Genomic DNA, 576716 nt, shown 5'->3' with positions numbered 1-576716 from the left:
GTGTCTTGGCTGAGCTCAGCAAAGCCTAGGATTTCACAAGGTGTTAGGTAGTAAGATCTACCGTGACAGTGTGGACTTCCCCTCGAGGGACCTATTAGTAGGTCAGAATACCTAGCAGACCTTCCTAAAAATGGTCCCGGAGGGCCCAGGAGGTTAACCCAGAGTCGGTGTGGCTGTGAGGGACCAGCTGAAATAAATCAACTGAAAGCTCCCACGGGCCCTTAGTTTAGATAAGCAAAAGCTAGGAAGGGAAGGAGAGAAATGAAGTCTCTGTTCTGACTCTCAGAGGGAAAGAAGGAAGTTTGCTAATTAAATTTGGGAGCCCAGGTGAGGGAAAAGACTCCATGATTTGGCTAACAGGGAGGAAATAAATTTGTTGGAAAATTAGAATACTGAAACTCTCATTTAACCTTTGGTTCTTTCTGAATGCTTGAAAGTGGAGAGGTTGGTCTTGGGCTAAAGCAGACAGCTCTGGATTTGAGATTCCCAGGGCTGCGTTGGTGCCACCATGCTCTTTGTTTTAGTAAAAGGAGAGTCTTGCTTGGAGCCCATCCAAGGCCATCTCATTGCCAGAACACCTAGAGGACCTTGTTATAAAGTGGTCCTTTGTCCCAGGGCTTTCCCTCCCACCCTTTCATCTCCTCCCAGACCCTGCAGCATCAATCATCTCCTCTTGTTTTACCTCTTTAATCTTTCCCTTTCCAGTGGCTCCTTCCACTTGGCCTACACACTTGCTCTGGTCCCCTAGATCCTAAAACAACAACAAAACCCGCCCATGAACTTGTTTCCCTCTCAAGTTACTGTCCCACTTTCTTCCTGTCACCACTCAACTCCCGCTTCCTCTACTTCCTCACCTCCTATTTATTCCTCGACTCTCTGCAGCCTGATCCTGCCCCACCTTGGACAGCGCACTCTTGAGGTTCCCAATCCACACATCCAAAGGCCTCTTTCCTCTCTAGCAGTTAACGCTGTGAGCCACTCCCTTCCTAAAATCTTCCTCGTTGTCTTTCAGTGTTTTCACTGACAGCATTCAACTACCTCCCCAATGCCTCCCAGACCACAATTTCCGAGTCTTTTTTGCTAGCTCTTCTTCGCCAACCACCTTAGACATTCGCTAAGGTTCTGTTGCTTACACCCTTCTCTCCATGTGTTCTCCCTCCATGAAGATCTACTCTCCCATTTTCTACAATCTTCTATATGTGATGCACTCAGATGTAAATGCTCAGACCCAGCCTCTCTACTGAACCCAGGATTGCATTGCAAACTACTAGATAACTTGTAGGTACTTCAAATTCAAGAGGTACAAACCAAAGTCATTATCTTCCTTGTTAAATCTTTCTTCTTCCTAAAACCCCTAAGTCTTCTGCTGGCATTGGTACTCTGGCTGCATTCCTTAGGACCGTCTTTGACTTGTTTCTCTCCCTCATCAACCGCATGCAATTTAATTTTACAACCCCGATGATATTCCCTCCACTTTGTCTTTCATGGAGGAATCCTTCTTTCTATCCCCACTGGCCTAGTTTAGACCTCCAGACGACCTCCTTTCACTTAGAGAATTTTAGAAGTCAGCCAGCCAACTGGTTTTCTCATCACTTCCTCTAATCTGTCTCTCACACAGACGTAAAGCATCAGGTCATTGAGTTGGTGACGTCATTCCCATCCTCAAAAACATTTGGCAGCCCCCCTGTTATTCACAGAATAAGTCCAACCTCCTCAGCCTGAGCAGCCAGGTCTTCTAGAAACCAGTGTCCAACATCTCCTCCTATTACCCTTCCTTCTCCAACACAAACACCCTGGTATTTTTTCAGCTTGCTGCAGGTACTCTGCATTTTCCCTGACTTTTTAGTATTTTTTCTCCATGAAAACACTTCCTCGAGTTGCAGCTTACTAAAGGCCTAGCCATACTTCTAGGCTTTGCTTAAATACTACTTCCTCCATGAAGTCACCCAAGATAGCAACTCCCCCCCTGCCAGAAAAAATAATTCATTACTCTCTTGCTCCGCTATAATCCACCCCGTAATTTTTGACTTCTATTATAATAGGGCTCCTCAAAGGATCAGCCTCACCTGGGACTTTGTGAGGAACGTAATGTAAATTCATGGGCCTCATCCCTAACCTACTGAGTTAGAATCAGTGGGGATGGAGTCCAGGATTTGTTTTCACAAGCTTGGCAGATGATTGTGAGACAGGCTAGTTCAAGCACAACTGTGTTAGAACCCATGCCCTGGTGCCAATATTATGCGTTTGCACATGTCTCCCCACATAGACTATGACCTTCCTGAGGGCAGGTCTTGTCATAATGCTTGGTCCATCTTGTAAGCATAGGAGTTTAATGCAAGCTTGTTGAGTAGCCACTGGTTGTATCTTGGTGTGGCCTGGAGTACTGCTTAAGTACAGTGATTCTGTGAAGAATTTTGCTGCACATCAGTAAAAGAATCGACTGTCCAGTTGCAATGTATATATTGTATTTGTCTGTCTTTGTTTGCTGGATTTGATATCAGTGGTGGGAAAAGAGGAAAATGTGTCGTTTAATATAAATGTTCCAAAAGAGTTTCTTGCCCAGCCATTGACTTCACCTTGGCTTCCTACTGTTGAGGAAGAAAGTGAGTGCTATCAGACACTGATTATCTACCAGGCACCATGCAAGTTGTTTAATCCTCCCAACAACCTATGTAATATATACTATGATTATCTCCATCTGAATGATGAGCAAATGAAGGCTAAGGTAGGTCATGATCAGCTAGGAGCTCAGCTAGGGGGTCTGAGGCTGTAAGTTCCACTCTGAGCTATTACAATGAATCCCCTCTATGGCTTCATGCCTGCTAACTAGAACTGGGCTTTTCATGGAAGCCACAGGATTCTCCACTGGGTCTCCTGAGATTATTTGATTTCCCAATCCAGTTGTGAAACCAGATTTTACTCTGTCTCCATGTGCCCTGGCTTTGCTTCCACTCTTCTCAAGCACTGAAAACTCCAAGGCTACAACAGCATTTTTCTTGCCAGTTTTTACTAGACTCAAGGTCAAGGCAATTATCTCCTGGGCAGAGCCTCCCTCCCATCTTCAGACAGCAGTGAGAAGAGATGCTCATGAAACCCATTAAAACCTGCCCGGGAGCGCTCTGAGTCAGCAGCCCTGTGAGTCACGGAACCCTCTGAGTTGGAGCTGGCAGCGGGGCCATTGGTTTTTATGGCAATGTACTCGGTACTCCCAGGGTATTGTTAATTAGCTTTTAAGGCCCTGGAAATCTCCAGTTTGGGCCTGAGATGGTTATTCACAGTTATCCCCTGGCTAGAGGGAGACTGATTTTGGACAAATCCTGTGGTCTGGAAGGCTCTGCCTGCTGAAGCATATGCCCCAAACACCCAGGATGCACCCCTGTCTAGAGCTCTGGGTCTGGTTTCATAGACTTGGACTTGAGAGCTGAGTAAAAAGAAAGGTCAGATGCAGAGTCCACCCGCACCCCCCGCCCCACCCTGCCCACCTCCATGGGCTTTTCTCAGGCACAGGTTTACCAGAGGACCTGGGGAAAGACATGTGTTGGAGCTTGGAACTCAGCAAGCTGGCTTGGACCCTGCACAGGTTCTCTTTTATTGTGGTTGCAGGGGAGGCGGCAGGGGGAATGACTTGACTTCGGCCCCTACTCCCATTCAGCATCTAGAAAGAAAAGCTCAGCTATCTGCTTGGCAGGCCAGCTTGTGAGCACTTTGACCACAGTGTTTAAAGAAAAAGTTAACCCCAAACACCAGCTGTCTTCCTTCTTCATGCATTCATTCACTCAACAACCACCCTTTAGCACCTACGTTTACATCAGGTGTTGTAAGTCAGCTGGGGCTGAGTTATGAAGAAGACACCACAGCCCCTTCCGTCACAGAAGTCCCAACCTAAGAGGGTACCTGTATTACGTATCTAGTGACTCCCTAGTCTCTTGGGGTCATGCCCTGCAGGTAACCCCCTGACTCACAATCCCCAGAAGAGGTAGGAAGGAAAACTCAGGCTCCACCCAACTCCCCACTCCCCGTCTCCACTCCTCCCCTCCCCCTCCCCTCCCCCCCTCCCCCTCCCCCTCCCCCCTACTCCCGCCCACCCCTCACCCTGCACAAGGAGGCTCAGGCGCAGACTCCCAGAGCCCGGCCCCTCTGGCTCCTCCCTCGTGAGCGCTCCCCGCGTCCTCTTTACGCAGCCGCGGCGTCACTCAGCTGCTCGGCTCCTCCTGAAGCCCTCCTGAAGCCTCAGCCAAGAGAATTCTGTGTTTTTCCCCAGCCCTCCTGAGAGCCCTGCTCCACCTGCATTAGAGCCCTCCTTGTTCTTTCCAGATAGCTGCAGAGAAAAATATCTCCTCCACAAATGCGGCTGCCCACCCCAGATTCCAGTCTTACCCACAAGTCAGAGACTAGGAAGTTCAAAAGCAATTGGGGTCAGCCACGTTCTTATTCTGAAACTCCCCCCACAGGTACTTTAAGAACCGGAGAAACAAGCGAATCCCATCTACCTCCCCCTTACGTTGTCATCTCCCAGCTGTGGAAAAACGAGAGACACAGAGAAGAAATGGTGGGCAGCCAGGGTCGGGGGGGACGGTGGACCTCAGGCCAGAGAAGACCCCTGGCACATCCTCTCGGAACGTGCGCCTCTCGCTGCTTCTGACGACCCTCTGCGTGAGGAGACAGGTCAGTGAGGTGAACACCGGAGGGAAGGGGACCTGGGAGCAGTGGCGGGGTAGAAGGGGGTCCATAGGGGAGCGTGTGCCGAGGGCGCCCCTGCTGGCCTCCTCCAGCACTGCAGACCCTGCAGACCTACTGTGAGGCCTCCTCTGGGGACACACAACCTGCAGTGCTGTTTCTGCCCCCTTTCAAGGTGGGTGTGAGGTTTCAGGCCGAGGAGGGGACCGGTGGACCCCAACTGTTACAGTCCCCGAGGCAGTTAGCCGTGCATGGCAGCAGAGAGCTAAGTGGTAAGCTCTTCTGAACCGGCAAGCTTGGATCTTCACGATGAGAAGGAGAGTCCCTTAGAAATACCCGAGGTGACGTGGGAGGTGGTAAGGGAAAGAATGGGGTGCCGACAGCTGTGGGACCCAAGGAGCAAATAAGATGTCAATAGAAACAAGAGTGATTACCTCTCAACAGTGAGGGGCAGGGATGGGCAGGTGGGAGTCAATATCCCCGCATGCCGCTGCTTCTCTTTCCTAGAATAGAGCAGCTGGATGTGCAGAGTCATCTTCGCTGTCTGCCCTTTACTTTTAGGCTAGTTATAAATTGCCAAGAGTTTGGTTTCACTTCAAATAAGTACAGCAGAACTACTTTAAACTATATCAAGTTATTACAGATAAAGACATCCAGTTACTTCCTCCCCTCCCTGTAATATGACATCATCCAGTCTGTTGTGCTGATTTTCCTGTTTAACCTTCCCTCCCCAGATACATCTCCACCTTCATCCCCCGACTCTGAGCTGGGTTCAGGGGAGTGATCCCTGTGCACTGCCTCACTGGGGCCCCATTGCCTCTGGCTTCCAGTCGGTGGGTCAGTGGGAAGCAACAGCAGGAGACTGGAGGGCAGGAGAGAGATCAAAGTATTTCTTCCTGTGCTCCTATTTTCGTCAGCAGCATCTTTCGGGTGCCTCCACACTTCTCGAAATAGAGCTCCTACTGGGCAGCCCCTCTTCTGGGCTCCAACCCTCAACATGGTTGGGAACATGGTTTCTAAGACTTGGAGGATAATGGGTTCCTGGGGGCCTCAACTTCCCTTACCGGTTCCCTTCATTCTGCACGCACCTCTGTAAATAGTCCTTACCATCTTCTATCTACCAAATCTCAGCCGGGTGTGCCTCCTGGTTCCTGCCAGGATCCTGTCTGATACTCCCATATGCTGTGCAAATGCCCTTCTGCTCCAACACCAGTGCCATCCAATGGTTAATCTAGCTTTTTCGTAGGCGTTTGAGAGGGGTTTTGAGAGCTTACATTTGTAAGTATGGAGAATCTGACTAGATGTCCAGTGTGGTATCTTCACTGGCTATTGAGAGAAGAGACTAGAAAATATAATGGGGAGGGGGGACCAAAAGGCCTTCTGTGTAAAAATAATAATAATTTACTTTTTTCCCTTTTTTCCATGAAGGCTTCATGTGCTGGGCACTGCGTTAGGTCCTGGGATGAAAAGACGCCCAAGACACAATCTCTGCCCTCAAGTTGATCACAGCTTAGGGGGGGAGAAAGAAGCATAAAGAAATAATTATAATAGCATGTGCTGTGGGCCACGTCAGAGCCATGCACAGGTCTGAGACAAATACAGAAGATGGCACCTAACCAGAGGATTAGGAAAGGGTCCCAGACAAGGTGACCTTGAATCTGAGCCTTACTAGTGAGTAGGAATTAGTTAGGAGACGGACTCATGGAGGGGAAACTTCTAAACAAGGATATTCCAGGCAGAGCTGGCGGGATTACCATGCGCTCTCACACTCATCCTCACCTCAAGATTTGGACCCTACCTCAAGACTCTCACACTGCAGTTGTGCATGTTGGAATCACTTGGGAAGCATTTATGACTTACTGATGCCTGGGCACCCCTAGATTTACTCTGAAGCAGTAAAGTTAACCTTCAGGGACACTCACTTGCACAGACCCCTCTGGAGGCCCTGGGAGGAGAGGGACCCTGCAACGTGTTCACGGGGTCATATTTTTATAACATTTGCAAAAGTAAGATACTCTTTTGTTCTTCTTCTTGACAGGGTCCCCTCAAACTATATGCTCTTCCGGACCTACAAACCTATATCAAGGCCCTACACAATCCAATTCAATCAGAATCTCTGGGCAGCGGCATGCCTTAAAGCTGCCCAAGTGAATTTAACGTTGGGTCAGAGTTGAAACATGGTATATTTTCAGAACTGGAAGAGATCTTGGCGTTCTCGGTAAAACTCCCTAACTTTCAAACTGAAGTAACCCTAAGCCCGGAGGGGTTGAAGGTCCCACAGCTGCTCATCACTGGAGAGCAGAGTCCAAACCTAATTCCCGAGCCCCAAATCCATGCCCCTCCTGCTCAGATACCTGGAAACAAGCTCTAGGTACCAAAACACCTGTGCTGGCCCTCCCTGCATTCAAAAGCTGGGCCCCCGGGCTCTGGGTTGGTTGGCATCTCGTGGCGCCTGCTGATTCAAGGAGGCCCAGCATGACAAGCAGAGGGGGTGAGGGCAGCAGGCCTAGGGCTTGGAGAGGTCCCTTGAAGGCTGGAATCCACAGGGAATGCCTTTGGCTCATCTGCTTCACGGTCAGAGAGAAGAGGTGCAAAACTGTAGCTGCTGGAGCCAGAACATCTTGCAAGAGGCTTTTCTGGAGCTGGTTTTCACCACACTCACAGCCTATGCAATGATCACCTGGGCAGAGCCTCCCTTTTCAAACAATTCTGTATGGTGAGAAGCCCAGGAAACCCACTAACATGTGCCCAGGGGCCCCACTGAGTAAGGCAGAAGGTTTTCCCCCAGGTCTGTAAGGTCGTTCATTTCCTAACAGTGCACGTCCCAAGGTATTCATAATTAGTCTTTAAATTAGACTTCAAAATGCCTCTTCAAAAGTACTCTCGTATATTCAAAAATCAGCAGGGATATGGAAAGGATGAGACAGCTTGGGGAAACTAGGATAACTTCACTTTGCTGGGAAGTCTGTGAGCCCCCAGGGCATCTTCAGCTTGGGGACAACAGGAGAGACGGAACTTCAGCTCTGTGTGGTGCAGCAGGTGGCAAGAGGCTTTGACCTTCACAAGGAGGCTGTGTTGCAAAAGCCTGTCTACTGAGGCAGGAGGTGGAGAAGTTCTGAGCTGCTGCAAAAGAGGCAGAATCGCATCAGGAGAAAGGAGGAGAAGAAATGCGCTAGCCAACACACACAAGATGAAAAGCATTTCCCACCATCAGGATGTTGGACAATGTCTCTTTCTGAATGCTAATTTACTCTTTACAAGATTTAATGGATACTATTACTACGACGTTAATGAGACATAGATGTCTAGTAATTACGCTTCTTGTAAGTGCCTAGGACTTCTGCTTCTTCCCACCCACCGCTTCCGTGGGCCCCCCTCCTGCTCCTGACAGCCATGTGGCTGATTTGGGCAGTGCCAGGATGCCTGGGTCCAGGCGTGATCAGCTGGTCAAGGCTTCAACCCTGGATCTCTCAGCTCCCACAGCTTCAGACCTGTAGTCAGGAGGAAAGATGCTTGCTTGTGTACATGGGGAAAGAGAAGTTGCTTCCTTGAGGAGACGCTTATAGGAATCTGCTATCCAGTGAAAATTCGATTTAAATTTCGAAGAAGAAACGATCTCGGCCATGGAGTGTTAGTCGGCCTCCTACCACAGGTGGCTGATTTGGTGGTATGGGTTTACAGAATTTGCTAGTGAACCAAACGTTGGAATCCAAATAGGATGGATTTGAAGAGAAATATTGAGTACCTTAGCTGCAGAAAATTATGGTCATCTGTGCTCCTTTGGTGTGGGAATACATCAGTCCCTGATGCATCTAAATCATGCATTTCCACTGCTGTATCTTGACTGACAAAACGTACGTACGCACTTCCATAAGACGATGAACAGTTTCAGGCCATAAGAAACATCTTATACAGGCAGGGGAGAGAGAGAACTTCACGGGGAATGCCCAGAGAACCATACAGGCAACATACACTTGGACGAACCTCCATGAAGCAGATGAGTTCAGAGGACAGGAGATTCGTTCTCTTCTTTTCAGGGGCTGATAAAGGAAGAGAATGAATGAATTTAGGGAACTATGATCAGCTTGAAGTTACTTTTTCACTTTTAAGTTTGTCATTCTGACTTTCTATTTAAGAAAGGCATTTACAAATACATGCATTAACTTCTAGTGTATTTCCAAAATTAATCACAATGATCTTTTATTTCTCTTCCTGCTGTTGTAACAGAAGTCAATCAATGTAAACTGTGTCAAGTAGAATCAAGATTTATGTTTTTTTTAATTTTTAAAATTTATTTATTTATTTATTTATGGCTGTGTTGGGTCTTCGTTGCTGCGCACAGGCTTTCTCTAGTTGCGGCGAGCAGGGGCTACTCTTCGTTGCAGTGCACGGGCTTCTCATTGCGGTGGCTTCTCTTGTTGTGGAGCACTGTTGCGGCTCTAGGCGTGCGGGCGTCAGTAGTTGTGGCACGCAGGCTCAATAGTTGCAGCTCACGGACCCTAGAGCGCAGGCTCAGTAGTTGTGGAGCATGGGCTTTGTTGCTCCACGCCATGTGGGATCTTCCCGGACCGGGGCTCGAACCCATGTCCCCTGCATTGGCAGGCAGATTCTTAACCACTGTGCCACCAGGGAAGTCCCAATATTTATGTTTTTGATTCCGTAAGAAGGAAATGCAATGTGCCATAAAATGTTTTGGGTATGGGGTCTCAGTCATTCAATGTAGAACATTCACATTTTCAAAGCATATGTCTTGAATAATGACTAGCATCTATTGAAAGTTCTTCATGTGCCAGGCCCTCTAATGAGTATTATCTCTTTTAATCTTCACCATAACTTCACTAGCTAGGTACTATTATTAACCTTTACCACAGACACACACGTGCTTTACAGACGAGGAAACTGAGGTTCAGAGAGGTTAAGAAAACTACCACTGTCAGAGCCAGACTTTGAACCAAGGCTCTCAGTTCCCAAAAGTGATAAGATGAACCCTTTAGCCCATGGTACTTATGGAGATACACTGCCCCAATCTCTCTTCAAGGAGAAACGTGCTGCCTAGCTGGAGGAGTGTGGTCCAGCCTCCAGCTTCGGCAAGTCCAGGGGCTACCTCAGTTGCATTGAGACCCCCTCCCCCGAGGTCACATCCTTCCTGGGGAGGCAAAAAGGCCAACCATTTTGAGCCAATGATGAATGAATCTGATGGGCGCTACTTACCCCAAACTGACCAAGACCTTGTCAGGTCCGTGTCACAGAACACCCTTTTCCTCTTTCCAGTCCTGCTCCCTCCGGTTTCCTTTCACAGGTGTTGATCCCTAATAAACACCTGGCAAACACCGTCTCAGTGTCTACTCCTGGAGAATCCAGCCTGTGGCAATGCTGTTCCCTCCCAAGACTTCTGTGTGTGAACATATAAAGTACTCAGAAGCCTTTGCAGGAGTACATGATGTCCTGCTTCTCGGGCCATAGCTTCCTCACAAAATCTCCTGATGTTTGAAGCTTTCAGTTCAATTTCTCTGGCTGCTTAGGGGGGGTAGTGGAGCTTTATGGTCAAGAGCACAATTTGAGGGTTAAACTTGGCTTGAAATCACAGCCCTCTCCTCGTCTGTGAGCACCAAGTGTGATAATGTGCTTGAAGATCTTACACAGCACCTGGCTCCTAGTAAACCTTCATTGAATGGCAGCTACTGCTGTTGCCATCCCAAGTTTCCAAGACTTGAGTCCAGGCCAAACATGCACTGAGGAACATTCCTTCCTCTCACGGTGAGACAATCTCTACTCCCAGCTTCTCCTGCTCAATCTCTGCTGATCTACAAGGGATAATTCAACTTTCTTGCTCACAAGAAAAAAACAGAAAACCAACAACAACAAAAAAACCCTTGGTTCAAACTTTCATTATCATTTCCTTGAATTGTTGCAATAGCCTCCAAATTGGTTTCCTGCCTCTTACTCATTTCTCCATTTCCAATCCATTCTCCACTTCGTCCATAGTGATGTTTCTAAAATGTTGATAATGATCTGCTTGAAATCCTTGAATAATTTCCATTTCCTGCACAGAAAAATATGTAAAATATATGTGCTACTGAACACGGCCCCTGCCTTCTCCCTGACTACTGTATTGTCCTAAGACTCATCAACAACAAAACAACTTGCAGTTTCCTAAACTGGCCATGCTGTAGATGCTGTTTTAAAGTTCCTTGCCTTTCAATACTAATCCCTCAGCCGTCACTCTCCACCCTGCATTACCAGACCTTCTGGGAAAATCCTATTTATTCTTCAAACTCTTTTTACGGGCTGAGTGTTTGTGCCTCTCCAAAATTCATATGTTGAGGCCCTAATCCTCAATGTTATGGTATTTGGAGGTGAGGCCTTTGAGAGGTAATTAGGTTTAGATGAGGTCATAAGGATCGATCCCCCCCTTATGGGATTAGTGCCCTCATAAGAAAAGGCAAGAAAGACATCTTGATCTCTAAGTCACACGAGGATACAGGAAGAAGATGGCCATCTGCAAACCAGGAAGAGGGCCCTCACCAGACACCAAATCTGCTGGCACCTTGACCTCGGACTTCCCAAACTCCAGAACTGAGAAAAATAAATGTTTGTTGTTTAAGCTACCCGGTCTATAGTATTTTGTTATAGCAGCTTGAACTAAGATACTCCTCCAAGCAATATCTTCTCAATGCCCTTCATCCTTCATTCATTCATTCTTTATACCTCAACTGAGTACCAAGCATGTAGCAGAGTTTTGCTACATCCTAGGGATATAAAAACCATTTCTACCCTCAAGATGCATTTTGTCTAGATGGAGAGAGACAAGAGAGCTGACATTTCCAATAAAACTGAATGGGATGCTGTCAGGGCACAGATGACGGACATCAAAAGGGACCAGACCAGGTGTTTAGAGAAGGCTCTCCATTGGAGTGATGCTTGAATTCAGCCTTCCTTATCTCAGGTCACTCCTAGGCTGACGCCATGGAGACAATCACTCTCCTCACTATAAAACTTCTGTGACCTTGTACATGATCTTATTGTCACTTCCTCTCTGGTTGTTCTGTAATTTACTTATATATCTGTCTTCATCCTAGAGTAAAAAGTTAAGGACAAGAACATTGTCTTATTTATCTCAGTGTTCCTAGACACTTTAGTGTCTAATACATAGGAGATACTCAATTACTGTTTGAGGAATAAATGGATGGATGGATAGATGAATGGATGCATGGATGAATGCTCAATGACCATATTCTTTTTTTTAATAAGACTGTATTTTATTAAATGTTGGTACCAATAAGGGAGTTACAACATGAAATACATTAGAATAAATTTCTGCATAGTCTATACAGACAGAGGAAATATATCAATAAAAATGGGCACAAAGCAAGGAACAACATAAATCTGAATGAATTTCTATACAGGGAGTTGCAGCACATGTAGCTAAACAAACATTCCACTAAAAACTAGAACAAAATACGGGAGCAGATTATTGCATTGGAAGGAATGTCAATATCATAGTTATCTGGGCCGTTAAATCAAGTAGTTCACAGAAAATTAGTATACAGAAAGCAACAAACAAATTGAATTCCAACAGAAATCATACGATATCCCCATAACAATGAGCAGAAACACGACAAAAAGGCATCATAGAGGTTTACTTTTTATCTTCAGAACCTACGAAGCCTTCTCCTTTAACTCCCACCAAACATCAAACCCAAACCCTCTGCCACTGCTTCATCCTGACGGGTCTTTTCGTCATTAGGTGTCACTACACTAAAAATGAAGCCAACATGCCTCAACAGATCAGTAAATCCACATTTTTAGACTGATTTCACTGTCATCTATTGCTCTGCAACAGTGTGTTTACTATCAACCCAATGCTTCTCTTCTTGTTTTCACGTCTTTGTAATTTTCTTGGTTGTCACAAGATCTGAACAGCACCTGGCAACCCTATTATGGTCTTTTCTCTCTAAGTCTTAAAACATTAAGCCTGACTCTAATGTTAGAGAAAAGCTTGTATTGCTTTTGAGCCATGAGTTATTTAAAAAAGAAAAAAGTATAATGTGAAATAGAAATTATAACAGGAATAATACAAACTCTACACCCATCAATTTGGGGATTTATGACATAATTTTTTAAGGTAACTCCTAAAGGGTGCTGCACCCTACCAGTAGGAGAGAATCACAATTGCTATTGCTTGGTCATCCATTACATTCCTTGCCTCCTAGTTCTGAACATTTTATTGGTAGCATTTAATTCAACATGGGATGATTTTTAGATAACTCTTTCAGTAGGAAAAATACATAGCATATTTTAACTATGATCATTTAAATCATTTATGCACATATGCATCATTTAAGCCTCAGAAAACTATGTTTCCAATAGTAGCCTAGTAGCCTGAGCATTGCTATAACTTATTTCAGTGCTTCTTAAAATGTGGTCCATGGAACACCTGCATCAGAATCCTTTAGGCGGTTTGTTTAAAATGCAGATTCATGGTCTCTGTCCCTTGTTTTCCCCCAAAGTCTACTGAATTAGATTCTCATTTTTAACAAGGTCCCTACGTGATCCTGGGCCCAGCAAAGTTTGCCAACCAGGGCATTTCACCTCGGAGTTGGTCAATGACCATTTTCAAGTATTTAATGTTTTCATTCCCTGAGCCTAATTGAAGCTGGAGAAAGACTCCTTTAGGTAAATTCACTTAAAATATAAATGACAAAGAAAAACTTAACTTGAATTTCATGTTGAAAATAAAATTTAAATTCTTAAAATAAGTTCTTTTATTACAAAATGTAGAATATGTTTAAGTAGGCACTATTTTTTGGAAATAGTATTGGGGGATGAAATTTCTCAAAAAGCTGACAGCATCTATGAGGACATTGCAATTTCAGGTTGGACTGTTGTGCCTCAAGTAAAAAAAAAAAAAAAAAAACTTATGAAAATAATAATCAAGATTTTATCGTTTTTCACTAGGGTCTCTCTTATATTTTGATATGTAACTCTTTGTTCATTTTCCTTCTTTAGTTGATAACTGATCAAACTCTCTCCCATCTTTATTTGCCCATGGCTATGCGTGTGTTGTGGATAGTAGCACAACATCAGTTCCAGCAATGTCATAAAATCTAACATCCTTTGCCGGATATTGAGCTTCACTCTGCCTTTTATTTACACTGAATTTTTATTTTGAACAATAGGCAATAAGCGGTCCAGCAATGATATTGATTCAAAGGGCATGAATCAATCCAGTGAGTTGCTGGTAAATCTTGAACAACCAGTTCTCAGAAAAACAAAGAGCTCTGATTTAGAGTGTTTTCCAATTGCCTAGTACAGATACTGCACCATGGTCAATTCCAAGTGACCCATGTGATGTCACTGAATGAGGAGTTGAGAAGACACGTGTACACTGCTTCTGAGCGCCTGTATGAGCCAGCTCCAGCACCCCACTGAATAAATACCAGCGTTAGGCAGAAAGTGAGGTTTGAGTGGTCACCAATTTTTAAATTGGTTAGCTTTTAGTGGATATTTCCATGCTGTGATAACATTTGCCTTCCTAGTAAACCTCGCATTGTAATATAACCTACAGGATTCAATAATTAAGAATCTCATGTACATCATGTAAACCTCCCTAGAGTTGCCCTCAGATAGTAAATAAAATCTTAATAATATTTCATAATATCTCTAGAGCAGACCCTGATTCACTGTCCCTTCCCTATATCTTGGTGAGTTCTCTTTTTCCCAAAAATAATACTCCCCCCAAACCCACTACCACTCTTACATCCAGGGGTTGCATAGCAGGCCCCTCACACCTTTTTAGGAGTATTCTTCAGAAACATCATGAGACCTGAAACTAAGCCTAAATCCTTCTGTATTTCTTCCACCTCCCCAAAAGCATCGGAGCTCCCTTGCAAATTGTTAAGGACTGAATTTTTACCCACCCCACCCCGCCTAGTTCATATGTTGAAGTCCCTATACTCAATGTGACTTTGTTTTGAGATAGGACGTTTAAAGAGGTAATTTTGGTTAAATGAGGTCATAAGCGTGGAGTCTTAATCCAACATGACTAACGTCCTCGTAAGAAGAGGCAATGACACCAGGGAGGCACACACACAGAGAAAAGGCCACTTGAGGACACGGCAAGAAGGCGGCCATCTGCAAGCCAGGAAGAGAGGTCTCACCAGAGACCAGTCCTGCCAGCATCTTGATCTTGCTTGACTTCCAGACTCCAGAACAGTAAGAAAATAAATGTCTATTGTTTCAGCCACCCAATCTGTGGTATTTTGTTACAGCAGCCCTAGCAGTCTAATACACAAATGAATTGCTGGAACAACCTTGAACATCTCCTAGTTCTTCATGGTAAATGCACAAATTAATAATGGCCCTGGGATATGTGCGAACATGTTTGTATGCATAAATTTACGTATGACTCTTTTTAATTTGGTACCCAGGTTACTCATTTAAAGATGGTTGAGAAGGTTGATCTTGGACAATCTGTAGATAATTACAACTTGACCTGCCAGATGAAATGTAACTGTCAGTTTCATTCAAAAAATTTATTCATCTGGAGAATTGCCATGATTAAAATAACACATTCTTGCACATACTTGTATGAGACCAGCGTAATCAAAGACATGGAGGCTATTAAAAAGAACTTTCGAAGTTTGCTGAGTTAAACCTGGAGTTTCAGATAACCCTTTCTCACTTACCTTTGATCTATTACCTGCTGCTGAAGCAAGATGATAAGGGAAATCAACTAAATTATGAATTTTTTTTTCATGAAATGGGCCAAAGAGGAGCAAAACTTTATTATAAATAGGGAGTATTATTCAGCCTATGTAGACATTACAGACCAGGGCTGACTGATCTCAGACCTGACCAACACAGCTCTGTTGGCCAACCACCACCTCCCCCTACCCCCGCCCCGAGTCACTTCTACAAGGTTGCCAGTAATTCCAGATCTCTGGCTACCACCTGCAAACACACAAGGCAGCTCACTGTTGAAGGAACTGTGAACAGAGTTTGGTTCTTAGAGCTTACTTACACTTCTGTTTGCTGCTAACAAAGATCTGGTTAATGTTCTGGGTTAGGTAAAAGGCTCTCTCTGGCTTTCAAAGTACCTTGGCTTAGCTTCTCCATCCTCCTCCGCCCTGTCTCTTGTTCCACAGCCTCTCTGCACACAGAGCAACTTTCTGGAACAGGAATCTGAAGTGTTTGGCCTCTCTGCCCTTGGTGTTGACTCAGATCCTGTGAGTGGTCCTTGAAACTAATGAAAATAAGATAAAGATCATGAACAGTCAAACCCACTGAAGAGGAAATGCAAGTGGCTAATAAAGAAAGTACGTTATATTTCAGTAGTGATTAAAAGAATGGTATGTGACAACATAATATCTGCCACTTACCAAACTGACGCATCTTGAATAAAAGAATGGCCATTGAAGGTACATAAACTTGGTTCAACTGCTTTTCCACGTATAGTCTGATGTTACTGGAGAGCGATTTGGCAATATGTATGAAAAAAATGTATAAATGACAAAAAAAATCTATAAATATTAATGCACTTTCTGCTTCCAGCCAAGATGAAGTAAAAGGTACCAGATTGACTCTTCTGCCTGAAATTACCAAAGAGAATTAGAAAACACTAGACAAAAAGTATATTAAACAGCGGTTTTCAAGATTCCCCCTGTAAGACAGAAAACAAATGGGGTGAGCCCTATAACATTGCTTCATCTTACTCCCTGGTGAGTTCCCAGACCATGGAGCAGGGAGAGCATTCCCTGGTGGATCCCAGAAGGTTCCCTGAGTTGAGGAGAGGGGGCTGAGAATCTGGGGAGACCAAGGCAACTAGAGTTCTTAGAACAAAGTACTGGGGAGGAAAGAGCTTCACAGAGAGTTCTGCTGAGTCTCCCTTACAGTGATCAGCACACGCCACATGTGAAAAACTACCCATGGACGGGCAAAGACCAGTTAACAGGATTAGAGGCAACAGTGCCCGGCACTCACACAGGGCTGGATGCAGGGCATGTTCCTACAGGCAGACTGGAAAATCTCGCAGTTCGTTAGACAGATACACGGAAGGATCTTGCTTCAGTGGTGGGGAATAAGCCCTAGACAAAGCACGACTCCAGTCTTGCCTAACAAATCTTAAAAGCAAGACTAAAAAAGATACTGAAAAGGACCAAACTATTTCTGATCAACTTAACTGCATTCCAGAACGAAGCTCATGAATATTGATAGGGATAAAAAAACATCCAGTACCCAACAAGGTAAAATTCACAATGTCTGGAGTATAATAAAAAAAAATTAGCTGCCATGCAAAGAAGCAGGAAAACATGACCTATAATGAGGTGGGTAATCAAGCAAAACGGAATGAGAACTGACAGAGATGTTAGGATTATCAGGCAAAAACATGAAAATTATCATAACTGTATTCCATATCTTCAAAAATTAAGACACTGGAGATTTTTGTTTTTCTTTTCAGCTTTGGAAACGAAAATTGAGGTATTGAAAGATTTTGAAAAGACTTAAACTTCTAAAGATAAAACCTATAATATGTGAAGAGAAAAATACACTTAATGGTATTAATGACAGATTAGACACTGCAGAAGAAAAACAATCGGTGAATTTGAAGATAGAGCAATATAAACTATCAAAAGAAAATAACTTTTTAAAAAAGCGAACAAAGCATCAGTGAGGTGTAGGACTTCAAGTAACCTGAGGTAGGTATAATCAGAGTCCCCCAAGGGGGGAGGGCAGAAAAAAAAGGTTTGAAGAAATAATGACCAAAAGTTTACCAAGAATATTATAAATCCCGAATACTAAGAAGCTTGACAAACCTCAAGCCCAAGAGTTACATAAGCACAAGTAATCAAAACTAGTGATAAAGAGAAAACTCTTCAAAACGGCAAGAGAAAAAGGACATATTTATAGCACAACGAAAATAAGGACGACATCAGTTTTCTCATAGCAAAACAGAACAGTGGTGCAACATCTTTTAGATACTAAAAGAAACAAAACTGTCAACCTCAAATTCTATATCGAGGGAAAATATCGTTGAAAAGCCAAGTCAAGATACATGCTTCTTCAGACATACAGAATCTGAAAGAATTCATCGCCATTAAATCGCCATTAAAAGAAATAGTAAAGGATGCCAATCAGAGAAAAGGAAAATGATATCAGATACGGCTCTACACAAAGGAAACAAGAGAACCAGAAATGGTAACTGCATGGGTAAACATATAAGATGATTTTCTTATTAATAACGTATGTTTAAATGATAATTCACCGTTTAAACAAAAATAATAACAGTGAAGTGTTGGGTTGTAGCAGATGTACAAGTTAAGTTGTATGACACTAATACCACGAAAGTTGAGAGAGAAGAAATGGAAGTATCCTAGTGTAAGATTCTTGTAGGACATGTGAAATCATATAATAGCACCTGAAGTCACATAATATCACTTATACTACATGTGAAGTCACTTAATACAACTATATACTACCATCTAGAGTGTGGTAAGATGTATACTATATGCCCTGAAGCAACCACTTAGATAACAAAAGGTTTTAGTTACTAAGCCAGAGGAGATAAAATAGCATCATTAAAAATATTGGATTCATCTAAAATAAGACATAACAAAGAGGAAAAGGGGAACCAGGAACAGATGAGACAAGTACAAAATACTGCTGAGATAAGTTAAAGATCTAAATAAATGGAGAGAGCTATCATGCTCATGAGTCATAAGATTTAATATTAACATGTCAATACTCCCCAAATTGAACTGCAGATTCAACACAATCCCAATTAAATCCCAGCACTGTTTTTGTAAAACTTAACAAACTGATTCTCAAATTCACATAGAAACGTAAAGGACCTAGAATAGTCTAAACAACCTTGAAAAAGAATAACAAAGTTAGAGGACTAACACTACCCATTTCAAGCCTTATTAGGAGGGTCACTAATCATCACAGCGTCGGATTGGGATCTGAAGGACAAATGATCAAAGGGGCAGAACAGAGTTGAGAAATAGACACCCACATAACAAGACAAGTGATTTTTGACAAAGGTGCAAAGGCAATTCAGTACAGAAAGGATAGTATTTTCAATAAATGCAATGGAACAATTAGATATCCATATGCGAAAAAAAATGAACTTTCATCCATACATCATACCACATTGAAAAATTTATTCAAAATATCCAAAATTCAACCCAAAATAGATCACAGGGGGAGCTAAAGGTAGTTAAAGCCAGGAGGTCTTCAGTCATTAATTTGCCTGAGTTAATCTGCATTAGGACTGGAGTTGCTGGGAGAAGCTGGTTTTAAGCACACTGGCCTCCCTCAAAGAGAGAGGAATGCAGAACCTAAAAAGCACGGGTGGAGAGGGAGGGTTTGTATTCCCTACTGAGCAGGCCATATGGAGGCCTGGGGAGGCTACAGGGTCTCTGGACACCACAAATATTTTGCAGACTCAAGGTCCCAGGAGACAGCACGCTGGATAAGGAAGCCAGGCTCCTCTCACAGAGGCTCCTGCTGGGGTGACCACGTGCCTCCCTCAAGGCTCTGTGATCAGGGGACAGCACAGAGCAAAACAGGAGAGGGTGAGTATGGGGGACCCTGAGCTACCCCAGGTACCCCAGAAATGATTGGGGGAGAGATTGGGGCAGCACTGGAGATCCCACAGGCTTCAGCTGGCAGGGATGAGCCAATAAGTATACTCATTTTTAGGAGTCTTCGTATGAACCCTTAAGTTGGTGAGACATGGAGACATTCAGGTGACAAGGGTACCATGGCAAATACTCTGGAAGAAAATAAATTAATATCATCAGTTTTTATCTTTGGGTGCTGGAGTTCCAGGTGATTTTTATTTTCTTCTTTATAATTTCTGTGTTGTCTGAAAGTTTTACAATAAACATGTATTACTTTTATAGTTATAAAAAAGCAATAAAGCTATTTAGTAAAACTCTCCAAAGCAAAATCCTAAATTAAAAAAGGATAATATGATCCCATTTTAATAAAATACAAACTCAATATAAATGTATAGAAAAGAAGGATGGGTGGCAATATACCAAAATATTCATGGAACGATAATTTGAGTGGTAGAATTGTGAGGGGTTTTTTTTTCTCACTTTGCTCCAATGAGTGGTTGTCACTTTTATAATCAGAAAGATTATAAAATGATGATTATTTTTTAAATCTAGTGAATAGAAATGAAGGCTGGCTGGACATGCAACTGTATACAAGTCTATTCAGCTCCCTGGGCTCTCTCTTTGTCACCTTATAAAATGAGGAGAGGTTGGACTAGATGGATTTTAAAGCCCTTTACACCATAAGAATTAATCTATCTTAAATTTTTGGAGATTACATGTGAAGAACTTTGGTACTCTTATGTTAAAGCTTAAAAATAAAAATAACTAGTAGGAGAGGTTTTTAATTTCTCCAAAAGCTTTCCCCCCCTCAGATTGTCTACTGAGCTGGGCATTCTGCCCTAGATTTCCGTCTTTGAAACGGAGTCCCTTATTGCTTCAGATGAGATTAATTCTGAAGCTCAAGATTGCTAGACCTTCATGTTTATTTATAAGCTCCTTATTGAGGCACATTACTCGTACTTGCTCGAAAACTGACGTAGCCTTTTCCGTGCCGTACTGCCCATAAATTATCCAAATACCAAGTTCCCAGACTGATTTTTTTCCTTCCCTCCCCCTTTAAATCATCATATTAATCACGCCAACATTTCCCTTCGTTGAGGATGTTGATGAATAGGAAGTAAATTATCTGTCAATTGCATAGTCACCAAAGTATGTAAGATTATTCCAGGCTTCTTAAAAAGTAGCTATCCAGCACTGCCCACTAGAAATACCAGGAGTCTGATTTCTATTGAGTTAGAGCAGTAGATGGGCTGGGCTCTCCCTGGAAAGTTTAACACTCGAGGAATCACGTTGGTACACATGCATTTGATTTTATCAGTTGCCATTATTATTACGGTTTGCTGAGGAGCAGTGATGCATAGCTCGCTGTGGGCTCACATTTTAGATCACTTACCATGGAAGTACTGGGCCCAGGATATACTTTTCCTCTGTTAGTGTCTCTTCCTTAAAGGCTTTGGTTCACAAACTCAAGACTGAAATGAAGATCTAGAGCAACTGTAGTATAAGATCTGATGTGTCCCGATTCCTCTTATAGCTGATGACCTCCTTTGGAGGGACACGTTTTTATTACCTTCCCAATACGGGTGCCCTAGAGGCTAGTGGGATGTACCACTCATTGATGTGTGCGGTGGATAGCACCGTGGTTCTAAGTGTGAGCTTTAGAGTCACATAGATCTGGATTAAATCCTGGCTCTGCCACTTACTAGCTATCATCGGCAGAAAGTTCTCGGGGCTTCTCTTTGCTCAACTGTAAAATGGAAGGAATAATTTTCCTACCCCATTGGGTTATTAATGAGGATTAAAAGAGATAAGACACTGTAGACCCCTGAGGAGAGTGCGTAGAGCACAGATAATAGCCAATAAATTTTAGCAGATGTGATTAGAAGATGAAGACCATGGCTGCTGCATAAGTTCACGGTGAGTGGCAATTTTCTTTTCCCTGTTCCAGAGAGGCAATCTGACTTCCCCAGGCAGTCACTCCAGTATTTTGTGTCTACTTAGTTTCTTTTTTCCCAGGTAGGCCATTTTTGTTACCTACTGTGTTTTCTGCTATCATTTGGACAAAGATCTCACATGTTCCTTTGTGTTGTATTCTTACTGCCTGCTTACTGTCTCTGTGTTAGGACCTTCTGGGACACAGGCTGCGGTGATGAGTGAATGACTGCACGATCTGGCTTAACACAGTAAACCCTAAAGGCAACTCTCTCACTTCCAAACATTGTAAGGCTACTTTTTAAAAAAGGACAGTAAAAGAAAGAAAAAATAGTCCATTTCACTTGTGCTGGTGACAGGGAAAAAAATCTGAGCTCCTTCACGGCTGAAAAGAAAACCACAATGATGACCACTTGCATTTTTCTAGCCAAAGTGCTTTGCAAAAATTATTTTATTTTTGTGGAAAACCAAGGAGATGGGTAGAGGTACAATACTTTAAACTTGTTTTATCTACTAGGAGATTAAGGCATAAAGGAGGGTGAAGCAGCATGCTTTTTGCTGTAGCTGCTCAGTAATTCCAAAAGCAGTAGTTCATGGTACCGTGAATCACTTTCTCAATGAATATCCTCCTCTCCTTTGGGGAGACCAGAGGCTTCCATTTGCAGTTTATTGGAGCCACTCTGATTACTTAATGGCTAACGTTATTGAGCCCTTATTACATACGCAGATGGTGTTCTGCGTGTTTTACATGTATTAACTCATTCAATCCTTCAGCAGCTCTATGGGATAAGGACAATAATTACTCCCATACTAACATCAGAATAATGCGGTACTTGTCTGAGGCCACACAACTGGTATGTTGTAAAGCCTATGTGGTCAGGAACCTGAGACTGGCAGAGTTAACCTTGAGCAGCTCTCTGGACCTGTTGCTTCTCTCTTCGCACATTCGTCTTTCCATCCATTCTCCTCTGCTGTGTGAACAGTAAGCATGGCACTCTTCCAAAGGCAGCCAAGTCTGGGTCCATGAGTTGACTAATACTTCCTTAAATAAGAGAGATGTAAAGAAAGGAAAGTTTGGGGCAATGGCCCAAACCTCGGTTTCGTTTTTCAAACTTCTACCACTTCTTATCCTCAGTCATGGGTGATGAGAAGAAGAAAGGAGCAGCATGAATAACGCTATGGTCAACCCAAACAGTGAACGAAACAACATCTGGGGGACTGTCTGTTCAACCCCAAGCAAACTGCACTTTGAACACCATGCCTCACAAGCTGAACTCTCCTAACTATTCCAGCCTTAGAATGTCCTCGGTCCTCATTCATCAAAAGGATGTGTTGGATGTCTTGCATCTGCACAGAAATCACCTAAGTCTGTGACTGTCCCATCACTAAGAGAAGGCCAGCCAAATGATGAACTCACTGTTTCATGCTGGGAGTAGGGGGAGAAAGAAACTGGGAGGCTCCTTTGTCTTCAGGCCAAGCAAAGGGCTCACTGTAGCCTCAACTCTTTTTTTAAGCAGGAGAAAAAAATAGGTTGGTGGGAGGGGGTCCAAGTAGCTGAGGAGAACGTCACCATTGGAAGTTGACTGTCCATCCAGATCCCCTGGGCCACTGAGGCTCTCCACATGAGCCTGCTGCTGTGTAAACCTTGTGACACCACGTGGGAGTATGCCTCGTGTGGGACATAAAGGATGTGGGAAGAATAAAATGAGGCAAAGAGACTGGCTTCCAAGTTTGCTTAGAATTTGGTTTCCTTGGGGAAGTCATTCAAGCATGTCCTCTGCTCTGTCAGACAGATGGGCTGTTTCCATTGCTCCTTTCCCATAAGGATTCTAAATTCATGTTAGGACACGAGGAAGAGTAGACAAATAAGGGGAAAAAAATTTCTAATACCTAAATAAAGTTGTTGGGTATTAGGTGTATCCCACCTCTGCAGAAACAGAATATAGTTTGCCCTGCAAGGGTCCCGGACCCCAACCCAGTCCAGAAGACCAACCACCCCGAGAGGTCATGAGGGGCTCATAGAGGCAGAGGGGCAACTGGTATGAGGTGGCCACAGCTAGCACAACGGCTGGGCAGAGAGAAGACCCAGGGCTGTGCCTGGCGTCTGGGAGGTACTTAGTGTCGCTCACACACATTGCATACCCTATCATCTACCCCACAGTTTTGACATCGTTCCTATGCTCATGGATTGTTAGGTATTCTCCTGGCATTTATTCCTTCCACTCGTACTAAGATCCTAATGTTTAAGTGGAAAATTCATAGACGAGAAAACACAATTAATCTTAAAAAATTGTAAAATGTCAAGAATCAGAAATTCAAATTAGAAACCACAGTGAAATATTTTTCACTTCCAAAATTAGCAAAGAGTTTTAAAGGGCAATACCCAGTTTTGGCAAGAGTGTTATGAAAGGAAGCCTCGGTTGATGATGACGATCTTGCTCATGATCGAGCCTGCTACCTAGTCAGTGCTAAATAAAGAGTTGTTGAATGGATGAGAAGTTCAAGAAATTCTGCCTTCCAGTTCAGCTTGGACTTAGCCTGGCCCACCCACGCTTGTGATGGTTTTCTCCTGCAGAACATCAAAGTCACCACAAAGCCTCCGACAGACAGCTATTTTATGAGGTCCTATCTGCCCTAGAATAGTTTCTTTATCATTCTGACAAACAGCCCCAGGGTAAATGACCATATCTCCCTCCACACTGAAGACTCTCCTTGGCCCTGGTGGAAAATGTGATGAGTTTTGCAATGGACTTGAAGTGTGATTCATGCTCTTTGCAAGTAATCTGTTAAGAGGGCATTCAACAGTATAAACTGTTCTTTCCAGGAAGGCTCGGCTAGTGGTGTGTTGGTTTAATGCAAACCTGCTTGGTTCTATAAATACCTAGGGAAGCCACAGAAGTGGTAGTGGGCTACCACTATTTGTTCATCCTGTGAGGGCTTCAACTGGTGGTGAGCTGCCTCTCCCTTAATGGAGTCTTCAGAATACATTTTGGGTCAGAAAGAGATAAAGGAAGCACAGGGTTCTAGAACCATTAGGACTTAACTCGCGCTTACTGCAGATGAGAAAACTGAGGCTCAGATAGGTGAAATAAATGCCCGAAGATAAGCAGCCACAGCTGGAACCCCGAGAAACTGATTCCCAGTCTTGGGCTTTTCCCACGCGAACAGTGTGGGTCACAAAATATTTCACGGAGCACCAGGTCTAAAAGATTTTCTAGGAGAGGAAAGCAGAAGGGGGTTTTATGATGAGGTAAGTTTTTGAAGCAGTATATTCACTATACTCTCTCCGGCCAAGCCCCCTACCGCAGCCCCACTTTTGCCTGGAGGTTCACAGGGCAGCTCAGAATTTAAAAGGCTCTGAGAAACCATGCAGCAAGGAAAGCTTTTAAGGTTGTTTAAATCATACTTTCCATGTTTGTATGACCACAGAATTGCTATTACGTTCAATGACATTCTGGCAAAGAAAGATTTAAGGTTGTTTAAATCATATTTTCCAAGTCTGTATGATCACAGAATCTCTATAACATTCAATGACAATTCCATAGAACGTGTATTCCTCAGAGCACACTTTCAGAAATGCTCCGCTCTAACTCCCACGAGTCTTTCCTTGACAGAAACTGGCCTCAAACAGGTGATGAAAACGACAACTGGGCCAAAGATGAGACTCAGAAATAAATATCTATTGCTTGCCCAGGAAATCTCCTGGTCTGAAACATTGGGAGGGGCTAGCAGATTTTCCCCTCTATCTTCATTCCTAAGTCCTAATCCTTCAGAAATACTGTGAACTGGCCCATTTCTTGCCCCCGTATGAAATCTAAATTTTACCAGCATTGTAGTTATGCCATCTCCAAAGCACCTGATGTACCTTGTGCCCAGCCTGTGCAGGGTGGTGGATGTGGTGTGTTTACTCCACAATCCCAGCCCAGGAAGGTGGACCCTTTTAGTCAATTACCACTTCGTTGTTTTTTTTACCAATGCTTCCTCTTCAGATAGAGCAAGATTTTGCATTTTCTGCTTTATGGAACTTTTTCCTTAGCTTTAACTGTAATAGGAATAATTAAGTAACTTTCTGAGCTCTGTTTATTGGCATTCACTATTGTGGGAAAAACGTTGAAACTCCCAAAATGATGTCTTCCAATAGCAGAGAATCAGAGGACTTGCTCTAGGTGACTTGTTGCAGAGTTCCAAATGTACTTTCTGAAATATTGGCCTCCCCTAGACTTTCTCTCTCAATTCATTTTTAAGAGTCCAGAAACCATTTAGCTCTCTTTGTTTTGTTAAGAAGCACCGGATCAGGTAAGGTTCATTCATTCTTTTTGACATAATCACTTCCCATGCTGGAAGGTCCCCTGATGGGTCCTCCTCAAGCTAGCTTGGAGATTCTTGCAGCCTGTTCCTGCCTCTGCTGTTTGACCACCTGAACAATTCCGAAAAGGATACTTATTCAGAACTGAGCATGACCATAAACTGAGCAATTGAGTTTCTTTGAGAATCTTGTTCCTGCCTCAGGGAAACACACCCAGGGCACGGCTGAAACACCGGCAAAGAGAGGTGGGATGGCAGCTGGGGGTGGGCACAGCTTGCGCATCTGAAAGGGCTCAGTGGATCCCGTCAGGGGAACTGAACTCCAACATGTGAACCGAAGCTTAGCTTAGGGAGGTGGAGGGGAGGTAGGGGCAGCGGGGTATGTGATTTCTGCCCCAAGAACATTTTCCAAAAGTGGTTCCCTCTCCTACATATTTTAAGGTGAGGTATAGAAGTGCAGTTAATAAGATGTGAACCTTTGTGAAGTATGTGAGTAAATCACCCGTGGACAAATTTGGGGACAGAGAAACGGAAAAATGTGGAGCCTCTGTCACGGGCTCTCTCCCCCATCAACCACAGGCACAAAGCCCCTCACGCTCCAGCCGCTTCAGACAGGTTCCCCAGGCGTTAAAACGAGCGAAGCCTCTGTGTGCAAAAGCCTGAAGGGATTTTATGGTTTTTGCTTGACCACTCGGGATGGAAATGTTGTCTCTTTTGCGTTAAATGAGCACTTCAGTCTAAAGTCTCAGGAGAAAGGCCCCTGCTGTTCAAGCTTTCAGGCCCATTGCTGATAGAGACTAAACTATGTGGAACCCTGACATAATCTGGGAGTAGATCTAGACAATTCTACAGTCTACTTTGGGCACCTGAGAAAAAAGGAAAAGATGATAGATTTGAATGGAAAAGGAAGAGACATCGAGTGATTTACAAAGAAAGATTAAAGCAGTTAGACGATAGTTTGGCCAAGACATGTCTAAGATTAGAGGGCAAGGTTAAAAAGTCCATAAATATTTGTATCATAAAAAAGTTTCTGTCTCACAGGTACACACACACACACACACACGCACGCACACACACACCAACACCCCACAGATGGGGTTAAATGCCTTTCCTTTTAGGAGTTTAAAATAGGCTGGTGGAAGATTTACTGCACACCTGAAAGGGTCTAGTGGCTTCTCTCAGGGGAACTGAACTAGAAGTTTAGCTTGGGGGAGGCAGAGGGGAATTCAGGGAGTGATTTCTCTCCAAGCACATTCTCTGAAAGTGGTGTTCTCTTTTGTGGGCAGGTGTGATGGCAAGGAGTGCAGTGTAGGTGAATTTTGGGGTTTATAATCAGCTCTCATTCCTGTAACTGATGCTTTTGGTGCAGTAAGACATGGAAGAAGAAAACTTGAGATAATAAATTGTTGTCATTGTTGTGTGCAATGATTGGCTACCATTGTTGCCGGCCCTGGTGAAGCCAGAAGACTTGATTTGCACTTCATTGTTTCATTTGAGATTTGCCAAACAGTACAAAAACGGCTTCAGGTAACTTCGTTGTGTGCTCACCTTAGAATACAGTGACTGGCTGCCATTCTTGCTGATAGTTTTTTATTACTCAGAAAATCATGTAGCATTCCAAGTTATTCTCCCAAGGGGCATGAACTCTGTGGACACAGAGTTTAATAAGGAGAGATGGGTCCTGCAAGGTTGTCCAAACAGAAGACAAGTTATTCTCAGGCATGTCCTAAAGATGTTGGTGGAAACCTTGACTGGCCGGATGAAATTAGAGATGACCCACAAAGCCAATAGATCGGAGCTGAGTCAGACAAGGACTAAACAAAGCACCATGGCTCCCAACTCCATGTTTTGTCACACATCTTTTTGCAGTGTTGCCCACTAAATAGTAAGATGTTTATTTCGTAAGTAATAGACATTCACAGTGGGGGAAATTAGAAAACCCATTTCAGTTGTGATATACCAGCATTACAGTTACCACATTTCACCACCACCTGTATCCATGCCCTTTGCAAAGAATTTGCAGATCCTTCCACTAGAAACGGAGTCTATTTCCCTCCCCTATTGGCTTCGGCTTGGCCCTGTGTGCAGAACAGACAGTGTACCAACTCCACATCAAAGGCTGAAGAGAGAGCAAGTGCTTCCACTGGTTCCCTTGCCCTTCTGACATTGCCCTGGTTGGTCCGCAGTCCAAGGAAGATGAGACACGTAGAGTAGGCTGGACCCAGCTTGAAGCCACAGCCAGCCAAGCTGAGCTCCACCTGGATCAGCTGACCAAAGACACATGGCTGTGAGTGAAGAAAAAGCCATCATTATCTTCGGGCACTGAATTTGGGGGTGGTTTGTTAACACACCATTACTGTGGCAAAAGCTAAGCGCTACAAGTATAAATAGGAAATTTTTAAAAATACCCATAACCCATTATCCAGAGATAACCAATATTTGGTGTGTGTTTCTTTCCTAGTATTTATTCATGTATATGTGTGTTTGTCCTATGTGTATGCTAACTTTTATAAAGCTATATATATAGTCCATACTGCTTTGAAACTTTTTCCCCCTCTTAATTGGAAAATTTTTTCCAAATTGATAAATATATTTTATAGCATATTTTGATGACCCTATAGTGTTCTACAATATTGATGTAGCATATATATTTTAAAATTTTAGTTCCCGAATTTGGGTAGTAGCTGGATATGTTTTCTTTATAAACAAGACAATAATACGTAGACTCAAATGTAAATCCTCCTTTAAACACACACGCTCCCCAATAGATATCCCTCCACTGCCCAGAGACAATCACTGTTAAAAGTTTGATTTGTCTTCATTTAGACCTTTTGTCCATGCATTTAATGCATGTACCAATATACCCATACACACATAGCATTTTAAAAGTGAATGGTATTATAATGGTTTTATGATTTGCAGCTTTTCTCATTCACTAAAAAACGCACCCTTCTTTTAGAGATTATTGCATGTCAGTCATGTAGGTTTACCTCATGATGTTTAATTGCTGAATAATATACCACAATGAGGACGTGTTACAATCTACTGACATAGTCCATCATTGGTAGACATGTGAATCATATCCAAGTTTTTGGATGGTTCAGTGAACATCCCTCTTCCTGCCTCTTGGGTACATACGCAAATGTTTCTCCTGAATCAGTACCTTGAGGGTACTGGACCCTACAAGAGCTACCCTACTCTTAGCAGACGCTGTCAAAGTGCTCTCTGAAAGGCTGTGTCTAATTCACCCTCCACAAACAGCGCGCCAGAGGATGCATGAGCACCAACACCAGCCAAGTCACCTGCAATTATTTCCAGCTAACTCTTCAGCTTGTCTCAGAATCTCCGCTTCCTAATCTTTAAAATGGCTATGATAATTCTTTCCTGATCATTTTTAAAAGAAATTATTAAAAGGAAAGAACTTACCACTAAGGGCAATAGCATTGCTCTCATCTTATCGTTACCTGCTAGGCTCTCTCCATGTGGACCTTTACTTCGTCAGCCCGGCCCACTCTCTTTCTCACACTCACACATTTCCCTAGGCCTCCCCATCCTTCACACTTTTCAAAACCCAAATTCTCCCTATCTTTCAAGGTTAATTGCAGGTCCCTCCTTCATCACACGGTTTACTGGCAATTCTGCTGAACTCCCACACATGTCCTTGCTGTGCCACTTTTTTTTTTTTTTACTTTTCTTAGAATTACCAGCCATTTAATAATTGTGTTAAAGTCGATGCTATTTATTGATTCTTAACTCTGTAGGAACCATTGTGCCACATGCTTTGTAGACATTACCTCATTTATCATCACTATGCTATTATTATTCTCATCTTACAAAAGAAATTCCAGAGCCTCCAAGAGTTTAAAGATCTACTCAAGGCCACTCATCAGTGGTCAAGAAGAGATTCAAAGCCACATATGTAGGCTGCAAATCCTGCCATCAGCCACTGTAAGGTGGTCCTTACCCTCTCAAGTTCCTGATGGCAGGGGCAGAATCCTTCCTTTCTTTGCATTGTTTTCACAACATAACACGATGCACTGCACACGGAGCCTACTCGCTTACTATGTTGACTGATCGAAGTTTGTCCCCTTCTAGGCCACATTCCAGGCATGAACAATCGCTCCTTCCTGCTGTGGCATATCCCATCATAGAAGTCCTAGGGAGAGAGCTAAGATTTTGTTAAGTACACACTATGCACCCAGCCATTATGCAAGAGCTATCTGGGCTACATAAGAAATAGATTACACGGCCCCTTGGCTTAAGGAACTCCTACTCCATATTTGAAGGATAAGATGTAAACAATTGGAGCAAATTGTTAGGAAGCAAAACGCCTACCTAGAAAAAAAAAAAGACCTGAGTTAAATCGAGAGTCATATGGCATTGCAACAAGCCATTGGGAAGAGAAAAATCGCCGTCAGTTGAGATCACATGAAATGGCCTTTGAGAAATGGGTGAAAGGAGGTGGGCGAGAGGACATTGCCAAGGTGAGGAACAGGCAGAATGAGGTCATGGGTCCAGATGGCCAGCTCCTCCTCCTCCTTTCCCATGCCCTGGGCTTCCCTGTTCCTCTATTTCCCTCTCTACAAAGTGGGGATAATGATATAGCACATAACTTGCACTTAAAAAAATAATAGAAGTGATTAGGCCATGCCTATAAAGCACTTTGAACTCTCTTACAGAAGGGAAGTGACTATAAAAAGGAAACTTATTATTAGCATGAATGTGGGACAACCCTTTCTGCAAAACTCAGAGCAAGTCTCCTTTCATACAGTCCTAGAAAGCAGTGGCCTTACAGATGCCTGCATCGAGAAACTCTTCTATTTCTAGATTTCAGACAAAGACATTAGACTGAAAATAACAATTCCTCCCGGAAAATGGAAATAGTCAAAAATGATCAGGCCCCACTGGTATCTGAATGGGTCAAAGATTTCATATACAGGGAACAACTTGAACAAGCCAGGTGATAAAGGCGTTTATGAGCTAGTGGTTCCATTGGAAGCCTGAAACGTGGCCAGTCTAGCCCTGGGCTGAAATGACCAAATCTCATACTTAAGCCCGTTAGAACACGCTTGTACAAAACTGTTAAGCGATGCTGGTTGGTTGTGTCCAAACAACAGTCCACACCATTAAGTGCATTGTTCCCAGCATAATGCTAAGACCTGACTTCGAAGACTGGACCATGTTCCCCCGGAAAACAAACTTTGAAAAAGGACAGTATTGCCAACGACCTAAACTATAGGTTTAGGGGATGTCTCCCTCTTGTGGAAGAGGATGTGGGGTGCTCGATGTTGCCAAGATGGCAGAACTGCAGTCAATTTGTCAATGTGATTGGAGGGAGACAGATGGCAGACTAACCCAGAAAGGAATGTGTAACACTTAGAGCTCGTGAAGAGTGACACAGACTTCATCCTGAGGTGGTGAGCACCCCAGCCCTGGAGGTATTCAAATGCCAAGAAAGACACTAGAGGAGGGGTTCCTGAAACAGAGAAAATTGAACTGGAGGACTTCCAGTTGCCTAGTTAAGCCTATGATCAGCGTGTTTCCTCATAATCCCTGGTGGCTCTGCTGACTATAAAATGAATCTGGACACCTATGGTCAACTAATCTATGACAAAGGAGGCAAGGATATACTATGGAGAAAAGACAGTCTCTTCAATAAGTGGTGCTGGAAAAACTGGACAGCTACATGTAAAAGAATGAAATTAGAACACTCCCTAACACCAAACACAAAGATAAACTCAAAATGGATTAGAGACCTAAATGTAAGACCGGACACTATAAAACTCTTAGAGGAAAACATAGGAAGAACACTCTTTGACATAAATCACAGCAAGATCTTTTCTGATCCACCTCCTAGAGTAATGGAAATAAAAACAAAAATAAACAAATGGGACCTAATGAAACTTCAAAGCTTTTGCACAGCAAAGGAAACCATAAACAAGACGAAAAGACAATCCTCAGAATGGGAGAAAATATTGGCAAATGAATCAACGGACAAAGGATTAATCTCCAAAATATATAATATTGAGCTCATGCAGCTCAATATTAAAAAAACAAACAACCCAATCCAAAAATGGGCAGAAGACCTAAATAGACATTTCTCCAAAGAAGATATACAGATGGTCAAGAAGCACATGAAAAGCTGCTCAACATCACTAATTATTAGAGAAGTGCAAATCAAAACTACAATGAGGGCTTCCCTGGTGGCGCAGTGGTTGAGAATCTGCCTGCCAATGCAGGGGACATGGGTTCGAGCCCTGGTCTGGGAAGATCCCACATGCCGCGGAGCAACTAGGCCCATGAGCCACAATTACTGAGCCTGCACGTCTGGAGCCTGTGCTCCGCAACAAAAGAGGCCGCGATAGTGAGAGGTCCGCGCACCGCGATGAAGAGTGGCCCCCACTTGCCGCAACTGGAGAAAGCCCTCGCACAGAAACGAAGACCCAACACAGTCATAAATAAATAAGCCCAAAAGTTAAAAAAAAAAAAAAAAAAAAGAATTACCTCTTTAAAAAAAAAAAAAAAAAAAAAACTACAATGAGGTACCACCTCACACCAGTTAGAATGGGCTTCATCAGAAAATCTACAAACAACAAATGCTGGAGAGGGTGTGGAGAAAAGGGAACCCTCTTGCACTGTTGGTGGGAATGTAAACTGATACAGCCACTATGGAGAACAGTATGGAGGTTCCTTAAAAAACTAAAAATAGAATTACCATATGATCCAGCAATCCTACTACTGGGCATATACCCAGAGAAAACCACAATTCAAAAAGACACGCGCACCCCAATGTTCATTGCAGCACTATTTACAATAGCCAGGTCATGGAAGCACCCTAAATGCCCATTGACAGACAAATGGATAAAGAAGATGTGGTACATATAGACAATGGAATATTACTCAGCCATAAAAAGGAACAAAATTGGGTCATTTGTTGAGACGTGGATGGATCTAGACACTGTCATACAGAGTGAAGTAAGTCAGAAAGAGAAAAACAAATATTGTATATTAACGCATATATGTGGAACCTAGAAAAATGGTACAGATGAACCGGTTTGCAGGGCAGAAATTGAGACACAGATGTAGAGAACAAACGTATGGACACCAAGGGGGGAAAGCCTCTGGGGGGTGGGGATGGTGGTGTGATGAATTGGGAGATTGGGATTGACATGTATACACTGATGTGTATAAAATTGATGACTAATAAGAACCTGCTGTATAAAAAAATTAATAAAATAAAATTCAAAAATTATAAAAAATAATAATGAAATAAAATAAAATAAAATGAACCTGGACCCAGGAATGGGGTGGGTGCTGATTCAAAGTCCCCTTTGCAAAATGTTCTCCAGCTGCAAATTATTCAGCATCAGCTGTGTGTATTGAACAGACAACCTTTCTTGAGCAGCTGCAACATTTCTTGAATGAAGATTAGCAGAGTCTGAGGTTTGAGGATCTTTTTTTTTTTTTTTAAAGTTTTAATCTCTTTTTTAAAAATTAATTAATTTATTTATTTATTGGCTGCGTTGGGTCTTCATTGCTGCACACGGGCTTTCTCTAGTTGCGGTGAGCGGGGCTACTCTTCGTTGCGGTGCGTGGGCTTCTCATTGCGGTGGCTTCTCTTTGTTGCAGAGCACAGGCTCTAGGCGTGCGGGCTCAGTAGTTGTGGCATGTGGGCTCAGTAGTTGTGGCTCGTGGGCTCTAGGGCGCAGGCTCAGTAGTTGTGGCACACGGGCTTAGTGGCTCGGCGGCATGTGGGATCTTCCCGGACCAGGGCTCGAACCCGTGTCCCCTGCATTGGCAGGCGGATTCTTAATCACTGTGCCACCAGGGAAGTCCCTGGGGATCTTTTTTCTTTTTAAAAAAACTTTTAAGAAAATAAGTATGCCATGATCTGACAGAAAATAGTGTGCCCTGCTCTGGATGGCTTCTTTTCCCAGGAGCTTGTTAATCCTGGTATTATCGTGACCCAAAGAGCTCAAGGTATGGGATCAAAGACTTAAGGAAGCAATAATAAATAATATAGCAATAACGACAATAAAGATAATAATAAGAGCCACACAACAGCTATCACTGAGAGGATGCCTACTGATCTGAATTCCATTCTAACCAGATTAACTCATTTAAACCCATTTTACAGATAAGCGGAGCCAATATTGGGAAGTAGGCAGTGTAGATCCACGTCCAAACATGTAACAATTATGCTACATTTAAGAATTTTTTCTGTCTAAATGTCTGTTTTATGTGCTGTGTTTTCAGCACTTTCTCTCTGCCCTTTTTGGAATGTGTGCTCTTAGAGTCCACAGCAGTAGGCCTGGTGACAGGCAGATCAAGCCCTGCCATCTCTACTCTCTGTCACCAGCTGGGTAACCTACTCCTTCTCACCAAGCCTGCTCTCTCATCTGTAAACCTGGGGTAATAATATCTCCCTCTCACATGAAGAATGGCCATGTCTGTGCTGCCCCTAGCATGGCGGCTAGCACAGAGGGAGCCCTCAATACATGGGATGTAGCACGGAGAAACACCCTGGAACTCCTGTGTCATGTGTTTCCGAATGTGGCATCATGTTGACAATGGAGGTGGACATCCTGGTCTGTGACTACTGCTCACTTGCCAATACCTGGGCTTTCAGGAGACCAGCCCCAGTCTGGGCAGGCAGGGCCCACCAGAAACCCATAGTTTGATTGATTCACCACCTGAGACATGTCAGAGCAGAGACCAGTCTCCCTGGTGTTTACTATGAAAGCTGCCAAACATGCTCAGTGAGAAGGAATGACGGCCTCCCTCTCTCCGTGGCCAGATCCCAGAGCCCGTGGGAAGTCAGCAGCACAGGAGATTCCATGAAACCAGTCAGGATGCTCGCAGGGGTGGAGCGCTTCTAAAAGTTATACATTAATTTGGGTAAATTCAGATTTATCTCACATCGCTCATAACTTGATGGGAATCAGAATCATAGGATGCTTCAAAGAGCCCTGATAATCTTCAGGCATTGGGAATTTTTTAGCGAAAGGCAACAGAAAAAAAAAAAAAAACCAGGGTTCTCAGCATGTCTTTTCTCAAACAACAGGGCTGTGGAATGAATCCACAGGGCCAGATTGCTGCTTGAAGCTTTATGGACAATAGTTATGCCTTGCACCACAGTGCAAAGCAAAGGGAATGCAGGTCGTGAAGGATATACATTTGCAGGGATATACATTTGTTGTGATAGACTTCAAATGGAATGGCATTGTGCGTTTCCATGTAAGAGCCATGTGGTTTAAAGGGTTGTATAAAGAGAAGTTTGGCAAACAGATCCATTTCCCACGGACAGAGATCGTCATTTGAGAACCTTTGTCTTTGCTTAACACTTGTGGTATGTAGGGCAACCAACAGTCCCAGTTTGCCTGGGGTGGAGGGGTTTCCCAGGACATCGGAGTTGGTTTTAAAATTGGGACTGTCCATAGTAAACTGGGAAGAGTTGGTCACTGCTTCATGCTTCCTAATCCTTTAGATTCTGGTCCTCTCCTCCCCCACTCGTCTCCTTTCCCCACCAGTATAAATCAGTAGTTCTCCAGGTTGGCTGCACGTCAGAGCCACCTGGCGAGCTTTGGAAACGCCCGACACCCAGGCCACGCCTCCCATCCATCACATCACAAGCTCTGAGTGTAGGTCCCAGGCATCAGGCACCAGGGTTTGGAATCACTGAGCACTAAGTGGGCACCAAGTTACCAACTGGTGGGGGAAGAATGGGGCTGCTAACCGCCGCTCCCATTTAAAGGAAATCCTTCCGTAAACTAGGACTCCTCATGGCAAAAATAGGCTCATGTTAATTGGTTTGATAAATATGTGTTTTTCTCTCAATGTCTTCTAAACACCAGTAGATGCTTATGTGCAGGCAGTTACCTCTAAGCCTTTTGGAAAGTAATGGACATTTATAGTTTTACCACCAGATATGCTCAAATAACAACATAATGAATTGGACTTGGATATTACTAAAAGGCTCTCATCATTGAGCATGCTAGCAATTTTCACAGCTCTTACAATATTTTTCTTAACCTGACCCATTACTTGTGCTTCAAGACATGGAGGACCAAGGAAGCAAGGGCACTGAAGGCAGACAGACCAGGGCTGGAGTCTTTCTTCTGCTATTTACTGCCTAAGGAAGGTCAAATCATTTCACCTCCCTGAACCTCAATGTGCTGATCCATGAAATGGGGACAATAATGATGTACTGATGGCTTCTTCAGAGAGTCACTGGAAGGTAAAATAAAGGAATGAATGTGTTGAGTTTTACCCAGTGCCTGGCACCTGGTGGGCACTTAACAAGCGGGAATGTCTTCACCCACCTAGAGGGAGAATGAAGTAAGTGTGCATTTACCTGAAAAATGGTTGCTGAGTGTGTGGGAAAATCAATATCTGTGGCTTTGAAGCTGAGGGTTTCCCCTCCTGAGCCAACAGAATCCTTCATCCAGAACAACAGGCCGTTGAACTCCTTCCCAGCCCATTTGCACAGAGCTCCTCCCAGCTCTCTGGAAGATACCGTATTAACATTTGAGCCACAGGCTTTGGTCAGGGCCTCCCTGAGCTGTCGCTTTTGATGTGGGCTTAGGATCTCAGGTCACTGGGAATAAAGCCCCTTTCATCAGCAGAGGAAGAAGGAAAGGAGCATGTGCTCAGAATTTAACTCAGTCTGTTCCAGAGAGACGGAGAGGGGGAGGGTGGGGAGCATCGGGGTGCAGATTAGAGCTTCTAACTCAGTGAGCTGCCTGCGCTGGGTACATGGGAGCAGGCCGTTGGGGGGAAGGACTTTTCCACCTGCTCTAAAGCAGAGCCCACGATCCAGCTCTGTTCACCCCAAGTCCTCCCTCACTCTGCAGTGCTGAGTGAATCCATCCTGCTCATGACTGATTTTACAGGATGTAAGGCCTTTGCCCCAAGGCTTCATCTGTTCATCGGAAAACCAATGGGGAACGATTGTCTGGCGTCTTCCTGGAGAAGGATAAATGGTTTTCTCCAGTCTCCGGATGTTGTCACCTTGCCGGATAGTGTGTGTCCGCCACTGGCTCCTCTTAATTTAGTCTCCTTTATTCCAGGGAAGCTTGAGGGGGTCAGATGTTCTAAATGAAGGTAGCGTTCAGCTCTTCACTGTTACAGGACTAATCTCCATTTAGTTCCTTAGAGAAACAGATTCCATTGCAGACCAGAGGCTCCCTAAGCTGGATGATTATCAGAATCAACCAAAGAGTCCAAAACTCCAGATTTTTTCCTGCACACAGATCTACTAGCTCTGAATCGCAGCGGTATGTGGGTGAGGAATATCCAGGTAGACAGGGTCAGAATTGAATTGAGTTCTATGACATGCAGCTGGTGTCTCGGGAAATTGCCTGGTGTGGGGAGAAACCTCATACGTTTGGCGACCAGAAGTGTCAGAAGTGAAGTGTTCTGTGTGAGTAATCAGGGACAGACACAGAGGAGACGCGTGTTTCTCCTTTACAGTTGCTCTCGGTTGAAAGCCCGGGATGCCCATTTCTGTTTTCCTCTCCGGATGATATGCCTCTAACATGAGGACAAGGCTACGTGCTCAGACTGCCTGCACAGCCTCCCTCAGACTTATCTCTAGCCATCAGCCCACCTGCCTCTCTGCTTTTCCTTCTGACCCCTGCAAAAACTGGCCTTTTGCAAAAGGCCAAGCCATCGGTTTTAGGCCATTTTGTGCCGAAATGCTTTTTCCAAGCAGATGAAATCAACTGATTTCTTTCAGGATACGCCTAATGGTTTCTTTTGAAATCGCCTTTTGAACTTAGCTTTCAGCTCTAGGTCGTATTTAGAACGTTTGAGCGGCTACAGGAATCAGAAACTAACAATTTTCAGCTCTGGTAGAAGCACTTAACATCCTGTGATTCTCGGCTGGTCAGATGGGATCTTTTCATAATGATAGCATGGTCCTGAAGGACAACTGACCTTCCCCAACTAAATTCCCCCAAAAGTCAAAGTCATTAAGAGTCCCTGCTGCTGCCAAACGGTAGACAATGTGAGCACCTTACAGGTCCCCTTTCCGGACACATTTCTACAACAATCTGTGTTTTAATAACAATGTGGACAGAAGACATACAGGGAACAGAACATGAAGGGAATTCTTAACTCTGAGATGCAGGAGGGGCAGGAATACCCTTGAGGTGGAATCACAGAGCCACGTGCAAAATCCACCTTTACTGGCTTCTAATTTTTTATTTGTCTGATTGTTTTGGTTTTGCTGAATCTCAGTTTCCTCTGAATTATAGGAGTAGTAATAATGAGAGTTAACGTTTTCTGAGGGCTTATTGTGCTAAGGCTTTTGGATGGGTGCCGTCTCATTTCATCACTGCAGAAGTCTGTGTGGTCAGCACTATTATAACCCTTCTTCCCCATTTTATAGATGAGAAAGTTGAGGCAGACAGAAGCTAAGTGAGATGTCTGAGGCCATAGGTACCAAACCTGCCTCCGGAGTCTGTGCCCTTAATGGCCGAGTGACACTGTCAACAACTTTCTTAGGCCTGTTGACATACGTTCTAGGAAAGGACCTCTTTCCATCTCTACCCCATTCCCACACAGCTGTCATTGTCACCTCTATCGAACCAAGAGATGACACAGGGCTCTAAGGTCAGCACGCAGTTACTCCTGAAACTCGTAACTGTCTTTCCACACCACCCTGCTTCCAGCACCAGACATGACACGTGGACACGGCATCTGGGACCTGCCCTGTTCTGCCTGGCCCCACTTCTCCTCCTATCCCACGTGGCAGAATCCAAAGGTGGGACTCAAATCAGAACTTCTCTATAAAGTACTTAAAATGAAGCAGCCATGTTTCCTCCAGGTTGTATCCTTATTTTAATAGTTATGATACAGCAGGAGCACCAGGTACCGCTAATGAGCGCTTCACATGAGGCCCACACCGCGCTAATCGAATCATTGCCTAATTTAATTATTGCAAATACCTTGCAAGGTTGCTGTTCCTATCTACATCTCAAAAATGAGAAAATAGAATTCAATTATCCCATTTAATGGCTAAGCCACTGAGCTGGGAATGGAACCAGGTGCATGTGATTCCAAATCCATTCTGTCAGCTTCTGCTCTTTGAAACTCGTGATGTCAAGAAGCCTTTTCTTGAGCCCCGCCCAATACCAGTCACTGGGCTGTGCCTCTGTTTTCTCTACTACGTGTTTAATAGGCTTCTGTTTGTCAGGAATTTTTCTACTTGCTCACTTAATGTCTATCTTCTAAAAGCAAACTGGAAAAGAGTTGAAACAGCATTCTGGAGTGACCTCTGACGCTCCAGGTTTAAATTGTCTTTTTATCCAAAGGGGTATAATAATAAATCACAGATGGGGCTTGCTACTCATCAGCACTGTCCCGCTCTGCCTGCAGCTCCTCTCCTTTTCAATCTGTCTCTCCTACTCTCTCCCGCCACACTTTGAGTATCTGCTTATATGAGAAAAGTGTTGTAGCATCTACCCAGTGCTGGCATCAATTATCTCACTTTGTCTTTCAAACAAGATCAATTTGATTTGAAAAAGTGAGGAACGGATGCTGAAGGCATCTGAGTAACGTGCCCTGGGTTACAGCAGTGGTACCTGGCAGAATTAGAAATTGGCAAAGCCCTTTGATGGCAAATCCATCGGAACAGGCCGATGGGGCCCCCTGCTGCCTGCCCAGGGCCTTCTCCCTCCGCATGGAAGACGCAAACCCCAGGCCGGTCCCCTCTCCCCTCTTCTGGGCTCACCACTCAGACAACAGTGTGTTGTGGGAACAGTGAGTGCAGACTTGGGAGCCTGAAGATTTGGGGTTTGACTCTTGATTCAGCTTCTCACTGGCAACTTTTGAGCCTCAATTTGTTCAGCTGCTAAAAGAAGGTAATACTAGCCCTCTGCAGTGTTTTCTGAGGAGGCAATGAGAGAATGGTGAGTAAGGAACGTTGTATATGCCTGATTCGTAGCAGGTGCTTGTCTGAAATGTGTATCTTCCAGGTCGTTTCCCTCCTTCTACACGATGCCCACCTAGATAAACAGGAACCCAGGGCTCCTTTTTATGTCATTTATGTTGGTGTTTCTTGGCTGTCATGTGATGACACAAAAGTTGAGCGCTAAGTTGCCAGCAATAAAATGGGAAAACAGTATAGGATAGATATTAAGATTGAGGGTTTTGAGTCCAGCTGCTTGAGCTCCTTCCTATGGCAGACCTTGCTCCTGACCAGCTGAGTGAATAATTTCTAAGCCTCAGGGTCCTTCTCTGTAAAAGGAGATAATAGTACCTTCCTCAGAGGGGTGATGCCGTCACCACACTTAGTAGACTTCCTGGCGTATAGTAAATGCACAACACATTTCAGCTACCATAATCATTCTTATTATTACTAGTTACAAAGACTGAAATTTAGAAATCATTTCATTTTAAAAACAATCAGTCCTGATTCAAGTTTAATACTTTAATGTCACTTTTTCTTGCATTGTGAGTGGAAAAGAAAGGAGCAGAGCCATAGCTACAAGCCAAGAAATGCTCAGAGTCCTAAGAATGCCCACAGAGCATCAAGCATGTGAGTGGCATGTGACATCTGGTGTCCAAACTCAAATAATAACACATATATAGTGTTTATGATATGACAGTCATTATTCTAGATGCTTTATACTTATTAATTTCATCCTCACCAGCATTCCATAAAGTATTATTGTCACCATTTCAAAAATGAAGTAAACTGGGCAGAGAGACTAAATGATTTGCCTAAGACTACACAGTTAATGTCAGAGTGAGGATGTGAACCCAGGCAATCTGGCTACAAAGCTACATAACCTCTAAGCTATACTCTCAAACAAACAAATAAATGTAGAAAACCACGAATTTTTATATCATGTTCTTGATTAAAGAACTTAAAATTCCAACAGTTGATTGCCTAATTAAACTTTAGAGCACAACGGGTCCGTAAAATAAGCATCAGTCACACTTTCTGTAATCCTTTTGGAATTCCATGTATATTTATTTAATCAGATAAATTCCAAATAAAGTAGAGGCCTTTGGGTTTCAGCCCCCTGGCAGCTGGGCCTGGGGGAAGAGCCTCTTCCCAACCCCCATGTGGCAGGTCATTCTAAGATGACCCCCAATGAGTCACACTTTTACACAGTCCCCTCCCCTACCCGTGACTGGCTTCTAGCCAGTAGAGGATGGTGAAGGTGATGGATGGATGTCACCCCTGTGGTTATATCACCAGGGAGAGAGCCTCCCGCAGGCCTGGAGGATGGAAGCCGCCATGTTGTGAGAGGGCCCGAGAGGGGGCCACATGCAAGGACCCCAGTGACGGCCAGCAAGAAAGTGGGGCCCTCAGTCCTGCAGCTACAAGGAACTGAATTCTGCTGACAGCCCTGTGAGCTTGGAAGAGGACCCCGAGATCCAGAAAGGGACACATCCCACCGACACCTCAGCCTTGTGAGACCCTGAGAAAAGGACCCAGTTAAACTGTGCTCTGACTCCTGACCCACAGAAACTGTGGGGTAACAAATACGTGCTGGCCTAAGCCTCTAAGTTTGTGATCATTTGTTATGCGGCAGTAGAAAATGAAGATGCACTGCTTTTGTCATCATGAAGGGGGAGAAGGTGGACTCGACAAGACTAGATAGTTCCAGAGGGATTAAAAAACAAACCTTCTAACTAATGACTCCTTAACTTAGCCCAAAAGGGTGTCTTCCAGGCATCAAGTTAAAAATGAGAAGAAATTCAGGCAGATTCCCTACCTAGGATCACAAATATACCAACAGAGAGATGTTTCTTCCTTTTGAGTTATTTTTTTTTCCCAACGGGGCATTTTTCTTGTTCTGCAAGGTTGTCGAACTTGAAGAGCAAAGAGCCCCTCAGGAGTCTACCCCCTTCATCCTCCCGGCTCCAGGAAGGGCCCCACCTAAATCACATTTAATGAAGGGTGTCTACTCTTTACTTAAACCTCTTCCTTGATATTCCAGCGACTTAAAACCTTCAACCTCAGAAAGTTCTTTCTGTCCACTGGAAGGTCTCCTTCCTAAGCCTGCTGTCCTTTGGCCCCTTCTTGGAGGGGTAGAAGGCGGGCTGTCTGCGTTGTATGCACCGTTGCACTTCATATATTTGAAGGCAGATAAATCCCTCTTAATGCCTGTCTTCCTGAGGCTGAAATCCCCTCACCCCACATCTCTGCAGCTCCCTGGCGTCTCCTGCACTGGCTTCCTACTACCCGCGTCTCTTACTAGAATATATAAAGACTCAACCACATGAAGTCACAATTCTCTCAGCTTGGGCGGGGGAGGGATCAGAGATTCTGTTTGACCACAGTGTAGCTAAAGAGAGCCCCACGGGTTATTTGGGGGTAAAAAGATTAGGAACGAGAAACAGGGAAGTATTAAGGAACCGGGAGCTCGTGAAAATTCTTCTTAGGGAATTAAGCAGGTGCTGGCAGATGCAAGTAGGACTTAGTCCAGAAAAAAATTTATCATGGACATTGTAAGGAGAAATTGCTGAAGAGGGAGATGAGTTACTTTTGATCGGTGGTTCTCAAAGTGTGATTTGGGGTGTCTTAGTTTTCTAGGTCTGCCAAAATAGATTATTGCAAACTGGTGACTTAAAACAACAGAAATTCATTATCTCACAGTTCCGGAGGCCAGAGGTTCAAAATCAAGGTGTAGGCAGGGCCATGCTCTTTCTGAAGGCACTAGGGAAAGACATGTTCACGCCACTCTTAGCCTGTAGTGTTGCAGCCAGTCACTGGCAGTCCTTGGCTTGTAGACGCATCACTCCAATTTGCCTCTGTTGTCACATGGCCTTCTCCCCTGTGTCTTTGTCTCTCTTCTTTTCTTATAAGGACACCAGTCAAACTGGGCTAATGATCCATCCTATTTCAGTATAACCTCATCTTAACTACTTACATTTGAAATGACCCTATTTCCAAATAAAGTCCTATTCAGAGGTTCTGGGAAAGGCATGAATTCGGGGGGCAGGGGCTTGGTGGGGAACAGTGACTCATTATTCCCATAAATCAGTTACAAATGTAAATTGTTGGACCCCACCCAAGACCTACTCAATCAGAAACTCTCGGGGAGGGCTCCACCAAGCTAGTTTAACAAGGCCTCCAGGTGAATCTGATGCTTGGACGTTTTGAGAAGCACTGATTTTGATACAACCGAGGCATTTTCCAAAATGCACCAAAGTGAACTTGACTCAGAGTTCAGCAATTTACAGACATAGGAGAATATCCTCAGTGACATGCAAAGTGGGCCATTTCATCTGAGATTGCAACTGTGAGTTTATTTTGGTGGGGAAACATATTATTTTTCTATGACTACATTTAGAGGGTGCCTTGCATTTACATATCAGGAACCAACGTGTGACTGTGTTCTGTCACCATGCACTAAGGGACAGCCCAAGAAAAACCCTGAGTAGAAACACACTCTGATCTTAGATCATAGTTCATAAAGAGCCCTCGACCCCTGCTGAAAGGACTCAGGACTCAACAGTACAAAGGATCCTGAGGGAAGTAACCTCCAGAATCCAAATAAAGCCCCAGAAACTAGTCTGAGACCCAAAAGTGGCAAAGTCCAGGATCAAGGCAGCCCAGGAGGAAAACACACCAGGAAGAGGAAGAAGCATCCCCAAAGGAAGCATTTCCAGCTGCCCCTTTGCTGAATAAACACACCTGCCTGGGGTTGCTAGATGGAGCTCCTGAATTTTAGTACCATCAGCAGAACTTCTGGCAGTCTGCGAAGCTTCATGCTGTATCTTTCAAATTTGCTGAGTTTTTATTGCAGAGTGTAGCCTGGAGACTTTGACTGCCTCTCGGGGAGCAGTAAATGAAGGGACATGAAAAGAAAGTAAGATAGCATTAGGAAACGCCCCTCCCGCAGTGTGTAATGGAAAACAATCACAGAAAAAAAATGGCAACGCATCCTTTGGGGACTCTGCATGCTGCTTTGTGCCTGGGTTTCTATTCTTCTGGAAGGAATTATGCGGTGATGTCTGCTGCTGTGCAGGCTGCGGGCTCAGGTTTCCCAGACAATATCCTGACTTTGGACACATGTGTCTCAGCAAGATATATGTCCTTCGGCGTGGGAGAGTGCAATGGCTGCTTGGTGGCTTATTAGAAGAGTGAATATATTAAGCGAGGCAGCAGTTTTTATTTTTAAAATTCTGGGTCCTTCTGACTCAAACATGCCTGGAGGAATAATACTGCTTGCTACCTCAATTTTATGCAGACTTAGTCCTCTTAAAAGCTTAAAAGAGAGAAATCAGGCTATTTGGAACATCAAGTACTGCTCAGATTCTGCGTGTTTTCTATGGGTGCTTTGAGATTTGGGGAGTGCTGTGTCTAACTAGTGTGGATGCCACTGGTTAGCTGCCACATCTGCAAGCATGTTTGCGGGGGGGATGGGGGTTGAATGGTACCCACCCCCAGAGGTTAGTAGGAGATCAGACAGCAGACAAGACCTTATGTAGATGAGACCCATCACCCTGTGTGTGTGTGTCATTCACCTTGCTGGCCTCCTTCCACCCCACCATCCCATCCCACCCTAGCCCACCCATCTACCCCCTTCCCTACCCCTGTATACTTATCCAATCTCCCTCCGCCTGCCCCCACCACTCCCCAGCCAACACACCGAGGGGGTCAGCCAGGGACCGCCAAGGCCTTTATACTCCTCCTGCCCCGTGACCACCACTCACAGGTAACACTGTTTGATACCAGCAGAGTCCCAAGTTCCATTTCCAGCAGGTGGGCACCCAAAGGGGCAGAAGGAGAGGCCTGTGTCCCCAGTCCACTCTCAACCCTCAATCCCCATAGGAGGGAAAAGGCACTTAGGACTCCTGGAGCCAAGGAGACCAAGCCCAGGAGAAGTGTTTCTTGAAAAGTAAACGAGCCCCTCTGACAAAAAGGCTGGCTTTAGTGCACCTACATACTCCGAGTATCTACACCCAGCCCAGCCCACTCTCCCACTCTCAGGTGGAAACCCTAAGCACCTGTGGGTTAAAATACAGGCAGAGGTTCTCCTGTGAAAAACGCACCCTTATCCATGTGTTCTGAAATGTCTGGAGGATCTAGTGAGAGATTAGCCATCAATAACCAATGTCAAAGCCAAGCAAAAAAAGAAAAAGAAAATTTTCCTAAAACAGAGCTCAGCGGGGGCATACCTCCTGTTCCTTTCAGTATCAGTGGAATATTTGGCGGATCTGGGGCTGGAGAGGTGGGGAGCCGTGGATAGTCGGTCTGGAAATGTAGCTGTGTTCTTCTGTTGTGCTTGCTTTTTAATCAGCCTCATTAATGAGCAGATTTATTTAGATGACGCTAAATTATGGTGTAACAAGTGTTATGCAAGCAAAATATGAAGCACCTGAAAACCTTCTGGAAGCGTTGCCAAAGGCTCTCGTAATACTGTCAATGACACAGCATCAGAGCGCTCTCATAAGGTATAAAGGTAAAGATAAGGGATTTCCCCTCCCAGCTATTACACACAGCTCGATGATTCGTTCTAATTAGAAAATATGAAAAATAATGCATATTTTCCCAAAGAAGGTTCCTCCTGGGGCAATATTATGTGTAGACTTTTTCAAAAAAAAAGGTCTTTTTGAGTCTCCTGCTGTTTTTTGCTGCTTTTGCACATAATTATATAACATCTTTTTCTTTCCAGTCCTTTTGCACACTCTTTTTTTTAAGAGCTTTTTTTACGAACTTGTCTCTCTTTCTCGCATTTCCTGTCATGGAGTAGGAGGATACATTTTTATTTTGTAATAAGGTTGCTTAAATCACTTCCTGAATCTCTCTCTGGAGAACAGGGTTTCAGTAAAAGCACTTCATGGGCTCTTAGAATGTCTTTCCTTTGTTGCTCCCTGCTTGGGAGATGGGGGGAAAATGGCACCTTGTCGCGGATCCGGGCCTGGCACCAGAAGCACAGGCGAGTCTCCAGAGATTAAGTACAAGTAGGGAGGGAGGGGCTGGGCCCCCACTTGCAACAGCAGCCATCGGCCCCCTCCCTCCCTCCCTTCCCCCCGCCCCCCCCCAGGAAAGATAAAGGTTAGGCTGCTTCCCACACTTCCCTGCTGGCAGCTTTGCTTCCCCTGCAAGGCCCATTTGTGTGTAGGCAGGTAGTGATGGAGTAGTCGCTTTCATCCCCTTGAAAATATTTATGGCTGGTCATTGCAGATGGCCCTGGGCAGTAGCCTGATAAATTTCCTTGTGACCCGCACTGTCCCCCATCGTGAAACTCAAGATGAAACAATCCTAGAATGAACAAAGGGAGGAAGAACCGAAATTTGCTAATGCCTTATCTTGTTGGCAACTCTGCATGAGCTCTGCATGAGCCACTTTGTTTGGCCCCGGTGACTGACCACTGGCTGAGAAAAAGCAGTTCCTGGAGGGCATTTCCAAGCCTGAGCTGGAGATGGTTCAAAGGCACTCCGCCCTGTTTTGGAGAGATCGACACCTCATTCTGCGGGCTGATGGTGCGCAAGCCTGGCAGGAAGGGAGGTCGCCCTCTCCTCAACTCTGGGGCAAGAAGTGAACTTTTGAGACTAAAGGGTCCCATGGGGGCTTCGTTGGGATTCAGCGGTGAGGCCTCCTTTGCCGAGTCTGGGGGTTTCAGGAGACTCCCTCCCTTCTGACCCATGCTGGGGTATTAAGCTGGGGTATTAAACGTCACATGGTGCCAAGAACCCAGGGTGGCTCTCAGACAGGACTTGCTGTCAGAGTGGCTTCAAGAACTGGGGGTGCCCCTAAGGCTCCCACCCAGCCTGGCGCTTGGTGAGCGTGCCGCTCCGGCTGTAGGGTCACACACGCATGCCTTTGCCTTCTGGCTCTGCCTCTCAGCAGTTATGTGATTTGAGTCCCCCTTTACTTCATCTGTAAAACAGAAATGATATTTCTATCAACCTCAGAAGGTAATTGTAAGAATTAAACACGACAGTGTGTATAATCTCTTGAGTGATATCCAGCACAGAGTGAGCCCTAGTGAGAAACCAGTTATCACTGCCATTGGTATGATGGTGACGTTGTGATGGCTTCCCAGGGACTCTGGGCTGGTGACTTCCTCAGTCTTTTCATGGGTGAGGGTCTGTGCTTACCGCAGAGCTTCTTCTGGTGCCTGTCTGGCCCCAAGTTTGAGCCAAAAGCCTTGTCGTCAGGAAATTTAGCCCATCCCAGAATGTAAAGCACTAAGGTCTCCCCGCCAATGCTCACTCAAAAGTATTTACATCACAGACAAACGTCCCTGACATACAAGTAACACACATTGAGCACGTAAATAAAAACTTTTTGACAGAATCAAGTAACACTGAGTCCCACACGATCAAGTGCTATGCATGCCCTCATCGTGTGGCCCCTCATGCAGCCAAAGGAATGAGCAGTAACTGACCGTAACTGGCCTGTCTTTCACACAATACAACTGCAGCTTTCGTTTTATCTTCTCCTCTTCCTACTTCTCCAGGACGTAGAATCAGTGTTTGTAGTGACTGTTCTCCTGATTCTGGAGAAATTTTAAGATATGATGAAAGTCAGTGCTTTCAAATTTCTGAGACTTATAATCACTCCCCACTATCCCCAAGGCCAATTGGATGGTGCCTCGCAGGCTCAATTCTACATATCTTCTCAGACAGCAAGTGGAATTTCTTATTTACCTTTAAAGGCTTCCCTTCAAGTTCGTTTCTAACTGACTGCCTACAGAAGCTTCCGTGTGTGCTGCCAGAGGCGGCCTGCATTCCCCAAGGAGAATCCTGAACATACCTACTCTCCTTCCCTCCATACTCACCCCGGCCATCCTGCGTCACCAGAAAGACCTGTGCCTCACTCTTTCCCATGCAACTCTAGGGATCTAGAACATTCTCCAGCACTAATTGCCTTGGCCACCAGGCGCCATGGCCAGTATTTGCAACATGCTCTGCAGGCCGCCCTTGACCTATCTTACTTCATTCACTCCCAGATCGTTCCTGTGCTCCCCCACAAATGACAACGTCCTCTGCCTCACTGCTGTCCTAGGAGATGTTTCAATCGGTGAATAGACAGGAAAGGTGTTAGCTCAGTAACTGAAGTATTGGTGCTTCCTACCTCACAAGAAATAAAAGTGTCTTGGTTACTGGGGGAGGAGGGGGTCCCATAGGGAAATAAGAATGAAAACAAGAATCTCAGCCCTTTTGTTCCTCAGCTTAAACCCTCAGCTTGCTGGGCCCTCACTTTTCATGAATAAATTTAGGTCAATAAATTTCAGGAGATTTTTTTCCCCCAATTTCCCATCTCCACCCATGACCAAATGGGACTGGGTCTCTCTGGGACCCAGTCCCATTTTGAATGGCTTGTGGTTTCTAACACCCTTTCAGTGGAATAACATTGAAAGGCTCTCCTTCATATCCTAAGGTTCTTGAGCCTATAATTAAATCACTTCTGATCAAAGAACACTACTCATATCACCACTGAAATACACAATCTCTATGTTCCTAGACAGAGCAATCATCAACTACCAGAAAAGTAATGCTCTTAAGAAGTTGGGTCAATCATTTCCATCTTCGAAACTGGATTTGGCTTCCTTTAGCTCAATAAAGTCCCTATCCAGGTTGTACATTGTACTGTGAAACATTCTAACACATGGATTTCTGCACAACGTCAGGATTCTGTTAGGAAGAAATAGGGAATGGGATGGACATTGGGTAGGCAACCAACAGCGTTGACCTTTCATGGGGCACCAGAGCACTGATGCTGTCCGTACTTAATCCTCATCACACCCCCGTGGAGTGGAAGAAAATAGGGGTGGCCACTAATTCCAAATGGAAAAATACTACATGGAAATGACTTACTATAAATTTCAGGGTAAATTCATAACATAAGACCAGGATACTGCCTTCTACTCCCCACTTCCTGCTTTTCCTGAATAAAGCACCCACTTGGATATAGAACTTCACACTGCCCACTGTCTTCCATAACTTCTGCCTTCCAGCTCTTCTGCCTAAGATGCCTCTACCTGGCTTTAGAGGGGACTTCATTTCACTGTGTGTCTTTGTCATGCAGTTGTTCTTTAGAGACAACAAAGATGGAGTTCATAGGATCGTCGATGAAAAGGAAAAGCAAGTTGTGTAATGGAAACAGGCTTGTCTCAGCGTTACATGGCTTACTGGCTGAAGAGCCAGAGGACTCAGCTATAAAGGTTCATGGACATTTCTGGCTTCTCTGCCACTCGTGTCAGTTGCAAAGTGGTCATCCTCTCCTGTCTCTCTCCACTCAAGAATGACTGAACTGTGATTGGGAATAAGAACTCAAGTCAGTTGCCTTAAACTAAAAAGAAGTTTGATTGGCTCATCTAAGCGAAAACGTAGGGAGATCAGGGATCAGGTGTGGTCTATACAAGGTCCGGGCTGTACAGTTCGTGGTTCTCTTGGCTTCAGATAGGTATGGATACTCCACGAATAGTTTTCACTTTTGAGCTCTTATCGATAGAGCTACAGAAATTCTGGATCTTATGTCTGTACATGACCACCTCCATCCTAACATTCCAGGTAAGGGTCCTGAGATTCACCTCGATTGGTTCACTTTGGTCATATGCCTTCCTCCTGAATAGATGACAATGAGCAGAAAATGGGATGTGCTTATTGTCTTAATTAACTTAAATAAAAATGACCCCTGGACCGTGGACTACTAGGTTGAACCATCTGAAACTGTTAATAGTCAATTTGTCAATTTTTGACTTGTAGAAACAGTAATTTCCTATGGTCCAACCTAACACATGGGACGTGTGTGGAGAGGGATGAAAGCCAAATGAAAACCCACATAGTTAAACAAGTGGGTAGGAAACTAACACACCCCATGTGTGTCCATTGCAGGGAAGAGGTTGGCAATATCTCTCCGACTGGCTTTACTCTGCATTAGCTATGTTAAGTCGATTTTTCAATTTCTCGGTTTCCACATTCACAAAATGAAAATCACAATAGCACCTACCTTGAAGGGTTGTGTAAGGATTCAGTGAGTTAAAACATAAAAATTTTAGAATAGTATTGAATACCTACCTCTCAGAGATTATAAGCCATTATTATTATTGTTGTTTTGGTTGTTATTTCCGGGCAAATGACCTAAAGTTAATGACGTCTTCTGCCAGAATCATTTTCTAGAAAGCACAGAGTGACTCGATAGGCACAGACTCAAATAAGATGACTCTTTTCATGCGCCTCTCAATCCCAAGGGAAATGTCAGGGTTCCCTTTCTCCCTGACCCTCTTAAAGGAGGTCTACTTTGCTGTTTGTTGGTAGATCTGGGTCTCAGTGTTATTGGCAACACCTTAGGAAGATCATCTTGGTTCACCCCTCTACCTCTCACCAGAATTTTATCAAAACCATCCCAGGCTAGGTGGGCAGCTACACTACCCTGAGGGAACCACCCCACCCCTGCAAGAAGCCCACCCTCTCCCACTTCCTCTGCTCTGCCCTCAGAGGGAACCAGGGTTGCACTGATGGGGCAGCTGCAGGGGGAATGTTGGTGGTGGAGATGGGGGTGGAGTTCGGGCAGAGGAAGAAATGTTCTGAAAGGAGAGCAACACCGTCCAACGATGCCCCAGGCTGCCGCCCCCGCCAGCAATCTCTGCTGAGTGTTAGAGCTGGGGTAAAGGGGAGTAGATACCTTCTTCTATAAGATAAGGTGTTCAGGCTGCGTGACCTTTACATTCTCACTCAGCTACAAACTTCTAGGACTCAGCGGTTTGGGAGATCTGGTGACATGCCTCCCAACCAGTTCCACTCTAAATTCCCAGGGACACCATCTGTTCACACACTTTACAACCCAAGGCAGACCCTGTGCTGGGCTCCAAAAATACAAAACCACGTCAGGCCACAGCCTGCTTTGTACCCACCAAATGGAGTCTCCATCATGAGTGCCTTCACGACACAATCCAGGGTACCATCTGGGCCAAATATGATTTACCTCTATCTGCCTGGGTAATAAGGCCATTGTATAGGAACCACTTTTAATTCATTCCGGTTTTTGCATAATACAAATTAATTGTAATAGCCACAAAGATACTAGCCAGCTTTTAATGCATGGGGATTCTGTATCAGGCGACTAAGCCCTTGCCTGCATTATCTCATTGAACCCTGACAATAACCCTCTGAGGTATGATGTACCAGCCCCATACCGGGTATGAGGACATGGAGGTCAGGTTCAAAGAGGCTAAGTAACATGCCCAAGGTCATCCAGCTGATATATGACACGAGGAAGGCAAAACTTAAAGTAGGTGTCTGCTTCCATAGTCAGTCTCCTTAATTTTTAAAGTGCCCATGTCGCAGCCTCCTTGGGGACACACACAGATCACTTTGGGCCCCCCTCTCAGCTCCCAGCACAGAGCTGAGCACCTATTAGAACCTCACAAAGCCCTCTTCTCATTTGCGTTTCCTCCCATCAGGCCCGCTGATCTTCCAACAGCTGCCCTGTCCACTTCTGGCTCCACCCCATCTTTCCGTTCTTGTCATCATATCATCCACGACTACTGTATACCAAACAAAAGCAAGAACTATTAGTTTTGGAAGCCATCACAGGTATGAAATGAATTCAGAAAATTTGGCTTCTGGCCTGCTGAAACTTGAGGCATCAAGCAAGCACATGTTGTTCAAGTTTGGGCATTTTTCTAGAGCGGTGTGGCTCCCTTAGCTTTCATTCCACATTCTTTGGGTGCTTGGCTGGATGTTCAATGTACAGCATTAAATTTAACTTCCCAGCCCTGATAACATTCCAGCTCTGGTAAATGGACCAAGGTACCTGGTAATTCATCTTACCCAAAATGTTCACAGCTCGGCGAGCATGCTTTCATTATCACAGAAATTATTTGAATGTTTAACAAACATATCTGGCATATTCTCAGCATTCACGGTTCCCATTTTCACCTAACCTGTCATGAAACGTGCTATGTGTATACAAATCAACAATTCGTGCAGGGATGATTTTTCACCGTGTCTGAGAAAAGACGTTCAGGTTTCAGATTCTTTTACAAGAGAGGCTTCTCCTTCTTCAACAGCTTCTGTGTTTTGACTCTGAATAGTTATTCCTCCAGCGTGATGGGTCCTCCTTCTATTCAAGATCCAGTTTAAGATTCAGACCCTGTATGAAGGTTTCCCTGAGTAATAACACATCTACTGTGCGGTTGTGTAACACTCCCTTTCCCGAGTTGATAGTGTGTGGTTGCTATTTCTCGTGGATTATGAGGTCACGTGAACCTGGTCCCTTCCATTAGACTACAGGGGCTTACCAGTTTCTTTTGTGTGTCTCCAACACGCTTTTGTGAAAATATCCTACAAAGACCCTCCAGACAGCCACAGACAGGGTGTCCTAAAACATGAAAAAACATATAGCCTGCTCCTTTTTTGCAGGTTGCCTGCAATTGAGGTGGAGAGATAAGATTTTATAGATGGAATAATAAACCATGTAAGTTAGTGTGGTAGATCCTTGGTGTTCGCCAATGTGCAATTTTAATGAGCTTCCTCATGATAGAAGATACACGCTGGCAATCAGCCAAATCATCCAGGCATACACGTAGAGCTTATCCTACACATTGTTGGCTCACAGAGTGTTTAAAAATTTAGAAATTGCCTGCCAAGAGATTTGTAAAAATGGAACATATTGCAGATCTGTTTCCAGCTTTTCTTTAAAAAATCAAATAAGTTTCTCTTTTTGGAAAACAGGTAATGCTGAACCCATATTCCCATTCCAAGATGCCTTTGGATGGGGTGTGAGTCCTCCATTTTTCCCTAGTACTCATCGTTTCCTACCTTTTCTTCCAGCACTAAGTCAGAGCTCAGCTCATTTATCATCTTTTTTACTTTCTTTAAATTTTAGAATTTTTCTTTTCAAAAAACAAGAAAGAGAAGCAGACTGAGAGGGCTGCATTTTGTTTTTGTTTTTGTTTTTTTCAAAAAGTGGGTTAGAGGTACATTTCTAATGGAAAGGAAGACTATGACAATGTGTTTAACAGGAAAAAGTGTGTCTGGGTGAAATAACACAGCTTAGTGTTCCATTATGAAACAAAATGTGATGAGAACTATGATCTGTGAACTGGTCAAGAATACATCCGGCTGCAAGGAACAGAAAACTCAAAAATATTGGTTGAAGTGTGAGGGTCAGCAGCTCCACAAAGCTGTCAGAGACAGACTCCTATCTTTGTTTTTCCATCTTTTGTGCAGTTTTCATGCCCATGGTTGAAAATTACTTTGCACATTTCAGGGAGCAAGAAGGAAAAGGGATACAAGGCAGCCTTCCCCAAGCCCTCTGACTGTGCCCATTGGCCAGGACTCTGTCACACATCTACTCCTAATTGCAAGGAAACTGGGAAATCAAGTTTCTGGCTCTAGAAGTGAGGCAGAGGGAGAAGGGAGTTGAGTGAGCCCTTCAATGCTATCGCCACAGTCAGTATGTGGAAAGCCGTGTTTGGAATAGACAGAAATGGAAATGCCATCAGAGTGTGTTGATGAACCTGGCCCTCTGCACTCATTTGCACGGCCCTGGAAGCATCTGAGATTGCAGTCCCTGGTCCACGACCTAATGTAATTGTTGTAAACCCAAACTTGAACCATTCAAGGTGGGAGCCTGGTATGTACGGGGAACCACTTAGCTGGACGTCGGAGCCCAGTGTAACCCACAGCATCCCCCTCGGATCTGGACTCTGCTTCCCTCTGTCAGGGCCCACACGGTAATGTTGGTGAAATAATAAAATTTTATTTCTTTGTAAGAAAGGGCCCTGAAATGAAAGACAACCAGCTTTATAAGTAACTTAAGTCCTATATTTATAGTCATTAAGGCTCTAAAGGAACACTTAAATTTTTCTACCACATTTTATTGCATTGTGTGAGGGATATTATTATGTTACAATAATATTTGCAATTCTGGAGATTTGCTAAGGCTTTAGAATGTATCTGTGGTGAATTCCAGGGGTCTACTGTGTGTAATAAATTACTGTGTGGTAGAGATCAAAGCCATACCCTTAGGGAATCAGGGGAGGGATTAGCACGGGCTGGACTGATCAGGAAGACTTGAGTCATTCATTGCTGGAGCAAATGGACACACAGGCAAACTAAGTTCAAGTGACTCCTCTTTTCCAAGATAACAGCAGCATCTCAGTTACCTAGAATTCAGACGTCTTGTAATTTCCCCTATCTGGAACACTTCGGAAAAACACTACAACAAGCACAAAAGGCTACTAGAATAGCCAAAAGAGAACTCACTAAGTCCATGTACTGAAATGTAAATGTTTTATTCCTAAGGAAACCTCACTCAAATTATGAACTCTTGCTTTACTTAAAAGTTCACTAAGACTGGTATTCTGGTCTCAGTCTAAAGTTAAGTAGGAATGGCTGATTTAAAGAGACATCATAGCAGTAGACCTACTGGGCTTCCCTGGTGGCGCAGTGGTTGAGAATCTGCCTGCCAATGCAGGGGACAAGGGTTCGAGCCCTGGTCTGGGAAGATCCCACATGCCGCGGAGCAACTAGGCCCGTGAGCCACAACTACTGCACCTGCGCGTCTGGAGCTTCTGCTCTGCAACAAGAGAGGCCGCGACAGTGAGAGGCCCGCGCACTGCGATGAAGAGTGGCCCCTGCTTGCCGCAACCAGAGAAAGCCCTCGCACAGAAACGAAGACCCAACACAGCCTAAATAAATAAATAAATAAATAGCGTTCCCTTTTAAAAAAAAAAAAGGGTGTGGTTCATCTTGGTTGGTCTGTTACTCTATTAAAAAAAAAAAAAAAAAAAAAGGCCAATCTTGGATCAGTACAATAACGGTGGTTTTTAACCCTCATTCTGACTCATCAAAAAAAGGTTAATTTATGTTGAGAGTCACTGTTTAGTAAGTTAGAGAACTGTGTTTTATATTTCAAAAAAGATTTTCATATAAATGATTAAAATAAATGTTTTCAATCTTAAAGGGAATAAGTTTCAGTTATCTGGAAAATTCTTATTGGGGAGGACTTAATTCCCTAATAACGCTGGAGAGATGTGACTGTATTATATCTATAGAGTGAAGTTATGTGTATATGTTCAATTTGTAAAAACATAAGAAAACGATCAATGTTTAGGAGGTAACCATCCTTTTCTAATTATAATCCATTTTGAGTCAAGCTGTAAATATTGCCATACTTGAACACAGAATGAAATAAACATGCTCTAGGATATTTACTGACCCATACTAACTCCTTAAGTCAATGTGAGTCCTATACAAATTGCCTCCAAAGCATTCCAAACCCCCTTCCTCTCACATATAACACAGGCAAGACTAGACGTTACAGGACAGAAAACAGAACAACCAAAGTATAATGCTTATTAACCACAAGCATATGGAACACTCAAGCATGTTTGTTTGTTTTTTTAAATTACTACTCTTTATTTATTTATTTATTTTGGCTGCATTTGGGTCTTCGTTGCTGCGCGCGGGCTTTCTCTAGTTGCCATGAGTGGGGGCTACTCTTTGTTGCGGTGCGTGGGCTTCTCATTGCGTGACTGCTCTTGTTGCGGAGCATGGGCTCTAGGCGCACGGGCTTCAGTAGTTGTGGCACATGGGCTTAGTTGCTCCACAGCATGTGGGATCTTCCCAGACCAGGGATCAAACCTGTGACCCTTGCATTGGCAGGCAGATTCTTAACCACTGCACCACCAGGGAAGTCCCTCAAGCATGTTTTAATGACTATGAAACATAGTCATTCATAGTCTATGAATGTGGTTCTATGAATGTGGTTCAGTTCGGTCCAACTGAACCACAGTATTGAGACGCATCACTTCCAGTAAATGGACACTAAATATTTTCCATTAAAGAAGTATTAAGTCTCAAAACTCAGGCCCTTCTCAATTACTCTTCTGTTCCATAGCCCTGCTGCCTAAAGAGGTATACGTTATATGGTGTTTGACACTTCAACAGGAAGCAATATAGAGCTACTTGGCTGTTGGTTCTTTTCATATCTCTTTGATAGAGGGTGTGCTTTCTCCTCCTACTCAAATGGAAGAAGGGTTGGACTTTATCAAGTGCCTTCTCTCAGGTGCTCCTGGTCGGGCTTGGCAGTGCCACCTGCCCCAGGAGTCAGGTAGACAGCAAGGGAAAGAACATTGCTCTGGAGGCCATGTGAAGAAGAGGTAATGAGCATCTTGCCTGCATCTATGAGTCTAAAATGAGGCCCAGCATCTGCAGGAAAACCAAGGTTTTAGAGAGCATCCGGAGATTGAAAGGTTAAACAGAGGTAGGTAAAGAAGGTTTCTGAGGTTGAAAACTAAAGCCTCTTTTCTTGCTGTCAACCTTGATTCTCAAACTAGGAATCAGCACCATTGTTGTCATCATCATGCTTATTGTATCACCTACCACTTTTTCAGTATGAATGAAGCCCTAGGCCAAGCATTTTATATAAACACAAGCTCTTATTTAATCCTATGAGGTAGCTATTACTTTCCCATTTTTATTGCTAAGGAAATGGAAGAGTAAATAAAGAGGCTTGCTTAAGTGGTAGAAAATGGTAGCATTTGGGATATGAACCCAGGCATCTGACTCCAAAGCCCACAACTCAAATGCTGATCAATGTTCTTACGCTCACCAAAGTAACCACGTCACCCTCCAACGTCTTCCACAGAGTCAGGCTCAAGGAAGCCCTCTCAGTCCTGCTTGGAGGACTGGCCTAGTTTAAGAGCAGCATCGGGATAGAAATGGAGGGGTTCCAACCCTTTGTGGCTCAGATTCTGGTCTTTGTTGCTCTCTGGCCTTCTGTACTTCCCAATTACTATCCTAGCTCACATTAGCCCCTCACGACTCCTTTCACAGTGATGCCCAAGTGGTACAACTGCAAGCTATCCACATAGTTATACCTCATAGAAGGCAAGAATGATTGAACTGTAGGGAAAGGGCTTTCCTTGTTGAATTTGTCTTTATACATGTAGAAGGTCAATTGCCTAGTCCTACAGCTGCCAGGTATTAAAAAGCCTGAGGTAAGCTGACACAACGCTTTGTGGTTTCCTATTAGCCACCTCCCAATCATCTCAAATACGTCTACTAAGACCCTTCTTACTTTCCTGTAAAGCTGATTGGTTTCTCTCCACTAATATCTTTCAGCAGCATCACTTTCTTTTGGGTCCTTGTTCCCAGATCTTTAAAATTTTTCATCCCTTTAATTAGCTGGCCCATACAGATGAAGCCAAATGCCTGGGCTGGCCAGGAAGAAGAAATAAGGTCCATAAGGAGGGAGGAAAAACAATTGATCTCCCCTTCTGTACGCCATTCTGTCCCACCCCCAGTCACCACCATTGCTCAGAGGAAAAGGAAGACCTAATACATCCTCCTTCTTAGTTAAAACTGTGGGAATCAACTTCTTCCTCCCACCACCTTTCTTCTCAGGGCATCACCTGCTTGTTTCTTTTGCCTGGTTCGTGGTTTCCTCTGAGAACTAAGCTTCTAAGTGATTCACATGCTTGGGTAGCCAAAAGAACCTAATTCTTGTATTCCGCCCCACTGGCCTCACCCCATCATACCCTTTCATCACCACAGCTGTCCTTTTCCTGAAATCACAGCCACCAGCTTCTCATGGCCTTTGCCAGAGTTGCCCACTCTCTGAAGAGCCCCCCTCTTACTCATGGGAACCATACAGAGCCAGCTAACTTTCCCACCTCCTCCAAACTTATCCCCAACACCTTCAAAGTCTGTCCTGCCCCAGCCCACATGCTGGGTTGTGGGGAAAGGGGGGAAAGTTGGATCACCTGGAGTCTGGAAGAGAAAAGTGGCTGGTATGGAAAACTGGGAACTAAAGGGAACGTCAAGGGCAGCTGCAGGGTGAAGAGCTGCCCAGGTAGGGCTGGGCCTGAGAGCAAGAGACAGAAGCCCCAGAGGGTTAAACTGAGGGGAGCACATAGGCCCAGAGTGAGTGAGAGGTGGGAACCAAGCGAGGGGATGAGTCACACGGAACAACCCAACGTGCAGGGCCAATCCAGAGGAGCCAGGTCAAAACAAGTCACGACAGGAGAAGCACAGGATTGAGGGGACTCCAAGGACAGAACCGGGAGGCAGAAACAGAGCAAAGTTGAAGGGAAGCGGAAGGAATCAAGTGGAAAACAATAAGAAGATGGGGGGTGGGGGTGTGGCATGATAACCAAGGGCTGAGTTTAAATTCCACCACTTAGACAACATCCCAACCATATTTTGTGTCTGTTCATTCTAGAAGCATATATAGGTTCATGCACTGTAAAGCCACAAGGGGTTTCTGATGGTTTATTACTCCCTGATCTGAGGCATTGTTTCTAAGAGATGCCAAGGGCAGCTGAGTCCAGCTTCCCCCAATAGACTATTCCTTTGCTCATTAGTTGGGCTCAGACCTGGACTCAAGTCCGAGTTTTGCTGGTTAAAGTGGACCTATCATTTGGTTGGTTTTGACACACAAAATGGCAATGTTATATGGTTCAACCTGATATCACAAGAGCTTAGACAGTTTACAATACTTTTCCAAGCCTCAGTTGTCTTCTCTGTAAAATGGAGATAACACCTCCTGTGCTGTAGTGATTCGATGAAGTCACAGATTTTAAGGTGCTTGGCATAATGTCTCATACCTGGTAAATGCTTAATAAACATTAGCTATTATTATCCATAGTTTTTAGGAATAAACATTTTGGAATTAAATTTGATAGTAAAACACTAAGAACAAGCACTGGGCAGGTAGTCCTAGACACACGAAACGCTTTTTTTTTTTTAACGTCTTTATTGGAGTATAATTGCTTTACAATGGTGTGTTAGTTTCTGCTTTATAACAAAGTGAATCAGCTATACATATACATATATCCCCATATCTCTTCCCTCTTGCGTCTCCCTCCCACCCTCCCTATCCCACCCCTCTAGGTGGACACAAAGCACGGAGCTGATCTCCCTGTGCTATGCGGCTGCTTCCCACTAGCTATAGATTTTACATTTGGTAGTGTGTATACGTCCATGCCACTCTCTCACTTTGTCCCCGCTTACCTTTCCCCCTCCCTGTGTCCTCAAGTCCATTCTCTAGTAGGTCTGCGTCTTTATTCCTGTCCTGCCCCTAGGTTCTTCACGACCTTTTTTTTTTTTAGATTCCATATATATGTGTTAGCATACGGTATTTGTTTTTCCCTTTCTGACTTACTTCGCTCTGTATGATAGACTCTAGGTCCATCCACCTCACTACATATGAAACGCTTTTGATGCCGAGTAGTATGCGGCCCTCAGTGAGCTGTTTTATCTCCATCTAACTCAAGCAGGAGTGGAGCATATGTTTAAAACCATGCCCAGGCTTTGAAGTCAGCCAGACAGTGGTTGAATGAATCTACCTTTACCACTGGATGACCCTGAGCAAATCACTCAAACTTTCTGAACCTCAGCCTACTTATCGATTATCTGAGGATAATAATAGTACCTGCAGAAATACTGCCTGTGACATGTTAGCACAACACATGACAAGTCGTGAGTGATCAATAGATAGCAGTCCTTACATGCTGATTGGATCTCAATTCTGACCCAGGCCTGCGCACAAATTCCAGCTCCCAGCACGAAGCCACAGCAACTCTTGTATAGGAAGAGAACAGTAGATAAACACGCCCTCCTATCTTCCGTCTATTGACCCATCTCCCACCCAGATTCTAGGACTTGTCTTGCCTGGAGGTCCTGGATTTACTGTGCTGCTGGCCACTGGCCAGTTTTGTTAGGTGGCTGGTTGTTTCATGGCAGGCAAATCTGGGAGGCGATCTGCCTGGGTCTTTGAATTCTTACTTTGCCTGTGGTTTTGGGGTTTCAGAGGTTGGAGGAGAATTCTTGGCAGGTTGTTTCTCAAAATCAAATAGCTTGTTTTAATTAAAAAGACTTATTAGGTTTCTAGGACATCAAATGGCTCTTATGAAGGAGAATATTAATTGGTTTGAGGAGAAGGGTCACACAGAAGCAAAGAGAGAATGTTTCCTTCTAGATGCAGATGGATTTCAGAACTTGGTGCAAAGAGCCAACAAGCACCCACTGGGTACAGCTGAGGCTGAAATGTCTGCAGGCGTTGGGCTGAGCCTGGTCTGTCTGCTGTTTTTCCCAGTGGGAAGTTGAGCAACACCAACCCCACTGCAGCCAGATTACATGTTGCTCTGGGAATCATGTTATGTCATCTTGCAGAAAAATCTACACAAACATGTCAACTTTCTTCGGTAAACATCAAAGGCCCACTCCTCTCTTTCATCTGCCCGGCTCTATACCTCCCAGGCTCCTAAGTTGCCTCCTGTGGCTTACTCTCTGCATCGAGATCGGCAGAGTTTATCAGCTCAGCTTGTGTGGGGTAACCCAGGCTGCACAAACAGACCACAGCGGTAACATGGAAGCAGCTAAGGGAGCTAAGAATACATGATCATGACAAGGGCATGCTGGGCAGAAGTAACAAGGGCCATGGGACAATTTCACTTTGATTCAAGAAAAATAAAATTTTGGACCCTATAACATCCAAATGGTTCTGTTGGAATTACTGGCTTAAGAAAAGGTACTAGGTTCAATTAATGAGTCAGTCAAGTTTCTGGTATCTTTTTTCTTTTGATAGTGTATAACCTGTGGATTCAAAATGGTCTTCTTTACGGAGTCTGTGGGAACAAGTTCAAGCCCAAGAAGAACATTAGAGCTAGACCCAGTTGGCCTCTAATCCAGCTGAAGAGACTCAGGATTTTATGTCTCATTCAAGAACCCATCACACTGGGCCCAACAAATTGTACCTGAGAATCCACTGGGTCAGAAGACAGACCCAATAGGAATTTCTGTGATACCTAAATACGAGGCATCCAGAAACCTCTACCTTTGGGAAATGGCTCCTTTCTCCCCAAGTCTATTCTGGGCTGTATTAATCTTGGTTCAGAGAAACGGATTGAAACCGAATTAGTCTCGGGCAAGTGTGTTTAACCACCAGAGTCCCACCCCTGTTGATTACATGTAATATGCTGGGACAAGAAGGTCATATTCCTACTAAAATTAGCATCTTGCCTGAGAGGTAGTTTTTTACCAAAGCCATGGCAAATGCCATTCCCTTTTGCTCTGTGGGTTTTTGTGGTGACTCTAGCAGCAGTTCCTGAGTGGAAAACCAAAAAAGGTCATACTTAAGGATCTCTCAAGTGACAACAGCTTGAGGTCTCTCCATCCCTCTTCCCTTTATCTTCCCTTCTCGGGGGTGGTGAATGACCATCAGCGCTTCCCAGGGGAAGTCACTAAGTTCATGAACTTGATGCCATGGTGAAAAGAGAGGGGTTATGAAAATCCAGAGAACCAGCCAGCTCAGGACCACCCAGGTATACAGTATCATTTCCCCATCTTTGACAATGATGCTTTGAGAGGAACCTCTTCTCTTTCCCACTGTGGGAAAGTGGCTTATACTTGTTCTCTTTTCTACTTCTTGATGATGTTGTGAGAATTAATGAGGGGTCTGCCATCCACTTTTAACTTCTCAGATAAAGAAAACCTATGAATAAAAGTCATTTCAAGGGAGTAATGGGGATGGTGAATGCCGTGATACAAATGAAGTATCTGAAAGCAAGCTCCAGTAAAGGCTATTAATGTAATCATGGAAGTCTATTGGGGGTTTCCTATGTACAGGGCACTGTTCTAAGACCTTTGTATACACCTCAAAATAACCTTATGAGGTAGGCATTATTACCCAAACAGACAAATGAAAAACTGAGCCACAGAAGTGTTAGGCAATAACTCACTTAAGTTCATACAAGTAGTCAGCAGTAGCCCCAGGCTTCAAATTGAGGTAGTCTGACTCTAGAACCCAGGCTTATCACCGCTACTTCATACTGTGTTTTGTATTCACCTTAGATCTGTTAAGGCCTACTGGTTCTACTGTATCCTATTTAAACTGTTTCTACGAAATGGAGAAAATGATGGGGCTAAATTTCTTTCTACAAGGCTAGGATTCTCTCTGGCACATTCCAGCTGATGAACTCCCATCTAATTAGTTTGGGATGAATTAACCTTAAATTACCTTGCCTCTGCACCCCCAAATGCATAGTTGGCACCTTCAGATTGCTCCCCCTGGAGGAGTACTTTGGAACTTCAATGTAACAGTTGAATGTATTAGAGGCAAAATGCCTGTGTCAGCGGAGTAAACCCTGACACCATGCATAAGCAGGACCAGCAATGAAATTCCACTCACTGAATTTATGCCAGCCATTCCTAGATGCCCATTTGTAACCTGAGGTTGCCCAGACGAGTCCATCAGCAGGCTTGTCAGAGGCAGTTGTTAGAATTCCACAGTCCCCCGAAGCCCTTTCTTTCTCTGCAGGCAACGTTGGAGCAAAGGGTGGGAGACTTGTGCCCCAGTGGGCTGCATGAAGCTGCCAGCCAGCATGCACGCAGAGCCTCTGACAATTAGCACACAATTCTTTCAGTTCCTTAAGCAATGTTGATGGACCCTTGTCTTTCATTAAGCTGCCCGAAAGTCAATCTCTTGATGGATCCCAGAGGGAAAAATCGAGGAAAGAGTTTGTTTTCAGATACAGTTCAACAGCAACCAACTTAAGAAGCACATAAAGAATAATTTGCTCCTTGGAGAAATATTTAATTAATATAAATACCCCAAGAGTTAGTCCACATAGATCTGTTTAGAAAATGTCCAATTAGGATAATATACACCACATTTCAAGGACCATAGGGATTGTGTTGCTTCACTCTTTTTTGCCATTGTTGTTTCTAAGGGAATAATATATATATATATGTGTGTGTGTATTCTTTTTTCATGTTCAGGAGCAGCATATCTTCTCAAAGGAAGGACAAGGAGCCATATTTGGTGGCAAAATATCACTCCGATTTGGGGAGTCAACGGCTTCTTAACAAGAGTCAGAACTGAAGTTGATTTAGAGCAATGAATGGAATCTGATTAAAAGGACAAACCTCATTGTCAATCAAATTCTGTGTCTACTGACGTAACTCTTAGGACAGCAATCTTGTGCTTTTATCTCTGTTTAGCAAAATGAAATGAGCACCTACTTTTTCTGAAAGGAAACTAAGGGTTCTCTTCTCCTGTTAATTTTTATTGGGCTTCCAGAAGGCCTCTGTCAACCTGGCTTCCAGATAAGTGTCCCCTAGTGTGGTTTCATTCCAAAGGATTTAAAAGTATCCTGAGTTGATCCCTGATGTAAAGTCCTTTACAAGTCTCACTTCATTAATCTTCAGTGAGAGGGCGAATTTCATTAGACCATCTTACGGATGGGGAAAACTGAAGCACGAGAGCTGAGGCAATCAAGGAGGGCCCGAGGCCTGTTCTCTGTCCCTGCCACTTCCCAGTTCGCCTTTAATCACACTGCACCTCGGGGCAACCCAAAGGCAGCACTCTTCCCAAAACGGATGACAAGTTTCCAAATGAGGGTGGGTTGGTTTAGCTTTCTGACCTGAGCTTTTCAAACCTCCCACATGTGGCAGGTCAAAGCAGGACCAACCCACATACAGAACCAATTTTTGCCTGTCTGCCTACAGGGCTGGTGTGTCCAAAGCACATTGGGAAATTTAAGACAGTAACCACTAGTGTCTTTGACACAAGAAATGCCTACCAGGGTCTTTTTCCTGTTCATTATCAAGATTAATATAAGAATATGCTACAGTGAGCCAAAGGAAAGCAGTATTTGAATGACTTTTAGCCTCAATGCGATGCAAATTCCTGCAGTGCAAATGCAGGAAGTGCCTCATCTCCTTTGTTTTCAGCCAGGAATAGATCATCTATTACCCCTCACCATGAAAAGCATGGCAGAGCCCTCATTATCTCATATCCATGCTTTCCAAATCCATCAGCTCCCTGCCACACTGCTGGGCTTTTTAATTTAAATGTCAGCTAAAGTTAGAATGTGTTTTATAAAAATGTCAGAGCCCCGTTAACTTCGGTTCTGGGTTGGTCTCGTCTCTCACTTTGGGGTTGACAACGTTAAGGAAATGATTTCTCTAAGAATGCTTGCCCTAAAATTCCTCTTTGAATCTTCATGATACGCTCCTTAAAAATCTGAACTCTGGTTAAAAATCAAGGTGCTCCAGATACCAATATCTATAAAATAGTCACCTCTCAGCCTGTATGAAAGATTTCTAAATGCTTCCCCACCTTTGAATTCACATTGTGAATAAAAAAATATTCTAAAAAGCTGGCATTCGATCGGTGCCTCTCGGTGGGCTTTCGGAGGTGACAACTGTCCTTACAGGACGGTCCCACCCACTGCAGCATCTGAGTGTCCCTGCTCCTCCTCTTCGCTAAAAGCTAATAATTCTTCCCAGTTATGGTGACAACCGGAAAACCTTCCACTCATTTCCAAACACCTCCTGAGCTGTGGTATGCTCTGGGTGAGATGAGACTAAATCGAGAGTTTCAAAACCCTCACATTGGAAAAAAACCAACCAAAATACTCACCAGCCCACAAAGTCTCTCCTCACTTGACTCCTAAAACCATGTGCTTGGGTTGCTCATTTCGTTGCTGGGATTCACCGCTCTGTGATGCTGCTTGAACTATATTGTTCTCTTGCTGTAGATAGAGGTCTCATCTGGCTCCATAAATGGTGCCCTGCTGGTGGGCAGATATCTTAGAACAGACATCTGGTGGTGACCCCATGTCAGGCAGAGTCCTGGGCACAGCAGATGCTCATTGACTTTGTTAGATGAATAGCTGGTGGATGGATGACAGAGAGGACCTAAATCCTGGACCCCTGGCCACTGGCTTAGGAAGAAATCCAAGAAGCTCTGTATGCTTCTCGTCCTCCTGGCTTGCCGGGGTCGTGGACTGTGTCTGCAGCATGGTGGCAGTTGGGTTCTTTTGGCCTCACACTAACATAGGGCAGGACACAATAGAAGGCAAAGAGTAAAGTTTGTTGCTGGGACAGCAGGTATATTGAAGTGACCACGATATACACACACACGGAAAGAATACATATTAACAGGTAACAAGAATAAAACACTTTCTCAAAACTTGATGAGTTAGGGGGAAAGCAGATTTTCCCCTAACTCCCAATACTGGCTCTATTTTTTATTTGTTTCAAGGTTTGCATTGTTGCTCTTGTACTAAAGCACCTAACAGATGTCCCTCCAAAGGCGTCAAACCACTGTTGTGGTTTTTCTCCCATCTCTATTTCTTTTTCAGTAAACAAATTACCCAGAATATATTTTTCCCCTTTATATGTGTTGGGGAGAAGAAAAAGACAATTATATTTTTAAATGTCATTTTTCTCATTAATGACCAGAGACAGAAACAGACCACAATTGATTCAAAAGGCAAATCCTAATCCTTTCTATTTCTGTAGCCTCAGTAGTGCTTTCTCCCATGAGATAAATGGAGATAATCCTCAAATAAGAGGAAAAGTGGAAAATACAAACAGATTCAACAATCAAGTTTAAGGGTGAATGAACTACAGGTCACGTCTGGAGAGGACAATACAGAAAGGAAGATGTGCACTTGCATTTTCTCCCCAGATGGTGATAAATTCACACTGATCCAATTTGTCCCTCTTTCCCTATCTCTAGAGCTCTCAACGGCACACAACCGTAAGGTGTCTGACCTTCGCTCAGATTGAGGGCCACCTGCAGCCTTCACCTCGTCAAAAAAGAAAAGAAACGGCCCCATTCATAGACAGAACCAAGCTGTTATCAGCGGCACAGCCAAACTGGGTAAAGGGTACATCAGGGGTTGGGGCACGGGATGTCTGACTCTTTAGAGGCATACGTATATGATCAGACACCTACGTCACATTGGATGAGACAGCTTTGTCATTCTCTCTCTCTCTTTTCTCCCTCTCTTCCCTTGCCTCCCTTTCTTCCCACCCCTGCCCTGCAATGCCCTATTACATCATCCCATTCTGACTCAGCTCCACAGTCTAGGAATGGGAAGAAGCTGAGTTTGGCCACTAAGACGCTAGGACACTATCCCCCAGGAAACAAGCACCTCTGCGTGTGATGCTCTGATTCCCATTTTCAGACAACACTGCCCCCACAGCTTGGAGACAAAGAAAAAACTGATCACGCTTCAAAAGACACCAGTTCTAGTCAAACTGCTGTCAGTCCAGCAGAAAAATCTTAGGATGATTTCAGCCCATTAAGTCCTTCCTGCTGACCAGGAGGACGCAACGTGGGGACACTACTCATCTTTGGGGCCACTAAGCAGGATTCAGATGGAACCTAATTTGCTGAACTTGGACCTCAACCTAACAATATCATTCAAGTGAAAATAGAAATGCAAAGCTTTAAAAATCAACATTTAGTTCCAACTGAAACAATCAAATATCCTCCAAATCAAACCTGAACTAGATTGATGTTTCATTTACTTTCTAATCTAGAAGGCATTCCCGTGACAATTTCTCCATGGCATTGGGCAGCCAATCTCTTTTCCTGGCTGCCAAGTCACTGATGACACTACGCCCGGCAGGTTGGACAATTAATATAGTTCCAATCCACACACTTGGCCTCCCTGCCAGGTAGTTTACCATTTACACAGTCCAGTTTGATTTTTGAGTGTTCAGAAAGATGGGTTGTTTGAACCCACTGATCCAAGAACATGTTTTTGTATATTCCTATACCTCTTATAAATCAGACCAAAGAAAGGAAGCATGAATGGATCACTTGTCCGTTTCAAGCAATTATTCTGTCTGGCATGGGTGGAGGAGAAAATAGAGTAGTGCCAGCAGAGTGATCAGTGGTTAGTTTTACCAGAGGAAATGTTACGTGTCCAGTGCCAAGCACATCTATCTGTCTGACTGCCTTGTCTCCGATTGTCTGTATTTTTTCTCCTCTCTCACGTACACACGTACCCTCTTTAATTACTAGCAGAAAAAACAGTGCATTCTGCACACTTCACAACATCTGTTCAGGCCTTAATTAATCCAACTCTCACAGTCTCCATAGCAACGATGCTTAGCAGGCTCAGTCCCTGCATGCAGAAATCTTCCCCTAAGTGAGTGACTCAAAAGACGGCCATGACCGAAACATGTTTACATTAATTCTAGTGTCAGATATAATGAGAACTTTGCACGGAGGGTGTTTGCGTGGAAAGACCGAGTTATGAGATCATATTCAGCATCACCTTAGTAAAATCAACTGCCTCAAACCGGGAACACAAGTTAACACTAATTTTTCAAGGTACTGCAAAAAAAAAAAAAAAAAATCCCATTACTGCCTTTATGCTACAAGAAATTCCTGTGCTACAGAAGATTAATGACCACAGTTACCTTGATGGAGCATACAATTATTGTTTGTAGGGCAGTTTGAAGAAATGCAAGTGTTAAAAAGAAATTCATCAGGAGGGGGGCCTTCCTGAGCTTCTGGCCCTACAGACCTTAATTAAAAGCCTATGTTCTTTGCGGGCACCTGCCAACTTCTTCCCCAAATTAGAGCTTGCCAGCAGCAGAGAGGTTCAACTGAGCCTTTCCAAGGGGGCCATGAATGCTGCCAAGGGAAACGTCAAGCACATTTCTTAGAGTCTCTTTTAGCTCCGTGGCCTCTACAGATGCTCTCCTTGACGCTGGCTGTATTTGCGTTTACATTTGAAGCTGTTACGTTAGCAATAGTAAAAAGAAACACTGACAACTCCCCAGAAAACCTGCTCAGACCTTACATGTGGTGTTGTGGGGTGCGGTGGTAAAGTGAGCGTGGACAAGTGAAGCCAGGCGTTTACCCCCAAGTAGCGGTTCAGTCCATACCAGCTCTGGCATTAAATGTTTTACTTGGGTTGCTAACAAGAAGTAAACCACTCATCAGAGTTCCAGCTCCTTTGCCTATTCAAAGAAGGAAGCAGTGAAAGGGAAACAACCCAAAACCCACTGAGGAGGGAGAAGAGAAGAATTTAGACAAACTCTTGGGTAAGTCAAGACTCATTTTAGTAGACAAATCAGATCCCTTCTATGATATACATTGGGACACCCAGTTGAGCCTCTGAACAAAAAGGGGAACTTCCTGAACCTTCCCCAGTGGCTGGAACTCTGTGGAGCCTGTGGACATTGGCCCTGGGGATGGTGTATCTCCAAACTGAATGAAAGAGGAGTCATTGGGGAAGGGAGGGTTGGGGGCTCGTGCAGGAATAAGGGCCACTTCTCTAATGTAACTATGGTATCTAGTGAAATTCGCAAAGAAAGTATAATCCTTGTTTCTCACCAAGTTCGTTCTTCGTACGCAGACAATTGTCTCTGTGAGCTTTTTGGCTGCTGTAACCAAAACTTCTTACTTTCCTCTCTCCAGAGAGTTTTATTGGTAGGCAGACTACTAGGATTCGATTAAGGGCATATTGAAGTTTCTCAGCCATGAAGCTTCTACAAAACTACTGAACCATGGTCCCCCTTCAAGTTACTTCACCCAAAACAATATTCAATCACCAACTTAAAGGAACGGCTTTGAACTCACAAGCCAGAGGCAAAGAAATGGAATGGAAACAGGATCAGGGTTCTAGTTCTGTCGCCTCTTTGATCTCAGATTTCTAAAGGCTCCTGTTCATCCGCTCATCCCCTCAACTGAGTAAGTCTCATGAAGCTCTTATTCTGAGTGCAGCATCATGGCAGGCTTTGTTAGATCATGGACATCTCCCAGGGCAAAGGAAGATGGGCTGTGAAAACCTGAAGCAGTGATGCCCCAGCTAATTTAGCTCTTGAGCAAGCTCAAGCTCGCCTTCCTCCCACCCCTATCACCAGCATGTAATCCCTGCTATCGTTTTTAGAGTGGTTACTGTGTGGCATTTACTGTGCTAGGCTTAACTCATTTAGTTTTCACAACAGCCCTGCAAGGCATGGCTATTATTATCCGCTTTCATCGATAAGGGAACTTAGCTCAGAAGCAAGGTTGCAGGATTGTGCAACTCCAAGAGATTCCATTCACGCTGGATTCCACGAGCAAATCCAGACAATGTAAGTGGCGTTGTGTGACCCTGTGGTCCTAGGGAATTTCAGTAAGCAGAGCCCAAGTCTGATTTTTCCGTACCTTTTCACTGCCTCTGTCACACTTAGTAGAGGGAGCTCTGTGCCTGAGAGGCTGTCGGGAAAGAACATGGTGGACTCTTGGTGGTAATCACAAGATCACTGTGGAATCTTTCTTCCATGTGTCCTCTCTACTCTTTTTTCTTTTCCACAAAGCCCTAAGTGGTAGATGAAGATGGGGTGAGGGGTGGCATCCGAGCTGACAAAAAAAGGCAGGTGGTGGTCAAGATAGTGATATAGGAAGATCCCGTGTAGTCACCTCCTCCCCTGGACACACCGAATCTATAGGAGCATATGGAACAATTTCCTCTGAAAAAGACCTAAAGACTAGCAAAACAGCTCCACCACATCAGAAAACAAGAAAAGGCCCACACAGAGGCGAGTAGGAAAGGTTGAGATGTGGTCTCACCCTAAACCCCCAGCGTGACAACCCACCATCTGGACGGAACTCACAAACTTCTCCCCAAGGAACAAAGGGTTTATCCCTCACATCAGGCACCCCAATTTTTGATATCAGCACTTGAGACAAGTCCCCCAAACATCTGGCTTGAAAACCAATGGGGCTCACAACCCCAAGACCCAAAGGGCTGTAGGGACCTGAGGACCAGCTTTTAAAGGGCTTCAGCCTCACTCTCTCCAGGGCCCGGTGCAGAAGCAGCCCTTTGAAAAGCGCACAGACTTTATGTGAAAGAGATTCATGTGCTGATCTTAAAGCCTTGGCCTACAGGGCGGAGCCCCGTACTTTTCCGGAATGGGGATGGAGACACTGGCACTCCCTAAAGCCAGTGGAGTCCAGTTGTTTTCCCCTCTGCAGGTGCCGCCTCCCCTCCGGCTGGCGCCTCCCTAAAGCCAACTCCCCTCTCCCTGCACTAGCATCTCCCACAGGGGTGCCCCAGGTTTTTGCAGCTGCAGCCCAGGGGAACAGAGGCAGGGATGCCGCCATCTTTGCGCCCTCCCTCTGCCTGGCTCCAGCTCACCGGTATCCCCCAGAAAGGAATTGATACACTCTTCTGGCGCCCTAGTTTTTGCAACTGTCGTCCAGAGGACACCTCCAGATCGCCCGGCTCTCGTGGCCAGCAGGGCTTTTGCTTGCGTTCCCATAGCACTGTATATATTTTACTGTATTTAAATATTTTAAAACTGCTGCCTGAGGGTCTGGCTTCGTAAACAGCCTAAACCTAGGTGCTGACTGCGGTCCCCCCGCCCACCTTTAGGACACTGATAGGTCCTGGCACACCTCAAACACTGGGAGTCACGAAAAATAAAATAGGCTGCTTGGGCGATCACGAAGGTTTGGGAGACAACCAAAAGCTAGGGCAGGTTTGAACAATAAGGTTCATCTCCTACAACAAGAGCAATCCTGTAAGATCTGGAGAGGTGGCTGTCTCATCTAATATATAGAAACCCCACGGAGTCAGGTAAAAGGAGAAAACAGGAATATGTTCCAAAGGAAAGGAAAGATAAAACCTTAGGAAGAGAACTTTACTGAAACGGAGATAAGAAAAATAAAGCAGAAGAGCAAAGTGAGACTTTCTCCCTCCCCATCCCCACTTCATTCCTCCACTTAAAATTGCTCCCTCTCTTCCAATAAGCATCTTCAGGTAGCCCCCAGGAGCCCCTTTACTTTTGGTTCCTTGTGGCTTAGGATCAGTAGGTAGATACCCAACTGGCCATTTGACCAGAACCCAGTTACTTTATGGTGGAGGTGGATGTGGAAGGGTGAGGGGACATGGTGTCATCATTTTGCCCAGCGCTCAGCAAGCCAAAATGCTGAGACGCCGAGGTTTGCGGCAAAGAGAGGGCTTATTCGCAAGGCAGCCAAGGGAGAAGCCGAAAGAACGCATCTCAAATCCACCTCCCAGAAAAGCAACGGGCTTAGGGGGTGGGATATTTATGGGATAACAAATAAAGAGGCGGGGCCGGCAAAGGCGTGGGAAGCGTGGGGAAAGGATTGGAAAAATCTGCGGTAATCATGGCTCTGCTCAGGTGTAACTAAGCTCCAGGGCTCTGCACGTTCTAAAACGGAGGCGCTTTGCACGCTCTGAGGGTGGAGTTTTCAGCCCCCTGACGTCAAAAGGTCACGGAGCGGACACTCACTCATGCCCAGTTGGAGGGTCCTGGTCCTATCCAGTCTTAACCAGCTCAGCTCCAACTAGACACAGCTGACTCCAATTCGCGGAAAACAACTGGGGCAAACATCTTGTTTAGGCTCCGTGCCACCTGGAGGACAGGCAAGTCTTTTGTAGATGACCTTGATTAGTGAAGGCAGGTGAAATGGATTTGACTAATGCTTCCCCAGGGATTCAGCAGTCCTCCATAATCCAGCTCTCTATGGAACCTGATCCGTTACCAAGTTGAGAGAGACACTTCCATGTTTTCCCACCACTTGTACCAGAGTGCTTGGAAGAGTCCGAGGTAGATGGATTTTCTCCCTGGACACCTTGATCCAGAGGGGAGGAACACATTCTGCAGTACCTCCAAATGTGTACTCCAGTGGTCTTTTCTTTTGTGTCTCTGGACTTTTGCTTGGGTTTCCCTCCTTACTTGGAATGTCTCTTCCACACCCTCTGACTCTACTTATATTTCAAGCCTCAGGCATCTTCTACTTTAGGACAACTCCCTTCATTCCACATATTACTGGCCCCAGCATGCCCTTTCTCTGAGCTCCCATGGTGATCTGTATTTCTCAGTTATCTGTTCATGTGTTTGTCTTTTCCAGCAATTTGCAGGCATGTTCATCTTTACATGCTTCCTAACAGATTGTTTGGCCTTTAGCAGAGGGTCAATAAATGTTTATTGTATGAGTTGAATGGAGGTTTAGAGATGCAAATGAGTTGAAAGCTAACCTTATGAAGCCTTAGTCCACTCTTATAGCTAGCCATCTCCAGGCACCTGACCCCTCTATTCACTGTTTCTGGCTGTGCAGGTGCAATCTGCCTAAGGACTGGGACCAGGCTGACCAATTATTAAAAGAGCTTATGATAGGATAATAATAGCTAGCATATGTTGAGTGATTACTATGCCCCAGGTACTGTTCTAAGCACATTGCATAATCATTTAATTCTCACAGTTCTGTAAGGTAATCATCCCTGCTTTATAGATGAGGAAACTTAAGACCTAGAGAGGTAAGTGACAGGCCAAGGACACAGCCAGGAAGTGGAAGGTCTGGCTCCAGAATAGATACTCTACTGCTATGCCTCTCTCATTGAGAAAGACAGAGATGGTTGAACCTTAATAAGCTCAGTTTGATCCTGAGTTTGAATGGTGTGTCCTAGGTCATAAGAAGGAAAACATACTCCTTTTCACTTTTTGCTCATCCCACGATTCCATCTTGCTCACCTTCTTCATTTTATATATCCCTTACACACAACATCACCACCACCACCTCTGCAGCGATTATTTTTCGCCTTTTCTGAATGAGCAGGGCTCCATTTGTGAGTGGGCTGGAAGTGTCGCAGGAAGGACTCCAGCAATTATGCAGCCCTGATGAAGTGCAGAGAAGCTTGGACTACAAATGAGATGCACATGAATTTATGAAACCGGGAAGGAACAGGGCAAAAATGTTGTTTTCCTTTCTGCAACAAATCTCTAAAGGGATGAAGGTTTCCTTAAGATCTTCAGTTGGTGGGAAATATCCTTTGAGGGAAACTTATTTATGATGCTGAGAAACAGGGTGGTTTTCTCCTAAGATGAGTGAATTTCTGTTAGAGCCACAGAGTGAATTCCACGAGATCTGAGCTCATTATATGGCGAGGACAAAGTGAAAAGGAAGAACTTAGCAAGAAAGTGTTGAGACTTAAGATTCAGTTGAGAGGTCATAATATTAAATTTAAAAATTACCAAGAGGAACCTATGAATAGAGATATATCAAATAATGCTGACGCTTCCCCTGGGTGGCTACACAAAGCCCCAGAGTTTGCGGGGCTTGAAAATCAACTGAGCACATGTATTTTGAAAGAACTCCATGGAGATTTTGAACACCTTTACCTGTTTTCACGTATGGTTATTTCCATAGCCTCTGTCAGGAAAAAAGGAAAGATATTTATAGTTATCAGAGCAAGGATTTATACTGAAATATCTATATGCTTTTTATTTGAAGGATAGAGAATTCTGGAATTGACATTATTGGAGAGAGAGGGAAGAGAGATCTTTCTCGGTAGATGTCTTTAGGAATAGAAGATGCACCTTATAATTTAGGAGTTCATCTTGGAGATGAAGAGACTGATTAAAATTTTAATAAGCTATTATCCATTCTGTGAAAATTAGTCTCTGAATCTGTTAATATGATTGTGACCAAAATGGCCAGAAGCAGCAAGAGTCAGAAAAAACAGTGTCCCCCAAAAGGTTTTTTTTAAAACTCAGATTAGACTTGCCCAAGTGAAAATATAGGTTAGTTATTCCACTGGTAACTTAAGTGGGAAAAAACCATAACGGAATCGGGGTGAATTTTTTTCTCTTCCTATCACAGCTCCCTTCCTGGTAAGTGTTGCAAGCCTGGGTGAATTTAGTATTCCTACTTTATTTTCATTTTTAATAAAGGGAGATTGTGTTTGAGTGTGAAATGTGTATTTTACTATGGTTCTAAACAGTTTTAAAATTTCAAAGTAAAATAGCGAGGTAAAAGATATTTATTGACACTGACCAAAACATACACAAATACTTCTGAAGAACAAACTGAAAACATTTCCTGGTTTATTTTCTCACACAGAGACCCATATTACCCTGAAAGCAAGATGTGCCAGTTTTCCTTTGTGGAAAAGCACATTCAGGCAGCAAGCTTCCCCGAGAGAGCAGTTTTTGTCCTTCAGTAACTGCTGGGCAGCGATCCTTCCAGTGAGTGGTGGTCTTTGGTGCTCCCGGGACCAGAAGGAGGCAGGGCCATCTGAGAGAAGCAAGGGCTACTAAAGTCTTACTTCAGTAGCAAAGTGTCACTACTAAAGTTTACCTCGAACCGACTTGCTGGGGCCCTGCCTCTGGGCTGTGTGAAAGATGCTGCTGAACTATGACTTCAAAGCCCACAAGCATTAGGACCACGAAGATGCATCTGAACAGTCTCTGGCCCAGGTCCCAAGAGTCCAGATTGTGTCCACAGCAGAGTGGCCACCCGGTAAGGACAGGGGTCCAAATAGGGTACCTCGGTTGCTTGGTGACTGTTCACCACCAGGAGTGACCCCTTTGATGTCCCAAAGACTAGCCAAGAAAAGAAAAGTCCTTTCCCACATCCTCCTCGCCTTTGAGGGCCCTGAGGTCACTCCTCCTAATCAGCTGCTGTGATTGTGAAAATCTGCCAATTATATACTCTTTCCATCCAAAGTGCTTCACCTAGATCTTAAAAGGCATTTCAAAAAACAAATGATCCCGTAGAAAATACAATATGGAATTTTACTCTAGGGTCATAACAACTTTGAACATATTTCTGCTTCTCTAAGTTAATTTCTCCTCCAGGAGTCTGGAATTAGGTGTGATAAGTTAATGATGATACAAACAGAGTTGTTTTCAATAATTTAATTATTAGACTCATGCCCCCAAAATAAACTTGCACGAAATATTAAACATTACTCCTAAAGCAATTTGGACACAGTCACACACACGTCAGGAAAGGAAAAAAAAAATTCTCCCCAAAATGCCAGTATTTTGTTTCATTTGGAAAAATAACAACACAATTAGAGGTAAACAATAGTTTCTTCTGCTCCATCTCCAGTTTCCCCATCTTGTCTGGTTACTCTCTGTAGATTTAGCTTTGCTTCTGCTAAGAACGTTTGCAGCTGAGGGCCATGCGGATTTGAGTCCAGGGGAGGCGGGTATGCAGTCTGAGAAAGGTCCAAATCTGCAACAGACAGCACAGGTCACAGGAGAGTCAGCTTGAGACCTACAAGTCAGGTGAAACCATGAATCAGAGTTCAGAGCCCTCGAAGATTGGGAAATGCTGTGGCCATAGAGCTAGCCATGGAGAGATGACGGAGTCCGGTGAGAAAGGAATGAAATGGATATCTAATGATTTAATCAAAATCACTAAAATGGTTGGTTGGGTGTACAAACATCTCCTGTGGCTAAAAATAACCTTTACAAAATACTCCCAGCAAAACCGTCAAACAAAAACTTGTTACCATTTGTGGGCTGTTCAAACACTGCACCTGCTGAGAAGGGGGTGCCCAGTTATTTTAAAAAATGGGTTCAACCTCTTAGAAATACAGTTATCTACTCCGGCTACGTGCAATAAGCCATATTTGCATCTGTACAGCATCTTCCCTCAGAGTAACTCAAAGTCCAGAACTGATCGGGAAGACTCAAATAACGTACCTGGGACTTTCCTGATATGGGGGGAGGGGAGCGGAGAAAGGAGATGAAGGATGGAGACCCTCCAGCCTCACCATTATGCAAATCTGTTAACACCACACAAATCACTTAGCAAAAGGAGCCAGGTTCCTGGGGAAAATCGTCCTGGTAACAACTCTGACTGGGTTTGTTATTTTTCTGGTTACCTAGCAACAGCAGGGCACAGCCTATTTTCCCTTTTCTGATAAAACCCTCTAATACATGGTTTAAAGGAAAGGCAAAGGGGGGTTTTGATTTGAAAAAAAAGCAAGGCTGTTGCTGCAAACCATATTCTCTGCATTGCTCCACTGACCACCCTCCCGGAAGCCTGGCTATGTGGGAAAATTACAAATAACCAGCTTCAGTTGGAGCAAAAAGCAGTCTACATGGAAACCCAGGTGGGGAAGATGCAGAGCCCTGAGGCCCACCTGTTCTTTTTTCAGTCATTAACAAGAGGTCATTCTAATCCTTGCCACATTTTATTCAAAGCCTCTATTATTTAGATGGATACACATAACTGCCAGCACTGTGGTGACAAAAATGCTTGTCATTTTTACGCTCCTGACAAGGATCTTTGGTTATTAGCGGAGACAGGAAGCAAGGCCTGGCTGGAAGGAAGAGCAAAATGTCCTGACAAGGCTCCACCTTCAGGGATGCGCTTCCTTTGCTACACCCCCTTTCATCACTTCTTCCAATAGGAGGCAGAGCCAGTGGGAGAGGGGCAGCCAGGGCCGCAGGAAGTAGACACAGGTCACCTGGAGGAGCTGACCTGTGCCTCCAAAGCCAGCCCAGGAGGACCCTGGGGGGAGAGGAGGGGAGGAGAGAGATGGGGAGGAGAAGGGAGGGGAGAAAATGGAAGGGAGGGGAGGAGAGGGAAGGGGGAAGGGGAAGGGAAAGGAGGGGAGGGGAAGGGAGGGGTTGGGGAAAGGAGGTGAGGCTGCACTCCACAGCTCTGCTCAAAGGTTTAGGCCACCCCTAACTCTAGGTATCAATGGGGCACAAGGAAAAAATCCATTTACATTGGGGTGACTTGATTCTGTTGAAGCTAATCCCGTACCTCAAATATTGGGCTCTCACTCACTACTGAAAACATGACTACTGAAAATGCCTCTAAATCCACCATGTGTACGGTGCCTTCTCTGAGCACAGCAGCTGTTCCAGGCCTTTTACAGTCATCATCTCCTTAAGCCTCAAAATGTTGTAACGCACAATTTACAGATTGGGAAACTGAAGCTCACGTTAAATTCTTGCCCATCGTGCAGCTAGGAAGTAATCCAGATTTGAACTCAGAGGATCATTCCCACTTGATCATCTGCTCAAGATTCTCATGGTCCCCATTTCTCGTTGTGCTGGAAATGACTTGACCATCTTTGCAGAATTAAGACACCCTGGATGTGTAATGCTTAACCTCCCTAAGTACCAAATTTTGAACAGTCACTTACCAAAAAAAGAAAGAAAAAGACACTCTGAGCTCCTCCAAACCGACACAGTAATTACTATAAAATTAGGAACCTCCCTCATTCAATCAGGTAAACACAAAAAAACCCAGGCAATGATTTCACTATCAGGGCAATACAGATCAACCTAGAATGTACTCTGTCCTTCGCCTGTCTGTGGTCACCACACATTTTCACACTTTTAACTCCTTTTCCTAGCCATGGAAATAAAACCATTTCACCTCTAAAGATAAACGTTCCCAGTTAAACTACTGATGTTTAATATTATACAACCTAAAAAACAAAAACACGCCTCAGAACTTCCATCTAGCAGAGGCTGACAGACTGGAGAACAGTTCACCTAAGCCACCAGCCACAGCGCTGCCTCCTAGCCCACAGAAGGTCCAGCCAGGATGCAAGAGGCGCTACAGGGAGAATGAACAATCATCCATTGAAAGAGGCAGTTGGGAGGTGATTGCTGACAAATGTGACAAAGCGGGCAGAAGGGAAGTCCTTAATCCATGTACGTTTCCTTCCTCTGGGGTATGAAACATGCAGCAAAGAATCCAAAATACTGGTGATTCTAGGCATCTGGGAAGTCCCCTTCATGGTTTCAAGAAAAGACTTGTTCAAAAAGAGCCAAAGAACCAAATACATTTCAGAAAGAATTCTTTTATCTTAAATTGTAGGCTCCAGTTCAGGAAGATAGAGAACCAAGAGTAAACATGGGGGGAGATTTTTCATTTGTGTGTGAGTATAAGGCAGGTAGAGAGAGAGATTTAATCAGAACTTTTTCAAATAAGAATAAAAATCCAGGAGAAAAACATCTCCTGGACCCTAAAGTGAATGAATGGCCCACGTTGTAATCCCATATGTATTCATGTTGAGCTTGTGTGTCACCCGGAGGGGAACTCAATTTCCTTCTCCACGTTCCTTCTTGGTTTCTACCTGAACTACTCAGGCAAGGTCAGACAGTCTGTCTTTGAAATTAGAAACCGTTCTGTGATTTCTGATTTTATTCCTCCATTTCACCCCTGAAAGAACTCCAGCACAGCAATTGTATATTTCTCAAGGTCAGCCACCTTTATCCACACGCTCTGCCCTAGAGAGTATGATCGTCATATAGAACCCTAAACTGAAAAAACATTTGTTAAAATAAACCCTCGTTGATTCAGAAAGCAGAATTCTTGGGGAGTAGAATTAATCTTCCAATTTTGTTTGTGATCAAAATGCCTGTAAATGACTGGAAATAAAAATAGAATACCTCTTTTTTTGTGGAGAAAAGAACCCTCTTGTACTGTTGGTGGGAATGTAAATTGATAGCAGCCACTATGGAGAACAGTATGGAGGTTGGAGAACAGTATGGAGGTTCCTTAAAAAACTAAAAATAGAATTACCGTATGACCCAGCAATCCCACTACTGGGTATATATCCAGAGAAAACCATAATTCAAAAAGACACATGCACCCCAATGTTCATTGCAGCACTATTTACGATAGCCAGGTCATGGAAGCAACTAAATGCCCATCGACAGACGAATGGATAAAGAAGATATGGTACATACATACAATGGAATATTACTCAGCCATAAAAAGGAACGAAATTGGGTCATTTGTTGAGACGTGGATGGATCTAGAGACTGTCATACAGAGTGAAGTAAGTCAGAAAGAGAAAAACAAATATCGTATATTAACGCATATATGTGGAACCTAGAAAAATGGTACAGATGAATTGGTTTGCAGGGCAGAAATTGAGACACAGATGTAGAGAACAAACGTATGGACACCAAGGGGGGAAAGTGGTGGGGGGGGTGGGGGGGTGTGATGAATTGGGCGATTGGGATTGACATGTATACACTAATATGTATAAAATGGATAACTAATAAGAACCTGCTGTATAAAAAAATAAAATAAAATTCAAAAATTCAAAAAAATAGAATACTTCATTTTTTAATAAGCAAAGAAATATTAACACAATCATAATTTGGTCAGATAAAAAACCAAATGCTCTTATGATGAAACAAAACTTCAAACTACAAAGAACCTTTTGATCTAGTGTCTCAACACAACTGTCCCTCTTAGTTGACATAAAAGAAATAATTTCCTCCTTCCCATACCTCTGGAAACTCAACAGAGTGAGCATTATTAACCTTAAAATAAGGACAAATAGGCTACAACACATCAAAGCCTAGCTAAACCAAGTGGAGAAGTAGAATCTTGGTGCAAGGATTTTTTTTCCTATTTAGCTGAACTTTTCTTCACAGCCTAAAACTTCCTTCACAAGAAATTTCCTCAGTCTCACTGTAGGGTCTAAGTAAGTCTTCTCATGAAGTTTTTAAAAATGATTAAGTATACACATTTTGGCTGGTACTATCCCCTTTGTCTTATGGGCAGGGGGCGGAAAACACCCAGGCCATGGGCTGTATGATGTGCTGATACCCAGAGACAGTTCCCCAAATCCCCCTATTTTTAGCCCTTCACTGCAGCCTTGAAGGGCTAAAAATGCATTTGTTGACATTTGCATTTATCATTTTCACACTTTGCTCACCTGCTATTGGAATTTCAAACTATGAAGGAAGAGAATGTGGGATCTGGATGACATACAACCGTAGGTATCGGCACCTGAAAAGCTGACACGAGCGGGAAGAAAAATTGGCCTTCCCTGCATCAGCTCACCATCATTATTATTCTTTTGAGCCAACTGGATAATTGGTTATTTGCAAGACTAGACTGTAAAGTCAAGGTGTAAAATGCAACCATGTGTCACACTGAAAATGAATGAAGTGCCTCCCAAGCTGAGAAGTGAATGAAATCTTTTAAACCACAAGGTAAATGTAACCTTGGGCGAGTCACTTCCGCTCTCTGGGCTTCAGTTCATGAAGGATTGAACTGAAATCATCATTCAGGCCTCTTAAACTTCTTATACTGTAGGAGAATGTTTACACCTGTGTTTTGGCTCAGTAATGCACCAAATACTATTCTAGAAGTGCAACAAATGAATGCATTTTTCAACTGCTTTCTGCTCAAGGAATACAAATTTATTACCTTAAGTTGCATTTAAAATAATGTTTTTAGGGTAATTTCCAGACATATGCCCCACCCTTCTACTTTCAGTCTTCCCTACAACACGTATTTGAGTTGAGCCCACACAGCCCTCAGAGCACAGGATTTGGAAAGCTACCTAATGAGTGGAAGATAAGGTCCACGGTCAAAATCTACACTTGATCTTCCCTTCTATGAACAGCAAACCTAACAGTAGTTTGTCATAAAGAAAGCGGTTGTCTATTGTTTTAAAATATTTAATTCATGTAGTCTTTGCCTTTTTCTGGATTTTCTGAATAGAAAAGCATTTTAAATCCTAATAATTTTTAAAGAAAAGCTTTGTTTCAATTTAAAAGCACCAGGATAACTTCCATCATAAACATTAACTGTCCAGGTCTGAATTTAACTCCACATTACCCAATGGCCAGGCAGACAGCAGGCCAGTGCTACAAAAGCACATTGAGTCAATGTTCGGATCATTGATGATGCGTGTCAGCCCCCTCTGTGTCTTATCCCAATCCATTCTCCCCAAGAAGACACAAAACAGAGCTTCATGTCTCTGGGTCTTGGCTCTGTTCTTGGTTATTTTAATGAAGTGTTCAGACTCATACTCTGTACTACTGTATCCCTCGTGCAAGTTCCTATAATCAAAATTCACACTTTCCTAGAATAACACCACCTCAAAAAAATTGTCATTCATATTCCAAGTCTGCAAAATAAGTTGTAGTCCCCCATTTAATGATCGATTCATGCTTATACTGTGAAACATTTACAAAATGGTTTCCTGATGGCATTACTGGCAATCACTATTTTTTTCTCAGGAGCATTAATGCACAGCATTTTCCTTCTAATGGAAAACACTTATTGTACAAAACTCAAGGTGTCCTCAGAGCTAAGGAAAGTTGGTCTCCCTCACTGCTTTTGCTCAACTGCATTTCCCATAGTGAGCCACAAACAGCATGTGAACATCTGGCATAAAAACCAATCTGGATATCTGAAGCCAACGATCTCAATGAGTGTTAGGATTCCCTTCATTACTCCTCACGTACCAATCCTGCACCTGAAATAAAACAACCGAAGTGTACTCTGGGGTTGTATACGTGTAAATGTGTAATGTAAGAAAGCAAGCTCATAATTTTTTTAAGTTGTGACTGTTAAGAGTTGGACTTTATTTTCTTACCAGTAATTAACATATTTGGAATAATCTATGTTGGTTATGTAGGTAACACTGATAAGAAACACAGCAATTGAAGCAATCAATACATTGTAACAATGTATTGTAACAACCTCATTGTAACAATGAGGTTACAATTATGTTAACACAAGATGCATTATGATACGTCAATTGTCTCTGTGTGAACTTTGATTTGCTCTCACACTCTCTCACCCAGAAGGGTGCCCGTGTTACTGAGTCATGACCTTAACGTCAGCAAGTCCCATGGGAGAACGGGGCAAGTGCCTCCACCTTCCCCTCTTCTTTGAGATGCATTTCAAAGTGTGTTTCTCTAATCAGGACACTAATAGGTATTAATGATAAAAGAACACAGTGATCAAGTAAGTTGATGAAACTCCGGGTTAATCAAGTTTCTTTATTGACAAATTCCTCAGAACTTTAATAGGCTCACATGTATTATTAATCTGAGAGGGAAAAACTGTATGTGGCAGGTCCCAAACTCGGGGAGCTTTTTCTCACAGTGTACTTTTCAGTGTTGTGTTCTACGTAATACACTTTGGGGAACAGTGCACTAGAGGATAATAAATCTATTATAGACTAAGAAAGAAAGAGACAATAAATGACCAAGATGCCAGAATAAATCAGGGGTGGGAAGCTGGAAATAGGTGAGGTTTTCCAAATTCAGAGACTCTTAACCCTGTATATAAAACATCTATAGCAGACTCGGGCAATCATCATCAATGGCTGCTAAAAGCATTAGGAGAAGAGCTGACGGGGAACTTTATAATGGATGGACAACATCCGAACCCACGGGTCAATCTTAATATCACAAAGAGAGAAACGGACACCTCAAGCCTCCTGATGAGATGCAAGAGGAAATATACAGCATCCACAATATAGGAAACGGACAACTCCATCTATGAAGATTTTTTTCATGTCAAAAAATAAAGCCTGCATCTAGTCAAATATCAAATGTCTATTCCCAACTACCAGCTTACAGGAAATATAGAGACAGAAGACTATGTTAAGTGACACCACAGGGATGCAATCAGCAAAATCCAGAATGCAGAAAATTTTTCAGAAAATATATCTTTTTCAGAAAAAAAAATGTCTTTTCACCAAATAAGCAACCCAGTCTTTTCAACAAGTTGTAAGATTTTTTTTTTAAAGGCAACAGAACTTTAGATTAAAAGACTTGTGAGATACACAAACCAAATGCAATACATGAAATTATTTGGATCCCAATTCAAACAAACCAAGGGAAAAAAAATTGAGACAATCAGAGAAATTCAAGTACTGAGAGTATGATTTTAAGTAAAAACTGTTAAATTTTTTAAGATGTAATAACGATACCGTGGGGACTTCCCGGGCAGTCCAGTGGTTAAGACCTTGCCTTCCAATGCAGGGGGTGCGGGTTTGATCCCTGGTCAGGGAGCGAAGATTCCACATGCCTCATGGCCAAAAAACCCAAAACATAAAACAGTAGCAATGTTGTAGCAAATTCAATACAGACTTTAAAAATGGTCCACATTAAAAAAAAAAAATGATACTGTGGTGATGCTTAAAAAAAGAGAAAGAGTCCATATCTTTTAGACAAAGATACTGAACTATTGAATATTTTGGGATGAAATGATAGGATATCCTGGATTTGCTTTAAGATAACCTAACATGAGAGGACAAGAGAAAAGGGCATCGATGAAACAGGACTGGCTGTGTCGGTAATCGTTAATTCATTAAATGGTTCTATTTTTGTACATGTTCCATGGTAAGTTTTTTAAAAGTCCATACTCTTTCATATACTTGGACTATAAAATTATAAAGGGCTCTCTGTTATTCCAATAGCATAGCTTCTACATATCTGATATAAACAGAATACTGTGGCAATAAATTAGATGTCTCTTCTGGATGCGAAATATGTATAGATCAGTTTTAATACAACTGTATGACAAGTCATTGGCAAGTGCTGTGTAGGGGGTTATATCTATTTAGAAAGATACACAATTTCTATTAACTTATTCCAGAAAATAGATGAGGTTCATTTGAGTTTATAGCTCCCCATAAAAATGATACAGATTCAGGTATGGTCTTTGCTCTTGCCTGGAAAATCTAACATCTCCTCAGTGAGATATAATTCAGAAAAGATCTCATTTTATACCCTGAGTCCATTTGTCCATAGCAGTGAATTGATAATGTTCTTTTAGAATTTGGATTCCTATACTTTAGTCTTCTGAGTTTACTTAAAACTAAAAAGTAACATTTTTTAAGAAATAGGAACTAAAAGATGTACATCTAGTCCAACAATATCTGAGTAAATTTCAGTTCCTAACAATAGTAGGTGTCAATATATAATGTCAAATGAATGAATGAATTAGTGAATACCTTATTCAAAAATTCTACCTACTGTAATTAGAGTTGTGGGAATCACCAATTTGGAATTCTTATGTTTAGAAAATACCTTACAATTTCATTTATTCTAATCCTTGTCTTCTCAGTAGGAATGAAGCTGAAAATGTAGTCAAGATAGAACTGCATAATAGGGCTTCTCTCTTTAAGCCACTAACATTATTTGACCTTGGGTCAAGCATTCAATGCAAACCTCACACCAATCCACAATGGTAGGTACACTATGGAATATGAAAAGGAGAGCTTAAAACAAACCTAACTTGAAAATGGAACACAACTCAGGAACACAAGAAGCTGAAGAAAACATCCAAAAACCATAATTAACATCTTCAAAAAATTTTTTAAAGCTATTTCGGCCACCAAACAAGATTCCATAAAATAGGAACTATAAGAGAACAAGGAAAAATCTCTTAGAAATTAAATATATGCTGGCTGAATTTTTTAAAAAATCAATGGAAAAGTAGGAGGTTAAGGATGAGAACATCTCCCAGGAAGTAGAACAAAAACATGAAGAAATGGAAATAAACAGAAAAAACAAAACAGAAAAATCAGAGGCTCCAAGAGGTCCAATTTATAACTGGCAACAGTTCCAGTAAGATAAAACTGAAGAGAAGCAATTTTTTAAAGAAGAAAATATCACAGATTCGAAGGAAATATATTTCTTGATTGAAAGAGTCTAATGAATAACCAGTAAAAATGATTTTAACAAAAGACCAGACTAAGGCATATTATAAAATTCATCCAAGAATTAATAAAGTGATAATTCTAGAGGCTCCCTAAAGCACAAACAGGTTACAAACAAAGAACTAGGAATCAGAGTGGCATCAGACTTTTTAACAGCAACGCTGAGAAGTGGAAGAATCAAATCCTTCAGAATTCTGAAGGAAAATAATTTTTTTTTTTTATACAGAAGTACTCATTTAGTTTTTGTTTTTTTGTTTTTATTACTAATTAATTAATTTACTTATTTTTGGCTGTGTTGGGTCTTCGTTTCTGTGCGAGGGCTTTCTCTAGTTGCGGCAAGCAGGGGACGCTCTTCATCGCGGTGAGCGGGCCTCTCACTATCGTGGCCTCTCTTGTTGCGGAGCACAGGCTCCAGATGCGCAGGCTCAGTACTTGTGGCTCACAGGCCTAGCTGCTCCGCAGCATGTGGGATCTTCCCAGACCAGGGCTCGAACCCGTGTCCCCTGCATTGGCAGGCAGATTCTCAACCACTGCGCCACCAGGGAAGCCCAGGAAAATAATTTTGGTATAGAATTCTAAGCCCAGATGTATTATAAAAACCAAGTATAAAAGTAGCAAAAATAAATAAATGAAATGAAAACAACATTTCAACTGATTTGGAAAAAAAAAATCCTTTCATTATTAGACCTTTTCTTAGGAAGATTTAGAGATATGCTCCATCAAATAAAGGAATATGCCATAAAAGAGAAAGATTGGGATTGAGGACAATAGGATCCAACACAGGAGAGATATGAAGAGATGTCCCAGGTGACAGCTACACTGCTGGCCGGGAGAGCAACAAGGGCATATTAGAGTAAGAGGACAGAGGATTCTGGAAGGGAAATTTCCAGGAAGGAAGATGAAGCTGATAGATTTTAGAATGTGTTGAGTGTGTGTAAAATAACATTGATCAGTTATTGAGAGAAGTATAGGAACTCCGGAGGAAAATATAGGAGGTAAAAAAAAGTGAGCAAATGAAAAAATAAGGCAGATGGTCAAAGTCTCAGTAGGATAGAACAGTCAATGACATTATTCTTAGTAGCTTCTGTTCATACAGTTGATTTTTCTCCATCTTAAAAGGGCTCAGCTCTCACAAATGTCCTTTTCTAATCTTAAATGTCTACATATAACTACAAATATGATTTTTCGGAAAACTACTTCTCAAAGTACGAAATATATTGAGCCCATTCAAAAAGAATGAACGTGTCTGTATAATTAAGATTGGAGACTTCTGAAGTTCTAATATCTGCTGTTAGAAAAAAACCTTTATAAACAGGCACTTCAGAGAGGAAGAAACCTAAAAAGCTAATAAATATTAAAAAGGAACTAAATCTCACTGGTAATTAGGGAAGTACAAATTGAAAGAAAGGGGTTACCCATTCCATACCCATGATATCGGCAAATATTGAGAAGCCTAACAATGCTAAGTGTTGGGGAGAATCTGGAGAAACTCGACCTCTCGTACATTGCTGCTGAGAGTTATACTATACAATTTGAGAGAGAAATCAGTAATACCCAGCGAAACCAAAGACAGCCCTACTACTTCTAGGTGTTCATAATCTACATAAACTCTCACTCAGGTGCACAAGGAGATGTGCATAAAAGGATGTTTACTGAGAAGCGTTTGTAATAAAAAAATATTGGAAACATCCTAATTGCTCATTAGTAAGTTAATGAATATGCTGGTGTTTATTCACATAATGGAAGAGCATACAGCAGTTTAAAATTAACTATTTGTGCTACATGTACAAATATGCACGTTGAGTGAAAAAAATAAGTTGCAAATAGACATATACACACACATATACATGGAGCAGGGGAGAAAGGGAAGGAGGGCAGGCTCTTTTATACTATCACTACGTATATATGTATCCATAAACAATTATCATTTTTTTTGTTTTCCACTACATTTATATGTATCCATAAACGATAAACAATATGTCATATTTTTGTTTTGTTAAAACAAAACAAAAAATATATGTTTATTGATACATATATATGTTTATGGCATAAAAACATACTGTGGAAATGATATACACCAATTACAGGATATTGGATAACTCTGAATAGGAAAAAAGAAGAAGATAAGGGGAAGGGATTTCATATCTAACATTTCTTTCAAAAAAAAAAAAAAGGGCAAAGAGATGTCTGAAGCAAATATGGTATAAAGTTAACATCTGTTAAATGCATGCCTGATACAGATTTTCTATACTTTTCTGTAAGTTTGAAATTTTCATAATTAAAAGTTTTATGTTAAAAGATGCATGAAAATACACAGCAACCAATTGCAATGTGTGGTCTTTATTTGCATACTGAGTCCAAAAAACAAGCTGGAAAAAGGACACATGCACTACATTTATAAAACAATTGGAAACTTGAACCCTGACTGTATGTTGATATTACGGAAGTTTTGATAATTTTTCCTAGGTGTGATAATAGTTTAAAAAAGAGAGCCTTATCTTTCAGAGATACATACTGAAATGTTATGTATCAGTAAATGTTTACAGATGATTTTTAGAATTTGCTTCAAAATAGCACAGGGTGTGTGTTGTTGCTGGGCATGGGGGATTGGTGGGTAGGAATCTAGATAAAACACCACTGGCCATAATTTCCTAATTTTTTGAAGCTGGGTGATGGTACATGAGCGGTTATTATACTCCTCTGCTTAATTTTGTACGTTTCAAATTGTGCATACATTCAGGTAATCAGGGAGTATGTCAAGCTCAAATTTTAAATCAAAACAAATTAAGATGTTCCTCACCATGATAAACAAATTATCATGTTCCTCAGAGTCCCTGTTAAGAAGCAGGGACAGCTTTTTAAGATTGCGCTGAATTAAACAATATGTAGGTCTCCAGCTACAAGGACGGGGCAGTATTTTCATGGCATTGAATTCCTCTTAAGGCTGTAGAGACCAGGGACTGCTAAGTACCATGGCAATAAAACTGGAAACTGCCTTCTGCATGACCCTAACCACACTGAAAGAGTTATGCCTCTCATTTTGCTGAAAGAAGAACTGAATTCATTTCTCTGCCAGGTGAATAATGCAGGAAATCAACCTAGGAATTTTAATGCTGCATTTACTTCTTACTGGTTCAGTAGAGGGAAAAGCAGATGTTAAAACTCTTAAGCATACCAGATCCAGTGTTTTTCTTTAAACCAGAAGAAGGCAAGCAATTAGATCAAACACACCCAAGCTAATTAGTTCTACCTACTTCTTAATAATTATGTTATTACCAGACTTTTTTAAAAAGGCACCCAATTCTTTAAAGGTATATAAATGAGTGTTTTGTTCTCTTGATCAACTACAAAATTATGAGATGTCAAAGAACTCACATGCCTTTTTCTGTTCTGAGAAATTGGTATTTACAGTTTTCAGAGCAACATAAAATTTTTTCTTCTTAAAAACGAGAAACACTTTGTAATTCTCATCTGTTTGAAATAACATTTGCTGAGAAACCAAACCCTGCAATATCTTTTCCAACTGCAGCTTTGAAATTATGTCACTCAAAAATGATTAAAATTTTAAAAGTACAACATAATATATAGAAAATGTTTTGTTCAATGTAAATTTTCACACTCAGCATTCTTTTCATATTTATGTTTGTAATCAGAGCAAAGATTACTATATTACCTTTCTGGAAATTAAACTTAAATACTTTTAGAAATTGTACCATTAGAGAAGTAGGCAGTTTGCAGAACAGAGGCAAAATTAGGACTTTATTAAAACAGGAATCAAATGAGAACATATATATTAAGATTAATTACTTTACTCCTTGGAGCCATCTCTTCCTACAGGAGATGATTTTACATTGTCTTATGCATACAAATGTCATGTGGCGCTACTCTAGATGTTAATATTTGTGCTTCCTGACTTGTGACCTATGACTAACACTGGAGCCTAAGAAACGAATTTCCCTTTAATTATCTACCAGGTGACACAAATTCCCACGTTTGCACTACATCCTCCTCCTTTTAGACAGATCTCTTTCTTCAGTAAACAACTCTTTTTAAGAAGGAGCCATAGCATTACCATACAATTTAACTTCTCTTTAGTGGAATCAGCCACCAACAGCAAAGAGCAAGTAGCCTCAGCGACTTAGTGACCAATGGCCCCAGCACCTTCCAGACCAATAAGGGGCACTGAGCACACTGCCTTCTGATAGCCTGTTACCTCACGGAGTAGGAAGATGCAGACACAGATAACTATAGAAGAGGCTAATGAACACTGTCCACAGGCGGACACCACTTCAGAGATCTTCCAAAGAGAGCACTTTTAGATGTGGTAGCCAGGACAGGCTTCAGAGCAAAGACAGAACTGGAATTGAGCCTGGCTGACCAGAATGTCAACAGGAAGAGGTGGCCTCGGGTGGAGGTGTTTTAGGTAGAGCTCACCCCTACTGCAAAGGGGAGGAAATGCTGGATGCCATAAGAAAAGAGAGCTGTTGGGTCTGGTGGAATTATGAGTTTGTGCAGATAAATCAAAGGGGTGGGGATGTGTTGGAAGAGTAGGTTGTGGAGGGTTTTGAATGGGAATGCTGGGAGTTTTAACTTTAGGAGGTAAGTTTTGCAGCTGCTGGTGATCAGGACCCTGCTATGGTCCCGTGTCTATCTACATACTTGGCTTCACCTGCACATGTAGGTCCAGGGCAGGGTCAGAAGGGAGCAGTTATTCCCCATTTTTCATCTGCTTGGAATAAGCCCACATTTAGCCAGTCAAGTTTCCATCCCTCTGATGGACAAAGCATTATTTATTTTTTCAGTTAGTAGAGGGTGTGTCAGAAGGAAAACTGTTTTGAGCTTCTTGTCCATTCACTCTTCAATCAACACTGAGTGCCTAGTATGTGCCCTGCACTGGGTCGGACACCAGGGAAACCGAGTTGAACAAGACTTTGTCTCAGCACCCAGGAAGCTTATAGCCCATACAATCACTTCAAAAACTGTTCCAGTTTCTTAAAAGCTAAATAGGCACCAATTCTAGGATGAATTCTACTCCTAGGTATTTAGCCAAGAAAAATGAAAACGTAATTCACAAAAAGCCTTGTACAGACTGTTTATAGCAGTTTTATTTATAAGAGCCAAAAACTAGAAATAAGCCAGGTATCCAGCCACAGAAGACTGGATACTTGTGATAAATTCATCTAAGCAAGATTCCTTAGTAATAAAAGGGAACCAATTACAGATTCACGCAACAGTATGGATGCATCTCAAAAACAGTATGTTGAGCGAAAAAACCCTGGACACATAAAGGTACATAGTATTTGATCCCATGTCATTCTAGAATAAGCAAAATTAACCTGTGGTTGATGGAAAACAGATGAGTAGCTGCTTCTGGGAGTGAAGGTTGGTTGGTAAGAGGTATAAGGGAGCTTTCTAGAGTGATGGCAGTATTCTGTGCCTTGAAATTCTTTCCCCAAAAATGATTGAATAATAGAGTTAATATCTGAGCATTCAATGTATGTAAATATCTCAAACAAACAATATATAGCAACTTAAAGAGTCCAGAGGGAAAACAAGTGACAAAATATGGTGGAAAGTAACACAAGGATTTACTGGACACTATAGAATCACAAGGAAAGCTCCTAACCCAGATTGGGAGGGTCTGGATAGGCATTTGGAGGAAAGTGACCCTGGAGCTGGGGTCTTGAAAGACGAACAAGAGTTTACCAGGTTGAGAATAAAGGGTGGAGGAGAGGATATTCCTGAAAGAGGAAATAGATGTACAAAAGGGGCAGGGGTGGCTGGCCTTTCGCATAAGTGGAAGAACTTCCTATGGCTGGACCACAGGGCGAGAAAGGACAGAGCAGCATGAGATGAGGCTGAGAGATCAGAGGTCAGATCAGGCCTCCAGGCCCAAGCACATAACCTCCTGCGCTTCATCAGCAGTGACTAATTTCAGCACACGGTGCATTTGAATAAGCCCAAGGAAGGTGACCCAAAAAAGCCCTAAGAGGACTGGACACAAATCCTTATCGACAGGCCCAAATGCTGGCCTAGGGGCTAAACAAAACTCTATCTAAAATTCACTGTGTTGTATTTGGTATTCACAAGACAACCCACGTGGTAAATCATGTCGGCATATGTCATTTGGATTTCAATTGTTCCTACAGGAGAAAGGATGTATTCGAAGGGTGTGCCATGCACAATGAGTTTATTTCAACACCCACTTACATCACTGTTTTTTTTCCTAGTATATTTTAAGGAATAGTAGCCCTGCAAGGTTCTGGGCTGGAGAAGAGGACGCTGTGGTTAAATAGGTTTGGGAAGTGCCACTTTTGGAGAGTCACAGTACACATGAGCACAATGAAAGTTTTGAAGAAGTTGTGTAGTCGCCAAACCACCATTTCCCAGTACCATCTGATTATGGGAACTTTCTATCATGTACGGTGGAATGTTTTTTGAGAAGTGTCTATTTAGATAATACTCCAATGAGACATAACATGTCCTTCAGGTCCCCAGAGCAACTATTTTGGAAGCGGCCCAGTGGATGAAGCAACTAAATGTTCTTCCTAATGCTCTGCTCCTTTTTTTAACACAAGGTATAACAGTAACAGTGACAATAACAATGTCTACTAAGTGCTTCCAAAGTTCTCAGAATTGTACATTTTGTCTTATAAAACCCTCATACCACCTACAAAGTAGATACTATCAAAAGTCCAATTTTACAGATGAGGAAACTGACATACACCAAGTTTAAACACTTGCTTACGTTTTCACAGGTGGTAAATCTGAACCCAGGCCTTCTATCTTCACCACTATGCCACTCAGCCACCTCTACTGTTCAATATTCATCAAGTTTATTCCTTCATGCATTCATTTGTTAATCTATTCATTGATTCATTCATTCAAATCCCTCATGTAAAAGTGAAGTACCAGAAAATACACCTAAAGTTCATTACATTGGAAAAAGCATCGTTTTAGTCTATGTTTGCTGAAACTTGGTTTAGGAGGTAGGAGAAGATGGATTCTTTATCTTTTCATCTTTGAATGACAGGGAAATATCACATCACCTACCTTCTTCACATGAACATATATCTCGTCTTGATCATTCTGGTCAAAAATGATATTGCTAGGCGGGTTTCCGCACTAGTGTTTTTTCTGGGTCCTTGTTGAATTAGTCATTTAATCAAGCCCTTCATGAAATATATTTTCTGAAATTTTCCTGAACCACACATCCTCAAAGTTAGCCAATAGTCTAAAAAGATAAAATAACCATGTCTAAAAAAAATACCCACCATATCTATATATTACCTATATCTCTTATCTGAAGAGGAAATATTTTAATTTGAAGATGAAATATTTTAACTCACTGGCAGCAGCATTTGCAAAAACGCTTCCATATTCCTATCAGAAGCAATGATCATTTCTTTGAGTAGGATAATTTTAATGTGATTTTTCCCAGTACTTTACTCACACAGTTAAGATTTAAGCTTCTCCCCGCTACGTCCACTAAGGTAATCACCTCATACCCAGCTCAGAGCAGAGGTAGCTCATAAAAGACAAATGTAGTATCTGATCTTTCACGATGCTTTACCTCAGGCTGCTTGTTCAGCATAAAATAACTAAAATTTTTAAAAAAATCTTTGCAGATAGTTGAGTGAAGTACCCTAAAAGGCAGCTAAACACACCCTCCCCCTTGCAGTACTGCAGCATTCTCCTTTCAAGGGGGATGGGATTCCAGTCCACAGTCCTTGGGGACACATCAGTGTGTGACTGTACTTCCTCACACTGGAGCCCAAATGCAAAATAGGGCCTCATGACTATGCTAACAGACCATCACATTTTGGCCCAAACATTCCTTTTGTTTTCTCCTTCCAAGCTATGTGCCAGTGAAAAGCAGTTTGCACATGCAAAACTTCGCGGGTGTATTTCAGAGCTCACGCTGAACAGAAGCATCAAGCGTCTAAAAATACAGGATGAGCTCTACTTTGTGTATAATCTATCATGCCAATCTGGATACATTAACAAGTAATCAAAAATAGGTTAACTATTTTTGGTAGGAATAAATTCATCAAGAGTCAGAAGTTTAATCTACTCATTGGAAGTAACGCAGCTTTAAAAGCCTTTAGTTTCTTAAAAGGTTCCATTTTAATCAGATGGAATGTATATTAAGAATTATACATTCCATATTCTTGTTATATAATAACATCCGCAAAACAGAGCCATATGGAAACAAGTCAAGAAAACACAACCTACATTTATCCAAGAGTTCAGGCTTATGTAATTTTAAGAATATTTAATAGCTCCATATTTACTACACTAAAATAAGAAGAAAAAAAACCCAGCATAGCTAAACAGTTAACTGCAAGGGTGCATCTGAAATGACAAGAATACAAGCCTAAGATCCTAAACACAGATTCTAGAAGCTTTTGGCAAAGCCAAGTATGTGAAGTCTCTTTCTCCTTGACTCCTAATATCTCACCATCCCATCTTCTGCCATCTGCCTCTAGCAAATGTCAGTGGATTCCCAGGACGGAAACATGTTTCCTTTCTGATTCATTCCTAAAAGACTCCCCAAAATATGGCCTCCTGCAATTGAGCATGATTGCCCTGAATTCACGGGAAATAACCAAAGCCATAGTCTTCTTTCAGCCATCCAGAAGAATCAAGAATCCCTCCCATCTAAAGGACGGGTGTCTAAATTGAACACTTACAGACTCCTATACTGACAGCCCAAACCATCTTTGAGAAATAGGAACTTCAAAATTCAGAATCTACAAGAAAGTACTGAGGCTTCTGAGGACATGTTAGAAAACGGAGCATTAAAATCACCTCCTGATTTGGGGTTTTGCACGGAGAGGGCTCTGAGCACGCAATTCCTGTTTTTTGTTGCTGGCGGATTTATGAGACTCTTAGAACGCAAGGTCCTTATTGCAATGTTATAACATTCTGTGTGATTAGTTGATTGCAAATCACTGCACAGGGTGCCAAGATCGCTGGTAGGAAGCAGGTCGTTAAATAAAATTAAAACTCTGTCAATGTTTTGCTTGTAAATGCTTCTTCCAAAGCTTTACGGCAGCATCAGTCCTTACAAAATGACCTCAATTCACCTGAGAAGTAGAGTCTCCTGTATTTTTGGCGGATGATCCAAATATTCTATATTTAATCCAAACATCCAGCATGTTATGTTTTAGGAAGAAAAACCTGTAGTGTAATGAAATTTGCACAAAGAGAGCTATGGAAAAGAGTCGCCATGAAAATAATTAAATTCTGCACAGTCGTACTGTGAAATTGTTCAGCAAAAGGCTCAGAGTCCTATCCTGCAGAACTGGGAACCTCTGTAAGACCACATTTTTCCTTAGGTAAACCTTCAAACCAAGCATTAACATTTCAAATTAAATTGAATTAATATCTTACCTAGAAAGAGAATGGATACCCTGGCCCCTTCTCCAAGCAAACTCCACAGTGATTTATCATGGCAAATTAGCATCTCCACAGATCAAAACCCAGGTGCTGGCTTATTTATTATCTGGCTCGAAGTCTGAGCAGAAAAACAGGACAAGACATCGCCCCCCTCAGCCAGCTGTTTCTGGGAACTGACCAGCTGAGGACACATAGGTGCCTTTCAGTCAGTCTGTCTTGGGTAGAGCAAAGGGATATATTTCTTAAGATGCCACCACATTTAATTTTAAGATTGCTATGATAAATATATGATCTTTCAGGCAATACTTTAAGGCTGACAAGTAGAAGGTAGTGCCAGGGAAACTGGTTCACATTCTAAGAGTGTACTTAACGAAACAAATACTAATTGTTTTGCCTGGGGAGATACATTGGACTGTTAAATAGGATTTAGCAGAAGAAAAAGGGTTTAAGAAAGTGTTTCACTGATGTTGAGCTAGCTGCCCATGTTTAATTTACTGGTGTTCAAGCTACTTTATGGTTAAAAAAGAAATACCCCAGTGAACAGATAGGCTGACTAATTGTTGTTCATATAACAATTAAATGCTAAATTGTTTATGTGCCATCTTCCTAAAATGACAGCAATGAATTCATTTCTACTTGTTTAGAATAAATTAAGGCATTTTATGGAGAATATGTTTGAACTGTTTGAGCTTTCATTTGCTACACATGGCCATGTGGGGCTATACGTACAATATTCTAAAGGGAAAAATAACTCACATAAGAAGATGCTCTCTAGAGTTGAACAAAGAGTACCTGTAACAAACTGATAAATGAGACTATACATCTGAAAACAAATTTATTTCAACATTAATGAGGAAGAAAAGTTGGCAATTGTTAAAGTCTGCTACCTAGAATCCAGAAAGGTATTCATGGCAAGCAATTTTATAGTTACCCTGACATTTCAGGAATGCCACCTCACATACACCCATCTTACAAAAGTTTTCAAACTCACTCAATCCAGGTAGCTAGCCTGAAGCACTTGCCTAGTCCACATGTATTAACCCCCATCACACCCCACACGTCTGCTGGCTTTCCTCAACCTGTTTCAATGCCTCAGTCAAGTCAAGCTGTGTGACTCAAGCTCATAGTTGCTTTCATTTCTGCTAAAGAGTGTGGACCTTGACTCCTTCATTCATGTCGCAAATTTTTATCAAATGTTCATTAGATGCCAAACACTGTGCACTGTGCTTTGTTAATGGTGATAGAGCAATGAACAAAGGAGATACGTGGAGTGCCCCACTCTCTTGAAGCTTATCCTACAGTGGGACAGGCAGACCTTACATAAATTATTACACATGTCATTAATTCAAATTATGAGAAGTGCTAACAAGGGGTGCTTCCTGGTGATTCTGAGCCTTGATTTTTATCAGTCTATCCAGGACTAACAAGGACAAATAAATTCAGGATAACTGAACTCAAAAAGAGATTAAGGTCATAAACCAGAACACAATTTTTAAATTTAAAGTGAGAAATGGTTTAAACCCAAATATTCCTGTTGGGTGTTCTCAACATTTTCTTTCTGGTAGGAAAGCCTATTCGGGGAACTCAAGTATTATTAGAAGTTTTCCTGGGGATATATTGATATAATGCGACCATTTATGTAATGCAACCCATGAGGGTTGGATGTTCTGTAGATACGGAAGTTCTACATCCCAAGTTGAGATGTTCAGTCTTGTTGCCAAAATATCTCTTACATTTGGTTCTGAAAACATGGTTGACTGATGTAACTTCTTCCTCTTCAGAGAGGAACAAAGGGAAGCAAAATGCTGTGACTTTTTCCCTAAGACAGTTCTGGTGATATACTAACAAACACTTCCTCTTAGACCAATATGGAAAAGTAGTTAACCCTTTATATTCTAATATATTTCCATTCTGAGTAAAAAAATTCCCCAATTTACATATTTTTTAAAAAATCACCTTTGAAACTATTGGCTTCCTACTGACATTTAGGAGACACTTTCATTTCTATCAGCAGGCCACCTCTGAATCACAATTACAATGAATTCTTTCCACCAGGCAGGGATGAAGCTGAAGTTCACCGGATCCCAGAACATGCTTGGCAATTTTTTTTTTTTAAGTTCTGCTAACACTTCCCTCTCTTTTGTACAGATGAGGAAGTAAGGCTTAGGAATCACGCAGCAGCCGTAGGAGCCTGAGTTAGCATTTGAACTGAGGTTCTCTAACATCAAGCCCAGCACTCCAGGCTGGCAGTGCAGGGGAAGATAGCAGGACGGCTGCTTCAGAATCACTTAAAGAAAATGTCAGATACACAGATTTGCAGGCCCAGCCAAGTCCTACCAAATCAGAATCTCTGCACAGAGGAATTCATATTTCTATTGCCTTCTCCCAGAAACCACGGTACACAGCCAGCTACAGTAACCACGGTTCTAGCAGCCAATCCCACCCATGGCATCTCACTTCTCATGAGCCACACAGTTAGAGGGTGGCCCTCCATAACACCATCACAGGATTTGGGGAGCTGGAGTTGGGGGGAGAAGTCTCTCTGGGTTTTAATACACTGGCCTTAACTCCATCCAGTACACTCAACTCCATTTTTCTAAATTCATCTTTTCACAGAGGCTGAATGAATAAAACGTGAAAAAGAAAAGTTGTCTTCTTTGAAAAACAGAGACAGCAACCACTATCTCACAGGATGTTGTAAAGGGCAAATGAGACCATGAATTCGAATGTGTTTTTGAACGGCATGAAGTGCCATATAATATTACATTAACTCACCCAAACGTGAATTAATTGGGATGGAATTTCCAAGCCAAGAGGAATATAAACTCCTCAATTTAAGTGAAAAAGAAAATACAAGTTAGACCATCTATTTTTACAAATAAAGTTTTACTGGAACACAGCTAATCTCATTCTTTTTTTTTTTTTTTAACATCTTGATTGGAGTATAATTGCTTTGCAGTGGTGTGTTAGTTTCTTAATGTACTGTCTACGGCTGATTTACAGCTATAACGGCAGAGTTGACTATATGTGACAAAGACCGGGCCTGAAAAGACTCAAGTATTCACTGTGTGGTCCTTTAAGGAAAAGTCTGCCACACCCTCTGAACCCGATGGTCATATTTTTCTTAGGCAAACATAAAACATCAGTCCTTAGCTGAACACCCCACATTTTAGGCAAGTCCTAAAAATTGAATTTTCACGGTTGGATGGACATGGGGGTGAGAGAGGAGACAGTCCCCAGATTCTGATTTGTGGAAGGCGTGATGTTTTCTTTGCCCACTTTGGATCATTGTACCAGGAGTCACTGAGACTGATAGGAGCATGCCTTATCCTTCAGGTATGTTTGGTACCTAAATGGTTACAAACTTTCCTTGCAAACCCAGCCCTTAATCACTTTGAGAGTAAAGCCGCACTGTACTAGAGAGGTCAAATATGTAACCGATAGACCACATACGTGTGTATGTATATGTATGTATATATGTACTTGTATGTAGGGTGGGGTTTTTTTTTTTTTCAGGATTTAAGCTAAGGATGACCCAAGGTCAGGCCTAACCCCCTGGAATCCTTCATACTGAGTAGGTTCCCACTTTAGCAGCTCGTTCAAACCAAATTGGAAGCTTGGCGGGGATGAACAGCCAGCCACACGGCTGGCTGGCTGCCTCTGAATCCACCCACCTGCTGGTTTTGCTCTCCTGCTGTGTACTGGGCTCTATTCACTAAGGCGGGATGGCCCTGGCCCAGCTGGCTCACATAGCAAACCTGCCCCCAGAGAACTATGCAGTCAGGAAGTTGGCAGTCAGCACCCCTGGCTCACCAGGCTCTACAAGCAAATGGCATGTTTCCCTTTCCTGGTACAAAAATCTGCAAAATCATCTATGCTTGTCAGTGAGAAAAATTAAAATTAAGTCTTTGAGCCCAATTATTTATGCTCTTGTCATGACGCAGATGACCGAGAGCAAGCAGTATTATGATTTCCTTTAAAATGTTAACCAAAGTGATAGCCAAGATTCTAGAAGAAAAGATAAAGAGCTGATCAATGATTTCCCAATTTTGACTTCTACAAACTTCCATAGGTATATCTGCATAATAATTTGATGTCATATGAATATTTTCAACCCTTCAGCTTTGGTTTTATTTAAGCAATCCAAAATAAAGGCATCTAATATTCCCTCCCAATCATAGAGAGAGTTCAAAATTCCCAAAGCTCTTTAATTAAGGTCTAGGTTTGGAAAAATGTCCTAATGAATATATAGACATTTTTCTGCCCTAATTTTTGTATTGACACAGGCTTGATAACAGATACCTATATCTACAAATATAAAGAATATAGATATTTATCACAATTTTACTGTTATGCATTTTTGTAAACAAAGTTTAGTTAACTTCCCTAACCAAGTTAAAAAAAAAAAGCTCAGATTGTTAAATTATAGTTCAAGTTTGGTACATTTTTTAAAAAATTAAAGCTTTCATGGCACCTAAAAATAGCAAAGAGAAAATAATAATTTTATCCTGTGTTAAAGGCTGAATTGTGTCCCCCTCAAATTCATATATTAAAGTCCTAACCACCATTACCTCAAAATATATTTGAAGATAGAGCCTTCAAAGAAGTAATTAAGTGAGGTCATTGAGGTGGGTCCTAATCCAATATGGCTGATGTCCTTTAAGAAGATGAAATTAGGACACAGATTTGCACAGAGGGAAGACCATGTGAAGACAGGGAGAAGACAACCCTCTATAAGCCAAGAAGAGAGGCCTCAGAAAAAGCAACCCTGCCAACACCTTGATCTTTGACTTCCAGCCTCCAGAACTTTATTATGGCAGCTCTAGCAAACTTATACATCCGCATTTTCAAATACTTCTTTGTCACTGAAGTTTATATTATCTAACGCCAGCTTCAGTTTTATAGGAAATTGCCTGTAGGTCTTTAGCAAAGCTTCTTTCCACACAGATTACACAAATAAGGTACCCATTTCTGAATTATAGAATATTTTTAAAACATTAGAAATTATCACATACTCACTTCTTAAAGACTATTACTTAAATACTAACTACAGCATAGCCTTTTATTTGGAAAATTTCTATTCTATTTCCATATGTAAAAAACATGTCATTGAAAGTTTAACGCAGCTGTCTGTATTTTAAAAAATATAACAACATTGCCTAGATGAAGTATTCTGAATACAATGCTTTGAATTTGAAAATATTTTGATGGGCACCAAATTCTAACAAGCAGCAAAGCGAAACACTCTTCTGGAATCGAAACTTGATAAAGTTATTCTTTTTCCAATGTCAACTACTACGTGACTAAGGCATGAAATTTGGTTCTCAATTTAAATTTTATCATATGCATTATAGCAAAACTATGATGCTTTAACTACATTGAAAAGGAACTTTTTAGATAACCTGCAAATATTGAGGTACAGATAAAAATATAACTGAAAAGGGAGACCAAGAAGATTTCAGATTAATTATCATACCAGAAAGTATCTTCTCTGTTGATTAATGAAAAAAAGGCAAATATAAACTAAGAGAGACACTGAGTAAACAGCCCTAGAATTCTAAAGCTAGGAGAGAAAAAAAAGGCACAGAAAGAGTGTTTTTTGTTGGTTTTGCCTTTAAGAAGACTGATAACAGCTGAGCATTTCATCAGGCCAATTACATAGCAATTGTCCTACAGGGACTATATTGTTTAAAGAAATTCAAATTTTCTGTAGCCTTGGCTAGTGTCCCTCAGAGGAGTGCAGATTAAGTTCCTAAACCAACCATCTCTTCCACTATAAATAAAATCAAATACTAATTTGGATCTAATGTTCAAACATCAAGAATTTTGTTCATGAGACAACTTCCAAAACTGGAAAGTAAAGTTCTTTATAAAGTATTACCTTAAAAAATATTTACAAGTAACACAGGGATATTGTTAGGCAACACTAGAGAAACAAATGATCCTTAACAAGATGTGTCTTATGGGAAAAAAGTGAAGCTAAAGGGTATTTATATCTGAAGATCCTCAGAACTCATGCCAGCACTGGCCACCACAGCCCAAATGATTGAGAAATATTTTCCAAATGGTAATATTAAAAAAAGAAGGAGGGGACGAAGACAACAACAAAGAACTGGGCCTTCATCACGAACATCCTGCCAGATATTACAATAGGATTTATTCTAGTTCTACTCCAACTTCTTTTAAAAGGACAATTCAAAACAGCATTCTAGAAATTAACGACGTGCAGTGTAATGGTTCAGAGCATGGGCTCCAGAACCAGTCTTCCCAGTTCCTCTCTGGCTCTGCTATTTACTAGCTCTGTGGCCTTGGACAAGTCACTGAACCTCTCTGTGCCTCAGTTTCCCCCCTCAAATGGAGATAATAACAGAACCATCTCAGTGGATGGTTGTGAGTACTAAATGAATTTCTCCATGTCAAACTTTAGCACAGTGCTTGAAATTTGGCAAGTGTCATATAACTGTCAGTGGCGGCAGTGGTGATGGAGATATTGAAAAACCAACTGGAACACAAAGAGCACAGTAAAATGTCTGGCGAAGCTGGCTTGAACAAACTAAATGAAAATTCCAATCTAGGCAACAGCTAAACACGTTAGAGAATTTTATTTACATACAATTTTTTCCACGAGGCTTACTGTTCCCAAACTTCACATTTCCACTTATCTGAGCTGCTCTTAGGCACCCAGTACAAGACCAGACAAAAGAGCAAAGCATTCTTTAAGGAGCTGCCTGAAAACAGCTGACCTTAGGGCCTACTGATGAAACCAAACCACGGTTAAACACACATTTAACAAAAACACCAGCCAAGAACAGGAGAGGCAAATGTTGTTAGCCAGGGTAGTTGTCACTGATGACCACTCACACAAAGATACAGGAGCAAATGTGAAAGCAGGGGACGTTGACATGGCACCACCCTTGGTTCTAGCACATGGACTGTCCCCCTCTCCACCAGCATAGCCTGGACTGGTTTCTTCTGGCCTCCTCCTGTTCCCCCCTCCCGCCCTCCCACCCCCACCCCCACCCCCTGGCCTACGTGGAGAGCACAGGCAGGGTCTAGTGACGACCACCATCAGTGGCTTATTTTGAGCTACTTTCGATTCTAAGAACCGTGAAAGCTCTGGAGTGGCTTGAACAATTTTATCTGGCCCTGACAACCCTCTTAAGAATATATACCCAATTTTCATTCCACTTCCCTACCACCTCCTCCTAATCTCTGACTTCTCTCTCCTCCAGAAACTGCTTATCACGCTTAAGTAAACAAACGTAAATAAGGTTTTCTGACCAGTTGCAAAACTCCAGCGCTGGACAGCCCACACTGCATTTCTGATCTAATCCCTCCTGCACACACCAGGACGCTCCTGAGAGAGGAAGGCCAGAGTTGATTTTGCTCTCTTCTATCAATGTCCTGCGTGTCCTGGCCTACACTGGACACAACATCTGAAGCTGAAGCACGTTTTCTCAGCATTTCCCTGGGCTATATTTAATTCCTTACATGTGGAGACACTGGTTTTGTATATAATTACTGTTTATTTCCTTAGTACATGTTCTGTCTCCTGCATGCAGGCTGCCAAATGTTTAAAAGCTTTCTACTTTAAAGCACAAGTCAACAGAAAAAGGTAGGAGATACAGAAAAAGCAGAAATACTTCTTTCAAACAAAAGTGTCATGTGGTTTAACTCAAACTGAGTTTCTGAATTACCCCAAAGCCAGTATGCAAAATCACAGTGACAACACAGAAAGCACTGCAGATAGCAACTTAATGAATCCAACACAGCAAAGCAACATGTATCATGAGAAGGTATTCTGCAATATGGTCTCTGTAGTGTTAGGGCTGCAACATAATACATTAAAGGGGTTACACTTTGCTACATTCTGCCCATTTTTTAAACCCCAATTCACTATTCCATTTTTTTCTTTTTTATTTAAGGAATACTTGAAACGATACTTAAAGAACTATTTCATTCTTTCTTATATGCTGACAAGAAATAAGACTATTACAGCAGTGACTGAATAATGTAAAGAATTATCCACCGCTAAGAATCAACATAATTTGGATTAGTAATACATCTACTTTCAGGCAGTATCAGAATTATTACTCTCTAATTCAGAGAAGCTGAACACATTCAAACCTTTTCATTGCTGACGAATTATCCTACTGACAAACTAAGAATAACTATGAAGCATGGAAACCAATCTCTGTCCAGTTCTGAAGATCTCTATACCACTGCTTGTTTCATGTTTCTGAAACATTTTGCTGTCGGTGATTTATTTCCCACCCATGTGGCCAGCCATTTGTTTATTCTATTGCATGCCATCTGTTTTTCGGTAGAGAGGTTTCGAGTTCTTCTCATTCCCTACCTCATATCCCACAGAAAACAATTTATAATAGACATAGATTTAAATCATTTGGATTCATATGGAGTTGGTAACTCGAGCTGCCTTTCATTTATATTTGGCAAATGCTTTAATGGGATTAGCAAATTGTGTCATTATGAGGTACTTATGGAGACACAACACCTTTTTTTTTTTTACAATGACAAATGATGTTAACAGTTTCATTTGGGGTATTTGACGGCAGTACAGAAGATTTTACTAACATTGCAGGAAATTGCCCTGAGAGACAATAAAGCCCTACCACAAACCCTGTCCATATCTTTTATTTCTGAGAGTCAACAAGTATGTGTATCAGGATGTGGCTGGGTCTACAGTGAGGAATAAATATCAAGTTGCTTCATTTTTCAAGGAAAGTTATTATTTAACCCACAGACCTAAAAACCCTGTCTGGTTCTCACATCTCAGTGGCATCCTCTAAGCCCTCCAACCATGGTCTAGTTGTCTCAATACTCACAAGCGATGGCCCCCAGACTTCCCCAAAGAAAAGTTTATGCCACAAACTCCAGCTCATCAGCACCAATTTATTCCCATTCTAGGGCCCACTTTGATTCGCTCTGAAGAAGAGCCAACCATTCAGAAAAACAGCTCCGTGTGGAAACTATACAGATGATGTTTAAAGTATTAATTACCATTTTTACAAGAATCCTTGCTGCTTTGGTGGAGAGGGGGTATCTGATGACAGGACCCAGCGGCTATCCACAGTTCATGGCTGACGTCCAAGGGCTGAGAAATGTTCATCTTGAGGTCTACTTGATTTTCACTAGTCCTTACCAAATCGGAATGAGATATACTTGGGGGGTAAGTGGCATCCTGATGGATATCTGCTGGAGTCGGTTTGTTCAAAGTGTTAAGTGACATTTGCACTAAAGCTTCATTGATGAAGAATGAATTTTCATGACATAAACCCTCAGATTGATTAAGTTCCATTACCTGTGTAAGAAAAAAGAAAAAACACAATAATTCTTCCAGCAATTTGCACCAGTTTTATAAAGTATTTATTCCTAACAGAATTTAGCAATCAAGATTTTAATGAGTGAGGTGGAGAAGGATATTTACAAGATTTTAATGAGTGAGGTCGAGAAGGCTATTACCCTTGACTCCCTCCTCCCATCCCCTTTTAATGAGCTAGTACCAAAAACTTCAATTGGCAACGCACAGCATATCTTAAAAGAAATGAAAATCAAATGAAAAGACAAGTGCAGCTGTGTGCTCACTGCCGTTAAAGTGTTTCTACTTTAAGGGAATAGCATTTTCACTTTCGCTAAATAAAAGTTGAAGACATTCATGTATACATAAAGTATACATGAATGTATACTTAAGTTGAAGACATTCATGTATACATACAGTATACATGAATTATTTGCAATAAATATAATTTAGCCAACTTGAAAGGAAAGTCAGATATAACACAGATCATTCTTAGAAGCTTGTCAACTTTTACAACTTTACGTACAGTATTTACAATAGCCAGGACATGGAAGCAACCTAAATGTCCATCGACAGATGAATGGATAAAGAAGATGTGGCACATATATACAATGGAATATTACTCAGCCATAAAAAGGAATGAAACTGAGTTATTTGTAGTGAGGTGGATGGACCTAGAGTCTGTCATACAGAGTGAAGTAAGTCAGAAAGAGAAAAACAAATACTGTATGTTAACGCACATATATGGAATCTAAAAAAAACGGTACTGATGAACCTAGCAGCAGGACAGGAATAAAGACACAGACGTAGAGAACGGACTTGAGGACACGGGGAGGGGGAAGGGTAAGCTGGGACAAAGTGAGAGAGTAGCACTGACATATATACACTACCAAATGTAAAATAGCTAGCTAGTGGGAAGCAGCTGCATAGCACAGGGAGATCAGCTCGGTGCTTTGTGACCACCTAGAGGGGTGGGATAGGGAGGATGGGAGGGAGGCTCAAGAGGGAGGGGATATGGGGATATATGTATACTTATAGCTGATTCACTGTATTGTACAACAGAAACGAACACAACTTTGTAAAGCAATTATATTCCAATAAAGATATAAAAACATATATAAAAAAATAAAAAGTATCTATGGGCACATAGTACAGAAAAGTAAACTCTTGGAACAAATGGAATTGTCAAGCATGGTTAGAGTGGGTGCAAAATGAAACACGGAACTTTTCGAAAGGTTTTATCCTGCCCAAAGATTAATTAGTATACTACTTATGTTAACTGTCATTAGTGAAATGGATTTTGAATTTATGAGGTCAAATTTACAAAAAGAGAATAAGCTTGGAATAACGGAATAGTAGTGTACTTGTTAAATTCAGTACCTACGAACATTAATAGCTTAACTGATCTGCTGAAAGGTAAATCTATACAGAGCTCTGAAGACTGGAGCATATACAGGGGAGCTTGAACTACAGCATGCTCACGGTGAGTGTGCCTCCAGGGTAAAGCTCGCCTCACTGGTGCAACTCTATTCTGTTATTTCTTCCCTCGGGTAAGGGGGTCTCAGAGTACAATGAACCCATGATCCAGCAGCACCCAGACCTTTCACGTGTCCATACTTCAAGTCAAGGTGCATATGTATTGCCTCTAAAGGGTCCCAGCTTTTGTTACCTACACACCGAGTAACTCTTGTGAGCTCTCACACAAGCAGCAAAAAAGACAGACGTGTGGTCAGTGGCTCCAGAACCACCACGACCACAGCCGTCTCACACGCTGCTTCCGCCAGCACAGGGAGACCCGTACCTCCACGCCTCCTCGAGGCAACACTGCGGGAAGGCTCCTCTGCCGGCTGTGCTTCCAGCCACGCAGCAGGCTCTTCTGGGCCCGCATCCTCTCCCTCTCCCTCTCCACCAGGCGCTGGCCCTCCCGCAGCCGCTCCAGGCTCTGCTGGTACTCCTGGAGCTGCAGGTCCAGCTCCCCCCGGCTCCTCAGCAGCAGCTCCTCCTGCACCTGGCACTCCCTCTCGCGCTCCTGCAGCCGGCTGGCCTGGGCCTCCTGCTCTCGCTGCTGCTGGTCGCACCTGCGGCGCCAGCGCTGCTGGTCCTGCTGGAACTGATGCTGCAGCTTGTGGAGGTTGGCCAGCTCCTCCCGCCGCTTCTCCAGGCCTCGGTGCTTCTCCTGGTCCTGAAAGGGGCTGCCTCGGAAAGAGGGGCCGGGGGACAGGCCCTCCTGCTGCTGGAGAGCCAGCCTGTGGATCTCAATGTGGCTATCCTGAACGGTCAAGGCGGCCTGTCCGAGCAGAGGGCAGAAAAAGCAAAGGCGTCCATACCGTGTGCACCTTGGGTTGGAACCACCTCAAAAGCATGACCAAATTACTTTCTCTGAATATTTCCGTCCTTGTTCTAAGTTACCTCCTGAGACTGACCTTGGCACTTCAAATAGGCTTGTCTGCATTTCCTTAGTGGTATGGCCTGGAATTTATACACAAAAGAAATAAAGCACAGAAGCAATACTCATCCCCTCTTTTGGACATGTGGTTTGTTGCTGGTTGTTGGATAATATTTAAGCAAGTGTTCTAAATAAGAATTCAGGACCTAAATTCACAGGACTCTGCATTCCTGTGCTATGCCTCATTCTCTTTCTGAGGTCTTGACAGTCAGTAATTCAGGAGAATTTAAGAATCTATATAAATCTGGTAGTACCCTTTGAGTCTCAAACCAGAAATTACTTAAGCTATATGACATACATGAAGACATAAAAATAAAAGTCAACTACTTGGAAGCTTTGCTAAATAACCTTTTTTATAATATAATGCCCGAGAATAGCAGTTAATATCATATTTAGGAGATGTATAAATGGTAAAGCTAGATGTATAAATGGTAAAGCTAGTCTCATTACTGTTATTTCTTTGTATTATAGCAGGAAGGTCATGCACAAAACACTAAGCTGAAATTCATTTGTTTAATGGAGTGCTAAAAGGAGGCTGGACTGCTTCAGGGGACGTAGATACTCTAAAACCCAGAGGACATTACCAACCAGGGACACAGATACTCTAAAACCCAGAGGACATTACCAACCAGATTAAAAAACCATTTTGAGTTACGGCATCTGCCTACGAAAAGTTTGGCAGTATCACAGGAAATAACTGCCAAGTTTTGGAAGGATTCCACAAAACAAAACAAAAAAATATCTGTAAATGCCCCTGGAAGCTTTTAATTTTAAAAGTCCCCAATGAAAGCACAAAGAAACAGAAAAGGGACAAATTGAAAATGGCCACATACTGGGTATGTGTGTGTATGTTGTGACTCGTTATGAGAAATTATTACTCTCCTAGGGATAAATTCTCATTTTTCTTTCCTAAAAATTTAAAAAGCTGTCCATGTAACAGATGCTGGGAAGATGGGGATGTGACCATTAGCTATTTGTTAACTCAGCACTTTCCCACGCTTCTGAAGGTTAAAGAACTAAATAAGGTATATTTTAAATTGGTATTTGTCTTGGAGTAAGACTCAAAAATGTATTCAATGGGGCCTTTTGAAATAAACTTCATGTTTTTAAATTTGAAAATCAATTCAAAAAATTTCAAATTCACATGAATATTTGATTAATGTCTTTTAGCAGTTATTATAAAGAAAACAATGATACCATTGAGAATAGGTACTAATAACTTTGATATTTCAATATGAAATAATAAGCCATTCAGGACTCTGCTGACCTGGCTAAAGCAAACTGTAGACTGCACATCACCACTTAATTCTAACAAATCCTAAGGGCATCATCAGAGTAAAACAAACAAACAAAAACTCCAACATTTTATATGCCAAAACTGCTATAGGCAATGGTAACTCTCATGTAAGGATTACAATTAGATTAATTAAATGCTACCATGAAGTATTCTTCATATATATTTAACATTTGGGATAAGACTACTCCCTTCTGTAGCAGAGAGGTGAAATTTGAAGATTGGATATTCATCTTCACATTTAAAGTTTACATTTACATTTAGGACAGAGAATAACACTTGCTTTTCAAGTTTAGGAAAATTCCCAATTCACTCTCTCTCCTTTTCTTTTTTTAATTATATTGAAGTATAGTTGATTTACAATGTTGTGTTAATTTCTGCTGTACAGCAAAGTGATTCAGTTATACATGTATATTCCCTCTCAATTTTTCACAGCTGAACTGTGTCCTTTCCTTTCTGCCTTGCCTATACCTCATCTCTAACTCTATTCTTCTAACATAGGATCAAATTTCATTTTCATCCGATTCAAAAATCCTTTGTAAAAACTTTAATCATGCATAAAACATTCAGCTTCAAAAGAGATGACTGTACCATGAACAGAAATCTTTGAGAGCCCATATCCTTAGACTAGCTCAAAAGCTTTGGTTAAGAGAACCCACTATAGAATTTGGTATTTGCTTCAGTGTTGCAAAAACTAGGTCATTTAGGTCATCCAGCTTTTCTGAACCTTGAATCCACAGAGGGCTGCATTCAAGGTTGAAAAGAGGAGATGTGACCTTGTGAGTGTTTTCATCAGGCAACACAAGCTGGGACACTCAATGTTTTCATCTCCCAAAAGCTAATGAACTGCACGCAAACTATACCCCTTCTCGGTTAAAGTTTAAAAGAAAGAGTATTTGTTTTACATGAGAAATTAATCTCTAAGAACATCTACCCCAGACCAGTATATCTAATATAAGACACTAAAGGCATTCCCACTAAATCTTGAATAAGACAAGGATGCTTACTATTGCCACTATTATTTAAGACATTTCAGAATTTCTAGCCAAAGCAGTAAGCCAAGAAAATGAAATTGATCTAATTATTGAAGAGTTGCCAAAATACCACTACTTTCAATTTTTTACTTTCTACTTGGAATACTCCAAAGAATCAACAGAAAAACTATTAAAACAAAAAAACAAAAATTCAATGAGTTGGCCAGTTAAAAAATATATAAAAAACCAATACCTGTATTTATACCAGCAACCAACATTGGGGAAACAGAATGAAAAAAAAAAAAAAATTCCATTCACAATAGGAACAAAGAGACAAAAATATCCAGGAATAAACTTAGCAGAAAAAAAAGTACCTACATGAAGACAATTACAAAGCTTTCCAGCAGAACATAAAATAACATGTTCTCAGACAAGAGAACCAATTATTGCAAAAGTGTCAATTCTCCCCAATTTAATTCATAAATATAGTAATATTTTAATTTAACTGTCTCAGTAGAAGATTAAGAAATTTATCAGAGTGATTCAAAACTCTTATGAAAGAACATACAGACAAACATGGAAAATAATAAGAGGAGACTGTCATGCATGCAAATGTAATCCAAAACTTTAGTAATTAAGATAGTGGTACTAGATCAAGAATAGGAAGATGATCAATAGAACATAAAAGAAGTCTTGATGTAAAGTATTAATGAGAAAACAGCAAATGTAGCATGATATTTTTTTCTGGTGAAAACTTAAAATCAGACTTTTATTTTCCTTATTTTCTTTTAATATTCAATAGGTATAAGATATGAAATATGAATGACAATAAACCAGTGGGGAAAAAAGTTTAATTTCAGTAGTAACCAAAAAAATGCAAATTAAGATCATGAGCTAACTTGACCTATTTTCAAATAGAAATTTCCATTACTTCAACATTTTCAAATTGGCAAAAAGTTGTCCATATTACCCTATTGTAAACTTTTCCAGGTCTACGTAATCTAGTCCATGTCCCCTTTTTCTTGCTGACAATGATTTTTTTCATGCCTTTTTCTTTTTTTCTCATTAGCATCAATATGAGGTTTTAAAAATTTTACTAATGTCCTAAAAGAAACAATATCTGAATTTTATTGATCTTCTCTATTATTTATTTTCTATATAATTTATGCTAACTTTATTTCTTCCTTCCCTCTACTTTCTTTGGATTTTATTTTGTTGTTTTTTAACTTTTTGAGATAGATGCATAACTCATTGACTTTTAGCTTTTCTTCTTTTTGAATATGTGCTTTTTAAAGCTCTAAATTTTCTCTAAGCGGGCTTCCCTGGTGGCGCAGTGGTTGAGAATCTGCCTGCCAATGCAGGGGACACGGGTTCGAGCCCTGGTCTGGGAAGATCCCACATGCCACGGAGCAACTAAGCCCGTGAGCCACAACTGCTGAGCCTGCGCGTCTGGAGCCTGTGCTCCGCAACGGGAGAGGCCGCGACAGTGAGAGGCCCGCGCACCGCGATGAAGAGTGGCCCCCGCTTGCCACAGCTGGAGAAAGCCCTCGCACAGAAACGAAGACCCAACACAGCCAAATAAATAAATAAATAAATAAATAAATTTATATAAATTTTCTCTAAGCATGACTCTAACTGTATCCTACATACTTTAATACTTAGTAATTTTATTATCCTTCAGATAAAACTATTTTATAATCTTCAATATATTCTCTTCATTGAGTCCTGATTTACTTAAGCATATATTTTCTTAATTTCTAAATCAACAGGGATATTCCAGTAGAATATTTGATACTGGTTTCTAAATTAATTGCACTGTGACCCTAGAATATACTTTGTATGATTTTAGTTGCTTGAAATTTGTAGAACCTTACTTTGTGGTCCATAATATGGTAAGTTTTTGAAATGTTCCAGGTGTACTTAAAAAGAATGTATATTATTCAGTTTTTGTGTGTATTATTTTATGCATGTTAATTAGGTCAAGTTTACTCTTCCTGTTATTCCACTGTATCCTAACTGATTTTCTGTTTGCTTTTATTATAAAGAGAAATGTGTTATAATCTAAAAAAAAAAAAACACTTAAAATCAGACTTTTATTTTCCTTATTTTCTTTTAATATTAAACAGGTATAAGATATGAAATATGAATGACAATAAACCAGTGGGGAAAAACGTTTAATTTCAGTAGTAACCAAAAAAATGCAAATTAAGATCATGAGCTAACTTGACCTATTTTCAAATGGAGGACAAGTAGAGAGGGGTGCTGATTATTTTGGCAATGTCTATCAAAAACCTCAAAAAATAATTTCAGTAATTTATCCTAAGGAAACACTCACATATGTTCAAAGAGATCAGTACACAAGGATGTGTGCTCGACTGTTATTAACACAAAAGTATAAACTATGAGGAATGGATAAATTCTATAGATCTGAATATTATTCAACCATTAAAAATCGTGCTATAGAGACAAGTGATGACATAGAAAGGTACAGGTTCCAAGAGTATGTATAAAATGGTTCAAAAAACTAGAGAGATACATACCCCCATGACAACAGTAATTCTCTCACAAAATCACAAGTCATTTTACTTTATTTACCTGTATCAAGATTTTCTATAAATTTGTCTATAAACATTGCTTTCACATCGCTTTAAAATGTTTTTTAACTCACAAATTAAGCAACTGGATGTATTCAGCCTTTCTTGGGCACGACCTAAGGGATCATCCAGCCTTAGAGTTCTCATTTTCACAATGCCTGTCTTTCCTGGACAGACAGTGAGCCGTCTGATGGTAGACTTTGTGGACCACTTGCCCTTGTGTGCTTGGCCCTCATCATGGTGCCAGGCCCAGAGAGGGAACTCAATAAATGTTAGGTGGATGAACCAAGAAAACAATGAAAGAGCATATGAATTATTTAACTGCCCCAAAGGCCTAAGGCCACATGTGGAAGTGAAAAAGTTTAGGTGTGAATTTAAGTTTTCACCAGAAAATGTGAAGTCATGCTATACTCACCTAAGAAAGAGATTCATTGTAAACTTCAAGCCAGATCATACTCATCAATATTTTTTAAAGATATGAACTGTTTTATGGTTTCAGAGAAGAATGGTATAAACTGTAGTAGTGATGATGCCTTGTGATTACAAAACCAGGTGAAGTTCAAAGCATCTAGCTGAGTTACACTTGGGGTGAGGCTTGGTGTTCTTTTAAGATCATTCACTACCTCTCAAATGTTCTAATTTTTAAAGTCCAGGACTCATCGAATAAAGTGAATTGCATGAAGAGAAACATTCACAGGGTCAAAGCATAGTTACCTGAAGGCTATATAAGAGACGGGTTAAATTCTGTATCGCTTGTATAATCTGAAAAATAAGATTGTGAGTGTCAAATTTTTGAAAATGCATTCATTATCCACAGACAAAGGATGGTGACATATTTAAGGTATGCAGAGCTCACCTCTGACTGTGAAGAACCTGGGAAACTTCTATATTCCACCTAAAATACATAAAAACATAAGAAAATGAACACACTCTACTCTTGAAAAGCTGCACTGTAGTGTTCCACAGTATATGACCTCAGGGAAATCACTTCTCTCTCTCTCTCTAAACTCTTCCATAGTGACTGTTTCCTCCCAGAAATCAAAGCCTGTAGAATTAAACCACCACTTGATGAGAGAGAACCCCCTCTGTGCAGACTTGGTACCTGAGATGCATGGCAACTTTCCACCCAGCCATCCCTTAAAACACCCAGGGAAGATGGTCAAGGAGCGCTGCAGGCTCTAAGTGACAATGTTTACCTCGTGCAAACCGTCTTGTAAATGGAGCTCTCTGCGCCCAGGCTGAATTTGTCTCCTGGGCCCAGCTTCCATCCTGGAGGCCAGATCTGGAAGCTAGCGATCATCACGCCTGGTCTCTAACTCACTTTGAGATTTACAAAGCCACAATAGACAGTGGTTGGGAGGAGAAACCAGACCCAGAGGCAGCCCAAAGGAGAGCGCTCCGCTGGCCAGCTCCAGATCCTCCCTCTCAGAGCTCACTGGGCCCATGCATGAGCGCCTTAGCAGAAGCCCTGTCAGCAGAGGCCTTGAATGAGGCCACAGGAGACCATGTGCTCCCAGGGGATGCATCTCTACCTCACTCATTGCCTCTCCACTGCACACATTGGGGGCACATGTGGATAGTGAGGGTTTCCAGTTTTCAGAATTCAACATTTGTCTATTTGTTTATTGTCCCTTTTCTCTCATCAGGATGTAAGCCAACGAGTAGCAAGATTTCATCTGTGTATTCAGTACTGTACCTGCAAACCTAAAAACGCTGCCTGGCGTGTAATGGACACGCACACTCCATTCTATAGATAAAAAGTGAGGAGCCACTAGGCCCTCCACACCTCACGCTATGGGGATCATCAGATTCCCTGCCCTCCTACAGTCTCCTGCACGCCACTTGTGGTCTTGTCTGAGCAGCTTTAAATGGAAACCTCAGGAAATGGTTCTCAGGTAACCTGAGACTTGTTCAGTTCAGTTAGTTCAGTCTGATGGGGCCATGATAAGCTAGCCAGGTCTTTTCTTCCCGCCCCTCACCCGTCCCCGACACTGCCCACGAAAGACGTCATTACTAAGCAGCACCTCCAACAGGGGAAGGACAAACGATGGGAAAGGAGACGAAGTTCAGTCATTAGATCTGCGCCCAACCCTCAGGAAGATAACCGGGGCTGAGAACCCCTGTTCCGTAGTGAGTTCTGGAGTTCTCTCTGCTCTTCTGGTTCTGTCCTTGCTCCACATTCCACTGCTTTTGTAATAAAAAGATTGTATGGGATATAATTTTTATATTCTACGCACATAAGAAACATAGAAATGAGCTGGATTGTGCTACCTGTAGTTACTTATTCCCAAGATCCAATTGGTTTGATACCAGGCAGGAAGTTTGAACACCTTTTCAATGGAGTTCGTCTGCCACCTTGTGGTGAATGTGCATAGCTGCAGTAGGTGCTTTACACACAGGATATTTTGCCATTTGGGTTACGAAATCAGTAATTTTGAAAAATCCTTTCAGAAATGCTTTCTTTTTTTTTTTTTTTTTTTTTTACCTTACCATATTAAGAAAGATAATTACAAAATACCCATCATATGCTTCTTTAAAGTGTGATTTCAAATGATCCTGCCCTGTATGTCAGTTCATTTCGTTTCTCAAAATGCCTTATGAATGGCAACATTTTCCAGGTAGGTTCATCCAAAGAGGACCCTGAACACTTAACCTCTTACCTGTCACTGAATCATGGAAGGGGAGGGCTTTAGGGGTGGGAGCCACCTCAGCTTTCCATTCAAGAGAAAGCTGTTCCTACTCAACCCTCCCCCAAATTCCCCCCTCTAGTAACATAAAAGCAGCTGGAAGCTACAGACTTGAAAGTGAAGTCTGCCCTGAAAAGGATGGAAAAGCAGGAATGTTTTAAGAAGAAATAAGTTAGAAAGCTCACAGTCAGAGTAAGTGGAGTAAACTCTAACGACTATTTTCATTTTGGCCTATGAAGTTTAAAAAAAACACTAAATCACAGCCATCTTTTCTATGGCTCTTAAAATATCTTTGGTTTCTCAGTCATATGTAATATATACAAAAATATATATGATATACAAAACATTACATAAAGATCTGACAGATGTCATCTTCCCACATTAACACACAGTGGTATCTGGTAATGTGCCTAATTCGATTTTAGATAAAGTTAAACTCTTGAGCCCCAGATGATCCTGGGAAGGCCCACTAGCCACTTCCCAGAATCGTATTCTTATTCCCTCTCTCTCTCTGACATCTCAGTTTCATTTGATGTTAATAGAAAATTTCATGCATTTAATGTTTAAAAGAGTGTGTTATAACCTATGTGTATAGTACGTAAAAAAAAGAAGAGGCGTTTGGAATCACTTTGCCCCAGAGCAGAAATTGGTTAGGTTGATTACAAGTCTATCAATCACAAAAAGGCAGGTGACAACAGGGGTGCTGACAGGAAAACAATCGTAAAGGAGAGGAAGGTAAAAGAAAGTGAAGAAGCCAGAATACTCCAAAGTCAAAATTGTTTCTGCCACTTTAGCACCACTTGGTTGCCTAAGGGTCTGGATGCCCAGGACCACCTCTCAGCCAAGAGTTACTGTATGTAGTGGGTGAAAAGCTCGAGGTTTGCAGGGCGGAAAGTGAGACCAGAAGCAAAAGCGCAGACACACAAATAAACATTTGAGTTTTAAATCTTTTTAATAACTTTTCATTTGTTTCTTGGTTTACACCTACACGATATCAGAAAAGCAAGAACATTTTAAGAAAAAAGTTGGAAAGTTTAAGTACGAATACTGAAATTGAGAACAATGCAGGAAAACACTTGCGGACTATTCACTGCCGTGGACACACCAGGAGCTGAGGTTTTATTACACAAAGTAACCGGTGCTGTTTACTAACAAATCAGTTCACAATACCTTCTCCCCCGCATCAGAGACCGCCAGGTCGGTTCCCACACCCTGGGTCCCAGGATCCACATCCCAACAGCCTCTTCCTCCTGTCCCTTCTGTGACTAGTGCTGGAAGCACGCCATTGAGACAGAAACAAAAAGGACATCATCAAACATCAGCCAGTAGACTGGGTTCTTTGTACTCAGCTGACACATATTCCAAGATAAGAAACATCACAACATCACATGTATAGAATATTCTTATAAGAGGTGCTAAAAAAGTACAGAGCAAAGTGCAGAGTCCCTGCCCCCAGGGAGCTTACACACTAGTAGATGCCAAACTGACCCACAGCATCCATTGTCACCCATCTTTTTACTTTTCTTTCTTTCTAGCGGAGAGATGTTTGTGGTACCAAAAGGGTAGGATTCTGCATCTCACTTTCACTTAATAGGAAAAGCCGCCTGGGGAGGGTTAAATTGAAAACAGGCACCATAGAAGAAAATCAAGGGCTGGCAGGCCAGGTCTAAGGAGACAGGTCTGGGAAAGGCTCCCTTAGGGCCGGTACAAGAGCAGCAGACCGTAAACAAGGTTAGAAGGGAGGCATCCAATGGCAGGAATGAAACATCTTTCTAAGCAGGTGAAGACGGCTCATACTTTATGAGCTCAGAGTCATACAAACTGAGAAGCTGTCCTCATCTCCAAATAACTTAATTTTTAAAATAATTTCCAAGTGTGTTTTTTCCCTCACAATTCTGACTTATGCTGTAAATTCACAAATACTGTAAATACTGTATATTTAACATATGAAAACACAGACATATTTCTAGTCCAGAGATATGTTTAAGTACCAAATACAGATTTCACGCCATCCATTAAATCTCCATTGGTGGGATTTTATTTCTTTACCCACGTGAACTCAGTTAAAATTTATACCATGCTCACCTTGCACATATTAAAACTAGACTTTCCAAAGCCCTTTCACACACAGAGCCTCATTGGAACCATGTCCAATCAGGACCCTGGTGAAATAGATATTCGCTTTGTGACAGTGCTATCTTGAAACTTCATTACTGATGAAGGAAATACTTTTTTTTTTCTTTATTTAAATTAATTAGAAAACACTTTGGTCTTTGGGAAATGACAGTCCTCTGAGATTCCAAAGGCCTCTTTTATTACAAAGACGTTTTTGTTTAAGCCGAAATAGCTCCAAATTATATCAACTAAAAATTAAGTTCATTTTGCCCAAGCTAGTCAACACTTTTTCACTACAGCAAACAAACATTTTATAGAGATTTTTCTGTCACTCAAAAAACAGTTGGACTCTTGGGTACTATTCTTAACTCTTAGAGAGATGCCAAAAGCACTACCAGAGAATTAGCCATTCTCTCTTCCCCCCAATAGATAGGAGGACCATCAGATGGGAAAGGAAGCTGATGATGAGCCAAACGAAGGCAGCAGAGTGGGATGGATCGGGTCCCTCTGCTCCTGTATCCTATTTCACAATTTCATCATTTCACAGGAAGTAGATTATACCTGTCCACCTGATTAGGTATTTCAAGGACTAAAAACAGAGGGCCTTGCTTGGTCTGTAAGCTCAGACTGACAGGGGCCTGACTTAGAAGGACCCAGTCCTCGCAGTCAATCGTAGAACCAAACCATCCAGTTACAGACCTTCGTTCAGGACAGTGCTTTTCACCCTCATCAACTCTATAAAGAGAATCAAACTCTTGTAGCACCGTGTTCCAATCCAGCCCAGCACTACACCCCAGCACAAGACTAAACCAGTACAAGACCCCACCAACCTTCCCCTCCTCTACGTGAACCCTGACTTCAGGCCACTGTAAACAGCCCCTCGATGGTTCTAGCAGATGTCAGGGGAGATGTGGATACAGACAGGGAGAGCCTCCACTGCCTGGTCGGACAGGAGGTAGGTGCGGCCCGTGCTCTGAGCAGCTGCAGGAGCTGAGCGGAGCCGGTCCAGCTGTCCCCGGGCTGAGGCTGACAGTGGCAGATCCCTGCACCTATTTTTAGCTAGAACTTCCTCAACGGCATAATGAGGCTCTTCTTTAAAAAGGAAATCACCTGGGGCAGTACAACTCCCCTGACAAATCTGGGCTGTGTCGAAATGAAAAACACATGTGCACATTCTGAAGCTAGAAACCCAGGATTAGATAAAGTAGAACTTAAGAATAATTATTAGCTCTGGTTTAAAAAAAGAATGTATAGAATTTTAAAGCTATACTGCTTCCATGTATCTTAATTAACCAAGGGATGCTGTTAAAGAAATTCTAAGACAATTTAATCCTCCAATCTCTAGCTACTAAAGACATTTTATCTTGTGCACAGAAGACCGGGTGGAAGTAAGGTTTTTAATCACCAGGACATAATGAAAACTATATCCCTTATGGTCCTATCTCAGAAACCTCTAGGGAACTAAATAATTAGCTCACAACTATACATATAATTCGGTTCTGAGAAATTACCTAAATCGATTCACCACATTCTATTTTTCTGTATTTAAAATCTACTGAAACATTGTTTAATAAATGAATTCTGACCTCAACTAAAGTGCATGACAACAGTGATCAAGAATCTTCCGGCATTTCTGCCTTTAACCCCAACACCAAACCTCATGTGTGTGTGTGTCTGTCTGTCTCTGTGTCTGTGCATGTGCATGTGTACATATATGCATTAGATTCTAGTTTTCTGAGTTATGTTTTCTGAGTTGACGATATGAAATTAAGGTAAAGGACTTACTCTTTAATGAACTGCAGGGACCCTTTTCCAAAAAACCAAAAAGTGTAAAAGATCTTTCAAGACTGTATTCAGTAAGTCATAGCAAATACAAGGCAGGGTAGGGTTTGGACAAAGTATACAGCGTCCCTGGGTAATGGCAGTATAACCTACAAACTATTCTTTAAGTCCTTGTCCTTGGAACACCAGTGTCACTTCTATAGGTAAAGGAGGCTAGCATATTTATTCTCAGGTTCTTTTCAAAAGAATACACTCAGTACCCTTCAAATCAGGACAGAGTTACTGCCTTCATTTTATGTGCCCACTATATGCTCCAGGGACTGTGCCCAGGCTCACTGCAAAGGCTACATGCTCACTTACAAGCAGTAGGCGATCCGGGTGCATCCCGAGAACTGAACACATCCTGCAAAGCAGGTTCTCCACATCCTTCCTTGGGTGACTGACACACATCGCTCATCTGGGAGGCCTTCACTGCAACTTGCAGGCTCTCGGCTAAGGAGAAGGAGGAAAACAAAAGTAAATTAAAAAATATATATGTGTGTGTGTGTATATATATATATATATATATACACACACATACATACATATACATAGTTCAGGGGTTGGCAAACTATTTGATCTACATCTGTTTTCATATGGGCCAGGAGCTAAAAATGGCTTTTACCTTTTTAAAGCATTGTTAAAATACACACACATGCACAAAGAAGATTGTGTTCCCCAAACTGTATATGGCCTGCAGAACCTAAAATATTTACTATCTGGCCCTATACAGAAAAAGTTTACCAACCCACAACCTAGACCAATACTTTTAGCATAACTTTATGATAGATAATTAATTCAATGAAAAAACAAACAGTATAAAAATAACTCAAATGCAACTTCCAGTAAATTAGTATGCTAAAAAAACTTCCTGAAATCAATTAATTTAAATATGATATTAGGCATTAGGATTTTATTTTTTATTATTTATTTAGCTGCACCGGGTCTTAGTTCCGGCACGCAGGATCTTCCTTGCCGCGTGCAGGATCTTTAGTTGCAGCATGCAAACTCTTAGTTGCGGTATGTGGGATCTAGTTCCCTGACCAGGGATTGAACCCGGGCCCCCTGCACTGGGAGGGCAGTCTTAACCACCGGACCACCAGGGAAGTCCCCAGGCATTAGGATTTCAAAACTTGCTACTCAGAAATATTAGTTATTCTTCAAAAGAGTATTTCCCCAAATGTGCCTTAAATAACATACGGATTCCCAATCTTCACCCTAGACCTACTGGATCAGATTCTCCAGAGGAGAAAACAGGGGATTTGAATTTTAAACAAGCACCAGTGGCTACTCTTAGGATCTGGTAAGACTGGGAAATGCCACACCAAGAAAGTCAAGTTCTTATTTACGATTAAAAATTTGCAACTAGCTCGTAGGATAGTATAATTCTGAGGACTCTACAAATATTTCTAAAACCCTCTGTCCAGTGATTCAATTTAGCAACTACTCATTGAGCACCTACTCTGTTCTGGGGGCCACTGGGCGTCTGCTAACTAATAAGGAGAGTTTGCAGACTACAGAAGGAAAGAGACACACACAACTAACTCTACTACAGGGCAGCGCACGATCAGTGCCAAGTTCTACCATCCAGGTATCAGAGCATCACAAAATGCCCAGCAGCACAGGCTAAAATTGAGAGTGCGTGACTTATTTGATAAAGACATCGTCAGGGACGATGAGAGGGTCCTGGGTTGTGTCAACCCATTTGGAAGTTCTTCTGGCTTTATTTCTAAAATCTACCTTGCCTCTGCCCACTTCTCTCTACTTGCATTGCCAAAAGTCCTGGTCTAGACCAAGGCCCCAGCCTCTCTCATCTCAGCCTCTGTAACCACTTCCTAACAGTCTCCAGGCAAACTAGTCTCCTTCCGATCTTGTTTTCCATTCAGCAACCCTCATTCTTTTCAAGATATAAATAAGATCATGCTACACCCATGATTAAAAGCTTCCAACAACTAACTTTCCACTGATTTTGGAATGTCTCTCTCTCTCTTTTTTTTTAAACCATGATCTACAAAGATCTGGTCCCTGCCCACCCATAGCAGCCTCCTCTGCCTCCTGTCACCCTGCCTTCCTTCTTTCACTGAACATGCCAAGCCCATTCCAGATGCAGGGGCTATGTACTCACATTCTGTCTACCCAGGAATGGTCCTCCCCCAGATCTCCAAACAGCTGGCTTCTCATCTGTCAATTTTCACCTCAAAATATAATCTCAGAGCAGTCTTTCCTGACCTCTCTACAGCAAAGCCTTCCCCTCATCCAATCCCATTATCTTATTTTCTTGTGACTTTCTGAAATAACCTTGTTTCTTTGTGTATTGTCTATCTTCCCCAACTAGAAGTTTTTATGAAAGCATTACTGTTTCCTTAGTTGGCACCAACAATAGTGCACACAGTAGGTAGATGCTTAATGAATATTCGATGAATAAATGAGTAAGAGATTCATTCCATCAGTGGACTCCACTTCAGACAACCTCTATGCCCTCCTTAAGACCTCAGTCTCTTCAACCGTGAAATAGATACAATAGATTTGATCATTTCTAAATTCTCTTCCATAGGTAGCGTTCTGAGATTCTAAGGCAGAACTTGGCATATGTTTTCTGCAAACATTTCTGCAGACAGTAAATATTTTAGGCTTTGTGGGCCGTACAGTCTCTGTTGCAACTATTCATCTTGGCCACTGTAGCAAGAAAGCATCCATAGACAATATGAAACAAGCGGGGCTGTGGCTGTGTTCCAATAAAACTACAGCTAAAAAACAGGCGGTGGGAGGTGGGTCGCATTTAGTCTGTGGTCTGTAATTTACCAACCCATGTGCTGAATGACAGCATTCCCTGCCACTCTTGGGTGGTGGCTCTTTTACCTCCCAAACCCTCTGTCCCTATTGTCACTTCCAGACTATTGGCCCCATTTCCTCCCTAAACCTGTTTTTCCCTTGAAGTTCATGCCACCAGATTACACCACTCATTGGTCCTCCTGGTTGCCATTCATCTACAGACTCCTCAAACGACATGGCACCTGGTGCAAGTTCTCTCACCTCCCCCAGTGCTACTCTTGTCAGAATTCTCTGTAATTTCAATTCTGTGAACACAGTCCTTCCAATACCCTGGCCTATCATCTCCCTAACTTTTTCCCCTTCACTGAGCTTGTCCTCCACGCTCCTTCAGCCACCAACTCCCACAGTTATGCCCTAGACTTTGTTATTCTCCACACAGCACCCAGAGGGTTCCTTTTTTTTTTTTTTTTGTTTTGAGGGTTCCTTTTAAAACACAAATCAAGTCACTCCTCTACTCAAAACTCTGTACTGCTTCCCATCTCACTCAGAATGAAGTTCTGAGTGCTTACCTTGATCCGGTCCATGTAATCTGAGTCCTAGGTAACTCTGACTCATCTCCTGCCACTCTCCACCCCTACGTCACTCTACCAGCACTGTCCTCCTTGCTGTTCCTCAAACAAGCCTGGCACTCACCTGCCTCCGGACCTTTGCACCTGCTGTTCTCTACATCTGGGACATTCTTTCCCCAGATATCTACGTGGCTTTCTCACTTACTTCTTGGCTGCTCACATATCACTATATCAAAGAGGTCTTCCCTGGTCATCCTATCAAAAATAGAAACTTCCCAGCCCTATCACTCTCTATTCCACTTACCCTTATTTTTCTTCATAGCATTTGAACCAAACTGACATTTTTTTTAATATATGTTGCTGTTTCTGGAATAAGTAAGGACTCTCTGTTTCTGGAGAGTAAGGATTTTGTCTTATTCTGCTGTGTCCTCAGCACCAAGACCGTAGCACATGGCACATCGTAGCTGCCCAATAAACATTTTATGAATTTGTTGAACCAAATCCTTTTGGAAGCAACTTACCTTCTTTCAGTGCTGCTGCTAGTAATGAGGCTGCCTGGGGAGGCTCTCCGGGGTCTGGTTTAATGAGGAGGTGGGGCTCTAGATGGACATCCTCAAATCCACTCAGTTCCCCAAGTTCAGCATAGATATGCAGCTTCTCTTCCAAATATGTGCAAATTTGTTGGTCTTGGTTACTGAGTATTTCTAAGAAATAGTATTTACCATCGAAAGTTATCACATGAGTACAACTAATGAAAATCCAAGCTCTAAGATAAAGATGTTGCTAGTTAGCAAGCAGTACATTGAACAGTTCAAGTACAAGTTATTGATTGGGTGGGACAAACCTAGGTTGAAATCCTAACTATTCTACCTGGTGACTGTAGCTTCCAGCAAATGATTAACATCTCTGAGCTTCCTTTGTCTTTTCTGTAAATTTGCTGTACTCAATAAATGTTCATTTCCTTTCCCATTCCCCTAATTCCAGAAAACCCTGCAAAGCCGATCTTTGTTTATTCAGGCTGTTTTCTATTAAGACTAAACATGAAGGTCAGGAATGAAAATTGAGGTGGCACTGTCCACGATGAGCGCTTCCCACAAGGGAAAACAATGCAAGGCCTGGAACTGCTCGGCCTTCAGCCAGTCCTGGTCAAAACCAAACATACCGGTTTATATTTTCGTTTCTCAACATCCAATGTCTTTAACCATCTTCGCATGCATCATCTTCCTCTAATTTCAACATGTCACAGAATTCTTAGAGCTTAAAGGGACCTTAACCAGAAGCGAATTCAGGGGTTCTCAGTCTGCCTCAGAATCACCGAGGGAGAGTTTAAAATACTGATGTCTACAGCCCATTGCCTTCAGATTCTGGGTGAACTGATTGAGGGTGAGGCCCAGGCATCAGAATTTTTAAAGACCTCCCCAAGTGATTCTAAGGCCCAGCCAGAGACGAAAATCACTGAGCTCATCTAATTTCCTTACTTCACAGATTTGGAAACTGAGGACCAGAGCTATTGTGTTCCTTGTCCAAAGTCATACAACCGTGACCTAACAGTGTGAGATCTAAAATCAAAACACTAGACAACAGCTCCACTGCCCATCTGCACCATACTATCCACAATTGCTGTTATGTTACATGCAGAATTTTTTAAATATAGTTTTAATCACTAAGGAGGGAGGGAGTCATTTTATTTGAGCACCTTTAGTGCCAGTGTGTATATAGATAGATAGATAGATAGATAGATAGATAGATAGATAGATTGATATCTATCTATATAGATATATATATATATATGCATGTATGTACGTATTTTTTTGAGAGTGGTCGGGGTGGGCCTCCAGTGCACAGAACTAATCATTCAGTCATACGTTCCCATTCATGACACCTGGGCTTCCCCAACCTCCAAGGAGAACCGCACGACCCGGGAACGAGAGGTGCCTGCACTATACCTTGACATTGCTGAATTTTGGCCACTCTGGCTTCAGCTTTCCGCCTCTCTTCGTCAGACTCACTTGTCCTTCCCCCTTCTTCTTCTGGGCAACTTTAAAAGACAATAGTCAAGAGAGACAACTGAAACCAAATCCAAGTATCTTTAGGTCCATTAGAAAGACATGGGAACTTGGCAGTAGAATTATTCGGAGAAGAAAAATTCAGCATAAAGAGAATTCATCATGCCCCCTGGCCAAGAGATTTGGTTTTCTTGAGTATATAATGGACCTTGCATAATATAACATAGCTCTCAAAGTCAGCAGTTTAGGATGACTCAAATATTCCAACAAACACCCACATCCACAAACATACACTCATACATGCACACAATACCAATGCCACCAGTAGGTACAACTCAAATCATAATTGTTGCTTTCTACTGCATTTGGGCACTTCCATTCTTAATGAGGGTAGAGAGACTGGAGGGGATGGTGGTAGGGTGCCAGGTTGGGTGGGGCGCAGTGGAGGAGGAGGAAGTTTTATACAACATCATTCAAGATCTAACTAATCTAGTCACCATTAAGAATGATCACCCTCACACCCCCGCTTATAAAAAATCTCTTTGCACAAGTAATGAGGAGTAAGTTGATGTAGCACACTTAGATCCACCAATCTAAAAACGTTTACTGAATGATTCTTCAGAATTAGGGACAAAGAGAAACACAGACATGGTCCCTGCCCTCAAGGAGCTTCCAATCTAATAACCAAACATATATACATAAAAAAGATAATAGCTGCAAGGCCGAAGATGACAAGCACCAAATAAATGCTTTGAGAGCAGGCGTTAAGGAATTTCAGGTAAGGAAGAGACCAGTGGAACTGAAGAGGTCTTCACGAAGGAGGTGAGCCGCGAGCTGCACCAAGATGGGCAGGATTCACACAGGCAGAGGGAGACAGGGCGTTACAGGCAGGAAGGCATGGAGAAAAAAGGTGCAGATGAGGGGCTACTGCAGGCCGGAGGAGGGGGCGGGGAGCAGACCATTCTGGCTGAGGCTAAGTTTTCATGCAGGGTAGACAGAGTTAGAATATTTTCCCCAATGGAACAAGTCCATTGCCTCAATAATGGACAGAAGGAAATGTTACCTTTCTACTGCCTGTTGGATCCGCCTCATCCAGGTATTCCGTTCCTCCTTGGAGTTGGTATGAATTTCATACATCTCAGGACCAGCAGATGAAGCACTGATCAGAAACATTCCTCTCTCCTCATTCGCAACTTCCCTAGCAATGAGCTTCTGAAGGGAAATAACTGATGGCTTCTGATCCTACAGAAAATAGGATGAGGTGCAGATGAAACAGTGTCCTATTTAAAGCAAGGGTCTCACAAAACACAGTAGCTAAGGAAAGCAACAGTATTAGGCAAATCTTATTTCACTTCAACCTTTTCTCTTCCACAGAAGAGCTGTGGAAGTTCATGAGATTTCCAATGAAAAGGGTATATGCTGAAGAGAGGATGGAAAAAGAGGATACAGGAGAATGTTTGTCCTTAAGAACTGGTGGTTTAAAAGGATATCTTCTAAAAAGACAGAACAATCAGAGCAGTAAGAAAAAAATATCAAAACTGCTGTAGTCAGGGATGGAGAGATTCTTCTAGAAGGGCATGGTATAGGAAACAGTGTATCAAATATTACAAAGAGATTAAGAGGGTTGGAAGACCTACAGAGTCCACTGGATTTGGCAGTTAACAGCAACACTGTTTTAACAAGCTGATGGGTACAGAACCCCAAGTACCAAAGAGTAAACTGTAAGTATGAAAGGTAAGACTGGGGAGGCAAGGGCTTCCCTGGTGGCGCAGTGGTTAGGAATCTGCCTGCCAATGCAGGGGACACGGGTTTTGAGTCCTGGTCCGGGAAGATCCCACATGCTGCAGAGCAACTAAGCCCGTCCGCCACAACTACTGAGCCTGCACTCCAGAGCCCGTGAGCCACAACTCCTGAAGCCCGGGCGCCTAGAGCCCATGCTCTGCAACAAGAGAAGCCACCCCAATGAGAAGCCCGCGCACCGCAACGAAGAGTAGCCCCCTCTCGCCGCAACTGGGGAAAGCCCGCATGCAGCAACAAAGACCCAACCCAGCCAAAAAGAAATAAATTAAAAAAGAAAGAATGGGGAGGCAAGACCTCAGATTCCCCAGAACCAATGTCTACTGCTATTGTAGTATTGAGCAGAATAGCCTCACTGCAACCTGCAAATGCCTCTTGTTCCCACCAACCAGGTGAGCCCTAGGTGGGCAGGAATGGGTCTAATCCATCTTCATATGCCTAACCCATTGTTTTGAATAAAGTAGGCAACTCAATAAATGTCAGTAGAACTATATTTGGCATAATTCCATCAGAGAGAAATAGCAACAAAGTCTAAAATTTGGCATCGAAGCCATGATTAAATCACCTTTTCTATCAACATTTACTATGATCCTTCAATGCTCCATTCTAAGCACTGGGGATTCAAAGATGAATAAGACACTGATAATACTAATTTGGGTAGGTAGCTATGGTTGAAGATGATGGCCAAAAGAATGCTGGCAGGATGAACAGTTTGGGGGCTAAATATGAAGAATCTTCTTCGGTTAGTGGCTTCTACCACTGTTTACAGAGTTGGTTGCAGCGTGTGGTTTTGCTTCTTGGACTCTTGGACTGAGCGACGCCTTTATCCAGAACACACTGCTCCATCCCTCTCTGCTGACTCCTTGGTGCTGACATGTCGGCTTTCCCAGCATCACCCAGTTTTACCACATCTGAAGTTGTGTGCAAGGGTATGACCAGAGGACCTCATCATTCTATCTTCATCCAATTCTTAAGAGTAGCAAATACAAAAACGCAACCCATGATGGGACAGACCACTGGTCTACCCAGTCCTGCTCGCTGCCTCTGCTCATGGAAGTAAAAGCCACTTTGTGGCAGAGCTTTTGGAACACTGCCCGTTCTAATTAGGGAGAGCCCCTGAGCACTGTTAACATCCCTTATTCGAATATGGATCTACTGTCTAAGACCTTATCTGCTTTCCTTCTTGCAAAGCACAGTTTTAGCTTCCTCAGCTTACAAGGTCAGTAGCCTCTGTACATAAAGAGGCAGAGTAGGTTTGAATACACACACCCACACACACAAACATATGTATATGTAACTATTTGAACTAGTTGTTCAGTGTTGCAGGAGAGGACGTGGTGGTGTCAGATATTTTAAAAATGAAAAATAGGTCAGTGGGTGGAACGTAGCATTAATTAAACCACCACAGACCAGGAGGCATCAGGGACATGACCATGATTATTCATACTAATCACACATGGACACTAGAGATGATCAAGAATTCAAATTAAATCTCTAGGAATGGAGGTAATCTGTCTACTTTGGAGACAGATGTTAAAAACTAGTGATGCAAAGGCCTAACTCAGCCTGCAGAGAGCTTTTCTTTGTGCCACAGCACTTTGACAAAAGATTTTTAAAAATAATTGCCAGCCTTTAAAAACTGAGCATTTCATTTTTTTTAAAACTCTAGATTTCTGGGTTTTGGGAGAAAGCAGAAGATTGGCAATCCTGGGCCCATAGCTTCATTTTAAAACACAGGCGACAGCTGAGCCATCCCTGCCCTCTTAGAGACAGGGCATGAATTCACCAGTTCACTGTGGTCCCTACCACTCTCTATCAGCTCCTTGATAGCAAGAGTCTGGTCCAGTTTACTCATTTACATTTCCTGCCCAATCCCTGTAGACACTGGAGTTGACAACCTCTGCCCAAGGGAAAGAGGAAAAGGAACTGCTGCATTCAGCCTCACTGTTACACCATATCCACTGGTGATTCCAAAAAGTGGCTGATTCTATTAGTGAATCATTCCATTCAGGATTCCACTGTGATAACAAGATCTTAAGGCCGCTTCATATTGAACTTGCACTTGCACATCTACACATTCACTTCGTGTTTTTTAATTGTTCATTCATTTTGAAACTACCTTCTTTGATATTCAAGAGGTCCTCCTAGATTTAGTATTCCAGGATTTAGTGAACACATGTACTTTTTCCTACTCATTTTTAGAGTTGGTCCTACTCCCATTTCCAGAGTGCTCTTTAAAAAACAACAAAATTCTTTTGTAAGGAAGCTATTCTAACCTCTGGCTACTTTCAGCTGCTTATCTTCTTGGCCATTTTCAAATTCATCATGTCTTCTGCAACATGTAGCAAGTTAAGAATTTACTAAAGAAAAGTTTCAAACAGCACAAGGAGCAGAGCATCTCACCTATTGTCATCAGCATGAAGATAACTTTCTAAAATACTATGGAGAGTACTAGGAAATCCACATATTTGTATACTCCTAGCTAATGCATCAATTCTCTCATGCTGTTAACTGCAAAGTATGACACCTGGGTTTGTGTACACTAAATGTACATGATGCAACTAAAAAGCATAGGACTGAACAGTAGTGTGCACTGACTCTCAGAATAATGCTTTCTCTTTTGCTCCCTGACATTGAAAAGGGCTTGACTTGCCTTTATGAAGGCAGCTATGTGGCAGACTAACATCATCAGGAAACAGAATCAGCACCATCTTACAACTATCCATAGCCAAATACATTACACCAAGAGGACCTAAGTTGTGGCTGCCTCCATTCTGACATTTGGTGGATTGCATTCCTCGTGTCCCACTTAGTGGCAAATGCGCTCAAAGGGTGGCACCGATAACTCTTCAAGAGATCAGATAAGAGGGGAGGGCAGACAGCAGAAGCAAGAAGAACCACAACCCTGCAGCCTGTGGAACAAAAACCACATTCACAGTAAGACAGACAAGATGAAAAGGCAGAGGGCTATGTACCAGATGAAGGAACAAGATAAAACCCCAGAAAAACAACTAAATGAAGTGGAAATAGGCAAACTTCCAGAAAAAGAATTCAGAATAATGATAGTGAAGATGATACAGTACCTCAGAAAAAGAATGGAGGCAAAGATCAAGAAGATGCAAGAAATGTTTAACAAAGACCTAGAAGAATTAAAGAACAAACACCTAGAAGAATTAAAGAACAAACAAACAGAAATGAACAATACAATAACTGAAATGAAAAATACACTAGAAGGAATCAGTAGCAGAATAACTGAGGAAGAAGAACGGATAAGTGACCTGGAAGACAGAATGGTAGAATTCACTGCCGCGGAACAGAATAAAGAAAAAACGAATAAAAAGAAATGAAGACAGCCTAAGAGACCTCTGGGACAACATAAAACACAACAACATTCGCATTAAAGGGGTCCCAGAAGGAGAAGAGAGAGAGAAAGGACCCGAGAAAATATTTGAAGAGATTATAGTCAAAAACTTCCCTAACATGGGAAAGGAAATAGCCACCCAAGTCCAGGAAGTGCACAGAGTCCCAGGCAGGATAAACCCAAGGAGAAACATGCCGAGACACATAGTAATCAAATTGACAAAAATTAAAGACAAAGAAAAATTATTGAAAGCAACAAAGGAAAAACGACAAATAACATACAAGGGAACTCCCATAAGGTTAACAGCTGATTTCTCAGCAGAAACTCTACAAGCCAGAAGGGAGTGGCATGATATATTTAAAGTGATGAAAGGGAAGAAACTACAACCAAGATTATACTACCAGGCAAGGATCTCATTCAGATTTGACAGAGAAATCAAAAGCTTTACAGACAAGCAAAAGCTAAGAGAATTCAGCACCACCAAACCAGCTCTACAACAAATGCGAAAGGAACTTCTCTAAGTGGGAAACACAAGAGAAGAAAAGGACCATAACAATTAAGAAAATGGTAATAGGAACATACATATCGATAATTACCTTAAACGTGAATGGATTAAATGCTCGAACCAAAAGACACAGGCTCACTGAATGGATACAAAAATAAGACCCATATATATGCTGTCTACAAGAGACCCACTTCAGACCTAGGGACACATACAGACTGAAAGTGAGGAGATGGAAAAAGATATTCCATGCAAATGGAAATTAAAAGAAAGCTGGGTTAGCAATACTCAATATCAGATAAAATAGACTTTAAAATAAAGAATGTTACAAGAGACAAGGAAGGACACTACATAATGATCAAGGGATCAATCCAAGAGAAGATATAACAATTATAAATATATATGCACCCAACATAGGGGCACCTCAATACATAAGGCAACTGCTAACAGCTATAAAAGAGGAAATAGACAGTAACACAATAATAGTGGGGGACTTTAACACCTCACTTACACCAATGGACAGATCATCCAAACAGAAAATAAGGAAACACAAGCTTTAAATGACACAATAGACCAGATAGATTTAATTGATATATATAGGACATTCCATCCGAAAACAGATTACACTTTCTTCTCAAGTGCACACGGAACATTCTCCAGGATAGATCACATCTTGGGTCACAAATCAAGCCTCAGTAAATTTAAGAAAATTGAAATCATATCAAGCATCTTTTCTGATCACAATGCTATGAGATTAGAAATCAATTACAGGGGAAAAAAACGTAAAAAACACACACATATGGAGGCTAAACAATACGTTACTAAATAACCAAGAGATCACTGAAGAAATCAAAGAGGAAATCAAAAAAATACCTAGAGACAAATGACAATGAAAACACGATGATCCAAAACCTATGGGATGCAGCAAAAGCAGCTCTAAGAGGGAAGTTTATAGCAATACCTCAAGAAACAAGAAACAAGAAATACCTCAAATAAACAAGAAACATCTCAAATAAACAATCTAATCCTACACCCAAAGGAACTAGGGAAAGAAGGACAAACAAAACCCAAAGTTAGTAGAAGGAAAGAAATCATAAAGATCAGAGCAGAAATAAATGAAATAGAAACAAAGAAAACAATAGCAAAGATCAATAAAACTAAAAGCTGGTTCTTTGACAAGATAAACAAAATTGATAAACCATTAGCCAGACTCATCAAGAAAAAGAGGGAGAGGACTCAAATCAATAACATTAGAAATGAAAAAGGAGAAGTTACAGCAGACACCACAGAAATACAAAGCATCCTAAGACACTACTACAAGTAACTCTATGCCAATAAAATGGACAACCTGGAAGAAATGGACAAATTCTTAGAAAGGTATAACCTTCCAAGATCGAACCAGGAAGACACAGAAAATATGAACAGACCAATCACAAGTAATGAAATTGAAACTGTGATTAAAAATCTTCCAACAAACCAAAGTTCAGGACCAGATGGCTTCACAGGTGAATTCTACCAAACATTTAGAGAAGAGCTAACACCCATCCTTCTCAAACTCTTCCAAAAAGTTGCAGAGGAAGTAACACTCCCAAACTCATTCTATGAGGCCACCATCACCCTGATACCAAAACCAGACAAAGATACTACAAAAAAAGAAAATTATAGACCAATATCACTCATGAATATAGATGCAAAAATCCTCAACAAAATACTAGCAAACAGAATCCAGCAATACATTAAAAGGATCATACACCATGATCAAGTGAGATTTATCCCAGGGATGCAAGGATTCTTCAATATACGCAAATAAATCAATGTGATACACCATATTAACAAACTGAAGGAGAAAAACCATATGATCATCTCAATAGAGGCAGAAAAAGCTTTTGACAAAATTCAACACCCATTTATGATAAGAACTCTCCAGAAAGTGGGCAAGGGGGAACCTACCTCAACATAATAAAGGTCATATAGGACAAACCCACAGCAAACATCATTCTCAATGGTGAAAAACTGAAAGCATTTCCTCTAAGATCAGGGACAAGAAAAGGATGTCCAACCTCGCCACTATTATTCAACACAGTTTTGGAAGTACTAGCCGTGGCAATCAAAGAAGAAAAAGAAATAAAAGGAATACAAATTGGAGAAGAAGAAGTAAAACTGTCACTGTCTGCAGATGACATGATACTATACATAGAGAATCCTAGAGATGCCACCAGAAAACTACTAGAGCGAATCAATGAATTTGGTAAAGTTGCAGGATACAAAATTAATGCACAGAAATCTCTCGCATTCCTATACACTAATGATGAAAAATCTGAAAGAGAAATTAAGGAAACACTCCCATTTACCACTGCAACAAAAAGAATAAAATATCTAGGAATAAACCTACCTAGGGAGACAAAAGACCTGTATGCAGAAAACTACAAGACACTGATGAAAGAAATTAAAGGTGATACAAACAGATGGGGAGATATACCATGTTCTTGGATTGGAAGAATCAATACTGTAAAAATGACTATACTACCCAAAGCAATCTACAGATTCAATAATTCCCTATCAAATTACCAATGGCATTTTTTACAGAACTAGAACAAAAAATCTTAAAATTTGTATGGAGACACAAAAGACCCCGAATAGCCAAAGCAGTCTTGAGGGAAAAAACAGAGCTGGAGGAATCAGACTCCCTGGCTTCAGACTATACTACAAAGCTACAGTAATGAAGACAATATGGTACTGCCACAAAAACAGAAATATAGATCAGTGGAACAGGATAGAAAGCCCGGAGATAAACCCACGCACCTATGGTCAACTAACCTATGACAAAGGAGGCAAGGATATACAATGGAGAAAAGACAGTCTCTTCAATAAGTGGTGCTGGGAAAACTGGACAGCTACATGTAAACGAATGAAATTAAAACACTCCCTAACACCATACATAAAAGTAAACTCAAAATGGATTACAGACCTAAATGTAAGACTGGACACTATAAAACTCTTAGAGGAAAACATAGGAAGAACACTCTTTGACATCAATCACAGCAAGATCTTTTTTGATCCACCCCCTAGAGTAATGGAAATAAAAACAAAAATAAACAAATGGGACCTAATGAAGCTTAAAAGCTTTTGCAAAGCAAAGGAAACTACAAACAAGACGAAAAGACAACCCTCAGAATGGGAGAAAATATTTGCAAATGAAGCAACGGACAAAGGATTAATCTCCAAAATATACAAACAGCTCATGCAGCTCAATATTTAAAAAAACAAACAACCCAATCCAAAAATGGGCAGAAGACCTAAATAGACATTTCTCCAAAGAAGACATACAGATGGCCAAGAAGCACATGAAAAGCTGCTCAACATCACTAACTATTAGAGAAATGCAAATCAAAACTACAGTGAGGTACCACCTCACACCAGTTAGAATGGGCATCATCAGAAAATCTACAAACAACCAATGCTGGAGAGGGTGTGGAGAAAAGGGAACCCTCCTGCACTGTTGGTGGGAATGTAAATTGATACTGCCACTATGGAGAACAGTATGGAGGTTCCTTAAAAAACTAAAAATAGAACTACCCTATGACCCAGCAATCCCACTACTGGGCATATACCCTGAGAAAACCATAATTCAAAAAGACACATGCACCCCAATGTTCACTGCAGCACTACTTACAATAGCCAGGTCATGGAAGCAACCTAGATGCCCATCGACAGATGAATGGATAAAGAAGATGTGGTACATATATACAATGGAATATTACTCAGCCATAAAAAGGAACGAAGTTGGGTCATTTGTAGAGACGTGGATGGATCTAGAGACTGTCATACAGAGTGAAGTAAGTCAGAAAGAGAAAAACAAATATTGTATATTAATGCATATATGTGGAACCTAGAAAAATGGTACAGATGAACCGGTTTGCAGGGCAGAAATAGAGACACAGATGTAGAGAACAAATGTATAGACACCAAGCGGGGGGGGAACGTGGCACTGGGGGGGGGGTGGTGTGATGAATTGGGAGATTGGGATTGACATATATACACTAATATGTATAAAATGGATGAGTAATAAGAAGCTGCTGTATAAAAAAATAAATAAAATAAAGTTCAAAAATTCAAAAAAAAAATGGTATATAAGGCCCCCCACCAAAAAAAAAGAGATCAGGTAAGAGGAACAGATTCATATTTCAGGTCATATTTTAAGTTGAGCATCACAACTTGATCTGAATCCATCTGCACACTGTCCCAGAAAACAAGATAGCTAGCTGTCTTTTTGCTGTGTCGAATTTTTGATCCATCAGCAGGTCACCCGGCCTTATACCACCCAAGAGGCAGGATTTGCTTCTCTTTCTGGTCTTAGTTTTTGGAGAAACCTTTGTTTCTATGAAAATGTGGTGTGATTTTGTTTTCTCTTCCAGCATGGCCCTCACCATCCCACAGGGCAGACAAAATGCTCCCTCCTTCCTGCTTATTTTCTCTGTGTTCCTTCAGAGCATCCAAGATAACAGAAGAAACAGGTTGTTGAACAAATCAGTAGGTTGTCATGAAATTTGCAGTATGTACCGTTCAAATGGATCAGGGCCATGGAACTAGTTTAAGGCCTCTTGTTATCCTCTGGTGTAGCTTTGTGAAATAATCTCTGACCTCTCGACAACTTGGCATCACTGTGTTCATGAGAGGCAATGTGCTGAACAGGGCGAAGAAGCCTACTGGGCCAACCTGACAAGCTGGAGAGGCAGCTGAGACACTGCTCCAGCCTCTTCCTCCCCGGAATCCATCACTGAGCAGGCATGCTTCTTTGTTTTCTCTGAACGGCATAACATAAACTTCCCTAAGCTTTGAGTTTGCCAAAACCAGTTGGAATTGAGGATATCTGCTAATGGTGCCCAAATATCCTATCAGTCAATGGATGATAAACACTAACATCGTAGAGAAGCGCCGTTATACCGCCCACACTGGTACTGCATCTTAGATTCTTTCCTGTAACAGGGCCTGATGCTCCATGATGCTGACATAGGGGTTGACTCATGACACCTTCCATCTTTAAGCGAGTCACTGTGGACGAGATGCTGTGTAAGGAATGCTATAAAGTACTGGTTTTACTGCTAGTCTGAGTCTCACTCTGTGCTGGCAATGAGATTACAATAACACACTACAAAGATAAGTGTTACTTGAACAACCTTAGTATTAGTAGCCATTGTGGGAGAATTAAGAAAGAATCGTCTTTACACTTTAGATACCAGGATGCTGTTCTCGTGTCTGGCAGAAGGAGCGTCGTAACAGTTATGAATGGAGTTGGCAACTGGTACAGCAGGCACTGTCCAGTGGGGATAGAGAGAGTGAGGTGCCAGAAGTGACTTGTTATTCCCAGCATTAACATTTGAGTTGCTGGGAGGTCAGGACTGGGGGTGGGGGGGGGGGGGTGGGTTTCTGGAGGAAAGACCAAGATAGCCAGACAGCAGAGGGTCCCCTTGTGGGGTTTAGGGCAGTGCCTATTCACCAACCAGTATCAAAGTACTTCAATATTTTCACAACTGGTTCAATTGCTGCATCAGCTGACTACCAGTCCTGGTTGTGATAAATCAACGCATATCATGCTTGGTAAACCCAATCGGATCCTTGCTACTGAATACTGTAATCGTTAATAATGGGAATATACCACAGGCATGATCTTGCCAATGACCACTTAATTTCACAAGGAATTTCAGACATTTTTCAAGGAGATGTGGGATTAAACCAATTAAAATATTCATCACACAGCCATATACTTACAACAGCTGCAAAGATGTACTTCTGGTCTTTTTCTTGTAAAAAGAGCAGCACATCAGTTAGAAGCAGAGCTAGGATATCTTCAAAGGAAAAATATTACTAGTATTAATGAAGCAAACCACAATTCAAACGCCTTTATTAAAATTCTAATTTCATGTTTAAATAATTTAAATAAACATACTAAAAATAAATACTAGCTTTTAGTCTAATTATAAAACCTTTATTAAAATGCCTGTATTATGATAGCTAAAGATGTATTTTATAGATAACTTAGTAGGTAAGCTGTGTTTAAGTGCACGCTTGTGTGTGTCACTGTTGGTACAGCTAAATCTCCAGCAAAATTTAATGTTGTAGCCTTCCAAATGGAAGAAAAATATTCAATAAAAAACAAGGTTCTAATAGAATGGAGCAAGCCCTTACCTTTACGGCAAAAAAGTGCTTAATTAAAAATGTTCATGGGCAGCTTCTGCCTTGAATTACTATATATACTAATCTGCTATTTTGTTCCATCTGGATCTGAGGGAAGTCTGAGGTCCTACACCTCCCTTACATACTGTTCACAAGAACCCACCTTCACTATACCACTAACATTCTAACACAAAGTTACCCAGCTGTTCATTCCACAAAACAGACAAAGAGCAAATGACTTGGAGCAACAGGATCTACAGACTGCGGTTAATATTCAAAGTATGGTTCATGTTTAGTTGCAACATTGCAAGTTGCTGATCAATAAGCTCTTTGGTCATTTGTTGCAAGCACTACCAAAACTTGATAATCCTTCAGTGGGTAACAACCTTGGAGTACCTGGAATTTAACCACCTCTTCCTCTCATTGCTTACCTAAGGAAGATACTAAGACATAACAGAAACAAGAAGGTTGGGCCAGTGGTGCTTAACCCTGACTGCAGACTCACCTGGGTGCTTTGAGCATCCCTATGCCTGGGCTTCACCCCCAGACCAATAAAATCAGAACCTCTAGGAGGAGACTTGAGCATCAGTAAAATTTTTAAACTCCAGAGGCCATTCTAGGGTTTTAAATCCAGTGGCCAGTGTTGACAAAGCCTCGGACAAGGTGCTAGCTACAGAATCATTTCTTAAGGATCAGAATAAACTATTTTAGACTCTAACCAGATTAACAGGCAGGTTAATGCCTGATAGCAAACAGCACACCAATGTCAACGTGTATATTTATGCGTTACTATGTATATTTATGCATTATTATCATTCAGTCCCAAAGATGATGTTTAGAGTTCATTTTTCCCCTCAATGGTCTGAGCCCCTGGCTGGCTTGGCACACAACAGATTCTGAGTGTGTAGGCACATTTTCCAGAATAATATTTCCATGCCAACAATTAGCAGAATTCTCAGGTCCTTTGATTCAAACATCGCAAACTTGAAAACCCATGCAATACATAGGAAGCCTTTTGCTTGAGGCAGCAAACTTCCCCCTAAGGTTTGTAGCGTGGGCCACCTCTGCCTATGGAAGTTTTCATCTTGACCCTACAGGGATCTTTCCACTGACCTAGGGTTTGTCTGTGGGCCTGCATCGCTGAACCATTTTTCTTTGGAAAATCTGTCCTCTGTTAAATGAATAATGTGCGTGAACAACAAGGAGAAATTGGTCTGTTGGAGCCACGGTACCTTTGAAACGACCCGTAGCGGTTTTCCAGTAAACAAGGCCATCGTATAACAGGGTCCTTTCTTTACTCATCAGTGCCTGTTTCCTAAACACGTGGCCATTTTTAAGCTTGGTATATGTTTTGTTTTCAATCTTATTTAGGATCTCAAGCCATTTTTGTTTTTTCTCATATTCGCTGACTTTTAAATCCACAGCTGCAATCATGTCTTTAATTAAGCAAAGAGCTTTGCATAAGTCTTTCTGTTCTTCAGTGCTCTCTGCATGGGAAAAAGAAAGAACAGACACCATGAAATAAGCCAGAGTGCTAATAAGGAAGACACTTTTTCTTTAGTTTTAAATAAAGTTAAATACATCATCCAAATAGCAAAAATCCCAGAGCAAAAATATTGGATTAACTTCAAATATTCTACCATCACTCCGCACCACTCCTCCCCAAAAGGATGGTTAAAATGTGTCATTAAGAAGATTTACTTATCAGATGCTTCAGCAGAAACACTGTGACAGTATGATGTCTGAATTCTAGAGACTGGTCTGACCTTCCTTCCTAGAGCAGTGAATGTGTCATATCCCAAGTTAGGCCTTCCTTCCACCTTCCCAGACACAGGTAATTAAGCAAACACCACACCTAGCTTCTTAGAACTTAACTGAGCTACAAGCCCAAGCTGGAGTCCTTTCCCAGAAGGGAGCTGCAGGGTGACTTGAACAGACCTCGGACTCATTTGCTTTCCTAGATCCCTCTCTCTCTAAAAAAATAACATTTAAAATTATAACTTACAACTGCATTAGCATAAAGATAAATATATTAATAATATATATTAAAACATTTTTTCAACCTAAAAAAAATGGGACCAAGCCACTGTGCAGAGTAGGTAACTCAGCCATGCTCATGCCAACAGAGTAGACGATCATCGAATCCAGCTGTTACTCTGAAATACTGGCCAAATCTCTTATCTCTAGATTATCTTAAGAAAAACTTCTGGAGAAGTTTCTGCAACAGCCTCCTGGAGCTCCAGATGAAACCAAATTTAGCTATTTTCTATATATGATTTAAAAAAAACTAATTGATGTTTATTGAGGTGAATGGAACAGAAAGGGAAAGTTTCAGGAGGTCAGAAAATGCTAGAAGGAGAGGAGAAAGAAAAACAACAGAGAAAATAAAAGATACTCTAGGAGCCTAGAGCAGCAGAAATAAACACACAGAAATAGCAGTGAAATGGAATAAGAACAAGTCCTCCAAAGGGTCTAAACTTTCCAGGCTCTAAATGCCTCAAATAGGTACATGAGGGCTTTGTGAGAAAACCAAGGAATAGATCGTGACACCAGTCATTAACAAGGAAGATTTTCTCATTGCCCATGAAAAGAATATACTTCATTTACTTCACTACTTTACTATACCTGCCACCCACCTAAGCAGCACTCCCCACCATGAGAAAAAAAAAAAAGATTCTTCTTTATAAAGAGCATATTTTAAATATAGGAAAGTTGAGTAGAGGAAATCAAAGTTGAATTACAAAGTGACTTAAAGTAAGGCCAAGAAAAGGCTCCGAGTCTTCTGACGTTCAGGAATAAATTACTGTCTTTTAACCGCTTGCAACTCAAAGTGCAGCAGCATTGGCCCCACCTGGGGGTCTCGTTAGACATGCTTACCTTGGGTTCTACCCCAGACCTACTGAATCGGAGTCTGCATGTAAATGAGATCCCCAGGTGAGGGGTACTCCTAATGAAATTCCAAAAGCACTGCCATAAAGAGTCACATGAACCAATGTTCCCAGCAACTAGAGAGGTTGGAGAAGTCTGACCTAACTAAGGAGGCAGTGTCCATTCAGCCACTATGACGTCTACGCCTGCAGAGCCGTAAGTCACACTTCTCATGTCCGACACACAGTAGGCAATCACTGTCATGCATTCTACCTGGAATCTGGCATGGGATGATTCTTGGAGGAGTACTAGCTGGCCTAACACAGTCCGACAGATGTTAGTCTTTGAGTATTGTGTTAAACTTAAGAAAGAGAATATAACCATAATATAAACTAAAAGTCTTAATTTTGTTTTCATTCTTTAACTGAGAACAAAATTATGAGGCTTTTCTCTTTCTACTGTGCTTCTATTTTCTTTTATGTTAAATTATAGGAAGCAATATAAATGGGACATAAGGAATGGATGCTACCATTCCTGCCTGGACTTAGGTCCTAATGTGACTAAAAAAAAAAATGGAAAGACCAAATCATGCATTTCTATTCACCGAGACCCCTTCCAAAAAAAGGATGTTAAAAGTTGACTTTTTAGAGTGGGAATTTAAGATCTCATTACCACTTTCATGATCTCCAAGTCAGTTGGTCATAATAAAGATAATAAAAACAGTTCCCACTTATCAAGCACCTTGTTTATACCAGGCTGTGTACTGGGCACTTTCTGAGACAATTTCACTTAATCCTCACAACAGTTCCATAAGATAAAGATTAGTACTCTCATTTGGTAGTGGAGAGAACTGAGGCTCATTTCATTACCTTGCCCAACTAATGAGCGGCAGAGCCAAGTATCTGCAACAGCCATGCAAGTTTACGCAAGGCCAAACCAAAGCCCTTGTTAACAGAAGACACTACTACCCTAATAATTTACTCACGATCAATAAGCTAGCTTGAGGAACAGGCACTTTTATCTGTCCATTCATTGCACTGTTATATTTATTTATTGATAACCTATTCTGCACTAGGTATTGAATCTAGACCCCTCAAGGAGCTTACAGGCCAGCCATGTGCATTAACAGGTTCTTAAAGGACATCCAGATGTTAGTCCTTGAACTTGATGAATTGACAGGGTCAAAAATAGCTCCTTCATAAATCATTCTCAATCTAATAAATCACTGCTGGGAAGGTAATAGGAAGATGAAGAAGAAGAGGTATTAAGGTCTGGATATGGGGGAAATATAGATGGGAAGGGTAGGGTCAAAGTATGAGGAAGTCTACTTGCTTTGGGCTGCTTGGAGGAATTCAGACTATTGGCCAAGTCACATTATGAAAGATAACTTTTCAAAATGGATCCAAATCCTAAGGCTTCACAGTTTTTCCATAATGAAAGATCTTTATGAATCAGGCACCCACAAGCATTTATAGCTGTTTACAACACCTCAGCTATGTTTAAAACTAATGAAAGAGGCAAATGTTTATCCCAGAAGTCATCACTCACCCTTTGTGTACTGCAATATCCTTTCCACCAAGACAGGGTATTTTGTGATGCGCTGAGTGACCAGCAGAATGCATTCTGGAATTCCTCGGCGTCGAGCCAAAAGATTACTATTTCGGAGCTTAAAAAATATATATATATATGTATATATTTTTTAATTTTAATATACACAAACACTACCTGTATTTTCTTTTTAGGTAGGAATTTAATAATACAAAGAATCTGCAACAGTATAATTCTGTTCAGATATAACACACTGTATCATTAATTAAAACTTGATATATTGTCATTAAATTGTATACTTTGAAATTAATTTCAATAACCCAACTCTCCAAGATTAAGAAGTTTCAAGTTACACTGATGTACTTAGAGTTAATTCCAAAAATGAGCAGGTTTTAAGACTTATAAGTGCTAAGATTCATGAATAGCAGAAGTTTTGAAAATTACTCACAAATCAAAGTTACACTTTGAACATGAGTTTGCAATTAACTGTTCATTTTTCTAACAGGTTTTCCTCTACATTTGTTATTATTCATCATAGCATTTAAGTTTCCTCTAATCCGGGCAACTTTTTTCTAAATATCTCAAAGCCTTATTTTCAAGTTCTCAATACACATGTATGTTTTTTAAAAAAAGGAGGAGAATCCAGTAGCACTCTTAAAATGGTAGATAAAAAATTAGAATCTATGAAACTCTAAAGGACGAATTTCTTCAATAAGTAAGTAGGACACCAAAAAAATGGGATGGGAAGCATTCAATGAAAAGGTGATTTAAAAGACATAACCCCCCATGGATAATATATAAACCTTGGTCAGATCCTGATCCAATTTTATGAGCTAATGAGGGAAATTTGATTACTGGCCAGCTGTTTGAAGATATTAAAGAATTATTGTGTATTTAAGTGTAATAATGCCACCGTAATTTTTAAAAGATATATTGTTCAGCGATACAAGTTATATATGAAATGATGTGCATCACAGACTTGCTTCAAATTAATCCAGTGGGGGTGGGGTGGGTTCTTTATTTTTACTGTGGTTCTTCTGATTTATAACTTGTCAGGGCATGAAAAGCTTCACAGGATATTACAAAGGTGCTCAGAAGTATGGAGAACATGGCTTCGCAAATATAAATGCAAAAGTAAATAATTTGGGAGAAATATTTTACTAACACAGAAAAAGAGGCTTTCTATCTTTGCCACAAACCTATCACTTCCTTCTACCCTGAAAAACAGTACCTAGATGTGAAACTTGGTTAGATCATCTAAAAAACAAGCATGAACTTCATGCTGGCTTACCATTTTGTAACAGAGTTTTAAAATACTTGCCTTAATAAAATTCTGAAACTTTTTATTCTGCTGGAGTTCTTTAAAGAGGCTAACAGCCTCCTTGTGATGGCTACAGAATTCCCCATATATTTTCTTCATTTTATTTGCATTTTCTTCTGAAAACTGAGAAGAAAAATATTTCAGTGATGGTTTATAAATTTAGTCAGTTCTAAACACTAAAAAGAACATGGAATTTTCATATATTTCAGTACATTCTTTGCAAATAAAGAATAAACATCCAGGAATTTCTGACCGCAATCACTTCTCTTCCCCAGATACTTTTTAAATTAAAGTAAGAGGAAGTAGTCAAGAGGTAAGAGGAAGACATCAACCTAATGTGATTATATTATATTGAACTAACTCATTTATCAATAGCCCAATAAAAAACATTTGATATCTTCTATTTTTGTGTGTTTATGCAACTTTATAATTTCAATTTATAGTTTTAATACTTTTATAGATTGAAGGGTGTGGGGCACATTTGGGGATCCTCAGGAAGGTTGACATTTACATTGGGTAACTGATCATGTCCATGAACTCAGTCCTTGTTGGGAATTTAATTTTTGTCATCACAAATGGATCAACAGGCAGGTTATCATTAGCCAAGATGACAGAGAAAGATGAGTAACCAGAAGGCCAATTTATTAACTAATGGACACAAGTAGAGATGTGGGCTGGATATTTCAATAACCTTGATCTGCAGAAAAATCTCTGTAGAAAAATCTACATGGGAACAACTTAGAATCATAAGGTGGTATGGAGAGAAACAGCTGAATAATTTGAATGCCAATGTTTCAGACTCTGATGACCCTATGTATACATGTGGGTGTTGAAGATCATTGTAACAGAAACCAGAAGACACCTACACCTCCTTAGAAAGTACTTAAAATGTACATCCCTATCTCTGGTCTTTTCAACTTTGCTCACGGTTTTATCTATGCTTGAGGCCAACACCTCTTACGAGATGATCCTTAAACCACCAACAATAATATATAGGTATAAATTTAACAAAACATACACAGGCCTTGTGTGCTGAAAACTACACAATGTTAATGAAAGAAATCAAGTAAGATTTAAATAAATATACCATGTTCATAGATTGGAAGACTCAACATAGTGAAGATGTCAATTCTCCCCAAATTAATGTACAAGTTTAATGCAATTCTTATCAAATCCCAGCAAGTGTTTGTACATATAGACAAGATTATTCTAGAATTTATATCAAAAGGTAAAGGAACTAGAATAGATAAAAACAATTCTGGAAAAGAAGAATAAAGTAAAAGAACTCAGTCTAGTCAATTTCAAGATTTATTCTATAACTACTGCAATTATGACTATGGAACGATACACATAGATCAATGGAACAAAATAGGAACCCAAAATGCCCAATAGATTTTGACAGGAGGCAAAAGCAATTTATTGGAGGAAGGACAGCCCTTTCAACAAATGATACTGGAGCAGCTGAACATCCACAGGTCAAAAAAAAAAAAAAATAACCTTGACCAAAGTCTCATATTTTATACAAAAAGTAACTCCAAATGGATCACAGACCTAAATATAAAACATAAAACTATACAACTTTTAGAAAAAAAAAATAGGAGAAAATCTTTGGGATCTCAGGCTAGACAAAGAGGTCTTAGACTTGACATCAAAAGCATGATCCTTAAAATATGAGGGAGTCCGGAAAGAAGTTTGGCCTGCGTAAGAGGCAAGAGACCATTGTTTCAAGGTGTGTGAGGAGAGGGGATTCAGAGCACCGCTTAAATGAACTTCAGAGATGGGCGCAAGCCGCGGCTATAAGCGTGGACACAAGAGACGGGCATGAAACGCTAAGGCTGCTGCTGCAGCCACCAAGAATCCTGTGTGCAAGCACAGGTCACTATCCACACCTCCCCTTCTGGGAGCCTGTGCAGCCCACCACTGCCAGGGTCCCGTGATCCAGGGACAACTTCCCCAGGAGAACACAAGGCGTGCCTCAGGTTGTTGCAACATCATGCTGACCTCTGCTGCCGCAGGCTCGCCCCGCATTCCGTACCCCTCCCTCCCCCCGGCCTGAATGAGCCAGAGCCCCTGAAACAGCTGCTCCTTTAACCCCATCCTGTCTGAGCGAAGAACAGATGCCCTCAGGCGACCTACATGCAGAGGCAGGGCCAAATCCAAAGCTGAACCCCAGGAGCTGTGCGAACAAAGAAGAGAAAGGGAAATTTCTCCCAGCAGCCTCAGAAGCAGCGGATTAAATCTCCACACTCAACTTGATGTACCCTGCATCTGTGGAATACCTGAACAGACAACAAATCATCCCAAAATTGAGGCAGTGGACTTTGGGAGCAACTGTATGTAGACATGGGGTTTGCTGTATGGGACTGACTAGATTCTGATTTTTATGTTTATCTTAGTATAGTTTTTAGTGCTTGTTATCATTGGTGGATTTGTTTATTGGTTTGGTTGCTCTCTTCTTTTTTTTTAATTACTTTAAAAATTTTTTTATTTTAATAATATTTTTCTTATTTTTTATTTTAATAACTTTTCTTTCTTTCTTTCTTTTTTTCCACCCTTTGCTTCTGAACCGTGTGGCTGACAGGGTCTTGGTGCTCCGGCTGGATGTCAGGCCTGACCTCTGAGGTGGGAGAGTCGAGTTCAGGACATTGGACCACCAGAGACCTCCCGGCCCCACGTAATATCAATCGGCGAGAGCTCTCCCAGAGATCTCTGTCTCAATGCTAAGACCCAGCTCCACTCAATGACCAGCAAGCTCCAGTGCTGGACACCCCATGCCAAACAACTAGCAAGACAGGAACACAACCCCACCCATTAGCAGAGAGGCTGCCTAAAATCATAATAAGTTCACAGACACCCCAAAACACAACACCAGATACAGTCCTGTCCACCAGAAAGACAAGATCCAGCCTCACCCACCAGAACACAGGCACCAGTCCCCTCCACCAGGAAGCCTATACAACCCACTGAACCAACCTTACCCACTGGGGGCAGACACCAAAAACAATGGGAACTACGAAACTGCAGCCTGCAAAAATGAGACCCCCAAAAAGAAAGTTAAGCAAAATAAGAAGACACAGAAATACGTAGCAGATGAAGAAGCAAAGTAAAACCTCATGAGACCAAACAAATGAAGAGGAAATAGGTAGTCTACCTGAAAAAGAATTCAGAGTAATGATAGTAAAGATGATCCAAAATCTTGGAAATAGAATGGAGAAAATACAAGAAACAATTAACAAGGACCTAGAAGAAATAAAGAGCAAACAAACAATGATGAACAACACAATAAATGAAATTTAAAATTCTCTTGAAGGAATCAATAGCAGAATAACTGAGGCAGAAGAACGGATAAGTGACCCGGAAGATAAAATAGTGGAAATAACTACCTCAGAGCAGAATAAAGAAAAAAGAATGAAAAGAATTAAGGACAGTCTCAGAGACCTCTGGGACGACATCAAAGGCACCAACATTCGAATCATAGGGGTCCCAGAAGAAGAAGAGAAAAAGAAAGGGACTGAGAAAATATTTCAAGAGATTATAGTTGAAAACTTCCCTAACATGGGAAAGGAAATAGTCAATCAAGTCCAGGAAGCGCAGAGAGTCCCATACAGGATAAATCCAAGGAGAAACACGCTGACAGACATATTAATCAAACTATCAAAAATTAAACACAAAGAAAAAATATTAAAAGCAGCAAGGGAAAAGCAACAAATAACATACAAGGGAATCCCCATAAGGTTAACAGCTGATCTTTCAGCAGAAACTCTGCAAGCCAGAAGGGAGTGGCAGGACATATTTAAAGTGATTAAAGGGAAAAACCTACAACCAAGATTACCCAGCAAGGATCTCATTCAGATTTGACGGAGAAATTAAAACCTTTACAGACAAGCAAAAGCTAAGAGAATTCAGCACCACCAAACCAGCTTTACAACAAATGCTAAAGGAACTTCTCTAGGCAGGAAACACAAGGGAAGGAAAAGACCTACAATAGCAGACTCCAAACAATTAAGAAAGTGGTAATAGGAACATACATTTTGAAAACTACCTTAAATGTAAATGGATTAAATGTTCCAACAAAAAGACACAGACTGGCTGAATGGATACAAAAACAAGGCCCGTATATATGCTGCCTACAAGAGACCCACTTCAGACCTAGGGACACATACAGACTGAAAGTGAGGGGATGGAAAAAGATATTCCATGCAAATGGAAATCAAAAGAAGGCTGGAGTAGCAATTCTCATATCAGACAAAATAGACTTTAAAATAAACACTATTACAAGAGACAAAAAAGTACACTACATAATGATCAAGGGATCAATCCAAGAAGAAGATAAAACAATTGTAAATATTTATGCACCCACCATAGGAGCACCTCAATACATAAGGCAAATACTAACAGCCATAAAAGGGGAAATTGACAGTAACACAATAATAGTAGGGGACTTTAACATCCCACTTTCACCAATGGACAGATCATCTAAAATGAAAATAAATAAGGAAACACAAGCTTTAAATGATACATTAAACAAGATGGACATAATTGATATTTAAGGACATTCTATCCAAAAACAACAGAATACACTTTCTTCTCAAGTGCTCATGGAACATTCTCCAAGATAGATCATATCCTGGGTCACAAATCAAGCCTTGGTAAATTTAAGAAAATTGAAATCATATCAAGTACCTTTTCCAACCACAACACTATGAGACTAGATATCAATTACAGGTAAAAAGGTGTAAAAAATACAAACACATGGAGGTTAAACAATACACTACTAAATAACCAAGAGATCACTGAAGAAATCCAAGAGGAAATCAAAAAATACCTAGAAACAAATGACAATGAAAACACGACAGCCTAAAACCTATAGGATGCAGCAAAAGCAGTTCTAAGAGGGAAGTTTATAGCAATACAATCCTACCTCAAGAAACAAGAAACATCTCAAATAAACAACCTAACCTTACACCTAAAGCAATTAGAGAAAGAACTAAAAAAAAAAACCCAAAATTGGCAGAAGGAAAGAAATCATAAAAATCAGATCAGAAATACATGAAAAAGAAATGAAGGAAACAATAGCAAAGATCAATAAAACTAAAAGCTGGTTCTTTGAGAGGATAAACAAAATTGATAAACCATTAGCCAGACTCATCAAGAAAAAAAGGGAAAAGACTTAAATCAACAGAATTAGAAATGAAAAGGGAGAAGTAACAACAGACACTGCAGAAGTACAAAAGATCATGAGAGATTACTACAAGCAACTAAATGCCAATAAAATGGACAACTTGGAAGAAATGGACAAATTCTTACAAAAGCACAACCTTCTGAGACTGAACCAGGAAGAAATAGAAGATATAAACAGACCAATCACAAGCACTGAAATTGAAATTGTGATTAAAAATCTTCCAACAAACAAAAGCCCAGGACCAGATGGCTTCCCAGGCGAATTCTATCTAACATTTAGAGAAGAGCTAACACCCATCCTTCTCAAACTCTTCCAAAATACAGCAGAGGGAGGAACACTCCCAAACTCATTCTACAAGGCCACCATCACCCTGATACCAAAACCAGACAAAGATGTCACAAAGAAAGAAAACTACAGGCCAATATCACTGATGAACATAGATGCAAAAATCCTCAACAAAATACTAGCAAACAGAATCCAACAGCACATTAAAAGGATCATACACCATGATCAAGCGGGGTTATCCCAGGAATGCAAGGATTCTTCAATATACGCAAATCAATGTGATACACCATATTAAGAACCTGAAGGATAAAAACCATATGATAATCTCAATAGACGCAGAAAAAGCTTTTGACAAAATTCAACACCCATTTAGGGTAAAAACCCTCCAGAAAGTAGGCATAGAGGGAACTTATGTCAACATAATAAAGACCATATATGACAAACCCACAGCCAACATCGTCCTCAATGGTGAAAAACTGAAACCACCTCCACTAAGATAAGGAACAAGACAAGGCTCCCCACTCTCACCAGTACTATTCAACATAGTTTTGGAAGTTTTAGCCACAGCAATCAGAGAAGAAAAAGAAATAAAAGGAATCCAAATTGGAAAAGAAGAAGTAAAGCTGTCACTGTTTGCAGATGACATAATACTATACATAGAGAATCCTAAAGATGCTACCAGAAAACTACTAGAGCTAATCAATGAATTTGGTAACGTAGCAGGATACAAAATTAATGCACAGAAATCTCTTGCATTCCTATACACTAATGATGAAAAATCTGAAAGAGAAATTAAGGAAACACTCCCATGTACCACTGCAACAAAAAGAATAAAATACCTAGGAATAAACCTACCTAAGGAGACAAAAGACCTGTATGCAGAAAACCATAAGACACTGATGAAAGAAATTAAAGATGATACAAACAGATGGAGAGATATACCATGTTCTTGGATTGGAAGAATCAATACTGTGAAAATGACTATACTACCCAAAGCAATCTATAGATTCAATGCAATCCCTATCAAACTACCAATGGCACTTTTCACAGAACTAGAACAAAAAATATCACAATTTGTATGGAAACACAAAAGACCCCGAATAGCCAAAGTAATCTTGAGAAAGAAAAATGGAGCCAGAGGAATCAGGCTTTCTGACTTCAGACTGTACTACAAAGCTACAGTAATCAAGAAAGTATGGTACTGGCACAAAAACAGAAATACAGATCAATGGAACAGGAGAAAAAGCCCAGAGATAAACCCACGCACATATGGTCACCTTATCTTTGATAAAGGAGGCAAGAATATACAATGGAGAAAAGACAGCCTCTTCAATAAGTGGTGCTGGGAAAACTGGACAGCTACATGTAAAAGAATGAAATTAGAACACTCCCTAACACCATACACAAAAATAAACTCAAAATGGATTAGAGACCTAAATGTAAGTCCAGACACTATAAAACTCTTAGAGGAAAACATAGGCAGAACACTCTATGACATAAATCACAGCAAGATCCTTTTTGACCCATCTCCTAGAGAAATGGAAATAAAAACAAAAGTAAACAAATGGGACCTAATGAAACTTAAAAGCTTTTGCACAGCAAAGGAAACCATAAACAAGACGAAAAGACAACCCTCAAAATGGGAGAAAATATTTGCAAATGAAGCAACTGACAAAGGATTAATCTCCAAAATATACAAGCAGCTCATGCTGCTCAATATCAGAGAAACAAACAACCCAATCCAAAAATGGGCAGAAGACCTAAATAGACATTTCTCCAAAGAAGATATACAGATTGTCAACAAACACATGATAGGATGCTCAGCATCACTAATCATTAGAGAAATGTAAATCAAAACTACAATGAGGTATCACCTCACACCAGTCAGAATGGACATCATCAAAAAATCTACAAGCAATAAATGCTGGAGAGGGTGTGGAGAAAAGGGAACCCTCTTGCACTGTTGGTGGGAATGTAAATTGATATAGCCACTATGGAGAACAGTATGGAGGTTCCCTAAAAAACTAAAAACAAAACTACCCTACAACCCAGCAATCCCACTACTGGGCATATATCCTGAGAAAACCATAATTCAAAAAGAATCACGTACCACAATGTTCACTGCAGCACTATTTACCATAGCCAGGACATGGAAGCAACCTAAGTGTCCATCGACAGATGAATGGATAAAGAAGACGTGTGACACATATATACAATGGAATATTACTCAGCCATAAAAAGAAACGAATTGAGTTATTTGGAGTGAGGTGGATGGACCTAGAGTCTGTCATACAAAGTGAAAATAAGTCAGAAAGAGAAAAACAAATACCGTATGCTGACACATATATATGGAATCTAAAAAAAAAAAAAGTGGTTCTGAAGAACCTAGGGGCAGGACAGGAATAAAGATGCAGATGTAAAGAACGGACTTGAGGACACGGGGAGGGGGAAGTGTAAGCTGGGACGAAGTGAGAGAGCAGCATTGACATATATACACTACGAAATGTAAAACAGATAGTGGGAAGCAGCTGCATAGCACAGGGAGATCAGCTCTGGGCTTTGTGACCACCTAGAGGGGTGGGATAGGGAGGGTGGGAGGGAGACACAAGAGGGAGGGGATATGGGGATATATGTATATGTATAGCTGATACACTTTGTTATACAGCAGAAACTAACACAACATCGTAAAGCAATTATACTCCAATAAAGATGTTAAAAAATAAATAAATAAACAAACTGTGGTACATTCATACTCTGGTATACAACTCAACAATAAAAAGGAATGAACTACTGACATACACAGCCATCTAGATGAGGCAGAGAATTGTGCTGAGTTGAAAAAAAGCCAATCCAAAAGGGACGTACTGTGTATATAATCTATATAACATGTATGTAATTTATATAACTGGATTGAAATGACAAAATTATAGAAAGAACAGATTAGTGATTGCCAGCAGTTGGGGACAGGAGCGAAGTAGGTGTGGCTATAAAATGGCCAGATGAGGAATCCTCATTGTGATAGAAATGTTCTGGCGTTTTGCTGTATCCCTATCAGTATCCTGGTTGTGGTACTGTATTATAGCTCTGTAAGATATTACCATTGGGGAAAAAATAATTTTAAAATGCCAACCCCCTGACCCAATCCTATCAAACAACACACTAGGGGTCGGGAGCACAGAATACCTCGTTCTTAACAAGCTTTAGGAGATTCCTATGTACCTGAAATTGGAAAACCACTGCTATATATCAAGTATGCTCCACATGTTCACAATTTCTCACCAACACCGGAAGTTCCCACTGACTAAATTACCATCATATTCCAGCCCAGCCTCCTGAGATCTATGGAGTCCCCGAGGTTGGAGTGTGGGATTTCCCCAGACTCTCTCATACATCCTTCAACAGCTTGCTCTCCCCCTGCTCCTACAGAGTGCCACTCCCACAGCCATTGTCTGAGGACTTTGCTAATATATTCTTCAGGAGATAATTTTATTTACATAGTATTGGAAGGAAGCCCTTGCCATACCCACTAAGCATGTCCACCAACAGGAATACAAAAGCAGACTTAATCCTTTTCTACGAATACCGAGGATTTTCCTTTTCATCCAAAAGACCACCAGGCTCACCCTGTGTAATAGCCAATTTCCCAAAACTTGTCCTCAAATTCCATAAAATTAAATAAAAAATATATCTGGTAAAGATGTGAAATTTTTGTTAACTATGAAAGTGACACAAGAACGAAAAAATGTTTTAAATGATTAGAATTAAAAGTCATGATTGTTTGTATCAAGGAAAGAGAGATTATGCAAATACTTTCAAATGATAAAATAATCTCGCACTTCATTTTTGAATGCACTCACTCGGATTCAAGTTCACCAAGACACAAACAGACATTTTTATTCAAACTGTCTTCCCAAGTACTTTACGGTCTCTTAACCTGGCACTGTATATGTTTCAGGTGAATTATGAAGACGGAACAGGTCTAGGACTTTAAAGATAACATGCAAAGCAGATAGTGCTTTGATTAGAAACTTATTACTAGTGTGGATTTTTACATTGTTAGACATGAGGAAGAAGATTTTGGGCAATTGTCAGTATTCTTTTTTCTTTTTGTGTATTAAAAATATTTGTATTTAAGCATATTTAAATGTTTAACCAATAGACCAACAGCTAAACTCGACTGGTGTGTGTGACAGGGTGAAACTGATACAAAATTAATATTTTGGAGGGGACATTTTGGCATCTACTTAGAGAATGCCAAACTAAAGTAATTAGGGATAGATCTCCATGCCTTTCCTCAAATGCTGTAAGTGACTGCAAAACATAGCATTGGAGTGAATTCCTGGTGTGTTTTTCCCAAGTGACCCATTCATTCAATAAATATTTATAGTACCAAGCACTGTTCTAGGTATTGAAATACAGTGGTAACCAAACAGACGAGACTCCCTGCCTTACTGGGACTTACAGACTAGTGATGGTAGAAAGCTTCCCCAGAATGTCACTGTGGATATCACAAAGATATATTCTTAACTCAGATCCCAGCTATGCCACTTATGAGATGTGTGACCTTGAGAAAGTCATTACTTCTCCATGCCTCAGTTTTAGGGAAAATAAATATTTGCATCACTGTGTTGTGATGGTTAAGTGAGGTAGTATAATGGAAGTACCTTGAAAGTCCCTGCCATGTTAAGGCTGCTGGATACATGTTATTTAACTTCTGTATTAGCATGTTTTAAATGCAGAGCCTCTTTCAGAGAGATTGGGGACCAATACAAATTGTCAAAAGTAAGGTGTTTTTTTTTCTTAACTAGGAGAGTGGCACAGCCCATTCTCACCGATGCTTCAAACATCCCAAGCACCTAAAAAGTGCCACCTTTGAGTGAGATTTGCTTGTCTTATCCCCCAGGCATGAACTCCAGGGCTTTCATGATAATAGATCTGCTTCCCTCCTCCTAAAATTAGGCAGCACTTATCTTGGAGATATTGGTGAGACTATCATGGGCCACTCAGGAAGGCATGTTACTAGAGAGCCCATCACATCAAGAAGTCTAAGTAGGGAATTCCTTGGTGGTCTAGTGATTAGGGCTCCACGTTTTCACTGCCGAGGGCAAGGGTTCAATCCCTGCTTGGGGAACTAAGATCCTGCAAGCCGCACAGCGTGGCAAAAAAAAAAGAAGTCTAAGTAAATTTTCTCCAGCCAAGTCCTGTGACACATAGAAGAGTCACTGGCTATTAAAAACTCTCAGACATAGGTCATACACACCAACATCAAACAAAAGACAACCAGCTAAACCCATCTGTCAATAATCATAATGAAATCAATTCCAGTTCTCTGCAGGCTTTGAATACTCTAGACAGTCTGCATACCTTTAGGCTTTGAGGTTTTAAGACTTTTAAACCTTTCTCACCTGTTGTACTAGAATATCTCCAATTCGGTTGATGACGAAATTCCTGTCGTTGCCAATACAGGATTCTTGCCTTCGCTCCTTCATACTATAGAAGAAATGCCTGTGGATTTCAAGTAACTCATCTAAACAAGGGAAGATTTTATCCACAGTGCTGTGGTCAAGCTGCAGCTCCTCCTTCATCCCTTTCCTGAAGATCTCAGACATGATGAACAGGGTCTGGATGTGATGCATTTCTGTCTGCATTAGCTCTGAAACAGGTGAGCAGAAACAAGCTTTAAAACAAGTGTCCTCTGATGTTAACTAGACTTACTGTGGTGATCATTTTGCAATATAGACAATTATCATTAAGTTGTACACCTGAAACTAATATAATGTTGTATGTCAATTATACCTCAATTTTTTAAAAAGTATCCCTATTGACCTAAATTAGTAGCTAAACACTGTATGTTACACAAATTAAAAAAAAAGAGAAAATGTTTAGGAATAATAATATTCTTCTACTGTTGAGGTCAGCATTGATTAAACATTTAATGTAAGCTCAAAATATTAAACTATTCTCTTTTTTCCAGACATTATATGAGGATATGTATAAGTCAAGTCCAAGATGTAAGAATCCAATGTATCAAACTTTCATAACATAACCAGCTAACATCTTGACGTATCTTCAGTTGGGAACCAGGTTTTATTTTCCCCTGAATGCTCTATAAAATAAAACTTAGTTTACCTCTTTTCTTTCCTTTTCCTTCTTTCATTTGTGTGTGTGTGTGTGTGTGTGTTTTGCATTGAGTAGGAGCACAATTAATTTGGTGAATTATGTTGAATTAAATATAATAAAGTTCCTCAATGCATACAAAAGTAGGTCCTTTCTATTACTGGATCTGTCTCTGAAATTCCATTTTCTCCAGGAGAAAACATTGTGTCATGATCAAGGGACATCATCAAGAAAGTGAAAAGACAACCCATACAATGGGAGAAAATATTTGCAAATCATGTATTTGATAAGGGACTTGAGTCCAGAATATATAAAGAACTCTTATGACTCAACAACAACAAAAAAACCCACTTCAAAGGCCAAAGATTTGAATAGATGTTTCTCTAAAGGGATATACCAGTAGCCAATGTGCACATGAAAAGATGCACAACATCATTAGCCATCAGGGAAATACAAACCAAAGCCACAATGAGACACCACTTTACACACACTACAATAATTGTAATTTAAAGGATGAACAATAAAGAAGCCTTGTTAAGATGTGGAGAAATTGAAACCCTCATACATTGCTGGTGTGAACGTAAAATGGTACAGCTGCTTTGGAAAACAGACAGTTCTTCAAAAGGTTAAACATAAAGGTACCATGTGACCCCCAAAGTGGGAACAACCCAAAATGACCATCAAGTCATGATTAGAAGAACAAACTGTGGTATATCTATACAATGAAATACTACTCAGCCACAGAAAGGAATAGAGTGCTGATTTCTATCACAGCATGGATGAACCTTGAAAACAATACGTTAAGTGAAAGAAGCCAGGTCCAAAAAACTAAATATTGTAATGTTCATAGGGACATATTCATAGGGACAGAAAGTAGATTAGTGGTTGCCAGGTACTGGTGGGAGGGGACAAAGGAGAGTGACTGCTAATGGGCACAGGGTTTCTTTCTGGAGTGACGAAAATGCTCTGGAATTAAATAGTGGTTGATGGTTGCACAACTTTATACATATACTAAAACTTTACAAATATACTACAATATAGATCACACACTGTAAAGGGGTGAATTTTATATCTCAATTTTTTGTGACTATATCTCAATTTTAAAAATGCATCATGAGAGAAAACAATAATTCACAATTTGTAGGAGCATCAGAAGTACAAGTTCTAGATTAATGAGTATTTCCAAACTCATGTTCATGTTTTGAAAAAGAACACAAAACATCAGCCATGGAGGGTAAACAAATCTAAATGTAGCCTTGTTTATTATTTTATCATAAACAAAACTCTAATTGGGAACTAACTTTAAATTATTATTATTATTATTAATTATTGTATCCTACCATATTTTTTTTTAAATAAATTTATTTATTTATTTATTTATGGCTGTGTTGGGTCTTCGCTTCTGTGCGAGGGCTTTCTCTAGTTGCGGCAAGCGGGGGGCCACTCTTCATCGCGGTGCGCGGGCCTCTCACTATCGCGGCCTCTCTTGTTGCGGAGCACAGGCTCCAGACACGCAGGCTCAGTAGTTGTGGCACACGGGCTTAGTTGCTCCGTGGCATGTGGGATCTTCCCAGACCAGGGCTCGAACCCGTGTCCCCTGCATTGGCAGGCAGATTCTCAACCACTGTGCCACCAGGGAAGCCCTATCCTACCATATTTTTAATACCTACTCCATACTAAGCATCTACCATACCCGTTAATCCATTTATCTATTATGACCCCCAAAATAGGAATGATTTTCCTTATCTTTAAAAGAGAGACATGAAGAAGAGAGGTGAAGGATTTTCCCTGGAACACAAGACTTTCTGACCCTGAGGCCATGCTGTGAACTACACGACATGATAATTCATCCCAAATGGGTGAGATTATTTTTAATAATATATGAAATCAAGAAATAAATGAAGAAAAATTATAGCATAATATAAATTACGTGAGAAATACGTAAAGGGGACAGCATCACTCTTTCCAAGGTAGCTCCCACCTGCACAGCCCGAGATGCCAGCACACTACACATCGGCTCCTCTGATCTACATAACCATCACTTCACACAAGAGAAAAGCGGCCCTCGTCGCTACCGGACTTTGCGGCCCATGCTTTGCACACACAGGATTAGCAAAAACTAAGAGTTAATCTCATATTTAAAGTAAGGTATCTTCTTGGAACCACTTTTTAGCATCTACTTTATACTTGAAAATTTTTTAAACTTCATTTTTTCCTAACTAGTCTATAATCTAACCTCCCTGAATTCAGACGGCCTTCACCCCAAATAGCATGAAATCGTAAAACCTCCCACAGCTGAACTCCATAGTCAGGACTGAGGCACACAATCACACACGGCCCTAAGCCAGGTGCTGCCAATCCCTCTGCGTCTATGTGAGTCGCAGTCTCTGGTTGTGTGCAGGCAAACCACAGGGCCCTGCATGCAGCAGCCCTGACTACCCTACCTTAAAATATGGGAACGGTCACTGTGATTCGTACAACAGAAGAGGTGAAAGAGTAGAGACCGTGCCTAAGTAAACTTGAAAAGGGGAGAAGACATAAAATTTGCTTATACCAGGTACAGACAATGCCTCATTGAAGCCTCACAACATTTTAATCCAGAGTATCATTATCCCATTTTACAAAAGGAAAAACTGAGGTCCAGGTGAGTTAAACATTTTATCTGAGACCAAGTAACTAGGAAATGGTAGAACCGGGATTTGAACCTAGGCTTGAATCTAGGTATGTATGGTTTCAAACGCCATGCACTTTCCTCTGCACCACACTGCTGGAGCCCAGAGAGAATGTTTGAAATGCTTACCAAAAATGACATCCTGTCTTTTGATGACATCCTTCTCCTGCCTACTACAGAATGAGGGGTCCACCACCAGACTCCAAGATTCTGCTTCAAACCCCTGGGCATCACTGCTGAGGTCACTCCACAGAGACGAATCCACGACATCTAATGTGCGTTGAAGAAAGAAAAGAAAAGCCAGAAGTGGGTGAACACACATAACACAAACAGACCTTCACAAGTGCCCATGTTTATGGATTCATCACCCTAAAGAAGCCTGCTATGAACATAGAAACAACTAAGCCAAAATACTGTGATATGCAATTGAAACATCTGAAACCAAACTAGTGAAATGGTTCAAATCAAGATCGCGCTCATGAAAGCAAAGCAGAATCAGGTATTAAAATAGTGATTGGGGCTTCCCTGGTGGCGCAGTGGTTGAGAGTCTGCCTGCTAATGCAGGGCACACGGGTTCGAGCCCTGGTCTGGGAAGATCCCACATGCCGCGGAGCAACTAGGCCCATGGGCCACGGCTGCTGAGCCTGCGCGTCTGGAGCCTGTGCCCCGCAACGGGAGGGGCCGCGATAGTGAAAGGCCCGCGCACTGCGATGAAGAGTGGCCCCCGCTCGCCGCAACTAGAGGAAGCCCTCGCACAGAAACGAAGACCCAACACAGCCAAAAATAAATAAATAAATAAATAATAATTAAAGGTGCTAATAATTTAAAAAATAAAATAAAATAAAATAAAATAAAATAGTGATTGTGCATATGCCAAGAAAAGAAAAAAATTGAAGATTCTTTTGTTTGGTTTTTTTTTGACTTGTTCTATTTTAGTTTTATTTTTGGAAACCTGCAGAGTCCATGATGTGCTTACAGAATCTTAAACCCACTGATTTCTTTTGCCCCGGGTTGCTTTGCGCTGTTTACTCAAAACTGAATCTTGTACTTGTCCACTTTATTTGCTCTTTACTTGGCTTGCTGTCCTTAATATAAACATGAAGCAGGGTATAAGGCCTCCAGTCACATGTGAGTACAGATTTTTCTGATAGAATTTGACAACACACATACACCCCTTTCAGGAAAACTAAATTGTTTGTCCAAATGGCACTCCTTAGAGAGAGTCTAGCTCAGAGAAGTCAAGATGTGATGACAATGGATTTAAAATAAGCAGATTCCTGGGGAAGAGTCCACCCCTTTCTTGCATCACTACTCTCCCGTCATTTGGTCTTCCTTTGCCTATTAATACCACTAGGATACAACAAGCAATTCCCCAGATTGTCCTATCCAAAAACATGTTTTTTAAAAATGCTTTTATTCCCCTAGAAGTAGGAGGCAACATACGGGGATAAATATCTGAGAGATCCAGGCAAGTCCAGTCTTAAGTCACTGAAATATATATTTTTAATGTATGATCCTATACCAATTCATCAATAGCTGTAAAACTTTTTTAAAGAAGAACAAGCACATATTTCTTTCTCTTCATGACGTTTATGACATATTCTTTGGGGAATATGTCCCTTTAAAAAAATGCATCATGTTTCCTTGGTCACTATCTGGGAGTCTCCTCTGTGGCTCAATTTTCATTCTTTTTAATCAGAAGAACCTGTAGCTAAGCGACACCATGAAACAGAATTCTTTTAAAAAGAATAAAAGAAAACGTTTCCATCTTACATCCTTCAGAAAACCTTCCTTTCGGCAAATGCTCACAGAAACCCAAGTAAATGCAAAGGCATCTTCTCCTCACCTTCCATTAAGAAGGAGTCCGTGGAGGGAGAAGAGCCCATGGGCTGGAACAGTTCATCAGACTGCGACCTGCTTCTCCAGGTGCTCCCGTCACTGTCGGACTCCAAGGATGCCCCTGACCTCCTGAAGCTGGAAGGACAGGGAGGAAAGTCAGCCCCGGCAGCAGCTCTGAGACGTCAAGGTGTAAGACCACGCTGAGCCTTACCTTTCCAAGGTGGTGCCTGGAACGCTTCTGGACAATGGATGGACTTGCCCTGCTGTTTCCTTCCTCCCGGTCGGCAGCCCAATAGGCATGGAGGAGGAAGGGTGCAAGGAGAGCCCAGGCGGTGGGACGTCTCTAAATGAAGAATCTGGAAATCAGAATGGATGCTTCATGAGGTTTCCATAGCGGGCAGTAATCCCAATGAGTAAAGATGGTCTCTTAAAAGCCAGAAAGCTGAACACTCCAATGGCCACTTCTAATGTGTCACAAGCCCAGACTTGAAACTAGTCTCCCTGCCACATCCCAACACCTGCTTCAAATGTCCCTTCCAGTTCACACCCTCCTGGTACCCAGGCTGCAGGCCTGCTTCAGCATATCCACTTGGAGACTGTGGGTGGCTGGAATTACACAAACAGACCAGAAAATGGAATGGGGAAACACTGGGACTGCTTGCCTATAAACCACTGCGTGTACTCCCTAGAGCCAGCTTTAAATAGATACAAGGTGTTATTAGCACTATTACTAGAACATACACTGTGTGTATAAACAAGCACACACACACACAGAGCATGTAGACAGATTGGAACAATGCTGGGGAGTCCGTTCTTTTTTTGTTTTTTTTTTAATTAATTAATTTATTTATTTTGGGCTGTGTTGGGTCTTTGTTTTCTATGCGAGGGCTTCCTCTAGTTGCGGCGAGCGGGGGCCACTCTTCATCGCGGTGCGCGGGCCTCTCGCTGTCGCGGCCTCTCTTGTTGCGGAGCACAGGCTCCAGACGCGCAGGCTCAGTAATTGTGGCTCACGGGCTTAGTTGCTCCGTGGCATGTGCGATCTTCCCAGACCAGGGCTCGAACCCGTGTCCCCTGCATTGGCAGGCAGACTCTCAACCACTGCGCCACCAGGGAAGCCCCGAGTCTGTTCTTTATGGTATAAGAATGTCAGGCAGATGAAACCTTCAAGCCAAGCTGGGCTGTTCTCTCTCACATGTGGAAAATGAAATGATGCTTCAGTACCTTTCTGGTCAGTTTGAAATGTTATGGGCATCCACGCATTTACATTTGATGTGTATTAAAGAGTGACTCTCCGAAAATATTTCAATCCTATAATATTATGGGTTTGGCACACACCTTTCTTAAGTAAAGGGGAAAAATACTTATATGGAACCCTAAGATATTACAAAGGATTCTACACATGTATGAGTTAATGTTATTCCTAAGTTAAGAGGAGGAACAGATGGTATTCTATCAATTCTAAGGTGCTTCTAAATTATTTTCATGCTTAACCTTATGGAATTGAGGAGTACATTCCAACTGAGGTCAAAAGGACTTCTGGTGAAGAAGCAGGGGAGTAAACAATGTCACACTTGTTACTGCCTGCACTAGTTTACCCTTGTGCAACATCACACACAGTCATACGTCGCCATTAATTTGCATGTTTCATTGACCCCCGATTCAAGTGGCTTTTAAAACACTGGTTACACTATGGCAGCATTGAAGTGAAAAGTGACCACAAACTTAAAATGCCTGCCACAAGGCAAGCTATGTCATATTTGAGGCAAAAGAAATTGCAAAATTGCTCACATCAAATCAAAGGATTTTCACTCAGGAGGACAATGGTGTGACTGACCTTTGCGAGCAATGTAAAGACTGTCATCATGGACTGCCAATTATCTAAGAGAAATTGTTTAAATTTCAACAACGTATTAATTCAAGAAAAAGAGAACCACTGAGTTTAAGCATATGCAAACAAAACTCAGGTATGCCCTGAAATTTCAACTGCCATCCTAACGCAGCTGATGAGATCACAGCCTCAGGCACGGCTACTAAAAAGAAGCAGGTTGATCTGATAATGAGCAACAGAGACTGATAAGAATCTATAAATTCTCAACTTGAAGACTTTTTCCTAACTTTGTGACTCTTAAGAACCATATGGTATGTATTGGTCAAGATAAATATGTGCCACCGTTAGGAAAACATAAAATTATGTACATTTAATGTAGTGTTTCTCTTTTCCCCCAAAAGGCTGTCATCAATAGTGCGTATTACACTAGTTCACATCTTAAAATTGAGGCAACATCATAATACCTCCTCCATTCAGCCTTCCCTAATATAAAGATCATATAGTACATGTAGCGCAAAGGCTAGTAGTCTGCCAGAGTTTATGACATTCTTGACTTCTTTGTATAACTAAAAATTATGCCAATTACACCCAGCATATGCTATGAAAGAAGGAATAACTGGGCAAATGAGAGAACAAAAGAATGGGGTATTTTACATTGGAAAAAATGTGTGTATGTATGAAACTGAAAAAAGTTCTTGCCGTTTTCCACATCACTTACTTCCAAGGATGGTCTGCGGTTTGTTCTTATTATATTTCACTTGGAATTTCTGTAAAGAACATTAGAAACACAAAAAGTAAGATCAAAGCACCACTGGACTACAAGAACAGGTTTCTTATCTATACCATTTTCTTTGTTGTCTTATTTCAAACAGAGGAATTCAAAGCAAAAGACATAAAACACAACAAAGAGAAAAATGTTATGACAATGAGATGAGCAAGTTATAAGGAAGGTGTGCCTCATGAGCACGTCTCAGCAAGATCCCAGCTTCAGGAAAAGCCCGATGGAACCGAAAATCTCCAGCTCCTGTGTGCAAACCCAGGCTCAAAAAGGAGTTCTTATCAGCGCTGCCTTTCTCCTATTCTTTCTGTTCCTGGCTATTCCTCCCGCCTACAGGACACAATGACCTTGAGCACTGAAATGTCATCCTCAACTCTGTGACCTGACACAATGTGTGTTTCAAGTAACACAGAGTTGGGGACTCCATGCTTCCCTCTGAAGGATCATCATGCTCACTCATGTGCATTTCTGGCATGGCTTTAGAGTGGGAGACAAAGGAACGCAATGATAAATACCTCCATCTACTCAAGCCCACCCCCAAACACAGAGAACATTCCTCTAGCCCAGTGGGCCTTCCACTGTGGTCCCAGTATCAGCAGCATCACCTGGGAACATGTCTGAAATGCAAATTCTCAGAATCCACCCAGACCTACTGGATCAGGAATTCTGGGAGTGGGGCCCAGATATCTGTGTTTTAACAGGCCCTCCAGGCGATTCTGATGTGTGCTGATGTTTGAGAATTACTGCTCTAGACTTCATTTACATACGCTCAGGGTTTGCACTGGTAAACCAAGCAGGTCCTGACGGAAAGCCTAACCCACCCACATCATGTAGTGCAAAGGGAGCGTTCCCTCTACTTCTACAAGTGCATAGTTAACTGAATAGGTATACACTTTGAGCATGTGTTATTTTACCACTACAACGACCACTTTAAAAATAAATCTAGACAGTAATAACTAGCAAATCTAAAAACCTAAACAGATATCATGAAGCAACAAGCTGCATACAAGCATGTAATATTCACACACGACTGAGAGATTACCTTGGTACACGGAGAGGCGGCATCTTTACAGCCCTTATGTACATTTGCATTACAGTCTGGAACAAAAGGAAAAAATAGAACAGTGTCCATCTTATTTAAGTTAATCTGCAAAGTGAAATGTATATGACTACATCATGCTTTTAAGGGTCATTATAAAAATAACACGTAAACATTAAAAATATTTAGAAAACTTAAAAAGGAAAGAAAAAATATTTAAATCACATGTAGCCCCACCACTGGAGCAGAACACACTGTTAATATTTTAATTTCCTTGGAGAGATTTTTCCCCTTCTGCACAGGGTCTTATCGATTATGAACCCTGAAATCATGCATGACATACACTTCTGCGTCTGCCTGAGAACTCACTACTATATGCCCTATATTAGTAAGGGACTTCTGACATATGGCAACTGCCTGCTCGCACCCCAGGGAAAACGCCTATGAAGACGGAAAGAAAGAAAAACGCACAACAATGCTAGAAAAAATGTACTGTCAGGCTCCGAGAGAATCCCTACTAACCAAATTAAAAGAGAAGAGTTAGCAGCTTGCCTACATTTTACTTCACGAAACAATGTGGCCGCATCTCACTGAAAGAAGTAAGGGAATACTTTGCCTGCCCCCTCGGGTCCGGCAGGCTCAGAGAGCTCCCTGCATGGGGACTACTTCCTGCCAGGCTGCTATCTTCTTGCCCCCTCTGCCCTCCCACCTTCACATCACCTACCACCACACCCTCATCCTGCCCACCCCCACCCCGAGACGCTGTGTGCAGATGCAGAAGCCGGAGGCTTATCAGAAACGTCAGGAGAAGAATCCTTCCACAAGGGTGGCAGGGCTCACTGAGGCCCGTCACACAGTGACTACAGCCCCCTGAGAATCGAGCAAGATGCTGAGCCCACAACCTTCCTCCCGCTGTAGGTCTCCGGCGGCACCTAGCCAACACCTCAATGGCCAATGAGTAAAAGCCAGGCTGGTCCACATACTGGTCCTGCAGGCAAACATCAAAATGGCATGGCTCTCCCCTCACCCCAGAACAAGAGAATGAAAGGATAAGGAAAAAAGCAGAAGCTAGGAGGTACCACAGAACAAAGTTATACTGAAAACTCACAGGAAGAGGGAGCCACTGAATATTACGAAATCCAGAAGTGGAGAAGAAAAATTTGGATATTTGAAATGTGTCCTCCCTAAGAGACACAAAACAGACATAAAATAGGACCAAAAGGCCATGAAGGGAGTATAGGATGTGACCACAGGCCAACAGGATGACAGGGAAACGGAGCTTTGTGAGACGAGAAAGTCCTACAAGGAAGAAAAAAGAGCAAGAGCGGAATTTAAACCAAATTGAGAAGATTCGAGGTGACAAAGTATCAAAGCAGTGCTATGAAATTAAACTTGAAAGAGTCCCTCCAGAATGTGGAGAAAAAGAAGTGTATAATTATCAAACAAGATGTCATACAAATATGACAGATAACAGATCACACTTCTCCAAGGAAGAAATCAGAAAAATGAGGTCAGAAGTAACAACTGACAGCTACAACTGACAAAAACTTTTAGAAAGCTTAAAAAGAACCAAAGGACTTCCCTGGTGGCGCAGTGGTTGAGAATCTGCCTGCCAATGCAGGGGACACGGGTTCGAGCCCTGGTCTGGGAAGATCCCACATGCCGCGGAGCAACTAGGCCCGTGAGCCACAATTACTGAGCCTGCGCGTCTGAAGCCTGTGCTCCGCAACAAGAGAGGCCGTGACAGTGAGAGGCCGCGACAGTGAGAGGCCTGCACACCGCGATGAAGAGTGGCCCCTGCTCGCCGCAACTAGAGAAAGCCCTCGCACAGAAACGAAGACCCAACACAGCTAAAAATAAATTAATTAATTAATTAAGAAAAAAAAAAAAGAACCAAAAAAGGCAAATCAATAGGTCTTACTGTTTTCTAGGAAAAAATCATTAAATTATACCTATTCTATAGACACAGTCTGACAATATCCCTATGATCAAAAAATTAAAAGTCCTCAAGCATCTAGGCAGAAAAAGCAGGTTACCAGCAAGGGAATGAGGACAGGCAGGCCCCAGAATTTTCTACTGTACTATAATATTAAATGCCCAGATATAATGGATCAGTGTTGGCAGAGTCTTGAGGGGAAAAGGTTTGACTGAAGAATTTATTTAGCCAGATAAAATTGGTTTTATTGTGTGAAAGAAGCAAAGATATACCCTTAGATACACAAGATTTCAGAAAACAGATTACTCCAATAACCTTCTTGGAAAAAAATTACCTGAAATCTTATTGCCTATTAAAAGCAGAATCAAAATTAAGAGTTCAGAATGGATCAGCTTTATTGAAGGAAAAAAAAAAAAGAGCAAAAGTGAGCACTGAAACCAAAGAATCACATCTAAAAAATTATTGTTAAGTAGAGACACAGAACTGAATACAAATATCAAATTATTGTTGAAATAGAAAATTATTCCTGAAAGATTAAACATACATTATAAAAGTAATAATAATGAATTCAGTATACTCACAGAGGCTAGGGGGAAAAAAGGGTAACTATAAGGGAAATAAGAGTATTCAATTATAAGTCTTACACAGCCTTAAAGTTATTATTAGTTAAGTATTAAAAGAGCATATCTTGCCAAATCCCTGAAGAAGATAAAAGACAACAACACATGGTCTAAATAGCTGAACCAGACATCAAGGAAAACAGCAAAGAACTATAAAAGATAGTTGACAGTTGTAAAATTAAATGTAAATAAGGAAAAAACACTTATTATAAAATAAGGTCTCTCAGTTACATTACAGATTACCTATAGCTAAATTAAAGACACATACCTCAAATTAAAAACACAGAAATAGGTAAGAGAAATACAAACAAAAGGAAAGCAAGAAGAATATTAATTTTAAACAAAGTAAAATTCTTATAAACGGCATTTAACCGCATTAGGGTAGTTTTAAGTTTATGAAAGTTAAATATGCAGTGAAGCTGTGATTAGTAAACTTCTGTGCATCAAATAATGTAACATCAAAATATAGGTAGTGAAATCTATTTATAAACAAGGAGAATTTTATAGAAATACAATATTTGTGGAAAACTAGCAACTCAGGCTTTAATAAAGAAGAATACAGACATCAAGATTTTGAATATTTATATTATTTGCTTTATATCATATTGTGTTTTTAAGATTAGAAATATTGATATTCACAATTTAAAAATACACCATGAAGTAGAACTATTTACCAATAACGGCAGTCTGAACGTTGTATTTTCCTACCCAATGTAAAAAACTTAATAACCAAAGTTTAAATCCCCAATACTCCCCTCCCCCCAAAACTGTAAATCTTAAAACTTCTAAAAGACTACGGTTAAAGAGGAAATTAAACATATACTCAAACTGATTCTAGAATTTAATCTAAGGCAATGATCAAAGATGTGGGCAGTGATATGTGGAAAAGAATGCTCCTTGCAACATTATTTACGTTGTGAAAAAATTGGAAAAAACTTAAATGCACAATAAGTAAGGAACAATTAAGCACATTTGATATCATCATCAAATGAGACATTAGCATACAAAGCTGATTTTTTTAGTGATTAGGAGGGATTCCATAAAAATATGAATAGCAATTTTCTCTAGGTGGTAAAAGTCTGGATAATTTTGCTTCTCCTTAAACCTTGTATCTTCTATGAATTCTGCTGCCTTTTTTAAAAAAATTAATGACCATTTTAAAAGCTAAATAAAATCTATGTACTTCCAGCAATTTCCATCTTCCACTAAAACTTTCATGACAACCCACTTGACCAAGTCAGTATGAACCAACACATTCTGTACTGCAAGATTTTGCCTTTCAGTGATCCCTAAGCTTTCAGCAGTCATTAACTACATATGAGTGTCTAAGGGCCCAGCTTTGCCACAGCTGCTGTAGGGGATACAAAAGAACCATTATGTGACTATAGACCTCCAAGAACATAAAGTCTACGCTAGTAGTTAAAATCAGAAGAGGCTGTACATACCCCAGTATTAAACTGGATGGGATAAATAGATCCTAAGTGTGATGTGCAGGAACTCAGGCCACAGTGGTCAAGGAAGACCTCCCAAGAAGAGGCAAGAAATCTGGATGAAGTAGAGGAGCAGGGAAAACTGAGAGATAGGAGATTATCGTTAAGTGAAGGAACAGAGGCAGGAAAACATACACAGTGGGAGAAAAGACGACAGGCCTGGCAAGGCCTCTGGTTGTAAACCAAGGCTGAACAGGGAAGTAACCGTAGGACTAGCCAGCAGGATGCAGGTAGAACCGAATGCACATCTGAAAAGCCTGGGCTTAGTCCAGTCAACAAAAAAGAGAGAAGTCCTCGAGCACATGTGTGCGGATGGAAGCAACGCTTCATTAAGGTTAAGGTGGTGAAAGTATCCAGAATAAATTGTAAGTGAAAATACCTAGAGAGAGGGGAAACTAGAACAGTTTGCTGTCAGCAGTCCAGAGGTGGTGATGAGAATCCACCAGAGCAGGAACAGTGAGAAAGGAAATGAAAGAGGGACCACATGGACTGGGGTGCCAGGGGGAAGAGGAACTAAGAGTCAACATGCCCAACGTTCGAGCTGGTACCATCCACACAGCAAGAACAGCCTTCTGCGTGTGGACTGTAAGGTCGGTTTTAGACACGTTGGTCTGGGAGACAAGAAGATCTTTGGGCGATGATACCCCCAGACAGGGTGTGACCGGGACAGTCTTGGTTTATACTGTAGCTCTGCCATAATGCTCAAATCTGGCCACAAGTTACATGGGGGCTCAGCCTCTCCAGGCAACTAGAAATATGGAATTAGAAAGTGAGCAATAGAGACGTGAATCTGGGAAGAACAGGTTTAAGTACAGTATTTTAGAACAAAAGACTGGACGACTATACTTAGAAACAACACCGCGAAAAGAACAAATGCCCAAGAACTGAGTTTGGAGGGTACTCAAAGTTAGGAGAAAGGAGACAATACAGGTGGTAAACAGAAAAGTAGTGTGCCATGGAAAAGAGGACATCTACCTACACAAAGGGACAATAAACATGGAAACAGGAGAGAGATCAGTGAGTCTGAGAACAGCAACGAGGAAAGATGCTCAGGTCAGGAGCAGGACTTCTGTTAAGCAGTGGGGACAGAGGCCAAAATCAGATGGTTAAGGAAGAAGTGGCAGGAACAGACGTCCCAGCAGTGAGTGGAGGTTGCCCAACTTGAGGAGTCTGTCTTAAAATGAGGGGAGAAAAAGGTCACGGATGTGGCTGGGGGGTACAGCTGAAGAGATCCAGCCCTATGAACAAGAAAAGAGCCACAACCTATGACACATATGCCATCAAACCCATAAACTGACTGCTGACATGGGGGCAAGCCATTAACAACCCATGAACAGGGACTTCCCTGGTGGTCCAGTGGCTGGGACTCCACGCTCCCAGGGCAGGGGTCCCAGGTTCCATCCCTGGTCGGGCAGCTGGATCCCACACGCCACAACTGAGAGTTCGCATGCCACAACTGGAGATGCCACATGCCGCAAGTAAAGACCCCACGTTCCCCAACTAAAAAGATCCCGCATGCCGCAACTAAAACATCCTGCGTGCCGCGGCTGAGACCCAGCACAGCCAAATAGATGAATAAGATGAATATCTTTAAAAAAATCCACAAACAATACTTTCGGCAAACTTCTAAAGATTTAGCAAATTAAATCACAGCTGAACTGCTTGATGCTATTTGTTTTTTAATTAGTAGACTTTATTTTTTAGAGTAGTTTTATTATTATTATTATTTTTCTTTTGCTCGATGCTATCTCAGGTCACATAAAAGAAAGAAATCAAGTCTCCAAGGAAAGCAAAGTTCAAGCATGCCGTGAAACTGGCATCATTAAAGACAGTGTGAATGGATACATTTAAATTTTTAATTTAATCATTTTCTAGGAATTTAATGAAGAACTTTACATATAAGCTTCCTCTGCTCTTCACCTCCCTTTGTACTCCCATCCCACCCCCCAAATGTTCCCCTAATTCTGGCCACCAACAAACACCATGAAATGGATTTCACCTGCCTGGGCCTGAATTCTTTTGCACTGAATTATTCTTTCACTCCACAAATATTGACTAAGCCCCTGCTATGCAAAAGCACTGTTCTAGGCACTGAGGATATAGCAGAGAACAAAATCAACAGACAAAAATCCATCCCTCGTAGAGTTTACATTCTGGTGAAGGAGATAGATAATAAAATTGATAAACAGAACAGAGAGTAAGTTAGATGACGTTGAATGCTATAGTGGGATAAAAAGGAGGAAAAGGGGGGAAATGAGCCAAGCAGAGGGTGGTCAAGAAAGGCCTGGCTGGGGGGTGTTATCTGAAGCAGACCTGAAGGAGGTGAGGGGGCAAACCGCACAGCTAACTGAGGGGAGAGCACTGCAGGCAGAGCGGACCGCAGGAAAGGCCCCATGGCAGGAGCATGCCTGACGCCCGGAGTGTTGGAAGAACAGCAAAGATGCCAGAGGGACTGAGGCAGAGGAGTGGGAGGAGCGGATGACAGGAGAGATCATGGGGACCTTGCAGCCACTGTCAGGGCTCCAGCCATCCTCAGGATGACAGGAAGCCATCGGAGGATCTGGAACACAAGGACAAATGCCTTGACGAACTGGCTCGGACTGAGATTTTGAGAACTATGCTTTTTGCAGTAAAAAAGCACAGGGAGACCAGTTGCAAAGCTACTGAAATGATGGCTTTAGACCAGGGTGATAACAGTGGCAGGGGTGAGAAGAGGCTGACTTCCATTTATATTCTGAAGACAGAGCCAAGAGGAATGCTGAAGTGTGTGGGACTGAGAGAAAGAGAGGTATATAGAAATACTCCAAGATTTTTGGCACGAGCATTTGGCTGGAATGATGGAACTGCCATTAAACTGAGAGGGTCAGCTTGTAGGTGGGCACAGAAGGGGGAGAACGGAGCTCCATTTGGGACTTGTAACGTTTGAGATGCTGTTTAGACATCCAAGTGGAGACATCAGAAGGCAGTGAGGTATAACCTTCTGGGTTCTAGGAGAGACTATCGCTTGTGGACACAAAGTACTGACTCAACCATCAAGGGTCATTGCTTGCTGATGAAACCACACATAGACATGAAAACAAAAGTCTACATGAACACACTTAGCACTGGCACTATTCTCAGGGAGCTTACTGTTTGGGGAGGCAAAGCACGCACGAAGACAGCACACATGGGGCCCGAGAACTTACTGGAACACTGGAACGACTCTTTCCCCAGGAGCGTTTTATCACAAACCGAACACTGCAGAGCCCCAGAGAATGTTCCAGGGACAAACTGATGTCGACTCAGTTTCTCTTTGTCTTTGGCATCCTTGCCTTTTGTCTTTAGATGTGGCAGCAGCAGCAAAGTGGGGAGAAAAGAGAAATGCTCAGAGCCAGTCGGCTTACAGAAGTCATACAAAGTCTCTACGTGTTCTATCAGGACAGAAGGGCCACACATCAAGAAGTATGATAATGCCAAAATGTAACAGCACCCAGGATGAAGTGGTCTCAGTATTTTCAATGACTTGGACAATACCCCATAAGAAATATGGAGGTTTTTAAATATGTGTGTACAAAACCTAAGGTAAATGATTTTAAAGGGAAAGTGGAAACTATACTAATTGTTCAGCAACTGAGCGTCTACGCTTTATAGACGATAGGCAGAAAACCTTAATTACCTTAGATTTATTCCGAGGGCTGGTCATCCTGTTCATGAGGAAGCTGAAAGTTCGGCTCACTTTGTATTTTTCAGACTCTGATTTGGCAGGTATGATGTATTTATCCCATTCTTCTTCCTGAATTCTACAAAAAAGAATCTGTTATCACAGCTTATAAAACTTACCAGAGGGAGCAAAAGAGAGCAGTCATACATATGTGTGTGTATGTATGTGTGTATGCATACAAACACACAGATGTATTTTGTAGATATTATTTTTACACATATATATTTTTCAGGCTTTAATGGTTATTCTAAAGATAAGGATAGAAACTATTAAAAATATATCTTATAGATGAATAGGTGGATAAGTGTATGATAAAGCAACTATCTCACAATGTTAACACTTACAGAATCTAAGTGGTGGAAATAGGTATTCTAATACATAATTCTTTCAGCTTTTCTGCACACTTTAAAATTTTCATATTAAACTGTTAGAGAAATAAAGGAAATCTTACACTTACAATTTTACACTGAAAACATTCATCTCCCTGTTTACTACGCTAATAGAATTTTCTTAGCCCATAGAAGCCAAATAACCAACGACATCAAACTGGATTTTATTTATTTTTGGAACAGAGATAGTACTCAGCAGACACACATTTCCTTTGTCAATACAGCCTGAGAAACAGACTGTCTGCCTCATGGTTCCATCTCTCCCACTCAATCAGGCTATTTGCAATCTGAGACCCTCTAAGTTGTAAAGGAGAGAACATTGTGGAAATTCCCCCAAAATAAGAGGCAAGTTAGAGGTAATTGTACCCCACCTGTGAACACACTGAACATCACTGATTTTCCTCTAATCCACAGAATCATTCTTTAGGGAAAAAAAAAGTCCCAGCTATGAAGAGGAAATTTCCCTGGAACTTTTATATTTCCCCTAGAACTTTCTCTGATGGTCTTGTATTCTAATATGATTACAAAGAGAGAAAGAAAGAGTGAATATATTAAAGACCAACAAAAGTATCATGTCAAACCAGATAACACTTCTGTAGACAATTTCCAAAATGAACATTTCATAACCCATGTCTCTCCTATCCCTCAAACTTCTCACTTGTCAGCATTAGTGGCTAATACATTCATCTCTGGGAAATACCTTCAAAAGCAATCATACTATTGATATGCACCAAAATATATATGATTACATTTTACAAAAATGACTTAAAAGACAACTTCTAGGACTTCAGGTTTTCTCATCTGATCAAAGACTAAGTTATTTCTAAGGCCCTTTCTCACGCTTAAATATAATAAGTACTTAACTGGTACATATTAAACAAAACTAAGTTATTTGACCTCTATATTAGATAATTGAGGGTTCAAACCTCAATGAATGCATTTAGCATAAATAATAAATTACTTCAGAGCTACCTCTTGGTCACGCAGGTATAGTCAGGACAGTGGGTGTCCTGCCACTCGAACCCTGCACAGTTCATGAAATTGGGTTTGCTACTGAGAGCAAACAGTTGAAAAAGTGAGAAAGGAAAGATGGAAAACAGAAGTGAAAGTGCCCTACACTACTCAGAATAACACAAGGAACTTAGACCCTCTTATTTCCTTTCTACTTCCACAGCCACCTCCTTAGATAACTCACTGGTTAATATATCTGTAAATTTCCATACCTCTTGTGTCTTAAGCATCCTAATTTGCAAAACTCGTGGAATAATATTCAACAGGCTCACTTTTGGAATGGGGAAAAAAGCACACTTGACAGCTGAGAAAGAATCCTCTCTGGAACACTTTTTGGGACCCCACCAAGGCCACCCAATGTCTAAGAGAAGAAAAATATGGGAAGGAAACCTAAATCTCAGAATTGAAGAATGATAAGGTCAATCTGACTTTTGAGGTGAAGAAGTCCTCTTCCCTACTTCCCAGCAGGAACACAACTACACTCTCTCAAATGAAAGAAAATGAGTTCCTGTTTACCAGACTCTACTCCCAACTCCCTATGCTACAGAAGACTGTATCAAGAACAATGTTACAGCTTTGATTTAAAACCTACAGATGCACTGCAATTTATTAAAAAAAAAAAAGACATAAAATCATACCACTTAATCTTTAATTCCAAAGGTTGATAAGAACCAAGATGACAAAGTAAACAAAACAAAACAAACAAACAAAAAAACTGAAACACTAAATATTAAAAACTGTGAATCATCTAACCTGGTAGACATGTGAATATCATAGACATGACCCACTTTCAGATTATGACGATGGGAAACACAGTGTAACTTCTGGGCAGATGTAGAAGGTTGGTTGATTCCATGTTTCAAATCTAATTTAACTATGTGGTATTCACTTACGTAAAAATTAGGTACTTTAGAGAAGAACTCAGAAGGGAAAAAGCCTCAACTGATTTCACAACAGAATGTAAACAGCTTTTCAATTTATAAGAACCTGGAAAAATTTAAACTCTTTCAACATCCCAGAACAAGAATGCCTAACTCTATTATCAATTTGATGACCAATGGAATTACCCACAATAAAGTTTTACAAGCCCCATTCTTCAGAGATTCTTGGCATTACCTTTCCAATAGGTAAACAGATATTTTAAGTATCTTAGTAATATGGATATAGCCTCAATATCTTAATCCTTAACCTATTATATCTATAACCTATTTTTTACAAGAACTGGGCATCTAAGTATTTAAAAAGCTCCAACTATCCAAATTGAAAATTGACACAGGTGAAACTTCAACTTTGAACAGCCAGATGCTCATTTTTTTAAAAAAATAAAAGGTAACAGATGTATCAGGTTTAAGATAGATGGTGGCAATAAAATAACTGAGTTGTACCATATAATCCTAAGAAGATGGGATAGATGAAGTGCCTGCTCCTATAGGAATGAGCCTGCAAGGTCTGGAGTGAGCCCCCCTTTTAGCTGGCTGCACTCTTTTCCAGAAACGAAGTGATCAACATAAACAAGGGAATTCCAAAGAAGGCAAACCCCCAAGTAAATGTCTATAGCATGACCAAAGCAAAGCATTAGGTCTAGCCAGGGACCTTACTGGTGTATCCAACAAGGTATCAGGAACATAGTAGGGGAGATGGAATATCTACTCTACTAGATACACCAGGGGATATCACTAAGAAAGTCAGATGCTTTCGGGATGCAGACCAAAGACAGACCCAAGAACAGGAAAAAAAAAAACAAGAATGAGGAATATGAGAGAAATATTCATCCCATCCAATACATCCCTATACATCTCATCCAAGTTAACACATTTTATAGGCTAATATTTAACCAGTTCTGACACTGGCTCTTCCAGTCTTAAATCCCTCTGCTAATAGAAAATATTTTTGATTTTAAAAAAATCCTGGGCTTCCCTGGTGGCGCAGTGGTTAAGAATCTGCCTGCCAATGCAGGGGACACGGGTTCGAGCCCTGGTCTGGGAAGATCCCACATGCCGCGGAGCAACTAAGCCCGTGAGCCACAACTACTGAGCCTGCACATGTAGAGCCTGTGCTCCACAACAAGAGAGGCCACGACAATGAGAAGCCCGCGCACCGCGATGAAGAGTAGCCCCCGCTGGCCGCAACTAGAGAAAGCCTGCGCACAGAAACGAAGACCCAACACAGCCAAAAATAAATAAATAAATAAATTTATTAAAAAAAAAAAACAACCTTACAATCAGTCTATTACTTCTCCAATTGTTAAAAAGATGGCAAGGATAAGACTTCTAACCAGAACGATGACCAGGATGATGAACAAATTCCAGAATTAGTCAACAAATCGCTTAAATGAAGTAATAAACGAAAGCAGCTTAAAACAGTGCCAGGCACATAAAAACACCCAACAACGGTCAGTTACTGCTGCTCCCGCTGTCACCATCATCATTGTCCTGATGTCCTTTCATCAGCAGCTTATTCTTAAAGGGCATTCTTAGTCTTCCTCTGTTTTATCGTTTCAGAGTTTCTATTCTGGGCTCCAAAAAATAGAAATGAGCAAAAGGAGATTTTTTTTTTCCTTCTTCTTCATACTTTCAGTCCAAGATTTAAAGCAAAATAATCCCTCTTGATCTATATAGTAAAAGGTTTCAGAGTTTGAGCATTAATAGCACCCAAATCAAAACCATTTTCCTCCTTTTCCCATGGTCTCTCAAAGCCACGCATTTATGCCATTTCTGACATAACCCCAGGGCTATTTCACAGTGTGATTCACGAGCAGTTAGTTTCTCAAGACCAACAGAGCGCAGCAATCCAGCCTGCTCGCTAGTCAGCTGCCCAAGCTTTACTCTAAGGACAGTTTTACCTTCTAGGGAAAAGAGCAGCTTAGGCCTACAGCTTTCAAATCTTCATATTAACCAGAAAACTAATAATGCTCAAAGTACTTTCTGCATCATTTATTCTTTGTTTCACACTTAACACTTCTAAGTGATACTCTACAAGGACAGACAGCAGAGATGTTTAGGCACTTCCTAAAACTGACCCCAGGGGTCTGTTACCACAATAACAGACCTGTCATAGTGGACAGACCTAGTGAGAACCTGATGCCTTTCTAAAGCAGGTGGTCTCACACTGCTTCCCATGGTGCTGTACACTGGAAGTGTTTAGCTTTGAAAATAACCCCAGGCTACTCTGTCCCCAGTCCTGAGGCCTGTTCATCTGGGGACTGAAAGGAACAGCTGGCAAACCTACACCCATACAGATCACAAGGGGTACAAAGGATTCAGGCAGGCTCATTAGGCAGAAACCTCTCACAAACTATTGAACAGGTATCAAAAATGATGTGCAAACATTTCCAAAGATGGATCAAGCAGTCCCACAGGAAATCTGGAAGGGTTAAAATACCTTTTTTCTCTTGGTGGCTCCGGTAAGCTGTAAGCTCTTTGCTCTACAAGACACAGAACAATAAAATGAAAACGAAGGCAGACAAACTAGCAGTCGTGTGTTAGTCTGAAGTGCACACACTCAACCGTACGTTATCATTACACATACCACCAGTTAGAAAATAATGAAAAAAGTCATTTTATATAACTAGGGCATTGCTCTGGATATTTTTATCACTTTCCCTAATTTGGAGAGAATGGGGAGGAGGCCAACACAGGGAAACATTTAATGAATTTGTGAACTAAGTTAGCATCAGCAAGGGGCAGCAAACATTTTCAGAAATGCAGAAAATCAGTTCTATGTTTCTGGATATTTCTCACCAGAGCTTCATCCCTTATTCGTAACACTAATTCCCCAACGTACAGAATCAATAAATAGCGGCTTTTTAGCAAAGCTTAAAAGAAAAGTCTTGAAGGCCAGCATTAAGGAAGAGTCCATTTTAATGTAGCTGTAATGCCTTTACAGAGCAGTCAGTTCGGAGATGTGCTTTGTGGCTCATGAGAAAGGCAGAGCCCCTCCTCCATTGGACTGGGGTGGCGGGGTAGAAGGGGCAGGCTCATGCAAGCAGCGTAGCGCCATCTTGTTTCCCAAACCGGAGTACTTACTACAGGGATGGAGCAGAGACACTGATTTAGACAGTGAGAGAGACTGAAGGAGGGAACGGCCACTGTGGAGCACACCATCTACAGAGCAGGGACAAATCCTTTACCGTTACAATCCGGAAGAGTGAAGAGGCAAAACTAGGTTGCAAAGGGAGATGGGCCAGATATATACAGAGGAAAACTAATGAATACATATCTCCTGAAATGGGGAAATATCAATGTTGAACCCAAGACTATCTTGTAGGTAACAGAAAACCTACTCTGAAGAACTCGAAGACTTTTATTTCCATTAAATATTCTTCAAATTAAGTCATGGGCAGAAATCATTATCCTTTTTGTATACAGACTGAGGTGTCAGGAGAATAAGCCATATATCCAAAATAATCAAGCTAATAAAGTAACAGAATCGGACTCAGACAACTGGACAAAGTCTAATAGGATTCCATCCATCAGTGCACAATAATTTTCAAAAGTACATTCACTTCACTCCTCAAATTTTTAAATGTAGAGCACTTTTGTCCATCTTGGTGATGCTGCAATTATCATTTCAACATGGAGAATATTCCTTTCTATCTAAATCCATGATGTACCCAAGGGAAATATAGGATTGGATTTTGTTTTATATATAAAAAGCATTAAATAATAAAGTTGCCACCATTGTACTCTTGGCCCCCCCAAAAACAACAACAACAAAAGCATGATAAATGATCGTAAGTAACCCTCTGAAAGTGACAAGAAAGAGAGAACATCACAAATAAGTATAAAAAGGACTGAAAGACTATCCTGTCTCTGTATATCTGTATTATATCAATAGCTCTTTCACGGGAATTTTCCACTGAGAAAGGAAGACTTGGACTCTGTTCAAATAGAAAAAAATTTTAGAACTATTCAAAACTCACTGAGAGAGGATTTATAACAACACAAATGTCAATTTACCTCTGATTAAGCAGATTAAACAATGACACATTAGAATACATCGTTGAAGTAGTCAAGCTTTCACACCTGTGCTTTGATCACACACACACAGTTAAAATTATTTTTTCTTCCTTAAGAGCTAATTTATTCTTCACAGTCCTATGATTTTGACTGACCTAAATGATATCAATCCAAATGTTTGCTACCGTAGAGGAATATCCATTGGAATTTTTGTACATTTAGTGTGTAGCCTCAACCTAAATTGCCTGTTTGTAATTCTTACCTCCTGTAGAGTGTCAAACTTCATTCAATAGCCCTATTTTTAAACATACTGTCTAAAGACAAGCTTTTATTCACAGAAAAAACAAAGGAATTGATTTCAGCTTTTTATTCTCTCTAATTCAAATACGAAGATTTAAGGAATGTATGTAAAGCAAAAATACCCTCCCTTATTCATTAAAGAATTCATAAATCAGGGCTCTTTCCCCTTATAAACTATCCATTTTTCTCTCAGTCATCTGAGATTTCAAACATCAGAACTGTCGGAATTTAATAATCAGAGATACTACAGATATAAAGGCAAAGGCACCATTTTGCACACTGCACAGAAGACTTAAAAGTGTTTTCCAAATAGTTACAGTACAAAGTTAATTCACCATCTCTAAGACTATCAGTGAAAAGGTGTCAAAGCTGCCATTAAAAGGAATCCCAACCTAAACTAAGGTTAGGGAGACCTGGAGATCCTAGAAAGACTTATGGTATTGAAAAAACATCCAGGGCAAATTCAATCCTCTTCTACTCCTGTCCCCTCAAGGTAGTTGTCTCCTTTCTTTCTCTTGGTCCTTTCTCTCCATCTTCCCATTCTAAAAATCAAAACTGACATTTATTATCAGTCCTGTTTTCTCTTTCTCCAAAAAGACATCCCAGACAGAAAAAGGAAAAAAAATGCCTTGTAGCACTTCTTTTGTATTTTATGTATTTTTGTCTGCTACATTCATTCAACAAATATTGATTGAACATCGCCATACATGAGACATTGTTTTAGGATGGCAGGTCCAAGCACAAAGATTATGCTTTCACTGTTGTCCCACATGGCATAAGGATGCAAAAGAATGGCAATGTAACAAAGCAAGAATAAGAAAAAAGGGAAGGAAAAGAAGGAGTAAAATAAATCCTATTTTAAATATTCTATGCTGGGAAATTGAGAATACTTAAGCACATCTCTCACTTTCTGAGTCTTCTAAGGCTCTTAAGGATAGTAGACAAAAAAAGGCATTATCTAATACATTGACAAAAAAATTTGTTATAATGCTATATATTACAGATTGACATTAATAATTCCAAATACAGCTTTAAATGTAATTATCACATAACATATGGTACACAGAAAGTGTTAAATAATTACATTCCAGAATTAAGTTGAAAATTGGGGTAGTAGCTAAGAAGGGCTACAAGGGCAGCTCTGAGTTGCCACAATTGTTCTATTTATTGATCTCAATTCACTTTTGAAAATTCATCAAGCTATATATGCTTATAATATGCACCCCTTTCTGTAGGTATACTATATTTCAGTTAAAATTTTATTGTATAAAAATTGTATTTCTGATTGCTTACATTGGCCACAAAAAAAATGTTTGAGATATATTTACTGGTGTTTCAAGTATGTTCTGTTATTTTAACTTTCTAAAGTCCTTTGTTAAATAAAGAAATGAAGACAATCCATTTTGCAATGCTTTTGCAACTGTGAGGAATTGGATTATTTCAGCAATTTATATGTAGGACAAAAGTAACTTTTATAATTTCCTTAAATAAAATTCTCTAAAGCCCTCACAATAAAGAACCTAGAATAAATCGTAGTTTACACTGTCCTTGAGGAAAACATTTTATTCAAAAAAAATAAGGCAACAGAGAGGTGTGTACATATCTGTGATTTCATCAAAATCAAATTTATACCTTGTCTGATATCCAATGAGAAAAGGATTTTGCTAAGCTTAGAAAAATCAGCAGTGAAAATGAAATTGAAAATACTTGCCTGCTGCTCTTATATACTTTATGCACTTTTACTAACTGAAAATCCACTCTAGAAAAGAATGCTTTCACAGCCAAATGGTAACTAATGCTTACCTTCAGCTGAATTGCACACTGTAAAGTCACGGATCAATCGAGTTTTTCCTAAAGAAATTTTGGGTGATGAGCAGGAATAAGAACGTGAGCGGACTCCAGAAAACAATGATTCCTAAAAGAAATCATAACGAAGTTTAAAAAAAATTCTATGGAGGACTTGAAAGTATGTGTTCATCATCAATGTTACTAAATCAGAACCTTTAAAAAAAGGATTCAACTTGAACATTTCTGAGGTAATCTTATTAATGATTTGTTTCTGTTCACGTCTCACAACTTTAAAAATGTTATTGTCTTTTTAATGCTTTAGTAAACTTGAGCTTTTGGGAATAGTTTCTATATACTAGTTATATATACTATATATATAGTTTCTATATTTCCTATATACTTTAGGATACAATCATGACATTCCAACCATGTTGGTTAAAAGCGAAAAATCAAGTCACATGACTTTCTCTGCGTATTCAACGAGTTGGACTTTTTTTTTTAACCTGAGTTGTCACTTATTTTTGTTACTTTAAACTGTAGCATTTAAGCAAAATTCCATATTAACTGAGATCTCTATACATAATTATTAGAAGGTAGAGGAACAGTCACCTAAAATGACAAGTTTTTAAAAGTTCCTAATGGCTATTTAAGTTTGTAATGTTAGCTGCAGCCTCCAGGAAAGAATGCATCAGGTCATTACACAAATGCTTCTAGTTTGTGCTCATCTTTCAACAGACCTTCCATCCAGCACTTCCTGGGATTTTGCTTGAATTATCACTTATTTATATATGTTCAACTTTGTTTCTTTTAAATGACCTGCTATTTTTCTCCTGTTTTCCCAATTACCTATTATTTCTATTATTATATTGGCAACATATATGAAAAATGCAAGATGGATAGATAATTTAAAAAATGCTTTTCTTACATGTTCTAGAAAATTTAAATGAATACACAATAGAATGCCACTAAAGCCATTTATGGCACCCAAATCCCATCCAACAGAGGCCTAGTGGCCTTAGGATTGATGCGCACCCCCATCCATTCTTAAGATACCACTTAAGGTTACAGGTGAAAGAAAGTGGTGCAAAATGTGTTACTAAACTTAAGCCATCAGCAACTGTCCTTCACACAAGCACTGTTCTCTTCTTCTCCCTAAGTGAAAGCACATGGTTGCCCTAGGCTTACGTTTTAGTTAAAGAGCCTGGAGGGAAGTTGAAAACAGAAGCCTGACCCTGCTTCAAAAGGTCTTAAGCCATGGCTCCCTGACTTACTTATTGGGAAAGACCCAGTGGGCCTGGATGTCAGAAAGGCCAACCCGAGTTGTCCTATAACTCTAACAGTGAGTTGGCCACAAAGGGCCCTAGCCAAGTACCACCCTCTGCATTTAAGTCATGCATGGTAATCATTTTTCATAACACGACTTTGAAAATTATCCAGAATTCTTTGGCAAAAAGTTACACAGGGTAATTACAGAGGCAAGGCAAGACATATTTTATAGGACAGATTTCTTCTTAAAAGTGAACAGCATGGAACTGCTTCACAAAGAATTACTTTTCATTCCAAGTAATGATGAATTTTTCACAGTTCCATTCAAAATGCAAATCTGAGAAGTAGCTACATTAACAACCATACCTATTTCTTATTATCCAGAAATATCACATGACCTCTAGGTTCAGAAGATTATGACAGCTCTACAGAACTCAGAGCTGGGGGAAGACGATTCAGGATCTGGGGTCAGAAGGCCTAGATTTGAGTTCTGACTCTATCACCAAGCTTGGGCAACGTGGACATCTAATCTCTCCAGAACTTCAACTGATCAAATATTAAAATAAAAGTACTCCTTATATCCTAGGTGAGTTATGAGAAAATTATACATTTTATATAAAAGCATGTTTTGTATATTGTAGAGAACACTACAAAAATAAAGCATTACCATAACCACCATATGTTTGTGGTATGAGACGTTTGGGCACAGCACACATTGTTTTATAGTAGTAAACTCGATTGAAAAAGAAAACAAGTGGACAACAGAAATCAAAAAGAAAACATAGGTCCAAACAGAAAAGGGCTTTCTCTGAAAGACTGGAAGAGTTTAGTCTTTTAAAAAAACCACAACAAAATGAAATTCCAATGCGAAAATGCCAATGACAGAAAAGCTGTCTCCTGTGGAAAAACTGACAGTCTATGGTGTTCCAGATGAGTTCATGCAGCCAGGAACGCTCAACAAATGTCACCTCTGCCTTAGCAATATTATTTACCTTAACACCAGTGCCAAGTAAAATTTTATGCGTGCAAAACAAGTTTGATCATTTAAACTCACTTCATACTACCAGCTTTTCTCCCATTGCTTAAGGGGTGATGGCAGAAATCACAGTATAAAATGGTAAAATTTTCCAAGTATGTGAAAGATTATCTGTATTGGTGGTGATTCATGAAAACAAATCAGCCATTGTAAGTAAGGACTATACACATTAGAGTGGGAGAGAGTAAAAAGACAAGCTCAGGCAGCTCATGGGGTCTTCAAAAAGAAAAAGTTTACACATGTGACCGTAACATAATTTGTCTTTCAGAGATGGGTGGATTTAGGCAACATATTTTTCAGGCTTACGATAAACCAAATTAATACCAATAAGAATACCTTTAGCTGCAGGCTACTTGATAAAGAAAGTGATTCAGTCCTGGAGATATTAAAATCTGGTTCAGTGTTGGTCTCAAAAGAGTCCAATTCATCCCCACTAGGAATGCCAGTTCTCGAGGAACTCTGAGACACTGGAGTGTAGCAAATGCGCGACCGCTCGGAATGCCCCTCTCCTTCACTGTCAGCATCCAGAGCATCAAGGCTGGAACTGGATGGAGAACAAAGTAAACAAACAACTAAATCACCAAGTAAGACAGAGCCATGGGTTTCTTTTTTTTTTTTTTTTTTTGGCTGCGTTGGGTCTTTGTTGCTGCGCATGGGATTTCTCTAGTTGCGGCGAGCGGGGGCTACCCTTCCTTGTGGTGTGCGGGCTTCTCACTGCAGTGGCTTCTCTTGTTGTGGAGCACAAGCTCTAGGCATGCGGGCTTCAGTAGTTGTGACATGCAGGCTCAGTAGTTGTAGCTCATGGGCTCTAGAGCGCAGGCTCAGTAGTTGTGGCACACAGCCAGCCTTAGTTGCTCCACGGCATGTGGGATCTTCCCGGACCAGGACTCAAACCTGTGTCCCCTGCACTGGCAGGCGGATTCTTAACCACTGTGCCACCAGGGAAGTCCCGAGCCATGGGTTTCTATTCTCTGAATTCAGATTTTCTCATTGGCGTCAGCTGCAATGGGCACCCATTTAATATCTAACAAAATTCATGCTTAAGTGATTTTTATTGTTTTTTTCTCCCCCCAAATAGCCTCTTTTTAAACAAGATTTTATGTTTCCCCAAATGAACATTTCAACCTAGCAAAAGCCATTTCAAGCTCTCTAAGAAACAAAAGCTGGTTCAAGTTAGTACTATCCTCAAGATTTTTGCTTTGTAAATATAATTATTACCAGCCCCAAATAGCTACCCTTCAAATATTAAAAACACAGACAAAACAGAGCCACTGAGCTGTCGGGGGGAGGGGGGGGCAGGGGAGGGCCTTTGGGGCAATTTGCACGTGAAAAATACCACGTGGCATTCCCTCTTTCACCCCTGGACAGCACAGGAGGGTGGAGGCACACGTAAGAAAACAAGGAGAGACATGTAAAGATCTCATCCCAGAGCTGGTGTCAAGAAATGGGTCAGGCACAAGTCAAGTGAGGTTCCAAATATGTCACATTCAATTATCATTTTTAGAGATTAAAAAAAATGATTCCCATGAAACTTACATGTCAGAAACAGGTGGTGATTCTGCTTATCTACTGCTTTTCTTTCCTCATTTAACTTTGATAACCATAAAATTAAAAGGCAAGGATTTGACCTTGCACATCCCTGGCTCCTTCCATCCATCTACATTTTAAACCACTCAAACTTTGAGGCCGAGAGCTTCCACAGGCATGTTAATGCACAGTGCATTTTTAAATGTATTTTTTCTTTGGTTGTTAACAATTCTGGAGTTAAAATTTTAATAACAACACAATAAACCATCTTGATTTTGAAATACAAAGAACCAGAAACAGACTTCAAATTTGGTTATTTTCCTTAAAAAACCATAGGCTATTTAATGGCCACTGAATCTCAACTTAATAAATTATATGGCATTTGGAACAGAGATCCTACCATATATGTCTCTAATCCAAATACTCAGACTCATCTCTAATCCTTGAGCTATTTCGGGGTCCCTCCTGGGCACCAGCAAACCCAGCAGTAAAGGCCATGATCGTCACCACTGAGGATTTCCAATGTGGGGTTTTCTCCTTGGAGAACTCACTGAGGGCCTCCACCTTGACCTTGAGGAGGAGAGGACAAATTGGAGGTGGACTTCACACTTTAATTCAACTCCTAAAGATGGTGGCGAGCATAAAGTTATTTCTCATAAAAAAAAAAAACTAAAGCTTAGTTAAGAAAACCTTTCTGGTAAATACTGATGCGTTGAGTATTACAGTAATGTAACTACAGATATTTTAAGGTGCTATGTAGGTTCCTTAATTCAGTGATAATCTGAGGGCAGAAAGAGACCGGGGTGGGAGTGGAGGGGAGATTTGCTGATGTCTTGTGCCTCTGCATTTGTCTTTCAACTTGTGATCGCCATACTAATGAAAATTAGTTCAAATGGTTGGCTGCCTACGAGAATATCGTGTTTTAACACAAGCCTTTCCAGTTATATACAGCATTTCTCCATCACTATGAATACCCCCTAGAAGTATTTTATTTTATTCTTTATACTATACTTTAAAACATTCCTTTTTCTATTCATTCAAATTGGGCTACTATTTTCCTTTGTTAAGCTATTAAACTAAGGTATTTGGTATCAGTGATAATATTCTTCAGGATTACCTCTAGGTTTCTCATTTTATAACCATTTTTCAAAACCCCATTAGTGGGATATAAAATAGATTCAATAGGTTGTGACCAGAAGTTTCTTTTCAAATAGTATAGAATAGAAAAAAGCAGAATACATAAAATAACATGTGGAATGTAACGTTTGTTTAAATTTTATGTGTGTGTGTGAGGGGAAGGCTCATGGTGTTACAGGGATTTCTTTTTAAAACGAAAAAGAAATTCTTTTTTTCTTTCAAGAATTTCTTTGTAAGACAAAAAAGGTTTAAAAAACGTAAGTTTTAAAACAATTACTTGTCTTTTATCACCAAATTTTTGTTACATAATTTTTTAAAATAAATGTTGCATTGCTTATTCTCCCCTCAGTTTTTATTGTGAGCCCCAAAATTTCTCCTTCATGAGAAGTTCCCAGCCTCTGGGGATAAATTCATTTATTAATGAATTGGGTGCATTTCACTTTGGGTTCATTATCAATTGTTCCTTGTCTTCCACCATGACACCCACTGAAGGGAGGGTCCCATGGCCATCCCAGGGCCAAGATGGAGCTTCCTGGGGAACTCAAGTCCTTTCTCCTCGCTCCTTTATTTTTCAGAGGAGATGGAATGTACAGGAGATAAAGTCAGAAGGGACCATTTTCTCATAGGACATCATCATCCTCTCCTTATTCCCTCCCCCCACACCTGAGTTATGACATTTTTACAGAGGCTTCAAATTACCTTTACTCAAACTGGACAGTTTTTCTTATACTCAAATCCATCTGCAGCAGTGAGATGTTTAAATGTCCCAGAGAAGACCATGATCAGAAAATACAATTTAGATATCCTGTGAATATTTGCATATGCAGTACAGAGAGCCCATCTGTGGCTTTTCCTCCTTTTCGCTAGAGAAGCTCCTATAAAGAACTTATTCACCTCTTGAGATCTGGGTCACAAACTCAACAGATCTTAAAGATCCTGCCAGAATGCATTAATCACATGGTTCAATCTGTCTTTGCAGAGCTCTGTAGAATCTTGCCTTGACCATCAGCCTCTTGTCCCAAGCAGATTTGTGGAGAGCCCAAAATGTCCCGTCAGTTCAATTTGCAGCCATGACCATGCAAGTATCTTTAAAACCATAATTCACACAATAAAAATCTAGAGAAAATCTTTTATTATTTATGCACCGGACATCACTCTTGGTACCGATATCTGTTAAAGTTTTATAACCTCAAGTTATTGTATATCAGTGCAAAGTGGAGCCCAGTGATTGGCACCCAGTGACTGCTGCTTCCCCTCCCTTTCACTCCTTTCTGATCAATTAAGCCTCTGTAGAATATTCATTCAGATAAATATTTATATACACACATATGTGTGTACATTCTATTTTCATTTTGATTCATAATTTTATGTGTAAAACTTGACATATAATCAGAGGTCTAAGGCATGAGGAGAAAATAAGCTATTTCCTAAGGAAAGTAGAGAGTATGATAAAACGAAATCAGTAAAAATGGGCCTATTCCCTAAAGAAAACAGACAACAGTATGAATGGATAAGACGTGAATACAAAGGTACAGGGTCACACACACACATACACACACACATATATATAAATATGCACAATCATATCCTATACAATAAAACTATTGTTTTAGTGACATTTTTACACATACAAGAAACAGTGTAAGGTAACTATGTTACAGAGCATAAAAATAAAACAAACACCCATGAGCCCACTCAACTTGAAACGAACACTGGCCACACCATTGTTTTATTCCTTCTCATTCTCTACATTGCCCACTCAATGTAACAACTATCTTAAATTTGGGGATTTTTATCCTCTTCATTCTCATTTGTGATTTCCTTATTGCTTAAGCACATTATACATGCCCTATATTAACAGATTGTTTGCTTTTGCAGTTTATAAAAGTGAAATCTAACTGAAGTATTTTGTGGCTCCTTTTTTGTTCCACTTCATGTTTCTAAGTTGCATATGATTATGCATGTAGATGTAGTCATAGTTAATTCATATTCACTATTGTACGGTATTCCATTGTGTAACTATAGTGTAATTTATCTATTCATTCCCCACCATTTGGGTTATTTCCTACTGCAATAAATAGTCTTACATATGTCTCTTAAGACACAGAAGTAAAACTGCTGGGTCATAACATATATGCGTATCTAACTTTATAAGGAAATGCCAAAGTATTTTCCAAAGTTATTATACAATTTTCACTCCTATGAACTGTACACAGGAGTTTCTATTGTATGCATTTTCACTAAAATATGGTGTTACACTTTAAAATTTTTGCTTATCTAGTAAGTATTAAATGGTATCTCATGGTTTTCCTCTATTATATTTTTGTCACTTTTCTTATGTATCTTACTTTCAAGTCGAGGAATATAAGCACATAAAAGGGGGCAAATTTTGATGTAGAAATAAAAATGGTGGGGACAATAACAATAAGAAAATAGAATTTTCTAAGTCCTGCTACAAGGTTCTTTGATTTTCTACATTTTCCCTCTAGAATGTAGTACCTTACCTTCTTTTCTTTAGATGACTTTGTTCCTTTTCAAATCCACGAAGACCAAAAGAAAGATTCAAACTGGAAGCATATGAACTAGATGGTGACATGAAAGACGGTTGGGCTTCGGTGTGTGATGTGACTTCTGTGTTCTCATTTGGTGGGTACATGCCAGCGCTGGTTTCAGTAGGAAGGATGGACTTGCTGCTCTGAGGCCCCAGAGTAGAACCCATGGATTCAAGGCAAGTGTTTTCAGTGATTCCCTCTATATTAATATAGTTAATATCCAAATCACCAACCTGGTAGTTGAAAGAAAAATATTTGCTGAGCAAAGAATAAAGTTTTCACAATTTAAAAACTTTCCAACTTATTTATCCTTTTTTGTTTGTTCTTGTTTTTGTTTTGCTTTACGTAAGCAGAGAATTCTTACATGATATATTTTTGTTCACATGGTTGCTATCCCATAATTCACAAAAGGAAGAAGACTGAGCATTTTATAAACTTTATTACAAAACCAGAAACTGACTACGCTTTTAACATTTTATGAACCACTGACTCAAAAGAGGGGAAATGTTTTAAATACCTGAGAGAAAAACTAAAGAGTAGGCATTTTAGCTTATAAAATAGTTTATAGGAATCTGGGTAACCAAGTCAGCGGTGGTCACGTAAATCTGAGTCTCCCAAACAAAAAGAAAACCAAATAAAGCTACATAAGACATATGGATTTAGCATAACTAGAAGACAGATAATGCCCCAAACTTTAAATTACCTGTAAATAATAAACATCAAATCTCAGCAAGAAACCTGTCATATACTTGCCATAAGCCTTTGCATAGAGTAAGGGCAGTCTGGAAAAATCTGCATGGTAGAGAGAACAGGGAGCTAGTGGAGGGCCTAAGACTGATCTAAAATCATCACCAGGAAGAGAAAGTACAGCTTCCTCTGGACAGTGTGAAAAAAAAAGTCCCGGTTGATCAAAGCGCTTGCTCTAAGGAAGGGGCTTAAAAGTACTGGTGATCTGAGGTGGTGGTCATCAAAAGGCATCACTTCTGGGGGAGAAGACAGTAAAAACGAAGGGAGTAACACCATTTAGAAATAAGACAGTGAAGGGGAAAAGAAGCAAAGGGGGAAATGTAGGGCCCTAAATCAACCACCATCATAATAATAATTTACTAAGGCAAAAACAATCACGGAAAGCTAGTGAGTGAGAGTCAAATCAGTAACTGGATATGTACAAAGACTCAAACTATCTCTCCACAAGATACGCAATAATTTTTTTAAAAAATAGTAATTTTACTGAAAAGAAACTTGGTAGATCAAAGATATCACCAGTAATGGGACAAATTATTATCATGTGTCTCCTGATACAATGCACTGAGAAGAACATGACATCACCTCTGTAATATTCCTGCCAATCACACATAACCTGAATCTAATCATGAGGAAATATAAGTCAAACCAAAATTAAAGGACAGTATAGCAAAAACCAAAACAAGCAAACAAACAACAACCTGGTCTGTAGTCTTCAAAATTATCAATGTCATAAAAGACAAAGACTAAGGAACTGTCCCAGATGAAAGGAGACTAAAGAGACACAACAACTAAATGCAAGACATGTTATTGAATTTTCTTTTGCTACAAGGAACATTATTGGGACAATTGACTAAAATTGAATAAGGTCTGTAGACAGTTGATAGTACTGTGTCAATGATGATTTCCTGATTTTGGTAACCATATGTGCTTAAGTAAGAGAATATCCATGCTTTTAGGAAAATACACCATAAAAGATTGAGGGGTAACGGGGCACCATATATTCAATTTACTCCTAAATGTTTACTATTTATATACATATCATAAGCATTTGCATGTACATACACACAACACATACTCAGAATAATAAAGTAAAATATGGTAAAATTTGGAGATTTTTTTGATAAAGAGTATACAAGGATTCTTTGTACTGAATTATGCAGGCTTGAAATGATGTCCAAATTAATTTTTTTGCAAAGTAGTTTACATGACAGAGTAATCTTCAAAGTAGTTTTTGTCATGTGAGTTTCCTCATCAGATAGGCTGATAACCTTGAAAATTTATGGGAAACAGCATCGTAAACAAGCTAGCAATCTTTTTAGGCTTCTGTGCCAGGTTGAAGGAGATGAAGAAAATTAGATAAAATTCTTTCCAGATATTGCTAGAAATTATTTTTGATATGCAGATTTTGGACTCCTTATTTTGTCCTTGCTATTCAAATGGACACAGAAACAGTAAAAGAAATGATGTAACTATACTACACCGATATAGTGAACTTTGTGATTTGTATCCAGATTTTGAGTTTTGTTTTCATGGCACAAATTCAGCAATTCTCTTCCTCATTTCAGTTTATCAATCAGGCTGTTCGTATTCTCTTTAAATGTATGATTCACATTATTAAAGCAATACTTCTCTCACTCAAAGTAGTTCCAAACAGAAATTGTATCCTAACTTCATCTTTGGTTTGGGAAGTTTTGCATTTTTAATGTATCTTAAAACATATAAAGACACAGTTTGCCTCCACATAATGTCCAGTCAAGTATAATTTTAGCTACTTGAAGTAAATGGAAGTACTGCAGTATTCACTGAGGCTCAGGACGAAAAAAAAAAAAAAAAAAAAAATATATATATATATATGGACTCAAATGTATTTCATTTAAACGCTGAGAAAATATGGCAACAGAATAAAACCATTAAAATCAGAATGTAGCTAGAGCACAGTAAGTCCAATTACCTTGTATCTTCAAAGACTGTCCCCAGAACTCCCACTTTGTCCTAAACTCTGTGTCTCACCTAGATTTCTATAACTAGGGCTGACATTCAGCTGCTTTATACCAAAAAAAACTATACCAGTTATTTACAGCTGATGTCCATTCTGCTTTATTGGTTCTTCTGTCGTTTTGAATATCATTCCAATCTATGCCATTTATACTATGCATTTAATGTAACAATGTTTCATAACCCAAAGGAAAAAGCAAAGACATTCAACCAATGGGCTGAAATTGAGACCTACTAGACAGGAAAAAAGTTTATATCAGAGAAAACATTGGTAAGTAATAGGGTTCAATATATGCATACTAACAATAACAGTAACAAAGGGTAAAATAGATTATTGCTCAATGAACATCTATATAGTGTTTCTTATGTAGGGATTAGGTTTTAAAGCCAGGGGGTAAAGCAGAAATTGTGTGCTGTCAGAATTACTCTTGAAAATCCCTTAAGTCTCTCATAAATTAGGGCATGCAGAAATTTTCAGATCTATAACTATACTTTAATTTTTATAAATATTAAAATTTGAGGATCACCGAGCTAGAGAAAAGATCAAAGAATAAATCCATATGTAGATGCACATTCAAACCATCTGCCTGTATGAGTTTTAACTCACAAATCTCTATCAGGGAATGGGTGGAGAATTCTAAAGGGTTCCAGCTTCCCTACAACATGACACCATTCTGTTTTAATATTAAAGCTCTATAACCTAAGTACACGTTAACAGGTATGTTGTGAGGATTAAGCAAGTAATTTACGTGACAGCTTCACATGGGGCTGGCATCAAGCTCTGGCTCTTAGTGTTTGCTGGATTTGAATATGAATACTGCTTAATCAGGTCAGAGAAGAAATTGGCCTCCCAAATGTCACTTCCAGTTTTGGCCTCATGGATGAGCCCTCACACTCTTCTCCTTGAACGGTGTCCTAAGACTCCTCCCACAGTGCTTCTCGGTGGGAGCTACGGTGTGCTGTGTTCTCAAGGAAGGACCTACGTTAAATGCTCATATGGCGAGATTTCACAGCAACATCACCTGGGCTGCGCTCAGGCGGAAATTTTCAGAGGAACACAGCAATGCGGAATGTATTTCTCACATGCTCAGGTTTTGAAAAGAGGGCAGATCCCCCTAGTAACATCACTCACACCTTACCTGATCTATCACCATGCAGTTAGCGTAGACTTCATCACCGCCATTCAGCATGTCAGAAAGCCGGCCGGCAGCAAGGAACGTTGGGGGATGCTTGGATTTTTTGAGGACATCAAAGGAACGATCTAGAGGAAAAATGAAAACAGGACAAATAAAGTAGAAGGAATTTATTTTACAGTTAAGCTTTACCTTCTTAATCAAACCACAAGAAAAAAATCAAGATGGCATTTTGCTGTCTTCACATATTAAGATCAACACTGCAAATGAATAGTTCTAGATAAACAAATATGTGCCCATTTCAAGCAGTATTTTTCCAATCATGAGAGATTCGCATAAAAATCAATTAGGTTTTTAGCCTTCAATTCCTAACACTAAACTAAAACTCGTTTCACTTAATAATGTGGAAGCATTAGTGATCATACTGTGAGCCTCGGATTCCATTGAAGTGTTCAGACTCGAGACCCTTCACTCAAGGACCCAAGATAGGACACAGTCTAGCAGTTCATTGCCTGCTGAAGATGCATAATCTCATTCAGAAAGAGTTTTGCTTCTATTTTAACTACAGAAATGTTTTTGCTTGCTTCCTATGTTCTCAGGTTTGTTCCAAACAGATGAAGTTGCTCAAAGTTGAGTCCCAGAGAGTTGAGATGTTACTGTATTTGTGGGGAACATAAAGTTAAAGGTAATAAAACACAGTCGAGCCAGAATGCCTCATTTCTTGTGACTCTGGCTAACTTACGTGATCTCCAGATACCTTTACAGAGTTTCCTCATCCCTAAAAGCAGATAATCATTATGCTTTCTTCATAGTGCAGTTATAAGGATTAAATGAGTTCATATATGCAAAGCACTAACACATGCCTAGCACTTAGCAACTGCTCAATAAATATTGTCACTATTATATTTTATGTCTTGTTATTATTAATGGTGATTTTACCATTTGCAGTGTGATGTACAAGGTTATTAATACTAATCATAGTATATTATACTACTAAGAGATTCTTAATATCTGTAAATGACTTTACTAGGGTAGATTGAAAGTTATATCCATAGCAAATGTCACCCTCACTGACATTTCCAGTACGTTTTCTTGAGTAGGTACAAAAGGGATAGTGTTACGTCTATTCCATCAGAAACGGCACTAATCCTACCACCTGTCTTATTTATGTCATGGCTTAAAATCCAGGTAAGCCTGTGGGAATGAGTCAAGAAATGGAAAACATTAATAACTGTTGCGTTAATGTAACAGGAGTAAAAAACTCTATTCTTTCCTGGAAAGTCCTAGATGACATTATAAAATTTACATGCAAATATGTATGAGCCAAATGGCCCAGGCCTCAGATTCTACATCTAAGTATACCTGTTCCCCACAGAACAGTCAAGTTAGATTTAATTAAGCTTCTTGAGGAAATATACAATGTAAAAGGAAAACACTGTTTATAGTGTCTCGTTTTATCAATTTATTTAAATAGCTAGCAATATAACATACAAAGCCTATAAATACTTCATAAGTATAATTTTTATGATCAATTACTATACATTTTCATTCTAATTACAAAAAATAAAAGCATGTTCTAAAAGGTATAAATCAAGAATCTGACAAACCCAATGCGTTCTGAAGAAAATACTTGCTCATTTATCATTTTCCAGAATGTTTGAAAAACAATCATAAATAACTCAACATGGCCCTCTGAACTGTAATTAATCCAGCTTAACTGCTCTACAACATCTTAAGTTCACAGACTATAAAACAGCTGGCTTGGGAGGCTGGTTGTGCCCCTTTTTAACCATTTTGATCATGGCTAAATTAAGACTTCATTGATAACTAGACTATCTTAAGAACTAACAATATACTCAACAAAACAATTGCAAACATTTGATGGATTTTGTTTTAAGAACATAGAACCAAATGAAATCTTACCCCAAATTTTCTGGCACCAGTGAATGCATTGGCCAGTTACCCAATATCCAAGTTCTTAATTACCAAGAGAGCAAGTTCTGTATTCAAAACTGACCCTCATATCTCAAGGATGAGCAGGACCAGGAACTACTTCCTTTTTCACATACACAGGTAAAAGTCACTCGGATTCAACTTTTTCTTCCACAAACAAATCTACCTAGCCCAATATAGCAGATCAGAATCTATAAGGAGATCATACACAAGCAGTTAAATAAACTTAAAGATGGTAGAGTTACTTGGACCAAGTTGGGGTCTAATTTGTTTTCAGCATGATTAATTTGATCAGTGTTTTAGAAAATGATGGAATTTTTTTACAAAGACAGATCTATAATCTCTTATCTGTGATTTTGAAATCTAGAAATCTCTGAAAATCGAAACTTTTTTCTTAAGTTTGGTTCAAAAATATATTTGGTGGTCTGACCTGAACTCACATGGGGCCCTGTAGAATCTCTACTTACCCCACTTGGTATGAACATTCATACATTTTGTTGCAGAAATACTACCATGCTAGATGATGGCACTGCCCTAGCGTATACTATGCAAGTCATATCATATATAAGCACTATGCCAATAAGATCTGAAAATTCTGAATTCCAAAACAAATATGGTCCCAAGAGTTTCAAAGAAGAGACTGTAGATCTCTATAGAATTAACCATAGCAGATATTAGACCAGTATTTCCCAAGATTTTGTTATTCCTCTACCAAATTCAGTTTTGCCATATCTATAGATCACCTCTATATTATATTCTCTAGTAGTTGTTTTTAGATTGACTCACCATTTTCCTTTGAAAAAAATTAATTTTAATAGAAATACCTTATTCTCACTGTAAACAGAAAGCCAGTATTTCCTGTCAAAAGCGGAATTATACATACTAAAACAAGGGAACACAAAACAGTGAAACTACATTCTGATGAAACACAGTTGCCTCTCAAAGCTGAGAGTCTACAGGGCCTGTACTCTGTCATAAAGGGAGAGACTGAAGGATTTGAGAGGTGTTAAAGAGGCAATGGTGCCAACTGACTTCCTCCTTGAATCAGAAGGTCAAAAGAAATGGAAAAGGAAATACCTGCCTTACTACGTCACTCAATGTCATCTAGTGTTAGGCTGGGACACCATCTCCAAGATCAACAATGCCCAGAAGAATTTACCCTACGCTTTGGACAACTTGCCTAGACCCTGTCCTCATCCTGTTACTTAGGTAATGACAGTAAGTCTCGTTGGGGGAGGACACAACTGTACAAAATCTTAAGATAGCAGTGAGAAGGGAAAATCTTCCTCCTCTCTAGATCTGTCATCCAAAACCTGCCGTGTAGATTTTCTGAGTCGCTCATTGCAACGATTTGTAAAACTGGCCCCAAAATCTTGTGCAGTATAACTCTCTGGAGCATCCATAGCTTCCACTTGCCAAAAGGTACCGAAAAATAATAGGATCTAAAAGTGAACACAGACTAGCAACCAAAAGATGACACAGACTTACTAGACTTCCACTCCTTTATTAACTTCAACACTAGTCACTGCAAATAACAGGCTTCAAACCAGCAGAATAAGATTTATTGTGGAAAGAAAATAAGTCTTAAAAAGTACCTTCAAATAAACATCAGCTACGTATATTAAAGTGGTTAACGCTCCACTGTGCTTCAGCCCAAAGAAAAAGCACAATGGTTTCATTAAAAAAAATAAAACTGATCTTTTCAAGATTTTCAAGATATATGATTTCATCACTTCCATATGTAACCATTTTAGTAGCAAATTAAGTGAAAAAGTATTGCCCCCCCCCCAGAAAAAATGTCCTTCAGGTATTTTGTCAATGACCATATAGAAATAATTTGCAATTAAAAAATCAGCTCTTTGTCTTAAACGAATGCTGTTTTGTAAATAGTTTGTCTTAGCAAAAAGCTAATCTTACAGTTTTGTTGATAGTATGAATTTTTAATATTTGGTAAACCCATATTTCAGAGATGGTAAAAAAGTAACTAAAACTCAACTCCCATCCACTAGCTGCCAATTTTAAATTAGTGAAGAGCACTGTATTGCAGTAATTGAGAGCAAGGGTCCTGGAATGCTTGGAGTCAAAGCCCTATTCCACCATCTGTTAGCTTGGGTGACTTTGGGCAAGTTACTTAACCTCTCTGTACCTCCATTACCTGATCTATAAAATAGGAATGATAATACATCTCTCTCATAGAACTGTTGTATGGATTAAACGGTTTAACATTTTAAGTGATTAGAACACAATCTGACACAAAGAAGGATTTTAATCTGACACAAAGTAAGCACTATGTAAATTCTTGCTATTATTATACAAGTAAATGAGGTTGTAGAGTTTTGATACTTTCATGTAGTTTTGCTTCTTAAAAAAAAAAAAGATTTCAACTTTGGTTATAACTTTACACATTTAAAACTAACCCAAGGCAACTGGAATGCACAAAACATTCCATTTACTACACGAAGAGCTTTTAAAATGTTTTAACTCTTATTTCAGACTCAGCTAATGTTAAGAAACTTTGAAAAGTCCATCCTGAACAAAGTAACCAAAAAACAAAGCCAACCTGCCCATAAAATTTACCTCCAAGGATGTAAGGATGAGATCTTACGAAATGGGAGAGATTATAAGAGTGGGATGAACATAGCATAAAGTCAGACAATCAGAGACAGCATTTCTCAAGAACAAAGGGAATATTTCAGAAACTACGATGTTCTAACATGATGAAGTGGACTCTGGCCAGGTTCTCCCTGCAGAATGCTTAGAGGATAAACAGTAATTCCGAGGGGATTCCCCAGCTCTGCCCCCTCCCATTATTCTCACTGCTCTGTAATGTGATATATGGAACTCTACAAGGACTCCCTTGAAGGAGAAATTTTCCTCAGCATTTCCTTGCTATACTAGATGCTCTAGTTAGGTGACACAAGAGAGACAACTGAAAGTAAGTACATTTCACCCAGAGAAGGAAGGAGAATTAGTACTAACTAGTAAGGAGGAGAGGGAAAGGCAGATGCCTCCCTGTTCTCTGACATTTACACCTATCCCAACTCTGGCAGGAAACAGTTAATAGCAGCGACCAGCTTACGGCCTCTGCAACCCGATTTCTAATGAAATCCAACTCTCCCTCAAGAAGCTAAGGGCCTAGTAGCTAAGGGAAAACGTGGCCTACTTGCCCGGTTATGTAAGAGACCCACACCCAGACATAAACAAACCCGGCTAAGGCAGCCTTCGGCAAACCTGCTGCTGACCTGGTTTGGCCCACTCTGGGTGCCAAGCTCTCGCTGTGAAAAGGCAGGAAAGGGCCTCTCAGTTCAGATCTCTCTTGTGTGTACATTTGTCTCTTTCTCTCTTTCATTCATTCAGTTTTGTTTTAAACCTAGAATGACTAACCACCACAAAAACAGGTAAGGCTGACTTTAGAGTTCAATTCCCAGCACTGCACTGAACCCACGCCCGTCACGGTCACCACTGCCCTTCCTATTACAGAATCTGGTGGGCAGTTCTCAGGCCTCACACCTTGTGTGACCTACAGCAGCCTTTGATACAGATGATCGCCCTTTTGCCCCTTTGTCTCTCTCTCTCTTCCTGCCTTTCCTTCTCAGTCTTCCCAGACTTCTTGGCAAGTTGCAGTGCTCCAGGGTTAATCCTCAAACGTCTTTTCTTTCCCTCTGCACTCATTCCCCGGGTCACCTGACAACACGGCATCACGTACCATAATATAATGATGACTCCCAAATTTTCACCTCCAGCCTAGCCCTCTCCCCTGAATACAACTGTCTCCTTGGTATCTCCACTGAGCTGTGCAGCAGCCAGGTCAAGCACAACAGGTGTAAAACACAACTCTCCATTTTCCCTCCTACACTGGCTCCTCTCAATAAATAGCAACTCTTGGAGTTGCCTTGACTGTTCTCTCTCACAACCGAATAGATGCAGAACCTGACTCTTCCTCATCACCTCCGCTACCACCCAGGGCACACCACCACCATCTTCTTGCCAAGACTATTACAAGGTACTGTCTCCTCACCGGTCACCTTGCTCCTCTGTCCTAGTCTTCACAGCGTAGGCAATACACTCCTTTCACAGAGGAAATCAAATCATGCCATCCTCTGCACAATACTCCAGTGGCTTCCCACCTCACCCTGAGTCAAAGCCAAACTTCAGCACAACCTACAGAGCCTAACTGAACTTGCCTGGACCCCCATTCCAATGTTGGGGGGAGTTTCCCACACACTCAAGCAATCCTTGGACACCAGCTGAGCGTCCTACAGCTCAACTCAACTCTGACACTACCTACCCGGAGACAGCATCAGATTCCACAGGTTAAGGGTTCGATCCTACAAGCTGCCCACCGCCCCCTACAAACTTCAGACGTCAATTCCAAGTTTAGGTTGTTACCTGTGCTTCTGACTGGCTGCAGATTGGAGGTTCCCACAAGCCCCTCCTTGGACTTCAGACGCCAGTCACAAGTCCAGGTTGTCACCAGTACCTCTGATCAACTGGCTGAAAATCCGAGGTTCCCACGACTTCTTCCCCGGCTTTGATTAATTTGCTAGACTGACTCAGAGACCTCAAATAAACATTTTATTTACCAGATCACCAGTTTATTATAAAAGGATCTAACTCAGAAACAGCCAGATGGAAGAAGTATATAGGGCAAGGTATTGGGAAAGATCGATGCGCTTCTATGCCCTCTCCTAGCAGGCCAGTCACACAGCACCTCCACGTGTTCACCAACTGGAAGCTCCCCAAACCCAGTCCATTTGGGGTTTTGTGGAGGCTTCACTAAATAGGCATGATTGATTAAATCTTGGCCATTGGTGATTGAACTCAATCTTCAGTCCCCTTCCTTTGGTCGAAAGTCACCTCATTAACATAACAAAAGCACCTGTATCACTTTTAGCACTTGGGACATTCTAAGGATGAAGACCAAATATTATTATTATTTTTTTTTTTACCCAGCAGGTTCTTATTACAAATATTATTTCTTATTATAACCAAAATATCTCAATTACATAACCTGTCCCTCCTCCACCCTCAACCAACCTCTCTGAAGTCTGCTGCCTATTCTCCTCTTTCCAAGTTGGCCTTGCTGTTCTGTGCCTCAGGCCATTTACACCTGCTGTTCTACTGGGACTGCTTTTCTCCTGGATGCTCAGATGCCTTGCTCCCTCCCTTACTTTCTTCAGCTCTCTACTCAAATGTTATCAAAGAGGCTCTCCCTGACCATTATATATATCTATCAAATAGCAATCCCCTAAGCCCTGTCTTATTTTCTCCTACACCATATAACATCACCTAGCATATTATGCATTTATTGTGTATTGTCTGATTCCTTCTACTAGAATGTAACCTCCAGGAGAAGAGCAACTTTGAATGTTTTGTTCACTCCCCCAGTGCCTAGAACCAGGTCAGGTACATAGTAGATACTCAATAAATATTCTCTGAAGGAGTGAATACTTTCTCATTAAGAAAAGAACACAAACTTTGTACCAGGTACAACTAAGAAACCATCCTCTTCTGGCCTAGTAAACTTTCCTCCAATTCTGAAGGGTTTCTTGTTGCCCAGCTTGTGCTACTTCAGGCTGTGATGGGAGTGTTACTTTCTTATTTCTCTCATTCATTCATCCATTTACTCATTCATTCTCTTTTTCAACATTTACTGAGTGTCTACTGACTACCAGTCACTATGCTACCTGGCCCTCAGCCTCCACCTCTGACATCCTCAAATTACAGTCATAATGGACGATCCCCCAGGAGGTCCCCTGCCAAGACTCTAAATAATCACGAGGCTGTCCTTCTCTGGGCTCTTCTTGCCTGTTACCTCTGTGTTTTGTCCTGTGTTGTCTACCACATTTCAGTGATGAGAGTTTCATTTTGCCCCTACTGGTAGAACAAGTAACTTCCCTGGTTGGTGTCTGAGCTGAAAACAGATTCTCCCATGGGGCAAACCACCACACAGATGCTAAGCACTTCCTGTGTGACACCATCCGACACACCCTCTGTAGCAGTAGCCCAGGAATATTACTTCTTAATCTCTTTATAAAATAGCAGGTAGGTTACTTTTAAAGGAATAATGGGATGATCAGGCCGATTTGCAAAGCAAAGGTACTGGAAGAAGATGATCAGGAAAAAAAACATTAAAAGGGAAAGAGTAGAAGCAAACTATTAGGTACTTGAAGAGTAAGCATCTATTGGACACCTGTACCATACTGGGTACTTATACTGGTTAATATTACTATTATAGCTATCACAAACATAGCACTTCCTATGAGCCAGGCACTGTATGATTTTTATATATTAACTCGTTTGATTCCCAAAACAACCCAGTAAAAGCTGTACTATTTGTTATTTCCATTTTGCAGATTAGGAAACTCTGGTGCTATTTAATTAACTTCCCAAGGTCACACTACTAGTAAATGGCAGCTCTAGATAGGCAGGTACTCTGCTAGGTAGTTCAAAGTATTTTATTTAATAATAGGAGTTACTAAGTATCCTATTTCGAGCCAAAGAAAATGGTATTTGAGCAATGCCTGGTATTTTCCCATTAGGAAGTTTCATTAATCGGTTACAGTGTGACTTGTGCCTCAGTGTATTCGTTCACTTCCTGGGCCTCTGCTATCTGCCCCTGGAGATCTACTGCCAGAATATGACAATGTGAGCCTTGCTGAGAAAACATGCATGCAACAGAAAATACATGACTTCATCTGGTTTACCCACACAACAATATGCACGATAACCAGGAAAAAACTGGGAAGATACACTAAGATGTTAACTGCTATCTCTAGGTGACGGAGCACAAGTGGTTTTTACTTTCAACACTTTACTGTCTGTAATTTCTACATTTCTAATAACCATTTTAACAACTAAAATAAGGGAAAAAAAACAAGTCATGGTTTAAAAACTTGCCTCCTATTGTCAAAGAACGGCTGTAGGGTCTCATGCAAAATAGGTTATCAGTAAATAACCGTATCAGATAATACACATGTAAACATATTATCTGGAAATGTTTTACCCAAGAGTACCTAGTATTGTTTTTGCCCATCTGCTAACCTCACTCTCCATAACCACAGGAGGTATTATTATGTTCATTTTGTAGATAAGAAAGTTCTGGTCCAAGAAGGGTGATCATCCTCAGACGTTATTAACTGATAGAAGCAGAATGCAAACACGGTGCTGACAGAGACATCCTTTCTCGCTGCAGCTCACTACCTCCCAATTTCCCAAATTCAAAGAGCACTTTGCCAAATTCTGAAATGTACAGATGGTCCTTTCTCCCCATGGTCCCAGTGTGCTCTAGAGGAAAGAACAAACCTGCCCTCACAAATGAAAATGAACATTGTCAGGGTACACTGTCATTTCTCTTCTTGCCTATTCTTCCTGTACGATCCTCTTAGGATTTTCCTGATATTAGTCTTGGCCTGGAACATCTCTTGGCCTTACTCTTCTAAGTTGGACTTTAAGTTACAAAGGGGATCCATCCAAATTCCAAGATTAGCCTCAGCTCAGGAATTTCCTGTGGGTCATGTGTAAGCTAACGTTACTCAGAAGACTTTAGTTCACACCAAGATGTGTCTGGGAGAACCCAGGGAACCTTTGTCTACCAAACTACAGTGGCTCGAACATGGATCCAAATGTCCAATTCATCCTCAGAACTCAACTCATCCTCCTAGGATCCTGTAAAAAAAAAAAAAGGAAAGTAAGCCCTGGGATGAGATCAGGCCTCTCAACCAGTCCTGTTCACAACAGTAACAGCTGAGGCCCAAGTGAACGGACTCCAGAAGTGCTGGGTGTGAGCGCTGTTTCTCCAGTTCTCTTCCTCAGATCTGCAGTTTAAAACTCCTTCGAAACAAGAAGTTACAACTTGGCACTCTAAAATCAGATCCTAAAAGAAGTCCTTTCTGCTGTTTTGAGAGACCTAATTATCAAAAATATTGAAGAAGAAAACAAGCCTTTTCCCTCATAATATACTGGAGGCACCGAGGGAGGTGGGCAAAGAGAAGGAAGAGAGGGAAAGAAAATACAGGCTCAGAGAACAGCTACAATTTTCTCCCAACCCTTTCCCAGGTCCTCACTCCTAATTATAGTAGCACAAAGTAGCCTTCAAGAGGACATGTGTTTATGTTTGAAAAAGGAGGACTCAAATATGTAAACTTTCTTCTGCCCTTGCTTCCCCCAAGCTATCAAGGAGATGTTCAGTCATGTGTGGTGTGTATGTAGACTTTGGTGTGACTCGATTTAATCAGCAATTCCTTTCCTTCTTGATGCAGTTCTCCAAAGCCTACAGCCAATTCGTCTACAGAAAGGAAAAACGGGCAAGCTGAGGGGAAAGAAACTAACACGTTATACAAACACCAGGACAGAAGTGAAAGACTTCCAAGAAAGTGGCAGAACGTGGACAAGACCACTTCAGGTGACTGTAGACAAAAAATATGGGCAAACTGATGAGGCAGATGCTCCTGTATGCTATCATCACAAGAAACCCTATGAGTAATTCGAATCCTGCATAGCCTTATGGAAAGACACAGGCACATAAATATGATTGTGCCCACTTCAAAAGTCACCAGGAGCTCCAATTCTCCTGCACCTAGCCCTAGAGCCGTGTGTTTTTGCCCCCCTTAATATCCCCCAAAGTAACTGAGTTCTACTGTAGACAAGGAACTACACTAGCAAAATAGAGACTTCTCCACTGAAATGTAAATTCTTTCTTTTTCCTTTTTTTTGAGGTATAATTGACACATAACATTAGTTTCAGGTGTACGACATAATGATTCAATACTTGTATATGCTGCAAAGTGATCACAGTAAGTCTGGTTAACAGCCATCACCACATATAGTTACAAAATTTTTTGTTCTTGTGATGAGAACTTTTAAAATCTACTCTCTTAGCAACTTTCAAATACCTTTCACTTATTTTGGGTGAAAGGACATTTTGAATTAGTGAACACATAAATAGTGGAAGCCAAGCACTGCCTAGCACACCTGCAAGTTGTTCTGGCTTTCTCCTGGTTGGGAAATTCTGCTTGGTTCCTGAATCCTGTTTCATTAGCCTGAGCAACTTTGGGCAGGTTAGCATGAATGAGAGCTGGATAGGAGATTTGTTACAATTCATAACCAGGCCTTTCCATTGGCAGGGGCAATGGAGACCAAAGGCACAAGACCCGTGGTTTCTCTGCCCGCAGGGAACAGTGTGAGATAGGTCGGGGGCTACTCTGGGGATGGCCTGGCTTTTCTCCCTTCCGTCCGGGGCTCTGAAGGAGGTCACCTTGCAGGCTGCCCCACCCCATCACGAGGACAACCAGCACCAAGCACCCTCGGTGAGAGAGCAAGGGCAAGCAGCAGGGCCAGGGCCAGCATTCCTGCGCTGCTCCCAGTTGCCTGAGAGGTGAGAATGGATCCTCAAGATCCCACAGGCCTCCAAGAAGAACAGGAAGTGACTGAGATGAGTACTCATGGCCGACCACGGGCCCACCATGCTGCAGAGGAAAGACCCCCGTACCAGATGTTTTTAGGGAAGCGTGTGAGCCAGCAGCCAGAGGCAGAGATTCCAAGGTCTCTGTAGTGTAAAAGCCAAGGTCAGGCCAACTCAGTGAAGGAGAGTCCTGGGTCCCAACCAACACCAGGGAGAGGATCCAGCTGCAGGACTGTGGTCACAGATGCCAGAACACTCAAAACAATGGTGCCCCAGGGAAGAGCTCAGGTCAGCAGATCTGCAGCAGAGACCAGGAGGACCCTGGGGCCTCCTCCTCCTCCCCACCACCAACTTACCCCCCACCCTCACCAGGAAATCACATTCAATACCAGCCTGGCAAGAAAGGAGGCAGAGGAGGAGGAAGAAATCTGAGACAGTAGATATTTTACTTAAAGAGACTGAGCAGTTACCAAAAATGACTATTTTCATTATTGCATTGGACCAAGTAGTCTAAAATATACCCTTTCCTGTCCCCACTGTCTAGAGGGTAGGACTTCATAGAAGGATCACATCTATTATAGATAAAATAAAGAAATAAAGGCAAAATAAAGAAATAAAAGCAAAATAAAAAGCATCTGAGTGTAGTGTAGTAAAACTGTGCATAACACACTTTCACTATTTACTGCCTGCTTTCTGTGATCCAGCTATTGGAGATGTGAAAACAGGTCAGCTAGGCTCCACCTTCAAGGAATTCAGTGTCTTAGGGGTGAGGGACATTAAATAATAGTTGTGATACAGTAATGTGAGGGCTGTTATAAAAATATACATGAGCCAGGGTGGCACAAAGGAGAGAACGATGAACTCAAGGGAATTCAGGGGAGGCTTCCAGAAAAAGGATCCTCAAGCTGCATCTTAAAGGGCAAGTTCGAGATTTCTAGTTAGAAGTGGGAGAAATAGTCACCTGAATTCGCTAAACAAACAGTAAAAGGGGGAGGGGAAAGATTTACTGAAGCCATGTGAGGGCAACTCCAAAACTGAAGGAATTTGATATCCAAGCCTTGAGAGGGGGGCATCTTGGCAGCAACAGGCCCCCAAGGACTAGAACGAGGGCCCGGAATCCAGCAGGACCCTACCACAAGACTGCTTCTCTTTACATGTGCACAGTATTTCCTCCTACTACAGACTGCTTTCTCCCAGCTAACGGCTTCCATTCCCACCCTTCCAGCACTGCTACCCAAGAAGGAAGACATCTCCCTCCAAATTCCAGTTTGAAGAATACCAAGGAAACACACTGATTTACCAAGTTGAGATCATGTGCCCACCCTGGGACTACAGCTGTGGCCAGGCAGGAGGAGTGTTGTGGTCGGGCCACCTGGGTGGGATGCCCACCCCACTGCATCCAGGAAGGCAAGGTCATATGAGAAGGTGGCAGCATCATTTGGACCCATGGCCAGAGCAGTGGAGGGGCCGTCCACTAAAGAATGTGTGTGCTGTTCAGTGAGGGGCAAGAGAATATGAGGCAGACAGAACCAACTCTCCAGGCCAAGTTAACATGTGGCCCCTCTCTACGTTTCCATGCCCCATGAATCAACAGCGCACAAGCCCGGCCTATCGTCCATCACCTTGATACACTCTATGTATGCCTGACTCTGCCCATTTGCTTGGAAGGACAGTCTGTTAAAACCCCACCAGTTCACCACAGGCTATTGAAATGACATCCCTTTCATGATGCCCTCGACATGAACTGGTCTCTTCACCTTGAACTTTGACGGTGATTTGTCCTGAGCTCCCCTATTGGACTTATCACATTCTGCCTTAATTAATATATCTGAATAAACAACCATTGGTCCTTCTCCAAAACTGGAGTGGTAGGCAGGAATCTCTTGGACGTGGGGTGATAAATTAGAATAGTGCCTCCTTTCCACTGACAGGAATTGATGCAGAAATGCATCTTGCCTAAGAATTTGAACTAACTCAAAATAAAGGGAAAACATCAGTTTCAAATATGTAGCTATGCGGTTTGGCAACAGGCTTGTAATGGGCCTCCTCTCCCAGGCTGACAAAGGTAGGCCTCCTGGCAGAGTCTGAAATTGAAACTGCCCCACGTGAGGTTAAACACTATCTTCATTGTGAGCCAACGAAATCTTAGTAGGTTATGTCACCTTTAGGAAAATGTTTCTCTTCCTGAAGGAGGATTTCTGTAGTGACTTATTCCTCCATGGTATTCAGGCATCCTTTGGGGACTTTCTAGATGGAATACATACATGCACATGAAACTGTGTATGTATTCAATAAAACTTCTTGAAAGAAAGGAAGGGAGGGAGGGAGGGCAGGAAACAGGAAGAAAACAAGTAAGTCCATGAGACAAAAGTAAGTCACTTTAAAAATTATCATTAAACCTTCTGAGATGTCATCATACCTTTAATACGTACCGGGTCAGGGATTATTTTTCAGATTGGGTACCTGCTCTCCAAACACTAAATGAGCTCATGAGATAGACCAAGACAGTGGTCTCATGATTCTTATCTCCATTCCCAGCACACTCACTCTCTCTGACTTTACCTTTCTCTGTCTGGGACAAACCTGGGAAGCTTCCAGGATACACTGGAAGCTCTCCCATACCATCCTTTTCTCAGTTCACCCTGCCTCTTCTGCTCCTCACCCGACTATCCGATGCTCCAGTCATCCATTCATCTCTTCCCTCACAAGCCAACGGATGTGTGTCAGTACTAGATACATATGTGTGTGGATGTAACAAGACATAAGACATAAGAACAAGACATAAGAACAGCACTAACATTTTACTTCCCCAGTTTCCACTGCCACCTCTATTCCTAGTCCAAGATGCACAGGACAGGGAGAAGCTACCATGGTGAGATACAGTGGCACCTTTTGAATATAAGACAGCTACCTATTGAATTCACCATCCCTTACCTCTACTAAGAGGTGGTGAAACACACTGGGAAGAACAAAACCTTTAAAGTCAAGGACTATGTCCTGTTGCGGGTCTGGCTCTGCATTTATTGGCCCTGATCTTGGGCAACTCATTTCTCTGAGCCTCAGAGCCACAAACTAATAAATGAAGATGACACCTGACATACAGGTCTTTTATAAGATAACACGTGTGAAAACCACCTTGTACGTACAATGAATGAATGCCATTCACCTTATTTTACCATGCTTACTGTTCCCTGTATTTCTTGGTATGGACTTGGATATAACTTTAAAACTCTTTAAGCCTCAGTTTCCTCAACTGTAAAACAGAGATAGTATCTTGAGTTATTTTGAGAATCAGATGTTATAAGTATAAAGTACCTACCACAGCTTAGTAAACAATGGTTAGTATGATTAATAAAGTAGTACATACATACTAGTTATTTTGACTATGACTACAGAAAGTTTGGTCCTATCTAAGCTCTCCAAGGTTGTTTTCAAATAGGCATCGTCTCTTGCACCAGCAAAAAAAAAAAAGCAGTCTTTCACACTTTGTGTCATTAGAGAGGCATATGATGGATATGAGCTGGAGTAGGAGAGAATGAGACACACGGCATAAGTGGATGAAAGGCACAAAGAGAAGAAGAGCTCAACACTTTCTGGGACCTGATGATTCATACTAAAAATGCATTTAAAAGACAATAATTATGGGGAACTTAGGTGAAGCCCAATCCCTATATTTTAAAATTTTTCATTAATAAATATTAAATTTCTTCGTTGACTCTCCTACTGAAATCAACAAAACAAAAATCCAGGCATTCCTGGAGTCCTTGAAGTGGACAGTCGTGGATTCTGGCCCACGCCAATCATTAACCACTCAGTTTCCAGTACAGCCTGTTCTGGGCTGCCCACAATATGACAAAGGGCAACTCTGAGATCCCAGGAATACATTTTGGGCAGTTTGGTTTTAACTGCTTTCACCCTCTGCTTACATCACATTCCCCTCTAGACACCAGTCATTTCCAAAGGCGTGGCTTCTAAGTTAGATCCTTTTCTCTTTCCTTCTGAGGGCATGAGGATAAGAAAGTAGTAGATGTGGTTTTTAGTTAAAATATAAGTATTGATAGGTTTCTGCTAACCCAATTTTCCTCTTATTACCAAACCCTCTAAATTTTCACCTCTCGAAACAAACCAGTAATGTGTACGTGTGTCTATCAAAGAACAGTGATAATAAGGCAGGAGGGGATATTTAAAGAAAGAGAATACTAACAAGGAGGATCAGGACACAAAAAGGAAGAGAGAATAAAAAATATTTCTGACCAAATATGAAAGGTTTGCTAATAAGCCAGAAATCCCAAGCCCTCAACACCCCTTCACGACTTCCCAGGAGACCAGAACCCACATCCTGAGAATGATGTCGGTGATGATTAGAAGGAAGGAAAGACTAAGGAAGAAACTCAAGCCACCTTAGTTTTAAAGACTGACAGAATAAGGGACAAGAGACCACAGTTTTTCACAACCTAACCACGGAACTGAAAAAAATCAGGTTCCTTGGTGTTTCTTCTACTATATGAAGGTGGAACATCTGTATCCTGGGAGAGGTAGGATCCATTCCAAATGCTTAAGATCCCTGTAAGCAGGGACAGTATCCGTCTGGTTCACTACTTCGTCCCACCCTCTAGGAAGCACCTGGCACTCTGGACACGCTTGCTGAACACTCAAATGATTCCCCATCACTTCACTTCTTTGGGCCCCATCATACTCACCTATAAAATGAGGTGGTTGGGTCCGGCCATTTCTAAGGCCCTTTTGGCTGTAATGTCTATGGTTCTGGGATTCCGTCCAGCTGACATTACAGTGTGACCAAACCCACCCTTCACACCTAGGTCGTCATCATTTAACAGGCAAAGGAAGCATGGGACACAGTCTGACCATCCCCAGCTCTCTGCTACCAATCTTAGTTTCACTTGTCCTTTGTTTATTAGTGGCAAATAGTTAATCATTTTCAAATCCCAGGTACCTGCTTTCACTTGAATTGAGTTTCATTTATACATGGCTATGTTATGACTTTCTGCTGTAGTTCAAACTGGCTGTGCTCCAGCTTTGGATTTCAAAGGAGAATGTGATTAACGCATTCCCTACAACTCCACTGGACTCTCAAGGTTCTCCACTGGCCTCCTAATCATTAATCCCACATCTCTCCAGGCTGTTAGGCTACCGAAGCCTCCCTACAACATAGGCATCCAGTCTGCCAGCCAGGCAATATAAATACAAAACTACATAAAGCAGATTATTCCCCAAATTTAACTGGATGAGAATTAGCACAAAGATTTAGTAGTCTTACAGAACTGCTACCTGCCCTCAAGAATTTCTCCATGTAAGAGAACTAATAATATTCACTCTAAGGAATTAAGGACTTCGTGTATCTCCCCTCTCAGAAGTCACTTAAAAGTTTTTAAAAAATTATTTGGAAACAATTTCAAACTTCCAGAAAAGTTGAAAGAATAAGAATAGCACAACGAACACCAATACATCCTCTTTACCCAGATTTACCTATTGTTAACATTTTACTCCATTTTCCATTTGAGCCTGAGCTTGCTTTCACATGCACACATTTGTGCACCCTATAGATACTCCCCTCTCCCCGAAACAATTAACGGTAAGCTGCATTTATATCATGGCCCTTTACCCCCAAAGAAGAAGCAATTACATTTTAAAATAGAATATAAGGAAAATAGAATGTTGTACAAATGTTTTAAGTCCCCAGTGATAGAATTTCAAGAATGGCAATGAACAGCGTGGGAGATTTGTTCAGGTTGAGGCTTTCTACTATTCCTAGAGAGTCAACCCATTGTATTCCTGGGATCAGCCTTGATCCCAGGCCAAGAGCAAACACACATGCATGCGCACGCACACACACACACACACACACACACACCTCCATTTTATTTTAGAAGGAAAAAAAAGCCTTGAAATGAAACAGGTACAGTGACAACCGCCAGCCTCCATTTTTCTCCAAGTAAAGCACAGGGTGATACGGTTGGTCATTCTGTTCTCAAGAGAGAATTCTGCTCCCCCAGGACAAAGCTACAGAGGCGGCCCACTTTCAGAAACACCTCTTCTGCTTATAGGCTCACAAAAATGTTTCTGTTTGAACTAAAAACATAACCACATAAAGTCCCTCTACAACACAAGAAAGGGCTACTCACTACCTTTCTAGTTTTGATAAACCTCAGAAGCCAACAATCACCACCTGCTGGGGATGGTGCACTGGATACTCAGGCCACCTCCGCTGTTGCCTAACACCAACTTGTCCCTTGGTTTCCAAGACCTGCACCACAAGAGTGGGTTGCAGGTGAGGGGGAATAAGCAGCATGAAGCCACTCCATTATTATCACGCTGCAGATAAATAGCTCTTCTGCCTTTGGCAGTAAAGCATTTTGCATACTTGGTAATTACCGTTAATACACTTTTTAATATGTGACTGCATCCCCTGGAGAAATATAGGCTTTCTTATTGAAATTACTTTCTTAAAATCCCTTCCTTAGAGCATCTACAAAATCAAGAAAGTAGAGTAGAAAAGAAAGAATTTTCTTAGATATAAAAAATTTTTTTTAATTAGCACACACTTGAAAACTAAAACACAAATGCAGCGGACACCGGGTACTAAGCGCAAGCATAGTTCTCTGCACGTCCCACAAAGACCAGACACATTTAAATCAACAAGACACTTTATTGTCAAGGTAACACCAAGGTAACTGAGCAAATGAATCCAAAACATTTACCTTGTACTAAACTCCCTTTTTTTTTTTAAAAGGAAAAAAATAGCGCATGCACAATACAGCACAAAGGAAGATTTAAAGTGAAAGGAACACAGGAAGGATGAGTAGGTTTACCTCAGAAGTCTATCTGTAAAGTATTTATATTATAAGAGTTTTATAAAGACATGTATAAACACGCACTTATCAGAAAGAGTCTCGCAAAGCAACGAGGAAAAGAAAGGTAAGAATAGGAAGATGCCCGGCTTGGCTCTGGGGGTAGTAAAAGATCGCATGATCTACCTTGTTTGGACGCCCTCCGTCGAATCTTCATTTTGGGGAAGGAAGGCCACGAGTAGTTAAAAGGTGAGTCCGAGTCAGAATCCATCTTTTTGTCTTGATGAAATCAACAGATTCAACAGCAGAGACTCAGGAAGAACTCGGACATCCCCAGCCAGGAGGCGAGTCTCCCGTGTGATGTAAAAGGAAGGAATGGGGCTGGGTGAAAGCTGCAAACACCGGGGAGGGAGAGGCAATAAATGTTTTGCTTCCTTCAGGCGTTCAGGCATGTAGACCAAGAAGGAGGCTATAAATATGCAAGCCAAACTGGGAAAGTAAAAGGCGAGCACAGCAGCTCGGAGTGGCACTGGTACACCGCAGTCCAGTTATTCAAAAGGTCACTGGGAGCAAATGAATCATTAACTCTCTTCTCGTTGCTGGAAATGGAAATGGAAATGAAGAAGAAAGGTAACTGCGAATTGAAAGAGAGCCGCCTGAGACTCAAGAAAACCCTCCCAATGCAGACGCCTGTTTTGGTCGGGAGCTAGAGGATCATTTCTCAGAAAAGCCACCCTGTACAGCATGAGATAAAGGTTGAGGTTTATGTGTGTGGACAGCCAGAAAGCTCCAGTACACAGACAAATAAAGGCCGTCATACTCAGGGCAGGGATTTTTCCAGAGCAATCTATTCTTTCATACCACTGGCAGGTTTGGCAGCTTTTCAGATCTAAGAGCCAAAACAACTCTGATAATTCATTTAACAATCCAGTCACCCCATCCTTTTAATCCAAAAGGGGTTGGAAGCTTTAACTTTTATCCAGAATTGTACTTATTAAATTCATGTAAAGTCATCTACTTTACTGTTTAGCACAATTGGGGCGTTTTTTGTCAAATTGTCACCAAGTTTGGCCATCAGTCGCAAGGAGCTGGGCGCCTTCGGGGCTCTGATCTAAACTTGCAGTCCATCTCAATGGAGCTAGCGACTAATTTACCACAAACCAACAGTTCTTACACAGTCTCCCTGAACAACTCGCCGGTAATTAGCATTCAGTAGAAGCCCATTACTGCCTCCCCATAAATCGTTGACACTGCTCAAACTTACTTCTCTAAACCCCGACCGGCAAGCGCACAGATACATGGGCCCCAAATAAGCTCAAGCACAGTAGCCAAGGTCTGCAGCGGAAAAAAAGTATATCCCAAGTCTCATACGGGAGTCTCTTTTAAGCATTTCTTTTCACAGAAGTATTGTATTTTGTTTTGAGGGCATCTGACGGCCAAATAAACTAAAGGAGAGTGGAAACAATATGAGGATCCTTTCAACTCTGCAGATCTGGAACATGACAATATGTGTCTTAATTAACATTCATCTCCTTACTTCAATTATTTCAAAAATTGTTGGCACTCTCGTGCCATGCTGTGTGAGAAAACAGATGCATAACCTGCTCCCTGATAGCTAATCCTGTCTGATTGGGCTGGGGTTGGGTGAGGGGTACAGATAGATGCGAAGGAAATCAGAATTACATACGTCACCTGTTTTCATATGGGTTGCTATGTAAATATAGCATACAAGTAGATCAACTATAAGCTATGTAATGACAAGCATCACAACTAAGTTAAAACAAAAAATATATTCTCTACTTTGTGACCTTTTATTTGAAGAATAAGTACATATTTTTCTTACTCAGCTGGAGCAATTGTAAGGAAAAATTACTCTCAACTCTACTATCAGATAAGAGAGTTTTAGTCCATACACAACTTTCTATAAGAAAATAGATAAAATCTTGTGAATGGGTTTCCATTCATTCTCAGTTTTAGGACTCAGAACACTGTAGGCAGCTGCTAAATGAATGAATGATTTACACAGTTAAGTCCCAACCCGTAGACGAAGAATCTTTATATGACAGCTGTAATATTTTTGGTAAATATCTGCTAATTGAAGAGTGTATCTTGACCCAAAAAAAATGCTATGCGAACTCTGGTAAAGTGTTTAAATATATATTTGCATTTTATTCATCATAACAGTGTCTACATTTGAAAAGAGCAATACTGTTGGGTGGAGAAAACCCTTTGTTCTCTAAGACTCCATACAATACTTGGGGTGTGCACAGAACTCTTGGCTGCCTGAGAGATGTCCAGAGACCCTAGAAAGGGAACCTCCACAGTGTAGACAAGCACCATTTGGAAATGAAGGTACTGGGTCAGGAAATACTGTTATCTTTCTCATTATCATGCAAAGTAAAGTTTTAGAGCCACTTAACCAGGATAAATCCCAGGTCAACAAACTACTGGAGTGGGCTGCTCCTCTCTTAAGCATCAGAGACAGGTCAGAAGACCTTCAGGACAATGCAAAGATATGAAAGAACTTTGTAAAATGCAGTTCTTGAGTTGAGATGCCAGGTAGGTGCATCTCAATCTCATTATCCCCAAAGCACAGTCCTTGTTGACCAATTCCATATCAACTGATTGCTGATATAGAAATTATTCTGGTAATAAAACTACTAGAATTACCCAACCAGTACATATGAGAAACTCAACAAGAGACTTTCCAATCTCCTCATTTGCTTTATTATTTATCAACATTGTTTGAAGAATAAATTGAGTTTACTGACCAGCAGTGTGCATAGTTAACATAAAAAGTGGAGTATCAAATACTGTGTTGACAGTCTTTTTTTAGGCCAACTCGTTTTCTTACCAAAGTATTTCTCCTGAATATGGGTCATTTATCCTCCTTATTTTCTACAGTAATTGAGTCTGTCCCGGCATTGGGTCAATGTGATTGCATTTAAATTAATTCAAGATGTTATTTACATCTCATTCATATTCAACAGCTTAATTTCTTTGCTTTCTCTGACTGGCTGATTGCAATTGCAGTTGGCAGAATTCAATGATATATCCCCAAGGCCACTTTCTCACCAGATATCATACAACCATGACAACATAAGAATGTAAATGATTTCATCAGCCTTACTGTGCCCGCTCTAATTAGAAAATCCTTTACTTAGAAAATAACCTCCATAAAGTCACAATTATCCAGGACACATGCTGTCACCTACCTTTCAACAATGATAAAACTGAACCTCCCTAGAAGAGGATTTATATTTCAATTTAAATTACAGTATTTGTACAGTTTTCTTATCCTCCAATGGGATCCAAAATTCCTTGAGGACAAAAACTGTGTTTTACATTCATATTTTTAAGGAGCCTCAAGTTGGAAAGAAAAAGTACGGGATTTTGGAGACATATATAGATGGTCGCCGGCTTATGATGGTTCAACTTAGGATTTTTCGACTTTACCGATGGTGCGGAAGCAACATGCATTCAGTAGAAACTGGACTTGGAATTCTGAATTTTGATCTTTTCCCAGACCGGCAATATGCCCTATGACACTCTGTCATGATGCTGAGCAGGGGCAGCGAGTACAGATCTCAGTCAGCCATGCGATCATGAGGGTAAACACCCCATATGCTTACAGCCATCCTGTACCCATACAGTCATTCTGTTTTTCAGTTTTACTACTGTATTCAATAAATTACGAGATACTCAACACTTTATTATAAAATATGCTTTGTGTTAGATGACGATGCCCAATTGTAGGCTAATGTATGTGTTCTGAGCGTTTAAAATACTCTAGGCTAAGCTAGGACGCTCAGCAGGTTAGATTTATTAAACGCATTTTTTTCACTTATGATATTTTCAACTTATGATGGTTTTATTGGGGCATGACCCCATCATAAGTCAAGGAAGATCTATATATCTGGACTCTGTCACTTATTTACTTAGTGGCCCTAACCAAGTCACTCATACCTTCTGATCCTCAGTTGTTTCCTATAAAATGGGATATCTATACTTCAAAGAGTTGTAAGGATCAAATGAGATTATAACAGTAAAGAACATACGTCTTCACTGAGTTTTAGTTTAAATGTTAACTGTAAATAAAGTTTCCCTTTCATTATATTTCTCTCCTATATTATAGACACTGAAAGATTCTTATCTTCATCTCAAGAATAATAGCTTGATTTTCAAAACAGAGACATGGCAACATGAAAATAAGTTCCAAGGAAATCATACCGAGACAGAAAGAGGAGGATTTGTTTTGCTTTTCTGCTCCATTGTTTGACCACCAGAGACTACAGTTTTTAACACTGTTAAACACCATTCTTGGGGAAAAAAATAAAAATAATAGAAAAATACAGACAAAAGGCAGCAGGACCCATGATGCAAGGACAAGCCTATCCTGGATAATTTCAGCCTAAACAGTGACAATTTCATGTAGTTCAAGTTCCAGCATTAGGTGAAAGTCAGAGATGATCAAAGTCTTCCTCAAAAACGCCTTAGAAGGCACCATGTCATCACTCTAAGTTCAACAGAAACAGTTCTTTTCTGGAGAACATCGTTACCTCGGTCGGGCACCAGATGAAATGGTTGGCTTTCACTGAGAGGCCATGTTTTACAGAAAACAAAGGTCTTAAAAGCACGGCTCACATCCACGTGTAAGATGCACTCACTGTGAGCCCCAGGGAGGGAAGCACACATTCACGTCCAGCTTCATGCTCACTCAGGGCCGTTACACTCACTGAGTGTAGAACCACCTGAGGTTCAAATTATTATTTTTCTCCCTATCTCCCCTCCCTGTTGTATTTTTTTAATAGAGCCTATAAAGTTGAATTCACATAAAATAGACATGAAGTAGGAGCATGGTACAATGGTGGTCATAAATTAGAAACCCAGGGTGCCACCATTCATAATACCACCTTACTTTAAAAATAAGAATATTTTTTACTTCTTATCCACCTTAATTACCTTGATTTATTTGAACAAAAACTCTGCATGCCCCTCCAAAAGTTCTGATATGCCCCCTTATGTCATCCTACTATCTAAGGGGGAAAAAAACCCAGACACAAACTAGAAGTCCAACAGATGAAATTACCTGTATTATGATATACCCACATGTAATACAAAAAGAGAAAAAAATTCTCAAAAACACTTCAGGATAGGAAAATAATAGATTTTCTGACCAAAGTAACATATTAAAGAATTATGTTGTCAAAGCTTCCACCAGCATTTAGTATTGCTACAGATACAGGTTCTACTTAGATGATTCTCTTAAGGAAATAAAGATCCTTGGTGGATCTCTTTTTGTCTTAAACACTGAAGTTCCTGGGTATAACCTGAAAGGAAAGAATTAGGACAAATTCACTAAGTTTTTCTGAATGATACATTATGAAGAATTTTGAATTTATCCTGAAGAGGCAGCTGTGGATAGTAAACGTAAGGGTCCCTGGAGGTGGAAGAAGCAAGGTTATGGGCCATAAGTCTGGACAGAGAAAGGATGGAGGGGGAGAAAAGTATCTTGTTACAGCCTGAGGAGAAAAAAATTCTTCATAGTAGGAAGAGCCGAGGCACCTCGGGAAGCAACATCTATGATTACATTTGAAGTTTTTTCTGATAATGTTCCAATTTTAATTTTCCCAAACTTTCTGAAAAAGTTTCTTACATGTTATGGACTTATTCACAAACTTTTTTTAAAATCAATTTTAACATCAAAGTTCTATTGTTCTATAGACTTTTATGGTCATTCACATGTAAATAAGTTAAAAGAGCAAAGAATTTAAATCGTTTTAATGTAAGTGTTATCAAGCCTACAGTTCTGAAGCTGAAATTCACACAAAATGTGATGGATAATCCTGTTTGTTTGGGTTTTTTTTAAAGGGTGGGCTCATCTTGTGTATGCTACTGGAGTATTGTTGCTTCTAGGCCCTCTCAACTGACGGAGCAATGAAATATGTGTGTCCTAACCTAGGTATATACACATACCTACAAATATTTCCATACACAACCATGTGTATCTATTTTAACTAATCATGAGTACATAGTGATGTCCACATCTCTCATTCATTAGCACATGGATAATTCTGGCCTCCTCCCCTTGCTTCTCTGTAAACTCCCACTCCAATAGTGAAAAACCTGACACCTACTCTCCATCATCCATTGACTTACTTATTTCCAGTATATATTAATAGTGGTATCAGAAATGTTAACCTGTACCCCTATGGGAAACAACTTTCTCACCTAGAAGACATGCTTATGTACAGTTTCCTTTGCCTTTATTCTTACAGACTCTACTCATTTCCAAAGTTACTGAGGTCTGCACCCCGCTCCCATCCTCTACGGTGAGATTGTTTCCAAAGTTTTTAGTACAATTAGGTTGTTCTGCTACATTTTGCATTCCATCACAGGATCCTCCAACCTCTTAATTTTTTATTTGCACACATTGAAGTTTCCTCCGTGTGCCATAAAGTTCTATGGGCTTTGACAAATGCAGTGTCATGTATCTACCATTACAGTATCATAAAGAATATATTCACCACCCTAAGATAAAACCCCACAATGACAGGAATATGTAGAAAGGACACAGAAGCCAACTGAAAGAGTCCCTCATCACCAAAGCTAGAACACTCTGAATAAAGTAGTACTAGATTACTACCCAAAGTGTAAAATAAATATCCATGAATTTATACTGACATAAATGATTGAATAAATAAGCGTGAGGGATAAAAATCTCCCATGGAGAAGAATTCCAAATGGTTTATGTAGATACTTTGCCCACAGGGAAGCATACAGATAACTCCTCATTCCTAAAGCGTGGGCTGCACATCATGACTTCCTTCCAAAGAACACAATATGGAAAGAGGAGTGGGGAAGAGTAACTTTACAGTGGAGAAACCTGACAAACACTAGCTCTACCAGGTAATCAAGGTCATCATCAACACTGACAAGTCATGTTGATATTATATGCTATTGATATAATGTGATGGAAATGGCACTTAACCTCTGTGGTCTTCCTCCCAAAACCCATAACCTCAGTTTAATGATAGAGAAAACACCCCAAAATTACCAATTAAGGCACATTCTATGGAATACATGACCAGTATTCCTCAAAACTGTCAAGATCATCAAAAACAAGCCTGAGAAACTCTCACAGCCAAGGGGAGCCTAAGGAAACACAGCTGAATGTAATATGGTATCCTGGGACAGAAGAAGGAAACTAGATAAAAACTAAGGAGATCTAAATAAAGGATGGACTTTAGTCAATAATAATGTATCAAAACTGGTTCATTAATTTTAACAAATATACCATAATAATATATGATGTTAATAATAAGGGAAACTAGGGGAGTCTAGGGGGCTGGGTGTATGGGAACTCTCTGTACCATCTTTGCAACTTTTCTGTAAATCTAAAACTGTTCTACAAAATAAAGTGTAAAAATGTTTTAAAGGATGGGGACAAAATGTACAGACTCTATGTTCATTAAGTATTTGTGGAATTCATGCTAAAAGAAAGTGTGCATTGCTTATTCAGATACATAGAACTCAAGTCATGCATAAAACTCCATTTCCCTTTGCTTAAGTTCTGAAGTGAAGTTCCCATGTAACTCTGAGGGAACTAATTAGACATTAAAAGATTATATGCTAAAAATAATTGTAATTTCTCAGAAACAAGTAGTGTCACTTTGGGGTTAATATGTTCCTAAGAGTTAACCCTAATGAGGAGCCCCCATTGGACACTTGTGGGATAGGTAAGTCTACTTCAGTTAGATCAGCAGAAACCTAATGGTAGATAAATCTCAAGAACCTGGATGAAGCCCAGCTCGCTTACTCAAAGTTTGCTTCAAAATTCTAGACACCTTCAACTTCACTCTTTATTCTGTTTTTTGTTTGTTATTTTAAATGTTATGAAGAAACAAAAGACTATTTACCCCTGGCTCTCCTATTCGGCATATGATTGCATCACTTCTTTCCTCTGCTTTACACGCATTCTTCAGAAGAATCTCATATTGTGAAGAATAAGTTCTGTTGGATTTCTTGCCCATGACTGAAGTAAGAGGCCATGTTTCATAAAAACGTCTTCCAAATTAGGCACTCTAAAAGTTACAGCAAATTGTCCCAATAAATTGATAGAGCTCGTACTGCCTGGCAATGAAAGCTAACCAGAATCTTAATTGTCCTAAAGTCCCTTCCAAGGGATTAACCACTGGGTACTCAGCAAGCCTAAACTCAACATAAACACACTGACACTGCAATCAAGCCCGAAACCTAAGTTTTCCTCTGTGCGGGCAATTCTTTCATTAACCATCTGCACACACAGGTATTCCGAAGTGTTTCAACAAAAGAAAAGGGGGCAAAATCCCTAAGTGGAAATTTAACTTTCCACAAAAAGCATTTACAAATACTATTCCCAGGATATATTTCATATTCTTCATTTGTTTCATGTTTCATAAGGTAGTTGTAGTTTCCTTAAGATTTTATACTTGTTTGAAATTTATAATTATTTGATTTAATCAAAACAGAATCTTTAGGGACAGAAGCTATGGAATTATTCACTAAGCTGGTTTATTTGGAGTTGAGGATCCTATTTTGGAGAACGAAAAATTTAGAGTTCAGAGAAAGAACTGCCATATTTTTCCCCCTCCTAGATTACATTTCAGAAATTAAGTTGGTTTGTGACATGAAAGAAAAAGGTGATTTAGAATACACTACAGCTAGGTTGGTACTACTGTCAAACATCAGGCCTCCTTGTAACGCCCTATGACATTAGTGTAAACAATCATCCACTCCCTTCATCCCAAACTGTGCACCTCTTAAGTCCAATAAATGAATGTGACAGCAAACTACAATCACTTGATTCCTTCTTAATGTTTAAAAAGAATCTTTAAAGGTTTAATCATCTCATTTAGGTTCAAGTATTTAGGAAACTTTCAATAAATTTTTTTGTTTTTTACCTTTCCCACGGATCTACCATGATATTGATGGTGATAATCATTAAAAGTCTGCAAACCTAATACAAATGGGCTTCCATTAATTGCTTTTGTAACCAACTGAGATAAAAGTGGAACCACAATTCTCCAATTCCAAAAACACTGAAAACCCAGTAAGTCAGAGTGATTTCAGCAGAGCAGGGCTCCCTTAAGGAGCTATGTCATGGTTCTCAACCTTGGCTGTACCTGAGAATCACCTGGGAAGCTTTTAGAACTCCTGCAACACAGGCTGCACTTCAGGCCAATTAGCTCAGACTTCTCTGGGGGTGGGACCAGGGCTTCAGGATTGTTAAAGCTCCAAGGTAATTCCAACGGGCAGGCAGAGTTCAGATAACAGAGTACTTAGATTAATTAGAGACTCCTAATCTTAACTCACTTTCATTTTGCTTTTTGTTTTTAAACACATATTTGTGAGCAAAAACTAGGCAGAACATTAGACCTATCGTTAGACCAGACAGCTTCCTAGCCTTGGGACTTGTTTAAAAAAAACATAAAAAAACTATGTTAAATTATAAGAAAAGACGATAACATGAAGACGTTACACCTCCAATAAGACTTTAGTTCCTTCACATTTCCTTGTCTGTAGTATTATATTAACCTGAAAACCCCAAAGTTCTTTTCTAACTTATGGGATAAAAGTCTGTCAATAAATATTCCAGTTGTCTAATTTAAAGAAAAATGCTTTATTCGCATTCCACAAGGAGAATTTTATCCAGAGAATGAAACCACAAATAGAAAAGGCAGAACACTCGTGATAAGAGAACCAAATTCAGCTTATATCACTCAGCAGAATTCCAGTAAGTTGGCAATTTCTTCTACCAAAACCAATTTTTAAAACCTCAACAACTGCAATAAGAAATTTTCATTGAAGTGAATGAAAGGAATAAAATCTGAATCAGAATTTTTACAAAAAACTGTGCACTCCGAGTGATCTTCTTGGTATATTTCTCCAGCCCCAGACCCTTTATTTCAAAACCAAAACACTGGTAAGCTTTGGTTTGTGGTGGAAAGATGACCCCAAAAACAAAAGAGAAAAGAAAAAAGAAGAAAATCTACCCAAAACTTTTGTAGCCCGGGGCATAAAGAGAGACCTGCCAGAAATTAGGCTTGAAAACTTACTTTTCAGAAGGCTAAGAGCTCTGCTAAGGTTACCCCCTCTCCCTTTTTTTCCTTTTTTCTTTTCTTTCATGTTTCATGCAACAGTTCTGAGATCTCAACATAGATACACATGTGTTACTAAATAATAACAGCCAAAAGAGGGCCAGCTTCCAGTGACACGGGTCCTAGATCTTAAGATTCCACATTTTGGATCTTGCTTCTGCAAATAAAGTTTCAAGATGTTTCCAAGCAACTTAAAATTGCTGTTTTATAAGGTTTTATAGCTTAGCAGCATCAATTCCATTTCCAAACTTTAAGTTAGTATAAGAAGAAAAGACTAACTAATTAGTCCTACTTATTGGTGGTTTGCCAGACTAGCACTGTCGACTGCACCATCTCCACCCAGCTCACCACCTAAATCCATGGGTCTGGACTCTCCCAGATACACCCACAAAAGCAGATCTTGGATAAAGAGTTCCTGCTGCCCCTAACATTCTGTTCTGAGGGACTGTTCTTTGGCTCTCCCAATCACTTCCTTCCAGTTTCCCTTTGGTGATGTTTTCCTAAGCTTCCTATGCGGGGTCTCTGTTTCTCTCTGTCTTGTCTGTGTCAGCTGGGTTGAGCACCCTGAAACACCTCACTTCCTACTGTTTGTTTCTGTTTCTGCTTCCTTCTCTTCCAGACTCATCTGGATGAGTTTTTCTGGTATCAAGTCAGGTTTCCTTTCACATCCAGCTTTGGCTCATCTGTCTCCCTAGTGCCCACCTTCCCAGTCCCAGCACCCACTAAGAGGTTTTCTCCTATTACATATAAGTAATGAACAGTAACAGCGAGGAAGTGACCCAGGGCATTAACCAATAACTGGGATTCGAGCCTCAGCATGTACTGACAATTGGGCCACTCTGTAAAATCAACAATACATATTATAAAAAGGAGGGTTTTGTTTTGTTTTGTTTTGTTTTCCTGGTCGATAAACACTTGTGGAGAGAATCTATGACATTTTCCCTTCTTCATACAAAAGTAATCCACATTTTTCATAGAAAAATGTACAGCATCATTTTAAGCTACCTTCTAAAATGAAGCTTACTTATGGCATATAATGTTACATGAATAAACCAGGACATAGAATTCTATTGTTTACATGATCACAACTATGATCATGTAAACATACCAAAATTTAATAGTAGCTGCTTTGGGGGTGGCAGAACGATAGGGCTGTTTTTCTATTCTAAAATTTCTAATTTTTCTTAACCGTGGTCTTTTTTAAGTCTTTTGTCATTTACAGACAGTTCTGGGTGTACTCTGATGCTTTTGCAAATATGTTCCTATAAAAGGGTTTCATCTTCAAGGAATTCATAGAAAAGACTCTGACAAGTACACGTTTCTGGTAACTGTACTGCTGAACTGAATGAATAAGCATTTTCAGAACTCTAATGAAAAACTGATGAACTCATAAAAGTGCTAACAAAAGATCAAGATGAAAAAAAAATTAATTACATGGGACTGAGTGAACTGATGAGGATGATTATAATTTTGGGGACTTTCTGTTTGAATTAAAAAAAAAAATCCCACAAGGACTCAGAGGCAAAGAATATAGAAATCAATTTTCACTGCAAAGTAAAGGAGCTGTTACAGTGGAGGATTACTGGACTGAATGTCAATATTATGACATAATATGAGTGTGTTTCGTGTTTGGTAATTGCAATCATTGTTGCTTTTGTTGTGGTCATCCATTTACAATGCTTGGTGTCAGTCTATCTATCTCTTGTAAAAATAAAATACAGTGTGTGTGTAAAAAAAAAAAATTTCTAATTTTTCTACTGTGAGCATTTATGACTTCTGTAATTACAAAAGACAAAATTAATTTGTTTTTTCCAAAAGGCTTATTTAGTAAATATTATGCTTAGAACCTCCGGCACTTGCATCAAGCTCACTCTCCGCCAGCCAAACAGCAGATATGGCACCACTTCCTGCCCAGCACTTCACGGTACCGGGACTTCACAGGCAGGAGGAGGATGCCAGCCAATTCCACCACCACTGCCCCTAGGGTCTCTACCTCCCTACCACCTTCTCCCATGGGGAAAGTTAAACATGCTCACAGAGTTCTTGTCGTAACATGTCAGTTTTACCAATCCTTCATTTTTCCATCCAAATAGTCATACAATATACAGCTTTAGCCAGGTAAAGCTCAAGTTATCTTCAGTCCAGTGCAGGCAGCGGCTGATAAATTACTGCAGGAAGGTCAGCTTCAACATGAGTGTCACTAAATCTGGGCTGTCCCATACAACCTCACTCACACTTGAATATCACCTGCTGAGAGAGCAGGAGTGTCACCTTCCAGGGGCTTCTGTAACCCACCTGAGACACTGGCACTCTTGTTTCACAGTCCTCAGGCACAAACTTAACTTTTAACTGGAAATCTGAATTTCTAATCAGGCACATGGCTTTATTTTTCCAGATTCAACCTTTCAAAAGAAGAGTGTGCAAGACAACAACTAACCAAGCCGTTTCCAGCTTTGCCAATCCAGTGACGGCTTATGCATCTTTGTTTGCAGCTGGTATTCCAATGGGGCAGCCAAAGCTCACCCTCTCCACTGTATTTCCCAGAGGTTGTCCACGTTTCCCGCTAGATGTTCGCATCCCTTCTCCCTGGTACAACATTCACAGCTGCCCACTGTTGAGCTTCTATTCCTTAATCATATTTAGCCCCATATCCTTGAGCCAAATGGACCCTTCCTTCCTTTTAATTTCCATACTGACCCATTTCATTTACCTTCTCTTCTACCCTTTCCTCCAAATGCTGTGCCCTCTCCCCGCACCCTACCTGCCCAGAATGTGAAGGCACTGCACGCTGAGGAGTCTCACCCTTCACTGTGGCAGCAACAGAATCGGACCCCAGCGCTCAACTCATACTCTCCCCTTTGAGCAAAAGGCCAAACCCTCACAGTTATCCACAGACAGCGGGGCCCTCACTTCTGGACTCGCCATAAATGTGATCTTACTATCACTACTCACTACTGTGGTGGTTCGGGAGCACCAGCTTGGATGAGGTTACCAGCTGTTACCCACTGGAGACTTTATTCTTCCAATTAGTAGTCATTTTCAGTGTATAAACTAATGGTGAGTTGGTTCTTGATGCTGATGGGCCAACGACAGCAATACAAAGGGAGCTTACTCTGGTGCTTCCCTGTCCAGTGCAATAAATAAAGTTCAAAGGCAGCTCCTCAGTCACACTGGCCACACGTCACATGCTACATAGACATATGTAGCTACCCACTGGAATGGCACTGATGTCATTTATGAGATCGCACTGAACTCACGGCACACCATTTTGAATAATACAAATCAGCAAAGACGTATACCTCAGTGCCACATTTATCAGCACTTCCTCAGAGACCAAGCAGAATATGAGCACATATAAAGTAGAACGGTTTAGAAGCGGCCATGGGGAAAAGCCATTTCCGGTTCCAGACACCAGCTTACCACCTGATTCTATTATGTTCTTTGCATAAAATCAGGTGACCTTTTCTAATCCACCAAGTTTAAATGAACAACAAAGCCAATGTTCGCACCAGGGATAACCATTCATAGACCTTCTCATAAATCACCGGATTAATGTCATACACGCTCGTCTCTCTCAAATTCTTTATCACATCCCTCCTCAGACACGATGATATTACTGACAAAACACTCCGATTAGGTCAGGCTACTACAATTTCCATAACATGTGCCTTCTTACCCAGCAAGGATACCAGTTTGAGAACGGAGTGAATTTTTGAAGCCTAACATGAAAATAATCCTGCTATTTAATACTTTTAACAGCCAACACTCCTCCCCCACCAGCAACTTGTCTCGGTAAACATTCTTCAAAGCGAACATTCCTGGGAGCATGATGCAATCTGGAGATGAGACATCCTGCATGCGAGAGCAGCAACCAAGCTCTGGGCTTCAACAGCCCACGACAGTCATCCACGTGGGCACGTTTGCTTTCATTTCCCCTTCCTCTTCCCCTCTTCTGGAAGTAAATTATTACTCTTACCTTATATAGCAGAAATATTAAAGGTGTGCACAAAGCCCGGTATGGTCTAGTTTCTATTCCAATTTCAGTAGTACCTCCCACAAGGAGAGCCAGAAACCACCTCTGGCTTGTGGCCAAACTACAAGCAGCACAGCCAACCGACGCTGAGGGCACTTCCTCCTCACCCTGCTTTATTCTTGTAACTGCTTTGTTGCATGCCTGCACTCCCCAGGGAGGCCCCTGCACCGCCAGGCTCCGCGGGCCACCCACCTTCGCTATTAAGCTCACCCAGGGAGCTGTCTTGCTTTTCCCCGATTTCACATCAGCCCAAGCACTTGGCCACTGCCACAGCCACCACCACACCCCTGCAACTCCTCAGACTGCTCTGCCCAGGCACCTTCCAGGTGTGCGACCTGCTTCAGCTTCACTGAGCCTGAAGAAACCAACTGGGCAATTTCTGGATCATCTGCTTCCCACTTATGAGCCCCAGACCATCCAAGTGCCCAGATGAGGCATCTGCTGACAGCCCAGGCTGTGCGTGTCCTCAGACCCCCAAGAGCTTCATCAGCCTCTAACTCAAAGGTAAGTCTGGAGCCCTGATTAGCCCTGAAGAATTAGGAAATGCCCGAGGAGGAGATTTGGGGAGGTGCCCCTTGGGGAGTGGTGAATGACAATGCTTGTGAGCAGACAAGAATTCCCAGGGCCAAGGGGAGAAATACTTTCCCCTTGCCAAGGGAGCTCCAGGTTCCTTTGAAGGGACACCCACATCAGATCCATGCCCCAGGATAAGCGTCTGGTCTTTTCCTGAGGCCAGGGGATAAGATCACACAGGCTCAGCTCCAAGGGGCCCCCACCGGCTATCAAAATAGGATAGCGGTAAACTTGGGGATTCTGAGGCCAGGCAGGATGAAGTTATGAGTCTCAACTGCCCCATATACCCTCTACCAGTGGGTTCAGTCGCATGACCTGAAACAGAAGCTGGCAGTGCCTACCTCATAGGAATAACAAGGTAACATATGACAAGCCCCGAGCCAACATCTGGCTCAGAGTAAAACTGTCTAGAAAAGCTTGGATTGCTTTTTTTGTTTTGATTTGTTTTGTCTTGTTTTTTAGATTGTAAATGGAGACTGAACCCCTGAAGTCATAGTATTATAACTGATGCTGCAAAAAAAATTTACCTGTGTGGGTTTCAAGAAATAGACAAGGCTCCCAGGAAGGAAGATTTTAATTCTAAATAGATTTTCTTCTTGTCCCCTGCATACCTGGGTCTGTGATACCCCTATATGCGTGCTGGGGGAAGCAATATTTTGGAACATACCCAAATATAGACTGTCCTGGTCTTCATGTTCATTCAGTTGAACAACCGGGCTTTTCACACGCTGGAAAAGATAAAGTCAGGTGGCTTTTTTTACAAGTTACTTACTTGATAACAGTAATGTTTATTTTTGTAAATGAAAAAACAACCTAAGAAAACATCAGTAAAGACATGTTACATGTGTCACCACACATAAACAGAAAACTAGTCTTGTACATAATATTAAGAGCCAGAAATAAGGGAGGAATCTGTCCCAAGCAGAAGCATGCCTAAAAGCTATCCATAGGTTATTTTATATTCAGAGAATATCTCCCAAGTTCATTCTTGCAATGGCATTGTTGGCAAACATCTGTAGATATCATCTTCAAGTACAAATTTTTGGAAAAGGTATACAGTCATCTTGCATATACAACTACAACCCAGAAAGACAGCTAGGTTTGCTCATCAAGAGTAGAGATCTAAAATTCAATAAAGGAAGCGATTTCAAGTTATTCTGAATGTGCCCTGGGACATATCCCTGAGGGGTTTTTTTTTGCTTTGGGTTTTTTATCCTATGTTTATTACTGCTAGGTCTTCACTTCTACTTCAACTCTGGAGAGAAGCACAAAGATGAAAATGGGCAGGGAATCATTACCTTTACATTTTCCTTTCCAGGCGATGATCTGCTGGACACCAAATTCTTAATCTCTGCAAAAGGAATAATTCTCATCAGGATCTGCTGATAGGAATTTCCATTAAGAAAAAAAAAAAGGGAAGAAGAAGAAAAAGGAAAAAAAAAAAAGAAACTAGATGACAAATGTAAATGAGTTGCTCAGAGCCATCTGTGTGGAGCTAGGTTTTAGATTAGGCTTCTTAAAAATCAACTCTCCGCAGAGCAGAGTATCTGATAACCTGACAGCTCACGACGCTATGGTATTATTTGTGTGGACCAAGATGTAAACAAGCCCAGGAGCTCTCACAGGAAATCCTGAGGAAGACAATGATTGTTAAATAAACAAATGCCCCTGATTCAGAAGGAAGGCTGTGCACTGACCGAAGCCTCTTCAAAACAGCACAGATTCTAAGGACGTGACTCGTACCCACCTGAGGAAATCCCACATGTCTCCTTCCTCAAGTGCCACCGATTTCATGTTTCAAAAGAGCCTAATTCATTCTAGATGAGGTTTGGTTTTCCCTTGCCCATTGTTTAATGTCAAGAACATCAGCACAGCCCTTGGGCTGGGACCTCAGACAGTGCCAGGCTCTGCACTAACCAGCCCCATGCACACCGGGGGCCTTCTCTCTGAATAGAGGCTTTCCTGGAAGCATCAGTGGTCGTGATGTTCTAGGATGAACAGAAGGTCCACTTAAGGTGTGCTTTTCTCTGTGTTTTGATTGATTGGTTTTCTTCCCAAATACTCAGTTGCCCGTAAACAAGAGCCACTGTTATTGAAATAACCACCAAAAGTAGGTTTGGGCCTAAGGAAAACAGAAGTGTTGGGCACTCCTAACAAGGGCAGCTGGATGGAAATCTTCACCTTGAATTTGTATTAATATACAACACTGTGGGCCCAGGCCCTCCTCTCAACCCCTCAGCTTCCCTAACCCCCAGGCCCTGCTGGATGCCAGCTCTGGGGAGCCCCTTAGTTTTCCCACCAGGTCCATTAACTAGGCATTCCCTCCTCCACTTTGCCACTCCTATTAATTTAAGTCACATGAGGCCTCAAACCTCCAAGTGGATTTATTCAAGCTCTTCTTACTTCCTGGCAACAATGCCAGTTTTCATCCATGTTTCTGCTTAGAAAAAGTATAAGGTTTTCGTTTAGGTGGCTTTCCATGGCGAATCTTAACAAGGTAAGGATGGAGCAGAGAAGTCAACAAACACAAAGTCATGATGTATTTTTCTTTAAATCTGCATAACAATAACTTTGAATTTGCTTTACATCAAGCAAGTTAGTAAGATATCTGTCCTCCACAACAGTATATTGCTCTTGAATTCATAATGCATATTAGCGTCTATGATGAAAAATGAATGGGTAATAGCCTCAATTTCATGTGGTCATGTCAACTGACCTCAACAGGGAGTAAGGACAAGGCTGTAGCTGACACCCGGCCTGGGCAGCTTTTGTTCCTCAGCATCCACACCTACGTTTACATGCACACCCCACATGAGGCCTCCAGGTGGCAGCAGAGTACCATCTGCAGAACAACAGGGCCCGCGATGGGAATGTCAAAATGAGACAACTTCACCCTTCAAAAAAGCCTGCTGTTTAAGCACCAAAGTCCAAAACACTATGTTAAGAGAAAGTTTTCGTTCTACTGCACAGATGCAGAAAACTGATGTGAAGCATCTACTACAGTGTTTACCATATGGGAGCACAGCAGGTCTTCTGTTTTAAAATACATATACCCAAACCCTAAAAATTGGGTGAAGGAGGGTAACTAGAACTAAAGTTTCAACAGACACATCTGCATAGACAGCAAGAGAGTCACACACATTTTTATTGCCCATCACTGGATATTCCTTTAGAGACATTTCAGACCATATGCTTTTAAATGATAACAACTCTGCATTTCTAAAGAATTCTGTACCTACAGCACTGATGCAGAAGAATAATACACATTTTATTCAAGACTGCTGATGAAGAAGGCTCTATCGGCAGGTAATCCACCTGTAACAACAAAGGATGTGTTCACCCAGTAATGTGTTCAGAGCCCACCCCGGTGGTATGTTCAGATTCCAGCTCCCTGCCCCTCTCAAAAGGCCAGTCTTCATGCACTGCCAGCCTACATTTTCCTTACAGTCTAATGCAATTTTGTTCAATATTCAAACAAATACTACAAACTATGTTAAAATAGACATTGTCATAAAACGTATAATCATTTTAAAAACAACTTTCAAGGTTATAAAACAATCTCAAAATCATTAAAAATATTTGTGGGGCTTCCCTGGTGGCGCAGTGGTTAAGAATCCACCTGCCAATGCAGGGGACACGGGTTCGAGCCCTGGTCCGGGAAGATCCCACATGCCGCGGAGCAACTAAGCCCGCGTGCCACAACTACTGAGCCTGCGCTCTAGAGTCCACGAGCCACAACTACTGAGCCCACGAGCCACAACTACTGAAGCCCGTGCGCCTAGAGCCCGTGCTCCGCAACAAGAGAAGACACCGCAATGAGAAGCCCGCGCACCACAATGAAGAGTAGCCCCCGCTCACCGCAACTGGAGAAAGCCCGCGCACAGCAACGAAGACCCAATGCAGCCAAAAAATTTTTTAAATAAAATAAATAAATTTAAAAAAATTTGTGACAGGATAATCATGTATCTTTAATTAATCTAGCATGATACAGAACTGTATCTTAGAGCTTTTAAAGAATTTGGCACTCCTTCCACCAGAGTTTAATTAGATTGCTCCAGGAGAGTTTCTGCTAAATGACGAGGATCCTTTTACACTCACCCACTGCACCACCAACTGCACAGTGCAATCAAACCACTCATTGCTATAGCAACCTTCAGCAGATAATGATATCAGTAACCCCAAGCTATTCTGTTTTAAAGGCCTATTAATCTCGCCTTCAAGGCCCATCCAGAAGTAAGGATCTCCACCTCCTAAAACAGATTTGCCAAACATCATAAACATGTTTTTTATTGCCATACTATAATGGATCAAGAAATAATCTCTAATATTCATGTTCACCAGCGACGCTGCACTAGCAAACAGCATAAGATCAATACCAGTGTCTTGTTAGGAAACAGATTAGTCTAATAGATCTCAACTCTGTGCACAAGTCATACGGTCTCCTTTTGAGAAATGGGACCATGGAGGCTAGACTTAAGCAAAGAGAAAGCTTACGTGGAAAATACAGGGTGCTCAGTATTCTCCTTCAGCTACAATTTGCTGTGCCATCTGACTCCTCCCCCAGGAAGGAGGCAAGAAGGATCTCGATCAGAGCCAGCCAGACAACTACTGCTGCTTCACCCCGACCCTCAGGTTCAGCTCTCCACGATCAAGTCCCCAGCTGGGTTAGACATGCAGGGCAGCATCAAAAGCAAAAGGAAAACGCGGGTCATGCTCTCAGCTTGCTCTGTCTGCTCCACAAATGCCCAAAGGGACTCATAGGGTAGTTCACAGTCTTTGAATGAATCCTCTTCTCCCAGTAGACTATCAGCTCTGGGAAGGCTGGGTCCAAATCAATTTAAGCCCAACATCTGTATCCCCAGGGCCAAGCAGGGTGCCTAGCATATTAAAGATGCCGAATAAATGTTTCTCTCTTCGATGTAGATCTGACAGCCCAAAATAACTGATGAGATGTAATAGATCATTAGGGACAAGAAAGGGAAAGTTGTTTACTTTATTAAATTACTAATTCAAATACTCCAATACCGGTGCTATTTCATCACAACTTCTGAACTGCCAGCTGGATGAGACAGATGAATGCTTTTCCCCTGGCTTTCTCCCACCCCTCCAGCTCTGCAAGCCCAAAAGCCACCCTTTCCTCTCTAGTTATGCATTGGAGTTTCACTAAGAACTTCACTTCACGAATCACCTTAATATTTTACCCTAGTGTGCATGTCTGATTCACAACTGCTAGAGAATTAAAATGGCAAAGGGAAAAAATTTGAAAAACCATCTACCGCTCTCAATTCAGAGGCTATTATAACACTCTGATCTTTTGTTTCAGTATTTCAATTGCTCCCTTTTTTTTTTCTAAAGGTGGGAATACTAATGCCAACAGCTATCAGTTGGCATTCCCAGTCTAAATATGGACTGGGAGAAACAATGAGGCACTTATCAATAGAAATATCAACATGAGCCCTGTCAGTCCATGAGTTCCAACGTTCCGTATAATTTAACAAGCTCAACCGGGCCCCCAGTGATCCGGGCCCCCAGGATCAGCAGTCAGGGAGAGGATGTCAAGGCGAGAGGAGACCTCAAGCAACTCAAAACGTGTTCTTTTACAATATAACTTTTACATTTCTACTCTGCATTCTTTCAGAGAGAAATTAAGGCATCTTTTTTGAAATACGTAGTGTTTTTTTTTTAATTCAAATTATTCGTGACACTTTTTTGAGTCACAAAAGTAATCAAGAAAACTTGAAAGGGACTGAGAAAAAAAATCAATAAAACCACCATTAATCATTTAGTATATTCCCTTCACACATATACACATATATATTTGTATTTGTATATATATGTATGTATATACATATATACATATATGCATGTATATACATGTATATATATGTATGTATGTATACATATATATAACAGCTTTGAGGTATAATTCAATACCATACCATTCATCTATTTAAAGTGTACAATTCAATGATTTTTAATATACTCAGAGCTGTGCAATCATCACCACAACCAGTTTTAGAACATTTTCATCACCCCAACAAGAAACCCCATACCCATTAGCACTTGCTACCCATTTCTCCCCGACCACCACCACTCCCACCCCAGCCCTAAGTAACCACTAATCTACTTTCTGTCTTAATGGATCCCATTTTGGATACTTCACATAAATGGAATTATACAATATGTGGTCTTTTGTAACTGGCTTCTTTCACAAGGCACGTTGTCAAGGTCCATTCGTGTTATAATGTGTCAGTGTCTCATTCCTTTTTATTGCCAAATACTACTCCATTGTATGGATAGATCACATTTTGTATATCCATTCCTCAGCTGATGGACTTTTTGGATTGTTTCCATTTGGGGCAGTTATGAATAATGCTGCTTTGAACATTTGTGTGTAAGTTTAAGGAGATCTATGTTTTCATTTCTCTTGAGTATATATCTAGGAGTGTCATCACTAGGTCATATGATAACTCTATGTTTAATATGCTTTTATAATATAGATTTTTTTATATCTAGAGTGTGCACTCTCTCCCACCCTCCCCACCCCCCATCCCCATAAAATCTCAAACAGTCAAAAATTAAGTCATGGAGTAAAATAAAAGATACCACCCTCAGCCCCAAAATTTGGTGGCAACTATCAACTAAGCAGAAGCTCTAAATCATTATATTTCAAACTGAGGTCAGGACATAATTTTCCTAACTTACTTAACTGCTTGAATAAAATGAGGCAAAGTCATCTTTCAACAATATAAACAAGATTCAATTTTCTCTTGGGAATACTTTTATGTCCCTAAGATTTCACACTTAGAGTCATTTCAATTCAGAGGGAAAAACTCCTTAAATATACCTTCAACTTATAAGCTTATTTCAACTATATTAGACTCCTCAGTTGATATGCTTAGTAAATGCTTGTCCTTCCTCCTAACTAATCGGACCCAGCTGGAACAAAGTATCCATAGCAGATGGGAGCAGAATCCGTTGTATCTAGGTGAATTCTGAGGAATCTGAGATTCTTTCCAGCTCAAACTAGGATTCTTTAATTCTGTGATGAACTGGGGGAGGCAAGGTGGAGAATTTTTCTTTATATGTGAGAAAATACTAATATTATTATAACAATACACAAAATGAGCGTCATATCAGCTTGAGATCTTATTTTGGCCTTTTAAGGATGAAACTCATTCTCTTCTGTAGGCAGGAGGAGAACATGGACTGGCAAAGTCAGTCTCTAAAAGAAACAGAGAGAAGACTGAGCCTCTCTATCAAATGAAAGAAGCACAGGTGACTTCCTGGGGCTGGGAAGTGCATTCTCCGGGTATGGAGTGTAAGTGTCTTGCAAATGCCCAGGTACCTGGCTTCTAGGCGAGCAACACTGACCAAGTCCTTGGATGGATATTCCACAATGAGGCTAAGATAAGAGATGTGTATCCAGCTGAGTAATCACCCCTGCAGAACAGCCTCCCTAATTGCTGTCCTAAATCCCCAACACCTCAGGTCCCAGCCACCCTGGTTAAAGGACCTGCATCTTGATAAGACATTGGAACCATATTCAACAGTTCTAAAAAGACATTGGGCCACAGTATTCAAAATGAAAAATCTTGGAAAGGAAATTTTGCATGGATAAAAGACTTCTTGGTTTTCCCAACAATATCTCACAGGAGATATTCAAATAAGGAGAATCCATCACATGATATCGCTCATATGTGGAATCTAAAAAAAGGGTACAAATGAACTTATCTACAAAAGAGAAATAGAGTTATATATGTAGAAAACAAACTTGCGGCTACCAGACGGAAAGGGGAGAGGGATAAACTGGGAGATTGGGATGGACATATACACTCTACTATATATAAAACAGATAACTAATAAGAACCTACTGAATAGCACAGGGAACTCTACTCAATACTCTGTAATGGCCTATATTGGAAAAGAATCTAAAAAAGAGTGGAGACATATAGATATATATATATAACTGATTCACTTTGCTGTACACCTGAAACTAACACAACATTGTAAATCAACTAGACACAAATAAAAATTAAAAAAAAAAAAAAAAGGAGAATCCACCACACAACTCCCTCTTCCAATTTCACTCACTTAGAGCACACAGAGAAGAGCTGCACCCCCGTCTAAGGAATGTTCAAGCAGAAAATCTGCTCACCTGGTCACCATGAGGTGAAGAGCTATGTCCTGATATCTCAGCACACACATGATCACCACTAAGCCCGCTCTAGCCACGTGCTATAACTTGCACTCATCACAAGATAGTGTTGGCTAAGCATCCACAGTCAGATACTGATCAAGGTGCCCCACCTGTATTTTCTCATTTAAACCTTATTTTGAAGGAAGTATTAAATGACACTCCCACTCCACCATTTTCCACAAAAGGAAACACAGCTGAGTAACTTGCATCCTGTTCAGAAGCCAGTTCATGGCAGAGCTGAGGTTTTTAGCAGAGTCTGCTTGTTGCTGATGTGTCATCAAGACCTGTCTCTGCATGTGGGTCACAATCTCCCATCGTAAGGACTTTATGAGACAGGTCGGTCACATGGAAGAGAGCTCATTTCAAGGCAACAATTCCAATTTTGCACTTTTCCATCACACAAAAGCTGGAGAGAACTCTAGAGCAGCAGTCCGAAGACTAAATAGGAAAACAGTCTGTTAGAGAAGGGTGGTGGGTATCTACAGTGTGGTGGGTAAGAATTTACCCACCTGAGTTCTGACTGCCTGAGCAAGCTGTGTCACCTCACACAAGTTACGTGACCTCTCTCTGCTACCACCTCCTTGTGCACAAAATGGGGAGAATTGATTCCTGACTCCCAGAAATGTCCTTCTCTCCATGGCCACTGGGACGTGTGCTCCCTGAGTGTGCAAACTTGGCTTGGCTCCCAGCTGCATCCCCAGCGCCTCGAGCAGTGTTCGTCACTCCACAAAGGCATGAGTGAAATTCAATGAAAGTAAGCTCCATGAGATGAGGGCTTTTTCTCTTTGCCTTTTTGGTTACTGCTTCATCACCAGTGCTGAGAACAGTGCCTGGCAGAGAGTGGGCGCTCAGTAAAGACTTATTGAATGGGTAAGTCAATGGGCCTGCAGGGCTCACGTCTGCCTGCCTAGACCGGGCCTTGCGTTTGGACCCATGGCCTCTCGCACCGGATGGTGAGGAGGAAGCCCCTCTGAGCCCACTGGGAGCTGCTGCCTGAGCTCTGAAGGAGATGATTTTGCCCTCTCCCTTTGTGACTGGCACTCGTGTCCCAATCCCTATTCCTTATGTCCTCGTTAAATGAGAACGTGGAAGATAATTAATGGGGAGAAGTGAACACAGTAAAGGACTAGTCACATAAAAGTTGAGACAGCAAATTACACAGGGTTTTTTAAAAACTCCAAAATAATGAAAGAAAATGGATTCATACAGTGAGTGGTCAACAGTATTGCAATGGTTGCTTGTCTTATGGCCCCATAGACTCTAGGCAGGCAGCAGCCTCCTGAACAACATCAAAAAGTACAGTGGGCTGTGTGGCGAGGCATGGGTGATCTCAGTGCTCAAGATGACCATGAGTAGTTTTAAAAATGCCTCCCTAGCTCCCTCCCAGTGTGAGCATTATGTACTAATAGATGGAGAGAACCCACATGATCGTGAAAAAGGAGGACATAAGCTTAAGAAAGGGCAGGATCAGGAGAGATGAGGAAGAGCAACATTTCCAAAGCACCTTCCACAGACCACTTTCATGAGATGCTGAGAACTAAGAAAAAGGGATTCTCCCACGATCAAGTTAGAGAACTGTTAGGTTAAACAAGAAACACAGGTTTCTTGACTGCAAGACTTACTAGAACCTACAAAACGTTAAATGTATTCTCAGTTTCCAACAGGAGGGTTTCATATATAGCATTTTCTACTTATCTGGACAAAGAATACTTATTTTTCAGAGCATCTTCCAAGGTTGGTGTTCTGTACAATGCTCTTTAGGAACTCCTAGAGTAAGAGATCAAATAACAACAAAGGCGGCAAGGGACAAAACGGAGTCAGTTGGTGGATCAATACATACTCATAATTAGCTTACATCTGAACACAGTGAAAATGAGGTGACCTTTTGGCCATTTAATTTATTTGGAATAACATCCCATCATTCTGGGAGGACAATTACAATCATGAAATTATGGAAACATAATTGGTTCAGAGACAATAATAAAACCATTTATCACACTAACAAAGTAAATTTCCAAGCTAAAGGTATTATAATCTTTTAATCAATGGCAGCTACAGATACACACTTACAAGTTCCCTCTCTACCCACTGCCCCGGGAGGGAGAACATGATCTATTAAGAATCTTCTGTGAGATCTCAAAGGGAAAGTTTGCTTTGGGGGTTAAAGGGAAAAACAACAAACAACCAACCAAGCTCTTACACTCAAAATGTTTTGTTCTTCCAGTTGAGTCACCTGCAGGCTTATGAATGAACAAAAGCTAATTGAATGCTTTCACTTTAGGTGAATACTGCCCTCTGCTGGAATGTGCACACAGTTTCTAACATGTCCTCCAAACGTATACAGATAAAAGCACGGTCTACAAGGTCTGTAAAATATACACATTAATTATTTGGTGTTAGAGAACTTGAGTTTCTGTGCAAATTCTTTTGCTTATTGGTTGAGTGACTTCAGTCCAGCTGGCAGCCAGGTATATTAACTTGGCTGCCCCCTTGGGCCCATCAAACTCAACCTGTCTAAAACTGAGTAGGTATTTTGTCATGATCCTGCTTCCTGTAAGGCCTGTCCCGCACAGGGACACACCAGGAATGGAAGAACCACCCTTCTCCCTTGCCACTGACACCCACCTGACATCCTACACCTTCAGGACAGTATCCATCGGTCCCTCTGTCTCCAACCTCATTATACTGCTATGGTGCAGACCGTCTTCTGCATTACTCTCAGCAGCCCCCGGCCCCTCTAACCCATTCTTCACACTCTCACAGAGTGACCCTTCTAAATAACAACCTGATCTAATTTGCTTAAAACAGTTCCCAGAGCTGTCGAGGTGGAGTTCCAGTTCCTTGCCTTGTGTACAAGCCCTGCTGATCTGCCTCTCTTTCAGGCCTATGTTCCTGGCATCATATACACACCCCTATACTCCAGGACCACAAAACAACTTGCATCTCCCCCAACGCATCATCTGGTTCAGGGCTCTGTATTGCATATAGTCCCATTGTCTAGAATTCCCTTCCCTCCCTTAGATCACAGCTCCAGGGTCACCTCCACCAAGAAGCTTTCCCTGACCACCCCACCATCACACGCCACAGAGTTCTCACAGTATTACTTGCCTATGACTCCTATAGCACTTATAATGTGCTGGGACAGCTTGTTTTTCTGCGCTAGTCCCAAACTGTCAGTCCCTTGAGGGCAAGAACTTAGAATTTCAGCACTTGTTTAGACCTCACTTTGTTCTAAGTTAGTTTGGAGGTGGGTTACAAGGGAAGAAAAATGTATACGATGATAGAGTAAAAATCAGAAGTTGATTTTTTAAAAAAAAAAGGAAAAGCAAGAGTGAAGGCTTAAGAAATAAGGGTAATATCAAAACGTGGTCAGCAGTACCCTATAATTTGCAACCGGCGGGCCAGAAACTTAGCCCCAGGTTTACCAGCCAGCTAGAAGCAAGAAACCTGATCAGTTACAGTCAGAGTAGTAAAAGCCAAGCCCAATGCTCAGGAGATGACAGCACTCGTGACATGAGCCCAGAGTTTTCTCCCACGGGTCTGCAGGAGAAAGTGTGAAACTCACCACCACCTCCTTGGGCAGGTATGGCAAGCTGCAGCTCCCTCCACGCAGCCAGCGCACCATCCACAGGGGAGAGCAGTGAGGGCAACTCCACAGGGGCCCAAGCGGTGCAGCTTGGGTGGGAAGCTCAATTGGTTGGCTTAACCTGGGGCTGAGTGCAGGTGCGTGGGGCACACACACTTAGAACAACCGGTCTTCCAGCTGTCGACACTGGTGGCTTGGGAACAGGAGTCTTGTCCTGTTTTTTCTCCCTAACCCCAGCATCTAGCATGCTGCATCTCACCCCTATCAGACTACTGTCGCTTTACATTAATAGATATTTTGTAATGTCTACTCCACTGATCTGAAATTAAGTAGATAATATAACCCTACCCCCAGACATAAATAAACCTAACCTCGCATTTAGTTTCAAAAAATAAAAAACACTCTAAAATATAAAGCAAAAGGAACGTAATTGATAATAAGACAATATGTATTAAAACCTTTGCCCTAACTACCCTGGAAGACATAGTGATGTATGGTCAGATTCCTAAAACTACTCGGTTTTGGAAAACAAAAAACAAAACAACAATCCATTCCATATAAACAGTACAGGAGTATTCAAGAACAGAGGTAAGATAGTCCAGCGAATCAAAACCCGTGTTTATTACTAGGACTTGCTAACAGATCAGACCTACTTGCATACATTAAAGGGGAAAGAACCTGAATTGAAGTAGAGATCACACGCCCAGACAAACTGCCAAGTTAGAGAAAACGACGAAGGACGATATTCCTGCCTACAAGCTGGGTGTTACGTCCAGGTGTGCCATCAACACGACTCCACGTTACGATGTGGAACAGAGTAGTGACAATGTATTTTAAACATACACCTCTTGCTGTGGGTGCCCACCTCGAGCAGATTTGTACATTCAGTCTCTGAAGCTCCATCAGGGCTATGCAGGGTTGGGTAGGGCCGCCTGTACCCTGAAGAACCCCCAGCGTGCCCCACCCCCCGTCACCTCTACACGCCAGACCCCATGACAACAAAGACACCCTCACAGCCTCCATCCTCTAAGGCCCCCTGGGCCGGCACAGAGCAGGAGCCCCACAGAGGTGGAGCAAGCTGGAGAACAGGTGAGTGACGGAGGGCTGAACGGAACGAATGGACTGAACTTGGAAATGAGGGGAACACTCTCTGCGTGTCAGGAGAGGTCCCCAAAGATCAGGAATGTAGGAGGAACCCAGTAAATGCTAACTGAGTAAAAAGTGGAAACACACAGTACCTTCGTTCGGCGCTGCTGGAGGACCCCGGGGCCCAGCGGCACCCCAGCACCCTGCTCTCGCCTCTGAGTCCCTCGGCTCCTGCTGTCCTCCACCACACACTTCAACTCCCAGGTGACTAGTTAGTTCTGAGCACTTTCTGGGTTCCCGGGGTCGGGAAGGAGCACGTGTACCTTCTTCGGTTTCTGCAGTGCTGGAGAGCATATCTGATTTTTCCTCTGACCTGGCTTCTTGCTCTTCAAGAGCCTAAGAGAGGAAGGAAAAAAAAAAAAAATCACTGAAAGCCATTTGAGGCTTCAGATAAGCAACAAGAGATGAAAATCACAATCGAGCATCTCAGAGCCGGGACAGGCCAGAGGCATGGCCTGGAGAGGCAGGGGCAGATAGGGTGGTAAAGCTGCTGGGAGAACATGTAAGCAGCACCCCGGATGACATGAGAGACAGCAGGAGGAACCAGAGACAAAGGCCAAAACTGTCCCTGCCACTAGTCCTCACTGCTTCCCCAGATCACACCACCAGAAGGTTCTCAGGAACATGATGCATGAACCAAACAGGGGACAGGGAACAGAAGATCTTGAAACCTGTAAGGACTTCTGTTTGATGCAACTGCCCACCTAGACCCACCTCCATCCACACCCTAAGACACAGGGATTGGGGACCTGGAGATGGGGGCAGGACCACTATTACAGGGAGGACCCAGGATGAACATAAGCCTCGGGCTACATGTTGGCACATGCTGGTGCAGGCTGTCCCTGGCCAAGACTGAGCTGTGATCTGTAGAGAGAAGATGCCCTTAGAGCCCTCTGTATTTTCTTTTCAAATAGATTCCCCACAGCCAGTGAAAATGCGAAGAGACAGAATTATGTGTTGATGTGTCAAAAAACTGCCCAAGACTGCATCAGCACATTTTCCAAAACAAATACATGGGCAAACTGAGGCAAGCAACCCTACAACTGACCCAGAGCCCTGAATCCCCCCCGCCGGGCATGTTATGAAGCTCAGCATACCAAGTGCCTTGCTCATGACTATTTCAGGACATCCTGAGGCAAGAGCAAAAAGAACATGAAAATATACATAACTGACCAAATCACAAAGAGGCAGGGAACAAGCAGTACCCGGTCACCCACCCCCTGTGGCTATTAACCGCTCCCAGCCTTACTCCCAGGACACAGTACTCTCTCTTTTAGGGCCCGCCATGGAATTAACGGATGGACCGAAGCAGGTATATGTCTGGAGAGGTACTAAGGAGACGGTAGCGTGAGTACCTGGGGTTAAAAGAGGGCTAACCACGCAGGCTCAAGGCCAAAGACAACCACTTACTAGCTTACAGGTTTATTATAAGAGGATATAACTCAGGAATAGCCAGATGGAAGAGATGCATGGGGCAAGGTATGGGGAAAGGGCACGGAGCTTCCATGCCCCTCCTAGAAGGCTAGTCACCCAGTACCTCCACAAGTTCACCAACCTAGAAAGTTCTCCGACTTCAGTCCTTCGGGGTTTTTAAGGAGGCTTGCATTATTACGTAGGCATGATAGATTAAATCTCTGTCCATTGGTGATTAAACTCCATCTCCAGGCCCTTTCCCCTCCCTGGAGGTCACGGAGGTGGGACTGAAAGTTACCAGGCGATTGGCTCCACAGGTAACTAGCCCCCATCCTTAGGTGTTTTTCAAAAGTTGCCTCATTAACATAACAAAAAAACACCTTTATCCGCTCAACACTTAGGAAATCCTAAGGGTATGGGGGGCTGTGAGCCAAGAACCATGGACAGAGACCAGATATATTTCTTATTGTAAGTTACAATATCACAGTGTCTTAAAGAACCTCAGCCCTATTCCCTCCCCAGTCTCCCTATGCACTTCCCAGCCAAAAGCCCAGGACAGGAAGAACGAAAAAGGGGTGCTGATACCTGGAACACAAGGCCATCCCACTGCAATGGATTCTTCTTTTATCAAGTGTTTTCCATAAAATTAAAATCTCTGATAAACTGGAAAGTAATCTTCATTTGGTCTTTGTTATTGTAAAGTCTACTACAATCAATTATTAAAGCATCTAGATTTACTCATCCTAAGTCTCCCCCAATGTCATCAGTAATAATTATTTCAAGTTACAAGAAATCACGAATCCGACCTAAGAAGCTGGAAGTTTTTATAATGCAACAAATGTTCAGAATTTTTGCTTTACATGGAGCACGCTAGCCTTTGTAGGAGCTTTGTGGTCTTGCTATAGTCTGAATGTCCCCTCTAAGGACACACGTGTTGCTGAGCTCTGCTCCTCTGAAACTGCAGGGAGAGGCACTCACCCTGAGTAAGGCTGCTGGGCCAGGCTCAGCCTCTGCCCCACTGAAACAGCCACCCCTGGGGGCCTGGGTGAGAAGCCACAGGGACGGCTGAGAGCTTCTGTTTCTTTAAACAGAAAGTACCCTTAAGCAAAATGAGAAAATACTGTATGCCAGAAAATTATCCACTAAACTCCCTAAATCCAGCAGAGGTAGTTCACACTCTGAAGGGCATGTTTATTTTAATTATTTAATAAAACCCTATATGGAGTAAGCAATAATCTTTGATATATAATGTTGCTGGTTAAACCTTCAATTTAGTTATATAAAGCAAACATTTTACAAAAGCCAAAACTGATAAATACCAATATCAGTTTTCTGATAACAGTAAACTGACTGTTTACTTTGTAAAGCCTATACAGTCATGAAACTGGTGCTTATTAATGGATGTGCTTGAGAAGACTGCGGGGGCAGAGGGTTTGCCGGGGGTGGGGGGGTGTCACACAATCTGGCGAGTGAATCCATTATACCCCTGAGAACTATCAACTAAATTGACTGAAGCCCTTTTACTCAAAAGAACATTCTACTTAATAATAATTAAAATATATAAATATGCTTTACAGTCGTCCAGATTCACCAAAAAAATAAAAATAATGAAGATGAAACATTTTAAACCCTGAGATGGGTATGCCCTGATAACAGTCAAAGCTGATGTTTGGGCCACGGTGGGAGGGGGAAAAATCTCTTTGAAAAAGAACTGGTCTCAAGTGACCAGTCCCCATTCAAGAAGAATCTGTACACTGAAACAAAGGCTTAACTATACCTAAGCCTTAAGAAATCCCAGAGGAAGATATTATTCATTTAAAATAACCCTAAAGGCAACTGCTTTAGATAAGAATTATAATACAGTCAATAAGTTAATAGAAAATACCCAATATTAGAATATTAAACATCAGTGATGCTGGCTCATGAAAAGTAAAGGAAACAATATTACACAAATTACTATTTTCTACCTACTGCCAAAATATCATATAATAATCTTCCTTCTACTGGTGTAACAGTTTCTAATTCCATGTCCCTCAAAGTCCCATTAGAAAAAAAGAAAGTGCTACCCCCCCAAAATACTGTTCCCAAAACAACGAGTTTGCTGTCTGCACTCTCAAAGAGTGTGAGTTATTATGTCTTATACCACAATAAAGGGCACAAACCTTGAGGAGAAAGGCTCTATCCCAAAAGTATTTCCTAAAGAGTTTAATATCCGCCTCCAACAAATGCTCGGTTGTGTGATTAAGCGTCAGGGTCAGTATTTCTGAGGAGTGAATATACCGCAGGGAGGCATCTTCGCTGAGCTGCACTCGGGAGAAACCTGGGGAACGTCTGCCCTGGAAGCTGAAACATCACAAATCAAAACCCACGATCCCAATACCCTTCATTGCCCCTGATATTACAAACCCAACTGGCAAAACAAGCCATAAAAGCTACCTACTGAAGATAGGTACGTAAGATCATGTAAATAGATCCTAACAAAGTCATCTTTGTTTTTCCACCTAGAGAAGACGTCAGTTGAAAAGCTGTTCACATATATTATATACTATAAAGATTTACATAATTAATGCAACAGTACTGACTTTTAAACATAGTACTTTACCTCATTCTCCCTTTAATCTGAAAAGATGCCTCTGGCCTTAATGGCACCACATGTAGTACCACAAATTAGCTGGCAGCAGACAGTTTATTAGGCGATTACAGTGGAAAACAGATATGATCTCCAGAGAGCATGGTGAGGTTCGGATGCTACAAACAAGCGAGATATTCACAACACGCTGGTCTACTGTTGTAAATCATTTCCTCATGCAAATTAAAACCTGCATAAATTTGATCGTGTTGTATTCTTGAATTCATTCATAAACAAAGGAACAATATTCCCAAACTAAATTCCTGAATATTGGCTTATTTTCCATTCTGTTGTGGTTAAGAACAACTGCACGTTTATTAGCTCTATGTAGGCTTCATGGTTAGTGGCATAATATTCCGGATGGCCTATAGGTCACGTAGTAGCAATGGTAAAGAGGCCTCAGGAGGGAGATGCTAGTGCTCCCAGGTAACAGCTTGCCTCAGCATGTTGTCACAGCCCCCAGAGGCTCCCAGATTCTTCAGTTCACAGAACTAGCTCTATGTCTCTTTTCTCTTCTTGCATTACCTCATTTCGTTAATCAGCATTTGTATATTTGCAAAATTATAGTGTAGCTCCAACCACATAAATGCTATCTCTATCACATGGAGTGACAAAAAGAGATCCATTAAGAGCACCTGTACTCTAAGATTTGGGGCATCTCCCCAAACTCTTGACCCAATTACTTGCAGGAACTTCAGAATCTTCTAGAAAACAACTCCCATGCCAACTACAAGCCACTGAAGTGAATGATTCAGCCTGAGCAATGAGATTTTTGTAATTAATTTAGAAAATGGAGGCTCCATCACATAATCAAAATTTAGCTTACAGTCTACTTCTAATCCCATCCACGAATGGATTTATTAGATGTGTAAACTTTTTTTATTTTAATTTTATTGGCATATAATTGATTTACAATGTTGTGTTAGTTGCAGGTGTACAGCAAAGTGATTCAGTTATACATATACATATACTCATTCTTTTTTAGGTTTTTTTCTCTTAAAGGTTATCAAAGAATACTGAATATAGAGTTCCCTGTGCTACACAGTAGGTCCTTGTTGGTAATCTATCTTATACATAGCAGTGTGCGTATGTTCATCCCAAGCTCCTGATTTATCCCTCCCCCCAGTGTTTCCCCTTTGGTAACCATAAGTTTGTTTTCAATATCTGTAAGTCTGTTTCTGTTTTGTAAATAAGTTCATTTGTATCATTTCTTAAATTAGATTCTACATATGAGTGATATCACATGATATTTGTGTTTCTCTGTTTGACTTACTTCACTTAGTATGATAATCTCTAGGTCCACCCACGTGGCTGCAAATTGTATTATTTCATTCTTTTTTATGGCTGAGTAATATTCCATTGTATATATGTAAGACATCTTCTTTATCCATTCCTCTGCTGATGGACATTTAGGTTGCTTCTATGTCTCGGCTATTGTAAATAGTGCTGCAGTGAACATTCAGGTCCGTGTATCTTTTCAGATTATGGTTTTCTCTGGATATATGCCCAGGAGTGGGATTGCTGGATTATGCAGTAACTCTGTTTTTAGTTTTTTAAGGAACCTCCATACTGTTCTCCATAGTGGCTGCACCAATTTACATTCCCACCAACAGTGTAGGATGGTTCCCTTTTCTCCACACCCTCTCCAGCATTTACTGTTTGTGGACTTTTTGGCCATTCTGACCAGTAAGAGATGATACCTCATTGTAGTTTTGATTTGCATTTCTCTGATAATTAGTGATGTTGAGATTTTTTGGACATCTGTGTGTCTTCTTTGGAGAAATGTCTATTTAGATCTTCTGCCCATTTCTTGATTAGGTTGTTTGTTTGTTTTTTTGACACAGAGGATGTGTAAACTTTAAAAACACATGTCAGGGGGGAGGAGAGAAGATGGCGGAAGAGTAAGACGCGGAGATCACCTTCCTTCCCACAGATACAGTAGAAATACATCTACACGTGGAACTGCTCCTACAGAACACCCACTGAACGCTGGCAGAAAACGTCCGACCTCCAAAAAGGCAAGAAACTCCCCCCGTACTTGGGTAGGGCAAAAGAAAAAAGAAATAACAGATACAAAAGAATAGGGACGGCACCTGCACCAGTGGGAGGGAGCTGTGAAGGAGGAAAGATTTCCACGCACTAGGAAGCCTCTTCGCGGGCAGAGACTGCGGGTGGCAGAGGGGGGAAGCTTCGGAGCCGTGGAGGAGAGCGCAGCCACAGGGGTGCGGAGGGCAAAGCGGAGAGGCTACCGCACGGAGGAGCGGTGCCGACCAGCACTCACCAGCCCGAGAGGCTTGTCTGCTCCCCCGCCGGGGCGGGCGGGGGCTGGGAGCTGAGGCTCGGGCTTCGGTCGGATCGCAGGGAGAGGACTGGGATTGGCGGCGTGAACACAGCCTGAAGGGGTTAGCGCACCACAGCTAGCCGGGAGGGAGTCCGAGAAAAAGTCTGCAGCTGCCGAAGAGGCAAGAGACTTTTTCTTCCCTCTTTGTTTCCTGGTGCGCGAGGAGAGGGGATTCAGAGCGCCGCCTAAACGAACTCCAGAGAAGGGCGCGAGCCGCGGCGATCAGCGCGGACCCCAGAGACGGGCGTGAGACGCTGGGGCTGCTGCTGCCGCCTCCAAAAAGCCTGTGTGTGAGCACAGGTCACTCTCCACACCGCCCCTCCCGGGAGCCGGTGCAGCCCGCCACTGCCAGGGTCCCGTGATCCCCCGACAAATTCCCGGGGAGAACGCACTGCGCGCCTCAGGCTGGTGCAACGTCACGCCGGCCTCTGCTGCCGCAGGCTCGCCCCGCCTCCTCCGTACCCCTCCCTCCCTGCGGCCTGAGTGAGCCAGCGCCCCCGGAAGCAGCTGCTCCTTTAACCCCGTTCTGTCTGGGCGGGGAATAGACGCCCTCAGGCGACCTACACGCAGAGGCGGGTCCAAATCCAAAGCTGAACCCCAGGAGCTGTGTGAACAGGGAAGAGAAGGGGAAATCTCTCCCAGCAGCCTCAGAAGCAGCGGATTAAAACTCCACAAACAACTTGATGTGCCTGCATCTGTTGAATACCTGAATAGACAATGAATCATCCCAAATTCAGGAGGTGGACTTTGGGAGCAGGATATATTAATTTTTCCCCCGTTCCTTTTTTTTTGTGAGTGTATATGTATATGCTTCTGGGTGAGATTTTGTCTGTATAGCTTTGCTTTACAATAGCTTTATTTTGCTTCACTATATTATAGCCTCTTTCTTTCTTTCTTTCTTTCTATTTTTTCTCCCTTTTACTCTGAGCCGTGTGGACGAAAGGCTCTTGGTGCTCCAGCCAGGCATCAGGGCCGTGCCTCTGAGGTGGGAGAGCCAACTTCAGGACACTGGTCCACAAGAGACCCCCCAGCTCCACGTAATACCAAACGGTAAAAATCTCTCAGAGATCTCCATCTCAACATCAAGACCCAGCATCACTCAATGACCAGCAAGCTACAGTGCTGAACACCCTATGCCAAACAACTAGCAAGACAGGAACACAGCCCCATCCATTAGCAGAGAGGCTGCCTAAAATCATAATAAGGCCACAGACACCCCAAAATACACCACCAGACGTGGATGTGCCCACCAGAAAGACAAGATCCAGCCTCATCCACCAGAGCTCAGGCACTAGTTCCCTACACCAGGAAGCCTACACAACCTACTGAACCAACCTTAGCCACTGGGGACAGATACCAAAAACAACGGGAACTACGAACCTGCAGCCTGTGAAAAGGAGACCCCAAACACAGTAAGATAAGCAAAATGAGACGACAGAAAAACACACAGCAGATGAAGGAGCAGGGTCAAAACACGCCAGATTTAACAAATGAAGAGGAAATAGGTAGTCTACCTGAAAAAGAATTCAGAATAATGATAGTAAGGATGATCCAAAATCTTGGAAATAGAATAGACAAAATGCAAGAAACATTTAACAAGGACGTAGAAGAACTAAAGAGGAACCAAGCAATGATGAAAAACACAATAAATGAAATTAAAAATACTCTAGATGGGATCAATAGCAGAATAACTGAGGCAGAAGAAAGGATAAGTGACCTGGAAGATAAAATGGTGGAAATAACTACTGCAGAGCAGGATAAAGAAAAAAGAATGAAAAGAACTGAGGACAGTCTCAGAGACCTCTGGGACAACATTAAACGCACCAACATTCGAATTATAGGGGTCCCAGAAGAAGAAGAGAAAAAGAAAGGGACTGAGAAAATATTTGAAGAGATTATAGTTGAAAACTTCCCTAATATGGGAAAGGAAATAGTTAATCAAGTCCTGGAAGCACAGAGAGTCCCATACAGGATAAACCCAAGGAGAAACACGCCAAGACACATATTAATCAAACTGTCAAAAATTAAATATAAGGAAAACATATTAAAGGCAGCAAGGGAAAAAAAACAAATAACACACAAGGGAATCCCCATAAGGTTAACATCTGATCTTTCAGCAGAAACTCTGCAAGCCAGAAGGGAGTGGCAGGATATACTTAAAGTGATGAAGGAGAAAAACCTACAACCAAGATTACTCTACCCAGCAAGGATCTCATTCAGATTCGATGGAGAAATTAAAACTTTTACAGACAAGCAAAAGCTGAGAGAGTTCAGCACCACCAAACCAGCTTTACAACAAATGCTAAAGGAACTTCTCTAGGCAAGAAACACAAGAGAAGGAAAACACCTACAATAACAAACCCAAAACATTTAAGAAAATGGGAATAGGGACATACATATCGATAATTACCTTGAATGTAAATGGATTAAATGCTCCCACCAAAAGACACAGGCTGGCTGAATGGATACAAAAACAAGACCCATATATATGCTGTCTACAAGAGACCCACTTCAGACCTAGAGACACATACAGACTGAAAGTGAGGGGATGGAAAAAGATATTCCATGCAAATGGAAATCAAAAGAAAGCTGGAGTAGCAATTCTCATATCAGACAAAATAGACTTTAAAATAAAGACTATTACAAGAGACAAAGAAGGACACTATATAATGATCAAGGGATCGATCCAAGAGGAAGCTATAACAATTGTAAATATTTATGCACCCAACATAGGAGCACCTCAATACATAAGGCAAATACTAACAGCCATAAAAGGGGAAATCGACAGCAACACAATCATAGTAGGGGACTTTAACACCCCACTTTCACCAATGGACAGATCATCCAAAATGAAAATAAATAAGGAAACACAAGCTTTAAATGATACATTAAACAAGATGGACTTAATTGATATTTATAGGACATTCTACCCAAAAACAACAGAATACACATTTTTCTCAAGTGCTCATGGAACATTCTCCAGGATAGATCATATCTTGGGTCATAAATCAAGCCTTGGTAAATTTAAGAAAATTGAAATCGTATCAAGTATCTTTTCCGACCACAACGCTATGAGACTAGATATCAATTACAGGAAAAGATCTGTAAAAAATACAAACACATGGAGGCTACACAATACACTACTTAATAACGAAGTGATTACTGAAGAAATCAAAGGGGAAATCAAAAAATACCTAGAAACAAATGACAATGGAGATACGACGACCCAAAACCTATGGGACGCAGCAAAAGCAGTGCTAAGAGGGAAGTTTATAGCAATACAAGCCTACCTCAAGAAACAGGAAACATCTCGAATAAACAACCTAACCTTGCACCTGAAGCAATTAGAGAAAGAAGAACAAAAAAACCCCAAAGCCAGCAGAAGGAAAGAAATTATAAAGATCAGGTCAGAAATAAATGAAAAAGAAATGAAGGAAACGCTAGCAAAGATCAATGAAACTAAAAGCTGGTTCTTTGAGAAGATAAACAAAATTGATAAACCATTAGCCAGACTCATCAAGAGAAAAAGGGAGAAGACTCAGATCAATAGAATTAGAAATGAAAAAGGAGAAGTAACCACTGACACTGCAGAAATACAAAAGATCATGAGAGATTACTACAAGCAACTCTATGCCAATAAAATGGACAACCTGGAAGAAATGGACAGATTCTTAGAAATGCACAAACTGCCGAGACTGAACCAGGAAGAAATAGAAAATATGAACAGACCAATCACAAGCACTGAAATTGAAACTGTGATTAAAAACCTTCCAACAAACAAAAGCCCAGGACCAGATGGCTTCACAGGTGAATTCTATCAAACATTTAGAGAAGAGCTAACACCTATCCTTCTCAAACTCTTCCAAAATATTGCAGAGGGAGGAACACTCCCAAACTCATTCTACGAGGCCACCATCACCCTGATACCAAAACCAGACAAAGATGTCACAAAGAAAGAAAACTACAGGCCAATATCACTGATGAACATAGATGCAAAAATCCTCAACAAAATACTAGCAAACAGAATCCAACAGCACATTAAAAGGATCATACACCATGATCAAGTGGGGTTTATCCCAGGAATGCAAGGATTCTTCAACATACGCAAATCAATCAATGTGATACACCATATTAACAAATTGAAGGAGAAAAACCATATGATCATCTCAATAGATGCAGAGAAAGCTTTCAACAAAATTCAACACCCATTTATGATAAAAGCCCTGCAGAAAGTAGGCATAGAGGGAACTTTCCTCAACATAATAAAGGCCATATATGACAAACCCACAGCCAACATTGTCCTCAATGGTGAAAAACTGAAACCATTTCCACTAAGACCAGGAACAAGACAAGGTTGCCCACTCTCACCACTATTATTCAACATAGTTTTGGAAGTGTTAGCCACAGCAATCAGAGAAGACAAAGAAATAAAAGGAATCCAAATCGGAAAAGAAGAAGTAAAGCTGTCACTATTTGCAGATGACATGATACTATACATAGAGAATCCTAAAGATGCTACCAGAAAACTCCTAGAGCTAATCAATGAATTTGGTAAAGTAGCAGGATACAAAATTAATGCACAGAAATCTCTTGCATTTCTATACACTAATGACGAAAAATCTGAAAGTGAAATTAAGAAAACACTCCCGTTTACCATTGCAACAAAAAGAATAAAATATCTAGGAATAAACCTGCCTAAGGAGACAAAAGACCTGTATGCAGAAAATTATAAGACACTGATGAAAGAAATTAAAGATGATACAAATAGATGGAGAGATATACCATGTTCCTGGATTGGAAGAATCAACATTGTGAAAATGACTCTACTACCCAAAGCAATCTACAGATTCAATGCAATCCCTATCAAACTACCACTGGCATTTTTCACAGAACTAGAACAAAAAATTTCACAATTTGTATGGAAACACAAAAGACCCCGAATAGCCAAAGCAATCTTGAGAACGAAAAATGGAGCTGGGGGAATCAGGCTTCCTGACTTCAGACTATATTACAAAGCTTCAGTAATCAAGACAGTTTGGTACTGGCACAAAAACAGAAATATAGATCAATGGAACAGGATAGAAAGCCCAGAGATAAACCCACACACATATGGTCACCTTATCTTTGATAAAGGAGGCAAGAATATACAGTGGAGAAAAGACAGCCTATTCAATAAGTGGTGCTGGGAAAATTGGACAGGTACATGTAAAAGTATGAAATTAGAACACTCCCTGACACCATGCACAAAAATAAACTCAAAATGGATTAAAGACCTAAGTGTAAGGGCAGACACTATCAAACTCTTAGAAGAAAACATAGGCAGAACACTCTATGACATACATCACAGCAAGATTCTTTTTGACCCAGCTCCCAGAGAAATGGAAATAAGAACACAAATAAACAAATGGGACCTAATGAAACTTAAAAGCTTTTGCACAGCAAAGGAAACCATAAACAAGACCAAAAGACAACCATCAGAATGGGAGAAAATATTTGCAAATGAAGCAACTGACAAAGGATTAATCTCCAAGATTTACAAGCAGCTCATGAAGCTCAATAACAAAAAAACGAACAACCCAATCCAAAAATGGGCAGAAGACCTAAATAGACATTTCTCCAAAGAAGATATACAGATGGCCTATAGACACATGAAAGAATGCTCAACATCATTAATCATTAGAGAAATGCAAATCAAAACTACAATGAGATATCATCTCACACCGGTCAGAATGGCCATCATCAAAAAATCTAGAAACAATAAATGCTGGAGAGGGTGTGGAGGAAAGGGAACACTCTTGCACTGTTGGTGGGAATGTAAATTGATACAGCCACTATGGAGAACAGTATGGAGGTTCCTGAAAAAACTACAAATAGAACTACCATACGACCCAGCAATCCCACTACTGGGCATATACCCTGAGAAAACCATAGGTCAAAAAGAGTCATGTACCAAAATGTTCATTGCAGCTCTATTTACAATAGCCAGGACATGGAAGCAACCTAAATGTCCATCGACAGATGAATGGATAAAGAAGATGTGGCACATATATACAATGGAATATTACTCAGCCATAAAAAGAAATGAAATGGAGGTATTTGTAATGAGGTGGATGGAGTTAGAGTCTGTCATACAGAGTGAAGTAAGTCAGAAAGAGAAAAACAAATACAGTATGCTAACACATATATACGGAATCTAAGGAAAAAAAAAAAAAAAAGGCCATGAAGAACCTAGTGGCAAGACGGGAATAAAGACACAGACCTACTAGAGAATGGACTTGAGGATATGGGGAGGGGGAAGGGTAAGCTGTGACAAAGTGAGAGAGTGTCATGGACATATATACACTACCAAATGTAAAATAGATAACTAGTGGGAAGCAGCCGCATAGCACAGGAGGATCAGCTCGGTGCTTTGTGACCACCTAGAGGGGTGGGATGGGGAGGGTAGGAGGGAGGGAGATGCAAGAGGGAAGAGAAATGGGAACATATTGTACATGTATAACTGATTCACTTTGTTATAAAGCAGAAGCTAACACACTATTGTAAGGCAATTATACTTCAATAAAGATGTTTAAAAAAAAAAAAAAAAAAAAAAACACATGTCATCTTCTGGTCTTGGACATAATAGAAAGATACAAAGCTACCGAAGATGAAGTGAGGCTCCAGGTCCTCAACGTAACCCTGAACTATCCACAATGACAAAGTCAGAGGAAGTGGTCCTGCCTTGCCCTTTTTAGCTAAAGAAAGTGGGGTCACGGTAGAGCAAAGATAAAGGCAATTCCATTGGGATGGGCTCTTTCCTTAGTTGGCAGTCACTTGACCAAGTAAGAACAAAAATAAACAGAAAGCTGTGACTTCAACATGCACTTAGGTAGCATACGACCGTAAATTAATTACATTGAGTTCCATGGGACAAATGAAACATACCAGTCCATTAAGACACACCATGTAATAACATTGATAATATTTAATATTTATGTAGTAATTTGTCATTTTCATTGTAGTTTCCCACTTATTTTTTACCACATGTTAAGTCAAGGAAATCACTGTATAGGATATAATGACCAATCTGAACCATTCTAAGTAACAAACATTAAAAGTGTTGGTATCATCCTCAACATAGAGAACTTTACAGTTGACAAATTATTTCATTTCCATTATTTCTAGATCCTAATAACCAGCCCATTGGCTACACAGTATCTTGGGGTTTGTTTGTTATTCATTGATTCAACAAAAACTTATATTCTTTCAATGAATGTATATGCTGAACACAGTGGGTAAAACAGAAATAGTTTCAGTCCTCAAATGATTTAGGCTGGAGACATATGAAATAAACGATGACTATATATATAAAATTATAAATTATGATTTATATTATAAATTAATCATAATTTTAATCACAATTAATACTGTAAATTAATCATAATTGTAAAAGACCATAACATAGAAGGCCTCTCTGAAGAAGTGACATTTAAGCGAAAACCTGAAAGATAAGTAGGGGTTAGCCTAGTGTTTCCCAACTTTTCTTCTTCTTATAGGCAGCCCCCCAACCATGGAGCCTTTTAAGACATTTTTCCTGACTCCCTCTCCCCCATGAAATGTGAATACCAAATATATCTGTATATCTGTTTATGTATGATACGTATATCTGTACTTTATACATGGAAACTAATGGCAAAATATAAACTAATGTTAGCTCGTGGTTTGGTTATTTTTTCCATAATGCTTGGAAGACTTCAGAGAAACAGATTGAGAGAGAATCTATCAGGTATCCAAACTCACTTTGTGATGTCTTCAAACAGCTTGGAGCATCCACCACGTAAAGCTAAGTCTAATGGCGTGGCACCCTCCTCGTTGGGTAAAGCCAAGGCCTGGACTCCTCCAGGGAGACACAGGAGGAACTGGGAAAGCTTAGCAAGGCCCCATCTCACAGCCAGATGCAGAAGAGACTCTCTATGTAGAGAAACTGAAAAGAAAAACATGTAATATGAGTTCCTTCATTTAAAAAGTTTGTCTTATATATTTTATCAAAGGGATTGTCAAAGTAAGAATAGTAATAGTAAACATGTCAGAGCTGGAAGGAACGATCAAAAGCATCTAATCCAGAAACCTCATTTTACCGATGTGGAGAGGTCAAGTGATTTGTGCAAGGTCAGGCAGGTGCTGGAGGCAGCTTCGCTCATCACTGGTACAATGTTGTTCTACGCACTACGGTGCACGTTCGCGTCACCTTTCACTCATGTTCAGTGAGGTCATCCATGGAAAACAAGTGCTAGGAGCACACCATCCTTTGGAAACAGACATCGTCAATTTCCAAGGTGTCCTCTAAGGAGATGCTGTTACCCTAGCAGGACAGGCTACTAGAGGCCAAGAGTGTCCAGGAGCCTCCATTTCCACTTTTTGTCCTCAGAGGTCAGCAGCTGGGGCAGAAATGGACCCTGAGTCTATGGTCTCTCTCAAACTTTGTGGACGTACTTCTACCCATTTATTCAAGCTTTGGGATTATTTCAGTGTTGCCAACGCCACACACACCAGTGCTCTGCTTCAAAAACTCGGCCTGTGCCTCTTCACATCCCCCTTGATTAGCGGGCTCCTGCTTGGTTTGTGTCTGGGTTTTTGCTGTTGGTGTTTGCCGCTGTGTCTTATGGTTGTTTCCTGACTGTATCTTCTTACAGGCTGAGGGCATCCTAGAAGTTTTTTATTCCTAACATTAGCATGGTATAGGCAAACTGAAGTCACTCAGTATTTATTGAGTTGAATGGCAACTGACTACCAAAATCTCAATTATTTGTGTATGTTTAAATTGTCTAATTTGTATAGAGTTTGTACTCCTGTATTTCTCCTATAATGACTCAGTGCCTGGAACACAGCTGGCCCATGATAAACATTACACTGGAAACATGTAAAAGAATACATTTGCTTACGTTTTAAAAAGCTAGGCCCATGAACTCCATCGACATCAAGACACACCTTAAAACAAACCTAGTCTTAACAACTGAACATGAAAATCCTAACACTCAAGATCTGTCAGAATAAGTACTCAGTAAGAATCTGAGTTATACATACCCTCCAGTTAAGTACTGTTATTGACTGTTTGTAATCTGAAAGAGATCCAGAGGATGCTGCATCACACTGGAGTGGAAGGCCCAACAGGGTAGGACCTTATCTGTATCTTTATCCTAGCACAGTGCCTGGCATGTGTATGTGCTCTATAAATATTTGCTCGTTGAATGAATAAATGACCAATGGCTCTTTCCCTGATGACCACCCATGACAGTTAGCTTTTAATACATGGCTACAGCTGCTACTCGGAGCATCTATCATTCTTAGTTTTCTACCTCTGATACCTCCTGAGAAAAATCTGTGAACACAAAGTACATACTCCCACACAGCTTGGACACTGAAGACAAAAACTACCTACTTCTCCACCCAGCTTACCGTCTACACTAATATGATTTTGCTATTCCGTCGTCTTCATTAGCATAACTTCACTGGTCCAGGAGACTCTTGCCTAGGCAAAGACTGACTGTTCGTCAGAGAAACTTCCTTCAAGGCCCATCAACTCTTTAGCAGGAAGCATTGACAGTTTAAGCCGCAAAACCGGTCTTTAACTACTATATCATGATCCTTATCTAAACCTACTCAAAATCCCTTCCCTGACACCCCTTTGCCATCACTCCTCCCCTGCATCCAAAGACCCTCATTAAACCAAACTTCGAGTTCTCAACAAATCCCAACCTTGCCTTCCCCCTTCAAGATTCTGCTAAGGCACAACGGAGGCAGAGTTCTCCCTTATCAAGGCCGGCAATAAACTCAGCTTTGTCTTACCAGCAGGTTGTGATGGTGATGTGTGTGGAGCCAGCATCCAACAAAAAACTCTAGTCTGAAACAATCAGAAGGCAGTACTCCGCAGCACATGGTTGCAAAAGAAAACTGCTTGGTTTACATTTTTAGTTGGTTTATACTATTTCTATATCTAAATCAATGAGCATAAAGCATTATATTTCAAATATGTAAATGCCACAGACTTCACTGTATATTTGCTCCATCATCCATCTGTGTGACACAGCACAGACCCCCCTCAGTAAAATGACATCTGAAAACAGACAAAGCAGTGCACCCCACCAGACATCTGTTTAATATACTTGCTATCTTCTAAAGGCTATTAAAGAACTTATCTTTAATTATTTTATCCTTTAAGTCTTTGATCTTTAAACTCACTTAATTAGAAAGTAAGGTTTTTACTCTTAACAGATTCCCAACAAGGCATGTTTGGTAACATTTACACTTTTTTTCCTCCTTAAATAATAATCGTGAAGAGACTTGTTAGGATCAGGTAACAACACACACACACACGCACACGAGTACACTGCCCAATGTACCAGTCAGCATGAGGCATGAGGTTGTAACCAGCCATGTGAGGATGGAATTTCTAAGTCACGGATCTCAGTCTGAACCTAGGGAGAAATGCCCATGGTTATACGAGATACAATTTTTTTCCAAGAAAAATACGACCAAAAGGGAACATCTAAACCAGCGGTCCCTAGCCTTTCTGTCACCAGGGACCAGTTTCGTGGAAGACAATTTTTCCACAGACGGGGTAGGGGGAGGATGGTTCAGGGGTAAAGCGAGTGATGGGGAGCGACAGATGAAGCTTTGCTCGCTCGCCCACCGCTCACCTCCTGCTGTGCAGTCCGGTTCCTAACCCTTTCGGGTTCCCTTTTAAAATCATACCACTGATAAAGGCAGTACGGTGTCAACCATTTAAATGGCACTCCCTATATATAGTGCCTGGAGCAAGACCCTAAATACCCTCCAACCTGGGCTGGAGTTCACTGTACCCAACCCGACTCCTGCACCAGCAGAGCTTCCCAGGCCTGTTTGCTAGCCCAGCTCCCTGTTCTCTCCTTTCTGGCTCCATCCTCATATGCTGTTCAATGCGAGAGGACAGCAAACATGTGGGACTGAGTGCTCACTGCTGCCCCTCTCCGTCCCTCCAAATCCAGGGAAGAGAAGATCTTCTGATGTTTGAAGAAACAAAAGGCTGCCCCAAATGTGTTAAGAAAGAGTTTTATCACTCAGTATACAAGTTCAGAGCCCAGAATCAGGCAAACAGCTTGAAATAGGAAACATCATGACATATATCAATAATTCTGCTTGCTATAGAGTTTCAGATTCTTAACAGGAGTCAGGAAAACAAGCTGTGGAAAGGGGTTCTACAATTTGGTAGACATGGGGGTGTTTAATTAAAAGGAACGGGTTTTTTAACCAAATAAATTTGTCTCTTCCTGTTTATTTGGTACCAGGAGATATTTGAACTAGTGTAACTAAAGCAGAATTACTAATAATTGCTCTAATGGAAACCGTTCAAAGGTGTGACCTGTACCATCCTGGGAGCAAGATCACCCAGACACAAAAAGGAACAGCAGGCTGTGACGTTCAATCAACATACCCATCATGGCATAAAGTGGGGCTCATCTGTCCCTGTGCCAGGCAGAGAAGCTCAAAGCCCACGCCTCTCACTCTGCCACACCTCAGTTTCTCTGCCTGGAAAATGAGGCTGTCACGTCAAAGACCCAAGGTCCTAGGAATACTCATCCTTGCCTTGACTCTTTGGGGATCAAAGATCCGTGAAATACAGCACAGACCAAGAGTCCTTCCGGAGCACCTGAGGCACGAGAGCAGGGGTGGCCAGTTTGGTTGTTACTGAAGGAGCTGATTTTATGTACTGTTCAGTCCAAACTTGGGACCATTATCACACCTACACAAGGTCTGACTGTGCCTTTAAGGTAGCAGGAAATTCAGGCTGGAAGATTGAAAAATAAATTATCAGGGCCTCAGGAACTCACATGCACTGCTAGAGGAAATGTAAATTGATACACCCACTTTGGAAAACATTGTGGTATAATCTAATAAATTTGAAGAAACTAATGTCTTATGGCTGAGCAATTCCACTCCTAGATACAAGCCCCAGTGAGGGCAATGCTTTGTATGCACCTGGAAGCATGCATAAAAATGTAAAATGGTCAAAAGTAGAAGTGATCTTAATCACTTGATTAATCACTTAATCAACAATAGAATAAGTTGCAGTATAATCATACACAAGTATTCTAACAATAAAAACGAATTACAGACCAATATAGAAGAAACCAAGAAATATAATGTTGAAGAGGAAAAGTCACAAAAGAATACACAGAATATGTTTTAATTAACATGAAGTTTTTAAAAAGTGAAAACAAACCATATTATATACGAATACGTGGGTAGTAAAACTATAAGGAAAAACCAGGTAACGGTTACTCTAAAAGTCAGCATAATAACTCTAAGGGGAAAGAGTTGAATGTGGCTGGGAAAGAATGAGGGGTGTTGGTACTTCTGGGGTCCAATGATGTCTGTATGTCTCTCCCTCTCTCTTCCCATTCACCCCCACATAGTTGTGTTCAAGGCCCTCCTCAGAACAATTAAAATTCTAGGGTAGGGCCCAAGCATCAGTCTTTTTTTTAATACGTATGTATGTACATATTTATTTATTTATTTTTGGCCGCTTCGGGTCTTAGTTGCGGCACACGGGATCTTTCGTTGTGGTGCGCGGGCTCCAAGAGCACGTGGGCTCTGCAGTTGCGGCACGTGGGCCCTCTGGTTGTGGCACGTGGGCTCAGTAGCCCCGCAGCATGTGGGATCTTAGTTTCCTGACCAGGGATCGAACCCGCGTCCCCTGCATTGGAAGGCAGATTCTTAACCACTGGACCACCAGGGAAGTCCCCCCCAAGCATCAATCTTTTCTAAAGATTCCAAAGTGATTCTAAGTAAAAGCCAGGGTTGAGATTTGCTACTTTAAACATCTGGTTAACAAAATCCATATCTATGCCTCCTTTTTATACCACTGTCTTTCCAATCATCTCTTAAGATTTTATTAGCTAACAAATTTCACCAACGAATAAGACCAAAAAAAGTTTGTGACTTTTACAAGTTATTTTTAATCTACATCACTTGCTGCCAAGCCAAGATACGGCCTTAAACATTTAGCAAAATACTAGAACTGTGATGGGGACAATAATCTAGAAGCAAATGTTATTTTTAAACAAGTTAATTCAGAAGTCCTTCTACTTTGTAAGGTTTACTAATATTTCATAACTCCTGAGTAGAGCCACTGAAATGTATTCAACCCTGTAAGCTTATGAACAAAATATATTTTTAATTCATTTTTTTAATGAATTAAAAAAATAAATCCTATCAATTAAAATAAGTTCTGCTCTGGTTTCCAAAGCCACATATACATTCATAGAGGTCTCAATTTGTGCATCTAAGTCATTGAGCAGACAAACATTGAGTCAAACTACTACCATATGCCAGGCACCATGGACACAAAGGGGAAGCACATGGCCAGCCCACTTTAGTTTGCAATAAAATAAATATCTTGCCCATGAAATCCTGTCTGATAAACTATAGCTCTAGGCTTACACAAAGAGTGTGAACAGAAATAAATAAACTATCTGACCTACAAGGAAACTGCTCTACAGGTTAATCAACCTACATCATGTATCATGATTTGAAAGTTTACAGATGTTTATAAAATACAAAAATGATGAGCAGAAAGAGAATGAAAAAAATATTAGCAAAAATTTACATGGAGAGTGGAAGACAGTATTTGGCATGAGCATCACACACAATCTCTGATATTTTTCAGCACTCTTAATGAGAACGGGAGGAGAAGTTGTATATTATGGCATCTTCCCTTTGGGTAGCTCTGATCGGGGCTTTGGTGTGTTATAAACAAATCAGCCTTCCATACGGAAGATCGGAGGTTGGTGAGTCTAGGATAGTAATTGCAAATATAAACACACTCATAGGAAAGATATGGAAACAGGACATCCCTTGGAGCACAATAGCAATGTGAGGCATGGTGGGATCATATAGCCAAAAGATAGAAGAGGACTGAAAAAGCATAATGGCAGGTTTTAGCTTCCCGAAGCGTCTGCTCTGCATCACACACATTTGAGACACTCAGATTACAGCAACTCCTGACTGAAAATCTGGGAAAACACCAACCACACACACAATCATTCCAGAAAATTCACATTTTGATATACAGTACTGGAATGCACTTCATGGATTTTGTACCTCATATAGGTTGGTTATACTTACCTTGTGAAACTAGTACTAAATCAGCTGAAACACTAAAAAGTCCTTACCAGAATTCAAAGATGGTAATACAATTTCTGGCTTTCACAATCTGGGGACGTTTCCAGAGTGACTTATACAACGTGGACAACAACACAAGATATTAAGAAGCCAGACACAACACTGTGTAGTGCAATGGAAGCAGATTAAATAGCTGAAAGATCTGGAGTTGAACACTTACAGGGACGTAGCTTTGGAAGACCACTGAATTCTCAAGTTTTAAGTTGCCTTGATCTGTAAAAGGAAAGAAGGAGGGACTTCCCTGACGGTGCAGTGGTTAAGAATCCACCTGCCAATGCAGGGGAGCCCTGGTCTGGGAAGATCCCGCATGCTGCGGAGCAACTAAGCCCGTGCGCCGCAACTACTGAGCCTGTTCTCTAGAGCCCGTGAGCCACAACTCCTGAGCCCACGTGTCACAACTACTGAAGCCAGCGTGCCTAGAGCCCGTGCTCCGCAACAAGAAAATCCACCACAATGAGAAGACCACGCACCACAATGAAGGGTAGCCCCTGCTCACCGCAACTAGAGAAAGCCCGCGTGCAGCAATGGAGACCCAACGCAGCCAAAAATAAATAAATAGATAGATAGATAGATAGATAAATAAATAAATTTAAAAAAAGGAAAGGAGTATCTGCTCAGCCTAGTATCCAAGATTGTCAGCAGACTATAACGAAAATAACATATGGGACAGGGGTCTCAAGAACTAAGAGAGGCTCTATGGGGGGATTTACCATTCATACATATTTGTCTGATCTTCTTAATACAAAAATATAATAAAGAGTCACTACATAGATCTATTTGCAAGCAGTTTTCCTCTGGTCACAATTTAAGGGAACTAGTTATGTGCTTAAGAGGCACTATAATTGCATCAATGAAAGACAGCAGGGCTTCCCTGGTGGTGCAGTGGTTAAGAATCTGTCTGCCAATACAGGGAACACGGGTTCGAGCCCTGATCCTGGAAGATCCCACATGCCGCAGAGCAACTAAGCCCGTGCACCACAACCACTGAGCCTGCACTCTAGAGCCTGCGAGCCACAACTACTGAGCCTGCGAGCCACAACTACTGAAGCCCGTGCACGTAGAGCCCATGCTCTGCAACAAGAGAAGCCACCGCAATGAGAAGCCCGCGCACCACAACAAAGAGTAGCCCCTGCTCATCTCAACTAGAGAAAGCCCGCGCGCAGCAACGAAGACCCAACACAGCCAAAAATAAATAAATAAAATACATAAATTTATTAAAAAAAAAAAAATGAAAGACACCAGACGTGCCATAAGACAAATGTGCTACAGCCCCATGGCTTGGGCAGCAGGCGGTCATTAGGTGCCATAAGCAGCAATTATGTCATACCAGCTTTTCCAGCCTGTGCAATAGAATTTTTTTCATTTGTTAATATTTCTCCAAGGCTCTGATTTACATCTACCATTCATTCATTCAGTAGATATTTGTTGACAGCACACTATGCATTGGGCATTCTTCTGCTCTCCCCTCACAGCACAGGTGAGCCTGTGGAATTCCCAGGCACCCTTCCAAGTGACCCTCCAGGAACCCTGTTCTGTTTGGGTGACAAATGAAAATACACTGCAGTCTAACTTTATTATTGACAAGAAGACAAAGCACACAGACTCATCATATCTTGGAAATGGCCTTTTGAAGTTTGCATTGGGATTCTGAATTCAAGCACAACCAGGAAACAGCCAAGCCCAGATTGAGAAATACTAAACTTTGTGGGTATGAGCTACAACTTTAGTGGGAGATCTTATCCCCTCCTTCAGCACAGGGGCACACTCAGGAAGGGATATTCTGGTGAGAGAAGGAGAAGATAAATGGGATAAACCAAACAGGAAGTCAATGTATAAGACGAAGCCTACCTGGGATAAGAGTGAGGGTGGGAGGTTGGGAAAAGTTAATTAGAAGTCCAGATGGCAGCTGTTACCCATGAAGGAAAATAAACCACAACATGCACCTTTATTTCATTCTTGCTAGGTGCCAATGACTACAAGGACTTTATATTTACTGTTTCCATCTAACATTTATTAAGCAACTTACATGTGTTATCTCATTTAATCCTGACAGGCACTGAACAAGGTAGGGGCAGAAACTGAGGCTTGACACAATTATGCAATTGCCCGAGCTCACTCAGATAGTAAATGGAGCATCAAGGATCTGAGCCCAGGCTTTTCTGCCTTTAAAACTCAAGTTCCTAACTGTTATGCTTCCAATTAGGCAAAGATAATTAGATAAAAGAAGACAAACCCAAGAAAAGAAGGGCAGAAAAGATAGAACTTGAATAAATCAACAAACAGAGTCGGGAAAAGCAAGCAGAAGGAAACTAAGCCTCACCAATCCTCAGGGCTCAGGCCTGCACCCCACTCTCCAGATGCTGGCCTCATCTGTCTCCACATGCGCACACACACACACACACACACGCACACCCTCATGACAAACCTGCAAAATAAAAGCTGCTACAGCTATAGACGTGGGGAAGAGAAAGTAGGCATGTGAGAACCATTATGAACTAAAACCTAGGGTAGAATTACAGAAGATATAGGCTTCTACCTATATAGCCTCATGCTCACATCAAGGCCCATATTTGAAAGAGTCAAGACAAGGCCTTGTAAAGTTCACTGGGGCCAAGTAAAAGGGGCGCTGCACCAGGACACAGGGTTGGTCATTTCCCTAGGATTATCTCATCACTTCTGGCTCACTGCCCGCCCCCTTTGCCAGGCCTCTCCCACCCATCTTCAACCATCAGCCTTTTAACCTCCAAGCATTTGGTAGTTTTTAAACCAGTATTTTATTTAATTTTTAAATAAAGTAGTACAAGGACAGCTGCCAGCATTCAAATCCTATTAAAGAAATCTATGAAAACAGCAAAAAGTTAAACTTTTTTACTCAAGGTAAGTATTAAGAGAATCCTCAGCTACAGTCATTTTCAAATTCAATTTTAGTCTCCTGTGTGCAACCCAAAACTGCCCTGTACATTTGAAGGGTTCCCAGAGGAGAAGAGCCAGGGATGGAACACTGCCACCCAGAGGTAAATTTCAAAACCTTCTACTTTCTTGAATCCGCTGGGAAGCATATTAGGGATGGGTGTTTGAAAATAAAAGCTTCCATTTACATTTTTTTTTTCCTTGAAAATTTTGAGAGAGGGAGAAAATAACCTGAAATAACCTGAAAATAACCTGAATAGAACCCTATCCTCTATTTCTCATGTGTGAGAGTGAATATGTAATTCTCTACTCCAGTCTCAGGGCCATTGGTGCCCTGTAGGAGGCTTAACTTTTAAGGAAAAGTTTAAGCTGCTTTTTCTTCTTTAAAATATAGTGCCTTAAACAGAGAAGGTGCTTAGTAAGAGTTGACTGACTTAACTGCAGGATAAGTCCAAATGATTTGACACGGGGAAAAAAGTCCTTTTCCTTAAGAGGTCAATTCTGTGTTAAATTCTTTACTGCCAGAAAAACCTATTCCTTAAAAATGAAAAGCTAAAAAAAGAAATGGAAGATAGAGAAACCCGTTTTAGGTTAAGGATTTTAAAATTTCACAAATGATGCACATTTGTGTGCATATGCATGGCTAAGTATTATGAAACAATTTTAACCATTTACCATAGGACCTGTCTTAAAGAACATTCTCTACACCACTAGCAGTCATCCAGTGGGTTACCTTAGCAACTGAAGGAATATAATACCAGCTTTAAATGTCAGAAAAGAAAGTGTGGAGATGTCTGTCCCACCAGATACTATCAGAAGTGCCAGAAGGCTAGAAAGTAATACTGAGTGTATACACAACTGCTTGAAAAATGTCAAGATTTCCAAGAAAAACATATATCCCAGACTTAGTCGATACCCATAATGCATTAATTTTAAAACTCCTCCAAAATTTTTTTAAAAACCTAAGAACTTGTATTTTGTAATAAATCTGTCCTTTATGGGTTTCCTACCCACTGGTAGGACATCAGCTGATGTTATCTCAAACTTTCGGTCCAGGACAAAGCTTTGGGCCAGAAAGACAAAGCTGACATTTCACATAGTCTGTGGGACAGCATGCAAGTCTTCTAATCTAATGTACCATTCCCTGGCTAACAAGACATGGCACACAGGTGGGGACCAACCAACAGGGCCTTGCTCTATTTCCTCTTGATTTCTAGAGCTGGCAGACTATATTCAAGGATAAAAACAACAGCCAAGCTCCATTTCAAGTGTTAAACAAACCCTGACTCTTCCTGGTTACAGATCTCTTTCCTCTATTGAAGGGAAGATAAACAGATATTTCCCTCTGTCAAACATTGGGGGCTGCACATTGCCTTCTCTCATTGCCTAGAAAGAAGGTGATGATTCCGGGTATGTGGCTTGAAGCAAAATGTAGATGTCACAGAAAACTGGCAGTTCCCACTGAGTCTCTCATAATGAACTGTTAATTCTCACTTAATGGCGTTTCCTGCAGATAAGCAATATTACAATTGCTCTTCAAACTCCTTAAGGGAACACTAAACTATTAAGACACATTTAACAGTTGCTGAATAACCCCCATTCTTATAAACTTTCTAAGTCCTTTTGGTCGACTGCATTTCTTTTCCTTTTTCCCCCATTAGTTGTAAAGTACAGAAAAACATTATCCTTCAAAGGGAATTTATAAAGACCCTACTAAAAAGCACAGCATCATGCTAACCACCCTTCCTCCTAGTAACAGCGGTCCTTCTCCATTAAACCTATAGCCCCTGATGAGGTTTCTCCTTCTCCTTTAAGTCACTACTCATTACACTGTGACTTGTTACTACAGATACTACTTGGACTTGCCCTTACAACATGTATTCTGCAACCAATGCACCATTTCTCTAATTTCTGGATTCAAGTTTAAATATGTGCTGGTTGCTATAACTCCACTGGTGTTACTTGCAAGGAAAGGAGCATACTCTTGATCTGGTATTTGGAATTAATCATTAAAATAATACATTCTCTAAGTTGTTCTCAGTGGGTCCTACCCATTCCATCCATTGCTTCTCTTTGAGGACAGTTCTCCAACCAACTATACAACTACAGAATGAGAAGCCAGTGCCCAAAATACACTGGCTGTGTACCCAAGACAGCCCTGCAGAGAAGTTGCAAAAGCTCAGTTGGCTCACCCTAAAAACTTCTTCCACTTATAAAACCAACTATAAAGACAGGAATAAAGTTTAACTCTTTAAACTTGATAAAGCAATCTAACAGATATTTTCTTTGCTTTATAAAAAATTGTAATGTATTTGCCCTACAGATTCAATTCATGGTGCCACCTTTCTTAAATGTTCTTACCACAAAAAAGAAATGGTAATTATGTGATGGTAAGGAGTTATTGATGCTATGGTGGTAGTCATTTGCAATATATAAATGCACCAAATCAACACACTGTACACCTTAAACATGCACAAATATGTTAATGATATCTCAATAAAGCTGAAAAACAGGTTGCTATGTTTTTATAATTGGTGTAATTAATGAAGAGTTCTATCTCTTCCACAACAAAGGACTTCTTTCTGCCTTTTAAGGAGACCTTTGCACATATGAAGTACTTTTACCTAGAGACCTGCAGAAAAGTCTAAACTCATTTTTCACAACAGTAATTTACTTTGGCAGAAAATGTCTTGAATCTGCAAATTGTTGCTACATATTGGTTTGTAAGTGTAAATATATGCTGTGAGAGAGAGACTTTATATGACCTTTTTTTTAAGTAAAGGGGCTTTTTTTCCTTAAATCAGAATGCATAATCAAGACAAGCTCTACCTAATTCCATAGGTTGGGAGAGGAGCTACTATGTTCAGGGGCAAGGCCATCAGTCCTCCGAGATGGCATTTGTAGTCCCTTTGGGATCTTTACTCAAATTGCAGCCTCCCCACTGGTGATGGCAAGTTTGGTGCTTGCCAGCCATGTCAGGCTTCTGGACACACAAGTGATAGGAAGTAATTTGATTGAGCAGGAAGGGAAGACTTTAACTCAAGTTATCTGAGCACCAACAGAATAAAAAAAGATTATTTTATGCCAGTTAACCTAATTGTCAAAATTATGCCAATCTCTGAGAAAAGATTTCTGTCCAAAACACAAACAAGCAAAAAATCCAGAACAAAAAAGTTAATCATGAAATTTTATGGGATAGTATATTACTACTTCAAGTTTTACTGTAAATGTGAGGCACTGTGACCCTGCAGAAGCTTTTATCATAAAAGTTATTTCACAGAAAGAATGAGTTTAATTTTATGAAACAGAAATCCAATTTTATTTATGGCACAAAATTAAATAAAACACAGGATATTTCCTTCCCTAGGAGAGTAACTTAGTTGCATTGTGAGTAATGATGGGTAAGATGCAGGGCCAAGGAAAGGCTCTGCTTTTCTTCATAAGACACAATACTCTGCACAGATTCTGGCCCTTCTACAGGTTCTCAGGCCTTCCTGATAACTCTTAGTGTTTGAAAAGAAAGGAAAATAAGCGATTTATTATAAAAGGCAAGGAAATACAGTAATGCTTCATAGTAAGGCTTCCATCAGACTCTTCCACGACAAAATCATTACAGAAATCAATTTTACTCATTCTGTAACATCCTCTGTACCCCTCTAAAAAACATAGGTAAATACAAAGAATTTTAAATAAATGTGAATAGTAAGGTTTTAAATAGTTTTTGGACAGGTCTTAGGAGAAATAACTACTAGGGAAAAAAACTGTTTTCCATTTACGATGCTCCTACCATTAACACATGATAAACTCCAGTGGGCCACATGCCACAGTTTATTTCTCACTTTGCTAATGTAATTTATCTGCCTCAAAGACAAGCAACACAAATAAAATATATATGCTGAAAAAAAGATGCATTGAGCTCGTAAGAGATTCTAAACGGCTTAGGTTATACCTTTACTGCATTGAAGGGGAAGGGCCAGGATTGTGACATAGGAGACGCCTGAACTTCCCTCCTCCCATGGAAGTACCAAATGTACAGCTACACACAGAGCGATTCCCACTGAGAGAAATCCAGTCACTAGCTCAATGACTCCCACGCATAGGACTGGATGAGAAAATACCCATACTCACGTGGGTAGGAAAGGCTGAGACACACTCTTGCCATAAACCCCACCCCCAGCTCAGCGCCATACAATCAGGAGGGAACCTCCAACTCCCAACTTTTCCCTGAGCAATCAAGGGTTTTCACCATACATGTAGCACCCCAACTTTTAAGGCTCCCACCTGAGGGATGGGCCCCCAAAACGCCTAGCTCTGAAGGCCAACAGGACTTACACCCATGAATCCCACAGGACTAGAGCAAATAAAGCAGCAGCTCTAGATGGGCATATAAGCAGGCACCCAGGCTGTCTCCCCAGGGCTCAGTGTTGAGTAAGCAGGCAGAAACACCCATCTCCCAGTATTTCCCTGGAAGAGATTTGACTTCATACTTTATAAGCTGCTGCCCGAGGGTCCAGCAACTAAGTAGAATGCATCTAGGGGCTGGCTGTCATTCTCCCTGGACCCCAAGGAAGCCAGCTGGCAATTCCCCCACTCCCTTGCTCCAGTCCACTCCAACAATAAAGCCAGGTCACCAGCATCTCTCTGGAAGGAGCTGCTTTTATGGCTGTCACTCAAGAGACAGGTCCCAGATACCCTGGCATTGACAGCCAATGGGGCTTGCATTCAGGAGTCCCACAGGACTGCGGTGGTTAAAGAAGCAGTTGTTAATGGGTGTACACATAAGTACTTGCTGCAACCATCCCCCCAAGGTTCTGCACAGAGGAGCAAGCCAAAAACACCCATCTTCCAGTCTTTCCCTGGAAGGGATTTGACTGCATACTTCGCCAGCTTATGCCTTCTAATCAGCCTGCATCTAGGTGCTGACTGAGATCCTCCCCGTTAGGACACTGATGGGTCTTGGTATGCCCTCTACTACTGGGAGCCACTAAGAACAAAGACAGCAACTTGGACTAGCACAAAGATTTAAGAGGCAACCAGGAGCTTGGGCTGGGATGATTGACAAGGTTCATCTACACAAGACCAGTCTGTCAAGACTGGGAGAGGTGGCTCTTTTATCTGATGCACAGAAACCAAAACAGAGTCAAGGAAAATGGAGAAACAGAATAAGTTCCAAACAAAAGAACAAGATAAATCTCCAGAAACTGATCTTAATGAAATGGAAATAAGTGACTTATCTGATAGAGAGTTCAAAATAACAAAGATGCTCACCGAGGTCAGGACAGCAACACATGAACAAAGTGAGAATTTCAACAAAGAGACAGAAAATGTTAAAAAGTACCAAACAGAAATCACAGAGCTGGAGAATACAATACCTGAAATGAAAAATTCAAAAGAAGAATTCAACAGCAAACTAGATCAAGTGGAAGAAAGGATCAGCAAACTAGAAGACAGGGGGATGGAACTGATCTGATCAGAGGACTGAAAAGAAAAAGGAGTGTTAACCCTGTCCCTGAACACTGATGTTGTAGAGAAGTTCTATTACAAGTCTAGGCTGCAAGCAATGTTACCTCAAGTACTACAAACTGTTCTTAGAGAAAGTCTAGGAATTTACTAGAAATTTCAAGGAATTGTTTGTCATACCAAGATTTTGTCCTTTGCCTGTAGCTTCAGTTGCCCAGACCAATTGTAATTTGTTTTCCACACATGTACATACAATCTACTCTCTATACACAGAAATCCATTCACATACACACATGAAAGTCAACTTTTACTGAGAACTCAGTATGTTCAGACATTGTTGTAGAAGCTTCACCAAACACTAATTCAACCATCGCAACAAGCCAATGAGGTGGGTACTATTATGTCTCATTTTAGAAATTAAAACCCACGTGGCATCAGAACAAAAATAACTTGCCCAGATGATCTCAGAGACAGGAAGCAACTGGGCGAGGATTTGGCATATAATCTTAATGAGTATTACACTGGAATTGCTTTCCAATAGAATACAATGTCTCACCATGTAAAGCAACTGCTCCAATTTTTCTCATGAAAATACATATATCTACACAATATATACTGATATATCTTGGTGACATAAATCTGTCTGTTATAAGGGTATGGATAAACCAAAGGGTCATGACAGATGGAGGCTTGGAAAACAAGAACACATCTCCAAACATCAATGAAAATGGCAATAAGATAACCCTTGGCAATTTGGTGGTTAGCCCAGTTTTCTCCAAACTTATTTGATTATGCATCTCTGTCAGCAAAAATAATTGCACATATGCCCCAAACCCAGAAAATTGTATGCATATACTACTGTCAATGTACAGACTGAAGATTATGAAATCTTATTTCTAAATTTTAGGATGAAAAATAAATACAGCATGTGGATAACATGAATCCCACTTTGAAGGTTCTTAGTTTAAGCTGTTCATATGAAATTATGAAGTTCCATAACTTTCAACAATTTATCATTTTGCAGAGGCACAGACTGAACCACTGCAGAGTCCAACCTGCTATGCTGAGAGAGTTGCTGTGTTAGGAAAGTAGCCCTCTCACTGACCTGCACCTGCCTCTCCATGAGGCTTTGAGGCTCTTTACTTATGTCTTTGAGCATGGTGACTAGTGAGAAATTATGAAAGCTTTATGTCTTTGTCAAAATGAGTCTGCCTTCCAAAATATAAAATACCCTCTAATATTATTGATAAAATTTGTTTTAAAAGCCAGGAGCCTTAAGCAAATTAAGTTCCTTAGCCAGAAAGTATATAATATATAGATAGATGATAGATAGATAGATAGATACATATGTATATATACACTCATATGAATGAATATATGTATACACATGTGTATATACACCAATGAATATATGAATATATGTGTGTATATACATATGAATAAAGTTGCTTAGCCAGAAAACATTTTTTTCCTCCTATACATACAGGAGAATTACAATAGCAATATCTAGGATGTGCAACTCCTTAAAGGTCTCAGGATACACCGCTCATTCATTCAAGTACTTCCTGAGCACCTGTTATGTGCCAAGCTCTTCGCTAGGTCCCTGGAGATAATGGTGGGCAGAAGAGACACCATCTACTCCCTCAGGAAGCCCACCCCTTCATTCGTATCAGTCAGCTGCCACACAGCTAAGTGCAGCACATGGGATTCAGGCACGGATGACTTCTTTCATCCAAGGTCTTAAGGAATAAGAAACATCCTTAAGTGCCAGGAGAGTTTAAGTATAACCCTAATAAAGGAAAGAAATGGAGATCCTCTCTGATTGTGGCTTATGACCTTATGATTGATTTTGCTTAAAAAAAAAATCATACCCCTTCTACCTAGAGTAGTTCATTTAATCTTAATCCATGATCAACTTTAAACCAACCTGTAACCAGAATTTATCAGGAAGCAGAAACTCTTAAAAACAGCATCATCCAACCACAAACCTAAAGTCATAGGAAGAATACAGAAAAACAGCAATAGTACATGATTGTGTCCAATAAAATACAGAGCAATAGTTCTATCTCCAATAAAATTATGTTATTTGTAATCACCATAAGTAGTATCTGTTGAACAGTGTAGCCTCATGCATAGTATGAGCTTATATACAACATCTATATCTTTGTTCACACAGATTCCAAACGGTTTTAAGAGTCTATTTAATGATATTAAGAGTCTATTTAGTCTTTTAGTAAAGAAGGGGCATCCAGAAGTAACTCCAAAAGTTAGTATAAATATAGTAAATATGAATGCTGTCAGTGACACTGGCATTTTCAAAGATTTCAATGCATTGGTTACATTTCCTGCATGGCCACATGTCTTCTCAGTGTTCCACAGAGTTGGCTGCATGTTCTTCCTTGCTCAATGACTCTATCTCTTTGGAAATAGGACACCAATATCCCCTTCTTACAGCAAGAAAACATGCCAAAGGAAGCGGAGCCACAGCCCAAAGCAGCTGGCTCAAGAGCCTGCCACAAAGAAACAGTCCTTCCCTCCTTGAGGAAAAGCTCTTCACCCCCTGGAACAGAGTGGCATCAACTAGCCCAGAGATGAGTGGCTCAGAATGTCAGGGATCCCAGATTGATCAGTGCAAGGCTCAGGTCAAAAGTAGGCAGGAAAACCCACCCAGGCAAACAGGCAACAAATTGTAAAGCACATTTGAACTTGACATAGAGAGGAGACATCTTAATTTCCTGGTAAGGACCCACCTTCAAGTGAAGAATTTCCCAAGACAGTCCACCCAAGAGGCAACTCCAGATGGGTCAGAGCCAGCACGAGCTCCTCGTCCAGAGCAGGCAATGCTCCCGCCGTCAGGGCAAATGGGGTCAGCAAGGTCTGGTGGCTACTGGCTGTGAGGCGATCGGCTTGGGTGACCAGCAAGCGAGCCAGCCTGCAGGCCATATTGTCCACATAGGTCACGGAGTCAGAGCCCATGGTCACCGGGGAGTAACCTTCCGAGCAGAGGCACACAGACACCGTCACCGTCTCCTGAAGCCTGTGGCCTGGATGACAAGATAGTGAACAGTTCACCCAGAGTCTGCAGAAAATGCTCTCCCAGTGTCCAAAGCTTTGGCCTGAGCATACCACACGCTCCAGGAGAGCAAGGCAGAAAGGAAATGCGGCCAATTATCTTTAAATGCTGCCAAGCCTGTGGGTCCAAATTAACACTGACCCCATCTCCTTCCAGTGACTCCTGATTTTCAAACTGACCTTTATGAGCTCTGACCATTTCAGGGCTGCTTTCCTATCATTACCACTGTTATTTGGCATAGCTTCACCTTGTACTTCTACCCAACCATCAAATTCAAGTTTGTTGTCTTAAAGGCCTTTGCCCTTTCCTGTTCTGGCATTTCCTTCTGAGTCATACGTTTTTATATATTTATTTAGGTGATAGTTTTATAAGGTAGCACCACAAAGTTACACAAGTTTACCCTAGTCCCTCAGAGTTCTTTTGAATGTGAGTAGGGTGGGTAAACACTACTCAACAGAAACATTATATATACTGTTCATTGGCCCACCACCACTTCTGAGAATGGCTTCTCTGTCTTGTAGACGTTCTTAATACTTCTGTTGGGTGGTCACCTAATCCTGCTACCCGCCCCTCCTCCTTACACTCTCCTTCCATTTTACCAAGGTTGGTGAACTTCTACCCAGGTATGTTTTTATGTTGTCCTTGGCAGAACGTCCAGGAATTACTACCACCAAACCTCTGTGATCATGATGTTAACAGCTGGACAGAAGAAGGGTTAACATTCAGCCACCACTGGCCCCCAAGCAAACGGCTAATGGGTGCAAATCATCTTTGCTCTGCCTTATCCTCCAAAGCTTTTCCCCAGAAGCTATGCTGCCAGGCTTCAAGGAATAAGAGCGTCCCAGGTTTGCCAGGCAAGAGCTACTGCTATTTTCACATCATTGCCTTTTTAAAGTGGTCCAATGGTACAGCACAGAGTGCAGCCCCTACCCCCAGACCACACACGTCCACTATATACTACAGAAAACTGCTGTACATACTTCGGAAAGGTACCCTGGCAAAGCTGTATCCGGGAAAATGTAAGATTCAGAAATTTGGAACTGTCTGCAGTGAGTTTGTTAAAATCAAGGTAAGAACCCTCGCTTCTAAGCAGGCCACAATATAATCAAAAAAGATTTTCTGCAACACACAAGGAATGGGAAGGAGGTTCACCCTTACATGCAAGTAAAGAAAAAGACAAAAGTTTTGATGTTAGGAGTGGCACTTTAGTTATTATTTTTATTCTTTCTCTTATAAGAGGCTTGATTAAAAAAAGAGAGAAACCAAGAAAAGAGGGCCAAGCTAAATGCAGCAAAAACATCAATGCAAATGCCAAAGCAAAAGGGAGAGGCAAAAGAGACTAGCAGCCAGTAAAACTCTGTGCCATTAATGTGGTTTGACTTTTTTTTCTTATGAGGATGGGAGTTACTGGGCCTGAGAGAGAAGTGCTTAAAATTGCCCAAAGTCCCAGAAATTGCACAATAGATTGATTCAGTGACCAAACCCAGGTAGGTCTGAAAGGTCTTTGTACATCACTACAATTCTCTATGTCTGTGTTTGCATGTTTCCTGTCTTCCTTCTTCCCACATGCAACAGATATACCACAGAAGCACTTAGAAACATTTTTCTTTTAAAAATGAGGCCAGTCATACCTATTAAAAAATTGAAGGTTCCCTCTATGATACAATTTAAGAAGGCCTAAGAGACCCACAGTTAAAACTGACCAATCAACAAACAAGAAAAACAACACAAACCCTCCTTTCCTGCAGGTAATGGCATCTTAATTGCACCTTTAGTCTACAGCTTGATGTCTCAGATGTACAACCCACATGCCAATGAAAATACAGAACAACTGTACCTGAGGAGGGGCTCTTACTTCATGATAACACATTAACATGATACATTAATTTGTCATCTGTCACCGTGGTACTTGAAGACAGCTGGGAGAATCACAGGTTTCAGAATGTGAACATTTTGGTGGTGGGAAGAGACAGTTCTGGAAGCTGAGATCCAGCAGGGAAGCGTCTGGATGGACATGCTGCCAAGGAAGGAACCCTTGCCACCCAAAGGAGCAAAGCAGAGAGCGGCTGCTGGACTGACCACAGGAGAATGAAGAAGAGAGAATGAAGACCACTGTCAAGTATCTCAGATCTGCCTGAGCTGCCCCTGGCCACGGCCCCGGGGCTGCAGGCAGCAATACAAAGACAGAGCATCTCCTCCACGGGATTGCATCCAGGGCACCCCCAACCTGGAGGGTAAGTCTAAGTTGGGCTGCTCAGGGAGCTGCAGACACAGCTGGAAGCAGCTCAGATGTGAGATAACCCAGTGTGGGTGTTCTTCCTTATCTACACATACACACACACTCACACATACACAAATGCACAAGCACACATTCTCGCACACACATACGCTCTCACTTATACCCATCCCACCTTGGAGCACCATGAAGATGCTCACAGACAGGTTTTTCAATTGCACAATAAAGAGGACACCTCACCTGGAACGCTGGATTGGAGAACGTTATCCTCCGTGCGCTCTGCAATCACAATGTGTCTCTGATGAGATCCGTTATAAATGAAGTAAAACTCGGCATCTTTAGGAAGGTAAACATTTTTGCCAAACTTCGCATAGACCGTCATCTGCCCCTGAAAAATGAACAAGTCAAGGTATCATCACACTTCCTCGTCCTGGCTCTAAGAAAGCACAATAAAAAGGGCCCCAATACAAAACAGGGTCCTTTGTAATGTTCATTTCATGTGGGCGAGCCCAAATATCATGAATCCTTTTTCCTAACAACAATGTTTTGGACGACAGGGCGATGTTTCCTGATCTATTTAAGTATGCCTGTCAGAGCTGGTTTGTTCTGTTTTCCAAATTGAAGAAGTTAGAGCATACAAAAGAATTTTTTTATTTACTAGATGTGCAATTATGATACTTTGTTGTATTTTACTTTCTTTGAATTCCTAATACCTGATGAACATCATTGCTTGTATTAATTTTTTCCTGTACCTGAGATACCACCATAGTATAAAGCTTCAAAATAACTATTCTTAGCCATGTCCTTACACTGTACTGGACCACAGTGGCTTGTAAGAACCTTAATTAAATATTCACAAACATTGCCAGATAAACAGCACTATGTGATCCAACACTTGCTGTGCCCTTTCCCACCGCTGTTTGTCTTCTCTGAGGGATTTCTCTGTCTTCTTTCTTATCTAGCCTGGCCTCACACTTTCTCTTGAAAGCTTCTGGTTGGCACAAAGCCCTGCTAAATACCCTGGTCCCAAGGAGAGGCGCTGCCAGCCTGGGTCACTGAGGCACACTCTGAGGAAGGAAGGAAGGAAAGAATGAATGGGCAGCAGGCTAATGCTCCCCAGTATATCATCATCCAGAGGTGGTGTGGGGCGGCTCAATCAGTGCTACAACCAAGGCAGCAGTGATGGATGAGCCTGCCAGATTGTCTAGGGCCTGGAAGGCTTCAAGGATTCGGGATGCTCCCTCCTCTCAACCACAAAAAGGCAATACAAAGGGGGCCTCCAGGGAGCAGGTACATACCACCCAGCTTGTGGGAGTGGCAGGAAAATGGAAACCAGGAGGTGGAAAGGGTCACCCACTTTGGAGGGCCTCCAGAGCTCAGCCCAGTGTGGAGAAGCATCTGGGCTTTTGTGTGCTTGCCCAACAAAAACAAACCCACTCTTCGAGAGTTCCTCAGCCCGTGACAGGAGAGAAAAGTGAACACAGAAAAGCCTCCACAGTCTCCTTAACATCTGTTTGCCTTTGATGATAATTAGCATGGTATTCCTTAGGATATCAAGAGGTAGGTCAATCAGGACCAAAAACAAAATCAGTGTGGACCTCCTCTTTCCGGTAACTATATGGTTGTTCTAGCTAAAATTTTAAAAATAAACAGGCTGTTTTCCTAGTGGTTTACAATCCATCACACACGTGAAACATCATCTTGAATCACACACAAACAAACACATAATCAATAGAAAGTAATATGCCAAGAAAAATCTACCATACAATAGCTTCAGAAAAAAAAAAAGTTCAGGAAGAGGATCTGAAAAGCAAAAAACAATAACAAACGTCTGACATGACAGACAGAGGAAACTTAGATGAAATTCCATTTCCTAAAAACAGAAGAACAGCTTGCTTTAGTCATGTTCCCGGTTTCTAAAGAGACTGTTAATTATCCACGGACAAAATCTGAACCGACCTGTTGGTGATACATTTTTGTAATGTTAGAAAATAAATTGTATAAACAGATCAAAGTTTTTCACAGATCACAAGGATATCTAATCTGTATCTATTCAAAACCACGATCATATTACTACTTTATTTGGTTAGGTGAACCAGGACTACAACTTATGAAAGTGTTTGCAGCCCTTTTCAATGCAATACAACTCCAAACAGGAGAGTTTTATAATTCAACTATGCCTCCCTTTCAAGACCATACCAAGCTTTATATTGGTCAAAGAAGATAAATAACTGTCAGGTCAGAAATAAGACATGGCCATTAAGGAGAGATTCTCAGAAGTCCTAGCACTAAGAATAATATTCAGCAATAAAAACGGTCTCTCATTTGCTAATCCCAGAGAGATCAGAAAGATATGGTGAAGAATATTATGGGAGGAGGAGGGAGGGGATGATACAGAAACGAACAAAGAGACCCAATGAGATAGAAGGGGATGGGGAGTGGAGTGGCAGGAGAGGAAGACAGGGAAAGGAAACATGAACAACAACATTTTCATTCAAAAAAGCTAGACAAAGCTCAAAGGAGATTTAGATAAAGCTACCAAGAAGACCAGCAGATGGAATGAGCTTCTCATCATGTGCTGAGGAACAAGCACAGCATAAATGATAAGGCACAGGTGACAATTTTTGACTAAGATTGAGGACTTTCTAATCACTGTGGCCATTCAAAATGTATTTTCTCAAAAGGCCACTAATTTTATTAATGACAAAGATAAGTTCCAATGTACAGATTTCCAGTGTGTCGCCATCATTTCCCCATCTGGATTTAATTGTATACTTTGCTTTAGGCAAGTGAAAACTATAAATTTTTATAAATGAATGTTGGCATCAATATCAGAATCATTCTGCTTCTATGCAGAAAAAACAGAGATGTGTTATAACCTTACTGTCAATTCACTATATTCCAAATTAAAAAAAAAAACAAAACAAAAACAACACTCAGTTACTTCACTGAAACTTCTGGAAACAATAAGAGGCTTAATACGCAAAATTATCTTCCCAAATTAATCTGTAGATTTAATATACTCTAATTAAAACTGAAACTAAATTTGTCAAATGAAACTCAACAAGCTTACTGTAAAGTTCATCTAGAAGAATAAATACACAAGACTAGAAACAAAAGTTTTGAGAGAGAGAATAATGTTTGAGCTGTAGGGGGAGGGATCAGAACATCAGAATTCCATGGCAGAATTTCCTGCCTTGGAAATTATGTAATAATAAAGGTGGCATTTCCAATCAGTGGGGAAAGAATGAACTACTCAATAAATCATTCTGGAACAGTAGCTATCCATTAGAAGCAAAAACATTCTTCACACCAAATACTTAAATTCCCAATTAATTCAATATTGAACATAACCCATAAGTGCATAAAATTAGAAAACTGTCTTAAATTTTTCATTTTTGTACAAAATGATAGCAATTAAAGATATCTAAATTTCATCTATACTGACACCACCCTAGTTTATCAACCTTTTTTTATTTTTCCTATTTCCTTCCAGTCTTTGTTCAATGCACAGCTAATTATTACATAGTTATACTCATGGCATAAATACACATATGGTTGTACTTTTCACCTATCAAAAGCATTTTTCCATGTTGTTACAATTTTTGGCACCATTTTTAATAGCATTCCATCAAGTGTTTGATGTTCCATAATTTACTTAATCATTCCTCTATTGTACATTAAGGGTATTTCTAGCTTGCTAATATTATAAAAAATACTGCAATAAATACTTTCATGTGTATTGTTTTTATGCTTTAAATTACTTTTTTAGAGTAGAATTCCAGAAATGAGGCCAAGAATGGGCACAATTGTCACGGCTGCTTTCAAAAAATGTATCAACTTTCATTACCACCTGTGCTGGTCAAGAGTATCATTTCCGGGCTTCCCTGGTGGCGCAGTGGTTGAGAATCTGCCTGCCAATACAGGGGACACGGGTTCGAGCCCTGGTCTGGGAAGATCCCACATGCCGCGGAGCAACTAGGCCCGTGAGCCACAATTACTGAGCCCGCGCGTCTGGAGCCTGTGCTCCGCAACGAGAGAGGCCGCGATAGTGAGAGGCCCGCGCACCGCGATGAAGAGTGGCCCCCGCTTGCCGCAACTGGAGAAAGCCCTCGCACAGATACGAAGACCCAACACAGCCAAAAATAAAAACAAATAAAATAAAGAATTATTAAAAAAAAAAAAAGAGTAAAATATTTAAAAAAAAAAAAAAAGAAACGAAGACCCAACACAGCCAAAAATAAATAAATAAATATTTTTTTTAAAAAAAGAAATAAGGACAAAATTTTAAAAAAAGTATCATTTTCATTCCAACTTTGCCAAAACTTTTTTATTATTTCCTAAGTTGACAGATAATAAACAGTTCCTCGTTGATTTAATTCGTATTTTTTCCACTGCCACTGAAATTTATTGCCCATTTTTATCAAAGCCTATTACTAAATGGTGCCAGCAATGTTAGTGGCCTGATTAAATTTTGATTTAAAGAATTCTAGTCTTCCCTCTTCTATTTACATCTAAGTTCACCTTTGCCATAGGCAGGTCAAAATTTTCACTTTCCCAAATGAACCCATTGAGAGCAACATCAAAATCATCCCCTTTCCCCTATTACTTTCTTGTGCCCAAATCAAAAGCACCCAAATACTCCTGTAAAACCACTAAAGATCAGGTAACATGGAAAACAGGAATAACAAATGTAAGGTAGAAAAACTTAACGAAGTACAGTCACACTAAATATCTCTCAATATAAGCACAAACAAAAAAAATTAGGCAAATTAAACCAACATTTTTTACCATCAAGCATCCCCCTAGAGAAATTCTACTTGTAAAACTCATCAATAATTCTCAAAGATCAAACCTTCTGCTGAAATGCTGTTATCATGTATGGATTTCATCAAAGAAACCAAAGAGGTATTAAATGTATTTGCCACCATAAACTATTTCATCCAACTCTCCCAGCTCCTCTTCCAATGGCATTTAAAATGGAAATCGACAGTGACCTTGATGTGCATATTCTAAATATTTTTTCATTTATCTACAATGGTCTCTAATTCAAGTTCTCTAATACCCTGAATAACTTGGTGGCTGTATTATCTTGATCACTGAGTATTCTTGTACTAATATTCTCCTTCCCTCTCTCCCTTTCTTCTCTCTCATCCTCTATAGACAATGTATCTGTGTATACTTTGTTAATAACAGCATCATTTGCTGGACAACCACCTTAACTATGTGGTTTCTAAAATACCTGGCATGACAGGCAGTAAACAAATACTATAGTTTCAAATGATGACAATGAGAACAAAGTGTGCATCCTTTTATAGTGAGGTTTCTTAATCTGTGGCCACAGAAAGAGTCCATATGGGTCACAGTTGGTCTGCGAACCTCTAAAAATTATGAGCAAAACTGTTTATGTGCATGTGTGTCCAGTTTTCTAAGGAAAGGTTTATGATTTTCATCACATTCTCAAAGGCATCCAAAGATTCAAAAAATGTTATGAACCCTAGTTTTCGTGGTAACAAACAAAAATGGTAATTTAATAAATGCTTTTTATTGATAATTGTCACCTTTTCATATGACAGTAAGACTGTTCTGTTTTCTAAGATAGTCTAATATTCTACACAGCCTTTATATGGGATGATTTTTGATAGAAGTACAATGAAGGTAAATGCTAATTGACATTAAATATTACAATGAATGTTTCCTAATACATGCTATTAAAACCATTATCATAATATAAATATAGTACTCTAAGTGAACTATCAAATTCGATTTTTTCTTTTTAGTATTGGAATCTTGACCTCTTTATAGTAACCAAAAAAAAAAAAAAATTAGTAATTCGACCTAGAGACTTCTCTGCAGAGCACAGTGTGTTGAATGTTGTAAGATCCTTAAAAAATAAATTTTAAAAAGATGCATTGTCCCATGTCATAGGTAAGTGAATAAAAGTACAGGTACTAGTTAGTACCAGCATTAACAGGATCCCAGAGCCAGATGAACAGTACTGGGCTTCCTGATTTCTGCCCCACCCTCTAAGTTATACTACCTTTACATTCCTCAAGCAAAATTCCAAAGAAAGGGCTGTGGGCACAAAATTTTTTATTTCTAATTACTGTATTCAACTCAAGTATTTCTTTAAAACAAAGTTTGAAAATGCAAAAATTATTTCCTATATGTTGTGTGCACATATTAGATATAAGTGCTTATCTATAGACATACATATATTATTTTATACGAACAGTATATAAAGTGATTTCTCATGTATTTTCTCATCTTATTCCCACAATAATGTCTGGGAAGTATTATGATGATTTTTATTTTGTAAATGAGAACACTGATACTACTCTTAGGTCCAGTGTGCAGCAAAGCCACAAATCAAATCTAGATCTTCCTGTTTCAGGCCCAGCACACTTTTCTCCCCAACATGTCATGGTACAAACAGCAAGTGCTCAGGTATTAACTGACTTATCTACACCTTTACACTTAACTCAACATTTATTTTATGTACTGAATACAAGGATTCTCGTCCTGAAACCCATGGGTAGATGTGGGGTGGAGAGGGAATGGGAGGTAGGAGAAATGTTGCTTAATCCCCATGAAGATATATGCACAGTTTTAAGCATTCATCTGGGGAGAGTGTCTGTCTTTTAACCAGAGACTCCTAGGAGGGTACAAGGAGCATATGATTCAAAAAGGTTAAGAACTGCTGATTTAAAGCATGTTTAAAGCATCTTTCGTAGGGTGTAAAATATAAAGATCATTAAAATTTATTATCCAAACCAAATCTAAGTCAACAAAATTCAGTTGAATATAAATTGGTTAGATTCAGGGAAAATATCACAATGTCATTTTTTTTAAGGAAGGTAAACCAAAATGAGCTAAAAGACTTATATAAGATGTTTCTTCAGAACTAGCCTTTGGGGTAGGAATGGCTTTTTTTCCCAGACAGGATGAAATAGAGCAGAACAGGCCAACATTCCTTCTGATAACAAGAAAATAAAGACTGAAAAATTAAAAGTAATATTCTTAAAAGCATCAGAAGACTATGGAAATGAGAATAAAATATAATAAAAATTCTGGAAAGGGCAGAACCACTCTGAGAGGTTACAGAAGCTAGAAGACAATGGAATGGTATCTTCAAAACAATGAAAGAAAGTAAGTGATGACCTAAGATTCCACACCTAACAAAAATATTCTTAAAAATGAAGTTGAAATTAAATGTTTAAGATACATACTGAGGGAGCTTCCCTGGTGGCGCAGCGGTTGAGAATCTGCCTGCCAATGCAGGGAACACGGGTTCGAGCCCTGGTCCGGGAAGATCCCACATGCCACGGAACAACTAGGCCCGTGAGCCACAATTACTGAGCCTGCGCGTCTGGAGCCTGTGCTCCGCAACAAGAGAGGCCGCGATAGTGAGAGGCCCGCGCACCGCGATGAAGAATGGCCCCCGCTTGCCGCAACTAGAGAAAGCCCTCGCACAGAAACGAAGACCCGACACAGCCATAAGTAAAATAAAAAAAAAAAAAAAAAAAAAAAGATACATACTGAGGGAACTCACTGCCAGCAGGCCAGCACTAAAATAATTACTAAAAGAACTTATTCAAGCAAAAGTAAAATGATCTCAAACAGAAACATGAAAATACAAGAGGCAGTGAGGGGACTTCCCTGATGGCACAGTGGTTAAGAATCCGCCTGCCAATGCAGGGGACACGGATTCGAGCCCTGGTCCGGGAAGATTCCACATGCTGCAGAGCAACTAAGCCCATGGGCCACAACTACTGAGCCTGCACTCTAGAGCCCGCGAGTCACAACTACTGAGCCCGTGTGCCACAACTACTGAAGCCCACATACCTAGAGTCTGTGCTCCACAACAAGAGAAGCCACTGCAATGAGAAGCCCATGCACTGCAACGAAGAGTAGCCCCTGCTCGCCACAACTAGAGAAAGCCCGCGCACAGCAACGAAAACCCAACGCAGCCAAAAATAAATAAAATTTTAAAAAAATAAAATTAATAAATAAAAACACTATGAACTATAAATTAAAAAAAGAGAGGCAGTGAGGCACAATGAAGTGAGTAAATATAATTAATACCTAGTGTACAAAATAATAATTAAAATGTCATGGAGTTTAAAGTATTTGTACAACTACAATGTCTGACTACAGTAACATAAAAGGGAAGTGGAATTAGAGCATCTAACAGTTCTGGAAAAACGTTAAAAGTAATAACTTACTATATTTATAATATGTCAAATCTACATGTTGTATGTTGAGAGTAACCACTAACAGAATGGTAAAAGAATGTATAGCTAACAAGTCATAGAGTAAAAAATGAAATAGAAAATAAATAATCAAAAACATAAGACAGGAGAAATTAAGAACGTAAAACGTGTCAAATAGAGAGTTATATGATAGATATAAATCCAACTATATCAGCAATTATATTAAATATAAACAGACTAACTGATCCAAATACAATACTGAGACAGTTAGGTATGGAATTTTAATTCAAGAACAGTTACAATACCTATATGTTGTTTACAAGAGACACTAAAAATAACACAGAAAGTTTAAGTAAAAAGATACACTATGCAACACTAACCAAAAGAAAGCTAGTATAGCCAAAACAATATCAAAGTCGTTTTTAAACCAAGACATATTACTAGAGAAAGAGGAACTTTTCATCATAAAGTGTAAGTTAAACAAAATGATACAGTATTAAATCTGTATGCACCTAATACAGACATAGCTTCAAAATATATAAAAGAAAAATTGACAAATCCATAATCACAGTGGGAAACTTTAACATGGCTCTCTCAATAGCTGATAGAACAAGCAGACAAAATTTACAAGGATATAAAACATCTGAATTACACAATTACCAAGATTACTAATCAAAAGGAATAATTACCATAAATTAAATGTATACAGTAATATTTATTAAAAAGGCATCCATTATCCAAACCTCTGCATTAAACTCAGTTAAACACAGACACAAGCATAAAAAATTCTTGACGACCTTCACATTTGGTGAAATGATTCACCACTATAGAATTGAAATAGCCTTTGTTTCTGTAACACAGCTAAATTGAGTGAAAAACAATTCATGACGAAGGTCAGTAAATGACTCTAGATTTCTCACAAGACCAGAAGCAGGCTTTAAAAAGTTGCTTAGCTTACTTCCTTTTAAAATCACTAACTTACTCACAGATTCCATAAAAACATAGAACTCCTGGAAACGGAAAACAAAAACTGATACTTCAAGTAGATCATAGTAGGAAATATACTGAGTTGGATATAAGAATACTTAAACTATAATCTCTACCCTTCCATTATCCCAATATTTCTGGAGGAATAAATGCCCTGCACTTGGTTCCAAAATAATCAACTGAAAAAATTAAGAATGAAGCAAAACGCTGTTTAATAGTTGGATATCAGTGGGGATTTTAGTCAATAATCAACTAAGTGTGAGTTATCACTGAGACAGCCACCCAAAAATGCTAATTCTGCTCAACCCTACATTGAAGAAAATCTAGTAAGTTCATTAAGAGTGGTTACGGTCCAGCTCTTCTCTATACCTCTCAGACATACCTGGGCCATGGAATACCTTATTAGAAATATAGACAAAACTGACAACATGTTCAGAGGAAAGTGACAAGGATGCTGCAGGGACACAGAAACCATGCTGTCATATGAGGAACAATTGAAGGAACTGGGACTGTTTTGCCAAAGGAGAAAAGGCTCATGATTAAACGGTCACTGTCACAAATATCTGAGGGTCTGCCATGCAGACAAGGGATTACACATGTTCTGCAGGCCCCCAGGGGAAAGCATGAAACAATGGAGGGAAGGACAGGGCACAGAGTTCAGTTCCACAGTGAGAGCCTTCTAAGGATCAGAGACGTCCAAAGATGACTTGGATTACTTCAGCTTAGGAGGAATAGGCACTACCAGGAGATGATGGCTTTGATTTTTGTTTTTGTTTTGCTCATTTGCTTATTCTAAGAGAATGGGGCTGACTATCTAGACTTGAAAGTCTAGAATTTATGACACCATGTATATAATTCTACATTAACAGCTTCAATATAAAAAAAATGGGAGGTCTAGATAAGTGGTGTTTGGGATTTGTTTAATTTCTCCCTTATTCTTTTGCTTTGGTTTATTTCCTAGCTCCTTGGATTGATGATTAGTTTATTTTCACTCTCTGCATTGGTGGTCTTCAAACTGAAATCAGGGGAACCATAGGTTCTAATGGAGGAATGTTGGGACTTTATAAACTTTCCTTTTAAATTTCATTTTGGAAAATATGTTTTCAATTATATTTACACCTAAAAAGATTACATTCACTTAACTGTATTATCTACCAAAATTTAATACACTGCAGAAGACTTGAACTGCTAGGCTAAGTCATTGCTCTCATTGAATTAATAAATGTAATAAATCTGCAAAATATAGTTATGATAAAGTTTGTACCCAGTTTATACATCATTCTCCATAATACTTTGTGTGGGGGAAAAAAAAAAGATTTCTCCTTCAAAAAAAAACATTTCAGCACCTCTATTTAGGGTCTCTAAGGCCCCTCTGACTCTAGGACACCCTCTGCTATATAGTCTATATTGGAAGATAAAGTCCTATTAGCTCATTTTATATTTCATAGCTCAAGCTTTACATTCACAACACGGTAAACACTACGATTCCCCAATTTCATATTCAGGTTGAACCCATGCAGACAGTAATCTCACATGGTTATTTCTAACATTTGAAGTCTACAGATTTATGTCAAACCAAGTGGTGTCTGAAGGTCAATGTAGGTCAGCTGACAGGACTGAACACACCATACCAAAACCAAGACTACCAGGAATACAAGGAACCTTAAGTCTCCATAAATTGATCTCTCCTAAACACAGAACTGTGACATGCCACCTGTATTCTTATTTCAGGGTAGACCACAGAGCTCCTGCATTCCACAGGAAATCCCTCTCATGAGGGCACAAAGGAAAGGAGCCCTTTGCCCCTCTCATCTGGCCAGCTGTGCCAGAACACCCCTTCTAACCTCTATCCCCAATGCACACAGGCACACACTCACGCACACACGCAGAGAGAGACACACACACAGGCCATTCTTAAATAAGAGCGTGGAAGATTCTGCAGAGTAATGACCCATGCAAGATAAAAGAATCAGAATCCTCACTAAAAGAAGCAGAGGTTCAGAAATTTATAAAATATACAGCTGAAAGACTCATCTGGATCAAAACCCTGACTTCACCAGTGAGGAAACTGAAGGCCCACAACAATAGGTGACCTGTTCTGGGTCCCATCACACAGCAGACCTCAGGCCAGAGCCCCTGTCTTCACCCTCCATCCAATCCTCTTCCCACTGCTCCAAGCTACAACCTCTGACCCCCAACTGAATCCTACTCCTCCCCGAAGGACTGGGAAGAATCTTTATGGAAACAAGTTAGGATCAGAGGCAAACTCTCCCGACGTCCCCTACCCCCACTACACCCATATCCCTCCATCCTCCTGTCTCTTCTCTTCCTAGACCCCCATCACCTTTGTTCAACCAAAGAGCGCTCTCAGGGCCTGCTGCTCTTCTCCTGACTCTTTTCCTTCTCAAATTGGAACAAATGCAGGTAAAAGCCAGCTCAGTCACAGAATGGAAAGCATGAAGCCACAGAAACCAGAGAAGCAGGACAATGAAGAAAGAGCATCCAGAGACCAAGATCAGCCTCAGCTCCCACAGAGTGGATGGGAAGCGAGGAAAGAAGAAGACTCAAAAGATGAGGGCTCAGTGGGGCGGGAAAGGAAGAAACAGCAGCAGCGGCAGGCTGAGGAGGGATGACAACAGAAGAGGACAAATGGCTGGAAAAACAAAGCAACGTGGAATTTAACTGAAAAGGGCAAGAAAGATAGAAAATAGATAAATGAAAATGAGCAGAAGAAAGACAAATATCCACCCCACCAGGAACTACAATCTGGAAACACCTTTGTAAAAAGAAGGGAGGTGGAGGGAAGGACCTAAATTTTGGCATCTGCAAAGAACATTTCATCTGTTCAAAATCAAGAACTAAGGGCAAAAGAAACACTACAGAATGTGTATTTTTGTGACACATCATAAAAGGGGGAGGGTGTGTTTTCAAACTACTCACATCCAACTACTTGCCACACCCCCACTCTAGTAATTCCATCTTTCCTATGTCATGTACAATGTAGGGAGAAGGGAGGACACACTTAGAGATTGCTTTCCCATTCTCCCTTAGAATCGACAATGGCTTTAGAATGCAAGAGCCCCTTTTTCTGGCGTTGCCCTTTTTTCCCCCTTACTTAGGATTCTCTCTGAATCTTCAGGTCAACTGTTCAGGGTTCTTAGCCAGTGAAAAACAGTACCTACATCCAGAACTGCCATGTTGGCTTCATCAGAGGTACCATTCAGCCAAAAGTCAATTGGAGTCTCCTCCCTCTTCCTTACTCGGCACCAAGTGCAGCAGGACCAGCACCACATTTGGAGCAACACACGCAGAGAACCAATCTGAAAAGGCTGAGCGTGCAATTAATCTTGTTCAGAATAATACCTTCCATTTCCCTAGTGCTCCACTGTTCACAAGGCATTTGTGCATGCTACCCCACTTGAACCTCACAACCCCCAGAGACACAGACAGATGAGAGACTGGCCCATGACCCACCAGGTAGCCAGAACCAGCCCCTGTGTCTCCCCATACATTCATGCCTTCATTCCAGATATGTACTGAGCGTCAACTAGGTGCTGTGGCTAAAACAAATCACCTACCCCAGGGGTCCCCAACCCCCCTGAACCGGGCCGCACAGCAGGAGGTGAGCGCCGGGCGAGCGAGCGAAGCTTCATCTGTATTTACAGTCGCTCCCCATCGCTCGCATTACCTCCTGAGCTCCACCTCCTGTCAGATCAATGGCGCCATGAGATTCTCATAGGATCGCGAACCCTACCATGAACTGCACATGTGAGGGATCTAGGCTGCACGCTCCTTATGAGAATCTAATGCCTGATGATCTGAGGTGGAGCTGAGGCGGTGATGCTAGTGCAGGGGAGTGGCTGCAAATACAGATTATCATTAGCAGAGAGGTCTGACTGCACAGAGACCGTAATAAATCAATTGCCTGCAGACTCATATCAAAACCCCATCAGTGAGTGGCAAGTGAAAACAAGCTCAGGGCGCCCACTGATTCTGCATTATGGTGAGTTGTATAATTATTGCATTATATATTACAATGTAATAATAACAGAAATAAAGCGCACAATAAATGTAATGCGCTTGAATCATCCCGAAACCATGCCCCCACCCCTGTCCGTGGAAAAACTGTCTTCCATGAGACCAGTCCCTGGTGCCAAAAGGGTTGGGGATCGCTGACCTACCCTATCATTCTAGTGGGGAGACAGACACAATGAACAAATAATTAAGCCCCTGATATGTGAGCAATTAGGAAGATCCAATAAAAATAAGGCGGGGTAAAGAGAGAGATGTTTTAGATAGGATAGTAGTAGGATATTCTAATAGAGACCTGAACAGAGTAAGAGAGTGAGCCTTGCGGATGCGAAAGAGCATTTCAGGTTGAGGGACCAGCAGGGTCAAAGGCCCTGAAGTGACATGTGCCTGGAGTGTTTGGAAAACACCAAGGAAACCTGCTGGCTGAAGCAGAAGAGGAGGGAAATGGGAGGCAAGGTCAGGGGTAAGTAAAGGCCACTGTAAGGACCTGGGTGTTAACTCTGCAGTGGGAAGCTGTTGCACAGTTCGAGGTAGAAAGGTGACAAGATCGGAACTTCATTTCAAAAGGATCACTCTGGCTGCTTTGCTGGGAATAGACCATGATGGGACAAGGGGGGTTGAAACCAGAGAGGCCCAATGCAGGAACCCGGGCAAGAAACGATTGACATTTTCTGCCCTCTCCTGGAGGTTCTTCCAAGAGCAGGAAAATGCACCAGTTTCCCAGGAGACAACACCCTTATTCAGCTCTGCTTACCACTGACTGCAGCAGCCCCAAAAGCCCTGTGCCACTGAGAAGATGGGGCCACAGGGCAGAAATGGACACTTTCCATTGTGTGAAAGTAGGCAGTTATTCCAGGGCCCTTGTGAAAGTACTGGCCTGGAACGCCAGTCCTTCCTTCCATTTCTTACAGACAGATGATGGACGGATGGGAGGAAGAGAGAAAGAACTCCCATTTACCCCTCTGCTGGCATTTATCAATCAGCAATTTACAAATTCAGATGACCAAATAGTACTTATGGTCAAATGGCTTTTCAATCTGAACATGAAACAGCTTTGATCATTCGCTAACTCTAACCCAAACTTCTGTGGTATATAAACTTCTGGTTTTTCATAGGGCCAACTATAAACATTCAATGGACAAATATAACCTAATATGCTTTACAAACCTTACTGTGACAGATGCCTAGGTGCAGATACTTCACCATCGTTCAAGCCCCCACCATAAAGATGTTATTGAAGTCATCTCAGGAAAAAGAGTCAGACTTTGTTTTAACTCACAGTGAGTATGAAATTTCTCACTCCTGAACATGGACATTCAACGTGAAAACAGTAGTATTTACCAATTTATTCACTGAGGTTGCTTAGGAACCCATAAGGATTAAAATGGCCATCACAGGATCCCTTTGTGTTTTAATTTATAGTACCGTGCATTTGAATGTATCAGGCACCATGCTAAGTGAATTATCTCATGAAATCCTTACAACCACACTTTGAGGTAGAAACCATCACCCCCATTTCACAGATGAGGCAACCGAGGCTTTCAGAGGTAAAGTACTCTGACCACAGTGATCTGGAGCAGATTCAGGTGCAGAATCTGGAGGTTCAAGACCATCTCTGCTAGGTAGACTCTGCTTCCCACCTAACTCCTGGCATATCCTGCCACTGTGCTCAGCACTGCATCACCTGGAAGCAGTGCCTGGCCCACTGCGTTGACTGACAGTCATCCCAGACATAACTCAATGGGGTCTTAACAAGCTACATATGGATGTACTTTGAGTACTTAGAAGAAAAGACTTGTTCAAGGAACATGAATATTGTGACCACTTTTGAATTATTTTATTCTCCCTTCTCTCTTCATACAGCAAACACCTGATGTGTGCCAAGCACAGATGGTAGGAAGAAGACAAGACCTGACCCTTACCTTCACAGAGCTCGTGGTCTGGTAGGCAGAGAAAAGCTTAAACACCGAAGTTAGGACCAGGGGTCCCTGCGGAGATGGGAGCAGGAGTAACCAAGTCCGCCTTGCAACACTGGGAAAGACTTCCCAGAGGATGAAAGGGACTTTGTCAATGGAAGGGAATTCCAAGTAAAGACTGGGTATAGACCAGTTCCTTGGGGTTTACTGCGGCCGGAGGTGGAGAGCAGGGCCAGAGGGGAAGCTGGACATGAAGGCAGAGGCCAGCTCACAGAAGGCTTGGGGGACAGGGATTCACCGGAGGGATTCTGAGCAGGGGAGGGACACATCAGATCTGCATTTGATCTAGGGGACAGAGGTGGTCACACCAGAAAGGACACTGTGGAGGCTGGCCTTTCTTGGAGTACAGTCTCTTTCACAGTACCCTATGGCTCCATAATTTCTAAAGAGTACTTAAGATAACCCTAGAAGGTAGAAAAACATGGGTTTGGGTCAACACAACTGACCAGGTAGACAAGAGACGCTGGTCTGGTAATGCTTTAGAGCGAGGAAGGCAAAGGTTGATTGTGAGTCCTCTAGGGTTAAGGCAGACCTGGGTTTCAATCTCAGCTGCCTCAGCTACCTAAACTGTGAAATGGGGATAAATACAGAACCAACCTATCTTATGGGATAGGTAAGACTAAATGAAGTCAAGTGTATTGATACTTGCCCAGCACCTAACACTTAAGTGCTTAATAAATAAATTAACTAGCTGTTAATATGATAGTACTAAAAACATTATTAGTTGGCATTCTTAGTTCATTGAAGAAACATTTGAATACCTAATGTGTGCTGAGCACTTTCCACCATTTGGAGGTATAGTGTCCTCATTTTGCAGATGAGGATAATGTATCCAAAAGGCTAAATTATTTCACCAAACTTACTATGACCCTCTCCAATTCCTCTTAGAGGCAGCAACAGGATCCAAAGAAATAAATGTAGAAAGGTAAAATAAGCACTATACATCCATTAAGAAGGTTTCACATTTTATCAATGAAAACTCTCTCTACTTCAAAATAGTCTTCCCTCTAAACTGCAAGGAAAAAAAAAAAAACTAAAGGCATTTTTATCCTGAAGATAATTCACTCTAACAGTTTGGCAAAGTAATATCAGTTATTCATTCTTCTGGACCTGGATGCTACTACTATCTGTTTACAGGTCAACAAACAGAGCACTCATTTTCGAGGATCTTAGCCAAATATCTGGCAAACTCTGGGTCCCACGGGACCTAGATTTGCCTTTGTCACTGACCTATCCTTTTTTGTCTAGGTCTAGGCAGTATCTTACACACAGACAGGACTCAAAAGGTTAAATTAAAAGAAAGTCCATTTCTGTAAAGCAAAAGAATCATTTCATACTGTTTGTTGATTCCACTGTGATCTTTCATATACCACTTTTTTCTTAATCCAAAGTAAGATAGTTTCATACTCCATTCATCAAGTATTAAGCCCTTATTAGAATACATTCCACACACTGTTCTAGGAACAACAGAGGCATGAGTGAACTGAGCATCCCCTGATCGCATGGTTTAGAGTCTTCTGCGGGGAAGACACAATCAACGAGAAGATATCAGATAACGCTGAATGATGCCAAGTGCCTAGGGAGTTATTTTAGACTGGGCAGTCAAGGAGACCTTTGAGAGGCAGGGCATGGAAGCTGAGATTTGAATTGCAGGATTTGCAAGTTATTTTAATGAAAGAAGAGAAAGGAATAAGAATGGAGTGAAAGGGAGGGAAACAAAGAAGGATAGGTCAGTGAAGAAAGCCAATCTGTTGGAAACAATCAATGAAGGCTTTGTCCCTAGGCCCAAACACAGGTCTGAAGTGATGGGGAGCTGCTCCAGCGCCTTACACTGGGTAACAGGTAAGTAGGAAAGTAAACCTGGCCACTGTTAACAGAGACACCCTGGAAGCTCGTTGGTGTAACACAATAAAATTTATTTCTTGCTCACATAACAGCCCCATGCAGATACTGCTGCTTGGGTGACTCTCCTCCAAGTAGCTTTCCAGGGACCCAGGCTCCTGCCACCTTGTGGCTCTGCCATCGGCAACACTTGGCTTCCAAGTGACCCTGCTCTATTCCAGCCTGAAGGAGAAAAGAATATGGACCACCACAGCTGTCCAGGCTTGAGCCTGGCTCCCATCTCCTGCCCCATTCCACTGGTAAGCCCTCAGCTACCGAGAGTAACTGGAAAATATTATATAGCTGTGTGTCCAAGAGAAGGTTTGGTTATTGGCTTAATCTCTGCCACAGGCTCTGGCACAATGAGTGATTCCTAAAGAACATCTAAGAGCTAACAGTGTCACTAAGTCCCAAGCTCAGTTTAATGAAAATTGAATAATACCACACTTCAAAAAAAAAAAAAATCTAAGAGAAGCAAGAGTTGGGGATTGTGTTGAAAGTAAATGATGGCTAAGCAATGCCATCATACTCACATGGCTATTTTCTTTTCTTTTTACTATTTATTTATTTATTTATTTATTTAGGCTGCACTGGGTCTTAGTTGCAGCACGCAGGCTCTTAGTTGCGGCATGCGGGATCTTAATTGCGGCATGCAGTGTCCTGAGTGCTTCCTCAAACCCAAATGAGCACTCAACATTCCACAAGATCCTTTCTCTGAAAAATTCTTTAATAGCCAAGCAAAAGCATGCCCCCAAGACTTATGATGATTTGTGTTTTTAAAGACATCTGGCTAACTGAAGAAATCCTTAAATGAGAGTAAGCCCTGAAGTTATCTCATTCCTAACAGGATAGACAGACTGTGTTTGGGGTTTTTTTTTTTAAAGTTTGTACCTCTTAATCCCCTACCCCTCCAATGCCCCTCCCTACCCACCACTGGTAACCACTAGTTTGTTCTCTATACCCATGGACAGACTCTGTTTTTTAACTGCTTATACCCTCCTTACAAATTACACACCCTCAAAACCTTTTGACCGTATAAGGAAAGCACATGTAACTCTCCGTAAGTCAGCGTAAACACGTTCCCAATAATCACAGAAATTAAAGCATTCCCACTGAAACCCAATTTGCTAAATTTTGAGTATATGGAGCACACCGTTGCTAAAAATGGACTATTCTTGTCATAGAGAACATCAAGAGTTTTCTACAGTTCTGGATGAGAGATTTGCGGTATTTTGCTTTAAAGCTTCAAGGCAAGGAAGGGGAAAAAATTAAAGAATTTCAATGGATTACTACAATGAAAACAATCCAGTTCAATCATACAAACTGTTCCAAAGACATCCAAGATGCTGGTCTTTAACTGTTTGACTGAAGACTCAACACGGACTAAAAGATCAAAAGATTCTAAACTGGTGCTTAACTTTTAGGGTAACCTCAAGAATTGATTTCTCTTTTTCAAGTCTAAAGTTTTAAACCACCGAAAACATCAATCTTTAAAGAAATTCCTCTTCATAGCAGATACTTTTAACCTGTATTGATAGTAGGTTACATCCATTATAAAGTCAGCAGTCCACTGGAATGTGTTTTCTGAAAAAAATACTTTCATTTCCTTTATTTTGCCTAAAAGGTACCTACTGATGCCAAGTAACACTGGAATCAGCAAGGTGAGCAAGATGTACACTGTACACCACTGTTAGGAAATACATTTAATCCTTACAATAACATTGCAAGATAGGTTTTGTAATTCCTATTTTATAAATGAAGGAAGTGAGACCCAGTACAAGTTAGAAGGTCACGGCTGGGATTTGGATTCAGGTCTATCTACTGCTTGCTACTATTTCAAGATCAAAACAATTATTATTGCATAACTGGTTCATAGGTATTTACATGCCCCAAAAAACACAAGCCCCTAACTCCTGAAGTTCCTCTCTGAAACTAAAAAAATTAGCCCACACAATTTGGGTGAAACTGGCTGCTTACTGTAATGTGCTCACCGTATTGAAGAAAGGAGAGTATTTGCCTCCATAACAACAGAAAGCAGCAGCTCGCCTAACATGTGATCAGTGACTAAGCAAATGAGAAACTGAACACATTCTGACCATGTACTGAAATAAAGGGTGAGGCTATAATGAAGAATACAAATTAAAGGATGATGATCTAAATGACTTTTAGAAACAGAAAACCTGGAGAGTGAAAAATTTCCAACAGTTATTCAGACTGTTGTCCTACAGACAAGAAGACCCAGCCAACCAATCTGAATATTTCGATCGGTTTGACAGTAGAAACCTAGAGTGGATACTGCAGCTCCCTGAAGCAGAATCTGCAGACAGTCCTCCTTTACCCCAGGGGATATACTCTTGAAAATACCATCAGCACTGTGCACGGTCATCCTCATTATTAGAGCAACACATATCACCATCCCTCCACTCATCTGACAAGCCCGGTTCTAACTGCTTTCAACATATTAACTCATGTGATCTCACAGCGAGCCTTCAAGGTAAGTGTTCTAGTATAATCCCCATTTGACAAATGAGGAGAATGAGGCAGGAGTGCTTAGATAACTTACTCGAGGTCACACAGCCTGTGAGGAGGCTGAGCCAGGCAGCCTCTTAACAGCTAAGTCCTCAAACAGATGTCGTTCGGCCCACCGGCAATCCCTACATGCTCCTCCCCTGAGGCCGAGACATGTCTCTAGCTGCACATAATTGTGGGTCAATCTCACCAGGTTGTGGCAATACTTACGAAGCCCTATATAATGTCCAGGGCTTTCTGCCATTTCCTATTTTTCTGCTCATCTTTCTTCTCCAGTTCTTTGACTGCACCTTGAACTGCTGTAAAATTCACAGTTTAACATCAAGCACCATACTCTTCTTTTGTTTCTGGGGGCAAGTTCACACACCTTTGGTCAACCATCCTGCATCAAAACTGCTCCTTTAGGGGCTTCCCTGGTGGCACAGTGGTTAAGAATCCGCCTGCCAACGCAGGGGACACGGGTTCGATCCCTGGTCTGGGAAGATCCCACATGCCGCGGAGCAACTAAGCCCATGTGCCACAACTACTGAGCCCACGTGCCACAACTACTGAAGCCCGCACGCCTAGAGTCCGTGCTCCGCAACAAGAGAAGCCACCGCAATGAGAAGCCCGTGCACCACAACGAAGAGTAGACCCCGCTCGCCACAACTAGAGAAAGCCCATGCACAGCAAAGACGACCCAACGCAGCCAAAAATAAAAACAAACAAATAAATAAAGTTATTTTAAAAAATAACAAAAAAACAAAAAATAAACTGCTCCTTTAAAACACAAGAAAAATGGTGGAAAGAACAGCCATAGAAAACAAGACTTGCAGAACACACTTAGCCCAGAGTTGCTTGGCAGCTCACTCCCTGCCTGGTCTCATCAGGATTTCCCAGTGGGAACCTTCCCCTTGGCTACAACTCTCAGGACCCTGTGTTCAGCGTAGGGTGGGCACTAGTTTCTGTGGCTAAGAATATTCCTTAGCATTCTGAACAAAAGGGGAAAATATTAACCTTTCCACTTGTCTTAACTCTACATGATAAGTACAAAGAAGGCTTTGTAGTACATTGTGCACTGTACTCTTTCCAATATTTCATAATTTAAAACCGTTTAAAGTTTTTAATAATAGATTTATATATCACACCTGACTTGAAAGAAAAATTGAATTTTCAGACTTGCAAAGCTAAGGAGTTGATCCAAGATCTGTAGAGACGCCACAAAGGGAAGCCACCAACTGTGACCCATGATTCGATAGCAACTGGCCCAACCATTTCTTTACTGCATTGAGACAAAACAAATAATTGTTTTAAGACTGAGAAGCCTTCCCAAAACCAAGCAGGGCTCTATCCTGTTCTACATGTTTACTACGGGCTTCAATGAAGGCATAAATGTCCTTATCAAATTTACAAATGGCAGGAGCAAAGTTGGGAGGGTCAGCGATTATAAATCAAGATTCAGAAAGAGCAGGGCCAACACTAACAAGATGAACTTCCCGACTATCAATGAAAGTATTATACTTAGAGAAAACTCAGCAGCCCCACAGAGGACAGAAGAGGACCAGATAAACACCACTGATGTGAGAGGATCTAGAGGTTTTGATGGCAGCAAGCTCAGGACGGTTAACAGTGTGACACAGCTGCCCAAGCAAGCTAAGACCACCTGAGACTGCGTGACAGTATCCAGAACAAGGGAGGTAAGAGCACCATTTTCCTCTGCATGAGCAGAGCCTGCCAGAGTTTTCTGTTTAATTAGAGGTGCCATGTTTTAACTGGATGGTGAGAGCAACCAGGGTCATAACAGCTCTCAAACCCACATCAAATGTATACACTTTTGATGTGTATAAAATTGATGACTAATAAAAAAAAAAAACCCTCATCAAGTCAAGAAAGGCTGTTGAAATTGGGGGTTTACTCTGGCAAAGAGAACACTTAGTGGGGAGGCATGAAAGCTGTTCTCAAACTTTTGAAGGATTATGTATAAGAACAGAGTTCGCATACAATGGCTCAGGGACAAAACTAAAACCAATGAAGAGAATTACCAAAGACAAATTTTAGACCACAATTTAAAATTATTTATAATAACTTAAACTGTCCAAATATGGACTCTCTTCCTTATGAGGTAAAGAAGTTTCCACCATTAGAAGTGTTTAAAGAGGGTAGAGGGCCATCTGTTCCTCTTGTGAGAAAGAATTCCTACACCTAAGATTCCATAATGAAAATGGTTCAAACTTGCACTGGACTTTTTCCCTTTGCTGATACTCAGAGAATCACAAAAGCACAGAGTAGAAGTGGTCACAAAAGATTTCATGCACTCCCCCTAATTCTGAGGAGAGAGACAAATCAAACGCAGCACAAAGATCACTTTAAAATTTTTCCTTTATATGTCTCCAAGAAAAGATTTCCCTATCTTCTTAGCATTCCCATAGTCCTAGCTTTTCAGGAAGTTCTTCCTGACGTCTAACTTGATTTTCCCCTGCTCCAATTATACTAGTTCACATGGATACCAAAATGGGCTCTGTGATGATCATGGCAGGAAAACATTTGACATAAGAACGTATAAATTAGTAAAGAAAAAATATTTCCAAAGAAAAAATAATAAGCAATGAACTTGTAAATGTTTCTAATCTCTAAATGCCAAATGCCATTCAGAACAGTTCTAAAATCCATTACAAGACTAGTTGATATACTTTCATTTCTGAGTGCCAACACTGACCTCCTTGTATAAGAGCTCTGCTCTTTCTCTTCAGACCCAGCTTTCCATCTCTAAGCAGAAAAAACAAAGCTGAAACTTAATGTGTTTAGATTAAAATCACTCAAAACTGAGGGGAAACTACAGTTGGGTAGCAGGAATACAGGACAGCCTTCAAAGGCTAGTGACATTAAGTACTTATAAATGCCTCGTTCGCTTAAAAGGTACTAAAATCCAATTAAATGAAACATGTCATTTTCTCCTCTCTTTAGGAACTAGATAAGTTGCCCAAACACAAAGCCACCTTGAAACACCGCTTAGCGTAGGATTCCGGCTGCCCTTATTCCTAACTACTTACACTGTGCTTAGTAAATTCATCACATACTGCGTTGATACACTCCTGCACCAAACTAATTTGCCTACTAGTGAACCAACCAATTTCCCATTAAGATGCTTTAGTTCCCAATTAACTGGAAGGCGTACATTCTAGACTCTCTTTAACTGCTTCTCTAACAAAGATAAAGCCAAAGCCAAGCTCTAGAGCAACTCTTTTAAAAGAAATCATTGTTCCTACTACTATTGCTGGGTTTTAGATAATATGTCCACAAGCAAGATAACAAATTACTATCTATATAACTTGAATTTTGTTTATTGGTTAGCTGGCCATACCTAGTAGACTGGGAATTCAGAGCCCACATGCTCCAGAGGATTTCCTTTCCATTCTCAGACTAAACCATGGGCTCCTCTGTTCTGGGCTGGCAATGAGTCTTTTCCCCTATGCAGAGGTGCACTGGTACACACGCACACTTTCTTCCCTGGTTAAAATGTGAAGGGTTTGGGCTTTGCAATCAACCTCATGCCAATGGGGGAAGAACTCACATTGTCCAAGTCAGTCACCTTGATTACTAGATTAACAATTGATTCTAATTTAGTGCTTTCTTAATTAAGAAATATGTATCCTGAAGTTGAGGCCTGGCAGAAGAAAAGGTGGGTGCTTAAGAAAGGGTTGCCAGATATCCAAAATGGTAAGCAAGTCTTTAAATTCTTCTCAGATCCTTTTTCTGCTCCTCATTACCCAGCCAAATACCGTTATTCTACTCTTCAGAGAACCACAAAAATACACCTGACATGCCTAGGGCTTTGCAAACCAGGCATGTGAATGAATGTACATCTTCTCACAAGAATACACCTAGTCTTCCCAAATAGCAAACTCACTGATTATCTCAGTACAGAGACCCCACCTGAATCAGTAATGCAGGTAGCATATTAAAAAAAAAAATAAAGATCTTTAGTTATCAGCTGGTTATTTACTATATGATAGTCTCTAACCTCAATTTCTTAATTTACTTAAGAAAAATAGTGCAAATTATCTAATGAAAGTGAAAAATGATAATATTCTTACAGTCACCATTTAAAGCATTGTTAATAGCTATTGAGTTTACCCAAGGGGGAAAATAAAGCAGAATGAACCAAAATTTCATTCATACCCATATTCCTCAAACCTAAAGGGTATAGCCACACACAGGCAATCGGACATATTAGTTTCTAACTGTTCTTAAATAAATTTACATGATATAGGGCTATGCAAATATGATTAGGCCTGTGCAAACATCTACAACTAATAATTCTAAGTTCCTCTGTACCAAAATACCTCCTATATCAGTCTGCCATGATTTATGATACTCCTATCTTCAAATTTACTTCTTGGATATCACTATGTCATTAAAAATTATGATAAATAATATTTAATGATATAAAAATACTTGTGAAGTAAACAATAGGTCACAAAACAATAGATAAATAACAACCATTTTTATTAAAGTAAATTGTGCACATACCCAGATGAAAAGGAAAGATATATGGCATTAGGATTTTTTTTAACCTTCTTGGTCCTGTACTTTTCTATATTCTTCAAAATTTCAACAATAAACATGTATCGCTTTTATAATTAGAAGAAAAATTATAAAATTTAAAGTAAATTTAACAATCACCTTTGATAAATATAAACTTACCATGTCACTCAGCAATCCATTCCTAAGTATTTATCTATGTATTGTGTGAATTTACATTCATATAAAACTCATGTATGAATGGTAATAGCAGCTCTAATAGTAAACACTGAAAATTGGAAATACCTCAAATATCCCTCCATGGACCAACAGATGAAGGGCAGTACCTACACACAAATGGAATACCACTCAGCGATACAAAGAAACAAACTATTGAGACATGTTACAAATGGATGAATCTCAAATGCATTATGCTGAATGGCAAAAGCCAGACTCAAATGGCTACCTGATGTATGAATCCACCTTGTATGACATTCTGCAAAAGGTAAAATGATAGGGAGGGGAGCAGATCAACAGTTGCCAGAGATTGGGGTTAAGGGAGGAATTAACATCAAAGGGGCAGCACAGGAAATTTTGGGGTAATGGAAATGTTCTATAGCTGGATTGTGGTGCTGGTTACAGAACTGTATACATCTGTCAAAACTTAGAACTGTATACTAAGAAGGCTGAATTTTACTATATGCATATTATACCTTAATAAACTTGCCTCAAAAAAAACCCCAAAAAAAACCAACTGAAAGTCTATTCACTTCCAGATTATGTTATGTTCTTTGCAATTCTTTCTCCAAAATGCATCTATGTTTCCTTAAAAAAAAAAGTAATTTTTTTTAAGGATTACATAATCATCACATAGTAGGCACAGAATTCTAAAGGAATGGGACCCAGAAAAGAGAATTTTTAATAGGAGTGAGTAGATTAATAAGATTCAGAACACTCAGGCCTGTCTGCAATGCCTCTGCCTGGCAGGGGTACCTCCGTGGGCTGCTGGACAACCACCAAGGGATTCCAGAGCTGGAAAGAAGATACTTAAAAGGGACTGAGGATAGAAGATACCATTTTCCAGCCTAATACTTTCAGAAGGTAGCCGAATGCAAACTCTGGAATCCACTCCAGAGAGCCAGGGCTTTGGCTGGAGTTGAGTACTTCTAATTTCCCTCACGCCCAAGTCAGAACCATTTCTACAGTGATTAATGCATGACTAAGCAGTCCGCAGGCCAGTTTGGTTTGCTCAATTTAGGGCTTAAAATGCCTGCCACACCTCCGTGATATTAGAAAAGTGCTTCTGAGAGGTGTCAGAGGAGATTTAGAATGCCTTCTCTTCCTAGGGATTTGGGAACAAGGAACTTTCTCCTGAGCTTAGTGAGGGAACTGGGTTTTTGTTTTGTTTTGTTTTGTTTTTCTTCACTTGGAAGAGCACACAACTAAGCCTTAACTGATCTTGTTACGAGCTTCAAGGGCAATAATGAGACCAGAGACATGCAAACTGGTTTTTATAAAATAAGAAATTGTTTTTCCAAAGAAACATTCTTTCTCTCCAAATGGAAGAGAGTAACAGCCATGGTTCTTGTGTATGGAGAAGACAAGGGAGGACAGTGTCCTGGGACAGGTTCAGGAATAATTATTGAACAACAGTCACATTCATCTCTTTGCTAGACACTTTGAAAATGAGTAAAACTTTCTTAAACTAGAATGTAGACTGAAATATATCTTCGTATTTTCATATAAGAAAGGGTGACCAGCAAACTAATGTTCTTTGGCTAATTAAGAGATTAAATTATTCTTAAGGCCTCAAAGGACTATCCACATTAAAAAAAGAATACCCTACTCTGTTCATTAAACCAGATCACCAAAGAATGGTTACTTTAAAACTCAACTGGGCTTCCCTGGTGGCAAATGGTTAAGAATCCACCTGCCAACGCAGGGGACACGGGTACGATCCCTGGTCCGGGAAGATCCCACATGTCGCGGAGCAACTAAGCCCGTGCGCCACAACCCCTGAGCCTGCGCTCTAGAGCCTGCGAGCCACAACTACTGAAGCCCGCCTGCCTAGAGCCCGTGCTCTGCACACAACAAGAGATGCCACCTCAATGAGAAGCCCGCGCACCGCAACGAAGGGTAGCCCCCGCTCGCAGCAACTAGAGAAAGCCCGCGCGCAGCAATGAAGACCCAACGCAGCCAAAAAATAATTAATCAAAAATTTAAATAAATAAATAAATAAAAGCCTGTTTGGAAAAAAAATTTAAAACCTCAATTACCTTGTTTTTTAATATACACCCACACAGATATACACACATGCACATATATAAGCACATATATACCTACACATATAATATAAACATAAGATAATATAAGACATAAAATAAACAATATATATACGTGTGTATATATAACATATCAAGAGAGCTGGGCCATTCTGTTCTAGTCATCCATTCCACAAACTTTTATTGAGTCCTTCCAGTCTGACAGTCCCAGGATATCCATTAAATACCTGTGGAACTGTGGATACATCATTTATAATCTCTGAGCCTTAGAGAGGGGAAAACCATACTTAGCACACTGAGTAAGTCATGGGAATTAGATGAAAGGTTTACAAAAGAGCACAGTGTCTGCTATGTAGTGGATATTCAAAAATACTAATTCTCTCTTTTTCTGTCTCCCTTCCTTCTGAAAAGCTTTTGTTATATATTCACAATGTTTCTCTTTAGCCTACTAAACAGTTTGGCATAGAAGCAAGCTTTTCCATCTCTGAGTCCACATATGTCAGATGTATTTGTGTGCTGCTTAATTATTTTTCAATTTTCAGTGAACAGCAGCAAAAGACCACAGTCAGGCTCCCAGATGTGATCTCTGGACACTGAGTGTGCACCTGAGCATCTGCTGGGGTGGATTCTTCAGGATTTTTTTTTTAACTTCATTCTGGATCCTCTGTCTCAATAAATATTCTAGGTTCACCAACTATTCCAATAAAGAATATACTTTATTCTAAGTATGTAAACAGGTCACTGGTAACTGCAGTGATGCACTTTTCACAGTGGGAAATATCTGGAAGCTCTGAGCACAGGAAGACAAAGCATCTTTCAGTAATGAGATTTATATACTTAATATAAACTTTATAATACTCACAAAACCTTAGAATTCATATTTTCCCTAGAATTAGGAAACATTAAATATTAGGTATTTTTAAGCCAAATTCATTTAGCTGAAACAGACATTTTCTCCAAGCCTTTGGAGCATGGATGTGACCATAGACAATGTTGGAAGAAACTGCAACATCTGGGATTGGCCAGTTATGAGAGAAGTGGTGTTTCCATAACAAAGTGAACTGAAACAAAGGGAGGCCCATGCTCAGACTCAGTGTGGGTGGATGGCCCTGGGGCCACAGAGCTGCCCCGCAAACACTGGGTGAACAGGACACTGCTGCTGAGTAATAGAGCTGGACACACCAGAAGTAAGCGTTATCTTCCCCCAACTTTACTCAACCAAAACAAACACAAGCAAAATCCAGGCCCCAAAAGGTTAGATAACATGTGTAGAATCCTACCGCTTGGGTAAACAACATGGGTAAAAGAATACCGGATCTCAAAACAGGCCCTCAGCACTCAATACTGTACACTGACGAGGTCACTAGACAGATTTTTCATCTAATTCTCAAGACTTACCATCAAAACACAGAATGCAATAATTCTCAGTTAACCGTGACAGTTTAGGTGATGACATTAATTTAAGGAATAAAAGAGTCGGGTGCATCACAATGTGTCATTAAAAAAAAAGAAAAGGCTCTCCTTGATAGCAGTTCTTAACTTCTTAAGGGCAAGTGAATCAAATTCAGATTGGTATTCATTTTCAAATATGCCTGTAGTTTAAAACAGAAGAGATTATCTTCCTCCTTCTTTGTAATAAATGAAGCGGGTAACACCTCAGCTTTATTCAAGCATCTACTGGGCTATGGCAGCTGATACCATATAAGCATAGGAAGTGGGAACTCTGATTAGCACATGTCACCACTCAGTTACAGGACAGGGTGAGGCTTCTTTGCAATGCCAGCATATTTTTGTGAAAACAGATTCACAAAATGATGTCCAGATAATTTTATTTGAAAACTCAAGGCAAGGCACTAACTCCTAGGAGGTGACCATTAGGAGCTCCATTAATGGCTCCCTAAGAAAGTGACTAGCGTATTGAGATAGTAGTGCTCTGGCCTGAAGGTACATGGAGTCTGTACCCCAACACATAATTATACTTTGGGTGTTCTGTGACCTATAGTTAAAAATCTGTTTTTACGGCAAATAATGGCTTTAAAATAACATTAGAAGTAACAGCAACTTTAAGGTGTTGCTGACATTTCGCCTTTTGGGTTTTGTTTACTTTCTTTTTTGTCTGAACAGCATCCAAAGCTCTTCCTATTTTTAGCGAGTCACCCATTGTGTGGGTCTAGGTGGCAGGCAAGACCTTACCTCACAATACGGAAATGGCTATTTCCTCTGCTGCTCCTTGGCCATCCTATGACCTACACTCAGCTCAGTGAGTCCCGTTCCAGGCTCTGAATTTGGAGCGAGTGACAGAAAAGACCCAGAGTTCGTAGAGATGATTCACGGCAGCAGCAGGGATGCCTGCAAAGGGGAGGCAGCCACGCTGTCCAGAGTGGAAGCAACACCAAAGCCGCACTCCATTAGGGACAGGGCAAGACTTCAACTGCAGCTCCTGTCTCTTTTCCAAGCTTGAATTTCCAGCCATCTTACAATTACTTTATATTTTGCCTAAATCAGAGTACTATAGCTTGCAGCTAAAAGCTCTGACTCACACAATGGGAGAAATGTTTTCCCATGAGTGGTAAGAAATGAGTTAACCTCATGAATTAGCATTCACTTTGTATAAGGAGTGATAATGAGTTGTTGGTAAAGATAATATAACTAAGATCTCACTTCTTTTCTATCTCAACATATTTGTGCCTTGCTAAAGTTGTATTTTTTTTTTAGCACAGGGTGTGCTAAAAATGTTCTGTCTCCATCTGGGTGATGATGACACAAGTATGTATTTGTAAAAATTTACCACATGTAGTCTTAATATTTGTGCACATGATTGAATGTAAGTTTACCTAAATAATACACGTACACACAGACATATAGACATATGGCCTAGAAACTGTGTTGATGTAGATGGCACTATACGGATGATGAAGCAAACACAAAGAATGTCTTCAAATAAACTTTGTACGTACTATCTCCTTTGACCTTGGACTTTCCTGGACATTCTATTCTGCTGACAGAATTACCATTGGACACATTTCATGATATTCTTCAGTGCCTCCTAAGGATGGGCATGTCCAGTTCTGGTTTCATTCCTCCTCACACCTTCAAACCTTTTCATCAAAATTCTCAGCAGGGTTCCAGCCAAGAAAGCTGAAGTCCTGCATCCCCCATTTCACTGTACCTCAACTCTATTGACACCTCACTGCATCTCAGTTCCCAAACCTAGAGACTGACTTCTTCTTCTGCAAGTCCCGCCCTCATGCTTCCTTTTCTAATCAAGTGACCCTGATCACTACCTGCTCCCAGAGATGATGGTGATCATGACTCTGGGCCAGTCAGGACGCCAGCGCTTTACATGGCCAAGTACTATTATTCTCCTCACTCTAGCTATGAGGACCCGAGACACTTGGGTGTTAATAACTTCCTTAAAGTGCTAACACAGGAGGACCCGCTCGACCTGCATCTCCCAGCTCACCCCGCTTCCTTAGATCTAAAATTCAGCACGTGCTCAGCCTCTTCCTTTCCCTCGTTTTCCCTGGTGAGGAACAAATGATTTCTCTTTAAAGACATCCACTTGCCATTTCAAATTCTGCATACACATGTACATATGCACTCAAGGCAAAACAAAATGCCCAATAAAAGAGGAAAAGAAAGTTCAACCCGGAAGCTGTATATATAATTACTCTGTATTCCTCCCTTCAAGATGAGAACAACAATATTTAACTTACCAAGAAAATTTCTATGGTCTTTCCCAAGTTACAAAAGTCCATCTTACAAACATAACACGTATTCAGAATGACCAAACCCTTGGCTGATTCGCCCCTTCCTCCAAAAATACCATCATGTTTCCCCTCCTCACGGTGGTAATGTTCACGAACATGTCAAGATCACATCTCAAATAGTTCGGCCAGAAACTTCTGTTTGTTCAGAACTGAAGTCAACAGGCCTGGAAAGACCCTAACAGCCCAATTGTTTCTTCCTGTGCCCTTACCCTACCACTCACTGCCCCTGAGTCAACCCTCACCCATCCCAAGAGGCAAGGTAAGTTGTATCAGCAAGAAAACTACGGCAACTAGGATTGACACCTAGCCCTGGATCCTCAACACCAGGTGAACAGGGTGGGGTGGGGCAGGGGTAGGAAGAGGGGAAGGAGAAGAGAAGGGGGAGGGAAAAGGAGAGAAGGGGAGAGGGAGGGAGAGAGAAAGTGAATGAAAACAAAGAAGAATTTTACAAAGCAATTATGAAGAAAGCAAAAGAGAGAGATCAAGAGGTCCTAGAAGAGTGGCTGGATGCATTTGAGAATATATGTTGGAACTGGTCCCCTAGGATTTGCCTGGGCAATAGGTTTCACCAGCCTGGCACCTGGGAAACAGGTTTTCCACACTAACTTAAAGAAAGGCATTGTGAAGAGGTTAAGAATTTTTTTCACAATAATAACTGCTTCATCCAATAATACATTTTCATAAAAATTTGGTTTTCATATAGTTTCATTTTCTTAGGGCTGTTGCATTTCCCCCACCTGTAAGTAAAAGTGAAAGGAAATATAATTATATTTGGGGAAATCACAATAAATAGTGATTTTTTTTAAAAAACCCTCTCAACAAATGCTCATTATATTTATATTTAAATAATCATACTCAATAGATCAATAAACAAAGAAATGATCTCCAATGCCAGAACAAAATTTATATCATCACACAACTCATTTATTTCCTTCCATTTTTCCTCCAAAAGGATTGAAGAAAGGGCCATTCATGAACTAGGTTAAGAGCCTGGAATGCAAGTAGTGGGACTATGCCTCTGTTCTGCTAGTTTAATGAGGACTTTTCTATTGTTCTATGTATAATGGAAGCATGCTAATAATTTCAAGGGGGAAGTGCAATGAACTTCGTGCTTGTTCCAAATACTTATTTCCCATTTCTCCCCACTGGTTAACATGCATGCAAAATTCTATGCAAATTGAGCCCAGGCCGGCTGGAACTTTTGGACGCTGCCCTTTAGAGAAGACTGGCACAGTTTTAGTAACAAGATATATACCTGCACTGGCCCTGGAGTGCACTTTAGATACCAAGCCACTTATGGAAGAGAAGAAAGCATCCATCTCACCAGGAAGTAGAGAAAGGCAAACAGAAATCAAGAGATCTAACACTTTCACTTCAGTCAAAAAAGTGGACTACCTGTATAATCATAGTAGTGCTTATCATTTTATTCCTTCATATTTTATATGAATAAAGAAAGAATTCTTAGTTTGTATATGTGGAATCTATTGCTTCAAATAAAAGTGGAATTACACTAGCACCCAAACCTGACAAAGACATTACAAGTGAAGAAAACTACAGACCACTGTTCCTCATGAACACAGAAACAAACTCAACAAAATATTCGGAAATTAAATCCAGCAATACATAAAAAGAATAGTATATCACAACCAACTGGGGTTCATCTCAAGAATGCAAGACTGGCTCAACATTCAAATACCAATGTAATTCACCATGTTAAGAGACTAAAGGAGAAAAACCACATCACCTCAATAGATGCAGAAAAAGTATTTAACGAAATTCAACATCTCTTGATAATGAAGACTACTCAGTAATAAAGAACAAACTATGTTGGACACAAGCACGGTACTCTAGTTGGTAAATCTATAGTCTCACAGGAGTACAGGTTAGCAGTTACAAGTGTACTAAGTTTGAACAAACAAGTAAATACATGTAGTTAACAAAAGCCAAGTTACTCACTGTTGAAAGAGTTATAAGCAAAGGGTGAATACTAGAGTAAGCTTGTGGTGCTGGACTATAGTCAAAGGTATCAGTATGAACTCATGTTTATTTTAATATATATGTTTGTATAAATGGGTTAGTGTACATACATACATTTCCAGGCTTTGTCCACTGAGAGCACCTAGAAGCAGTGACACTCCAGTAGCAATGAGCATACCTAGGTCCCCAGATCTTGGTTTCTAAATACTATTCTCCAATAAAAAGGAACCAAGGCTCTTTGGAGAAATGGCTGAGTTATGAAAAATATAAGATCAGCCTGGAGCATCTTATGGTGCCAAAAAGTAAGGAAGTCCCCAACAACAACAAAACGAGATGAGAGCATCTCAAAGAGACACAGGAACCAATCTGAAAGAGCCCCTGATGTCCAAAGCTGGAATAACTTAAGTAAATAATAACAATAGTATTTGGCTGTAACCCAAAGTACCAAATTAATATCATGAGCCCATACTGATATGAACCTCCTTACAGAAGAACTCCAATTAATAAATATAGAAAGAATGAGGGAAATAGAAAGTCGCCAATAAAACACCACGGTAATAACTGCTGCAGGAAGATACATGAATGAATGATAAAATTAGCGGGCAAAACAAACACATGAAAGGATGCTGAACATCACTAATCATTAGAGAAATGCAAATCAAAACTACAGTGAGGTATCACCTCACACCAGTCAGAATGGCCATCAAAAAATCTACAAACAATAAATGCTGGAGAGGGTGTGGAGAAAAGGGAACCCTCTTGCACTGTTGGTGGGAATGTAAATTGATACAGCCACTATAGAGAACAGTATGGAGGTTCCTTAAAAAAAAAAAACACAACTAAAAACAGAACTACCATATGACCCAGCAATCCCACTACTGGGCATATACCCTGAAAAAACCATAATTCAAAAAGAGTCATGTACCATAATGTTCATTGCAGCACTATTTACAATAGCCAGAACATGGAAGCAACCTAAATGTCCATCGACAGATGAATGGATAAAGAAGATGTGACACGTATATACAATGGAATGTTACTCAGCCATAAAAAGAAACAAAATTGAGTTATTTGTAGTGAGGTGGATGGACCTCACTATCTGTCTGTCATACAGAGAGAAGTAAGTCAGAAAGACAAAAACAAATACCGTATGCCAGGCACAGTACCCAGGACTCAGCAATGAAAGGCAAAGTCTCTGTTCTCACAGCTGACATTCCAGTGAGAAAACAGATGAATTATAATATATGAACTTTAACAGAATCTATTTTAAGATGTTGTATGGTTCCACATGGTCCATTTAACTGTGACACACAGAAATCAAAATCACGTTCAATGTTCTTTTGTTGGTTGGTTGGTTGATTTTTAATGGCCTTCACTTGAACAGTCTACCTCAGAGGCTAAAAATAACAAACTGGATTTCATCTGCTTCCTGTCTGAGCTATTTCTAACCCTCTCACCGAGGAGCCCTTCTGAAGCAGCGTGGCCGCAAGGTGTGCAAACACCCAGACCCTTGGCTGCCTCAGCTCCACTCAGAGTTTTGGCAGCTGCTGGACCTTCTCCGCAAGCATCCTGGGATAAACAGTTTATTCTACCTCAGTGGAGTTCACCACCACTAAAAACAGCAGTCGTGAGAACACTACCACACCCCCAGCACTCCCGAAACTTGGGTCTAAGGCTGCGGACAGGTGCACACTGGCATGTGCTCATGTGCCTACCACTTCATTCACTGCCAGCACCACTCCTGTCATTGGAAGCCAACATCTGAGATAACAGCATGGTCTCTAAAAACCTATCCTTCAAACTTCTGAGGAGACCTTCAAGATGGCGGAGGAGTAAGACATGGAGACCACCTTCCTCCCGACAAATACATCAGAAATACATCTACATGTGGAACAACTCCTACAGAACATCTACTGAACGCTGGCAGAAGACCTCAGACTTCCCAAAAGGCAAGGAACTCCCCACGTACCTGGATAGGGCAAAAGAAAAAAGAAAAAACAGAGACAAAAGAATAGGGACGGGACCCACACCTCTGGGAGGGAGGTGTGAAGGAGGAAAGGTCTCCACACACTAGGAAGACCCTTCACTGGCGGAGATGGGGGGTGGCGGAGGGGAAGCTTCAGAGCCACGGAGGAGAGCAAAGCAATAGGGGTGCAGAGGGCAAAGTGGAGAGATCCCCGCACAGAGGATCAGTGCTGAAGAGCACTCACCAGCCCGAGAGGCTTGTCTGCTCACCCACCAGGGCAGGCGGGGGCTGGGAGCTGAGGCTCGGGTTTCGGAGGTCAGATCCCAGGGAGAGGACTGGTGTTGGCTGCGTGAACACAGCCTGAAGGGGCTAGTGCACCACGGCTAGCCGGGAGGGAGTCTGGGAAAAAGTCTGGAGCTGCCAATGAGGCAAGAGACCATTGTTCCGGGGTGCGCGAGGAGAGGGGATTCAGAGTACCACCTAAACGAGCTCCAGAGACGGGCGCGAGCCATGGCTATCAGCGTGGACACCAGAGACGGGAATGAGATGCTAAGGCTGCTGCTGCAGCCACCAAGAAGCCTGTGTGCAAGCACAGGTCACTATCCCCACCTCCCCTCCCAGGAGGCTATGCAGGCCGCCACTGCCAGGGTCCCGTGATCCAGGGACAACTTCCACAGGGGAACACACAGCGTGCCTCAGGTTGTTACAATGTCACCTGGCCTCTGCCACTGCAGGCTCGCCCCGCATTCTGTACCCCTCCCTCCCCCAGGCCTGAGTGAGCCAGAGCCCCCTAATCAGCTGCTACTTTAACCCCGTCCTGTCTGGGCGGGCACAGATGCCCTCAGGCGATCTACACGCAGAGGCGGGGCCGAATCCAAAGCTGAACCCCAGGAGCTGTGCGAACAAAGAAGAGAAAGGGAAATCTCTCCCAGCAGCCTCAGGAGCAGCGGATTAAATCTCCACACTCAACTTGATGTACCCTGCATCTGTGGAATACCTGAATAGACAACGAATCATCCCAATTGAGGCGGTGGACTTTGGGAGCAACTGTAGACTTGGAGTTTGCTTTCTGCAACTAATTTGTTTCTGGTTTTATGTTTATCTTAGTTTAGTATTTGGAGTTTATTATCATTGGTAGATTTGGTTATTGATTTGGTTGCTCTCTTCCTGTTTCTTTTTTAAATATAGATATATTTATTTTTCCTTTTTCTCTTTTTGTGAGTGTGTATGTGTATGCTTCTGTGTGTGATTTTGTCTGTACAGCTTTGCTTTTACCATTTGTCCTAGGGTTCTGCCTGTCCAGTTTTTTTTTTGTTTTCTGTTTTTTTGTATAGTTTTTAGCACTTGTTATCATTGGTGGATTTGTTTTTTGGGTTGGTTGCTCTCTTCTTTCTTTCTTTCTTTTTTTATTACTTTTTAATTTCTTTTTAATATTTCGTTTAATTTTAAAAACTTTATTTTATTTACTTACTTTTTTTTTTTCTTTCTTTCTTTTTTTCCTCCCTTCTCTTCTGAACCGTGTGGCTGAGAGGGTCTTGGTGCTCCGGCCAGCTGTCAGTCCTGTGCCTCTGAGGTGGGAGAGCTGAGTTCAGGACATTGGTCCACCAGAGACCTCCCAGTTCCACGTAATATCAAATGGCGAAAGCTCTCCCAGAGATCTCGATCTCAACGCTAAGACCCAGCTCCACTCAACAACCAGCAAGCTACAGTGCTGGACACCCCATGCCAAACAACTAGCAAGACAGGAACACAACCCCACCCATTAGCAGAGAGGCTGACTAAAATCATCATAAGGTCACAGACACCCCCAAAACACACCACTGGACACGGTCATACCCACCAGAAAGACAAGACCCAGCCTCATCCACCAGAACACAGGCACCAGGTCCCTCCACCAGGAAGCCTACACAACCCACTGAACCAACCTTACCCACTGGCGGAAGACACCAAAAACAACAGGAACTACGAACCAGCAGCCTGCGAAAAGGAGACCCCAAACACAGTAAGTTAAGCAAAATGATAAGATAGAAAAACACACAGCAGATGAAGGAGCAAGGTAAACACACACCAGACCAAACAAATGAAGAGGAAATAGGTAGTCTACCTGAAAAAGAATTCAGAGTACTGATAGTAAAGATGATCCAAAATCTTGGAAATGGAATGGAGAAAATACAAGAAACGTTCAACAAGGACCTAGAAGAACTAAAGAGCAAACAAACAATGATGAACAACACAATAACTGAAATTAAAAATTCTCTAGAAGGAATCAATTGCAGAATAACTGAGGCAGAAGAATGGATAAGTGACCTAGAAGATAAAATAGTGGAAATAACTACTGCAGAACAGAATAAAGAAAAAAGAATGAAAAGAATTGAGGACAGTCTCAGAGACCTCTGGGACAACATCAAATGCACCAACACTCGAATTATAGGGGTCCCAGAAGAAGAAGAGAAAAAGAAAGGGCCTGAGAAAATATTTCAAGAGATAATAGTTGAAAACTTCGCAAATATGGGAAAGGAAATAGTCAAGTCCAGGAAGCACAGAGACTCCTAGACAGGAAAAATCCAAAGAGAAACACACCGAGACAGGTATTAATCAACTATCAAAAATTAAATACAAAGAAAAAATATTAAAAGCAGCAAGGGAGAAGCAACAAATAACAAACAAGGGAACCCCCGTAAGGTTAACAGCTGATCTTTCAGCAGAAACTCTGCAAGCCAAAAGGGAGTGGCAGGATGTACTTAAAGTGATGAAAGGGGGAAACCTACAACCAAGATTACTCTACCCAGTGGATCTCATTCAGATTCGACGGAGAAATTAATACCTTTACAGACAAGCAAAAGCTAAGAGAATTCAGCACCACGAAACCAGCTTTACAACAAATGCTAAAGGAACTTCTCTAGGTAGGAAACACAAGGGAAGGAAAAGACCTACAATAACAAACCCAAAACAATTAAGAAAATGGTAATAGGAACATACATATCCATAACTACCTTAAATGTAAATGGATTAAATGCTCCAATCAAAAGAAAGAGACTGGCTGAATGGATAAAAAATAAGACCCATATATACACTGTCTACAGGAGACCCACTTCAGACCTAGGGACACATACAGACTGAAAGTGAGGGGATGGAAAAAGATATTCCATGCAAATGGAAATCAAAAGAAAGCTGGAGTAGCAATTCTCATATCAGACAAAATAGACTTTAAAATAAAGACTATTACAAGAGACAAAGAAGGACACTACATAATGATCAAGGGATCAATCCAAGAAGAAGATATAACAATTGTAAATATTTATGCACCAACATAGGAGCACCTCAATACATAAGGCAAATGCTAACAGCCATAAAAGGGGAAATCGACAGTAACACAGTAATAGTAGGGGACTTTAACACCCCACTTTCACCAATGGACAGATCATCCAAAATGAAAATAAATAAGGAAACACAAGCTTTAAATGATATATTAAACAAAATGGATTTAATTGATATTTATAGGACATTCCACCCAAAAACAACAGAATACACTTTCTTCTCAAGTGCTCATGGAACATTCTCCAGGATAGATCATACCTTGGGTCACAAATCAAGCCTTGGTAAATTTAAGAAAATCAAAATCGTATTAAGTATCTTTTCCGACCACAACGCTATGAGACTAGATATCAATTACAGGAAAAAGTCCGTAAAAAATACAAACACATGGAGGCTAAACAGTACACTACTAAATAACCAAGAGGTCACTGAAGAAATCAAAGAGGAAATCAAAAAATACCTAGAAACAAATGACAATGAAAACACGACGACCCAAAACCTATGGGATGCAGCAAAAGCAGTTCTAAGAGGAAGTTTATAGCAATACAATCCTACCTCAAGAAACAAGAAACATCTCAAATAAACAACCTAACCTTACACCTAAAGCAGTTAGAGAAAGAAGAACAAAAAAACCCCAAAGTTAGCAGAAGGAAAGAAATCATAAAGATCAGATCAGAAATAAATGAAAAAGAAATGAAGGAAACGCTAGCAAAGATCAATAAAACTAAAAGCTGGTTCTTTGAGAAGATAAACAAAATTGATAAACCATTAGCCAGAGTCACCAAGATAAAAAGGGAGAAGACTCAAATCAATAGAATTAGAAATGAAAAAGAAGAAGTAACAACTGACACTGCAGAAATACAAAGGATCATGAGAGATTACTACAAGCAACTATACGCCAATAAAATGGACAACCTGGAAGAAATGGACAAATTCTTAGAAAAGCACAACGTCTGAGACTGAACCAGGAAGAAATAGAAAATATAAACAGACCAATCACAAGCACTGAAATTGAGACTGTGATTAAAAATCTTCCAACAAACAAAAGCTCAAACCAGATGGCTTCACAGGTGAATTCTGTCAAACATTGAGAGAAGAGCTAACACCTATCCTTCTCAAACTCTTCCAAAATATAGCAGCAGAAGAAACACTCCCAAACTCATTCTACGAGGTCACCATCACCCTGATACCAAAACCAGACAAAGCTGTCACAAAGAAAGAAAACTACAGGCCAATATCACTGATGAACACAGATGCAAAAATTCTCAACAAAATACTAGCAAAACAGAATCCAACAGCACATTAAAAGGACCATACACCATGATCAAGTGGGGTTTACCCCGGGAATGCAAGGATTCTTCAATATATGCAAATCAATCAATGTGATAAACCATATTAACAAATTGAAGGAGAAAAACCATATGATCATCTCAATACAGGCAGAAAAAGCTTTTCACAAAATTCAACACCCATTTAGGATAAAAACCCTCCAGAAAGCAGGCATAGAGGGAACTTACCTCAACATAATAAAGGCCATATACGACAAACCCACAGCCAACATTGTTCTCAATGGTGAAAAACTAAAACCACTTCCTCTAAGATCAGGAACAAGACAAGTTTGTCCACTGTCACCACTACTATTCAACATAGTTTTGGAAGTTTTAGCCATAGCGATCAGAGAAGAAAAAGAAATAAAAGGAATCCAAACTGGAAAAGAAGAAGTAAAGCTGTCACTGTTTGCAGATGACATGATACTATACATAGAGAATCCTAAAGACACTACCAGAAAACTACTAGAGATAATCAATGAATCTGGTCAAGTAGCAGGATACAAAAGTAATGCACAGAAATCTCTTGTATTCCTATACACTAATGATGAAAAATCTGAAAGAGAAATTAAGGAAACACTACCATTTACCACCGCAACAAAAGAATAAAATACCTAGGAATAAAACTATCAAAGGAGACAAAAGACCTGTATGCAGAAAACTATAAGACACTGATGAAAGAAATTAAAGATGATAGAAATAGATGGAGAAATTTACCATATTCTTGGATTGGAAGAATCAACATTGTGAAAATGACTATACTACCCAAAGCAATCTACAGATGCAATGCAATCCCTATCAAACTACCACTGGCATTTTTCACAGAACTAGAACAAAAAAAATCACAATTTGTATGGAAACACAAAAGACCCCAAACAGCCAAAGCAATCTTGAGAAAGAAAAATGGAGCTGGAGGAATCAGGCTCCCAGACTTCAGACTATACTACAAAGCTACAGTAATCAAGACAGTATGGTACTGGCACAAAAACAGAAATATAGATCAATGGAACAGGAGAGAAAGCCCAGAGATAAACCCACGCACATATGGTCACCTTATCTTTGATAAAGGAGGCAAGAATATACAGTGGAGAAAAGACAGCCTCTTCAATAAGTGGTGCTGGGAAAACTGGACAGCTACATGTAAAAGAATGAAATTAGAACACTCCTAACACCATACACAAAAATAAACTCAAAATGGATTGAAGACCTAAATGTAAGGCCAGACACTATAAAACTCTTAGAGGAAAACATAGGCAGAACACTCTGACATAAATTACAGCAAGATCCTCTTTGACCCACCTCCTAGAGAAATGGAAATAAAAACAAAAATAAACAAATGGGACCTAATGAAACTTCAAAGCTTTTGCACAGTAAAGGAAACCATAAAAAAGACGAAAAGACAACCCTCAGAATGGGAGAAAATATTTGCAGACAAAGCAACTGACAAAAGATTAATCTCCAAAATTTACATGCAGCTCAATAGCAAAAAAACAAACAACCCAATCCAAAAATGGGCAGAAGACCTAAACAGACATTTCTCCAAAGAAGATTCACAGATTGCCAACAAACACATCAAAGGATGCTCAACATCACTAATCATTACAGAAATGCAAATCAAAACTACAATGAGGGGGCTTCCCTGGTGGCATAGTGGTTAAGAATCCACCTGCCAATGCAGGGGACACAGGTTCAAGCCCTAGTCCAGGAAGCTCCCACATGACACAGAGCAACTAAGCCCGCGAGCCACAACTACTGAGCCTGCGCTCTAGAGCCCATGAGCCACAAGTACTGAAGCTCGCGCACCTAGAGCCCATGCTCCACAACAAGAGAAGCTACCGCAGGGAGAAGCCCGCCCACTGCAACGAAGAGTAGCCCCCACTCGCCACAACTAAAGAAAGCCCATGCGTAGCAATGAAGACCCAACACAGCCTAAATAAATAAATAAATAAATAAAATTAAAATAAAACAAAAAATAAAATATGATGAGGTATCACCTCACACCAGTCAGAATGGCCATCATCAAAACATCTACAAACAATAAATGCTGGAGAGGGTGTGGAGAAAAGGGAACCCTCTTGCACTGTTGGTGGGAATGTAAATTGATACAGCCACTATGGAGAACAGTATGAAAGTCCTTAAAAAACTAAAACTAGAACTACCATACGACCCAGCAATCTCACTACTGGTCATATACCCTGAGAAAACCATAATTCAAAAAGAGGCATGTACCACAACGTTCATTGCAGCAGTATTTACAATAGCCAGGACATGGAAGCAACCTAAATGTCCATTGACAGATGAATGGATAAAGAAGATGTGGCACATATATACAATGGAATATTACTCAGCCATAAAAAGAAACAAAATTGAGTTATTTGTAGTGAGGTGGATGGACCTAGAGGCTGTCATACAGACTGAAGTAAGTCAGAAAGAGAAAAACAAATACCGTATGCTAACACATATATATGGAATCTAAAAAACAAAAACAAAAAATGGTTCTGAAGAACCTAAGGGCAGGACAGGAGTAAAGACGCAGGCGTAGAGAATGGACTTGAGGACACGGGGAGGGAGAAGGGTAAGCTGGGACGAAGTGAGAGAGTGACATGGACATATACACACTACCAAATGTAAAATCGATAGCTAGTGGGAAGCAGCCACATAGCACAGGGAGATCAGCTCGGTGCTTTGTGACCACCTAGAGGGGTGGGATAGGGAGGGTGGGAGGGAGATGCAAGAGGGAGGAGATATGGGGATATATGTATAGCTGATTCACTTTGTTATAAAGCAGAAACTAACACACCATCGTAAGGCAATTATACTCCAATAAAGATGTAAAAAATAAAAAAATAAAAAATAAAAAACTTCTGAAACAGTCCCAGAAATCACAATCCCTGGAAACCTTGGCCAGAGACTATATTTTCCCTGGCGCACAGCAGGCACTTTAAGACTAGGTCTCCTCCGGTGGGCTTCTCTGCCCCCCCCCTTCCTTTCCCATCCCCTAAAATCAACACCTAAAGTCAAACAGCCAACTCTTCTTCCAGAGGCATGCACACTCAAGATTTGGAGAGAGGGGCTAACCTAGCTGGGACAGTGGCCACTAGGTGGTATTCATCTATAGAAAAACTGGGAAGGATTATGTTGATCGCAGTGTTTATGATGAGTCCAGGCAATAAACACTGACCGAGTGCTTACTCTGCAAGTGCCATATGCTGCTTAACGCTCACCTCAAAGGTCACATAGTTAACCCAGATCTGGAAGGACAGAGGTATTGGGTAGGAAGTGTGAAGTTGGTACTGGTCAACAGAGAAGGTGGGAGCATTGGCTTAGTAAAGCAGGTTGTTAACTGAGCTAGAACACAGTGGGGAGGGGTGAACTCAATGTAGGAGGGGGCAGGGAAGGGTGTATCTTTAAAGTTTTTTTAATAAGCTGCTTTTTTTTTTTTTAATAAGGAGGCTGCCTTGGTTGCTTCTGTCCTCACATGTCAATGGCTTTCAATACATAAGACATCTGCTTGTTTTAACTGTTTTATGAAGACAGAGTAACTCATAGGTTTAAATGCCACCTAAGAAAAGAGGTCACAGGCCACAAGTAGAAGCATCTCAGTTCTGAAATGTTTAAGTACCTCAGTCCCCAAAACATTAAATCCTTCAACATACTCATAACAGTGCTCCACCTACCCTACCCAAATCGTGTTCTGTATACATGAACCTCCTGTCTTCTCCCCCTGCCTCTATCAAATATTAGCCAATGGCAGTGCAGGAACCCCAGGACGCCATGATGCACGAGATGATATCCCAGTGAACCAGATGTCCTGACACTCTGCTGGAAGTTGTGGACTCATCTGGGAGTTCTTCTGCATTAGTCCCTGAACCTTCTGGCCAGTCACAAATCCCAACCTGAGCGATTTAACAGCTTTGTGATGAGGTGAAATGGGGCCTTCCTGGGGACACAGAGCAGTCTTCACTTTGGAGTATCAAACTCTAATGGCACACTTATTGAGCAAGTCAGAAAAGAACAAAGAAAAACTCAAAGGAAAAAGGAAATCAAAATGCCTCCTGCCTAAATCAGGCCTAAAAAAATCTGGCAAATGAAGGTGATCACGTGGCCAAGATAAAAGGCTACACCCTACTTAAAGGAAAACAGAGGGTTGAGGCAAAAATGAAAAAGTAAAAATCACTTGCACCGTTAGAATGAAGGAAAGCTGATTAGCCAGAGCCAGCTCTGGAAGAAGTTAAGGTCAACGTGTAGAAAGTCCTTCAACAGAATCCTCCCTCCTCTCAGAACTCAGAGCCATCTTCACCCTGCCATAAAGCATTGCTTGAAAATGACCTAGAATTTGTTTTCCCGACTGCCAGAAGCTCTTAAAAGTGCTACAGCTCTAGTAACCCTGTGTGGTCGCTGGCTCTTAGCATGTGAAGTTTGTTATATCATGATTATGTTTCAAGTTTCCTCCTGTAGTTTCTAACTTATTTTCATCTGCATTTTTTCATTTTAAAAGCCTTTAAAAAAATAGTAATAATCCTCAGTTGGTTCACAGCCTGGCTTACTAACTCCAGGCTGGCTGGATTTGCATTTGGAAAAGCTATCTGGGTTTTCCCATAAGGCAACCTCCAAAGAGAAAGAAACTGTAGCAGTTCCCTTCTAACAGGTAAATGGTGGGGTTTTTTTGTTTCTTTTCTGTTTTCTTGTTTTGTTTTGTTTTTAGGTATTTCCAGAAGGTTCACTGACCTATCCTGTGTCAATGAGTGGACCCCTCCCCAATCAGGGCCTTTAACACCCTGTGGCCAACACAGTAACACTCATCAGTCTACTGGGGAGAAGCAAAGATCTCCCAGAAATCTACCTTAGTCAAGGCAGGAAATGTCCTAATTGCCTTCTCCCATTCCTTCCTGTCTTAGTCAGGCTGCTATAACAAAATAACATAAACTGGGTGACTTATAAACAACAGACATTTATTTCTCATAGTTCTGGAGGCTAGAGAGTCCAAGATCAAGTCACCAGCAGAATCAGTGTCTGGTGAGGGCCCGCTTCCCCAATGATGTCCATCCTCTCACTGTAATCTCACATGGCAGAAGTGGCAAGAGAGCTCAGTGAGGTCTTTTTTATAAGGACACTAATCCCATCTATGAGGGCTCGACACCCCAAAGGCCCCATCCGCTAATGCCACCACACTGGGTATTAGGATTTCAACATATGAATTTTAAGGGACATGAACATTCAGACCATAGCACCTCCCCCTACTCCTGCCCACAGAGACACCCATGTTAAGTCACTTATTTTTTTTAAATTCTCGTTTAAGCCAAGATGACCATGGAAAGTCAATGTGCAGTTTACATATACAGGTAATATTCACAATACACACACACACACACACACACACACACACACACGCAGACTTTTGGCAAAGAATGAGTACAATTTTAAGACTTTCCAATTATTGAAGTGTGAAAGGAAAAGAGGCAAGGTCCATAACCTGACCTCCACCAGTGCCTTGCAGGTAAGCAGGTGAGCACAACAGACATTGATTTAATTAATCACCATTCTGAGTCACCTGCCCTCCCCATCCTCCCTGGGGCTTGAGAACCATCCTAAGTGCCATTCCTCAGGGAGTCCTGTTCCCACAGGAAACCCCCAAGAGGAACCAGAGTCTCTATTCTTTCATACCTCCTAAGGGCTTGCCTTCTAGGAGTCAAAGAATCAGTGAAGTAAGGATCAGAAAACCCCAAACCCCCCAAAAAAACTCTGGATTTGGATTTGCAGGCATTATAGAAATTAATTATTCTCTTAGACACCATTCAGGCAATTTGACCTAAAGGTGCCAATTTAACCATAAAACATGTAGTCGCATAAAGTGGTTGAGCTTTCCCTGCTATGTCATACGACAAATGACTTAAAAATAGAGACCATCTCCTCTCTAAACTCCCACTCTCAATTCTGGCTTTTTAATTGGATTCACATAACTTTTTAGATAAATCTATTATATTTGAACTCTCAACTTTTCCTACCCAAAAGTATTTAGATAGATTATTCTTTGCTATCTGAACTCACCACATAAACTCTTATTATCTCAACTCAGGATCCAAATATATTAAGATCGTGAAAAATACCTATAATTTCAGAGTGATGTGTAAATTAACTTTAATCTCACCCTGAGGTAGAAGGAAAACTGGTTGCAATTTGAAAGGTCTGAAGGACCCTAATCAGTAATCCCTACTACAGGGATAGCTGCATAAACATTTCAAATCTCTTTATCAAAGTCTATACCAGACCACTTTACATCCATGAGGATGGTTAGTATCCAAAACAGAAAAGTGTTGGCAAAGGACGTGGAGAAATTAGACTCCTCGTGCAGTTCACTACTGATAGGAATGTATGAGGTACATCCAATGTGGAGGTACAGTTTGGTGGTTCCTCAAAAAATTAAACATAGAATTACCATGTGATCCAGCAATTCAACTTCTAGATATATACACAAAAGAACTGAAATCAGAGACTTAGAAACTAGTACATCAAAGTTTATAGCAGCATTATTCACAATAGCAAAAGGTGGAAACCACCCAAATGTCCAGCAAATGAATGGATAAACAAAGTGTAGTGTACATATACAATGGAATATTCCTCAGCCTTAAAAAAGAACACAATTCTGACACATGCAATATGGACAGGCTTTGAAAACATTATGCTAAGTAAGTCAGAAACAAAAGGACAAACATGGCATGATTCCACGTGTGAGGTACCTATAGTAGTCAAATTCACAGAGACAGAAAGCAGAATGGTGGTTGCCAGGGGCTGGGGAATGGGGGAATAGGGAGTTACTGTTTCATGGGTAGAGAGTTTCAGTTTGGGAAGATAAAAAAGTTCTGGAGATGGATGGTGGTAATGGTTGTACAATATAAATGTACTTAATGCCACTGAACTGTACACTTACAAGTGGATACAGTGTTAAAATGAGTTATGCATATTTTACCAGAATAAAGGGAAAAAGTCTGTACCAGGGACTATAAAAAGCTATCACTAGACACCTATTGGAACAGCTAAAATAAAAAATACTGGCAATGCTAAATGTGGACAAGGATGCAAAGAAGTTGGATCTCTCATACACTGTAGGCGTGAATGTAGTAAGATACAGCCACTCCAGAAAATAGCTTAGCAGTTCCTTCAAAAACTAAACATACACTGACCAAACAACCCAGCAATTGCATTCCTGGACATTCATCCCAGAGAAATGAAAATTACATCCACACAATTGTTCATAGCAGCTTTATTTATAATAACCAATATGAAGCAATCGATATGTCCTACAATAGGTGAATGGTTAAACTGTGGTACGCCCACACCATGGAATGCTACTCATTAACGAAAAAGAATAAATGACTCATACAACAAGTTGGATGCACCTTAAGGACATTATGCTGAGTGAGCCAACCTCAAAAGATCACATGCTGTATGACTTCATTTGCATAACATTCTCAAGATGACAAAACTATAGAGGTGGAAAACAGATTAGTGGTTGCCAGGGGTTAGCAATGGTGGAGGGAGGAGGGTGGTGGGTAGATTAATGTACCATAAGTTTATCTACTCATCTGTGGAAGCTGAAGATACTTTTATTTTCCACCATCAAAAATAATGCTTCACAAATTCTGTATTTTTTTATCAAGGGCCCCATGCAATTTAATGGCTCATTGTCCCTCCCAGTGACCTCAGTTTCCACTGAACGCACAATGGCAGCTACCCACAGAAATTCCACCAACAAGCTGTCACATATTAACTGATACCCACCACAATTTAGCTGATATTCTTCCCTGTTTTGCCTACAGGGGGAAGCTTACTATTGAATTCAGTCAGTGGTTTTGACAAATACCATCTATTTTCATGTTTAATCCTCTACCACTCATGTATAAATACCTTTTTAAAATTCCAGAACACACAAAGATGTATAGGGTGCTCACAGTTCAAACAAATCTCGTTTATAAAAATCTGAATTCAAACATACAATCTAGTGTGATTATCAAGAGCATTTACCATTGAATTTTATTCAATAGGGCACTCACCTGCTAAAACATTATTTTATTTATGTGTAACTTTTCCAAAACACCTTTATTAAAGAAGAATACAGTGAAGGTATAAAGAACCACAAAGTCACAATTCTAAACAAAAGCAGACAACTGATTATGAAAGCCAGTCTTGGACTTCACACACATAGTCATTCAAGTCACGTTTGTACCACTAATCCTTTACATTCCAATCCATGCAAAGTGTTTTCAGTTTCTTACCAAAATATGCACTACCCCATTTACACAACATTTTATTATGAGTTTAAATGGCAAGATGTGGGATTTCTATTTGACCTACAAATTTATGGGTGGTCAAGTACATTTAAATCGATCAATGCTTTAATGATGCAACTTTATTAGATAATGTGCTGAAAATCTCTGCTGAAAATGAATACTTCAGTAACCATTTCATTTTTTTCTGTGGATTTTTTGGTATCTGTTCTCAAGGGAATACAAGAAGCTATGTTTCTTCTTTCTAGAAAGTCACTTTTAATAACTACAGCCATACTCTAAACAATAAATGATTATGTCAGATGCTTAAATGCGTTTGATTTTAGTGACCTAGATTTTCAAATTCCCTCCCATGCTCACCACTTCCCACATCCCAGATCTACCAGGGAGACCAGCCCTCGTCTACATGCTGCTCCACAGCCTGGTAACTTCAAATTCCAAGTTGGCACAAAAGTCTTTGGAAATTCATAGAAGATAAAAGTCTTTAACGTGATCTATACCAGCAACTGTTTCTAAAGTGCTTCATGAGATTTCCCCCTAAATTTCCCTCTCTAGTGGATCCCCTTTCCCTATTACTGATCTTCACAAAAGGAGGAAGGTTTAAACCAGACAAGTCCCTGGGGAAACATGGAACCTTGATAACCATGCACCCTCAAAGGGTTCCCACACAGGTGCTACTTGTTCCAGGAGTATAACTACCACTGTTATTCCGAAAATGTCCTCCTGTCCCCTCCCTGACTCGGGCTGCTGATTCTGCCCTCAACAGTTCCACTATCTATCAGAAAAGACTGAATGATGTTCTCCTCTATATTGAGAAGAAAAGAGTGCACAATCAAGTATGAGAACATGGAAAACACATGGATCATCATATAATGCGGTAAAGCAGGGTAGTCAGAAGACCGGGGTTTCAATGCCTGCTTTGCCCCCATTTGAGGTGTGATCCCCAGAACCTCCTTCCCAGGCTCACCTCAACCCTCCCCTCTAATCAGATGGCTCTTACCAGTGCCTGCACCCTCTCAGTCAGCACCCTCTATTTGGGCCACTCTTTTCCTGCCTGTCCCCTGACACTTATCCTTCTCAACCCAGGATGCTTCTCGTCTGAGAAGCGTTCCTTGAGGCCCTCCGGGGGTTTCAGGAGCATCCTCAGCTTGTCTTTATGCAACCATTCATCACAGGATCACTAAGTGCTTTCTGTGAGTTTACTCTGACCTCTCCACTAGTGAATTGAGGGCAGGGCAGCCTGTTTTCTCCATGTTTGTACACTGTGTGCCCAGAGGTAGACTTACCATAAAGCTGATGAAGCTTAAGCTTAGGGCTCTTGGTTCATGAGGCCTCTTCCAAGGCCCTGGGAGGGCCCGAAGCATCATGTTCACACAGTTGGTTTTGTCTAGTCTATAACAGTAAGGTAATTTTTAGAATGGGATAGAGTTTGATCTGTACAAGCCTGGGGTGGTCACCATGACAGTGGACAACAACATGGACTACTGGGAAATTTGCTTGCGATCAGGTGTTTACCCAAAGTGTGTTGGGTGAAATTTTATAGGAAAAAATAATTTAGTAAAAGTATTCCACATTTTATGCTGGAGGTCAGGGTAGGGGGGATACTTTAACCACCATCAGTGAAGTGTGCCCTCTCTTTTCATTTGTGCTCCCCCAGACACACGTCCCTTCCTGCTGGGTGACACTGGAGTGGCTTGAGGGCATTTTCAGGATCTGGCTAAGAGGAATACTGGGAATATTTTTTAAATTTATGGGATTTGTCAGCTTTTACAAATTTTGTAATTTCTCATCATACTCACTTTCAATCTAATTTTATATTTTTAGTTTTATATTCCTTCTCTGAAAGAGGAAAATTGCAGAAGTTTCAGACCCCACAAAACCTTGATCTGTCCTTGCTTGTACCTCATATAGTACTTGGCCCATAAAATTTGTCATGGGAATCAGTGCATGCAGGAATGCGCTCAGGGCAAGTCACTTAACATCTCTGAGTTCACCTCCTCTGCTAAATAGTCACGTGTGGTGCTAATGAAATAGCACACATGTAAAAACATTTTGTAGGGCACTACAAGGTGCTCTCAACAAGTAAGGGAGTAGTGCCATGATTTTTTTTCCCCCAAAGACATGGAGCATAATAACTCTGAGTATTGTGTGATACTAATAAAGATGCCAAAGAAGGTTGGGGTGGGGGTGGAGTTCGCGTGACACGGTTCATAGATCGTCTTTCCCGAGTTAGGGAACTCTTCCAGTATCTTCTGTTAGCGAAGGCAAGCTTTCCACTCCCTACTTTATCAGAACTTCCTCACTGTTAAATTCTAGTTCTCAACTGGGAATTGCCTACCTCACAAAGACTTCCTTAATTTACAACATAATTTTGATACAGTCCATATAGTACCTTCCAAATTTAGCTACGATTCAAACTCTGGAACATGTTCCCCCCAAACCTCCCAATTTCCTGACCGTCGTGATGATAGATCCCCCTCTTGCTTGACCTTCTTTCTGTTTGTGCACCTGGAGAACAGAAAACTAACAAGACTCTCCCCATCCCAAAATAGGGACGGTCACATACCTACTGGGAAAATGTACATAACAATACATTTGCTTATTTCTATAAGCAAACAAAACTAAAGCATGCTCCAGGATGAACACAGAACATTGTTTATTGAAGGGAACTAAATTAGAGCCAGGTATTCATTCAACAAATATTTATTGAACATGGCACTGAACTGGTATTGGAAAGTCATTGGACAGAAAATTTAAAATCTCTGCTGTCCTAGTGTGTTTACAAGCTAAAGAGAAGATACATTAAACAAAACAATAAACAAAACCCCCTCAAAATGTAAAATGTGGAGTGTCTAGAGGACTTTGAGGGTGTGACATCTGAGCTGAAACCTGCACAGTAAGAATTATACAAAGGGGTGGGAGCAAGAGTGTGCCGGGAAGAGGGAATAGTATGTACAAATGTCCTGGGGTAGGAAGACGTATGACATTCATGAGGAACTGAGAGGAGAGTATGGCTGGAGCTCATGGTACAAGGAGTCTGTACAATCTCACAGATGTGACCAAGCACCATCTTTAATTATCAACCATTTTGTCAACTGGACCCACCCACCCAGTGACCACAGCCATTGTCTAGAATGCTCCTATAAAGGATCAGAGAGCAAGCTTGTCTCCCCCACCTCAGTGATTCTCTAGAAATTCAATCAGTAAACATTTACTGAAAGTCCACAGTGCACTAGAGACTGCACTCAGTATTTCGATATAAACAAAGGGTAACAGTCTGTGTTCATGGGATAGTTTGGTATAACTGAGAATGCCCTGGACTAAGAGTCAGAAAATCTGGGGTTCAAATCGAAGTTCCAAAAGAATTCAGCTGGGTGGCCATACCTCACTCGGTTCAGTAAGAAACCCAGACATTGGCCCAGATAAATACATGCTAATGAAGGAACACAACCCTGTTTCCCTGAACCTCAATTTTCTTATCTGTAAATGGAGATAATTCCTATCCCACAGGGTTTTGGAAAATTAAATAAGAACTCATTAAACAGTATACTGTATAGTGTTTAGCACATAACAGGTTTATTAGAAACGTTTGGTTTTTAAGCTATTTCATTGGAGCCAAGGGTCTACTTTGCCCCAAATGATTTGTCCTACTTAAGGGTGAATCTAGTATTATTTAATGGCAATTTAATTTTTCTAATTCATCTTTTTAAGCAGGGAGCTGTAATTCTCTCTGAATTAACCTCACCTATGGAAAGCCCAGCGATTCATGCCACAGGCTATACCCAAGGCATCATGGGGTAGCAATACACCCTGATTGTTGTCAACATACCCAGGAGATAAGAAACAGGTTCCAGAGGGCAGACAGCAGAAGCAAGAAGAACTACAATTCTGCAGCCTGTGGAAGGAAAACCACATTCACAGAAAGATAGACAAAATGAAAAGGCAGAGGACTTTGTACCAGATGAAGGAACAAGATAAAACCCCAGAAAAACCACTAAATGAAGTGGAGACAGGCAACCTTCCAGAAAAAGAATTCAGAATAATGATAGTGAAGATGATCCAGGACCTCGTAAAATAAATGGAGGCAAAGATAGAGAAGATGCAAGAAATGTTTAACAAAGACCTAGAAGAATTAAAGAACAAACAAACAGAGATGAACAATACAATAACTGAAATGAAAAACACACTAGAAGGAATCAATAGCAGAACAACTGAGGCAGAAGAATGGATAAGTGACCTGAAAGACAGAGAGGAGGAATTCACTGCCACGGAACAGCATAAAGAAAAAGGAATGAAAAGAACTGAAGATAGCCTAAGAGACCTCTGGGACAACATTAAATGCAACAACATTCGCATTATAGGGGTCCCAGAAGGAAAAGAGAGAGAGAAAGTACCCGAGAAAATATCTGAAGAGACTATAGTCAAACACTTCCCTAACATGGGAAAGGAAATAGCCACCCAAGTCCAGAAAGCGCAGAGAGTCCCAGGCAGGATAAACCCAAGGAGAAACACACCAGGACACACAGTAATCAAATTGACAAAAATTAAAGACAAATTATTGAAAGCAAAAAAGGAAAAACGACAAATAACATACAAGGGAACTCCCATAAGGTTAACAGCTGATTTCTCAGCAGAAACTCTAGGCCAGAAGGGAGTGGCAGGATACATTTAAAGTGATGAAAGGGAAGAAACTACAACCAAGATTACTCTACCCGGCAAGGATCTCATTCAGATTCGACAGAGAAATCAAAAGCTGTACGGACAAGCAAAAGCTAAGAGAATTCAGCACCACCAAACCAGCTCTACAACAAATGCTAAAGGAACTTCTCTAAGTGGGAAACACAAGAGAAGAAAAGGACCTACAAAAACAAACCCATAACAATTAAGAAAATGGTAATAGGAACATACATATCGATAATTACCTTAAACGTGAATGTATTAAATGCTCCAACCAAAAGATGCAGGCTGGCTGAATGGATACAAAAACAAGACCCATATATACGCTGTCTACAAGAGACCCACTTCAGACCTAGGGACACATACAGACTGAAAGTAAGGGGATAGAAAAAGATATTCCATGCAAATGGAAATCAAAAGAAAGCTGGAGTAGCAATACTCATATCAGATAAAATAGACCTTAAAATAAAGAATGTTACAAGAGACAAGGAAGGACACTACATAATGATCAAGGGATCAATCCAAGAAGATATAACAATTGTAAATACATATGCACCCAACATAGGAGCACCTCAATACATAAGGCAACTGCTAACAGCTATAAAAGAGGAAATCAACAGTAACACAACAATAGTGGAGGATTTTAACACCTCACTTACACTGATGGACAGACCATCCAGACAAAAAATTAATAAGGAAACACAAGCTTTAAAAGACACAACAGACCGGATAGATTTAATTGATATTTATAGGACATTCCATCCAAACAGCAGATTACACTTTCTTCTCAAGTGCACACGGAACATTCTCCAGAATAGATCACATCTTGGGTCACAAATCAAGCCTCGGTAAATTTAAGAAAACTGAAATCATATCAAACATCTTTTCTGACCACAACGCTATGAGATTAGAAATGAACTACAGGGAAAAAAACGTAAAAAACACAAACACATGGAGGCTAAACAATACGTTACTAAATAACCAAGAGATCACTGAAGAAATCCAAGAGGAAATAAAAAAATACCTAGAGACAAATTACACGGAAAACACGATCCAAAACCTATGGGATGCAGCAAAAGCAGTTCTAAGAGGGAAGTTTATAGCTATACAAGCTTACCTCAAGAAACAAGAAACACCTCAAATAAACAACCTTACACCTAAAGGAACTAGAGAAAGAAGAACAAACAAAACCCAAAGTTAGTAGAAGGAAAGAAATCATAAAGATCAGAGCAGAAATAAATGAAATAGAAACAAAGAAAACAGTAGCAAAGATCAATAAAACTAAAAGTTGGTTCTTTCAGAAGATAAACAAAATTGATAAACCTTTAGCCAGACTCATCAAGAAAAAGAGGGAGAGGACTCAAATCAATAACATTAGAAATGAAAAAGGAGAAGTTACAACAGACACTGCAGAAATACAAAGTATCCTAAGAGACTACTACAAGCAAGTGTATGCCAATAAAATGGACAACCTGGAAGAAACAGACAAATTCTTAGAATGGTATAACCTTCCAAGACTGAACCAGGAAGAAATAGAAAATATGAACAGACCAATCACAAGTAATGAAATTGAAACTGTGATTAAAAATCTTCCAACAAACAAAAGTCTAGGACCAGATGGCTTCACAGGTGAATTCTGTCAAACATTTAGAGAAGAGCTGACACCCATCCTTCTCAAACTCTTCCAAAAAATTGCAGAGGAAGGAGCACTCCCAAACTCATTCTATGAAGCCACCATCACCCTGATACCAAAACCAGACAAAAATACTACAAAAAAAGAAAATTACAGACCAATATCACTGATGAATATAGATGCAAAAATCCTCAAGAAAATACCAGCAAACAGAATCCAACAACACATTAAAAGGATCATACACCATGATCAAGTGGGATTTATCTCAGGGATGCAAAGATTCTTTAATATACGCAAATCAATCAATGTGATATGCCATATTAACAAATTGAAGAATAAAAACCATATGATCATCTCAATAGATAAAGAAAAAGCTTTTAACAAAATTCAACACCCATTTATGATAAAAACTCTCCAGAAAGTGGGCATAGAGGGAACCTACCTCAACATAATAAAGGCCATCTATGACAAACCCACAGCAAACATCATTCTCAATGGTGAAAAGCTGAAAGCATTTCCTCTAAGATCAGGAACAAGACAAGGTTGTCCACTCTTGCCACTATTATTCAACATAGTTTTGGAAGTCCTAGCCACGGCAATCAAAGAAGAAAAAGAAATAAAGGGAATATAAATTGGAAAAGAAGTTCAACTGTCACTGTGTGCAGATGACATGATACTATACATACAGAATCCTAAAGATGTCACCAGAAAACTACTAGAGCTAATCAATGAATTTGGTAAAGTTGCAGGATACAAAATTAATGCACAGAAATCTCTTGCGTTCCTATACACTAACAACGGAAGATCAGAAAGAGAAATTAAGGAAACAATCCCATTCACCATTGCAACAAAAAGAATAAAATACCTCGGAATAAAGCTACCTAAGGAGGTAAAAGACCTGTACTCAGAAAACTATAAGACACTGATGAAAGAAATCAAAGATGACACAAACAGATGAAGAGCTATACCATGTTCTTGGATTGGAAGAATCAATATTGTGAAAATGACTATATTACCCAAAGCAATCTACAGATTCAATGCAATCCCTATCAAAGTGGCATTTTCTACAGAACTAGAAAAAAACATCTTAAAATTTGTATGGAGACACAAAAGACCCCGAATAGCCAAAGCAGTCTTGAGGCAAAAAAACAGAGCTGGAGGAATCAGACTCCCTGACATCAGACTATATTACAAAGCTACAGTAATCAAGACACTATGGTGCTGGCACAAAAACAGAAATACAGATCAAAGGAACAAGATAGAAAGCCCAGAGATAAACCCACGCACCTATGGTCAACTAATCTATGACAAAGGAAGCAAGGATATACAATGGAGAAAAGATAGTCTCTTCAATAAGTGGTGCTGGGAAAACTGGACAGCTACATGTAAAAGAATGAAATTAGAACACTCCCTAACACCATACACAAAAATAAACTCAAAATGGATTACAGACCTAAATGTAAGACCGGATACTATAAAACTCTTAGAGGAAAACATAGGAAGAACACTCTTGGACATAAATCACAGCAAGATCTTTTTTGATCCACCCCCTAGAGTAATGGAAAAAAATAAACAAATGGGACCTAATGAAACTTAAAAGCTTTTGCAAAGCAAAGGAAACTACAAACAAGACGAAAAGACAACCATCAGAATGGGAGAAAATATTTGCAAACAAATCAACGGACAAAGGATTAATCTCCAAAATATATAAACAGCTCATTCAGCTCAATATTAAAAATACAAACAATCCAATCCAAAAATGGGCAGAAGACCTAAATAGACATTTCTCCAAAGAAGACATACAGACGGCCACGAAGCACATGAAAAGCTGCTCAACATCACTAATTATTAGAGAAATGCAAATCAAAACTACAATGAGGTATCACCTCACACCAGTTAGAATGGGCATCATCAGAAAATCTACAAACAACAAATGCTGGAGAGGGTGTGGAGAAAAGGGAACCCTCTTGCACTGTTGGTGGGAATGTAAATTGATACAGCCACTATGGAGAACAGTATGGAGGTTCCTTAAAAAAACTAAAAATAGAATCACCATATGATCCAGCAATCCCACTACTGGGCATATACCCAGAGAAAACCATAATTCAAAAAGGCCCATGCACCCCAATATTCATTGCAGCACTATTTACAATAGCCAGGTCATGGAAGCAACTAAATGCCCATCGACAGACAAATGGATAAAGAAGATGTGGCACATACATACAATGGAATATTACTCAGCCATAAAAAGGAACGAAACTGGGTCATTTGTAGAGACATGGATGGATCTAGAGACTGTCATACAGAGTGAAATAAGTCAGAAAGAGAAAAACAAATATCGTATATTAACGCATATATGTGGAACCTAGAAAAATGGTACAGATGAACCTGTTTGCAGGGCACAAATGAGACAAAGATGTAGAGAACAAACGTATGGACACCAAGGGGGGAAAGCGGCGGGGTGGTGGGTGGAGATGGTGGGATGAATTGGGAGATTGGGATTGACATGTATACACTAATATGTATAAAACAGATAACTAATAAGAACCTGCTGTATAAAAAATAAATTAAATAAAATTCAGAAATTCAAAAAAATAAAAGATGAGAAAAGAAAACAAAGAAAAGGAACAGCTTCCAAAACGGTAGCTTAACCCATAAAGTGAAACCAAGCCTTAGAATATTGCCAAAAAGATACCTAATGTACAGCTTTCTAGTGTTGTAACCTACATACAACACTGTATCCCATCCCTACCTGAGGCTATTCCTGTTTAGGGAACTGGAGCAGCTTGGGCAACGTTCTGCAAATAAGAGAATGAAGAAATGCCACCAAGATAGAGAGGGGACTTGTCTCATTAGAACAGAGAGAGGATATGGCTACAAAGCAAGAGACAAATGCAAGGTGATAATCCATATCTGAGGGGGAGAGGAAAGTGTTCCAAGTTGAGAAACAGGCATCTCTGAAGAGGCTAAAGGCAGCAATCCGAAGATGAATTAGAATCACAGCAGAGGAGAGAAAAGAGACAGTCATGACCATCAACACGTCTTGATGACTGATCAAGTGCAGAAGACAGTAACAGAGGAATAAGGAAAACTCCGATTTCAAGCCACGGTGCCTGGGAGAATGGGGGTATGGGTAACAGAAATCAGGAAGTTAGAAAGGGGGTTGGTTTAGAGGAGAACTTGAAAAAGTTTTTTTAAATATAACAGTCTGGATTTGAAGCCAAGGCTGGATAACTGAGTGGAAAGAGCAAACGGGCCAGCTGGAAACAGAAGACGCAGCAGGCGCAGAGGTCAGGAGGAGGGCCCGCGTGTGGGAGTCTTCGCGGAGGAGCTGTGGTTGAAGAAACAAGGAGAGAGAAGCTGCCTAGAAAGAGAGGAGAAAGGAGTGGGCCCGGGGAACGCCCACGTAAGCAGATGAGAAGAAAGTGCAATAGACAAAGAAAGAGCACAACTTGAAAGAGGACCAGTGGAGTTTGAGGACACTGAGAGAGAATACATTTTTAAAGTATAAATCAGATCAGGCAACTTCCCCACCGAGACTCCCACATCGACTTCTCATTTCATCACCTTGGCCACAAAGCTCTCCGTGAATGACCTCACCCACCTCTCTGACCTGTCTCCTCTCCTTCACTCAGGATGCGCCGGCCACATTGGCCTTTTGCTGTCCCTCAGATACATAAGGTTCATTCCTACTTCGGGGCCTTTGTGCTTTCCGATCCTTCTACTAGAAGGCTCTCAGGGGATTCTGGTTCCTAAACTATCAAATCTCTCACACACACACCATTCTCTACCATATCATACTGCTGTACTGTCCTAACACACACTACTAGCTGAAATTCTTATGTCTTTGTTTACCTACTCATTGTCTGTCTCTCCAACTCTGAAGTGGACTCTGGCAGAGTGAGGTCCTAGGACCTTTTCTGTCTCCCTCTTCACTTCATCCTCAGTGACTCGAAGAGTGCACTGCACTACATGGGGACTTAAGAAAAAACCTTAGATTAAGCAAGAGCCAAATTAGTGCCCTTCGTGAGTCTAGTTTCATTAAAACAAACAAACAAACAACGTTAAAGCCAAACTACATCAAGTTATGGAGAGGAAAAAGAGGCAGGAGTTTGGGACAACAGTATTCAAACCAAAGAGCACACGCCCTCAGGGGTGAGGGGGAGGAATTGTTGATAACGTAGAATCGCTATATATCACACCTTCTAGAAGAGCTGCCTTTCCAGAATGTGAAAATAAAACATTTTTACTGCTTCACATCTTATTTCTTCTACTGAGAGTTCTCCCAAAGAAAAATCTGACCCACACCCGTCATGCCTAAAATTCTTGCTTAAGATGGTAATACATCTTTTAAAAAAATCAAATAGAACAAAAATGTTAATTCCTGCGAGTTCTATGTTAAAGAAATACAAGACTGCACATTACCCAAAACTGTGAGGGCTGCCACTGAAATATGGGAAGTGAGACAATCAGACTTTAAGAACACTTGGTACTTAGGTACCCACAGCCCCCAGCCCACACCAGCAAAGACATTCCTTCAAATATGCTGAGTGCTGGGGCTAATTCTTCCTGCAGTTTCCTGCAGTTGTACATTTTACCTTCAGGCCTTTTCACAGAAGTCTGTCATCTCATGGTGACAACAGAAGAGGGCATCATAAAGTGCCACTGTGCTGAGAGGAAAGAGTAGTGTTTCTTTAAGAATCTGGACAGGGACGAAGCTAAGGGAGGATTTATGTAACGTCTCTAAGTCAAAGGTTTTGCTAGAGTCTAAGGAGTGGTTTTTCCCCTCCCTACCTGCCAGAACCATCAAGCAATCTCTTGTAGCAGCTAAGGAGCTCAAGATTTCACAAGAACTGACATCTTGTGGCTGCTGGCCAGGCAGGGTAGCTACCACGGTTCTCCTGCTCTGTGGCTAGAACAACATGCTGCTTTGGAATTGGTTTGCCCCCTCCTTAAGGAAAACAAGAGAAAAGGCAAAAAGGTAAAAGCAGGACCAGGCAGAGAAAGAGCAGCCAGGAAAAGGTCAAGCTAAGCTGGTAGAAAGTAAGAACCACCAAGGAGAGCTGACTTCAGCCAGCCCAGCTCAGACAATGATGGAGGACGCCACCCAACAGGTAGAAATTAGTTGAGATGCTCATGCTGCCATGTTTAAGTCAAAACACAGGTAACGTTAGTATAACTTCCTAAAAACAAATTTGCACAAAGTAAACGTGTGATCCAGAAGTTCATCTCAGGCAAAAGCCCCTCCTGATTCCATTCTCAAAGCCAGAATTAGCTGTATTGACATGTGCTAAAAGATACCCTCGCCTGTGCCCTGACGCCCGAACTAGTGAAATTTATATTAAGTTGAGCTTGAGAGCTTGATGGCACAAATGACCATCAGTTACCAGGCCCAGCTTTTGTGAGCAAATGAGCTTTAGAGGGTCAGGGTTGCCTAGACTTAGTTACAAGCAGCATCCTCCAGCGGGACAAAAAAGTGTACGAAAAGGGAGATATTTTAATTGAAGGTCCAAGAAGTAGCACCATTCTTCACGTTGTAAATCTCAAAGGAAGACTGCAGGATGGCAAAGGACAAAATGGGTACCTGGCCAACGGGGAAATGAAGTGGCAGAAGCAATGCAATGGAGAAGGTCATTTTGATTAGCCGGTGAAGGTGGGAAAATCCCAGGCTTATCATGGATCTGCCACTAACAAACTTTCTGAGCAAAAAAATGTTATGGCTTCCAATACATCATTTACAAATCCTGAGTGTCAAACCAGCTGAGTTAACTAGTCAAATAAGTGACTCTCCCTCTCGGAACCTGAATTTCCTCATCTGCGAAGTGCGGGTGGCCAGGCGAAGGCCTCTAAGGTGCCTTCACATACTAAGATTCCAAGTTGATGGTCAAGACAGGCTGATCACAGGCGGCCCATGAGGGGACACAGAGCCACAAGCAGAGAAGGGGGCAGCATCTGGAGGACAGGATTTCCTTCAACAGGAACCAGAAGCCAGAAGGAATCTGCGGGAAGGAGGCGTCTGCCAGGTGAGTGCAGAACAAAGCAACCAAGTCACTTGCAGCCTCAATAGGAAACCGCCTCGCTGGGTCCTGTCCTAGGGTCCCCCCTCCAGAAGGCTGGGGCCTAGGAGAGTGTACCAAGCCCCAGAAATAGAAGTGGTTGAAAGAAGGAGGTTTAGCTCAACTACGTGAAATGATCAGCAAATATCAGATTACCCCTTCAATTACGTACAATAAGCCCAACAGCAACCAATACACTTGGGACCAAACTCAGCAGGATACTGTGAGTCAGAATAAAAGAATAACAAACACAAAATGCTAAGGCAAAAGGGAAGCCATTTAGATCCAGCTGGCAATAAGCTACTGAAGCTAAAACTCCATCGTCCAAACCGTTATACAATCTGCAGCCTCAGGAGAAAGAAATGATTACTCTTCTCAGTCAATTGCTACGATTAACACATCTAAAGGGTGGAAGAGAGCAAGAGCCCACACGCAAAGTTCCACAGACACACCCTTTGCAGATGTTGTAGAAATCTCCATGGATTAGATGCTCATATTAGCCAGAATCCGAGAAACAGCAGAAATGAAGCACCATGGCAAAAAAAAAAAAAAGATTAAAACAAGGGAATTTTTTGAACTTTTATAAAATTTAACACAAAATTTAACATGCTACCTTTGCACAGTAAAAGTGAGTTTATAACTCCCAATTCATAATTATCACAGTTGTTAGGGCTAAAGAACTAGATATTAAATATATCTGAAAGTTGCTGAATAAAATGTGAACTCTTATACCTCATTTGCAAAGAAATCATTAAAATTTGAAGTATGTATATCCTGCATCCAGCAATTCCACTCCTGGGAATCTATCCCATAAACATGAAAGTATTGATAAATAAGGACATATGGACAAGGATGTCTAGTGAACACCCATCCACAGAGAAGTGTCTTGATCCACACCCATTTATTAAATAGAATGAATTAGAGCTACACCTGACGACTTGCAGGAATTTCCACAAAGTAATGCTGAGTTGGCAAAGATACAGAAGTTTATATAATATGATCCAGATTTTTTTTTTTTTTTTTTGGCTGCACCATGCAGCTTGCAGGATCTTAGTTCCCCGACCAGGGATTGAACCCATGGTCCCTGCATTGGAAGTGCAGAGTCCTAACCACTGGACCACCAGGGAATTCCCTGATCCAGATTATTTAAATGGTTTTATTAAAGCTTGTATCTATATATATGTATGTGTAGGGTTGTATGAGCACAGAAAAATGTAGAAATATATACACTAAGTCAATGATTCTCAAACATTAGCACGCATCAGAGTCACCTGAAGGTTTTGTTAAAACACAGATATCTGGGCCCCATGCCCAGAGTGTCTGATTCAGTAGGTCTAGGGTGAGGTGTGAGAATTTCTATTTGCAACAAGTTTCCCAAGGATGCTAATGCTGCCGAGAGTGACTGCAATAGGTTTCAGCAAGAGTTACCTGTGGGACAGAAGTAGAGATATAAGATGGGGGGAGAGAATAATGGGGATCTATGCAAGATAACATAAACAGCTTTTCTCTATGATTCCTTTTATGGATGGGGGTGGGGTGTGGGTGTGGGTGTGTGTATAGATACGCAAAAACAAATTCCTGAAAGGATTGTCATCAAAACACTAATGAAAATTCTCCCAAAGGTGGAATTTAAAGTGATCTTTCTCCTTGGTAATTTCTTCTTGGTAATTTCTTATTTTTTTTTTTTATAATGAGCAAGTATGATTTAAATAATCATTTAAAATAAAGCTATTTTATTGAGGAAAAAAGAATCTTTGGAAACAACAATTTCTCAAGGAAAAGCTCTTCTGTTTTGTTCACAGCACTGAACTGATATTTTTGGAAAGATGAATGCTAAGTACACTTTATATAAAAATAAAAATATAATTAATGTGGAAAAGGAAGTTCTTGGATGAAGTACATAAGTACAACATGTGTTTTATAACCTTCCTTAATCCACAAAAACTTAGAGAAAACTCAATTTAAAAAGTAATCAAAAATAACCTCCAATGGAATATAATCTGTAAAAGAAGCAAAAACAAAAACAAACACTGAATCACTATGCTGCACACCTGAAACTAACACAATATTGTAAATCAACTATACTTCAATTTAAAAAAAAATTCAGCAAAGACATACAATTTGGCTTACAATCGCTTTCTCTTTCAAAATTCAATCAGATACTCAGTAAGCAAAATCTCTTTTCAAGCTATACTTGCATCATTTCCTCTCTTTATATACAGACTAGAAAATAAAATAAGACTAAAAACAACCTAAAATAAAAAAATAACTTTATGACTTCAAATATAGGATTTAAGTTCCCAAGTGGTGTCCATTAAAGAGTGTTAAGCTAGAATACAAGTATCTTAGATCAGTTATAATAATTCTAATTTACATTTTTCCAGGCTTTCACATTTCTCATTAGCTTCTTCACTACAACTCTTTGCTAGCTTAAAACATCTCCTCCTAAAACCATGTTACCATTCTATCTGAAAATTAAGCCTAGACTTCAAACCAGATGGCATGCCTCTGCTACCTTTTCTACTGGGAACAAACAGCCTGGCCTTCCAGAGCTGCTTCCTTTAGTGCCCCTTAAAGTACAGATGCAGGAAGCTGCTCAGAGGCTGGAAATTGGATTTGTAATGCTTATATCCCTAAGGTTTGCAAATCAATATTATAAACTCTTCGCTACCAGTCTTGCCAACTCCTGCTTCTTCTCTAATCTTATTATAGTACAGTGTTTCTCTTTTCCTGCAATAGCAACTCAGTGGACCTCCATGGCTCATTTTAAAAATTAGCATAAGTCTGCAGCTGAGCTCGGGAATATTTCTGCATTCCCAATACTAAGATTGTCTCCTTCCTAAAGATAAGCAAACAGAAATGTTTGCCCACCCCCCCCCCCAAAAAAAGGAGAAAAAAGTTTGCCCCAAAAAAGTCAAAAAAATTTAAAGCACACAGAATCAGAGACTGCCTCCCTCCCTCTGAAACAGATTCCTGGGAGATAGAGGGAAAAAAAATTAAGTTCTTGCTTTGTGCTCACAGTAAAACTATGTGGGCATAAGAAGAAACAGGCCAAGATTTGAAAATACTACACAGAAACTAAAAACAAAGTAATGGTCTAAAACTGTTCTGGCAAGCAGGAAATAACAGTACAGAAAACTTACATAGAAAAGAAAACATACTACCAGAATTCAGACTAAAAAGAAAAAAAAATGGCTAGAACAGTCTAACCCTAGAATATCAGCTATTCTAGAAGGGGAAAACAGTAGTGAAAGACAAAAGGATAAAACTTTAAAAAAGAAGTTGGAAGTTTTCATGGATCCAAACAAAAGGTATGAGGGGGAGAAACAAAGACTTACATCGATAGATTTTTTTTTTTTTTACATCTTTTTTGGAGTATAATTGCTTTACAATGGTGTGTTAGTTTCTGTTTTATAACAAAGTGAATCAGCTATACATATACATATATCCCCATATCTCCTCCCTCTTGCGTCTCCCTCCCACCCTCGCTATCCCACCCCTCTAGGTGGTCACAAAGCACTGAGTTGATCTCTCTGTGCTTTGTGGCTGCTTCCCACTAGCTATCTATTTTACATTTGGTAGTGTATATATGTCTATGCCACTCTCTCACTTCATCCCAGCTTACCCTTCCCACTCCCCGTGTCCTCAAGTCCATTCTCTATGTCTGCGTCTTTATTCCTGTCCTGCCCCTAGGTTCTTCAGAACCTTTTTTTTTTTTTTTTTTAGGTTCCATATATATGTGTTAGCATACGGTATTTGTTTTTCTCTTTCTGACTTACTTCACTCTGTATGACAGACTCTAGGTCCATCCACCTCACTACAAATAACTCAATTTCGTTTCTTTTTATGGCTGAGTAATATTCCATTGTATATATGTGCCACATCTTCTTTATCCATTCATCTGTCGATGGACACATCCATAGATTTTTCTAAAGGTATAAAGAATCTATCATCTGTAGGAAGGATTCTCTATAGTGACCCAAAAGTAAAGACAGAAAAACATTTTAACTAAAAAATGTTATAAGAGATTAATCAAAACAGGTTATAATCAAAGGAACAAAAATATCACAGGACCCACTTGAATGAAGTATCCTTTTGTGAAGGATAGGTAGAAGTTGGGAAATAATTACTATCAATTTTTTTCTCCATGATTATTGCCCCACTATGTGATTTAATTCTTCTTGAGATAAACCTTGTAATTTATATTTTTAAAGCCTGTCTTGGGACTTTCCTGGTGACACAGTGGTTCAGAATCCACCTGCCAGTGCAGGGGACACGGGTTCAAGCCCTGGTCCAGGAAGATCCCACATGCCGTGGAGCAACTAAGCCCGTGCGCCACAACTACTGAGCCTGCACGCCACAACTACTGAAGCCCACATGCCTAGAGCCTGTGCTCCACAACAGGAGAAGCCACCGCAATCAAATTAAGAGATCCAATGTATCAGTCAAATGAGAAAACACATCATGTAAATAAATGCCAAGAGAACCTTCAATAAAATTCTATGCAAATATAGATAAAACTCTGGAAGAAAATACACCAAAAATGTCAACAGTGATCATTTGAATAACAGGATTAAAGATGGTTTTGATTTTTGCATATATTTTTAGATAAGTATATGTGAAATACAATAAATATGAATAAAATGTTAAGGGTTTATAAACCAGATTGCAGTAAACGAGGAGAAACTAGAAGTGAATATTTATGAAACCTCTGAAGACAGAAGGTCACAGAGGGGGTCTGCCGCAAGATATAAAAACAAGTCAGAGTCTAGTTTGTGTCTGCTTTGTTTATGTGTTACTTATTTGATGAAATTTAAGACTTGTTTTCATTATAATACTTCCCCACTGACCTCTTCCTACATGAGGTCAAATGGTCACATTGGCTTAGGTCAATTCATAAAAATATTGACATAAAACATCAAGTGAAAAAAGCAGATTACAACACATATATGTATATATAATGAGTCAATTATGTTAAATATATAATGTATTTCATCTGAGATACCAGTTATGATATGCATTTTATATTCCACTAAGAGAAAAAACTGCAAAGTATGATATAATGTGAGATTTTATGCTTATTAAAAGAGCTCATCTAAATTTATTTATAGAGACTTTACTACATTATCATGTTGCTCTTTCCATGTCTTTCTATATACACAGTAACTTTGCCTTTTTAATGCCAAATCACGGTGAAATCATTTTGAAAGCAATTAATTCACATAGTTCCAGCAAGGCACATAAGTAATCTGAAATGACAACAACATGAACCATTGTGACCAAGGTCACACATGCATAGGTAATGACAGCTCCATCACGACATCTGCCAGGATACACAGTGAAGTAACAGCATCTCAATTTCAGAGATGTAAAATGAGAAAACTGTACCTTAAAACTGGTGAAATAATGTTTTAAATTATCTATAGAGGATGAGATTATGAGCGACTTATTTTCTTAACATTTTCTGTATTTTTCATTTTATTCTAATTAGTATATATTATTTGATAATTAGAGAAAAAATTTTTGCTCTCCTTTGGTCTATTTAAGTCTCTTCTCTCGTTAAGCAATGTGTATTGACTCTTCCTTAGCCTGGTCATAATCTGGTAGGTCTGAGTTAAAATAGCTGTACCAGGATGTTGATCAACTACAAGGTTTTGAAAGCTGCAGGCATAAACCTCCCAGACTTCAGACAATACTACGAAGCTACAGTAATCAAAACAGTGTGGTACTGGCACAATAAAAGACATATGGAGCAGTGGAACAGAACAGAGAGCCCAGAAATAAACCCACACACCTATGGTCAATTAATCTTCAACAAAGGAGGCAAGAATATACAGTAGGAAAAAGAGAGTCTCTTCAGCTAGTGGTGTTGGGAAAGCTGGACACCTGCATGTAAATCAATGAAGTTAGAACACTCCCTCACACCCTACACAAAAATAAATTCAAAATGGCTTAAAGACTTAAATATAAGACATGACACCGTAAAACTCCTAGAAGACAATACAAGCAAAACATTCTCTGACATAAATCGTACCAGTGTTTTCTTAGGTCAGTCTCAAGGCAACAGAAATAAAACCAAAAATAAACAAATGAGATCTAATCAAACTTATAAGCAACCTATGGACTGGGAGAAAATATTTGCAAATGATGTGACTGACAAGGCCTTAATTTCCAAAATACCCCAACAGCTCATACAACTCAATAACAAAAAAACACACAACCCAATCAAAAAATGGGCAGAAGACGTAAATAGACATTTCTCCAAAGATGACATACAGATGGCCAGTAGGCACATGAAAAGATGCTCAACATCACTAATGATTAGAGACAGGCAAATCAAAACTGCAATGAGGTATCACCTCACACTGGTCAGAATGGCCATCATTAAAAAGTCTATAAACAACAAACGCTGAAGAGGGTGTGGAGAAAAGGGAACCCTCCTACACTGTCGGTGAGGATGTAAACTGGTGCAGCCACTAGGGAAAACAGTACGGAGGTTCCTTAAAAAAATAAAAATAGAGTTGCCATATGATCCAGGAATCCCACTCCTGGGCATATATCTGGAGAAAACTATAATTTGAAAAGATACATGCACCCCAATGTTCATAGCAGCACTATTTACGATAGCCAGGACATGGAAGCAACCTAAATGTTCACTGACAGATGAATGGATAAAGAAGATGTCATATGTATATACAATGGAACACTACTCAGCCATAAAAAAGAATGAAATAATACCATTTGAAGCAACATGAATGGACCTAGAGATTATCATACCAAGTGAAGTAAGTCAGAAACAGAAAGACAAATACCACATGATATCACCTATACATGGAATCTAAAATATGACACAAATGAACTTATTTACGAAACAGAAACCGACTCACAGACAGAAAACAAACTTATGGTTATGAAAGGGGAAAGGGGGTGGGGAAGGGATAAATTAGGAGTTTGGGATTAGAAGATACAAACTACTATATATAAAATAGATAAACAACAAGGTCCTACTGTATAGCTCAGGGAACTATATTCAATATCCTGTAATAAACCATAGTGGAAAAGACTATGAAAAAGAAAAAAATATATACATATGTATAACTGAATCACTTTGCTGTACACCAGAAACCAACCCAACATTATAAATCAACTATACTTCAATTAAAAAAAAAAGAAAAACTACGAGGTTTTGTATCCTCATTAGACTTGTAGATCTGTTTGGTTTGACGTAGGAGAGCAGAGTGGAATGAACAAAGCTAAGGAGGAGAAAGGTACAAAAAAAAAAAAAGACTTGGGAGTACTCTAAATTTAGCCTTGGACCAGTCTTTTTTTTTTTAATCGTTAATTATGGCTGGGCCAAGTCTAACTATCTATAATACATTTTATAACCTGCAAATCACAATCGAGAGAGAATACTCCAGACCCCTGAGTAACCCAGAAGGCAACTTTTTCATTATTCTGAAATCCATTTATTTTATCATTTTGTCTTTCTCCAGAGAACAGAGTGGGGTATGTGTAAGGGGGAGGGAGGTGACAGCAAGGGAAGAGGTGGAAGGGAGAGAGGGAGGGCCACCTGGGTAGTGAAGTATGTTAAGGGGAAACGAATGAATATATTTTAACTGATTTAAGATTCTGACTAAATTTGTTCCAAGTCCTTGATATTCTGTTCTATTCGGGATACATCTGAATTGAGGTCATGTCCTTATTCTAGATCTAGTACTCTTGGTGTATTTCTTGAGTTGATGATGATTCAAAGGCCACTTGAAACCCTAATTCCCATACACACATCCATGCCCACCTGCCACCAAACATAGGTTCCAAGGAAAGAGGTTTTGCCTAAAATAAGGAAGAGAAAATCATCTGCCATTTTCTATGTGGGGAGACAATTGGCTCACTTCTGTTACACCCAGTAACTGTTCTCAAGATTGGAATCCTCTCTCAGCCCAGAAGGTACATCTGACTAGGAATCTCACCGGGCAGCTCTGTCACCCAATCCCCCACCTACTCTATGTATGTCCCAGCACTTTTCCCTTTGAATTCCTACTTCAGGATTTTACCTGACACAATTGTCACTGAACCTTCTCCCCAAAAAAGATACACACAGAAAACATTCTTGGCTATTATCAGGATATCATAAAATAATGTGTTCAAAAATCATTCACATAGATGAACTCAGTATTTCTGAGTCCAAAAGTTATACAGTTAAGCATTGGTGGTTATAGTGGTGAGCAGAGTTGCCTTCCAGAAGTTATACAGTTAAAAGTTACTCAGGAAAATATAATTAAAACCCAGACTTTGGAACCAGGAGCCAACCAGTTTTAAAAGGCTCATGCAAAGGCTTGAACTAGACAGTAATGTTGTGTGTTGTTTTTTTAAAAGCCCCAACTCAATAGCCAACAGAACATTTCTTCCCACTTCAGTCACAAGGGGTTTCAGGTTCAAGAAAGGGCCACTTAGACCTGCAGCCCAATGCTCAGGCACTTACATAAAGAGGTACTTCACTGCAGTTCAGCTCCATGGCTTCCGCGTCTGCAATGAAAATAATAGAAGTGAGAGTTATTGTAGGAGCCCCGTGTGACCAGCCAGCAGAGCTGCGCCCTGCCCTTTAGTTAACATCGTAGAGGGAGGAGTAACCCGCTAGATAGGACAACCGCAGAGACAAAATTAAGAACAAAGGAATAAGATGCTCTCCATATAAAATATCCTCCTCCCTTTCTTCTTTCACATGAAGATCCACACATAAGGAAAACCTATCACCCCAAACATTATCCCACAGACTGCTCCCAAATAGAAATTATATTTCAGGAAGCCAAGAAAGGCCAACATAAGCATGTTGCAAGTTTTGCCTTAGTTAATCACTTAGATATAGGCTACTCTGAGGTCAAAATTCACTCTTAGCTGGACGAGGCAGGAGCCTACAGAGACAAGACAGTTCTAAGACCTCTTGGTGAGGGCCAGAGAGTTCAGTCTAGAGGGATGCAGCCCGCTGTCACGCTAACCAACCTCTCCACTAGGTGCACACATCCCATCTGTACCCGGAAACCAACTAGCAACTTAGACAAAAGGTTTATTGAACACCTTCCTTTAAGAAAGGTTTATTGAACACCTTCAATGGGCTCAGCATTACACAAAGATGACCAGTAAATGGTCCAGCCCTCAAAGAGCTCACAGCTGAATGACAGAGACCTAAAGATTGGAAGAAAGTGAAGAGTGGGCTGCATGAGAACTCTGAGTAGGGCAGACAAGGAGACTCACGGCCCCCATCACCTTTCCCCTCTCCGCCCACCCACCTGCGTCCTCTGGGACAGGGTTCTGCTCACCAGGCCAAGCCTGGCTCTGGTCCCCAGGCCACAGCCAGCTGCAGGACTTTGGGGATGTCTCTTAAGAAGGCAGACACATAGCAACCTGAATCGTGACTCTGAGTACAGTAACCCCCAGAGGTCACACTTGACCTGGAGGAAAAACATAAAGAATTCTATTTTAATTTACTTTTTGAAAAATCATTTAGCTCAAGTTTTACTAATAGTTCATATACATGAGGACACTGGCACCCTCCTAGGTCACAAGTCACATTCCATGAGTCATCCTGAGAGAAGACCGAAGGTCACACGAGGCCAAGGGGTTGACAGCAGAGCCCTCCTCGGCCCACATTTTCAACACTTTGTGCCCTGTGGCAGTTCATGTAGACCCACGTAAATGGGCTTATGGGTATCATCATCAATTTGTAATGAAACTAACCTCACAAACTGGATGAATGGCTTAAGGAGTCCAAGAAAGAAAGTTCAAATTCAAGATAATACTAACCACAAGAATGACAAACCTGAGACTCCCAATCCCAGTATCAATTGTTCATCAGCTACACTATGAAATAAAAATTATGACCAATCCAAGAGCACTGAGTAGAGCCCCTCAAGATTCAAAATTATCAAGAAGGCATTTAAAATATGAACGTATATACACCAGCACATGTACCATGACCCTCACACTAAATGTACACTGTGTCTCAAGACAGTAGCCATTTTTTTCAACTATGTTCACAGTCATGCCATACATAATTCCAATCCTTTACAAAATTTCGGCAAACTTGATAATAAAATTAGAAGATCCTTTTAAGATTTCTACCTAATAGCAAAAGAAATGAATGTATTCTATAGCAAATGCTGTGCTAAGAAAAAAGGCTGAAATCCACAAAGTAAAAAAAAAACAAAAACGAAAATGCTTTCCTTTATGAGCAAAACTTTCAAAACTTAGTATTTTAAGAAGCATGTTAGGACATATTAAGCTGTGTGGGAGGCTTGCCATACACTTAGAAGAAAGTACAGATGGTATTAGATTTTTGTCTGATAAAATACACTAAAAAAAAAAACCACTTTTGGTGAGAATATGAAGACATTCTGAAGAGTGAATTACTTCTTTAATAAGTAATGATCTACAGGAAAATTGTTCCAGTACAACCACTGATAGGGTAGCTTCTCAGATAAGAAGTTTAAAAAGCACATACACAAAATTCATTCACTGTGTCATTCATGGGTGAGATACTGCAAAGAAGAACTTGAAGCCAAAAGCACACAGTTCCACAGAATGTCAGTGTGGTTAACTTTATAGAAATAAGACCTTCAAACATGGTCAAATCTTTACAATTGCTGTAACAAGACGGGAAATGACCATAAAAATCTTTACCACATTAAGGTGTGTTGGTTATATCGCAGCAAAGTACTTTAAAAAGTTGCCAAACATGTACTACCTAATTTTCTAACAAAAATAGAAGTGTTCCATATTTGCTGGGATTTCTGAGATGAAAACTGGCTGTTTATAGCAGATCTTTTAAAAATAGTTTTCAGGGCTTCCCTGGTGGCGCAGTGGTTGAGAATCTGCCTGCCAATGCAGGGGACGCGGGCTCGACCCCTGGTCTGGGAGGATCCCACATGCCGCGGAGCGACGGGGCCCGTGAGCCACAATTGCTGAGCCTGCGCGTCTGGAGCCTGTGCTCCGCAACAAGAGAGGCCGCGACAGTGAGAGGCCCGCGCACCGCGATGAAGAGTGGCCCCCGCTTGCCACAACTAGAGAAAGCCCTCGCACAGAAACGAAGACCCAACACAGCCATAAATCAATAAATAAATAAATAAAAATAGTTTTCAAATAAATATCCTATGCCTTCAAGAAAGGGGTGATATTTTAACAAGTGAAAAAGAAAATGCATCTGAAAAGAAACTCAGGTTACAGACAGTGTATACCACTGTAAAAACATTTTGAAAAAGTATTTGCACCTTTCCATTTTGTGATTTCGTTGCAAAAATTATTTAAAGTTTGCCACCTACAAAAGCCCTCATACATGCATGCTTTAAATTTTTGGAAAAAGCTTTCTAATCTATTTTTTTTAACCTTTCCAAATGTTTCATGGGTTTTATATTCTTTAAATGCAACAACTTCTGATTAATTTGCAGGAGGAATGATTGACATCATGGAAGATGGGAATTTATTAGCCACATTTAAACTCTTGTACAATTGTTGGATGGGGTTAAAATATAAATCCCTTTATGTACAAGTACAGCCAGCACTCACTTCTTCAATTAGAATCTATTTATCATAACATGGTATCTTTTTCAGCTATGACACTTCAAAATCAACTTCAAAGTAAACAGTACTTGGAACCAGACATTCAAGCTGAACTGAACACAGCATTAAAATTATTAAGCAAAGGTTTTCAAAAGAATGACACATTTTCATCATATTACTCTCACTGGCATGTATTACATGTCAATGTTTTTAGTGAGTGAAAAAAGGGCTATTAATAAAAAAAAAATCTTACTATAATGTTTAATCCTTATAGCTTTGTAGATTTCAGATATGTTTTAGAATATACACTGTTACAGTAATATGTTTTATTAATAAATACATTAAGTAAGGGATACATGTTAACATATTATACTTAAGGGTATATACACGTCAACATTTTGAAGCTCCGCTCTATAAAGTAAGCCTTTTCCCCTACTTGTTAGGCTACTTTTCCCAATAGTTTTCCTCCAGGCTCAGCAGACAAAGGCACGACCAGTGGAGTGTGGGGTGATCACCAGCGCCTCTGGAGTTCTGTATTTATACAGTGAAAAGGCCCTCATGACCTGCACTGGAGCGCAGAATCCAACCTCGCATAGCTTTGTGAAGAATCCAGGTTCTCCACCGACGCCATCAAATGCCTGCCTCAAATTTGAATTATAATCATCTCAGGCAAAAGGCAAAACATCAAGGGCTAAACAACATACTGTTTGTATTTCACCTGATATTTAGCAACTCATATTTTATTATTCCTGCCTACTCTACCTTTTACCACTTTTCAGTAAAGAAATTTAAGAGCCATTCTGAGCAGCAGTTATTTTGTTTTTCAGAGAAACTACTTTTCACTCCTTGAAAAAATAAACTAAAAACTAAAGTCCCCCCAGTTCTCAACCTCTGTTCCAACACTTCTAAAACCCCATCAGGATTTCCTACTTAAGTTGTAGAGAACATAGTTTGCTGCCAATATATTATATCCTCAAATAAAACTTCAAACCAGAATAGATATTAAAAACTATATTCTCACTTTCCTGTAATTAATTCCTCTTTTATAGCAAAGAGCAGTAAGTTCTGTGCTCACTTGCTGAGCTGCATGGCTAAATATGGCCATGCCTCCTTTTACATCAAGTTTAATGATAAAAAATTTGTGTTTGCTAAATAAGCAAGTCACAATTGCCTAAGTTCTTCACATGCTGTAGCTTTTCACTATATAAGTGAAGTAGCATGCGCTACACTCCACTTCCTAAAGCTTGAGTTCTCCACCTGCAATTTCAAAAACTGAGACTCAAGTCCTTTTTTATTGTACTGTATTTTTGAAAATGTTTATTGGGAAAGTAAAGAGCCAATACATTTCTAGTCTTGCTGGCAGACTCCATGGAATAATTTGGGGTCTTAGTACAGAGTTTCTAAGTTTGCTCCCAAAAGGGGAAAAAAAATCTTATGAAAAGATCATCAAGACATAAAAGATTCAATATTTTAGATATTTTATGAAGCATACATACTATTCCAATATGTCTGGTTGCTAGTTAACACTAAAGAAAAATATTAGACTATTTTCAACAGGTGAAAAGAATATTTTAAATTTAAAACATAACATTTAACTAATACAGAAAAAAATCAGTTCTTTGAAGTTCTGGGTTTCTCATGTTTTTGCATCTAAATGAAATATTCTAAGACTGATTCAATATAAAACCCATGACTAATTTTGTCATTCAACGTGCTAAAAGTCATTGGCGTGTATGCCTCTCGTACAACTTATTAACAGATAATGTTCAAATATTTGTCCGTATTATAAATAACTCCATTTTGAAGGCTAATGGTGTGTCAGGCACTGCGTCGAGTATTTCACAAACATCATCTCAAAGAATCCTCATGGTAGCATTGAGAAAAATGTGGAAGTCCTAGTTACCTAAATCTTCATTTACAAGTGCCTCCAGTTACAAGGTTAACTGAGGAGCAAGTTACCTAAACAAAAATACTTAAATGAACTGACCACTTACAGAATTACAAGCAAAAACCTCCGTTGTTCATTCTTCACCCCACCCAATGCTGGCATCTACTCTCTAGCCATTTTACCTTGAACATCAAAAAAAATTTTTTTGTAGTTGTTTGTTCAGGGCTTGGTACGGTTACCAGATATTATAGCTAAATACAAATCAACTCAAAATAAAACTGGAAATCTTTTTTAAGCATGAAATAAGGTTAAATAAAATTGAGAAAAGAATTTGAGTACTGCAGAACTTCAAGTCATATACAAAACTATCAATGAGAATGTGACAGAGATCCATTAACAAGTAAGAAGAAATAATCATAATGAGATAAAGGCTTAAAGATAGTAACTTCAACATTAAATGAGTAACAGCACCTTCTCCCCACCCTAGGAGAAAATGGGAGACATGCTTGGGTATTTCTAATAAACATGAGCCCCATAATAATGCTCTGAAAATCAAACGTGATGACATGGATGTCCTACTGTGCTATCAGTCGTGTCAGAAGAAAAGTCACAACCTCCTCTAATCTCTCACACACACATGATTCACCTTATGTTCATTCTAAGAGTTAGCAGAGTTAAAAACTCAGCATGCATTAGGTCACACCGAACAAGGCTGGGCTGGTATTCGAGCAGCCACTCCAGAGCCTGTAATTCTAGCCATGATGCTCTGCTGCCTTTCAGCCAAAGGAATAAACTTTACATTTTAAAAATATTTTCATAATTTTAATTTCATTTTCAAAAACTAGAACCCCAGGCAAATTTTTTCTCCACCCCTGTTACCTCTGAATTGTGGTCCCCACTTTAAGAAGCTTCACTTTAAAGGGCTTTCCTGATACTTGCTCTCTTCAGAGAGGAGGACCTCCAGCACCCCTGTCTCCACTTCACAAGAGCAAAGAAAAGCTCAGCAAAGTTGTGCCACTTGGTTGAGGATGAGGCCGAGAGGCTAGACATGGCCGAGGCATGTGGATCCAACCTGTCTGAGCCCAGAGCCCATGCCCTCCTTTGCCTCAGCAGAGTCCTTCTGTAACATTACTATGGTCTGAAAGACAGCAATTTGCTGGGCTAAAAGGCTGCAAAAGCCTCACAGCTAGGAGTACAGACTCAAGAACAGGCTGCGTTTGAACACCAGTTATACCCTGTTCTAACTGTGTGACTTTGGGTCTGTTATTTACCTCCCTGGGCCAGTTTCCAATGTGTCAAGTAGAACTAGTAACAGTACCTACCCCCTAAGATTGTTGGGAAGATTAAGAGATTTGATAGAGAAAAAAAGAGAAAACACTTAACGGCCTATCATAAGCACTCAATAAATGCTAGCTGTAACTATTTTTATTATCATTGTACAGTAAACATACGCAAAGGATTTTTTAAAACATTTGAATCTTTATTTAATCATTCAGAACCTCTACATATTAGACTGATCAAAATGATTCAGGAGTAATTGGGGTAAAGATGGTCTAAAAGAGGCCTATCCAGCTCAGCCTCATCCTGGCAGCCCCAAGGAATCCTCAGGCATCAGGAATTCTGAAGAGCACTGTACCACATCAGTATAATACTGTCAAGCTCCAAAGAATTTTATTTGACTTTATAGAACCAAACATTCCCCCTACAGTTTGAAAATTCAAAGGGCAGAGAGCAATTACTATTGGGGTAATTCAATTGCTACCTCAGTTTGAAACCTTCTGCACTTAGAGGGAAATGTTGATTCACAGCTCCTTTGTGAACCTAGGAGTGTAGAATTTTAATTGTATTTCACAACTGTTATACTAACAGGAGGAGGAAAGAACAGTTAAATGGGAGGTAAGGCCAAGTCTAAGTAAAAACCTTCAATGGCAGCACAATGGATGGGCAAGAAGAAAGCATTTTAGAAATAAACCTACTGTTTAATACACAACGGTGTCTACAGACCTGCTTCAGACTGTAGTTATCTACCTGAGTTATGCAGGTCTAAGCAGCTTTAAGTGAAAGAGTAGAATTATCTGGTGAACTCAGTGTGGGCAGATGTCTGAAGATTAGAAAGCAAGCAACACAATAACCATTCAATGGGATCTCATTAATTCAAACTACTGGGGGTGGGGAGGAAGAAGGGGAGCCAGTCAGTCTGAAATAGTACAGCCTAAATTAGAGGACATTTGCAAAGTACAAAGAGGAGCGGGAGCTAGCTGCTAACACAATGTTCCGCCAAACCAGTCACACTTGCTGGTATTTCACAGGATGTATTTGCACACAAAGTGATTAGGCCCTTAAAAGCTTTCTATAAGTCAATTGAACATATGCGTACCATCTCACTTATGCTATTAATCCGTTTAGTGTATTCTTCATAGTCAGTGCAAAGCTCAATCACTCAAGTATCTTGGGCAAGTTACATCCTATCAGGGCATCAATGTCCTCATCAGCAACAGATCTATAAAGTTCCTCCATCATGTCAAAGTCAACTCACTGTCACTGTGTGCACAACACTATGCAGGTTGTCATGGGAGGGATATTAAAATATATAAAATATAAAATATATAAAATAGTGCCCCTATCATTGATGATAAAAATAGTGGCATCACCAAATCTTGGAAAGGATGTGGAGAAACTGAATCACTTATACATTGCTGGTGAAAATGCAAAATAATATAGTCACTCTGGAGAACAGCTGGGCAGTCTCTTAAAAACTAAACACACAGTGCCACCAGCAATTCCACTAATGGGTATTTCCCCCCCCGAGAAATAAAAGTTTATGTTCACACAAAAACCTGGACACGATTGTTCATAGTCTTACTTATAACAGCCAAAAACTAGAATCAGCCCAGATGTCTTCAGTAGGTGTATGGTTAAACTCTGTTGTCTTTGTGCACGCTTACATATGTACATACATAACTCAGCAAGATATACTACTCAGCAATTAAAAGGAGCAAACTATTTATTCAACATGGATCAATCTTCAGGAAATTATGCTGAGTGATGAGAGCCAGTCCCAAAAGGTTACAGACTATAATCCCACTTATATAATAATATTTTTTAAATGAGAAAAATTAATGGACAACAGATTAGTGGTTGTCAAGGGTGAGAAACAGTATTGGGAGAGGTGAGGAGGGAAGGCAGTCATGACTATAAAAGGGCAACATGAGGGATCCTAGTGGTTTCAGAACTGTTCAGTATCTTGACTGTAGTGGTGAACGCATGAACCTACACACGTGACAAAAATGGTACAGAAATTTAAGATCACACGTACTAGTGAATGTAAGTAAAACTGGAAAACCTGAATAAGATGGGTACATTGTATCACTGTCCATATTAATTGAGCTTATTATAACAGTTTTACAAAATGTTACCATTGGGTAGAGAATATAAAGTTTCTCTATACTGTTTCTTACAACTGAATGTGACTGTACAATTATCTCAATAAAATTGTCAATTTGAAAAGTCATGCTAAAATTTATGTATGCTAATCAATTTTCTCTCTGGTGGTGGCCATCCCCCCACCCCCGGCCCACATTTTCCAATAATATTGCCATTGCTTAAAATAGTTTTAGAATTTCTTTCTCAGCTTATGACATGTTTTGATTATTTTGTGTGGCAGCAAGGCTTTATCCTTAGGAATAAATTTGAAACTTTAAAATGTCAAAAGAAATTCAGAACTGTGTTAGAGAAGAAACATGAGGGAACAAAGTAGGAAATACTATTTATGGGCAAAAACAAAGTAACTGCTAAGTCAAGAAACTGGTTCTCTTTTGTGGAGTCGTGGGCTCCACAATTTAAGGTTGTGGAGAATTTAAGGTTGTGAGATCCAAGATTAAAAAATCACATACTTCTGGTTGAAAATCCCTTCTAGAGGCAATGCGAGGCCAAAGAAGTGTTTGAAGTGAGGCAATAACCTACCTAAGGTTGCCTTGCCATGAGGCTGACCCAAAGACTGCTGAACAGACTGGAGAGAGAAGAAAGTAGAGGCAGAAGAGAGTAGCTGGGGGAATAGGTACATGGAAAATTCTCCTGATACTAAGAAGCATTTCTACAGAGGAGTTAACACATCTAACCGGCGGTGGCAGCCACCACCTCCCCCATGGCTTCCATCTGTATTTCAGGCAGCAAACTGCGGCCATGAGCCACCCTCATCCACCCCCCCGTTCCCAACTAGGCTTTATACAGTCTTTGCAGGAACAAAAAGGTACTCTCTGCCCACCACCCATAAAAATTAAGACATTCTTAAACCAGAAGAGCTAGACTAGGGCACCCAATTCTAGACTATAAAACTAGTGGACAAATGTGTAAAACCTGGAGAAATTCTAGAATGATGCTTTAATGTTTAGAAATATGACCTTAACAATGAAAAGAAATGAGGTTTAACCTTAGAAATATAGCTAGTCTCTAAACGTTTCATTTAGTTTAGCATATTTACTCAGAACTTCCTATATGCTTAGCACTCAGTTAAAAAAAAAAGTATAAATGTCTCCCTTCAAGTGTCTATCAGTCTATTTGAAAAGGGCATACCGATATGAAATAGGCAAATAAGCTAGAGGACAGACAACTAAATACCAAGGATAACATAAACATTCACTTACGCTACAAATATTTATTGAGTATCTATCATATCCTAGGCACTGAGGATGCAAGGATGAATTCTGTCCTAGAGGAAATGCCAGCCCAGTGAGAAAAAGGAAAACAATGGTAATTGTAAATGGTAAAATATGTGTGGGATTCTGTGAACACAGGGAAGCAGAAATACTCAAATCAGTCAGCAGGTGAGGTATCGGGCATGGTTCCCCAAGGAAATGAGGTTTAAGCTAAGTCTTAAAGAATACATACTACGGCTTTTAACTAGGGGCATTCCTACCCAGAAAGGCATTTGGAAATGAGGGCAGAGCATGTCTGGTTTCCTACCTGACTGGGTTGGTGGGGTAGGAGAAGAGCAGAAGAGGGAAGGGAGCTGCTACTGGCATTCAGCAACAGGAACCATGGGTACTGAGTGTCCTAGAATACTGGATCAGCCCTGCACAAAGAACTGTCCCACCCCAAATGCCAATAGCGAGCCTTGCTGAAAATCACTGAGACAGATAATAGATGTTCACCAGGTAGACCATGAAATGGGAGGACATTTCAAGCAGAAGAAATAGGTACAACTACATGGAAGCATAAAAGAAGAGGTTATTCAGTAGCACCTCCAGGGCTACTGAAAGTGTGTGTAGGGTAGCGGTGGGAGAGAAGGATGAAAGCTTTTTCTGAGCCCCAAATGTTATGTCATCCTAAGTAACATGAACTTCAAGCCAGTGAGTGGCTTTAAGCAAGAGAGGGGTGTGATCCAAATTGTGTTTTAAAGAGATCGCTGTGACACAGGTGGTAGATGGATTGGAAAGAGAGAGAGAGACCAAAGTCAGGGAAACCAGGTAAGAGACCACTGCTATTGTTCAGGTGAAAGACATTGAGAGCCTGATTCAAAGCAATGTAGTAGGGTGGGCAAATTTAAGAGATTAAAGAACAAAATGGAAAGGCCTTGATGCTTAACTAGATGTAGGGCATAAGGATCAGGAGGAATCGAGGGTGATTCCTTGGTTCCTGGTTTGGGAAATGAGATAGACAATGCCATTGACCAAGATGGGGAAAGTGAAAGGAAAAGCAGATGAATGACTCGGAGGAAAAAAATGAGTACTGGCCATAATGAGTTTGAGATGTGAGGACTGGTGTCCAAGACAGGTCAAAAGCAGGGATCTGGAGTTCAAGAAAGAGGTCTGGGCTGGAAAGAAAGAGTTTGATAATATAGAACAGTAGTTAAAGTCATTGGGAGTAAATGGGATGGATCAAGGAAGTGGATACACACAAATTCAAAAAGGGCTTAGAACAGAACCTTGGAGAACTCCAAGAGAAAGGTAGAGGAAGAGGGGCTCACAAAAGGCATTCAGAAATAGAGAAATAATCAGGGCTGACATTTACTGAGCACTATTTATTGTGCTAGACAATGTTCATCTAATCCTCACAACCCTATAGAGTACCTCCTGCTACTGTCCCCATTTTACAAATGGGAAAAGTGAGGCATAGAGAGGTTAAGCAGGTTGCCCAAAGGCACACAACTACTAAGTGGTAGAACCAGGATTCAAACCCAAGCAGTCTGGTTCCAGATCCCACACTCCCAACTATCTAACTATTGCTATGTTAGAAATTTAGAATGTGACAAAATCCAAGAGAAATGAACAAGGCAGCAAACCCTGTGGGTAAATGATGCAAAGCAAGATAAGAACTGAGAAGGACCCACTGAAGCCATGATTTGAGAGGTTGCTGGCCTGCTTGGCCACAGCCATGTTGGAAGGAGCAGCCTAATGAGGGCAGTGGAGCAGTAACCAGGAGGTAAGGAGTGGAGAAAATCATGTTAAACAGTAAATGCTTTAAGAGTTTAGGAAAATGAGAGAACTTTGTGGCTGAAGTTGTCAGAAAAGACTCTTCTGGGAAGAGGGATCTTGACCTGTGTCTCAGAAAGGAGGAACACTGTGAGAACTGGTATTCAAATGTTTTCACTGGTGAAAGCCAAGTCAAAAACTATATTGTTACTGTGACTGAGATCCAGATATACCCCTGGGCTCCAGTGATCCGAACAAATGTGACCTACATATGCTAAGAATAATAACTACAAATTTCTATCACATATACAATAAAGACGTGAAATTCAGCATTTGGGATTCAAGATTAAAACAGAAAAGAACTTTCCTACAGGATAAATATTAAAACAGTGCAATGAGTTAGAAATAAATATTCAGCTAACAAAATAAACACCAAATACATTGTCCTGAATATTTCTAAGGGCACAGAGAAGTATAAGATCCTGCCCTCAAAACATTTATAGAGAGACAAGTCCAACCACATGAACAGTTCAGCAACAATTCAAGAGCTTAAATAATAATTTGATAATAATACATAATTGCTTAGAGCTCACAAGGGACTGCAGCGAGGTCAAGGAGAATGAGGACTCAGAAGGCGCCATGGTCTTTGGAAATTAGAAAGTTACTGGGTATCACTTCCAGGGCAATGGAGAGGAAAATGAAGGGGACTTTTGTTTTATTTCGGTCTTTTTGTTAGCGGGGACCTGTGCATGCTTACCAGGACAAGGGAAAGAAATGAGAATGTCGAAAGTGCTGGGGAGAACAGATCTTGGCACTTGGTGCCTAGTGGCCAAGGATGTTAAATGTCACATAACGGGGACAGTCCTGCATCCTGAAGAACTGTGCCATGTTCTTCTTTGAAATTTGAACAGATTTTAATTTTGCTTCTGATGGCTTAGGTGTGCCTTTTCCTCAAAAGAGAGGTTAGCCAACCTCAGGTCTCCTCCAGAAAGGGGATCCCTCATGGGAGAGTTCCTGTATTCGAGAAAGTCATACCAGTTCACTACATAATACTACCCTTGATGTAATCCCTGAGGAAATTAGCATATAATTTCTTTTCAGATCTACCATTAAAATTCCTAAATATTTTCATTTAAATTATAATTTAACTACCCAACTCATAAATTGTATATTAATATTGATTTTCAGTTAAAAATGAAAACAGAATACTAATCTTACTTCAATTTTTCAAAAAGAGAGTAAAAAGAATTTAGTTTCTAAATCTGCATATTTTCCATTGGAGTGAATGGTTCTGTTTCATGGCATGTAAGTTCCTTGTTGACAGTCCTCACCAAGAGAGACCAAAGAATAAGGCTCTGTCTTTGTATCAGTCTGATCTTGGACAAGTGGGTGGCTCTTAAGATTGGATGTGCTCCAAAAACTGCAATGCCTGCTGTGAGGCAGGTAGAACTTGGGCCCTTTCCCTCTTACTATTTACTCAAGTCCCTTTTCAGATCATGTTTTCCATGGCTCTCGCATAACAGTGTGTTTCCTAAAGCAACACTGAGCTCATTATTCTTAAAAACTGTACTATTACAAAGGAACTAGGAACTAAATGCTACACTTTGCAGAACCTGAAGCAGTAAATGCCACATCAAGGCAGATATTCACATGCCATGAACTGAACTACTCTCTACCTGTTCTAGGAAAAAAATGCAATCTGAAAAACTAACATTTGCACCAACAGAATACACAGGTGTGGTATGTGCATGCCTGAGTGTTTGTGTCTCCCCCCACAAATTCAAATGTTGAAAAGCTCACCCCCAGGATAATGGCATTAGGAGACAGGGCCTTTGGGAGGTTCTTAGGTCATCAGGTTGGAGTCCCCATGAATGGAATTAGTACCCTTATAAAGATGACTCCACAGAGCTCCGCAGCCCCTCCTGCCATGTGAGGACACAACAAGAAGTCTGTGACCCAGAAGAGGGGCCTCACCCAACCACGCTGGCACCTGATCTTGGACTTCTAGCCTCCAGAACTGTGAGAAATAAAGGTATTTCATAATAGCAATGCCAAATACATGGTCACACTTAATAGATACCTCTCATCACCTTAGGTCTTCTCAACAACGTGACTAAATTTAGTTCATCGTTAACCCCACTCGCAACATACACACATACAGGTACACACAAACTTTTACCTTTTATCTCCTAGTTCTTTGCATTCCTATCTTCTAGTAGGTGAGAGCTAACTAATCGAGTGATATAATCCAGGTTAATAGGGTAATGGATAGTCATGGGTATAAAGTCTTGATCTTCCTACCAACAAATCATGCCTTCATTCAAAAACACTGACTCAAAGACAGGAACACAGAAGGAAAGCAAGGCACACAGTTTGGAGCAAGCAGGTCTATGAGCCAAATTACAGAAAATATGCCATTCCCTGACTCAGTGCATGTGTATGCGCCCACATGCAACACAGATCTATCTAGGTGTGTGGCCTATAAATTTAGATTACATATTTGTGGGGAAACCTCATTTTAGATGAGCATTCACAGATACCATACAAAATGTCCCAGGTGTGGAATGTACCTAGTAAACTTAATTACAGTGAGTGAGTGATTTATTGATAGACAGTCTATAACATCAATTCCAGACCACATCCATTACCCACCTCTGAAATGAGCTCATGCCAAGTTATGCTCTACCAATTCATTTCCCCTTTCTAACTACATTACATTTTTAGAAAGAACGACTATGGTTCTTTCCTTTTTTCCTCCATCCTTAAGATGCCACCTCACTCTGAACAAAGACTTCATTCCCTATTTTGAAACCAATACTTTTCATCAATTGGTCACATATTAGGCCATTAGAGCTCTTTCTTTCTGGCTCTGCCTCCAATTCCCTCATCCATCTCCCCTTATGTGTTCTGGGTCCCATTTGTTCCCATTAGCTGAGGGACTTTGCACCCACAGAAGTCCAGGGTCTGCCCTCAGGAACTCCTAGCCTATTGCAGGAAGCATACAATAAAACAGCCAATGCCATGTAATTAACGTTAGAATAAAGAAAAGCACTGGTTGCTAGCAGAGGACAGAGAAAAGGCACCAATCCTACCAGGAATGGGCTGGGTAAATTTGTAAGATGAGTTGACAAGGACTTGTTCCTTTAAGTGTTTAAGAAAACAGACTTTCTTTCTGCCAATATGATGGGTTAAATAACCTGACACCTCTATTGCTCAAAGCATTAGTTAGACTATTTAAGAATTACTTCAAATGCATAGTTTGAACTCTCCCAAGAAAACAAGGGAGCTCTCCAAAAGTCACAAAATTAAGACTCACTGAGAAATACAGTGATGACCTACCGAGAATCTTTGCCCTGAAGAGTTTGGCTGGTCTCAGCCCAGAAGATCGAGTTTAAATGGCCTTTGAGGGCAAGAGACAAAGTCATGGATCCATCTCCTGAATAAAGCAGTACCCAGAGGGCTCTACCTTTAGTCAAATAGAAAAGTATGACCACTAGTAAAAGGAAAAGGCAAGGAACTTTGTCTCGGCCTAAGCTTTTGAAGTGGGGGGGAAAGCGTTCCCTGGAAATCTTCAACTGAAAGATTAACATACACAAAATAGTCCCAGGCTGGTAATGCTGCATTTGGAGTTAACTCAGATTTACGAAACTCCCAAAGTTAGAGTCTCATTTGTCATAGGCCCACAATTCCAAATCATTAAACACTCTATGCAGCTATGCATCACAAGAAAGACAGTACAAACAGCAAAATCAGACCCTCCGAACTTCAAATACACTAACCAAATATTTTAAAATAGAAGCATATTTAAATAAGATGTTGAAAAAAATAACTGAAAGCATGAGAAAGGAACAGGACACTATCCTAAAACACCAGGCTGACTTGACAAAGAACCAAATAAAACTTCTGAAAATAAAAAGGTATAATGTCTGAAACTTCATTGGACAGGTTAAATAACAAAGAAAGAAAAATGAAAAGGTAATCAGTAAACTAGAATTTGAAATTTAAGAGATTACCCAGAATATAGTAAAAAGCTAGAGAAGGGGAAGGATATGAAAGGTGTTAAGAAACATGAAATATAGTATGAAAAGGTCCACATACTTTTTACAGGAGTTCCAGACTGAGATTAAAGGGACAACAGAATATGTGAAGAGATAATTTTGGAGAATTCTTATTAATTGATACAATTCTCAGATGCTGAAAATATATTGAGCTCCAACAAATCTCTATCTAGATACATCATAGTGAAAGTACAGAACACAGAGAGATCTTTAAAAAGAACTTTGCAGAATCATGTCTAGGTGTGATATTAAAATGATTTCTAATGGAGAATAATATACACTGCATTTTGTACGATCAGAGAAAAGTGTAGAAAAATATGTAAACTATATATTGGTTCTCTTACAATGAGAAATTGCTGGGAGTGATGGAAAAGTCTTTTAAAAATCTCTATTATTTTGCTGGTGATACCATGTCTTTTTTAAATAAAAATATTTAAATTTACAATGTAAATTTTTTTATATTTAAAATAATTTATTTGTATTTAATAACTTGTTTTACATTTTAAATATTTAATTTTAATCTTTTAAATTAAAAAAAATTCAATCACAAAAGGAAAATAAATAAAACACCAAAACACCTTGGCTCTGCACTTTTTAAGCAGTGTGCTCCAAGGCCTGTTTCCTTACCTGTAAGAATGGGGTGATAGCGTCTACTTTGCAGAGCTGTGAAGATCAAAGCAGCTACTATAGGTAACTTTCCCAGTGTTGGTACTACAGTTCCTTATTTTAAGGCAAAATCTGCCTCCCCCTAATTTTCACCCATTAGTTCTAAACTGACCTCTGAAACTTCACAGAACTAGGCTAATGCCTTTTCCCACAATCTTTGATGACTACTTATCTCATCAACCCTTCTCCATCCTCTATGTTTTCTCTTCTCTAAGAGGAGAACTGTTTCTTTGATTATTTCCCTAATATCATTGCTTCAAGAACTATTCAATATTATCAGGCCCAAACTGGTCCACATTAACTACACTGCCCATTTTGCTAAAGGTAATAAAAGCCACTCAGGTTTATAACCCTAGAACGTTTATTTCTCTTCCTCCTTCACTTCCACACTCACTCATGTACCATGTAGTAATTACTTGGAGTCTCCCCCCATCATCCCCTCTTCATTCTCTCTACTAAACTGGCATCCCATTCCCATCACCTCCCCCAACCTCCCAGCAATATTCCAAGAGTCTGTTAAGTGATCACCAGAAGCATGTTCCCCCCTCCCCATTTCTAATCCATCTTGGATATTAACACCAGGTTAAATACTCAGTTTAATACTCAAAGTCATTGTTTCCCTTATTTTACTCCTCTGGTCAAGAACAAATCTTAGCCTCTAGTACCTATCAAATCAAATACAAACTCCCCCACTGGGCTTCCAGAGCATCCTGAAATGTTGTTCATCGCACACATAACCCATCGCTCATCACTTCTCCACATAAATCTCACTTAACCCAGATTTGCTCCCCGTGGGTCCCATGCCCAGACTCTATACCACCTTACACTTCCATGAATCCCTTTCTGAATATTCTAACTCTGTAGCATGGGACACTAAGGTTGGAATCTTGGATCAAACACCTACTAACTCTGTGACCTTGGACTACCTCACTGGCCTCACAATATCTGTTGTAAAGATCAAATGGAATCCAGTACACAAAACCCCTAGAGTAGAACTGACACTCAGTAGGTACTCAGTAAACTCCAGGGTCCTGCCTCCCCTCATGTTCCCAATGACTGCTCCTGTATCTTTTATTTTTTCTACAATCTAACACTTATATCCCAGCACTTGTTGCTAATTGTTTCATGTGTTTATCTTATATCCCCAGCTAAATTATTCTCTTGCATCCTTTTTTGTGTTCCATACATACCAAAAAATTAGGAGACTAAGTCCAATCATTATATATTCTTTGACGAGGAGTGGAGGTTAAGAGTGACTATTGTGTTTGAAAACACAACATATTCATTCAACAGCATTTGAGCAACTACTGGGCAACAGGATACCATGTGCTGAGGAGATATAATTCAACAAGAGAAACAAAAATCCCAGCCCATCTGAAGCTGACAGTACAATTTACAGACAATAACCAGAAAATTTTCTAAGAGTACATTTGAAAGTGATATGTGTTATTTTAAAAATGAAGCAAAGGAGGAGGAAAGAGTGGCAGGGGTGGGCAGTGGGGTGCAATTTTAAGTACACTGGTCAGGAAAGACCTCATTGAGATGACGACATTTGAACAAAGACTTAAAAGAGGTGTAGGAGAGACCCATGCAGATGTCTGGGCTAAGAGTCTCAGGCAGAGGAAGGAGAGAGTGGGAAGCCGTGAAGCAAGCTGGGGACACTGACCAGTGCGAGCGTGATCAAGGAACAGCAAGGAGTCCGAGTGGGTAACACGGAGAGTAACAGAAAAAGGAGGACAGGAGCTTCTGGGCTGCTGAACACGTGGAGGTGCTGGGAGAGCGGCACGCTCAGAGGGAGCGCAGAGGCTCCACATACCTTGCCCTCTGCATCTCTTCCACATGGTTCTTCCTGAGTTACATCCTTTTTTAATAAACTGGTGCTCTGTTGCAACTAAAGAATGATTCGTGAAAACCTGTTCAACTTACAGCAGCCTATCTTCAGCATCTTTCGGAAGATACTCAGTAACCAGAGGAAATACTGACAGCATCCTCAAAAAAACACATACCATCTACTGAAAGAGTTTCAGAGTTTAAAAGCATGACTTCTCCCGGCTCTGAAAAAGTTGTAAAATCAGCAGAGACTGACATAGTCGCTTCCAGAATGCCTATAGGACCCCTCGGTAGCAGCAGGAAAAGACAAATGCAGCTCCACCTTTAAGAATTTCCAAGAAACCCACCAGAAGGGTTGTACCAACTACCGTAAGTGTTGAGAAAATTTCCAAACCTGCCTCAACCATCAGATTGGCTGAACCAATAGCAAAAGCCCCACCATCTCCCCAAAGAGACGGGAGAGCCGGACCTGTACCAGCTACCGCCAGAGCTCCACCCCTTCCTAGATTAACTTCATTACCCACGACTAAATATTTACAGACTCCTGTGTCCTCAGTGTCCTCTGAACCTTCCGTACACACTGGGGGGCGGTTAGAAAAACTGCTTATGTCTTCTGCCTCCTTCCAAAGCTCTACCTTGAGCAGGCTAGAACTCCACAGACAGGTTTGGAGCTTTCTAGGAAGGACAACGTTATAACTATATTTAAGAGGCTGTGACCAAGTCGCGTTTGTGTTTTTATTTTACAATACTCTGTAGTAAAATCACACACATGCACTCAAAAAAAAAGGGGGACAGAGAAAAATGTAGGGCCTGATCACATAAGACCTTATATGTCATCATGTGGGCTTGGGTTTCTCTAATTACGAAAGGATTCATTCAAGGGCTGCAAGCTAAGGAGTGACATGATCTGACATATATACTAACAGTATTATTCTAACTACTATGTTGCAGGTTGACAAAGGGACCAAGGGCAGAGTGGGGGACTTGTTTGGAGGCCACTGCAATAATCCAGGCAAGAGACGATGGTGGGCAAGAACGGGGTGGTAGCAAGGGCAGCAAGAGCAGTAACTGGATTCTGGACACATTCTGAAGATAAAGCCAATTGGATTTCCTGGCAAATCGGAAGTGGGATGTGAGAGAAAGAGGGTGTCTCCAAAATTTGAAGACTGAGCTAAGGATGGAATTGCCATTAACGGAGATGGGGAGTGGCATAGGTGGTGCAGGTTTGGGAAAGGAAACCAGGGATTCAGTTTTGGGCATAAGTTTGAGATGCCCACACGTGGAGAGCTGTCACACAGGCACTGAGATACACAGTCTGCAGTTTATTCTGCCCACCAAGTCCTTTTACTGATTTATTCTCTTCAAAGCACTAGTGGGAAGATAAGAGATTAAAAGGAGGAAGAGTAGGGACAGTTCCCTGTCCTTGAGGATGTGGAAATCTAAAAAGGGAACATGAAAGCCTTTTCTGCCACCTATGGCACAGCCTAAGCTGGAAATGGCATCTTCCTTTTCTAACACTTGGAAAGGCATCAAAGGAATGAGATGAGTACATCCAAAGAGTGGTTTTAGACACAAAAACACACCACCATGTTGACTGTCTGGGTTCCAGCTGTAGCCAAAATACATGCCAACGATACAAGCAAATGAAACCACATCCACCATTTTATGATAAAATCTCCCCCAAACTCCCCTCTTACAGTTCTGTTCTCCAGATAGAGTGTGGTCTACAGGGTTATTTTCCTTGGAAACCACGATCATTTTCCAAAGGAAAATGTGTTCGGGTTTTCTAATGGACAAGGAAGAGGACGAGACTAAGAACCGGGCCTCTCGAGTCAGCCCTGGCTCCCCTCCACGGGCCCCGCCCTGCCTCTGCCTCCTGACTTGGTTTCTCAATGTGTAAATACTGCAGCAGGGAAAATATTTTCCACTGCCTACACACAGGGCTTTTGTGAGCATTAATGAATTAATGTGTATAAAACACTATGAGCTACTCAAATAAAAGGACAATGAAACTCTATTTGTAAATTTTTGAGGTTCAGACAGAGCAATCTTAACTCTTTTCTTACAAACCCCACTGAAAATCAGACTAAGATATCAGAAGTTATCCTGCACCAGCCTGAAGAAACAAAATGAGATAATGTCTGAAAGCTCTTTGTGAAGTTCAACTCCAATGTTAGGATTTCTAGCAACAAGATAAAAATGCAATATTAAACAGGTTAAGAATCATTACAAACCAACAAAAAGCTGTAGTTCTAGTAAAGCTCCCTGTGGTGGTTAAATGTGTTGACCTGTGAGGCCATATTCTGAGTTGTTGCTGGAAACATGACAAGACCCGGGAAGAAAATATGGGCTTTTGTCTAAGAGCCGTAGGATCGAGCACAGCGTAAGAGCCGTCCATGAAAAGAGCTTTGTTGAAGGCATTTTCCCTTATTTTCTAGACGCTGTCCAAGTCCACTCAAGTGGTCACGGTTACCACTGAAGTGAAGAGGCCACTGTATAGATTCTGCTGATAATCCAGGTAGACGGTTTTCCCTGCCCGCTGTGATTTTTACTTCAGTATTCAAACAACCTTTCACGTTGTCTCGTTCCTGGCTCAGACTGTGCCAAAAACCAGATGAACACACGACCTGGAGGTGGAACCTTTCCCCCACCAAGCAATGATGTGCTCAGATTACTGTGACCATCAGGTTTTCTCACACCTCAACTTTTCATTTCAGAAAGAGAAGAGCAAGTGGTGGCTAGAAAAATATCCGACACGCAGAGGGCAGAAACAACAAGCTACAAATGACTCCATGATTCACCTGGATCTAGACCAAAGATCTTGATGAGTTCATCCCAACAACGTTTCCGCGAGCAGGCCGGCACGATCCCCCCACTGTGGACACCTGAGGCGGGAAAGGCTGACTCGCCCAAGGTCAGCACGTTCTAATCCCTGAGCTGCTCATGACTCACGGTAAATTCCAAACTACCAGTTCCGTGTTTACTGCACACGGACCCTAATCTCCCAACTGGTTTCCCTACTTTTGGCCCCAGCTCGCTCCAGTCCGTGAGGCCCGCAACCAAAAGATTCCACTTCTTCAAATATTGCTCTGGGTGTCCAGCCCCCGTCACCTACTCTAAGCCTCTCGGTGGCTCCCCACTGCCAAGAGAGGAAAGGCCACCCTTCCACACCTGCCATTCAAGGCCGCTGTGTGTGAGCGTCCCTCCCAGGGCCTCCGACAACACTTCCTTTCTCCTCTAGAGGGGGCTTTGTGGTGTTCTGGCTGTCGGGCATCTTTCCCTTTTTCCAGTTAGCACCTGCATCCCCCCTCTGGGGAGCCCTCCACTGTGCACAGCTTTGACAGGAAGTAGGATCCCATTGTCCTTACAGAAGCCAACGGGAATTCGTTGCAGCCAGGGGTGGGTACATGGTAGAGAGCTTATGCAAGGGAATGCCATAGGGGCAGTTAGGGTCATAGTTAGGCATCAAAGTCTATTTCCGTTATCACCCAAGAACTATGGCTAAGGCACTCTCCAGCCTATTTCCTACAACTTCCCATTACAGGCTGGCCATTCTATGAGGGTGGCCTACTACGTATCCCCATCTCCCCCACCTAAACACTGCATGTACACTTCCACCCCTGTGCTATCTTCCTGGAAAACACAGGGCAGAGGTGCCTGACCGGGGTACACAGGGCAGGAACAACAAACCCAGTCCAGGAGCTGGGCATGCTGAGTCTTGAAGGATGAAGGCAAGTGAAGTAGACTAAAGGGAAGGATGTGGGGCTGGAGAGGAGACACATTCCAGCCTGTACACTGAGCACAGAGAACATGTCGATCTATGTACGGTCTGAAGTCTCTTCTTTAGAACTGTGTGCAAGATGACAAGGGGACAAAAGCTGAGACTAGAGGTGCAAGCAGAGCTCCGCTCAGCACTTTACCATTTGAGTCTCCATCCTGAAGCTTAAGGGGTGGCTTAGAAGAAATACAAGAATAAATCCCTAAAAGCCAGAAAGAGAGCAAAACTCTGTGTTTCTCCCAATTAGCTTTTTGAAATTCCTAACATTTACTCTTAATATATGCACTCACCTCCACAAAATACAACATAATATTAAACCAAGACACCTGCTTCAGTTAAACTCATTCCAAAATAATTTAGTTTTGTATATATAGCACCCCAAAAAAAATCAACCCCATCACATTCCTGAGCAAAAGCAGGAAACAGAAGCAACTGCAGTGTGTCCAAGTGTCAGGCTGTGGAAAGAACCAAGGCAGAAAAGAGACACATAACCTGGATTAGGGTTCTCAATCTGTCTCTAACTAGATGTGTGACTTCGGGCACGTTACTTAATTCAAGCCTTGATTTCCTTAACTGTAAAACGTAGCTAATGATGACAACAGCTACGAGACTGTTAGGGTGATGAAACTGAAGGTACCTAAAGCACCTGGTACACTCAGCCACACACTGACGCCGTCCCTTTCTTCCCAAGGAACAGTTCCCCCAACAAAGACCTCAGTTTCTGGAAGGCATGTCCCTCACTCCCTGAGGCATCACTGGAAAACCAGTGGGCCAGGAGTGAGGAGATGTGGGTTCCTATAACTGCTGTTTCCAACTGTGTGACTGGGAGAGGTCAACCAACCACTTGGGAGCTCCATTTCCATATCTGTAAAATGGAGACAATAATCACTGCCCACTCCTGGACATGCAAGGATTAAGGGAGAGTCACAGAAGCTTTTACGAACTCCAGATACATAAACTATCATCACCAAGTATTTGTGTACTTATAAATGACCTTCTCTGAGACATATTTCTGACACCACCTTTGAAATTCCAGTTCAACCACTTTCCTCATGTCACTCGTGAACCTACAAAGACTCTTTATGCTCGTTAGGCCTCTTTCAAATTCTGTTTGATTTCCAACTCTCCTTAACGTGGTCCCACCTTACCTGGCTCTCAAATACTCTTTCCTCCTGCTCTCGCAGATTTGCACGCTGTCCCTCTCATGGTCCACACTCACTCCCGCCCCTGCGTTGGCTCTCCTACCTAGCACCCTTCCTTCTCCCTCTCTGTTGACCTAAGTGGATAAATCCTAACTCCCAACTTATTCTACCTGCTCCATTACACCGCTGGTTACTCCAGCAATAAGGATTCTCTCCTAGTTCTGAACTCCCTACCAGACTCTCAGTTGATATTTTACTAAATTCCCTAATTTCTCCTCTCTGCTAGTGTTCTCTTCAACTAGGTAACAAGCTTCTTGAGGGAAGAGAGCATGTCATTTTTATGCCCATTCCCCATTCCCTAAAAAGTTCAACATAGCACAACAACATAGAAGGAGAACATGGACGGGAGGTTCTCACACCTCTCTGTGCACCAAAACTTTCATCCTTGGTTCATTTCCACAAACTCTTAACAAGCACCTACTCTGTGCCTGACGTTAATGAAACCAAGGTGAGCAGGGCAAGTTCCCAGGTCTTAGAGGCTCAAGACACCAACAGGTCAATGACAGACTCCAGTCCAGTGGAGCAAGGGAAGCTGCAGATTCTAATGCTGACTTTCAATCTACAACCACGGTTAAAACAAAACTGCCTCTTCCCTTGTAGGAATCGAGCCATGAATTCTGACAAAGATGTACTTAATGCATTATGAGCAAAATGTTGGGAATAATCGAAAAGTCTCACATTGAGAATAGTATACTAATTTTATGCAGTCACTGAAAATGATCATTTTTGAAGGGTATTTAACAAACACATTAATAATATCAAAAGTAAAAAATAAAGAATGCCCCATGTACGTACTATGTGATCCCAATTACGTTACGGTGAAACAAGCTGTGGTCGACCACAGGTTCACTGTCCACCAGGCCCCACCTCAAGCACTTCACACAATGACCACGACAAGGGCAGCCTGGGTGAGACCTTCCACATCCCCCATGATCTCCACCAGCTTCCCCCAAATAACACAACCTAAGTAAAACTGTGTTTGGCTTCAAGACAAGCCCCCTCTTCCTAGTACAACTGCTTTCCCTCCATTCTTACTATAGTGAAAAGCTGGAGTTGCCTCTTAACATATGTTAATCATTTATTCTGCACCATTGTCCATAAAGTGTTGTTACTGTTATTTCATGGATGAGAAAACGGACGGAGGGCCCAAAGTCACCAGCTTAAAAAAAAAAACAAAAAAAAAAACAGGTAGAGCTGGGAATTAGAGCCATGTATATCTCGTCCTGATCTCATTACCTGGACCATAACACCAAGAGCATTTTCCATCCCCCTCTCAGGCCCAACCAAACTCAGCAGACTGTCAAAGCCCCACGTGTATGATCAGGCCAGGGCTGAGTTCCTGGGAAATCTTACCTCATTCATGCTCTCACTATAACTCTCCTAAATGTATTAGACCTAATTGTAGCATTTGTCTATCAAAAGTATTTTGGTCTCCCTGAGATGTAGAGTTTCAGTGTCTAATAACTCCTCCATGCATTAATTATCAAGTAACCTGTATACAGACAAGCTTCTCATTTGGATAGATGAGAAACCTACATATACAGGTAATTTCAATTAGGACACATCTCTCAGGTTATGAATGGGCCAGATTCCAACACCTATAAATGGGTTATTTGCAGCTGCTACATGCCATGGGGGTTAAATATCCAGACCAGCCCACAAGAGCCTTTTTACCTCAAATACTAACCCGTGAGTATTTTTTTTTTCATAAATTTATTTATTTATTTATTTATCTTTGGCTGCGTTGGGTCTTTGTTGCCGTGTGCAGGTGAGCGGGGGCTACTCTTCGTTGTGGTGTGCAGGCTTCTCATTGCGGTGGCCTCTCGTTGCAGAGCACGGGCTCTAGGCGTGCAGGCTTCCGTAGTTGTGGCTTGCGGGCTCAGTAGTTGTGGCTTGTGGGCTCTAGAGCGCAGGGTCAGTAGTTGTGGCACACGGGCTTAGTTGCTCTGCGGCATATGGGATCTTCCCGGACCAGGGCTCGAACCCGTGTCTCCTGCATTGGCAGGCAGATTCTTAACCACTGCACCATCAGGGAAGTCCCTAACCTGTGAGTATTGTCCTAAGCATCATGTTTACCCATGTTTCCACAGGACAATCAGAGTTCGCATTTAGAATTCCAAAAACATACTTCCTCCTGCTATAACCCTGGTTGTGGGATTAGACCCTTCTCCCTGCCCCACATTCATGGAGCCATGGAAGCCAGGACTCTCCCAACTTACGTGAGAAACAGGGCTGCAGTCTGAGGGCTGCAGCAGGGCCCAGCATCCACAGTCTGGGTCCCCTTCCCTTTACTGCAGGGGGGATGCAAGGGGCTGACCCACAGCCCCCTTCCCTGCCACCACCCACTGTGTTAGACATGGTGCCCCTGAGAAACAAATTTCTGTCCCAGTTTCTCCATTACCCTGCTATTATTCCTCAAGCAAGCACACATTCTCTTCTGATATTTTCCAGGTACTTTTTCTACTGGTAACAAATAGAAACATCCAATAGAAATAACAAATAAGTGTTGGTTACAAAATATACATTAAATTCACTGAGAAGAGCGGGTTCAAGTATGCTGCCCTGGCTTTATTTTACTCACTAGGAGCACGTCCCCAGGGGCAAGCATTGATAATTTCAAGTCTCTGAGCTCCAGTTTCCTGATCAAGAAAACAAGGGGGCTGAACTGCTTTACAGCGACAGCTCCTTAATCATAAACTGGGTGGCAGTGAAACCTGTCCCAACACTCAGAGTGAGAGTCTGATATTTCTGGCTCTTCCTTGCTCCACCAACAAAATCATCCTTGGTTCTAAAAAGCCTCATCCAAACCCTCCTCAACCCCCTTCAATTCTGGGTCAGGCGCCCCTGGGCCCCTCTCCCTCTCCAGCCCCACCACCACCAAGAACATACCAAATAGGAAAAAAGCTACATAAGTGATATTTCGGAGGCAGGACCATATACTGGTTAAAAGCCCAAGATTTAGATTCAGATATGGGTGTCAATCCAGTTTAGCAACTTATTAGCCTGTGACCCCAGGCAAGTCACTTAGTCTAAGCCTCTGTTTCCTCATCTATAAAATGGAGACCCTAACAATGCCTATTTCATATGATTGTTGTAAGAAGAAGTGAGTAACACACATAAAGCCCTTAGCAGCCTGGCACATGCACGCACTATGATGCCATTATCGTGGTCATGGTGGCAGTGATCATTACTGCTACAAATATTACTTCCCTGAAAGATGCTACAGCCTGATTGAAATGAGATTCTCCCCCAGAGGATGACTAAACTATAAAATTCAACCCAAGAGCCACTCCTGAGACGGGGAGAAGCTTCTGTTTGCAGGGGGCATTGAAAGATGGGGTGAGGGGCGAGGGGAGCTGTTGATGAGAAGTGGGAGGGGAAGATGCAGTCCTATGCATTTACCCTTGCTCCTACCCTCCGTTCTCCAGGAAGAAGGGCCCTCACATCGAGGGCTAGCCCAGGAAAGGCATTCCTACAGCCACCTGACTGTGAGGGATGCAAGGCAGGCCTGTGCAAGAGAAGAACAGCCTGTCAGATCTAGAATTGAACTTGTTTAGGGAACAATCAGTCCCCTACATCATTTAATGAGAAGCTGCATTCATGTTTCATTTAAAATTCTAGGAATCGCTGGTAAGTTTTACTGATTTACTTCTGGTAATACTGTGCTTCACACGTAAAATATCATCCCTGCCTCTGTATTCTAGCAGCAGTAGATTTTTAATAGTATTTCCTGGAAATGGTCTATTTCCCCAAGCACTGAAAAGGAACTCTCAATGTAAGGGGTTCCATGCAAACAGGTCCATCCAGTTAACAGTGAAGAGGCACCCTCAACCAAAGCAAGATTCACTATTTCAGGGAAAATAGGTGTTTTCTGGACATAATTTTCTAAAACATTATTCATGGAACCAGAGAACCTGCCATTATATCAGCATGTGGATGTCAAACTAAAGCACCTCTGGATGTGAGTTCACAGCAAATTTGTCAATAAAATCAAGATAAATTCACCCCCCTGAGGACAATATAACTTTTGATGCACAAGGAAGAAGAATATCCATAAGAATGAGGATAATAATAAAGATAACTGAAAAATTTAATGAAATCCCCAATCACTTTATTAGTTCACTTAACTAACACTTATTGGGTAATTAAAATGTGCCAAATATTGTACTAAGATCTAGAGAAAAGATGACTCAATCTTTGCCCTTAAAATGCTCAATCCAATGAGAATGATAGACTAAAACAGATTATATGCCCAGTGTGGCACAGGTAATACCAAGCAGTAGGATCAAATCAGAAGAGCAGAAACTGGTTGGAAGAGATATGACAGACTGCCAGATGACCCCAGATATCCATTCTCCCCTTCATTTTAGTAGTAGGATCCTTCGATTTCAGCTGTGCACATGGCCAACCAGCTAAAGCTACATGGCCCAAAATGGTAGCCACTACCACACATGGCTATTAAACACTTGAAATGTGGCTAATCCTACATGCTGAAACGATATTTTAAATATATTGGGTTAAATATACTGGGTTAATTTCACTTGTTTTCTATTTTTCAATATGGTTATTAGAAAATTTTAAGTTACATATGCAGCTCCCATTATCTTTGACAGTGCTGAGCTAAGGACTCTATTACCCAGCCTCCCCTGAAGTTCAATGTGGGCATACGATGAAGTTTTGGTTAGCAAGATGTAAACAGGAGTCCTGTATACAGGGTCTGAGTCAGGCCCTTCAGAGGAAGGAGTGGGGCCTCCACACCCTCTTTCCCGCTTCCTACCGGTTGGATGCAGGTATGTGGAGATGAGCCAACTGCACTCATGCCAATAAAGATAACGCCCTATGGATGGGGGAGCAACATGAAAGAAGGAACACGGTCCTTGGATAACCTCACAGAGGGAGCCACCCGACTCTCCAGTTAGACTTTTATGTACGTAAGAGAAATTCCTGCCTTGTTTAAGTCTCTCTAAAGTCACCTCAACTATATTCTAGCTAACAGAGGAGGGTGTAAAAGGCTTCCTAAAGGAGATCATACCTTTAAAGACATCTTCAAGAGCTTTAGTTAGCCAGGCAAAGGAGAGAGGTATATTGATCATGAGGGCCAGGTGCAAAAAGAAGGGTGTTTGGGGCACAGGAGATGACAGAGCCAAGGCAGAGAGGCAAGGGTCAGTGGGATGTGTCCAGTGAGCTTTCAAACAGGAGCACAAGCTTGGAGACACGGAGCTCTGGAAGAGGGAGAGGTAGTACTCAAGATGAGGCTGCAAAGGCTGGTCAAATGCCTGAAAGCCGTGAATGGTAGGTTGACAACCTGGAACTTCTGCACATAGGAATGGAGAACTACTGAAGATTCTACCTCAGGAGGGAACAATCTTTCCGGTGCCAGTGCATAAAGTGGATGTTCAGGAGGCCAAATCAAAGGCAGGAAGTGAAGGACTATCCCAGATAAGGTGTGATCAGGGTCTGACCTGCAGCAGTAGCAGTGTGGAGAAGAGGGGACAGAATTAAGCCTGTTCAAAAGGTCCAGTCACCCTAGGGGGCAAAGAAGAGGGAGAAGTAAAACAGACTCTCAGACTTCTGGGCTAAAGGAGGGGACCAACAACTAAGGTAGGAGGAGGAGCCATTTGGGGTGGAGCAGGGGGTGACAGGCTCAGTTTCAGACACACTGAGATGTCGCCATTTGTGCCAAAGCACGTCATTAACAGCTGTCCCTTGCCTAGAGCTTAAATATGGTACCAGAAACAAGATGCAGATGCCAGGGAGGTACTTATGTAGACACCCAGTGTCCACAGACATCAATGGCCCAACAGGGGGTGGTAAACACCAGGAGGAAGGAGAGGAAGGGAAAAGGGAGGTAAAAGTTAATCAAAATCACAGGAATGTAAAACACTGCTGAGACTCTCCAGGCTCTTCTCAGAAAAAAAAGTAGAGAAACAAACGTGCACAAGACTTTTTAGGGGGAAATGGCAAACAAAAAGGAGTAGAAACTATTATAAAAACTTAAAGCAAAACTTTTGCCCAAATTGGCTCTCTTAACCTCTACATTAAATTTTATCAGTAATAAAAGCATATCCCAAATGACTTAGAATACTTCATCTTCTCAAATTCATTACCATGTTTCCTAAGGAAGGATCACACATAAAGATACTGCAATTCCATTTTAAGTTTTATAAAACTAAAATTAATCAAAATGAGATTAAAATTTCATAGTGAGTAGTTTCTTTTCAAGACTCTAGACCACAGAATCTGCTATTTTTGCAGAACTTGTGTATTCACTTTGCCTATTTTTTAGGAAACAACCTGAGAAGAAATCCCATCAATTCTGAATTTTGAAAACGCTAGTGTGATTGGGAACCCTAACAACCTAGTTACATAAATAGCTTTAAAAAAAAAACATGACCCTGAGCAAGTTGCTTAACATCTCTGAGCTCTAGTTTCCTCATCTTTACAATGAAAATCTGACCCACCTTCTTACCTCCCAGAATTGTTGAGGATTATGTGAGACGTTAACAGGAGCCCTCTATAAACTGTAGAAGGATATGCAAATTTTATTTTCTTATACAGAAGAAACTCTGCAAGACTACTAAAAGTTCTTTCTTGGATGCAGTGGCAAGCTAATGGATGGAGAGAAAGCAACAGTAATAATTAATCTTGATTTTCATAAAAAGTTTCCCAGGCAAAAACTAATCGATACCAGTGGAGTTTAATAGAGATTCCCAGGTGCCACCTGCCAGAGATTCTAATTCCAGCAGTCTCAGTGCCCAGGAAATTGTATTTCAAGCTCCCCCGCCCTCGACCCCAGGTAGTTCTAATGACCAGCTAGATTGGGGACTCAAAGCTAGAAAATGCTGGCCAGATCACAGACCCTTTCGCATACACTGTAACTCAGCTGGCTGGATTCTGTGGCGGTCGGTCTATCCACTCATGCAGTATTTATCGCGAGCACCCAGTTTGCACCAGACACGGAGCTAGGTGCCGGGAGGGAGCCTACGATCTAGTAGGGGAAGTTAAAGACAACACGTACACCAGTGATGACAACAGGCAGCAGTAAGTGCTCTGACAGAGTAGATGCAGGTCTTTACAGAGCACGCAGGACAGGGGAAACTGACCCAGACTCCAAGAAGAACAGCAGGCGGCCAGGTTTTTGCAGAGAGCAGAGGAGTGCAGAGAAAAGGGAATGGTGAGCAGAGGGAGAAATGCAAAGGCAGAAAACCAAGGTGTGTTCAGGGAGCTGCCTGAGACCTGTGTGGCAGGAGGGAAGGCCAGAGAGAAATACGGGAGCCAGACCACGAAGGGTCGTGAAAATTATGAGGCACTAGTGAAGGATTCCGAGCAGAAAACTGACATGCTCAGGTTTGTACTTTAGCAACTTCACCCTGAAAGCAGTGGAGGACTGGTGTGTGAAGTGGGAGGTAGGAGGATGCAGACAGGTAAAGGGAGCCTGGAAACAGGGATTATAATTAGGAAACCGTTATAGTAATCTAGAGAAAAGAGGCCTGAACCATAGGGCACACAGTGGAGATCACAGGAAGAATCCCACAAAAGTTAACTCAGGGTCTGCTAGTTAAATGCTTCTCTATAACCTCGATTCCCACTAACTTAGCAGATAATGCATAATGGGAAGATACAAGAGCAACATTTAGGGTGATCCTAGCAGTGGCATTCCTAGTGAATTTGATACCTAAAGCAGGTCATTTCATATCCCCCTCCTTGAGACTTCCCTGGCAGTCCAGTGGTTTGGACTCCGTGCTTCCACTTCAGGGGGCCTGGGTTTGATCCCTGGTCGGGGAACTAAGATCCCACATGCTGCGCAGTGCAGCAAAATATATATATATATATATCTCCCTCCCCTACGTGACAAAATTTTCAGTAATAGTTTTTTTTAAGACATAATAATGGCAGGAAATGCACTGAAAATAATTATCTTATTGAACTACAAATATATAATCATGCCAGTAAAAAAAAAAATAGTGCAAATGTCAATAAAACGCTTAAATGTCTTCCAAAGATACAATGAAAACAACTACTAAACTGTGCCAGTCATACAACTTTTCTTCATTTGTCTTTAATTCCGAAACAAATTTCAACTTGGAAGATATTCAAATTCAATAAAATAAAATATTTCAAACATAAAATATTCACTTATGAAACAACATTAAGACTCAACACTCACTCTGCTTCACTGCTTTACATTTTAAACACAAGAACTCCAAAGGGGGGCTTCCCTGGTGGTGCAGTGGTTGAGAATCTGCCTGCCAATGCAGGGGACATGGGTTCGAGCCCTGGTCTGGGAAGATCCCACATGCCGCGGAGCAACTGGGCCCGTGAGCCACAACTACTGAGCCTGCGCGTCTGGAGCCTGTGCTCCGCAACAAGAGAGGCCGCGATAGTGAGAGGCCCATGCACCACAATGAAGAGCGGCCCCCGCTTGCCGCAACTAGAGAAAGCCCTCGCACAGAAACGAAGACCCAACACAGCCAAAAATAAATAAATAAATAAATAAATAAGTAAATAAAGAACTCCAAGGGGTCACACAGAGTGACAGAATTAAAGTAACCCCAGTTTTGTTTTTTTACCATCCCTCTCCTATCATTGCTGATTTCAAATCGACTGTTTAAATGTACTGTTAAATAGTACTACAGAGATCGGATACACAAACTGAACCCAAAGCAAGCTTGAACAATGCCAAATCTTTGATTTTACTCTCAGAACCAACTTGTATACTATGTGCTGGGGACCAAGTATATAACTGGGAGTTGTCCAAGTTCAACTCCATGTTGAATACGTTTATTAAGTTGTATAATAACTTATACAACGTTTATTAGGTTGTAACACATTTAAGTCATTAAATGTGTTAATTTGAAGCTTTCACAGATATTATTAAAATGCCACAGTGACCGCAGGAATTATTTAGAGCTTAGACCAACAGAAGGATTCTGTGGGCAAGAAGTAACATTAACAGATATTGTTCATAACTGCTAGTGCATGGTGATAGCAAAACCAGACTGACTAAAGTCAATTTCTGCAGAAAAACTACTCCTTTATTGTCCGCACCCTGGCCGGGCAGCAGAGGGGGGCGGGGATGACCACTGCCCATCCTCGAGATGCCACTGAAACCGAAAAGGGCCGAGGGGACAGAATCAAGGCCAACAAGGAACAAGTGCAGAGTGGTAGCAAGTGGAACAAAAGCAAACAGATAAATCCTTGGGAGTGACGAAATCAGAAGTCAACTTCAAGTTCAAAATGAAACACATTTAAAATGCCAACAGGCTGCTGGAATGCATAAAAATTCTGGGAACAAACCACAGGTACTGAGAGGTCAGAACTCTGGGTCTAGGATATTGTGCCTAGTCTGGAGCCTTCTCCCTAAGAAACAGCCATGAACTTAGAGGTCATAATTGACCCACCAGATAGCATATTAGATTCTATGGAAAAACAATTTTTAACTTCTGTTTTTCATCCTGGAAAGATTTAAGATGACAAGGTATATAAATCAGATCCTCTACCACTGACAAGTGTCTTACCTGAATTGTGACAAATGGCAAAGATGAGATACTTAGTTTCACTATGAAGACAAATCTGAAAATGCAGAGGGAGTGAACATTTTTTTGGATCAGTTGAATAGAGTATAAGCTCTCCTGGTCTCTTTTACACGTGGACGAGCTGGCTTTCCCCTCTAAGCCTCCTGAGAGACACCACGGGAAAGTAAAGAGAGAAAGGAGTCCCACAGACTAGGAAGGATCAATAAACAAACTGCTGGACCTAGAGCAGGTTGTTTAACCTCCCATATCTCCTTAGTTCCCTTATCTGTAAAACAGAAGAGGTTGTTGTAGGAGATAAAGATAAGAGGCACAAGGCTCCAAGCAGAGTGCTGAGCAAAGGGAAAGCAATTAACAAATGGTTATCATCACCTTCATTATGGAACTCCAAACCAAATGACACAAAGAGGTCTTTCTATAGCTGATGAAAATCTCACCCCATTCTCCCTGTAACAGGGCCCTCAAATGCTACAGGGGCCGCATGGATGGTTGGATAAACCTCAGAAGCTTCATTCCTCCAACTGTACGAAGACAAAAAACACAGTGGTTCTATCTATGGCCTATGACAATCACATGCTTAGCTAATTATTATTAATTAGTTCATCTTTTGCAGTAGGAACACTATGTACCCTATCTCCCACCCCCACCCCAAGATCCAGAGGTTTTTTGGGTTTTTTCCCAACTGTGTTAAACAGCCAGTTCATTCCCAGGGAGGTGGCCCAACTCAAGACTCTGGGATAATCAATGTATACTTAGCCCAAATCATTTCTAGTATGGAGACTCAACTGACAACAGTAACACAATTTTACAATTGAATGACTCCAAAGCCAGATGAGATGAGCAAAAAACATTCCTGACCCTGTGGTTGCCTTTTTATTATGACCACCAACCCAAGAGTGAAGGGTCTTTTCGTCATTGGCTTTGAAGGATTAGAAGAGACTAATGCTTGGGGCTAATGAAAGAGTAAGGCAAACATTTACAAATCATTTAAGTGTACATACTCCCACCAACATATGAGAGAAGTACTCACAAAACCTCTCTTGGTGGCAATATATCTTTTCTGAAAGGGGTATTGTGGTCTCATGAAATGCCTCACTAACGCTTCTGCTCAAGTGGCTTTATACTCTGGCTAAACAACAGAAGAAAAACACTGGGTTTTGAGAGGGTTTTGATTGTGTTTTACTTTTTGCAACCTCTAGTACAGAAGCAGGGATTCCTGCTAGAACATGCCACTCATCAGCCCCTTTTCTTACACAACAGGCCTCTTTGAGACTTTCCTCCCCTACTTTGAGTTGTCTCCACATCTTCCTCCCATGTCACTGAATGCAGACAAAAAGACCCAGGACTGGTATCGTACCAACTGATCACATTCACTGCTTTTCCACGTGTATATTCACAGAGTTATGCCATAAATAATTTTTCACAAACAGAACTGTCATTCTTTAGGTTTTGTATTTATATGTTATTTAAACTTGCCAAGTATTTCCATCTATAATTTCATCTGATTGGCAAACTTCTCAGCTTTATCTAGAGGGCTGGTATCATCCCCATTCACAGAGGGGGAACCTAGAAGTGCAAAACACTCTACTAAAGTTCAACTAGGTTTGCACTCCCAATCTCAAGTTTAATTTTCAGACTAAGTGAGAACACCTGCATTTTATACAAAAGTGGTCTGTTAATAAATTCTTAACTAGCTGACAGAACAGTTTCTTAAAACTTTTTTCTAATGTTAGTAGTGCAGAAGAAAGTTCTGCTTTGACCTCTTTGGCACTATAAATATCAAAACTCTTTCAAACTGATGGGTGAGTGGCATTCTGACACAAGGCATGTAAAATATACTTAATAAGGCTGCTTAACTTTCTTAGGGGATTTTCATATTGTACATGTAACTGTTTATATATTGCTCAGAGAGTCACAGAAGGCAACAGATGAGGAAACTGAGGACAGGGATATGAGTCTTGCTTATGGGCTTGTGGCTAGGTGCCTGCCTGATCCCTTAAAGAGGAATGCAGAGAAGAATGCAAGGAAGAGCTGAGATGAGGGGCAGGAGCCCAGGTCAGGAGCCCAGGCCCACCTCACCCCGCTCCTGTCACCTTGCATACCGTAGTACTAGTGTCCAAGACTTGCCATTTTCAAGACTGCTATTCACCATATGTGCATCTCACCTTAATCATATAGTGGTTTTGACACTTGTATCTATGCATGACAAAAATGGGACATTTATTGTTAACATTTCTGAAACAGATTGGTTTACCAATAAATGTTATTCTTTTTCTATACAAATTTGTCATTCCTAAATAAAAGAGTACAAATGTGAAAAACTAACTTCCTTATCATAGTTAAAAGCTTATACTAGGGCTTCCCTGGTGGTGCAGTGGTTAAGAATCTGCCTGCCAATGCAGGGGACACGGGTTCGAGCCCTGGTCTGGGAAGATCCCACATGCCGCGGAGCGACTAAGCCCGTGAGCCACAACTACTGAGCCTGCGCGTCTGGAGCCTGTGCTCTGCAACGGGAGAGGTCGCGATGGTGAGAGGCCCGCGCACCGTGATGAAAAGTGGCCCCCGCTCGCCGCAACTGGAGAAAGCCCTCGCACAGAAACGAAGACCCAACACAGCCAAAAATAAATATAAATTAATTAATTAATTTTAAAAAAAAAACTTATACTAACGTGTCATAAGGTCTGTCTGTGATTGCATAAGTGATAATCACGACAGGCGTGCCTTCTTCAAATCTACTCACAGTCTTCTAAGTTACATGGGATACACTATAAACTTACATGCTTTTAATGTCTAGTGATGTTAAGACTCACTATCCCATGTAATCCCACATCACAAGAAAGGGAAGACTTCTGGTGGAAGAAACCACTGTCTTTTTACTTAAAATAAGTTACCTACTGTATACTTATACTTAAAATGCAATAATTCTTATGGACTTATATATATTACCAAATGTAAAATAGATAGCTAGTGGGAAGCAGCCACATAGCACAGGGAGATCAGCTCGGTGCTTTGTGACCATCTAGAGGGGTGGGATAGGGAGGGTGGGAGAGAGACGCAAGAGGGAGGAGATATGGGGATATATGTATATGTATAGCTGATTCACTTTGTTATAAAGCAGAAACTAACACAACATTGTAAAGCAATTATACTCCAATAAAGATGTTAAAAAAAAAAATGCAATAATTCTGTATCCAAGAAAGAAAAATAAAGGATTTAAACCATAAACTTATCCTACCAAAGAAAGCAAGCAGTAAATCACAAAATCACACAAAAAATAAGGCAGACTATAAAATAAAATGCTGTGTCTGGTATCTCACTGATAAAAATACAATTTATAAAAGTGTTTTTATTATGTGACAGAATGCATGTAAGTTTAGTTATGATTTTATTGATACATACACATTTTTACTAATCAGGAATATACTGACTCAAATATCCAAAGGTAAACACATGAATGTTCAACAGCTGCACAAGTTACTGACTTAAAAATTCTTCTTTGCACACATCCATGTAATTTCTTAATGTAGAAAAAGGAGATTTCTGCACCTACTTCCACCGGAAGATGCTACAGGTCAAGGAAGGGTGTTTCATTGGCTCTTCCTCCCTGCCAGAGGCCCCAGCACTGAGCATCTCAGAGCACTAAGCCCATACCTCCCCTAGAGCCGCTGTACACGCTGCCCTGTAAGGAGAGCCTGCATGACACACCTCTCATCAGGGGCTGCAGCAAACTTTCCACATCTCTCATATTGCTTTGTATAGCACCTTGCTTATAACAGAGCCCAATATTTTATTTCCCTGTTTTATTTCAAGGTACCTCAAGGTCATTGTAAAAAATTGTGTTCAACTGCATATGTACACAGAAAATAAAAACTCTCTCTAATCTCTCCATAGATGACTGAACAATATTTCATGCACGTCTGGCCTTAGGCCAGGTCTGTCAACAGACACGTCTTAACACCTACTTAGCTAAATTTTACACGCTGGAGACAAGCAGATCTGCTCACCAGACAGAGTCATCCTGGCTGGACATCAGTCTTCAAAAAAGCTACTCGTTCCCTCTTCCTTGTAATAAGCCTTAAATTCAATACAAACAAAAGTGCAGCAGCTACTCTAAAGAAGGAAAAGAAACTATGAAAGTATCAGTAGGGAAATCAACCACATATTTGGAATTCTATGGGAATAAGTTAACAGAAGAAAACAGGCACCTGGCAGGAAAATATTTTAAGGAAATTATTGAGACGTGATACATTTCCTGTCAAAACAACACATGAGGTGGTGATTCATTTGATTAGTATCTTTTAAGCGCTATGCGACTTTAAATGCTCCATAAACTTAATGATATTCAATTGTGGCAACAAAGGATTTTATTTTTTAAGTACTAAGCTGTTCAAATGATCCTGTGCCCAAGAATAAAAACAAGCATGTACTCAATGTATTCACAACAGTATTCTTTAATGCCACTAAGGCAAGATAAGGAACTACTGTTTGCCTTCCCTAGTTTAGTTTTGGCCAAACTGGTGGCCATGGACGTAATTCAAGTTATGGAGTCTTTAGTGCTGGACTGGAGAGCTGTCCGCCAACAACGGAAACGTTAGAATCAGTTTGCGCTTAACTTAAGCAGACTCCAAAGCCTTGATCAAACATTCAGAATTCTGTAAAATTGCTTCCATTCTCAAGTGTCTGTAGTTAGAAAAAAAAAAAAAAAATATATATATATATATATATATATATGGCTGGGTTTTTCCATACAAATTTAAAATGTAAACTCATTACAAGACTATTGCCAAAATAAATTGAAATACAAAATAGACATTACTGTTTGATAATATCCAAGTTTCTCCTCTGCTCCCCACCAAATAGTTATCATAAGCCCAAATTTGAAAGGGTTTTTTTTTTAATTAGCAACAATTATTTAAGTTCAATAAGCGTTTCAAGGCAAGTGCAGGAGGTTCTAGCTGAGTTATGACACCTGATACTCCAATTATATTTATGAACTAAGTACACAGATTTTCATTAAAATATCTATTTCTTAAATTCACTTCTGTTTTTATAACATCACTGAAGCTGATACATATTTACAATATAGATTATGCTTAGGAAACTATACCAAACAACAACAACAACAATAACATAAAGACCAGGCAATACTTTGATTCCCATTATACCAGGTACGGCTGCCAGGCTGCTCAGAGCACCCTGCCCTCACCACCTCCACATCACAACATACGCATGTGCTTTCATGGCTTCTGATTTGGCAGCACTGAGATTTCCTGAAAAGCTACTTCTAAGCCTCTTCTCTCTAAGCCTTCAGCACCCATACAGGCCTGCCTCTTAGTAATTACTAGCCAAACTCAACTCAATGACGGCTCAAAACTCTAACAGAACTCTCAAACCCCCTGAGGTAGAAATGCTTTGGAAAGGACTCCTGGATAAAGGTTTAGAGCCCCTACACCCAGCAAGTAGAATCCCAAACACCAGTACAATAAGATATCTTTATCTTGAGGTGTCATGCCTTAAAATGCCACCTTTTTATCAGCACAAGTTTACGTTCTTTAATATTACTAGTCAGGAGCTACATTAAATACTAGAGGTTTTAGAAATTTGCTATACCTTTTGAAAAAAAAGGAGGATTTCACTTGTTCAATTTTACAAGTTGAAAACAAAGTGGAGCGAGGTGGGGAAGGAGAGGGGAGAAAAAGAAAGAATCATTATAAGTGTTATTTTAGCTAAAAATTGGCATTTATCAAAAATGCCATTGGGACTTCCCTGGTGGCGCAGTGGTTAAGAATCCGCCTGCCAATACAGGGGACACGGGTTCAAGCCCTGGTCCAGGAAGATCCCACATGCCGCGGAGCAACTAAGCCCATGCACCACAACTACTGAGCCCGCATGCCACAACTACTGAAGCCTGCGTGCCTACAGCCCGTGCTCTGCAACAAGAGAAGCCACCGCAATGAGAAGCCCGCGCACTGCAATGAAGAGTAGCCCCCGCTCGCTGCAACTAGAGAAAGCCCGCGCGGAGCAACGAAGACCCAATGCAGCCAAAAATAAATAAATAAAAATAAATAAACTTTAAAAAAAAAAAAAATGCCATGAATTTCAGTGCATATTCTCCACCCAGCCTCAATGGAGTTAGGGACATAAAGTCCATCTGCTAAAATGAAATTAATACCTATTTTCAGTCATCTTTGAATTCAATTAAAAATAATTACTAGATTATTACTGGCTGAGTCCACCTCACTGCTCGTGAAGTATTCAGACAACAATAACATGAGCTGCCATCACAGGGAAATCTCAGGGTATAAGCAATCATTTCTCCCGGTAAAGATGCAACCCTGAAGTAGCTTCTTCAAACCCAACTTCCTGAACAGTTCAGATGTTGCCAGTCAAGTGTCTGAAAGTGCTCTGAAAACCAAACATTGGCTAGTAATCCAAGGGAGGCTCAAGACACCATCCTTACCTCCAGAAAAACACAGAACTCGAGAGTTAGGATGTACCATGGAGAAGGTTGGCCCAACCTCTCAGGTTTCAAATGAGTTCACTAGGGGGACTTCCCTGGCAGTCCAGTAGTTAATAAGACTCTGCGATTCCACTGCAGGGGGCACGGGTTCAATCCCTGGTCGGGGAACTAACATCCCACATGCCACACGGCATGGCCAAAAAAAAAAAGAAGCAACCTAAAAATTAAAGGATATGAGACTTTTGCCTCATAATTCCTGTCCCATGGAAACTATTTTTTCTTTTTTTTATTATTTTTTTTTTATTGAAGTATAGTTGATTTATAATGCTGTGCCAATCTCTGCTGTACTGCAAAGTGACTCAGTTATACACGTATAGACAGTCTCTTTTTTATATTCTTTTCCATTATGGTTTATCACAGGATACTGAATGCAGTTCCCTGTGCTGTACATTAGGACCTTGTTGTTTATCCAGTCTGTATGTAATAGTTTGCATCTACCAACCCCAAACTCCCAGTCAATTCCTCTCCCTCCCCCCTTCCCCTTGGCAACCACAAGTCTGTTCTCTATGTCCGTGAGTCTGTTTCTGTTTTGAAGATAGGTTCATTTGTGCCATATTTTAGATTCCACATATAAGTGATATAATATGGTATTTGTCTTTCTCTTTCTGACTTACTTCACTTTGTATGATAATCTCCAGTTTCATCCATGTTGCTATAAATGGCATTATTCGTTCTATTTTATGGCTGAGTAGTATTCCATTGTATATATGTACCACATCTTCTTTATCCATTCATCTGTCAATCAACAGTGAGGTTGTTTCCATGTTTTGGCTATTGTGAACAGTGCTGCTGTGAACATAGGGGTACATGTATCTTTTTGAATTATAGTTTTGTCTGGGTATATTCCCAGGAGTGGGATTCCTGGAGCATACGGTAATTCTATTTTTAGTTTTCTGAGGAACCTCCATACTGTTTTCCATAGTGGTTGCACCAACTTACATTCCCACCAACAGTGTAGTAGGGTTCCGTGCAACCTTTCTAAGTAAAGAACAAGGAAACATTCGAATTCCCATGGCTGACTTTAAAGATTTTAAAGATTCTTGACACTATGTTTTATATTCAATAAACAAGCTATCAACATTTCTGGTTATTAAATAGGAGAAGAAAAAATACATAAGCATTTTATATAACAACTTAGTGTAACATGAAACATAACAATTTAAGAGAAATGCTTCTATTTATTCCCCCTAAGAATCCATCAATTTAAAACTTAATAAAGCATTAATAATAGGTTTTGTGTATTGCCCCTGACCACCAAGAATGGTGAGTGGCCAGCAGGAGACTGGTTAAGTCTCTAAGGGCTGTGATAGCCGGTATAAAAGCAACTTCCAGAAATTCATCCCTGAGAACTTCTGAGGGAAGTTGCAAAGCTAGCAATTTCACAAAATGCAACGCTGAAGTGTTAGATGAGCTGTTTCTTATACATAAATATATGTAGTGATACATACTGGGTGTTCTGTCACTCCATCCCACCCAGATTCTACCTCCAAACGTTATCATCAATCAATGAAATCACTACTTAAAGAAATCATCATGATTCTTAGAACTAATCGAAGACCTCCCATCTGGAGAGGATATGGATTCTGTGGAGATGTGGAGAGATCATTATGTTCAAGGAGCTCCCGATTCCTAGGTTTGTGCTCTTTTCTACTCAAATGATAAGAAGAATTGCTTTGTTTTTATCCTCCCCCCTGCCTCTTTTCCAGAACAAATAATGAGGATATCATGCTCTAAAGAACTGTGTCAGACATACTAAAGCCCCAAATAACATGAGGCTGCCAAAAAACTAAGGATAATCAGATTTTTATTTCAACTTATTTTTTAAGCCAGAACATCAAGGAAGGGATAGATAGGTCTGCTTAGGACTGGTGATGTAGTGTAGATGAATGATAAGGAGAACTCCTCTACAGCTGTTGAGATTTTATCTCCTCTTGGAGAGAGATAACCTTCCAATTGAAAAGGACAGAAAGAACATCTGTAAGTGGGAAAGTCGATCATAAGAGGGCACCTAGAGGCTCTGAATAAGTTGCAGGCTGCTGGACAGGCCAAGATAGGAGAGAATCCAATGAGATTTTCCAACCATAATCAGTCAGGAACTGTGGACAATGACAGGATTCAAATATAGGAGACAGGAACATATCATGCCAATTTTCAAAAAAGCCAATTCTAAACTACAGACAGAAGGAGCTTCATATTGATCATAAGCAAGATTCTAGAACAGATTAAAGGGCTGATGTCTGAGTACCTCAGAGGAAGCAGTGGCTACTTGGAGTCAGTGTGGGTTCCCCAAGAATAAGTCACGTGACAATAACCCCATTCCATTATGTGGTTACCAAACTGGTAACTCTATATAGTAGAGGTACAGTAGATTTGGTTGACAAAGCATATATCCTTATGACAGGATGGAGGATTAAGAATCCGATGCTAGTGTAAATAGGATTAATTCGTTGAACAACTCTACCTGAAATTGATAAACATCAATCTGAAGTGAAGTTTGTATAGACACATCAAATTGTTCTGCCCTAGACCTCAGCCTAGGCAATAATTTTATTATTTCCTTAAGACATTAAAGAAATGCATATCAAATCTGTGGACAACTTGGAACAAAAGAGGGTAGTGAATGATAAATGTATAGATAAACAATCTAAAAGACTTTGAAAGGCTAGAACAGATGGTCATATACAGGAAAATTTAGATAAATATTAAGTTTTATTTATAGGACTAAGAAGCCAATTGCACACATCCATGAATGAGGAGATGGGGCTCAGCAGCAACAAGTGTAAAAACAAATTGGTTATTTTGAGATGACTGAACATCAAGAGTCAATGGCCTTGTTTAGAAGGACCATAGTCGGAAAGCCATTGTTTGAGAAATTATTCTGTCCTAGGTTCTGTGCTAAGCATTTTACATAGACTATCTTATTGTGTCCTTTTAACCCTATAAGAGAAATAGGTAAAAACTGAGACTAAAAGTTTAGATGACTTGCCCAACACAAGGTAGAAAGTAGCAGAGCTGAGAGTCTCCCCAACTTTCTACTCTGTAACTGGTAATCTTAACTATGAGGTTTCAGTGCTTCCCTGGGGGGTGAGGCGGGTCTCAGCAAGGGTGGGAATGGTTCTACTATACTCTGCACCATCCGTCAGCATCCGGAAGCACTACACTTTAAGAAAAATATAGCAAATTGGTATATGTTCAGTATTCAGGGTAGTGAGAGGATTCAAAATCATGTCACTTAATAAGAGCTGAAAGAGATTTACCAACTTAAATAAGGCTTAAAGGTAGGGTATGTAATTAATTTTCAAAAATGTAGGGGGCTGTTATGTAAAATAAATTGTTCAGGGGCTTCCCTGGTGGCGCAGTGGTTGAGAATCTGCCTGCCAATGCAGGGGACAAGGGTTCGAGCCCTGGTCTGGGAAGATCCCACATGCCGCGGAGCAACTAGGCCCGTGAGCCACAACTACCGAGTCTGCGCGTCTGGAGCCTGTGCTCCGCAAAAAGAAAGGCCGCGATACTGAGAGGCCCGCGCACCGCGACGAAGAGCGGCCCCTGCTTGCCGCAGCTGGAGAAAGCCCTCGCACAGAAACGAAGACCCAACACAGCCAAAAATAAATAAATAAAAAATAAAGAATTTTTAAAAAATAAAAAATAAAAAAGTAATAAATTGTTCATAATGGCCCCCAAGCAGCAGAACTATAAAATTTAATACAGGGGAAATGGTTTTTTAACAGCCTAAAGGTTTCCAAAGATAGACCACCTACAAACCAATGAAAATAGCCCTGGGAAAGCTCTACACTACAACAAAGCAGCAGCAGAAACCCTGTGGAGCTCAAAAACTGAGGATGACAGCAGAGAGAAGCATAGGAAGCATTTTACCTGCATCCCTCTATCCCTCAGTCCAGAGCAGCTTGGTGCCAAGAAGGATCCCCATGGAGGGATTTCACCCCACAAGGAAAAGGACAGTAGTAGAACCCTGGTAGGCCACCTCAACAATTCACAAAGGACAAGAGCAAGAGGGGAAGAACAAATGAACTACAAAACAATCAGAAAGCAATTAACAAAATGTCAATAGTATGTCCTTACCTATCAATAACTAAATTACTCTAAATGTAAATGGTTTAAATTAAAAGACAAAGAGTGGCTGAATGGACAAAAATACAAGACCCAAGTATATGCTTCCTACAAGACACTCACTTAAACTTTAAGGACACTCATAGGCTAAAAGTGAAAGGATAGGAAAAGATACTCCATACAAATGGAAACTAAAAGAACAGGGGTAGCTATACTTATGAGACAAAATAAACTTTAAGTGAAAAGTTATAAGAAGAGACAAGGTCATTATATAATAATGAGGTCAATTCATCAAGAGGATATAACAATTGTAATTATATGCATGCCAATATTGGAGCACCTAAATATATTAAACAATTATTAACAAATCTGAAGGCAGAAATAGACAGCAATGCAAGAGTAGGGGACTTCAATAACCTACTTTCAACAATGGATAGATCATCCAGACAGAAAATCAATAAGGAAATAATGGACTTGAACTATACTTTAAGCCAAATGTACCTAACAAACATACAAAACATTCCATCCAACAGCAGCAGAAAACACATTCTTCTCAAGCACACACAGAACATCCTCCAGGATAGATCATATGTTGGGTCACAAAATTAATCTTAACAAGTTTAAGAAGATGAAAGTCATATAAAATATCTTTTTTCAACCACAGTGGTATGAAACTAGAAATCAATAACAGAAGGAACACCAGGAAAAAAAACAGATGTGTGGAAATTAAAACACACTCTGAAAAACCAACTGGTCAAAGAAATCAAAAGAGTAATTCAAAAATCTTGAGACAAGAATAGAAACACAACATACCAAAACTTATGGGATGTAGCAAAGGCAGTTCTAAGAGAGAAGTTTTTAGTGATTAACATTTAAAGGAATGAAAAAAGAAACATACACAAATCAATAAATGTGTTAATAAATGCAGAAAAAGCATTTAACAAAAATTCAACATCCTTTAATAAGAACTCAACAAATTGGGTATAGAAGGAACACACCTCAACAAAATACAGACCATATATGACAAACCCACAGATAATACTATACTCAACAGTGAAAGGTTGAAAGCTTTCCCTCTAAGATCAGGAACAAGACAAGGATGTCCCCTCTTACCACTCCTATTCAACATAGTACTGGAAGTTCTAGCCACAGCAATTAGGCAAGAAGAATTAAAAGGCATTCAAATAGGAAAAGAAGTAAAAATGTCTGTTTTCAGATGACATGATCTTGTATAGAAAATTCTCAGTACTCCACAAAAAAACTGTTAGACCTAATAAATGAATTCAGTAAAGCTGCAGGATACAGAATCAACATACAAAAATCTGTTGCATTTCTGTACACTAATTAACTATCTGGAGAATAAAGAAAATAATGCCATTTACAATAGCATCAAAACCAGTAAGATACTTAGGAATAAGTCTAACCAAGGAAGTGAAAGATCTATACACCAAAAACTGTAAGACACTGAAGAAACTGAAGACAAACAAATGGAAAAATATCCGTGTTCATGAATCAGAGGAGTTAATATTGTTTAAATGTCCATACTACCCAAAGCCATTTACAGATTCAAAGTAATCCCTATCAAAATTCCAATGACTTTTCAGAAAAACAGAAAAAAATTGTCCTAAAATCTGTATGGAACCACAAAAGTCCCTGAATAACCAAAGCAATATTAAGAACAAGATTGGAGGCATCATACTTCCTGATTTCAGACTATATTACAAAGCTACAATATAACAGTCAAAACAATATGGTACTGGCTGAAAAACAGACATAGAGACCAATGGAACAGAACTGAAAGCCCAGAATAAACCCATGCATATATGGTCAATATTTAACAAGGGTGCCAAAAACACTCAATGACAAAAGGATAACCTCTTCAATAAATGGTGTTGGGAAAACTGGATATCCATATGTGAAAGAATAAAATTGGACCAGTATCTTACACCACTCACAAAAATTAACTTGGAATGGATTAAGGACTTGTAAGACCTGAAACCATAAGACTCCTAGAAGAAGATAAGGCAGGGGAGCTCCTTAACAACATCTTAGCAATGATTTTTGGATATGACACCAAAAGAACAAGCAACAAATGCAAAAAAATCAACAAGTGGGACTACATCAAACTAAAGCTTCTGCACAGCAAAAGAAACCATCAACAAAATGAAAAGGCAACCTACAGAATGGGAGAAAATATCTATAAACCATATATCTAATAAGGGGTTAATATCCAAAATATATAAGGAACTCAAACAACTCAATAGCAAAAAAAAAAATCTCATTTTTAAAATGAGTAGAGGACTTACACAGACATTTTAACAAAGACAACATACGGACAGCCAACAAGCACATGATGCTCAACATCACCAATCAGGGAAATGCAAATCAAAACCACAATGAGATCACCTCACACCTGTTACAATGGCTATTATCAAAAAACAAGAGATAAATGCTGGTGAAAATGTAGAAAAAAGGGAACACTGGTGCACTGTTGATTGGAATGTAAATTGGTGCAGCCACTATGGAAAACTGGATTGCAATTCCTCACAAAATTAAAAATAAACTACCATATGATCCAGCAATCCCAATTCTGGGTACATAGCCTAAGGAGATGAAATCATTATCTCAAAAAGATTGCATTCCTGTGTTCATTGCAGCATTATACACAATAACCAAGAAAGACATGGAAATAACCTAAGTGTCTGTAAAGATGAATGTATAAAGAAAATGTAATATGTGTAACACAGTGGAATATCATTCAGCCATTAGAAAAGGAAATCTTGCCTTTTGCGACAACATGGATGAAATGGAGGGCATAGAACTAAGTGAAATAAGCCACCATAGAAAGACAAATTCTAGGGACTTCCCTGGTGGTGCAGTGGTTAAGAATCCGCCTGCCAGTGCAGGGGACATGGGTTCGATCCCTGGTCCAGGAAGATCATCTGAAGCCCACGCACCTAGAGCCCGCGCTCCGCAACGAGAAGCCACTGCAGTGAGAAGCCACGCACCACAACAAAGAGTAGCCCCCGCTCGCAGCAACTAGAGAAAGCCCACACGCAACAATGAAGACCCAATGCAACCAAAAATAAATAAATAAAATATAAATAAATTTATAAGGAAAAAAAAGAGACAAATTCTATATGCTATACAACATCAGCAATACGTGGAATCTTATGAAAAAAAGAGGCCAATTTCATAAAAACAGAATAGAATGGTGACTCAAGAGGCTGCGGGAATGAGGAAACAGGGAGATATAACTGAAAGTCTGTACCTCTTGAAAAGTTCTGAGTATCTAACATACAGCATGGGTGACTATAGGTAAAAATACTGTATTGTATACTAGAAAGTTGCTGAGATTAGATCTTAAGTGTTCTCATCACAAAAAAGTTAACTATGTGAGGTGATGGATGTGTTAATTATCCTTGGTAATCATTCCACAACGTACATGTATATCAAATCATACTGCACACTTTGACAAATAATTGTGTGTATCTAAAGTTGAGGGGGGGAAAACAAAGATAGACTGGGGTATCTGTGGTTACTGGTCCCCCATTACTGAAAGTATTCAAGGACAGTATTCAAATGGTCAACCATGTGGAAGTATGCTATACAGGGGGATTGTTCACCTGCTAGAAACTAGAGAAAAACCTTTCAGGATTGTTTCAGTCCTAAGATTCTAACTCTGAACAAGAATTTCATTCATTTCCCCAGACAGAACATACAATTTCCTAAGAGAGGCCTGCGTAGCCTCTCATTTATATCTCAGAAGGACTAGCTATCTAACTTCTTGAGCAACATTCTCCTTTCCTCCCCTGCAGCCCAATATTTTCCAATGCGATCCACACCTTATACACAGGAAAACAATCACCATTAGCCTCCATGGGGATGCTGTAAACTAGGACTTGTTGACATGACAGTTAGCAAAATTACTAACCAACCAACCAATATAGGTATATTCTGTGGAGCCCCCTACAGAGTAGCCTAAATCAGGGTCCCTGCCATCAATGGGCCTACAGTCAAGTTGGAAAGTTGAGAAGTTGGTCAAGGGTTTCAGAGAGATGGTGGTTTGAACTTGCTTTGAGGATTGCAACAGATTTTCGCTAGAAAGGAAAGGGAACAAAGGAACAAAGTCAAAGAAGGTAGGGAGTACACGGCACATTCCACAGGCAGGTACCAGTCCTGGCTAATGGGAGCAGGGGTGGGGGGACACAAGAGGAGGCAGTAGGAGACAGGTGACTTGCCCATAGCTTAAAAGGGATACCAGGAGAATTACCCTTCCCTGGATTCTTTCAGATGCAGAAAGCCAGAAACACTAAAGGTTAGGTAAATGGCTAGCAAACCCTTTTATAAATAGCTAGTATCACCTTTTTAAAAAATGATGCCAGGGGACTCCCCTGGTGGTCCAGTGGTTAAGACTTGGCCTTCCAAAGCAGGGGGCGCAGGTTCAATCCCTGGTCGGGGAGATAAAATCCCACATGCCTCCCGGCCAAAAAACCAAAACATAAAACAGAAGCAATATTGTAACAAATTTCAATAAAGACTTTAAAAATGGTCCACATCAAAAAAAAAAAAAAAAAAGATGTCAGGCCCAAGCTGAGTGATTATGAACCCAGGTGATTCCAACGAACAGCCAGGCTCAGAATCCTGGGTTCGGGGCTCAAATAACCCATAATCTCATTAATCACTGGGTACCCCCTACTTTTTGAAACTAACACCTGGCCACACAGCAAACCAGGAGGCTGGTGGAGCAAGAAAATGAGGAAAACTGTCGAAAAAGGACCATGCACAGACAATAAACAATGGTCATTAGGGAGAAGAGACAAATTTGCTCCACAGACTTCGCCTGAACCATCCAGCCCAACGAAAACTTCTTAATCTTCACAAATGGTCAGAAGTCCTTAATGAGACTGCCTTTGCTCCAAGCCCTTCTAGTTTACAGCACCCCTGCAAAGGCCATTGGTGATGTTCTCCTGTGTATCAGGTGTGGAAATACTTTAATCATGAAATTCAGAAATAATCAGTCCACTTGTCTTTCATCTTCCCAGATCTACCCCACCCCTCTTCCACAAGAAGGGGTTCCACAGAAGAAAGGGAGCAGGATGGCCTATGACCCACATGCATGGGATCCAGACATTCATGTCTAAAATCTCTCTGGACTAAGTCCAGAAAGATAACTCAGTCATTTCAACCTGATGACTGTCTGGTGATCAAGGTGAGGTAAGTTAATAGTATTATTTCATAATCCCTTCAAACGTTTACTGACCGCCCGCTGCAGGCGCAGTTCTGACCCTGTGGACAGTACATTCCTGTCCTGTGTTGCCCAAGACAGCCACGGCTGAACTGACAAACGCCCTCCTCACCTTCAAATTTCAGGACAGTATAGAATGTTAGAACCAGAGGTCCTTAGAGACCATCAAGTCTACCCCTTTCCGTTTGACCAGATGAGGAAGCTGAGACCCACAGAGGGGTCATACTTGCCCAAGGTTACACAGATGAGAGGCCACAGGCAACAGTCTCCATCCCTGCCTTGGACTCCCAGCCTAGGGCGCTTCCCCTTGAGATCACACGGACATCTCACTGCCTTCTGAAACCTGGAAAACCTGCTCAAGCTCCTTTTTTTTTTAAATGTCTATTTTCTATTTGTTATAAATATAACCATCATTTTCTCGCACTTAATCTCTACCAGGCACTACCAGAAGGGCTCTCTGCAAATTAACTCAGTGAATTCTCCCAACAACCCTAGAGGGCAGGTTACAGTGATTATCCCCATTTTACAGATGGGAAACCTGAGGTAGAGAGAGGTGGTACAGCCAGGACAGAGCCAGGACCGTCTAATGAGACAGGCTGGCTCCGGAGTCCCCACTCTTAACCACTTGGTTATAGTTTACAAAAGATAATTGCTTTAACTTATAAAATGATGGAAGAAGAGGTGCAAGCCTTAAAAAGGGCATGATCACTAGTGTATGATAATGAATTTAAGAGCTAAACCATACATTTCATTAATATATGCAATATATTTCATGATTATTTATTAAGGGAATGTCTGTATATTTGAGGGAAATACAGAAAGCATGTTAACATCTTAAGCATTTTTTAAAGGCAAAATGATCATGTGCACACCAGTCAAACAAAGCCTGCCACTTGAAATAGGCAGAATGTTATCTGAGTGCTGAGTACACATGCTATTATGTAAAGCGAAGGTGTCGTTGCCCATCTCCATCTATGCGGGCCTTCACTCGTGGCTATGAGGCATTCTTTTTACATCAACTTTCTACAGAAATCAAACCTCAAATTAATAAACTGAGGATTAAAATAAGAGAACACACCTCTGAAAATTAAAATACATTTTTTATAAAAGTGTTCAAAACCAAGATCACTGGAACAATTGCCCAATATTCAATTATGTTTTCACTTTCCTTCATACTAAAAATGATGTCAAATCTCATTACCTTGGTTATCCAGGAGAAGAAGTCCAGGAGCAATAATGGTAGAAATAAGCAAATTTCAATGTGCCAAAGAGCAAATTTCAAGGGAAAAATTGCAGTCAAGTTAAGAAGATGTACTATCACAGAAAAAATTACCTGCCATTTTATCAGCCAAATGTCTTAGTGTTGAGTGTGGAGAGGCCCACTCAAAATGCAACAGATCCTAAAAATTCTAAAATCAGAAAAGTACAGTCTAAGACATGAAATCCACAGTCCAGAGAATTAAAGTACAGAGCAGTGCCCTCAAATAGTTTGCCCTCAAATATTTGTTGAATAAATATAAGAAAATGTTCACAAAAAGAGAGGGGCATGATAGAGACCATCAAAATGGCAACATAGCAGAGCGACACTGCTTTGAGGTTTTGAGAACTTTTAAATACCTGGAAAATTACAAAAGAACTAAGGATTATAGAGACTGGACAAAAATGGCAGAGTACCATCCAATCAGGGCAAAATGCTCTGTGGTCTAGTACCTGACCTGCACTTCGTAAGAAAAATATCTCTAAGCCCAGCTTTGCCTACGGGAGGGATCTGGACTCAAGCCCTACAGCGTGGCATAATATTTACAGTACAACTCTAACATGGCAAAATTCCCTGAATTTGGTGCACTTCAAGTATAACACTGTTTTTAATTTAGAACTCTCAGTGGGAGTTGCCCAGCTTGACCCATCTCTTCGTAACAAATTTAAGGTCACAGGAAAATTATCCTATAGCTTCTCTGTTTCACTAAAGCAACATAAATACAAATGCAATTAGACAAAACCTACATAAACCAGATCTGTCATATCTGATCAGTAAATTAAAGCATAATAAAATTACAGTCAGCCTGGGAGTTTGAGAGTAATTTGTACTCTCTGCAGTACCATTCTAACCATGTGCCAATTGTAAAGGGTTTTCCGACATTTACTGGGTTGGCCAAAAAGTCTGTTCAGGTTTTTCCGTAAGATGTTATGGAAAAACCCGAATGAACTTTTTGGCCAAACCAATATATCATAAACCTTTTTTCTGGGGAGTCACACTTGGTCATAAACTCTGGCAGAACTTGAAGTTAGAGCTTAAGTACCAATACAGTGGTTACCAATTTTGTACAGAATGCTTAATATAGAAGTAACATTATATTCCTTTATTTGTTTTAATACCTATTTAAAACACATATCCTTTTCTCATTTACCAAAGGAGGTCATGTGTCACAGCTCACCTGAAATTCCTGTGCAACTTATGTCTTAGCCACAACAGTAGTTTCTTATAAGAGCACAATGAGAAAATATTCCAAACTCTTCTGCAGTACTCACATGATTAAACAAAAAAAGGTGTGAAACACAAGTGAGGCCCCTGATGAAATTTCATAGAGCCTTAGTTACCAACTACTATTTCCTCTTTACCTTTAAGTGTTTCTGAACTGCTTAGAGGACAGGAGAAGTGCTTCAAAGGAAAGTCTAACGACACACCTGTTACATAACCTGTTCTTGGTTGGCCAGGCTATGTGGTTTTGATAAGGAAGAAAACACAATCAAAAGGAGGACAAACACTGATTCTCTGTTCTCCATTCTCCCATTAGCCAGGACATTCACCTGAGTCAAACGCCCAATAGCTAGCTCTGTGCCTCAGTTTCTCTAACCACTAAATATGAGGTCTGATGCTATCCAAATTCCTGTTTGATCAAAGTTAATGAGCACAATAATCACACAGAAAGTCCACATCAGAACATTACACTGAAATACTATGTTGTATAAGAAAACTCCAAAGGTTTTTGCAGTAGTAATTTCTTTTGCTCCAAATACTACAAAGGAATCAGATTGGCTATTAATCAAGATAAGGCAAATACCTATGTGCTTTAAGTATGTGTATATAAAAACCCAAGACAGTTATACTAAAAAGCTTCCCAGGTAATCTGCTTGGATTATGATGTGCAAAGAGCAACCCACAGAACCCAAGAGAACAGGTCTTCGATTTTTTGTTGTGAAAAAAGGACTTCAATTCCCCTGACATCTTCAGGGCCTAGAACACAAGATGGCAAAGCTTTAGAAAACCAGGGACCCCATGGGACCCCAAATGATCAGTTCCTTCTAAACATCTTACGTTTTCGTATTTCTTACCCAATTGGCGCGGGTCTGGTGGTAAACCTCTTTAACTCTGGGTCTGCGGGGACTTGTCTGGACTCAGGCAGAGGTCAAGAAGGGAGAAGCTGCGCAAACACAGATGTTGCTGCCAGCTACAACCAATGGGGGGCGGGGGGGCGCTGTGGGCTCCTAGGGAGGAAGATGGATTCTCTCCTGGAAATCTAATTGGTGTCTGGGAAACGAGAGTTGGGTTTCCAAGGCTGCCTGTGCACCCAGCTTCCACAAAGCCCTGCATAGGCGAGGATGCCTCCCTGGCCAACAGGCCGTCATTATGCCCCTGTGGAAACTCCCAGCACGGGAAGGTTAGGGGACCAGCAGGCACACCCCAGGTTTCCAAGAGGAAAACAGATCCACGAAATAATCCTAAGGAAGTCCAACGGAATTCTGGCCGCCTCTCCTAACCAAGATAACTATAGATGCCTTTTAAAGCACAACATGTGTTTCCACATGAAAGAAATGTTAGCGCTTGTGTCCTGAGCTTCCGCTTGGTGTGCTGCTCTCTGGCGACCCGGCCCCGCCGAGCACCCTCACCCCGGAGCCAGGCACTGATGGGGAAGGGAAACCCCAGCTTTCGAGGCTCTGCCTTCTCCACCGCAAGAAGACCATTTATTTCCCCGGCGCCCGAAGGACAGCGGCCGGGCTTCCACCCGCCCATGCCCGGTCCCCTGAGCGGGGCCGGCGGGGGCGAGAGGGGCCGCGCGGTCCGGGCGACCCAGCGCTCCGCAGCTGCAGCCGCCGCGCCGGCCGCGCCGCCTCTGCACTTGTTGCCATCCCCGAGGACAGGGAGGCGGCGGCCATCCCCCGCGCCGCCGAGCCCGCGGCAGCACCCCCTTTCCACCTCCGCTGATCCTCGCGCCCTCCGGAACCCTGGAGAAAGTAGCTCCGCGAGGGCGAACTCAGGTGAGGCGGCCAAACTTTTCCACCCCGGGCGGCCGGGAGACGCGGGGATGGAGCCCCCAGAGAGCACTTACCCGGAGGTGCTGTCCCGCAGCCTCCGACGCCCGAGCGAGGCGCTGCCCCCGCGCCCTCCCCGAGGGCGCCCGGAACGCGCCACCGGAGCCGGGCAGGATCTCCCGAAGCGGCCCACGCCCCGCGGCGGCGCGGCCCGGGCAGCGCGAGGGGGCGGAGCCGAGGCCGCGCTCCGGGGCCGCGCTGGCTGCGCCTGCGGCGGGGGCCACCCCGCTCGCTCCGCGCCTGCCGGCTGCCGCTGGATCTCCGCCTGCCCGCCTCCCGGCCCCGGCATCACATGGCCGGGCCCGCCCGCCGCCGCGCCCGACACCGGCTCCAGGAGGAAACCTGAAGCTGCCCGACCGCGCGGGCTCCGCCGGCCCCCTCCCAACGCCCGCGGCCGCTTGCCTCGGCCTCGCTCCCCCGGCCCCGAGCGCTGGGACCGGCGGGGGCTCCGAGCCCGGGGAGCGCGAGGTTGCGCCCTGGTGGCGGCGCCCGCGCGCCCCGGACCCCACTGGCCTCGCCTGGGCGCCGCCAGAGGGAGGGGTCGGCTGCCGGCTCCTGAAAGGAGATGTGTCTGGCCCGAGGCAGCCCCAGGCTGTCCTCGGCCAAAAGCCACCACAGTTGTGACTTAACGTGGCCCATTTCTTACCTAAACATCTGTAGACGCCCTCTTGTTTCTCGAGGCTCAGGTTCCTCAAGCCGAGAGCTTCGCGAGCTGCGATTCTCTGCGCCTTCACGCCAGCAAGGGGCTCCATTAGAAGTCACCATAATATGAAAACCCTCTTTCTTACCATGAACAGCAATATGAGAGGGACCCCCTTACCATCAACGCACTTTTCTGGTTAGAACTGATCGCAACCCCAAGCAGAGAAGCCTCTCCATCAGCCAGGCCTTCCTAAAAGAGACTTCAGATAATGATAGCAGCTTTAAAGGCAAAAGTACCGATTTGATTTTTCTAATAATTACCTTGAGTCTTTGTTTTGGTTTTCCTGTGAAGACCTGCCGCCCGCAGAACCAGTAATCTCCACAGTCCTAACACACAGGGCACTTTTGGAGTATATCATATTTGTTTTTTTCAAGTGAAGTAGCCCGAGAGAGCTGGCCACCGAGACACCCCTCCCCAGCTGTCACCAACACCTCTCCTGGGCCTTAGCCATTTTGGCCTCCCTCCTGGTCCTCACCTTGCCCAGCCCACCTTGCCGACAGAGCAGCCTGAGGAAGAAGGCAAGGCTGAAGAAGAGAGCAAGGAAACCCTGCCTTGTGTCCTTCACCCTGTTCCAAGGCAAAGGTCCGGGCTTCTGCCTTGATAAAGTGACCCCACCCTGGCAAAGCTCGCCTGACCCCATGCTGCAATCCCAGCTCCTGCTTCGCGGAGCTGGGACCCCAAGGCCTGGCCTCAGGGACTGCCTTTTAAAGAAAAAGAAGTTCCTGCCCATTTCCAGGACTTCAAAGTACTCAAGACAAAAAAAATAAAAAGTTTTATATTTTTCAAAACTAAAAAATATTTCCAACCCTAAAATGTGTACTGGAGATTAACTGAACAACACACTTGACAAAAATGGTTTCCAATCCGTGGTGAGCAAAAACATTGATGAATTTGTGGCCTTTGTTGTTATGCTTCTTTTTACATCACTGGTACTGTGCGTTTTCTTTCTTTCTCCCCCCTCCTTTTTTTCGTTACTTCTGTCAGATATGTAGATAGAAAAAAAATAAGAAAATGTGGGAGGAGGACCAACTATTATAAGAAGTTACCCCAAACCTCCTTCCCCACTAAAATTAAGAAACAAACAAGCAAAACTAGTACTTGTGGAACCCTCAGCAACTGAGGACATATAATCATGCTATCTGCAGTTTTCTTGCCCTCTCTCAAGCACTGAGCTTGATCAATATTTAAATATTTAAATAAGTACTTGGCTTTCAACTTCTCTTGGTTCAATATTAAGCAAAGTGTACTCTAGCAACCTTAAAAGAAGCCCGTGGATATATGCAGCAGGAAGCTATCAATCCTCTGCATCTGATTGATTTTGCTGCTCCAGATATAGGTCACTCAGGACACTGAGATAGTGCTAAGCTTGGCTGAGATGGCATTTGTTTAGAATTCAAAGACTACGTATTCTCCAGCCCCAGAAAAGGGACATTCAGCCAACAAGAAACCAGGCTGGTAATTCAGTTGGGAAAATTCTTACTTCCCAGTGAATATTAGGCCAGTGTCCCAGCTCAGCTTTGTCTTTTCTAGTTATTCAGTCTCCATTCATCCTTACAGACTTCAGACAGAACTCCATAAATCCTGTCCAGTTTCTGCCAGCCTCTGAACTTTGGCAAAGCTTAATGACCTTACCACACAATTTAGCACCTGATTCTTTTCACTGTCATATGTCAGACTAATTCAGGTCCTTAGCCTCTTCACTTGTCATTTCAAGGGCAAAGACTGTTTTTTTTATCCCAGTAATCTCCACAGTCCTAAGACAGGGTACCTTTGGAGTATTTAATATTTGTTTTTTTCAAGTGAAGTATCATATCAGTTATGCAGGTTGGAAAATGTATATCACAATTTTCAAACTTTTCTTTAATGGATTAAAACCACTCAAAATTCTGTTAGCTACTTAATTCTTTCCTGGTCTTCATTCTATTTCCTTTGCCAGTAATTCTCAAAGACTGAATAATGGTAAATCTAATGTTCGGACATATGAGTTAGGAAATTATCAGTGTTTCCTAAATAAAAGCATGACAGTAGAGGACAATAGTTTTGGGGTGGGGGGGGGACAAATTTTGGAACTAGAAATTGGATGAGCTTGGGAAGAGCCAGCCTTTCTAAGCCTCCATTTCCTCAGCTGTAAAATGAGCATAAGAATAGTATTTATTATCATGGTGAAGATTAAATGACTGAAGGTGATTATGGGACACATAATAAGGATGTAGGAAATGGTGGCAATTAATTTTTCGGGGTATGTATATACTAGGAGAACACTTCAGAACTTTGAGAATTAATAGAGCATGTCAGACTCCAAGGTAAGAAACTAGTTCTGGACTATACACTTGGTTGCTCAGAGTGAGAAGGTTAGGGAATACAGAAGAGGCCAAAATGATCAAAACCAGGGGGCAAATCTTGTGGGGAAAGGCTCACAGTTCTCATTCTGGCTCCACATTAACATCACCTTAGAAGCTTTAAAAATGAGACCTTGATTCCCACAATCCCACCCCAGACCAATTATTTCAGAATCTCTAGGGGATGGGTCCCACACGTTGGGTTTTTTTTTTTTTTTAAGCTCCCCAGATGATTCCAATGGTCTGCCAAAGTTGGGAAGAGCTGTACTAAAGGAACTGAATTCATTGCCACTGGAGAAGAATGAGAGCCAGCCCTCGATTAAAGGAGGCTAAGGGAATCAGCTCTTTCATTTCTACTAATGATAAACAATCCTGTTTAAATTGCAGGGCAGTGGTGCTTCAGTGTTATGTCCATGTGAATCACTTGGAGATCTTGTCAAAATGCAAATTCTGACTCAGTATCAGATGGAGGCTGATACTCTGCATTTCTGACAAGCTCCAGGTGATGCCGCTGCTGCTGGTCTGTGGACCATACTCTGAGTAGCCAAATAATAAGTCCAAAATGGACATTAGGAACAAAAAGCAGACAAATATTTGTATTGTTAGAAGTCTCGACATCTCTGAATATTTTTAATCAATTAATATTTATTGTACACCAACTAAAAATATATTTTGCAATCTTCTAAGAAAAGAATAGGCCATTTCCAGCCAGTTTTTTTTAATTTTTTTTTTTTAACACTTATTTATTTATTTAGGCTGCAGTGGGTCTTGATTGCGGCATGCCGGATCGTCCTTGCAGCATGAGGGATAATGAGGGATCTTTTTGTTGTTGTTGCGGCATGCAGGATCTTTAGTTGCGGCATGTGAACTCTTAGTTGCGGCATGCGTGTGGGATCTAGTTCCCTGACCAGGGATCGAACTCTGGCCCCCTGCATTGGGAGCGCAGAGTCTTAGCCACTGGACCACCAGGGAAGTCCCTCCAGCCAGTTTTAAGTGTGAGGACTTCCCTAAAGGGAAGGTACAGCCTCTCAAATAGGGCCAACTTCTCCACCAGGCGCAGCAGGCTCAGTGCCCAAAGCCCACCATACTTTTAGAAACCAACAAAATGTTTTAATTTCTTTTATAATGGAAGAAAAAAGATGAACTTTTAGGTCAAAGAAAATGTTTTCACATATAATAGTAATATATTTGTCTTTATAACAGTGGAGTCGTAAGATGTCATTATTTTATTTTACTTTATTTTTTATGGAGGAAGCAACCCATGAAGGCAAAAGTGCCTAGGGCCCACAAAAGTCATAATGTGACTGTGTGCTCAGTCTAATTTAGTCCCGAGTAGTTTTAGGAAAGCACATGAAGCCTATTGTGGCTGATATTTACAGGAACAGGAAGATATTGGGGAAGATAAAAATTGTCCCTTGAGTGGAGCTGCCCCTATAACCACACAGAGTTCATCACTTCCTACATGAGTGATTTGAGGAACACTGGGGATGCTCCATTGACAAAACATTGTCCCTCGTCAGCTGGTTCCTAAGGCTCTAAAATTCTACCATTAGAGACTTTTTCCACCTCCAGAGCCAGTCTATAGAGACACACTATCTAGAGACCCTTTCTCTGTAACATCGGCCTTCTTTCAGCACCAATTTTTTTTACCTTCCAGATCCAGGACCCCATCTCAGGAACTTATCAGGGGATTTTCTATGAAAAGAAGAAAACATAATAATGAGATTCCATTTTATAAGAAACACCAATTCTAATCAGCTCCTAAAAATTTAAATGTGGCCATACATGGCTAAACAACATCACCTTCATCACTATTATTCAATACAGTAACCTCAACAAAAATTACTGATTGTTTTACTGTCCGCTACTATAGCCATTAGCTAGTAGACTACTTAAACTAATTAAAATGAAATAAAATCTAAAAATCAGTTCCTCACTGCACTAGCCACGTTTTGAGTGCTCAGTAGCCACATGTACCTATTGGACAACAGAGGTAGAACATTTCCATCATCACAGAAATTTCCATCAGACAGTGCTGTTTCAAGGGTTTGAGTAGAGAGGGGACCACCCTTCTTGGACCCTCTGAAATGCAAGGCCAGTTGGGGAAGTATGCAGACTGTAGCTCAGGCACATTTTTTGGTTCCCATTTGTCAGCTGGTCTACAACTACCCAGATCATCAGTCACTCTGCTCTTTTCTAAACCTTCCGAACCAAACTTTCTAGAAAACCAACTTTTTGTTGAAATTCCCTTGCCTTTCAAGAAAGCTAGACCTTTTTGACTTGTGAAGGGCATTATATACTATTCATGATCCACCCAAGGAACTTCAAAGGTTTATCCCAGGATCTAGAGCAGCCTTTATCCCAAAAAGTGATTGTTTATTTGCATCACTGGTATGTTTGGGTTTTATCCTTGCGGAATGACTCTAGCTGTCCTCAAGTTGTAGATGACTTCTTAAATTTTAAACCAACTCCAAGGGCCCTCTTTGATCTCCCAGGCATAACTGTACAAGGCAGGCCAGCTGGATAATGCCCCAAATGCATGTGTCTATAAATAATCTCCCATCATCAGCAATTTTGTTTCCAAGAGCCCTGCTGGAGTGCTCAGGTATGGGGTGTGGGGCAGAACAACTACTCTCTAGCATTTCTCCAATCCCCTAACACCTGCTAAACATTCACATGAACATATTAAATCCCAGCCTGGAGCAAGTCTTCACAGTTATATAATAAAAGCCCTGAAAAAACAGAGTTGATAACTGAGATACTAACACCATCTTAATTAGGGAGGAGATAACACAGGTGGGAAATAATGTGTGTGCAGCTGTCACATGGGCTGGAATTATGTTTAAGACTTCTGGTGACATGACAGAGGGTGAGAATGCAGCTTCAGTGTTCTGCACATGATGTCATTTGGAAGCCTCAAAAAGCACGTATAGCTTTGGGCAGCTATTACTCACTAAGGAGGATCGAGATCCTGTTTTTCCATTTACAAAGGGCAGGGAGAGGAAGGGAAAAGACAGGAAAATCTATAAATAAAATTAGTATGAATCAGTTTCCCCCCCACAAAAAAACCTATATAAATATATTTTAACTCAACTTTTTCATTCAGACCCATTTGATTGCTCCTAATACATAACCTAAGAGCTAAGTTTGGAATCTTGCCACTAAAGGATCTAAGAATATTTTAATAGCCTCAGTTAAATATCCTGGAATTTCTGAATCCAACTCAAAAGACCAAGATAGTCAATACCAAGTGCAGTGCACAAGAACTGTTTTGTGGTTGATGTTGTCGTTGTTTTGTTGTTGCTGTTTTCGATTCTGAAAAGACCCCGTTCCCGCTCACCCCTGAAGTTGGATATTTTGGCAGAACTTTTTCTTCAGGACTCTAAGGAGGTAGGTAGGGCAGGTAAGCTTACCGAGGCCCTGAGACTCCAACTCAGATGAAGAAACTTAAGAATTATCCATAATGTACAAAGGAAAATGGAAAGACCTGGGAAAAAATGGAGAGTCCAAAAATAACATGTCTTTAACTCCTCTCGTTTTTCAATAATAAAGTGTCCTATCCAGAGCCCTGCCATAAAAGGAAGTTAATTCTCTTCTATCAGAGAAAATGTCTTTAAATTAGCACTCTCTCATATTATTTCATAGTGCAAATAATTCATTGTTTTTCATCTTGAAAAATAATTTCAGCCATAGATGAGCATGGGAAGCAGCCACAAGAGAAGTGGTGAACAAACTCAGAGCTTACAAGATGGCCTCTGCCTGCCTCTAGACCAGGGGCCGGCAAACTTTTTTCTGTAAGGGGCCAAATAGTAAATATTTTAGGCTTTGTGGGCTGTATAGTCTCGGTCACAACCACTCAACTCTGACATGGTAGTACAAAACTAGTGATACACAATATGTAAACAAATGAGCTTGTCTGTGTTCCAGAAATTTGTATTTACAAAAATAGGCAGTCGGCCAGATTTGCCCCACAGGCTGTAGTTTGCCTTCCCGCTGTTGTAGACCACTGGAATATCATGGGGAGCTCTAAAAATCACTAAAGCCTGGATATTACCTCAAATATGGACAAATATATTACCATATGGAAATCCACAATATGGCAAAGAGTTCAAAATTCAGCTATAGAATTAAACTATAGAAATTAAAAGTTAAGCTCCAGGGAAAAAAATAAAACAGAGATAGTGAAGGGAAGAAAAGAGAACTTCCATAAATTCTCATTAATATACTCCAGAGGTATAAAAGAAAATAATATATCTATCAAACAAGAATAAGATGCTATGAAAAGGAGACAATAAGAGGACAAGAAAGTATACTCAGACATTAAAAATATAAGGTAGTAAAGTTTAAAAATTCAACAGAAGGTTGAAGATAAAGTTGAGAAAATATCCCAGAAAGTTTAAGAAAAGGCAAATGCTGGAGAAAAGGGAACCCTCCTACACTGTTGGTGGGAATGTAAATTGGTACAGCCACTAGGGAAAACAGTATGGAGGTTCCTTAAAAAACTAAAAATAGAGCTACCATGTGATTCGGCAATCCCACGCCTGGGCATATATCTGGAAAAGACAAAAACTCTAATTTGAAAAGATACATACACCCCAATGTTCATAGCAGCACTATTTACAATAGCCAGGACATGGACGCAACCTAAGTGTCTATCAACAGGTGAATAGCTAAAGAAGATGTGGTATATATATACAATGGAATAGTACTTAGCAATAAAAAAGAATGAAATAATGCCATTTGTAGCAACATGGATGGACCTAGACAATATCATACTAAGTGAAGTCAGACAAAGACAAATATTATATGATATCAGTTATATATGGAATCTAAAAAATAATACAAATGAATCTATTTACAAAACAGAAACCGACTCACAGACATAGAAAACAAACTTATGGTTACCAAAGGGGAACTGGGCGGGGGATAAATCAGGAGTTTGGGATTAACAGATACACACTACTATATATAAAATAGGTAACCAACAAGAACCAACTGTATAGCACAGGGAATTATATTTAGTATTTTCTAATAACCTATAATGGAAAAGAATCTGAAAAAGTATATATATATATATATATATATATATAATATATAAATTATATATTATATATATAACTGAATCACTTTGCTGTACACCTGAAACTAACACAACATTGTAAATCAACTATACTTCAATTTTAAAAAAAGAGAAGGCAAATGCACAGAAAATATGAAATCAAAAGTAAAATTTTTAAGGATTAAGCTCACATATTCAACATACCACTAAAAAGAGGTCCAGGAGAAGAAAGGAGAGTGAAAGTATCAAAGATACATTTTTTTTTTTAAACTTCGGGTTTATTTATTTATTTATTTATTTATTTATTTATCTATGGCTGTGTTGGGTCTTCGTTTCTGTGCGAGGGCTTTTTCTAGTTGCGGCAAGTGGGGGCCACTCTTCATCGCGGTGCACGGGCCTCTCATTATCGCGGCCTCTCTTGTTGTGGAGCACAGGCTCCAGACGCGCAGGCTCAGTAATTGTGGCTCACGGGCCTAGTTGCTCCGCGGCATGTGGGATCTTCCCAGACCAGGGCTCGAACCCGTGTCCCCTGCATTGGCAGGCAGATTCTCAACCACTGCGCCACCAGGGAAGCCCAAAGATACATTTTTTTAAGCTCTGAATTCAGGGAAACATAAGTCTATTCTAAGAATTTATCCTAAAGATATATGCAAGGGCATGAAGATACATACACAATTGTGCTTAGTGCAACATTTTTGTAAGAGCAAAAATCGGAAACAACCTAATTGTTCATGGTTATTTGGTTACTTAAATTACAGAACACCTATACTTATGTAGTTGTTTAAAAATTAATAATACGGTTGTAGATGTACTAACGTGGAAATATGTCCAGCTTCTGGCACTAAGTGAGAAAAGCCAGTTGTAGAACGTATTATTACGGGGAGCCCCTTTATATTGAAAAATAAAATAAATAAAATGTTTAAAGATCAATATATGTTTGCAAATTGCAGCTAGTCTAAAGAGTTACTCAAGAAGCTGTTAATAGGAGTTATCTCTTGGGAGACGAGCAGGATTGGGGGGTTAGATGAATAGTCCTTCAACTTTGCATTTACATACATCTACATCATGGCCTTTTTTTTTTTACAATGTTTATATGTTTCTTCTGTAACTTCTAAAAATCAAAAGCAATAAGTAAATTATTTACAATAGTATGGAAAGGAAAAAAAAGTTTTTCCCTTTACAATATCTCTAGGAAGATTATCAGGGGTCAGGAGGAAAAGGAAATGAAATTCCTAATTAGAGAAAGACCCAGATGAGGAACACAAGCAGTAAAAGGTATTGCCAGGCCCTTCAGGAGCTTATGTTAGAGTTAGGAACGTAGACTCATACAGATGGCCAGCGGTGACCAGGGCTCAGTGGTACAGCCTCCTGTCGAATTGTGTAGAATGTCAAAGCCTGGGAGCTTGGAGGGCAGAGACCTATGAAGACTGGAGTAGCCAAAGATGCTTCATGAAGGAAGTAAGACTTGAATGATCATAAAGGCAGAAAGGAAAACACTACAAGCCAAACAGCCAGTAAGAGTAAAGACATGGATCCCAATGAGCATGCAGAATTCAGGCAAAGGTGAGGAGAGCAGCCCATTGAGATTAGAGGGATCATGTTAGTTAGGATTGGGTTTGGCTGCTTACTTAAGCCACTTATTTAACGGTGGCTTAAATAAGATAGAGGTTTAATTTTCTTTCATGTCAAAGGAGGCCGGAGATACAACGTCCTGGGCTATTTCAATAGCTTCATCATCATCAGGGCCTCAGACTCCTCCCTTCCTGCCTCACCGTCTTTAGCACTGCTTCCAATCTTCAAGGTAGCCTCATAATTGCAAGATGGTCGCTGTAGCATGAGCCATCATATCTATGCTCTACACAGAAGGAAGGAGCAAGGAAAAGAGACATACCTCCCAGTCCAGCCAACCTCTTTGGAAGAGTTTCCTGGAACCTGCACCCAACAATTTCTACTTACATCTCATTGGCTACCCCTGTCAATTACAGGAGGCTGGAAACATGTAGGCTTTTTAAGCTGGGCACATTGATGTTCCTATTAATACAAGATTTCTAGGAGTAAAGAAGGACTGTTAACCATCTCTGCCAAGTGACTAGGTTAGACGATAAAGGTTTTTGAAAATAAGGCAGACAAAAGAATTTACATTGGAAAAGGGGAGAAAGAAATTAGCAAATTACCTATCATCCGTAAAGAAACAGGTAGAAAAATGAATAAACTTAAATGGAGTTTTAAAAGCATAGAAGAAATAAAATTGAAAAATAAATGAGAAACACACTAATAGCTACTTTTTAAAGTAGCTAATATATTAGTTACACAATGAAGTGAATATACTTAATATTACTGAACTGTACACCTAAAATGGTTAAGATAGTAAATATTATGTTAGGTATATTTTTCCACAATTACATTTTTTAAAATTTTTAAGTAGCTAATTTATACGTCTGTAGTTACATACCTGAACTTACAGAAACGTGCGGCCCTGCTCCATTCAGAAACTTTGAACCTTCTCCTATTTTCTAAAAAGATTTAGTAACACTTATCCATGTACCCCTTATACTACCAATATAGGGTAGACTTCTGGTCTGCATATGATGACAGAAGTCAGCCTTTCTCCCTTCTCACCCATATGCCCATGGTATGTTGAAGACACTACTATAAAAACAGTTATCACCTTGTGCTTTAATTGATTGTTTATGGTGCCAGTTAAGAGGGGATGTGACTGAGTGTAGAAAGAGCAGCATGGGCTTTGGCATCAGAAAGACCTGACTTTCCCCTTGCTGACGATTTTCCTCCAGCAAGTTACTTTAACTTTCAAAGATATGCTTCAGTTACCATTAACGTGAAGACTTTAACATGAATCTTACACATATTTTTCAGATTGTAGTGAGGACTAGAGCCTAGTACTCAGCAAGAACTCAGTAAAATGGTAGCCTTCATTATTGTTTATGCCTTCCCTTCTGGATTCAAAGGTCTTTAAGGACAGGGCATGTCTTACTTATCTTTTTTGTGAGCCCCTGGTGTCTAACACAGTACCGGATGCCCTGATAAGAGTCATTTGAGCAAACAGAAGGTCAACTGACAGACGTTCATGAAAGCTCTAAAGCCAGCAGTGTACAGCCTGCTCCCGTGGAGTGAATGTCACTGGCCCATCGCAGTACCCCAGAGCCAGGAGGGAAGCCATAGGAACTAAACTTCCCCGGGGACAGTAAGTGACACTGTAGAATTGTCCTTGTGGGACATTTGAAATTCTGAGATTCTAGACGCCTAACAATTGTTGCTTCTTTTCCTTTTTTTATGCTTCATAGTTTAATAAATATGTTTTATATTAATGAAGTTTCCTTTAGGTGCACTGTGTCCAATGTGCTTGTTTTAGCGTGTTTCCTGACAAACTCCCACATGGACAGTCCCTTTCGGAATGTGGAGATGCATTCAAGCCTGAAAAGCCCCATCTGTGTCCCCTCCTTTTGGGAATCCACCCACATCAATATCTTCCCTGGATGGTTGTGATGTAAGAAACACAAAGGTTCTGCAAAAGCTCCCCAGACTCTCCCTTGTTTTACCTAAGTCAAATTTCTAAAGCACAGGGCACTCTACCCTAATCCCTTGGGTTGCAAAGCTCTTCCGTTGCTCCTATTCTTTTATCTTTTGCCTCTCCCTGTCTCTTGACATTTGCACATGGGAGCATCAAATTGCAGGGTGGAAAGGGAAACGATCTGATTTCTTCTGTGTATTCAGGAAAACTACCCAGCAGCAGAGCGTGCCTGGCATGCATCTACGCTAAATGCATTCCCTTGTCGGGTCGTTATCCCACAGTTAGGCAGAGCCAGCTGTGCTTTTTTAGACCAGGGGCCTGAGCAGACATATCACCTGGAAGACTTTTCCCCATCACTCATGCCTGGGCCCCGCCCCTGGAAGTACTGAATCAGCATATCCCGGGAGCATCCTGGGCATGTGTACTTTGAAAATGCTCCCCAGGTAATTCTATTAGGTTCTTCTCCAACTCTACCCTTGGGAAACACCAATGTTCCCTGTGCTTCCCTTCTGAAGAACTACTCTTGGCATTCCTTCCTAAAAAGCCATTTTCTCATTGGCCACTGGTCTCACTCACCAGTGCCGTAAGGAATTGCACTATGGAACACAGCCTCAGAACCCTGAGAGTGGCAGCTACCGCTTATGCTTAGCACATACCGGAGTCCTTTACTTATCCAAATTTATTTAACCCTCACAACAACACTCTGAGATACTGGTGGTGTCTCCTATTACCAAGGAAGAAACTATTAAGTGGTAGAGACCAGATTTAAACTCAGCCCATACTAGTAACCGATACTTTACATGGCCTCTTGCAGCAAGTTTCAGAAGCCTCAGGAGTCACACATTTCTTTATGGTCAAACTAACCCCAGTCGCCTTGCTGACCACTTCTACCCCGGTCCATCTGGCTCCACCACCAGCCCCAGCCTTCCCATCTCTTTGGTCTGCTCAGCCACATAACTTCTAAAAACAATATTGCGGATCTCAGTGTTTTTCTACTGATTTCCTAAGCCTTAGCTCAGGCTCTCCTTCCAGAAAATGTTCTCCAGCATCCCCCCACACCAAGCTGGGTTAGGTACCTCATCCACACTTCCCTCTTGCTCTGTGCATTTCTTGATCACCAAACTTACTATGTGGCATCATGATAGTTTGTGTTGGCTTCCATCTCCCTCAGTTGAGAGTTCACTAGGGTCAGGTGTATGTTTCAATCATCTCTGATTCTCTGACGCCTAGTGCAAAATCTGGTGGAAGCAACATATAACTATTTGTTGAGTAAACAACATCAGCTTCAGTGATACCTCCACCCCTCATGTTACAAGAAGGGCTTATTAATTCTCCCCTGGAATCTGGGGCAAGAAGGAACATCTTCCATCAGCCCCTTATTAAGACGTTATCTCTAGACACTACGGATATATTCTTTGCATCTTTTCCTATATTCCTCAAACCCCTGCCCCAATATACATATCTTCTTTTTCTATAGCTGAGGTGCCACGGACACAAAAGTCATGCTTAATATGCAAAAGATAAGCTCCCATTCAAACTCCAACTTTTCTAAAAGATAATGTCCCCTTTATCATCCTTAAATCTCTCTTTCCCACCCTGCCTAGACTTGTTGGTGGGGGACCTACTGCAACAGGTGAAATGGGGCCTTAGGGCTTCTGGATTGAGGCTCCAAAATGTAGACGCATGACAAATTGAAACATCTGACAGTCATCTGCAACCTCAAGGTTGTAGCTACAAACTCTCTTGTCTTTCTCTTAAAATTTGAGGTCTTTGGAATTAGTTGCCGCTTGTGAAGTACTAGGAGATGAGCAGGAACTGTCAATGGAACCACCCGGTGGTCAAGGAGATCAATAAGCCAAGTAAGAAGAAACAAAGAATGGCAGGTGCTTTTCACAACTTCTCTGTAAAACTTTGTATTTGGCTTTATAGATAAAAAATATTCTTTTATGATTTCCATTAACAATTTTATAAATAATTTCTATTGACCCCCTAGAACACTCATGATATACCCCAGATTACTAAACATATTACCAACAAATCTCATTTGCCATCACTCTCTCACTGCTCCCCTGCCCCAATCACACTTGCATAGCTCAGGATATATTTGTTTTGCCAGTCATTTCAGCACTGTTAAAATGCACCCTTACGATAGCTTTGATGACAAATACAAAATACCGTCATTAAAACATTCCTTAGTAGAAAACATTGCATTCTTCCGTCACACGTTATGAGCTGTCTTAAGAAACAGGGGAGGAGTGTTTGAGGGAAGAATGGAAATGGGGCTCCGTAAAACTGTTAACATGCTGCAGGTTGACTTTCGCCTTTGATACCGACTGCATGACAAATTGTATAAACCGTAATAAGCAAATATCACACCACAAGATTAAAGCCTCAGTGGGAAAGTATCATTAACCACACCAAACATGTATTTGCTTTTTTTGTTGGCATCAAAATGTAATTGTTTCTCTGTAAGTCAAACATACCTCATGGTACAACGCTGATCCAAATCTGTGCGGCGGGCAACATAAAAGGGAAGCTTATCCTCTTTCATCCATTGTGTGAATGTGTTTTCCTCCAACAAAAATGATCAGTTTGAATTAAAGTTTATTCTGTCCTCCTCTATACATGTCGTCAAACCCAGCATATCAAGTCTGAGTAAGTACAAAAGAATGATCTATGTTTGTCCACTAGGTTGGTTAAAGCATACGGCTTTAGGGGGTAGAGGGAATGAGGTCACAGACACATTTGAGAATTTGAAAAAGAGCTCAGATTTTTCACCCTAAAAGAATACACATTCACCAAATCGTGAATTTACCTTTCAGGGGGTTCTTGACTCCACCAAAGCCCCATTCGTGGTCCACAGGTTAAGTACTTACACGTTTGAATGAAAACTTCATAGGGTACAGAAATTAAATCATTTGCATTTCTTGGCAGCAATCGTATTACCTAAGACTAAATATGATAACATTTTGAAGTAGGATTTAGTAATAAACCAGTTTTAGAAAGGAATTTTACAGATCCTTCCCCTACTGACCCCTTACAAAGAGCTTGTCCAGAAATATTGACAAAGCATCCATCTGATAAGGGGGTACTATCTAAAACATATAAAGAACTCACACAACTCAACAGCAAAAAAAGAATAATCTGACTGAAAATGGATCCAAATAAAACCTGAATAGACATTTTTCCAAAGAAGTCATCCGAATGGCCAGCAGGTACATGAAAATGTGCTCAACATCGCTAATCATCAGGGAAATGCAAATCGAAACCCCTATTAGTGGGAGAAGTTAGTGAAAGCTTAAGCCAAAACAGGATATTTTCGTAATCTCAAAGTATCTCTCCTAAATATTTCTCAATTACAAAGGGAAAAATAATAACTTAACGGTGGGGAAACCTGGCCTGAAATGCCTTAATTAACTAAGGGATCAAAGCTAAAGTCACCAGTAATGAGACATATGGACATGAGGAAGACCTGACATGACACTCTGAGAAAGACACAATATCACTTCTGTGATATTCTTGCCCAAAACTTGTAACGTGTTTCTAATCATGAGAAAACATCAGACAACCCCAAACTGAGGTGCATTCTACAAAATAACTGACCAGGATTCATCAAAAGTTTCAAGGTCATGAAAGACAAGGAAAGACTAAGGAACCATCACAGATTGGAGGAGATTAAGGAGACACAGCAGCTAAATGCAAGGTAGGATCTTGAACTGGATCCTAGGACAGAAAAAGGACATCAGGGAGAAAACTGGAGGAATTGGCATATTTTCATTAGTAGCATTGCACCGATGTTAATTTCCTGGTTTTGATACTTGTACTGTTGTTAACTTTGGGAGAAGTTGGGGGAAGCGGCACTATTCCTAGAACTTTTCTGTAAGTCTAAAATGATTTCAAAACAAAAAAATAATAACATAAAAACCATAGGGTTTTGAAGCCTTCTGTCCTCGAAGCTTTCATTTTTATCTAGTTCTCAAGAGAGAACTAGAAAACTCATTTCCTTGTTTAGCCCTGAGGGAGCAAGCCACCTCCCACTCTGGTAGCCCTGCTCACCTCCATCTCAAGTCTGACACTTGCCTCTCAGAATTCACCCTTCAAGCAGGAAACATTTATTTAGCACCTCCTGTATGCCAAACCCTATACATAAGGCAGGTATGGGCCCTGTTTTCTCACAGCTTACTTCTCTTATCCATTCAACCTTTTGTCGATTACTATTTAAGTGAGTCACCACTCAAATTTTAAATATTGCACTCACCACTGTCCTTCCAGGATGGATCCAGGAGATTCATATTCTTATCTCCTATACTGCTAAGAAAGAAATCCAGAGATGAACTAATCCAGGTTACTATTTGGACTATTAACATAACAGTTTATATTGGTTGAGCTGAACACGAGTGTTCTTCTGACTATCAAATGACCTCCATGTCCTGTTTTCTAAGAAAATTTATCATCGATCACATGGCCTGCTTATAGCAGCAGCAGAGATAATGTTTTATTTACAAGGTCAACCAGTTACCTGGGGTTCTTTGCAAGAGCTTGATGTACTCATCTTTTAATGACTTAGAAATCATCACATCCATTAACACTTAAAAGAAAAAGCCTGAAGTAAACATTGGAGTATCTTTGCTAGAAACTCACTGACTTGGGCAATGGTAGATTTATTCTTAACAAAATAAGAAAACATCAGCAAGTAAACTGCATCAGGAACTTACTTGGTGATTTGAGGCCAAATCGGAGCTTCCCTGTTAACTACTTCAGTTTCTCCTCTTGAAAAATGGGAGTAATATCCACTTCTTATGCCTTCATAGGGAGCATTGCACCCTGAAATTGTATAAGGCATGAGCCCTAGGAACTTTCATTTAGTATACCCTTCATCCATATCTCAGCTGAGATATATTTTCCCACTCAAGGGTGTTTTTGCTACCATGAAGCCTTCAAATCCTTAACTCCTTTTTGATACTGACACAATAGATGGGAGGAGAGAGGGGACAAAGCTACTTACATATTTTACAAACTAAACCATGTTACCTTTTTAGTTGGGAGCACACACACCTAAAGTGAGAGGTCTCCCAGTCTTCAGTGGGGAACATACTTACCTGTTCAGAGGTCTTAGTTGGAAGTATATTATTCCTACAATGTATGCCTGAGATATTTTTCTTATTAATTGAAGATTTTAACACAGATATTCATAAGTGAATTTATCGTGTTCTTTTGTGGGGGAGAGGAGTGTATCAATCAGGATAGGCTGGGTTATGCTGTGATAACAAGCAATCCCCAAATCTCAGTAGCTTAGAGTATCACAGGTTTAATTCTTACTCACATATCTACCGTGTCTCTTCTCCACGTCGTCTTCCCTCTGGGATGAGGTAGATAAACCAGATGATCTGGCACGTTGCTGGTCTTCATGGCAAGAGATCTGGTGAACCATGAACTGGATTTGAAAGCCTCTGCCTATAAGTGGCTCGATGTCACTTCTGCCCTTATTTTATAGGCCAAGGCAAGTTGCATGACCACACCTGACTTCCACAGGGTGGGGATATGTCATCCTACCACAGGAGGCCCTCAAGTCCTAGAGGCAAAGGCAGATGCCTGTGGTCCGAAGAACTGCAACCTGTCCCCCAGGAGGGGCAGCAATACTTTGAACGATAGTACAACCTACCAAAGAGGCCTGTCAGGTCTACGTTTGTGTTGTGCTGGCTTCAGAAAATGGTGTTGGAAGTTTTTTTCTCTAAGTTTTAGATCAGTTTAAATACATTAGAATTTTCTGCTCCTTGAAATTTTGAAAGAATTTACTAATACAACATTTGAGTCCAGAGCTCCTCAGATTACCTTCTCAATTACTTCCCTATTCAGTGTTGCTTTAATCTCCAATCTCTTTGGGACCTATTTTGCTCATTTATATTTTCAAGAAAAGCATCCACGTAATCCAGCTTTTAAAATATATTTGAATAAAGTTTTGTCAAATACTCTTCTAAGTTGTTTAAATTTCCTCAGCATCTGTGGTTACTTCTTGTTCTTTGTTTCTTTTTACTTTTTAAAGTGGCTTATTCTTTCTTTTTTTTTTTCCAGCTTTATTGAGGTAAAATTGAGAAATATGAGTATATATGTTTAAGGTCTACAACGTGATGATTTGATATACAGTGATTACTAAAACCAAGCTAATTAACATACCCATGATCTCACATAGTTACGATATTGTTTCTCATTGTTTAATTTGTATTAACTTCACACATTTTAGAAATATGTATTTGCAAAAACAGTTAATTTTGATAGAGATAGTACCAACTCCAGAGTTGTTGTGAAGATTAAATTAATTAGTATATGTACATTGGTGAGAACAGTGACTTAGTAAGTATATTATTAGTATTAACCATTATTATTCTTCTTGTCCATAATTTTCCAGTTTTGATCACCCTTATACTTATTGTTAAAGCAGAATTATACAAGGTCCTCTTTAAAAGTTGACCAGAGAGTTTCCTACCATTAATAATGCACTGACTTGCACTCTTAAACAACTTGTAATGCACTCACAAGGTAAGTAAATAAAACCACTAGGTTACGTGTAAGTTTATGGGTAATAATGTCATGGTAGAAAATCATGTATATGAGCTCATAATATTCTCCTAGAAATTACAGAATAAGCAAGTTCATATATACTACTATCAACAAATTTCACTGCAACTGGCTGTTTCGTTTTCTCAATTCTTTGTTATCACTTAGACCTCTTCCCACTGAAAGATAAGAATGAGTTAGGCACGTAGACCTCAAAGTCTTTTATTCTAAGGGGACAACAGTAAAAGAAAAAATCTGACTACTGCTTCCCACTTGTTTCCTATGAGGAAACTGCTTTTGACTTGAGTTGTTTCGGTTTTTGGTTTTTTTTTTTAATCGGTAACACTTTGTCAAGCCTCTATCTGTTAGTGCACCTGAAACTAATATAATGTCAATTATATCTCAGTTAAGAAAAAACCTTGAAAAAAATCTTATATGAGAGGGACTTCCCTGGTGGCACAGTAGTTAAGAATCCGCCTGCCAATGCAGGGGACACGGGTTTAAGCCCTGGTCTGGGAAGATCCCACGTGCGTTGGAGCAACTAAGCCCGTGTGCCACAACTACTGAGCCTGTGCTCTAGAGCCCATGAGCCACAACTACTGAGCCTGTGTGCCACAACTACTGAAGCCCGTGCACTCTAGAGCCCGTGCTCCACAACAAGAGAAGCCACCACCATGAGAAGCCCACAATCCGCAATGAAGAGTAACCCCTGCTCGACACAACTAGAGAAAGTCTGCACGCAGCAACGAAGACCCAATGCAACCAAAAATAAATAAATAAACAAAAATAAAAAAATTTTAAAAATCTTATGAGTTCAGTGTTTTATAGTAATGTTTATAGAAAAATTACCAACCCTCATTAAATTAACACAGTTCAGATTTTCAACCTTTTGGTCAATACAGCCATCACACAGTCACAGCTAATATAGTTAATTTGAATAAAGGAAAGTCTGCATTAATATATGTGTTTAAAGACATAATTCTGCTTAAAATTTCTACTATAACACTAATGATCCAATGGGAACTCACATCTTGTTTTCATGAATAAGGGGTTACTGTCTTATTTGTACCTAATGCAAATCATACCATTTACTTTCAAAATGCTTGTAAGCAGTCTCTCTCAAATCAGTTACACCCCTTATTTAATAGTGTATGCAATTAATTTATTTTAAAAACATCCTTTATACTAGTATAATAGAAAACTTCAACTCAACCCTTAAATGATCCAAATGATGTTAATAATCAGAGAAGCTAAGAAAAAGTTCCCAAATAGTGCAGGGCAAGTAGATTTTCCATAATCACAAACATGTGAAAAACACAGTAAAGCAGGTAAGACACTTTCGTATATCATTGCATTTATCCTCACAACAATCCTGCAAAGGAAGTGATATTAGCCCCATTTAACAGATATGCAAGCTGAGGCCCAGGGCAGCTGGGACTTACCCAGGAACACAAAGCTCATGTTCTTTCCATTATTCTACAATGTTGAAAAGTTTAATCTTTAATTCAAAACGGTCGTTGGTGAGATTTTATTTCCGTATTTCTGGCTAGCATCTAATAATAATTATCAATGACTTTTGAACCCACTGTGTCAACATTAAAATAACCAAATATCTTGGTTGTTTTGTGAGAGAACTCACCTTACGACTTAGCAACACCAAACTGATTCAGAGAAAGGGCCGTGGGAAAAGCGGGTTTCTCATGGTTTTTGAAGTAGTACTGCCACCTCGTGGACTAATGGTGAGCTACAGTCCGCTTTAAGCCCATGGCTCTAACCTCATGCGGGCCTTAGTGCTGCCTGGTAATGCTACTTCCTTTTCTAGTCCATCCATCCCCCCAACAATAACAGTGAACAGAAATATTCTAGGCTACTTTTACAGGGATTAACTCAATTCTCACAAGCACCTTTTGTGACTTTGTCTGTCTGATTAACAGATGAAGAAAATGAAATGCAGAATGGTAAAATAACTTGACCAAAGGAACACAGCTAGCAAGTGGCTGAGCCAAGATTCAAACCCAGGCAGAGGGCTCCAGAGTACGAGCCCTTGACCTCCCTGGAAGTACTTATTTTCTGTTCTCTCCTCAAACTCTCTAACCTCTGAACTCCTCCTTCTCCAACCTGTTTCAGTTGGTTGTTTTTTCCCATAAAGGAACTTAGTAAAGAACTTCCACACACCCCCAGCACCACAGCTACGCACCTGATTACATCTGTGCCGTATCTTCTGCCTTCCCTCTTGAACTATGCCCAAACTATTCATTCGCTGTGTAAGCCAACCATTCCATTTGGGCGCTCAGCCCCACGCCCCCTTCCAAGGACACTGCTCCAGCAATTGGCCCCCCCTCTCTACTCTAATCATCAGTCTCCCCACCTCTATAGAGGGATTATCCCCACCAGCATACAGTCTGTCATTCCATTCAATAAACTACTGTATTTTAATAATCATTTTAAATGGGGCTTTTAATTAACGTTTGATGGTTGATTTAAGTTGAACAGACTAAATTTCTTTAAACAATCCCATTTACAACCCAAAGTCCTTTGAACAGTTTCACAGCATTTATACTTTTAAGATATTTTGTCAATAGCACTCCATATGCTTGACCCAACAAGCAAAACCTTCCCAAGTACTTAACTCTTATAAATATAATGAATTAAATGTACAGTGACTAAGTTCTCTGACATATTTCAGGATTTCTGCAGGCTTTGTAAGATCTTAAAATACATTTCAACTAAAATTGACAAGTCTAAAAATCTGTTAGGCATTTTAAGTTGGAAACGAAGGCCAGTGTTACATACTGTAATACGCCAATTATGTTCCACTACTACCTCAAATAGCAAATACTACAGTTCGTCCCAACGACTATAAAAAACTACTCCTGAACTTAACACTGAAGTATTGATGGCTATGGGAATTGTTTCCTAACCTTTTTGAAAATTTGTAATCGTTACCCATCTCATCTAAAAACGGCAGCACTCTGTGAGTTTTGTTACAGGGAATGAGTGGTTTGGGCCCCAGCAGGCAGGCCAGTTCAGGGTGCTGGCATGAGGAACTCAAGCTTGGGGGAATTCAAGGCTGAATTAACTACTGTAGTAAATTCAACGATAAACGAGAATACCAACCTTGGATGGTTGTGGTGAGAATCTAATAAAATAATGTATGGGAAAACCCTTGTCACATGTGACAGTTGATGGCAGCTAGTTTTTTGGTAGAATTTCAACCTTTCATTCTTAACTATTGATAGTAACCAATATCAGCATATTTATGAAGTTAAGTTTTTTTAAAAGCTTTAAATTTATTTAAATAAATTAACCCTTCTTAACATGAAGACAGTTTCTAACCTTGACTAATCTCATAATTACTCAGGGGAGCAAACTCCTGGTTTCTTATAAGCCACTGGGCTTCATGATTGCTTAAATCAATTCATGAAGGGGAAACCAGACCCTCTGTTTGAGCATATGTCCTTATCAGAACATAGGAATATTTTTTTCTGCTTTAAAAAAATATATCTGAATTCACAGAACTGAAATTTTAAGAGGAGACTGCAATTACAAAATCTTCCTTTAACTAAGAATTCTTCTCGCCTAAGACATTTCCTTACAGATAATTAACTACTTAAGGAACTGGGGGAAGGTGGAAAAGGTAGCAAGTGTAAAATCAGTGTGCTAGGAATGAGCAGCCAGTGACTATCCATCAGGAATTGATACATCTCAGAAAGCCAAGAAGAAAATATGAATTTCTTTATAAAAAAAATGTGATTTACATTGAACTTTTTTTAAAAAACACAAGTATTTTCCAAAACAAGCTACTCTGGCTTGGGGTTCTGAAACACAAAATGACGTCAAGAATAGAGGGGGAAAAAAAAAAAAACCTAAACACAGATCAAATGGTTTTCAGAGGTAGGTAGCTACAAGATAAGCTCCAAATATATCAATATGTATAAAAAACGCTGAAAGGCTACTAATCACAAGAGACATGGCAAATGTTATCATTCCGCTGACCTGAAGCAAGTTGAAAAGCTGGTAGAAAGGCTGCATATTCGGGGAAGAGGAAAAACATGGTCTGTAAGGCCTACCTGCAGACCTTGTTCTGAGAAGCACAGTCAAGATTACAGAAAGAAAAAGAAACATGGGCTGGTGAGCACAGTTTTTAGTATTCAAATCTGCCTCATCACACTCTCTGAATACAGGTCAAACTGGGGTCAATTATTCAGAGTTGGCCACTAATTTGCCACACTTGGAACAGATACAGTCCAATTACCAGCTAGGTGGAACATGTGACCTGGGATAAGTGATGACATCAAGGAGAGGGAGGCAAACTCAGCTGGGGCTTGGGAATCCCAAGTGCACCGATTAGAGTGAAGAAAGAATTTATTTGTCGTTGCCATTTGTTTTGTTGCTGTTGTTTTTCCAGGATAGAAGGGAAAAATAAAGCCCTGTTCCTTTGGCAGGATTCCTAGTTGAAACCGTCTCCAGAGTTCTGAATGCTTGGAGACGGTTGAAATAGTTGCTGAAACAGAACTCTGCTGTATTAAAATTAACGTCAACTTGTCCAAGATGGACATACACTATGACCAAAACAACTGAGAAGATCTTCCAGCTGAAGATGCCATGAGATAATTTAAAATAGCACATGGAAAACCATGTTTAAAAACAGGTTCTTATTTCCCAAGCATAGTTATTCCAGTCTCTTCCATAAAACTGCTTCTGTAAATAGTTTTTTTAAATGTATCAAAGAGATTCTCTTCCCAGTAGTTAACAGCATCAAATCTATTCCAAGTTAGGAGTTCTTATGTGTCCTGTTAAGCGCACACTATGATTCAATCTTCTTGTTCTCTAGAAATCCATCAGATGTATTATGCTGCAACAAAGAAGTGCTTTCTTTCCTTGTCATGGTAGCAAAAAGCATATCCATCATCCCCAAGGTTTCTAGTAGTTCTCTTTGGTAATCAATCTCTTTTTCTACAAGTCCTTGAAGTAACAAAAACTTTTTATCAACTACAGGTGACTGACCAATCACAGGTAGATATATATCTAGAAAGAGAGAGAGGAAACACATTTACTAGAAACATCTTTCTAAACAATACATGAACAGCAATATTTAGAAAAAGTACAAAAATATTAAATATAAAAGACATTGAAAATCTGTACTTATTTTACATAAAGTAAACAATCCATCTGAAAAACGTATTTCAAAAAGAAATAATTAAAGAAGGTACAGTGTTGAGGTTCTAACTTATTTTCATTTTCCCATTAAAAATTAGTCATGGTCATTGGAGGTACTTAAGGAAAAAACTTTTTAAATTATAATAACCCTGGTGCCAGCAACTGAAAGCCAATCCATTGTAAACATTTTACTCCCACTTTAAAATGCACTGATTTACTACTATTGTTTGTTTTCTCCATGAAGTCTTCACTGGAGAACTGATAAAGACAAGGTATATCAATCTATTTGATTTCATTATTTGACGTCTCTACTTCTGCAAGTATGCTACAATTTTTCAGGTTTTAACAACTACTTACCAATAATTATTTCGGCAGCATTAATCAAAACAGGGGCAAATCTTGGCTGGGACAGATTCCTACAAAGCAAAAATTCTGTTTACTGAAACCTGCAAACTTTAAAAAAAAAATCCTTAAAATAGATTTACTAAACTGTTCTCTCAGTTCTTTACAAAGCTCAAACTAAAAGTAAATTTGGAGATAAAATTTCAGATGCAAAATACATGCGCTTCATAGACATAAAACATACCTTATCAAAAAATTAAGAACACGACTGATTTCCTTTTCATCTCGACCTGCAAGGGCATTTGCAAGGACTCCTCTTCGATTTAGCTCCTTTATGATGGAAACTGTAATCTCAGGTGTCTTTATTGCACAACTGGGCTAGAAAATTTTTCAGAGTCAACATGAGCAGACAAGACAGTACAAGAAAAAAATCATAGTCTTGGAACTCACTAACAATTACCAAATTTAAACAGGTTTTTTTCTTCCCAGTTTTGAGTCATGGTAATGGACAAGGCAAGAAACAAAATGATTCTTTTAAAAATAAGCTCCTTGTAGATACATCAGTTGTAACAAATGCACCACTCTGGTGGGGATGTTGATAAGGGGGGAGGCTATGCATGTGTGGGGCAGGTAGTATATGGGAACTCTCTGTACCTTCCCCTCAACTGTGCTGTGAACCTAGAACTGCTTTAAAAAAAAGTCTTAATAAAAAATACACACACAATCTGTAGTGAGGCGGATGGACCCAGAGTCTGTCATACAGAGTGAAGAAAGTCAGAAAGAGAAAAACAAATACCATATGCTAACAGCTATATATGGAATCTAAAAAAAAAAAATGGTTCTAAAGAACCTAGGGGCAGGACAGGAATAAAGACGCAGACATAGAGAATGGACTTGAGGACACAGGTAGGGGGAAGGGTAAGCTGGGACAAAGTGAGAGAGTGGCATGGACATATATACATTACCAAATGTAAAATTGATAGCTAGTGGGAAGCAACCACATAGCATAGGGAGATCAGGTCGGTGCTCTGTGACCACCTAGAGGGGTGGGACAGGGAGGGTGGGAGGGAGACGCAAGAGGGAGGAGATATGGGGATATATGTATACATATAGCTGATTCACTTTGTTATAAAGCAGAAACTAACACACCATTTTAAAGCAATTATACTCCAATAAAGATGTTTAAAAAATAAATAAATAAATAAAATAAAATTGATTACCTTCCAGCCCTTATTAAATCTCAGTTGACACAACTGGTATTTGAGAGAAGAAATCTATGGACCAAGTTAACCATCATTGCTCTAAATTGGTTTTTAGCTCTATCCTATTATAAGTGAATTCTTACTTGAATTGTATTTGGTTACCTATTTGCGAAATGACACTATAGAAGTTGTGGGCATTTATTATTATGTCTTTGGCTTTTACAGAGGGTTAATACATAATCCTATGCTTGAGAATATTTCTGCATCTTCTAATGACATAAAGACTATCACATGATTCCTATATTTTTCTTAGTGTTCCAACTAAAAACAACTCATGATATATTTCTGTACTATAGTGTGAAAAAAAACTTTGTGTATTTTTTCTAAAATATAGATTTATATGTTTCCTTTATCTGATAATAACAATTATGAAATTCAATCCATTATCCTTTTTACCTTGCTTCTAGGAAATTGGAATATACATTTATGTTCAACTCTAGTATATATTCATAGCCTAAGATTCTGCATCTTTCTATAGTATGGGTATTCATATTCAATATGATTTTAGCAACCTATTTATATGTGTGTGTCACAAATTACATCCACTTTTTTGAAGCAGAAAGAGTATAAATAAATTAAAATTAAAATTAAAAAAAAAAAAATACACACACACACACACATTCCTCACTCACCTCAAGGACTCTGTCAAGTGCCTTAGAGATCCGGAAGTTTTTCAGATCCCTGTCATACAATTCTAGGTGTTTCTTTGATGGCCTGTTGATCAAAATGTCATCCTGCATTGAAAAGTAAATTTACAGAGAAAAATCAAATATCCATTTAGAGCTTCATTCAAAATAAACTTCTTCATAGTGGTATTTTTTCATAGTTCTGTGGTGTCCTTGAACTGTATCATAAAAAATGGTCATAAGTCCATATTGTCGATTAAATGAAAATGGAATAATCTGCCACATCACTGTGTTCTTAGTGTCCTATGATTTTAACTTACGATACATACACAATACCTCCGTTCTGGGCAAACATTACTCACTGTAATTCTCTTTACATAGCAAGCAGTGATTCAGCAGAAAGAGAAAACAAGAATCAGAGAAACTGCCATCTAGTCCCAGTAAAGAAATCCTGGGTCAACACAACTTCCTTATATCTCCATCTTCTCCATCTTCAGATGCCAAATGGAGATATTATTGGCTCTACTCTTTTTCAGGGTTGTTTACAAGATCAAATCAGACAGTGTGTGAAAGACACTTTTCTGAGCACCATAGCATTGTTAGGATTCAGGGCATTAAGAAGTACAGTTCTTATTTCCCATTACTTATTAATTTAATGTCCCCAATCTAGCAATGTGGAGATAAATCTGAGGTAGAGAAAAGCAAAATGAAGCTAAATGCCATGTGAACCACACTTTTCAGTAATGTGCAGGGATGAAGTTGGATACTCTAACAAATTTCACCTTTAAAAAAAATTACACAAAATATATAAATACCTGTTGTTTCATATAATTTTTTCCTTTAATAAAAGTTCGATATGCAGGCCTTCTTCTCCTGGGAAGAGAATCCTTCTTTGCTTCAGATTTCCGATGTTTAACACTCAGTATTCCATTGGTCATTCCTACAACTATTGTCTCATCTTCATGCTAACAGCAATTAGAAAAATAAGTTAGTATATTCCTAACTCATAATTCATCTTACTTTTTCTTCAAAATACCATTTATAATGTGTTTGCCACTTATCCATACTTTCAACAAGAGTTCCACTCAGATATAGATACTCTAACAAAAAGTTAGAATAAAATCATTTTTTTCCTCCAAGATACTATTATATTGACAGAACTTTTAATTATACTTGGAAATTATCACTGGCAGTTTGTATAATAATACACAGTTAATGGTATCTTAAGAAACTTTCAAAATAATTTTTTTCCCACATCCTCTTCCTAGAAAAAGAATGATGTGGTAGCATGACTTTCCACAATCTTGTCAAGAAAATATTTTGTAATAACTTTTCCCCTCCCAATTTCTATATAATGTATTCAAATCTATTCCTCCTCAATGGCTCATGAAACTTGACAATGAACATTCCAGAAGGAGCAGTTAACAAAGAAAAGGAGACATTTCATTGTGTTACCCCTATTCTCTTTTTTTTTTTGTTCAGAGAGCCGACTTGACTTTCTGGAGTATTTAACCCTTGGGGTAAATGTACTGAAGAAAGATTTATCTGCTTTCCAGGTCCTGTCCTAGTGTTAACAATGCCTACAATACTGTAGTTGGTTTCAAGCTATGCACTGAGTGGGACCTAAATCTGAATTCATGCCTAGTTACTGAGACAAGTTACATGTTCTAGCAATTATCTAATGTGGTGAAAAGAAAATAATACTTATTCAAATACAAAGATAAACCCTAATATTCCATTTTAGTTTCATTTAACAGGCAAGGTTAGTGAAAGCTTTAAAAAGAGCTAAAAGTACTTACTGCAAGTGCAAGACTCAAAATTGAAGCTGCATAATCAAAACTGTGGACTACTTTGTAGGAAGTTGTGCTATATACTTTCACCTTCCTAATGAAAAAGAAAGCGTTGTCACAAATCATCTTGGAAATGAGCATAAAAGGTAAAATGTCTATTTTTTGAAACTCTATATATGAATATTAAAACTTATACAACAATGAAGAAAAACAATGATTAATAGTATTAGTTACAAACTAATTCATCACTGGATCTCTTTTAAAAATGAACTGTTTATTGTTATGTTTGCATAAAGACTTCAACCAGCCACCAGAAGGATAGACCACTGTCTCCTGAAAATGAAACTTGAAAGTAAAGAAAAAGCATCATGAATGTTCATCGGAAAGAGCAGGGTTTCTCAACTTCATTCAGCATTATCGACATTTCGGGCAGGATAATTCTTTGTAATGGTGGCTGTTCTGTGCACCGCAAGATGTTTAGCACCATCCTTGGCCTCTACTCACTGCATACCAACAGCACTCCACCCCCAAGTTGTGACAACAACCAAAAATGTCCACAGATAGTGCCAAATAGTCCCCTGGAGGACAAAAATCACTCTGGGTTGAGAACTACTATGAATAGAGCCAACTTACACCTAGCTTTTGAGGGACACATCTAAAACTCAAGTCCCAAATTGCCTAGTAACACCATTGCAGAGAATTTGCTATATATTTACATAGTAAGTTCCTCTGTATTAGAAATATTTTCTAGCTTTTAAAATATGTATACTATCACTAATACTGCAGAAATAACTCATTTCCTCAAGCAATAAACATGTGTACATTAAGAATGACCAGAAGGAAAATTAAAATGCTAACCTATCCAGTGAGCCAGAAAGTAACCTCTGTCCAGAGCTGCTCAGACATAAGCACGTCACAGTTTTATGATGATTTTTCAAAGACACTAGCAACTGTCCTCCTTTTAGCATGTCCCAGACTTTAACATAACGACCTCCTATAAAAAGAAATAATCATTAGTTTGATTATGAAAAGATCTGAAAAGCACTCTTCACTGGACACTCCACAGTACGTAGTGGAGGGATTCCAGAGCCAGACTGCCTGGGTTCAGTGCTGGGTCTACTATTTACCTGGTAACAGTTCCTACCTCACAAAAACCTGTTATGATGATTAAATAATTTCATATGTGTAAAGTACACAGAACTACCTGGCAAAATAAGACGTATAATCAAGAAAGATTTTATTTTAACAAAATTTAAACAAAATCATTCTTCAAAAGGAATTCTGTATAACCATGGAAAAGAATAACATAGATTTCATTTCCTAAAAATTCTGTGAATCCCAACAAAACTGAAAAACTCTATAACTTTTACTCTAAGAATTGGAAGCATCTTTAAAGGCAGTTTAATCCAGGGGTTTAAAAAGAATTTTTTTATTATGGCATCTTTTCTTTCAATGAAATATTAAGCAAAAGTCTAGTAGGTAAAATGGAAAAAGAGGCTGGGGGGCTGGGGGTGGGAGGGGACGAAGTTCTTACTTATCCTGACTATGTAAAAGGGCCTGGAACCCAATTTACAGTCCCTGTCTCCCCACATGTAGCAGCTCATGAGAGAGATCACAGTTTGAAACCACTGATCTAGCCCAACCTCTCATTTTCAAGGTCTATATTGGTTAAAGGATTGCCCAAGGCCACACAATTAGCTACTGACAGGACGGAGATTAGCATACAGGCATCCACTCTCCCTGTTCAACTTGTATGTACTTCCATTTCTCAAAATAACAGCAAGAAAAATAGGTAACTCTGACAATATTATCAACTTACTTTGAAATCAAATAGGTACTGGGGAAAAGAGTATAAAACAGGATAACCTCTATTTGGATTTTAGAATTAAGCAAAAAACAAAACAAAACAAAGCTACACACTACCTACGTATTCTTCTAATGTCAACACATTAATTTTGACTTAACAAATGAAAAAAGACAATTTACTTCTTCCATTATAATTTTTTAAATGCACCTCAGTTCCAACTTGATAAAAAATGTATCAAGGCCCCTTTGACTCCACATTATCTTCTCCTCCAGCACCATTAGCTATTTGCTGGGTAAGGCCTTTTCAATCAAGAGTCACATAAAAAGAGACAAGCCTGATTCTAGATCTCAAAGGACCTGTGTTTTCAAAAGCTGCCACACGTAGGAACAACAGCAGGAGTACGACCTGGATTTTTAGATTAAGTACACAATGAAGGCTCTCAAGTTCTGAGATTTCAGATCTGCCACTTAACCACTTTGTGTTGGACAAATTACTTAAAACTTTTATTTATTTTCTTTTGCAAAATAGAGGGAAAACTATCTTGTAGGCTCACCTAGGGGACTGGAGATAATACATTTATAATAGCACAGTGCCTGGCTCATATTAGCTACTCAATAAATGAAAATTGCTTGCCTGTCCCACTTATCAACTGTCTGAGCAAAAACTGAGCCACGCATTTCAAGTGCACACTGATAAATTATAAAGAGTAACTAATAAAGAAATATCTGACTCAAGACGAACAATATTGGTGAAAGCAATTTTTAAAAGAAATACCTGCTGATACCAGAAGACCTCCAGAGGGAAAAAGCAGGACACTCTCCACTGGCTGCCCATGCTCAACAGAGGTAACACTCTGGTTTGTTCGTGCATCAAACATCTTCACAGTGTGATCATATGACCCTAAAATGTCAATTTTTGTACTACGTGAGTTTCACTACTCAAAATAACAAAAATTATACGTGTGTGTGTGCATAATCAAACATAAACTTTAAAGGGAGAAGAAGCATAGATGAAATTTTAAAAAGCCATATGTATACTCATGAAGACACAGTACTTCCAAACCCTCTGGTACCACTGACTGTTTCTAAAGCACTAACCTACACAGAAACTTAAATGGATTCCTATCTTCAGACTACTGTCACTACTGAGTCGCCTGGGAATCTTTGCACAGGCACCCATTAAGACTGAACTGCATTATCTCTGTTTCTTGGCTGCTGGAGAACCTGTGAAAACCAGAGTACAGATGTTTCCAAACACATCTGGAGGATGATAAGAACAATCCCCAGGGACTTCCCTGGTGGCGCAGTGGTTAAGAATCCGCCTGCCAATGCAGGGGACACGGGTTCAATCTCTGGTCCAGGAAGATCCCACATGCCGTGGAGCAACTAAGCCCATGCACCACAACTACTGAGCCTGCACTCTAGAGCCCACAAGCCACTACTGAGCCTGTGTGCCACAACTACTGAAGCCCGCATGCCCAGTGCCTGTGCTCTGCAACGAGAGGCCACCGCAGTGAGAAGCCCGCGCATCGCAACGAAGAGTAGCCCCCGCTCGCTGCAACTAGAGAAAGCTGGCCCGCAGCAACGAAGACCCAATGCAGCCAAAAAACAAAAAACAAAGCAAAAAAAAAACCTTGCCTTAAGTCTGAGTCATAAACTTAAAATAAAAAAGCTTATTTCATAAAAAAAAAAAAAAAATTCCCAAAAGAAAAAGAAAATAAAACAATTGGATAAACAGAGACATATTTTTTTATACAACTTTTTAAAACTCCTCTATCCCAGGGTAAGCTGGGACGAAGTGAGAGAGTGGCATGGACATATATACACTACCAAATGTAAAATAGCTAGTGGGAAGCAGCTGCATAGCATAGGGAGATCAGCTCGGTGCTTTGTGACCACCTAGAGGGGTGGGATAGGGAGGGTGGCAGGGAGACGCAAGAGGGAGGAGAAATGGGAATATATGAATATGTATAGCTGATTCACTTTGTTATACAGCAGAAGCTAACACACCATTATAAAGCAATTATACTCCAATAAAGATGTTTAAAAAACAAAAAACAAAACTCCTCTATCTCAAAAGAGTCCCAAAGCAATATTAAGGTATATCAATAAAATTACCAACTTCAGGAGGGAAGAAAAAGATTTCACCAACCTGTTACAAAGAGATCTGGGTTCAGTTTGCTAGCACATCCACACCTCACATAATCAGAATGTTCTTTGAATGTCAGAATTTCTTTGGAGTTTGGAATATCCCATAATTTAACTGTATAATCATCAGCCCCAGAGACCACATGATATTTGTCAGCTGTAAAATCTACTGTATGAACTGCTCTGAAAGATCAAGGATTAGTATATTAAAAAGCAAGGAAAAATTATTTCTGGCACCTTCTGACATCAAACACCCCTCTTCCCAAAATAACAAAAAAAGCAGCTCAGTTTCAGTGAGTAATTGTAAGGAGAAATCATGAGAAAATAAGAAAATCTTTAAAACAGGTATTTGTCCCCAAGCCAATTTAAAATTTATATACCCCTAGTACTATGAAGTTAATAAGAATATTAAACAGTAGCCTTAAAATTATATTTTCTAATAAGTTAACATTTCTACTTAGCACCTCAACAGAAAGTAAATGTTCTAAATGTTGGCACAAAGGTACTTTAGTTTGAAAAATTTCAAAATGGGTAGTTCTTAAAAAATTCTAAGGACACTTGCCACTAAGTAGGATCATATTAAGTGAACTTGTTATATTTAAAATGTTTCACTGATGGACTAAGACTATCCTGATAATATAAAAAACACTTTTGAGATTTAAAATCAATAGCAAATTTCAGCGACGACATTGGTAATCCTGAAAGAGATAAACCTGTCCTTGGCCATTTAATTTATAAAGGGGCAAAACACCAAATCCAAGTAGAAAAAATCCACCTTCCAACTTGATTTCAAAATAACAACCTCTAATATAGTCCAAGCCTTTAGAGTTCTCATTAATAGTTGTGAGGTTGCCTTTAGATCAGCAGTTTATAACCTAAATGGGGTCACAGAACTCACTGAGAAGTTAATGAAAGCTACAGGACATCTCCATAGATAACCACACATTTCCTTAAAATGTCATATACAATTCTAGGAAATTCATAAGCCCCATCAAACTGGACCATAGGACTGAACCAAGTTAAGCACTGTCTTAGAACAACCAGAAAATAAAGTCCGTGACGGTACATAATCTTCACAGAACTCTGTTTTTTTCAAAGCCTGTAAAACCAGTAGAGCTTACAATAATACAAAACAAAAACACATAAAAACCAACTATCTGTAACTGTATGGTGACAGATGTTAACTCAATTTATCATGGTGATCATTTCACAATATATACAAATAGTGAATTATTATGTTGTACACCTGAAACTAATATAACGTATGTTAATTATAGCTCAATAAAAAATAAATTAAAACAAAACAACTGTCTCTTACTTCGTATGGCCTTCAAACTGCCTGAGGGGAGCCCTCCCACTTATATCAAAAAGCTGAATGCCACCATCTTCACTGCCAGCCACAAGCAGTCTACCATCCTGCCGAAAAGTAGCGCAGTATGCTGTGTCTTTAAATCGTGAAAAGGTTTTTACAGGTTCTTGGGAGTATCGGCCATAAATGTGAATCTACAAGAAGATAAAAAACACAGTATTAAAAAACAAAAACAAAAACAGTATTTTACTAGATGGCTCAAGACCAGTAGTAAATATAAACTACATAAAAGGAAAACAAAAATTATATTTACCCTTGAAGAAGCTGTAACAGCATAATTATACGGAGGCTGTGGAGAAAAGTCTACTTTTGACACTGCACCAAACTCCTTGATCTGAACAGGGGTCTTAATGAAAAATAATAGTGTATTAACAAAGTTACAACTGGTAAGACATATTTAAGCATATAATTTCTTATTGACAATTTCTTTTTGTTCTTAGTAACTAGGTTGTATTTAATAGAGAAGTATGAAGAAAGCAAAAAAGATCCAAATCCCATCACCTAGACAATCTCTGTGGCCATTAAAGTAAATAAATATATGGTTGAAAAGCCACACCCCACTTTTTCTCTTTAGCTGTGGAGTTTTCTGTGATTATTACTGGGAAAAAGTTATGCCTAAACCAGCATATATTTAACCATGTATTTTTTAACTGGCACAAAGATCATACCACACAGGTTGTTCTGCACCTTGCCTTTTTTTCACTTATTAACACCTTAGCTAGTAACTTTGCATAAGAGCAACAGCTTTATCATCCATTATAAGATTCATCATAATTTAATTTACCAGTTCACTACTAACAAACAGGTTTTTCTGAGATTTCTTTTTTTATATAAATTTATTTATTTATTTATTTTTGGCTGCGTTGGGTCTCCGTTGCTGCGCGCGGGCTTTCTCTAGTTGCGGCGAGCGGGGCTACTCTTCGTTGCGGTGCATGGGCTTCTCATTGCAGTGGCCTCTCTTGTTGCGGAGCACGGGCTCTAGGCGTGTGGGCTTCAGTAGTTGTAGCGCACGGGCTTAGTTGCTCCGCGGCATGTGGCATCTTCCCGGACCAGGGCTCGAACCTGTGTCCCCTGCATTGGCAGGCAGGCGGATTCTTAACCACTGTGCCACCAGGGAAGTCCCTGAGATTTCTAATATTACAAATAACACTTCAATGAACATCTTTATACACAAATTCTGGAGAGTATATTCATTGAGTAAGTTCCAAGCTGTGGAACTTACAAGACCAAAAGGTATTTTTATCATAATAGATAATGCCAGAATTGCCCTCCATAAAGTCTGCACCAATTTCCCTCCCTCAAGTAGCAACGATGATCAAAATTTTTCATTTGTGCCAATATAAGATGAAAAAGTATCCAAATTATTATCCAATAATTTTATTATCCAACAAATTATTATCCAAAATCCAATTATTGTTTTAATTTGCACTTCTTCAATTATGAGTGAAGCTGAAGCTCTTTTAATATATTTATTGGCCACTTAAACTTCTTTTTCTATAACCTTCCCAGTCCCAATCTTTTTCCATTTTTCTGTTTAGTTGTTCAGCTTTTTAAAAAAAATCATTTGTTAGCCTTTACATATATTCTAGAAGAATTAATTTTGCATCTCTTCTTCCTTAGATTAAGAAAAATGAAAAAAAAACCCTTCTTTCATGAGATTCAAATTCTAAAATTTAATTCATTTGGCATTGATTAATCATCCATTCTGTGCTAGATACTTGTATGATTAAACTGATTAAGGAATATGGATTTTTATATAACTCCAAGAAAAAAATATCAGATATCAAATTTTCCACCCAAACTATAAGCTGCTGATAGATTATTTTTAGTTATTAGTTCTCTATTAGCATATCCAAAGTATAACATATGCTGAAGAAATTGGCATAAATGTAAAACACCTCCCTCCCTTAATTTTGTCTATACTTACCTTATAGTTGTTCCAGTACAGTGTATCTTGGGTGATTTTTTCACCAAGTACAGGATATGCCTGGATCGCTACAGGCTTATACCCAGCCATACTTTCATATAATTGCACTGTTATCCAAGGGTAAATAGTTTGAAATTGGTGTTAGAAATAAAGCGACTCTGCCTCACGTCTGAAAAAGAAAACATTTTATAAACACATTATTATTCATAAACCTGTATATAGTTATGATTTTCACTCTGCATCTTTTCAAAAAGCTGTGTGGTAGCTTATAGATTAGTGATCAGAAACCACTTAATTTTAATACAGAAGGGACAATCTATAGGAAGCAGGAAGAATACAGATAGGGCTACCATAGTGTACTATCTACTCAGCTATAGGCAGAGGCTATACACAAATGTTCCCACACCTAACTGACCAACTTACAACACCTGGGAATAAATCTGGTTCGGCCATCCAGTAGCCAAAGCAGAGAGAAACACACTGGCTTAGAATGTTCACTTATTGACAACAGAAAACGTTAAGGTGAAACTGCAAATACAAATGTTCCCCGAAATTAAACTTAAAACGACATTTAATCTATAAGAACATAATCTAGGGACCTGACTTCCTGAAAGCCTAAAATTGCCAAGAAGAAAAGAAAACAAAGCTAATATTCTAATGCAGAAGATTAAAATTTAAAAGCTTAAAATAAAAATCTAATATTCTGATGTAGAAGCTTAAAATTAAGTTAATTTTAAAAGGTTTAAACAGTAAGAAAGGAAACAAGAATAAAGCAATTCTGAAATTAAATTCTAAATTAAAGTGACACAATAAAAATTAAAACTTTAACTGACATGTAACTAGGCCGAAATGTCTTTCCAGAACCATTCAGTTGCAACAGAGAGTCAATTATATCAGAGGAATGATTCAGTGGTGCAACTCATCTTTCCCAAAAGCCTGAAAACACCGTATCAGTAACACCAAAATAAATAGGTGTGACACATTTTAAAGGCTTTGATGAAACATGGCAATCGATGATTTAAAAAGTTTTCTGTTCACTGAAGTACCTATAATGTGTAGGACACACTGTTTTAGGCACTGGGGTGCAATGGTGAGTGAAACAGACATGGTCAGTGCCTTCATGTACTCCAATATTCTTCATTTCAGCTGGTAACTGGCATCTGGAATCAGCCTTGACTTGTCCTTCCTTCTCACTTCTAACATACAAATAGTTAACAAGAGCTGATTTTACCTCCCAAATCTTTCTGAACTCCATCATGTCCACTCCACCTAGTTCCACTGCTCTAATTCACATCTTCTCATCTAAAGGTCTCTCTGACTCCCTTACCTACCTTCCAAATAGCCACCAGAGTTACCTAACTACCATGCAAATCTGGCTTTTGCTACAAAGCCCAACACTGCCCAAAAAAGAAGGTGCAAGCTCCTTTACATGGCCCTCTGTGATCTTGCCCTTGCTTACCTTTCCAGCTTCACCTCGTTATTCCCTTAACACACCATGCTCTTTCTTGTCTCAATGTCGTTCTTCATTTGTCCTCTATGGCAGGAATGACCTCTTTCTACCTACTTCCTATTTATCATTTAAAGTTCAACTCAAGGATCACATCCTCCAAGAAACCTCTCACTTCCTAAGCTGGGTCAGGGGCTTGTCTTCTATAATCCTGCAAGACTCTGTATTTCTGTCAATGCACATAATCACACTGCATTTTTAATGACCTCTTTTTCCCATTAAATTGAACATTTCATATCTGAAAGATTAAAAACAAGTGCTCAAAGAATATTTGTGGAAGGAAAGGAAGCATTGTGCTGGGTTATATGGGAAACAAAATTAAAATCACAGGTGGTGTCTATTGTATGAACACTGCTATAGAGCACAAGTCCACGAAGTTTTTCTGTAAAAGGACAAATAATAAATATTTTAAGCTTCGCAGGCCAACAGGCAAAATGGAGGAAATTATGTAGTTATTTATATAGCATGAAAGAAAAACGTCCCAATTTTTTTACTAAGGAAACCGCCCCAAATAATGATAAGTTCAGTATTTTGTTTATGAATGAAAGGAATGGGACTTTTTGGAGGAGGGGGAAAACATTTCACTCTCTCTGGTTCAAAGTTAGTGTTTCCTATCATCAAATATTCATCTATAAAAATCATTCTTGGCTCACTGAATACCCCAAAACAGACACTCGGCCAGATCTAGCCTGTGGGCCTTCGCCCCTTACTACCGCAGAGCTGACCCTTGAACAACACGGGTTTGAACTGCGTGGGTCCACTTAGAGGCAGATTTTTTTCAATAAGTACTACAGTACTACTGAATTTCCGTTTTTTTGAATGCACAAGCAGAACCTAGGATGTGGAGGAACCTGGATAAGGAGGAACCACGCATATGGAGGGCCCACTGTAAGTTATCCTTCAGGGGAAGGTTGGGGCCCCTAAACCTCCCCCTCCCCCGCAATGTTCAAGGGTCAGCTGTATAGGCAAAGGAGTACATAACTCTGCCTTGAAAGAAATCGTTTAAAGCTTTAGAAGGAAAAAGTGAGGCACAGGAACAGTGGTTTGCCAGATTAAAGTGAGGAACAGCATTAGAGGCAGGGGAGGGGAAGCAAGACAGACAAAGCAAAGGCACGGATGCAAGTGATGTGAAAATGAATAGGAAGAAAATGATCAGGGAGAGGTTAGAGGCTGAGAAACTGGGACTAAATGAAAAACAGGTACTACTCCATCACAATGCAGAATACCAAATGTATGCTAGAAGTAACGTACAGAACACGGAGCGCTCAGAAGCGATTTTTAACTCTAACTTGGCGGCTGCCAGAAAGATTCAAAGTGTGCATTTCAGCTGGGCCTTTAAGTATAACATTAAAACGAATAAACCATTTAACATGGCTGGGCACTGCAAACTGAGGGAACCTCATAAGCAAAGACAGAGATGGAGATCAGCCTAAAGGGGTGTGGCTTACTCCGGGGACTAATAACGGTGGACAGTAGGAGTGGACGTGACGTGACTATAGAGAGGGAAAATGTAGGTCGAAGCTAAATTGCGGGGATCCTGAGTTTAGCTATTCCGCGGAGACTGGGAAACCCCAGAGGAGCATGCTAGATACCAAGGAAGGCCCGATGTTGAGTCCGGGCCACCCCCATTGGGAGCCCCCTTCACCTACCTCCGATGGGTCCGGAGGGTCCGCCGAGACACCCCGGCCTCAAGGAGAAGTTCTTGGACTCCGCCAGCCCCCTCCCCGGACTGTGCGGTAGAACATGCGGAAGGTCACGCGGATCCTTGAAGGAGCCGCCGAAACACGCCACGAACAGAACGGCGAGACGCGTCGCACGAAGGTGACGTGATGGCGCAGACTCCCGAGACGCACGCAGCCCTGGTGCGCAGGGGCGAGCCCGGTGGGCGGGACGATGGGGAGGAGGAGGCGTGGCCGGAGGGAGAGACCGAGGCCTGGCGCTAGGGAACCAGAGCTGTAGCCGAAGGGACGCTGTCTCTATAGTACTGGGGCAGTAAGGATCGCGCAGCGGCGGGAAAATACCTGGAAGTCCCTCCCTGCAACAGCTTCACCGGTGCGGCACGTTTTTTGGCCGGAAACCGAAAGAAGAAATCGGAAGTGACGTCGCGGTCAAAACAAGCCGGGGCGTGGGGCCCTGCCCTGTATCTGGCCGCTGATGGGAAGGCCCGACTCGCTGTGGGCTGTCGAAGGCGGTCGCCAGGACTTGCGCTCCCACACGGTCGGCCTCCGGCCCTTATCCCCGGGACCAGCCCGCCGCGGTTGAGCCAGAGTTTCCGCCCTCCCTACCGGAGCCGCGCTGGGATTTTTCGGGCAGAGTTGGCGGGAGGCGACAGAGCGGACTTCCCTCCCTGCAACAGTCTCCCCCTCCAGCGGGTTCCTGTCCTGGGACGCCGGGACACCTGTGGCCTGTGAGGCATCATTCATTTTTATAGCACCTTCCTGTCCTTGTAGGACAACTCCAGGATGAGGAAGAACCGGGGGGCTCCTGTTACTAGCACCCACTGTGGATTAACCCAGTTGCCCGTTTTATTTCGTTAGGGTCTCTCTCCTCTTATCCCTGGGCTCTGACAGATTGAGGTGATCCTAGCTCTCCTTGGCCTTACCTCTTTTTCTCACCGCCTCCTCTTCTCGATCTTTTTTTTTTTCCCCTTCTTCTCTTATACTTCCAAATTATGGCTTAACCAGTCAGTGTTGCTTCTCCTCTCTGGAGTGGTGCCAAGATAAGCGTTCTGCTTCCACTCCCTCCTCCCCCGAGTACATTTGCTCTTCTTCCCTCAAAGACTGGTAATTCCATTTCTAAACCCTGATTTGTAACATGGAAGATGTTTAGAATTGGAAAGAATATTAGAGATACCTATTTCAACCATCTTCATCTTATCTGAATAAAATGAGTCTTAGGAAACGTATATGATTTATCGGTCCAGGGTTGCACAGCTAGTTGGTAGTGATGTTGGGAACGGAAAGCCAGATATAATCAGCAGATGTTTGTTGAGCATCTTGCAGGGTCATTTCAGGATAGAAAAGAATACGAACCTTTGTTAAGGTTCAGATCAGAAAATATTTATGGGGTACGTGATAGCACCAAGCACTGTTTTGTGTGCAAAAAATAGTAAGAGTGGCTCCCCCCCATCCTAGAGGAGTTTTCAATTTATTAGGAGTTTAAATGGAAATTTTCAAGAGAATGATAAATGCTAAAATAAAGATATATGCGGGTGCTGAGCAAGCTCGGGAGTTGCACTTCACCCAACTCTGGGTAGGAGTCTGTGGGAGATGGCTCTTCCCTCAGGAAACACAGTTCATATCTTGTAATATACTTTTAAAGACCTCTGCGTTGCCCCTCCACCTCCATTTGAATCACAACTCATTTTCTGTTTTAGTCTCCTTACCGTTTGCTGAAGTGTGTTGACTTTGTTACTTGTTAACTTTCTTTTTTATTATTATCGTTTATTATTTCTTCAACTCTTTCTCCCTTGGAAGTTTTGGATTAGTTTAGTGCTGCTTTTTCTTTTAACGAACAGGGTGATGGAGTCGTGAGCTCCTCTTTTCTCTTCTCTGTAGTGAACATAATGATTACCTGCCCTGACTACAAAGGATTGTTATAAAGATCAATCTTGGAAGATGTTTTAAAACTGTAAAAGTGATTATCTATAAATGTATGATTTGCCAACCTTTGCTCCACTGTGGTCCTTAATGCACTTTTCTCTTTTAGTCCCAATTAATTACAATTTTAAAACACCCTGCACCCTCAAAGTTTCTGAGGCAGTAAGCCCTAACATGAAAAAATTTACTGGATGCTATTAATTTTCCTCTTATCTCAGTGACTATATGTGTAAGACAATTATATGCCTTGGAGTTCTTCCTTTTTTTAGAAGCAATTTTAGGTACAATAATGAAATTTCTCTTGAAATTATATTAAGGCCCATAGGAAAGTGCCAGTGATTACCTTACTGAAAACTCATTTTAAAACAATAGTAAATGATTCAGTAACAGGTGTGCTTCTAACCTCTGTTCTGAGAGTTCGCATTTATTGAGTTCATGTCTTGACAATCTATATTTGGAAAAAAATCAATAATTCTAATTTCTTAATACTTATTACAAATATTGGGACCAAAAATTATACTTAGATTATAATGTCCTAGAGATACTAAAGCAAAGGAAGCCAATCCATAATCTGTACACTTTATTTTTCATAAAAACCTGTATTAAGTTGCTAACACTTGATCTGAACAAAAACTGATTAATAAGTATGTCTTCAGTTCATCATAACCAAAACTTTGTAAAGCCTTTCACTATCCAGGAATCATGGATAGTGTAGATGCTGATAGACTTGGGTACAACATGAGTTCTATCTTTTCTTAAATTCAAATTTTAACAGCATGTTAAAAAATGAACCTCAGATTAGAGGTTAAAGTTCTTACATGAAAGCTTATTTTTGTTGTTAGCCTGATTTTTTAAAAATCCATTTGGCAATATTCAGGAATAGGAAAGGGGAGAAAAGGATAAGTAAAATTTGTTGGGACCTAGTGATGGCGGTGAGAATGTTACCGTATTTCATTTGGTCTTTGCCAGGGTCCTGTGAGGTTACTGGTGTATACCCATTTTACAAGTGAGACTGAGGCTTAGAGAGATTGAGGAACTTGTACAGATTCACACAGCTAATAAATGGTGAAGCTTGGATTCAGACCCAGGTTTTTCTACCTCTGGAGATTGTATGCTTTCTATTATGTATACGTGCTAATAAGAGCACTGTTTGCATACATGATTGAAAATGATTATTTTGTATACATTAAGTTGATATAATACTTTTAATTTTTTTCTTTCAGATGTTTTAATACCCAAATTTGAAGAATACACTGTATGCCATTCTTATAAAACCAAGGGGAAATCATGAAGAAATGTTTTAATTATTGAAACTACAGTTGAAATCATGGCTACATCAGCAAATCTGGATATTGGAGCCCAGCTGATAGTAGAAGAGTGCCCCAGCAGTTACAGTCTAACTGGCATGCCAGACATTAAAATAGAACATCAGCTGGACTCAAATGCAGAAGAAGGATCAGCTCAGGGTGTTGCCATGGGGATGAAATTCATACTGCCTAACAGATTTGATATGAATGTCTGTTCTCGGTTTGTGAAGTCCTTAAATGAAGAAGATAGTAAAAATATTCAAGATCAAGTTAACTCTGACCTGGAGGTGGCATCTGTCCTATTTAAAGGTTGAAAGTTATGGTATAAATATCTGCATTTGTTTTGTTTTTGTTTATTTATTTTTTTATTTTTTATTTTTTTCCCTTTCTGATCATGAGATTTTGAGTTTGCGAAGAGTTTGGAAGTCATCTTTAATTATGATTTTCTAGAATCTCATAGAAACCAAAATGAAATAATTTCATGTTATATAATGTCCATAATAAGTACATGTTGATTTTTACTTCTTCCTTGACCTTTGTTTATTTACAAATTCTCTAATAAAGTTTATTATCGTACCTTTTAAAATTATAGGAGAAAAAAATTTTGTGCCTTTTGTAAATGAATTAACTCCATGAATATGTGATTGGCATTAGCTTCCAATGCTTTAATACAGTGAAATCTGTCATCATATTGTAGATTTACTTTTATAACAATCTATCGAATAAAAAAAACTAATCTCTGGATAAAATTGCTCAAGATTAATATTGATTTTTTTTTCTGGAACTTGTACAGATTTTTTATGGCAAAAAATAGTATCACTTGAGAACCAGTTGAAGATATTATACATCTTGTATTTCTTTTTTAATGTAAACATTGACATAGAACTTTGAAATGCTTTGTTGTTAAAATATTGTTTTAATGTGTTTAAATTAATTTTACGTAGCTGAATGCAGTATCCATACATCTCCTTCTCCGGGAATTCAAGTAAGGCATGTCTACACTCCCTCTACAACAAAGCACTTCTCACCCATAAAACAGTCAACTACTTTAACCAACAAACACAGAGGAAATGAGGTCTCAACCACACCTCTGTTAGCAAATTGTAAGTATTTACCACTGATGTATTAAAATATTGTTATTACTAATGTAATGGTTTCAAGAGTTTGGCTTTGAAACATTATTTTCATTAAATGCATATTCTATTTTGGAAAGCTTAAGTGATGTCCTGATAGTTTTAGTAATTTAAAACTCACGTATTATTGCATATTCAAATATTTCATGTTTTATGTTTCTCTGTTGAGAACAAATACAGATTGAAATATTAATTCTTAAAACCTTCATAATTTTACTATAAAAACTGAGTTATTCTGAACTTTGTGCAAAGCAAGACACTGTGAGTGTTTTTGTGTTCTTGGAGTGCATTTTATAAACTAGATCACTGATCAACAAATGGTTTGTAGTAAAAGCTGAGCAATGTCTACTATAATTTCGAATTTGAATATAATAATATGAATACGAAATCACCTCTATAAAAACTTTGAATTTACAATTTTTTTAATGTAGAATTATTCTAGAAGAAATAAAATGAAGGGTTTTCTCTGTAAACTAGAAAATATTCTATATAGTACGGGTTTCTTAATGAGAGGAAACCAGTTAGCAATTTGATGTTAGGAATTATATTTGAGAATATAACATAAATGCGTCTGTATTCTAAAGCATGGTGAAATATATGTTTTTACTTTGGAAACACTGTGTCCCTCCTGATTTTGAATTGTATGCTGTAGCAGGTAAGCCAGAAAGAGTTCATGACTCTAACTCCACCTAAGAGCCACTTCTGTTTTATTTATGTAAATTTGCATATGCCTCCCAATTGCTTTCCTTTCTGTATTAAGGCCACCCAGTCATATCATCCTAAATCAAGGATCAAGTGATACTGATTTTTAAGATGAACTGTCATAGAACAGTACCTGTTTGGCTTTGTTTTAAAATAAAGAGATTGTCTTAAAATATTCCAACCATAGAATTTTTTTTTTTTTTTTTTTTGCCACACCGAGAGTCTTAATGGGATCCTAGTTCCCTGACCAGGGACTGAACCCGGGGCCCCGCAGTCAAAGCGCCGAGTCCTAACCACTGGACCACCAGTGAATTCCCCAACCATAGAATTTTTGAAAAAAACAACTAGGGATCATGTGGTTCACATACCTCATGTTAGACAAAAATCTTTAATCAGGTCTCCATGGTCACACAGCTAATTAGCCACAAATAGGTCTGTACTCAAGAATTTCCTCTCAGCTAGTTTTTAATTTACTATCTTAGTCCTCCTAAAGTTAAGGAATACCCATGGCCTCTTGAAATAATGATATTTGGGACTTAAATGAATACAGTCAATTAAAAAACAAGAGTCTTTTAGACCCAACTTCCTTATATTTCCTTGTAAGTTTGGATAAAGAGATACCATTGTTAAAAATTAAGTACCTAAACCATTTCTTTAATTGATAAGATCAGTAACAATTTGCATTGTTAATAATCAAACAATTTGCATATTCACTGATAATAACACTGCAGATGTCAGAATTGCCTTAAACATATATGAGTCAATTCTCAGACTCTTAGATATTTAAGGTAATTCTGACATCTGCAAATGTTAGGCTATATTTTAAGTTAGATTTTTTTAAACAATAAAATGATAGTTTGTGTTTTGGAAAGGAAAATTGCTACACAGATATGAACAATGAGATGATGAAAGTATACCTACAGATATACATGAAAGTTTTTATGGTATTGTTTCAGCTTTGTCTGTTCACCAGTTGGCTGCTCAGGGAGAGATGCTCTACCTGGCTACTCGTATTGAACAAGGTACCAGCCTATTTTTTTAGATGTATTTAAAACAAATTTAATAGGATTTATCAGATTTGTTATTGTTTTCTTTTTATACAAGAAAGTATAAAGACAAAAAAAAATAGTTGCATAATCTCACCAGGCAGATAACCCAATAGATACTTTAAAAAAAATAGTAATATAAGGTATAGAAGTTAAAGCTTCCCTTACCACCCTCGCCTTTTCTGCAGAAGCAAACATTATAAGTTTCTTATATTTTCAGAAGACTTTTCTGGAAAATATTTATACTTGGGGCTATATGTGAGAGTACAGTATGTATGTGCTTTTTTAAATTTACACAAGAGGGAAAATATACACACTGCATTGCGCTTTACTTTTTTCACTTAAATTTTGAGATCTTTCCATATAAGCACATAAAGGTCTATTTCATTCTGTTTAATAGGTCTGTGATTTTGCATTGTATTGTATATGCATATACTATGTTTTTTATTTTTCAACTAGTTCCTCTGATGGTAGTTGATTCCAGTTTATTTCTATTAAATAACAATATTGTTGGCATTCTTTTAAAGTATATCCATAGGCTAAATTCCTACAAGTATATTTGCTGGGTCAAAAGGTATATGAATTTTTATTTTTATATACATTGCCAGATGTTTGCCCTGTCCTCACACCAGAGTTAGAGTTTCTACTTCCCCATACCCTCACTGACACAGAATATTATCAGACTTTAATCTTTGCTAATCTTATGGGTGAAAAATGGTATTTCATACTGGTTTTGTTTGCCTTTTTAAAATTATGATATATTTGAATTTCTTTTTGTGTGAACTGCCTGTTTTATATTGATTTATATGAACTCTTACCTAAATTAAAGAAGTTCACTTTTTGTTTATGTTGAATCTAGTTTTTTCCCAGTTTGCCATTTTTCCTTTGACTTTATGATGTTTTCAAACACAGGCTTAACATTTTTAAGAGGTAAATTTATTTTTTTCCTTGTGACTTCTGAGTTTTATATCTTGCTTAGAAAAGATTTCCTATTCCAAGATTATAAATAAATTCACTCATACATTATTCTAGAACTTCTGTGGTTTCTTTTTTACATTTCAATCTTTGACCCATGTGGAATATGTTTTGGTGTAATGAGGTAAAGGTGGAGCTTTACTTTTATTTTCATTTTTCAAAAAGTTAGCCAATTGTCCCAACATTATCAGTTGAATGCAGGGCATATGATTAAAGAGTGTTTTTTTTTTAATCATGTCATTCTTTTATAAGAAAGACTTCATATTATATTCCTATTTGTTTATAAACATTTGAAGGTTTTATTCTCAATCTACTAAATAAATTAGGGAAAAAACTGTGGACTTTATACCTGGTAGACTGAATCTAGGGAACAAAATGGGTTTTGAGGTAGAATTGCATAGAAATGTGTTTCAGATTATTCAGTCTTCATTCATATTATATTATGTTAGCAAACCACCGAAAATTTTAAGAAACTCAAAGGCAGCAGTATTGGCTAGAGAGTAAAAATAGCTTTACTAATTTGGGGCTTTTTATAATATGTATTTATGTAATGCTAAGGGCTATTGTATAACCTCATTTTTATTGTGATCCTCCCAGCTAACTACTGAGATAAGCAAGGTAGTAAGGTAGTATTCTGGATATTAGAGGAATTAAATGACATGCCCAGAATCACCCTGCTAGAAAGTGACAGTCAGGATTCAAACTCTGGTCTCCTGATTCTGAGTCCAGCGTTCTGTGGACTGCCCTGTACCTAGCATTATGTTGTGTCTGGTAGTTTATACTTTAAATAATATGCTATTTGAGCTCAGCTACGTACATTGAGGCACAGTTTAATACATTGAGACTGCAAATTGCAAAAACACACAGCACTTCAGTGAACACAAGTCAGCACAACGTGAACCTCATTGGGTAATATAGTCACCTTTTTAGAATGCCAGTATTTTCATAGCGATATTAATATGTGGTTGTTAAATTAGATCACAAAAATTGCTTTTCTTTTAAATAGAAAATGTTATCAATCACACGGACGAAGAAGGATTTACTCCTCTGATGTGGGCTGCAGCACACGGGCAAATAGCTGTGGTAGAGTTTCTACTTCAGAATGTAAGGAAAATGCCTCAGAAAATGTATATGTACAGTTACTTAAGTTCAGTTAAGTATTTAGTAAAGTTTTTACATCTCCAGCCAGCTAGATGTAATGGTAGAGGATCCAAAAACTGTTTACATGCTCTTCATATTCTTGTGGAACTTGCATCTGGTTGAGCAGGCAAGTCTAGTCGTCCATGAAGCATGGAGAGAGAAGTGAATGCCCAGCCCCCACTAAGCACAATGGGAACAAAAGTCCTGTCAGCCCTGTAGGAGAAGCTTCTTGGAGAAGATATAATTTGACTCCAAAGTGACAAGATAGTTAGGATTGAGGTAGAGGGAGGAAGGCAGGCCTTCAGACAACCTTGGTAACAGAACGTCCAGGAATAGAAGTTTGTGCTCTTTCTTTATTAACCCCAGAACATTACCTGACCGAAGTGTTGAACTGTAATTATATTGACAGAAGTAACAATATTCTTGTTTTCATAAACTGAAAAGTCTTTTATCTCTATTTCCCACTGCAGGGTGCTGATCCCCAGCTTTTAGGAAAAGGTCGAGAAAGTGCACTGTCATTAGCTTGTAGTAAGGGCTACACAGATATTGTCAAAATGCTGCTGGATTGTGGAGTTGATGTAAATGAATATGACTGGGTGAGTCTGTAATACTGATGTTTAAATTACTGGAACAAACTCTAGGATTTATTTGGTTTGGGGAGACATAATAAGTTTTATTAAACCCTTGGAAGAATAATTAATTACATTAGTTAATTAAACAGCTGGGAGAAGAAGTTAATGTCCTAAACTCAATTATTCTGATTTAAGTATTCTTCACAAAATATTAAAATTACCTTAAACTGCTTTTACATGGCCAATTCACAGGAGCATTAAATTATTTGAATCTTGCTCACCTTGAAAAACTAAATCACCTTTCCTTTTGCAGAATGGAGGGACGCCTTTGCTTTACGCTGTACATGGAAATCATGTGAAATGTGTAAAAATGCTCTTAGGTAAGCAGATAAAAGTGGAAATATTTAGAAAACGCCACACGAAGACATTATTTTTTACAAGCTAGCCTCAGGAGAATCCTGAACTGTTATTAAATACGTTATTCACCCCTGGAGCACCTGCTGCCCTAAGGTTCCTGTATAAGCCGTAGCTCCATCACACAGCACGCCTGCAATCGCAGTATCTGCCCTTGTTGCTTTCCTTTTAGGGATCACATGTGAATCCTCGGCTCTCTTCTCTGTCCACAGTGTCTTTAAGCCTGAGTGCTGTCTGTAGTGGTGTATTAGTTTCAGTTGCTCTAGAGGATGCCTCTATGTTTGAAGTGTCTTCCCTCTGACCCACCAGAGTGAATTCTATGCACTCTGTGTACTCTACTTTGTCAGACCATCCTGAAAATCTTCCAGATTTGCTGAAAATCTGTCCCGCTATTTGCACATGAGCCAGTGATAGACAAACATATCCATATTTTCATTTTATTTATGTAGATTCCTCTGTTTTGGTACAGAAAATGGAGCTGACCCAACAATTGAAACTGACTCTGGATACAATTCTATGGATCTAGCTGTAGCCTTGGGCTATAGAAGTGGTAAGTGGTTTAGAACTCTCAGGTTTCATTTTAGTAAAGTCCTATAATAATACAAACCAGTGGTCCAAACTGTTCTCATCATTTGCAGTTATAGAACATGCATGTTATCCTAACTCCTGACATATACTTTCAGCTGTGGGCAAAATCAATAGATTCCTACGAAGTCTAGAAATGAGTTTGTTACTATTACTTTTCACCAACCCAAATAATTAGTTGCTGGAGGATACGTGTACACCTATTTACAAGATGTGTTTAACATTTCATAGCAAACTATTTATGAAACGCTTTATAGTTGCCCTTTCTCTGTTCCTTAGAACAACCTTGTATTCTGGACTCTCCTTCAGTTTCAAAATTTAGAAACCAAGAACAGAAAACCCAGTAACTTGGACAATTACTAAAGTCAGTGACAGACTAAGTTTGAAGTATTGCATTGTAATCTTATTGCCCTCAGACTATGATTATATCCTAATTAGAAATTATTTTAGGAAAAAGTTGGTGATGTTAAGTTGAATTTGATAGTTTTTAAAATTTTGTAATCAACATGCTGTTGTCTTGATCACCTGTGTGTTCTAGTTCAACAGGTTATTGAGTCACATTTACTGAAACTGCTTCAGAACATCAAGGAGTAGACATAGTCATCAGAAAGTGTTGTCTGCCCTTCCATTTACTTTTGGCCCTTATAAATGATAGTTTTGTTTACTTATAAATTTTTACCTCAGTTGCAGTATTTACTGATTTTTAGTAAGTTTTAATAAATATTCCTCTGAGTAATTCACTGGTTTATAATAAAATTAACGTTGATGCTTTTTTATAAATGTGTTTTACTGCATATTTAAAATTATAAATGAGTGTTTTGTGGCATGTAAATTTTTATGGTACAGATAGTTATCTGTGTTTGTATCAAGTGCTGTAATTTAACATTTTCGGAAATTATTCTGCCCTATTCATCTTCACTCTTGTATTAACTCATTGACTTTATATAGAGTTTGCTATAAATCCATAGGAAAAAAGTTTGTTATTATTAAATTTAAAAATGCACAGTGTGGTTGTTTACAAAATGATATTATAAATGAATAAAGTACTTTTCTTCTGTTAGTTTGCATGCAGGTTGTTCTTTTTACATTGCATAAGATTATTAAGGTATCTCTTTGGGATTTTTAGTTTAACCCTTCTGTCCTGCCAGGATACTCCATTAGATCAAACAATATAATTAAAATAAATTGAATGTTAATTAGTCAACAAAGACTTATTGATTGTCATTTCTAGAAGTATATTGAGAATATTTTTCCCTTGTGAATAAGTTTTCAGTAGGAAAAGCCCTCTGTGACAGAGAACTCATTTCTTCGATAAAAGTCAGATGCTCTTTAATTCCACTAAAGGAGCACTATAAACTCGTGCTACACCAACATCTGGAAGAGAGAGCCACGAGCTAGAAGTTGACATGACCACTGAGCGTGGGACTTGGGTTATTAAATCACTTCATCTGGAAAACAGGTGTGATATCAGTTATGACAGTTGGGTTGTAAGCCACGTAAACTTGATCTAGCTAATTTAAGCAAAAAGGAATTAATGGAAAGACACAGAATGGAAGGAAAAGCTGAAGAAGCAGGCAATACCAAAGGGATGAAACTAGGCCAGGGATCTCAATCAGGAAGTCATGGCCAGTCATTTTGGATGCCGCTTTGGTAATGCTTAGATCCCCTTGTTTATCATTCTGCTCGGGATTAAATTTTCCAGGAGGCAGAAATCTATTTAGCATGGGATAGAAATGCACCACTGTATGGAGTTGAGTGGAGAAGGGGATGACTGGTTAACAACCCACCGTTGCCCCCAGGCCACCTGGAAAGCAGGAGGCCTAAAGGAAAACCACGGGAAGAAGAAAACGATAGATGTTCACTCCAAAGGCAAGCTAAATCATACGTGAAAATAGTACTAATGCTTCCCCTTTTGTCAGGCATAGGCTTTAAACCGATTTTACCTAAAACCATTCACCCTTCCATTTGGTTCCTTTTCTTATTGATGGCACATTATCCATGAAGTGTTTGTTACTTCCTGTTCATATTATAAAGTAACAAAATCCAGTGATCCCTTTGGGCACATCACTCAGTATTGTTTGCAAGTGCTCTCCGCAACTGAACGGCAACCAAACAACCTATGCTGGGATTGACTCTAAAATAACCACTCCTAATCGGACTCAGGTCGACAACCAACAGATCTCAGAGAATATCTTGAACAAAATTCCCCTTTCCTATTTTATCAATCACCTTTTAGCCTCGGGGTCCCTGATAACAAACCCCAGAAAAATCCCTTAAGAAACAGACAAAGTTAATTAAAACAACAGGAATTATACTAATGGGCCAGTTCTGAAATTCCTGTTTTAAAAATCAAGTACCTTGGACTTCCCTAGTGGTGCAGTAGTTAAAGAATCCACCTGCCAATGCAGGGGACATGGGTTTGAGCCCTGGGCTGGGAAGATCCCACATGCCATGGAGCAGCTAAGCCCGTGCGCCACTACTACTAAGCCTGCGCTCTAGAGCCCGCGAGCCACGACTACGGAAGCCCGCGCACCTAGAGCCCGTGCTCCGCAACAAGAGAAGCCGCTGCAATGAGAAGCCCTCGCACCACAACAGAAGAGTAGCCCCTGCTCGCCACAACTAGAGAAAGCCCATGCGCAGCAACGAAGACCCAACGCAGCCAAAAATAAATTATTTTTAAAAAAATCAAATACCTTTTAGGTAGTGTTTATTGACTGCACAAAAACTTATTTAGAGCTTATGTACCAGACACTGTGCTTGATGTGAGGATAAAATACTGAGCAAAACCAGACACAGTCCTGCTGTCAAGGCACTCACTGCCTAGTACAGTACTAGGGCTCATTACCGCCACAGAGTGAAATACACTAACAATAATTTTCAAAAAGTTTAAAAACATTATTCTATGTAAATATAAATTGAACACCTGTCAAAGATTTTATTCAACTAATTAATTGGTAAAGAAACCAGTTAGATGTTAAAACTAATTCCAAGAGTATATATTTTAGGCAATGTTAGTATAAGCTTGCTGAGTTAGACACAAATCTGATGAACATCCAACAAGGCCATAAACCGTAACCTTTGAGGCTATCTTTTCCACTGGACAGAAATTACTGGCATCTCTATAGTATAGAAATCTACAAACTAACATGTGACTTCACTAAATCTGGTACTTTTAGTCAATAGTAAGCAGTGAGTTGAACTAAGTAGTTTTCCCCAGATTAGTGGTTCTCAAATTTTAGTGTATATCAGAACGATCTGAGGGCTTGTTGAAAATACAGATTGCTGAGTCCCACCCACAGAGTTTCTGATTTAGTCAGTCTGGATTGGGACTCAAGAATTTTAATTTCTAACAAGTTTCCAGGTGATGCTGGAAATGGACTATCCTTATGTGAACTTGAATTCTTAAAATGTTTCCTAGCTAATGATTTCTGTAAGAAAAACATTTTTCTTAATACTCTAGCACACAAAATACCGGAGGAGGTTCAGTTTCTTTATCTTCTGGGATTTGAGGGAATATTTGATTCATGTAAGTGACTATCTTTATAAACCAATCTAGTTTTTTAATACCCTCCAGTGTTAGGAAGATATTTCTCTTACACAACAAGAGGTAAAGGTTCTTAATTATAGACATGCAGACACACAAACAGAGGGAGAGCTTCTAGCTTTGTCTATTGGCTACAAATCAGAAGTGAACCAGAAACAAAAACTTAGAGTTATTTTTCTTCCAGTGAGCATGTAGTTCTTAATTGATTTAAGGTTGCAAATAGACAAATGGATTTTTTTAAAAAGAGCAAAAACAAAAAAGAAAGAAGACTACTAAGTGGATTCTCTGTCATCTTCCACCCAACAGAGAACAGGTCTTCATTATACACCCATCAGAGATCACCAAATAAACCATAAGAGCAAATCCCCAATCATTGCTGACACCAATTCAGACTAACTTATTGAAGGTGTACAAGCCAGACATAAAAACAAATACGTAATATCAGTAGAAAAAGAAAAAAAGAACTAGAGAGTCAGAAAATTTAAAGTTCTGTTGCCACCCAGGATTCACTTCAGAAGCCAAGAAAAGATGTGCAGGCAAATAGATTTAATTTGTCTCCGTTGGGTTAATCCCCTCAAACATCTCAGTGGATGACCTTCAAAACTGACCAAATATAATTTTCAAAAGGTTACATGACTCATGTGAATAAAATGAACACATGACAAAGATTTAATTCAATTTATTAACCGATGATGTAACCGAAAGTGGGGTCCAGCTGCTCACCGCTCAAAAACCAATAAAGAGGCAAAGTTGGTGGAAAGGAAAGTGTGCTTTATTTTGGATGTTGGCCTCCGGGGTGGGGGATGCAGACTCCTGTCCAAAGGCCGAATCCCACCACCTACAACCAGGGGGCAAGAGCTTTTATAAACGGAGGGAGGGAGGGGGCTACATGCAGAAACAGCCCCAACAGCTCTGACAGGCATCTTGAAATTGGTCATTGGTGGTCTGACCAGCGTCATCTTAAGTACAATTAATCTTCAGTTCCGGGGTCGGTTTGTTCCCATTTTCTTGAGGCCAATTCTTGGAATTGTGGCAGCTTATGTCATGGCTACAGTTTGGTCATCATGTAGTTGACTTCTTCCACCTGATGGGGGTTTCAGTCTCTATAAGACAGCTCACAGGATATGGCTCAGAATATTATCTATAGCCCTTGAGGAGGAAGTAAAGTCCTTGACTATGCTTAATGACTAAACTATTATTATTGGTCTCTTTTTTTTTTTAACATCTTTATTGGAGTATAATTGCTTCACAATGGTGTGTTAGTTTCTGCTTTATAACAAAGTAAATCAGCTATACATATTATTGGTCTCCTTTGACTGTTTTCCTTTGTTTCTGTATTTTCTCACTTCTCTGATTAAACTTATTCTTTGGCTAAAGTTTTTTCACAGACAAAAGGCAGGCTGAGGACACGGGGCGGCGGTGGCGGGGCCGGGGAGGTGGGGGAAGGACCATAGGGTTCTGTCCCGTTTCAATGAGGAAACCAGTAAGATATGAAAACTGGCTCTAAGAGCATTTGAGAAGCTGAGCATTTTTAGCAATGTTAAGATTGCTGGGTTATATACAAATCTGACTGTTGTCCAACAGGGACAGAAATTGTCATTTGGGGGATTTTTTCCACAAGACAGAAATTATTTGCTTCTCTACCAGACAAATATCCAAATTAACATGTAACTTCACTAAGTCTGGGACCTTGAATAAATAGTAAATGGTGAATCAAATTACATTTTCTAGGTAATCCTTGGGTGGACTTCATCTCACATGACATTGAAAAAGGATGTGTGGCCATGACCCTTTATAGTACTTCAGTGAAAGCCAGCCTGGGAGTAAGGTAATCACCTTTGTAATGGCTCTTCTGTCATCAGCTGAGAGGTAAACTAATATAAGCCTCCTAGTGTTGGTGACAACGCCTCTGTCACATCCTCATCCTGACTAGACCATATAATTCACTTTTCACTTTCACTTTCACTTTTTCCATGGTGAAAGAAGCTGTGAACCAGAGAGCTCAATGAAAAAGGTTAATCATTTTAATATTCTTGAACTTTCAAAAAATATTGTCAATAGCTTGAAAAAAATGTCTGTTTTTATGGAGGATGTAATGGAGGATGTTAATCACTAAACTATAAAGATTTTTAAGGTTTATAGCTTTGAATTTTCTCTAAAATCCAGTTAGCCTACTGATTTTTAGAAAACACTATTATTTCATTACCATTTCCTGTCTCTTTATCCATACCTAAAGTTGAAACTTTAAATTCTTTTGTTAGAACAAACTGGTTGTATATTAATACACTATATATTTACATTTCATGCAAGTTATATCATTGAATATTTATATTTCCAGTAGGTGGCACTGAATGCACTTCTATCTGTTAGGTGATTTCCTATGTGATAGATAAAATGTTTACAAATTTGATAGTTGTAAAGAGAATAAAAATAGAATGAAAGGCAGGACAAACTCTGGCTATTATAAAATCCTTAAAGTAAGTGTCCTTTCTCTTTAATATTCAGATTTTTTTCTGTGACAGTCCTTTTCAGATTTACATACCTTACAAGAGCTTCAAAAGTTCACCACCTTACTCCTTTGTAGTGGATACTCTTGATAAAACTCGGGATGGCAAGAGTAAGTTTTCACATTTTTTTGTTGCTTAGAAATTTTTACAATACATATAGATTGGTTTTAAAATAAAGGACTGTAACATGATTGAAACTTTTTTAGGTATGTGTTTAGACAGGAGATGCAACCATTTAAGAAAAGGGGTACAGCCCACAGATATTTGTGTAAATGTTTTTTGATTAAAGTAAACTTCAAAGGTTTATGGTCTGCTGTGTAGATTTTCCTCTTCAGACAGTAAAGCCTTTTCTGAGCTGTGTAATAGGAGCTGGTGCACAAAAATGCGATCCACCTGCATTATTATCATGTCAGTGACGGTAAGCATGAAATTATTATTGGTGATTTTATGCTCTGTGGGATTGAAACTACGATTGGATACGTAATTATTACACTGAGAACAGACCCTCCCAAACTCACTGCCTGCTGAATTTTCCTCTCTGTGAAATGGAGTACAGACCACTATGATACATTTGCCCCACTTTTTTTTTATTCATAAATTCAGTGAAATTGTTCATTCAGATTCACTCATATTAGTTTATGAACCTGGGAAGTATCTTAAACTTGTAGATGTTTCTGTTATTTTCCTTCTTCATATTCCCTGAGAATAGTTGGATATATTACATATCCCAGAATCACTTTGTGGAAAGTATGTTGAATACCTTCTTGGTGCTTAATTGATTTTATGTTCACCATCTCTCCTCCAAAAGGTTAAATGTTTGAAACAAGAAATTTCCTCTAACAGTTATTCAATCCTTCGACACACATTTATTGAGCCCATACTCTGTCTGATTTGGACTGGGCCCCGGGGATGCAGTGGAGACCCACACAGACCCAGTGCCCTGCCCTGCCCTGCCCTGCCCTGCAGATCTTACATAGTGAATCTGCATACCGAGCGAGTGTGGCTCTGCTAAAAATCATCTCCCCTCATCCCATACATCCTGAGGACAAGTTAAAAATGTCATGTACTCAGATGAATGGATAAAGAAGATGTGGTACATATAGACAATGGGATACTACTCAGCCACAGAAAATAATGAAATAATGTCATTTGCAGCAACATGGATGCAACTAGAGATTATCATACTTAGTGAAGTAAGTCAAAAAGAGAAAGACAAACACCATATGATATCACTTATATGTGGAATCTAAAATATGACACAAATGAACCTATCTGTGAAACAGAAACAGAATCATGGCCATAGAGAACAGACTTGTGTTTGCCAAGGGGGAGAGGGTTGGGGGAGGGGTGGAGTGGGAGTTTGGAATTAGCAGATGCAAACTATTATATATAGAATGGATAAACAACAAGGTCCTAATATACAGCACAGGGAACTATATTCAATATCGTATGATAAACCATAATGGAAAAGAATATAAAGAATGTATACATATGTATAACTGAATCACTTTGCTGTACAGCAGAAATTAACACAACATTCTGAATCAACTATGCTTCAATTTTAAAAAATGTCATGTACTAACTGAAGTATGTTCAAGGCTCAAATATGTCTATTACGGGGTTTCCCATATGCCACTTGTTCTGCTGTGTCGAAACATCAGTGCTCCTATTGACACAACAGAAACTCCTATGTCCTGAGGGGAACCAGAGGGCCCAGCAATTTAGAGTGATGGAAGAAAGGTCCATTCCAAGGGCAGCTGGTTCTCAATTGCCACGGTGGAATTATCTGGAGAGGTTTAGAAAACACTGAGGCTTGGGCTTCCCTGGTGGCACAGTGGTTAAGAATCCGCCTGCCAATGCAGGGGACACAAGTTTGATCCCTGGCCCGGGAAGATCCGACATGCCTCAGAGCAACTAAGCCCATGCGCCACAACTACTGAGCCTGTGCTCTAGAGCCCGTGAGCCACAGCTACTGAGCCCGCGTGCCTAGAGCCCGTGCTCCTCAGCAAGAGAAGCCACTGCAATGAGAAGCTCGTGCACCGCAATGAAGAGTAACCCCCGCTCGCCACAGCTAGAGAAAAGCCTAGCTGCAGCAACGAAGACCCAATGCAGCCAAAAATAAAATTAATTAATTAATTTAAAAAAAAAAAGAAAACACTGAGGCCTGCCCTCTGCCGCCCACCCCAGAGAGTCTGATTTATCAATCTAGGATGCCGTATGAGGACATATAATAGTTTTCCAGGTGATTCTAATGTACAGTCAAGGCTGAGAACCCCTGCTCTAGGGGCTATTAGCTCCTGGCTGGTGGAACCAGCATGTTCCAAACCACATCCTAACATTTGCCTCTCACATTGCCATCTTGTCTACAAAGAACCTTATGAAAGAACCTAGTTTATCCTTTCTCTCTGGCCTGTTGGTACCTGCTCTGATTTTTTTGGTGAAGATAAACATGTACCCTTTTAAGCCTATATGACAAAATAAAGAATTTTGAAACCCTAATCTTACCTTTTGTAATTCACCTTGTTGTTCAGCAAGTTGTTAGCTGTGACTCAACATCCTTTATTAACCTGCATTTCTTAAAGACAGACCCCACATTTGATGCCGTGTGACTATTTACTTATCTTGCTTACCTTTTGGATAAAAAGGAGTCCTGAACATCCAGGACAGCACTTTTCACCCACAAATACCAAAGAGCTTATCTTGTTATTCCTTTGTTCTAGGATTTCCTTGGAGACACGGGCGTTGACTGAAGCACTGGCCTCCAGAACGCATGCCAGCTCACAGGGGTCACAAGGCCAGGTAACGCCTCCTCCATCATGCATGCCTGTTATGAAAACCTTTTCCTCTTAGTTGGCTGTCCTGGTGTTTGCCCCTCTTCCAAGGAGACTGTCAACAAGAATAAAGTGAATTGCATGTACCCCTGTCTCAGTGAGCCCCTTCCTCAGAGGCCCCCTCAGCTGAGTCAGGAATTTAAGGAATTTAATTTAATTTAATGTCAGTATTTAAGGAAGAGCCCATCCACCTAACCAAGCCAGAGTTTGGCCTGTTCAGAAGATAAACCACTCTCTCTGCGCCATTCCAGATTCTTCTTTTAAAGATAATGTCTCCTTGCCTATGTTGATGAGATGTTATAGGGCCCTCCCCGAGAGAGCACTGTGTACTTGGTCAGCTTTCACGTAGCCTCCTACTTGGGGAGAAATCAAACATATCAACCACTATTGTCTTACGAGAAAGAGCCTAGCACAAATGTCAAGCTTTGTGCTGGCTGCTGGGGTCACGGTCACTGTGCCTCAATGCAATACAGATTAACTAACCACAAAGCACTGTGAGATAGTAGATAACAAAAGCCATTGTCAAGCAGGAATGAACTGGAGGAAGAAAATTATTTCTGTGGCTTTAGGAAGTAAATGTCAAATCCCTAATACTTAGGCATTTTAAAACATTGATCTTTATTACTTTTCTGAATATAAAAGTAATGTATACTTCTTGTATCTGTTGTTAGGATGCTTTTAGCTATCAAATAAGACCCACCTAAGATGGCTTAAATAAATAAGTGAATGTATTTGTTCACATGAAGAGTTAGGTACACTTCAAGGTTGGTTCATAGATAGCAGCTTAACAATGCCAAGTAAGACCCAGATTCCTTCAGGCTCTGCACTCTGCTGGCCACAATTCAGCTTCATCCTAAGTCTGGTTGCCCTGGGGGTCATAGTGTGACTTCCAATAGCAGGGGCCATATGCTTCCTCGTTTCTGTCCAGTCCACTGAGAGAAAGAGGTGTCCCATACCCCCTTCCAATACAGTGAGGAAGAACTTCCCCAGAAGCTTCCAGAAAATCTCTCTTCTAGTTTTATTTCCTGCAATTGGGTCACATGCTCATTTCTGAACCAGTCATGGAGATTGAGATTACCCTAGTACCCACCAGTCATGCCCATTCAACTGAGAGTCAGCATCTTGTGTAGCACCTGGGCTGAGTGGGGAGAAGCACTGGCCTTCCATTAAGAAGGAGAAAGAGGAGCAAATACAATACATATGAAATTCACTTTGGAGAGCCCTGACCAGTCACCTTAAGTAGACAAGCAAAAGAATAATACAGAACTGAAAAGCTAACATAGAAGATAAAATGGAATGATAAAAAAAAATACTTGATTGATTCAAAAGAGGGCAGGAAATGAGAAATATGGGAACAAAGAATAGATGGTAGACTTAAATTCAACATTAAATGTACGAGGACTAGACATTCCAAGAGACTGGACTAAGGAAACCAAGCAAGAATCACCTATTACTATTTTAAAGAAACATACTTTAAGTATAAAGATGCAGATAGATTGAAAGTAAAAAGATAGGAAAAGACACCATCAAACATCAACCAGGGCTTCCCTGGTGGCACAGTGGTTGAGAATCTGCCTGCCAATGCAGGGAACACGGGTTCGAGCCCTGGTCTGGGAAGATCCCACATGCCACAGAGCAACTAAGCCCGCGAGCCACAACTACTGAGCCCGCATGCCTAGAGCCCGTGCTCCACAACAAGAGAGGCCACTGCAATGAGAAGCCGGTGCACCGCAACAAAGAGTAGTCCCCGCTCACCGCAACTAGAGGAAGCCCGCACGCAGCAACGAAGACCCAACGCAGCCAAAAATAAATAAATAAATAAATAAATAATAAATAAAATGGCTCTGCAAAACAAGAATCATTCGGTCATGTCCCAGGAGCCATTCAGTGATACCTTCTCTGTGTTTCAGCCAATGGCTTCAAGGCACCTAAAGTAGCAGTAGGTGTTTCCCAGACTCTGGCTCCTAGGAAACTTTACCTGGAGGGTGGTTGCAGGTATATTCTGAGTAACCAAGCTGGTTGGGGTTAAATCCCACTTAGTCCCTCGGGGTTCCCAGGGACTAAAGATTATGCACAAGAATGGCTCAGATACATCCACTGCCAGTCACTTGCAGTAACCAACTTTCCATAAACGTCAATACGCGGGCTTCCCTGATGGCTCAGGGGTTAAGAATCCGCCTGCCAGTGCAGGGGACACGGGTTCAAGCCCTGGTCCAGGAAGATCCCACATGCCGCGGAGCAACTAAGCCCGTGCGCCACAACTACTGAGCCTGCGCTCTGCAGCCCACGAGCCACAACTACTGAGCCTGCGCTCCACAACTACTGAAGCCCACTGCGCCTAGAGCCCGTGCTCCGCAACAAGAGAAGCCACCGCAGTGAGAAGCCCGTGCACCGCAAAGAAGAGTAGCCCCCGCTCGCAACAACTAGAGGAAGCCTGTACACAGCATGAAGACCAAACACAGCCAAAAATAAAATAAATAAAATATAATTTTTTTTAAAAAGTCAATATGCTTATATTGACATGTGAATATGACACACATATAATAGTTTCATTATAAAGGCATATTTTAATAAAGTTAACTATATACATAAACACACATAGTCTCAAAATAAATATATAGGTTAAGTTTTTTGCCCTAAAAGTTATAAGCAGACTAAATTATTTACAAAATAATAAAAAAACAGCCATAATTTTCATCCTGCTGAAGACGACTTTCCATGATCATGACCTAAGCAGATTTTTCACAGGCCACAGGACTCGGAGGTCAGATTTTCTGCATCTCCAGGTGCCAGGGGCACACACACTTATAATCCTCTGTCAGAGACTTAGTCAGGACCTGGGAAGGATTATTCCAAATCAGGGCCATCAAGAGGAGAAGGAGAGGGGAATCCCCAAGTGACAAAGCCACAGAAGAGTTCAGGAAAGCCTCTGTCTTCACCTGCTTTGAGGAGGGCTGGCTCTGCTCCCCACACTGTCCCTAAGTCACAAGCTTCCCTACCGCCTCAAGGGCTCATTTTGGAAACTATCTTTGGCTGCCTAAAGAGGGGTTCATGCTCCAGCTCAGGAAGTCCCCACATACCTGCCACATAAACGTACACCTGGGAGAAAGTTGAGGCTGCTCTTGGGTGGGCTTCCCAGCAACCTGTGCACCAAACTCGTGTCCCCCCACTGAGTAGGACTTGAATGCCATTGCCAATAGCTTAATGGCCATCCCATAAGATAATAATTTGTCATCGTTTTTAAACCTTAAAATTGGCCAAATTCTTTACAGCACACAGACTTAGATCCAATACTTTGATTTTGTTCCAAATTATTTTAAAAGTCAAAAAAATTTTAAATTGAAAAGTTTTGTTTCGACTACCACGGGCACTGCCAAAACACTCTCCAAGTATTTTTTTCAGCGATTCTCATTATACATTTGCAGAAAGCTTTTAAAAGTTACCAAAATGCATCTGCCCATTGCCTCATTGGATTCACTCAGGAGTCCCTAGGAGCTGGAAGGATTGGTGAGTGTATCCATTTGACAATCAAGGAAACCGACACCCAAAGAGGCATGAGACTTGCACAGCTAGCAAATAGTAAAGAAGCCAGACCTCCCAAGATTGTGCTCTGTACATGCTCACAACAGAAATACACAGAGGACTGTCCCTTGGCATTTTCCAGGCTGAAACACTGAGGCACAAAAAACCCCCCAAGAAACCCACTACCTATCTTATGAGGTCTGTTATTAACTTTTTTATTTAAAAGAGAAGAAGTTGACTGTGAATAATTTTCTATCTATATTTTCCAAAAGCAAAGAGAGAGAGAGAAAATAAAGGAAGATGATCAGGACTAATGATGTACTGATGTAGGAGCCTTTTCTCTCAGCAGGTGAAAGGCAGGCAACAAGCACAGGTTCTGTGAGGCTGCACTGCCGGCTGTCACCTCCTCTGTGCAATAGTGACATTTCATCAACATTGTGTATTAATGCTGGGATTTAGTAAATCAAACTGTATTTTTTTAAAAACCAGAGTCATTATTTAAGGAGCTAATATGAAAATTTTATGTAAAATGAAGAATTAGTCCTTAATATTTTTATGCAAATATACCCTATTCAACGATTCTAAAGTGCACTCTATTTTTTTCTCATTTTAACCTCTAAAATCAGCACGCCATCTGTGAAAGTAGGATGCAGTCAATGTGTCATACAATAACTGTCCACCAGGTGGCAGTCATGATGTAGTAATAGGAAATTTTCCATTGACGCATTCCAATAGGATGGAGAAATCCTCAATCTCAAAAGCACCTTAGATTTGATGAAATACGTAATGGCTTCTTTGGAGCAAGATACAACTACAACAAGTGTTTATTTTAAATAATACTAGGACCTAGGTTATATTCTAATCCTAGTTTTAGAATTCACCAACAGAGTGAACCCATGAAACCCTAAGCACTCCAACTTCCACCCCAATAAAGGCAGAACCCTGGGTTCTGTCGACCCACACCACAACCTCTCTGTGTGACCTCAGGTGTGCTATGCACCCTCTAGGACTTTTGAGTAATAAACCTTGTCTTTTCAAAGTTCTCTGATACAACCAGTTGTTGTTGAGGTACGATTTGCAACTATAATAGGAACCACAAGGGCAGGTCCAGCCACGACATTGGTTGGGGAATATCTGTGGGGGGCCTCACCACAAGTAGTACCTGCTGGGGTGAGTGCCCCCAGGCATTCCTCCCTGATGGCATCACTCTCCACAGGCTGAGACCAGACACAAAACAACTGTGTTCTCTTAAACAGCTCACACCACTATTTCATGACCTTTTATAGTTGGTGGCTTCCATAGAAAATTTCAAGTACATATTTTGCACTAGGCAGATAATTATTTCCTTCTTCTCCACTCCAGCCTTCTGTCAATCTGTCCTCACTATACATTTCATAAGCACACCAGTCAGTATGATTAAAATGTCCCTAAAAAGGCAGCCAATCTTCAAAGAAGCCAGTAAGACATGACCCATTTCAGGAAAAGAAAGAAAAAAAAGTTGGTTCAGAAACAACTAAAATGTCAACATGGTTTGAAAGAAACCAATCAGTAATACAGACATAAAGATGCTACGCTTGTGATTAGCTTGATTAACAAAATAATAAAGCCTGTTAGAAAAATATTAATAAAACATTCTGGTGATGAAAGCTTATCTCTGATGAGTTGGAAAAACAAAGAAAAATAACCCCGAGCCATTTCCCAATTTAGAAGGATTTTGTTTATCCTTTTTTGCTGGAGTTGGAGCCAGCCATTCTGATGGTTTGGATTAGCTCTTAATATTTCTAGCCATTTGAGTATTCACATCAACGGTGCATTTCTGGGAACAGGCTATATCACCACAGAGAGCAGGCTGTGGAATGAAGCTTCTCTACACCTAGGTCACAAGCCTCCTCTCTCCTTTCACCACTTTGACCAGTGGCCTTTAGTCGAAAATGGGCAAGGAGAAGTCAGTGACCCCAGGACATCAATGCACCCAGGCGGTCCGCGCAGTGCCCATTGGTCCTCCTCCATCCCCAGGGTTTCCAAGAGCTCAGCTGCCCACTAAGTATCCAGGCTTGCAGCCAACTAACCCTCCCTGTTAGGCATCTTAGTCACTTGTTTTTTTAACTACATTATCGAAGTTGAGGCAGTGAAACCATGACAGAGGGAGAGGAGAAGTTAGTATAAGTAAGAGGCTCGTACAATTCTTGAGACTTGCGAGAGATGAGTTCTTTTATCAGGAAACCTATTTTAGGCTTGAATAGAATTGATGTGTTCACTTATTCATTCACTTTACAAATCCATTCTCTCTCCAAACGGCTATATATAAGATTCATGCCATGGTGGAAATAGAGTTTTAGAATCAAAGGGACCTGGATTCAACTCCTGACTTAACATTTTTTCTGAGCCTGTTTCCTAACCTGTAAAGTTAAAATAATCATACCATCTTTGAGGGTTTTTCTAAGGATTTCAAATAATGTATATAACATTACTGGCACATAGTAAATAATAAATCAGAGCTATAGTTATTACTATTTTATTATTATTAACATTGCTTCTGCTAAGAAATACAAACCCCCAGTTCAATCCTCCATATTTACCTGAGGATGATTCTTCCTCTCAGTCAACTTCTTCAGCCTGACACAGAGAAATTCAGATTCCCACCAGCTTTTTGTTAACTCAGCTCAACCGTGGCAGTTCTCAGCCTCTAACAAAGACTTCTTCCCTGACCAAACCTTAATCAGGCTCCTCCTGTTACTGAGCAAGGGCTCATTGCCTGACGCACATAGAAGCCAATACCATGGCACCGGCTTTTGAGAAAAGAAAAAGCTTTTTTGTGAGGTCAACTGACAAGGAGGCTGAAAGCCTAACTCAAATCCGCCTCTCTGATCCAGGGTTCGGGAGAAATTTAAGGGGTTAGGGGAATTTCAAACTTGGAAGCTGATTGGCTAGTCTCAAATCAGTCCTCATAAGCTACTGGTGCTGCTGGAAGCCAGATTTTCTCTACTGAAGGACTTCTCACGTCACATAAAGGGCTCTGGTGGAAACATTTCTATTCTTTGGTCCTGGGGTCATCCTGGAGACCTGGCTTCCTGTCTTGCACAGGAGCCATGCTGTGTCTAAAATAACTCGTCTGATTAGTCAATCAACCTATTTCAGGAGGCAAAGCCAGTTTAAGCTGGTCAATATTTTACATGCTGTTTCACTCTCAGCCCTCTTCTTAACTTGACCTTGGCCTGCTTCCTTTGACCTTGGCCTGCTGCCCTTGACCTTGGCCTGCTGGACCCAGTCTTGGCACAATTCTTCCTAAGCCAATTTATTGAGAATCCCCCACCCTTGATAGGTAATCACCGTGGCCTGCTTTAGCAAGAATCCCGTTCATCAAGAATCCCCCTACGCTTGATGTCTGGTCAAGTTCCTCCCGGTGACTTCTGTCCACTGGCCCCCCTCACTCTGCTTGTTGGCCATAAATCTCCAGTTTGCCTTTGCTGTATCTGGAGTTGAGTTTAGTCTTCCCCTCTTGCAATGGTCTCAAAAGAAGTCTTCCTACCATTCTAACAAGTGTTAGAATAATTTTTCTTTCACACCCCTCATCACTGCATGTCATTTCTGACTAGATGGTGTCACTGCCCATTAAGACAGAAAATGGCACTTGGCCTCCTCTAGAGTCAGGACATGTCACCAGGGGGCCCAGCTGATTCCTCTGACATGGGGCCACCACTCATCCACATGCCATCGTGGACACTCATCCGCTGAAACAGAACCACAGAGCTGGTTCCACTCAGAGCCCTGGAGGAAGTGAGATGGCTCCACTCCAGGCTCAGGCCTCCCCAGTGTGTCGAACCCCAGAGCCCCGGAGAACCACACTGTTGCTCTCCACAATTGCCTTTGCCTCCCCTTGAAGGCCTGCCCTTTCCCTCTCTCAGTTAATTTCTCATTAAAATTCACGCATCCTGTTTCCCCAGTGCCTCAGAGCCTTACTGAGTGACTCACTGACAATACTATTAGGAGTGAACCGCTGATACTGATTCCAGGTTCTTCCTCTCAGAGTCACGCTTGCAGTGTATCCAGGGCCTTTGATGACTCAGAATTTAAGAGCTGGCAGAGGCCTCAGTGCTCAGCAAGTCCTGTGTTTTCCTGATGATAGCATTGAGCTGAGGCCCTTGTTAAATACAAGTTACCAGGCATCTGCCCCTGGATATTCCAAATCTGGGTTGGGGCCCAGGAATGTGGGTTTTTAAGAAACACTCCAAGGAGTTCTCATCTTCAGGGAAGACTGGGAGACACTGAAATTCTACCATAACCCTGATTATTTTACAGAAGGGGAAGCTGAGGCCTGTATAGGGGTAAAGGCTCACCCAAGGCTGCCTGCTCCTCCTTGGCAGATCCAAGTCCAGGGTCAGGTTGCTGACTCCCGGTGCAATGACTGTGCCCTTCAGTCTGTAGCCTTGGCTCAGGGAAGCAGGAGGCTCAGGCTGGGAGTCTGGGCACCATGTTGGCCAGTGGGTGAGGAGTCCACAATAACCCCTCTCCTAATGCCCTGTGTCATGCCTGCGGTCGAGTCTGCCTCCCATTTAAAACAGGAAATGAGTAGGCCTGTGCGAATAATGACTGCTGCTCCCTGCCCTCTTTCTGTGGATCTGTTGCCTGTGCTAAGGGTCAGGAGAGCCGACTACAGTCTCTAGTGACCTTGAATTAGAGACAAGGTCCCAGTTTCTTCATATATAAAATAAGGTAACTGAACGAGATTAGGTTCTCAAAACTTTTCCCAAAAAGGAGGGTCCCCTGATGGGCCCAGGAGCTCAGTGTGGAGTTACAGTAAGAGTTGGGGCTGATGTTAGGGAAGAAGAAAGAGGAAGAAATGGAATCTGTGGGCAGTGCTCAGAGGTGAGCTGTCCTGGAGTGGGAAGGGGATAAGAGAGCTTCTTCTGGTGTAAGTTCCTCAAACCAGGTAAAGAATGGACCCCTTCACATTCTTGGGAAATTATTGCAGACCCCCAACTATCGTTTTAATTTTTATTATAATGTTATTTCCATATGTACAGCCATAAAAATGTATAAACTCCATGTTTATAGGTTACTATATCATTGCAGAACAAAAGTGAAATCAAATACCATAAAGCTAATGAAATTCAAATTTGTGATATTAATTTAATGTGATAGGTAAGTGGATGATATTGTCTTGCAGAAACTAAATTGCCAATTTGCGGTTAATAGTAGAAAAATGTTAGCTCAGATCTGGTCATATATTTGGTCTTTTTCTATATTGTGAGTTTGAAAATACAACTCCCAAGAACATCTGTTTGCACACAAAACAGAAGTATTAATGCATCCCAGCCTTTGTTTGTAATTCAGGAGGAGGAAACCTTCCACTTAACCAACATGCTGTAAGTGAGCAATGCAGATGTCACTTGATAACTCTGTAAAGTTTTCTCTTTGATTTGAAGATATTCGTCTGCATTCAATGGGCAACTAATCCAATTATTGTTGCCCTCCAGAACAGACCATTCTTCAAAACATACTGACTACTAAAATTATTGTTAATTGAATGGTTGAAAATTGATATTTTCAAAGACTGAGACCACAGTGCACATCTACCGAAAACGTAAACACGGACGTTATGAGGTAAGTTCCTTTTTAGTCTGACATGCCCGTATTTTGTGTGTCCTGAGATGATTCAATTCTCCTACATTTCTGTGTTCAGCCTGCTGCAAAAAATCTCAGTGATAGAGTATACCAAGAAGGCAATTGGATTGCACTTGGTATAAACTCAAAGATAAACACAAATCAAAAGAGAAAAACAAGGATTCTGATGATACAGGCCACTACTCAAGTGTGGTCATCCATATGATTCAGAATCTGCTTATAATAACTGTTACAGATGATCATCACTATGAAAACACAAATTTAAATTTCTCATAGAGAATTTACAGATCCTTGAGAAATTGACGAACTCTGGGAAAAGAGAGTTTAGCGGGAAAAGTCAAACAGCTTGCCTTTGGGAGACTAAAGTCCAAGTCCAACTCTGTCAATAACTGACTCTGGAAGGTTGGGCAAGTGTTTACATCTTTAGGCATCTGTTTCCTCATCTATGAAACAGTCCTATAATCCCCCTTGCGTCACAGGTCCACTCTGAAGGTGAATGAGACAGCTTACGTGCAGGTGCTTAAACAACCCTCATCCTGCTTACAAATGGAAAACACAATCACAGTGGCAGGGCCAAGTGGCTAGAGGTTGACTTCTAAACGCTTTGAAATGCCCTGGCCAGTTATCCCTGAGTAGCAGGGGACAGATGTGAATATCTCCTGGCCCTTCTGGTCCAGGCCTCTCCTGAGCAAGTAAGGGTGGTGGTTATTGGTTAGCTTTCTGAAAGCATCTAAGAGGAGTGAGGGCCCATTCCTTGCTCTCTGCTGCCCTCTTCAGTATGAAAATTGGCCTTGCATCGGATGGGGTCTCCACAGCAAGTCAGGAAGTACCATGCAAGCCCAAGCCTTATTGCCCTCTGGGCACCTCAGCTCAACAGTCCAGCTCCAACCCCTACTCAGGATCCCACAGCTCCAGGCTGGCCCTGGTTCACCGCAGGCTTCAGGCCCTAGGACTTGTGCAAGCTCCTCTGTTCATTTTAAAGTCTGCACAATTCCTTCGCCCACCTTCTTTGTTGTTAGGGCTTAGTTAAGATGATTTTAGGGCCCAGAGACCCTATAAAGTTTCCTCATGTCTGTTGACGTGCAATGAAATGATTTCCAATTACACATTAGGCCCTGAGGTAAAAAGATATGCTCTGTTGTTCTAATTCCATTTTAATGTTTGAGGTCTATTTGAATGTCTAATTCTATTTTAATGATAAGTATTTGCATTAGCCTTTTGAACACTCTTGAGGCATGGCTCTAGATAAGCAATGAGTTCTTAAAAGCAGCTTTTTTGTTTGCCACTCACAGCCCCATTATTCTTTAGACTAAGGAAGTAATTTCCAAATGAACCACACGGGACTCACAAGAGGCTCCAATGGGTTCAGGGAAGAAAATATTAGAACTTTTATTTTTATATAGTATATTTAATTTCATTCTTCTAAAGTTTCAGTCTTGGACAATATTTTACAATATACATGATATACTAGTGGACTAGTGCAGGCATAGAACTTATACATAATTTTTTTTGAGAATATTACTTTGTTTTCTTAATTTTTTTATTGAAGTATAGTTGATTTACAATGTTAGTTTCTGCTATACAGCAAAGTGATTCAGTTATACATATATATATATATATATATATACATTTTTTATATATTCTTTTCCATTACAGTTTATCATAGGATATTGAATATAGTTCTCTGTGCTATACAGTAGGACCTTGTTGTTTATATACATAAATATTTATATATTGTAGGGAAGTGCTAATTTTATTTGATTTATTTGTTTTGTTCCTGAAGGGATATACGATGATAAAAGGTTGGAGACCTCTATTCTAGAAGAGTATTAATCATCCTGGCTGGGTTTCAGAATCACTAAGGGAGCTTTTTAAAAAAGTATATTATGCTCTAACCCCATCCCAGATTCAAAACCACCATCTTCAGGAGTGAAGCTTGTGATATAAGAATTTTTTTTTAATTTTAAAATTTTATTTATTTTTTTATACAGCAGGTTCTTATTAGTCATCAATTTTATACACATCAGTGTATACATGTCAATCCCAATCTACCAATTCAGCATACCACGATCCCCCCCGCCGCAGCTTTCCCCCCTTGGTGTCCATACGTTTGTTCTCTACATCTGTGTCTCAACTTCTGCCCTGCAAACCAGTTCATCTGTACCATTTTTCTAGGTTCCACATACATGAGTTAATATACGATATTTGTTTTCCTCTTTCTGACTTACTTCACTCTGTATGACAGTCTCTAGATCCATCCACGTCTCAACAAATGACCCAACTTCGTTCCTTTTTATGGCTGAGTAATATTCCATTGTATATATGTACCACATCTTCTTCATCCATTCGTCTGTCGATGGGCATTTAGGTTGCTTCCATGACCTGGCTATTGTAAATAGTGCTGCAATGAACATTGGGGTGCATGCGTCTATTTGAATTATGGTTTTCTCTGGTATATGCCCAGTAGTGGGATTGCTGGATCATATAGTAATTCTATTTTTTAGTTTTTTAAGGAACCTCCATACTGTTCTCCATAGTGGCAGTATCAATTTACATTCCCACCAACAGTGCAAGAGTGTTCCCTTTTCTCTGCACCCTCTCCAGCATTTGTTGTTTGTAGATTTTCTGATGATGCCCATTCTAACTGGTGTGAGGTGATACCTCATTGTAGTTTTGATTTGCATTTCTCTAATAATTAGTGATGTTGAGCAGCTTTTCATGTGCTTCTTGGCCATCTGTATGTCTTCTTTGGAGAAATGTCTATTTAGGTCTTCTGCCCATTTTTTGGGTTGGGTTATTTGTTTCTTTAATATTGAGCTGCATGAGCTGTTTATATATTTTGGAGATTAATCCTTTGTCCATTGATTCGTTTGCAAATATTTTCTCCCATTCTGAGGGTTGTCTTTTCGTCTTGTTTGTAGTTTCCTTTGCTTTGCAAAAGCTTTTAAGTTTCATTAGGTCCCATTTGTTTATTTTTGTTTTTATTTCCATTACTCTAGGAGGTGGATCAGAAAAGATCTTGCTGTGATTTATGTCAAAGAGTGTTCTTCCTACGTTTTCCTCTAAGAGTTTTATAGTGTCCGGTCTTACATTTAGGTCTCGAATCCATTTTGAGTTTATTTTTGTGTATGGTGTTAGGGAGTGTTCTAATTTCATTCTTTTACATGTAGCTGTCCAATTTTACCAGCACCACTTATTGAAAAGACTGTCTTTTCTCCATTGTATATCCTTGCCTCCTTTGTCTTACATTAGTTGACCATAGGTGCGTGGGTTTACCTCTGGGCTTTCTATCCTGTTCCATTGATCTATATTTCTGTTTTTGTGCCAGTACCATATTGTCTTGATTACTATAGCTTTGTAGTATAGTCTGAAGTCAGGGAGTCTGATTCCTCTAGCTCTGTATTTTTCCCTCAAGACTGCTTTGGCTATTCGGGGTCTTTTGTGTCTCCATACAAATTTTAAGATTTTTGGCTCTAGTTCTGTAAAAAATGCCATTGGTAATTTGATAGGGGCTGCATTGAATCTGTAAATTGTTTTGGGTAGTATAGTCATTTTCACAATATTGATTCTTCCAATCTAAGAACATGGTATATCTCTCCATCTGTTGGTATCATCTTTAATTTCTTTCATCAGTGTCTTATAGTTTTCTGCATACAGGTCTTCTGTCTCCCTAGGTAGGTTTATTCCTAGGTATTTTATTCTTTTTGTTGCAGTGGTAAATGGGAGTGTTTCCTTAATTTCTCTTTCAGATTTTTCATCATTAGTGTATAGGAATGCAAGAGATTTCTGTGCATTAATTTTGTATCCTGCAACTTTACCAGATTCATTGACTCACTCTAGTAGTTTTCTGGTGGCATTTATAGGATTCTCTATGTATAGTATCATGTCATCTGCAAACAGTGACAGTTTTACTTCTTCTTTTCCAATTTGTATTCCTTTTATTTCTTTTTCTTCTCTGATTGCCGTGGCTAGGACTTCCAACACTATGTTGAATAATAGTGGTGAGAGTGGACATCCTTGTCTTGTTCCTGATCTTAGAGGAAATGCTTTCAGTTTTTCACCATTGAGAATGATGTTTGCTGTGGGTTTGTTATATATGGCCTTTATTATGTTGAAGTAGGTTCCCTCTATGCCCACTTTCTGGAGAGTTTTTAACATAAATGGGTGTTGAATTTTGTCAAAAGCTTTTTCTGCATCTATTGAGGTGATCATATGGTTTTTCTTCTTCAATTTGTTAATATGGTGTATCACATTGATTGATTTGCGTATATTGAAGAATCCTTGCATCCCTGGGATAAATCCCACTTGATCATGGTGTATGATCCTTTTAATGTGTTGTTGGATTCTGTTTGCTAGTATTTTGTTGAGGATTTTTGCATCTATATTCATCAGTGATATTGGTCTGTAACTTTCTTTTTTTGTGATATCTTCGTCTGGTTTTGGTATTAGGGTGATGGTGGCCTCACAGAATGAGTTTGGAATTGTTCCTTCCTCTGCAAATTTTGGAAGAATTTGAGGAGGATAGGTGTTAGCTCTTCTCTAAATGTTTGATAGAGTTCACCTGTGAAGCCATCTGGTCCTGGACTTTTGTTTGCTGGAAGATTTTTAATCACAGTTTTAATTTCATTACTTGTGATTGATCTGTTCATATTTTCTATTTCTTCCTGGTTCAGTCTTGGAAGGTTATACCTTTCTAAGAATTTGTCCATTTCTTCCAGATTGTCCATTTTATTGGCATAGAGTTGCTTGTAGTAGTTTCTTAGGATGCTTTGTATTTCTGCAGTGTCCGTTGTAACTTCTCCTTTTTCATTTCTAATTTTATTGATTTGAGTCCTCTCCCTCTTTTTCTTGATGAGTCTGGCTGATGGTTTATCAATTTTGTTTATCTTCTCAAGGAACCAGGTTTTAGTTTTATTGATGTTTGCTATTGTTTTCTTTGTTTCCATTTCATTTATTTCTGCTCTGATCTTTATGATTTCTTTCCTTCTGCTAACTTTGGGTTTTGTTTGTTCTTCTTTCTCTAGTTCCTTTAGGTGTAGGTTAGATTGTTTATTTGAGACTTTTCTTGTTTCTTGAGGTAGGCTTGTATAGCTATAAACTTCCCTCTTAGAATTGCTTTTGCTGCATCCCATAGGTTTTGGATCGTCGTGTTTTCATTGTCATTTGTCTCTAGGTATTTTTTGATTTCCTCTTTGATTTCTTCAGTGATCTCTTGGCTATTTAGTAACGTATTGTTTAGCCTCCATGTGTTTGTGTTTTTTACGTTTTTCTCCCTGTAATTCATTTCTAATCTCATAGCGTTGTGGTCAGAAAAGATGCTTGATATGATTTCAATTTTCTTAAATTTACTGAGGCTTGATTTGTGACCCAAGATGTGATCTATCCTGGAGAATGTTCCATGCGCACTTGAGAAGAAAGTGTAATCTGCTGTGTTTGGATGGAATGTCCTATAAATATCAATTAAATCTATCTGGTCTCTTGTGTCATTTAAAGCTTCTGTTTCCTTATTTATTTTCATTTTGGATGATCTGTCCATTGGTGTAAGTGAGGTGTTAAAGTCCCCCACTATTATTGTGTTACTGTCGATTTCCTCTTTTATAGCTGTTAGCAGTTGCCTTATGTATTGAGGTGCTCCTATGTTGGATGCATATATATTTATAATTGTTATGTCTTCTTCTTGGATTGATCCCTTGATCATTATGTAGTGTCCTTCCTTGTCTCTTGTAACATTCTTTATTTTAAAGTCTATTTTATCTGATATGAGTATTGCTACTCCAGCTTTCTTTTGATTTCCATTTGCATGGAATATCTTTTTCCATCCCTTCACTTTCAGTCTGTATGTGTCCCTAGGTTTGAAGGGGGTCTCCTGTAGACAGCATATATATGGGTCTTGTTTTTGTATCCATTTAGTGAGCCTGTGTCTTTTGGTTGGAGCATTTAATCCATTCACGTTTAAGGTAATTATCGATATGTATGTTCCTATGACCATTTTCTTAATTGTTTTGGGTTTGTTTTTGTAGGTCCTTTTCTTCTCTTGTGTTTCCCACTTAGAGAAGTTCCTTTAGCATTTGTTGTGGAGCTGGTTTGGTGGTGCTGAATTCTCTTAGCTTTTGCTTGTCTGTAAAGCTTTTGATTTCTCCATTGAATCTGAATGAGATCCTTGCCGGGTAGAGTAATCTTGGTTGTATGTTCTTCCCTTTCATCACTTTAGGTATATCATGCCACTCCCTTCTGGCTTGTAGAGTTTCTGCTGAGAAATCAGCTGTTAACCTTATGGGAGTTCCCTTGTATGTTATTTGTCATTTTTCCCTTGCTGCTTTCAATAATTTTTCTTTGTCTTTGATTTTTGCCAATTTGATTACTATGTGTCTCGGCATGTTTCTCCTTGGGTTTATCCTGTATGGGACTTGCTGCGCTTCCTGGACTTGGGTGGCTATTTCCTTTCCCATATTAGGGAAGTTTTCGACTATAATCTCTTCAAATATTTTCTCTGGTCCCTTCTCTCTCTCTTCTCCTTCTGGGACCCCTATAATGCGAATGTTGTTGCCTTTAATGTTGTCCCAGAAGTCTCTTAGGCTGCCTTCATTTCTTTTCATTGTTTTTTCTTTATTCTGTTTCACAGCACTGAATTCCACCATTCTGTCTTCCAGGTCACTTATCCATTTTTCTGCCTCAGTTATTCTGCTATTGATTCCTTCTAGTGTAGTTTTCATTTCAGTTATTGTATTGTTCATCTCTGTTTGTTTGTTCTTTAATTCTTCTAGGTCTTTGTTAAACATTTCTTGCATCTTCTCGATCTTTCCTCCATTCTTTTTCCGAGGTCCTGGATCATCTTCACTATCATTATTCTGAATTCTTTTTCTGGAAGGTTGCCTATCTCCACTTCATTTAGTTGTTTATCTGGGGTTTTATCTTGTTCCTTCATCTGGTACATAGCGCTCTGCCTTTTCATCTTGTCTGTCTTTCTGTGAATGTGGTTTTTGTTCCACAGGCTGTAGGATTGTAGTTCTTCTTGCTTCTCTTTTACAGTCATTTTGGTTTTGTATCTTTTGAGGAAAGGGATTGCGCAACAAGATGTTTGAAAACCACTTGGGCAGGAGATCTCTGAAGTGCTTTCAGCTCTAAAATTCTAAGTCCTAGGGCAGACAGCTTCTTCTGTATCAGTTCTTCATTTGAAAAATGGTATTCAGCATATATTTCAGAGAACTGTTAGTGTTGGAGGGTCTCCTGCAGAGGCGGGGGGTGGCTGTGGCTCACCGTGGGGACAAGGACACTGGCAGCAGAAGTTCTGGGAAGTACTCCTTGGCGTGAGCCCTCCCAGAGTCTGTCATTAGCCCCATTAAAGAGCCCAGGTCGGCTCCAGTGTTGGGTTATCTCAGGCCAAACAACTGATATATGAATTTTTAAAAAGCACCCCCTGGTGATTCTGACGCAAACCCTCTCTGCTAAAAATCACATAGTACTCTAGACTGTCAGCTCACTGAGGGCAGACGACATCCATCTGTCTTGTTCACCATTGTATCTATGGAGCCTAGCACACTGCCTTACACAGATGTTCCATAAATATTTGCTGAAGGAATGAATGATGAACAAATGAACCACAGTCCAGAGACAGCCAGTGGTAGCTCCCCTGGCCTTTGTTTTAATGCTTAGTGTTTCTATATGACTGTTTTGCACAGTCGAGTACCAATCATATAAAAGTGAGTAGCTTATTTGATCACTTTTAGTAAACAGATTTGTTGTTGTTTTTGTTGGCCGCGCCATATGTGGGATCTTGATTCCCAGACCAGGGGTCGAACCTGTGCCCCCTGCAGTAGACGTACGGAGTCTTAACCACTGGACCATCAAGGAAGTCCAGTAAATGGATGTTTAAATATTGAAAGTGACTGAAGTGTTTTAGTATTGTTTAGCATTTAGCATCTCCTATTACAAATTTGACTATGTAAAAAATGTTTTTTACATAAAGCTTTCTCCTATATACCCAATTATAGGCAGAGGATAGGGTCCCAGAGGGGGATTTTCAAAGAGTGAGAGCATTTTAAACATTTTTTTTTCCAATTATTAATTTATTTATTTATGGCTGTGTTGGGTCTTCATTTCTGTGCTAGGGCTTTCTCTAGTTGTGGCAAGCGGGGTCCACTCTTCATCGCGGTGCGTGGGCCTCTCACTATCGCGGCCTCTCTTGTTGCGGAGCACAGGCTCCAGACGCGCAGGCTCGGTAATTGTGGCTCACGGGCCCAGTTGCTCCGCGGCATGTGGGATCTTCCCAGACCAGGGCTCGAACCCGTGTCCCCTGCATTGGCAGGCAGACTCTCAACCACTGCGCCACCAGGGAAGCCCGAGTGAGAGCATTTTAAAAGGCTGTAGCTGCTGTGGGAAGGACAAAATAACACCGACCCCAGGAGCAGAAGACTTTGGTTTCAGGGGCAAGAGCTTCCTGGTGTTTGTGATCCAGCTGAGGGAGGATCTTCAGTGGAGCTCTGTGAGGTGGCAAAAAGCCTTGGCGTGTCTGATTGCATCCCAGCACCTGGTTCTACCACTTACTGGCTGTGACCTTTTCTTTTTTTTTTTTTTTTAAGTATTTATTATTTTATTTATTTTATGGCTGTGTTGGGTCTTCGTTTCTGTGCGAGGGCTTTCTCTACTTGTGGCAAGTGGGGGCCACTCTTCATCGCGGTGCGCGGGCCTCTCACTATCGCAGCCTCTCTTGTTGTGGAGCACAGGCTCCAGATGCGCAGGCTCAGTAATTGTGGCTCACGGGCCCAGCTGCTCCGCGGCACGTGGGATCTTCCCAGACCAGGGCTCGAACCCGTGTCCCCTGCATTGGCAGGCAGACTCTCAACCACTGCGCCACCAGGGAAGCCCCCTAAGATTTTTTAAGCCTAAATTTCTTCACCAGTAATGTGAACGTTCACAGCTACACGATAGGGCTGTTGACTCTGAAGCACTATTAGGTGTTGGAGATAAAATAATGTTTATCCTCGTCAGAGGAACAAAAAAAGCCTTGGAGTCTAGGACTGGTTCCCATGAAAAGATGCCATCCTGTCTCTCTTCTATTACAATGTACTGTTTACACACAAGGGGGTTTGACTGCAGACTCAGGCCCCAGAAGAAGGTTCAGAGATATCAGGAACTCTGGCCAATGGGTCACCACAGAAATATCAAGGGTGAGTCTCACTGCTTGCAAAAAGCAGTGCTGCCGAACTCTGAGGAAAGATCGAGAGTAGTCTGAGCAGTTTTTCTCTTCGTGGCGTGCCAGTAAAACCAGTCAGGCAGCTGCCTCTCCTGTTCTTCCAGGACTGCTCACTCCAGAACCAGCAAGCAATGTCCTTTGGAATGCTCGGAACCCAAGACCAAGGTCTGCCATTTCATCTTTGGCACAGGGCTGTAGTTCCCAAACTGTGGTGTGTGTAAGAGTGACCTGAGGTGCTCAAAAAATATTCAGACCCCCCTGCCCCACCCCCTAGAGATTCTGTATGTCTGGGGGGAGCCCAGGAATCTGTATTTCCTTCCGTGATTCTCAGGTAGGTAGCCTGAAAGCCAGGTTTGGGGAAACACTGGCACAGTAGCCACAGCCCTGGATAGGGAACCAGGAGACCTGAGAGTCAGGTGAGACAGTTCCCCTTACCTCAGTATAAACCTCAGAAGTCACTCCATCTCACTGGCCCTGTTCCTTCATTTCAAAGCTTCATTTACAACCGAGGGACCAACACCCATTCATCAAAAGGCCTGTTGCTCGGAGACTGAATTAGATACTAGACAGGAAAAGCACCACTACAACTCGAAGCACACATTTAAGGTCCTGAATGTTGTCTCCTGCCTTTCACACTGAGATAAACACGGACAACAGCTGGCTAATTTACACCATACCCCCAACCCGAGCCTCTGCCCCAAGATAACTTGTTCTCCTCTGTGTCTGTGTGTTCTGTTGTGATAAGAGCAATGCTGGCCTCCCACAAAGCAGTGTCTCTGGATTTCCTGCATGGCATTTCTTGTGCTCGGAGTGATGGCTGCTGTGATCAGTCTTGGGATCACCTTTGGGATACCTATAAAACCTGCAAGTATGTCTCTTCCCTAGGTGATGGATCTGTCAATAATTCACTCCACCAGCAAGAGTATATTTATCCCCCATGTATTTCCAAAATGAGTGAGTCTCCTGATATGGGTGATATGGAGTGAGTCCACTGATAATTGATGGTTGGCACGTGCTATGTGCCAACCATTGCTCTGGACACCTAACACATCTCATCTTTACTCCATTCTTTTCAACAACCTTGAGAGGTGGTTGTTGTTATAACCATTAAGAACAGAGACTCAGGGAAGTTAGGTGACTTGCCCAGGATCACACAGCTGGTAAATCGACAAGCCAGGGGTTCCATTCCAGGTCTGCCCAACTCTGAAGCTTACACAGGACATGGTTTCTATCTGCAAGGAGTTTCTGCCATATTTAGGGAGACCAGGGATACAGTGGTGAACAATACAGGAGAGCATATCGTTCAGTGTTAAGTGAGGTTGGGTGGGGTAATAAATATTGTTAGCAATTTGAGTGAAACCAGCCACAAGCACAGTCCAAGCACCTCATGGATTAAGGGATACACACAGTAGTGTTACCTGCTTCTTAAATTATTAACCTAGTCCAACTATAAAACTTTCAAGATGCAAAATGCACCTTCCCCAAGCCCTCACCAACTCTAACCCAGGTATTTAAAATATTTCCTATTTACCACTACACACACCAAGCGAGAATTTTCTGGCAATACGTTATTTCAGGTGTAAATGTTTGAGATATGTGTTACCTATCTGCTATTTACCTCTTAACTTCCATCAAAATTTTACAGTACTTAAATTTCTTTAAAAAATATTATCACATTATTCTGATAAACTCCCACACATTTTTTAGTAGATTCATTGCATTTAAACAGTGATCTCAACTTAGCCCACAGTGTCCCCTTGAGGTTGGTGGAGCAATTTATCTTTGCTCTCATTTCTAGCTAAGAAAAGCAGAGGGAAAATCACAGATACACAGAACCAATGTGTGGAGAAGCTCAAAGCAGATACCAGGCTCGATGCCCCCTCCTGGTCACCTTCCTTCTCAGGCAGGAATGAGTACATACTTGTTTACCCAAAGGCCACTGGCATTGCAAGAAATGCAAGCTAAGTCGGCCTAGAGAGTTTGGGAGCATGGGGGAGAAAAAGAAAGAAAGGGAGGAGAGGAAATCATGGGAAAAAGAACAATAGAAAGAAGCAAAAGGGGGAAGAAGAAAGCGGATTATTAAAGGCAGGTTATTCTATTATTAGAGCTTGATGTTCATGGTCACAGGTGCATATGTCAACATCCAGTACTTGTCTTATAAATCTTCCAGATTTGTTGTATCGACCATGTAAAACAGCTTCACAGCGACTGGGCTTCTTGTGTGAGGACCTCTCTACTTGCTTGCCCCCCTCCCTGCTCTGTAACGGCAGGCTGAACTGCAGTCACAGTGAAGATGAGTCTGCCACATATTGTGGTGAGGTGGACAAACAATCCAAATTAAAAAGCAGTCACCAGCAACTAGTATCTAAAATTCAGAATTATAATTAAAACATTATCAATGAACGAATGTTTCTATGAGAAATAATGCTGTTGTCTATACAGGCCAAATGCCCAGCAGTCTCTCACAAAACTTGATATTCAAGTGTCCCAACCAGAAGACTTGGACATACGTAGACAAGGTGTGTGACACAAGAAACGACTGTGGGGATTGTTCAGATGAATCAGGTAAAGATGAAAATATGTAATTAAGGTTTTAATGGGTTCTTGGAGTTGCTACCCTTACATTTCAGCCACATCAATTAACTCATGCTCAGAAACCTTCCTAAGGATATTTACATTCACAGTTAAGCAATTCTATCACTTCCAATAGTTTGCATATTTAAGGTAGGTGAGTTCTCTAGCTAAGAAGCAAATAAAGCCAGATTTGCAAAGATTAACAAAGATTAAGATTAACCTTGACGGACAATTCTTGTCTGTTACCAAAATTGTTTGATTTCTTTGGAAATTTTAGTAAAGATCAAAGAAAAGTCTGTTGAATGCTTTGACTTTCAAAGATTTTTTGTTGTTGTTGTTTATTTAACCTTTTGCCCTTCCTCCTCCACTCTCCTCTCTGCCTTCCACAGTGTTCTCTATGGTGGTTTAACACTGTGCAGCACCCCTGATCACTTTACAGTCTGGTAAACTGGATTATTCTAAAACCACGGTGGTAGATACCCTTCCAATACCACATGGCCCCAATCAGCAATGTAAAAGACTCATCGGAAATAAAGTACGCTAAATAGATCATATCCTGCCTTTTGTCTAGTCCTCATGGAAGGCAGAAATAGAAATGCTTCCTAGGAGTTGCATGTTATCTAACAATGTGTTGACAACAAAAGACTAGAAGTATAAACAGATCTTTCTTGCTAGCTGCCAATTACCAAATACTGATTCTCTTCCTTGCTTATTGAACGTATAAACTCATATGGACCTTTCCTTGTTTACGCAGTGTGTCAGTATGTTTATTCTCAGGCTGATAGAGAGAAACAGTACTCTTCTTGGTTTTTCAGAGTACAAATTCTTTCACCCAAATATGTAGAATCTTTAATAAACATCTGCAATATTCCTCTTGGACAGTCTTCCCTAATATTTTAAAAATCCAAATGGCTATTTTTTTCCAATAGTATCTTTTCCAGTTCACCTTGACATTTTAACAGTTATGGTTTTAAAAATAAATAAAATTGTCTAGTTTCACAGCGCCCAAAGTGTTCAGGCTACAGATGTGATACTGTTTTCTTTGCCGACTGTGCCTGCATTCCCAGAACTCGCTGCAAAGATGGCAGTCAAGACTGTGCTGATTGGAGTCATGAAAATTTATGTGAATAGAAGACTTTTCTAACTATTGTTTTGGAAAGGCTAAAAACTGTTATTAGTCCCCTTAAGATTTCTCTCCCCACAGCATATGTATCTTAAAGGGGTGGGGTGGGGAGAGCTACCAAAGCACAAATCCAGTGTTATGGAATAGAGAAAAAAATGATTGGTAGAAATCAACTGAAGCACAAGTCCAGTGTTATGGAATAGAGAAAAAAATGATTGGTAGAAATCAGACCCAACCGTCAGTGACCTTTGACCCATATTTTTAAAAACTTGTTTCCAAATTTTAGAATGTAGCTTTCTGCCCTTACAACACAGGGTTATAATGGGGATGACACAAGTGTACTCTAGGTCGGTTAGTTCAACAAATAAAGAGTATTAATCCTAAGAATCCTGAGTTCATAATCAATGAGTTCATATCTCTTCATTAGTGTAACCCTGGTTCAGATCCAGCTGAAAGTAAGTTTGGCTCAGGGCTAGTCTTAAAAGCAGTGGACAACAGCCAGCAAATTGGGACAACAGCCAAAAGATCAACCAGACTAGAATCATCTGCCCCTCCAGCCTGCCAGGACCTGAAATTCTTTCCAATAGGTACTGAGGTCAAAAGAGCAGACCTGGGTTTGAATCTCACTCTACCACTTAAGGGGTATGTTTTAAGGGTTTCCTTATCCGAATAATGTGGCTCTTTGGGGGAGATTGTTATGACAATCAGTAAGATGATATAAAATGAGTTATACAGTGCTTAACATAATAGCCACAGGAATTGTGGGCAATTTAAGAAAAATTATAAGGATATGGTAGATTGTATTATTGTTTTAAAAAAAATCTGCTATCTTGCTCTGGGGGAGGATTATACTTCCCCAATCCTCATGGCCATCAGACTTGACTACATATGTGACTTGCTCTGGCTGCCGAAATTTAATGATGTGTATCACTTCCCAACGTCTAAGTCTGAAGAGCCAGCTGATTGTTTGCCATCTCTTTTCCTTGTCCTGAGACTGGAAATGTTCTGATTAGAGGCTGTTCTTGAAGTAAAGTGGAGCCCAGCCACAGGCAAACCACAAACATCAAGCCTGACGAACAAATCTTTGTAGCAACTAAAGTTTCTAGTCATTTCTAACTGTAGCGTAACCCTGCCTATCTTGATACTGAAAATGTTACAAGAAAAACCTTTCTTACCTGTCTATAGCCACCAACACACACCACCAGATCCTTTAAATAATGGACCAAAGAAATAACATTTTTAGAGGTTGTTGGGAGAAAAAAAAGTCTCTAAGCGCAGGCAAAACAGTACTAACCTTAGCCAGCATCTGCTACAAGCAGCAAGTGGCCTAGAAATCTATTGCACTTCTCTATTTAGTCCCTTTCCTATACAGATCTAAGGCAAATAACTATAAGGATATTCAGACAGCGGCCATCTTCACATGCTCAAATCAGCCTCTGTCACTGCAATCTCTTGGGATGAGTTGGGAAAATCTCTAGTTGTGCTGCTCAAAGGAAGCATCACCAGTGGAAATGCACTAGCATCACCTGGGAGCTTATCAGATATGTAAATCCTCAGGCTCTACTCCAAGACTTCCAAACCCTCTGCCCTCCAGGTAAGCCACTCCACTTGCCTTGGCCAATTATATACCAGAAGTGATACTCGTATCACTTTAAGAGCCAGCACGTGACCCACCATCTTCTCACTCTGCCAGGAAACTGAGTGTCCCAAATAGAGGTTGCTCCATCAGTCTGGGACCTGGAGTGAGTATGCAGCACAGCCCAACCTAACCCACAGCAGTCTGGAGACATGTACTTGTTTCCTAATTTTGTAAACCACTGAGACTTAGTCCTGCTTACTGTAGCAGTATACCTTAACAGAACTGATACACATCCTTTGAAGAAAATACAATGTTAAGATGTGCAAATATTTTTTGCACAGCATCTCATTTTTGAGTTAATAGTTGACTTTTAGATATAGCTGTATAGTACCTTCAAAAGGTACTTTCCAATTAGAATGAAAATTTAAAATGAATTCTTATTATTGCAAGCAGAAACTAAGGCATTATGACTGCTAATACAATTTTTTAAAAGTAGCCCTATATTGAGGGAATTTTCTGGGGTAATGGAACTGTTCAGTATTCTATGGTGGCAGTCATATTATGTGTTAAAATTCTTACAACTGTATACATGCATGTCAATATTACTGTTAACTTAAAAAGTAACAAAAACAAGTTTAAAGAAAAAAGTAGTCCTATTCATTTAAAGTGTTATCACTTAAGGAAGATACGATGACATTCCTAACACAAACACTACTTTTTTTCAGGTATCTTAGAAAATACACTACATAGAATGGAGTTAAGAGATTAACTACTTTAACTTTTTTGATGTAACCTCGGTTATATCTACAAAATGGAGCTACTAGTCCCTACTTCATAGATTGAGAATTAAATGAGAGAAAATTAAGTGTTATAATACATATAAGGCACTCAGTATATGTTTACAATATAGACAATATTAAGAGAAAAATACTCCTTGCTTACCCACGAAGGAATATGCTAGTCTCATAATTACACCCATCACAAACCATGGAAGCCCTGAGGCCTGCTGCAGAAAAAAGTTTTCAGACATAAGAACTTTAAACCACCTTTGATACTTACACTGTCATTTTAAATCTTTAATCAGATTCCATCCATGGTTATCAGTCATATTACATGCCATGATTAGCTTTCTATAAACCATTTTGCTTTCTGTATACAAATCAGTATCAATGAAATAAAATATAAAACCGTATACTAAGCAAAGAACTTTATTAATCTTTGTTTGAAACTTTATTCCCAGGCTTCCTCAGCTTAATTAGCTGCAAAGAATGAATTGTATATAAGCAAAAACTGAAAAGAGCTGCAGTGTCCAGGGGCTTGGGCTTAAAAATATTAGAGATCTAGATTTTATCAGATCCATAAACAAAATTTTAAAAAGCAGTCATAATATAAAATAGCAGCTCCCAGTAACTTCAAGATTTATCTTCTTCAGAAGCTGACTCAATTCAGTTTGCTTCATTCTTGGAAGCCTCATCAAAATTCTCCACAAGATCTAGGAAAAGGAAAAAAAAAGTAAAAACTCAGAAAAAAAAGCCAAGTCTACAAAAATAATCAGCAGGTCTTAAAAAGAAGATAGGGAAATGCTCTCAAAATATATCCTACAGTTAAATTAGGATATAAATCTAGACACCTGTTTTTATTTCCAATGAGACCACTACTCAATTTGACATATTTTGAAGTGTATATTTTGGCATATAATTAATACAAGGGAAAGAGGGAAATTATTAACTTGCCAATGACATAAATATTATGCTTAAAGAATATGTATATGCCCTACCCATTCCTGCCCCACTCCAAGAATTAGTTAAGTAATATTAGTTATGTGGGGGACAGAATCAAAGAATACCATGACACACAATTTGAAGTTTTCCTGGATTCCTGAGGATACCTGTCTATGCAATGTGGAAATATTTCTGAGTCTAGGGAGTCTACTGCCCAATACCTGTTTTACAACAAAATAAATTATCCAATAACAGCTAGGATAGAAAAATGCCTCATGATTGCCAAAGGAGTTTTTCTGCTGATTTCAGAATGATTATATAGAAGATTTTTCTACAACTTCTCCATGCCTTCTCATACATTTATGGATCTCAAAGTAGGAAACAAGGGTCATTTGTGATCTGCAAGTACCTACTATATTTAGGTTATTACATACGTTATCTATTTACACAATATTTAAGGTTAGATACCTTTTTGGGATCCCAAACAGAGAAAAACCAAGCCTACAAACCTAACTCCCAGGTGAGTAACACTGCATTATTTTTCTCATTCTCCCTTTGCCCCACTTTACCCTATTTCACATACCTCCCCAACCCCTGGCCTAGGGTAATCTTTCCTATAGTACAAAGATTCTTCGTTCTCCCTTGCTGAGATTCTCTAGTTTAACCACAAGTGAAAGTTCCTACCTGGAACTTCATCATCATCATCCTCTCCAGTAGCAAGTGGTGCTTTTCCATCCACAGCTGTGAAAGGAAATGTAAATGTTCAATGAACACTAACCAAAACAACAACAGACGAATGGTCAAGTGTTGTTACAACTTATGTTTATGGTGACATTTGGGATTTCTTTTACAGTACTAGCAACAGCATGATAGTCTGACGTCTACAAATGAGCTAGAATACTAGTACCAGCCAACACACCAAATTCCAAACCCATTCTCCTTTCAATCTCTCTCACCTACAACAGGGTACAGGTAAACCTACATACCAAAAAACCTTTACTGAAGTGAAAATAAAATAATCAAAAAATTAAAAGTGCCTTTGACTGGTAAGCCTCCACTTTCCTTTTATTACACAAGAAAATGAACGACACTTGAGAGCTGAGACCTCACAGTACTAGCCCTGTACAATTTTCAGTGGAATCCTTCAAAAGCCTACCTCAGCTCTGAAAGCCTAAGACTTTCTAGAACCTCTTAGGTCTTTCGGCATGACAAAACAAACAAACAAAAAACACCAACACACACAAACTGATTAAAGCAGAGTGAGCAAACCCCAAGAAAAACATGGATGACTAAACAGCAGATCATATAATAAACCTGTCTCACTTCTACATTTCCATTCCTCAAAATTTTAATCAGAGAGCTTCAGCATAAAGTAGCTATACCCCCTGATATACACCTATTCAACCACACAATTTTCTGCCCCGAACAAAATCCTTATTACAGTATAATTAAAAACACCAGAATAGCAGGAGGCCAATTCTTAAAGACTATTGGTAATACCAACTGAATTTGTACAACTGAAGAAGTTTAATAATTTATAATATATTTAAATATATTTCAATTACCTGTCAGTTATTAAAAAAAACAGAAGCCCAAATTAACATTTTCGTCATTTCCAGCTAATAAAGTAAAATTTTTAGTCTCTGATCCAAAACAGAAAGCTAGTAGAAAGCAAACATTCCACTTAATCAAGTGTAACGATCAAAGCATACTAGATAAATTATTTAACACACCAAGAACACCTGCTTAAAATCAGTATAAAAATTGGTATTTCTTAGAGGAAAGTCTGCATTTCCAAATTTAAAAATATTCATATCCACTGTACACCCTAAATCTTAGAAATTTACTGACAAATCAGTAACCCTGGGCAAAACTGCTACTAGGAAACTCACATTGTTTGGGCAGAGCTTCAGCCAGTCTCCTTAAACTGGTCAGACTGTCTGCGCCAAGCTGGTTTAAGATGCTGGGTAGCATTTCTGTCAGCTGCTTTGTCTCAGCATGGCCTGTAATGGTGAAAGTGTTTGCTGCCAGAGATGCCTGAACTTTAGGGTTGTTAAAGTGGATCACTGTTCCTTGGTTTGTGAACATATTCACCTAAAAAGAAAAAAAAAAAAATTGTTAAATTAGCAACACTCACCAAAATCCCTTTAAAACCAAACGCTGTATTAAGCAAAAGCTGAAGTCTACCTAAGTAACCTAGTATTTCACCATGATGCACAAGCAAAATTCTGCCTGAAATGGAAAGTGCAATCTAATCCCTTTTACACTTAGCAATCTCCCTGATATTAATAGAGTAGAAACATATTTTAGAGAGAGATGAAATTCTGTTGGCAATAGAGTCAAAAAAATCATTTAACGCACGAACATTTAAGTTTTCAATCAAATCTTATTTTTGTAAAATAAAATCTGACACTTACCTCTTCAATACCAGAGATATTGTTTACCCCTAACTTCTTTAAAGAGAACTGAAGTTTTTTGTCGTCTGCTGTGGCTGTTCTATGAACCACCTTCTTCTTTCTGCGAGCAGTTCCCTAAAGTGGGGAGAAAAGGAAAGAACACGGCATATGTTTATACCACAAGAGTCATTTTCAAATGGACAGTTTCTAATTCCTTTCTGACCTCTCAATCTGTGTAAGAAAATTACCATAACCACAAACTTTTATGCAGTGAGTAGGTATATTAAGGCACCGATGGAAGCCAAAAGAGGAGAATGAAAGGAATTGTCTAAAAATCCTTCATAACTTCTAAGCTTCTAGTTTTGCCAGATATAAAGGAATGATCTTTTCAAAGTTCTACTTTTTACATTATCTGCTCTATAAGTGAGCATGTGCCAACCTAAATTAAGCCTCATTTAGAAACTCCATATCCAGAACCATTAACCTTTTCAGTTTTTATATTAAAGAAAAATCAACATCCATTAATATTCATAGACAAGATACTATAAGACACAAATATGTCTATATATAGACTTCTACAGCATCCAAGAGTAAAATCTGAAGTAAAATCTATCTTAACCTAGCAGGTCCCACACGATCTGCCCTGCCCCTCTATGCCACTCTTGACACTCCATCTTCTATCACACATGTAAACTCATCTTCAGCCAAATAAACCTCTTTGCTGTTCCTTAAAAAGGCCAAACAGGAGCCTTTGCATATACTGTTCCCTTCTTCCCCTAACATCTGCATGGCTCCCTACCTCACTACAGATCTCCGTTCTTACGTCACCATATTGGAGTGGCCTTTCCCAACTACCCAATGAAAAACAGTAATTCCCACATTCATTTCCTGTCTATCCAGGTTTATTTTTCTTCATAACACTTATAAGAGAGAAATACATTTTATTGTCTTCCCTCACTAGAACGTAAGCTCCTCGAGGGCTTCGATTCTGTTTATTGCGATAAACCTACTATTGAGTACGGTATCTGATTCATTGAAAGCACACATCTTGATGAATGAACAGAATACAGGCTTCAGGAAAACTTGTCTCTTGTACATATATGCCAAATCTCCAATCTCCCTCTTCTCAAAGCTCTTTAATGACACTCTCATGGACCCTCTCATACAGACTAATCTGTTCATGCAGCACATAAGGCTCTTCATGGAAAGGCTATCACCTACTGACTTCACCTTCCTCCAACCTCCACACCAATTCCTATCCATCCTTTTAAAATCCTGCTAAAGCCATCATCTCTTCTGTGCCTTCCCTAAACTGCCATTAACACCCCCAAACCAAATCATTCCCATCTCTGTATTTTGAAAATGCTTCTGTTCCACTATGTATATTACACTGTGAAAAGAGGTTTTTGTCTTGTTTTGCTTTTTTTAAGATGCCTATCTCCCCTACTAGCATTAAAGTCCCCCTCTAAGGACTTTAAACTTCTTAAATTTTATACTCTCAGGATCCAGCAATAATAAAGGCTTAAACAAATCATAGTTTAACTGAAGAAAATATCAATAGCTACAAAAAATACTGGTTGCCAAACACCCCCAAAAACCTTTAAGAATAAAGATCATCTTGAAGCGATGTAGATACCTGGTTTCCAAAGAATCCTCCCTAAAAGACATTCCAAAGAACTACTATAAGATTCTAAAAACAAAACCAGCCCACATTCTATAGGCTTCATACACTTTACACTCAATTTTTACTGAAATAAAGGGCTTTCATAGCATTTACCTAAAAAGTACCTAATGCTTTCAGATTTCTCTAAGGCAACACTAACTCATCTAATTTCACATTCCACAGTAAGTAGGTTTCTTAAAACGTGAAGAAAATGTTTCCATATTACAATGACAGAAATAGTTCCTACATTAAATAAACAAAGTTTAATCCTACATCAGCCTTAAGAATCCTAGAAAACCCTGACTTTCCTTTACCCTAGAATGATGTCACTCACAAGTTAAAGACTAATGATCAGAGTAACAACAAAAAGAAGGCACACAAGCACATTATTCAAATGACTCCTTCTGAAACCTGCACTAAGAGGAATGATGGTTAAAAATACCAATATAAGAGCACCCAAACACTGACCCACAAGGAATATGAGTTTTCCTGGCACCTGAAGGCCACATCTAGCTTATAACAATTGCTAAAAAGGACAAGAAACACCTACTGCTGTTAATGGGTAGGTGTAGATCTTGAAGACCAGCTTGGGGGCACGGGGGGAATCAGGATACTTTCACTTCTGGCAAAATCCAGTAATTAACAGATATACATCTTATTACTTAAATCTAAGTGCAACTTTTGGCTATTTCGCAGTAGACTCTACTTGAAGGTAAATGCTTGAAGTGAGTAAAACTAATAGATAATAAACTTGCAGCATGGAAGCTTTACAAGTTTTACCAAGTAAAGACACGCTCTGTTTCAACAAGCTACCACACCTTGTTAAATACTAGGAATGTGCTAACATAAGGTAAAATACAACTAGGTAGACCTCTGCTAGAGTGCACTTCTGACTTAAGTAAATTAGAGAACCTAAAACTTACCAAGTTCAAAAAAGAATCCCCTTGAAGGGGACCAACAGCCACCAGGAAAGATCAATTAACCAAAACCCGATCATTTAAAAACCCACCCGTCAATCACTCTCATTCCCTCAGTTTCAGTGTAATTACAAAGCAAAAATGGAATGGTATCTGCTTAGGTAATATTTCCAAATCCACAGTCATTGCTCTTAAATTAAAAAAATGTACCTATAAGAACTACATCTTCAAATATCCTAGAAAATACACAACTACCCTGGGTTGTATTTAGCTAAGAAAGGATTACAAAAGGTCTTAATTTACAAGAGGCATGAACTTCCAACTATTAAGTACCACAATTATCCACAACCATAAACTAAAGTTGAAAAGATGGGTGAAACTTAGATTCAGTTAGCTTAGTTATTAAAAAAATAAATAAAATAAAAATCAAGCACTGACTGTATACAACTCAGGTTATAAAGCCAATGACAAAACAAGTCAAGGGTATTAAGGGTCACGTGATGATCTAACCGAAATGACACATTTTCTTTCTAATTAAATTAGGAAACACTTCTGTTCTACTTAAAATACTGTAACACTGAAAACATCTACATAAAAGCAAAGTTTGCAGTTTAAATGCTCTCTTTATCTCTTCGCTTGCATGTTTTTCTTCTAATTTACAACCTACACGTCTCACTGATACACTACACTGTATACCTAATTTAATCCCTTGCCACTCCCTTCATAACGATTTGCAAGCTCTGTGAAATGCCCTCTAGAGACAAGGTGACAAGCCAATCCTATTAAAAATGCAAAGGAGAAAAAAACCTAAACCATAAAACTTCAAAAAAAAAAAAAAACTCCAAAACCCAAAACGCCCAACGCTAGTAAAACTTACTTTCCCACCAATGCGCACTTGTGCCTGCAGTTTGGCGAGTTTCTCCTGGTTCATGATAGTTTCTTTCATCTAGAAAAACAGGAAACCCTCAGCGAAGAAAGATCTAGTTCACTCTAGCATTCCACGCTCGTTATTTCCCAGGACACCAGCGGAATAAACGTCCTACACAGGCCGAGGCCTGGATCCCGAATCCACCCCGCCAAGCTCCCGAACTTCAGTTCCGAGGGAGCGCAAAGAGCACCCGCTTTCCTACCCCTCCCCCGCTCTTTAACGGCCCAGAAGAAGGGCTCTAACCCACAGCTGGTCAGCGCCTCCCACCCCCCCGGCCCCGGCCTGGCCTCGCCTCGGCCTAGCCAGGGCCTGCCCGGCCCAGCCACTTTCCGCAAGCCTCGCGGTACCTGAGGCTCCTGTCCTCGGGTTCCGCCGCGAGGTGGAGGAAGAGACGGCGTCGCCTCGCCCCCAGGGCAGCCGCCCCTGGCCCGACCTCGACCCCGAGAGTCAGCCTGAGTGGGTGCGCCTGTCCGTCGCATCGCCTTCCTCTCCTCAGCCCTGTCCCTCCCTGTCTCGCTCCTTCCGGGCACTTCCCGCCCCCGTTCCCGTCCTCCTCCCACGCCGGCGTCCAGAGCCTTTTTGTACCTTGTTGGAGCGGAAATGGGGCCGCGCGGGGGACTAGGGTTGGCGCTCAGGGGGGTCTCGGGCAGACCAGCTGAGATAAGGCGCACACACGCGGGGACGCAAGATGGCAGCTAGAGGGAGGCCGGAAGTGACGCAACGCCACTTCCTCGGAAAGTCAGGAAACGGACTTCGCCGCGAGCTCAGCGGCTGGCTGCGCATGCGCAGCCTCAGGTCGCCGGGTTTGTGAAGGTACCCTGTGACCGTCCTTTCGTGGGCCAGCGCCGGCCGGGTGGAGACTGAACGAAAGACTGGGCTGGAAGCACCGCGAGTGACCCTGGGAAAGGCTGTGGAAGGGTCAGAGAGCACGGTTCTTTGCACAGTTAGGGTTGAGTAAGTCGGTCCTGTCTCGGGGCCCCAATCCCCAAGTTCTTCATCCTCAGAAGAAAGGGCCTGTTCACGTTTGCGAAAACAATCGGGGAGCCTAGAGTGTGTTCACCCCTCCATTCGCTGGGAGGTGTAGATTGTAGCGATCATCGGAATGTTTTCGAATTTCCCCTTTGGCCCGAATGAGCCTTTACCAAGACGTTTTGTAAAAAACGAAGCTAATTTAGCTTTCACAGATTAGGTGGTTTGGTTGGTTGCGGGACCATGGTTCAGAATTTCTGGGGAGCGTGTTCAGAATGCAGACCTGAGCCCCACCTCTCAGCGATTCAGTCTGACTGGGGATGGGACCAGGTAGTCTGCATTTTAGCAGGTGGCTAACCACCTTAGACCCGTGACCGTGATTACCTTATTTCTTTTGTGTCTTAGACAAAAAGTTGACTCCTTGATACCAGTTGGTATGGATTTGACGGTTAGCGATTCACAGTTGAACAAACTTTACCTCTCTTAGCTGAGTAATTCAATCAAAGGAGAATTTGTGTCCGGTGTGTTTGGGGAGGCTAAACTGGTGTGAGTTAAAATTTTCTAAACACTAGGACAAGCTTTAAGACAATCTTAAAACAACCGATATTAAAATTGGCAATTTAAATCAGAATGCTTCCTGATCAGCCTTTTTGTGGTCTTAGCTCTGAAAAGCGTTTGCATATTAAAAAGTGAGTCGGAAATCTAAGAGAAAATACAGTTTACTAGCAAGAAAACTTGTCTAGGTGCAGATTTCTCCCCAGTTAAGATTAATGTTTTTGTTTTTGAATACTTATCTAATGTGAATTTGTTAGGATTGTGACCTCTTTAGGAAAATAACTGATGAGGACCGCTGTGTTGCTTTTTAGGATACTTGTAACAGTTGATATTTTCTCAAAAAACAATGTTGCTTCTATTATTAAATATGAGTCAAGTTTATTACAGAAAAAGGAGTTTGTACTATTAGGCTCTGGGGGTCACTGTCTTAACAATAAGGGTCAAAATGACTGTGCTGTAGGAATATTACAAAATATATAGAAATCCCCCTCTTTTTGAAAGTATATCTTTGTTCAGGAACAGTTTTCCCCCCTTCCTCCATGTTATACTGATGGCATTTGAAACTTCCTAGTCATGTGAGGTTTTCTGAGTATTTGCATAAACACAGGTTTCTACTTAAGTAACCGGCCACCTGATTTTCTTCACCTGTTTTCAGGAAATGTTGCAGATTTTAACTTTCCTTTGGTTTCCTCTTTACTGTTGTTCGTTTGTAATTTTTAAAACTTTCATGTGTTGAAATCATGAAAGATTCCCTAATAGTAAGAAAAGAAAATTTTGATTCTGACTCCTGGTTATTTTGTGAGTGGTCAGGAAATTCTGATTCTGCTAATATTTACATACCAGTCTTTTAAAAGAAATAACTGAAGGGATTCCTCCCCCACCCCCTGAGAAAATAGCTACTAAGTTGCCATCTTAGCTCAGTGATGGCAAAAGAGTAACTCACATTACCACTTCCTATGTGCTCCCAATGTCTATGACAAATATGGTTAGCTGGCTCCCACACTTTACTACTGAGCTTGAACAAACCTAAGAATCATTTACTCAGCACTCAACCTGGCCTTTGTCAGTAGAGCAAGTAGGCAAGACAGGGGAAATGTGCAGTCCTCCTTGGTTTATGGTTTATGGTCTAATTAACGTCTATGAATTGTTTTCACCTCTCAGTTGGACTTGAGTCTGCTTCAGTAAGAGCTAAAATACTTATTTTATATTATGTTTATTTCTTAAGAGCCCCATTCTGACCCACAAGAGGTACTGGAGATCACTGAGTATAAATGTTCCTGTGCTTTTAGTTGCTTCATTTTCTGGCCCCTTGACTGATAGCCACAATGGATTTTTTTTTTTTCTTTTAAGTTACTAAACCTTCTTAAATTCTTCTTCTAGCATTCCCACCTTTATAAAGTTAACATCTATACCTCATCTAGCTCTTAGTTTAAGTGTCTCAGGAAAGCTTTCTCTGACATCGCCAACACCATTAAGTTACATCCATCATACTCATTTTTTTTTTAAGGAATGAGCTATTTTTTTAATAAATTTTATTTTACTATAAATTTATTTATTTATTTATTTTTGGCTGTGTTAGATCTTCATTGCTGCACGCGTGCTTTCTGTAGTTGCCGTGAGCAGGGGCTACTCTTTGTTGTGGTGCAGGGGCTTGTCATTGCGGTGGCTTCTCTTGTTGCGGAGCACAGTCTGTAGGCGCGCAGGCTTCAGTAGTTGTGGCACACGGGCTCAGTAGTTGTGGCTCCTGGGCTCTATAAAGCAGGCTCAGTAGCTGTGGCGCACGGGCTTAGTTGTTCCGCAGCATGTGGGATCTCCCTGGACCAGGGCTCAAACCCATGTCCCCTTCATTGGTAGGCAGATTCTTAACCACTGTGCCACTTGGGAAGTCCCCATCATACTTATTTTGGTTGTGGTATTTTATTAAATGCAAAAGGAGAGGTTGATAATTTTGTTGAGTTGATGGAGAATTGAGAATTGTTGAACTAGGAGTCTTAATAACAATTTTCCACTGGGTTAATACTGAGTGTTGGCTCCTTGATTGTTGAATCCTCACAGAAATCCTATGAGATAGGTACTTTCCGTATTTGTGGTGAGGGAACTGAGGCTTAAAGAGTTAAAGGTGTGAAAATAGACACACGCAATCTCATCTTCCCTCCACCAAGTCTATCCATCTATATGCATCTGAACCTATAGATATTGCCTTCCCTCCTGTTACACATGAAAGAAATAGTCTCTCTACTTGTTTATTTCATTCAGGACCTTGGTTCTTCTGTTATTGTTTCCCTCCTATATCTGTTTTCCCCTTTTCAACTAGATCATTCTGCCAGCGCACTGAATATGCCTTAGTGTCAGGTATCTTAAAAGAGAGCAAAACAAAAAAATTTTGACTTCTGTTCCCCTCCAGCCACTACTTAATTTTTGCACTCCTCTTTATAGCAAAATTTCTCCCCAAATTGTCTAAACCTCCATCTTGGCAAATCCAAAGACAAATTCTTAGTTCTCATTTTAGGCAGTATTTGACATACTTGGCCCTTCCACATTTTTGAAACATTTTCTTCTCTAAGCTTCCAGAATATCTCACCTCCTGGTTTCCTTTTACTTTACTGACATCTCTTCAGTCTACTTTGCTTTATCTTCTTCCTCCAACTTCTAAACATTAGAGATGCTCACATCTTAGTCCTATGTTCTTTTCTATCTGTACTCTCCCTAAATGGTTTCATCCAATCCCATGACTGTAAATATTATCTTCATTTTGATAAGTCCCAAAATTATAATTCCAACTTTTTGAACATCAGACTGAATATTCTTTTTACATTATTATAGAAAACTTCATGTACATAAAAATAAAAATAATATAATGAACCTCCATAGGTTCATCACCCAAGCATCAACAATTATTAATATGTAGACTCATTATTCTTAATATGGTAGGGTGATTATTTTTCATTTTTGATGTTGACATATTTGCAGACCTTTGTTCCATATATACTTTAGATTTTGTTCAATTATTTAAAATTTTTTAATTGGGATTGATTGTGTAGATTAATTTGGGAAGCTTATTTATCTTTACTCATTATTGTATGAGTCTGCGTTCAGTTGCAGGAAATAGATCCAGCTATTTTAAATATATAGGGATTTAATATGGGGAATTGGTGTTTAGAAAATTGTTTAAAGGGCTGGAGGAGTGGGCTGTCAGAAATGAGTCCCAGGATAATACTGCCAAACTGGGCAGTTAAGGGAGCTACTACCACTGTCTCCACCCATCAGGATGATGGAGAATCAAGACCCCACAATTGGAGTTATTGATATTAAGAACACACTACGGTAGCTACAATTCAAGAATAAACAAGTACTCAAAGCAAATGACTGCTTTAGAAAGCTGTTGCAAAAAAAAAAAAAAAAAAAGAAAAGAAAGTTGTTGCAGAAAATAGTTAACATTATCTTCATCTCCGTGATGCCTACCAACCAAAAAACAAAGTAGCAGGAAGAAGGCTTTTGCCTTACTTCTACCTTCCAAATTTTACTTAAATGTACCTATCTAATTGGCAGAAATCATTTACCTCTAGAACCCTAACTGCATGTCTGGAAATGTATTGATAGTATTTAACTTTTTAAGATTTATAGGATAAGGAAGCAAGCTTGAAAGAAGTTTGAATGAATGCTGAATCTTCACATTCATGAATGTAGTGCAAAATATTTTTCAAATATTTTATATATTTCAATAGAGAAAACCTTCTGAAGATCTTGTACATTCTTTGTTAGCTGGATTCCCAGATATATTATAGTCTTTATTTTTTTTAATCTCTCCTATCTTAGATATTGCAAATATCTTCTCCTGGTCTGTTAAATTTGTCTGTAGTACCCTGGTTGAACAAAATCATTAATTTTTGACCCCAAGGTGATCAGCCATCAAGTTACAGAAAATATGAGCTACAGAAAAAACATGTTAAATTATTCCACAGAAGGCAGTCAACAAAATTCAGGTTATAGGAAATGACAGGACAATTAATCTGGTATTTCAACAAATAAATTTTAAGGGAAAAAAAAAAAAAAAAAGGAGAAAGGGGCTTCTTTAGATAAAAAGAGACCTAAGAGACATAGCCGAAAAAAAAGAAAGAAAGAAAAACCAGGCAGAACTAGAGTGCTTAGGGATGCACGCTTAGGTGATGAGAAGGAGATTGTCAGAAACATCAGGATAGTAGCTATTCTTGGGAGAAGAAGGGTTGTAATTGGGAGGAGACACATGGAACATTGCTAGGGTGGTGAGCAAGGGTCTCTCTATTCTGACCTGTTAGTGGTATGCAGTTTTCTGTATTTGCTATACTTAACAATAAAAGTTTTTTAAAAGGACATAACACAACATATATAATACAAAGTTATGTGCATATTTAAGGTCATATTTCAACACTAAAGTGGTGTGATGTAAAGAGAAATGTATATTTGGACTTTGTCCCAGGTTTCTGGGCCACAGCTCCTAACACCCTTGGAGTGTTAAAAGTGTCTTCTGTATGCTAATGAGATGACTAGTGTGCTGGGGCCCCTGAAGATAGCTTCAGGCTGGGTCAGGTTGCCACAAAAGATCAAGACAGGATTAAAGGGTTGAGGGTTGTAACTTTCAGTCCCATCCCTCCCCCACTCCTCACCCCTCCCCCTGCCCCCAAACCTCCAGGGAGGGGAGAGGGCGTAGAGGTTGAGTTTAATCACCAATGGCCTGGCCGATATTTTACTCAATCATGCGTATGTAATGAAACCTCTATAAAAACTCCTAAACAAGAGGGTTTGGAGAGCTTCCAGGCTGGTGAACACATCCACGTGCTGGGAGGGTAACAGCTAAGAGAGAGCACAGAGACTCCAGAAATCCCCCTCCTGCATACCATGCCCTATGTATCTCTTACATTCGGCTGTTCCTGGGTAGTATCCTTTATAATAAACCAGCAGTCATTGGTAAAGTATTTTCCTGAGTTGTGTGAACCACTCTAGCAAATTTCTGAACTTGAGGAGGGGGTCATGGGAACCCCTGATTTACAGCCAGTTGGTCAGAAGTAAGGGTGGCCAAGGACTTGGGACTGGCATCTGAAGTGGGGGCAGTTTTGTGGGACTGATCCCCTTTAACCAGTGGCATTTAATGCTAACTCCAGGTAGATAGTGTCTTCATCAAATTGAATTATTGGACACCCAGTTGGTATCCAGAGAATTGGAGAATTGGATATTGGTGTAAAAAAAGAACAAAACCAACCACTCGAACAGGTACCTTTTTGGGGGAGGAGAATAGGAGTGAAGATAAGGGAAGAAGAATACATGAGATGCCTGGCATGGATTGAAGATGACTGTGCTAACAGTGGCTAATGTCTATATAGCTTTTACATTAGACATTATTCTTAGTGCTTTACGTATATTAATCCATTGGAGCCTATGAAGTAGGTACTATTACTCCCATTTTACAGAAACAGAAAACTTCAGACACAGAAAATGTTAGGTAATTTACCTAAGGCCACAGTGCCGTAAGTGGCAAGGGTGAAATATGAACACAGGCAGGCAGCTCCACAATCTGTGCCCATATCTATTATACTGTGCTACTGACTACTAGGGAATATGGTTATCTCAACTCTGTACCTGATACCCGACAAAAGTATATTCAACTGCTCACTCATTATCTCTACCTAGATGACTAACAGACTTCCCAAATATACCACATCTAAGCCAGAACAATATTTCCCATCCACCATTAAATCAACACTAAGAGTCAACTCTTTCCTTTTTTCCTATAACCTCCCATATCAAATCCATCAGCAAATGTTATAGGTCCTACCTCCAAAATATATCCCAACTTTGACCACAGACCATATTTACTGTTTCCAGCCTAATCCAAGCCACCATCACTCTCCTGGGCTACTACTATAACAGCCTCCCAACTTGCCTCCCTGTCCCCACTTTGCCACCTGCAGCCCATGCTCCACACAGCAGACAGTTTTTTTACAAAGGAGATATTATTCCCCTGCTTATAGCATTCTGATGGCTGCCCATTGCATTCAGAAGAAAATCTAGACTCTACTATGACCTTCAAAACCACACATAACCTGCCCTTAACTACTTCTCATATTTTATCTCCTGTTACTCTTCTCCTAGTTCTTAAAGCATCTTCCATATTTAGGCTACTCAGAGTACACAACAACAACAAAAAGTTTCCTTGACCTCCATTTTTATTTTGGAAAATAAAATAATAGGGTCAAAATATTAGGAATGATGAGTTTATCTCAGTCTCGGGGAAGTAGTCATGTAAAGTAACATTTGAACTGACCACTCCCCAACCTCAGTTGTCATCAACTTCCTTAGTCGTAAGTTTGAGGTAGTTTGTTATATAGTATTATTGTGGCACTAGTGGACAAATACAATGCCAACAATTAGTGCTATATGCTGTTGTGATATTGTGGTTTATAATAAATGTAAATTTGGTCTCAGTCCTCAATTCTGGCACAGAGCTCCTAAAACCCTTGTATTTTCCTAAGTGATAAGAGCAATTAGTGTGTCTTTTGATTTTCATAACAAACCCCTTTCAACCATACCTGAGTTTATGTTAATGAGCTAACTTTTGCAAGAAGTTGGTTGGGGGGCTGGGGGGTTATTGCCAGGGGAACCAACCTTGATTAGAGGGTTGTAATTTAGCCCCACCCTCTGAGGAGGGGAGGGGCTGGAGATTGAGTTCAGTCACCAGTGGCTGATGATTTAACCAATCATGCCTATGTAATAAAGCCTCTATAAAAAACCCAAGAGCAGAGTGTAGAGAGCTTCGTGGATGGTGAATACATGGAGGTGTCGGGAGAGTGGCACGCCCAGAGAGGGCATGGATGCTCCACACCCCTTCCCACATACCTCGCCCTATGCATCTCTTCCAGCTGGCTGTTCCTGTTTGTATGTCCTTTTATAATAAACCGGTGATCTCGTAAGTAAATTATTCTCCTAAGTTCTGTGAGTTACTCTAGCAAATTAATCAAACCTGGTAGCCTCCAATCAATAGCCAGTAGCTCAGAAGAGCAGGTAACAACTTGGACTTGTGATTGGCATCTAAAAGGGGCGGGCAGTCTTGGAGGACTGAGCTCTTAACCTGTGGGATCTGACAGTAGTGTCAGAATTGAGTTACGTTGTAGGACACCTGGTCGTTGTCCGCTGAGAATTGAGGAATTGCTTGGTGGTGATGGAAAACACACACTGGAGCTGTCCATCCTGTTCCCTTACTATTAGCTCTCAGTGGACCTGTGACTGTTCTCTTTGAGCATAATCAAAATAGTTTAACAAATTAAAATGGTATAGGGACTTCGCTGGTGGCGCACTGGTTGAGAATCCGCCTGCCAGTGCAGGGAACACGGGTTCGAGCCCGGGTCTGGGAAGATCACACATGCTGCAGAGCAGCTAAGCCTATGCACCACAACTACTGAGCCTGCGAGCCACAGCTACTGAGCCCGTGTGCCACAACTACTGAAGCCCACATGCCTAGAGCCCGAGCTCTGCAACAAGAGAAGCCACCGCAATGAGAAACCTGGAGACCACAACGAAGAATAGACCCCACTCGCCGCAACTAGAGAAAGCCCGCGCACAGCAGTGAAGACGCAACAACGAAGACCCAATGCAGCCAAAAATTAATTAATTAATTAATTAAAAAATAAATAAAATAAAATGGTGTATATTCTGCAAAACATTAGAGTACTATACAATGAAGAATAACATATAGAAGATGCTTCCTTTTGTGTAAGAGAAGAGGAAAATAGGAATATGTATGTATGTTATTTTTGCAAAAAAGTAAACAGTGGAATAAGAAACCAGAAACTTACAAAAAAAAAAAAAATATATATATATGGTGTGAGCAGAAATAAAATGCAGAAGTGAAGGGGATAGGAATGGAAGCAAGACTTCTCAGAGGATACCTTTTCAGTTAGTTTTGACTTTTTTGAACTTTTTACATATTGAAAAATGTAATCAAAGTGAAAAGAAAACAGCAAACCCTAAAATTGAAGACAAATGGAAACAAAGGACCCTAACTATATCAAATTGTGAAAGTTGCCATATAGAGAAAAAGAGTTACTTCAAATGGCTTTTGAACATGATATGAAGATTGTCCAATCTTAATGGAATAAATTTAAAGGAAAAAAGAAATGGAAAAATAAACGTCACTCAGTAGTCTTGCTAGTTGTAATATTGGTATTGTAAGCTAGAAAACGTTTTCTGTATATTATAAGATAAAGCCAATGAGTAAGTTTTTTTATTTTTTAAATTTTATTGAAGTATAGTTGATTTACAATGTTGTGTTAATTTCTGCTGGACACCAAAGTGATTCAGTTATACATATATATAATCTTTTTCCTATTCTTTTCCATATGGTTTATCACAGGATATTGAATATAGTTCCCTGTGCTATAAGTAGGACCTTGTTGTTTATCCATTCTATATATAACAGTTTGCATCTGCTAATCCCAAACTCCCATCCAATGAGTAAATATTTTAATGTTTATAGAAACTGAGAATTTTGGTTTAAGAGAAATAGAATCATGAATGTCCCACCTACCACTTTAATACTGTAAAGTGGTAAAGTAATAAATAATGAATTATATTATTAAAATAATACTATTAAAATAATAAATTGTTTATTTTTTTTAATTAAAATTTTTTTTGAATTTTATTTTATTTAGTTTTTTATACAGTGGGTTCTTATTAGTCATCCATTTTATACACATCAGTGTATACATGTCAATCCCAATCTCCCAGTTCATCCCACCACCACCACCACCACCCCTGCTTTCCCCCCTTGGTGTCCATACGTTTGTTCTCTATATCTGTGTCTCAATTTCTGCCCTGCAAACCAGTTCATCTGTACCATTTTTCTAGGTTCCACATATATACGTTAATATGCGATATTTGTTTTTCTCTTTCTGACTTACTTCACTCTGTATGACAGTCTGTAGGTCCATCCACGTCTCAACAAATGACCCAATTACGTTCCTTTTTTTGGGTGAGTAATATTCCATTGTCTATATGTACCACATCTTCTTTATCCATTCGTCTGTCGGTGGGCATTTAGGTTGCTTCCATGTCCTGGCTATTGTAAATAGTGCTGCAGTGAACATTGGGGTGCATGTGTCTTTTTGAATTATGGTTTTCTCTGGGTATATGCCCAGTAGTGGGATTGCTGGGTCTTATGGTAATTCTATTTTTAGTTTTTTAAGGAACCTCCATACTGTTCTCCATAGTGACTGCATCAATTTACATTCCCACCAACAGTGCAAGAGGGTTCCCTTTTCTCCACACCCTCTCCAGCATTTGTTGTTTGTAGATTTTCTGATGATGCCCATTCTAACTGGTGTGAGGTGATACCTCATTGTAGTTTTGATTTGCATTTCTCTAATACTTAGTGACGTTGAGCGGCTTTTCATGTGCTTCTTGGCCATCTGTATGTCTTCTTTGGAGAAATGTCTATTTAGGTCTTCTGCCCATTTTTGGATTGGGTTGTTTGTTTCTTTAATATTGAGCTGCATGAGCTGTTTATATATTTTGGACATTAATCCTTTGTCCGTTGATTCGTTTGCAAATATTTTCTCCCATTCTGAGGGTTGTCTTTTCGTCTTGTTTGTAGTTTCCTTTGCTATGCAAAAGCTTTTAAGTTTCATTAGGTCCCATTTGTTTATTTTTGTTTTTATTTCCATTACTCTAGGAGGTGGATCAGAAAAGATCTTGCTGTGACTGATGTCAAAGAGTGTTCTTCCTATGTTTTCCTCTAAGAGTTTTATAGTGTCTGGTCTTACACTTAGGTCTCGAATCCATTTTGAGTTTATTTTTGTGTATGGTGTTAGGGAGTGTTCTAATTTCATTCTTTTACATGTAGCTGTCCAGTTTTCCCAGCACCACTTATTGAAGAGACTGTCTTTTCTCCATTGTATATCCTTGCCTCCTTTGTCACAGAATAGTTGATCATAGGTGCGTGGGTTTATCTCTGGGCTTTCTATCCTGTTCCATTGATCTATATTTCTGTTTTTGTGCCAGTACCATATTGTCTTGATTACTATAGCTTTGTGGTATAGTCTGAAGTCAGGGAATCTGATTCCTCCAGCTCCATTTTTTTTCCCTCAAGACTGCTTTGGCTATTCGGCGTCTTTTGTATCTCCGTGCAAATTTTAAGATGTTTTGTTTTAGTTCTGTAAAAAATGCCATTGGTAATTTGATAGGGACTGCATTGAATCTGTAGATTGCTTTGGGTAGTATAATCATTTTCACAATATTGATTCTTCCAATCTAAGAACATGGTATATCTCTCCATCTGTTTGTTTCATCTTTTATTTCTTTCAACAGTGTCTTATAGTTTTCTGCATACAGGTCTTTTGTCTCCCTAGGTAGGTTTACTCCTAGGTATTTTATTCTTTTTGTTACAGTGGTAAATGGGAGTGTTTCCATAATTTCTCTTTCAGATTTTTCATCATTAGTGTATAGGAATGCAAGAGATTTCTGTGCATTAATTTTGTATCCTGCAACTTTACCAAATTCATTGATTAGCTCTAGTAGTTTTCTGGTGGCATCTTTAGGATTCTCTACGTATAGTATCATGTCATCTGCAAACAATGACAGTTTTACTTCTTCTTTTCCAATTTGTATTCCTTTTATTTCTTTTTCTTCTCTGATTGCTGTGGCTAGGACTTCCAAAACTATGTTGAATAATAGTGGCGAGAGTGGACATCCTTGTCTCATTCCTGATCTTAGAGGAAATGCTTTCAGTTTTTCACCATTGAGAATGATGTTTGCTGTGGGTTTGTTATATATGGCGTTTATTATGCTTAGGTAGGTTCCCTGTATGCCCACTTTCTGGAGAGTTTTTATCATAAATGGGTGTTGAATTTTGTCAAAAGCTTTTTCTGCATCTATTGAGATGATCATATGGTTTTTATTCTTCAGTTTGTTAATATGGTGTATCACATTGATTGACTTGTGTATATCGAAGAATCCTTGCATCCCTGGGATAAATCCCACTTGATCATGGTGTATGATCCTTTTAATGTGTTGTTGGATTCTGTTTGCTAGTATTTTGTTGAAGATTTTTGCATCTATATTCATGAGTGATATTGGTCTGTAATTTTCTTTTTTTGTAGTATCTTTGTCTGGTTTGGGTATCAGGGTGATGGTGGCCACATAGCATGTGTTTGGGAGTGTTCCTTCCTCTGCAATTTTTTGGAAGACTTTGAGAAGGATGGGTGTTAGCTCTTCTCTAAATGTTTGATAGACTTCACCTATGAAGCTATCTGGTCCTGGACTTTTTGTTTGTTGGAAGATTTTTAATGACAGTTTCAATTTCATTACTTGTGGTTGGTCTGTTCATATTTTCTGTTTCTTCCTGGTTCAGTCTTGGAAGGTTATACCTTTCTAAGAATTTGTCCATTTCTTCCAGGTTGTCCATTTTATTGGCATAGAGTTGCTTGTAGTAGTTTCTTAGGATGCTTTGTATTTCTGTGGTGTCTGTTGTAACTTCTTTTTCATTTCTAATTTTATTGTATTGAGTCCTCTCCCTCTTTTTCTTGATGAGTCTGGCTGATGGTTTATCAATTTTGTTTATCTTCTCAAAGAACCATCTTTTAGTTTTATTGATCTTTGCTATTGTTTTCTTTGTTTCTATTTCATTTATTTCTGCTCTGATCTTTACGATTTCTTTTCCTTCTGCTAACTTCGGGTTTTGTTTGTTCTTCTTTCTCTACTTCCTTTAGGTGTAAGGTTAGATTGTTTATTTGAGACTTTTCTTGTTTCTTGAGGTAGGCTTGTATAGCTATAAACTTCCCTCTTACTGCTTTTGCTGCCTCCCATAGGTTTTGGATCATCATGTTTTCATTATCATTTGTCTCTAGGTATTTTTTGATTTCCTCTTTGATTTCTTCAGTGATTTCTTGGTTATTTAGTAACGTATTGTTTAGCCTCCATGTGTTTGTGTTTTTTATGTTTTTTTCCCTGTAATTCATTTCTAATCTCATAGCATTGTGGTCGGAAAAGATGCTTGATATGATTTCAATTTTCTTAAATTACTGAGGCTTGATTTGTGATATTTTAAAAAAATGTATTTTAAATTTATTGTTTAAGTTATTTTTAAATTTATGCTTAGTACTTTTTTCTTCCTAAGAATTTTACTCACCCCATACTCTTCTTTGTTTCTTGTAGTTTTTGCTTTCACAGTTAGCTCTATGACCCATCTCTAATTTTTGGTATGATGTAAGGTAGAGATCAAGGTTGGGGTTGGGTTTTTTTTGTCTGTTTGTTTTTTTCCTCACATGGATTCTAGAAAGACCCTTGGTAAAAGACCAGAAAGAAAAGTTTTGAATTGGACTCTGGGCCTAGCTCAGCAGAAACAAGTAGTTGAGGTCTCTCTGCATAAAGATTATATAACGTAAATTAGTAAAATAAAGTGGATCATTACACCTTAGAAGGTTCTCCTAAACCTGACACAGTGGTATTAAAATGGTAGGCGGAGCATTCATAATTCTTTTGGCTTTTCTAGATCCTCTCTCTCGTAGGATTTTATTCTGATTCATTTGCAAAAATAAGATCATTAAATCAAAATCTAAAATAATGCCAAGGTCTAGCCTGTAGCACTGCTTTAGGAAAAAGAAAAAGCACCTATAGAATAATATATATATTTTATGCTATAAAATGTAACTCAGCTGGTAGAGAGTAATAGCTTTCAGTCTCCTGTAGTTTTACAGAATTCAAAATTTAAATGTTATACTCCCTCATTATTTCCTTTCAGCATACAGTCTGTTTTGAGCTGAGATCTGCTGAACACATGAAGAGAATGACATTTGCATTAAAATCTAGTTAAATTATAACCATGATCTGTGCTTTTAAGTATCATGGCTGATTTTCAGACTTGGTACTTCACTGTTGTTTCAAACAAATGAGGAGTAGGTGGGTATAAGTATTTACTCTACTAATGAAAATAGAACCATAGCTTCATATTTCCATTATAAGTAGTCTTTTCATGTACATTATAAAAACTGAATTGAAAACCTTCATGAAGAATGGTGAGTTATCCCATTTTTCACTTCTACTTCAGTCCTTGGATAAATAGATTGATCTCTCTGAACCTGTTTTCTCACCTGAAAAGGTTCTCAATCTTTGGCATGTATCACATTCTCCAGGAGAGCTAATAAAGCATAGAGTCCCAAGCCCACTGGAGCAGGAGGGGGCCGGAGTCTAGGTCTCTGTGTTTTTACCAAGTTTCCCCAGGTAATTCTGATTACACACCAAAATTTGAGAACTGTTGTCTTAGTATACTTCTGTGGATTCATTGATTGAGTCATGCATTTATTTATTCGTTTATGCATGTGCATAGAAATAAACATGTACTGTGTCACTCAGTTACACAGAACCAAAGTCTCAGAGATGAAAGACCTAGCCCTGCCCTAAGGAAGTTCTCAGTTTAGTGGAGGAAACAGACTAATAAACTGCTAATCACAGTAGAGTGTTATGTGCTCTGAAACAGGCAGACAAGATGCTGAGGAAGCACATCACAGTTTGCCTAGAATTGCACACCAGGTAAGAGTTCTCTGCATCTTAGAGGGCTAGAGAAACCAACTGGGTGAGAATTAGAGGAGAGCGGTTTAAGCACAGAAGAATAAGGAGGCATAGATATTACAAGCAGTTTGAGAAGCTACTATTTTCCAAAGACTGGGACACATCACGCTTAATGTTCAGATTTTTAGGTGGTTCACGGTCAGGTAGGTCATTACTTAGTGGTAGAATTATACTCTCCAATTCTTTCCCACATTTTCTTTTGTAAAGAGAACATCTTTTTGTTTCTAGTATGAAACACCTTTGTAACATTTGCTAATCTGCTTTTAAAGAGTAGGCTTGAACTCAGAGCTTCAGCAGGCAGCATCATCTAGGTAGATTAAACAACACATGTTCAGTTTCTAGCAATTGAAAATAAATAGCTATTTTTGTAGAGATACAAAGTTTTCTCTTTAAAATAATTTACTCAAGTAATTAAATTGATCTATTTTTAAAGTATTAAGTAACTAGTTCATTTGGTATTTGGGTGTGCCAGAAACTGTGAAGATGGTATGTGAATGACTGAATTTTGAAGCCTTGCATGGAGATAAGTGGCAGGAGATAAGGCTTCAAAGACAAAAAAACAGTTATGAGGGACCCTGGAAGCAATGCTAAGGACTTTTAAGTTTTGCTATAAGGTGAGTGGAGGAATCCTGAAGAGTGTGAAACAAGAGAGTGTTAATCTTGGAAAGAGTGACAAAAAATAATGCCAAAATGAAGTGGAGAAGCTGGTGTGAGGTGGGGGTGGGTGGAGGGGATTCTCAAAGAGGTTTGGCTGTAGACGATCCAAAGTTGTTCTTTATGGGCTTGGTCTTTTCATCACATCAATGGAGACTTCTGAAGTGGGTGAAGTAAATCGCTTTAAGAGCCTTCAGCCCCATTTAGCTGATAGCTGTAGCTTAGATATGAACAAAATAGCTAGTTTAGTAATATAAAGCATGATGGCTCTGCAGATTATTAGTTATGGGGTAATAGTCCATGCTAAAAAATTAATAAGAAATTTGGAATATAACAAAATTATAGCTTCTCTATGATAACAGGTAGTAAAAATATGTACCATTAAAACCAAAACCAAACCGAACAAACAAGCAAACCCTTCTTCCATGTAATTTGGGTGAAACACTTCATACAACTCTCCACTCCCCCCAAATCTGGATGCACAACTGCTGTCGAGTCATTATTCCCCCAGACAGATTGGGCCAGACGTGACTTCCAGCTCCTCTAAAACAGTGACCAAACTTGGTCATAGAGCCAGATGCCAGACACCTGTCTTCTATCAACTAGGATCAAAATGAAGCCCTACCCACTAGATGACTTGACATATAAGATGTAACCTAAACAAAAATTGCCCTGTTGCCTGTTTAGCAAAATCTCAATTATGAGACTTCCTTCCCACCTTCTCAACAGCTGTTGAAGATACAGGCACTTGCAATATGGTCATATGGTCATATGGCCTTTTGTTCTTTTGTCTTTTTTTTTTCTTCTTCTTCTGCTGATGCTGTACTGGCTTATTTTTTCAAATACCTTTTTAGGCTCTCCTTCTTTCCTGGTCCTTAGACTTTCTACAGGACCTTCTGCTTTTTCTGTCTCTTCTCCAGAGAGTCCAGTCATTTTCTGAGCCTCCACAATCGAGTCTCTGCTGACTTTTGAATTTGTATCACAAACCCTGGCCCCTTGTTCCCAAGTCCATATCTTCAGATGTCTCCTGAATCCATTTGGATGTCCTCAAGGGCAGTGTATCTCAACGTAAATCATCCTAGTGAATTAAATCTCCTTAACCATCCTGTTTTTTCACTACCAGTTACTGAGGCTGATAAAATGATATACTACAGGCTGTGGCTTCACCTCTTATTAGCTGGTCTGCTGTTCCATGATTTCTGTCCACAGAGAAATGGACAATGTTAACTGATTGTACACCCAGAGAATTTTAAACCATCTTTTGTTGTATCTCTGCCTTATGAATTTCAATGTATTTATTTTATTTTTTAATTTTTAACAATTTTTTGAGAGGAAAGCATTTGGGAGTAAGGTTGTTGAAAATCAAGAATTCACTAAAGTTCAGATTACTGAGTACAGGACCATTAAATGGAATACTCATGAGGAATACGGAACGGCTTTAGTACTAGTGAATGCACTGATTAGAACCTTACAAGCAAATTCCAAAATATATTAGCCAATATACTATAGTCCAATTAAAATATATATTTGTATTTGCATACTTTGTAATAAAATTGTCAAAATCAGTTTCACATTCTGTTTATCTGTCATAAATTAGCAATAGACATTTGTCATGGAGGTCAGAGTAGTATTTCATAAGTATAGATTCATGTTTATTGCTTTTCAGTGTGTAGTACCTTTATGATACATACTTAATCATAAGTGAGCTGATAATAACAGAATGTCACCTAATTAGTTTATGAATATTTACATATATGGCAAACATTGTGAAGGTGCCAGCATAAAGGAAATAAAATACATTCTTTCAGATAAATAATAATTCACAATTTAACCAAGAAATTGAAAGTGGCACCGGAAATACTGCTTCAGGATTAGTGTCTGAGATTCAAAACAGTACCCAGCAAGAACTGTAACAGTTTCACTGAGAGTGGAGTTTGAGAAGAAACAGGTGATGGGTCAAGGCCCCAGGCAGGGAAAGCAGATTTGGATGAGGAACTGAAGAAGGATTCCTGGTCTCTGGACAGTCATTGAATGAGGGAACAGGGCAGAGTTGGGTTAGTAAATGAAAAAAAAAACCTTCTGGTTGCTAGTGACAAGAGACTTGACTCCAGTTGGCCTAAGCCACAAAAGATACCTGAAGGTCCAGGGGCTCAGATAGCTTCAGGCATGACTGGATTAGGTTCTCAATGATATCACTGAATGCTGTCTGTCTCCTTTGGTTCTCTGGCTCTGCTTTCTGCTGGGTTGGTTTTATCCTCAGCTAGGCTTTCCCCAGGTATGGCAAAAAGAGACCCCAGCAGCTTCGAGCTTACAACCTGACATATGTAACCCCTACAGAAAAATATCTCCTCAGTTCCAGCAAAAGTCCCAGAATTAACTCTGGCTTGGTTGAAGTGACATGTTCACTGCTGGCCAGGCCTGGGTCACCTACCACCACTAGAATCAGGGAATGGGATTATGGCTCCAAAAGGTAGAGAGTGATTCTGTTAAAAAAAAAATGTACCGTAACTTGGGGTGGGAAAAAAACAAGAGGGTACAGGAGGACAAGATAAGAATGTGAATAAACCCATTCTTATTTTCAAATTTTGGCTACAATTCGTCTTGGCAAACCAACAGCAAAATGTTTTCGTGCCAAAATGTTTAGGTGGCTTTAATTCAGAGTTTCACAACTTTTAAAAAACTATCGTTCACTAAAGAACTTTAAAGGCATTGTTTTGCCTAATCACTCCCTATGAAATTTTAATACCACAGGTATACTGTATATCTGTTTATGTAGTATATGTATATCTGGAAGAGTAAGTATAAAGCCTCCTCTTTTTATCCAGTGCAGTTATGAACAACAAAATTTTAAGTTAAAATTTTAGTTAAATTGAAAATCAAAGCCATTAACCTTTATAACTGTATTTGCTGTGTAACTTTTAATATAATTTATTTGCTTATGTACTGTAATGTATCAAACTATACATAGATACTGGCAATTTTTAGAAGTACATGGTAATAACAGTGTAATCAATTTAAAAACAAATCATTCAAAATGGTTATTTTTTTCAGCGAAAGAAAAACAATTGAAAAAAATTAAGTTTCCTAAACATTAACTTTTAACTTTTGCTTGATATGAGAAAATGGCTTTTAACCTAATTGGATGTTAGATATTTATTCAACTATTGTAGACAGTTTTTCTTTTCAGCACTTGATATAGTTGATGGGTTGACTAACTTTTGTAGAATTAAATAGTAAATATAAGTCATTTTTATTTACTTCTCAAAGTTCAAGTCATACACAAAGCCCATACAGGCAATATGCTCAAGGCAGCCAATGGCAGTCAATAGCAGTCAATAGCACGTGCAGGCCACCTCTTACTATGTGACTTCGAGATTGAGCTATCAATCAAGAGAAAGTCCTCCAGTCACAGCCATCTATTTGGCATAGTTTTGCAGTACGGATATAGCATACATTTACGTACCTTCCATGCCAATAGCAATGCTGCTCATGTGATACCCGAGAAAGGTCAACAAGAGAAATAAAATACTAAGGAATGCGATTTTGCTGGGTAGGGTTGAACTTTGGAGGGTCAGAAATCATTGTACAGTAATATTTTTCACCCACCCCCACCCAGTCTTGAATCAATTTTCGCCCCCTTGATGGCACTATCACTCCCTCTGAGCGTGAGTACTAACAAGTAGCTTAAAGAGCAACTTTTCCTCCTCACAAGGAGCTGAACTCTGTCTTCTAGTAAAGTTTACGTATTGGTTCTAATTTTCCCATACCAAACAGATTTAATCTCTCTTTCATATGAGAGATCCTCAAATATTTGGAAACAAATTATATTCCCAACATACTGAAAGGCTCCTCTAAGCATTTCCTTTCTGAGGCTAAACTGAACCACAGGTTCCTTGAACTGGCACTCATTTGACTCAGTTCCCCTGTTGCATTAGGTATCCTTTAGGGGCAGACACTATGCCTTGTTTCCCAAGCTGGTTGCTCTGTTGGGACCCACTCCAATCTGTTCTTAAAATGAGGTATCTGTATCTGAACACAGTATCTGATAGAGTTAAGGAAGGCTATCTCTTCCCCTGTTTTGGGTGGTACTCCTCTATAGACTAAGATTATACCAGGGCAACCTGGCTGATGCCTACCAAGTCATGAACTGAAATCCTGAAGCCTTTCTTAACAGGTGCTGCTGATATGCTGAATTCCTCCTCCATTTAGTTCTAGTTTTCTGAGACCTATGTGTGCTTTGCGTTCACACCTGCTGCATTTAATTGTGTTAGACTCTTCCCGATACTCAATCATGTTGAGACATTTGAAGATTCTGATTTGGTTATTCAACTCATTGTCCTTAATTTGTTATACTTGCTTTTCTAAATAGGTTTTTCATAAAGGTTAATAAGAACAGAAAGTCAGTATGAGGAAGGAAAAAGCAGCACATTTTCCAGTCCCTAGAGCTACTGTATGTGCTGAGACTGAGCACATGAAGTTTGTATCTAGGCTTCTTCCTGAAGGGGAGGTTTGCATTCCTCCTTCATGCATCTCCTGCTTCAGGGAGGGAAGGGGATCCAAAAGGGCCATCTCAGGAGTTCCCACATACTGACTTTTCCAAAGTAAAATATACTTAGCACCTGAGATCTAATGACCTAATATCAGTCAATGTACGTTGTAAATTGTAAACATTATTGGAGTAACAGAATCTTATAAAAATACAAAATATGGTCCTTTTCAAGCCCATAATACATGAAATATTTTATCATTTTGGCCATATTAACATATGTTAACAATGTGACATCAAACACCGAGTCAATCAACAGCATAATTTTGGAGGAAAAAAGACCTTGCTACTGATACTCTGTATAATGAAGGCAAAAGAGTGTTTCTGACTTGAGTTATCTGGAGATTTGGCCCAATCCTTGGCTCAGCAAGAATAGACCTGGCTTATGAGAGTTAATTCATACCATTTGGAGGCTAAAACAGTTATAAAGCTGCTTTGGAATGTCCTAAATTGTGCCTAAGAGACCTGTTTTTGACAGATGTGTTCATGTAGTCCAGTCAATTGGCATATGGAATTTTTATGTACAAGCTAGTGTAAAAGTTTCAACATGTAACATTTATTAGTGCTTCCACTGGCATGGGGAGACAGATGGTATACACATTGCTGGCAGAAGCAAGCTTTGCAGTTGGCCTTACAAGCCTGACTTTTCTTGGTTACTTAGGTCACTTAACTTCATCCCCCCACCACCGCCCCGCCACGTGCACCTCCTGCCCGGAGTCCTCTATAGGAATTCTCGCCCAATTGCTTGACTTAAGATTTCCCTTCTTCCCACCCGTTCCTTGGCCCAGATCCCTATCTCCCCTGTCTGTTTGCCCCCTCCAGCTGGTCCAAGGTGAGATCTGGAGGCTGAGGTAGGGAAGAACACACCCCCACTGTTGTTCTCAGCCCACATCCACCCCTAACGTTAGTCTTGGCAGTATCCAGCCCATTTCCCCCACATCGACCCCAAACTCCCCCACATCGACCCCAAACTCCCCCTCTCTTTAAGTCTCAGCTCCAGCAATGAAATGCCCAGTTGAGCAAGAGCTACAGATTAATCTTCTGTCCCAGATATTCCTAAAGAAAAACTGGCGTTAGGGGAAATGTCTTCCCTTCTACTCTGAAGTACCTACATGAAATAGCACCAGAGGGGCACTCGGGGTGAAGCCTTTTTCCTTTTTCAGTCCCTACCATTTTCTCCACTGCTAGTAAGTATACAAACCCTCAAAAAATCCTTAAAGGTGTGTGTATTTTTAAAAGGTATATCTGAGGAGGTGAAAAGCTGAGTCTGAATTCTGTTCTTCAGTTGCCCGAGGAGGAAAGATTCTGTTCAGAAGCTACTAATGGTGGCGGTGGAAGAGGAAGTAGGTGTGTTGGAGTGCCTGGGGATCCAGTCTTTGGAGATGCATTAGCGCAGAAACCCAACAGCCACAGCGCCTCAAACTCCTGTCCCACAGAGGCCCATTTCCCCTCTGCTCCACTTGTTCGGCCTCCATCTAGATGCTCACCCCAGCCTTGTCCTAGCCTCTTTCCTCCTCTCCCAGCCCCATGGTTTGGCTGGAGAAGTATAAAGAAAGGGGACCCACCATTTCATTACAGTGGTGGTAGGTGAAGGGCAGAGGAGAGATATAATGAAGTTCTAGACATATTTTCCTGTAAGTTGAATAATACTGTTAGAACCACCTTATACAGAAAGATTGGGCTTACTCAGTAGGCCATAGGGTGTGATTGATAGAGAATTGGCCTAGGAATCCGAACTTTCCTCCTAGGCTTGGTTCTGTCAGCCAGCACTTTAGACAAATCACTCAACTCATGTGCTTTGCAAAACATCCATTTATATATCTTTCAAGTAGAAATTATGATATCTGCCCACCTCGCAAGACTGTGAGGGATTTTAGATTATATAAAATGGGCAAATAGTGCTTTGAAAGACATAAAGAACCATACAATTGAGGAGGGTACTGCGCTATTGCCAGCATGTGAGACACAATCTAAGAGGAGGCTTTAGCATGTTGTGGGGAAACTGGGAATGTAGACTCCACTGGACAATGCTAAGATGGAATGTAGACTTTTAAGTCCCCAAAACGCATCTTTGGAATCTTAGGGCTCTAATGTTGCACAGTAAGCATGGACCCTTCTTGAGTCCACTCACCAGGCCCAGTGGTGAAGTATTGGTGACCTCTTGCTATTTTCATTTCCACCCCTTCTCCAGGAGCTATATCAAAGCCTCCACAGAACTCAACCCTTTTCAGTCCTCCCCTACAGCAGAAATCATGATTTAATGCACCTATGCATTGATTTTCCTTTCCTATATGTGATTTTAAGCCCCTTGAGGTCAGGGATTGTGTCAAATTCATTTTTATAGCTCCAGTGCCTAGCACAGTGCCAGGTTAACTGTAGGTGCAGGTAACAATTATTGAATACTGGAAAAAATAGCTGCTAGAGAAATGGACCCAGGTATTTCTAGAACAGCTAGTGGAAAAGTCAAGCTTTGAGAAAATACTTCCAAAATTCACTTGGAAGAATAAATGTTCAACAGTAGTCAGGAAATATTTGAAAAGTGTTAATGAAAAAGGATTGAACTAGCTCTAACATATTAAAATGTGTTATGAAATATGAAATTAAACCAGTGTGCTACTGTCACAAGGATAGATCAATGAAAAGACTACAGATTCTAGAAAGAAACTAAAGTACATGCAAAAATTTAGTGTATAATAAAGGTGGTACTTTAAATCAGTGGGGAAAGTATGTATCATTCAATTAATGGTGTTAGAACAACTGGCTCTCCATTTGAGAGGGAGCATTAACTTTAGAGCCTTATCCCATACCTTACAACAAAATAAATTTCAGATGGATTAAATTTAAAAAGTGAGATATAAAAATTATATATAGTAAGGTATGGGTAGATATTTTAAAAATCTTAGTATGGGGAAAGTCTTTCTAAGAATGACCCTGAAGGAAGAAAGCATAGATTTGACCAAATAAAACTCCTGTTTTAAAAACAACCAAAGTCAAAAGACAAATTGAAAAACAGCCGTTGCTTATATACGACAGAAGATTAATATCCTTAGTAAATAAAGAGTTCTGATATATCAATAAGAACCACTCTCCAAAAGAAGGTGGGTAAGGAACATGAAAGGGTAATTCAACAAGGAAAAAACATTCAAATATATATGTGTTCAACCTCAACTGCAATTAAGGACATGCCAATTAAAAGAATGAGATTTTTATTTTTACTATTTTAATGGCAAAGATTTTAAAAGAATACAGTGCTCAATACTGGCAAGACTGTGGAAAAGCAGGTCCTCTTATCTCAGAGGGATTGTTTACACAAAGTTGGGAATTAGGATGGAGTGAGGGAGAGAGAGGTGGAACAGTCAGGGGTGGAGAGCACCAATGCTCCCAAAAGAGGCTCAGTGTTCTGAGCCCAAGTCCGCTCATCTGAGATTTGCTGAAAGCTCTTGATGGGATAGAAAGTTAGACAGCAGGATAGCAAAGGAGAAACAGATCCAAGAGGGTACTAGGAATAAGGGTGATTTCTGATGCCATTACATCTATGTTTCCCTTCATAAATTCTTCCTTGGTCGTGCTTTTGATTTTTATAGAGCATCCCAAGACTCAACTCTTAAAACCCAGTGCACATTTATACTGGTTTCTTTTTAAAATTGTATACATTTTCAAACATTTATACTCAGGAAGTGCAATGAGGTGGTAGAAACAAACTAGCGCTGGCATTTATGCATGATGCATGGCGTGGATGGAAAAGTCACCCCCAGATGGGCAGGGTAGAGTAACAGTGAGAGTGTGAATCTCAGTTTACTAACTGTGGGGTTTCAGGCACATTGTTCAATTTGTTTCCTATATGTTTGTAGTTTTGTAAGTTGGAATAATACTACTAACTTCACAGTGTTGTTGTGGGGATTCAGTAAAATTGTGAATGTAAAACCCTGAGAATTAGTACGTGCTTAATAAGTTAGGTTCCCTTCCTTGCCGAGGGCACCAGCACAGGGATTACTTATTTTACGGGACTCACCACACATTTCATCTGTGACCTGGTTCCCTTCCAAACAGGCCCTGAGACCTCACACTGTCTGAGGGTCTTGCTAACCCTTGATAAAGGGTTCTTGGCAAAAAATTGAGCTGTTTCCTATTTTGCTGACCTCCAGGCTGAGAGGAAGGCTCTGGCTTCTGGTAAAATACTGATGGGTTCAATCTAGTAGGGCCTCCACCCAGCTCCCTGGCTGCGCAGGCTCATGTGTTGTGGCTTGTATAAAAATTAGGGAAGATGTGACCCCCATCTGGTGAGGAAATGGAGAACAGAAGATGGGCATCAGGAGCCCCACAGAGCTTCCTAAGATACTTTAATCACATTGGAGTGGCAGCGCCATCACAGAGCATCTACTAAATGCAGATGTCTATCAGAATTTGGGAGTTACCTGTGGCCATCGTATCCAGGACACAAAACCACCTGTTAAGGCCCAACAAAGAGGTCAAGGATGGAAGCCCATACCCAGAATGGGGATGGTGGATGTTTGACTGCTCTACCTCCCTCTGAGACACATGGCATTAAGTCAGGTAGCTTCTGGCATCGCTGCTGCTATTGTTTCTAGAGACTTCCTTTTGAGAAGTAGTGTGGTGAGAGTGTGTTTTTAAAAAAATTAAAGAGATGAATCTATGTAAGAAACAGAAGATCGAGGTCTTAATTTCCCCACTGCTATCTTCCTGGTCATTGGTCCTCAAACCTTAACATGTATCAGAATTACCTGGAAGGTAATTGTTGAAACAGATTCAAGAGCCCCAACCTTGAATTTTGGTGTAGGCCCCGCGGATATGCATTTCTAAAGGCTCCCAGGTGACGCTGATGCCGCAGGTCCAAGGATGGCTCTGAGAAGTGCTGCTCCAGGTGAGTTTTTAGAGGTCTGGCCCTATTGCTAGAAGGGCCACCTTGAAGACATTTATTCCCCTGCTCCCACCCTTACCCAGATTATTCAGACCAGTGCCCTCTAGTTTTCAAGAAATAAAAATTCCCCCAATCTCTTTTGTTCAAAATAAGAAGGGATTACTCAACTGGAACAGAAATGACAGTTTGTAATAGGGGTACACTGAAGTCCAGATTAGTAATCCCCAACACTGGTTAAACTTTAGAAAAACCTAGGAAACAAGGAAGGAAGGAAGGAAGGAAGGAAGGAAGGCCGGCCCCCGCCCAGGCCTCCTACCCAGATATTCTGATTTAATTGGTGCAGGGTTGGGTCCTGGCAGGAATATGTTTTAAAAGCTCCCCACGTGACTCTAGTTTGCAAACAGGGTTGAGAACTGCTGGTCTTGATCACTGGTTCTCAAGTTTGCCTGCATATTGGAGATACTTGGGAAATTTTAAAATACTGAGACCTTGCTCCTACTTTCAAGATTCTGATTTATAATGGGATGCAGCCTGGGCATCCAGAGTTGTTAAATCTCCCCCAGGTGATTCTAATATGTTTAATATGCAGATAAGTTTGAGAACCACTATTCTAGGTTTAATGAGTCAGGTTGTAGCTTGGTCCGCCCCTCTCCAGATACTTTCTACCACAGTGGTTCTCAAAGTATGGTCCCTGGACCAACATAAGCACCACCTGTGATCTTTTTAGAAATGTCCTTTTTAGGCCGTACCTCAGACCCACTGAATCAGCAATTGTTGGGGTGGGGAGCAGCAGTCTGTCTTGTAACAAGCCCCCCAGGTGACTTGGATGCACCCTAAAGTCAGAGAACCACTGCCGTATTATCATCGTTATAACTTGAGGGTCCTGATCGCCATTCCCCTAGAGACCAGCCAGAGCAAGAAGCAAGAACTTCAGTCTTCTGAATTTGGGGCGATACCAAATCCTCAGTTTCCAGATGAGTGATGCCAAAATTCTTAGTGTGACTGAGTTTCTGTATAATCTGTGAAGCTTTTGTTGACTAGAAACTGGCGGCATTAAATTGGAGAGTCAGTTACGGGCTGCAGCTGCAATCTTGGTCAAAATTAAAAGCAAGGAAGAGGTAACAGAGGGAAGGCAATGTAAAGCAAACATCAGCCCCTCTTGTCTGGGCTGTGAAACAGGAGCATGAAATATGAGGGGAAGGAGGAAAGGCAAGTGTCCGTGCCAAGTGAGACCAGAGCACCTTGGTCTGGGAGATTTCCTTGGGTGCTAATGCCCTTCAAGTTTGTTATACCTTCAGGTGAAGTCTATTTTCCTTTTTATAGAGACCTGCTTTCTTGCTGAGGGAAAGAGCTAGTGTGTACTGGGTTAGATGCTGAAAGATAATCTCCCTGATCACTTCAGGGCCAGGCAGAGTGACAAAACACACAAAGAAGGAGACTTAACCTGCTTGACAAAGGACTCCTTTGTTCACCCCCATAAAACCAGTTTACACTAATTCATGTCGTCCTGGGGTTAGATGTTGTGAATACTAAGGTGAACATGGCATAGAACCTGCCTTCAAGTAGATTACACTCTAGCAGGGGAGAGAGGTGAGCAAGTACATTTCTGCACTGTGTGCTGATTGCTCTGTGAATGAAGTACAGTCGGAATACAGAGGGAAGGATTAATCCTGGATGGGGGTGGAGGTGAGGTAGTCAGGGAAGACTTCATGGAAGCAGACCCTGGAGCTGGATTTTGGAGGGAGAATAGGTTGGCAGTCGAGGTGGGCAGAGGGTTTTCAGCCAGGACAAAGGCCCAGCGGGGTGAAGCAGTGTACTGAGCATTGTGAGCTATCAGTATTCAGGATTGTTATGGGTAAATCATGAGATGGGAAGTGACAGGAGATGCCACTGTAGGGTTGAGCAGGGATGAGGGCCTTTTTAGGCTAAGCTTAAGGAACTTGAGTTTGATCACACTGATCTGTAGTTGGCAAACCTAGCTGATCACCAGAATTACCTGGGCAACTTCCAAAAAAATTCCTGGGCCCCACTTCTAGAGGTTCAAATTCAGTAGGTCTGGGTGTCTCCCCAGGTGAGCAGGAAGGGAAAGGCTGATGAGTAGAAAAGAGGCTGGGAAAAGCAAAATGGCAGGAGTGAGCAGTACTGAAAAGCAATTCGGAGAATTGGTCCAGTGGATCGTGGGGTAACTAGGTTTCTGCCCCACTTTTTTCCCTACCCCACTTTTAAAAGGAATGTTTGGATTTTCGAGACTGGCTTTTGTGCAATCTTTATTCAATGGTTGGTGGTGCAGAACATCTGCTGTTGTGCATTCCGGCAATGAGTGTTACCAATACTGATCTGGGTTTGGCAGGAGCCCTGCCTGTGTGTAAAGTTTATTTGGCACTGTACGAGTCATCTCAAGAAGTAACAATAATGGTAACAAATGAGGCATGATAGGATTTACTGTTACAGTACATCCTTATTAATATTTGTTTTTCCAAAACTTGATAATAATACATGTTTAAATTTACTTTGCACGTAAAATAAAACTAACGGATGAATTCCTCTGAGTGAAGACAAGATTAGTCAAGACTGAACAACAGGCACTAATAGTGAGTGTCTACTACAAATAAGCAAATCAGCAAAGGAACTTAAAGTAGAGTGAATCCTTGGGCCAGAAATAATAATTTGTTGGAAGTTCTGTTAGGAAGCACTAGCTGTTGAAGCACAGCTTTTCATTGCCTTGGGGAAGAGTCAGTCATAGAGGTTCCAGGTGTCTTGTTTGGAACCAAACAGCTGATATTTGAGCTCTCTGACCGCTATAAAAATATGAAACATATGATAGTAGTTCCCCCCCAAATTACATTTTATATGTTGTGAGCTGACTTATATGAAACGAATAATATAAGCTGTAATAGGTTCTCATTATTAAACTTTTTAATATCGTGATGTGTTAGATTATATCTTCCAGTGATGGCAAGTGACAATATCTCCCACGTGCACTTTTTAAAAATTTATTTATTTTTATTTTTTATTTTTTTACTATTTTTTTACTAGATCTTTATTGGAGTATAATTGCTTCACAATACTGCGTTAGTTTCTGTTGCACAACAAAGTGAATCAGCCATATGCGTACACATGTCCCCATATCCCCTCCCTCTTGAGCCTCCCTCCCACCCTCCCTATCCCACCCCTCTTGGTCATTGCAAAGCTCTGAGCTGATCTCCCTGTGTTACGCTGCTGCTTCCCACCAGCCAACTATTTTACATTCAGTAGTGTATATATGTCGATGCTACTCTTACTTCACCCCAGCTTCACCTTCCCACCCCATGTCATCAAGTCCATTCTCTCTGTCTACCTCTTTATTCCTGTCCTGCCCCTAGGTTCATCAGTACCTTTTTTTTTTTTTTTTTTTAGATTCCATATATATGTGTTAGCATACGGTATTTGTTTTTCTCTTTCTGACTTACTTCACTCTGTATGACAGACTCTAGGTCCATCCACCTCGCTACAAATAACTCAATTTCGTTTCTTTTTATGGCTGAGTAGTATTCCATTGTATATATGTGCCACATCTTCTTTATCCATTCATCTGTCATTCCACATGCACTCTTTACATGGTGACTTTGACACTCTGCTTGTTGAAAGTTGGGGTCCATGTTCATCTTATGGATTAAATTGTTTCCTTCAAAATTCATTTGCTGAGGTCCTAACTCACAGTATCTCAGAACATGGCCTTATTTGGAGATAGGGTCTTTACAGAGGTAATCAAGTTAAAATGAAGTCATTAGGGTGAACCCTAATCCAATATGACCAGTGTCATAAAAGGGGGGAAATTTGGACACAGAGGCACACAGAGGGACAGTGATGTGAAGAGACATAGGGAGAAGATGGCCACCTATAAGCCAAGGAGAGAGGCCTGGAACAGATCCTTCTCTCACAACCCTCAGAACGAGCCAGTCCTGCCAACAGCGTGATTTTGGACATCTAGCTTCCAGAATGGTGAGACAGTTGTTTAAGCTACTCAGTCTGTGGAACTTTACTGTGGCAGCCTAACAAACTAATATAGTCCCCTCCCCTTGAATCTGGGGGAGTTACGACTACTACGGAAATAACATATGTGACTTACTAGGCTAGGTTATAAAAGGCATTACAGCTTCCATTGGTTCTTTAGGGAGACTGGTCAGCCATGCTGTGAGGAAGCCCAGGCCTCCTGAAAAGGTCACATGTTAGTGTTCTAGCTGACAATCCCAGCTGACAGCTGTCATCAACTGCTAGAGGTGTAAATAAAAACACCTCCAGATGATTCCTATCCACAGCCCTGGGTCACCCCAGCCTTCAAATCCTTCTAGCTGAGTCCCCACGTACTGCAGATATCTCAACCCCTTTATGGTCCTTGTGAATTCCTGACTCACAGAAGTTGTGAGCATAATAAAAAGTTGTTTCAAGCCACTAAATTTGGACATAATTTGTTACTTAGTAGTTGGCAGCATGTCATTTGTTCACAGATTTTTATTTTACGTGACTCGTGTTTTTGTTGAAATCATCAGGTACCTTAGGTCCTAGATGATGGTCCTCACTTCTCTCAGCCCTTTGTGACATTAGGCCCAGACGTTAGTCAAGAACAATCGGTGACTCTGCCTCAAGTCAATTTAATAGACCTGATGAATGAATTTCAGACAAAATGAACAGGACAGGGAGCAGTGGCTCAAGGGTGAGGGTAGGAATTTCAGAACAACTCCTGAGATAGTTACAAACTTTAGCAAGGTTACCACAATTTGCCTGGAGCAGGGGAGGAATCTCGGAGCCCCATAAGGCAGTACTTTCCTCATCTGGGACACAGTCTAGGAAAAAAAAAAGCAAAAGTGCCAACCTGTCAGGGGGGTGAAAAGTATTGGCTGTTCTGGAAGAAGAACTGGGAAGCAGATTGTGGCAGGATCTAAAATTTCAACCAAACTAGGCAGCACTGCCAGCCTGACTGCCCCACAAGTTCAGTGTCTGAATCCCTAACGAGCAGAGGTAGGAAAGAAGACATTGACACATCTGCACTGAGGAGGTGTGTTCATCAGACTCTAAGCATCAAACATAAGGAGAACGTAATCCGTAAATCTGCCCCCAGTTATTTCGTAGCTCACTCTTCTTTTTGGTTTTTGGTTTGCCTTTCCTTGCTTTTTAACAAAATTCATTTTGAAAAATTTCAAATTTTGTCAGGAATGGGGGAATTTAAAAAAAAGTTTTATTGAGGAATAATCAACATACAATACACATATTTGAAGTGTAGAATCTAAGTCTTGACATAGGTATATACTGGTGGAACCATCACCATAGTCAAGATAGTGAACATATCCTTCAGTCCCAAAAGTTTCGTTGGCCTTTTAAACCCCTCTCTGTCCTTTCCCACCCCGCCAAGGGATGAGGGAGTTTTGACCCACACACGTCCACCTTGCTAGGAGTCATATTGCCCCTAGTGGCAGAGTATGGTAATGACTATCATGCTTGCTGGAAAAGTCTCTGCTGAATAAGGAGAAAAGTGGAAACTCAGATTCTGTATAAGTGGAATGAGGGTGTGTGTGTGTGTGTGTGTGTTTGTTTCTTACAGGCCCTTTCTTGACTACCCTGTAAAGACCTTCTGAGACTGTGGTTCTGTTATCTGAGAACTTCTTGACTACAGTTTCTTTTTCAAGCATATGCTTGTTCACACATGAGTATTGTGCAGAAGGTAAGAGGGATGCTTTCCAAGCTCACTAGTGGTGTTAAGTGAGAAGAACCACTTCATACCCGTTAGGATGACTACTATAAAAAAATGAAAAAACAGAAAATAACACGTGTTGTGATCATGTGGAAAAATTGGAACACTTGTGCACTGTTTTGGGGAAATATACAATGGTGCAGCCACTATGGAACACAGTATGGCAATTCCTTAAAAATAGAATTCCCATATAATCCAGCAATTCCACTTCTGAGTATATGCTCCAAGGAATTGAAAGCAGAGACTCAAAGATATATTTGTGTACCCACATTCAGAGCAGCATTATTCATAATATCCAAAAAGTGGAAGCAACCCAAGTGTCCGTCCCTGGATGAGTGGATAAACAAAATGTGGTATATACGGACAATGGAATACTTTTTCAGCCTTGAAAAGGAAGGAAATTCTGGTACATGTTACAACATGGATGAATCTTGAAGACATGCTACGTGAAAAAAGACATAAAGGAGAAATACTGTATGATTCCACTTACATGAGGTACCTAGAATAGTCAATTAAATACAGAGAAAGTAGAACGGTGGTTACCGGGAGGGGGCGGCAGGGGGGAGGAAGGAATGGGAGCTACTGTTTAATGGGTACAGAATCTCAGTTTTGCAAGACGAAAAGAGTTCTGTGGATGGATGGTGGCACAACAATGTGAAGATACTTAGTGTCACTGAGCAATACAGTTAAAAATTGTTAGGATGGTAAATTTTGTGTTGTGTATTTTACCATAATAATAAAAAAAAGAAGTGAGAGAAAAGAGAAAATTCTGTGTGGAAATTTTGGCCTGATCAGAAGGTTAAAGTGAACATGCTTTACACTTTTTTTTTTCTTATTTTAAAATTATTATATGCAACAGGGAACTTTAGCCATATTAATATTTCTTAAAGCAGTAGTACTTGGGTGTTTTATATTTTTTAAAAATTATGTCTTTTCATGTATCTAAAATATGTAACAATACAAAACTCAGAAAGTAAAAATATTTATTCATTCAACAAATACTTTGGAGGTACTTAGTCTATGCCTGGCCCTGTTTGGTTTACTGGGGTTACAGCAGTAAACAAAACTGATATAATTCCTCCCTTCATGGAGCTCACATTCCTGTGGGGGGATTGTTTGGATGAAGTACTTTTTTTTTCGATGAAGCACTTTTTATATAAATGATTATTTCTCTGGGATTGATGCCTAGAAGTAGAATCACTGGGCCAAACAATATAAACATTTTAAAGCTTTTACTACATCCTGCCAAATGCCTTCCAGTCCCATCAGCAAGCCATAGGAGTGTCTGTTTTCTCACACCTTACCAGCCTTAGGTATCTTTTCCCCCCTTCGGGGGAAAAATAGCATCAGAGTAATGTGCATTTCTCTGACTAGCGGTTAATGTAATTATAAACAAGGTGTGACTAGCGGTTAATGTAATTATAAACAAGGTGGAACAGTCTTCAAACATTCATTGTCCATTTTTCAAATACCATTATTTTTATTAAAAATCAATTTGGAGGACTTCCCTGGTGGTGAAGTGGTTAAGAATCCGCCTGCCAATGCAGGGGACACGGGTTCAAGCCCTGGTCCGGGAAGATCCCACATGCCGCGGAGCAACTAAGCCCGTGTGTCACAACTACTGAGCCTGCGCTCTAGAGCCTGCGAGCCACAACTACTGAAGCCCGCGCGTCTAGAGCCCGTGCTCCACAACAAGACAAGCCACCGCAATGAGAAGCCTGCGTACCGCAACGAAGGGTAGCCCCTGCTCGTCGCAACTAGAGAAAGCCCGCGCAGCAACGAAGACCCAACGCAGCCAAAAATAAATAAATAAATAAATAAATAAATAAATAAATAAATAAATAAATATATTAAAAATCCATTTGTAAAGACTATTTTAACTTTATTAAAACTCCACTGGTCACATTTGTTGCAATTATTTTCCCCATCTGATCTTTCCCCTTTGCCTCTGTCTATATATTTTTACCCAGTTTTTATGTAGCAAAATCTATCCATCTTTTTCTTCATGATTTATTCCATTCTCTGATACTTAAGGTTTGCCCATTCTAAGATCCAATAAATAACTCCTATATTTTTGTTAAAAATGGTTTCATCTAAAAAGAAGGTTTCATCATTTGCATTTACTTTCAACCAAAATATTACAGTTGGGGGATGGAGGAGGACAAAGCACTGAAAAACTTTGAAAAACTCTCCCCAAGTGAAATATCCTTGTCATCCTCTCCCCACTTCTAAAGAGCCACCAGTGTTATTCACCTGGAATTTATTTTGATATATGAGCTAAGTGTCTAACTTTTTTTTTTGGCTCCCAAGAAGAGTTAATCGACTGTCCTATACAATTTACTGAATAATTCCTTCCTTTCCATTCTGTTGTGCCACATTTAAAGTCATATACTAAGCAGTCCACATTCACAGTTTATGGACTGTTTCTGGACTCTACAATTTGCACTATCAGTCTACTCTTATTTGAAGTCCACATTATTTTGATTACTAGAGCTACATAGTAATATCTAAGGCAAGCTCTAATGCCCAACCACTCTTCTTTTTCAAAATATTCTTCGTTATTCTCACTCATTTATTCTTTGATACAACCTTGGAATGAAGTTTTAAAAAGCCATGATAATTTTTTTTTATCATAATTGCATTAAACTCATAAATATCAATACCTTTAAAATAGTCATTATGCCCACCTATCTAGTTACAGTTGTTATATAGCAGAACAATTGATTTATCTATATTTGTTTCATACCAGCAAAGCCTTGCTAAACACAGCCTGCCAGGAGACATGCTACACACTGCATGTGGATACAAAGATGGCTGATATATATCTTCTAAAAGAGGTCACCTATAACTAATCCAAGTCAGAACATTGTGGATGCAGCAGAAGATGCAGATGAAGGCACAATCTGATACATTTTGACATGTATACACCTATGAAATTGTTACCACAGTCAAGATAATGAACATAATCATCACTCGTAAATTTTCCTTGTGCCCCTATGTAATTCCGTAATTCATTCTCCCATTTCCCCCATTACCTCAAGGCAACCACTAATCTGCTTTCTGTCACTCTAGATTTGTTTGCATTTTCTAGAATTTTATATACGTAGAGTCATACAGAATATACTCATTTTTGTCTGACTTCTTTCACTCACCATAATGATTTTGAGATTCATTCATCTTGTTGCATGTATCAATAGTTCTTTCCTTTGTATTGCTGAGTAGTATTCCACTGTGTGGATATGCCACAGATTGTTTATTCACTCTCCTGTTAATGGACATTTGTGTTGTTTCCAGTTTTTGGCTATTACTGATAAAGCAGCTATGAACAATCACATACAAGTCTTTGAATGACCATATGCTTTTGTTTTTCTTGGGTAAATAGCTAGGAGTGGAATGACTGAGTCATGTAGTTGGTGTATTTTTCACTTTTTAAGAAACTGCCAAATTGTTTTTCAAAGTGGTCGTACCATTTTGCCTTCCCACTAGCAGATGCTAAGGCAATTCAGTGGCTAGCCTGTCAAGAAACAGTGCCGGAACAATCGGATATACACATGCAAAAAACAAAACAAAACAAAATAAGCCTCTATCTATACCTAACACCATATACAAAAATTTATGCAAAATGGATCACGACCTAAATTTAAAGCTTAAAACTATAAAACTTGTAGGAGAAATACTTTTAAAATGCTGAGGTTGGGTAAGATTTCACTGAGGATATGGCATTTGAGCCAGGCCTTGTAGAAAGTAGAACTGAAAGGACTTGGTAGCAAACTAGACATTGTAGAGTGAGGGAGGAATCAGAGTTGATCTGAGTCTCAACTGGTGCTTACTGGCAAGATGGCAAGAAGATTGATACAGGAGGGATGAGGCATACAGAAGAAGTAGTGGGTTTGGAGGTCAGAAGAGAGCGTTTGAGTTGCCAGCACAAAGTCCAGGTAGATACGTCCAGCACACAGCTGGAAACACGACACTGCAGCACATGGGGGAACTATTATTTGCCTCATAATAACAGATAATGCTATGAGGGTGGATAGTTTCACCAAGACATAGAATATAGAATGCGGTAGAGTTGAAGACAGAATCTTGGGGAACACCAACATTCAGGTGAGGAAGGAGTAAAAAAAGAAGCTTAGCTGGAGCAGTGCCAAAAATGCCATGGAAAGACCAGATGAGATGATTCTTTGACTCCTGTCTTGATCTTATAGCCTGTATTCAATGTCAGGAAATCTTGTGAGCTCCTTCTTCAAATTACATCTAGAATTCAACCATTTCTCACCATCCCTGTTGCCATCCCCCTGATTTAAGCCACCAGCAGGTCTCACCTTCATTGCTGCAATCTCTTCCTAACTTGTCTTCCTATTTCTTCCCTTGTTTGATATAGGCTATTCTTAATAGAGCAGCCAGAGGGACCCTTTACAGGATTTAAGGATTTGAGTTTGAGCAGGTCATTGCTCTACTTGACACCCTACAATTGCTCCCCATCTCACTTAAAGTAAAAGCCCAAGTCCTTCTAATGCCTACAAGGCCTTGCATGGTTGCCTCCTCCCATCCCACACCCCTTTGACCTCATCTCCTATTCTTCCATTCTGTATCGTTCTCCCCCTTGCTCACTCCACTAGACCACCATGGCCTACTTGCCACTCCTTGAATATGACAAGCATGGTCCTGCTGTAACTGAAAGTGGGGCCCGGCTACTCTCCACTCAAAAGCCAATAAAGAGGCAAGTTGATGGAAAGGAAAGTGTGCTTTGTTTTGGATGCCAGCAACGGGTGGGGGGTGGAGGGAGGGCGGGCTCCTGCCCAAAGGCCAACTCCCCCCCCCGCCCCCCGACAACCAGGGGGCAAGAGCTTTTATCGACGGAGGGAGGGGGCTACATGCAGAAACAGCACCGTCAGCTCTGACAGGCATCTTGAAATTGATCATGCGGTGGTCTGATCAGCGTCATCTTGATTGTTTTAGGTACAGTTAGTCTTCAGTTCCGGGGTCAGTTTGTTTCCATTTCTTTGAAGCAAATTCTCAGAATTGTGGCAGCTTATGTCATGCCTACAGTCTGGTCATCATGTAGTTCACTTCTTCCACCTGATGGGGGTTTCAGTATCTGTAAGACAGCTCACAGGATATGGCTCAGAATATTATCTATAGCCCTTGGGGAGGAAATAAAGATCCTTGGCTTTGCTTACTGACCAAACTAGTATTATTTGGTCTCCTTTGACTGTTTTCCTTTGTTTCTGCATTTTTCTCACTTCTCTGATTAAACTTATTCTTTGGCTAAACTTTTTCCACAGACAAAAGGCAGGCTGAGGACATGGGGGGTGAGGGAAGGACCATAAGGTCCTGCTCCGTTTCACTGCCTTAGGGCCTTTGTCCTAACTATTCCTTCTGCTTTGATTTCTCCTCCCCCGGACATCCAGCTGTATCATTATCCCAGTCTTTGCTCATTATTGAAAACTGTAACCTACCTGTTTCTTCCATACTGTACCGCCACCATTCCCAACCCTCTTACCCCCCCTACTATTTTCCCTCATAGTATCTATTACCTTCTAACATACTATAGAAGTAATCTATTAATTAATATATTCATTTTGTTTATTTCTTATGGTCTGTCTCTCTCCTGCTAAATATATAAAACTCCTTAGGGCAGAGATCTTTGTCCATTTGTTTACTTATATATCCCATGTGCCTAGAACAGTACCTGCCCCATGGTAGACAATAAATATTTGTTAAGTAAACAAATGAGAGGAATCCTTACTCTGGGCCATTAGAAAATCATTGTTAACTCTTTATCATATTATTTCAGTGAGCTCCATTTCCCAAACTTGTGTTCCATAGTAAAATAAACTTGGAAAATATTACACTGCATTTATAGCCCTCTGGAAGAATCACAATGCACTTTATACGTAAAAACTCAAAGTGCTGCAGTAAAGGCAACTGCTTTCTTCATTTAATTCAGCTTTTCCTAAATGTGCATGGCCAGACTTTTCCATGGCACATTGATTAATATAGCAATGGTGTTCAGAGTTGGAATGACACTGTGAGGGTCTAAGAGGTGGGCAAGAGATGACGTTGGAAGCAATATGGATAAACCAGCCTTTTGAAAAATTAGGTGATGAACGGAAGGGGAGAGGGGGGCACTAGCTTGCATTGGCACATTCAGGAGAGAAGAACATTTTTGCATGTTTTTATTTTTAGATACAAGAGGTTGGAACATGTTTGTAAACTGAGATGAGCATTAGGAGAAAAAAAGGATAATTTATGAGCAAAATTCCAGAGAAGGTAGAAAAGAATAGCAAGATCATAGCATAAATATATTTTTAAAAAAAGAGTAGCTGTCAAACATTTTTTTACTGTGACCTGCACTGACAGATTTCATTTTACATGGCAACTCAGTACACACACATACATTAAAAAATATAAAAATAACTGAAGTGAAAGTTTCACAAACTATTCTTAGCATTTTTATGTGTCATTCGGTGCTATTTTTTATTCTACTCTCCTCTATTCCATCTCCTCCCATCCCATCATCCCATCCTATCCCATCCCATCTGATTCTATTCTCTGTCAATGCTGACTGCAACTCAGTAACTTGATTTCATGAGCCAGAATTTTGTCCTTTCCAGCTGCTTTTGGGAGACTTCCTCAAATTGATCTTCAGATTCAATCCATTCTTCAGCTGTACCCATTCTGCTATTTATTCCATTGATTTGTTCTTTATTTCGTCTATTACATTCTTCATACTCAGTGTTTCTACTAGGGTTTTAAAAAATTATTTTTCTTGCTTAATGTTACTAATAAGTTCCCTTTCCTCCTTAAGATGTTTATCATGCTTACTTTAAATTCTTGGTGTCTGTTCCAGTAATCATGCTTCAGATTATATAAACCATTCAGTTTGTAGTCTTTCTTTCACACTAATTGTGCTCTTCAGGTGTCTGAACTCAGCAATTTGGAAATTGCTCATTGTGAGAAATTTGGGAAAAAATATAGAAGAGTACAATATAAATAACAAAATAAAAACCACCCATAATTTCACTTCCTGGAAAAACCAGTTGACATTTTAGTGTGTTTCCTTCCAGTCATACAATGTACATGTATAGTATATTAAATAATTGATAAAGTATTACATATAATTTTCTCTCTGGACTTTTACCATTAATCTTGAAGTTTTGTCAAGTTATTAAAATAGTTCACAGACTTAATCTTTAATGATTATAAAATATTCCACCTTAAGGATATATAGTAATATATTTAACTCCTGGGCACTTAGAATGTTTCCAATTTTTTCCCTTTAAAAAAATCACTGCAACAAATATTTTTGTACGTAAATCTTTGTTCATATTTCTGGTTGTTTCCTTAGAATAGGATCCTAGAATAAACGAATCAAAGAAAATGGCACTTAAGATCCAAGCTTTGCATTGCCAAATTGTCTGCTAGAAGGTTTGCACCACTTTACACTTTACAAAGGCAGCATATGATTGAGTTCCTACCATCACACCCATCACCCTCATGCAATTTGCTAATTTGATAGAGGAAAATGGCATTTCATCATTTTCTAATTTGCATGTCTTTTTTTTTTTAACTATTGATCATTATTTGCATTTACTCTTCTGTAAATTTTGGGTTTAGGACCTTTCTCAGTTTTTTTCTGCTCTGGAAGGCTGCCAACCAAAGCTTTCTAGCAAAGGAGATTCACTCACATATGCCTCTAGTGGAAGACATCTAAAGTGCTTTCTGCACAGGGGACTATGTTTGTACTTGACTGCAACAAACCTCCCCCTGTCTCTACTCACTTCCCGCAGCTTGATGTCAGACCATGGTGTCAGGTGCAGGGTTGCCCCTGAGGGCAGACATCAAGCTTTTGGTGTGTTTGCATATGTAGAGCATGTAGTTCAGCCTCGGTTTAAGCCTGAACATCAGGCTAAAAAGAGTGAGTGTGTGTGTGTGTGTGTGTGTGTTTGTGAGAGAGAGAGAGAGAGAGAGAGAGAGAGAAGGAGGGAGGGAGGAGGCTGGTCACTGTATACATTTTAAGCACACAAAAAAATTTCAATTCAAGACAAGGCTTTCTCATGGTCTTGTAAGAATTCTTTTCATTTTCAGTGTGTCCTGTAGATAGCTGCACCCCTAGAATCACTTTAGAGAGCCCCTTTCTTCCCAAGCAGAGAGATTTCTCTTCACAGACAGCCCCTGGATGAACTACAAATAAAAAATAATTCTAGATGTGCTAATATTATTATTATGTGTGCTCTTTCTAGATGTGGTAATATTATTTCTAAATTCTTATATTAGAATTTAAAGTACTATATATATTTCCAGGAAATTAATTTATTAAACAGTGTAAATAAACACTAGATGATTACAGCACCACACACACGGCCTCTTGAGGGTCTTGTATTGAAGATGACTTCCAAATGGAGGAGTTCTTTCTGGAATGGAGTTGTGTATATTTTGCAATTAAATTTACGATAAAAATATCTTTTGAACTTTTGATTTGGGGGTGCAAAATTTAAATGTGTGTTACTGCAAACCACTGAGACCCAGAGTTGAATAAGTCTGTGTTGGTGTGTGTTGGGGCAGGAGGGCTAGTCCAGCTGAACTGCAGTAATGAAAATTCCTGAGTCAGTGTAAATAATTTTACTGTTATAAAACACAGATTTAGACCTTTGCTGACATTCTGAATTCTTGAGGATTTCTGAATCCTGCTCAGGCCATGGAATGCTTGTTTAAGGAGCTGTTGTGCAAGCATAGACTGCCTAGTAAGACCCAGGAGACCACTAACATATCTTCTTCACAAAGGAATCTCACCTCCCAACTACACTGCCTGAAGAGGCACCATTTGAAACCGGATTACGGCATTTTATCAACAGAATCCCTGGGTTAAAATGCATCTACTCTTGGGAGAGGTGCCAACCGCTGTCAGCCAGTAATACCTTGCCTTGAACTTATTTTCAGACTACCTAACTGGTCCTGAAGAAGTAGATTGGGTGGTGGAAAGAGCCTGGCTCATGGAGTCCTGTGTTGGGAGAAGCCGCTAGAACTGGGACATGATGCTGGAAGGTTCTGCTCTGCCATTTCTGCCTCCATAATGGCCAGCGGCAACTCTCAAGAGCCTGCTTTGCTTCCTCAGCCATCACATGAGGTACCCACTTGACTGGTTGTTGTGATCTTGAAATTAGCTTAGTGGCACGTGTGAACCAACACTCATGGCAGGTAATATTACACCACAGGAGAATGGTGAAGTGGAGGGCCTGGACAGCCAGAGAAACATTTAAAAATCATCTTGGGCCCTCAAGAATTTAGGACAGGTAAGAAGGCATAAAAAGTAAAAAGGATGTAAAAAGTGTGCATATGTGTGTGTGTGTGTGTGTGTGTGGAACTAATTTTACCAGGAACTAATTCTGGCAGAGTCTTAACTCCTACTTTTTTTTAAACTGAAGATAATGTGCAGAGTCTGAGTCTGAAAGTCTCAAAATTGTGAGCAAGTTAAAGTGACAAATCCAGAAGGGCACAGCAAAAAACAATGGGGATCCTTTGAGGATTTCTGGAATGAAAGGGATGTCGGAAAATTAACAGACACATCTTTATTGAGTGCCTAGTGCATGCAGAGTGGTACAAAGAGCTAGGTAAGTGGAAATTCAAAAATAAACAGAAAAAGAGGAAACAACCCAAATGTCCACTGATGGATGAATGAATAACCAATATGTGGTATACATAATATATAAGACTATTATTCAGCCTGAGGAGTGAAATTCTGATACATGCTACAACATGGATGAACCTTGTAGACATTATGTTAAGTGAAATAAGCCGGGCACAAAGGACAAATATTGTATGCTTCCACTTATATGAGGTAGGTAGCTAGAATAGTCAATTTCATAGAGACAGGAAGTAGAATAGTGGTTGCCAAACTGCTGGGGGGAGTGGGGTGGGGTGGAATGGGAGTTATTCTTTAACCCGTACAGAGTTTCAGTCTGGGATGATGTGAGAGTTCTGGAAATGGATAGTGGCGGTAGCTGCACCAAGGTGAATGTACTTAATGCCTCTGAACCCTACACTTAAAATGGCAAGTTACATGCGACGCATATGTGAACACGCGCACACCGAAAAACAAACAAAAAACAACGAATAGAGCCCTTTTTGGCCTCCAGGCGCTTACGTTTAAAAAAAACAAGAGAAGACGCATACAGCCACAAGAAGGGCAGGGCAGGATGAAAGAACAGAGCCAAAGACAGGCAGGGACCCCGAGGCATCGCCCACTTTAGGCTGGGGTACTCAGAAAGCACTTCTCAGTAGGCATAATAATTATCTGTTTACCTGGCTTCCCCATGAGACATGAGTCACACCAGGAACTCTCCTTTTATTTTTACGCTCTCCAAAAACCAGACTGCTGGCACAAAGTAGTATCTCAATACAGGCGAGTGGAAAGACTCTTGGAGGAGAGAGAGCCCCAAATGTCCACGTAATTTGGAAACGCGTTCATGTTCACGTTCATGGGTAAACGCCTGGGATGCGCTAAGGGCCGAAGAGAGTAGTCCAGTTTCCCGCCCGGGAGCTTACGCCCCCGAGTCTGCCAGCCTTCGCCCACCGAAGGAAGCCCCTGGACCTTGTGGAGCTCGCGGTCCGGGGCCCGAGGGCAAAGGGCTGAAGCGGTGCCTCTCGAGGCTTCAGCCGCCTCCTCTGCCCCTGCGGGCGCCTTAATCCCCGATAACTCCGGGAGGGCTCCTGGAGTGCCCAAACCGCCAGGGGAAAATATCCGAAACCTGCAGTCTAGGGAAACGCCTCCAGTTGCCGCAGAGAAGGCGACGTGGGGCGTCGAGAAAGAAAAAGCCTTGCTGCCCAAAGCCCAGGGGGAGGGAAGCCAGGGAGCCCACCTGGCACACTCGTAAAACGCCCGCTGCCTCCCGCGTTCCGGCTCGGGGCCAGCCCCGGGCCAGCTCCGCGCCGCCGCCAGGAGGCAGGCCTGCCCCATCACCGCCCGGCCCGCAAGAGCCCCGCCGCTTTCCGCGTCCGCGCGAGCTGGGCGCGCCGGAGGGGGGTCGCCGCGACGTCCCCCGCCCGCGACAAGGAAAAGTTTCTTGATCTTGTACCAGCTTGAGGGGTGGGAGTGGAGATTTCCCAGCAGAGGCCGAGAGCTGGGAGCCCATTAGGACGGAAGGCCCGCGGGTAGGGGACAAGGAAGGCGAAAGGGGGACGCGCGGGAGAAGAAACGCTTGGGTTTCCGCGCTGGGGAATTTCACGAGCGCGGAGCTAAAGGTGGTATACAAACGTGTAGCTTAACTAAAGCAAACAGAACAAGTGGCGTGCACAAACACGAGGCTTTAGTAAAGCTCACCCAAATCTCCGTTAACGCTCTCTATCCTTGCAGTGCTTCTCCTGGATTGATATTCCGCTCTAACCTCCAGTAAATCCTAACACTTTCCCCTGAGTGGCCAGAAGATAACTTGCCACGTTTTTTCAAAGGTTTTCAGGGATGAGCTCTTAACCCTTTGGGGAAGGACCTTCGGGTAAGGTTACAAACGGAACTGCAAAGTCAATCTCCCCGCCCTCCTTGGTCAGACAAGTCCACGGAGGTGGTAGCAGAACGGAATGACGGCTGTAACTGATCATCTAAAGTAACTAAGGGTCTGCGAACAAATTCTTCCTCTCCGTTTCAGCTTTAAACACTTCGCCACACACCAACCCTCAGTGCAGCGAAAATCATGGTGTTTATTTAGATATCGACTGAGTACTTATAAAAAAAACTTTCAAATGTAAAAGTGAACCCCTTGGTAAGGACTCCTGGCTACATCAACAAAGCAATGTAATGCCTGATTAATAGTGCTGATTAATGTTGGCTCAGGTTAATGCTGAACCTATTACAATAATTAGATGGTTCAGCCATGTATCAAACGACAGTCGGTGAAAAATTATTTAGGACTTTGAGGCGTTCTCATACATCTTCCAAAGATCTATGATGGACTTTATGGGTCATTTGTAACTATCACTGGTTGATAGCTGTCCTGAGCAACAAAAACTTGATTTAAAAATGTCTTAGGTGGGGTAACAGTTTATTTTTGAGGCTCTGTAATTGATAAGGGGAGTAATGAAACGTTTGGAAACGTGAAAACTGCTTGATCCATAAAATGATATACACAAGGGCAGCTGATGATTGTTCCTGCATAAAGCCATTGATTTTTGATCCTCAGTTCTTGTCAACTGATCATTTTAATCAGGAACCTAAAATTTTGAGGCAAGGTCCCCACTTTGAAATAAAAGTGTTTTAGGAAATGCAAAAATCCAAAAGGTATGGCTATGTATGAATTCCACAAACTATTAGGATTTTCCCACTAGCCAAAATAAAATCAGCTGGTGACAAGGATAGGTGTACCTAAAATACCATCGTATCTGAAATATTTCCACTACCTTGTCACCTGAAAAGGAAAATTGGGCTGAACAGAACTTGAATCTTCTTTTTAAAAATTATTTCGTTTCTTCTCACCAGTACCTATTGGAAATATTTAGTGGATTAAAAAAAATTTTTTTTAAAAGCTGGTGTGAAAGTCTTTATCATTGTAGTTTCTATTATTAAGCCTGGCTGAGTAGAGATATGTGTACACGTTTAGTAATTTAAGTATTTCGAGATTACTGTGGAGTGTTGATTAGAACGTTCCTCTTACTGATAACTATAGAATCCCTTACCCCCTTGTGAAAGAACTTTTTAAAGTCGTTCCTAGATGCATTTTCTGGTGTGTATTTGGGTTTTCACTAAAAATTTCTATTCCTTCTCTGCATTCAATGGTTACTTTCTTTACTTCCATGAAATTTGTCAGATCCTCTCATTAGAGCGGCTTAGTTTAGCTGTCAAGTTTCTAGGGCATTCAGTTGCAGATAAGTGACTAAAACGCCAGCTTAACAGCATTTTTATTAACAGATGGTGGAAAACAAACGTCTTTGGAGAGGAACCGAAGGGGACAGGTTAAAAGGTCAATAAACAATTATTATTGTGCTTAAACTGGGGGGTTTCTCATCAGATTCGGTGGGGAGCCCCTCGCCCTATCTGGGGGATATGGAACAACGCAGCAGACCTCAGGGCCGTTCCCCAGGGACCACCTCAGACGACGGCGTGGTTATCTCCTGGCTGGACGGCTCCGATAGGCCATCGAGTGGTCAAACCGTCGCGTCCCGGGAGTGCTTCTGAGGTTTGGGTTGAGGGCTTATTGAAGAGGAGACTGGGAACTCTTAACTCGTGCATCGGCCCTTGGTCAGACCACCGCGGGCCTGCGCGTACTTCAGGTCTCAGCCCCTTTGGTAACGAATGGGGGGGTCCTGTCTCCTCCCCCCCTCTTCTCAGTTGCTGCTCCCTCCTCTGGGTGAACTTTCTCTCCCGAGCGGGGCTGCTTTCCTAGGCTTCCTTTCCCTTGCCTCGGTAGCGCTCTGACGTGCACACCATGTGACAGGCCTCCTTCTGCTATAAGCAGAGGAAAGGTCCGCCCTCTCCTGGACTCAGCCCTCTCCTCGCCGATCTCTATCCCTAGACTTTCAACCATCCCGCATCCTCCCGGGCGCCCGACGCTCTGACTTGCTCGCCCGGGAGCCCCAGCACCCCCTCCTCGACTGAGCCGGCGAAGGCCGCTGGGAGGGAGGAAGATCAAGTCCCCCGCCCGGGCGGGGTGCGCGCGGAGCCAAACAAGCGCGGAGGTCTTGGGGCTACCGCGGCGGCGCAGGAGTTACAAAGTCGCAGCGCAAGCCTCGGCCGCCGCCGCGCAGCCTGAGCAGCGGCGGCGCCCCCCATTGTGGCGCCCCCAGGCCAGGCCAGCCGCCCGGGACCTGGGCTGGGGCGCGGCGGGAGCCCGGAGCCCGGCGCCCCTATGGGCCACCTCGCCGCCGCCGCGCCACAGCTATGACCCTGAGCACGGAGATGTCCGATGCCTCCGGCCTCGCCGAGGAGACAGACATCGACGTGGTGGGGGAGGGCGAGGACGAAGACGACGAGGAAGAGGAGGACGACGACGAGGGCGGCGGTGGCGTGCCCCGGCTGGCTGTCCCCGCGCAGCGGCGGCGACGGCGGCGCTCGTACGCCGGGGAAGACGAGCTAGAGGACCTGGAGGAGGAGGACGACGACGATGACATCCTGCTGGCCCCGCGGACAGGGGGCTCGCCGGCGCCCCCGGGCCCAGCCCCGGTGGCAGGGGCCGGGACCGGCTGCGGCGGCAGCGCGGGCTCGGGCGGCGGCGGGGGCGGCGGCGTGAGCGCGGGCGGCGGCGCCAAGAACCCCCTGGTGAAGCCGCCCTACTCGTACATCGCGCTCATCACCATGGCCATCCTGCAGAGCCCCAAGAAACGGCTGACGCTGAGCGAGATCTGCGAGTTCATCAGCGGCCGCTTCCCCTACTACCGGGAGAAGTTCCCCGCCTGGCAGAACAGCATCCGCCACAACCTCTCGCTCAACGACTGCTTCGTCAAGATACCCCGCGAGCCCGGCAACCCCGGCAAAGGCAACTACTGGACACTCGACCCCGAGTCCGCCGACATGTTCGACAACGGCAGCTTCCTGCGCCGGAGGAAGCGCTTCAAGCGGCAGCCGCTGCTCCCGCCCAACGCCGCCGCCGCCGAGTCGCTGCTGCTGCGCAGCGCCGGGGGTGCGGGGGGCGCTGGGGACCCAGCCGCCGCCGCCGCGCTCTTCCCGCCAGCGCCCCCGCCGCCCCCGCACGCCTACGGCTACGGCCCCTACGGCTGCGGCTACGGCCTGCAGCTGCCGCCTTACGCGCCGCCCTCGGCCCTCTTCGCCGCGGCCGCTGCCGCCGCCGCCGCCTTCCACCCGCACTCACCCCCGCCGCCCCCGCCACCCCCGCCGCCCCACGGCGCGGCCGCGGAGCTGGCCCGGACCGCCTTCGGCTACCGGCCTCACCCGCTCGGCGCCACCCTGCCTGGCCCCCTGCAGGCCTCGGCGGCCAAGGCGGGCGGCCCGGGCGCCTCGGCGCTGGCGCGCTCGCCCTTCTCCATCGAGAGCATCATCGGGGGCAGCCTGGGCCCCGCCGCCGCCGCCGCCGCCGCGCAGGCCGCCGTCGCCGTACAGGCCTCGCCCTCCCCCTCTCCCGGGACACCGTCCGCGCCCGGGTCCGGCGGCGGCGGCGGCGGCTGCGCGGCTCAGGCGGCCGTGGGGCCGGCCGCCGCACTCACCCGCTCCCTCGTGGCCGCAGCGGCCGCCGCCGCCTCCTCCGTCTCCTCGTCCGCCGCCCTGGGGACTCTGCACCAAGGGACTGCCCTGTCCAGTGTCGAGAACTTTACTGCTAGGATCTCAAATTGTTAATAACGCTATGTTAGCGCGCTTGAGAAAGAGAAGGTAGGAATTCCGGCTCCTCTTTTCATCTGGGTGGTTTTGTGTTTTGTTCCCTCCTCCCGGCGCGGCCCTTTCCGACCTCGCGCCCCCATTCCACCGCTTTGGCTTCTCAGATGAGACTGTGTCTGGCAACTGCTAGGGCGCGCTTTTCGGCTCTGGAGGTCCCTTATTTATGCAAAGTCGCCCTATGCTGCAGCCCCCCAACCTAGGGCGGGGAGGAAGAGGGTGCTGGTGGGGCTCCGCCCTGTCTAGGCACAAGGGGCTTCCTTGACTTTGGGAAATTTTTTAAAACCTAAGCCTTTTTGAGGTCTAGAGAGTCTCAGGTCCAGGCGTTAAAAGAAAAAAAAAGGAAAAAAAAAGATCGATAATGTTCAAAAGAAGATTAATACAAAAATAGTAAAGGTCCCGAAGAATGCCAGAGAAGCAATAGTTTTTATTTGAGGACACTTGTTTGGTGTACTTTTTCATGAAAAGAAAAAAATGATTAACATGTTTACATAAGGAAAAAAGTCAGAATTATCATTTCTTATTTTAACCTGTGTTTTGTATCATAATAGACATGAGGAATTTTTATTTTGTACTTACTTCGTATTCTTTGCAAGTATTGTAAATTTTGACTGGCAATTATTATTGTACTATTCTAATGTAAGATTTTTACACTTTTCAGAAATAAATGCTTAATTTTCAGAGAAAAGTCTCAAAAAGAATCGGCTTCAGTCATCCCCTTCTTAGTTTGTCTCTTCTGCTAAAAAAAGTTTCCTTGTGAGATAAGTAGGAACCCATTATGAAATAGAAAAATAATATTTTCAAAGACAACAAAAGCATCATGCCATGATTTTTCATTTATACTTTATAAGTCAAAACCATTGCAGGAGATCAGAAATTGTTTTTAAACGACTACAAATAAAAGTTTCTTTGGTATACATTTCAAATCTTATTTGATTCCATTTTGAAGAGCATTGAGCCTACTCAAACTAAAAGCCACAGTTCTTTAAGATATTGATAATTTTACAGAACTTTAAAACTTATTTTCTAGTTTCCCACTCCATTTAACTGCCATTCTTTTTTGAGCACAATATTGTATACATATGTAAAAACTCTGCAACATAATGTTATATTATAATGGAAGCAACACAAGCAAATAGGAAATTTTTGGACGAAAAATTTATTAGAAAGAATTTAATAGAGCTGATCATTAGTTAAATAGCTTTAAAGTCATGAATAAGAAACTATTTACATAGATAAAATGAATTGTATTTGAAAGCTCTAGTATTTAAAACTATTTTCTTTGACAGAAAGGATTCCAGTAGTTGCATAAAGAAGTTTTTATCCTAAAAGGCAAACTTAACTTTGAAATTCTAGTTTAAATGAAAAACTTAGGGTATGTAAGGGAAACCTTTAATTTTTGGATAGTATACTCTTTAAAGAATAAAAATGAAAATGCATCAGGTGTTTACTGAACTACCTATATTTATACAATTTGGGTGATTTAGGATATCTTTTTTCAGATTTTGTTTTCACTGACTACTTGTTGCAGGCAGTTTATAGTTCTCTGAAAAAAATGTGAAACTCTAGTTTTGATTACTACCGATGTTGTGGGCTTCAGATAAAACCAAGGCATATGTAATACGTAATTTAAATGCTTAATATCAGTGAGTTGCAGAGGTTAAATCTGTTAATTTTTAAAAAATATCTGGACAGATATATCCGAAGAGCTGGAGATTTAACCTAGCAAATTAACAAAGACTTCATTATAGGCCAGTATTTTGCAGTGACATTCATTCTTGATGCCCTGTCCTTCCCTCCCTTTTTAGGGAGGGAAAAAACTGACTCTCACGCCCTCAAAATTAAGTTCTGTGTGTTTTTTTTTCCCTATGAGATATTAGGGAGAGGTTAAATAAGAGGTTAAAGTAAACACAATCACCCCCAAATTTACCACTAAATACATAGATATAAGTTGAAATTCGTTAGAACAAAATCTTATATGCAAAGTTACTCTTACCCTAGCCCACCTAAGGGAGAGGAGACATTGGAACCCAGAATGTCCGGATGTCACTGGCGCCCTGGGTGAACAGACATTAGCAGGCCGAGCCCAAACCGCACAAGCACTGCTGACGGGCCTTGCAGCCTTCTGTAACGCATAAATCTGAAATGTATATCTGAAAGTAATTAGGAAGAGAGAGTGAAAGAACAAAACCGTGTGTATTATTATTATTATTTGCATGATGTTTGGATGTCCTGAAACCTGGGAATCCCGGCTAATCCCTCTCTCTGTCCAGATTCCTGCATCTTTAAAAAAGTGCAGGGACGGGCTTCACCCGCCCAGGTTGTCAGTGCTTTTAAGAGAATGGCAAGAAGGCCTGGGCTATCCAGCGCTGGCCTCGGTCCTGGACCCGGAGCTTCCCCCGCAAGCGCATCGTGAGCCCCGATTCCTGAGAGAAGGTAAAGTAGACCCGCCTGCCTCAGTCTCGAGTTTTGCGTCTGCGAGTTCAGCTCCTCCACCCTCAGGGTTTGGGGTTCCACCATCGGCTTTGCTGGCTCCGTGGGCCTGGCCGACGGGCGGACGACCTATGAGAAAGCGAAGGCCGTGGGGCAAGTGAGGGGTGGGCCGTGGGCCGCTAAGCGAGGGCCGCGGGGCAGGCGAAGAGTGAGCCCTGGGCCGTGGACCCGGTGAGCCAGGAGAGCGGGGCGCGCCCCGTCAGGCCGCGGGGCGAGCAGGTGCTGGAACAAAGACCGCCGGGCCGCCCGGCTACCGCGGCCTTTGATGGGCAAGGACGTCTCCTCCCGGGGCTCCTCATTCGCATGCAAATCCAGCTCCGGTCCCCTTTTCTTTGAAGGCAAACAGAAGGATGTTTGTGTGTTTGTAAGGACGAAGCCTGCTTCAACAAGCCTTCCTCAATAGGCTGGGTCTCGAAAAATAAACCAGTTGGACAAACATTGGCCACCAGCTCTCCTCCTCCCGACTACAAAGTGTGGATTTGCTACAACTCATTAACCCAACGCTTTTCTCCCCTTCTCCTTGTTTCTTTGCTCATCAAACGCCCCCGTAGAGCCTGGAGACAAATGACCGAAGCGCAGTTGGGAGGGAATTGCAGTTAATAGGGAGAAGGATATATTGGGGCTAATGGTTCAGGCAGCTCCCGAAGAAGGACCACACAAAAAGGAGCCTCTCCATTCAGGGCTGTGTTGTGCTGTGGAGATTTAATCTGCAGCTAGATTTAGCCAAACGTTATCTATTGCCGGGGTAATGAAGCCCTTATGGATTGAATTGCTCCTTGTACCACACATGGTGTCATGACCTTAGATCATTTCTTGGTTGATTTCTTTCTTCTCTATTGGGTAATTATTTTATTTCTTTAAAATAAGAAGCTAGCGCTTCTGCTCAACAACGTGTTTCCTCTCCATCCCCATCCCGTGAATTTAAGAGGCACTTCCCTTCCTCTTAAAAAAGAAAAGAAAAAGAAACTGAGGAGGCAAAGGAAAAAAATCGTGAGGACTTTCCCCATTTTTTACTCACTAAGGCATCTTGGTTGCACATCTCCACTTCCCTGTCCCCTACTCAGTGGCCCATTCCTGCCTTAACTTTCTGCTGATGGAATTGGAATTTGGGGTATATTTGTTATCAAACTTCTTACAGTGAATGTAGTAAGCATCTATTTGGGGGGAAGGTTTCTGCCCTTCACAATTTGTTTTTTTTTAAAAACCCACCATGTCTTCCTCTAGCCTGTCCTCTGAGAGAGCTGGGGGAGGTGGTTATTCTGATGGAAGGTGATTATTTTGATGGAATACCAGCCTGTGCCATTTATTAAAGGCTGTCTGAGGCCAGTGGTTGTGCCTGTTTTGTTTTTCTCTCTCTGGCTCTGGTGGCTCTGATTTCCTTGCTTGACTGAGGACCAAGCTTGGAGCAGCTAACAGTGTTATTACAACTGCTATTGATGGGTAGGGATCTGATGTTACTACCCAGAGCTAGGAATTAAGAACTCTAATTTTAGTTTAGAAATTCTCTGCTGGCTACACATTTTGCTCACACCTGTTTTTATAACTGACAGAGAAAAGTCATTTAGGGGCAAATTAAAGGTCGTATCAGCATCAAATTCAATCCAAATCAGAAATCTGCCCAGGAAGGACCCTGGTGTCTCTGGGCTTCTCCAAGGGAGGGTAGCCCTGGGACTAATTGGAATGCCAGGGGTCCCCTTCCCTCTTTAGAACTGAACCAGATAGGCCTGGGGAGCAGAGGACAAGTGAAGTGGGCCCGGCATTGTCAGTATCCATTCTTGTCTCTACTGGTTTCCTGGTGTTGCAGCTGGGTCACACATATACACACGCAGGCAGGCACGCTCATTGCCCATCAGCTGCCACTTGCCTCCCTTCTCCCCTATGATTTTGTAATTAGGCATATGCTTTTTGTTGGTAAATGTGTTTGATGTCATGGCCAGTGAAACGTGGAGTGTTTATAGGGCCACGAATGTAAATGTGTAAATATGTTTAGTGTAAAATCTGGCCCTTCGACTTTAGCAATAAATACCCTGCCAACTCGGATACAATTACATTTGACAGAAAGATGGAGAATCTGATCATGACCAGCTGCTCAGGGCTCTTTGGGGCTTATACTTTGCCAACTGAATTCACTTTTCCAATAATTTCTTCGCATGTCACATCTCTCTAATCACATCTTTCCCTTGATGTGAACAGCTTGGGCTCCCTTCTTTTTATTGTTGACCCCTCTGGCATGCAGGAAACTTCCTGGTTCATTCCTCCTGCTTCCTTTACCAGGAAACTACTGTTCAGTAACAAGCAAAAAACACACATAGAAAACAGCTGATTCTTATCATCGAGCCCCTGTTTAGAGTCTGGAGTCTCCAAGTGTGATAAGGTGGCTAGGAAGAGAAGTGAGGATAGACTGTAAGCTTCATATTTATAACTTTTCTTGTCCTTAGCATTATCATCCTAACTTTAAAAACTGTTCTGAGTTACTCTACCTTTTAAAAGTGAACATTTTAGGGAAGTATAATATACATACAGAAAAATGCACAAATCTCAACCACTTTTCACAAAGTGAGCACACCTGTGTAACCAGCTTCAGATCAAGAAGCAGATGTTACCAGTACCCAAGAACCCCTTTCCTGTCTATTCCAGTCACTACCCTCAGCACACATTAACTTTTCAAAAGGATTTTCACTAATACTTCTCTCAACCACACTGTGAAATAGTGAGGACAATAATTGTTATTGACCCCACTTTACAAATAAAGATATCAAGGCTCAAAAGATATGAAGTGACTTGCCCAAGGTCACAGCTACTGGGACATCAGCATTTAAATCCCATTTTGTTGCCATTACATCACACCGCCACTGTGTTACCATCATTGTGATTGATTAAATGCCCACTGTGGTAGGGTGATTGCCTTAGAGGTCACTGTGTAGAAGAGTCATTTATTTCTTGTACACTTTTTTGGTGTTTTCGCTAGATTCTCCTCCTTGCCACTTCCACTCAGGGCTTCCCAGAGATACACAGCCCCTGTTTTGGATGCATTTGGAATTGATAGCTAATTATTTCAGATATATCAGCTTCTTCCACCTAGTTCTACATGACACTCTCCTAATATCCCTTTTTCTTTCTTTTTTTTTTTTTTGCATCAGCAATCTTCTTTAAAACATCACACCCACACACACACATGGCTTACCTTTTCACCTCTGTAATATTTGTCAGTGTCCTCGGCTTCTCTCACTGATTTTTAACGCTCAGAATCTGCCAAACTGGCAGAACTTTTTGCTAAGATGCTAAGTAGGTCTTTATAACCAGACTTAGGATCACATCCTTTTCATGTGGAAATGGGAAGAGTATGTAAGAGTCAGATAAACTGATTTAACATTTAATGAGAAAGCAAATTATTTTTCCGAGACTGTGCCCTCCCCCCACTCTCGAAGATTTTACTTTGAACGGCTGCGTATGATGTGGCTTGAGTGCGTTCTTTTAGCCCCTACACGGTTAATGCACTGCACCGGAGCCTCCTGAGGGGCAGCCCCTCCTGGAGCTCCAAACTGCCGGGCCACAGATCTCCCTAAAATGCCTTGATGGTGGTGGTGCGGGCATCCCAGACCACCTGCTGGAATCACATCTCTCCCTTGACGTGAACACCCCATCCCTGCCAGTCGCCACCAGAAGCCTCACTGAAGCCCAGCCTCCTCGGGCAGGCGCTGGAGCCACTACTTGTCCCTTATGAGGATATCCAGGCTGGAGTCAATGCGGGGATCGCACCTAATTGTGAGCTGCAGACCGCAAAGGAAAGTGTAGGTGGTGATTTTTTTCAAGAGACAGTGCTTAATGTAAGGTAACACTGATTTTCTAGAGAAAGTGTTTTTTAAAAACTCTTCTAAATTCTAGGCTGTAAAAAACAACAAAACCCCACTTCAGGAAGAAACAGTCTATTAAAATCAGAAGCTTTATTTAGAGAACCTGGAAAATTCTAATTCTGCATTTGAAATTAGAAGAAGGTCTGGAAGGATATTTTTCTAATCTTAAAGCGAGAGTGACTCTATTTTTCAAGATAGGATGTTTCCCTGTACAAAGCATGCTACCGTTAAGGAGGATCTATCGAGTCCGTTAGGCGGAATGCAACTCTGTGTAATGCATCCATAGGTCCAGTAAGTCCTCGCAAGCACCAAGAGAGGATCAGGCAGGCCTGGGTGGGAGAGGATGGATCTGAGGCCATGGGCCTTGCTCAGGTCTGTCTGTCCGAGAGGGAGACAGAAACAAACTACGAATTCTCTCTTAATTACAACTCTGATCAATAAAAGACTGGCAAAGAAAGGGGGGCAGATAATTATGGCAGAAAGCAGAAGCTTCTTTGAACACTTGCTTAGGAATTCCCTTTAATATAACTAAAAGGCAGATATTTTCAGCAATAAAAGGATATGATACATTTTCTGACAAGTCAATAATGAAGGATTATAATGAATGAAAAATAACTTCGTTTTCTATTTCTATTTTTTATTATTTTTATGCAGTTTCATATATATGAAAATGACTGTGACGAGATTATATTCTGTTAAATGATTGACTGGGAAGAGGGGGGGAAAATCACAAACCAAAAAACAACAACAAAAACCCTCCAAAGCCTGCAACAGAAGAAATAAGACTCAGTTAAAAATAAAAATATTAGATCAGTTTTCACACTCATTTATACGTTTGGCAAATGTGGTGATGGGTTTAGAGAATCAATAAGCCAATTTATGTGAAAATACTTTGGAAAACACAAAACCTATACACATGTATGGAATGATGATTCCTTTGTGGCTTCTTTCCCACATCCTTATTCTTCCAGGAAATAAAAAGAAAAACTTCTAAACGTTGGAGTACACCCAAATCCTTAAATTAGTTAAGAGAAAATTTTGGCCTCCTGTAAGACTCATCTTTCTTCAACATTCCCACCCTATCTATGAAATAAATTGTTATTTAACCCTTTCTAGAAATAATGAGAAGAAAAGAGGTGGCACTGTGTTTTCTCTTACCTCAGCCAGATGTGTATCTGGACAGATAACTTTCTCCTCCCTTCTAAAATAAACAAACCGGTGGTGTCTTAAATCCACTCTTCTAGTCTCTTGTTCTATTCCTTTTCTCTAGTTATTTATCTACCGATCATCTCTTTAACCTCTAAGCTTTGAAAAGTGGGATTAGTCTTCAGTATTTATTGAGCACCTGCTACATTGCAAATCCCTTTAGTCCCAATTTAAATGTAGGGAACAAATGAAAGAATTCTCACCACCACGCTGCCTCTGATAACAGAAACATATACTCGCACAACCAGAGGAACAAGCCATTTCAGTAGGAAACAGTGGGGTGGAGGGAAGACTAGGAAGATAATTTTTTCATTTCCCCATTTAACAGAACCATTAAAAAAAAAATCCCGATCGTCTGTAAACTAAACTGAAGTTGCTTCTTGAAAATATCTTTCTAGTGTGGCAGTTTTCTCACAAAGTGCTTAAAACAGCTATCGGGGCGTATGTGGTATGGAGGTAACTCAGTGCGAAACTCCTCCACGCAGAGAACTAGGAATTTGAGTCTCAAGTTTTTTAGGCTTTCTACTAAGAGTTCACCTATCAGTCTTATCCCTAGCCACCAGTTCTCAGTGAAGAACTGAAAAGGCGGGGGAGGATGGTTTGGGATCAGGCCCATCAAAAAATGCTCAGGCTACTGTGAACTGAGACTGTGACCTACAAGGAATGAGTTTATGTTCATATGGGTTTGTGAAGGAGTCAAATACAGAGGCACAGTGAAAAGCCCTAGGACACTTTTTTCCCCGTTCTTAAAACATTTTATTACAAATCAAAGAAAAACTTTAAAATAAATTTTTTAAAATTTTTAAATAAAGAAAAATATTTTTCTTGTATTCTTTTATAATTTTAAAATATTTTCCACTTGCAAAAATTGTAGACACATTAATATGCAAACGCAGAGAAGTCAGGGTTTGGAAGAGTTTTTTGGTACTCAAGCATTAATCTCACCTTTAAGTTATCGCCAAGGAACTTAGGGCAGGTCACCAAGTTTGGGTCTTGTTTTCTTCTTCAAAAGGAACCAGGGGTACAGAGGACAAAAATAGAATGCTGAGGCGCTGTGTTCTGTTTTTCTATTTAAGGAATTTAATATTTCTTTGCCTTCCTCCTCTCTCCCCCTCCCCCCTCCCCCATTCCCCCCCATTCCCCCCCCATCTGCATACTTAGCAGGACTCAAGCAAACCATCCCCCACACGTCATTAGAATTATGTGGGACGGGATCCCTCATTTTAGGGAGTTGGTGGGTGCGAGTTGTTATTGTAACTCTACTCTGTAACTAAAGCTCTGGCATGTAATAAATCTCTCCCCAAAGACTTTTGGATCTTTGATTTGAAAAATCGGATTCCTTTTGTGGAAACAGTTGACAGGAACCTAAAAGGATTAGTTGCATTCCACATAGGATAATTTTTACTGGCAACATTTTGAAACGATTTGGTCCCTTTCAGACCTTAAACAATGTCCAGAAAAATGATCTAACGAGACTTGTATTGTTTTCCTTTGTATGTGAATCCGTTTGCCGCTTATGCCAACGTCTCCATAGGGTTTTGACAGGGTTTTGCTCCCGAGCAGTGCACCGAATTAATTTTTGATCTCCCTGTCTACTTGGTTTGTTACCTCCTTCGGCCAGGGGCGCAGCAGTGTTTTCCCAACGTCAGCCCCTGAAATGAAGCGGGAGCGGGTGGTTTGTCTCTCGCTGGCGCCGCGTCTGGGAGGGGGCCCAGGGACCCGTCGCGGCTCGCCGAGGGCGGCGCGTCCGACGCGCAAAGACCGGCCCCTCGATCGCCGACAGCCCGGGCACCCGGACTTGGCAGGGGACGGCAAGGCAGCGCGCACTTCCTAACCCTTCACCGTCTGATACTCCTGGGGCCCTCTGTCCACCAGGATGCGAGGCTGAAAGCGAGAGGGCGAAAAGGGAGATAATTTCGCTTCTCCTTCCTCCCTAACCACCCCCCTCACCCGAAAAGAAGCCCCAAACAAAAAACCAGGAGAGGCCTGCCGTCTCCCAGAAGACGGCCGCTGTGCTGCTGCGAGCGGGCCGCGGGCGACCGCGCTCCCCGCCTCCCCCGGCCCTCTCCACTGTTTATTTTGTTGTCAGCGGACTTATCAAGATGTTAGTTTGCTGGAGGTTCTGACCTGCCCGAGCGCTTTGGCTGCTCGGCCCGGGCTTTCCCCTCTGTTTTTACACCTGCACAAACTCCACCGCACTCCCCTGTCTGATTTATGGCCCAATTAAAGGTTCAGCGTTCTTGAAGCCACCCGCGCTGCTCCCCTCCCCGCCTCCCGCGGGCCGCGGCGAGCGCAGGAATGCGCGGGGCCGGGTCGATCCCCGCCGGACGACCGGGAGCGCGCGGCCGCGGGACGCGCTGGGGACCCCGAGGGGCGGCGGCGCGGGTGAGGTGCCTCCTCGCGGAGAAGGGCGAAGGAACCTCGCACGCACATTCCCAACCGACGCACGCAATTAAGCCTCATCCCCAAACCATAGTTATTTCCTTCTTGGGGTTTCGGCTTTATTGGGACGAGGCGCAGCGCCGACAGCACGCAAGGGCCGGGGCAGGAGGGCGAGGGGAGCGGCCACGTGGCGCGGCGGGACGCGGAGGCCCCGCACTGTCCTTCCGGTCGCGACCCCCCTACTCTCCCTCCCCGGGGCCCGCCTGCCGCGCTGCCCCGGCCGCGCCTCTGGACGGTTTTCCGGGAGAGGCAGGGGCGGCCGCGGGACGCGGAGGGGTGGAGAGGCGCCGGGCCGGGGCTGGAGGCCGTGTGCCGCTCTTCCGCGGCCCTTCCTTCCAGCCTCTCTCCGCGAAGGCTGCTCGTCCCGAGGCCCGGAGACTCTCCCTGGAGAAGCCGGAGGTGCCCGCTGCCGGCCCCTGCTGTTCAAGGGAAGCGCGGGGTCAGCGACCGCCCAGCCCGCGAATCCGGCGGGAGCCGAGACTCCGCGGGGCGGGCGGGTTGACTCCTGTTCCAGCCTCCTTCTTTTCGGCCTTTTCTTTCTGTTAAGAATAAGCGGCAACCCAACCGAAGTTGGCAGCATTGAGCATCTTCCTAACCCAACTTTGTCTTCTTTCCGTCTATCATTCCACCTTTCTAATTAGACTAATTAGGAGCGCTCTGGAGTGTCGCTAGGCCCAGGGACTGAAACGTTTAGAGGTTGTGAAAAGAGCCCTGAATGGCCACGCTGGGGGCCGGGCGGGGGTCTTTGCGACTCATTCAGCACAGAGTAACAGTGGCAACATTTATCCCTGGCCATTGAAAAGAGGCTCGATTAAAAAGTTTGGGAACTAATGCCACCCTGCATCCCTTCTCTAATTAGAGGAGCCCGGGGCGATTTCGAGAACGCCGGAACCCCGCAGACACAAGTCCTGCGCGCTACTGCTTTCCGCCCTTTCAGCGCAGCCGATTTCCTTCCCGGAGACAAAAGTCCGCCACCTCCCCACCTGTTGCTGGCCCGCCTTTCCCGCGCATCCCTAGCCCCTTCACTCTTCCTAGGCTGAAGGCCCAGCCCACTGTGTTAGGACGCGCAGCGAAGCAGAGAAGTTGGGGGCAGCCTAATGGAAAAGGCTTCTAGTTCCCTCTTACTGTCTCGGACGGAAAGCACACTTCAGCATTCGGCAGGCTCCAGATTTTCCTCTGAATGTATTTCCTCGGTATTTCTCACACTGCCTATGTATACCTTGGGCTTACTCCCTCCCCCACTTTTTAAACATGAAATTTCCAAGTCAAGAATCTGGGAATGGGAGTCTCAGGTGCCCTCCCTATCGACTATACTATCTTAGCCGCACACTTTGCTGTAGGAGTTCTTCACTTGCATAACTAATTTGTACTTTTTGTTCACCAGCCTTTTCTTTTTAAGAAATGTGTATTGAGCACCTACTATGCGCCTAGACAGATTCTTACTATACACTTCAGCCTTCTTCCTTCCTTCTTAACCCATCCCCAGATATGCCTTAGGAAGCTGAACTTGACTTGGCTCAATTTCTCAAGCTGTAGATTCTATCCCCGGGGTTTATATGTAGATCTATGTAGATTTTATCTTTTTCATGGCTTAGTAGGAAGATACCAAGACACAAGGTATTAGGGACACAAGTGATAGAAATGAGAAATAGCAGACACATTTCAACTACAGATTTTGTGTATATGTGTGGGGTTATTTGTTCATTTTCTTGGTGAGAGGGTGATATCTGATATTTTTACAAAAATTTGAAACACATTTTGCCCTAGAATAAAGGGGATTGAGAAAGTTTGATTTCCTCTTTTCTTTTTCCTTCCTTCCTCCCTCTCTCCCTCTCTCTCTTTCTTTCTATCTTTCTTTTCTCTAATCCTCCTTTTTGGAAAAGTGCCAGATGTACAAAGAAATATCATCAGGTCACTGTTCTTGATCTTGTTAATTTAGAAAATGGAACCTCAGCAAAAGATGCTATTAACTAAATGTCAACCCACAGCATGCAAAATTCCTTGGATCCAAACTTCAAAAAAAGGAATGAAAGATGTCATGTGAGTGAAAGGAATCGTGGAATTTTTAAAGGCCTAAACTGATCTTAATAGATTTTTATTGCTTCCTCACCCTGCTTCACAATATTTTAACAGTTACAATATGCATGACATTGCAACATAAATCTAACTATTAAGAAGCTGGGAGGGGCAGAGAAGAGGAAAAGAGACAAGCAGAGTGGTTCACTTGCGCTGGGGAAATTTACAATTTGCAAAATTTAAAATTCCTGGAAATTTTGAAGTGAGAAACCAAAATCGATTGTCTGTGATTTTTAATAATCAAACCTCTTATTTTTTCATTTCAGTTGCTAACAAATTTTAATTAAATAACAGCAACTAAAGTGCTCAACTCCTAAGCATACAACTTGTAACCACTACTTACATCAAGTTACTGAACATTTTGAACACCCCAGAAAATCTCTCCATGCGCCTTTCCAGCCAATACCACCCCACCCTCAGCCACTATTCTCATTTCTATCACGATAGATTATTTTTAAATGTTGTTAAATTTCAGATAAATGGAATTATACAGTGTGTATATAGTCTTTTGTTTGGCTTCTTTTACTCATCAGTATGTTTTTGAGATTCATCTGCTCAAACTCCTATTTATAAGACAATTTAAATGGTAAGTCAATTCATATAGGTCAAAAAGGGCAGACAGACACTGGAAAGCTTTAACTTACTCTGAAATTAAAAACAAACAACATTAAATTAAAAACAAACAACGCCCCAATTCCAAACCCCCCTCCAAAATACATCATTATCAACCAGCAGAGGTAATTTTATGATTACAAGTATGTAAGGAAACAAATATGATGAAATGTTTTACCTGCAATAACTGTTAGTCACATCATTTTCAAGATGCAATTGTGGGTAAATATAAGGAAAGCAGAAGCCACAAGCTGCTTTTGTCACTGGATTCTGTTTCCTACTCACCATTTTAGCAGTAGGAAGTACTTTGGGCCTCTTCACAAAGAATGGCATGAACTTGAGGGGGAACATAAATTGCATCCAGTTTGTTTTATCTCAGACGCGCAAGTACTTAGTGCAACAGCCTGTCAAGTGCACTTTGAATTTTGTTTGAAAGTAAAGTGTTCATTTTGCAAGTAACCTAGCCATCTACACTTTGTCTCATCTCTGGGTCATCATAGAGGCCAGTTAACTTTGAACACAGAAAGCTGTTCCCTAGAAATGAAAGAAGCATAGCAAACCTGCAGAATTACAATGGTCCTGCTGTCCCCCAGGATCCCCGGCCATGCAGCCCCAAAGCCTGCTCTCTCATGAATTCACGCTGTGGGTGACCAACCAGAGACAACCAGTGCAGCCCATCATTAGTGCTCCTTCCCTTCCAAAAAACAAGAGAATGCGGCCAGTAGGAATGTTTTCCCCAGGAAGGAGAGCATTTTTAGGCATGGGCATGTTTGTGCCATGGGAGAAATTATGAGACTGGGTAGAAGAGATTGAAGTGAGGTTTTGATTGCTTATTACTCGATATTAGTAAAGTTGAAGTACAGAACACATCTTTTTATAATCTTTAAATCTAAAAAATTAACATAAATATAAAATAAGCCATGGAGTTCATACTCAGGAAACCACTGTGAAGACAAAAATTCATCTCTAATGAACTATCACAGTACCAGTCATATAAACTGAATCGGTAATTTCTGAAAATAAGCAAAAGAACTACATACCTATTAGAATATTGAACATTACAAAGAGCAATAATACCTATTGCTGGTGAGGATGCAGAGAAACTGGATCTCTCATACACTACTGGTGTGAATGTAAAATGGTATAGTTACTCTGGAAAAGAGTTTGTCAGTTACTTAACAAAACTAAATATGCACCTATCATACAGCCCGGCAACTATACTCCAGGGCATCTATCCCAGAAAAATGAAAATTTTTGTTCACAGAAAAATCTGTACATAAATATCCATAGCAGCCTTAGTTGTAATAGCAAGAGAGAAAAAGAAAACAGACAACCCACATGTCCTTCAAGGGGTGGAACTCTGGAATATTTATACAATGGAATACTACTCAGCAGTAAAAAGGAGTAAACTATTGGTGAGACAAAAAACTGGATCTCAAATGTGTTATGCTTAGTGAAAAAAGTAAACCTCAAAAGGTTACATACTGGATGATTCTATATAACATTCTTGAAATGACAAAACTACAGAGATGGAAACAGATGGGTGGTTGCCATGGGACAGGGAAAGGGTGGAAGGGGTTCATATATAAAAGGGTAGCAGGAGGGAGTTCCTTTGTAGTGATGAAAGAGTTTTATGCCTTGATTGTTGTGGTGGTTACATGAATCTATAGAAGGGATAAAATTGCATAGAACTACACACACACACAAATGCACGTAAAAAATGGTGAAGATTGAGTAAGACCTCTTGTAACCTATAAGCTACTTAACGGTGTTAGACAATGTCCATTTCTCGGTTTTGATATTGTACTGCAGTTAGTTATATGACATGTCACCATTGGAGGAAGCTGAGTGAAGGGTACATGGAACTCTATGTACTATTTTTGCAAATTCTTCTGAGTCTATAATTATTTCACAATAAAAAGTTAAAAAGAAGTAAGAGATCTTTTAGTCGGCGTCTCATTAATAGAAGTCTCAGCCAATGACAAGAACTTTCACTGGTTGATTTCTCATAATTAATAATGGCAATGAATTTAGCCCTGTCCTTGCAATGGGTATTTTATAAGCAATGTTTAAAAGACTCATCATTTTAAACTGTATTTTCTATTGATAGGCCCAATGCTGAAAATTTCTTGGAACATAAAACAATTTGCCCATTTGTTTGAAAAACTTCATTCTTTGAGGGTGGATTTGATTTTTGTAACTAGCCAAGTGTCACTGAAAAATCAAATATCATGAATAAGACAGATGACCAAATTGGGTAAAACAGTTTTTTTGCAAAGCCAAAGGGTCCCTTAAGATTTGTCATCTTGTATAAACTGGTCACAAAAAGAGATCTCAAAATGTCCTTGGGAAAAAAAAAGTCCTCGGGAGTGAGAGCAACACTGGTATCAGTATGGCCTCCTATGGTGATTGCTTAGAAGGAAACACTCATTTGCATGCATAAGATCTGATGAAGGTTTAAAAATTGGGCCTCATTTCTAGTCTAGCTGTAAATTCGGTTCTTGGAAATGTGTGTCTTATTTTGAAAATAGTACGTTAAACAAGGTATTGAGTGTTTAAAGGGTAACAGTTACTAATCTCTTTCTAAGCAAAGCAGTACACATTACCTTAGCTGTTTTGTAATTTGAACTATGGCAAATGAAATGTTTATTAGCTCTAGACATGGTTGTGACTCTCTTACTCCCTCTACCAAAGCGGAAGGGTGACTCAACCAGTACTACCGCTAGGACCTAATGAAACTTAAAAGCTTTTGCACAGCAAAGGAAACCATAAACAAGACCAAAAGACAACCCTCAGAATGGGAGAAAATATTTACAAATGAAGCAAAGGACAGAGGATTAATCTCCAAAATTTACAAGCAGCACATGCAGCTCAATAACAAAAAAACAAACAACCCAATCCAAAAATGGGCACAAGACCTAAATAGACATTTCTCCAAAGAAGATATACAGATTGCCAACAAACACATGAAAGAATGCTCAACATCATTAATCATTAGAGAAATGCAAATCAAAACTACAATGAGATATCATCTCACACTGGTCAGAATGGCCATGATCAAAAAATTTAGAAACAATAAATGCTGGAGAGGGTGTGGAGAAAAGGGAACACTCTTGCACTGTTGGTGGGAATGTAAATTGATATAGCCACTATGGAGAACAGTATGGAGGTTCCTTAAAAAACTAAAAATAGAACTACCATACGACCCAGCAATCCCACTACTGGGCATATACCCTGAGAAAACCATAATTCAAAAAGAGTCATGTACCAAAATGTTCACTGCAGCTCTATTTACAATAGCCAGGACATGGAAGCAACCTAAGTGTCCATCATCGGATGAATGGATAAAGAAGATGTGGCACATATATACAATGGAATATTACTCAGCCATAAAAAGAAACGAAATGGAGTTATTTGTAGTGAGGTGGATGGAGTTAGAGTCTGTCATACAGAGTGAAGTAAGTCAGAAAGAGAAAAACAAATACAGTATGCTAACACATATATATGGAATCTAAGGGAAAAAAAAAAAGGTCATGAAGAACCTAGTGGCAAGACGGGAATAAAGACACAGACCTACTAGAGAAAGGATTGAGGATATGAGGAGGGGGAAGGGTAAGCTGTGACAAAGTGAGAGAGTGGCATGGACATATATACACTACCAAATGTAAAATAGATAGCTAGTGGGAAGCAACCGCATAGCACAGGGAGATCAGCTCTGTGCTTTGTGACCACCTAGAGGGGTGGGATAGGGAAGGTGGGAGGGAGGGAGATGCAAGAGGGAAGAGATATGGGAACATATGTATATGTATAACTGATTCACTTTGTTACAAAGCAGAAACTAACACACCATTGTAAAGCAATTATACTCCAATAAAGATGTTAAAAAAAAAAATCTCCATCTATGAAGGGTATGTCCAGCCCGCATAATCAATGGTCGGCACAGTTATGTCATGGACTTGATGCAGATCCCACCCATGAGATCTGGCCTGCCTATCTGGAAGTGGACCATGACATAAAAACAATCTAAATTCCTACAGTAAGCAGACCAAATCATGAGTGACTGGATATCAGACACGTTTTGAGTCTTGATGCCAGTGTGTTAACTATGGTACTTATTCTTTTCCTTGAATGTTTTATTGCTTTCATTATTTTATTTCCTCTAGGAATTGTGGACTTCTAAATATTATTAGTGGTTTACCACTTTATACACATGTATCCTATTATTTTTGGAGATTTGAATGTGGAGAGAGAGACTGGCCTCTTTATTCCACCCATTCATCTACCTGCTCACATAGATGGGCTCCTGTCTGTTTAAAGAAGCCAGAAGGGACCACACAGGATCTAAGACTTGAGCAGAAGAACTTGATCATGAGTATCTGACAAAAAATTTGATTTTATTATAGAAAAATCTCTAGTAATTTAGCAAAAAATTTTGCTCCCTTCTTGATTTGCTTGAAAACAGTTTATTATTTTAAAAATAAAGCAACTTAAGAAATATTACTTTGCTTAATTTCAACAGAACTTCTTGAAAAGATTGTAAACATTTTCATTTAAAAATTTAATAAAATACATGAAAAATTAATAACGAACTAAAACCACTTCTTATGAAAGACTATAAAAGTGTCAAAACTTGGGAATTTGTTACCAGACTCCTGGGTCTATATATCAATAGTATTACAGGCATAACATAAAATAAGGGTTGAAGAAAGTACAAATAAAGATAACATTACAATACCGATATTAAAACTAAAACAAATGATCAAGGGAAACCAGAGACTTACACTTGATTATTCATTTATCCATCTTGCATTTAGTGAGCACCTAGTGTGTCTCAGGCATGGTGTGATGTGCTGTGGATACAAGGAAAAATGAGACATCTGGTTGGAGGGTAGCGGGAGAAGATTTGTATACTAATTAAAATAGTGTATGACATGCTTCAATAGAAGTATGAACTGATAAATGTAAAATCACAGTGAAAGAAATAACTATGTCTGAGAGGGTCAAGAAAGGCCTTGTAGGGGAGATAATGTTTGAGACGAGCCTTGAAGAAAGAAGAAAATTATACACAGGAAGAGAATTATAAAAAAACAGCAGCATGAAAGAGCAGGATACTTTCAGTGAGCAGGTAATTGAACGCTGAAACCTCGTCACATTGAGTCAACCAAATGCATATAATCAATGGATACTCCTAGTCTGATCACCAAAATCTGAGGTTTCTTTGCCAGCGTCTAGAATCATTTCAGAGGTAAAGAGCAGGGAAAGGGTGGACTAGGGGTGTCTTCACTTGAGTATGTGGTTAACTGTTGTATGTTTAACTCTTCCAGCATATTTCTATTATCCTGACTCCAAAATGGGAAAGTTCTATGGGATACATAATTTTCTGAACAGGGAAAGGAGAAGGCTGTTTACAGAGATGAGTCTCAGACATCTAGAGCCTGTTATTAATGTCTACCTTGATAAAGGATGGACAGGGATACAAGGGTAAAGGGCAAGACTACTAGCTGAGGCTCGCTGGGAAGAGTGACAAAGGTAGTGAGACAGTCACAGGGAGAATATTCTGATGATTCACTGTGGTGCCGCTCACAGCCATTGCATCAGGCCTTCCCTTACTCAAGTGATAACCAGATCTCATCCCCGTCTTCTCCAAGCTCTAGTACTAGCTTTCTAACGGCTGCTAGACATAACCAGTATTTAGTATTTAACATTTCTAAAATAGGCATCTTTCCATAACTGGCTTCCCTTTTTGACTGCTTTACTTCTAAGAACAGTACTCCATTTTCATATTAACCCAGACTTTACATTTTCAGAATCATCTTTCATTTCTTTATCGCATTAATTCTCACATCCACTCATTCACCAAGTTTGGTCAACTCTTCCTCTGCAAAGACTCGCTTCTTCTCCCTTCTACACTCTCACAAGGGACCTCGGTCAGAGATCAGACCCCTATCACCCTGTGCCTGTACCACTAAAATAATTTTTTTCCTCTGGTCTCCTTATCTCCAGTCTCTCCACTGTCCAACATATGCTGCCGATTACCTTTCCCAAAACCTCTTTTTCATGTCACACTTCTGCTCAAGAACTGAAAGTGGTTCTTTATTGGTTATGATGAAGTAGTAAGTTTACCTTATAATCGAGAACTTTCACAACTGGGCCAAACTTACTGTCCCAGCAGACACTATAATTTTCCTGGTTTTTGCACTATTGCTGATATTATTCTCCATACCTGTACTATCTTTTCTTCTTCTGTAGTCTACATCACATAAGACCTAGCTGAGATATTTCCCCTCTCCATGAATACTACTACTACATGAGTACAAATAATACACAAATACTGTTACTACATGAATACTATTACTACATATTTAACATGTATGGAGCACTTTGTGCTAAGTGTTTTGCTAATTATGTTATGCAAATAATCTCATTTAATTCTCACAACCATCCTACAAAGTACACCCCTGTTTTTCACAGGGGAAAACTAAAGCATGATAACATTAAGCAGTTTGTCACTATCATATATCCTTAAATAGATGAGCTAGGGTCAGATTCCGATTTCAGAACCTGGGCTCTATTACTCTTCATTGCCTCCGGTGAAGGACTTCTCTGTCTAAACCCGAAGAATTTATTAAATGTACTACTTGATTGGCATTAATTTTATATGAGCTTTTGTGATGTGTCCATATGCACTGTCCACTACTAAATATCCACTATGTTTTAAGCTGCTTAAAAGAAAGCCTATGCCTTGTAATTCCCTTTGTATTCCCATAATGCCTTGCACATAATTAGCATTCAATAAATATTTTCTGACTGATGAATAGATTGACTAATCTACCATTCAATTGAAAAATCTGGGTAAAATAATTTGGAGTTGATTGGCTTTGTCTCGAGGCAAAACAGTAAAGAAACTGATCTAACCATACAATTTAGCCTAATGGATCTATACTGTCCAACTAGAGCGGTAGGGTTATGATGAGTTATGCTCCTGGGTATCTGACATTTGTACTACTATGCTGGATGACTATTGATTGGTTTGAACAAAAGTCATAGACAGTATGAACGTATCTATTTCTACATTTACCTGACATGAAAGACCTCTTATAATTTTAAAGACTTTTAAAAGATCTTCCCATTCAAATTGAGCAGACTTTTCTTCGTACTTTCATTTACTTGCTTGCTAAAAGTTGATTTGTATTAAATAAGCAAAAGTTATGCCTACACATCTACAAATCAATAACTGAAAAACATCCATTTGATATATGTCTTCGGGGCATTATACTATTGTAAAGTTCTTTTTAATTATAAGGCAAGGAATTGGTACTACAAGATCTTTTTTTTAATAAAAGAATATTATAAAACTGCACTAGAAGATTTGCTATATTTCCTTCTGAATTGTCCCTGTTAACATGCATTTTTTAATGAAGTCACCAACTTGTCATCGGTCAATAGGAGGGTTGGAATAGCAGTCATTTAGGCTTTCTTTTCAGCATATGGCCACAGAGTTGCCAAAGTAGGGCCACACTCTTCAAAATTAAAGTAAATATAGTATGGGAAAACTATCATTTATATCCACAGAAATCTGGGAAAGAGGTGTCAAGTTACAACAGTGGAATTGATTTTCCATACTTATGACCTCCGTGTCAAGGGGCAGTTGAGGTCTTAGGGATTACTGCACTGAGATATCATTAGATACATTATTGTTGTGCTCTAGGGGACAAGACATTATCACCAATAGAATCACATAGGGCTGTTGAATTCACTATTCAGATTAACAAATTTAATACATCATGTAATCAAGGAGGGTGATTCTTTGGGAGAATCCACCTCATGAGATATTAAGAAGGATATAGAATATGTTCTTAATATACATATATGTGTGTGTGTGTGTGTGTGTGTGTGTGTGTGTGTATATTAAGAAGAATAAGAAGTTGGCTATATCGTGTGCTCTACTGTCTACTTTCTGAAAATGCCCAGCCGCCTGAGGACACAGCTCTGGATTCTCTAGCATTTATTGAAGAGCTAAGATGTACAAGGGGTTATATTAAGAACTAGGGAGAATGCAAAGGAAAGGGAGGGGAGAATAACATTTATTATTCACCTGCCATGTACTGAGAACTTTTTGCATCATATCACTTTTAATTTATCCATCAAACCTGATGAGATAGAGGTTTGGCCTGTCTTACATTAGGAAATAAAGGCTCAGAGTGGTTAAGTAACTTGCTTAAGGCCACACAGGTACGAAGTAGCAGAGCTTAGATTTGAACCCAGATCTTTCAACCCCAGAATCTGTATTTCAGCAACATCATGCAGGCCTCCCAAAGATGAGTTTGAGAGGATGGTAAAGAGACCAGAAGGACATAATTGGAGAGGAGTGGAGAATTTTCCACAGCATTCTGTGGCTATGATGCCAACTCACTTCAGAGTTTGCATTCCTACTGGAAGGACTTCGTATATAGAATTAGGTTTCTTAGCCACTTCACACTTTAGGAGCACACTTGTGGCCATTAACAACTTTTTTTTTTTTTAAGAGGAGGCACAGAATTTAAGAAGAAATTGCTTAGAGAATCAAAGTGTGTGAACAATCTGGCATGTAGATGACCGGATGAATTTTTTCCTGTTGATTAGCTGTTTTGAAGCTCTGTTCAAGCAATATAGTTCCCTTTGGTCCCCAAACCTACAAAGTACCAGCCTGTGGGGTTAGGTCCATGAGGTCCACTAAGCTGAAAAACTTAAATCCAAGGTAAAGAAAAACCAAAAATCTCTTCCAGATATGCTATATGAGGTACCGTTGTGAGATGCCTCTTGGTTTACGTTGCAAATCATCATCATTACAAACCACCAGCAGTCAGGAGTATGCTGATGACGTGGGTAGACCTTTCCATGATTGAGGTCTTGGTCTTGTAAGGGAGAAACTGGGATGTCCAATCAGCTCTGCTCCCTTTGCTCTGAAGGTGATGCTTCTCAAACCTTAGCATGCTCAGAATCACCTGGCAAGCTTGTCGGCATGCTAGGCCCCATTCCCAAAGTTTCTGATTCAGTAGGTCTGAATTGGGCCTGAGAATGTGCAATTGTAACAAGTTCCCAAGTGATGCTGCTGGTTCAGGAATCACACTGTGAGAATTACTGTCCTAGAGTATAAAGTAGGACCTAGGATGCCAGGGAAGTATACCCCTAATAGTCATCAGGGATATGTAGGCAGCTTCTGACATGGCTCCCAAGGATGTAACTCCCTCCCCTTGAGTGTGAGCTGGCCATAGTGACTTGCTTCCATCAAAGAGAATAAAGCAAAAGTGATGGGATGTCACTTCCACGCTCAGGATATGAGCGACTGTGTCTTCCATCTTGCTGGTCCCCTCTGTTGCCCGTCTACTTGCTCACTCTGATGCAGCCAGCTGACATGTGAGACGCTCGACACAGAGGCCCATGTGGGAAGGAACCTAGGGAGGCCACCAGCTAACAGCCCTGGAGGAACTGAGGCATCAGTCCACCAATTAGCAAGGAAATGAATCCCACCAATCCTGACATCCTGAACCATGTCAGTGAGCTAGGAAGCAGATCCTTCCCAGTCATGTCACGAGATCTGACTGCAGCCATGTGATTGACCCAGAGCCAGAGGATCCAGTTAAGCTGTGCTCAGAGTCCTGACCCCCAGAAACTCTGAGATAATAAATGTTGTTGCCTTAAACTGCTAAGTTTGGGGGTAATTTGTTATGCAGCAATAGATAACTAATACAAGTGACCTCCTGCCCTTCCATGAAGTACTAGATGGGCAGTAGAACAACGGTAGGAGGCAGAGAGAGACTGTACCTTAGCATGAGTGATGAAAACCTACCAGCTATGCTGGTACTGTACAGTCAGTTAAAAAGTCTCTATTCTCTCAGTTTTATTTATTTTGTACTTTGAGTATCATCTTTAAATGAGAATATTTATTCAGATAGTTTATTGTTAATTTTCAGAAGTTTTCTTTTTGCACTCTAAGGATTGCTATATGAAAAAATTGCTAATGGAGTAAACAAAAATTCCATCTGTTAGTTTGTGGTGTAACCACATTTAAGCATCTAAGAATCACGAGAATTTTATAACAAATTTATACCTTTTAGAAGCTAATACCTATAGGCAGGTAAGAGCTAAGAAATTTCTCATTTCTAACATAAAATTTACATGTAAAGTAAATGACCAAAAGGAACATTTCAAACTCACATGATTGTAAACGCTGCTGTGTATTATTTAGGTAGAGTTTTAGGTTTTTCTTTTTTTTTTTTTTTCCATGGTAGAGAAACAGATCAAAGGAACTATTCTTAATGTTTTTCATTTTGTCAACATATCTTTAGACAATCTATTAATACAAGCTGGTAATAGAATTTTATCATGAAAGACAAATAGATTATAGGGTTTTTGTTTTTTTTTTTTACAGTGACTACATGACTTTTGTGGATTAAAATCAGGATGATCTAAATATTAATAGATTAATTTATGGAGAGGAAAAGTTACAAATCATTCACTTAAAAATTGGCTTTGTGCCCACATTCTAGAGGCACACTAGGGAGAGTTGTAGCTACACAGCTAATGTCTACGCAGAGTGAATTTCTGAACATAATTTATGTAGATGAAGTGTGCAGAATGTTTTTATTTGTTCTACATCGCACTGTCTCACCTCTGCATGAACTTCCCAAACCCAGATCTACTCCAAATACTTTAACTCCCCTTCTCCACACTTCCCTCCAACGTGTTTGCTTTGGCAACTTTCATGTTCTTACAAACAATTCTCCCAGCGAAATCAATCACTCTTGCACCCAAAGAGAAATACTGTGCACTCAGTGCGATGACAAAATGAAACATGTTTGAAGCAAACCATGTGTTCCCGCGTGTCCGGAATTATGCTATTTGCTCAAGGAACATGTTCCTAATGTGTTTGGCTTCTGTTACCCCTTGTGATTGCAACGCTCATTGTCTTTTGGAATTTATGATTTCAGAAGCAACTGCTCGGACTCACTTAATGGGACATTTTTGGAATGTGAAGCCTGGGGGATTCACCGAGCAGCATCACTCTGTTCTCTTTTCCAGGCAAGTCTGGCCGGTGTAAGTGCACCTGGTGTTTGAGGAATTCTGGGGGATTGGTCCTCTTTTCCATTTGGAACCCCAGACAAATGGCTCATCTGAATGACATGGATCCATCGTGATTTGAAAGTGATTCTGTTCATCAATCACACTATTAGGGAAAGAATACTTTCTAGTGATGGAGTGAGGCAATGTCCTTTTCGAAAAGAACTTTTCTGTGGTACTTTCCTCAAAGGCACCCAAGGTGCCCGACCAGATTTGCCCCTCAATTTGACAGCATATTTACTTAGAAGAGAAGCATCAGTATTACCAGTTCCATCTTTGTAGGCAGGAGACCCATGAGCTAATCAAGATCCCAGGCCCTGTTCTCTTTCTCTGATTGATGGATGTCCAACCCTTACCCCAAGGATTGTTATAGCAGGAGCCATTCCCAGACCCCTTGAGCATTTTAACTGGGTTTCTGCACTCCTTTCCCTTGGAGCTCTTCATATGCTCTGGGTTCACTTCCTGCCCCGAGTCCAGCTACCTACTGGGGGCCCTGGGAAACTCAGTTCCATGGAAGCCTGACTTTTTTCCCTGTATCTCATCAGTCTTAGATTTTTTTTTTTAAGAACAACAAATGGGATAAGTAAAATTTCCCACCAGTCTGGTGTTTAATACACTAAAAATTTAAGCCATCAATCACTCATTGCAGCAAACAGAATGACACAGGCTCAGGGAAGGTACACAACTGAATCTAGTTATAAGTGATGGAGAAAGACCTTAGTTTAAAAAGGGGGGAGGGGGCAAGTGTTAATACATTCTAGAGGCTGGAAATATAAGTTTTACACCCAGTAAGAAAAAAGTTGATGCTCAAAATTTTAGGCTTTCTTTGATCCCAGGAGCATTGAAATGAAATTTTACATTACCATCCTCCACAGGCATTTGAGGGGGGCCCACCGTGTGCATAAGGAAGGGCTCATATGACAGTGCACTGGTTAAGAGCTCAGGCTCGGAAGGCCAATGGATTGAGACCCAGCTCTGCCACTTATTAACCTGGTGAATATGCCTCTCTGAGCCTCAGTTTTCTCATTTGTAAAAGGGCACTAATAATACCTACCTCATAGGTTTATTGTGAAAGTTATATAATATGATGCATGCAAAGCACTGGCACATAAGACAGGCCAAATCAATGTCAGCTGCTGTCCTCATCATATCACCACTGTTATTGACGTAAAGTTCCAGTTGGGGCCATGGAATATAACTAATCCAAACCAGCTTGTGCTAGGAACTAAACAAGGATGGCAAAAGTAAGTGCTGTAAAATTTTTAACAGAGGAATAAGGGGTTTCATAAAAGGAAGATGGACAAAGCTTCAAATGGGGAGGTGGGTCCTTTGCAGGGTCTTGGTCTGCACCTTGAAGGTGGGAAGGGATTTGCCACCCAGTTCTATAGCTGCATTGCACCAACGTGGTAGTGCCTCCCTATTGTAGACTGAACGTTTGTGTTCCTTCTCATCCCCCACCCCCCGCAAAATTCATATGTTGAAGCACTAACCCCTGATGGTATTTGGAGGTGGGGCTTTTGGGAGATAATTAGGTTTAGATGAGATCATGAGGATGGGACCCCCATGATGGGTTAGTGTCCTTATAAGAAGAGGAAGAGACTGGAGCTCCCTCTCTGTGTCCATGTGAAGACACAGGGAGAAGTCTGCAAGCCAGGAAAGGGCCCTCACCAAGAAATGAATCTGCCAGCACTTTGATCTTGGACTTCCCAGCCTCCAGAACTGCGAGATATAAATTCTAAGTGTAAGCCACCCAGCCTATGGTATTTTGTTATAGCGGCCCGAGCTGACTAAGACACTCTCACATGGATGTGAGGGGGTATCAAAAGAATCAGCTTGGACATGGGAATGTGTCGCCTTCCAGGTAGGCAGTCTCCTCGGTTTATTGGACATCCAGGCATTTTACTGATGTCTTTCTCTTGACTGGCAGGAACAAAGTCTCCTCTGTTGGCTGGGGTCACTGAGTAAAGGAAATTTGAGTTTGAAATATTGAAACCTGTTCTCTTCTTTGATTCCAAAGAATTTAAGTTCCTCAGCTATGATTTTTTTTGGGTCTCTGAAACTTTTTCTTTCCTTAGTCCCTTCATCTCTGCCAACCGGTTTCAAAATAATACGAAATGTGGGCAATTTTTATTAATGTTGTCCTTCCTTTTCTTTTTAAAATTCAGGGCCATATGGATCTCTTTGATCAAAAGAAGCCACAAGCTCTTTTCACACTTGATGGAGACACAGATAATTTAATTTTGATCTGGGGGAGGGAGTGTTTGGGCCAAAATTAGACAGGTGGCAAATGTCATTAAGTCATTAAGATCTGGACACTTAATGACCAATGTAAACCAAGCAAGTGAAGGAAGTACAGGAGAAAAGGGAAACTGTTTTAATTCTCTAAATCTCTTCAGTTGTGGCTCCCCAGACTGAATAAAAAGCTTGAATAAAGGGAGAGGTGGGTTCGTGGTTCCTAATGGTTCATTTTCCTTTCTTTATCCTAGTATTATGTTTGTTTTTGAAAGCTACCAGATTGCATTGCCAGGTGATATTTAGCTTAGGCTCTCTAGAACTCTTTAGGTATTTTATTTCTAAATGTATTTGAAACAGTCCTGTCTCACGTTGCACTTGGCAAGTCTTCTTTTTCATGATGAGTAAATTTAGTTTCTGCTTCTCTGATCCAATTTCATATTTTAAATATCTGCTCATTACACTTTCTACAGGTACTTCTTGGCAGTGACGCTCTGCATGCCCCCTTGCAGGAGAACTCCTGCCCAACTTCTCCTTTTCTCAAGGCAGAGCCACAGGAGAAGTCCTCTTTAGGAAACACTCTTCAACCCATTGTAAAATCGTTTGAGGTTAACGATTAGGAATTCATGCCACAGCAGTCCTTTTTCTTAATGACTACTACTGCTATGAATTTGGAGATTTAAATCCGCTTTTCAGTCAACAGCATTTAAAAAATTATCATCCAGTATTTTTGCAGATATCTTTACAATCCAAGGTTGTTTACTATGCACCCTCATTTGTCCGTTTTCAAACTTGATTCAACTTGATCTTTCATGGGTTTTCCTAGATAGTGATCAGTGGCTTTGCAATGACTCGAATGAAGTATGTAGTTGTTTAATTACTTTCGACTCGACTCAATAACTGTACTTCAGTGAAGTTAAAAGTGAGTCTTTTCTCGAGTAGGGAGGAAGAATGACAGGGAGGAAGGAAAGCTTAGCATGTTGGAGGGATGTACTGAGGTAGACCTGTAGTGTTAATCCAGTTTTGTTGTTAGTGCTTACTTTCCTTTCTCAAGACTGGGGCATTTCCCGCTATTTTCCCTTTTGTTGCTTGGCTAGGAAAGGGCATGCGTTCCGCTTTTCTTTCAGCCCAAACATAATACACGAAGCCTCTCCTGCTTGGGGGGTGGGGTGGCGTGGGGGGAAACACATGTGGTTGTGTTCTAAGCGCCATCTGCGGAAAGATGGTCCTGGGAAAGCTTCTTCCCCAGAACAGAGAAACATCTCCGGAGCGAGTGATCTCCGGCGCGCAGATTCAATAAGCCCAACCGCACTTGGCTCCGTCACAAACCTAATACGGCAGCCCATACTGTTGCTCGGGAAGTCTCCAGCCAAACCGAGTTCTTGTAAAAATAAATACTCATCAGCAAATATTTTGATTAGTTAAAAATGTTCGAAATGGCGAACGCCCCGCTCCCCTGCTCCCCCCCACGGCGCGAGAGCAGAGAAGAGGCTTCCCCCTCCTCCCCCGCCCTCCGGGACGGGAGGCCCGCGCTCCCGGGGCCCGCGGGTTCCCGCGTCCCGCCCGCGCCGCCGTGCGCCCAGCCTCGGTCGTCCCGGCGCTCGCACGGCCTCCGGGGCGCGCGGAGCCGAGGGCCCGCGGGGCGCGGGCGGCGGGCAGCAGGCGGCCTCGGCCTCCCCAGGGCCCGCGGGGCGCGGCCGGCTCCGAGCCGCCGCCACCTCGCTACACTTACTTGCCTTAAGCTCTTTATTAACTCCCCCGGAGCAGCGCGGCTGCGGCCGCGCCTCCTGCGCCCCGGTGGTCTGGCTCCTCCGCGCGGCGCACATGCTAAACAGATTAACATGCCTTGGCTGACCCACGCTTCGCAACCCGCGGATTGGGTTTCTGCAGCTCCATGTGGAAATTAACCTATCTGTACCCGTGGTCAGCTGCGCCCGGCCGCTCCCGCGCCGCCCGGGCAATCCAAACAAACCCGGGCCGCGGGCTCCCTTTGTTACTCTTGGCTCCCCTCCCCCCCTTCCCGGCCAAATATTTATTGGAAAAGAGGTTCTCCTCTTTGGCCGAAGGTCGGGCACATTTCTGAGAGCTCTTTATTTGTAAATGATTTTTGGCAGGGCCAGGCACCCTTAGGAGGGGGTGGCAGGGAACCCGAACTCCATGACTGGAGGGTTTCTAGCGCTCCGCAGGCAGGGAGCTGTTTATGTTTGCACAGGGCACCCTAGTCCTGGTCATTAAAAATACATGCACTGTCTATATTTTGCTTTTATAACAGTCCCTCTGCTTTATACGGTTGTTTGCTTTGTTCTAGGGCAAGTTTATTCCCTCACCTCCCATCTCCGCCTCCCATTCACACCCAGTGAGCGAAGTGAGGCGATTCTTCTAGGCTTTCTTTCCTACTTAGAGGAACTGAAAAGTCAGACTCAGAGGCCCGTGGGTACCAACCAGCCTGAAGTTAAATCAAAGCGTAGCAGCGTCTATCTCGAAACTGCTACCTCTTCCATCAATTCGGGGGCACTGAGGATTACTAATGGACCCCTGGTTCACTTGTTAAGTATTACCCTCTTTTATCCTACTATTTTATAATTACGTATGCACAGTTTGGCTTTCGCTAGGTATAGACTGGAGATGTGGAGATGTCTGTGTCATTTGGAAGGGGCTCTATAGTGAATACTGCTGCCGGGAAGATGGAGGTGGCTCTTCATATTCCTTTCCCTCTTGTTGGTCACGAAATGTCTCCATTGTCTGGGAACCACGAGTGGCTATTTTCTGGGACCGTTGCTACCCGTGATGCAGCTATGGTTGCCTTGTCCCATTAATCAGAACGAGCCCAGGCCATTTGAGGTTACCCGCTGTGCCATCATTCCTCACTGGCATCTAGCAACGTTCCATCACTTTGCTGGGGTGGTTTGGGCATGTCCTTGAGTGTTGTTTCTCAAGGCCTGTGGGAGCTATCCATCCCACTTGCATTCGTTTTCCAGTCAGCCCTCACTGCAGTGCCCTTCACTGTCTTGGCATCAATAAACTGTGTGAGACTCTTAGGTGGCGCAGATCAAACCGTGCAATGGTTGCATCCATGTGGCAGGGCCATAATGGCCCAATAGTCAGAAGATTGGGCACAGCTGCCCCTCAGCAGATCACTGTTTGCCAGCCCACTGAGTGACATGCTGACTCCGTTGATTCATTTTGTCCTTTCAAGTCGTGTGTTTCTTGGATGGACAGCACCTTCCTGAGGTAAAAAGCTTTTAGAGCTGCAAGCTTCCAGAAGAACAATCAGGAACCAACTGGCAGCATATTTCAGGGGTTTCAGTCTGACGCTGAGGAGATGAACTAGAATTGGCTCCGATAATATGCCCACAGCGAGGAACTCCACTGAAACTGAGCTATAAATAAATGTGCTGAGGATAAGGGGAAATCATGGTCCCCCACCCCAATAGGCATGGCCACGAGAAACCTGCTAACCGCTGAGCTTGAAAAGAAAAGAAATTAGGCTCAAGGTCCAAGGCAACACAAGGCATAAGTCAGTTAAGAGCTGGTGGTTCTTTTTTCTTCTGGTTATGGATAACGTCTCAGAATTCCTTCCAGCTCTGGAACTGTGGGTTTAATTAGAGAGCATTTCTCTGCATTTTTCACAAAGCAGCTGGCATCTTGATTTCTGGTAAACCTTTTCTTTTTTCTTCATCAGCACCTATACTCGATATTGTCCATATGGATCACGTGTGTGGGAACACACAAATTACAGCAACTTTGTCTTTTGTCGTGAAGGGCTGACAGGGCAATAAACACATGCAGCCTCCCTCCTCCAGGAATTCCTCATCCTCCCTGTGTGGCTCTAGCCCTGTGGATAATATCATTACAGGACTAAACAAATAAACAGTCGATCCGAATCAACCGGGAGGCACTGGGGACTACACAGTTCCTCTCCAAAGATGATACAAGTAAATTTACACTCGTAGCTTGGATGTGCTCCAACTTCTATGAATAGCCGTTCAGTTCTGTCAGGCTGGGGAGGCGCTGGGGCACTGGGCTGACCCCCCAGCTCTGTCTTTGCTTCAGTCAATGTGAGCTTTCAGCGTTCTGTTTTCCTTACTATCCTCAACTGGGAACATCAAGGACCAGTAACGTTTTTTATGAACCCTGAGCTCAAAGAAGAACCTTTTACTACAAAGTTAACATATTAAACCCAATGACATGGATGAAAGGTTAACACACTTCTGCCGTCCCAGAGCTTCCCCTTCGAAGGTGATTTCCTGTGTTCAGGCTGTCGCCGCCATTGCCTCTGCCACAAGCCCTGTCTGAAAAGCACATGGATTCATAAGATGGGTACATGCCACATCAGCAACAGAACAGAAACTGACTGTAGTCAAGAGCCATAGCAAATACTTATTCTCATCCTTACCAACAAATTCATTAATATCATTTTTTAATTGAAAAGAATCCGTTACAATGATAACATGAATACCACACGTACTTCTCTTTTTCCAAGTTGAAAAATAAAGCTTTCTCTTCTCCCATCTTTATACATGTGTCAACAGTTCCTGGGATGTGCAGGCCTCTTCTTATGCCTGTTCTTGTGACTGGAGACTTTCTTTTTTAAGCATTACTTTGCCTGAAACTATATGATAGTTCTGTGTGCATGTGTGTTTTTTAAGATGGAAAAGAAATACCCTAAAACATGAACAGTGGTGGTGGGATTACAGTTTTTAAAAATTTCTTTATATTTCTCTGCTTTTTCTCCTGTCACATTCCCCCAGTTTTGGCCCAAGAAGCGTATGTTATTTTTAGAGTCGGATAAAATTAGTATTTAACAAGGTTATTCTTAAACAATGTTGATCCTCTTGAGGTAAGCACTAATTTCAGTCCAGCATACTCAGTAAAAGCATGCAGTTACTGGCTTCTCTGGCTTATCTGTTCGAAACCTAGGGATCAGGCATTCAGAGGGTCTGCCTGCATTTATTCAGGGAGGTGGAGGTGGGCCAACGGAGGCAAAAAGCAAATAAAACGAGAAAAAAGTAGAACACACACCCACATGAATAAGACAGAGTTACTTTCAACAGGTGCTTTCTGGTATGTATGACCCAGTCTGGACCTGATAGAAAACAACTCCATCTTCTTTCAGTGTCCAGGGGCCTCTGCAGGTGAGCCCAGGCTGGGGCATCATCTGTTTTTACGTCTTAAACTGCAAAGTTTCTGGGTGAACACAGAGCCATGGGACAGCGTCTGGGAACCAACAAGAGGCTCGCCAGGCTCTGAGGGCAGCGGAGGGACATGGGGCCCCAGGTGAGAGCAGCCTCCCACAGCTTCTCTGAGGTCGCTGTCCTAGAGAAAACAAGCAGAGAGGCAGAGCAATGAGGAGTGGTGAGGGAAACAAGCCCAGACCTGGGTGTTCAGTGATTTAGGTTCCATGTGCATCTCTGCCACGGAATGGCCGTTGAGAGCCTGGGAAAGTTCCTGAACATTCTCTGGGCGTGAGCTCCCTTCTTTCAAAATGAAAAGGTTGGTCTGCTGTGACCTCAGGTCAGTGTCTGAGTCAGCTCCTGTTCCAGAGTGTGAGGACTCCTGCTTTATGGACACGTGGTTGGAGAGCTCTAATGAGTAGACTTGTCCAGTTGTGAAGAAGGAACTTTTCCTGAGAGAAAGGCCCTAAAGTGCCCCCGAAGTGGGTGGCGCAGATAATCGGAGTCACGAAGCTCGTTATCACAATCCCAGCAACTTGGGGGAAGTATGGCCCTCAGATCTCAAATAGGGATTAAGTGGGAAGACTTTGGGTTCCTCTGATCATTTGTATGAGGCAAAGTTTTAAATTTTCACCCAAGAGACATTACGTTGAGCCCCAGCATGTGCCGGGTACTATGCTGGGCAAGGAGGCAACAGGAAGAACAGACTCTACCCTCTGCTCTTAGTGGGTGCTCAGGGACCCCACCCCCCGCCAACCCCCCACAAGCGCCTGACTGAGGAGACTAGTGACTTCTGATTAGTCTTTAGAAACTCCAGTTTGGTAGGGAAGAGCCAGGCTCCTGGAGGTTAGAAAACAAGCTGTGGCCTGAGGACACCTGGCAAAGATCGGCAGGGAGCAGGGAAGGAGGGTGTTTCTGACATTTCCACTGTTGTCGACGTTGACTCTGAATTCTCTCTATACCCTGAAAACCTAGTGACTATTATAATGTTGCCTATATTTTCTTTTGGTTTCCCATCATATTCAGCTAAGTCATTTTTTTTTTAACATCTTTATTGGAGTATAATTGCCTTACAATGGTGTGCTAGTTTCTGCTGTATAACAAAGTGAATCAGCTATACGTATACATATATCCCCATATCTCCTCCCTCTTGCGTCTCCCTCCCACCCTCCCTATCCCACCCCTCTAGGTGGTCACAAAGTACCGAGCTGATCTCCCTGTGCTATGCGGCTGCTTCCCAGCTAAGTCATTTTTGAATGCCAGCCTGTCAAGAAAGGGAATTTACTTGTGCCCACGCTGAATTTAAGGGAGAAACTGGGTATTCCGGGGAGCCAGTCATGGCAAAGGCAGTTGGAATCAAAGTGTGATACTTCCAGGAGACAATGCAACTCTGGAAATATCTCAGGTTTGGTAATAGCAATGGAAAATAAGATTCACTTGGACAGTCATTTCTTTCGCCTGGAGAAATCTCCTTCCAGAAAATCTCTCAGTTTACACTATGTTTAATAATCTGCATTTTTAATCAGCCCCTCCCAAAGCTGAATTGGGGCAAATGGTCCTCAGATCACACTTTGAGAACTGATGGGATGGATGACTGAATGGAATGGATTCTTAGGGGATTCATTGAGCTTTCTTTTTCTGGTACACAAAGATATTTTGTTTTATTTCATTTAAACACAGAAGAGATTATTATATATTTATTTAGGGGAATGTACCAGGTTGAATAGCGTTCCCCTCAAACTCACGACCTTCCAAATCAGCCGGCACCTTCTAGCCTTTATAGCCAGAACTGTGAGAAAAAAAATGTCTGTTGTTTAAGCCACGCAGTTTATCCTATTTTGTTATAGCAGGCCAGGCAGATTAATAAAACTGGTCCTTGTAAGGATAGGAGGAGAGACACAGGGAGAAGGCCATGTGACAATGGAGGCAGAGATTGGAGTGATGCAGCCACAAGCCAAGGAATGCCAAGGATTGCTAGCAACCACCAGAAGCAAGAGGAAAGGGAGGAGCCTCCACAGAGAATGGCCCACTGACACCTTGATTTTGGACTCCTAGCCTCCAAAGCTGTGAGAAAATAAATTCCCATTGTTTGAAGTCACGCTTTGTTATGGCAGCCATAGGAGACTAATACTGTGGTTTAGATATAATCCTTCCATTAGACAGAGAAGTAGATGAGCTCTCAATATAGGCATTTAGGGGACTTCCCTGGTGGTGCAGTGGTTAAGAATCCGCCTACCAATGCAGGGAACACGGGTTCGAGCCCTAGTCCGGGAAGATCCCACATGCTGCAGAGCAACTAAGCCCGTGGGCCACAACTACTGAGCCTGAGCTCTAGAGCCCACGAGCCACAACTACTGAGCCCATGTGCTACAACTGCTGAAGCCCGTGCGCTGCCATTACTGAAGGCCGCGCGCCTAGAGCCCATGCTCTGCAACAAGAGAAGCCACCTCAATGAGAAGCCCGTGCACCACGATGAAGAGTAGCCGCTGCTCACCGCAACTAGAGAGAGCCCATGTGCAGCAACAAAGACCCAACGCAGCCAAAAAATAAATTAATTAAATAAACAAATTTATTTAAAAAAAATGTGTAGGCATTTATTGTTTTCTACTTGTTTGCTCATATTTTGAAGGATATTGGTATTCAAATATTTGGAATTGTCATGAACTAGACAGTGGTTTATCAGTGTTTATAACATCTTTGCCTTAAATTGTCCCCTAAAACAGAATACATATGATCTTGAATATTTGAGACAAATGGGTTTTTGATGTTTTTAAATAAGATTAAAGAAAAAGAGTAAATGTACTTGTTTTTGATAATAAGCAGAACACCCCAAACTTTCATAATAGAAAATAAATTCATTTTGAGGTTGGGTTGTCAGTCATGAGTAGATGTGAAGTAATCACTTTCTCTTCTTAAAATTCTGGAAGTTAATTTCAAGAATAAATCTGATTTTCCATCTATTTGAAGTGATGGTAAAATTTTGTACAGTGAGTTTGTCTACCTGAATGAGACTTCAGCAACTTCAACCTAGCAGAAAAACTCATGCAAGAAATCAAACTTATTTCCTTTTAAGACATGTTAAGAGAATCTTCCCCTTTTTTGGTAGTTGCTTTGTAATTGTAAAATTATTTGAGTAGATTTTACTTCCCAACGCTGACAGTTCCTTGTGTTTTGTGGTTGGCACTTTAGTGAACCTAACATCTGACAAACCATTGATTTGCTAGCATTTAACTTGCAATCTCCGACTTCTCAGGGAGGTGCTGTATTATGGTGTAACATGATAGAGAAGGGGCAAAGAACTTGGATTGTTGCTGGCATATCAGTTCTTTCCATTAATAAAACACTCAACTGAGTCATTTTCTCTGGCCACTTTTCCATTGTAAAAAAACTTAAATCAAAGAACATGACTGCTTTTATTGGCAAAGCAGTAGATAAATCAGAGATGTAAAAATGCAAAAAGAAGGCTTCAGTACAAGCACTATGCAGAGTGGACTCGCTGGGTGAAAGGTTTATTCTGTCAATTTTCCTCTTGAGACACTTAGGTTTAAGGAAATGTTTGCACTGTTCTAGAGAAAAAGTTGGCTGTGTGTTTTTCTTTTGTGTTTAGGCCACTCTGGAAGTAATTCCTTTGGGCACAATTATCTAACATATGGTGATTTAGAAAAAGTCCAAAGCAGAGGTCATTTGGATGTTTTAGACAGGAAAGAAGAAAAATCCATCTTGGAGAATAAAATGAAGTCAGGAAGGACTTATGGTCAAAGGAACTTGAAAAAAGTGAGATAGACTTCAGGTAAAAAATACAACTCACATTTTTTGTTTTTGCTTTTTTGTTGTTGTTTGATTTTTGCATGAGAATTGTGCCTGTGGAGTTGACCAAAAAACTTTGACAACAGAGCATTTTGGTGCTGGACAAGGCACAGAGGAGTTGAAGGCCAGCTTTCACCCAGTGTGTGTGACCTGTTCAGCCCCACAGGGCCCTGTGTGTAGACGGGCCCTGCCCTTGGCTTAATGCTCTACTGTTATCCTCTTGAAATTCTAAATAATTTTTGAACTTTACCCCCTATATTTTAATTTTACATTGGGACCTGCAAATTATGTAGCTAGTTCTGCAATAGATGGTCTATTCTAAACCTCTCATTTTTTTTTTTTCAGATGAGAAAATAAGGCTCAGAAAGGATAAATGACTTGCCTGGTGGAGCCAGGAATAGAACCAGTTTCTCTGGGTCAGAACTGCAAAACGAATTCACATTCTAAGTGTCTAAACAAAGAGAAATGTTTTCACCCTCATATTGAAAAGAAGCTTCTTCATGCACCACAAATGAGCCAAGAAAAACACTGAAAGAATCCAAAAGAAAGAAAGCTCTGGACCCTATTGGGACACAAATAAGGAAGACCTCACATTGATTTTTCCCAACTCACTTTGAAAAAAACACTGGCTGCCATATTCATTTCCCTCACTTCAGCATCAAACTTTCAGATCCTCTGAAGTCAGGGTATCCTGGCACACACTCGACGTCTTCTAACCCGGAGAGCCAGGTTGTCAGTACATCTAAGCAGCCAAATCCCTACTCTTCTGCTGTGGAAGCTGACGGGCCTGCTCTATGCACCTTCACCGCTGCTGCTGTCCCAGCGAAAACTGATGATTAGTTTTAATAATGAGGCACTTTTCTTATTGCATGGTCAGGAAGCTAATTAAGATTGTCTAACATCAACCAAGTAACAAACCGCACTACAAATCAGAATTGAACACATGCAGTGGTGGGCCACTGCCTAAGGCTTCCAAAAGGGCTTTTCCAGAGGAAACCAGCCCGGGGAGTATCCTCACTCAAATGGGAAATGTCCTGTAATTGTGATGTTCTGTATCTTTAGCTGACATAGCTATCAGAATTCATAATTTCAGTGGATTCTGATGAAGCGAGCTATATATTAAAGAGTTGGTTTTTAACTTTCTTTTAAGATTGGAACAAAAGAGTTGCTTTTAAGCACCATCCCCCAATCAACTCCCTATAACGTTCTGTTGATAAATGACATTTATGGAAATAAAAACGTAGGTTTGTAACTCTGCCCAGAGGTTGTCAACTGGAATTCTGTTGGACCAGAATAGCCAAAGGAATTCTCAAAACACATTTTCCCCGCATGAGAAACATCCTACTTCAAATTCTCTTGGCGTAAGTCAGAGATGAATATATAGACTGGCATCCATCACCTGATCCACAGAGAAAAAGATGTGTGAAAAAGCCAAATTTGATACCAGGCTGAAGGAACCAGATGAGAATGAGCTCTCTTTCTGATGCAATTCTTACTTCCTATGTTTTGAAGAGGTGTCAAGGATTTTACTGGCAAAGGGGAGCCAAATGTATAGAAAATATGGTTCAAGCTCTTTTATAAAAGAAACATTCCCAACTTTCTCAAGTGTCTGGTGAGGGTGTGGAAGGGTGAGTCAGCAGATATTTTCCATGTGCAGGTCAAATATAGAGGAGGGAGGTGTGGAAATACAAGAAAAGATTTGCCTTGGCAGGATTTTTACATCATAACATCTTAGAGCTGAAAGACCTTCTATTCTTCCACTCACATTTTATAGATGAGAAAACTGAGGTCTGGGGAGATTGTGAATTAATTACCTGCGGTCCAAGGGCAGTCTTCTTCACAAGGCGTGCAGCCTGGGTAAGCTCTAAGTTTGGGGAGGTTCTGGGGAGAGGAGTTTGGTCTGTGTTAAACTCTGAGGCATAACGATGTTAACTTCTGTTGCCTTGGTGGCCAGAAGCGTGTATCTTGGGGCTGCACTTCTGAGCTGCTTGGGATTTTGAGTGCAGCAGCTGCTACGGAGAACTCATACAAAGCACCTTTCTCAAATCACTCCACACCAAGACCACAATGGTAGACAGCAAAGGGGAAAGAAAGAAAGAGAGCTGATGGCCCTGGGCCACTTTGAAAGTCTGGGTTGCCATACCACAGAAACAATAGCAGTGGTGTTATAATAATTGAGGTCCAGACCCACTACCTCCGTAGAGTTCTGCTTCTGACAGTTGGAGTTCTTTCCTGACCTCAGAAACCTCGAGCCTCTTAATCTGACCGCGTTTGGATGAACAGCTCAGAGGGAGAGGCTGAAGCAGTACATAATCAAGCAACAATTACAGTCATATGTATGTGGAATCAGCTTCTAGGAGGTGGCTGTCACAGAGGAGGGCACTGTCACATACGAGAATCTGGGGGGACAAATGAATCCCCTCCCAATAACACAGTAGTCGTAGTAATTGCTGTTTTACCAAGGGTCGTGCTTTCATTTAGCTGGTTTAGAAATAAAGATAATGATGTTAGTTATAAAAGTACTACAGCCTCTGGACCTGGTTGGTCTATAGATACATAACCTTTTTTTTTTAGAAGTGTTATTTTTATTTTTTATTTTTATAAAATTTATTTTATTTGTATTTATTTTTGGCTGTGTTGGGTCTTTGTTGCTGTGTGCGGGCTTTCTCTAGTTGAGGTGAGCGGGGGCTACTCTTCGTTGTTTTTTTGTTTCTTTAATTAATTAATTAATTAAGGCTGCGTTGGGTCTTCATTGCTGCGCGTGTGCTTTCTCTAGTTGGGGCAAGCAGGGGCTCTAGGTGCTCGGGCTTCTGTAGTTGTGGCTCTCGGGCTCTAGAGCACAGGCTCAGTAGTTGTGGCCCACGGGCTTAGTTGCTCTGCAGCACGTGGCATACTTTTAAAAATAGTGCTAAGTAACCTAGAAAAGTCTCCCCGCTGGCCTCTGTCATACCCTTCATTTAGCAGTTCAGTTTCAGTCTTTTCCAATTTGTCTTAATTCTGACAACCTGTTTGGCTTACCACCACCTTATTTATTCCTGATTTTTAGCCTGTTTTTCTCATTCAAGCCTAGTGTACTGATGCCCCAAATCCCTTCAAATCCATCACTATAAAAGATGCCTCAGTTCTTCTTCCTCTGAATCCAAATGCTCACTAATTTCAGTGGATTTAGCCCAGGATAAGGTGAGCACAGCATTGTGTCTTTAATTAGGCACTTTTCAAATCTCCCGTGGTATGTACAGTTTGGATTACTAAATAATGCCAAAAACATTTCATGTGAGGGGGGGTGTGAAGATTAAGAAGTCATGGTTTCTAAATCGCTTTAAAAGTCTCGATATGCAAGGTCTTTTGCAAACATATGGCCTTTAGTAACAGACATTGCCTCAGCCCACAGAATAAATTCTGTTTGGGGAAAATGTCTTGTCCAGCTAAGCCTGGAGAGGGTGAACATGCTGCAGTAAACCTACACTGTGACAGCATAGGCTGCTGCAATCCATCCATCCATCCATTCATTCAGAGACACTCATTAGATATTTATCATGTGTCAGGAACCCTGCTAGGCCCTGCAGATTTAAAAAAATCACCTTCAAATTGCTCACATACCAGTATGTGCATATGTGCGTGTTTGAGGGGGTTGAATAGTACACAAACAATTACATGTCGAACGCCACTTAAGGAGGAAGCAAAGTGCTAGGAGGGTTTAGAAGAAGGAAAGTTCACAGCTAACTGGAGGATTCAGTAAGGCCTTACAAAAGAGGTGATCTTTGGATGAAGCTTGAAGGGGAAGCAGAATTTTGTTTAACACATTTTTAAATTTTGGAATAAATTTAGATATACAGAAAGTTTCAAAAATATTAGAGTGTTCCCACACGTTTCTCATTCAGTTTCCCCCCTCCTTAACATCTTACATTTCCACAGAACACTTGTTAAAACTAAAACCAACATCGATGAATTACTACTAACTATACCCCACACATTGGAGGATGTTACCAGTTTTCCTATTAATGTCCTCTTTCTGTTTCAGGATCTGTTTCAGGGAACCACGTTGCATTTGGTTGTCATGGCTCCTCAGCTTTCTCTGGTCTATGACAGTTTTTCTGTCTTTGCTTGTCTTCACGACCTTGATAGTCTTGAGGAGTACTGGCCACATATCCTGTAGCATGTCCCCCAATCTGGGTTTGTGTGATGTTTTTCTCATGGTTAGACTAGACTTAAGGGTTTGGGAGGAGACCACAGAGACGTGCCCTTGTTACCACGTCATGTCAGGGGGTACCTGATAGCCACATGACATCACAGCCAAGAAGGAGAATTTTAATGAGGGAACTTGACCCACAGGTGAAAAGGGTATGTGTGAGCAAGGTGTGTTTGTGAACTCCTGATTAGTCCAGGTGGGCTGACAGGTCGAATACTCACAAGGGAGCAGAGGGAGATAAGGTATGCGTTGATATAACAATTTTAAGTTGTTAAAAGATTTTGCGGAAACTGACTTTTTCAAAACTTAGCGCTTTGTGGAAAAATGATTGGGTGGATATTATAGCCCCCAATATCATTAAAAGGTGAGAAAACCGAAGCCCAAGCAATTAAGAGGATTGCCGAAGGTTGCACCAACAGTGATGGAGGCAGGCCTTAGACACCGCTCTCCTGGTTCCCATCTCGGTGGCTGCCGCTTGGAAAGGCCCGTGGAGCAACTGTTGGGGGTGATGGAATAGCGGACGTGAGTCTGATGACTCTGTTAAGGCTGCCGCCACCCTCACTTCCTCTGTCCCAAGCGCTCATCAAAATTCTGCTCACAAAAGCTGCGCAGAGCAAAGTCAACTCTTTTTTCTGAAGAAAGGAAAGCTCTGCCATGCAGGTCTGAGGAAGTTTTCTTCTGTGCTGCTACCTCACTTAGTGTTTGCCGCGGTATCCATGCAGAAAGCGAGTACGCCACCGAGGCTCTAAGGGTGGAGGGTCTGCCACACGTGCCTACTAGCAAATGTTCTTTCGTGCCTTCCGTGGGCAATCGAGCATACACGAAGGACACAACTCCTTCGGCAACTGGAAGTTAACCATTGGTCTTGGTTGACCCAGGTACAGATTGAGGGGAGGATGCGAAAGATCAGAGGAGCTTCTCTTCCCGTCTTTCCCAGTGAACTCTGGAACTGGTCCTTTACTGTGTCAGAAAACGAGCCAAAGTTGGCTAATCGGGAAGTTCCCTTATCCCACCCTTTTTAGATTAAACATTTACTTGTTTATTTCATAAACGTATAGCATGTACTCACTGTGAGTCTGGGTTTGTTAGGCAACAGGAAGGTAAGATAAACGATATCAATAAGGTTTCTTGTTTTCAAGAAGGTCACCAGCAGGGAAAATAGAAAAAAATTTAGTGGGAGAGAGTGATTAACTGCCTGGGCTTCATAGAAGAGGTGATGCTGGAGCTGGGTCTTGTAGGACAATAAGGGTTGGGAAAAAGCACACGCAAAAGCATGGAGGAGAGCAACAACATTGCACGTCTGGGGAAGTGGGAGTCATTTGGTATTGCTGGAGCATAACATGGGGTGTTGGGAACACAGCTTCTGCTCCAGGCTGCCATCCGGAGCCATCCTCTGGGGGTGGAGGTGCAAAGACCTCCGTAAAAGAGTCCTCTAGCGTTCTACCTTCTACGATGCCGTCCTTTAGACAGCCAGGCACTGGGATCTTCAGGATTTTGCCTGACTTCCCATTATTGCAACTTGATCTTGGAAGTACATAGCCATAATGCCTAATCCCTTAAAATGTGTTGAAAGCATAACAGCATTTGGTCTGTGATCAGCAACAGACTCTCTTGCAACTAATTTTTACGCAGCTCAAGATTGAGTGGAAACATCCCACTGTACTTAATGCAGGGTTTCTGTTAAAAATGCAGGGTTTGGGGTGGGGAAAAAAGATTATCTGTTGATCTTTGCTATTCACTTGTTCACTGAGCTCTGTCATTATACTGTGTCACATGGCTCCCTTATAGTTTCCAAAGCCATTAAATGCTAAAGAAAACAGGATTTTTCCAGCTCTGATCTCATTATATGTACAAATTCCAAGAGCAGCCTCCCAGAAAATAAAAGTTTTTATACAACAGAGTGGATGTGTTCATGAAAGATATATTGTTTATTTTCTTGGCACAGATTTAACTCTAAAATAAGATTACTTAATTGAAGAAAACATTTCCTGACATGCTGAGAAGCAACATTTGAACCAAATCTCCTCTCTCTTAGATTAAGTCTAGGGTGGATGTGTTCTAGGCTATTTAATCCATGTGAATCTCAAACAAAATCATTTTAACTACTGAGGCATTTAGTTGGTAAGGTAAAATGTAACTCAATACGGCAGGCGACAGCTTGTAATCAATTATGATTTTTTAGTTGGGGAAGTTCCTGGGGTTTGTCATTACAGTAGTAGTTTATTTATTTATTGGCACAAAAATTTTCTTAAATCTGGAAGCATTCAATTCAATTTTTCATTGCACGGGCTGCTTCTGGCTTTGGTTTGCAGGGTAACTTGGCTCATTTTTAGTGGTTCTGTTTGCTATTTTTAAGACTTTGGGGTCAGCACCATAGTATATAATATTATATATTAGATATTACACTACAGCTATATCTAACATGATATATATTCTATAATATTTATTATGTAGCATATATATATAACATTATATATTATATAGTAATATATAATGTTATCTATTAATATTATCTATTATACATTATAATATTCACACTATAAAACTAGTCTGTATATGTGTGGTAGAGGCAGCTAGTTGTTCACCAAAATGCCTTTTTCCTCTGGGCACATGGCTGCTCACTAGAACAGATTACCCAGACTTTCTTGGAGTTGGGGAAGGCCATGTGATGAAATTCTCATCTGCAGAATGTGCACAGAAGTGCTGAGTGCCACTTCCAGGGCCAGGCCTTCCATGTGGAATATACCTCCTTCGTACCCTCTTGGCTCTTCCTGCCGGTTGGAATTTGGATGTGGACACTCAGCTTTGACCAGCTGGATGAAGACAATGCCCTAGGATGGTGGTACAATACAGTGAAAGGAACTCGGGTCCTTGAATGTTCGTATGGAGCAGAGCTGTGCTGCCCACCTGGATTGCTCACCTTTGAACTGTTGCATGTGACAGAAATAAAGTCCCCTATTCTTTAAGCCATTGCATCAGTCAGGGTTTATTTGGAGAAGCAAAAGCACAAGGAAATACAATATGATAAGGGATCTGTCACAGAGATTTTATCTTAAGCAATTGTGGGAGCTGGAGAAGCAGTTTCTATTGAGCTGGCTTTGTGACTGATGCTAGAAATCAAAGTCTGCAGGGCAGATAGTGGGGAAGGAAGGTGAGTGCAAAGCAGGGTAGAGCAAGGATAAAGTGGAACCAGTAAGCACCAGCTGGCGTTTTGGCTGCTTCTGACCTCGATGGTATGAGCATCTGCAGGAGAAGCTGATGTCCTTCATCATGGACCTAACACACACCTGGCCCAGGAGCTGGAGAAGCTGAAGGCAGATCCAGGAGAAGGTGGAGTAGCTGCAGGCCTGCCTCCCACATCACACCATCAGGGTGAACCAGGAGATCAGCAACAGCAGCTGCTGCTTCTCTTCCGCCCTCCAAATCTCACATGAGAATCTCTCTTGTGACACGTTCTAACTGGAAACATACAGGGAGTAAAATTCTGGGAAATAGAATTCAGCCTAGCTATGTTGACACATTACAAAGCCACCACAGTCAACCCTTGTCAGCTTACACTATATATGGTTGCTTAAGCCATATTTTATCTCTAAAACCATAATAAAGTCATGCTTCAGCCAGATGGGATGCAACCATCACACATACAACCAAAAACACAGTATCCCTTTCCCCAAAAGAGGATACAAAGTCTGTTTTTTGATTTTGGATGTTGTTAATTTTTCTTCTAGATGATTCACAATCCCTGTTCTTTGAATATTGGTATATAAAGCTAATTACTATATAAAACATTTTAGGTTAGGTGATACGGGGATGGGGGGGGGGGGAAGAAAACAAAAATTGTTGGTTAATATATATATAAACATATAAATATCAAAATGATGAAGCAACACTCAAACTCTCATTTATGCAATGGTCACATGATCATTGCTGGTATACAGCATTACTTTCTTCTACCACCCATTCCCTTTACCCTAAGCAAGCACTTCAGCTGCTTATGGTTCCTTGCCTGGTGGGAGGACTCAGACATTCGTTCCTGAAGGGTCTGGGTCATTTGTGATCCTGCCTGAACTGGGTTGTTGTAGTTTTCCATTGATTTTAATCCTAGGAAACGGGAATAGTAAGAGGTGGCCCAGAAGATCTCCCGTACTCCAAATATATTGTTCCTTAGCCCTGTTGTGTAGTAATCCCAATTACCCCATGATTATCAGGGTCAATCCCCAGAGCCAGTACCCGACCCTCTTCTCTGCTCATTGATTCACTGTCATGAAGAGCACATAGTGTGCAGGTGGCAGTCTCAGCTTCCAGTTCAGTGGAATCATTGCTGTGTCCCTTGGTGGAAGCATTTTCCACCTTTAGCTCCTTTTGAAGCTAAAATTCTTAAACCAGCAGAGCCCAGTTGTAGGGATGGGAGTAAAAAATGTTGCTAGTGAATCACTAGGGGTAATAGTGATAAGAGTCAACCCCATTTCCTCCCCTTGATTCCCACACTCATGAGTCCAGGCTATAGGAGAAAAATCACCATATATTGGACATCAGTTTGAAGCATATACTGTATCCTGGAGGACATTGCCCCAGCCCTGCAGGGCATTGTCACCTAGCTGGCACCCAAATGAGTCTTCAAAAGGCTATTTCACTATTACATCAAGTCAGCTGCTTTAAGATGATGGGGAGCATGATAAGACTAGTGAATTTCATGGGCATGGGCCCATTATTGCAACTTCATTGACCATGAAATGAATTCTTCGGTCAGAAACAATGCTGTTTAGAATACCATGATAGTGCATAAGGCATTCTGTAAGCCCACGGATAATAGTTTAGGGAGAAACATGGCAGACAAGGAAGGCAAGAAGTGAAGGCATCCATTCCAGTAAGAACAAAGTGCTGCCCCTTTCATTATGAAAATAATCCTATATAATCAACTTGTCACCAAATATCTGGCTAATCTCCCTGGGGAATGTGCCATATTAGGAATGCAAAAGCTATGGGGAGTTTGGGCACTCAGCAGTCGTTGTAGCCACATCAGCCTTGGTGACTGGAAGTCCATGTTGCTGAGTCTACGCATAACCTTTATCCCTTCATCCCTACCATGGCCACTTTGTTCATGAGCCCATTGTGCAAAGCCAAGAGTAGATAGAGATGATACTGACTGATGTCCACAGAAGGGCCTTCCTCTCCACCTGAGGTCACCTTTCTGTAAGCATTCACAAGAGACACAAATATCTCACACTCCATGCCCATTCAAAAAGTCTATCCACATACCGTTTCTTCATATTTCCTTGTCACCGATTTTCAATCATGTTCCTTCCAAGTCTCTGACCATTCAGTCACACCATTAGCTGTAGCCCATGAATCATTGTGGTCATACCTCTGTCCATCTCTCCTTCCAGCTATAGCAGGTGGTACACACTGAGCTGCTAACCTAGGAAAGCTAACTTTGGCTTCTTCCAAAGGATTCCACCACACTCCTGGGAAACTCTTAGCAAAAAATGGTTTCCAACTTACCTTGGTTCACAAACACTGATCCTTGAATACCACCGCGCTTACATATGCACTCTAACACAGAGTCTTACACATGGTAGGCAGGCGCTCCATCAATATTTGTGCAATGGTTGGATAGCCTTGACCATGCTACTGCTGAGGTTGTTAGAAAGTAGCCAAATGCAGAACAAGTTTATGCATCTGCCCAGCAGCTGAGATTGCATAGCGCATGACCACTTATAGCCAACAAGTCTGTATTGATCAGCTACTATGTACCCAGTTACTATTCCACAGTAATCTTTTTATACCAATTGTTGAGCTAGGTTAATTTTACGGGCACATGACATTAATTACATAAAATTACATTTATTTTTCGTTCAGGTTAAGCACATTTGTATATCTGGGCCTGGAGTCATAACTACTGCCTCAGAAGTGCTCAAAGGGGAAAAAAGGAATTTATTGTGTCCTACTTATTATCTATCTAGATCCCTGAAGTGATGCACTCTTCAGCTCTGGGAGGTTAAGGCCCATTTCTGACATTGGTCTTGTTCAACACTCTCAAACTTTCTTTGGTGTCTGGCACATGATAGAGCTGTATAAATAATCGTTGAGAGAATGAATGAGTTGTTCACCGAGATCATGTCAGAAACTTTCTGAGATGCCCAAGGAGCTGAACTCTGGGCCCAGAGGGAGTATAGTGTAGTGAAAAAAAAAAAAAAAGCACTGGGCCAGGGCCAGGACAGCTGAGTTCCAGCTTTACCTTTGCCACTGCCTGGCTGTGTGACCTTGAATAAGGCACATATCCTTTCTGGGCCTTGTTTTTGGTCCGAGGACATTTGAGAGTTTCCGAAAGTGTTTTGCTTAACAGCAACAACAAACACTGCACAGTGCTCCAAAAACTGTATGTGGATGCCTTTGGGGACACACATTCTCTGGTTTGCTGCAGTTGCCACCCATTCTTATCCCCTCTGTGCATTTTTACTCCCAGTCTGGCCCCTGGAACCATCTGAGTTTGTAACTTTTGAACACAATAGACCCCTGCTCTGACAATCTCTGAGTTCATGCCACTGGAGTCTAAGTGCCCTAAGGGCAGGATTTTGAGCCTGTTTTGATCACCACTGAATGCCCAACCCTAGAAGGGTGTCTGGAGCCTGATAGATGTTTTAAAAAGCGTTTGATGAATGAGTGAATGCATATGTGAGAATGAAGCAGACCGAGGTAGAAAAGGAGCTGGGGGGACCATGTCAGGAGATGTCTCCGTCCAATTTGGATAAGTTTGTTTTGCTTTGATGGAGTAGGAGGGTCTCTGGTCTTCTGTAGCTCCTAAGCTTGTCTGTGAGGTCTCAGGTTGAGTACGACTAAGAGAAATAACATTTCTGCAAAAAGCATCCAACGTCAAATAATACAAGTTGGTTTAAATATTAACTGGCCCTGTTTGGGAGCTTTCCTAAGAAAATTGGCCACTTTGTGCGTCTTTGTTGCTGTGGGCACTGACAGGAGCCCTGTTCTGGATGCCTCTGCCTGAGCTTCTTGCCTGTATCCTGACCAAGTCAATGCTGTCTTACTGCTGGGTCCAGCTGAAGAACTTCCTGTGAGCTTCCTACTGTGTGTTTCGAAAAATTCGTTTCTGAGACTAGAATCCCACAGCACGGCTGTTAACACTCAATAAAGCTTTTTTTTTCTGGTAGATGTTAAACTTTAACATCAGATTATAATACACATCAGCAGAATATGCCACGCAGGTCTTCCTTGCTAAGCAGAAGTGAGTCCCCTAATTTATCAGCTTTGGGGAGAGTAAAAACCTAGCTCACTCTCACAGCACCTGGGGAGAAACTCTAGTAAAACAACTTCCAGTCCTTCAGAAACAGCCCTGGCAGTTAGAAGATTAAAATATCTCACAGACAAAAGAAGTTAGAGGCTTGAGATTTAAAGAAACCGTTTAAAATTAGAAATGAATCCTGAATTACTCCTAAGCATGTACGCTATTTTCTTACATTTTCATTGCTCTGATAATTTGTAGCACACATCTTCAATTTGTGAGTTAAAAATGTAAATAACTTGACAAATGTTGTCTGACAAATCCAGACTAGTACTTGTTTGGATTCATGAAGAAAAAAAACCTGTGTTCAAACCCCACAGAGAGAGGACAGAGCAAAAAAAATTCTTCTGGCCTCATAATTGAAGACGGCAACATTGACCATGGCCTGGAAACTGAAGGTCTCAGTCTGCGCTCCAGACCCCTCTGGTGGGGTAACATTTCATTTCTAACTTGGACACAAAGGTGGCATCTACTCTGGGCTGACAGAGCTGGGGATGGGCAGTCCTCTCTGAGAGTAGGTGGTGGAGGCCACCAGCAGAACATTTCTCTGCAAACACAGAGGAAACCCCCTTTCCCCCTACGCTGTAGGTTTTCACTGGAAATATCCCAGCCAGAGTTTTTTGATTTCACTTGTCATTTGTAGATGAATCAGCCTAGATGCTTTCACTCTGCACTGCCTGCCCATCAGGGCACAAAGTTAGAGATGTCTTGGGAAGATACACATGCAGAAGAATCTGGCCCACAGATTCAAAGGCTCCGCCTTTGCAAATTAGACCCCAAGATAGCACAGTGCTGTGTCATGTCCTCACAAAGGAACAGCAACTTTGAGGTTTATTCATGTAGCTCTGGCTTATACTGTGTATGTTATGATCCGTATCTAACCAGCTAATTAAAAAAAATAAGGATGTGAAAATTCATTTTAACAGAGAGGGAGAATAGTTCAGTAGATTTGAAATTTAGAACAAAAGTGATCAGCTGAAATCATTCCAACCATATAGCATCACATGGTAGCCTTGAGAAGGACAATGGGAGAAATTAGAGGCTGGTTTATAGAAATGATCCTGCAAAACTCTTTACTAGTTTATACAGATCTAAACTATAACATGGGTAGTCAAAGAATAGTAACTTTATCTTTTTCTTTAGTACATTGTAAAAAAAAAAATTGTTCTTCATTATCATAATCATCTTCATCATCTCCAAAACCAACAAATGTCATTCAAACCTAATTATTGTATTTTAAGTGTTCCTAGTATCAGACCGAATTTACAGCCCAAAGAAGACAGCAGTGACACAGATGCCTATGCAAAATACACACAGTTAGATTAATTACCTAAAATCTGCATGGAGAGAAAAACCATTTTCAGAGATAGGTAGTCATAAGACTGTCAAATCTGGCAAAATTCTTAAGGCGAGTCCCTTTTTAAATTCATTTTATATTTCCCATAGCAATCAGCACAATGCCTTGCACAAAATTGGTGTCAGGAAGCTTCTGTGAAGAAGACAGGATTGCCAAATTTGTTTGGAAAATGGCATAAAGTTTACCTCCGAAGTTTACCTTCAAAACGTCTTAAAGAAAATGTAAGTTTTTATTCTGGCTCTCTTTTAATGTATTCTCGCTAAACTTTCCTCTTTAAAAGAAGGAAAAAAGTCCTCCCTCAATTTACCCCAAGTCCTTCCTCTTAAACCGGGATCCTCCCATGGTTCACTCTGCTCCTCCCACTTCCTGGAAAGGCTTATTTCCTTGGGGAGGCTTTTCAGTGGCTGCCTCCTCACAGGAGAAGCAGAAACAAGCCTGGAACATCTATCCTTGGAGCCCTCACCACGTTGTCGTCTGGACTGTTTTATGTCTGACTTGTATTGTCTGGGTATCTCAAACTGGAAAACTTCACAGGGACTGTGCTTTTGAGTGAACTGTTTTGAACAGCTGAAATTAGTTGAAAATGCTTGAAAAAGTCATAAATAGCCCAAATTCTTAATCTGGTTTTGGGAGTAAGATTCTAAATGTTAGAGTTTTCATAACGAAACCTGGAAAGTAAAAGAGTTCCTAAACATTCTGGTTTTGCTACTATTATCAGCTACCCTTGCCGCTGCCTTGTTTTTTGCTGAAGAATTTCCCTCCTCATTGCTCTGAAAAGAGGGTGAGTGCTGTAACTAACAGTTCTACCTCTAACTAATCAGCCTCACCTTGTAGAGGGTTTTGAGGGGCATCATGCTGGATTAGGAAACCATGAAAAATCACAGAAGTTTCAACTAGAATGAAAACAAATGGGTGCATGAGACCACCAAGTCTTTTAGAAAGCAGCACCTATCGATCTGTGTTCGGTGTCAAGTAGTCTTCAAGAAAGTGCCACGCAGAAGCCCTGCGATGATGTTGTTTCTTATTTAGTTTTACTCTTATCAAAGGTACATGTGCACGCATGTAAAGAGGCAAGGAGTTGTTACAAGGCTTGCATGAAAAAAGGAAGCCTCCACCCTCTGCCTCTCCTCATTCCCACTTTCTGAAGGCAAACCCACTAGATTTTTCCAAACAGTTATTTGGTATTCACATCATGTGATTTATCTCCAAATCACATGATTTTATTGCTACTTCTTGAATTTTCACTTTTAAATATTATCTATGGACTTCCTACAATAGACTATAAGGATTTAACACTCTTTCTCACCCCCTCCTAACGCCCATATTCACATGATCCATCGCCCTCCAACTCTGTACTCCCAAATATTTCTACATGCTTTTAGTTAGATCAATATATAGGTTGCCATTTTATGACCATTTAAAATGCTATTGTCAGCTGAGCTGTGTAGTACACTATGATTGCTCTTCCTTTTCTCCACAACTTACAGTTTTCCCTGGCATCAATAACTGCCTTACTGTTTCCTTTGCTTGGTTTTCTATATATTTATCACCAAATAAGCCCCCAACTCCCTTCCAGTTATGGAAATCTCTCAATAAGCTCAAATACATTAGATATTCCATCAGATGTCAATCCAAAAGCCTTCTAAACCCCTCCAATCTTGATTGTTGTCCCTAAGCTGGTTACATATCTGCTGTCGTGGGTTTTCCCTTCACCACCATCTTGGGAGTTACCTTGGCCTCTGTCTTGTGTTGAATTCTCTGTTTCTTGGACTTTGTATCTTCCTTTTTCTTGATTTATTCAGTTGTTTTGATGGAACACATCCTCCAGGAGCTTTCTGAGAAAGGGTAAATGGTGGTAAGTGTTTTGAGAATTGCATTTCTGAGAATATCCTTATTCTACCAATCCACTTTGATTAGTGTTGGGGCTGGGTATAAAATTCTAGGTTGGGAATAATTTTCCCTCAGGAATGGAAGACATTGCTTCTTGGCCTTCATATTTCTAGCATTGCTGTTGAGAAGTCAGACACCATTCCAATTCCTGATACTTTGTACCTAATTTTTAGGATCTTCTCTTTGTCACAAAGTGTTAAAATTTCACAATGATGAACCTGGTGTGTGGATCTATTTGTATCCACTTTGGCCAGCATGCGGTAGGTCATTAACTCTGTAGATTTTAATAAGTTATTGGATGATCCATGCTCCCCTGCAACTGTTCTCTTTGTCTTTTTCCGGAACTCCTACTCATCAGATGATGGATGTCCTGGGCTGGTCCTCTAAATTTCTTACTATTCTTCTCCTATTTTCTATCTCTTCATTTTACCCTCAGGGATATTTTTTCAACTTCATTTTCAAACCTTTTATTGAGAATTTCATTTTTACTTCCCACTTTTAATTCCCTGAAGATTTTTGTTTTTTATATAATATCTTGTTCTTGTCTCATGTATGTGGTAGTCATTTGTTAAAGTTTTCATCTCCCTGCATTATTTTCTTCCAAGTTGTTGTATATTTGTTTGTTGATTTGGCCTCATTTTTTTCCTATTAGAAGTCTTCCTCAAATGTTGGTAATCTTGGCTATCTGTTGGTATGTAAGAGTACGGTGCTACAAAGCTGATAGGAAGTTCTGTACGCAAAGCAGGGCTTGTCAAACTCTGAGCCTCACATCACCCTGGGGTGATCTGGGTAGGCCATTTCATAGGTGAATCCCTGATGTTAGTTTCTAGGTCTTTCTCTTAAGCTGTCCAGATTCACCAAAGAGGTCTATTCTAATTAGGAGGGCAAAATACTGTGGGGTTAATTTCAACATTCAGTGTGTCAGCTTTCACTTATTCACCCTGTTTTTAGGACATATTTTCCACCTTAACTTCTTGGTATTCCTCAGCCCAGCAGATCCTTTGTCTTATCCTCTTCAGGGAATACATTTCTCTCTTCCGTCAGCGTAGTGGAGGAGATATGGGGGGGTGAGGGTTCTCACTGCTTCTTTTTTATAAATAAATTTATTTATTTATTTATTTTTGGCTGTGTTGCGTTTTTGTTGCTGCATGCTGGCTTTCTCTAGTTGGGCGAGCAGGGGCTGCTCTTCATTGCGGTGCACAGGCTTCTCATTGCGGTGGCTCCTCTTGTCGTGGAGAACCGGCTCTAGGCGTGCGGGCTTCAGCAATTGTGGCACGTGGGCTCAGTAGTTGTGGCTCATGGGCTCTAGAGCACAGGCTCCATAGTTGTGGCACATGGGCTTAGTTGCTCCACGGCATGTGGGATCTTCCCGGACCAGGGATCAAACCCGTGTCCCCTGCGTTGGCAGGTGGATTCTTTTTTTTTTTTTAACATCTTTATTGGAGTATAATTGCTTTACAATGGTATGTTAGTTTCTGCTTTATAACAAAGTGAATCAGTTATAGATATGTCCCCATATCTCTTCCCTCTTGTGTCTCCCTCCCTCCCAACCTCCCTATCCCACCCCTCTAGGTGGTCACAAAGCACCTAGCTGATCTCCCTGTGCTATGCGGCTGCTTCCCAGTAGCTATCTATTTTACGTTTGGTAGTGTATATATGTCCATGCCACTCTCTCACTTTATCCCAGCTTACCCTTCCCCCTCCCCAGCAGGTGGATTCTTAACCACTGCGCCACCAGGGAAGTCCCCTCACTGCTTCTTAAACAAACTCAACCAATCCTCTGGGTATTAGCCCCATCATTATCCCCACTTCCAGAGGTAACTGGTACTGCCAGTTCTTAGACCTATGGGGGATTTCATGCCTCTCAGCTTTTCCTACTTTCTTGGGTCTGCTAAGTCATTACCACTCCTCCAAGTGCTTTTCAGCTGCTAAAATGTTATTGTTTCTCCTGTTCTCTTTGTTTACCTTTTGTGTGTTTTCTTTGTTTGATTCCTTTGTTGTTACTTTAGTGGAGTTTCTGGAGGAAGTGGAGGCAGATGGTATCTAGCCAACTATCTTCAACTGGAAGTCCATTAAGTAATCTGATATATTTATTAAAGAAAAAAATAGAAGTCATGCTTCTACAGAGAAAGCTTCCCTTGTGTGCCTGACATGCATAGATCTAGGGCTTCCTGTAAGTTGCTAAATGAAATGAAGAATAATACCTTTGCCTGTTCTCTCTAATATCTGATCTGTAGGTTGAATCCTTGATTCACATCACTGCCATGTTGGCCAGGGGCCCTATGGAAGTCCTGTGCCATTGGGCCTATACTAACAACACAAGAGTCTCAGGAAGGATTTCAGCCTCTCCTTTTAGCACTCTGCTCTACCCACCTGTGGCCGATTGCTGGGTAATAATAAGGAAGCTACAAATAGGAGGAGAGACCCTAATTAGGGATGGAAGAGGAAGATCTGAAACTCTAAGAAATGCACCCCTTCCCCTCCCTTGTGACATAGCCATGGTTTTGCCCCTCCGCTGCCCTTATTGACCTGTCTTTTTCCCTGGTCACCTTCACAACTCCAGGACAGAAGAGAGAAGCACATACTTCATTTGTCCACTAAGGACTGCCCAGTTCATGGGGTCAGAAACTAGAATTCTGCCAGGTCATTATTCTCAGAGGCCAAGCGGATAAATACATCCCTGCAAGGAGACAGTTTAATCTGCCCCCCATTTGCATTACTTCTTTGGAAGGGGAAAAAGAAAAAGAAGATGTAAAAGTTTTTAAAGGTAAGAGCTCTCAACAGGGTCAGTTCTTTGTAGGAGAGTTTACATGTGGGGCTTCCAGCTATCTACTTACTTACATATACATACACACACACACACACACACACACACACACACACACACACACACACTCCCCTCAATGCTTTTATATAGGGTAAGTGAGACCTAAATGAATATCAGACAAACCTGTAATGGGAGAGAATCCTCAAAATGGGAATTCCGTAGTCTCAAGGGGGTATTTGTGGGATGGGGGAAGGGAGGACCCTGGGCTTGGCCAGCATGGGATGAAAGTCAATGCACTGACTCTATGTAGACAGGCCTCAGGATTGCCTATGTGTTTGGTTTTTAAAGTACCACCTGGCTGTCTAGTATCTTACGCTCCACACCCTGGGCATTTGTCAACCAGCTGTGTCCCAGCAATATCTCTGGCTCCCAAGATTACGGCTCCAGAGCCAAATCTTGCTTGATTTATGATTTGGATGATTCACACAAAAACGTCTTGACTTCCTGCTTGGGTATGGAGTTTTGGAAAGAGCTCTCATCTAACGGGGACTTCCTTTTCCTTTACCCTCTAGAGTGCTCCCGTATTTCGAATTCAGATTTCTATTACTTGGTCTGCTGTAGGGCTTAAGGGCTTGGGAACTGGAGGAATTCCTGGAGGTGCTGGGAAGCTGCTCAGGCTTGGATGTTGGTAACTCTGCTTATTTCAGCTACTTGGACAAGTGCTGCAGGCTCCATCCTGCTCTTACTCCAAGCTTCTTTCAGAGCCAATATCATTTTCTGCATATGTGTCTTCATACATAATTTTCAGTAAACTTTGCAGGCAGCTGTCTTTCCACATAGGATCATCTGCCGGAAATGCAGGAAACCACACAGGCCAGAAACAAAAAGACACTCGAGGTATTGTTTAGAGAACATATGTAAGATATTAGAAACCACAACATCCTACACCTGTAGCAACATCTACTGCAGATGGGTATGTGCTTTGCAGTCCATTTTAGACTTTAATGCAAATTACTTCTAAGAAACAAACTCAGGCTGCCTTTCTGCCAAGTTCCCTGCTGTAGATGATTACTCCTGAAAGGCCACATACCTTACAACTTTACTACCTCTGGAGCAAAGAAGAGACCTCATTTGCAAGGGTTTGCCCAACTCAAGCCAAGGTCATCAACCAAGGTTTCTGTCAGAGCAGTTTTGGCCCCGGAGATTCTGCTTGCTCTTTCAAAGTACACAGGAAACCCAAACAAACTCTATAGGGCTCATGCCTAACAAAAAGCAGACCCAGCCAGTCACTCACTTGCTCATTATTGTCCAAAAGTAGCACTTACCACCTCAATATTAGTTCTATGAAAAGCACATTAGCTCTGTGAGTTTTAACTCCCTCCTAATTGCGTTTTCTGAGACTGGACCCAGGGCTCAATTATGGACTCAAATAACTCACTGTGCAACAGGAAACTTCCATTGACTGGGATTTGAACACCTTATCAAACAGAGATTTTATCTTTATTAGTTTCCTATTTAAACCCAAGCTATAAACACCATAACCATTAACAGTTTCACCGTTCAGAATATATGAATGTTCTCAAAATTGATGACTATCTACAATTTTGGGCAAGATCCAAGACCGTAAACTCTTGCGTGCAATGAGAACCAGAAGGGCAGTGAGGCTGGGAGCAGCAGGAATGTTATATGTGGCTGACTGCCTCTTAGGAGATATTTTAAAATTAGGGACTCTTTGGGGATTTCTTTCATTTTTGTTTTATTTTGCATTAATTCTGGGTCTTTCTGCCTGAGCCAACTTCCAAACAGGGATACTGGAAAGGCTTGGTGAAAAAGACCCAGAATGTTCTTCCATTAATTTTGTCCCTGGCTAACTTGAGTACCTTGAGCAAGTCTGTCTGATGATCAGTTTTGTGAAATGGCACTTTCTCTATTCCTTTTACAGTGTTGTGGTGAGGACCACATATGTCTCCTTGAAAAATATAAGTTGATAAACAAAGCTAATGTCCTTTTTTGCCTTTAAAGTTAAGAAGTTTATTCAGTTACCCAGTGTATTAATTTATCTATTGCTATATATCAAATTACCCCAAAACTGAGCAGCTTAAAGCAATAAACACTTTAAAAAAATTTATTTTATTGAAGTATAGCTGATTTACAATGCTGTGTTAATTTCTACTGTACAGCAAAATGACTCAGTTTTATATATACATACATATATATATATACACACACATACATTCTTTTTTATATTCTTTTCCATTATGGTTTATCACAGAATATTGAATATCGTTCCCTGTGCTATATGGTAGGACCTTGTTGTTTATCCATTCTATATAAAATAGTTTGCATTTAATCCCAAACTCCCAATCCATCCCTCTCCCCCACCCCCTTTCCCCCTTGGCAACCACAAATCTGTTCTCTAGGTCTGTGAGTCTGTTTCTGCTTTGTATAAAAGCTCATTTGTGTCATATTTTAGATTCCACATATAAGTGATATCATATGACATTTGTCTTTCTGACTTATTTCACTTAGTATGATAATCTCTAGGTCCATCCATGTTGCTGCAGATGGCATTATTTCATTCTTTTTTATGGCTGAGTAGTATTCCACTCTTTATATGTAACACATCTTCTTTATTCATTCATCTTGTAACCAAAAGTGGGGTCTGGCTGCTCACCTTTCAAAAGCCATTACAGAGGCAAGGTTGGTGGAAAGGAAAGTTTGCTTTATTTTGGATGCTGCCAACTGGGGGGTGGGGGGAGGGCGGGCTCCTGTCCAAAGGCTGACTCCTCCCCCCACCCCCCTGCCCACCCCCACCCGACAATCTGTGGGCAAGAGCTTTTATAGATGGAGGGAGGGGGCTACATGTAGAAACAGCACAGTCAGCTCTGACAGTCATCTTGAAATTGGTCATGTGTTGGTCTGACCAGCGTCATCTTGATTGTTTTAGGTACAGTTAGTCTTCAGTTCTAGGGTCGGTTTGTTCCCATTTCTTTGAGGCCAATTCTGGGAATTGTGGCAGCTTATGTCATGGCTATAGTCATCCATCGCATAGTTAACTTCTTCCACCTGATGGGGGTTTCAGTATCTATAAGACAGCTCACAGGATATGGCTCAGAATATTATCTATAGCCCATGAAGAGGGACTATAGGTCCTTGACTATGCTTAATGACTAAACTGTTATTATTTAGTCTTGTTGGACTGTTTTCCTTTGTTTCTGCATTTTCTCACTTTTCTGATTAAACTTATTCTTTGGCTAAAGGTTTTTCACAGACAAAAGGCAGGCGGAGGACGGGGGGGAAGGACCACATCCTGC

The 576716-nt window shown here is 40.8% G+C and overlaps 5 protein-coding genes across 7 annotated transcripts; 2 read left to right on the top strand and 3 right to left on the bottom strand.

The window, feature by feature from the left end:
- Positions 1-101774: 101774 nt before the first annotated feature.
- ARHGEF28 (Rho guanine nucleotide exchange factor 28) lies at positions 101775-387237 on the bottom strand. The gene is given in 36 exon segments (XM_068535504.1): positions 101775-102203; positions 104002-104487; positions 110223-110270; positions 110365-110403; positions 113366-113466; positions 116453-116584; positions 119994-120176; positions 121419-121510; positions 122542-122720; positions 132908-132984; positions 134545-134799; positions 137729-137846; positions 139050-139172; positions 149922-150169; positions 153434-153574; positions 155151-155278; positions 155355-155499; positions 157690-157738; positions 158792-158847; positions 166020-166152; positions 166490-166613; positions 171316-171358; positions 174996-175107; positions 177619-177826; positions 182451-182731; positions 186380-186501; positions 219951-220011; positions 220582-220634; positions 232308-232551; positions 235791-235971; positions 246378-246561; positions 263918-264211; positions 266717-266864; positions 334366-334409; positions 386966-387203; positions 387205-387237. Coding segments are annotated over 36 exon segments (5412 nt in total). The 3' UTR covers positions 101775-101894.
- Positions 387238-408853: 21616 nt separating this feature from the next.
- On the bottom strand, positions 408854-424916 carry UTP15 (UTP15 small subunit processome component). Its single transcript, XM_068535502.1, has 13 exons — positions 424720-424916; positions 421564-421732; positions 419890-419982; positions 419586-419770; positions 418272-418450; positions 416895-417020; positions 415172-415307; positions 414323-414407; positions 413339-413488; positions 412530-412631; positions 410880-411013; positions 410651-410709; positions 408854-410161 (listed from the first exon to the last, which is right to left on the bottom strand). The coding sequence occupies exons 2-13, from the start codon at positions 421651-421653 to the stop codon at positions 409941-409943; spliced, it is 1560 nt and encodes a 519-aa protein (XP_068391603.1). The 5' UTR covers positions 421654-421732; positions 424720-424916; the 3' UTR covers positions 408854-409940.
- A 37-nt stretch (positions 424917-424953) lies between these two features.
- On the top strand, positions 424954-435322 carry ANKRA2 (ankyrin repeat family A member 2). Its single transcript, XM_068535503.1, has 9 exons — positions 424954-425477; positions 427893-428285; positions 428921-429079; positions 430768-430833; positions 432839-432936; positions 433443-433568; positions 433858-433924; positions 434428-434508; positions 435082-435322. Exons 2-9 carry the CDS (start codon positions 427997-427999, stop codon positions 435135-435137), a joined length of 942 nt encoding a protein of 313 aa, XP_068391604.1. The 5' UTR covers positions 424954-425477; positions 427893-427996; the 3' UTR covers positions 435138-435322.
- Positions 435323-468233: 32911 nt separating this feature from the next.
- BTF3 (basic transcription factor 3) lies at positions 468234-520880 on the bottom strand. 3 transcript variants are annotated; one of them, XM_068535501.1, is made up of 6 exons: positions 520741-520880; positions 474616-474684; positions 471180-471293; positions 470655-470856; positions 469447-469503; positions 468234-468533 (listed from the first exon to the last, which is right to left on the bottom strand). In XM_068535501.1, the coding sequence occupies exons 2-6, from the start codon at positions 474682-474684 to the stop codon at positions 468487-468489; spliced, it is 489 nt and encodes a 162-aa protein (XP_068391602.1). In that variant the 5' UTR covers positions 520741-520880; the 3' UTR covers positions 468234-468486. The 3 variants fall into 3 exon arrangements, with proteins under 3 accessions (XP_068391602.1, XP_068391601.1, XP_068391600.1); XM_068535500.1 differs by lacking the exon at positions 520741-520880 and adding an exon at positions 475252-475378; XM_068535499.1 differs by lacking the exon at positions 520741-520880 and adding an exon at positions 475014-475228.
- On the top strand, positions 519047-521547 carry FOXD1 (forkhead box D1). The gene has a single exon (XM_068535498.1). The coding sequence runs from the start codon at positions 519461-519463 to the stop codon at positions 520868-520870; it is 1410 nt and encodes a 469-aa protein (XP_068391599.1). The 5' UTR covers positions 519047-519460; the 3' UTR covers positions 520871-521547.
- The last annotated feature ends 55169 nt before the right edge of the window (positions 521548-576716 follow it).

Source organism: Eschrichtius robustus, chromosome 2 (assembly GCF_028021215.1).
Source record: "Eschrichtius robustus isolate mEscRob2 chromosome 2, mEscRob2.pri, whole genome shotgun sequence".
Classification (NCBI taxonomy): Eukaryota; Metazoa; Chordata; class Mammalia; order Artiodactyla; family Eschrichtiidae; genus Eschrichtius; species Eschrichtius robustus.
This window is presented reverse-complemented; position numbering and strand designations above follow the sequence as displayed.

What these genes read in the sequence shown, in the direction of transcription:
- UTP15 (XM_068535502.1), bottom strand. Translation starts at nt 421,653, where the DNA reads ATGGCTGGGTATAAGCCTGTAGCGATCCAGGCATATCCTGTACTTGGT. An exon ending in CTTTCTGGCTCACTGGATAG is followed by an intron (nt 414,408 to 415,171) that starts GTTAGCATTTTA and finishes CTTTTTCATTAG; the next exon opens with GAAGGTGAAAGTATATAGCA. An exon ending in AAAATTATATGAAACAACAG is followed by an intron (nt 412,632 to 413,338) that starts GTATTTATATAT and finishes TTTTCAATGCAG; the next exon opens with GATGACATTTTGATCAACAG.
- ANKRA2 (XM_068535503.1), top strand. Translation starts at nt 427,997, where the DNA reads ATGGCTACATCAGCAAATCTGGATATTGGAGCCCAGCTGATAGTAGAA. An exon ending in TAGAGTTTCTACTTCAGAAT is followed by an intron (nt 432,937 to 433,442) that starts GTAAGGAAAATG and finishes TTCCCACTGCAG; the next exon opens with GGTGCTGATCCCCAGCTTTT. An exon ending in ATGTAAATGAATATGACTGG is followed by an intron (nt 433,569 to 433,857) that starts GTGAGTCTGTAA and finishes TTCCTTTTGCAG; the next exon opens with AATGGAGGGACGCCTTTGCT.
- BTF3 (XM_068535499.1), bottom strand. Translation starts at nt 475,145, where the DNA reads ATGCGACGGACAGGCGCACCCACTCAGGCTGACTCTCGGGGTCGAGGT. An exon ending in CCCGAGGACAGGAGCCTCAG is followed by an intron (nt 474,685 to 475,013) that starts GTACCGCGAGGC and finishes CTGTTTTTCTAG; the next exon opens with ATGAAAGAAACTATCATGAA. An exon ending in TGAAGCTCTGCCCAAACAAT is followed by an intron (nt 469,504 to 470,654) that starts GTGAGTTTCCTA and finishes TTCCTTTCACAG; the next exon opens with CTGTGGATGGAAAAGCACCA.
- FOXD1 (XM_068535498.1), top strand. Translation starts at nt 519,461, where the DNA reads ATGACCCTGAGCACGGAGATGTCCGATGCCTCCGGCCTCGCCGAGGAG.